General features: G+C 40.7%; 1 protein-coding gene and 2 non-coding genes across 6 annotated transcripts; 1 reads left to right on the top strand and 2 right to left on the bottom strand.

Annotated features, from left to right (window-relative positions):
* Window positions 1–80,712: 80,712 nt before the first annotated feature.
* LOC114812571 lies at window positions 80,713–80,848 on the top strand. Its single transcript, XR_003760222.1, has one exon. It is a non-coding gene; the product is annotated as a small nucleolar RNA SNORA7 (small nucleolar RNA).
* Window positions 80,849–286,412: 205,564 nt separating this feature from the next.
* LOC114812701 lies at window positions 286,413–286,550 on the bottom strand. The gene has a single exon (XR_003760352.1). It is a non-coding gene; the product is annotated as a small nucleolar RNA SNORA7 (small nucleolar RNA).
* Window positions 286,551–325,447: 38,897 nt separating this feature from the next.
* MCTP2 (multiple C2 and transmembrane domain containing 2) lies at window positions 325,448–555,284 on the bottom strand. 4 transcript variants are annotated; one of them, XM_029066580.2, is made up of 23 exons: window positions 555,159–555,284; window positions 507,089–507,619; window positions 501,252–501,314; window positions 500,551–500,659; window positions 480,491–480,633; window positions 479,683–479,759; window positions 479,236–479,347; window positions 467,952–467,987; window positions 448,971–449,135; window positions 444,604–444,734; window positions 431,852–432,038; window positions 430,933–431,026; window positions 419,133–419,235; window positions 416,774–416,876; window positions 402,229–402,330; window positions 400,590–400,664; window positions 398,926–399,045; window positions 362,995–363,117; window positions 359,137–359,181; window positions 340,320–340,429; window positions 337,460–337,569; window positions 329,307–329,404; window positions 325,448–326,509 (listed from the first exon to the last, which is right to left on the bottom strand). In XM_029066580.2, exons 2-23 carry the CDS (start codon window positions 507,545–507,547, stop codon window positions 326,441–326,443), a joined length of 2,634 nt encoding a protein of 877 aa, XP_028922413.1. In that variant the 5' UTR covers window positions 507,548–507,619; window positions 555,159–555,284; the 3' UTR covers window positions 325,448–326,440. The 4 variants fall into 4 exon arrangements, with proteins under 4 accessions (XP_028922413.1, XP_028922414.1, XP_028922417.1 ...); XM_029066581.1 differs by lacking the exon at window positions 555,159–555,284 and adding an exon at window positions 552,811–552,982; XM_029066584.2 differs by lacking the exon at window positions 501,252–501,314.
* Between the last annotated feature and the right edge of the window lie 21,432 nt (window positions 555,285–576,716).

The raw sequence follows: 576,716 nt of genomic DNA, 5'->3' as shown, positions 1-576,716 counted from the left end.
GCTTTAATGTCATTTTAAAACTTGTGTATTACATCCAATAACATTCAGTATTTATTGTGCATATTTTCTTTTCCAAACCACTTTACAAACATTAACCCTTAGAATATCCCTGAGAAGTAGATTATGTTTTTGGAAAGCTTTCTTGGATGCTCTAAGCTTTAGTTGCTTTGAGAGGATTTAATAAAAGATTTATTAAACAGTTGTTTATTGTTTGGCAGCGTGAACACTGGGACAGATATGCCATCTGATTTGACAATAGCCACAGAGAGAGAAGACCTAAGAAATAGATCACTATAGGCTCATACTATCACCTTTCTTTAGAAACTATGAAATGCCTAGATCACACAGTTCAGAATTATTAAACTTCCATATTTGGACTTTTATTCACACATTACTATTTTATATTTTGGAAATGATTATCATGGAGAAAATTTGGAAGGAAAAAAATCTGATTTGGCACTTATTCTGCATTTGGCTTGAAGCTGAGTACTCTGATTTTTTTTTTTTTTTTTGCTATTTAATACAGATAGTTGTGTCTTTCAACTGTACTGTACAGTGTACATTATGCATATATCATGATTGAGTGATTGAATGATAGTAGGTCTTCCCAGCTCACAGAACCTTGTTGTACTATGTTGATCACATAAATGAAAAATACCTTTCTTAGGTCTCCAAAGTAATTCACAAACATCTTTAGATTTCTCACTTAGTGAACAAAAAGTCATTTAAGGGTGAAAGTTTGGAATCTGAAGAAGGGAGATATGAAGATGCAAAAATATGCTTCCCCTTGAATACCATACTCCAAGCCCACTGCTGAGGATTTCATTCATTTTCACCTCTTCTTTGTGAGGTAGGAGTGTTTTTTCCATTTTTCATACTGGGAAACTGTGGCACAGAGGGATTTTGACTTGCCTAAATGATTCTGTGTGCTCTTAAGATAGGAATAATAATAATTGTTCAGTGCTTACTATGTGCCAAGCACTATACTAAGCACCGGTTTAGATAAAATCTAACCAAGTCAGATGCAATTCCTGTCCAATTTGCAGTTCACTAAGTAGGTAGGAGAACAGATATTTAATCACATGTTACAGATGAGAAAACTAAAGGCACAGAGAAATTAAGTGACTTGCCCAAGCTCCCACAACAGGATAAGAACACGGGCCCATGCTCTTTCCACGAGACTATGCTGATTCCCATGATATCCCCCTTTCTTGAGATGAAGTCCTGTGAATTGCAAGGGCCCTCCTGAGAGTATGGGGTATTTGCAAATCATCAATCTGTAGCCAGGGGAAGCAAAAACTTCCAGCATTGATTCTTAATCTCTCTAAACCCTGCTAGCTCTCCAATACTTGGAAATGGGATGGGGAATAGTGACTCTCATCATTTTTTATCAACAATCCTTTTCCCTGACCTGAAATTAATGAGAGTGATTTGGGTATTGAGCAAGGCTACCTACATGGACCATTTTGTCGATGGTGAAAGGAAAATCCAATAACCAATAACTGGTGTAGTATGAGGCTATATCTTTGTATTTGGCCTTGTTTAAGGGTCTGTTGTCCTTTGTGATTCATTCCTCTGGAGAGTTGAATGAAGATGTAAGATAACATTTAGGTATTCAGAGAAGTGAATAGAAGGAACAGCTTAACATGTCAGAGAAAATATTTTTGTCTCTTTATAGTAAAATATTTTTGACTCTCTAGGGCCAGTTTTCCTATAATGCCTGTTTTCACTATATGTTTTAGAAAGATTATTGGAAAATTAGGAGATGGGCTTTAAATAATGCACATACATGTGGATAAAATGCAACATAATGTAGGAAGAAGCAGTAGCCACATATTTGCAGTTTCAGTTCCACAACATGAGTTTTCCATAATGCAAGGGTAGTCATAAATTGTCTCTAAATTTCTATCCATAGAGTTTTTGTGTTTGTTTCAAAGATTTTCATCATTATCAATAATAGTAATGATTATGGTATTTGTTAAGCACTTACTACGTGCTAGGCACTGTACTAAGCACTGGGATAGAGAAAGCAAATCGGGTTGGGTACAGTCCCTGTTCCACATGGGGCTCACAGTCTCGATCCTCATTTTACATATGAGGTAACTCAGGCACAGAGAAGTTAAGTAATTTTCCCAAGGTCACATAGCAGACAAGTGGTGGAGTTGGAATTAGAATCCATGACCTTCTGACTCCCAGACCCATGCTCTATCCACTAAGCCATGCTACTTCTCTGTGTAGCTCTTAGCTTGTTTAGTTGAAAGCGTTCCCGAGCAGAATGGGATCACAGACTGATACAAGTGGCTAGATTCTTTGTTGGATTTCTCAAGAGCGTCTGGGTAGAATTAGGAAGAAAAGATTGACCTTAGCTCACAAAGTGTCAGAAAAGGCCTCTCTAAGTTCTATAACAGTAATCCATGCATTCATGGGTTAACCAAAGAATACTGATAAATGCCACAGGACAGCCACATTTTTGAATAGCTGCCAGATCCTACCAAGTTCCTCTGGGGATATCAGCAGACCACTGACAAACAGTTGTAGCAGAAAGCTCAGCCTTAACATTTATTTTAAAGAGTGGCTCCTTCAGGATGGAAGCAGGCCCAAGAGATTCCGGAGAATTAGAAGAAAACAGGTAAGCGATGTCTAGTATTTGTTAAGTGCTCACTATTAGACTGTAAGCCCGTCATTGGGCAGGGATTGTCTCTGTTGCCGAACTGTACATTCCAAGCACTTAGTACGCTGCTCTGCACATAGTAATCGCTCAATAAATACTATTGAATGAATGTGCCAGGCACTGTACCAAACAATGGGGTAGATACAAGCTAATCAAGTTGAACACAGTCCTTGTCCAACATGGAGCTCAATCCCCATTTTACAAATGAGGTCACTGAGCCTTTAACAGTCAGTTTGGTGCATGAGAAGCATCCTTGATAAAATTACGCCTCCCCTGTGCAAATTTGCCTCAGGCCCGAAAATTCCTGTGTTTCATTTATTCAATATCTTTAGCAAAATTAATGTTTCTGAAGCCAAATAGCATTGGTTTTATCACTGAACCCACTCCAGGAACCCTGCAGCACATCTGCCTGAGAGCCAGCATGGCCTGATGGAAAGAGCATGGGCCTGGGAGCTAGAGGACCCCAGTTCTAATTCTGACTTTCCCAAATACCTGCTATATGATCTCAGGGTAGTCACTTAATTTCTCTGTGCCTCATTTCTCCTGTTCTCCCTCCTACTTAGGCTGTGAATCCCATGAGGGACAGGGACTGTGTCCAACCTAATTAACTTGCATCCTCTTCAGTGCTTAGAACAGTAATCCTGGCTCCGCCACTTGTCAGCTGTGTGACTTTGGGCAAGTCACTTAGCTTCTCTGTGCCTCAGTTCTCTCATCTGTAAAATGGGGATGAAGACTGTGAACCTCACTTGGGACAACCTGATTACCCTGTATCTACCCCAGCGCTTAGAACAGTACTCAGCACATAGTAAGCACTTAACAAATACCAACATTACTATTATTTGACACATAGTAAGTGGTTAACAAATACCATAAAAAACAGGTAAGTTGCATTTTATTGCCTCATCTCTGTCCATTCTACCAATTAATGATAATTAATAACCATCAATTAATTATCAATTATCAGTGATTAATGATCAATTCATGATATTTATTGAGTTCCAACTGCATACAGTTGTGTGCACTAAGTCTTGTCAGACCCACCTTCACAACATCGCTATAATCCTCCCTTTCCTTTCCATCCAAATTGCTGCCATGTTAATGCAATCACTGAATCTATCCCGCCCGGATTATTGCATTGGTCTCCTTGCTGGCCTCCCAGCCTCCTGTCTCTCCTTACTCCAGTCCATACTTCACTCTGCTGCCTGGATCATTTCCCTACAGAAACATATAGGACATATAGAAATATGTTTCTCTATATAGAAACATATAGAGAAGCAGCATGGCTCAGTGGAAATAGCCCGTGCTTTGGAGTCAGAGGTCATGGGTTTGAATCCCAGCTCAGCCACTTGTCAGCTGGGTGACTTTGGGCAAGTCACTTTACTTCTCGGTGCCTCAGTTACCTCATCTGTAAAATGGGGATTAAGACTGTGAGCCCCACCTAGGACAACCTGATTCCCCTGTGTCTACTCCAGCGCTTAGAACAGTGCTTGGCACATAGTAAGGGCTTAAGAAATACCAACATTATTATATAGGACATGTCTCCCCACTCCTCAAAAAATTCCAGTGGTTGCCCATCCACCACTACATCAAACAAAAACTCCTCGCCATTGGCTTTAAATCCCTCACTCACCTTGTCTCCTCCTACCTCATCTCATTACTCTCCTACTACAACTCTCCCTGTACTCTTCACTCCTCTAATTCTAGCATTCTCACTGTGCCTTGATCTTGCCTGTCTCACAGCCAACCTCTTGCCCACATCCTGCCTCTAGCCTGGAATGTCCTCCCTACGCAAATCTGACAATCATTCTCCCCCTCTTCAAAGCCTTATTGAAGGCACACCTCCTCCAAGAGGCCTTCCCTTACTAAGCCTCTTTTTCCTCTTCTCCCACTCTCTTCTGCATCACCCTGGCTTGCTTCCTTTGTTCTTCCCCCTCCAAGCCCCACAATACTTATGCACATATCTGTAATTTATTTATATTAATCCTCCCCACCCCCACTAGACTGAAAGCTTGCTGTGGGCAGGGAACATGTCATTTATTTTTGTATAGTATTCTCCCAAGTGCTTAGTACAGTGCTCTATACATAGTAAGTGCTCAAACTACATGATTGAATGAATGCAGAACACTGGAATAGAGTGACCTACAGGAAAGAGCATGAGCCGTGGAGTGGATGACCTGGGTTCCAATCCCAGCTCTGTCAAGTGCCTGCTGTGCAACCTGGGGCAAATCACTTTACTTCTCTGTGCCACAGTCTCCTCATCTGTAACATGGGGAATCAATGCCTGCCCCCTCATCTACTTAGGCTGTAAGCCCCATGTGGAACATGACCCGTAACCAATTTGATTATCTTGTACCTACCCCATAGCATAGTAAGTACATAACATAGTAGTACATAGTAAGCACTTAACAAATATTATCGTCTTCATCGTCATTATCATCAAAGTGGTAGGAAAGTAGCCATCAGAGTAAGCAGCTCCAAAATCAATTCCTCTACCTAACTTCCCTAACTTGGGAAGCAGTGTTGTCTAGTGAATAGAGCATGGGCATGAGAAGCAAACCAACCTGAGTTCTAATCCCTGCTCCACCACTTGTATGCTGTGTGACTATAGGCAAGTCACTTAACTACTCTGTGCCTCAGTTACCTCACCTGTAAAATGGAGACTAAGACTTTTAGCCCCACGTGGGACAGGGACGATGCCCAACCTGATTAACTTGCATCTACCCCAGTGCTTAGTATAGTGCCTGGTATTTAATGGATACAAAATGATCATGTTGGACACAGTCCCTGCCCCACATAGAGCTCATGGTCTATGAGGGAGTTGAATTTAATAAACATTTTACAGAACAAGCAACTGAGGCATGGGGAGGTTAACTAACTTGCTCAAGGTCACCCAGGAGACCAGTGTCAGAGCTGGGATTAAAACCTAGGTCCTCCAACTCCCAGTCTCCTTCCACTAGGCCACACTGCTTCCCTTATAGAGTACGAGATTAAAGAGTACGCAGAGAAGGGCTTCATTTAATAATACAAGGCTTCTTCTCCCACAAGCTCTATGGGAGTTCCAGCCACTATTGGGAGAGACAGAGTAAGTAGTTAAAATTGCAAATGGTTATGAGTTCTTAGTAGGTAAGAGCAAAGGAGAACAGAGAAGAATCAGAATCTCTGAGCAACTGCCACCAGGGACACTTTCTTCCGACTATAGAATCTGGCTCACCAATAATGCGTTTTTCAGCAGTTTTGCTTAGCTTGCCACAAGCAGACCTAAATTAAACTATTCCTTTTATAGGGAAGAAATTAAAGTTGATTCTGTTTGTGCTATGTGTGGATTCTGAGGCATCTTTATTACAAATCTAATAATTTGCTTTGTCCTATGCAAACCTTGACTCAATGCCATTGTTAGGTAGAAGCAATAAGCAGACAAAAAGGGTATGGCTCATTATGGGTCCATGTTTGTAAACTTAGAATGCCTGGAAAGCCTCCACACAGGCTTCTCTACTTCCCTTATGTTTTGAAAATGTACTTCAAAAGAGCACCACAGGTGGCACTTTCCAGCACTCAGAGGAAAATTTGGAATGGCGAACTCTGAATCAGATATTGCCTGTGCATCTAGGAGCCCTCCTGGTCATTTTCCTACCCTACAGAGAACAAGCTTAACAGAAAATCCTAACACTACCATCTCCTAATTGAATACTTCAAAGTTTAACCTTTTAGGTGAAAAACAAGACGCCGACCCAGCTGGGTCACCTTGAACTAAACGCTTGTAGGGGAGGTTTTTTTTGTTGTTTTTTTTTTTTAGATCATCCTTTTCACCCAAGACATTAAGTCTATCCATTTTCATTCATTTTATTTCCCTGACCTAGCCTTATAAATTGTTTAAATTTATCTGTTTTTCCTCACTGGTAAATTAGGATCCATTTAATTGATATTTCAATGATAATAATAGTTTTGGTATTTGTTAAGCACTTACTGTGTGTCAGGCACTGTACTAAGGGCTGGGTTGGAAACAAACAAATCAGGTTGTATACAGTCCTTTTTCCACCTGGGGCTTCCAGTCTCAATTCTCATTTTACAGATGAGGTAACTGAGGCACAGAGAAGTTAAGTGACTTGCCTAAGGTCACACAGCAGACAAGTAGCAGAGCTGGGATAAGAAACCATGACATTCTGACGCCCGGGCCTGTGCTCTATCCACTAGTATATCTCTCAGTTATATCGTCAGTCTGTGGCCAAAACAATTAGGCACTTACATACCTTGCAGACAGTAAGCGCTCAGTAAATACAACTGAATGAATGAATTACAAATCTATGCCATAGAGGAACACCTCTCAAAAGTCCAATAATGGCATGCACATCTGGCCTAGTTCTTTACTTCCACTGTTCTTTAGTTTCTACTGTTTCCATTCTCCTTGACACATGCAGCTTTTGAAAAAGCCCACATTCTTGTCAGTTGTCCACTCTACCTGAAAGCATCCAGGGAATGAGTTACTTGAGCAGTTTGGGGATGGATTGAAGAAGATACATGTCCGGTTGTAGGGGTAGCCATTTATGTGTTTGCATTATCATTTCATAAGGAAAAACAGAAGGTGGCATAAGCCTAGTGCCATCCCTTAGTTTTTGACGGAACATATTCATCAAAAAAGCATGCAGTCCCCTGAGCTTGCAGCCATATGCTACAGGAAAATGTCACCAGTTAAAGATGTATTCATTTGCTGTTTTGAAAACTCTGTTTGATATTCATGCATTCCAAGTGTTTTGACCTAGATTTCTGTAGAGGCATTAGATCCAGTACTGAACAGGAAGCTAGACAGCTGTTGCTTGTGTAGTCAAAGGAAAAATCTAAAGTAAAAAAAAAAAAGAAAGAAAAAAAGAAAAGAAAAGAATAAAAAAAGGAAAACATTTATTAATGGGTGCCAACATTTTGCACAGCCAATATGTTTAATACTAGATTAACTAATATAAGCATATGGGGATGAATTTGTTGTAAAGCTTTAAAGAAAAGAACAAAGAAAAAGTTGGAAGTACCTAAAGTTCACCAGGAATAGAATTTGCACTTTCTCCTATAAATGAAAGCTTGGTGAAATGGCAACACACTTTAATTATAAGCAACTGGCTAATGTCATAACATTTCATCTTGGGTTCTATGGGGGGAACGTTCAGGAGTTGCTAGGCTATTCCACTCTTGACACTTATCTTGGTTAAAATGAAAGTGGACAAAGCAAATCTTCACCTACATCAATACCTTCCACAGATGTACCTATCTTTTTTTTTGAATCTTGTTGGATTTGTTGGGCTGGGCTGGTCAATCATTTGAAATCATACCAGTCATAATAACTTTGCAGAGAGTTTTCAGTCCTTCAAAGATATTATCTTCTTAGTCCCCCATTTATCCATGGTAGGATGAAGTTTGTGAGTTTCCCCTATTGGATATATGGGGAGATTGAGAAAATAACTGGAAGGACAATCCAGATCCAGTTATGTTAATGTCAAATTATTCTATCCATTTAATCTCTTTTTTCACAAAATCATTTTGATAGTAACATATTACATAAATATATATATATTGAGCTAAGACTATTTTATGAAATGGTCACCAATTAGGCATTTTGTCTTCACTGTCTTCCTTTTGAATCCTGGGGTAGATACAAGTTCATCAGGTCAGACACAACCCCTGTCCCACATGGGGCTCACAGTCTAATTCAGAGCAATAGCAGGTATTGAATCCCCATTTCATAATGAGAAAATTGAGGCACAGAAAAGTTAAGTGACTTGCCGAAGGTCTCACAGTAGACAAGTGGCAGAGCTGGGATTAGAACACAGGTCCTCTGGTTCATTATGCTCATTCTCATGAAGTCACAGCAAATATTGTGGTGGCTGGGACGACCCTTATCAATATGACCTTGTCATGGCCAGTCTGCTCTGAAAGATGTCAGACTTGACCACTAGGGAGCTTCACAATGTATTCTTCGCATATGCCCTTGTGTGCAATGGGGTCACACCCAGTTCTCTTTTCCCAACCAGGCCCTGGGACAAAAAAAGGGGCATATAGAAAAACACCTCAGGTTCCACACCACCCCATGCAGACCCTGCAGAGATCCAAGGCCATGTAATGACTGACACTTCTCTCTGTTTCAGTTCCTTCATCGGTAAGATGGGGTTAAAATATCTGTTCACCTTCCTTTTAAACTGTAAACAACTCTGTGGGATTAAGGGTTGTGACTGACTGGAATATTTGCATCTACCCCATCACTTAGCACAGTATTTAGGATATAGTAAGAAACTAATTAATACTGTTATCATGATTGTGCATAGGGCTCTAAACTAGGCCCTTGGGGAACACCGAAAGAAGAGAAAGACAAATAGCCATCCTCCAATATAATACTCTTGCTCGAAGCAATTCAAATTTTTTTCCATTTTTCCATGAGATAATACTCCAAAGTTTATCTTGGCTTAAACATTATTCTTCTTTTCTTCTGGGAGTATTGTGAGCAACTTTAAAAGAATGATTAAAGCCCATTTCTAAACTGGGAGGGACAAAAAAACATTCCACAAGCATTGGTATAACAGCTAATGATATATTTTCTTAGTCATCTTTCCTGGTTTCTAAATAGTAGGTATAGATTATTACATTTTTATTACACTGTAGTCCCTGTGATATGTACAATCATAGCATTTCTTTTCTTATCTTTAGATAGACATTTTCAGAGAGCATTTAAAAGAATAGCAGGTAGCTCTGGAGAAACTAACTATTTATAGTCAAACAGCCTTGGCACCAGGTCCAGGTTGACCAGGTCCATCCATTTATTGGTTATTCTCTGTTTCTGCCTCCTCTCTCTTCTATGCAACCCCCTCCCACACATACACCCCCCTCCCCCCACACACACCCTGGACAACATCTGCAAACCTAAACCTCACACCTAAACCTCATTCCAGAATGTATCTGCCAAAACTGCCATCTTCCAAATGACCCTCCTGCTAGTCTGAGTGCTTACTGATGAGACCCTCAAAGAATGACCTTGTCACCCTTGAGTGGCACAGTGCCAGCTCAGCAGTCTAGTATACTGGGTGTCGAATCCAATCCCTACTCTGTTGGTTCATTCCTCAATGTGAAGAAAAACAAAACAAAAAAACAAACAAAAAAACCAGTCCAGCAATGTTCCCTGCAACTTAACCTGAGAGATCTCCTCCATTTACAGTGCTGCTCCTTTTCTCAAAGCAGCCATTGAGTGATGGCACCACGGTCCTTTCTGTATCCCAAGCCGGTAACCTTGGCATTATCCTTGACTCCTCTCTCTTGTTCAACCTACGTGTTCAAGCCATCAGTGAATCTCGTCAGTTCTACCTTCACAACATCACTAAAATCCACCCCTTCCTCCCCATCCAAGCTACCACATTAATCTAAGCACTTATGCTATCCCTCCTTGATAATTGTAACAGCCTCGTTGCTGACCTCCCTGCCTCCTGCCTCTCCCCACTGCAGTCCATACTCCACTCTGCTGCCCACATCATTTTCCTTCAAAAATGTTTAGACCATATTTTCCCATGTCTCAAGAAACTCCAGTGGTTGCCCATAAACCTCCACATCAAGCAAAAACTCCTCACCATTGGCTTTAAAGCACTTAATTACCTTGACCCCTCCTACCTCACCCCGTTTCTCTCCTATCTCAACCCAGCCAACACACTTCATTTCTCTAATACTAATACCCTCACTGTACTTCAACCTCATCTATCTCATCACTGACCTCGCCCCCTCATCCTACCTCTGGCCTGGAACACCCTCCCTCCTCATATTGGACAGATAATTACTATCCCCCCTTCAAAGCCTTATTGAAGGAACATCTCCACAAGCCTTCCCCAAGGCCTCCTCTCCTCTTCTACCACTCCTTTCTGTGTCGTCCTGACTTGCTCCCTTCATTCATCCTTCCTCCCTTCCCCACAGCACATATGTATAAATTATACATATCTGCAATGTATTTATTTGTTTATATTAATGTCTGTCTCCCCCTCTAGACTGTGAGCTTGTTGGGCACAGGGAATGTGTCTGCTTGTTGCTATACTGTACTTTGTCAAGCACTTAGTACAGTGCTCTGCACAGAGGAAGCACTCAATAAATACAACTGAATGAATGAATCAATCAATCAAGTGGTGAAAGAAGCACCATGTCTTTTTTATCTGTATTTTCACTCTCTACCAACTTCTCTCTCCTGTCTCCTTGTGATGGACTCCCATTAAAAAATGCTTTAATCATGTCAACCATATTACTAAACTCTTAAGGTATCAACCCAATTTGACAAATGGAAAGATAAGTCCCAATACATCAGCTATCAGCTAACATAAGCTGTCTTTCTTTGACCCTCAGATGATGATGGTATTTGTTAAGTGCTTTCTTTGTGTCAAGTTCTGTTCTAAGTGCTGGGGTAGACATAAAGTAATCAGGTTGGACACAGTCCCTGTCCCATATGGGATTCAAAGTCTAAATTTCTAAAGTCTAATTCCTGTTCTGCCACTTGTCTTCTATGGGACTTGGGGCAAATCACTCCACTTCTCTGGGCCTCAGTTCCCTCATTTGTAAAGTGGGGATTAAGACTGTGAGCCTCATATGCCACAGGGCCTGTGTCCAAACCTATTATTTTATATCTACTCCAGTGCTTAGAACAGTGACTGGCACTTAGTAAGTGCTTAACAAATACCACTGTTATTATTATTATCATCATCAATATTTGGGACATAGTAAGTACTCAATAAGTACCATTATATATAAAAAAATAAGGTATGACTCTAAATAATGCCTTGTATTAAACAGGATGTTCATTTAGATAATCTAATCAAGGCAAACTAGGAGAAATAAATCTAAACAATATGAATGAAGGATGCTTATTTGAATAATATAAACAAGGCACACTGTGTGAAATCCAGTTTGGTTTTCTTGGTTCCCAGTTCACCAGGTTTGAGGCTCAGCCAACTCCCCTTTTGTCAGGTCCCTGATCATTAGGGTCATGGATTGTCAGCAGACTCATTACTTAGCGGACTGTTTGCAGAGAATACAATGAGCCTCCTAGTGTTCAGTATAGTTATCGAGCCCCTCACCTTGACCTGGATGCATCACTTTAAGGTTAAGGAGCAAAGTCGTGGCTGCAATCTGTTCAGTCTTTGACCTCTCTTCTGAGGTATCCCACAAGGATGCAATTTATAGCAATTGTGATGTGGGAGCTGAATGACTCACTGTCAACTGCCAATACTGGGGATTAGGTAGGGAGAGGCAGGGGAAATCAAGTATTACAATCCTTGTCTATTCCAGGTTTTCAGCAATTTGCATTGGCACCTTGCTGTAAATAAGTGGACAGAGCAAACAAGATAACCAAATTAAAAAAAACTAGGAGAGAAATTAAAGGTCTTTTCAGCCTTTACTTTGAATCTTTCTTACCAGCTAGGTTCTTAGATAGAGGAAAAAGACCACTGCTATTACAAACTGCATCACAAATTGAAAATTCTTCTATTCTCATGGATTACTGTGAAATCCCTAACTCTATGATATAAACTTCTTTGAGATGAAGACAAAGGTTGTAGTCTATCAATTCTTCAAGCCAATCCCAAATGACACCGACAGAGTTAAAAGAAAATACTAGCTCTCCACTAATTATAGACCTGTCCTTAACTGCAATATCTTATGGCCCAGTGTACCCCAATTTAAACCAAATGCTGCTAGCTGCGGAGCAGCCAGTTTGAACAGATGGATTTAAGAGAAGCATGGTCAAAGATATTTCTTTTTAGACTAGGCTGCTTCAGTCACGTTACCATAACCAAGATGGTTGGATTCCTGGAGCTGAATGACGATTACACTTTTACGAACTCATATAGTGGGGTCCCCTTAATTTCTCTCATATCTTGTGTTAGCCATCAATACTGGCTACATACCTTCTTGGTGTATTCTCCATAAACTGCTAAATCCATGTCCAGTTAAATTTTTTTTTGAGTTGTCCTGGTATCAAAAACAAGGTTATCAGAGGTTAATGAAAATATTGAGCCCTGGTTTGGCTTCAGCCACCTCATCATTCTTATGGTGTACCTGCTTATTTGTTATTGATTTATTTATTCACTTGGGTCTATTTAAATTTATTCTTACAGTCCTTTAATTATTTTATATTAATCAATATATATCTGTGTGTCTTCCCTATCATAGCAAAAGCTCCTTGAGAGTAGGTACCACATCTTTTATGTCTTCTATAGGTTCCCAATCCATCTAACCACCTCCATATCAAACAAAAACTCACTGCTGGTTTTAAAACTAACCATCACCTTGCCCCCTCCTACCTCATCTCCCTTATCTCCTTCTACATCACACAGCCCTCATGCTCCACTCCTCTGGTGCTAACCTTTTCACTGAGCCTCAATCTCACCTGTCTTGCCACCGACCACTGGCCCAAGTCCTTCCTCTGGCCTGGAATGCCCTCTCTCCTCCAATCTGCAAAACAATCACTCTTCCCACCTTCAAAGCCCTACTGAAGGTACACCTCCTCCAAGAGGCCTTCCCAGACTAAGCCCCACTTTTTCTCAGCTCCCTCTCCCTTCCACATCATAACGACTCATGCTCTTTGCTCCTCCCCCTTCTCCCCACCCCACAGCACTTATATATATGTATACTTCTATAATTCTATTCATTTATATTGATGCCTGTGTACTTGTTTTGACGACTGTTTAGCCCCTCTAGAGTGTGAGCCCTTTGTGGGCAGGGATTGTCTCTCTTCATTGCTATATTGTACTTTCCAAGTGCTTAGTACAGTGTTCAGCACATAGTCATCACTCTATAAATTCCCTTTGAATGAATGAATGAATCTATTACAGTGCTGCTCAATAAATACTGCTCACTTAGCTCAAACACAATTCAATTATAAGGTTGTACTTAATGCTTTGATGCAGCTACCCAAAACACTCTGGGCAGGTGGAAAGAAAGTAGAAACAATTGGGAAGAAGAAAGACCCTTTAGGTAAAGTAAGCCTTTATAACTCACTTTAGTTACTTTTCACTTACCTGCATGAGATATGGAGAAAGTGGAAGAAGGGATCAGTGAAGATTTCTATCTCCCTTAGCATTTTATTTTCTCTTAGAAAACACACCTACTATTTTCTAGTTTGAGAGACAATTCCCTAGTCCACTGGTTCAAACAACCAGTGTTTGAAATGACAAACCATTTGTTTGAAATGACATTTAGAAATAACGATGATGATAATAATAATGATTATATTAATAATAACACTAGTGCTGGTTAAGCATTTACTAGGTGCCAAATGCTGCATTAAGCAGTGAGGTAGATATAAGATAATCAGGTCCCACAAGGGACTTATATGTCTAGTTTGGAGAACAGCCCTGGATCAACTCCCCAGTCCACTTCTTTCGATCCTGCACATAAACCTTAGATTGCTGCTAGAGGAAATCTAGATCCCAGGCCAACCTTGTCCAACTCAAGCTCCTTCCTGAGAGCTTTAACTCTGCCCTCTCCTCTGACTAGCCAAAATTATTTCTCCATTCATATTGGCTCCCATTGCCCATTGTACTTGTCTGCTGCTCCAGTTTAACTCTCTCCTCAAACCCTCTATCCCCCCACATCCCCAATCTCTTGCCCCAAATGCCCTAGCTACCTATTTTACTGAGAATATTGAAACCATCAGGCATGATCTCCTTAAAATCTCTTCTTCCTTCCAGTCCCATTCTCCTTCAGCCCCTTCTTCAATTCTTCCATCTTTCCCAGGATTATCTCAGGCGGAGATCTCCTACCTTCTCTCAAGATCCATCCACTCCACCTGCACCTCCAAAGCCATCCTTTTTATTCTTATGAAAATACTTGCCACCTCCCTTCTTCCCTTTCAGACCATTATCTTCAACTGTTCACTCTCCAATGACTTTTTATGCACTGCTTTCAAATATGCTCGTGTCTCCCCTATCCTTCCCCAGAACTCCTTGAGTGACAATTGCCAGCTGTCAAGTTCTTCTCCTCCAATTTTCTCCTTGACCCCTCCAATCTGGCTTCCATCCCCTTCACTCCATAAAAGCTTCCCTTTTAAAGGTCCCTTTTTTGCCAAATCCATCATGTTCTACTTCATCCTAATTCTCCTTAACCACTCAGCTGCCTTCAACACTGTCAGCCACCCCTTCTCCTAGAAACATTATACACTGACACTGTCCTCTTGTGGTTCTCCTATATCTCTGGCTGCTCATTCTCAGACTCTTTCATGGGCTTCTCCTCTGCCTCCCACCCCCTAACTATGGGAATCCCTCAAGGCTCAGTTCTGAGTCCCCTTCTATTCTCCATCTACACCCACTCTCTTGGAGAACACATTTGCTCCAATGGCTTCAACTACCATCTCTATGGATGATTCCCAAATTTACCTCTCTCCTTTGCAGTCTCACACTATTTCCTACCTTCAGGACATCTCTGTGTGGATGTACTGCCAACACCTCAAACTTAACATGTCCAATAGATACTCATCTTCTCTCCAAAACCCTGTCCTTATATCCCATCACTACAGATAGCATCGCCAATCTCCCTGTTTCACGAGACCATAACATTGGCATTATTCTTGATTCATCTCTCTCATTCAATCCACATTATTCAATCTATCACCAAATTCTGACTGCTCAGTTTTCACAACATCGTTCAAATCTGCCCTTTGTTCTCCATCCAAACTGCTGCTGCATTAATCCAAGTACTTATCCTATCCTGATTTGATTACTGCATTGGGCTCCTTGCTGACCTCCTGCCTCCTGTCTTCCCCACTCCAGTCCATACCTCACTCTGCTGCCCAGAACACTTTTTCTACAGAAACATTCAGTCGATGTTTCTCCACTCCTCAAGAACCTCCAGTGGTTGCCCATCCACCTCTGCCACAAACAGAAACTCCTTTCCATTAGCTTTAAAGCACACAATCAGCTTATGCCCTCCTAACTTACCTCATTGCCTTCCTACTTAAAACCCAGATCATAAACTTCACTCCTCTATTGCCAATTTACCCACTGTACCTTGGTCTCATCTATCTCGCTGCCCATTTCTCTCCCACATCGTGCCTCTGGCCTGGAATGCCCTCCCTCTTCATATCCAACAGACAATTACTCTCCCCACCTTCAAAGCCTTATTGAAGGCACATGTGCTCAAAGAGGCAATTTCTGAGTAAAACCTCATTTCCTCTTACCCCACTCCCATCTGGGTCATCCTTGCATGGGGATTGCGCCCTTTAATTACCTCTCCATTAGTTCTACAACACTACATAAGTATCCAAAATGTATTTATCTGTATTAATGTCTTGACTCCCCCCGTTGGTTGTAAGCTCAGTCTAGACAGGGAATGTATCTGCCAACTTTATTATATTGCACTCTCCCAGGTGCATAGTACAGAGCTGTGAACTCAGTAAGTACTCAATAATTATGTTTGAGTGACAATAGTTACTGAATCCCCATTTTACAGATGAGGGAACTGAGACACAGAGGAGTTAAGTGAGTTGTCCAAGGTCACACAGCAGATAAGTAGTGGAGCCAGGATTAGATCCCGGGTCCTCTGAGTTCCAGGATCTTTCCACTAGGTCACTAGGAAAATGACTGTGCTACTTCCAAAGCATTGGAGGGCACAAAATTTCATAATTTGGAGTCACTGGAGATAATTCAGCTCATCCTTTAATTACATAATGAGAAATCTAGAAAAGTTGTACTTTCAAAATACTTTTGCCTTACTGATTTTGTTCCCTCATTAGACTGTAAGCTACACAAACCCTTAAACAATAGGCTCTCTTTCCTTTACAATTTCTCATAATACCTACCTCTGTTCCCTCTACCCAGTGAACACACAATACATATTGCTTGACAGATGGATGAGAAAGGCTGTTTGCAAAAGGAACACCTTGTTCTTATTGAAACTCAGCTACCATTGCTGTCAAATGAATTTCATGCCCCCTACAAAATAAGAATCGGCAACTCTAATACAAATGAATCAATCATTCAAGCAATGGTATGTACTGAGCACTTATGTATTGAGCACTATTATGTGCAGAGCACTGTATGCCCTTGGGAGAATACAATACAGTGTGGAGGTGGAAGACATGACACCGATGCTCAAGGAACCTACACTCTATGGGGGAAGGCAGATATTAAATTACAGACAGGGGAAGTGTAGAGTATAAGGATTCGTAGTAATAACAATAATGATATTTCTTAAGCTTTTACAATATGCCAAACACTGTCTAAGCATTGGGATAGATTCAAACTTACCAGGTTGGACACAATCCCTGTCCCGCATGGGGAGCACAGTCTCAATCCCCATTTTACAGATGAGGTAAAATGAGGCACAGAGAAGTTAAGTTACTTGCCCAAGATCCAACAGCAGACAAATGGTAAAGCTTGGATTAGAACCGAGGTCCTTCTGACTCCCAGGACCATGGTCTATCTACTAGGCCATTTTGCTTCATGTTTGGGGCTGGGCGGGAGGTGAAGGGTACAGACTCAAATGCATAGGCTTATGCAGGAGGGGGGGTAGGTGCCATATTACTGCGGTCATCTTTTATTGGAGGGGGTTCTCATCTTCAGAAAAGGTCAATGGAGATCATGTGAGTCCCATCATTCTAAGGCCATACAGCATTTGAACAAATCCTTCTCTCAATGTGTCCATATAATCTTAAAATCAGAAGAGAAACTTATCTACTACAAAGTATTAACTCTTTGACCTTGGCTTTAAGGCTGTCAATCAGCTCTCCTCTTCCTAACTTCACTGATGTCCACTATAACCTCGCCCACTAAGCCCCCTAACATCAACCAACCAACCTCTGTCTCAATCTTGTCTCTGTCATTGTCGACTCCTTGCTCACTCCCTCTCTCCAGCCTGGAACTCTTCCCTGCTTCATATACTACAGACCACTAGCCTCCCCATCTTCAAAGCCCTACTGAAAGCATATCTCTTGCATGAAGCCAACCTCTTATTTCTCCACCTTTTTTGCCCTCCCTCTGTATCATCTCTGCCCTTGGGACTCTACCCCTTAAGCACTGTGACACTCACCTCACCCTCAGCCCCACTGCACTGAAGTACCTATCAATATCTCTCTCTCCCCCACTACACTGTAAATCTCTTCAAGACAGAGAATACATCTATCAATTCTATTGTATTATACCCTCTCAAGAACCTAATGTAGTGCTCTGCATACAATTAGTACTCAATTAATACAATTGATTGATAAAAGAAATGTGATTTCAAATATACATATAATAATTGCTGCATTTGTTAAGCACTTACTAGGTGCCAGGCAATGTACTAAGTACTGGAATAGATATGCAATAATTGGGTTGGGCTCAGTCCCTGTCCCACATAGGGCTCACAGTTTCAATCCCCATTTTACAGATGAAGTAATTGAGGCCCAGAGAGGTTAAGTGAAGCCCAAGATCACATAGCAGACATATGGCAGAGTCAGGATTAGAACCCAGGTCCTTCTGACTCCCAGGCCTGTACTCTGTGCACTAGGCCAATCTATATTTGCATAAATACACCTGAAAAAAAGATGTAAAGCTAGGTGCCAGTAGCAAAGAATGACCATGAGCAAAATACCTCATGCTACTACCATAGCTCCCTAATATACTGAACGTATAAGAAATGTCACTATATAGGAAATGTCACTACTGAGCCAGACCAATGTTCTATTGAACCCATTACTCTCTCACTGCCAATGGCAAGCAAGTGTTCAGAAGAACTATGTGATAGTGGTTCACAGTTGAATGCTGCTGAAAGCTTGTTTGAGACTTCTAATATGATTTACCTTTCCACCTAACTCTAAACTATCCTTCTGGTATTGTCTTGTTAACTTCCCCTCTCTGAATTTATCCAAATCATCCTTGAATCCAATCATACATTCAGACTTTACAATTTCCTGGGGTTACAAATTTGTATGTTTATCTAGGACACTTCTGGAAACATTATCCAAACTTGGCTTCACTGACACTGTCCTCTTCTGGACCTCATCTTATCTTTCTATTTGGTCATTTATTTTCAGTCTCCTTAACGGGCTCCTCCTCTGCCTCCCTAACTGTGGGGGTCTCCCTCAAGGTTTCTGGGTCCCCTTCTATTCTCCATCTACACTCACTCTCTTGGAGAACTCATTCACTCCTATGGCTTTAACTGCACCTTTACGCAGATGATATCCAAATCTCCATCTTCATCCCTGATCTCTCTCTTTCTGCAGCCTCACATTTCCTCCTGCCTTCAAGACATCTCTACTAGGACATCCTCCCATCACCTCTAGTTTAACATGTCCAAAACAGAACCCCTTATTTTCTCACCCAAACTCTGTCATCCCTTTACCTTCCCATCACTGTAGAAGGCATCACCATCCTTCCTGTCTCACGATTCTGTAACCTTGGCATTATTCTCCACTCCTCACTCTCGTTCAACCCAAATATTCAATCTATCACTATATTCTGTCAATTCTACCTTCACAATATTGCCAAAATCTTCACTTTCCTCTCCATCCAAACTCCTACCATGTTAATACAATCGCTCATCCTATCCTGCTTGGATTACTGCATCAGCCTCCTTGCTGACCTTCCCGCCTCCTGTCTTTCCCCATTCCAGTCCATATTTCACTCTGCTGCCTTGATCTGTTTTTCTATAAAAACACTCAAGACATATTTGCCCACTCCTCGAAAAACTCCGGTGGTTGCCCATCCACCTCTACATCAAACAATCAAAAAAACCTCACCATTGGTTTTAAAGCACTCCCTACATTGCCTACTCCTACCTCACCTCACTACTCTCCTACTATGAGCCAGCCGCACATGTCGGATCTCTAAAGTTAACCTTCTCAATGTGCCTCGATCTCATCTATCTGGACGTTGACTTCTAACCTACATCTGTTCTCTAGCCTGGAATGTCCTCCCTACTCAAATCCCACAGACAATTACTCTCCCCGTCTTCAAAGTCTTATGGAAGGCACATCATCTCCAAGAGGCCCTCCCTTAATGAGCCCCTCTTTGCTCTTCTAATCCTTTCTGCATCACCCTGACTTGCTCCCTTCATTCTCTGCCCCCACCCCCCATCCCCACAACATTTATGTACATATCTGTAATTTATTTATTGATATTACTGTCTGTAACCCCCATCTTGACTGCTCACTGTGGGCAGTGAATGTGTCTGTTTCTTGTTATATTGTACTCTCCCAAGTGCTTATAACAGTGTTCTGCATATAGTAGCACTCGATAAACAGGATTGAATGAATCAACACTTCTGAGGGCCTCCTCTTTTAAGTCTCAATATCAATTTTTTTTTTTTGCTTCAACAGGTTAAGGAATATGAGATTTAAAATACTGCTAGAGCAAGAAGCCTATTGGAAATATACATATATGATATAATTGAGACACCTGGAAGGGTAATATTTTTTCAGTATCCTTTTGGCAGTGAATCTGAGGCTACCTCTGTGATATCTGCCTCATCTGTAAGCTCATTATGGGTGGGAAATGTGTCTGCTAATTCTGTTGTATTGTACTCTCCCAAGTACCTAGTACAGTGCTCAGCACATAGTAAGCACTCAATATCAGCCAATGGCAACAGAGGCTATTATGAGAGGCCAAAGCTGCCAACAGCCAAAAGAAATTAGTTAGAGCTGCTTTACACAAATTGGCTCCAGCTATTCTAATTCACACGAAAACAGAATGATAAAAATGGAAGAACTCAGGCAAATATTTATATATATGGTTGGAGAGAACACCTGGCATAACAGGTGAATTGGCTATGGAGAAAAGGGATGCCCACAGACACTATTGTAGGAGAAAGAGCCACATTTTCAGTTAAATAAAGCATAGCTCACCCCAAAATAAAAGCCCAGAGGCAGCTTTAGTTTAATTGTACAATGTGTTTTTTAAAAGAATAGAAAGAAATCTCCTTTGATTCCACCTCTAATTGTTCACTCACTAGTCCCCTTCTATTCTGCATCTACACCCACTCCACTGAAGAACTCATTCACTTCCATACCTTTAACTACCATCTCTAGGCAGATGATTCCAAATTTACCTCTCCAGCTCTGATTTCTTTTATTTTTTGCAGTCTCACATTTCCTCCTGCCTTCAGGACATTTCTTACTTGGATGTCCTGCCGACGCCACAAATTTAACATGGCCCAAATGGAACTCCTTACAATGGCCCAAATGGAACTTCTTATCTGCCCTATCTTAGAGAAGGAGCATGGCTCAGTGGAAACAGCACAGGCTTGGGAGTCAGAGGATGTGGGTTCTAATCCCATCTCAGCCATTTGTCTGCTGTGTGACTTCATGCAAGCCACCTAACTTCTCTGTCCTCAGTTACTTCATCTGTAAAATGGGGATTAAGGCTGTGAGCCCCAGTTGGACAATATAATAATAATAATAATAATAATAATAATAATGTTGGTATTTGTTAAGCGCTTACTATGTGCCGAGCACTGTTCTAAGCGCTGGGGTAGACACAGGGGAATCAGGTTGTCCCACGTGGGGCTCACAGTCTTAATCCCCATTTTACAGATGAGGTAACTGAGGCACCGAGAAGTTAAGTGACTTGCCCAAAGTCACACAGCTGATAAGTGGTAGAGCCGGGGTTCGAACCCATGACCTCTGACTCCAAAGCCCGTGCTCTTTCCAGTGAGCCACGCTGCTTCCCTAGCAATATGATTACCTTGTATTTAACCCAGCTCTTAGAAGAGTCCTTGGCACATAGTAAGCACTTAAAAAATACCATAATTATTTATTATTTTTTCCACCCAAATCTTACCCTCGCTCTGACTTTCCCATCACTGTAGACAGCACCATCATTCTCCTTATCTTACAAACCCATAATCTTGGCATTATTCTTGACTCATCTCTCTTATTCAATCCATATATTCGATCTTGTTACCAAATCCTGTTAGTTTAACCTTCATAACATCACTAAAACCCACCCTTTCCTCTCTATCTAAACTGCTACCATGTTAATCTAAACACTTATCCTATGCTGCCTTGGTTACTGCAATAGCCTCCTTCCTGACCTCCTTTCTTTCTGTATCTTTGGACTCCAGTCCATACCTTATTCTGCTTTCCTGATCATTTTTCTACCAAATCATCCAGACCATGATTTCCCCACTCCTCAAGGACCTCCAGTGGTTAATAATAATGATAACGAAGATCTTTGTTAAGCACTTACTATGTGCCCAGCACTGGTTACCCATCCACCTCCACATCAAACAGAAACTTTTTACCAATGGCTTTAAATCATTCAGGCACTTCAACCCTTCCTAGATATCCTATTACAACCCACCCTGCACACTTTGTTCCTCTTTTGGTGAGCTAGTCACTGAACCTTAATCATATCTATCTCACCGCCCACCTCTCATCCACATTCTGCCTATGAAATGGAATTCCCTTCCTCTTCATATCCGAAAGATTATCACTCTCTCCAAATTCAAAGTCTTATTAAATGCACATTTCCTCCAAGAGGCCTTCCCTAAGCCTTCATTTCCTCTTCTCCCACTCCCTGCTGTGTTGCCCTTTTCATCCTTTATTTACCCTCCCCTAGCCAGGATTGAGCCATAACTTATTTATATTAATAACTGTCTCCCCCTCTAGTCTGTAAATTCACTGTGAACTGGGAATATGTCTACTAACTCTATGTTGTATTCTACCAAACATTTAGTACAGTGCTTTGCACACTATAAGTGCTCAATAAATAAAATTGATTTTATTTATGGGTACCCTATTGTATGTAGAACATTGTACTAACTGCTTGAGCAGCATAGTAGAGTTAGTAAACATGATCCCAGTGCAAAAACAGCCTGCAATCCAGTGGAGAAGACCAACATTAAAGTAATTTATAGATTGGATGGGGAAGGTAAAGTGGATATATATTTTAGTTCCTATTTGAGTAACAGTAATCTTCTTGAAGGCAGGGATAATGTCCACTAACTCTGTGTGCACTCTCTCAAGCACATGCACTGTTCTATCAATTGATCAATCATATTTATTGAGCCCTTACTGTGTAGCAGAGCACTGTACTATTCACTTGGGGGAGTACAGTATAACAGAGTTGGTTGATACGTTTCCTGCCTACAATATTACCTTCTAGAGGAGGAGATAGACATTAAAATGAATTATGGATATGTGCATAAGTGATGTGGGGCCAAGGGAGGGGTGAATAAAGGGTGGTGTAATCAGAGTAAGTTTTCAGTATTTATTATTCTTTGAGGGTGTGCAAGATGTGGGATGTGAATTTACATGTGTTATGGGGAGATGTGAACATACACATTCTTAGTTAGTGTTTAGAACAGTGCCTGGCACAATAAGCACTTAAAATTATTATTGTTATTATTGTTGTTTGAGAATTAGAGAAGGTCTTTTGGAAGAGATATAACTTCAGAAGGTCTTTGAAGATGGGAAAGCTGTAGTCTGGCTCATTTTACAGAAAAGGGTGAATCCTATTCAAGGGATCTACCTACATTGTCCTTGAATAGCTTGCAATTCTGCATGTTTTAGCTTTTGCCATTGATCCATTAAAACTATTCAGAAATCTGAAATGTTTATCCAATTACCTCAGGTTGTTGAATGAATAGTAAAATAAAGCACATTAGACATGTCTGCAATGGACATAACTAATGGCCCTCTGGAAAAACGAAACAAAACAAAAAATCATGAGGTCTGCATGACTCTTTATGACCCTATCATGTCAGTTAGCTAGCATTTAGGGAAATCTAATACTAGTAGTTTTTGTCACAATAAAGCATGACGGGTCTCAAAGGTGTTGGGTTGAGTTGGAGCAGATGGGACATTTTTTTCAGGAGATTAAGTCCACCTGCTGAATTGGCCTAGAGCCTGCCCAATCATCTGCTGTTTCCTCAGGATGTGGGAAGCTCTGTCCTACCCCCTGACCTTCAAATTCTGCCACTTCCTGAATTCTGCACATCTGAAATCCCCATTAAATGTCAGCCTTAAGAAGAAAAGACTGAGTTTAAGAGGTGGCAAAGACCAATCTCTTCTGTTATTCAGATAGATTTGCTGATGTTGGGATTCTCCTAGCAAACTTGTAAGGATGATTTGTTGAATGTGGCTGAAAAATAGTTTGTGCTAGTTTCCCAGGCAATTCTTCCTGAAATTTGATTGATGTCTACTGTTACATGGGTTGCATTCATATTCAGACACAGAACAAAATATTCCCCACGATTTTTTTTTCAAAAACTACCTCTACTCCTTGCAGACACAGCCTTGCATCCTTTAAACTTAATATCATTAATAATTACTAAATGTCCCCCAAATGAGCCAGCATTGATTAGGAGTGTGTAAAATACACTATTCCTTTACTCAATGAGTTTATAATTTGTGTCAATAAGATTTCATATTTTCCTTTTTCTTAAGTTCTAGGAAATGAGGAAGAAAAGTAGGAAGTCAGAATGGATGCATTACTTGACTTCATTCCATTAGAATTCCTAGGGACGATAAGGTTTGGTGTGTTAACATGCCTACCAACTTTGTCATACTTAACTCTTCCAAACACTCAGTACAGTGCTCTGCACAAAGAGCTCAATAATTGTCATTGATTGATTAAAATAATAATAATGTCGGTATTTGTTAAGCGCTTACTATGTGCAGAGCACTGTTTTAAGCGCTGGGGGAGATACAGGGTAATCAGGTTGTCCCACGTGAGGCTCACAGTTAATCCCCATTTTGCAGAAGAGGTAACTGAGGCACAGAGAAGTTAAGTGACTTGCCCACAGTCACACAGCTGACAAGCGGCAGAGCCAGGAGTCGAACCCATGACCTCTGACTCCGAAGCCCAGGCTCTTTCCACTGAGCCACGCTGCTTCAGTAGTTAACTTGATTTGTTCCCTTCCTCCACTCCCTTTTCCTAAGGGGCCAGCCTGGCTCATATATTGATGTATGAGCAAGGTCAGTGCACTTTTACAAAGAGGAGGAAGTGTTGAGTAAAGAGGTAGGGCAAGTCTCCTGCATCATACACAAGTGCTTTGGCACTGACCCTGCCCTCAAGCATGGCCCAGACCAGAGAAAGCCAGTGCAAGGGTTAGGTGAGGCTGGAGTGTTCTTATATCCTTTATTCTACAGGGCAGAACACTGGCTGTCTTCCACTTGTGTATAGGGTTGTGGTTACACACATAAAATATGTGTTTAGCAGCTATTCGTTTTCTGAACAGGAGCCAGAGGATGTCATGCAACATCCAGGAACAGCTGGAATGAATATGGAAGGGTGAAGACTGCAAAGTCGTTGTGGGAGGGGAACATGTCTACCAACTCTGTTACATTGTACTCTTTCAAGTGCTTAGTACTGTGCTCTGCACACATTAAGCACTCAATCAATATAATTGACTGACTGAAGTGGAGTGTGGTTCTCTGCTGCCTACTTAGAGGAAGCCAAGTTCTCTGACGTGGAAAAGAAGATCAGACTGCATGTTATTTATAGGTTCTGGAGTGTATGTTAGGCATCAAATATCTTATCAGGTCTAGCCCAAGCAGGGTCAAGGTAACATGTGTAGCAGCACCATCTAGTGGAAAGAACATGGGCCTGGGAGTCAGAAGACCTGGGTTCTAATCCCCACTCTGTTGTGAGATCTTGGGTGAGTCACTTAACTTCTCTGGTCTCAGTTACCTCATTGATAAAATGGAGATCAAGACAGAGAGCACCATGTGGGACAAAGACTGTGTCCAATTTGATTATCTTGTATCTACCCAGTGCTTAGGACAGTGTCTGGCATGTAGTAAGCACTTAATAATAACCATTAAACAACAACAAAAAAATGGAGAAATTTTCTCCATTCACAGATATCTCTCTTTTAGTTTAAGTGATGGTTCTGGAGTGGAGTTAGCCAAAGTTTCTAGAACTTTCAAGTCTGGGTGCACTTATTCCTTGCCCACTAAAACTACAAAACTATGGATTGTGTTTGCAAATGCATGTATCAATGATGACTTCATTGACACACCTTATACAGTTGGCATAGAATCACTACATCTATCGTTAGCTACCCCTTATATATCATTTGGTAGTAACCAAGTCTATTTTTGAAATGTGTAATTACCCTGACATCTCGAGCCAAAAAAAAAAAAAAGAAAAAGAAACCCAAAAAACCCAAAAACAAAATGAAACAAAAAACTGAACTTGACCTGTGTAGACACAGCCTTAATGAGAGGGGGCTTGGAGGTTTTGAAACTGCAATATGAGTCCAAGTTTATGTAGTCTTCTATAGTCCATTGCAGCAAACAAGTCATTTGCCATTCTTACTAGTTGATCTGCGACTATTTCCAAAAGTCCCAATGTTCTGATATATATAGAACCTTGCATTTGTGGGTCTCAGTTGAACAGACAAAGCCTTCTAAATATGAAATACCATTTTAGAGCCATGAAACCTTGTGAAAGCTCCCACATAAGAAGTCCTGTCAAGTGATCTGTTTTATAATGAAAATTATACCATCTCTTTTGTTACTTCTGATACGAGCTCAATTAATGTCAGGATTCTAGATGGAAAATTTGGCATCCTAGTTACAATTGCTGTAGTTTGTAAACTTTCATAACACACTTTCTATGTTACTTGCAGCATAATGCTGGGTTAATTTTAGCATACAGCCCTAATCAGTTTCCAGAATAATGTTGAGTTTACAGAAAGCTAAAAGTATAAAGTAGCTAAGCCCATAGGAACAGTGCAATTAAATATGTGCTAAAAGAAGAAAAAAATCCTAGAATGACCTCATTCTGTTCAGCATCTTACACTATCATCCACTATCATCCACATCAAAATAGCATTAGTAATGGAATTTAGTGTTTACTATATGCTAAGCTCAGAGGTACAACAAGTTTACAAGATCAGATGCAGTCTCTGTTCCACATGAAGCTCACAATCCATCTTATCCCTGTTTTACATGCAAGAAAGCTGAGGCTAGAACAGCTTAAGTAATTTGGTAAGTGCCAGAGTTGGGGTTTGATCTTGGGTCTTCTGATTACCAGCCCTGAGCTCTTTCCACTAGGCTATGTGCCAGTAACACTTATTGAACACATAGTTGGAGAAGAGCATTGCTCTAGGTGCTTAGGAATATGAAATAGAAGCTCAAAGACCAGTACCTCTCTTCCAGGTGTTTACAATCTAGCATTTGTCAATAAATGTTCAATGTTTGGGTGACTTCACTTTCCTCACTGGCAAGCTCAAATATCTGTAATTCTTCTATCTCATCTTCTGCAGTTGGTGCCATTGATTGCTTGTTCTGTATCTTGGGACAAGAATGACGCCTTCGGCATACCTTCTGGTAGTCTTTGAAGTGCTACAGTCTGTGAAGAAAATGTTGCAGGTTTTAAAAATTTTTTTGCATAACTGAAAAAAAACAAATATTTATTCTCACTCTCATAATTAATGCAGTGTGGGGTTTTTGTGTAAATTACAGAACTGTAGAGGTCAGCTGGATTTCCAAATAGTATTTTTGATTCTACATTAAGAAAATGAATTGAACACTCTCCTTCTGGCGATTAAAAGGACTATGGGATAGTTGTAGAATCTTGGGCCAAAAAATAAAGGAGTTTGATGCATCCGGAGACAAGAGCTGGAGACGAGGATTGGTTGAATTTAAACTTTGGGGAGTGTTGGGAAGAGACTGAGGTATTCTACCCAGTCATAGTTTCTTATCTAGTTTGTGGAGGAGTAGCCCTCTAGACCGTAAGCTCATTGTGGGCAGCGAATGTGTCTGTTTATTGTACTCTCAAGTGCTTAGTACATTGCTCTGCACATAGTTAGTACTCAGTAAGTACAACTGACTGTGTGACTAGCCATTGAAATTTGAACTTCTAGAATAATTGCGTCAGTTAAATTTTCATAGTTTTCAGTTCCACCTTTCACATGCTAAATTCTAGGTCTCCATAGCTATCTAGAGAATTTGTATGTAACACAATTAGCTGATTGGGTGGAGTGTATGTTAGTCACCAAATATCTTATCAGGTCTAGACTGGGAATGGATTCACTCCTTTGATCTGTCCCAAATGCTACAGAAATTCTCTACTGTCATTTGCACTGTCAGGCCTATGTTGGAGAAGAATCACTTCAGCAGGTGCTATATTCCTCTAATTATTAATTTACTGTTTCTATCACTTATAATGCAAAGAAATTTGCAGCTTTCTGAAACAGAATGGGCTGTCCTGACCTTTACAGGGATCCTAATGATGCAAGTTCAACATTGGGAAGCAGCAGGAAATTCCTGGAAGTTCACAAAAGTCCAAATCTCTCCTCTATCCTTATGTCTTCCAAACCCACAACTGCCTCTGTCCCAAGAAAAAAAACCTCCTAGATGCAGAATTAGGAAACACCATTGTTTCCTTTCAAACATCAACACTTTCAGAAAAAAGACAGTTGGAAAGTAGAGAATCCGGGCAACAAAGGAAGTGGTTTGAAAGGGAAGAGGAGGGACAGGTCAAGCCTCCATCTCAGATGACTCACTTCAGTCTTCAAAGCAGAGAGGAGCTGCGAGTTTCATACCAATGAAACATTCCAGTAGGAACAGTGTATGGCTCTGTTGGGAGCCCCTGGACTGCCCACCTCTTCTCCCACTCTAGAAAGGTAGAGCTACCATCTGTGGACACGCAGAGTCAACTCAGGGTAATTTGAGAGTCACCATGGGCCACACTGTATACATCCAACTGAAAGACTTCCAGGGCCTAGTCATCATATGCCAATATCCCTTCTGCCTCTGAATGAATGAGCTGCTTTTTTTTTTTTTTTTGCTGATGGTCTGATAAGACACCACAGGATGTGTTTTTTTTCTTTTTAAAAACGTGTGTGTTTCTCTCTTAAACAATAGGGTAAGAGAGAAAAGCTACAGCCCAGTCCCCATAGTCTCCTCGGTCCCCCATGCTGCCTCATTTCCTGGCTTTTTGATGCAGACATCCCTCTTTTGTTTTCACAATGCCTGGCCCGCGCGTGTCGGTGCTGCGTCCACCGAACAAATATTTTTTTTGTGGGCCTACCCTCCCCTCCCCACCCCCGCCCCAGCGTCGAGTATGGCCGCTCCCGGACGGCCCGGCCGCTTCCTGAGGACAGGGGGTCGCTGCCTCGCCGCCGCCGCCGCCCCCCTCACAGGAAGAGATAGAGAGCCTGCGCTTGTCCGAGGGGAAGCTACGGGAAACCCCTGCAGAGGCCAGATTATGCTTCCCGTGGCCGCTGGGTAAGCGCGTGAGGTGTTTTATAGGCCTGTAATAGGCCCTTCCTGTTGGGAGGCCTCAAATCCCTCCGTGGCTTGAAATTAATGACAAGCCAACTCCCACACACACTCGGGGGAAGTTCTGGGATCAAAAGATAAGACCTTTTCTACTTGATCTGCCAAAGGGCTTTATTGTTTGAACCCTTTTGACACTCCAGTGAAAGTTAAAACAAAGCGGATGCAGTGATCAACTGGGCCCATCTTGGCTATTAAAGGCCCTCTCCACCCAGCTACTCACCTTCCCCCCAAGCCCAGACTTTTTCCTTACCTGGAAGCAGCAGAGTGACCACAGTTTAACAATTGCGATTCTCCACCCTTTTCTCCCTCTCTGATTTACAGGAAAGGTGGAGATGGTCCACCCCGTAGGGTCTAAATAAACGCACCCTAAATGATAATTCAAAGAAGCTATGTTAGGTAGATTAGTCTCAAACTATTGTGCACATTTAAACAGGAGAATCAGTACACACTGCTAGGCAGAACTGGGTGAGGAGATGGGCACATCAGGGGGTTCTTGCCTTTAAACAGCCAGAATCGGGCCTCACTGAGGAAGAATTTCAATTGTTTGTGCTTCATTTGCCCTTAGTGGAAAAGGATGAAGGACAGTGCCCACCTTCTGCTTAATTGCTGAAGAACTGTAACTCAAACCCTGCAACATTTTAACTATCGGGTACCAGTTCAGCCTGCTAGGACTGGCACATAAGTTGTCACTATAGGTAAAATAAATAGATGGCTTCCTCAGATGATGCAGATCATAACTGAATTTCCCTGGACTGCGATACTTTATCTTTCCTATTTTCCCCAATCTCACATTCATCCCCTTTTTCCATAACCTCTATGCTCTCAGAGTCTCCAGACTGCCACTCAAAAAACATAGAATATAGTTTTCTTTTACAACTAGGTAGTTTCAGTCCATATTTGGAAACTGATTTGTCACCACAAAGTGCACTCTACTGCTTGCAAGTCTCTGTTCTAAGCACCTCACCCCATTTTACTTAGTGTCAGGCAGGCTGGTCTGCCTACTCTAATTGGCTCCCACGTATCCATTCCTATACCTCACCTTTTGAGGTTTCATTTAATTGTGTCTTTAAAACTTCCCTTCAGCCTTTTTAGGTTTGCAGTTTCCCCATTTCCATTCATCACAGAGCAGTTGTTTAGCAAACCTGCTCTTGTCCATCCTTCTCACAAGACCCACCTAGACTGGCATGGGGTGATGAGCATTGTTTCAGTGTCGGGGGAATGTTAGAGTTCCAGAACTTCAGTCTGTGTGATCCCATTGTGCCATTCAATGTGATTCAACGTGGCTCTTAGGTAGCACTTCATAAACTACTCCAAGACCAGCGTGGAGGGTCGGTGTGAGATAGGTTTGACTCTCAAAGCCATATAGAAGAATGTTTAATAATCAATCGATCATATCCACTGGGCACTAACTATGCGAGGAGCACTGTACTAAGAGCTTTGGAGAGTACAAAATAACAGAGATCATAGACACGTTCTCTCCTCACAGTGCTTTTACAGACTAGGGGATAATTGACAAAGGTGGCTGAGTGTATCTCTGGGAAAAAGAGGGATATACATAGCTGAACTAAAAACAGCAAGCCACTGGTGATTATCAGGAGCTTTCCACATCCACAAAAAAAATTGCTAAAACAAGCTGAGATTTTTCTGGTCTATTGGGCTTATATACTACATAAGGTAAAAAAATGCTCTTGGGCAAAAAACAGACATAGAAAGGTAGTAGCAGACAGATTTAAAGGAATGCATCCAATTTCTCCCCAACCACGTCCCTACAGCCAACAACTCTGAATGCCATATTTAACCCTCGAGCAATATACATGATTTCTTCTTCTTTTACAAGAGGAATCTTGAGATAAAAGGGAGCCAGAGAAAACATGCATAAAGCTCCTCCTACCAGCCTGGAAGTGATCTCTGTTCCCAGCGAAGGCTGCAGACTAGCAGGGACGTCTGCCATCTGAACAAGAGATGTGCCAAGTTGTTTGTATCTGCCTCAGGAAGGAGATCTTTGTAAGCCTGCTTTAAAAGCGACTTCTGTGGGATTCTGTTAGCTCTCTCCCACACCACATTGATAGAGTATAAGCTCTTAGGGGGCAGGGAACATATCTTCTTCTGTTGCTCTTCCCAAGTGCTTAGTACAATCCATGGCATGCAGCAGGTGCTCAAATAATGTCACTGCTAGTACTTCTCAAGAGATTTAGAGGGTTGGTTCAGGGATTATCATTAGGCTGTATGGTTCCTAGAAGTTCATCAGAACTGATTTGGATTGCACTAATGGACTAAAAAAAGAATAGCCTATAGGCCAGTGTTTTTTTTTTTTCTAAGATGTCCAGCATTGTCTTCTGGACAGCACATCAGAGCAACATGTAGCATCCTACTTTATGCACCTGATAAACCACTGCGGAAATAAGATCGATGGGGTGAGGGTGGAAAATAGGTTGAGCTAACCATTTTTTGAGATATGAAGTATATTTTGTTGTAGTTTTTACTTTGAATAAAGACTCAGCACAAAGATCCCTGCTTTTCCTCCATAATCATATCCCCTACCATTTCCTGCCATTCAAGTAAAGCAGGAAACAACAGTCGGCTTTGACACATCCATAGTCCTTAATGTTCCATCCCGAGCATCCTAAGCATTGAAATATTTCAAATCCCCATGAGCCAGGAAAAGCACTTTCCACTTGAACTGTTCAGCTAATTGATGGAAAAAGTCATCCTATACCGATTTAGCTATAGGGGTCAAGGTACCTATAGCACTGCCATCTCTTTGGCATCTCCTTGACTGCAGGATCAAATGCTTTCTATGTGCCAAGTATGTAAACATGTAGTATAGAGGTAGGCTCAAGGAACATAAGGATGCAAAGCAATATTTTCCCCTGACACTCAAGGTCGTAGTATAAAGATACGAGGGACAAGTGAGCGTCAATTTTCATTGTGGATGCAAGCTATAATAGCTCGGTGCCAAACTAACAAAAATAAATGAACATCATAGCAAACTTGGAGTGTCCTTTGAAAGTTGGGGGGAAAATTGATGCTGCATTATTTTGTAATTTTTTTTTCTTGAAGCAAAGCAATAGGCAGCCCATATTTAAGCAAACATAATTACTTGTAGCTGATTTTTTCTCACTCTCTATATTCTAAATATTCACTCAAACTTCTGGCACAAAGAGATGGAGCATATGAAATGTAAATTCCATACTATTTTATTTTTGCTTTACAAATATGAAGAGAACACTTAGTCCTAATTAATGAATGTCAGTTTAATCACATGACTGTGTCCCATAGCCCATACAGATTCTATGCTCAGATGAAAATCCAAAGCATCCGCAATTGGTTGTCACCTGGTGAAATTATTCAATGTTTCTAAAGTGTGGTCTGAAAAGGAAAATATCTTTACAGTGTGGGAAAGCAAAAGGTGCTTAATTTTAATGGAAAACTCTTTTTTAAACACAGACAGATCCTGCTGTGTTTGACAAATACATTCTGGAAAGAAGCTCCATCTAGATGTTATGTGTAACTTTATTTTATTCCCTTTTGAGCACTACTGTTCTTGCAAAGTGATCTCTCAGCTGCCCAAAGTCATTACACTTTTTCCCTTTCACATTGTACCTCTGTAAATGTCAGGCATAACTACATTTTTATTTGCAGAGATACCACTGCTATGAATGAGTAAAAATTTTCTGCTCCCCGCCTCTCTCTCTTTACCTTGTGTGCTTTCTACTAATATGATTTGTTGAACAAATTGTTCCATTAATCTGGGGCTGTTTGACAGAGTGAGAAAATAAGTGCCAAAGTGAGAAGATTCACAAGAATCGGAAATCTCAGTCCCTCTTTCTCAAGGTAAATAGTTATTATATCAGGGTGTCAGACTGGTGAAATGGATGTGCTTTCATTCTCAGTTTGTAAATGTCACTTTTCCTCAGACCATCAGGGTGACAAATGAGGTGTGGGTTACGGAAAGAGTTCATTCTTTGACAAAGTTCTTACTGGTCTACCTCAACAGAAAGCCCAATTGCTAATGTCAGTCCTAACCCCTTTCTCGCCTACCCTCTGGTGCTTCCCTCACCCAAATAAAGAGAAATATTTAAAGCTTTGAGGAAAAAGGGCAAGAAATAAGATTTGAATGAACTTTAGGTCATTTAGGATCCAGATTTTAAGCTGAAACCAACTCTAGAGGACGTATGGTCATTAGCAGGTGGAAAGATAGATAAAAATAAAATTTGAATATTCAGATTCTCTGTAGATGCTTAATGCAAAACCCATCTAATCTGCTCACTTTCACTGAGGTCCTTGTCAATTTATGGAACAAATAGTTATTTGAACTTGGGAGCTTTAAAAGTACTGTGATATTGTTACATTAATAGGTTTACTTCACCGTACTTACTACAGATGCTCAGATTCTTCTGACAGCTAGTGACTGGAGATTAGATGATTAGTCTCCTGACAGAAATGTCCCATATAAAAGAGCAGCTTTGATTATATGAAAAATATTGCTACTGAATAGGAACAGGACAGATTGGCTTAATAGGCAATGGAACTTGAGCCTTGTAGGGGCAGCAATGCAAATAAATTATATGGTTTGAGACAAATGTGATGGCATTAAAATATGGCCACATATTTTCTGCTATCAAATCTCAATTCTTTTCCAACTGTTCTGTGATGGTGAAACACTCATGTTAAAAAGTGATAACTATGGCAAGGAATTTTATCAGCCTTTTGATGAGAAACACACTGTACAGTAAATAAATCCTTCCTAAACAATTATAATAGCACTTCGGCAATAGAGGTAGGAATTTAGGGAGCTCAAATAATGATAATAATAAACAAAAGAATTGTGGTATTACTTAAGAACTTACTATGTGCAAGCACTTAGTGAATGCTAGGGTAGATACAAGATAATCAGGTCCTACATGGGCTCACAGTTTAAATAGGAGGAAGAGCAGGTATTGAATTATTTTGCAGGTGAGGTAACTGAGGCTCAGAGAAGATAAGTGACTTGCCCAGGGTGACAAAGCAGACAATGGTAGTGTCAGGATTAGAACCCAGGATCTCTGCATCCCAAGTCTGTGCTCTTTCCACTAGGCCACATTGATTCGCATACTTGGGATCTTTGAAAAAGAGGAAGAATTCCAATTCACTTTCACTCAACTGGCCAATCAATCCATCAATCAGTGGTATTTTTTTGAGCTAAGCGCTGTCCTAAGAGTTTGGGAGAGTGCAATACAAAACGACGCTGCCACTTGCTGACCACAAGCAGCTTATGAAATAGAGGGAGTTTAGAATCCAACCTGAAACTGGATAGGAAGTGTGGGTAATAGCCAGGACAAGAAGTAAGAAGCATAAATTACAGTAGGCACTGGAAGGCTAAACATGGGTCGGGAACCCTGGAGCTAAGACCACATCTGTTCAACTTTGTATATGCAAAGTTGGAAGAGTCCCACTGAGAAACATAATGAAGCCAGAGATGTTCTGTGTTCAAGTTGATTTGTATTTCCTTCCATTGTTTGTTTGAGGAAAAACTAATAGGGACCTGTTTTCTTTCAAGATGATCAACCAGAGTGTTAGGGATACATGCAGAAAGAGAATTAAAGAATGACGGAGAAAGAGAGAGAAGGAGAGAGGAAGAAAGGAAGTGAGGGAGAAGGGCAGAAAACAAGAGAGGGAAGGAGGGCGAGTGGTAAAAAGGGAATTAGGGAAGGAGGAAAAGAAAGGGAATGAGATAGAGAAGAAGGGGGTGGGGGGAGCGGGGAGAGAGAGAGAGAGAGAGAGTGTTAACTGACCTTTGCATTTGAAGATAAAGTAGCTTGCACTAAGATTTCATTTCTGCATCTGACTGTACAAGTCTGGCATGTCTCATAGATACATTACAAAAAAAAAATAGGCCCATTTTTTCTTGCCTGCTCTCTCAAACAGAGAAGCATTGTTTCCTAGTGGGATAGAGCATGGGCCTGGGAGTCAGAATGACCTGGATTCCAGTCCCACCTCTGCCACTCGTCTGCTGTGTGACCTTAGACAAGTCCCTTAACTTCTATGTACCTCAGTTCTCTCATCTGTAAAATGTGAATTAATACTGTAAGTCCCATGTGGGAAATGAACTCTGTCCAACCTGATTAGCATGTAACTATCCCAGTGTTTAGTACAGTGTCTGGTGCATAGTAAGCATTTAACAAATGCCATTAAAAAACACAGAATTGGCAGGAAGTATTAGGGTATCTCCACCCAACACAGTTCTTCTCACCCCTAGTCAGCTCAACCTTGAGTTTAAGGAGCGATACTCATAGGTCCAGATGAAGCAACATGGCTTAGTGGGTAGAACACGGAACTAGGAGTCAGAAGGTCGTGGGTTCTAATACTGGGTCCTCCACTTGTCTGTTGTGTAACCTTGGGCAAGTCACTTCACTTCTCTGTGCCTCAGGTACCTCATTTGTAAAATGGAATAGAGAAGCAGCGTGGCTCAGTGGAAAGAGCATGGGCTTTGGAGTCAGAGGTCATGAGTTCAAATCCCGGCTCGGCCATTTGTCAGCTGTGTGACTTTGGGTAAGTCACTTAACTTCTTAGTGCCTCAGTTACCTCATCTGTAAAATGGGGATTAAGACTGTGAGCCCCACGTGGGACAACCTGATTCCCTTGTGTCTACCCCAGCGCTTAGAACAGTGCTCGGCACATAGTAAGCCCTTAACAAATACCAACATCATTATTATTATTATTACTGTGAGCCCCAAAAGAGACAGCGACTGTACCCTACTTGATTTGCTTATATCCAGCCCAGCACGTAGTACAGTACCTGGAATAGTGAGCACTTAACAAATGGCATCATTATTATGGCTCAGGCTACAGGAGTAGACTTCCAAGGCCCTAGCCAGTTGGGATTCCCTACTATGGGGAGAGATACCTAGTTATGAGGACTGGGTAAGAGGAGCCCCCCAATACGTTGCTTTTGGTGGCCCAGGAATTTCTCCTCACCAACAGCTTTCAGGGACTCGAGACACCTACATGACATATTCAATCAATCATTCAAGCACTGCACTAAGCATTTGGGAAAGTTGATAGACACATTCCCTGCCCACAGCAAGCTTGCGGTCTTGAGGGAGAGATGGACATTAATATTTGTGGGGCTGAGGGAGGGGTGAATAAGGGTACAAATCCAAGTGCAAGGGTGACACCAAAGGGAGTGGGAGAAGAAGAAAGGAGGGCTTAGCTGGGGAAGGCCTCTTGGGGAAAACACACTTTTAATAGGGCTTTGAAGGTAGGGAGAGTGATTGTCAGATATAAAGAGGAAGGGCATTCCAGAACAAAGGCAGGGCACGGGCAATAAGTCAACAATGAGATAGATGAGATCGAGGTACAGCAAATAGGTTGGTATTAGAGGAGAGAAGTGTGTGGTCTGGCTTGTATTAGGAAAGCAGGGATGTAAGGTAGGCTGGTGATGGAGTATTTTAAACCCCATGGAAAAGAGTTTACCTTTAATGCAGAGATAGATGGGGAACCACTGGAGGTTCCTGAGAAGAGGAGAAGCCATGGACTGAGTGGTTTTGAAAAATGTTTGGTGCAGCAGATTGCAGTACAGACTGGCGTGGGCAGAGACAGGAGGCAGGGTGGTCAGCAAGGAGTCTGATACAGTAATCAAGGTCGGATAAATAAGTGCTGGGATTAATGTGGTAGCAGTTTGGATGAAGAGGAAAAGACAAATTTTAGCAATGTTGTGTAGGTTGAGCTGACAGGATATGGTAACAGGTTGAATATGCAGATTGAATGAGAGAGATGAGCAGAGGATAATGCCAAGGTTAATGACTTGTGAGACAGAGACAATGGTGTTGCTGTCTACCTAGATGGGAAAGTTATGGGGAGGACAGAGTTTGCATCAGAAGATAAGGAGTTCCGTTTAGGACATGTTAAGTTTGAGATATTAGCAGGATATTCAACTAGAGATATCCTGAAGGCAAGAAAAAATACAACACTTCAGAGAGGAAAAAAATCGGGCCTGGAGATATAGATTTAGGAATCATCTGCAAAAAGATGGTAGTTGAAGTCATGGGAGCGAATGAGTTCTCCAAGGGAGTTGGTGTAGGCTAAAAAGAGAAGGAGACCCAAAACCGAACCTTGAGGGTTTCCCAAAGTTAAGGCATGGGAGGAAGAGCCCATACAAGACTGAGACTAAGTGGCCAGAGAGATAGAAGGAGAACCAGGAGAAGGCAGTGTCAGTGAAGCGAGGGTTGAATAATGTTTCCAGGAGAATGGAGTGATCAAATTGTTGAAGGCAGTTGAGAAGTCATAAGGATTAGGATGGCATAGAGACATATTAGGATAGAGTAGAGGGCATATTGTGCATGGAACAGTTGTCCCACATTCTGAAAATGACAAACCAACACACTGCCTTATGCCAATCAATCAATTGTTTTTATTGAGCACTTACTGTGTGCAGAGCATTATACTAAGTGCTTGAGAATGTACAGTATAATAGAATTGGTAGATATGTTCCCTGCCCACAGAAAAAACCATCTCCTCACTGATAGCCCAAATGGGGGCAGGAGCCAAAGCAGTTCATTCAAATATTCATTAGATACCTTCAATTGTATTGAATAAATGAAAGTCCTAATCTGTTTTCAAAGAATTTGGGATCTCAATGGCTTTGTTGGAGAAGCCATTTAAAGACTTGTTCAAAAAGAAGAGGTTTCTTCTTTTTATGTGTGTTCTTCTCCTTCTTCACCGTACACCATTGAAATTGTGTCAGACTTTTCAAGAGTTTAAAAAAACTGAGATCTAGGGTGCCACAGTTCTGACTGAATGGTTTTCATGGAAGCCTCACATGCTTCCTTCCTTGACTCTGCTCCTCTCCCTCCCTCTCCCGACATTATCTCCCTTAATGTACTGGCAAACCTGGAGTCTGATTGGCTAAATTTTAAATCCACTGTGGAGGTGCCTCCACTCTCTCTAATGGAAATGCTTCTTTTTGAAACAAACAGTAAAAAATACCAAAAAGCAAGTCCACATCATTAGCTAACAACAAACCTATTTGAAACGCCATTCCTTCCATCCTCCTACACCATAGAAATCCTTCTTAGAGAAGCCAAAGATGTACATATCTTCAATTGACTATAATATCCCACCTTCCTGATCCTTTGGGATAGGAAAAGCTGAAAAGGAAAAGCCCTAAGCCCTTATAAATTCCAACCAATGTCTCATTAATTAACATCCTATCTCCCTAAAGACTCAGAACAGCTGGTAGAAGAATTGTGGAGGTTGATATTCTGTGGATATAAACTAGGTCAACAAGAGAGATCCATACTTGCAATTGAGGATTGGTATCCCTTAGGAAGTTATTAATAGCTGTTGCTCATTTATTCAGCCTGGATCTCAAGACTATCAAAAGTCAATATTGTAAGCTTCTGGGTGTATCTAATTATTCTAGTTGGGTCTGGCTCTTTGGTCATTTTTCTGCCCTTAAAATAAATTGTAACACAGGGAAACCTGTGATGTGGTTTCAATACCTAAAGAGAATAAATAAGACTGGCAAGACCACAGCATCATCAGAACCTTCAAACCTTCAGTGCAGGGTTAATAGAAGACTTAAAGTTGTGAGGAATAAATACACTACTACTTCTGACAGATTAGTCCTGCTGCTATGCTTCCCTTCTTATTAAGCTATGAGTTAAATGTACTGCCCTAAAGAGGAGTGATATCTTCTTTTTAATCATTCAGAAGCTGACTCCCTGTAGCTGTGCCCTACCCACTTCTGACAATTCAGTGACTAACGATATTTAATGTGAAAAATCATATTATCAGGTAATATTCTTCAAAAAGCACATTCCTTTCAAATACTCACCTTATAAAATATGGCCATTTGGAAGTTAAAACTTTATATCTTTAACCTTCTTTATGGAAATGAGAAAGTTAGGAAGAAAGTTAATTTTGGGGTTTTTTTTAAAATGTATAAAATTCAGATATAATTCAATTGCACAGAGGAAAAAATATATATTTGGAATGTTGTCTTTATTTCCTGGGCCACAAAAATATGTGTCTCTCCTTACTAAAAGGAATAAGCACAAAGGGGAAATAAATAGGAAAGAAAGTGGCAGAGACAAAGTCACTTTCAATAAGTAACTCTCCATCAATCTTCTTTCTTTATCATTATTGCTCATTCAGCCATTTTCTTAGAGTTGCTTTCTCTAGGTTCATAAGGTCTATTAGACTTGACAGAACAAGACCTTAAAATGACAATTCACCTCTGACCCTATCCCCTCTCACCTTCCAAATTCCCTTGGTCTTACTCTTCTCTCTTCCCTCACTGTAATCATCAGTCTCTTGCTCTCCTAAAGTTCTTCACCCTTGGTCTTTAAACAAGCAAAATATCCCCGAATCAAAATCAAAGCCCTCTCTTGAACACATGGCCTTCTCTGTCACCCCACTGTCCTCCTCCTATTACTATCTAAATTCTAAGAATGGGTTGAACAAACTTGCTGCCTTAGTTTCCGCTCCCTCAATTTATTCCTCCCACAAATTCAATCTGACAACAAATCCTATCGGTTCTACCTTCACAACATTGCTAAAATCCTCCCTTTCCGCTCCATCCAAACTGTTTCCATGCTGATCCAAGCACTTATCCTATCCTGACTTGACTACTGAATCTGCCTCCTCTCTGACCTCCCAGCCTCTGGTCTCTCCCCACTCCAACTCACACTTCAAGCTGACACAGATCGTCTCCCAGCAAAAACGTTCAGTCCAAGTCTCCCTACTTCTCAAGAACTTCCAATGGCTGCCCATCCACCTCCACAAACAGAAACCCCTTACCATTGACTTTAAAGCACTTAATCAGCTTGCCTCATCCTATCTCACCTCACTAATCAACTACTACAGCCCAGCCTGCACACTCTGCTCTCCTGAAGCCAGTTTACTCACTGTACCCCTATCTTACTGCTGACTCCTTTCGCAAGTCCTACCCCTTGTCTGGAACTCCCTCCCCCTCCATGTAATAATAATAATAATAATGGAGTTTGGTAAGTGCTTACTATGTGCCAAGCACTGTGATAAGTGCTGGTGTAGATTCAGACTAACCAGGTTGGACACAGTCCCTGTCCCACATGGGGTTCACAGTCTCACTCCCCATTTTACAGATAAGTAATTGAGGAACAGAGAAGTTAAGTGACTTGCCAAAGGTCACACAGCAGACAAGTGGCAGAGCTAATATTAGAATCCACGACCTTCTGACTCCCATGCCAGTGCTCTGTCTACTGCACCATGCTCCTTCTCACCAGGCCGACTATTCTCTCCACCTTCAAAGCACTGTTAAGGTCACAACTTCTCCATGAAACCTTTCCTGATTAAGCCCTCTTTTCCCCAACTCACTCTCACTTCTGTGTTGTCTATGCACTTGGACCTGTGACCTTTGAACATTTGATATTCACCCTTCCCTCAACCTCAGAGTACTTATGTACATATCCCTAAATTACTCAGTATAAATTACTTATTTAATGTCTGTCTCCTCCTCTGGACTGTAAACTCATTATGGACATGGAATGTTTCTGCTTATTCTCTTGTATTGTACTCTCCCAAGTGCTTAGAACAGTGCTCATACAGTACATAGTAAGCACTCAATAAATAACACGGTTTGATTGAACTCTCTTCTCAACCCACCATAGTCTGGCTTTCAAATCCTTCATTACTCCAAGACTACTCTCACCAAGGTCACCAATGACCCACTTAGAGCCAAATCCAAAGGATTACATCCCACCCTGATCTTCTTTCATCTCTTTGTTTTGAGACCTCGCCCTCTTCCTAAAAACACTATCAGACCTCAGTTTTCCTCACACAATACTAATCTGGTACTTCTCATACTGCCCTGATTTTTTCTTCTCAGTTTTGCTTACTGGTTCCCCCTCGGTTGTTTAGTCTTCTCACTTTACACCCACTCTCTTGGGAAGCTCATCCACTACCAAGCCTTCTGTTATTGCCTTTATGTAGATGACTCCTATATCTATCTCTCTAGCCCTGACCTCTCATCTGACTTGGAATCCCACATCTCTTCATGGCTTCAGGACATCCCCAATTGAATGTGCTGCTGACACCTTAAACTCAACATGTTAAAAAGATGAACAGCAGTGTTCTCCCTAAATCACTTCCCTACCTATTTTTCAATCTCATTTGGCAACCCTTCCATCTTCTCCATTCCAGAAGCTCAAAACCTAAGTGTAATCTTCAATTCTTGGCCATCTTTCCACTCTCACATCCAGTCCACTGCCAAGTCCATCTATTTCCTGCAAAACATTTCCCAGATCCCCATATTCCTCTTCACCCATAGTGCTACCACTTTAGTTTAAACTCTAGTTTTTCCAAGGCTAGACTCCATTCCTGCCCCCTTCCAATCTACATACTGTATGTTTCTGCATGATCATCTCTCATACCATCATTTTGGTCCACATCTGTCCTTTCCTTGAAACTCTCCCACGCTACAAGATTTCCCCTTGGTTCAGTCAACAGCTTCTCACAATTGACTGCAAGGGTCTCCACCATTTGGCACCAGTTTTCCTATTGCATCCTTAATAATTGTGGTATTTGTTAAGCACTTAACTATGTGCCAGGCACTGTCCTAAAGGCTGGGTTGGATACAACGAGATCAGGTTGGACACAGTCCCGTGTGGGGCTAACAGTCTCAATCCTCTTTTTCCAGATGAGGTAACTGAGGCTCAGAGAAGTGAAGTGACTTGTCCAAGGTCCCACTACAGACAAGTGGCGGATCTGGGATTAGAATCCATGACCTTCTGACTCCACACCCGTGCTCTATCCACTACACCATGCTGCTTCTCATTCTTCTCCCTCTATCCCCCCAATTCACCGTCTTCATTCCTCCCAAGCAAATCTTCTAGTTGTAACTTCCTCTCAACCCTCCCTGTCATTCCTGAATCCATCAATCATCAGTCAGTTGTTTCCCCAACTTGGTACTTCCTCCTCCTATCAGACTGATCACACTTCTTTATAGTGTAAATATTTTTTATGACTGTCTCAGTTCATTAAAATGAAAGCTCCTTTTTTTGTGCACAGAGGGTATATCTACCTACTCTAAATTGTACTCTCCCAAGCACTCTGTATACAGTGTTCTGCATACAATAAGCACTCAATAACCATGATTGATTGACTGACTGTCCGCAGGGAACATGTCATTTCAATATTCTATACTTTTCATTTGCCTTGCACAATGCACCCCATTAAGAGTACTTTCAATAAAGTATACTAACAGTTTCATTAAGAATTTTCTGCAAGAGATATGATTCCTGCTTTCAAGGGACTTGGAATCTAATGGGGAACTTACAATCTTATGGATTTCTCCAACCATATCTCCTTTTCTCCCAAATTAGGGAGAAGGGAAGAGAGAGGACATTAAGCATGGCTTAATGGCAAGAGCACGGACTTGGAAGTCAGAGGTTGTGGGTTCTAAATCTGGTTCCACCACTTGTCAGCTGTGTGACTTTGGGCAAGTCACTTCACTTCTCTGGGCCTCAGTTACCTCATCTGTAAAATGGGGATTAAGACTGTGAGCCCCACATGTGACAACTTGATTAGCATTATATATATACCCCAACACCTAGAACAATGTTTGGCACATAGTAAGTGCTTAACAAATATCATTATTATTTATTATTATTATTATTATCTTCTCAGGTAAAGAGTGAGTGAGTGAAATTTCCCAAGCTGTGCAACAGTCAGTCAGTTGTCTCTAGACCAGATGCTAGAAAACAGTTCGGGTAGGTAGCTACCACCATGCTACCACCACAGTGCAGGATGACCCAAAAGAGCCAGGGGGACACTGGGGGCTATTTATGCTTCTTTATCAACGTCTAAATTGACACTGACCACATTTTTGATGTATTAGAGTCCATCCAGATGGTCCATCCCACACATCCATTACTGTGGATATAAAGAGCCTATGATCTCATCAGCACAGCAACCCTTAACCTCCAGCCCTGGATCATCCAAGTATAAACAATGGTAGGGAAAGACAGCTATTTCTTTGGACTTGCTTAGAAAGCTGATTTTGCAGGTATGACCTTCACACCTGAGTCCAGTCATTTATTTTCTAAAATCTGCTACCTCACATGCAGCAGAGTTATTTTCTTGATATTATTAAAGAAACAAAACCTAAAAACCTCTCAAAAGAAGTTTGTCTTTGACATGAATAAAACAAATAGGTGACTAGGAAATAAAAACTAAGAATTTTGGATCTTTTTTTTCCCCTCATTTGAAGAACAGCAACTTTGGTTCATTTTCATGTGTTGGGCAACTTCCAACATGAGGTTATATAGTGTCAACCTTCCATCCTCATCCATCTATATCATCATCCTGTTTAACAACAGTTTTTGAGTTCTGTAAAATAAAATGAGGTTGTATGAGTGACAGTGAGAGGTGCTTTGTTTCCCCCATGGGTAAGCCAAGAGAAGTGGGTTTAAATTACAGTAGGAAGGATTTAAGGCAAAGAGTCAAGAAAATACCTTAACTTGAAAGGAAGTAAAAGATTAAAATGAATGACCAAGGGAAACTGTGGAGTCATTTTAACCTGGAACATATTAAGGAAAGAAAGAGTAGGCTTAGAGGTTTTTTCTGATGGTTTCTGGTCATGCACAGAGGCAGCAGTATGAGTTTGCTGAGAAAACCAGGTGTCTTCCTGATCCATCTGATTATGGTACTTCATTGAGAAAGATTTCTCTTTATGCATTCAGAGCAAGTCTAATGTAAATATTGAGAGAATAACTACTCTCATGGATTTTAATCAGATACAAGGCAGTTAATGGAAGATTCAGGAAAAATATCTGAATACCTAGTTTCTTCACTTTATAAATGAAAACTCACCAAACCTATTATTAATTATGGTATTCATTAAGCACTTAACTACGTGGCAGCCACTGTACTAAGCGCTGGGTTGGATACAAGTAGATGAGGGTGGACACAGTCCCTGTCCCATGTGGGGTTAACAGTCTCAATCCTCTTTTTCCAGATGAGGTAACTGAGGCCCAGAGAAGTGAAGTGAATTGCCCAAGGTCACCCAGCAGACAAGTGGTGGAGCTGGGATTAGAACCCTTGACCTTCTGACTCCCAGGCCCATGCTCAAAGAGTACTTTCAATAAAATATACTAATCCACTAAGAATTTTCTGCAAGAGATATGATTCTTGCCTTCAAGGGACATGGCATCTAATGGGGTACTTACAATCTTAACGGATTTCTCCAACCACATCTCACTGAAGCCAAGACTATGAAAGTCTTCTCAAGAGATTGGATATGATGGAGAATAGAAGGGTTACCAGAACATATTATTTCTGCTAACATATCCATATCTGTCAAAAACACCACCATCCTCCCTTTTCCAGAAGCCAACAACATTAGTACTTTCTAGAAAAAAGAGACTGGTGAGAATCAAACTCAGTTCCTGGCTCCCAAGGGCTCATGATCTAAGAATGAAGTAGGAGGAGGGAACTTGGGATGGAACATCTAAGGAAAGATGCAAGAATAAAAACAGAAAACCACACATATCAATCAGTTGTATTTATTGAGCAAAGCACAGTACAGTGTGCAAGCCCTGTACTAAAACCCGACTGCTACATTCAAGGGACTTCCAATATAGTGGGGGGAAGAAAGAAACTGAAATACATTAGATATGGAAGTAGTAGTTATACTCATTAAATGCTTGCTGTTTGCAGAACACTGTACACAGTGCTGGGAGAAAATGAGCTTGGTCCCTGTCCCTTGGGGAGCTTGCAATCCAAGAAGGAAGAGTGAGAGTGGAAAAAACAAAAGAAAAAGCAATAAGGAGGTGCAGCTAGAGGAGCAGAGTTTTATGCTCCTCTCAGCTCCCAGAAGGCAACAGTCACAGCAATTAAAGTGGCCACCACAGCCATGGCCTTTCCAATAATCTTTAACTTAAAAAAGACTCACTCTGCTCCTGCAGATGTGTCCTGCCTTTCTTGGTGAGGAAGTCCTGATGGTGTGGTGGCTGACTACTTTCTAGACTGTAAGCTCACTGTGGACAGAGAATGTGTCTGCTTTATGGTTATACTGTATTCTTCCCAAGTGCCTAGAATGGTGCTCTGCACATGGTAAATGCTCAAAAAATACGATTGAATGACTGACTTTCTCTTTCGAGCTCCAGGCCACTGGTCTGGTAAGAAGAGATGCGGCTGGCATCTCACTCTGCTGCTTTCTCACACTTCCTGTATTGTACTTCCTCAAGTGCTGTCTACTGCTTTGCACATAGTAAGGGCTTAATAAATACCATTGATTGATTTATCGTGTGATTAACCACCTTAGCCAGCAGCTTTTTCTGGCAATTCTTTACTGATATCTCTCTCCAGCACTTTCTATGTCTATATTGCTAACTATATCTCAAGTGGTTATTCTGATTCCATACTGTTTTGTCTGCCTTTCCCATAAATCGATCAATTGATCATATTTATTGAACAGGTACTATGTGCAAAACACTGTACTAGGTGCTTGGGAGAATACAATAGAATTAGCAGACATGTTCCCTGACCATAATAAGTTAGAATGTAAGTTTCTTGTGGGCAGGGAATTTTGTCTTGTGCTTCTGTTTTACTTCCCTAAGCACTTGGTAGGATGCACTGCACCCAATGGGTGCTCAACTAATATCATTATTTCTATGACTACCACTACTGCAAATACTAATTATAAAGGTAGGAACTTTGCATTTTTCCCTAATCCTAATGCAACATGAATAGTATCCATGCAGAGGAGTTTCTAAAACTGTCTCAGCTCTCTGTAGATCTTAAATAGGAAGGAGGAATCCATATTGGGAGTTTAGACTTCCAGAACAATTAAAATCATTCCCAAATCCAACTCCCATGACAATTGTATAGTTTGCTAAATCTATCCATAGGTATGGAGACCAATTAAGGGAGGTGGTGATTATTTTGTCTTATTCAGTCATCTTTGTCTTTTGCATAGCCTGCAATACCTAGATATTAAGGATAAGAGGCTTAGCCATATTTTAGTTTGCTCCTCCCGTCTTTTCAAAAATCTCTATGATTCTTTCCCCCTCCATAACCTTCAATTGTGACACCTCATTTTTCTTCACAAATTCCCTCTATTTTAAATGTGGTATCCCATTTTACAAGTTGGGAATTACCCTCCCATTTTATAGGTAGGTATATTTATTCATTAATTCAGATTAATGTCTGTCTTCCCCTCTAGACTGTAAGCTTGTTGTGGGCAGGGAATGTGTCTATCATTAAATCGTACTCTCCCAAGTGCTTAGTACAGTGTTTAAAAAATGATGATGGTATTTTGTTAAGCACTTACTATATGCCAAGCACTGTTCTAGTGCTGGGGTAGATACAAGGTAATCAGGTTGTCCCACGTGGGACTCACCGTCTTAATCCCCATTTTACAGATAAAGTAACAGGCACAGAGAAGTGATTTACCCAAAGTCACCCATCTGATAAGTGGCAGGGCCGGGATTAGAACCCACAACCTGTTATACCAAAGCCCAGCCTCTTGCCACTAAGCCATGCTGCTTCACGCTGCTTTGCACACAGTAAGCACTCAAATACAATTGAATGAATGAAAGTTAGGAAAACTGATGCTCATTTAGACTAAATGGAAAAAATCCTACACTGGACACTGACCTTTAGGCTGTATTTTAAAATGTTCTGCTGAAAGAATAATAAACCAGAAAAAAATGCAGATTCAGTGACATTAGTGCTATATCTATTCTAGATGTTAATACTAAACTAGCTAGTACAGGATTACTGCCATTATTACCATAAAATAATATCCCATGGGCTCCTTTGGCTAACTGATCATTTACAAATATCTGAATAGCTTCTTTGCTATGGCTTTTGTTCAGTGTTGCATCTTCCTCATAACACATTCCACTGGGTTTTACATGATTGACAGGAAAGGAAGACAAGTGAAGTAGTTATTTCTTTACACTTAGCTGGTTTGTCAGAGTATGCTGAAATTTCTAGATTTAGCAGAAAATGCTCATGGATTAGGGAGCAAAAAAAAAAATAATCAAGCAGCCTAGAGTTGGGTATTTTGAAGTCAAGGGGATTATTTAGAATTTCAGTGATTTATCTACCCAACAAAATGTTTTAGAGTTTCCTTTTAAAAATGACAATTATTGACAGGTTTTTCTTGCTAATCCTTTATACTTTTACATCTCAGTGTGAAAATGGTTACTACATTTTGGAGTTGGGTTTATTTGGAAAATACCATCATTTTTAATGTGTGGTATGTACAAAGTGCTTACTATGTGCCAATCTCTTTACTAAGGACTGGGGTAGATATGAAATAATCAGGTCAGACACATCCCTGTCCCACATGGGGCTTACAGTCTAATGGGAGATAGAAGAGGTATTTCAACCACAATTTATAAATCAAAATTGAGCAGTAAAATTAAGTGACTTGCCCAAGGTCACACAGCAGATAAGTGGTAGTACAGGGATTAGAATCTAAGTCCCCTGACGACCAGGCCATGCTATTATATTGCATACTTTTCTGACTGAGTAAAATATTTATTAACAGTATCATCACCCTCATCACCATTATCATCATCATCATCCACAGCATTGTAATCAAATGTAATAGGCACTTAGGATTTACAGTAGGAGTAAAAGATGCAATCTCTCCTTTAAAGGAGTTTACATTCTAATGAGATCAACAAGTAAATATTAGTCTCAGATATATTAATGCTCAGATAGCTGATAGGATGCCATGATCAGGGGGTCAATGGAAAAAATCAATTATATTTATTCAACATTTACTCTCTGCAGAACACTATATTAGTCTCCTGGGAATGTTCAATAGAGTTAGTAGCCACAATCCCTGCCCTAAACGAGTTTGCAATCTAGAAGGAATATAGTCTCTCAAATCATCTGGCTAAACTATTTTCTACTTGGGGGCAATCAATCAATCAGTGGTATTTTGCAGAGCTCTTTACTAAGCACTTTGGAGAGTACAATAAAGATAACGGTATTTGTTCTAAGGGTTTACTATTTGTCAAGCACTCTACTAAGAGCTGGGGTGGATACAAAATCAAGTTGATATAGTCCTATCCCACGTGGGACTCCCAGTCTAACTAGGAGGGAGAATATTTGAGGAAACCTAGGCATTGAGAAGTGAAATGACTCACCCAAGATCACTCAGCAGGTAAGTGGTGGGGCTAGGGTTAGAACCCAGGGCCTCTGACTCCCAGACCTGAGCTATTTCCACTAAGCCATGCTGCTTTCTTGATGGGCATGATCCCTGGCCATAAGGAGTTTATAGTCTACAAGGGGAAATAGATATTAAGTACTTAATATGTGCAAAGCACTGTACTAAGTGCTTGGGAGAGTACGATTCAATGCCCACAAAGAGCTTGCAATCTAGAGTGGAGACAGACATTAATATAAATAATTTATATATAACTTTAAAATATATACTTAAGTGCTGTGGGGTTGGTGGGTTGAGGGGAGCATACCAAATGCCCAAAGGTCACAAATCCAAATGCATAAATAGTACAGAACAGAAAAAGAGGGACTAATTGGAAAAAGTTTCAGGGAGGAGATTTGACCTTAAATTACAGGTAGGGGAAAGAGTAAAGGGGCAGTATTCATGTAACACTTCAAGAATAGACTCATGAATTCTCAGTAAAATACTAAAAGAACTGAAAATTCACACACTGTTGCACAGGTGTCAGGTACTTTTGAAACTCCAGAAGTCATCAAGGAGCCTGATTTTATGGCCGCACTTATGGGAAATTGGGCTCAAGGTCAGAGCAGTGAATTTGGGGGAAGACAGCAAAACCTCAGTGACTGGACATAGAAACACTTGTAAGTCTACTTCAACCCACAGTACGTTTCCATAAATTCCTTTGGGACTAGGTCAGTTGGAACGTGGTAGTAAGTGAAGGAAATGTGGCCAGAGAGCACAGGAGGAATGGAATGGTCCTGTTTAAACTTCATCCTTCTGTCCTGGATGAGATCCTTGGCTAGAAGAGATAATACACCTCTGGCAATGGCTTTTTAGGAAGGCAATGAGAATGAGATTCCTATTTTCGTGTGTGATATATTTCTTCTCTTGCTGAGAAACACATCGGATTTGTCTTCATTTCCAGTTCAGTCATTCTGACTATTCCTTCCTGAGGAAATTATCAAATTAAAACCCCCTAAGAGAGAACAAATGTCCATTTTTGAACCATTTATTCTCCCAAGGGACAAGGCAATCGTAAACATGCTGAAGTAAACTGTAAATGATGTCAACCTTGCCAATAATTACCTTACAGCGGCTCAGGAAAAAAGAACTGCTTCATAAAATATCTATGCTAGACAGCTTGTTAGCTAATTTCATCATTTCTGTGAAAAAAAGTCAAAAAGAAGTGCAACAGTAAACCTTACAGGATATACTAGAAAGTCTTGGCAGGTGGCTGAAGACAAGCTACTTATTTTCAATTAACCATGAAAATTCAGAACATATAGGAAGTCTTTAAAAAGTACCAGAAATGTGTTTTAAAATATTCAGGAACAAGAAAATGGATAAGAAAACATCTTCTGAAATCACTCTGTATCTGTCACTGCAAAAGGATTCATAAAGAAAATTCAAAGTATCATGGGGCAAGAGTTTTCCTGTTTAATAAAGCAAAAGTATTTACTGCACACTCTTTATGAAGAGCACCTGAGAAAGTACAGTAGAGTTTGGAATGATCCCTGCCCTCAAAATAGCTTACAATATAATAGAGGAGATATACATGAAAATTAATTATAGATAGGAGGAAAAAGAAGAGTATAAAAATTTGTACAGAATTACATTGTGGGCATGAATACTCTCATTGAGTAGTATGGCCTAGTGGGAATCAGAGGGACCTGGGTTCTAATCCCAGCTCTACCACTTGTCTGCTGTGTCACATTAGGGAAGTCATATCACTTCTCCGTGCCTCAGTTACTTCATCTGTAAAATGGGGATTAAGACTGTGAGTGCCATGTGGGACATGGACTGTATCCAACTTGATAAGCTTGTATCTATCTCAGGGCTTAGTACAGTGCCTGGAACATAGAGCTCAACAAATGCCATTTTATTAAAAAAGGCCATTAAACAATATCCAAAGTGCATAGGTGGCATGGAAGTGTTGAAGTGAAAGTGTATGTGTAAATAGAGTTGGTTTAAGAGATTTATCTGGGAAGACCTCTTGGAGGAGTTGTGATTTCAGAAAGGGCTTTGAAGATGGGAAATGTAGTGGTCTGGCAGAAATGAAACAGGAGAAGGTTTCAGGAAGGAAGGAGGGGATAAACAAGAGGTCAGCAGTGAGAGAGATGAGAACAAGTTACAGTAATCAGGTTGGCTTGAGAGGAGGAAAGATTGCAAGCTGAGGTGTAGTGAGAGAGGACAAGTAGTGGGGAGAGAGCTGATTGCTTCAGAGCCAATGATCAGGGAAGCAGCATGGCCTACTGGAAAGCACAAGGGCAGAGAGTCAGAGGACCTGAATTCTAATCCTGGCCCAACAACTTCTCTGCCGTGTGACCTTGGGTAAGCCATCTAACTTTTCCATTCTCAGTTCCCTCATCTGTAAAATAAGGATTGAATTCTATTTCCTCCTACTTATACTGTGAGCCCCATGTAGGACAGGGACTGTGTCCAACCTTACTATCCTGTATCTACCCCAGTACTTAGCATAGTGCTTGGCCCATAGTAAGTGATTAACAAATACCATTAAAAAAGGGTTTTGCTCATTGCAGAGAGAACTGGATAACCAGTAGAGGATTTTGAGGAGTGGAGAGACACGCACAAAATTTTGTTTAAAATTTCCAGCAGAGTGAAGCATAGCCTGGAGAGGGGAAAGTCTGGAGGCAGAGGGATCATTGACGAGGTCAGTGCAGTAGTTGAGTTGGGATAGGTAAGTCAAGTGCCCTAGACCAGCATGCTGGCTGCTAATGTAGAGATACAAGGATGGATTCTGGAGATGTTGTGAAGAAAAATCCAACAGGATTTGGTAACAGTGAATATGGAGGTTAAAAGAGAGAGAGGACTCAGGACAACGGCTAGCTCATGGGATAGAATGCCAGGGAGCATAGTAGTATTATCTAAAGTGATGGGATTTACCATTCATGTATTTTCATCAAGGTATCATCCTTTACCCAACTAACCTGACATCCGATCTCTTTGTAAATTTGGTGTCATGGACATGGACCACTTCTCCAACTTTGTCAAACCTTCAATCTCTGGGTCAAATATGTGACCTCACTGAAAGAAATGAGTCACACAAGATCACTGTCAAATACAGTCTGAAGAAAATTAAGTCTCTAGGTGAGCTAAAGGGCAAGGACAGTTGTTTTGCTGGATTTACTTCCTAGTAAGTGATAGCAGTAATAGTATTCACTGACCTGCTAAGTGCAATGCACTGTACTTAAGCTCATGGGAAAATACAACAGAAGCATGAACAACATTCCCTTTCCTACTGGTTGCTTAAACTCTATCCAGAAGTACTTTAGAAAATTATCCTATGGGAAACATCAATATTTGCAACTGATTTGCTTGGTAGGAATTAAATCACTTGATAAAATAATAGCAGTAGAAAACTAAAATAATACCAATACTTTCCCTAGCTAGGGCCCATTCTCCAATCACAGCTAACAGCACCCGACATCTTATAAGGTGGTTTATAATCTTCTCAAATGTAAAATTCTGTATAAATGATCATAACTTTCCAGTACTGCAGGAACAAAGTGCTCATTTATAGCTGAAAACATTCATTTATTCATCTCAAATAGAAGGATAATGGAGGCCAGAAAGTATTTTGTAGCCTTATATAGCCAGATGATTTGCAAATGTCCATCTGATGTTTATACTATGCTTTTTCCCTGTTAAATACATGTGTAGTAGCTTCACTTCTACTTACAGTCAGTTGGAATCAGAGAAATCCATCTTAAAAGGGAAAAAACAACCACTTTGAGATAAAAAATATAGTTCAATTCTTTCTAACCAGGGGGATGAGTGAGATTAAATAGAGCTGGCCCTTGAGGCTGTAACCTGGTTGTGGGCCGGGAATGTGACTCCCAATTCCATTATATTGTAGTATTGTACTCTCCTAAGTGCTTAGTTCAGGGCTCTGCACACAGTAAGTGCTAAACAAATATGATTGAAATAGAAGCAAAATGGCCTAAAGAAAAGTGCACAGGCTAGGAGTCTGGATATCTGTGTTGTAATTTTGGTCCTCTACTTGACTGCTGTGTGACCTCAGACAAGTCACCTAACTTCTCTGCACTCCAGTTTTTTCAACTGTGTAATGGGGATTAAATACCTGTTTTCCCTCCCCCTTTGGCTGTGAGTCCCACGTAGGACAGAAACTATGTCTGAACTGCATACACTGTATCTACTTTAGTGCTATGGTACAGTGCTTGCTACATAGTTTGTGCTTAAATATCACTATTGCAGTTCTTAGTCATTCTGATTAGCTGAGTTGCATCTTCTCTCATTTCCTCAGTGGCAACAGAATCACCAGATCCTTGCCAGGAAGATATTTGGGATTCTCTTAGTAGGGGAAGAAGGACCAAAATGAGATCATTGAAACCCCAATCAGTTAAGACAAAGCCTCAAAATGAAACACCACCACTAGCTGACATTTTGCCCTTGGAGCACCAGTGCTTCCATCTGTTGGTTAGATTACACCGGATGCATAAAAACTGCACCCACTTGGGACCCTGTCCCTTTTGGCATCTTGACATTCCTCAGCTCCTTGATGTATTAAAATATTTAATCAAAATCAAACGGTTCTGCTCTTGTTTATCCAAGTGCTTTATTATCCTGTGCATTTTACCACAACCTGCCTAGTTCTTAATGTGACCTAAAGAGGCAGGCGGCATTTATTACAAATGCGAGGCAGTAAGCTTCTGGCTGAGCAATTAATCACTGACACTGAGGAATTTCTCCTCTTCAGGTGGGGAACCCATCCAAAAACTAAGAAAAATAATCGGGCTAATTAATTCTTATCTGCAAAGAGCAATTAGACAAATGACCTAAAAGAGACAGAGAGAGAGAGAGAGAAACAACTTCTCATCCCACTGAAGCACTTTGTTTCTAATGGACTACATCTGCGTCTCTCTTTAGGACATGGAGGGACTGAAATTGACACAATGGGATTTTCTAGAGGAGGCGGGGAATCAGATAGGAAGCCAATAATGGATTAAAACCCCCCACAAAATTCAGTAAACAGCCTCGGATATATAGCAATCCGATCACCCCCATTCTGAATTCTTGAAATCTGGTTTGAAACGTGCGGTGCCAAACTGATTTCTGGACTTCATTGGGAGACAACGAGCATTCTGCCAGTGAGTGGCATTTTACTGTGAGGTTCTCTATTAACTCAGAACAGCATGGTTCCATCAAGGAATGATAGGGCTGATGCGAGGCACAGAAACACGGTTTCAATTAGTTAATTCTGTCAACTCTCCTCTTCCTTTCTTTCTTTCTATTTCTTTACTCATGTTTCTTCTTCCTTCTCACTCTGCCTCTCTCGTGGAGTGGAGACATAAGGCATGAATCTTTCAGGTGAATCAAATTAATCACACCATTATGTTGGAATCAGTTTTGCATCTGATAGAGCCAGAGTGAACTCCTATGAAAGAATGACACAATTCCTTTGCTGCCAAGGACTTAAAGGATACAGTAACAGATCAAAAGCACAATGCCAGTGACCCAGTATTCATAATTTCTTGAGTTTACTGTGGCTAAAAACCACTGACATATGCAAACCATTCAGGGAAATGGATGATTCAAAGAATGAAGTTGGCATTGAATTTAAAACTGTTGATTCAAATACAGTGAGGCTCAGTACCACTAGCAAATAGAAAACTCAGAAATTCAGGGTCATCTACTCACTGTGAATGGTTATAATAGAGTTATTTTCCTTCAGCAAGGGTGGTTATACCAAAAAGCTCTAGACAGTCTCTATCCTAGAATATAGTGATCTAACAAAATAGCACTGAACCACCATTTAGTTGTGCTTGTTTATATTTTTTATAGTTATTTTGTGTCTGTTTATGAAAAGTTAAATGCCCAATCTCTTCTGTTCAAATTCAGTGAAGTTCATTGTTATCCATTTTGTATCCATTTTAAATGTATACTTTTTATAGAACTGATTTAGATGTAGCATCTAGTTTCCTACTTCTTTTATGTGGATATATTCCCAGTGTCAAATTTCCAACTCCGTTATCTCCAGTTCGGAGTCTCCTTTCAGAAACACTGGATCTCCTTCGTGACACTTCAGAACTGAGAAACTGCCCAGAGGAAATCATCCTAATGTTAGAAGCTGGCATTAACTTACCATAAAATCAAAACATGAAACCACTGATGTAATAGAATCTACAGAAATACTTAAGATATTGATTCAAGCTTATTTGAATACTCCAATATAGACGTTAAATGAATCGTGACTAGAAGGATTCACTAGACTAATTCTCACCTCTCTTTGCCATGTCAGCCTGTCAGCCGCTCTTAGCACTCATGTGTAAATATGTTTATTCATTCTAGTTTGTAATTTTGCTTACTTTTGGTTTTAATCTGTTATTTCTATTTTCTGCTCTAGTCACTTTTCAATATATGTAATTAATATCCACACCTTCATTAAACAGAAGCTCCTTAAGGACAGAAAGCACCTTTTAACACCCCATCCCAAATACTTAGTACACTGCTCTGCATACACTTAGGGCCCAATAATCATGAAATATTGAGTCAAATTAAGAAAGTCCAGCATGATTTTAATTATTTGGGGCTTTATGTCTACAAGAAATCCTTCAAAGATGGATCTCATAACCTTGTGTCTATCTCAGTGCTTAGAACACAGTAAGCACTTCATATATTCCATATCATATATTTATATATACACATATACATGTATATATATAACTAGTAATAGATATTAAAGCCTAATAAAATCTCACTTTCTGTTCCATCATGACTTAACTTTCCTCCTGTTGGAGGCAATAGCAATATATTGAATGCATAAGACACATATAGTTGGCTGATAGTTAAGAGCTTATCTATTGATATTTCAAAATATGTTTTATTCTATTTTTTTCTCCTAAAGTTCACAACTCCATATATCAGTACACTTTGAAAAGTTGACATAACTGCATTACAAATTTCTGAGACCTCCCAGAAGAAAACCTTAATGTGTATTATAAGCTGTAAATGAAGTTTTTATCAGATGCTTTTTATTTATACTCAAAGCCATTCAATTTTAATGTATCACCTATGCCTCCAAGAAGATACATATCTAATTATGAACCACTTCAGAGTCAGCATTGTCATTCATTCATTCATTCAATCATATTTATTAAGTGTTTACTGTGTGCAGAGCACTGTGCTTACTGTATACTAAACACTTGAGAAAGTACAATACAGCAATAAAGAGTGGCAATCCCAGCCCACAACGAGCTCATGGTCTCCAGTGGGCTGACAATAAACCAGAAGGTTGAGGTTACATACCCTGCATCAGGGAAACCAAAGATTTGTCAGCTGAAAGTAGTCGTCATATTTTGCTACCTAGGTAACACGTTGTTCAGTGATGCACTGATAGAAAAAGAAATAGACATTCAAATCAAGAAAATCAGAATATTATTTGGTAGCCTTACAGAATGCCATGCCAAAGGGAACCAGGGTTCAGGCAAGACCAAAAGTCTTCAGAGCAACAACAGTGTTCAACTCTCCAGACATTTGTAAGATCTAGACCTTCCTCAAATTAAATATTTAGTTTCCCAAGCAAATCAGTCATTCTCACTTGTGGGTGCTTTTTCCTTGTACATGGCCAAAAATAGAATCACCAACAACAACTGAGTCTTGGAATGCAATCCACCTACCAACATCAAAACAGTGCTGAACACAATACAGCTTTTGGTGACCAATGTTGTTAGATTAATTTGAAGAGGAGCAGCCTGGACTAGTGGAAGGAGCACCGGCCTGAGAATCTGGGGACCTGGTTTCTATTTGTATTCCACCACTTGCCGACTGTGTGACCTCGGACAATTCACCTAATTTCTCGGCATCTCAGTTCATTTGTAAGATGGGGATCCAATGCCTGTTCTCTCTCTTACTCAGACTGTGAGGCCCAGCTGAGAATCATAGGCAGATTAACTTGTATTTACCCCAGTGCCTAGAACAGTGTTTGACATGTTAAGCACTTAACAAATCCAATAATAATAACAATAATAATAATAATAAAACAATGATAATAAAATACTTTGTTTTAGAGTTATTTTGACTGCTGGAAAAAAACCACAAATTAAATACAAGGCAAATAGATGAAATGGCAATCTTGAAAAAAATGAATTTCTTCCTGGAGAAATTCCTAGGTGGACCACCTCTTTGGTGAACATAGCCAAAATAAGATCTTTGCATTTCATAAAGAAATTTTGACTGTAAACTCGTTATGGGCAGGAAAAGTGGCTGCTAGTTCTGTTGTATTACCCCATTGCTTTGCACATAGTAAGCACTCAATAAATATTATTGAATGAAGTATTCCATAAAGAACAATTTAAGCTAAAGAAAATGCCCTATTAATACATATACTGCCTTCAAGACATCTCTACTTGTATGTCCTCCCAACCCCTTAAAGTTAACATGTTCAAAACAGAACTGCTTTTCTTCCCACCCACACTGTCCTCCACCTCACATTTCCATCATTGTAGATGGCACCACCACCCTTTCTGTCTCACAGGCCTTTAACTTTGGTGTTTTCCTCGACTCCTCTCTCTCATTCAACCCACATATTCAATCCATCACTAAAGCCTGGCAGTCCCTCCTTCACAACATCACTAAAATCTGCCCTTTCTTCTTTATCCAAACTGCTACCACATTAATACTATCACCCATCTTATCCCGGATGAGATTACTGCATCAGCCTCCTTGCTGACCTCCCAGGCTCCTGTCTCGCCCCACTCCAGTCCATACTTCTCTCTGCTGTCCAGATCATTTTTCTACAAAAATGCTCAGGACACGATTCCCCACTCCTCAAGAAACTCCAACTCAATCACTTTGCCTCCTCCTACCTCATCTCATTACTCTCCTACTACAACGCAGTCCACATTCTTCACTCCTCTAATGCTCACCTTCTCACTGTGCCTCGATCTCGTCTATCTCACTGCTGACCCCTCACCCATATCCTGCCTCTGACCCGGAATGCCCTTCCTCCTCAAATCTGACTATAACTCTCCCCCATTTCAAAGTCTTAATAAAAGCACATCTCCTTCAAGAGGCCTTACCTAAGCCTCTTCTCTTCCTTTCCTCTTCACCCTCTCCCTTCTGTGCTGCCCTGACTTGCTACCTTTGTACTTCCCCCTAACCAGGCCCACATCACTTATGTACATAATGGTAACATTTATTTATATTAATGTCTATCTCTCTCACTCCCCTCCTCAAAAACCTCCAGTGGTTGCCTATCAGCCTCCACATGAAACAAAAACTCCTCACTCTTGGCTTCAAAGGTCTCCATCACCTTGCCCCCTCCTACCTCACCTCGCTTCTACTTTCTACTCCCCACCCTGTACATTCCGTTCTTCTGCTGCTCACCTTCCTCACTGTCCCCTGTTCACGCCTATTCTGCCGTCAACCCCTGGCCCACATCCTACCACTGTTCTGGAATGCCCTCCCTCCTCACATCCACCAAACTAACTCTCTTCCCCTCTTAAAAGCCCTACTGAGAGGTTATCTCCTCCAGGAGGCCTTCCCAGACTGAGCTCCCCCTTTTCCTCTGCTCGCCCCTCCTTCCCTCCCCCACTCCCAGCCTCTGCTTTTCCCCCTTCTCCTCAGCACTGTGCTCATTTGTATATATTATTTATTATCCTATTTATTTTGTTAATGAGGTGTATATCTCCTTGATTCTATTTATCCTGATGATGTCTTGTTTTGTTCTGTTTTGCTTTGCTGTCTGTCTCCCCCGTTTAGACTGTGAGCCCATCATTGGGCAGGGATTGTCTCTATCTGTTGCTGAAATGTACATTCCAAGATTTTAGTACAGTGCTCTGCACATAGTAAGCACTCAATAAATACCACTGAATGAATGAAAGTTCACTGTGGGCAGGGAATGTGTCTGTTTAACTTTTGTACTGTACTGCTTCAGAAGCATCAGAAAGCTAAGATTCTTTTCCCAACATAGGAATCTCTCAATTCTGTAAAATTATCCTGAAAGAAAATCCCAGCCTTTCTTATAATATTCCTGCTAGGAAAGACTAGTACAACCTTGCCTTTCTTTGATATAATCATTCCCAACTCCAAGACATAGAACTGAAGAGACATATAGACAAGCAGTGGGGAAGGAGGGAAAAAAAAATCAACAGAATGCCTTATGAACTTAAAGTGCTAGTTTCTAAGGTCAAAAGATTTGGGTTTGGACTTTCCCCTGAATGAGTGCATCTACCATAAGGAAAAACAAAACTGCAAAAAAAAAATGGTATTGGCCCATTAGCTCAAGAGTGAATAAGCTGCTGCAAGTGGCAAAAGTGAGTCTATTTTTCAGTTTACTCCAATGCTGTAATGTGTAGTAAAAAAGCATCAATAGGTACAATTCATTTCCATTAGGGTAAGTTGCTCACAAAACACTCTACCTCCAGAGGACTCCAATCAGACTATTTTTGAACTAAGGATGCTTATTCAGTAGGTGGAAAGGATAGGTTTAAATGAGCCTCTTATTAAAGGACGATTCAGTCCCATAAAACATCAGTGGAGAATTGTAGCTGGTGCCAGCAAAATCCAGAATGTCGTTAGATAGTTGGTTAGACATTTTCAGTTCTTCTAGTAGTTGAGGCTTTTTTTTAAAATGGTATTTGTTAAGGGCTTACTATGTGCTAGGCACTATTTGAAGCATTGGAATAAATACAAGCTAATCACATTGGTCCCTCTCAGGGTCACACCTGGAGAGTTTCCCCAGTACCTTACCAGTCTCAGCTACAGGAGGGACAGTCAAGCAGATGCCCACCCATTCCATTCCAAGATTGGGTAGTGGTCTAGAGAGTGGAAGGCAATCTGCTACAAGTCAAAACTCACCTGTTCTGGGCAGCAGCAGCAAGGGAGAGAGTTGAAGGCAGAGAATCAAGTTTACTGCATAGAAGGAAGTGATGGTAAAGCGTTTCTTTTGTTTACCAAGAAAACTCTATGGATACATTACCAGAATGATTGCAGATGGAGAGCAGGGCATTTTGGGAGACATATGTCTGTAGTGTCGCTATGGGTCAGAAATGAATCAGTGACCTAAGACAAGACAATCACAATGGACACTGTCCATATTGCACATGGGGCTCACAGTCAATCTCCATTTTACAGATGCGGGAACTGAGGCACAGAGTGGTGAAGTGACTTGCCCAAGTTCACAGCAGGCAAGCGAAGGACCTGGGATTAGAACGTAGGTCCTTCTGACTCCCAGGCCCATGCTAGGACATGCTGCTTCTTAATAACACCTTTGCACTCACAGAGGTGTTATCATTGTCTAGAGTGCTTTCTTGTTTTAGGGGACTAAAATTGGGCTCTGACAATTTTTTTGCATACTATTTGACAAAGTATCCTGAAGTACATGGACTGGGCCTTTCCAGAAGTACATCCTTCTCGTACCAGAACCAACTTGAAGAGGCTGACTTTGTTACCAGAATGGACGTTGTGTTTATCATTACAATCCTTCACATTCCTTGTTGGGCTAAATTAATAGTAAGAATTACCACTCTCACATTCTGCTCAGCTCATTCAGTCCTGTTCTGAGGAGGAGCTCAGGAATGAATGTGGTACAAAACTGGTGGATAAAAGATTTAGAGAAACCCAGAGTGAGGAAGCCTAGGGAGGGCTACTTGTCACGCTTCTTAGAGCAAAACTTCAGCACAAGCTAGAATACCTTCTTGGTGGTGATAGATCATGGGGACTTTTCCTTCATCTAAACAGAATCTCCTTTACCTTCTCCATACTCCCCTGTTTTTACAACCCATGCCCTAGGCTTCACTCAACATGAAATTGATAGGGTGACTTTAATGAATAAGTTTTCATAGCACAGAACTCTCCTGTTTTTTTGTTTTTTCTTCAGTTCACCCTCCTTTTGACATTCATTCCAGTGTTTGTTTGTTTAAAGAGGTTTTCGGATTGGATTTGCAAACATGGAGCTCCAGGGACTAAAGTGAAATAGCATCAAGTGGCTATTCATGGGGAGTTTATAAAGGAGCCACATTTTTTTTTTAATTTTAGCTTTGGAACCAATATGATGAAGAACAAGTGATGTGTGTTTGTGTGTGTGTGTGTGTGTGTGTGTGTGTGTGTGTGTGTGTTTCAGGAAAGAGGAAGAACCCAAAGCAGGAGTCACATTTCTCCTTTATCTCTCCATTCAGGAAGTGATTACCCTCTATTTTTCAAGGGTATCATTCTTGCTTGAGCTCTGGAGCGGCCCAGTACCCCATTCAAAGCTATTATTGACATTCATGCTGGGAGCCCCTCTCCCACCCACCCTGTCCTTTCTCCCCTCCCCATCCCAATGCCAGTAAGTTTTGGTTTTGGGTTTTTTTTTCTTCAGGACTTATGCTTCAGTGGCTGAAATGATTGGAGCTGACTCAAGCACTACAGGCAGGCCTCAGAGCCACACGCTCGGCCTAACTTATGTAAACATCGTCCTGGATGACAGCATTTTCCTACCCCATCTGCAGCTGCAAGGGAATCCATTATTTTTCCAGTCCCAAGGGAAGGAAAAGGTCCTGGGCATCATTACTCCTAGGCAAATGTAACTGACTGGGCCGCAAACTCTAATTTGCTTGCCATAATTATAGGTCGCTCACCCCCTTTGTTATTTCCAAACCCTTTTTTGTTCTTATCAATAATAAATGGAGCCAGTGAATCACGCCACCATAATATTTGGATATTATGAAAATGCTAATAATAATAAGGTAGCGTCAGCAGCACCCAAGTCTTATCAGCTGGTCAGATGCTCTATTAGGCAGCCAGTGAGGAGTTCAAGCAAATTGGTTATGTTAATGTCCTGTAGTACTTGGAAAAGATGAGGAGTTGGCAATTAATTTTTTCCAGGCAGCAGGTCGACAGGCAAATTTATATTCCTCCCTCTCCATGGGAATCAAGCTAAGAGGAGGTGAGGAGGTAGAAAAGCAAGCTTCTTCGAGGAGCTTTTCAGGTCTAATTGAACAGGGCTAAATAAAGACTGAGAAGAGAGGGGATGAAAAAAATGTACCCACAACAATGGGAGAGTCCTGCTCTTCCCCATTCATTCAGCTGACAGGGCTTTTGCAACTTAAACCTGTTTTATTAATTATGTTTGACATTTCCTTAATTAGTTTCATTTACATCCCATCAGCCCCAACCAGACGATTGCCCCATACATCATTTTACCAGGAGAGTGTAATGCCTACAGAATTACAACAACAACAAAAAAATTCCATGTAACAGAATCCCACAGAATAGTGGAAAGACTTTCCCCTCTCTCGTTCCTCTCATAAACATTTTTTTTACTTTTTTGTGGAGGAGAAAATGTGTGTTTCGCAACCTTTCCTAAATTTAGGAGAACGGAAATGCAAAGTAAATACTTTTTTCCCCATTCTCCAAGTCTGTCGTTCAACTGCCGATCACACCATATTGTAAACTCCTTGAGGGCAGCTATTGGGTCTACTTGATCAACTGTATTCACCCAAGTGCTTAGTAGAGTGCTCTGCACGTGATAACCATTCAATAAATGCCATTTATAGATTGACTGATCCCATCTGATGAATAATTCAGAGTTTTATAGTAATTTGAAGTTCAGACCCAAACTTAAGGAACAAATGTAGGGTACAAAAGTGCAAAGAGTGTATGGAATTTAACTATTATGTGCTACACTGGAGTCATAGCTCAGAGGGACTAATTAACCAGATGTCAATGACAACCTTTAGATCCACTTTTATGAAGTAGTAAAAGGTTGTTAAGAGGTATGCGAGGGTGGATTCATGACCAAAGGGAGGAGATCAAAAAAAAATCTTCAATATTCAAAAGTAGGTTTTATTGCTTTTCCTTACTGAGTCTAAATATCCCCCCCCCCCACAACTGGTATTGAAATGACTTTCCCCTCCCATTAAGGTCATTCAGAAATTCCTTCCTCTACCCTATCCAATCTGGATTCCACCACCTTCACTCTACAGAACCTGCCCTCTCAAAGGTGACGGTGATCTCCTTCTTGCCAAATCCGATAGTCTCTACTTCTTCCTAATCCTCCTCAACCTCTCAGCTGCCTTCGACACTGTTTCTTTCTCCCGGAAGTGTTTAAACCAACCTTGGCTTCACTGACACTGTCCTCTCCGTTTCTCCTGTATTATCTCTGGCTGCTCATTCTCATGCTCTTTTGTGGGCTCCTCCTCTGCCTCCCACTCCCTAACTGTGGGGGTGCCTGTAGGTTCAGTTCTGGGTCCCCTTCTATTCTCCATCTACACCCACTCCCTTGAATAACTTATTCACTCCCATGTCTTCAAGTACCAACTCTATGCAGATGACACCTAAAACTTCATGTCCAGCCCTGATCTATATCTCTCTCTGTCTCTCTCTCTCTTCTCGCATTTCCTCCTTTCAAGACATCTCTACTTGGATGACCTCTCATCACCTTAAGCTTAACATGTCCAAAACAGAGCTCCTGATCTTCCCTCCCAAACCCTGTCTTCCCCGTGACTTTCCCATTACTGTGGATAACACCACCATCTTTCCTGTATCATGAGCCTGTAACCTTGGTGCTATCCTCAACTCTTCTCTCTTATTCAACCCACATATTCAATCCATCACTAATTCCTGTTGGTTCTATCTTCACAATATTGCTAAAATCCACCCCTTCCTCTCCTTCCAAAGTGTTACCATCTTAATATAATCACTTATCCTGGAAGTCAGAGGTCATGGATTCTAATCCTGGCTCCGCCACTTGACTGCTATCTGTCCTTCGACAAGGCACCTAAATTTTCTGGGCCTCAGATTGGAGATTGAGACTAGAAGCCCCATGTGAGCCCGGGACTGTGTCCAACCTGATTTGCTTGTATCTACCCCAGGGTTAATACGGTGCATGACACTTAGTAAACACTTAAATACCATAATTATTATTATTATCCCACATGGATTACTGCATCAGCCTCCTTGCTGGCCTACCAGCCTCCTGTCTCTCCCCACTCCAGTATATACTTCACTCTGCTGCCCAGATCATTTATCTACAAAATTGCTCAGGACATGTTCTCCCACTTCTCAAGAAAATCCAGTGGTTGCCCATCCACTTCCACATCAAGCAAAAACTCCTCACCACTGGCTTTAAATCATCTTGCCCTGTCCTACCTCACCTCACTACTCTCCTACTACAACCCAGCCCACACATTTCATTCCTCTAAATACTGCTGTACCTCAATCTCATCTATCTCACCATTGACCCCTCGCTAATGTCCTCCCTCTTGCCTGTAACACCTTCCCTCCTCAAATCTGTCAGACAACTACTCTCTCCCTGGTTCCAAGCCTTATGAAAGGCACATCTCCTCCAAAACGCTGTCCCTAAGTTCCCCTCCCTCTTCTCCCACTCCCTTCTGTAATATCCTGACTTACTCCCTTTATTCATCACCCCTTGTTGCCCCACTGCTCTTATATATATATCTGTAATTTATTTATTTTTAGTAATGTCTGTCTCTCTCTCTAGACTGTAAGCTCATTGCAGGCAGGGAATGTGTCTTTATTATTACATTGTACTCTCTCAAGTGCTTAGTATAGTGCATAGCCCACAGTAAGCGCTCAATAAATACAACTGAATAAATGACTGAATTCAGAAAAAAGCAATGCTTACATTTAGTTGACCTCACCATCTAGTATTCATTAATTCACTAACATTGTGCTGTAGGAGAGACAATTGAGATGCATACATAAGGGTTGCTTATTTTGAATTTGTTGGCTGCATATAACCATTGGAATATGCCCCAATTAAATTAGGGTTTAACATTAACAAAATATCAGCCTAAGGGTGGCATAGATTTGGATGAATGTGCCAAAATAAAATAAAAAAAGCTTATCCATTCCTGGCAGCATAGCCTATTTACGTGTCCATGCAGCACAGGCTGATTTAGAGCTAGCACCCAGAAATCTGAGGAGTTGATTTTTAAAGTACATCCTGGACACATTTCAATCAATCCGTGGTGTTTATTAAGCATTTTCTATGTGCAGAGCCCTGAAATAAGTGCTTGAGAGAGTACAATGCAATGGAATTAGCAGACACATTCCCTGCCTATAATGAGTTTACAGTCTACACCTAGACATAATTAGGTATTTTCCAGAGCACTCTGTCAAACATCCAAATGTGGGCAGGGATTGTCACTATTTATTGTTTTATGTACTTTCCCAAGCACAAAGTACAGTGCTCTTCACACAGTAATCATTTAATAAATATGATTGAATCAGTGAATGGATCTAGTAGTTTTGAGGGTGGGTGAGTGATTTCCCAAGCCCGAAGCTCCATTTTCTGTTGAACTATTGGGTGAAAGTTAGAACTCAGTGTTGTTAACGGCAATAGCAGTGTTTATTGTATTTATCATTCATAGTTGTTATTGCGCCCCTATGGTGGGCAAAACATTTCACCAATTATTTGGAGAACATGCAGTAGAAAAGATCTCCAACTTGAAGGAATTTTCAGAATAACAGTGGAGTTAGTAGATATTAGTTAATGAAGATGCCATAGTAGAGTGAGAAAATAGATATATTGGGTTAAATTTGTTAAAAGAATGACTAACCAATAAATGCATATGGTCTAAAGAGACGTGACCCAAAAGGTGAAGGGATTTATCAGGGAATGCCAGAGAAGAATATCTATTTTTTAAAAATGGTATTTGTTAAGCACTTTCTATGTTTTAAACACTGCTCTAAGGGCTGGGGTAGATACAAGTTAATCGGGATGAGAAGCGGCATAGACTAGTGGTTAGAGCATGGGCCTGGGAGTCAGAAGGGCTTGGGTTCTAATTCCAGCTCCTCTGTCTGCTATGTGACTCTTGGGCAAGTCACTTCACTTCTCTATGCCTCAGTTCACTCATCTTTAAAATGGGGATTAAGACTGTGAGCCTCATGTGAGACATGGGCTGTGCCCAACTTGATTATTTCGTATCTAGCCCATCTCTTAGAAGAGTGGCACATTGTAAGCAGTTATGGCCTCCCTCCTCACATCTGCCAAACTAACTTTCTTACTGTCTTCTAAGCCTTACTGAGAGCTCACCTCCTCCAGGAGGTCTTCCCAGACTGAGCCCTCCCTTTCCCTCTGTTCCTTCTCCCCTCCCCATTGCCCCTACTCCCTCCCTCTGCTCTTTCGCTTCTCCTCCCCACACCACTTGTATATATTTGTACATATTTATTGGTCTGTTTATTTTAATGATGTGCATTTACCTATCATTTTATTTATCTATATTGATGGCATGTACCTGTCTACTTGTTTTGTTTTGCTGTCTGTCTCCCCCTTCTAGACTATGAGCCCATTGTTGGGTAGGGATTGTCTCTATCTGTTGCTGAATTGTACTTTCCAAGACCTTAGTACAATGCTCTGCACTCAGTAAGTGCTCAATAAATATGATTGAGTGAATGAACATATACCATTAAAAAACAAAAAACAGTCCCTGCCCACCATGTGGCTCACAATCTGAGGGGTAAGGGAACAGATATTTAATCCCCATTTTACAGATGAGGAAACTGAGGCACAAAAAAGTTAAATGACTTGCCCAAGGTCACACAACAATTAGGATAAACAGGACTTGAACGCAAGTCCACTGGCTCCAAGGCTCATGGTCTTTTTACTAGTTCACGCTGCTTCTCAAATTCTGGTGCATAACTAAAATCAGTACCAACACTGACTGGTGGCAATTAAGTTAACTCTAGTATCTGCTTTTGATGTGTCTGTCTCTAGTCCTCCCCACCTTCTATATTCATAGACAGTGAGCTTTCAGGGACAGAGTCCATATCTTATTCCCATCTGTATACTTTTTCCGAGCACTTAATACAGTGTTCTGCAACAAGTCTTGTCTCTCACAGTCAAGTCGTTTCCCACCCATAGCAGCTCCTTGAACACATCCCTCCCAGAACCCCCCACCTCCATCTGTATTTGTTCAGATAGTGTATCCATAGAGTTTTCTTGGTAAAAATATCAAAGAGATTTTCCCCTACTTCCTTCCGCACAGTAAACTTAAGTCTCTGCCCTGGACTCCCTCCCATGCCACTGCTGCCCAGTACAGCTGAGTTTTGACTTGAAGCAGATTGCCTTTCTCTCGCTAGCCAGTGCCCAAACTAGGAATGGAATGTTTGCGCCTCTGCTTGACTCTACCTCCCGTAGCCAAGACTGGTAGAGTACTGGAAACTGTCTAGATGTGATCCTGAGAAAGGCTGCAACACATAAGCACTAAAGTTCATTCATTCATTCAATAGTATTTACTGAGCGCTTACTATGTGCAGAGCACTGTACTAAGCGCTTGGAATGTATAAATCGGTAACAGATAGAGACAGTACCTGTCCTTTGATGGGCTTACAGTCTACTCAGGGGAGACGGACAGACAGGAACATGACTATTACAACGACTACTACCACCATATATTTAGAACCACTAGAATATCTGCCTAAACTATTCAACCTCAGTTGGGTTGGAAACCTGATTTAGATGTGTCTCAATTGTTGGATACTTATTGGGTGCTTGCTTAGTGCTATACACTGTTGTAAGTGCTCGGAGAAGTACAACAAAATATCAGTGGTGTCAACTACAAAAGATATTGCTTATATTGCCAGTGCTTATGCTTTTGGTAAGTTTTCCTAGATTCCTTGGTAGACCAGGTTTTATTAGAAAAAACACAACTGGTATCTGATACATAAACTGATGAGAAGTAGTGCGGTTTCATAGAAAGAGCACCGGCTTGGGAGTCAGAGGTCATAGGTTCTAATCTCAACTCTGCCACTCGTCAGCTGTGTGACTTTGGGCAAGTCATTTAAAATCTCTGTGCTTCAGTTACCTCATCTGTGAGATGACGATTAAAATTGTGAGCACCACGTGGGATAGGGATTGTATCCAATCAAATTTGCTTTATCCACCTCAGAACTTAGTACAGTGCCTGACACATAGTAAGGGCTTAACAAAAACAGCATGATGACACCACTGGTGGTGAAATTCACCGATGAGTTCATGTGTGGATGGAAAGCCCATTGCGGGAACCCTAACCTGTGTTTGAGAAGCAAAATAGAGCAGTGAGAAGCAGCATAGCATAGTGGATAAAGTAGAGCCCTGGGAGTTAGAAGGTCAAGGGTTCTAATGCCAGCTCCACCACTTGTCTGCTGTGTGACCTTGGGCAAGTCACTTTACTTCTCTGTGCCTCAGTTACCTCATTTGTAAAATGGGGATTGAGACTGAGCCCTACATGGGATAGGGACTTTGTCCAACCCAATTTGCTTGTATCCACTCCAGCTTAATATACATGGCACATGGTAAGCACATATCAAATACCATTATTACCAAATACCATCATTATTATTATTACTCATTATTATTGCTACAATAATCTGATCCCTGTTATGTTGTCTAGTTTAGTGTTTGCAGCTCCTGATGCTCCGTTCTCTTTGGCCTCCTTGTTTATCATTCTTTAAGAAGCTTTTGCTAAAAGGGCATCACTCTTTTCTTAATAGCAGTATGTTCTGCTGGTCTGTCCTAAGCAATTCTCTTCCAGTTTTCATTTGGGATGCAGCACTGTCTGAAGCTTTGTTTTTACCATGCCCTTAACTACTGCTTAGTGAATAGACCTGCCTGCTTAGACAATTTCCTGTTAAGAAAAGAGCATTAACGTGGCTGTTTTGCAAATAACTCCCCACATTAATGTAGTTAAGTCCAGTATTCTCGAGGGTAGATCCAAAAACACTGCCTTATTTGCCAGTGTTAAACAGTCCCTGAACATTAAACATGCAAACTGATTAAAAATTCTCTTTTTTTTCCCCCTGCATTCAATTCTTGAGATGGATCTAAGAAGGGTCAGAGCACACTTAAAACATAAGAAATAAATGAATAAGATATATATATATATGCCAGAACCTCTGAAACAGACTTATCTGAATCTTATTCTAATGAGAAAAGACATATATGGGGCAAACCAAAAGCAGATTGAAAATTATTTTGTGGAATGTGCCTGGGTCTTAATGGTCTCTAGTATGTCTCAGAATCTGGTAGTACTTAATACAAAGACATAAGCTTGAACTTTTTTTTTTCCATGACACTGGCTGTCTATAAGGATCAACTTCACTAGATAATTCTCCATACTACGCAACTTCTGTAGATTCAATCTCAGAACAAAATCAGACTCTCTTATGATTGTGGTCCACCTCAGAAAAAGGTGAGAGGAAATTTCTATTAGCTTGACATACATCCTTCACATAACATGCACTTATTCCAACAGGCTATTTCATCATTGGAACTCCTTACCTGTAAATTTAAATATGAATTCTCGCTTTTATTATTAATTCCAAGTAGCTTATAGCCTTTCACACTAAACAAATCTACAATATTTTAGTGGGTAATTAGGTGGAGGGTTTTACAATTCCTGATTTAGACTCCTAAGTCAGAAAGATGAAAAGTTGATCAAAGTCAAAGTATTCTTGTTTAGGAGTCATGCCCGAAATTTGCATTTCCTTACTCCAAAATAACCATTTTCAGGTCATTGTGCTGCTGCTTCTGTGTTGCTGATAGTTTATTCAAGCACACACCCTCAACTATCTAGATAAGAGTCAGGGACTGTTTTCCATTGTGGACACTCCCCCACTTTCAATAATAGCATTTCACATTGATAGGAAGCTTTTCATCTCAAACCCTTCAGAAAGTTCGTATGCATAGTGGACCACTGTAAAGCTGCCAGAGTCAGGGGCGATAGGACAGAAGCCAATTAAGAAACCACATGGGATGTGAAAAAGAAACTCAGGTCATGATACTAGTGATCATTAAAATCTCAAGACACCTTTCTCAAGGGTCACAGCACTAGACCTGCTTTCTAATTCCAAACAGGGTAATTATCTTCTGTCTGCTTATGTTCCCTATGAAGTTTTAGTTGTATAAAGTTTTTCTATGCCTTCAAACTGAACACTTACAAACGTATCAGCCAAACTTTACAAGGAGATATGAACCCTCCCCTTTCATATCCAGCTGACCACTGCTCTCATCTTCAAAGCCCACCTGAAATCACATCATCTTTTTCAGGAGGCCTTCTCCAATTGATTTTGAATTTCTCTACCCTACATTATCCTGTCACTTTAGCACTCCTAGGCTAACTAAAAACTTATGTTCTCATAGCCTCTATAGAGCTTACATACACATCTTTATACTGCATTACTTGTGTCTATCTGTAATTTATTTTAGTGCCTGTAATCCAGACATATTGTAAATTTCTTGAAAGCAAGAATTGGGTCTACTAATTCCACTGGACACTCGCAAGGATTCATTCGAGGTTCTGAACACAACAGATTTCAGGTTAATTCTGTTGATGGATTGACTACAGGCTGCCATCTTCAAACCCAAAGGTGATGTATTTTGATGCGTGAATAGGCTAATGAGATATCTGGCAGTCTAAACAAGACATTGAGATGGGAGATGAATGATTTCTAGGACATGAGGTCTCTAGACCTACGAGGAACCAGGACAGGATCCCCAACAAAAAAGGGGATGCTAAGTATTGAAAAGCAATATATTCCCAGATAAAGATGGAAAAGAATAAGGTCTACCTGTCCTTCTGGGATCCACTATAGTCAACTGTTCCCATCAGATTTCTCCTTCTCTTCAGTCCAGGGCAAAAGCCAGAAAAGGGTTATTTTCTCAGACCATGGATTCATAGTTATCTTGGCAGAGGTTCAAAGAGACATGGTACACTTTGCATGGGTTTTTTTAAAATCACCTTTTAATATATGGAAATTACTGTATTTGGAAATGTTTCATCATCTATACATGACTATGTATATGAATATATTCATGTTCTCTGAAGATTTTACTGATCGTAAAAGCCTATCGATGAACAAGGGTCTGTTTGAAAATAATAATGTTGGTATTTGTTAAGAGCTTACTATGTGCAAAGCACTGTTCTAAACACTGGGGTAGAAAAAGGGTAAGCAGGCTGGCCCATTTGAGGCTCACAGTCTTAATCCCCATTTTACAGATGAGGTAACTGAGGCACAGAGAAGTTAAGTGACTTGCCCACAGTCACATAGCTGATAAGTGGCAGAGTCGGGATTCGAACCCATGACCTCTGACTCCCAAACCCAGGCTCTTTCCACTGAGCCACGCTGCTTCTCTGTTAAGAACAATCTATTTCATAATCTTCACATATGAAAAATTACACTTTATCACACTACTTTTGATGATCACATCTGCCTGGGCCTCATATCTGCCTGTTGTTAAAACCATAGAATGAGAGAAACTTGTATAATTATTTCATTGCATTCCCTACTTCCCAGCAGAACTTAAATAGCTGTTGTTATTTTGGTGTGAAATCTAAGAGTACCTATGCTTTACACTGGGCTCACTATCTAACTGTGGAGAATTTTTGGATTCTTCCCTATATGCAATTGTGTGAAGACACATGACTTGAGTTCATCTGTAAAATTTTCTAGGGAAAAGCAGGTTTTACCTGCAAACTCTATTGATCTCAACATACAAAAATTTCCTCAAATTAACAATGAAATTTGTAGTGTTTTTCATTTTGTACTTTTTACGTTACTCATGAAGGAATTTGATGGACAAATTTAGGGGGCTGTTTTTTGTTTTCCTTTTTTTTTTTTTTTAAGAGTTTCAGGTTCTTTCCTCATTTCTCCCCTGGTTCTCTCATCTTTGCTAGTGGCATTTCCCCAAGAAATAACGAGAAAGTCACTGTGAGAAGAATACAAAAAGGCATTCAACGGAAAAGTGTGCTAACATGACCTAGAATGCAGCTCAGAATCAGTTTGAGAAGGAGTTAGTTTCACAGGATGGAAACGGAAAATACATAGTACATTTCCATGCTAACCTGATTGCCTTGGATATTGTCCTATGGGCTCTTAGTTAGCCAGCTAAGTTTGTTAGCTTTTAGTTACATCTTCCTAGGGCTCAGATGCATTTTCAATAGCTATTTGCTTCAGAGGGCTCAGTTTATTTCTCCACTTTGCTATTTGGATTATGGGAAAATAGATGAATAAAATCCAAACAATAAAATTTAAGCATCTTTCAATCTTCTAAACAACTTGGGATGGGTTCAGTAGGGTTGGGGGAGATGTGAGATGCCATCAACTGGTAAAGAAAAAAATAAATCAAAATATTTTTGCTGTCACATGTTGTCATTTAGTGTCAGGAAGTCTTATGTTATAGCCACAGTCAAGTTGAATCTGATTAAAAGATCAACAAACAAAGCAGGTTTAGGGGAATATGACCTCATCAGTGCTGTGCCTGGAAATAACTGTCAGCTTCTAGGCTGGCCTATGCCATGACACTATTGTTTATGCATCTTGCCAGTGGACATGCCTGATAATATCCTGAGGAGTGAGGTGTTCAGATTTTTTTGAATATAAAATTGCTCAAGCCTGCTGAAAGAGAAATTCCAATTACCAGCACAACAACTATTGAATGATTCAATATAAAACTATAAAATATTAGCAGGTGGACCTGTGATTCAGAGGACCTGGATCCAATCCTGACACTGCCAAAAGTGCCTGCAGTGTAACCTTGGGTAAGTTACTTAACTTCTCTGTGACTCAGTTTCTTCATCTGTAAAATGGGGATTCAATACCAACTCTCCTCCTTACTTAGACTGGGAACCCCATATGGAATGGGGACTGATTCTACTCTGATTAAACTTGTATCTATCCCAGCACTTAGAACTGTGCTTGACACATAAGAAGTGCCTACCGCATACCATATTAAAAATATAAACAGACAGCTTTACTCAAATATGTGTACATTATGTAGAGATGGAATTGTTAGAATGTAGTCTTTTGATTGTGTTATTGTATACTTTTAATACATCTTGCTGATGAATTCTGACTACTTTTGTATAGTACCTGAGAATTCTATAGATACATAAATAGATGCCTCAATTTTTTAAAATAGCAACACGAGCCCCAACCTATCATTAAAAAGGCATATTTTATTCTGAGCAGAAGAAAGGCATTCTTGAGCCTATCTGGAAAATGAAAACTATCAGTTTTATTTTAATTCCTTTGAGACTATTTTCTGACTTTTTGGGGAATGTTCAGGGCTTTGTTTGATCAAGAGTGAAATTGCATCCATTTCCCCAGAAAAACAAATCCTAGCTTTTTTCTGATTAATGTAACAAAAACATTCTAGGCTAAGGGTGAAAGTAGAAATTTTCATAACTTTGCCTCAGGCCAAATGTATTTATTTCTGGGGGTAGGAAATTTTCACCATTTTCACAGGAAAACAAGAAAACTGAAGGCTGCCCCATATGTGGAAACTGCCTTTGGATTTTAATTAAAAATTTAAGCAAAAGTGAAAAATAGATTCCTTCATTTGAAGGGCTTCAGTTTCTAGTAAATAAAAAAAATCAATTTAACCCTTCTTCACAAAGCAAATTCTTGTTCACTTGTCCCTATCCCAATTTGCCCTAATTGTATCAACCAAAATCTTTGTTATTTTGTTTTTTCTTTATCTAGAAATTTTCATACCTGTTGCTGTAACTGATTACATCATTTTAGGAAAAAAAATTCAGAATAAAAATCCTTTAATAAATGCAGGTCATTATTTTGAATATTGGCCTGGAAGATTGTTCTGAGGATTAATAACCCAGTTACAAGACTCTATTCTACTACAATCTAGTACAAAGAAAATTCATATAAAAATAATGTCATATAAATGAGGAGATTTTTCCCTTTGGATTTATGAGAACTCTCATTACATATAATGTCATGACACAGTGACTAACAGAAAATGTGATGGATTGTCATATATGACAGAATGACTTCAATTAAGATGATAACAAGGTAACCCACAGTTGGTATCTTGCTGAATCTGGCCTCCTCTCTTCTGATGGAACCAAATTTAAAGGGCCACGCTTCTAAATGATTGTATGATGTGTAGCTGCCAATGATTTCCCCACACACACACACCTCGTGCAACTGCAGAGTCAAACATCCTTTCCATATATTTTCCCCATGTTAACCTTTAGTATGTATTCATGCATGAGAATGCATTTTAGGAAGTTGAGTCATAAAAAGTAATCTCAGAACAATTTTTTTGTTTCCTCCAGAAATAAACCTCAATGTATGTAATACAAGGACCACGTGAAGAAATGGTAGGGGAATGAGGGTTCAGAGTTTTAAGGTCCTAGGCTAACATGCCAGGATACTCTATTCTACTCTGATTTGCAACTCTAGTTCTCAGCTAGACTGTCTCTCTGTTAGCCAGTTAATCATATTTAGCTCCTACTGTGTGCCGAGCACTGTACTAGGTGCTTTGGAGAGCACAATAACAGATACATTCCCTGCTCACATTTATCTTACAGTCTGAAGGGAAGATGGACATTAATATAAATAAGGGGAGGACAGACATTAACATAAATAAATGAACTTTCGTAAGTGCTGTGAGGCTGCGTGGAAGAAGGAATAAAGGGAACAAGTCAGGTCGATGCAATTCTCCAAATTCTGCATCTAAAGATTCAGATACATGCCAAAGTAGTGCACTTTTCCCCACCAGAGACAAGGAGGTATGGCGCATAAATCTAATGGCCCCAAACCCAGTTGGCTTCCATTCCCAGTAAAAATATAGGGAAGTAAGCAGAAGTGAAAGGGGCGGGGAGGAGGAGGCTTAGAGGAAATCTCAAATTTAATGCCAGGGAATCAATCCCCATCATTTATTGAGTGCTTACTGAGTGCAGAGTACTGTGTTAAGTGCTTGGTAGAATACAATAGAGTTGGTAGACAGATTCCTTGCCCTTAAGAAGCTTACTGTCTGCCAACTTGGTGTGAGAGGATTTGGATACACATTTAAATAAAACGTGCAGCTAATATGTGGGGCAAGTAGCCAGAACAGCTTCTTACATAATACATGAACACATGTCATAGGACAAGAGCACTTTAAGCAACAGATACCTGGAGTGACGTGTTTTCAAGGGGAGTGAGACTCCAACTCCAGAGATATAATGTAGAAGAGGGGCAGAAAAAGAAGGAAATTGAAAAACACATCATAATTACAGGAATCTTGAGTCCCACTGACCTCTAATCATCAGAAGCCACTGCTTTGGGAGTGAAAATGCCCTAGGAATATATTACCTTGGGGGATGGATCAGCCAGTGATATTCCAACCTCTGCTCAATGTCCAGAGTGCCCCGAGGCAAAAAAGAAGTGAACAGGAGAAAAAGAAAGGGGGGAAAAAGCCTGCTGAATTTAATTTGAACAGTGTATCCATCACCAAAAATGATACAAATCAGCCATTACTGAATCATGCAAAAGCAACTCTACTACCTGTGATCCTTCCTTTGCTTTCTAAACCTCTTTTCAGCCCAGCCTAATGAATTGTCAGAACTGTCAGACATCTCGAAGGAATGACAAATGTCTATGATTTGCCGCTGCTGCTGCTACTTTGCTAGAAACACCTGATGTATGTACTATTGCATTCTTCAGTTTCGAATTAGAGACTTGGAGAGGAAAATCAACCCATATAAAAATAGCATTTTTTCCCCTTGTGCCTGAATATATATGCTGGGTTGAAAAGGTATTCTTAGAAAGACATGGAAGTAGCCTTTATTAGGATACATATACAAATGTTGTGCTTTGCAAAATATGCATTTGATATATGTAAATATACAAATACATACAGATGAATCAAATATTCAAAAACAGACAGGTACCTTTAGAAGGTAAATAATAAAACAAACTCTGAAATGTTAATTTGCTCTAACAAATGAGGAGTATATACTTTAGAGATGTGTTGATTACATTAATTGTTCAATTACACAATCAAATGATATGTTCAATACAAAGATGGACTGTTTGGCTAAACTAGAGATACTAATTTTAGGTGGCAATGAAGTTTAATAAAGCTAAGAAAAATATCAATCTTGGAAAACAAATTTCTCAAATCAGGTAGGTATAAGCATTTCCATTTCATTTCTAATTTTAAATAAGTGGGTAAGTTTAAAAATTTCCATTATCCTAACAACTGCCACATCTTTCAGTGTACAGGCAGTGATTTCTCATTACATGCAATGGGTAGAAATGTTTGCAAAACATTTAGGTCTCCTAACAGCTAGAACAACAAAGTGCTTTTCAGCAGGGAATCAAGTTTATTTAGTTCAAAATTAAAGAGTTGTAAATAATCTGCTGATTATTGCTTAGGCAACCTGCCCTTTTAGACTACCATATTAGATCACAATCCCTCAGTCACCAAAACCCACTTTTCCTCCATTACCTAGATTATTTAACCAAAACACTTTTCAGATGATTCACTTTTTTCAGATAATTCATCCCTATAGACCTGACCAAAATTGAAACACAAACTTTAACAACAACAACAACATATCAATGATGCTGAAGTGGATAACAGTCAGATCCAACAGAGACACTGTCCCATATGGAATTTACGATATAAAAGGGAGGAAAAGCAGACATTTTGTGTATGAGAAAACTGAGCCAAAAAGAGTTTAAGTGATGTACTCAAGATCATAAAGTAAGCAAGTAGCAGAGTTGGGATTAGACCGTATATTACCTGCCTTCCAGGCCTGTGATCTTTCTACCATGCCACATTACCAGTTAGAAGAATGATTTAAGGCTTAGATTTTTAAATAAAACATTATGAACCAAATATTTCATGTAGAAAAATTGACCTAAAGCCATGTTTTTAAAAGTTGATATCCATGTTGCATTTACAAAATAGTCATATGTACTTTAAAACAAATGGTCTTACTTAAGGGGTGTGTACAATAACAAATCTGAATATGACAAATCAGCATTTTGCTGGTCAGCCCTAGCTAACACAAAATGAAGTGAACTGTAAGCAGATACTGGATAAATTCAGGCACTTCCCCCACCCACAAAGTACTTAAATGCAAATATTTATACTTGATTACTTCCCTTACTTGTGTTTGCGAGGTTCATGAGATCAGGAAAATATCTACCTATTGTATATTATACTCTCCCAAGAACCTAGTTCAGTGCTCTCTACACAATAAGCATAGAATGAAAACCAATGATCGACTGACTGGCATAGATGTCATTTGAGTGGGTAGATGTTGGTTAGCAGTAATCCAACCTACATATGAAGCAGCGTGGTTTTAGTGGAAAGAGCATAGGCTTGGGAGTCAGAGGTCATGATTTCTACTTCCGGCTCTGCCACTTATCAGCTGTGTGACTTGGGGCAAATCACTTAACTTCTCTGTGCCTGAGTTACCTCATCTGTAAAATGGGGGTTAAGACTATGAACCCCACGTGGGACAACCTGATAACATTGTATCTACCCCAGAGCTTAGAACAGTGCCTGGCACATAGTAAGCACTTAACAAATACCATCATTATTATATAAAGAAATGAAAACACTGACTTCTTGTTTCGATCAGTTAAAACAATTGAAATCACCACAGCTCATATTTCATTCAATAGTATTTATTCATTCAATAGTATTTATTGAGTGCTTACTATGTGCAGAGCACTGTACTAAGCGCTTGGAATGAACAAGTCGGCAACAGATAGAGACAGTCCCTGCCATTTGATGGGCTTACAGTCTAATCGGGGGAGATGGACAGACAAGAACAATGGCAATAGAGTCAATATTTCTTCATGTAATGTTGGAAATGGCCCTGAAGTAGACAATCTATTCAGATACCAGTCTTTGCTTCTATCTACCTTCTATATGGTCTCTCGGGGTCACAGCTGGAGAATTTCCCATCCTCTACCAGTCTCAACTATGAGAGGAAGAGTCAAACAGAGGCATATTCATTTTATTCCTATCTTGGGCAGGGGAGCTAGCAAGTGGAAGACAATCACTACAAGTCAAAACTCACCTGCGCTGGGAAGCAGTGGCATGGGAGAGAGTCAAGGGTGGAGACTCAGGTGTATTGCATGGAAGGCAACAGTGGTAAACCACTTCCAAATTTTTACCAAGAAAACTCTATGGATACACGACCTGAATGATGGCAGACGGAGGTGGGGCGTTCTGGGAGAGAGATGTCTGTGGCGTTGCTATGGGTTGGGCATGACTCAACAGAATAAGACCACAACCACCTTCCATTTAAATCCTCTATCTTGGAAATCCTTCTGAAGGGATATTTTGCAGTTCACTAAGTTGTTTTAATTGAAACACCTTGAAATTGAAAGAAAAGATGTTATTTAGGAGCTTCTTCTGGCATATTTAAATTATTAAAAGGTTTAGAAATAGTGGAAAGGGAGGATTTGTGTTTCTCTACTAATGAAATAAATTCTAGGGTGTGGATAATGAAGCAAGTCCAAAGAAATGCAGAAACCAGAGTAAGTTAGCAATTTAAAAGCTACTTATCTTTATGAAATTCTTACCATTTCTCCATGAAAGTCTGCTTAACATTATATATATATATATATACATATACACACAAACACACAACTTACATATACATTTCTTTTAGGATCCCTATTATCCAAAGGTGAGCCTTGTACTCCATTACTAACAGGTTCAATTAGTTCAAAGTAAATTGAGAAATCCTAATCTTAGATGGTGAACACATTAGAGAGAGTTGTTTGTCCCAGTTTTCAAATCATTCCTATATCATAATTTAGGTGCAAAGGAAATAGCCTATGGAAAACCATTCTGGATTAGTCCCCATGACTTGTCCCTTACAGTCTCTATCTAGATTGTAAGCTTCTTGTTAGGAGGGAGCATATCTACCCAATCTGTTGTTTGGTATTCTCCCAACAACTTAGTACAGTACTCTGCACACATTAAGTGCTCAATAAATACTGTTGATTGGATGATTGATGAGGCATTCTTTCACAAATGGTATTACTTACTGAGTAGCCCCTGGGAGCAAATGGGGTTGAAGAGAAGAATAAGCTCATCCTCATCTTCATCAGTAATATTGGTGAGCTACCTATTACAGTCAAAGAGCCTGGACCAAGAAATTGAGTGAATAACTCATAAGTAAAATGCATAATCCTTGTCCTCTAAGGATTTACAATTTAATTGGGGAGGAACACAGGCATAATTGATGTACCAAGAGTGGGGAAAAAGAGAAAGAAGGATATGAAGGTAGCAATCTTGGTATGACAAGATGAAATGACTGAATAAATAATTGAATGTACAAATGAATATACAGTACTGAAGGTGGGTATATATTCACGAGTCTTCTGATCTCATCTCATGAAGTTTGAAATCCTTCAGAACAAAAAGGACAGGGCAAATACACAACACACAAGTAAACAAAAATCACCAGTAACAAAGATATAAAAATGAAAGATACATGAATATAGGCAGCAGAAGCAATGTACCAATACACAAAGATAAATCAAGGGCTAGTTTGAAGTTAGAAGTAATTGAAATGCTCAGACCTAGTTGGGTTTAATCCAGGAAGGCCTGTGGAAAGGCTATTGCTTCTGGATTCTGATAACCATTCCAAATTTTCACTTGATTGCATTCAATCTTCATTGCCATGCCTTCATCTATTTCCCTGAACGTGAAGTATTGTTTCCCATGTTTCCCAAATTATTACTGCTATACTCAGTTAAATGTTTTGTATGCTTTCCACCCCAATTTTGGTGCTTTTGAAGAATGGATAGAGTGAATCTTGAAGCCATATTTCATCCTTTGTGGATTTTTCATTTTGACAGGAGTCATCTCATCATTGGAATTGAATTTCAGCTCAAAGGCCAGTTTTTACTAGACAGTCCTGTTTTCAGCTGGTCTGCCCCCTGTCCAGTCCAGGTAAAGCACTGGACACCCATCCAGAATGTAAACTCATTATGGGCAGGGAATATGTCAGGTGATTCTGTTGCATTATACTTTCTCAAGCACTTAGTACAGTGCTCTGCATATAGTTAAGTGTTCAGTAAATGCAATTATTAATTGATTCAGTGCCCAGCCTCCACCCACCATGGTGCCTGCCTCCAAGTTTTGTGACTTGGGTGCATCTCCTCTACAGAAAGAATTAGGAGGAGAATGCAAGCACTGTGGAGAAAAAAGGAGGTCCAGGGGCCTCTGAAGAAACATTCTTGAATCAGGCAAATTCATCATGCTTCCACAAAATAGCACTAATGGTATCATTACATTGCATTATTAATGTTTGCTGTGTACAATTCCTTCATTAAACAATGGGCCAGTTTTCTTTAAGATATAAAGTTGTCCTGAGCCCTGCCTTTGCTATTGCTCCACTGGGTTTTTTTTTTAAAAGAGGCAGAAGTTTGGCAAAACAGGACTGTATTCTATCTCTGCAGGGTGTCCCTGTTCCCATATGAACAACTGAAGGAATGATCTAAGTATGGAAGCGTGTATACATACTGATGCTAATTAGAAATTATTTACAGATTCCCTTCTCATGGAGCACCTCTTCAGTCATCCCACCACAAATGTCTCTCCTCTTGCTTTTCCTTATCAGATGCATAGTCTGTGTTGATTTGATAAATTCATTCAACTTTGGGATGGTTTTCTCTGGAGAATGACTTGAGAAACACATCAGTGATTGGAAAGCATTTTGCAAATACTAAAATGCTCTAAAAATACAGCACTCCCGACTAGCAGAGGTGAAAGAGATGGTGAGCCTTGTGTACTTCTGAAAGTGGTCCCTACTGGTCAAAGACAGGCTAGATGAGAGCAGCTTTTAGGAGAGGCTGCATGGACTAGTAGATAGAGTATGGGCCTGGGAGCCAGCAGGACCTGGATTCTGGTCCTGGCTCCACCATTTGTCTCCTATGTAACCATGGGCAATCACTTCTCTTCCCTGTGACTCAGTTGCCTCATCTGTAAAATGGGGATTAAGTCCTCAAGTCCCATGTAGCCTGTCAAAGGGCAGGGACTGTCTATCTGTTACCGATTTGTACATTCTAAGTGCTTAGTACAGTGCTCTGCAAATAGTAAGCGCTCAATAAATACTATTGAATGAATGTAGGACAGGGACTGTGACCAACCCGATTTTCTGGCATCTACCCCAGTAACTGGTACAGTGCCTGGCACATAGTGTTTAACAAATATCACAATTATTATTAGCTTTTTCTTGCTCCTACCTTCTATTGCCTGTCTTTCCAGTTCACGGGGGATTAAATCATTCAGTTAATCATTCAGTATTTGTTAAGTGTCTCCTCTGTGCCAAAGAAAGGAACAACATGAACAATTGGGAAGAGCACAGGCCTGGGAGTTAGAGGACCCGGGTTACAATCCCAACTCTCCCACTTTACTGCTGTGTGACCTTGGGAAGTCACTTAACTCAGTTTCCTCATCTGCAAAATGGTATTTATTAAGCACTTACAATGTCCTGGGCACTGTTCTAGGTGCTGGTGTGGATGCAGGCAAACCGGGTGGGACACAGTCCTCCCCTGCCCTCAAATTGGGGATTCAATGCCTTTCCTCCCTCCTACTTAGACTAGAAACCCTTTGTGGGATAAGAACTCTGGCTCTCAGGCCTGTGCTATTTCCACCTGTCCATATTGCTAACCTTTTATTTATATCCACTTGTTCTAGTCCACTTTAAATATTTGGCCTTCTATATCTAGGCTGGAGGATCCTTAGTGCATGCTCAGTCCAGACCTCACAGCCTCTCAAGAACTCTGAAATAGAGACTCTCAACATTCTGAGATGATTCTAATTCCATAGCCCCCTCATTTTCTATTCCAAGGCCTGAGATGTTTCAGTTTATGTCAAAATAATTCTTGGGTATTATCTTGAAGAGATGAACAATATTCTTCAATACTCTTATCACTCCCCTCTCAAGGACACACCTGGAGTTTCCAGAACTCTACCAGTCTTGAATACATGAGGGAGAGTCAAGCAGAGGCCTACCCATTCCATTCCTAGCTTGGCCAGTGGCTAGCAAGTGGAAGACAATCTGCTACAAGTCAAAACTCCCCTGTGCTGGGCAGCAGGGGCACGGGAGAGAGTCGAGGGCAGAGACAAGTTTACTGAATGGAAGGAGGCAGTGGTAAACTACTTCTGTATTTTTACCAAGAAAACTCAATTGATACACTACTAGAACGAATGCAGATAGAGGTGGGGCATTCTGGGAGAGATGTGTCCATGGCATTGCTATGGGCTGGAGATGACTCAACGGCATAAGATAACAACTCCTCACCCACTAAGAGTAGAAACACTCTCCTCCTGCCCAGTAAGTACAATCCTGTTTTGGTGTAGGTAAATCATAAATTGAAAAATGCACAACAAATGGAAACATTTTATTCAGGGGAATTTTGCTCCACCCAAGTCTCAACAAGACACACATCCCACAATTCTAAATGTTTACCCATTTCTAATCACTTAGTGTGGAACCTTCTCTTCCCTCAATCTGATTCAGAAGCAGGTTGGACTGTTAAATGCTTTTCCATCTCAGATGTCCCCTTTGACTCACACCCTTATGCATTTTTTTAATGGTATTTTATGGTATTTGTACTAGCTCTGGAGTAGACCCAAGCTAATCAGGTTGGACATTGTCTATGTCTCACATGAGGCTCACAGTTTTAATTCCCATTCTACAGATGAGGTAACAAGCACAGAGAAGTGAAATGACTTGTTCAAGGTCACACAACAGACAAATGGCAGAGCCAGTATTAGAACTCAGGTCCTTCTGACTCCCAGGCCCATGCTTATCCACTAGACTATAGGCTCCCTTCCACCCACTTCTAATTGACTCCTGGTGATGTCATCATTATCACAACAATAATAATAATAATATTTATTGAGTTTACCCTATTCTAAGAACTGTACTCAATACTTTTTAAGGAGGGAGAATATTTAGTTAATCCCCCATTTTACATATAAAGGTGAGACACAGAGAATTTAAGGGGCTATTTTAACAAGACACAGTGCAGAAGGGAGTGCTAGTCATTTATCACCCATCTCAATCCTGCTTTCACTCATGGACAGAATTGTGATTGAAAATGGCTGAAAAGCTGACAGGACAAATCCAGAAACATAAACTAACACCATCACTTGGAAGTCACTATGGACTAATAAACAACAACCCCATTGCATTGGTGGTAATGAAGATTAGAGTAGCTCTGATGGACAATAAACCAACACATCCATGGTGCACTCTAAGGAGGCTGGAGGAACTCAGACAATGGTATTTGAGTGCTTCCTATGTGCAGAGCACTGTCCTAAGCACTCAGAATCAGTCAATGGTAATCATTGAGCGCTATGTGCAGAGTACTGTGCTAAATACTTGAGAGAGTACGATACAGTGGAATTAGCAGGCATACTCCCTGCCCAAAATGAGCTTACAGTCTAGAGGAGGAGACAAGAATGCAAACCTTGCATGATATCACTACAGTACAATTAGGTGACCCTGCGGTACCAAACACTTATATCCTTACATGGAATAACAATTCTTGGAAAGATGGTGTTGGTCATCAAAGGGATGTTTAAAGGTAGAGTGGCATTAAAGTGAAGTTTACTGTACATATGTAATTGCAGTCATTTGCATTTTAAATGGCTTATTTGTGATTATAGCTTGGGCAGAAATGAAAGGGGGAAGGTAGAGCAATAGAGGAAGGGATTGTAATGGGTTTATGGGGCACAGAGTCAGTGTCCAATCTGCTTATATTGATTCTGACCCAGTGCTTAGTATGGTGTTTAATGCATAGTAAGCACTTAAATGCCACAGTTATTATATGTAGGTGCCAAACTTCAATAAAACTAAGTGGGATGCTGAATGGTGTGTTCTAAGGATTCGATCTTTCTCTTGCTAGGTGAATCACTCCAGAAAAATAACTGTGTGTGACTCCCTACTATCAAGAACCTCTTGGTCTCTGTTGCTAAACTGTTGTTGTTGTCATTGTCAGGCCTGTGATAGATTTCACCAACAGTAAAGTCATTTACAAAAAATATGTATCATTGACTTTCCCTTTCAAAGACGATGCCACTGCCAGTGAGATACTATTCATGTGTGTGGGCACATCCAAAAAGAGCCTCTTGATATTGTGTGCATGTAGATAGCTCCTCATTTGCCTTGATGTATTGCTCCATTGAGAGCTTGTCTCTGTTTTTGAACTTGCTTCCATAGCCTGATCTTCATAAGTCTCCAACTGAGGAGAGCCATGTTTTCCCAAATTGCTAGCTGCCAGGTTGAACTGTCTACTGTAAAGGTCTCCCAGTAGTCCTGGGATATAATTCAATTACTAGAGATGATCTTCCTTATGTCTTTAAATTCTCATCTGCCTTTCCTTCCTTGGTTATATTGCAAACTTCTTAGGACAGAAGTGAGTCTACTTATTCTAGGATACTCTCCAAAGTACTTGGTACTGTATTTTGCACACAGTAAGTACTCAATAAATATTCTTGGTTCACTGATTGAATGGATGTGCAGATGTGTCACATAGAAAATGCAGATACCATACATAAATAAATGAATAAGTGAATAAATGTATATGCACATATAGGTATATATCATTATTGCAGACACATAGTATGAGGACACATGACAATAACAGAGGTTTTTTGGGGGTGGTGGTAGTGGTTAATTTTATGGTATTTAAATGATTATTTGCCAGGCACTGTACTAAGTGCTGAAGGAGACACAACTTAATCAGATTGGACACAATCCATGCTTCATGTGGGGCTCATAGTCTTAATCCCCATTTTCTAGATGAAGTAACTAAGGCCCAGAGAAGTTAAATGACTTGCCCAAGATCACACAGCAAACAGGTGCTAGACCTGGGGTCAGAACCCAGGTCCTCTGACTCTCTTTCCAAGAGACTATGCTGCTCCTCAGTGATTTACAGGGATTGTATACTTTTTTACAACTCATATTTAGTTCAAGGATCTTTTCTGCTCAACACTACCATGAATTTTTCTTCCTAATGCTCTTTTCTCTGCAAACTTCCTCACCACATGAATGATAGGAATAACTTTTAATCATTTTCATTTTACTGATTAATGAGTGGGATAAGGGCCTAGGTAAACAAAGAGACGCAGACATTAGGAGAGGTCTGCAAGGTCAAAAATATATATAAAAAATAATGAACAAAAACCTGAATAGCATGTCTTCAAGTACTGAGCAAAAATTGAATGAGACTGTTCAACCCAGCAACAGAGAAACCCACTTTGGAATTCTGTACCCAGTGCAGTTCACCTTATAAAAGTACTGCATGATAGAGAAATGAGGAAGATTTAACTGAACACAAACAGAATGACACAGGGACTCAGGGATCTATGGTATTCAGGAGGGATGGGCAAAATAGTTTGGATAAAATAAAAATCAACCTGAACTTTCACCCAAGTTAAAGTGAACTCAAACTTTTCGTTTCTTGAAACACACAAAGATTGGATCATTTCTTTTCTCTTCACAGTATTTTTCATTTTCACCCACACTGACATCTAGAAGTTCCTAGTCTGATAGAGAAATAAAAGAATGAAGAACTGAGACAAAAATCTGTTTTCGTTTTTTTTTCCAATATGTCTAGGGTCATGAAAAAGCAGCACTTCTGAAATCTCACAAGTTCTTTTCTTTTGACATTCCCATTTCAATTATCAGCCCCATGGAATTTAAATAGCTCAAAGAGATACCTGTCCAAATGCCATCCCCCTGCCTTTGGGGATTTACTCACCATTGGCACAACATTTTTTTAACTCAGTTGGAACTACAGACATGAACACAGCCTCCTTCCTATCTGTAGTGCCAGATCGGTTTGTTTATGAGACTATCCTAATGCAATCTCTGTCGGAAATGGTTGGTAAATGGTCACAGTTGCTGATAGACTGTGTGTTCGATGGTCAAGTCATCATGGAGGAATGACAAGCAACTTTAAACTCTTTTTTCATGGAATGGAACCTCAGTGTCTGGGTGGTAGTTTTGATTATGAGCTGCAACTTGAGAAATGATATCTTCTATTACAAATTTGCTTAGGACGTGTGGCCCAATTAAACAAAATGAACAGCATCTACCCTTGTTCAACCACTTCTGCTTCTAATTGAGGAATATGTTCAAGAACAATTTTATTAAGTATACAAAATATCCATCAAGGGGCAAAGGCGAATGTTCCATTGGTTCTCAAACACTTTTCAATCCCTTTTTTTGGGAATGATGACCCACTGCTGATTTTTGTATATACAGAACTCCTCTACTTATTGTACATATTACTGCTTAATAGTTAGTCTTCTTTCTCTGCATCCATATCTGTTGGGGTTTTTTAAATGGCATTTTTAAGTGATTACTACATGTTATAATAACAATAATAAAAAATAATGATATTAAGATATTTGTTATGTACTTACTATGTGCCAAGCACTGTTCTAAGTGCTAGAGTAGATACAAGGTAATTGGGTTTTCCCATGGGGGGGTTTGCAGTCTTAGTCCCCATTTTACAGATGAGATAACTGGGGCACAGAGAAGTTAAGTGGCTTGCCCTAGGTCACACAGCAGACATGTGGCAGATGGGGATTAGAACCCACGTCCTCTAATTTCCAAGCCAGTGCTCTTTCCATAAGTGCTGGGATAGACATAAACTAATCTTCTAGATTGTAAGCTCCTTGTAGTCAGGGAACGCATCTGCCAACTCTGTTGAATTGTACTCTCCCAAGGGCTTAGCAGAGGGTTGTGCACATAGTAAGCCCTCAATAAATACACTGATTAAATGAATCAGTTTAGACACAGTCCATGTCCTACATGGGGATCACAGTCTTAATTCCCATTTTACAGATGAGGTCACTAGGCACAGAGAAGTTAAGTGACTTGCCCAAAGTCACACAGCAGACACGTGGCGGAGTCAGGATTGGAGGATTGGAGTCAAGTTCTCTGACTCCAATACCTTTGCCCTTTTCAACTAGGCTTGGTTGGCAGTGGATTTCATTTGGGACACAGAGGGACTTAACTACAGTCATTTTTCCTGTAATTCTAAATCAACTCCTTTGCCTCCCAATATTCTCCAACATAACTTTCTCAGATGGGAAAATGGCAAGGTATCAATGAAAAAATGAAAAACATTGGTTCTGGTTTTTGAACCTAGATAAATCTGAGTTCTGAGGAGCTATGTAGTATTGAATAACAATTTCTAGACCAAATAAACTCTAAAGAACCACTCAGGATACTTTATTTAAAAGGAATTTAGTTAATACAAGGGACATAATGAATGCACCAGGGGCTTGTATACTGCCCTCTAAGCATCCACATGCAGTGTACTCACAGCCGGATCTGTATAGTCAGGTATGGTGTGTGAACTTGTTGAGTGAGCATTTCTTCTGCCAATATCCCTGGGATAAGATAATTTTACTGTAGTTTGTGCTCAGTACTAAGCACAAGTTGGCTTGACCCAACCAAGAAAGAAATTGGTATTGAAACTAGTCCATTAAGGATTGTACAATCTCTGTGATTTAAAGATCACTTTTGGTATCCACCTATGTCTCGTGCTTTGGGCTGTTTGGTGAGGAAAAGGTGGACTAGAGAGATTGGTCTTGTGGGGTTTTCTTCCTGAAATGCCTAAGAGTGACAGCCTGTTTCCCAGCTTAGGCCCAGCCCCTTCCACCCTGAAGAAAAGGGGTGCCACTCTGTATTTGGCATCTTCCAAATTGCCAGAACTGGATTGCATTTAGAAACAGAGAGCAGACATCCGAGGATCAGGAAGAGAAAACTACGTTCTGCTGCCAACCCCAATGACTACTTTTATTACATTAACTGCCAAAAGGTAATGTCCAAGTCTTCCGGTGATTTAACAATCAGAACCTCACTTAAGTGGTCTAAAACTTGCTGATATATCATCATCTCCTGTTGTCATATAAATAACCATGCAGATCCAGTGGCAGAGGAAAGCCTTCTGAAGAATAGAGTTCACGCATGACATATGATATATCCGTTCAAAGGGACACATACATCTTTCTTACAGCTGCCACAGTTTCCCCAGTTGTACCTTCTCTCCGTCCAAATCATCTCAAATAGATGTGAGTTCTGCAGCGTTCACAGTAATTCCTTCATTTTTAAACACATAATAGAAATGTATAACTAGTCCTCATAAAAATTTATGCCTCAATTCATCCCTTTAATTTATAACAGGCCCTCCGGGTGGTTATTATTCAAACATTAATAAAATGCCTATGGATCACCAAAAGCATCAGTTTCCGTATCACTCTCTTTCTATTTGTACATATATAAAGCCAGATTAGAGTTAAAACCGCTCCCGTTCTGAACAACAATTATGCTTTTAATAAGATAGGTCCAGGTGATATATGATCTTAATCATGTTAAGAATTTGGGTTTCTTTCATGATACAAAGTTGAATTTTTCATGCCCTTTGCAACAATCGTTACTTAATGCCCTATATGTTTGGATATTGCAGTTTATGCAAATGCCCCCCGTTCTATAAATTTTAGATTTATCTCCATTCATCACTGAATGTATTTTAATATACAGAGATTGTTTTTGCTAAAATGTGATTAAAACCCATTTCAATTATTTATGCCAGGCAAGGAGAAGGGAATAAAGGAAGATGGGGTTTTTGTACATTGTTGTGGTAATTATGTGACTTTAAAACATTAATAAATTAAAATTTGTTTCAGGCCTTTCCTCGGGGTGTGAAGTATCTCATCTAAAACAGATTCATTGGACTGGGAAAAGAATAGGGAGCAACACATGAGCTTTTAGGACAGGTGAAATGAAAATGTGTCAGCTTAAGATGTTCTTAGAGTGATTATATTAGTTAGCAATGTTATGATCTATACATTTTAAGTTAATATATACAAGTCTGATCTCTAAAAGAGAGGGGGAAAGAATCCAGTCACCTGACTAGTTTCTCTTTGCTTCATGTTTCCACATCAGCATTATGAGATATTCCCTGTAAACTTTTTTTTCTAGGAATGTTGCAATTTTTATTTGTGTCAACATGTAAACATGACTACAGATAGAGATCTTGTTCCACCAGTTTGATTTTCTAACCCGAATCTGTATGGATAACAACAACAGAATGCAAGGGATGTCTAATGGCTGATGAGGCGGATAAATAAACCTTCATCCTGTGAGGGAAAAAAAGGAATGCATGATGGCGTTTTGTTCAGGGTACGCAGAAGGAAAATAATTTATTTTGGGGAAAGAAATAAATTTCCCCAAAAGTTGACAGTTCTTGGAGATAGCTGTGGGTAACGAATTCCCTGAATTCCCAGACCAAGCCATTATCCAGAGACAGAGGTTTGCTTTCCTCTGGGATTTCTTTATCAATGCATGTTCATGGAAAATTGAAATCACTAGTTGATTCCAGTAACATATCCTTCGTTATTACTAATGAGATCCTGTACCTTTAAAAATCTAACTCTTGCTTCAGTCACTTCATATCTTGAAGCACTAACCATCTTTCCACTAATTGGTTCTGTGTAAATGAAACAAGCTGAAAAACACTGTGGCACCAATAAATATTAATAAGTTATTGTTTGTTTTCTTTACCTTGCTTATGAATTCATACAAAGACAGTGCTAAGACATTAACTCCAGTCTATTAATTGCCACCTGATAATTGCCACCTGATACTTTTCTCCTGGATAATTAGGTACCCATTAGTTCTAATCAAGTAGTTACTTAATTATTGCAGTAATTAGTCTAATGGACTAGCAAATTGAAGCTTTATCACTTTTGGATACTTAATGTTCCTGACAGAGTACTTCACAAGTGTCAGGGTTCCTGATTCAGCACCCTGTCATCTCTGAACCCCTAACAACCAGCTCCACCCCAGGCCCATTATCACTGCATCCACTTTCTCAGACACCTTTGATATGTGAACTGAGGAAACATAAAATTCAAATCTCCCTGCAGTCTTCTTTCCTTGCAAAACTTTATTAAGCCATTACATAACCGTTTAGTGTAGCATAGAAAATTTGGCATGCCAAATCACACCACACATAGAAGAAAATAAATATTAGCAGATGCAGAGACCAGCCATTGTTTTAAGCTTCATAGCCTCCACCTAATGGTTCAGATGGGGGTAAGGATTTGATTTAGAATGATAAGGACCTAATTCATGATCATTAATAATTATTCCATAATATTCCCATAATCTCAATGTTTTATAACAAACAGCATCATTTATAAAATGGCTACTGGAGTTTCAGGAATTGAAATAAACAAGGAAAGCTAATCACATCAAAATAATGAGCCAAAAATATGCTTATAAAGGGAAAGGAGGCAAATAAGTCAATATCCACATTTCTTCCCGTGTCTTAGTGATGCATTTCTGCACATAATGCCATTCCTAAAAGGGATTGAGGTCCTTGTACAATCCCCATTTTCAGATAGAGAATCAAACTCAAAAGATAAGTCACTTCAGTTTTGGGGAAGCTTGGAATCCAGTCTCTTCTCTATATTTTGTTGTATCTACCAGAAGCAGTCGTTCACTGTTTTGTACCTTGAAACAATCCAGCAATGAACCACTGTCAATAAATCAATATCCCTCTGCGCCCCCAATCCCAAAATAGTGTGGGAGTTTTCATTCCACCTTTGTCAATTCAACTCCCCCTGATTGCAGGGAGGGACAGAGTAAAGTGCCTTGACTAGTACCCTGGTCAAATCCAGGCACAATTAATGACACTATCTCATTCTATTATTAGTGAGAATAATACAGCTTCTTTTGTCATTTTAGAACTGAGCAAACAGTGTGCTCGAATGTTAAGTGGGGCAGGTATTATGTCCAACCCAATTACCCTGAATCTACTCCAGTGCTTAATACAGTGCCTGTCACATAGTAAATGTTTATTCATTCATTCATTCATTCAATAGTATTTATTGAGCGCTTACTATGTGCAGAGCACTGTACTAAGCGCTTGGGATGAACAAGTCGGCAACAGATAGAAATGTTTAGCAAATACCAGTTATTATTATGTTATAGAGGTAATTGCTATGTTTGTTTTGAGGAAGATGGGAGCATTCAACAACAACATTAAGCACTAGCATGGCTCAGTGGAAAGAGCACAGGCTGGGGAGTCAGAGGTCATGGGTTCAAATCCCAGCTCAGCCACTTGTCAGCTGTGTGACTTGGGACAAGTCACTTAACTTCTCTGTGCCCTAGTTACCTCATCTGTAAAATGGGGATTAAGACTGTGAGCCCCACATGAGACAACCTGATGACTTTGTATCTATCCCAGCGCTTAGAACAGTGCTTTGCACATAGTAAGCACTTAACAAATGCCATCATTATTATTATTAATATTGCCAAAGCCTTTTAATTTACTGAGCCTCCACACCTGAAAACTTCTCCAACCTATGAAACTTCATAAACCAGAAGGAACATAGAGCAATTGCTTTCGTGAATGGAGGCCAGAATCCTCCTGTCAAAGCAAAGTTGAGAACTAAGACGATTATTTCCACAATCCAGAAAAACAAATTCCTTCCCAGTGTGAAGCTAGCCTTAAATACACAAGAATGATGAACTGGATTTCTGCCTGAGTTTAATGGATAATTGTTTCAGGACTCCACTTTCCTTTGATATTAGAGTTAGATGCAGAAAGGACTCTTCAGGACAAACTCCTAACTAAAACCAAGACTACAAGCAACATTCTTAAAGCAGGACTCCTTTTCTGGTAACGTAATTGTTTCCTTCACAATGAATCACATCCACAATTACCCTCTTGGTATGGAGTTCTAAGAGACCAATCACATCTAATATTAATCACTGGCAGATTCAGTGGGGGTAAAGAATGGGTGGACCAGACAAAAAGTCTAGTGAATGTTTCCTTAAGAATTATTCTCTAAAAGGTTTTGTTCCCAGTGTCATTGTACTAAACTTAGACTGTATCACATGCATTGATTTGATTCGGATTCTTACAGGCTGTCTCATGTCAGATTTGTACCTGAATTGATCACTGGACCTTTTGACAAGTATCATCTGCCAAATGTACTGCAATTCATGACATTTAAGGGCCTATGACCTGAGAAAACTTGTTCCCATATGGGAAACAAGATACCAATTTCACTTAAAAATACTTGAAAATTGACAAATTCCCAAGTTATCTCAAATATATAGGAGGCAGCAATGGATTGAGTATTTTATGACACTCATAAATGGTACTATGTGTCAAACACCGTTCTAAGGAATGTGATAGGTACAAGTCCTGAACTACATTTATTAGCTGTATATACTAGCTAATAAATTATGTTTATAATTTATTTATAATATAAATAAAGATGTACTTATCTTTAAATGTTAAATCTTTAAATCTTTATTAGATTTAAATCTTTAAATGTTTATTAGAAGATCTCATTTACTTTACCTGCCCCTGGTAATGTTCTCAACTTCAGTAAACACTTAGATTTAGAAATTAGAAAATGTTTGATTATAGATAAGAAATATTTAGAAAGTCCAGATAGTTATTTTACATAATTTTAATTTATGAACAGATAGATCAAATGTTAAACTCTCCATCCTTCAGCATGATTTGTGAGTTATAACAATTGCAAAAATAGTATTTACGTATTTAACTAGATTTATATATAAAGACACATTTTATCTAGCTACATATATAGCTAAATATCCTAATATATATATATAACAACAATAATTGTGGTATTTGTTAAGCATTTACTATGTGCCCAGGTCTGTTTTAAGCGCTGGGATAGAAACAGGTTAATCAGCTTGTCCCTCGTGGGGCTCACAAAAATCCCCATTTTACAGATGAGATAACTGAGGCATGGAAAAATTAAGTGACTTGCCCAAGGTCACACATCAGACAAGTAGCAGAGCAGGGATTAAAACCCATGACCTCTGATTCCCAAGCTCGTGCTTTTTCCACTAAGCTACACTGCTATGCTTGCAGAGTTTAGTTACTTAAAAAGCCTAAAAGTGAACCTTTAAGACATTTTGTATAGAATTACATTTTTAAAGAAATGCTATTTATTTTTCATAAAGTACCATGAATCTAGTTAATTTTACAGTATTTTCAAAAAATGTTTTCTTCAAACCTTCAATCATATTTATTGAGCGCTTTGTGTGTGCAGAGTACTGAACTATGAACTTGGGATAGTACAATATAAGAATGAACAGACACATTGCCTGCCCACCTCAAATTGTTAACTATTGTCCACATTCATTCTCAAATCTCCAGGCTGATGGGTGACAAATTAAGGCACTCTTCCCCAGGTACCAAGACATAATCAGTGATAGACCAACTATGCAATGGACCTTTCTGATTCCCAAAATCTAGTTTAATTCTCCACCACCCTGTTCTTTTAGAGCATAAAATGATAGGGTTTAGTAGTGTAGCTACAAAAATTGTCATTGATAAAGCAAAAATTCAGGAATGTTGTCTGAATAATCATGTTCCTCAAACAGCAGAGAGGTAAATAAGACTGAGGAATTATAAGTCACATAACATATTCTTCCCTGTAAGGCAGGATTACATCTTAAACCATTCCAGACAGACAATGCAATAGTCTTCAATTACACCACTGAATGATGGTCAAAGTCTGTTCTTGGGATGATCTATTTTAGGGGAAAAATTAGTACCATCAAGTCTAAAATGATAATTATTAAAAATATATATCTAGATAAGAGTTTAACCTCACTCTCTTGTTGCATATCTTAGCTGAGAGGTCAAAGTGAGGGAGGACTTGAAAACTAAATAACTTTGTAGAAGAACAATTTAGATTTAAGTTTAGGCAGAAGCTTGATCAGTTGTTCTTGGACTTTTCTTATTAAAGGACCCGGATTTGGGGTATCCGTGCTGTTAAAGGTCATCCTGGGTGAATACTCATGTATAGCTACAGAGAAACTCCTTAAGGATTAAAGACAGTCTTGTGTAAATCTTGCCTCAAACCCCAACGTGGTAGTCTTCTTCCTCAAAAACAACCCAGGTAGAAGAAAGAACTGGAAACAGTTCTTGTCTCCTATCTCCAATTCCTTGTTCAAGGCTTTCCCCCAGGCTTAAGTTTCTTCTCCCTTCAAATATTGCATTTCATAGTTTTCCCCATCTTCAGAGAGCTTCTGAAATCATGTCTTTTCCAGGAAGACTTCCTCAATTCATCTCCCCACCCCCCATCCCTAGGTGATATTCTCCCTAACTCACACTTCTGTGACAGCTACATATTTGTGTACTCATGATGACTGGCAGCACTTCTTGACATTATTTTATGCACTTATTCCTATATTAAGCACTTACTTATACCATTACCACTTTCCCTACTAGTTTTAGCATTTACTCATATCCATTTCTTTTTCCTTCTCACTGCAAATCATTTTAGTATTTGCCTTACCTATTTGCTTCAAAAGGTAGGAATCATGGTTACCCAGTCCATTATACTCTCCCAATGTTTAGTTCAGTGTTTGGCATATAATCGACACTCAGGAAATACTTTTGATTAATTGATGGATTGATGGAAGTGCTTTGTTGGGGGAGAAAGGGATTTTCCACATATAGGGTGATGAGATGAAATTGAAAATCCCAAGAAATATATTGAAATTCCAAATCAATTTATCTAATTTATTTTAGAATCTTCCCCAGTATATTTTCAATCATTTTTAGATGTCCTGGAGAGTGGTCAAGAGAATCAAATTTGAAGTGGATGTTAGGTGAAACCCAGAGATAGAGTTCATGATTCATAAAAGCTCATTGTGGGCAGAGATTCTCTCTATTGCTGAATTGTACTTTCCAAGCACTTAAGTACAGTGCTCTACACACAGTAAGTGTTCAATAAATACGATTGAATGAATTGAATGAATGAATAAAAGGGTAATGCATGTCCGAAGACCAGAAAGAAGGCTACCAAAGAATCACTGAGGACCATTAATGATTAACAAGTGTTAATGATGATGCTCCAGTATCCAAAAAATGTCATGATACAAAAAGGCAATTCAGTTATCCGTCTTCTCCCTCCACCTTATTTCCCTTCATGTGCATTCCAGCACTCGACTTCTGAGCACATTTGTAATCAATTTGAGCTTGTAACAATCCAGCAGTTTAAGATCTCCATAATAGTCTAGACCACTGCTGTTCAATGGCTTGTAGCTTCTGGAAAGGAAGGCATGCCAGCAAGGAAATAGCAGTGGGTTAAGCAGGCTGGCTCATATGAGTGGGAGGAGAGGGGAAATTGGAAGAATCAATCAGGCACAGTCGACGTTGCAGCTAATTAATTAGCTTCCAGCCACTTTTCCCCCTGGTTTGGCTGTTGTTGAGAATGTCCTATTAGTGACCTTTTAAAATGCATTTATCAAAGTCCATATTAAATACCTTAGATTCCAGCATGTGAATGCCAGCTCAAATGGGTGAGCCTAAAGGCAAGAAAAGATGCAGTTTAGCCTAGTGGATAGGTCCGGGGAGACAGAAGGACCTGGATTCTAAACCCGGCTCCACCACTTGTTTGCTCTGACACCTTGGGCAAGTCACTTAAATTCTCTGTGCCTTAGTTATCTCATCTGTAAAGTGGGGGTTAAGACTGTGAGTCTCATGTAGGACATGGACCATGACAAGCCTGAGTTGCTTGTAACTATCCCAGCACTAGTGGGATACCTTGGCCCTCTAAAGGAAATTAAAGCAATGTTTTTCATATTGCTGCTGTCCCAGGTCAGGCTACAAAGGGAGCCCTGTTAGATTTGCACCATCCTTGAGGGCAGGGAACATGTCTACCAAATCTATTGTGTTTTATTTTTCCAAGCATTTAGTACAGTGCTTTGTGCACAATAAATGCCCAAATAACTATCACTGATTTATTGAACAGGACTTACCATCAATCTATACCAAAGTTCAAGCCAGGTTTTCAGTTCAGGAAGGGATTCCACCCAATTACTTAACACTGAATAGTCCATATTTATTCTGGAGCTTGAGACAGTTTCACTTTCCTGATAAGTACCACCCCCGACTATTAGTAATAGAACCTATACAGGCAATTAGATCATATGGGCTCATCTTGTGTTCTGATATGACAAGTTATTTTCTCCCCAATTTAAAAGAAAGCTGACTTTCAGCAGCTCTTTCTGTTTCCTGTCATGCTGGGCCCGATGTAACCAACATCTTGCAGACATAAAATGGAAAACAGGCCACTCATCGGAAAAGTAGCAGCTGTTTTACACCATCACAAAACAGAGTCATCATACACTAAAAACCAGATTTAGCAGTATAAAAGAGCTGCTAAGACAAAATTAGATGGAAACAAGAGTATGCCTTCGTAAGTGACATTGCTTCAATCAAACCCTCTAATTCATGTAAAAACAACTTAAAACATTAAAGGACCAATGCTTTCTGAAAAAAGAGCTTTCCATCTTTCAATGCAAGGGGAAGGCTGTGCCAATTATCACTTTGTCCTTCAAAAAATAATTTTAAATAATCCTTACCTCAAAACCTCCGTGTCTTAAATGAGAACAATGTTATAGTGTCTTGCTGACACAAGACAAAAGGTTGGTTGGAGTATACTTTTTGATTTTTTAGTGATTTGTACTAAGTTAAAATCAAGAATATTATTTTTTACAGATGACACTTCAAATTGTGGTCCTTAAAGATCTTGAGAGCGCATTCCCAAGGGTCAGTGAGTTATGAACCCTAGACCTTGCTAGCCACCTTATGGGTTGAGCAATTGTATCCCACTGGGTAAAGTGTTTTGGTTGTCATCATTTTCAGCAGGACAACTTACTTCCCTGACTGGCTGTAACCTTCTGGATTGCTGACATACATCCCCACCTTGGAGCTCATTGCATTTTCAAATGATAAAGTGAGCCCCCCCCCCCATAGAGAAGTTCTAATGTATTCAGAACAATCAATCAGTGATATTTACTGAGCACTTACTACGTGCAGAGCACTGTATTAAGCATTTGGGGGAATACAACATAATTTGTAGACATGATCCCTGCCTTCAAGGAGCTTACAGTCTAGAGGGATCTTAGTATAGAAGTGATTTTCCAAACCCAAAAATGTAGGACATTTTAATGATGATGTCCTTATCAGCTTTTAAAAATAATATTTGCATTTGGGTATTTTCTAAGCATCTATATAATTAAATATATGGGTGAAATTTTAGTATCTCAACCAAAAAAGTCTGTCAATCTTTTTTTTTTTTTTTTGGTATTTGTTAAGCACTTATCTTATGTTGTTGAGTCATCTCTGACCAATAGAGACACCAAAGATACATCTCTCCCATAACACCTCACCTCCAACTACAATCATTCTGGTCCTGTATCCATAGAGTTTCCTTGGCAAAAAACGCAGAACTGGTTTACTCCTTCAGCACAGTAAACTTGAGTTTCCACCCTTCACTCTCTCCCATGCTGCTGCTGCCCAACACAGGTGAGTTTTGACTTGTAGCAGATTACCTTCCATTCTCTAATCACTATCCGAACTATGAATGGAATGGATATGCCTCTGCTTGACTCTCCCTCCCATAGTCGAGACTGGTAAAGTACTGGAAACTCTCCAGTATGACCCTGAGAGAGGTGTTAAGTACTTACAATGTGTCAGACACTGTTCTAAGTGCTGGAGTAGATACAGGTTAATCAGGACAGACACAGTGCATTTACCACATGGGACTCACAGTGTAAGTAGGAAAGAGAAAAGGTACTGAACCCTCATTTTACAGTTGAGGAGACTGAAGCACAGAGAAGATAAGTGATTGTCCATGGTCACACAGCAGACAAATAAAAAACATGTCCTCTAACTCCTAGGCCTGTACTCTTTCCACTAGGACATACTTTTTTTATTCTTGGAACCCAATCTTTGACCCTCTTTTCCAAGTTGCTCTGCTGCCACATTTGGGAGTTTTCAATTTTGACCTGGGGCTTCTTTGTTCCTATATTCACTGCATGAAAAGCCAGATAATGATAATAGTAAAGATAATAATAAGAATTATGGTATTTGTTAAGTGCTTACTAGCTTATTATGTACCAGGCACTGTACTAAGCATCTGGGAGAGGTACAAGCAATTGGGTTGGACACAGTCCCTTTCCCAAAGTCTTAATCCCCATTTCATAGATGAAGAAACAGAGGTGCCCAGAAATGAAGTCACATGCCCCAGGTCACACAGCAGACAAATGGCAGAGCCTGGATTGGAACCCAGGTCCTTCTCACTCCCAGGCCCATGCTCTATCCATTAGACCACATTTCTTTTCTAAGATATTCCCTCATCTTCTTGCAGGAAAATGTAAAGGGTAGAGGGAGGGCAAACTTTGCGTCAAAATGGGTAAGAACTGGAAAAAGAAAAGAAAATTGACAGGTTTTTGCAACATAAAGAATACAAGTGACCTCAACATTTCCACTGCAAACATTCCCGTATTTTGAAATCAAGTGGCTGTTGCAGCATTTTGTATTCAAATTGCTCCTTTCTAGTAAAACAATCCCATCTAGAACTCACTAAATAGGAGTCATTTTTCCCACTGCAGAAGTGCAGTTGTTTTGGGGGAACAGATGTTGAACAGCAGCACAGCATCAAGGCACAACAGTTTAGGACAGGAAGTGAAGAAAAATGTATCCAAGTGAATCTGCAGGGGCAATTAAAGAAAGCAGAACATAATTATCTATGTTGGAACTGAGCCTGGCTACTGGTGCTAACATCATTACTCTTACATTAAGAGGAAGATGTTTTTTGCTCCTAGACACAATTAGGGCCATGCCCTTAGATACCAGCAATTCTGTGGAGGAAGGTGGGGGAAAGAATTCCAAGAAGGTGAGAAGGCAGAGAAGAAGGAAATAAGACAGACAGACAAGAGGGCACCTTCCTTCATCAATATTCTTTGCTCTGTCTGCTTCTCCAATCCACTTATGCGTTGGCAGGCATCCCCATCATTTTAAAAATTCATTCTGCAATTCTAATATATTAACTGTGCATTTGCATTGGGGTGAAGAGTGGTTTGAAGCACTAAGAGAAACTGTCATGGTGGGCTCATTTTTTTTTTGAGACTTGTGATATCACAGTCTACATCCCCTGGGGCAAGTTCCAAAACAAAGCTGTAGGAAACCTAATTGTTTAGATTTGATGGATGCCTGAGCTACACTAGTAAATCATCTGGATAATTCAGACCCCCCAGAAACACTTTGACCTCAACTAAGCAGATATTTCAGGACTGTGTCTTAGCATTAGGGTGAGGAACAGAATGGCCTAGTGGAAAGAGCCGGGCAGTGGAGTCAAAGTACTTGAATTGTGATCTTGTCTCAGTCACTTGCCTGATGTGTAACATTGGGCAATTCACTTAGCTTCTTGGTACCTCAGTTTAATCAACTCAAAAATGGGGGCTTAATATCTGTTCTCTCTCCTAGACCATGAGCCCTGCAGGGGGCATGGACTGGGTTCAACTTTATTAGCTTATAACTACTCCAGAGCTTAGACAAATGCTTGACACATAGCCAGTGCTTAATAAATAATCAGATTACATGTCCATGTATTATTAGACAGACATATGCTTTGTTTTTCTAGAGAAAAGGCAATTTTAATAGTATCCAGAAAGGAGAGAGACAAAATCAGCACGGATTGCCAGATGGCTTTCTGCTTTCTACCTGCAATATGTAATAACACCGCCCTCTCACTTCCCAACTGACTTGACCAAAACCTTAACCCAGGAAGTCCTGTGGGTCTTTTAACCCCTTTGGGAATCCAGGCTAGCTTTCTGATTCACAATAATCACAAAATCAGGTACATATCCTCTGGACTGTAAGCTCCCCGTGGATAGGGATCATGTCTACCAATTCTGTCATACTGTACTCTCATAAGTGCTTAGTACAGTGCTCTGCACACAGTAAGTACCCAATAAATATGATTTGACTGGTACTGGTTTCCATGGTTATCATGGGGCCTTTCCTTAGTTCTGGCTAAAAGGCCACTTAAGCAGAAGCAGTGAAACTTCACAATAGAGACAACAAAGAGTTCCTGGCAAACAGTGACCCAGCTTGGGATCCAAACACTCATGATAGTACCCCAAAATCCAAGCTTTCAAAGCTAAACAACTGATGCAGCAGCCCCAGATCAAGTGACAATAATAACTATAATAATGGCATTTAGACCATGAATGCCTTTATTGTGGGCAGGAAATTTGTTTATTCTTATTTTGTAAAAGTAAGAAATCATGATATTTGTTAAGCACTTACCATGTGCTAGGCACTGTTCTAAGCACTGGGATGGATACAAGCAAATCGGGTTGAACAAAGTCCCTGTCCCATGTGGGGCTTTAAGTCTCAACCCCCATTTTACAGATGAGGTAACTGAGAAGTGAAATGATTTGCCCAAGGTCACACAGCAGACAAGTGGCAGAGTCAGTATTAGAACACATGACCTACTGACTTCTAGACCTGTGGTCTATCCTCTATGCCATGCTGAGTCCCTAAATGTTTAGTGCAGTGTTCTGCACACAGTGAGCACTCAATAAATACGACTGAATACAATGTGCCAAACACTGAACTAAGCCCTGGGATAGAGACAAGATAAACAGGTTGGAGGCAGTCTCTGTCCCACATGGGGCCCGCAGTCTAAGCAGGAGGGAAGAGAAATATTTAAGCCCCATTTTACTAATGAAGTAACTGAGGCACCAAGAATTTAAGTAATTTGTCCAAGGTCACACAGCAGGCAAGTAGTGAAACCAGAATCAGAATCCCAAGTCCTTTGACTTCAAGGCCCATGCTCTTTTCACTAGGCCACAATCCTTCTGATAGCCCTGAGAGGACAAATAAGGAACCTCACAGAGAGAGCAAGGGAAAGCGACAGATTTGGCTAAAAGATTGACTGATCCTACTGCAGTCAGATGGATGGTTCTAAATGACCTGTAAAGGCATTCCAGAGCCCTGGGCCACAGCAATAAGAGCCCAGACCCCACTAGCACTTCTGAAGTAGTTATTAGTGACTAAAGTAGCATCTGTCAACTGCAACTTGAATTTCAAGTCATGGTTTAACAGCATCAACTTGAGGAAAGGTTGTATCTCGGTCTGTCTGGTAGACTGCTGACACTTAAAGGAAATAATTGGTAGAGTTAGAGTGGGGAGAGATGCCAGTGGGTAGAACAAGAAGAGATGTTGAAAACTTGAAATAGAACGTAGGTATTATAGTGTGAAAGAGCCAGGAATCCTTCCTGAACCTTGGCACACAAAAGGCAGAAATAGCTCGTAATCCAATCTCCCATAAACATTCCAAAGAAACTGCTTTTTTTTTCCCACACACTGACCACAAAGTCCTGGGCAATATATAACTACCATTGCAAACTGAAGCTGTATCCTAACAAATAGGAAAAATGGGGCCCTTTGTGTTCTGGGTGGCATTTGAAAATCCCAGATTGGGCCAAACTCAAACCCAAGCCTGTTTCTGCAACATGCCTGGAGTGCCCTAGAGGCAGGAACAGATAAATGACTGACGTCATTTTACCTGGTGATCCGCCACTTAACCTCAAAGACATTCATCCGGCCGACAGCTGCCACCGCTACCTGGCCTGTCATCGCTTCCTAATTAATAACATTTGATCGGGGGAGCTGATGATGGCTTATGTCAGCAGAGGATGTGTGTAGGTGTGTGTGTCCATTGTGGGCATGTATGTGTGTGTGTCTAGTGTGATGTGTTTTTGCATGTGTGTTTATGGGGGGGGGGGGTGTATATAAGTGGGGACATATTTGTGTCTGGGCATATGGGTCTTTTTTTTTCCTTATTTCCCTTTCTGTCACTCAGGGTGACAAAACCACTTGTACAAAATGAAAGTACTTCCTTGACCTGTTTTCATTCTTTAAGCAGGCTCCAGGGCTTCGTTTTGTCTTATCTCTTCCAAGGACCTTTCAAATTATGTTGACATTTTAAGAGGCTGTGCCTTTAAAAACATATTTTTTCCAGCATTTGAAATAAAATGACAAGTAAAATAATTTTTCAACCTTGGTAATAGTCTTGAGTGCCAATATTAAAAAACTTGATAAATAACTGCACATAGGCAACCTGCCACTGCCTGTGAAAACAGTGCCTATTTAGAAAATACACTCTTGCCCTTGTATTAACGAGGATATGGCCAAAATGGAGTCGAGTAACACATCCTTGAATGGACATTTCACCCCATAACAATCCAAGTCACAAAACAAAATCGATCCCATCCTCTTTCCCCAGTTGGGGAATCACATAAACAGTTTTGGAAATGCATTTAACTCTGGTTTGGAGCCCAGCAGAAGCATGAAAGGAGTCTTTTTGATAAAAACCTGTTTTGTCATTTATAATGGAATGACTAAAAATAGGAATACACCTATAGCTAGAAAAACTGACTTGGGTTTTTCTAAAGTGACATCAGTCAATCAACTGATGGTATTTACTGAGCACTTACTGCATGCAGAGCACTGTACTAAGCTCGTGAGAGAATACAATAAATTTGGTAGACAGGTTTCCTGTCTTCAGAGAACTTTCAATCTATCACACACCAGATGACAGATTTTTCTGTCTTCAGAGAGCTTTCAATCTACTCTCATGCTTCAAATGATGTCTGACCTCATCCAAAAACACTGCCAAGTAATGGTTAAAAGAGAAAGAAAACATTCAAACCAAATAACTAAAAACATAAAGGAAGGTTGGGCTGCCTTGAAACCTGGTGCTTGGCCAGGAAAAGATAACCCCATCACTGATAAGGGCATCCAAGACACTGAGCAGGTTTAATCAGCTACACATCTTAAGTCATTGTTTCGTAGAACAGACACCCTGCTATACTAAGCCAACAGAGCTTTGTCTTAAATGGAATGGCAGAGTACTCATATGGGAGACATTAATTCTTCAGTCTAGTCCTAAAGGGGCTTCATGTTCCCCGTAATTAATTCTTTCACAGTATGTCTCTACAGCTCAACCCCATAGTGGTCATTATGAACTGGTGTGATGGTTCCTAGAGACAGCTCAGAGGCTTTAAACCTGAAACCTAGCAGTTTGGGAGCATGTGGCAACTGGTTCACCACAGTCCTAAGATGGATATGACACAGACACGTCACATACATACACACACACACACACACACTCAGGAGAAATGCTGACTCGCTTTTATTTTGGCATAGGATACACTTGTCAGATATTGTCAGCTGATAGCATCCACCGTGCTGGAAGGCTGAAAATGAACTGCATTACAACAAACAGAGATTTCACATCTGAAAGCTGCATGCTGACATTTATATTAGCTTGGTTTGACATGACCTGACGGTTAGGATTGGACGGAGAGAAACTATCTTCATCATCCACCCACCCCCTACTCCTTCAAGAGTTTCTGATTATGCTTGTAAAATGCACCTCTTATCCCAGGCCTATACAAGTAATAGATCATGGAAAATGCTGATATTTTCAACACTGGCTGCTGTGTGGTTCTGTGGAAACTCTACCCAAAGTAATTAAAAAGCTCTAAATTTCTATCTGAATGAAACTCAAAGAAAGCAGGCTTGGCATATACTTGTGCCCATGTATCCAAAAACAGGACAGTTCCATATTTTAATACTAAATCTTACTAACTGTGGAAATGGTGTGGGGATCACTATAAGCCAGAAATACAGATAGCGGGGGTTTTTGTTGTTGTTTTTTCTGCTGGAGGAAATCAAGAGAGTCAATAGGGGCTGTTTCCCTTTAAATTCTGTTGTTGTTGTTTTCCTATCACACATTTAAGACAGGGTCAATTATTTGAGAAGAATTAAGGGTTTGTTCCCAAAGTTGACCAAGAGAAAATTACCTTTTGCCTCCTTCAATGGTGCCAGAATTGCTTTCCTGTAGATCTTTACCTTGGAATATACACTAGGAGTAACTGGCAACAGGCATGTTTGGCAGGATGACTATGGAGGAATCCAGAGGAATTGGATACTGTAACAGACTTCCAGAGAAAACATCAGCCACAGTTAGCCACCACAGTCCCTTCTGGACCCTCAGGATCAAAGTAGCATCTTTGGTCTTGTTGATCCAATATGTGTGGTGGTGAATGAGAGAGGGTGACCAGAAGACCTTGACTGGTTATACAGATAACTGGAATAACTTATTCAAACCTATTAGTAGTACTATTACTAATAGTGGTGTTTGTTAAGCACTTACTATGTGCCAGGCACTGTATTAACCTCTGGGGTAGATACAAGATCATCAGGTCCCACCTGGAGCTCTCAGACTAAGTAGCAGGAAGCACAGGTATTGAATTCCCATTTTGCAGATGAGGGAACTGAGGCACAGAGAAGTGAAGTGACTTGCCTAAGGTCACACAGCGGGTAAAAGGTGCAGTCGGGTTGAGAATCCAGGTCCTCTGACTCCCAGGCCTATACTCTTTCCAGTAGGCCTCACTGATCGTAGAGATTCTGCAATCTCCCCAGAATGGACAATGATGCCCTTGGAATGAATCGAGACCAGTGTCTAGCTGGATTGTGGTGTCATGGTCCTCTGGTACAAGGACTGGTAGTTGCTGGATTACACATCGGTGCACTAGGACTCACTGAAAATGGACAAAAAAAAAAAAACTGGGACCAGCAGCTACTCACAATTTTCAAATACGTGTTAAAAAAAAGAAAAGTAACTTGAAGCATCTTGAAGGCAACTTCCTTGAACATCATTTATTAATTGGATGCCAGGAAGAGGAAGGCAACAGATAACTGAAACTCTTCAACTTAAAAACTGATTTTGGTTGTCTGGACAGTGCTGTTATAGAAAGAGTGCAGTGTCACTTTCCTGGCATTCAATTCTGGATCTATTCTGAAGCTTCTGATATGTCTATAGATCCTGACTCTAAGCCAGGTAGATGCAGCAAGAAGAAAAGGGAGAGTTCTGACTATGACACAGGAAAAAAAAAAAAAATCCAAAAACTGAAGTTACGGCATGAGGGCATTTAGACAGTGTTTATAGATCTAAAAAAAAAAAAAAATCATTTGACAGCATTAGCTGTCCTGGGTTCTGGCAATTATTGTAAAGGTTTGCCTGCCTTGAGAAACTGATCATGATCCTTAGCCCGCTCCATGATGATAGGACTACTTGTGTCAGAATTGGAGGATCCTCGAAAAAAATCTTTTCCCCATCACCACTGAAGTAAAGCAGACTTGTGGAATGGGTCCACTCTCTTTCAGTCTATATCCTATATTGCCATGCTTAGCAATACAACAAAGAATCTGGAATCTGGTGTCAGAATACAGTTTTAATTTTCTGGGACAACACTTTCAACTTAGCAACCTGAAAGCATCATCAGAAGTCCTTGACTCACTCATAAAGGAGCTCTTCTAGGCTAAGGAGTGAGCTCTGAAAACCCACACATGTGAACCACTTCTCAGAATCAGCAAAGCACCTTTAGTCTGAAGAAAGCTGAGGTTATATCCCAATCTACATGTGATAAACTCAAATCATAATCAAGAATCAATGTCGTAGTGTTGAATGTTGCCACTGAATTTGGTTAGCTGGGTAGCACACGGTCCAGTGTGCAAGGAGGTTTTCCAGAATCAGGAAGTTTGGTGAATTGCTTAGGAGTCTCAGAGGTGATGTGAACGACATAAGGAGCAGCATAAGGATATGAGGAGCATTCATTCATTCATTTACTTAGTCATATTTATTGAGCACTTAATGTGTGCAGAGCACTGTACTCATCACTTGGAATGTACAATTCAGTAACAGATAGAGAGAATCTCTGCCCAACAACGGGCTCTCATTCTAAAAAGGGGAGACAGCAAAAGAAAACAAAACAAGTAGTCAGGAATCAATACCATCGAGATAGATAAATAGAATAATAGATATATCCACATCATTAATAAAATGAATAGAGGAATAAATAATATATACAAATATACACAAGTACTCGGGGCGGGGGAGAAGGGGATAGATCAGAGGGAGGGGCAGAGGAAAAGGGAGGGCTCAGTCTGGGAAGGCCTCCTGGAGGAGGTGAGCTCTTAGTAGGGAGCAGCATGGCTGAGTGGAAAGAGCACAGGCTTGGGAGTCATAGGTTGTGGGTTCTAATCACAGCTCCACCACTTGTCAGCTGTGCTACTTTGGGCAAGTCATTTCACTTCTCTGGTCCTCAGTTCTACCTCAATGCTTAGAACAGTGCTTGGCACAAAGTAAGTGCTTAACAAATATCATTATTATTATAAAGCATCAAGATTCAGTCCAAGCTGAAGGACAACCAAAGTCTTCAACCTTCCCTCTCGTTGTAATACTTCCTTCTGGCTATAATACCTGGATTTCTCACAGCCTTCCCTTAAGACTTCTAGAGAAGTTTCACTTTTGCCACCTTCAAGCAATATTTTAGCATAATACTCCAAAACAGAGATCACATCCACCAAGTCTTTTGTATTGTACTTTGCCAAGGGCTTTGAACAGTGCTCGGCCTTAAGAAAGCACTCATGAAATACGACTGATTGATTAATCACACGAAGACAGGGTCACCATTGATGCTGGGGTTCAGTGAGGTGACCAGCAACAAAGGAATGGCCATCAAATTACTCCTTCACTGGCAACGAATAAGGGGAGAATCCATAAACAGGATTACCCAAACCTCTTCTCAGCAAGGTGAAATGGAGAAACCATAAACAAGAACAGTTTTAAAGGCAAAATGAAGCAAAACCTTCAAGTAATGTGGAGTTGTAGTAGAGGATTGAGAGGCAGAAGCCGAAAGGAGATCAGTTTGACATAAATGGCTTGGAGCAGACACTTTAGGGAGATTATATCAACAAACAATAGCAACCGCTCCTGGGGGTAAAACTGCAGAAGTGTGTAGCAAGGGGCAATCTTTATTTACACATGATCCAAACTTAATCATCAGTCTTACTGATCAAGTAAGTCACAATCCACATACACTGATAACCACTAGAATCATCCTCAAACTAGAAACACCCATATCAAGACCAAACTAATTTCTTTCAGGGGCTAAAACTAGGGTAGCAAGTTTCAGGCACTGTGAGATCCTGTGCTTATTCTATCCAGGCCACTTTTAGCCACCAGTACACAGTAACTAATTGGGAAACCACCCCCTTTTTATCTTGCCATCTGACTCATCCAGAAAGAAGAATGGCTGTGGTTACCTGCAGCTTTATCTTTATCTTCCCTAAATCACTGTAACAGATCTCTCTAAATGGCCTTGTGGTTTTAAAACATTTACATGCATTTCTTAATGGTAGGAAGGAAGGCTGGTAAAGGCTTAGACTTTTGCCTCTGATCTACTGGTACTAATTTAGCTTTGTTCCATAAAGATATACAAAGAATCGATACATACCCAGAAACCAAAAACTGCCTCAAAGAGCCCTGATGTAATTTTCCCATTACACAAGACAACATGTCAACTAAATGCACACAACTTTAAATGTTGTGCTAGAAAGCAAGAGTTGAATTCCCGACTTGGTTGCCTGCATATACTTGCCACACAGTTCTTAAGCAGGGAGAGATGGGGCTGAAGGATATGTTGACCCAGATATCCAAAGAATAAGATTTCTTCTAGTAGTAATAATAGGGCATTTAAGCATATGCCATATGCCAAGCCCTGTAGTAAGCACTAGGGTAGACACAAAATGATCAAGTCAGACAGAGTCCATGCCCCACATGGGGCTCACAATGTAAGTGAGAGGGAGAATAGGTATTGAATTCCGACTTTACAGATGAAGAAACAAAGTAACAGAGAAGTTAAATGATTTGCCAAAAGTCTCACAAGAGACAAGTGGCAGAGCTGGGATTAGAACTCGTTCCCCTGACTCCTAGGACCATGTTCTTTCCACTAAGCCATGCTTCTTCTGAAAGGTGGTACAATTTCATAAATGGTTCCTTACTGGACTGAAAGAGTTTATCCGTGTTCCAAATGCACCCAGCTTTCTTCAGAGAGTAATAATTATAACAATAATAATAATAATAAAAAATAATAATTGTGATAATTAAGTGCTTCCTTTGTGCCTAGCACTGCACTAAGTGTTGAGGTAGATACAAGGAAACTAGGTCAGACACAATTCTGGTCCCACATAGGGCTCACAGACTTAAACGTCATTTTACATATGAGGTAACTAAGGCCCAGGGAAGGTAAGTGAGTTGCCCAAGGTCACACAGCAAACAGGTGGGGGTCAGGATTAGAATCCGGGTCCTTTGACTCCCTAGTCCAGTGAATCTGGCATAAGGGGCTCATAAGTGCTTTGTGTTCATTGGAGCGGGGGACAAAACAAGCCAAAAAACTGCCTCTAACCTCCTCACTGTGCCTTGTTCTCGTCTGTCCCACAGTCAACCCCTGGCCCACGTCATACCACTGATCTGGAATGCCCTCCCTCCTCACACCCGCCAAACTAACTCTCTTCCCCTCTTCAAAGCCCTCCTGAGAGCTCACCTCCTCCAGGAGGCATTCCCTGACTGAGCCCTCCCTTTTCTTCTGCCCCTCCTCTCCTCCCCATTCCCCCTACTCCCTCCCTCTAATCTACCCCCTTCCCCTCCCCACAGTTCTTGTGTATATTTGCATATATTATTTATTCCTCTATTTATTTTATTAATGACGTGTATATGTCTATGATTCTATTTATGTATTTCGATGGAATTGATGCCTGACTACTTGTTTTGCTGTCTCACCCTTTTAGACTGTGAGCCTGTTGTTGGGCAGGGATTGTCTCTAGCTGTTGCCAAATTGTACATTCCAAGGGCTTAGTACAGTGCTCTGCACAAAGTGCTCAAATATTATTGAATGAAAGAATGATTTCCAGAAAGCCAAACTCTGTCCCTCAGGAGGGCTGATTAACTAATCGTTGCATGCATTCTGAAGATACAAAATCTAAAATAAGTGTTAAACATTGTAAAGTGAAAACTCAGTTTCAAGAAAATGATACGCTCTCAGCTCAATTTCTAGTCAGTGGATGTTCCTGCTAACCTGGAAGGGTTCCTCCATACTTCCAGAAAAAGCTGAGCACTAAATGGACATGGACACAGAGTTTAATATTAATAATGATTGTGGTATTTGTTAAACTTTTCTATGTGCCAAGTACTGTTCTAAATACTGGGGTAGATAAAAGGTAACCAGCTAGGACACAGTCCCTGTCCCACTTGGGGTTCACAGTCTTAATCCCCATTTTACAGATGAGGTAACTGAGGCCCAGAGAAGTGAAGTGACTTTCCTTAGGTCACACAGCAGACAAGTGGTGGAGTCAGGATTAGAACCCAGGTTCTTCTGACGCCCAGGCCCAGGCTCTATCCACTAAGCCATGCTGCTTCTCATATTTGGTCTCCCCAAGAAGAATTCCTCATGGTCAGAGGAAAGAGAAGTCCATAGGGGCATGCCTCATACTGCTTGCTTTCAAACAGGACTGCAGCCTCAGGGGTGGCCCCAGGAATCCTCTTCACAAGCACTAACTGGGCCAAACCTAGGCAGTACGGGAAAAGAAACTTATTGTAAAAGGTTCACAATTGTTCATTTAAACGCATAGCAGGAGAAAAAGCACTCAGCCTTGCTCAAGAGCCATACTGGGATGATGGGCTGAAAGAGGCGTTCATGGCTGACTACATCTGTATAATTCACTGCAAGTACAGAAAATAGCCTTGCACAGGAGAGGGCAAGTCAGAAAGAAACACGAGGCATATTCGCCATGGTACTGGGCAGATATATCCCTTTTTACATCGTCAGAGAGGTTTAGCTTTCCCCTCCTATTCCTCCACAGTGAAATCCTGCCCTGTGGCACGATATAAAATGGAGTGGCCTGAGGGGTTCAGAGTCACGCATTCGATTGCCTGGTTTATTGGGCAGCCTGAGGCATCACATGTTCAGGCTGAAGTGACACGTCCTGTCTTCATAGAAGGGTCAGTCAGCTGTACCATGGTTTTTGCCTATAGCAGGTGCTTCAATGTCAAAGGTATTAGAGTTCGTTATTTTCTGCTCTCCACTGAGCTGGGTCTGTTTCCTCTCCCTCGCTTCCCTCCTCCTCTCCCTTTATAATTAAGTTTATAGCCAGTGACTAGTATCTGGCCCAGAAGTTGAGCTGTCAAGCTAAAGCTGCAAAGCTTGTAGCTCACAAGCCCTTCCAGCTGGAAAGAAACAGGATTTGGTGGTAGCCCTACTACAGGGAAACGCAGATAGATACTTCTCCTGCATATGTCAAAACATATCACACACATGTATGTAAATTATAACTGACATTGCCTACACATTGCCCTGATTTTTTGTCCTTCACAGGAAAATATGAAGAAAATGGTTAACTGAGCTTATTCACATTTAAAAACTAGAACTGTATGCTTTCCCAAACTAAATTTATAAACCATCCATCTGAAGCAGTGTGGTGTTAGTAGGATAGAGCCTGGACCTGGGAGTTAGAAGGACATGGGTTCTAATCCCAGCTCCACCACATTTCTGTTGTGTGACCTCGGGCAAGTCACTAAACTTCTCTATGCCTCAATTTCCTCATCTGTAAAGTGGGGATGAATATGAGCCCTGTGTGCGATAGGGATTGTCTTCAACCTCATTAACTTGTATCCTCCCCAGTGCTTAGAACAGTACTTGACACATAGTAAACTCTTAACAGGTACCATAATTATTATTATTAAGCCTCACCCTTCTTAGCAAAATTCCTAGGGATGTCTTCCAGGCCCTAGAATCTAGGGCTCTCATTCACCAGCATCATAAGACGCTGATACTTTGAAAAGTGAGAGGTTACCCCAGCTAAGGTGATTTCAATCATTAATTAATTCAATCGTATTTACTGAGTGTTTACTGTGTGCAGAGCACCATACTAAATGTACAAATCAACAGTAAAACAGACACATCCCATGCCCACAATGAGATTACAATCTAGAGACGAGTTTACCAAAAACATAGCAATGCCTAGTGGATAGATCATGTCCCTGGGAGTCAGGAAGTCCTGGGTTCTAACCCTACTCCTCCATTTGTCTGTGTAACCTTGGTCAAGTCACTTTACTTCTCTATACCTCAGTTCCTGCATCTGTAAAATGGGGAATAAGACTTGGAGCTCTTGGGGCATGGATTATGTCCAGTCTGATGAGCTTTTAACTATCCAAGTATTTAGTATGGTGCCAGGCATGTAGTCAGCATTTCACAATATACCATAAAAAATGAGTTGTAGCACTTATATACATAGTTATACACTCTGTGGCTTCCTCCTACTTGTACTTCATTTCAATGTCTTTCTCCCCTATTAGATTGTAAACTCCTTTAGAGTAGGGCTCATGTCAACGAATGTAATTGTACTCAATCAATCATAATTTTTGAGCACTTAATGTGTGCACTGTACTGATTGGAAGAGTACAATATAACAGAGTTGTCAGACACATTCCCTGTCCACAAGGAGCTTAAAGTCTAGAAAGGGAGACAGACATTAATATAAACCAATAAATTATTGACCTGTATCTAAGCACTGTAAGGCTGAGGGTGGGGTAAATAAAGTCTGCAAAACCAAGTGCAAGCATGACACAGAAGGGAGAGGGAATAGAGGAAATCAACCAATGTCATTTATTGAGCACTTACTATGTGCAGAGCACTGTACTAAGTGCTTGGGAGAGTACATCAAAATTAGCAGACACATTCCCTGCCCATAATGAGCTAAGAGCCTAGAGGAAATGAGGGCTTAGTTGGGAATACTTCTGGAGGAGGTATGATTTTAATAAGGCTTTGAAGATGGGGAGAGAAATGATGGTCTGGCAGACATGAAGAGGGAAGGTGTTCCAGGTTAGTGGCAGGATGTGGACAAGGGCTCAGCACTGAACTAGGCAAGACCAAGGTGCAGTGTGAATGTCGGTGTTAGAGTAGCAAAGTGAGTATGCTGAGTTGTAGTAGGAAATCAGTGAGGTAAGGAGGGGGCATGGAACTTAGTTCTCCTAAGTGTTTAGTACAGTGCTGTGCACAGGGTGAAGTGCAAAATAAATGTTTTTGACCGAATGGTTCCAGCCCCTTCACGATTGTATTCTTTCTCCTCAGTGCTCTCTTCACTCAGAGGATGTTGGCAAAAGTAGGGTTTTAGAAGGGACCAGGGAACATAGGCTATACTTGATAAATTTGGCAGAGAGCCTCATCACATTTCTCAAAGGTCTGAGCATCCTTGCCTAGGCTTTGACCATCTTCCCCAACCAGGTGAAGAACTCTGGACCATAAACCTGAAATTTCCAGCACGTTCCTCGGCAGTAGACTCTCCTCCAGTCCTCAGAATAGGATGCTCATCACAAACAGACCTGTGGCAAATCAATCAATACTACTTAGTGAGCACTTACTGTGTGCAGAGCACTGTTCTAAGCAGTTGGGAATGTACAGTACAATAGAATTGGTAGACACGATCCTTACAATGAGCTTACAGCCCATAGGAGGAAAGATGAGTCGTTCTGTTTTGAACAAGTTAAGTTTGAGGTCTTAGTAGGACAGGCCAGTAGTGATGTCCTGAAGGCAGGAGAAAATGCTAGACTACAGAAAATACTGGAGATGCAGATTTGGGAATCATCTGAGTAAAGATGGAAGATGAAGTCATGGAAGCAAATAAGTTCTCTGTGGGAGTGGGTATTAGATGGAGAATAGAAAGGGATCCAGAACTGAACCTTGAGGGACTCCCACAGTGGGGAGGGGGGCAGAGGAGAAACCTAGAAAATGACTGAGAATGAGTGGCCAGAGGGACTGAAACAGAGTCAGCAGAGGACAGTGTCAGTGAAGTGAAGCCAAGGTTGAATAATGTTTCCAGAAGCAAGTGGTGGTAGACAATGTCAAAGGCAGGTCAGAGATTGAGGAGGATTAGGATGGAGTAGAGGCCACTAAATTTGGCAAGAAGATGATTTGAGACTTAAATTCCATTTTTAAAAAAGAGAGAGAGGGGAGTGAAAGTGGAAGATCAGGGAGGGTTTATGTTTAAAAAAAAAAAAAAGGTGGAGGACATTGGTTCTAATTAGAAGACTCCATTTCCCAAACACCGGTAACAAGTATAAAGAGTTTGAGCTCAGATTTGTAATTTGTGGGACATTGGATATGATGGCAAAATCAACTCTAGGAAAAACTGTAAAGGTCTCCCTTTAGACTGTAAGCTCGTTGTGGGAAAGAATATCACTGTTTATTGTTGCATTGCACTCTCCCATTCATTCATTCGTTCATATTTATTGAGCACTTACTGTGTACAGAGCACTGTACCAAGCACTTGAAAACTACAATTAGGCAAATAGAGACAATCCCTGACCACAGTCTAGAAGAGGAGAAAAGTGCTTAGTACAGTGCTCTGCTCATAGTAAGCTCTCAAATACAATTGACTGCCTGTGATGACCTTACTCAAAACTAGAGACTTATTTCAAGGTCAGTGAAGCTTTCTGGCAGCATTAAGTACACTCCTCCTTATGGATTCTAATTTTGAGTACCAAAGATTTTCACCCCATTCAATGTTATATACAATTTAAAAAGAATATTATTTCCCATCCAATCAATTACATACCAACTTTCAAAGGAAGCTACTGTGGGTAGGTGGTTTGGCAGAATGTTTCCTAACTGGTGATTAGCACATTTATTGCATGATAAACCTTTTTCAGTGTGTTTTTGAAAAATGAAAACATCCCCTTCATCATGAATAATTAGTTGCTCTCTACCTCCAACAAACTGTAATTTTTATTCCTTTTCCTTTAACCCATTTATTAGGAAAGAGAGCTACCAAGCGTTGATGCTTTTGTGTTACCACTGCAAAGGAGACATAGCACAGAAAACCTGCTAGGTGATTTCTGAATGCAGCTATATTTTAAAATCCACATTAATTATAGATCCACTTATTCTTAGAAAAGACAGGAGTTCCGGCAGGGTAAGAGGGGTTCGTGTATAAATTGCCTCCCAAGGACCCCACTGAAATTTCCATAACATTCACCACATGACACTGATGTGTGAAAATTGACATGAAGATTTGAAAATTGGGACCGAGGGAGACCAAGCATAAAATAACTTCAATTTTGCGCTCTCTCTGTCTCTCCAAGGAATAGCGCAGAGGACTGACCAACACAACACAAACAAGAGAAGGGGGGGGGGGAGCGAAAAAAGCCAGGGAGAAGGATAGGAGTTATTAAGGAGAAAACACACTTCTCACTCAGAGAGAGAAGGGATGATCAATGGATTTAGTCACAGAGAAATTCAAGCAGAAAATTGCTGCTGTTTTTTATCTGAGGCAGAAAGTTTAACCAAAGCAGAATGCTCCACTTCAAGTAATGCAGCTGGGCTACCTGTCTTCAAAGCACTTGAAGATGGGGTCTAGGGGCAGAATGGGCAACACAGAGGGAATAACACATTTTCTTATTCTGCAATGCTGCAGTGAAGGGTGATGGGTACAGAGCAGAGACTATGCAGCCCAAATCTGGGTGGTCCAAATCCATCTCCTACCACATCCTCCATGCAAATTTTAACAAATGCATCTGATTTTTGGCATTCCTGATCTGCTCTGCTTCTTAAGGAAAGAGAAGAATATCTGAAATTTAGCTGGCAAATGCATAAGAAGCAGTGTGGCCTAGAGCACAGCCCTGGGAGTCAGAAGAACCTGGGTTCTAATCTTGGCTCTGCCACTTAATTGCTGTGTGACCCTGGGCAAGTCACTTCACTTATCTGTGCCTCAGTTACTTCATATGTAAAATGGGGATTAAGATCGTGATCCCCATGTGGGAGATTGTCTATGTCCAACATGATTATCTTGTATCTACTCCAGCACTTAGTACAGTGCCTGGCAGATAGTACATGCTTATCAAATATCATTTTAAAAAAACAAAACCTGGGGCATTGTAAAGAGGGTAAAGTTTGGAGTTAGTGGGATGTGGGGTATGCCGGATGGAAACTAATGAGGGAAATATTTTATCCTATATCCTATCTAGGCAAAAGGGAAGTTTCTTTTGGCTAGGGACATGCTTGGCATGTTTCAAGAAGAATTTTTTTCTGCCCTAAAGCAATATGGTATATTGTAAAGAACGAGGGCCTGGAAGTCCTGAAGACCTGGGTTCTAATCCCAGCTCTGCCCTTTGTAACCTTGAAAAAATCATTTAACTTCTCTCTGCCTCCGTGTCTTCAACTAGTAAAATAGGGATTAAATACCATACTCTCCCAAGTTCTTAGTACAATGCTCTGCACACAGTAAATGCTCAATAATATGATTAATTGATATCCGGTCCCTCACCGTTTCAGCCTGGAAATGTGTTTGACCTTATTATCTTGTGTTTACCTCAGACTTAGCACAGTGCTTCACAAAAAGTAAATGCTTAACAAATACAACAATTCTTCTTATTATCATTGCGATTATCAGTTATCATTATAATATTACTATTTTAATGTTATTTGGTAAGTACTTACTACATGCCAGGCACTGTACTAAGTGCTGGGGTAGATCTAAGCAAATAAGATTGGAGTCCGTCCATATACCACATGGGCTCACAATCTTAATCTCCATTTTACAGATGAGGTAATTTAGGCACAGAAAAGTAAAATGACTTCCTCAAGGTCACACAGAAGGCAAACGGAAGAGCCAGAATTAGAATGCCAGTCCTCTGAATTCCAGGTCCATGCTCTTTCCACTAAGCTACTCAGCTTCTCATTATCATCCAAACAAAAGCTGTCCTCTCTACCTGGAAACATTATTCTGCCATCCATAGTCACTCCCATGCTCACTGCCTATACCAGCTCTTTCTAATGTTTAACTCTCATCAAGGTCCGCCCCACCCACTCCTTGAGCCCAAAGACCTGGCCAAATACTTTATTTAGAAAATTGAAACTGTCAGGTGTGATCTCCCTAAAATCTCCCATGCTCCTCTCCAATCTCCCATTCTTCCTGACCCTTCTTCAACTCTTTCATCTTTCCCTGGAATATCTAAAGAGAAGATCTCCTGCCTCTTCTCAAAATAAACCACCTGCATCTCTGATCCAATCCCTTTGCACCTTATCAAAATACTTACTCTTTCCTGACCACCATCTTCAACTGTTCGCTCTCTATTGGCTGCTTTCCCACTGCTTTCAAACATGCTCCTGGATCCCCTATCCTTAAAATAACCCTCCTTTGACCCCTACGTCTTCCTTCAGATATCACCACATCCCCTCTTACCATTCCTTTCCAAAGTATAGAGCAAGTTGGCTAAATCCACTGTCCCTGCTTCCTTTCCTCCAATTCTTTCCTTGATCCCAGCCAAACTGGCTTCTGTCCCCTTCACACCACCTAAAATGCTGTCTCTAAGGTCACCAATGACCTTCTTCTTTCCAAATCACCTTTAATACTGTGGACCACCCACTCCCCCCGAAACATTATCTCATCTTGGCTTCACTGACAGTGCCTTCTCCTAGTTCTCCTCCTGTTTCTCTGACCACTCATTCCCAGTATCTTACCTTTCTTGGGCTCTTCTGCCTCCCATCAAGGCTCAGGTCTAGATGCCCTTCTATTCTACATCTACATCCACTCCCTTCAAGAATTCATTTGTTCCCATGGCTTTAATCGCCAACTCTATGCAGATGGTTCCCAAATCTATCTCTGCAGACTTGATCTCTTGACCTCTCTATAATCTCATGTTTCCTCCTGCCTTCAGGACATCACTACTGCTATGTCCCACTAACACCTCAAATGTAACATGTTCAAAACAGAACAACTCATCTTTCCACCCACACCCTGTCCCCGCCATTTTTCCCATTACTGAAGACAACACCACTATTTTCACACAAGCCGGTAACTTTGGTTTGTCCTTGACTCATCTCTCTCATCCAACCCACTTATTCAGTGTCACTAGATCCCGTTGATTCTACCTTTACAACAAAACTAAAATTCACCCCTTCCTCTACATTCAAATTACTATTACACTAATCCAAGCATTTATCAAAAATGCTTAGCTGTATCATAAATGCATAGATGTAAATGTAGAGAAGCAGCATGCTTAATGGAAAGAGCATGGGCTTGGAAGTCAGAGGTCATGTGTTCTAATTCCAGCTTCTGCTGTGTGACCTTGGGCAAGTCACTTAACTTCTCTGTGCCTAAATTCCCTCATCTGTAAAATGCAGACTAAGCCTTTGAGCCCCATGTGGTACAACCTGAATACCTTGCATCTACCCCAGTACTTAGAACAGTGCTTGGCACATAGAAAATGCTTAACAAATGCCATCATTATTATTACCATAACCCACCTTAATTACTCTATCAGCCCCTTCATTGATCTCTCTGCGCCTGTCTCTTCCTTCACTCCTTATTTCACTCCGCTCCTGGATCATATTTCTAAATCACCACTTATTCCACATCTCACCATTCTTCAAGAACTTCCAGTAGCTTCCCATCTACCTCTGCATCAAAGAGAAATTCCTTACAATTGGTTTTAAAGCACTCAATTCCCCTTTTACTTTACGTTGATAATTTTCTACTACAACCCAGTCCACACATTTCACTCTAACACTAACCTGATCATTGTATTTCGATCTCATCACTGACTCATTGCTCATGTCCTCCTTCTGCCCTGGAATCTGAAACTTCTTTTTGCTTCAAAAACAACAGACCATCACTTTCCCCATCTTCAAAGCCTAATTAAAAGCACATTTCCAAAAGGCCTTCCCCAACTAAGTCCTCATTTCCTCTATTCCCTTTCCTTTCTGCATTGCCTTTGCACTTGAATCTGTACCCTAAAATCATGCGATATTTCCCTGACCTTTATCCCCACAGCATTTATGTATAGGCACTCAATCAGCTCTCCCAGTTCTATTTCACTTCACTAATAGTCTACTGTGAACCAACCCAAACCCTTCACTCCTTTAATGCCAACCTACTCACTGTTCCTTGATCCTGTCTGTTTTCCATTATTCAAATTTATTGAGTGCTTACTATGTGCAGTGTATTGCAATGAGTGCTTGAGCAAGTATACTACAATAAATTTCCTTCCCACAACAAGTTTACAGTCTAGAGGGGGGTCTTGCCACTGACGTCTTGACCCCACCCTTCCTTGGCTTGGAACTTCCTCCCTCTTCATATCTGAGAGACCACCACTCTTCTGAGGTTCAAAAACCTACTAAAAGCTCATTTCCTGCAAGAAGCCTTCTCTGAATGACTCCTCTTTTCCCTGCCCTATTTGCCATTCCCTCTGCATTATTTATTCACTTGGATGTTTACTCAAGTACTTTTAATGTTCACCCCACTTCCAGCCCCATAGTACTTATGTACATATTTTTATTCTCTCCTATATCCCCAGTCTATTTTAATTTCTGTCTCCCCCATCTAGACCATAAACCTTGTGGACAGGGATTGTATCTACCAACTCAGTTGCAATGTACTCTCCCAAATGCTTAATAAATGCTTAGGGAGGCAACATGACCTATTGTATAGAGCATGGGCCTTGGAGTTAGAAGGACTTGAGTTCAAATACCAGCTCTGCCATTTGTCTGCTGTGCAACCTTGGACAAGTCACTTCACTGTGCCTCATTTAGTCTGTGAGCCTCATGTGTGACAAGGACTGTATGCAACCTAATCACCATATATCTCTCCCAGTGCTTAGTAAAGTGCCTGGCATGTAGTAAAGGCTTAAATACCACAATTATTATTCTTGTTATTGTTACAGTGCTCTGCAGATAGTAAGTGCTCAATACCATTGGTCAATTGACTGATTTCCTTATTCACCCCATCTCTCCTCCTATTCCCTAAGAATCATCTTAGCCTAGTAGAGCAAGGGCAAGAGTCAGAGGGACCTGGGTTCTAATCCTCACTCCATCACTTATCTGCTGCATTATCTTGATCAAGTCACAACTTCTCTGTGGCTCTGTTACCTTATCTGGGAAATATGGATTAGGACTGTGAGCCCCATGTGACACAGAGTCAGTGTCTAAACTGATTTGCTTCTATCTATCCCAGCACATAGTACAGTGCCTTGCACAAAGTAAAAGCTTAACAAATACCACAATTATTATTATTACTTCTAGTGTCCAGTATTCTGGCCCTCCTTTAAATGTCTGTCTCCTTGGATCTCTTGCCATCCCCTACTATATGTTCTTAAAAAAAAAAAAATGTTCCACTCATCTCCCCTGAGCTAGTCACTGCCCATCCATTTCTTCCCCACCCTTCCCACTGCACCCTGTTCCTGTCTCTAGCAACCTTGGGGGGCCAAATGTGTAAAAGCTGGAATGCTTCAGAGTCAGGGATGTAGAGGAGACGGAAGTAGCCTCACTGGGGTTTGGGGGCCTGACTGTTGTGTTTGGGATGGAGTTGAATTCAGAGTTTAGTAGGTTTTTAATAAGACTAACAGAGAGTGGGGGAAGTGTTTCAAAGGAGGCCAGTGTTTAAAAAAAAAGCCACCATATTTTAATCAGCTCACTAGGCAACAGCTGGCAACAACAGGGAAATTTCCAGTATGCTGGCCAGAGACAGCTGACAAATACATCCAGCTGTCAAGAGACCTTAATGCATCCGTATTAGTTAAAGATCAAGATTAGTCTATCAATTATTTGGAATTTGATTACCTAGTAGACCTAAAATAGCCAAATAGAGATCGACAGAAAATCATCAGCACCAACAATACAGCTAAACATTTTCTTTTTTCAGCTCAATTCTCTCCTGAGAATAGAAGTGCTTTCATGAACACACACTATGATTGTGCAACAACAGGTAGACCAAAAGTTTCCTGCAAGAGACTAAATGTCTTGGCCAAAGTGGTAGCATTTTTGTTGCTTAGGTTTATGTTTTCATCTTAAGCAACTTAGAGATATTGCCCGGGGGCCATGGGAGTAGCTTGTTATTTTCTATGTGAAATATCAAATTCCCAAGTGAAAATGAAGACTGTGTACAGTGGCCAAGTGATTCCCCTGGCTGACCCTCATGAAGTAATGGTGACCTCAAGGATTGGATCTACATCCAAATGTGGCACTGAGATATGAGGCTGAGGAAGAATAGAAAGGTTGGAGGACTTGTAGTGAAGGATTGGGATCTCAATATCCAGCTAGGGTAAGAGGAAAAGAAAAATCTATTACACCAATTTACCAGGCAGCCGTGAAATACTATAATGTCTACCTGATGTTCTCTGTTTTCCTATGAGGTTGCATTCTTGCCAAGCTACGCATTCAGGAAAACTTACTCATGGATGTACATAAGGACTTCCTTATGATCCCTCAGCACACTGTATTCAAACAAGTTCAAGTTAACAGATGCATGTTACATAATTCCATAACAATATTCTATTCAAAACACGTAGTGAAAACACATCCTGTAGCAAAATTGTGTATGCTGGTTGCCTGTAACACATATGTAACATACTTCACTCATGTTAATTATTGAATGTTAGTCTACCCAAGTAAGATGAATTGGATAGTAGGGCTAATTATCCAGGTGAGTTACGTCAGAAAAAATGTGTAGGAGCTATCAGTTAATCAATCAATTGTATCTCAGCACTTACTGTGTGCAGAGCACAGAACTAAGCACTTGGGAGAGTACAATATAGCACTATAATAGACAATTCTTGTGCAAAATGATCTTGCAGTTTAGAGGGGGAGATAGACATTAATATAAATAAATTACAGGTACATAAGTGTTGTGGGGCTGTGGGGTGGGGGCCCTGAGGAATGGATAAAGGGAACAAGTCAGGTCGACCCAGAAGGGAGTGGGAGAAGAGGAAAGTAGGGCTTAGGGAAGTCCTCTTGGAGGAGATGTGCCTTTAATAAGGCTTTTAACACAGGGGAGAATAATTGCCTAGCAAATATGAAGAGGGAGGGTGTTCCAGGACAGAGGCAGGACATGGGCAATAGGTTAGCAGTGAGAGAGACAAGATCAAGGTACAAGAGTAGGTTGACATTAGAAAAGGGAAGTGTGAGGCCTGGGTTGAAATAGGAGAGTAGGGAAGGTTTAGTAAGAATGTGTGAGGTAGGAGAGCATAAGGTGATTGAGCATCTTAAAGCCAATGGTAAAGAGTTTTTGTTTGATGTGGAGGTGGATGGACAACCTCTGGAGGTTCTGGAGGATTGGGGAAACATGAACTGAATGTTTTTTGTAGAAAAATCATCCAGGCAGCAGAGTGAAGTATGGACTGGAGTGGAGAAAGACAGGAGGAAAGGAGGTCAGAAATGTGTTGAAGGCCGGAGAAAATGTGAGACTGCAGAGAGGGAGAACAATGAGGGCTGGAGCTGTAGATTTAGGAAACTTCCATATAGATTTGTTAGTTGCAGCCATGTGAGTGAATAAATTCTCCAAGTAGGTGGATGTAGATGAAGAATATAGAAGGGGACCAGAATTGAGCATTGAATTGAGCATATTTAGGAGGTGGGAGGCAGAGGAGGAACCTATGAAAGAAAGTGAGAATGGGCGGCAAGAGAGGTAGGAGGAGAACCAGGAGAGAACAGTGTCAGTGAAGACAAGATTAAATAATGTTTCCAAGAGAAGGGGGTGGTTGACAGTGTCAAAGGCTGCAGAGGTCGAGGTGGATTAGGATGGAGTAGAGGCCGTCTGAATTGGATAGAAAGTGATCATTTGTGACCTTTGAGAGGGCGTTATCTGTTGAGTGAAGGGGAAAGAAGCCAAACTGGAGGGGATCAAGGAGAGAATTAGAAAGGAACTTGTGACAGCAGGTGTAAGCAACTCACTCAAGGAGTTTGGAGAGGACCCCCCCCCCCCCAGGCCCATGCTCTACGGCCACGCCGCTACTCAGGACCTCAGGTTAACTTCCTTCATCCTAAATCCATTGTCTTCTTTCTAGGAGCTATGATCCATCAATCAATGGTACTTCTTGAGCATTTACTATGTGCAGAGCACTGTGCTAAGGGCATGGCTGAGGACAACACAACAGAGTTGGTAGATATATCCATATGGAAAATGCAGTCAATCAATAGAATGTATTGAGAGTCTACTGCATGCAGAGTGCTGGACTGAGTGTTTGGGGAGTTTGAGAGTTAGATGACACGATCTCTATTCCTGAAGTGGAACAGTCTACAGCACAAGACTGAAGCTTACAAAATCATGGATCTGTGGAGAGGGAGAACCCATAATTTTCAAGGAATGAAATTGATGGGTAGAAAACATAAGAAGGTTCAAGAGGGGATATGGATAAATTCCTTGGTGGAAGGTCTATTATGAGTTGGCTAGAGATGAACTGGGGCTATGAAGGGGAAGAGTAAGTGATGTAATATGGTACATCCCTAAGCACTTTAAAATAAGGGCCTTACAGCAAAGGAGCCCAGATATATATTCATTCAATCATATTTATTTAAGTGCTTACTGTGTGCAGAGCACTCTACTAAACTCTTGTGAAAGAACAATACAACAAGAAACAGTGACAACCCCTGCCCACAAAGAGCTCACAGTCTAGAGGTGGGGAGACAGACATCAGTACAAATAAATAAAATTACAGATATATACATAAGTGATGTGGGGCTGGGGGGTGGGGAGGAGAGCAAAGGGAGGACGTCAGGGTGATGTAGAAGGGAGTGGGAGATGAGGAATAGTGGGACTTAGTCTGGGAATGCCTCTTGGAGAAGATGTGCCTTCAGTAAGGTTTTGAAGGCTGGGGAAGTAATTGTCTGTCTGATTTGAGGAGGGAGGATGTTCCAGGCCAGAGGTAGGATATGGGCCAGGGGTCAGAGGCCAGACAGATGAGTGTGATGTACAGTGAGAAAGTTAGCACAAGAGGAACGAAGTGTGCAATCTGGGTTGTAGGACAGAAGCAAGGTGAGGTAGGAGAGGGCAAGGTGATGGAGTGCTTTAAAGCCAGTGGTGAGGAGTTTTTGTTTGATATGTAGCCTCTCCAGGTCTTTGCAGGTCTGTCCCAGCTCATGTGGTGGCACTCAGAGGGCCAATCCGGGCAGCACCAGCTCAGGACTGCAGGTGGTGCTCTGGCCCTGGAGGGGTGTCTAGATAGTCAATTTTTTGATGGGCAGCCTGAGTGCTGGGTCCCCACATCATCTCTGTTTCTGACAAGCTGCTGACCACCCCATTGTGTACCAGTAAAAGAAGCCTCAGCAAGCAAGATGGGTTAGAAAAGGGAGCGGCGCTTATAACAGTGGGTTAGAAAAGCGAACAATGCTTATAACAGTGCTTGGCACATAATAAGTGCTTAACAAATAAGTCACAATTAAGGTGGTTAAGTGTGTCTGCTATTTGTTTTTCTTCAAATATTAGACCCTTAAAGGAATACTTTTGTGAAGTACAAAGGGAAAAAGAGAATATTCATATTAATAACACCATGGATGATAATGTGCAGGATTTCCCTAGAACATGTCTTCCCTGGGTCCATTTATTTTCAACTTTGAGGTGCATTAAGTTTGTGATTTTCTCTGAGATGATGTACAAGACCAGATGTTTTGTGTGCTCTGGGTCTCAGTCATTAGGAAGTGAAGTATGCAATGATGGAATAGCTACACTGATTCTCTCTTTCTTAAGGTTTCTGACCTGGCATGGTCCAACTGCATGCAGGCAGAGCCATGGAAATGTGAGGAGGGAAAATGGAAGAAAACATCTAGCTCAGCTGGACATTTTCTACACCTGCTCTATCACAGATCCATTTGGAAGTTGTAGCAGGTGTAGGATCACGGTGTTCATGCACAGGTGAACTACAACTCAGTTATCGATTCTTCTGGAAGTGTGTGTGTGTGTGCTTGTGATTGGGTGTATGTGTGTTGGGCGGGCGGTGGCTGTGTGTCCGTGTATGTGGAGGAGGGGAAGTGATGAACTCTAAACTGTATGGATAGAGGAGGCAGACTGTTCAGCCTCACAGCCTGCCCAGAGCATTTTTCAAAAGCACCATGAGGAGTCTACAGCAGGGAATCTAAAAATAAATAAATAAATCCAGGAGTATTCTTATGGTAGCAGAAAATGTAAACTCTTGCATTTGATTTGAAAATATTGATAAAGGTCATAGTTCACACCACTCAAAGTCCTTCAGTGACATTAACTAACCAACCATACATATTACTTCCCCTATTCAGGGGCCAAGTAGGACTAATGTGCCACAGTACTTTATAAGCAAAGCTTTCAGCTCCTTATGTTAACACTATTCTTTCTTTAAAAAAAAAGGAGGATATGCAATTTCTGTGCTGCCATTCTGTCTTCAAGACCAAATGCTGTAGCCCTCAGTAAACACTCAGTGAATGTATCTCCCTGAGAAAGACACCGCCGTTTGAAAAAACACAATAAAAAAGTTACAAATCCCTCCTGTTAGCACCCTTATTTACAAGCTCAGGAGAAGAGGCTTGCTAAGTAGATTTTGTTTTTGTCTCAGTTCAAGATCTAAAGATGACAAGTGCTAGCTCGAGCTAAGGAAAACAGAGAAGACAGTTTAAAGGGGTAGGCTTCCTCATGATTGGCCCAGCATTCTGCATGACTGGCAGCTGTTCCCTAGAGGTACAGGCATCTTAGAATTTCTCCCCACCCATACTCCCTATATCTTTCTACCATTTGTTTGGGCTCAGGCAACCTACCCTGAACTCTTCAGTCCACTTGCAAGAGGCTGGAATTGATTTCTGCCAGTTGTTTGATGTCAGTCAGTGGTATTTATTGAGGACCTGGGTGTCCAGAGAACTGTATTAAGTGCTTGCGACAGTACAATACGACAGAGTGGATAGACATATTCCCTCACCACAAGCAACTGAGAGCCTAGAAGGCATGTTCTGATATTAGGTTTCCTGGGGAGGAGATGGTGGTGGGATTAGAATTTGAAAGGAGTTTTCATTTTTTTCAGTGGGATATGTGAAAAGCTGAAAGATCAGGTTTTCCAGAGCCACTCTTTCCTGGCCACAGCAGTTTCAATGTCCCCCACCCATTCCAGTCTTTGGAACCAATATTATTGAAGATTTTGCTTCTCTGAGGCAGCGTATCCATGTGCCATCAAGTCCAACTTTGAATCCAGATGATGAGCCTCAAGACCACTTTTAGGAGATTTAAGCTTTTACAAGTTTTCAAAGGTGTGCACGTCAGTAAAAAGAAGGGGTTTCTTTTGTGGAGGGTCTAAGGAAGTAAGGTTGTGATCAAAAGATAGTATGGGGATGAAAGTAAGGAATTTGAAGTAAACAGAGGGGAAGGGGTGAGTAGGGATCAGCTTTCTGTATATTCCACAATCCCATAGGTATCTCACAGTCCCATCCTTGTCAGAGCACCCACCCAAGAATTTAGACTGTGACCCCCATGTGGGACAGGGACTGTGCCCAGTCTGATTAACTTCTATCTACCCCAGCACTTAGAACAGTGCTTGACACATAGTTAATGCTTGACAACTACCATAATGATAATAATAGTAAGTGAAACACAGTTACTGCATTTCAGATACTAATCTTCCAGCCATACTAGATACCAAAACAGCGGCTTCACCTTAGTACCACTGAGCAGTAGGGAGCTGTCATCCAGGTCTAATGGGAGCTGTCTTTTCTTTAAAATACCTAGATCTTTTTGAATAATACCTAGCCACCTTCATTTCATCATTATCTGAGAATAGCCGGAGTCATTTTAAGGATTCAGTTCTCTGGTGGTAAGATGTCATTTGTTTTCATGTTCATATTTCAAATGCTGTTTAATGTGCCTGAATTTGCCACCTATAGATCGCTCTTGGCTTTGTATGATCTTCACTGCCGTAATATCTCGAAGAATTAAAATGGCTATTTAGTGTTATGAGAACAGGCCTATTTTTTTTCTTCCTTTAAATGAATAGTTGCATAGATTTTCATCAAAAAAAAAAGAGATTAGTGTCTTTCCTTAAGATTTGAAAACAGATTTGTGGTTTGATTTTAAATCTAACAAAACACTTTTGGAGAAAAATGCATGAAATGATCTTATCTCAAAAAAGACGTGAAATTCTCGCTGAGAGAGATGGTAATGTCTGTGAGAAACATAAATTAAGCTAGTAATTTCCAAAACAACAGGACAACTACTTGGTTTATCATCATTCAGAAATATTTTCCAGATTACTCAATCAATCAATAGCATTTATTGAACACTCACTGTGTGCAGAGCCCTGTACTAAATGCTATTAAAAGTATGACAGTTTTAGGATACATGGTTCGGTACCCACAACGAGTTTACAGTCTATAATTTTAGTGGCAATTAACTCTAGGTTTACTATCTGCCACAGTGATGGTACCTCAAATATACTAATCTCAGCAACTGACAAACAAATGCATAGGGTTGTAACTACTTTGCAATTACTTGTGTTGGGAGGGAGGGGAAGCAGGAAGTCATATCCCTAACTGCTTTCCAAGAACTCATTCTGAAGCAAGAATTCCCAGGCCCTAATTCAGCAGGATTACACTAAACCTCGGTATGAATTGGCAGAGGCAGACAACTGGTGCTTAGTAGAATGCTTGGCACATAAGTGTTTATCAAACACCATAAAAAAAAATAATCAGACCAGTAACCTGATGCAGGAATTTACATCTCCCTCTTAAGAAATGATGTCTTCATTTATTAATCATTCCCAAAGAGCTGACAAAGTAACCTTTGTAACCAAAGTAACCTAACTATGCCTCTCTCAGAATCACACCTGTAGAGTTTCCAATACTCTACCAGTCTTGGTTACAGGAGGGAGAGTCAAGCAGAGGCATTACCCATTCCATTCCTAGCTTGGGCAGTGCCTAACGAGTGGAAAGCAATCTGCTACAGGTCAAAACTCACCTGTCCTGGGCAGCAGCAGTTTGGGAGAGAGTAGAGGGCTGAGGCTCAGGTTTACTGCATGGAGGAAGGCAATGGTAAACCATTTCCGTATTTTTACCAAGAAAATCTATGGATACACTACCAGAACCAATGCAGATGGAGGTGGGGCATTCTGGGAGATGTGTATCCATGGAGTCACTTTGGGTCAGAGACAACTCGAAAGCATAATAAGACAACCTAACTGTGGGAGTCCCTCAGGATTCAGGTCTGAGCCTTATTCTCCATCCTCATCCATGCCCTTGGAGAACTCATTCATTCCCATGGCTTCAATTACCATCTCTATGCAGATGAAACAGAAATCTACACCTCCAGCCCTGACCTCTCTCCCCCTCTGCAGTTTTGCATTTTCTCCTACCTTCAAGACATGTCTACTTGGATGTCCTCCAGTCACCTCAGGCTTAATATGTCCAAAACAGAACTCCTTATCTTCCCTCCCAAACCCTGTCCGCCCCTTGTCTTTCCCAACACTGTAGACAGCATCACCATCCTTCATGCCTCACAAGCCCTTCACCTTGATGTTATCCTTGACTCCTCACTCTCATTGAACCCACATATTCAGTGCATCACTAAATCCTATTGGTTCCACCTTCACAACACTTCTAAAATCTGCCCTTTCCTCTCCATCGAAACTGCTACCAAGTTAATACAATCACTTAATAATAATAATAATGATGATGTTGGTATTTAAGCACTTACTATGTGCGGAGCACTGTTCTAAGCGCTGGGGTAGATGCAGGGTAATCAGGTTGTCCCACATGAGGTTCACAGTTAATCCCCATTTTACAGATGAGGGAACTGAGGCACAGATAAGTGAAGCGACTTGCCCACAGTCACACTTATCCTCTTCTGCCTTGATTTCAGTATCAGACTCCAGGCTGACCTCCCGGAATCCTGACTCTCCCCACTCCAGTCCATATTTGACTCTGCTGACCGGATCATTTTTCTACAAAAATATGCAGTGCACGGTTCCCCACTCCTCTAGAAACTCCAGTGATTGCCCATCCACCTCTGCATCAAACAAAAACTCCTCATCATGGACTTTAAGGCTATCAATCACCTTGCCCCCTCCTACCTAACCTCACTACTCTCCTACTACAACCCAGGCTGTACATTTCATTCTTCTAATAATGCTAACTTTCTGACTGTATCCTCAATCTCATCTATCTTGGTACCGACCTCTCACCCATGTCCTGCTTCTGGCTTGGAATGCCATCCCTCCTCAAATCCAACAATTACTCTCCCCCATTTCAAAGCCTTATCGATGGCACAACTCCTCCAAGAGGTCTTCCCTGATTAAGCCCCCCTTTCTTCTTCTCCCACTCTCTTCTGCATCACCCTGACTTGCTCCCTTTGTTCTTCCCCCCTCCAACCCATCATCACTTATGTATCTATATAATTTAATTTATATTAATGTCTCTCCCTCTAGACTAAGATCCTTGTGGGCAGGGAACATATTGTACTTTCCCAAGTGCTTAGTACAGTGCTCTGCATATTGTAAGCGTTCAGTAAATGCAATTGAACTGAATTGAACCTTGGACAATCACTTCTTCTCCCAGTCCTACAGTGAGATAGTGTTACTGGGGTTGCAGACATGGAAACTTGTAACTGGCTGGGAAGAGGATCCCTGGGTTGTACAATTGGGCTGATAGGCTTAGAGTAGCTAGTGCTAGAGGAAAATAATACAGCTCATCCCAACAGACACACTGCTTTCCTAAACACCATTATCCTTCCTTTCCCAAATAATTCACAATACCCTAATCACTTCAAGTAAATATGAATCTTTGGCCCATATGTATTTTTTTCCTTATTCAGTAATACAGATGTGTATTTTTACTTGGATTGTCCTTGATCGATTAATGGTATTTATTTATTGAGAAGCAGCATGGTGTAGTGGATAGAGGCCAGGCCTGGGAGTCAGAAGGTCATGAGTTCTAATCCTGAATCTGCCACTTGTCTGCTGTGTGATCTTGGGCAAGTCATTTCACTTCTCTGTACCTCAGTTACCTCATTTGTAAAATGGGGATTGAGACTGTGAGCTCTATGTGGAACAGGGACTGGGTTCAAACCCATTTGCTTGTATCCACCCCAGAGTACAGTGCTGGGCACACAGTAAGCATTTAATACCTCAATTATATTATTATTATTGAGCACTTAGCATGTGCAGAGCACTGTACTATATGCTTGGGAAAGTTGGTTGACATGTTCCTGCCCATACTAGCTTATTCTGTTCCTTAACCTCTGTATAGATGAACTCCTTTCTATTATATCATCTTGCACACACTATTTGCAAATAATTATTTTATGCATTATGATGTTAATTAAGCATTTACTAACAATGTGTCAAGCACTGTAAGTACTGGAGTTATATACAAGTTAATCAGATAGGAGTATTAGATTTTGATGCCTCATTTTCTTTCAGACTTCATTTCTACTCCACAGTGAAGATCTGACCTTTCTTTCTCCATAGGCTTTCTTAGATTCATCTCTTCCTTTCCAACCAAACTTTGACCACTCTGATTTAAGTTCCTGTCACCTGTACCAGTCATAACATTCATCTCCCCAACTTCCTCCTTTTCACTCTTCACTTCATATTATATGCTTTAGCCCGGTTTATTTTATTGAAATGACATTTGGCTACTATCTCTCCAGTCTTAGAATCAATCAATGCTATTGAGTGCTTACTATGTGCAGAACACTGTACTAAGCACTTGGGAGAGTACAATATAACAGAATTGGCAGACACATTCCCTGCCCATAACTAGCTTACAGTCTAGACGATGAGCTTACAGCCTGGAGGACTCTTAAAAATCATAATCGACTTCCTATTTCCCTCCCCATGAAGCAAAAACTTCTGACTAGTGGCTTCCAGACTTTTCAGCAGCTCACATCTTATTTATTGATCCATTGCATTTATTAAGTGTTTACTTTATTCAGAGCACTATATTGAGCACTTGAGAGAGTTCAGTACAGCATAGTTAAATCATCTGTTGTCAAAGGGTTTACAGTCTAAGGGAAGACAGGCATTAAAATAAAGTACAGGAAAGAGAAGTGACAAACTAAAAGGATATGCATATAAGGGCTCTGACCATGCAGGAGGAATACCTAAGTGACTAGGAATTGGGACTAGGTGTATGGGAGAGGCAGTAATGAGATCTGTCATTTCCCAGCCTACAGTCTATGTTTTCTGATGCAAACTGTCTCCCCTTTCCACCTCCAGGCCCTGGATCATGTCTGAAACTCCCCACTGAATCAACCAACCAATTAATGACAATTATTCTGTACCTATTGCGTGCAGAGCACTGTACTAAATTGTTGGGAGAGTACAATACAAGAGAGTAGTCATTCCTTTTTCAAATCCCTGAGCCCACTGCTCTCTCCATATCCAAAGTCCTTCAAAGGCCCTACTTAAAAAACTCATCTCTTTCAGCAGACTTGTCCTGAATTATCTTCCTTTCCCCAGGTCATATCAATCAATGGCATTTATAGAGCATTATGTGCAGAGCTCTATTATAAGTATATCATCCAACTATCACTTCAAATCTATGTACTTATTTCCCTTGCCCAGCATTTTTGAAGATATCTGATAAACAACATGGCTTAGAGAATAGAACATGGGCCTGGAAGTCCATAGGACTTGCATTCTAATCCCAGCTCCGCCACTTCATTCATTCAGCTATATTTATTGAGCACTTACTGTGTGCAGAGTACTATACTAAGTGCTTGGAAAGTACAATTTGGGAACAGAGAGAGACAATCCCTACCCAACGATAAGCTCTTGTTTGCTGTGGGATCTTGGGCAAGTCACTTAATTTATCTATTCCTCAGTTTTCTCATCTATAAAATGAGGATTAAGACTGTGAGCCCCATGTGAGCCATGGACTGTGTCCAACCTGACAACCTTGTATCCACCCCAGTGCTTAGAACAATACCAAATACAATTAAAAAAACCCCAAATACCACAAAAAATCAGTTTATGCACTCTATTATTTAAGCATGTAGTCACCTCTCTTTTCATTTAGCTGTATTTTTCTTTAAATAATTTATCTGATTCTCCTGTTAGGTTACTGAGGACAGGGATTATGTCCTTTACCTCTAGTGTACTCAGTAAGTACTTAGTTCAGTGCACTGCACCTAGAAGTTGCACAAGAAATAACTTCTTGTTATTGACTGATAGTATCATTTTTAAATATATGACTTTGAAAATTATTGTTTATCACAAAATTGTACAGTATACAGAGCTTCATAAGAAACACAAACACCTAATATATCTCCAAGGTCTAAAGCAATTTGACACAAGTTAGAAATACTGTTCCACGATGTCGTGCTCTGTATATTAATTTTAACTGTACCTGCTTCCTGTCAGAGGGTTCCATGGCATATGCATAACTATGTATGAGTGAACATTTCACCACCGAAGCACCTATTAACTAGATGCAGTAAATTCATCTGTCATTCTAGGGAGACCTGATACTTATAAGCACCTGAAATTAAAGCTTGCAGCTGTCTATATTCAAGATATTGGGGGAGTCTCTGCAGGAACTGACAAGAAAGGTGAGAAGAAACAGAAAGGAGAGCTGAGGTTTACCTACTGGATGTTTTTACATGGGAAAATGACAAGTTGAAAACATCTCATGGACTCTAGCCACTTTTCAACAGTTCAAACATTAGGAATCTAATGTCAGAATGATTAGATATCTCACTGGGATCCCAGTATGACCTGCACATGGGGATTGAAAAATATTAACTGGAGAATGGATATTAATTGAAATTAATTGGATGCCCTAGCCGAAAGAACCCAAACCCTCTGTAGGAAATGAAGTGGGAAAAGTCATTTTCTTCCATGTTCACATTTAGCACATATTAACTTGAAGGAATCCTTTCCCTCTTGCACATATCTGGACTCCCAGAATTGGATTCACCCTGTTGTGGAAACATGTCTTCCAAATCTGTTATATTGTACTCTCTCAAGTGCCTGGTACAGTACTCTGCATACAGTAAGTACTCAATAAATACAACTGATTGATTGATTGAGGAACTCCAGTGGAGGAATCCCACATCTCCAGCCCTCACATTAGAAGGCTGCTTAGCTGCATCAGTGTTGGTCAGGAAGAACAACTCCCAAATCAATCAATTGTATTTGTTGAGAGCTTAATGTCTACTTATTACTATGGAGAGTACAATATAACAGAGTTGTTTGACACTTTCCCTGCCTATAACAAGCTTATATTCAGGAGGGGGGAGAGGCATTAATATAAATCAATCCAGATATGTACATAAGTGCTGTGGGTCTGAGGGGTTAATGAATGGCTCAAATCCAAGTACATGAGTGACAAAGATGAGAGTGGGAGAAGAGGAAATTAGGGCTTAGTTGGGTAAGGCATCTTGGAGGAGATGTGTTTTGAATAAGGCTTTGAAGGTGGGTAAAGTGACCATCTATCAGCTATGAAGGGATAGGATGTTCCAGGTCAAAGTCAGGGTGTGGGCAAGGTGTGAGCATCAAGATAGTTGAGTTTGAGCCACAGTGAGTATGTTGACATTAGAAGAGCCTAGTGTGCTGGCAGGATGGTAGTAGGAAATCAAGGTGGTAAGATAGAGAGGGCAAGGTGATTGAATGCTTTAAAGTCTGTGGTAAGGAGTTTCTTATGATGCAGAGGTGGATGGGAAACCCACTGAAGGTTCTTGAGGAGTGGGGAAATGGATTGAATGTTTATGTAGAAAATGATCCAGGCAGCAGAGTGAAATATGGATTGGAGTGAGGAGAGACAGAAAGCAAGGAGGTCAGCAAGGAGGCTGATACAGTAATCAAGGAGAGATTAGATAAATCTTGGATTGACATAGTAGCAGTTTGGAGTGAAAGGCCAGGGTGAATTTTAGCAATATTATGAGGTTGAACCAACAAGATTTGATGGCAGATTGAATATGTTGGTTATATTAAAGAGATGAGTCGAGGATAATGCCAAGATTATGAGCTTGTGAGACAGGGAGGAAGGTGGTGTTGTCTACAGTGATGGTAAAGTCATGGGGAGAATAAGGTTTAGGTGGGAAGGTAAGGAGTTCCATTTTGGACCAGGTATGTTGGAGATGTTGGCAGGACATCCAAGTAAAGATGTCCTAAAGGCAGGAGGAAGTGAAAGACTGCAGAGAATGAAAGAGATCAGGGTTAGAGATGCAGTTTTGAGAGTCAACTGCATAGAGATAATAGTTGAAACCATAAGAATGAATTATCCAAGGGAAAGAGTGTAGATGGAGAAGAGAAGGGAACCCATAACAGAGTCTTGTGGGACTACCACAGTTAGAGGGTGGGAGGCAGAGGAAGACCCCACAAAGAGGCTGACAGTGAGAGGTCAGAGCAATATAAGGATAACCAGGAGAGGACAGTGTCAGTGAAAACAGGGTTATATAATGTTTAGAAGAGATGGGGGTGGTCAGCAGTGTCAAAGCCAACTGGTCAAGGAGGATTAGGATAGAATCGAAGCTGTTGGATTTGTCAAGAAGGAGATCATTTGTGACTTTTGAGAGGGTGATTTCTGTGGAGTGAAGAGGGTGGAAGCCAGATTGGAGGGAGTCAAGCAGAGAATTGAAGAGGAACTGGAGACAGCAGGTGTAGACATTTCACTCGAGGAGTTTGGAGTGTAATGGTAGGAGGGAGACAAAGTGAAAACATAAGGGAGCTGTGAGGTCAAGGGAGGGGTCCTTTAGGATAAGGGAGACATGAGCATGTTTGAAAACAATGGGGAAAAAGTCACTGGAGAGCAAACTATTGAAGATTACAGTCAGGGAGGGGCAAGTGCTTTGATAATAATAATGATAGTATTTGTTAAACGCCTATGTGCCAAGCATTGTTCTAAGCATTGGGGCAGATACAAGGATAGTAAGCACTTAACAAATACCATCATTATTATCAAACCACTTGCCCCTCTCTGACTGTAGTCTTCAATAGTTTGCTCTCCAGTGCCATTTTCCAAGCATGTTCTAGGCGCTGGGGTAGATACAAGGTTAACAAGTTGTCCCACATGGGGCTCACAGTCTTAATCCCCATGAGGCACAGAGAAGTTAAGGGACTTGCCTAAAGTAACACAGCTGACAAGTGACGGAGTTAGGATTTGAACTCACGACCTCTGACTCCCAAGTCTGTGGTCTTTCCACTAAGCCATGCAGGTGTGAAATAATGGGGTCAGATGTGCAGATGAAGGGGGTGGATTTTGAGAGAAAGCATTTCTTCTTGAAATACTGCTGGGAAAGATGGTAGAGTTCAAGAAGAGGATGGAGGAGGAAGGGCCTGTAGAGAAGCAGGGGAGGATTTAGGGAAATCATGCCTGATAATTTCAATTTTGTCAATAATGTAGGTGGCCAGGTAATTAGGGGCAAGAGATGAGGGAAGGTGAGGGGGGCAGGGTCTTTGAGAAGGGAGTTAAACATCTGGAACAACTGGCGAGGGTAATGGGCATGGGTGTCAAAAAGGATGGAGAAATAATTTTGTCAGGCAGCAGTGAGGGCAGAGTTAAAGCACAATCAACTTGAGGTGTACAAACTGCATTTCTGTCAGTAGCGCTCAGCAGCTCATGCAAAACAGAGAAGGAAGTGTACCTTGAAGGTGATCCTGTGGATTGTGGAGGGTGATCCAGGTTGGAATGAGTCCAACCTGATTAGTATGTATCTACCCCAGTGCTTACTACAGTGCCTGGCATGTAGTAAGCCCTTAAGTACCATAAAAAAATCTGATTCCACTGTTCCATCCCTATCTGGCTCTCATATGGCACCAGATTTCTTTCAGTCTGGTATCTGTATTTTAATAATGACAAATGTGGTATTTGTCAAACACTTACTATGTACCGGTGGAGAAGCAGCATGGCTTAGTGGAAAGAGCACGGGCTTGGGAGTCAGAGGTAATGGGTTCTAAACCTGGTGCCACCACTTGTCACTTGTGTGACTTTGGGCAAGTCACTTAACTTCTCTGTGCCTCAGTTCCCTCATCTGTATAATGGGGATTAAGATTGTGAGCCCCACATGGGACAACCTGACTACCTTGTATCTACCCCAGCACTTATAAGTGTTTGGCACATAGTAAGTGCTTAACAAATACCGTTATTATTATTATTATTATTATTATTAACAAGCACTCTATTAAGCAGTGGGGTAAAATACAAGATCATCAGGCTCAACAAGGGGCTCACAATCCTGCCTAAGAGGTACAACATGTACTGAATCCCCATTTTGCAGATGAGGGAACTGAGTCACAGAGAAGTTAACCTACTTGTCCAAAGTCACCCAGCAGGTAAATGGCAGAGCCAGTGCACTAGAACTTAGGTCCTCTGACTCCCAAGCCCATGCTCTTTCCACTAGGCCATGAATGCCAAACTTCCTGTTGCCTCAGTTCCAGCCACTAAATCCTGTGACTCAGAAGTGGTGTCCATGTTTAAAAGGACCAGAGAGGGAAGCACAATGGCTCTGGAGTTAGGAAGGAGATCCAGGGTGTCCCTAGAACCCTGCAGATTTCTCTAAAGTGACTTATTGTGTGCCCTAATCATACCATGGACTCACATTATGAAATCTACATAACCCTTATAAAAATAACATATCTGCTGCTTCCAGCTCTGTAAAACTACTAAAAGTACTACCAGTAATACTAATAATAATGTTTCCATGTTTCCCCACTCCTTAAGAATCTCCAATGATTGTCCATTCACCTCTGCAGTAAAGAGAAACTCCTTACCATTGGCCTTAAAGCACTCAATCACCTTGCCCCCTCCTCTTACCCAATACATTCACTTCACTCCTATAATACCAACCTACTCACTGTACCTTGATCTCATCTATCTCCCCTCTGACTCCTCCACCCCTTCTGCCTCTGGCTGGGAGCTCCCTCCCTCTTTGTAACGTGCAAACCATCACTTTCCTTCAAAGTCCTATTAAAATCACATCTCCTCCAACAGACCTTCCCAGACTTAGCTGCCATTTCCCCTACTCCTTCTCCCTTCTGCCTCACCCTTAAACTTGGATTTTTCTCCTTTATTTATCCCACCCTCCTCTCACAGCACATTTATATTAAATGTCTTCTCCCCCTTCAGACTGTAAGCTACGCATGGGCAGGGAATGTGTTTACCATGTCTGTTATACTGTACTCTCCCAAGCACTTAGTACAGTATTATACACACAGTAAATGCTCCATAACTATGATTGATTGAAAAGTAATATGTGTTAAACACTTTCTATGTGCTAAGTAATGGACAAAGTGTGGGGGAAGATACAAGATAGTCAGGTCAGACAGTCCCTGTCCCACTTGAGGTTCACAATCTAAGTAGGAGGGGTAATGGGTGTTGAATCCCCATTTGACAGATGAAGAAACTGAGGCACAAGGAAGTTACATGGCATGTCCAATGTCACACAGCAAGTAGCAGAGGCAGGATTAGAACCCAGGTCCTCAGACTCCCAGATCTGTACTCTTTCCACTAGGCCACACTGCTTCTAACTCGCTGCTTCTTCAGTGAGCTATGTGGCATTCTCTATTGCTATCACTGCCCATTCTCCCACTGATTCCCAGAGTAGTATACTTTAGACAACTCACCATGGTAATTTTCAAAAATGGCAATGCCAATTAATACAGATAGGGTATTTTTTATTGCAAAATTGGGCCCCACTCTTCTTCATCTGACCTTAGAATGTAAGTCTTGGCCAACAGCTGCCAGAGGCGATCAAGGTGATTTGGTTCAAAACAAGCCAAATCATCTTGTTGCCAACTGAAAGATTTGGTTTAAATATCTACAAAAATAATGTTGAATATTTCTGTAGTAACCACGCTTCTGACCCATATTAGATGTAGCACTATGAAAAGCTCCCATTATCTCTCGCCAACTATAGGATTTTGCAGTTCAGCTTGGAGTTTTCAGTGTTTTGTTTGGTTTAGGAACATACAATGTAGAAATCATCTACAAACACACCTAACCTTCCAGAGTGGCAAATATAATACTACAAGCAAAATTATGTTTTTCTCTTTCCCTCAGGAAGAAGCAAGCTCTTCCAAAATCAAAATTCCCATTTTCTGTTTTGATGCACAATTTTTTCTGTTGACAAGTCTCTCAGGCGGCCATTGGGATTTACTGTCTGTCTTCAAACAATATTTCAAACATTTTGTATTTAATAAAATCCCAAATGCATTTTCAAACCCATATTTCAAGAAAAAGTAAGTATTTTGACAATGGTTACCTATATGCTTCAGTTTGTAAAAACATCCAAGAAAATACTTACATCTTTTTCTTCAATTATAGAAGCCATTAAGGGCAAAAATAAACTCCAAAAGTTTTTGCTTCACTCCAAACAAGTTGTTCCCATGGAGGAGAAAACTTTCCCAATGGAGGAAACTTTCCACTCAGTCAGTGAATCACTAATAACATTTATAAAGCAGTATATTAAACGCTGGAGAGAAGCAGAAAATTCACCACATTTTCAGTTAATGTGTTTATCTGTCCTCTAAAATGTCATTGGTCCTCCCCAGGTGTCAAATTTCCTATGGAGAACAAGCTTCAGCTTTGGGAGAATTGGGCTCCAGTATTTCCACCTATTTTCTGGAACCTTGGCACAACTTCCCCCTTCTTTCTCTGAAGGGCACCAACTCAGCATCAAACACCGTCTCAGAGTTTATGAAAGACATTTTTTGTCTCCCCACTAAGGCAGGTTTTATGAAAAGGAAATTAAAATATTAATAGGAAATTGGTATTTCACTAATGACAAGAGATCCCTACCCATCGTAGCTAGGACCTGGTTTGCCATCCAATAATGCCACTGTCAACATTTCTCAGATGGGTACTTATTCCCTGGAGGCCCTTTGGGCCAAACTCCTGTCCTTTCTCCATTTGATAGAGCCTTGCCTGCATGCATGCATATAAATCAATTAACATCATCACTCTATGTAAATTTAGATGGCATGAAAGGAATAAACAGGGGTGGTTAGGAATGTCAAAGAAACACAAACACACACATATAACAGAAAGGGCTCTCCATGCTGGTAGCACCCTACAGACAGGTATATATATACCTTATTGCACATTCAGAGGGTTGATTTTTTTCCCAAATGAATGAAAAAAGCAGACAGATTAACAAGTTCAAATCATAAAAAATCATTTTCATCTCTTGTATTGACCATATCTGCTACCGGTAGTCTTTTCTCACATATAAATGAGCATGGGGCTAGAAGATGTGTTTCATAGTTCTGTGGGTTTGAAATGTGGAAGGAAATGTCTGTTTGACTTTTTGTGTACTTTGTTAAGCACTTAGAATGGTGTTTGCATGTAGTAGATGCCCAGTAGGCAGAATGGATTTATGGACAGGCTCTCACCATCAGAAATGTCACTTTGGATAACATCTATATATGACCATATATGTCCAGGGACTGTCTACTATCTGATTAACTTCTGTCTACCCCAGAGCTCAGTAAAGCACTTGGTATATAGTAAGTGCTGAACAAATACAGCAACTGTCATCATTGGATTTTGAGTCCCAAGAGGGAAAGGAACTATATTTAATTCCTACCTCTGTCTCCTAGCACTTAGTACAGTGTTCTGCACACAGCAAGTACTTAACACTGCTACTTTTACTACTGTTACCACCAGTCTGGAAGAGTCTGCCATTGGGTCTTTGGATACACCCACTGGATTGATTAGAAACGTACTGTAAATGTAATGTAAATGTAATTATCTTCAATAAAGAAGAATAGAACACTCTCTTTCCCTTATCTTGACTCTTCAGACTGCACTTCCAGTTTCATTCATCACAGGCTTCTCACAAGATCCCTGAGTTTTTGAATAGGGCAAGAAAAAAAACCCCAACTGAACTTTTCCAACTGTTAGCTCTTCAAAGACTATTTGACAATCCCAAACTCATGCATGGGCTTGGGAGTAAGGGGTCGTGGGTTCTAATCCCAGCGCCGTTAGTTGTCTGCTGCGTGACCTTGGGCAAATCACTTTATTTCTTTGTGCCTCAGTTACATCATCTGTAAAATGGGCATTGAGATTCTGAGCCCCATGTGTGACAAAGACTGTATCCAACCTCATTGCCTCATATCTTCCACAATGCTTATAACATAATAAGTGCTTAACAAATACCATGATTACTACTGTTATCTTGTTTCCACCTAGCGATTCTACCTCTTTCCCTTGTTATACCCTAAATGAAAATTTGTACCCAACTATTTTAAAGGCAAAATATAATTTACAGTCATACAATGGATTATACTGGGCAACTGAGCAGGACATTCCTCAAAGTATTTTATAATAAAAAGAAAACTGCATTAAAATGCTCATAATTTTACTGGAATGAGAGTTGCATTGATACACTCAGTTGTGTAAACAGCATGTCAAGTGGCATATTACATCAATGGGGAAAGAGAAGAAAGAGAGCTAGGGATAGAAAGCAGAAGAGGAGATAGGAGAAGAGAAAGGTAGAATGACAGAGTGTTAGGGAGAGAAAGAGAGACTGGAACAGTGAGAGTGACTGTCCCCAGGGTGTCCAGAACTGCCCCCTTTCCTCTGTGAGATTCTGGCTGGAATGGGGAGTCATGCTTTGCAGTAAGCCATGTTCATTGAGCACTTACTGTGTATAAAGCACTCTACTAAGCATTTGGGATAGTACACCATAACAAGAAACAGACACATTCTTTGCCGAGAACAATACCTGGTCCAGGGAAACTTCAGTCTCTGCTACCTGTAGGCCAAGCTGTCTGCCAGCATTCTCCACAGATTCCCCCAGCTGAGCATTATGAAAATCTAGACCCACCTGACCTGTTCTTGCCCTTCCAGAATCATCTACTTTCCAGAGAGTGTCCCCAAATTCTTGATCCAGGGAAAAAGTAAACAGTTTCTTTCCCAGCTGGCTTCTGTTGACTTTTCTCCCATACTTGGAATTTAGAGACCCTTCCTGGGAAGCAGCAGTTGAGTGAGAGTAGAAGCAGGTGTTGCCCTTAGGCTGGGAGACCCCAGCTGAGCATCCAGTCCAGATATAGCATCATCACTGGATGCCCAGACCTTAATGTTGGATGGGAGAAGCCAATCTTATAGCTCTTTTGTCTCTTTCCCCACAGATGTCAAGACCTTCTCCTTCCACTCCCACCCACTGACCTACCCCACACCTTCCTTCCCCCACATCCTCCTGTCTAAGTGCAGGCTCCTCTTCTTGTCATTTGCATACCAGGATTGTTGTCAGTAATAGGCAAGAACTCTGGACACTGGGTTTGCTTACTGAAGACCACTGATTGAATAGTTACAGAAAGTAATCGGTAACATACAATCAGTAGACATGATCCCTGCCCTGGAAAATCTGACAGTCTAAAGGGTAGTTTAGCAAAGCAGCATGGCCTAGTGGATAGAGCACAGGCCTGGGAGTCAGATGAACCTGAGTTCTAATCCCAGTCCTGCCATTTGTCTGCTGTGTGGCCTTGGGCAAGTCACTTAACTTCTCTGTGCCTCAGTTCCCTCATTTATCAAATGGGGGTTAAGGCTGTAAGACAGGGAGACAATCTACCCTGATTTGATTGTCGCTACCCTGGCACTTAAAATGATTTGACATAGAATAGGTGCTTAATAAATGTCATCATTATTATTAGTGAGAGATATATGTCTCATGTCCCATTTCCAGGACACAAAATAATGAGAAGCAGCATGGCCTAATGGTAGAACATGGTCTGGAAGTCAGAGGACCTGGGTTTTAATCCTTCCTCTGCCTCTTGCCTGCTGTGTGACATTGAGCAAGTCACTCAACTTCTCTGTGCCTTAGTTTTCTCACCTGAAAAGTCATAATTCAATACCTGTTTTCCATTCTACTTGCGTTGCGAGCCCCATGTGAGGCATGATGATCTTGTATATACTCCAACACTTAATACAGTGTTTGACAAAAGGCCAAGCACCTAACAAATATAATTATTATTATTATCACTATTATTATTATGGGCTTGTGAGACACAGGACCTGTGTTCTAATTCAATTTCACCACTTGCCTGCTGTGTTCTTCCTCCTACATAGACTGTGAGCCCCATGAGGGACAGGGACTGTGCCTGACCTAATTAACTTGTATCTACCCCGGAGTTCAGAGCAGTGTCTGGCATTTAGTAAGTGTTTAATAAGAACCATAATTAAAAGAGGGATCACCATTGCAGGGTGGAGAGTGATTGTGGGGAAAGCATGTTTCATCCGGCTAAGCTTCAGAATGGTTGTTGGCAGAGGTGGCGGTTGCAGACGGATGCAGCAGCTTGAATGATTGGAGGGTCACTTGGATGGTGTTGGGACTTGCCCTTAGCCCAGAGGCCCTGGACTTTAGCCCCATTAGCCCCTGACTGGAACCAATTAACTAGTAGTCAAGAAGGGGAAGGTTGGCTTTTTCCCTTAGTGGCAGCATAGGGCAAGGGATGGATGTAATGGCCTTATCTAAAGTTCAGATCAAGTTCAGTTCCTCAGACCTCATAATGCACGCCAACCTGGGCGTTCTATTTCATCTGATGTAGCTGCCAGGGGTGCCCGGGACTTGATGCCAAGGCAAAGAAAAGGCTTTTAAAGGAGATTGGTCAAAGTGATGTAGTGAGGCCCCATAAACAACCCCTGTCTCCTTCCTGTATCCTGTTATAAATTGTAATCTACATGTCACCTACTGTACAGCTGTCATTATTCTTTTGTATGGCATTCCAAACATTTTGGCTTGATTGCTTTTAAATGCTTCTCAAGTTATTACTGCATCTCATCTCTTTCTTTTTCTTTGTTTAGTTTGGTGGCACCTTCCTCTCAGAATTTTAGTGATCTCAATCTTCAGACTAGTTAACCTTTAGGTCTCCTCCCTCTCCCTCCCCTTTCTTGGGCATGACTCTTTTATATTCCATTCCAATTCAATATATATTATATATACATATATTTATATATGCATATATACCTCTCTCCACCAAATGAAGCACCTGGCTATTGCAGCCTAGTCCCTTATCCCCCTTGCCCCGTGGCCAACTTAAGTGCCTGCTCCCTGCCTGCCCTATGTGTGCCATGTCAAGTATAAAAGCCATGGCTGAGCCTTCTCAGCCCCTCTCAACTGTGGTCAAGCCAAGCATCCTGTGATTGCAGCTTTGCCTCCCTTTGTTCTCCAACCCCCACTCCCTTTCCATTCCTTCCACCTCCATTGTGGCTGGGCCTAGTTAACTGCCTTCCCTCCCCTCCATCCTGGGCCTCTGCCCACAGTATGTTCTGGGTATCAGCCACTCTGTCTCCCCAGGAACCAGCAACAGCTCTACTCCACACTATCCAAGACAACCCATTCCATCCTGCTTCCCACCACCCTAGTGTGAAAAACACCACTTGTAGCTAGAGCCCCCTATAACCTGCAGTAGCCATTGTTATGGCTATGGGTGTACTGGGGACCTTGAATTATGTGGAGCCTGAAATTCTGCTTCTCTAGCCACAGTTTCCTACTGTTTATTTTGTGTTTGTGCGTGTGTGCACTGTGTATTTGTCTGTGTTCCTTATGCTGTTTCACTATTTTAGTGTTTCTTTGCTGTCCATGTGTATGTCTTCAGTCCTCTCCTTCACTTAAATTCATAGATTCTGAGCCCCTCAAGGGACAGGGTACGTGTTTAATTCCCACCTGTGTACTTTTTCCAAGTGCTGAATACAGGGCTCTGGGTGCAGAAAGCTCTTATCACTACTACTATTAAGTCCCTATCCAAGAAAAAGGTAGTTTGCAAAACTCTAGTATTAGCGTTAGAGTATTTGTCACCAAAGGGTTAACTATGGTCACCAGTTGTGTCCAAGGCTGTTTTAAATATACCAAGGCCTCTAACATCAATAATATAAGGACTTTCATCCTTCTTTTAATGACATTTAAAATTACGTTTTCTTTTAGGATTCACCACAGCTTGTGCCAGATGTAGATTTTCGCAGTTCCAGTTTATAAATATTGCAACTCTACTACCGTGGGAAAACTGTCCAAGGCAGTGGTAATATCCTCTAGACTGTAATCTCTCTGTGGGCAGGCACAATGTCTATCATCATGGCTTTATTTTACTTTCCCAAGTACTTAGTACAGTGCTCCACACAGAGTAAGCACTCAATAAATACCAGTGATTGATTAACCTGACAAAGATCATTCAAAATCTTGACCTTCAGAGACAGGACACATGACTGAGTTAAGGTATCAAAACTAAAGTACTAAAGAATTATCTTGGAGACGGACCAAATGTCCAGTGCTTCAAAGGGCTCCATAGTTTGACCGATTCTAGTGAATTAATCTGAATCAGTAATACTCATCTCAGTAATGAAGATGTATCCAAATAAGTCTTATTCCCAGTTAAAGAACTTCAACCAACCCCAAAACACTTGCACATCTTACCCTAAAGGAACACCAAACTGGAATGAATAGGCCCAGACAATGGGGAAAAGCTTCAGCTGGCAAACTTCAGATGACAATGATACATTACAGGCTTTTGTGATACTTCCAGTAGCATCTCCTTAAATGTCTGTCCAAACCCAGAATCCCTTTATAAATATTCCTTGAATACAAAAGGTGGCCTATTTAAAATATTCCCCTGTTGTGCTCAGGTTAATGGGCCAGCCTCTGAATCTATTTACAGATCTCAACACTGGTATGATAGCACACACATTCAGGTTGAGAATCTGCTTAGGGAAATCAAAGGAAAGGAGGATTGGAAATGTCTGCTTAGAAATTTAGGGATAAGACAGATTTGGAACCTTTTTCTCCTCAGAATTAAATCACTGCCTATCTAAACCTGGTATTAGCCAAAGCAAGAAAGTAAGGGTCAAAGTGGAAAAGAAAAATATTATAACTTTTTTAATAATTTTTTTCAATCATGTAAAAAGTTTGGGTCAAGGTTAGGTGAACTTTAAATACTCTAGAGAAAATCTTGATATAAACTCAATACAGTATTGCACTTCACATTAACTGATTCAAAACTTTCTTTTCCCCCCCTAGTAAAATGCAGGTTGCACATTCAGGTCAAACATCAGTCTGTTTAGATGACCCATTAAAATGGGGGCATCACTTCAAAAGAGCAGCCTGCCCAATTAAGAATTTCAATATATTTTGGAATTAAGATTGTGCTTGGGTATAGGATTTCACACTGCACCATACTGTATGACGATATCTCTGCTAAAGTCAGTTTGGTGACTCCTAAATCTGGTCTTTTCGTATCCCTTTCAGCAAAGATTAAACTTTATAGCATTCCTATCTTATTAAACACCGAGTGACCCTTACCATAATTTCAGGAAATGAGGCCCACTGCCTCCAACACAATACAAATTCTTTTGTCTTTCTTCTTTTGCAAGAGCTGAGTTAGGCCTTCAGCTCAGAGATGAGGTGGCTTTAATAATAAAAAAAAATGAAAGGAGAAACGAAGAAAGGTGCCTCAGTTGTCTCGGCAGCTGATCAACAAAGGAGCAGTCGTGAGCTGTAACCTCTCGGAGTTGCAGTCTGGAACATGACACATGTCAGGCTATGATAAATGGTGCAGAGTGTGAGCAATTTCAAGCGCAATGCCCTTGAGATGCGCGGGACCCCGATCGCAAATGTTATTGTTAAATTAAACCTTAAAGGAAGGATTGGAAAGGGATGGGGTGTGTGAGAGCCCAGGCGCGCATGCATGTGCGTGTGTATAAATATATGTAAGTGTGTGAATATGTATATATGTACACATATATAAGAAATTTACACAAAGAGAAGAGAAAAAAGGCAAGGTGATAAAAGAAAATTTGGTATTTTTCAGGTAATAGACTAAATCACAGAAGTCTATTCAAGATGTGGGACTTCAGTTTGTTTCTCCCTTACTATATCTACATGTTCTGAATTACTATGCTTGGTTTAGCCAATTTAAACTCTCTGGCTTTTACCTTATTCTGTTTGTCTGCTTCATCTTTTGCTATTTTTGACAGAATCGACTATTTGATCCTGCTAGGCCTTTTTCGTTAACAGGCTCTAGTTTCTCAAAATAAAACCCTCCCCCCTTCCAACTTTCATCACAAGGTAATGAATCGTATGCAGGAAGCACTAAGAATAAGGTAAAAGAGGGGAAAGGATATGATTGAGGAAAGGGGATGTGGATGTTGCTTAGTTCTAAATGCTCAAGGTAATCAAGGGGGATAGAGAGGCATGTGAATGCGATAAAACATCAGATGGAGGGGGACACGAAAAAGATCACAGGTCTAAATTAAAAGGCCATGAACGATAAGACAGAAACAGTAAAAGGCAAAGGCCACAAATGGCTACAATGATGAGTCAAAATGGTAGCTTTCATAGGGGTGAAAGGTGAAGAAGGAAGTCTTAGAAGACAGGATAAAATTTACAGGCCTCTTGTGTCACAAGACTGTTTCTGCCAATCACCATTTAATATTTCTAAAATGCTGAAGTTCATCAATGGTCTACTAGTGAAAGAGATAACGAATTGGCTAGTGAGATGAGCCATGTATTCCAACTGCCTGTGTAGAAGCCGATCTGAAATAATCTATTTCTATGCCTTCCCAACACTTTTAGAGATAAAAGAATACATTTTTTTTCAAAGCACTGAAAAATCAGAATTACAAAGAAGGGCACCCCGGATTTGTTTTGTGCTTTTTGGGCAGTGTTGCTTAGCATCGTGGCAAAGAAAAAGGTTTTTTTTGGTTCTCTGGAAAAGTTCACCCATGTTTTTTTGTTATTAAAGAAAATAAACATCAGACAAAACAGAACTTTATCAAAACTATAAATAATTTAATGCAGATGGATTTAAAAAACAAGTGGATTTTCAGAGTATGGGACACTGCAGGGTTTTGGGTGGAAACACAAAGGGAACATAAACAGAAAAATGAAATTACAAAATTGTTGAGGAAAATAAATAGAAGCAAAAAATTAATTGAAAAGAAAATAAAGAGGAAATAAGGAAAATTGAAAAAATAGAGCAGGCTCTAAGGATTCTATTTGGGAATGGGTGTTTTGTGTCTGTAAAATAACTTCAACACAATGAAATGGCTTTAATCAGCAATCTTAATCCTCCTCCTGACCAGTTTTGCTGTGTAGGCACATCCTGGTCATATCCACAGGCTAAATTCAAATCAAAATCCCTAATAACTTGAAGTAGCAGAGAAGAGTCAACATGTGCTCTAGAATCTTAGCATTTTGCAACCTTCAGACCAGAAACCAAATGCAAGCAAACTGAAGATCAAGCGCTGCAGCCATGCATCCTGACAGTTTGCTCTAAATATTAGGTGGCATTCCAGGAAAGAACTGAAAAATAAAAAAAAAATTCAACTAAGATTTCTGGGAAATTTTACATAGGGATTATCTTGTTCAGCCCAAATTGAAATCTCAAATCTAATGTGAAGAACACCAGTGACCTCAAGCATTCACCCTCAATTGTACAGTATTCACTGATACCATGGACCCTTAGTTCACTATTGATTTGGAGGAAAGATGGGTCTAATTTAATTACTAAGAAAACCTCTGACAGCACCTAACCTCAAAAATTTCTTACATACATTCTAACCACTTCAACTCTGCTTAGCATGAGACCAAATAGTAGGTGAAGATGATAATGTCCTCCAAAGGGAGAGGAAAGCCAACCTCTCCTAACTCCCACATAGCACATAGTACTGAACTTGTCTTATTTGTATTCTTTGTGTCTAATTTAGACAGGGGCACTTAGAAGCAGAAAGCTCACTGACATTTCTCTATTGATTTATTTTTCCAAGGGGAATTCATCAAGTCTTGCATTTTGTTAAATTGCCAGGTAAGAGAAAGGGAGACACTGTTTTTACGAGTGTAATTTTTTTTTCTGCAAATATGAATGCATTCTTGATCATGGGCAATAGAGACTGTACAATAATAGCAGACTGGTTTAGTAACTTTAGGAGTTCACACTTTTGTCACCTCTGGAAGTCATTATGCTGATTCAGCCCAATTCTGAGTCTTAGCCTAAAATCAGAGTGACCTAGTGGATAGAGCATGGGCATGGTAGTCAGAAGATTTGGGTTCTAATCCCAGCTCTGCCACTTGTCTGTTGTGTGACCTTTGGCAAGTCACTTACTTCTCCGGGCCTCAGTTACCTCATTTGTAAAATGCGGATTGATACTGTGAGCCCCATGTGTCACAGAGACTGTGTCCTAGCTGATTAGCTTGTATCAACCCCAGCACTTAATAGTGTCTGGCACATCGTATTTAATAAATATCATAAAAAAAATCCCAGGCCATTTTTGACAATATCACAGTTCAATATCACAGTTTGACAGTATCACAGTACCACAATATCACAGTTCTAAATTGGCAGCCCATCCTTCTACTCATCCAAGCTAGTGGTCACTCCTTCCTCCATTCTCTTAAGTGATCTTGATCAAATAAGATCCAGCATTTCAAGAATATGGTGGTGAAGGGGTATAGCCTTAATCTTAGTGATATCCCAGATAGACACTGTTTATAACAGATACTTAGCCTTCCTTAAGTTGATCAGTCAACAGAGAATACCTTGAAATCATACTGTGAGCTCATAGTTAAATGCTTTGGGGAATTTGATATTGACCATTTGTAAATATTTATAAAGAAATACATTATTATAAAGAAATTATTTATATATGATTTTATAAATATTTATATTTTATAAATGTTTATTTATATTAATGATTGTTTCCCCTTCTATATATTTTATTTTTACAAATATTTATTTATTTATATTAATGTTGGTCTCCTCTTCAAGAGTGTCAACTTGAGGGCAGGGAAGATGTCTACCAGTGTCTACCAAACACAGTAGAACAGAAAGTTAGCTGATAGCTTCATTGAGCAAGACCAGCCTGACCAGTAATTAGGAGAGAATTTCTACTTCATGGGAAGATGAGTGCAGAAGATTGAGACAGTGAGAGATAGATGATAGAGAGAAACAAGGTTCTGCAAGGGACAGATGCAATAGCACAATAAAGGATCATCTCCAAATGCACAAAACTTCACTTGGGTTGTCCATCACTCTCTTGTCCATTAACCTGTTCCCTGAACGATCAGGTTAGATAATCGTGCATGTAACAATTAATTTTTCTTTATGTTTTCAGGTCCCATTTTCCACTCCTTTCCATATGTCTTTCTTAGGAAGTCCTTGATTATTTGAGTGTGGAACCTGGAGTTACCTTTCAGTGAATTGGATAAACATCATTGATCCCTAAATTGGGGTCCTCGGAGGAATGAATCTTGTTTGTTCCAATTTCTGAAACAGGAGTTTTTGTTTCTGTTTGCATACTGGAAAGGCCAAGATAGAGAAGCCACATGGCTTAGTGGAAAGAGCACCGGCTTGGGAGTCAGAAGTTGTGGGTTCTAATCCCGACTCTGCTACTTGTCAGCTGTGTGACTTTGGGCAAGTCACTTAACTTTTCTGTGCCTCAGTTCCCTCATCTGTAAAATGGGGATTAAGACTGTGAACCCCACATGGGACAAGCTGACTACCTTGTATCTACCCCAGAACTTAGAACAGAGCTTGGCACATAGTAAGCACATTAAATACCATCATTTTTATTATTATTTTTATTATAAAGGCTGTTGTATTTCTAAATTATGCTTTTGTAAACAGACCACTTTTTCTAATTATTCCAAGTACCACACCTTCACCTTAGTCTAGCAAACAATGGAAAGATAAAAAGCATTTGGTAGGAATATCTTTCCCTGACTAATAGGAAGTACAAGGCTTAGTGGAGAGAGGATAAACCTGGGAATTAATCAGAGGACCTGAGTTCTAATGCCAGCTCTGACCCTTGCTTGTTATGTGACCTTGGGCACTTCTCCGTTCCTCAGTTTCCTGGTGTGTAAAATGGAGAATCAATACCTGCTCTCTCTCCTACTTAGAGTGTGAGGCCCATGTGGGACAAGGACTGTGTCCTATCTGATTATCTTATATCTACCACAGTATCTAATACAGTGTTGGACACATAGTAAGTGCTTAACAAATACCACCATAATATTACACAGGGAAATGAAAAGGAAATCTTTTACCATTCATTATTTAGCTGAAATTCTTTTCAACTGCTGCTTCCTTCCTGTCTGAAGAATCCCAAATGATTGACCTTCTTTTATTTCATCTAAACTGTGTTGCCCCACAGCCAGACTGATGGACCCTGGAAGATCTACTGCCAGTGATAAGTGCAAAGAACTCTCAGAGGGTAGAGAAGGTCTGAGATGAGAAAAAGGCAAAGGATTGGAGGGTTGAGGAGCACAAATAAGAGCTGGCATCAGAGGCAACCAGCCATGTCTACTAGTCAGAAAGAAGTGATGGATATATGAGTTGGAGAACAAGATTAAGGAAGGTATGTTCCCTAGTAATAGATCTGAAAGTCAAGGAAGAAAACCTCCTTCTTTAATTTGCAAGCTTCCTTTTAGTTTCACTGAAAAAAAATGAGGTTAGATGGACTTCATTCTAAACCAGCATGGCCTGGCTTATGTTTTTGTATTCTTAAATAATGAAGGGATTGCCAATGTTGGAGAAGGAAGATAATCATGCTGGATTCTGTGGTACACTGTTCATTGGTCTTCTCTAGTTATAACTTCCACACGTTATTTGAGCATGGCCCATATGCTAAAGCTCTACTTAATGACTTATGCTAGTTCCAGAATCACTGTATAATAACCATTTTGCCTTATGATTTTCAACTTCCAGTGGTTTCAGTTTTCCAAAAGTATTATTTTCAGAAAATTTCTCCTTGGATCCCTAAATGGCTTGCAACTGAGAGGAAAATGGTCTTATATTCTCCTGAAAAGAGACAGAATGTAAAGATTGTTGAAGAAAAAAAAGGCAATGACCATAAGCACCTTTCCCCCTTAATATTAAAAAATAATGAAAATAATTATACTCATTTTCAATGAGCATGGGAATCTTGGTTTGGTTTATTACAGTGATTCTGTACAGCAAGGAGAAGATGACTGAGTAGTGTCCAGAAAGATGAAAGAAATTCTAACAAAATAGGATTTATAAAAAACAAGGTATGAGCTTGCTATTATTTGAGAAATTGTGGATAATTTATTTCTTGTTTATTTAACATGAAAAATCTCTGTTTAGAAATAACAGAGATGTTGGGGGGAAAGTAAAGAAAAAAAGAAAAATTAGAAATGTTCAGCCAATAATTGCAGTGAAATATGCTTCCATTTCAGATGAACTTTAAATCTCCTTTAAATGATGAAGGGGTCTATTCCAAAGGAAACATTTTATTAACTTAATTCTATCCCTTCTAAACTCCAACTTAAGACAACTCAAAATCACAGATTATAAGGAGAGGGTTCGAGTTGATATATATTTGCAAAGTTTTACTTTATTCTAGAAATTAGAATTTAATTAACAATATTTTATGAGTGAATAATAGTTATATTTTCCAGAAGAAAAAGATTTGTCTTACAAATTCCATGAAAAATGCTTAGGCATTTCAAAGTGAATGTGTTTTCTTTTCACTGTCAACATTTATAAAAGTATAATTTAAAATCTCAACCAAAATAGAAGCATGCAGAAAACTGCCTTGTAAGAGCACACTGTATTTCCATGTACATTAAATGTCCTAAATACTAAACTAAAGACTCTTCCAGTCTTCATTTTCAACATTAATGGTCAGCAGGTTCCTGGAACATTCTGAAACAATCTAAATATTCCATTTTGGAGTCAGGATACCTGCTTTCTTCCATGTGCCTATAAGAAGGGCATTGCTTCCTAATTCCTCTTAACAGTAGAATTTCAATCAGACCTGGGAGCAGGTTTCACTGTCTTTGGCCTTTTTGGATTTACCAGTGTATGTGGCCAAAGTTACTCTTTCTATAAAGGCCTCGTGATTTCCAAAACATTCCCTACAAAGCATATTAATGGACCCCATTATTGTCCCTGAGAACAGTAATGATTCCAATAGTTATTAAGCTCTTAATATGTGCCAAGCACTGCACAAAGTAATCATCTTGAATACAGTATCTTTAGGATTTAATCCCCATTTTACAGATGAGGAAACTGAGGTATACAGAAGTTGAATGATTTGTACAAGTTCACACAGAAGGCAAGTGGCAGAACTGATGAGATTAGAACCAGGTCCTCTGACTTGCTAGCTCAGGCAGTTTCTACTAGGCCATGTTGCTTCTCAGCACAAGGATATCACTTTTCTGACAGGAGTCTCTTGAGTTCCTTTCTGTGGTTCTATATGGTTTGCTGCTCTAGATTGGAGTAATATATGGTCTGCTGGGTGTGTCCGCCTGTGTTCAAAAAGCAGCACCTCTTGATAGTCATGAATGCCATTCAGTCAGAAGAGCAGGAAATTATCTGCCTCTATAGGATTTGTGTAAGATAAATAGGCTTGAATCTGTCTTGGGTGACCAGAACCAAAATCTTTATTCCAAAATTCTGGCTAGATGAAAAATGACAGAATTCAACCTGATATCCATGCAGATATACTAAAGAGTATACAGTTCTGTATTAATAATCATAATACCTCTTAATCTTATCTATATACTATTAGCTGTGAATCTCAAATGGGACAGGGATTGTGCCCCACCTGATTATCATGAATCTATTCCAGTGCTTAGTATAGTGCTTGCCAATCTTGCATTCATTCATTCAATCATATTCATTGAGTGCTTATCATGTGCAAAGCACTGTACTAAGTGCTTGGAAGAGTACAAACCATCAATCTATAGGTCAATGGTATTTATTGAGTGCTTATTGTGGGCAGAGTACTGTACTAAGCTCTTGAGAAAGTACAATACAACAGGGTTGATAGACATGTTTTCTGTCCATAGGGAGCTTACAATCTAGAGTGGGGAGACAGATATTAAAGTAAATAAAAAATTACAGCTATGTACATAGGTTCTGGGAGATTGAGTGTGGGGTGAATATCACATTCTTAAGGGGAATGGATCCAAGTGCAAGGTGACACAGAAGAGAGAAGGAGTAGGGGGAAAAAAGGCTTAATGAGGGAAGTTAAGGAGATGTGATTTTAATAAGGCTTTGAAGGTAAAGAGAGTGGTGGTCTGTCATATAGGAAGAGGTAGGACAGGAGTTCCACGTCAAAAGGAACTGACAAATTTGGTAAGGAAGCTGATACAGTAACGCAGTCAGGGAAGTGATGAGTATCTGGGGCTCAGGAATGGCCATTTAGATAGAGAGGAAGGGACAGATCCAGGAAATATCCTGGAGGAAAGTGTAGTAGATTTGAGAAATAAATGAAATATAGAAGGTGATTCTCAAACAACTGGGTTTTAAATCCACTTTGCAAGATCATCTACATTTACCCCAGAAAAGTAGGTCTCTATTGTTTTCTTTAAAAATCTTATCTAAGAATCCAATTCCTCCAGGAGGGAATCACGATTTAATCCCTATCTCCCTGGTCATATCACCCCATCAGTCACCCTTTCCACTCAAATGTAAATCTACTTGTATTTATTTCATTCATCTATTTATTTAATAATACTCTATGTTTTATCAGTTGATTCAATTTTCTTCAGCATATAGCAGGTATGAACATTTAAGAACTATTTCTATTTATGCCTATGAAGAGTCAGCACCCCAAGACATGCCCAAAGTTAGACATAAACAGAAAACCAGTGCTTTTAGAAAGGGTCAGGTTTGAAGAACTGATTCAGGCTCCCTAACCAGAAGTATCATCTCTTCAGCCACAAGATCACACAGTTAGATTCCATCTTCTGTCACTCACTGAACATATGGCTTTATAAAAGTTTGCCGTAAGGACACATTATCAAAATTATTCTGAGAAGAGATCCTACTCACCCCTTAGTGATTTCTCTTGAGATGATTGTACCAGTTGTCTGAGTCTAGAGAAAATGTGAACTTCAACTCTTGAAGAATTATTTTTTGAATCTTTTTGTTCTCTAACCATTGATACAAATTCTTCTGAAGAGTGATAGTGCCCTGAATTCATCTCCTGTGTTTTAAAACTACTGAAGCCTTTTAAAAAACATAGAAATCATAGAAGAGAAAGTCCTATTATGTTAACTAGCCCAACTTTGCTAGGACTGGATTATTCTCAGCGGTATATATATATATATATATACACATATTTCTGATTTATTTTACCCAGTTTTAAAAGTCTTATCTTTAATCACAACAGCATTTATTCTTATTATCTTTCACTGTATGCTTTCCCTTGTTCATAGGATTATTTTTCCCACATCTTTTTCATCTTCTGGAAGGAGAGGCGCAACTAAAAGTAAAGGAGACCTTATGGTCTTCTTACTAATGTATGTTCCTGACTACTGAATGGGCTAGTCAGAGAGGTGTTAAAAAAATCACCTCCTCTCAGGAAGCAGATATTCACTTCTTCACAGAAAGTGAACACCAGAATCTAATTTCAGAGGTAGCAGACCTAGCACTGTTAAAGTAACTGCATGGAATATCTCACACCTTTAGTCCTAGCTCATTTATTAAGCCCATACTGTTGTTAACTGAAGCAAGAGGAACGAGGAAAAAAGGTACAGAGAGAGAGAGAGAATTTATCCTTCATTCACAAAGTGGATTGGGGGAACATAAGCAAAGGGTTCTTGTTCCTGAAAATGTACAAACTTCATATGAAACAGTTCAAAATAGGCGTATTTTTCTTCATCATACTCCACACTGGCTTCATCAAACCTCAAAGTTCCAAGCTATTAAGTAGCTGAGGCTGAGGATAATGGATTACTCTGAGATGGTTAAGGATCTAATTCTAAGGATGATTTGTGAATGGTGAGACAAGAAATGGCTATTCTTGGTCATCTATAATATTGAAAAATCTACATCTACAACTCTAGACGTTCATTTGAAACCCAGAGGTAGCTGTCAACAAATTCTGCTACCAACACAGCCTCCTGTCCTAAGATGCCAGACGTGCAAGGTAATTAAAGCAAGCCAGATGTTCTTTAGGACACAGGAGTTTAAAATTGGACATCGAGATTCACACTAGGCTAAAAGTCTGTAAAGCTGCAGTGGAATATAATCTTCTATATAGCTGGATTAATCATTTTACCTTAGATTTCTATAGTGATTTTCTATCTTCCAATGCACTTGCATTCACTCTCACAGTAATCAGACAGATGCTGTTTTTCCCATTTTACAGGTGGGAAAACTAAGTCCTTGAGAAGTTCAGTGATTTCCTCAATGTCACACAGCAAGCTGGTGTCAGATTTAGCTCTGTAACCAGAGAAGTAGGACTACTAAATCCCAGGCTCATGTTCTCTTAAGTGTTTTTTTACCCCCCTAGACTATGCTGCCTCCTGAAGCCTATCTGGATTCTCAAACTAATCTTTAAAGTCAAATGATAGCAGACTAAATGACATTCAGTATCAAGAAAACATCAAGAAAAGGGGTTCATTACAACTCAGTTTTAGTAGGCAAACTTTGGGAGAATAATAAATAATAGCAAGAAATCTAAGGAGGTATTCTAGATCAAATTGAAGTGGGCAAGCAGGGAAGGGAGTCCAAAGATTTTAAAGGCACAGTGAAGCCCAGCCTAGAACAGGAAGGAGTGTAAAAAGAGAATGGGTCTAAGCATCAGGACATCTGGGTTCTAATTCCTAATCCCAGCTCTGATACTTGCATTCTGTGTGACTAGTCAATTTCTCTGTACTGGTTTCCTCATCCTTAAAATGGAGATAAATATGCCTGTTCTCGATTCCTATTAGACAATGGGTCTCATGTTGTTTAGGGATTGTGTCCGTTATGATTGACTTCTATCTAGTGGATTAGTGGTTAGAGCACGGGCGTGGGAGTCAGAAGGATCTGAGTCCTAATCCTGCCTCTGCCACATATCTGCTGTGTGACCTTGGGCAAGTCACTTCACTTCTCTGGACCTCAGTTACCTCATCTGTAAAATAAGGATTAAGGCCGCGAGTCCCATGTGGGACAGGGACTGTGTCCAACGTGATTAACTTGTATCTACCCAGCACTTAGAACAGTGCTTGGCACAGAGTAAATTCTTTACAAGTACCATGATTATTATTATTATTATCATTACCCCAGTTCTTATTGGGACATAGCATTTAACTAAAATAACAACAACAATCATAATAATAATTAATATTGATAACTGGAAGTCAACACTGTAAAATTCTATACTGTAAGGTCATTATGGACAAGAGAACATATGCAATAAATCTGTTAGAGTGTACCCTCCCCAGCACTTAGTACAGTGCTCTCTGCATAGTAAGTGCTCAATAAATATCATTTAGTGGTTGATTGATTAATCAACAACAAGAAGCAAATTCTTTTGGTGTGCGGCAGTTCACACACAGTGCATGCACTAGAAATGTAGAGTTGTCTAGTGGATAGAGCGTGGGCCTGACAGTCAGAAGGACCTCAGTTCTAATCTTGGCTCCATCACTTGTCAGTAGTGTGGCTCTGAGCACGTCACTTCACTTCTCTGGGTCTCAGTTTCCTCAACTGTAAAATGAGAATACTTGTTCTCTCTTCTTAGACTGTGAGTCCCATTTGGGACAACATTTGACCTAAGTAACTCTTACCTTCCTCAGGGCTCAGAACAATGTTTGGCCTACAGTAAGTACTTACCAAATACTAAAAAAAATCAAAAAGAAGTTGTCTTCTGTACATTAAGAGGAATTTATAAAAATAACTACAGTTGCAGGATATAGGAAACCATCACTACAAATAAGAAGTTAAATTCCTCTTTTTGAAATTGATTAACTGGTGTATATCAGTCTTCTCAACCCCATCCATTCACATCCATTCACAAGTAAAATCTCCTCAAGCATGCCCAACAGCTGAATGTAGTCTTGGGCATGGCTGCCTGGATATGTTTTTGGTCTATCATTTCTTATTAATTTTCATTCTCTAACAGTGTCCTAGATAAAATCGCACAGGACATGTTTCATTATGTCATTTGTTTCATTTCATTATGTTTCATTATTTGAAGCAACATGGCTAGTGAAAGGGTACGGACTTGGGAGTCAGAGGTCATGGGTTCTAATCCCAGCTCTGCTGCTTGTCAGCTGTGTGACCTTGGGCAAGTCACTTAACTTCTCTGTGCCTCAGTTATCTCACTTAATTTCTCTGTGCTTCAACTACTTCAGCTGTAAAGCAGGGATTAAGATTGTGAGCCTCATATTGGACAGGGACTGTGTCCAACCCAATTTGCTTGTATCCACTCCACTGCTTGAGCAGCCTGTCTCAGTGAAAAGAGCACGGGCTTGGGAGTCAGAGGTCATGGGTTCGAATCCCGGCTCTGCCACTTGTCAGCTGTGTGACTGTGGGCAAGTCACTTAACTTCTCTGTGCCTCAGTTACCTCATCTGTAAAATGGGGATTAAGACTATAAGCCTCATGTGGGACAATCTGATTACCCTGTATCTACCCCAGTGCTTAGAACAGTGCTCTGCACATAGTAAGCACTTAACAAATACCAACATTATTATTATTATTAAAATGGGGATGAAGACTGTGAGCCCTACAAGGGATGACCTGATTACTTTGTACTACCCCAGTGCTTAGAACAGTGCTTGGCACATAGTAAGTAACAAATAGTAACAAATACCAACATTATTATTATTATGTAAATCATGATATAAGGCATGGAAAACAATATATATCCAGAAACACAGACATTCTAGTTCTTGTGCAGATCCTCTGTGTACCTAGAGTTCTTCTTGGACCACACACTAAATTTTAACCCAATCTGAGAGGAGACATTTTTGAAAATGACTTCACTCTTTAAATCCTTCCAAATCTGGCTTTGGCCTTGAAACAGGTACTAATTCTATGAAACAAAAATGTCTCTCAATGAAAGTGTTTTTTTCTTTGAGATAGAGCCCAGTAGAGAATCTCATCATAAGCCATGTCTTTATGGATTTTTATCCCTGGATCAGTAACATAGCTGTTTTACCACATAAATTCTTGCAGACTCATTATCCTGTGGTGGGTGAGCCTTAAATAATTTGGATATTTGACATTTTTCATGTAATTGTTGCATGATGCTGATAGTCATCTAAAATGTGTGAATACTGTCCCAATTCCTAGCACTTGAATAAATAGAGGGGAGGGGAGTGAGGAGATCAACAGAGAATGTTCTCTTTTTAGAAGCTTCTAAGAAAATTTCTCATTTAGTCCTTCAGGGTGTTTCAGCATTTTCTTTGCTGACTAGAGCTATAACCTAGCCATTTTAGAATAAAACTTGAAATAAAAGGAATCATGACTAGGATTGTAATAAAACATATTAGATTTGAAAAACAAGTCTGAGTTAGGGTCAGAAAAAATACTTTGACTAGTCTAGGCCCATTTTTCCATTCTGTGAGTAACAGCATGGTCTAGTGGAAAGACCACAGGATGGGAGTCATAGCACCTGGATTCTAATCCCAGCTCTGTCCCTTGCCTGTTGTGTGACCTTGGTAGGTCACTTAACTTCTCTGAGACTCATTTTCCTCATCTGTAAAATGGGGATTAAATCCCACTCCTTCTTACTTAAAACCGTGAGTCCCACATGGGTCAAGGACCCTACGGGCTTCTTATTTTATATCCAACATATATGTACTTCAGGACTTAGTACAGTGATTGGTACATTGTAAGCAATAACAAATGTCATTATTATTATTTGTCATGCATTCATTCATTCAATCATATTTATTGAGCACTTACTGCGTGTAGAGTGATGTACTAAGTACTTGGGAGAGTACAATGTAACAATAAACAGACATGTTCCCGCCTGCATTGTTGTTGTTATTATATTATCATTATCATTATTAATAATAATGAAACCCCATCACCTACCTGTGGAACCATTCACTAGATCCCTCTTAGAAAAACCAGGTTCATTTCCTCTGGATTGATATCCCAAATTTTCAAGAATAAATTCAAGAAATGTCAAGAAGGCAAACAACAAAATTATCAACTTTTTTTTTTAACTTGTACTTACGATTTTCCTTCCTCTTCATAAAGAAAACTTTTCTGACCTTGCAAAGTCATGTTAAACATAAAGATTCCCCCTTCTGTTGGCATTCTTTCTTGTTTGGGAACCTCTATTGTCTTTCCTTTGGTAATAAATGATAATAATTAAAGGCAAATACACAATAATTAGTCACACTAGGTTTACCCATCTGGTGTACCTGTATCACATCACTGTGTCTTTGGAACAGATGACAAGCAGCATATTGTAGCCCATCCTGCAAATGGATAGAAGAGAGAAATGGTAAGAAAAAGAGGTTACCACCAAAAAGGTCAGCAGTAGAGAATAGGAACACTGTACACATAAAGAAAAATAGCAGCTGACCAATAAACTGTATATACAACTGCATGTGCACTTCTAATCAGGTGTTATGAAAATACAGGTATATAGCAGATTAGACAGGTACGGACCTGGTTGCTCTCAGTTTAGTTTTGTATTTATCCTTAAATAAACCAGGCCAGTTAGAGGAAGATTTCAGTAATTATTTTAGGACCACACAAAGTCAACAGGATCTAGCTTTCAATCCAGCTGTGATAAGGTATTGACACTGAGACAGTGTCTCCCTGGAACCTCTCTAGGGTTGGTACAAAATGTACAGCCCAAAGGTTCAAGGTAGTGGAATCATTTTAAAGGGGTGGAGGTTAAAGTGAACAAATTTAAAAAAAGGCTCTTTAAATTTTCTGACAGACAAATAATTTTTGCCAACAGGCTCTGAATGATTTCAGCGCCTCCTTTCTCTTCTCCTAGCCCTGACCTATTGCAAGAATGGCCATTCTACAATGGCCAGAGAATCAGATGTGCTACCTGGCATATAATAATAATAATTACTATTATTACTATTATTATTATTGTTGTTGTGTTTGTTAGGAACTTACTGTGTGCCAAGCACTGAACTAAACATCGAGATAGTTACAAGATAATCAGGTAAAACACATTCCCTGTCCTCTTATGGGGGCTACAGTCTAAGGAGAAGGGTGAACAGGTACCCCATCCTCAATTTAAGATGAGGAAGCTGAGCCACAGAGTAATTCAATCATTCATTCAATCGTATTTATTGAACACTTACTGTGGGCAGAGCACTATACTAAGTGCTTGGGAGAGTACAATGTAAAAATAAACAGACACAGTAGTTAAGTGACTCGCCTAAAGCTTTCCAGTGAACATATGATATACTGTTCATTCTGTAGGGTAAGGAGAGGATAATACAAATATACACAGTGTATGTGTTTTGGCTAGAACTTGATTGTGGAATTAAAGAACATTCTGCTGGCAGTGCAAACTTGTCTGGGTTCAGTCTGCCCCATTTTAGAACAATCTAATCACACACACGGCATGAAGAATGAGTTTTCCTTAACATGAGGGTCCGCAAGAATAAGTAATAGTGAGAGCTGAATGCACTGACTTTGGGAATCTATCAATTCACTTTAAAATCTAAGAAAATCTAAGAGAAGCAATATGGCCTAGTGAATAGTGCATGGGTCTGGGAGTCAGAAGGATCTGTGTTCTAATTCTAGCTCTGCCACTTGTTTGCTGTGTAACTGTGGGCAAGTCACTTAACTTCTCTGTGCATCAGTTACCTCATCATGTAAAATCGGGATAGCGGCTGTGTCCAGCCTGACAAGCATATCTACCCCAGCCTTTAGTACAGTGCTGGGCACATAGTAATTGCTTAACAATTACCAAAAAAAAAAAAAAAGCCTGTAAAATAACCTATTTTGCACTGCCCCAATTTTTTTTCTAGACCTTTGATTAAAACCAACCTTTCATTATAAACTAAAAATTATTTTTTCAAGTGTAGATATATTCTCAACAATTAATATATAACTCTAGCGGGACTGCAACAAGCCACTTTGTGTTTGTGTGGAGTGTGTGTGTGTGTGTGTGTGAGTGTTCATTTATTCCTACAGTCCCTTGGGAACCTCCTTGAAGCCATGGTGGCCTCTTTCTTCATAGAGTAAGAATAGTTCCTTCAGGGATCTTGATTCCTTTTTCCTATCTCTGTATGCTTAAATTGATCTTCTTTTCCTGTCTGAGGAAGAAAGGACACAATTCAGCATATTTTTTTGATGTGGCAAAGTGAAGATGGTTGCTAAAGCAAAGCTTTTTTCCTAAATTCAGCTGAAGAAACTAGCAGCCATTCACAATGATAGGAGGAGAGTTTCCCCACTTCTTCAATTTGAAGGGAAAGGATAAAAACAATTTATTTGCATTTGGTTTTAATTGGTATTCAGTCATTTACAACCATTTGTACCATCCTTGCTAACCCACTGAAATAAAGTGCTTTACAAGGGCGAAGTCTATCATTGTTTATCTTGTCATAACAACATCAATGAAAAGATCCAATCAAACATCTACAATGAAATTTCCTGGTGTTTTTTAAAGATCAAATCTGTCTTTATTGCTAATGAGCTTCTAAGAGAAAAGCAGGACTTCTTCTCCCTACAGTTTAGATGCAAACAGTGGTGCAGTAAACTTGAAATGGGATGAGACTGTGTCCACACATTAGACATATGATTCTTTCTCTCCATCAAAATCTTTCACTATTTTGCTTTGCATTTTGAGAGAACAATTAAGGACAAGAAGTGAAAACTGCTAATGCCCTGCTAAACTGCTGAGTGTTCTGTGGACAACAGGGAATTAGCAAACATTTCTGCCTGCCATTGTCTCCCTAGATTTATCCATCTTGGACCCACTTTTAGGGCCCTGGGAGAGTGGGATCAGAGTGCTGAAGTTTCGTGGTTCCTGCCAGTGAAGGACTTGGAAACATCAAAATGCTCTAGCTTGAAGTATCTTTTCAGCATAAATGGCAGATCAATTATCCAAAGTGCCCATCCCTGGTTGGGGGAGACCAGGCTCCATGATGCTGCCTGCAGGTTCTCAGGGAGCTGATTCTTAATTGATTTCTATCAAAACAAGAAGAAAAGAGACCAAAAAGCCTTTGTTCTGCTGCTTCCCAAGCACTATCCCTCACAAGCAAGGAGCTTCTGAGCTCTTACAAAAATGCTCCATGAGTGATGGAGGCATCATTAAAGGGCAGGGCATTTGTACTTAAAATTACCCCCAGCTCTTTGCACTGTATTGATTTATTTATTGTTATTGTAATTAAGGAATAAGTGCAGTGACCAATTAGCCAAGAGATCTCCCTTCCTCCTCCCCCACCCTTGGAAGAAATCCCTTCTCAGGCAATTTGGAATAACTTTCTATCCTATTAACATGATGCATTTCTTAAAGCAAAGGCTGGCTTCTACTGAAGGGCATTTTGAATTTAGGAAGACAGAAGTTAGAGATGAAAACTGTGAATAGAACCCAACCGAGTTGGCATTAGGGAGGTTATTACCTTCTCTGTTTATGCATGATATCCACTGGGGTAATAATTTACTATGGGCTTGAAGTATAAGAGCCCTGTGACCCTGTGTGCCAATGCCAAAGTAATAGAGCATCTGAATGCAGTGATCATCATTTAATCAATTAATTAATAATATTAATTTAGAAGCTGTGTGTCCTAGTGGAAAAAACAAAGTCCTGAGAGACAGAGGACCTGGATTCTATTCCCAGCTCTGCCACTTGCCTGCTATGTTACCTTGGGAAAGACACAACTTTGCTATGCCTCAATTTCCTAAACTGCAAAACGTGGATTTGATACCTGTTCTCCCTCCTATTCTCCTGTTATCCTGTGAGCCCCATGTAGAACAGGACTGTGTCTGACCAAGATAAACATGTACCTACTCCAGAGCTCAGAACAGTGCTTGACACATAGTTAGCACTCAGCAAATGCTGTAAATAATAAATTAAATTCACTGAGTAGTTAGTGTCTGCTGAGCATCGTACTGCATGCTTGGGAGAGAGCAGTAGAGTCTCTCTGCTCTCGAGGGGTATACAACCTAGTGGAGGAGCAGATGTCCAACTACACTCAATTCTGGCTCAGGTAGTATTCATGTTATGTTAATAACAATAATAGTAATAATAATAGTTATAATACCAGACATTCGTTATTATGTGTCAAGAACTGTAGTAAGTGCTCAAGTAGATGCAAGACAATCAGGTTAGATACAATCCCTATTCTACACAGAGTTTCACAGCCTAAATTAAAGGGAAAACAGGGTTCAAATCCCCATTTTAGAGATGAGGTAATTGAGACTCAGGAGGTAAGTAATTTATCCAAGCTCACTTAGCAAGCAAATAGCAGAGTTGTGATTAGAACCCAAATTCTCTGAACCCAGGCCCATATTTCCACACATTACATTATTTATTTGGAGAAACTAATCTGATATCTTTTAGATTATAGTCTTGTGGACCTTAAATAATTTGCATAGGAGGTAATTGTTCGCTTCTAAGCATCAAGATGTATTATTTTCCCTTTGACCTAGTCACTTTCAAATGACCTCCATAAAAGTAATTATATTGGTTTTGTTGAAGTATATCTTTACTATTCAGTCTGTTTCCCATTTTCTCATGATTTTATCCTGTAGAACTTGTTGCCCAATCCTGAAAATCACTTTTTCTCTCCTTAATGTTTAACTTTAGTAGGAGTGGTTCAAGCCAATCTAAGGAAGAACTTACTGAAGGTTAGAGTGATTAAACCCTGAAATGACTGAGTGTACAGGAAGATTTTCAAAGACAAGAAATATCCACACCTACCTGAAATGGTATCCGTCTAGACCTAATTAGTTTCAGGAGAAAGGTCTAGATTGTCTGTTCAGGTCTTCTCCTGTTCCATAATTTTAAATAATCATTGACAGCATTTTTATTCACTGTTGAGCTGTAACATTTTTGTTCTTTCTTCACACTACGCTCTTTAATTTCAAGTATTCTCTTCCTTGACATTTCATTTTCAACACCTTACTTTTTCTGGAGTATCTAGAATCAAAAGAAGTCTTGCAAGAACCTTGTACCAATTTGATTTCACTGATCAAATTCTAATAATGTTGGAATTTGTTAAGCGCTTACTATGTGCCGAGCACTGTTCTAAGCGCTGGGGTGGACACAAGGGAATCAGGTTGTCCCACGTGGGGCTCACAGTCTTAATCCCCATTTTACAGATGAGGTAACTGAGGCACCGAGAAGTTAAGTGACTTGCCCAAAGTCACACAGCTGACAAATGGCCGAGCCGGGATTTGAACTCATGACCTCTGACTCCAAAGCCCATGCTCTTTCCACTGAGCCATGCTGCTTCTCTTAAAGATATTATTTACTCTCACTATCATTCATATCTTTGAGGACAAGCTCCTCTAGACTGTAAGCTCACCTGGGAAGGAAATGTGTCTGTTTATTGTTACTCTGTACTCTCTCACATGCATAGTACAGTGCTCTGCACACAGTAAGTGCTCAATAAATACAATTGAATGAATAAATTGAGTCCCTACCAGATGCTTATCACTGAACTAGGCTCTAGAAAATTATAACATAAGTAAAAATACTGATCCCTGCCTTCTGGGAGCTTTCAATCTATAACTGCAAAAGTAATTTTCTTTAGGACAATATTTCCTTAAAAAGGTCTAATTAGGAAGAAATATCCAAACTCGTTGAACTTAAATTCATTATCCCTGTTACGTACAATGAAGACATTATCTCCAAGAGGAGCTATTGTTTTTTTTCTTGGTAGAACAAGTGAAATAATCCCCTGGGGTACTAACCATACATATATATATCAACATGGATCAGAAACAAGTCCCTACTTCATTTATCTATCTTCTGCTTAAAGAACATATCTGTTTTGTCATGCCCTATTGAATAGATTGGAGTGCCCAGGTAAGTTTTCCTGGGGATAAAGCATTTAAAGCATACTGGTTAAATGGTCAAGGCAATTTGCTTGTATCCACCCCAGCGCTTAGTATAGTGCCACAGTGGCAAAGATGGCAATGTTTATGTCTCAAGAAACCTAATTGTATGGTCATGCCAAGCAAATGAAACAGAGGTCTGCACAAATGCTGTATGGTAAAATCTATGAATGGGAAGGGAAGTGACTGCTAGACTGTGAGCTCATTGTGGGCAGCGAATGTGTCTGTTTACCATTACACTGTATTTTCCCAAGCACTTAGTACAGTGCTTGGTACATGGTAAGTGCTCAATGAATAAATAAATGACCAACATATGTATTGGGAATGAAAGAGTTAAGGGTGAGGTGCCTCTGGTGGCCATTTTCCAAGACCATAACAGTAAAGTGGATTGTTTGGAATGTGCTGGTCTACCTCAAGATAGTGATAATAATAGTATCTGTTAAGCACTTACTATGTGCCAGACACTGTGCTAAGCACTGGGGCAGATACAAGCAAATCAAGTTGGAGACATTCCCGCCCCACAATTGGCTCACACTCTTAACCCCATGTTTTACAGATGAGGTAACTGAGGCACGGAAAAGTGGCGTGACTTGCCCACAGTCACATAGCAGATAAGCCATGAAGCCGGAATTAGAACCCATGGTCTTCTGACTCCCAGGCCTGTGCTCTGTCCACTGCACCATACTGCTTCTCATAATGCAGAGAGTGACTTGCTGGAGACAAACAGAAATACTGCTGCAGTGTACTTAACTTCTCTGTGCCTCAGTTACCTCATCTGTAAAATGGGGATTATGACTGTGAGTCCGACGTGGGAGACCCTGATTACCTTGTATCTACCCCCAGCACTTAGAACAGTGCTTGGCACATAGTAAGCGCTTAACAAACACCACCATTATTATTATTATGTAGGTTAAACTAATGAAGCTAACCACCTAAGAGGAAGAAGCAGCACTACCTCATGGAAAGAGCAGGGGCCTGAGAGGCAGAGGACCTGCGTTCTAATTTTGGCTCCTTCGCTCGTCTGCTGTGTGACCTTAGGCATGTCACTTAACTTCTTTGGCCTTAGTTTCCTCAAATGTAAAATGAGGATTCAATACTTCTTCTCCCTCCTATTTAGACTGTGAGCTCCATGTGGGACAGGGTCAGTGTCCAACTTGATAGATTTGTATGTCTTCCAGATTTTAGAAGTGTTTGACCCATAGTAAATGCTTAGCAAATACCATAAAACAAACAAAAAAAAGAGTTGACCTGTGTCCTCAGCACAGTGGCAAAGATGGCAATATTTATGTCTCAAGAAACCTAACTGTATGGTCATGCCAAGCAAATGAAACATAGAGGTGTGCACAAATCCTGTATGGTAAAATCTGTGAATGGGAAGGGAAGTGACCACTAGACTGTGAGCTCGTTGTAGGCAGGGAATGTGTCTGCTTACCATTACACTGTATTCTCCCAAGCACTTAGTGCAGTGTTTTGCACACATTAAGTACTTAATCAATAAATGACCAGCATTGCTTTGCCTCTGAGCAGCACTTATTCTGTTGGTAATATAATGTGAGCTCAGGGCCTAGGTGTGGGACATTTGGTCAGCAGGTCTATCTTCAAAGAGAACTCTGCTGGTGGGGCATTCTTCTGGAGGTTGGGGAAGCCCACCAATAAACTCCACTCTGTTCACACAACACATGTCTCTTGAGCTTGCATCACTGGGAGACTTGAACTAACCGGTAGATCTGCTCTGATTCAGTACAGAAAACTAGAGGTAGCACTTGTGAATGTAGGAGAGTGGGAGGAGCCACCTGGGACCCTGGCTAACAATTTAGAAATGATTTGACATCTTCTATGCTTCTAGGTCATAATAATAATGTTTGTATTTGTTAAGCGTTTACTATGTGCAGAGCACGGTTCTAAGTGCTGGGGTAGACATAGGGGAATCAGGTTGACCCACGTGGGGCTCACAGTCTTAATCCCCATTTTACAGATGAGGTAACTGAGGCCCAGAGAAGTTAAGTGACTTGCCCACAGTCACACAGCTGACAAGTGGCCAAGCCGGAATTTGAACCCATGACCTCTGACTCCAAAGCCCGTGCTCTTTCCACTGAGCCACGCTATTCGACTGAAGCTATTTAATTCTGATGTGCAGTAGCAGAACCAATGGGTGACTTTACATAGAGGAAAGCAATTGTATAACAGTCTCTACAGGTCTGGGGCATTTGGATTTACGACACCTACATTTTGAGTATGGAAGGGGCATGAGAAGCAGCGTGGCTTAGTGGAAAGAGCACGGGCTTTGGAGTCAGAGGTCATGGGTTCGAATCCCAGCTCTGCCATTTGTCAGCTGTGTGATTGTGGGCAAGTCACTTCACTTCTCTGTGCCTCAGTTACCTCATCTGTAAAATGGGGATTAAGACTGTGAGCCCCACATGGGACATTCTGATTCCCCTGTGTCTACCCCAGTGCTTAGAACAGTGCTTGGCACATAGTAAGCACTTAACAAATACCAACATTATTATTATTATGTTACTGCTAAGTAGCCACTCATTCCCTGGGTTCTAATCTAATATAGAGGATATAACATTGAGGCATATAATTTTGACCCTCCACTCCATCCCAACAACCTGATACCATTCCACCCCAAGTCCAGAGGGAGAAATTATTTCAGAACTCATGCATTCTTTTCTATCGCCTACTGCTTTATGATCTTTACTAGTTATTAGTCCTACACAACTTGACAGGCAACTATCATCACGTCTTTCTTTCAGTTGAAAACACCGAATCAAAGAGCACGTTCGGTTAAAGTGTCAGACCTTTTCATTGATGTGCCCCTTGGAGTCATCCTCCATTCTGGCTCAGGACACTGAGGCATGGTTTGAGCTTTCTTCTCAGAACATTCAATCTTTATGATCTATCCACCCTCACCCTTACTCTTTATCCGTTACCTGAGCTGTAATGGCTTTGCTAAGCCCTGTCCACATATAAAGCGGCCTAAAATTTCCTCTCATTAGAGCTTTGGGCTTTTAAAACTCTGTCAGGTGACCTTTTGATCTAATGAGCGATTCTCCAAGAAGGGATTGATGCATACTTGTGCCAGCATGATCCCAGTTTCATATTTCTAGCTTGGGTCCGCTATTCACATAATCCATATTTTTCTTTGCCAGAGGAGAGAGTTAGGTTCTTCTTTCCCAGAACCGTGTGTGCATATATCAACACACATTGGTAGGATGTGTGTGTGTGTGTGTGTGTGTAAGTGGTTTGGATTGCTCAAACAAGGTCAGATTTTTTGTAAACTCCACATCAGATTTTGTATTTATTGATTGCTTGTATAAAGATGATTGTTTTGGTTCCACCCATTAGAAATATGCAGGCACACCCTGAAAAGAAAAAAAAATAGATTCCATGGCATGCACAGGGCGAAACTTCAGTGCTATTATCACCTCCCTTCATCTGCTCAAAGCCCGCTGCTGTGGGGGTTGCCATGGTGATGCAGGTTTGACCTCTCACTTTTTACTCTTCCAGAAGCTAAAAAGGTAAAAATGAGCCATTCTGTCTCAAATGAAAATCAACCTCCCTCAGTTAAAAGATGTTAAATCGCTTTCCTTTCGTCAAGCCTAATGTTCCGTAGCCAAGATAAAAAAAAAAAAAAACTGGAGCGCTAAGAAACAGAGAGATCAACTGATCTAGCAGCAGCAGCAGCAGCAGCCATCATAGTGGCGGCTGCACAAGGAAAGCAGCAGCAGGCTAGCCAGCTCCTTTGGAAGTTTTTCACAAATTGCACTTTGCTCATTCTGCACTTCCTGTGGATTGCTTGTTTGGTTCCTTTCGGTGCAGGGAAGCTCTTGTCGGTAAATCAAAATATTGATTGAATGAGGCAGTGGCATCATAAGCTATTATTAGCATCTTGCCATATGTGAGAATAAAAAGGGTAAATTCATTTATTGTTATTAATATTCTCAAGTCTCATTCTGGAGCAAAACAGCTGTTTGGCCAGACTGGTCTGTGTGCTTCTCTACAGCTGAACATCTGGGCGTGCTCAGTCTCTTAATTTCTAGATGAAGGCAGGAACTAGCTGAGGTGGATGGGATGACCTCCTTTATCTGAGCTGAGGGTACATATCATGTGTGCGTGGCCTAGAGGATACAGCATGGAACTGGGAGTCATAAGGATTTGGATTCTAAACCCAGTACCACCACTTTTTTGCTGAGTGACCTTGGGCAAGTCACTTCACTCTTTTGGGCCTCCATTTCCTCATCTGTAAAATGGGGATTAAGACTGTGAGTCCCATGTGGGGCAGGGACTCTGTCCAACCCGATTACTTTGTATCTACCCCAGTGCTTAATACAGTGCTGGGCACATAGTAAGTGCTTAACAAATACTACAATTATTATTATTTGTTATTATTATTATTAGTGTTATGCCTGTTTTAGAAGTTGAAGTGGATTGTTTCTCCTGCAAAGCCTCAGGTTGGTCCCAAGGGCTTCACTATTCCCTCCTTCTCACTTGCTGCTGCACAATTAGAGCCTAAAAAACAGGGACATTGTAGAATCAGGGTGGTGGCATTTGAATTTAGGAGATTATAACTGGCCCCGTCTGTGCTTTGGATTCAGATCATTTGCTAAGTTCTTTCTGATACTTATTTCTCAGCCCATGAGACAGTACTTTCAGGCCTTTTGCAAGAGAATCACTCATAACTACAAGCTAGGTAAGAACTACTGATTTCTAATTCCTGAGCCAGATGTTTTTTTTCTTTTTCTTGACTTCTCCAATGGGGTAAATATGAATATAAAATAACGACAGTAAAAAGGCCAGTTGACTTTCACAGAACATTCCATCACAATAATCATGCTGTTGCTTGGAAATATTCTAAAATTTTCAGAAATGTGACTGAGGAGCTGGATGATATATGTTGATGCTCAGACTAATCCTTTATAAAATCAGCAATTGACCTTGATTCCTGAAAGGCCTGGAAACAAGATAAGGCTGAAAAACTATACTTTTCAGGCTGAGACTGGAATATCTTTGAACTGCACACTTTAACTACTATCCCACCGTGGAAACTGGATGGCACTGTTGTATGAAGACATGCGGGCCTTTGGATCTCACTGTAATGTCTTTGTCACTAATTCTCCCTATCAGGAAGTTCTGAGAGCAGCCTCTCTTAGCCTCTTGCAAGACAACTTGCCATAGTGGTTTTTTCAAAGAGGACCTAGCCTGAATTGCATGAACTGAATACTATGCCTTTCTATAGCAGAGTACAATGATGTCTAATTAGGTCTATGCCTCTCATCTTACACTAGGGGGGCATATTTGACCATATACTTTGCAGAGTCCCTAATAGAACTGACAACTTTTTTAAAATAATACTTTGAAAGTTTAGAGGATTTATGTATACTAGGAAAAAGGAGGCTAGTAAACCCAGGGAATGCATTTTGATTTGAGGTTCAGAACATAAGTGCAGATTAAAATGTGCAGCCCCTCTCTTTCCTCTTGTGCACACAATTTTTTGTGTCTCAATTTCTCATTCCTCATTTTGCACAATCTTATAGATCTAATGCTGATTAAAGTGAAGCAGATAAGTAAATGTCCAATGCTATTCTATGGTTACAGTGTGGACTATGAAAATTTCAATAAGTATGAAAATAATACATCCTCCCATAGAAAGCAGCTGCTTTTCTCATTTAAATGTAGTAGGGATAACAAGAGCCTTTTTTATCAGCTATTCCTATTCATAAGGTATTAAAATACATGCAGTTTCTTAATCCTTAATGCAGCTCCAACAGGACTACAGCTTTGTGCTAAAAGAACATGTATCATTAAAAAGTGGCCCCATGTAAATCATACTCCATGCTAAATCTGCCTCTTAAAACTAGTTTTCACTAACGTTTTTCACAATCAATGTGTATAAGACATTCTGGGTCTTTTTTAAGGTTAAACTTTTTAAAAATACATATATGTATATTATCTATTTGTATGAATATATATTTATATCTGTTTATAAGAAGCAGAGACCTCTTGCCAATCTTTCTCCTGCCCTACCCCCAAATACCCATCCTTACAGCACAACTTGGCATTGCTCAGCACTACTTCTGGGAAAGACATTTCAACCCCAGCCAATCAGCAAGTGCTGAGCAAGGTCACTTTCAGAGGCACCAGTTTCCAAAGAAGACATCTCAGGGAGTGGTGGGAAAATACTGGGAATAGAGTGATGGGAAGAGGGAAAAGGGGGAAAACAGGTAGCATATTACAGGCAACTCTCAGCTGCCCAATTAGTCTACAGGCCTCTCAGTTGGGTGGGTGAAGAAAGGTTCATGCCAAATTCTCTCAAATGCTTACAATACGAACTGATTCGTTGTGCCAGAGGTACGAAATTTAATTTGAAAGAGCATGATTTCTGGGTTCAGTGTCTCAAATAAAAATGCAAAACTTCTTCCCTCATATCCGTCTCACAGACAACGGTGAATTTGTGCTTCTGGAGACTTTTAATGGGTAAGAAAGGTTGCAAATTAACATAGCAAAATATGAGGCAAGCCGTAGGATAGTAGAGTGGTTTCATGCTTTTGCTTTGGATACAACAGCGATATATATATATATATATATATATTTATATAAACCTGCCTAAGAAAAAACGTTCCTCTCAGATGCTTTTTGTATGAAGGTGAAAATGAAAAACAACAACAATAGGGAAAAAAAAACAGACAAAAAATCCCCACAGCTCTCCTTGACAAATTCAAATAAATAAATGGATCCAAAATTCTCCCTTGTTTTTTCATCAACGTCTAAGCAATTTAATTACAATTTGCAACGGCCTGCAACAGACTGCGGACATAGGTGAAAGGTAGCAGCAATTTTCATTAATTTTCAGATTTGGCTTCTAGTGCTCTGACGGAGAAGAAAAATCAAAGGTGAAACTAGACAGGTAAATGATTAGCCTCATTTTTTGCAACAGAAATTTCCTCATTGGAATGCCTGCAAAAGGACGGTTTCTTGCTAAAAGCAATTCTGATTTTCAAGTTCTATCTGTGTGGCATTTCTTCCTTTCAAATTGTTAAAATCTTGTCCGATTTTCTGACTCCACCCAAGCGGAAAAGTGTCTCTGAATAACTATTTGTGTTGGACACCTATTTCATTTGTAAAGTGTCCTGGAATTGTTTGAAGGGAGAAAAATATACCTGCTAGTATTTGTTTTCCTCCAAACTAGCCGAAGACTGAAGAAAACTAATAGAAAACGAAGAAGGACTTCATGCATGTAAGCTTTACCACATAAAAATATATCCGTATTCTAATCTATTTTGCCAGCCAAGTATTGAATTGAAATTTTTTGTCATGGGAAAAATACCAAACCAACTTTGGGTAATTGTAAAAAGCCTTTCTTACCATTAAAGGAACAGTTAAATCCAAATCACTGGAAGATATACTAGGAATTTCTTGTGGTGCAATTCTGTTTGTCTCTGAATCGTGTAACATAACTGCCCTCTTCTGGATAGAAAGAACAATGGAGAATGACTAAAAAATGCGAGGAAGCACTCAATATAAAAAGAGCTAGTATGAATATTTTCCTTATTCTGCATCCATTTGGGGAAATCCCTACCCTAAACAAAATGCCAAAGGAATTACAGTGCGCACTGGTAAAATGACATAACAGAGATCGAGAACTGAAGTAAATAGCATATCTCCTCCATGACAGTGGTGAATGTTTTATGGGGGAGCATTTTGAAACAACTCCTCTCGTTTTTATTGTTGTTTCTTTCCAGGTTTAGTGTCCTAGTATAGAACTGGTACTCAAAACCTGGACGGGAAGCAAGAATTATATTACTATTCTATTGATGCCTTTATGATGCTACTCGGTGGAGAGTTGAGCCTATTTTTTTTTTTATTTTTTGCCACCAGAAACTGCACATTGGTCTATACAGAAGCATTTCTCTTCTTCCAACAATGAATGGTAATTGGAAAACAATTTAACTAGTCTTCTCATTTTCCAGATGAAGAAACTAAATTAAGATATCTTATAAGGTCATATCACAAGCCCATAAAGGAAACCACACACACAGGCAAACACAAATCCTGTAATCTCTAGACTACTGATGGCTGTGTAGAGAAAACAGGATTTTTAGTTGTTTTATAGAAAAAAATAGCCTTCTATGTTAAATTTAGATTTTCCTTGCTTCAGAATCAGAAGGTGGGAAAAGTAGGATGGAGTTGTAAGAAAAGTAAAAGTGTAAACAGTTTACATATCAAATAATGAAAACTTCTGGGCTCTATCCTCTTCTGTTATGGACTCTCTGAGAGACTATGGACACCTCATTCAAATTTGATTGAGTTTCTACCTTTGAACACAGGGATAATAATTCTTATCCATTATTCAGGATGAAGGATGAATTAAGATCAATAGTAGACCGTCATGAAATACCAATCCTTGCTCTTTACTCCCGCTATCTACCATCACTTCAAAAGTCACACGAGGAAAGAAAATTCTGGTTTTGAGCTATTTCAAAATGCATTCAATTCTAATTTTTCATTGTCTGTGTATAGCCCATTACTGCCCTGACATTTTGAGTCCTACACTAATTCATTTGAATTGGGTTTTAAATAAAAGCTTTCAGGTCAACCTTTATAGAAGCATGCACACAAGATAAGCTGAAAACTTTGAAGGGAGGTGGGACCTGTTTTTAACCAAGACGGCTTCTCATTTCGAGGACTCAATACTCCAATGACACAAATAAATCCTAAAATGTATACAGTGCTATTTGTTCTAAGACAAATGCTTCTCACACAGGTGCTTAATCACATTTTATCTCTCACAATCCCTCTGCCTTAGGTAGGAATAAATATTCCTATACCATTTTGCAGTAGGGAAAATTCAAGTACAAAAGGTTAAGTGACTCTCCCAAGATCACAGAGTTACTTAATGACAGCGTCACAGCTAGAAACCACATCTTTGCATTCAACCACACTCTCATTTGTTAATCAGCTCTCCTCAACAAAATCAAAGAAAAACATTCTATTCCATTGTGGGGACATCCATGCACTGGGGCGAACACCATCAGTCAAGTAATCATATTTACTGAGCTCGTATCATGTGCAGAGCACAGTACCAAGCACGTGGGAGAATATAACAGAGTTGGTAGACATGTTCCCTGCCCACAAGGAGCTTTCCTAGAGGGGGAAACAGACATTTAAATAATTACGGATATATGTATAAGTGCTGAGGGGCTGAGGATGGAATGAATGAATGTACTTAAACAGTACAGATCTAAATGCAGAGGTGACACAGAAGGGAGAGGGAGTAGGGGAGATGAGGGTTTAGTTAGGGAAGGCCTCTTGGAGAAGATGAGATATTAATATGGCTTTGAAGTTGGGGAGAGTGGTGGTCTGTCAGAAATGAAAGGAGAAGGAGTTCCAGGCCAGAGGCAAGGTATGAATAAGAGGTCATTGATGAGATATGAGAGCGAGGTACAGCAAATAGGCTGGCATTAGAAAAGTGAAAGTGAACAGCCTGGGTTGTAGAAGGAATTTAAGGAGGCAAGGTAAGAAGCTGTAGACTGTAATTCCCCATTAGACTGCGAGCTTGTTATGGGCAGGGAACTTATTCCATTATATTGTACTCTCCCAAGTGTTTAGTGCAGTGCTTTGTACATAGTAGGCACTCAATACATGCAATTGATAGATTGAATGAGTTGATGAATTTAAATTTGATAGTAAGGGATTTCTGCTTGATGTCAATCCATCAATCAGTTGTATTTATTGAATGCTTACTGGGTGTAGAACTCTGTACTAAGCTCTTGAGATATATATATATATATATATATATATATATAACACTATAACAAAGCTAATAGCTATGTTCCCTGACTACAACAACCTTACAGTCTAGAGTGGAGGTAGATGGGCAACCACTGGATGTTCATGAGTGGAAAAACATGGACAAAAATTTTTACTTTTAGAAAAATGATCCAGGCAGCAGAGTGAAGTGTGGGCTGGAGAGGGGAAAGACTTATAATGTAGTAGTATAACATCAACTCTTACTGCCATCACTTTGGCCATATATGAGTTTAGGTCATTTAATGATTAGCTTAACTTGACAGTGTGTTGCAGCCCTGACCGTCTCCTCCATTTTTGTTTTCACTAGCCCTCTATAAATATAAAGAATAGGGAAGAGGAAATGTGAATTTCACTGCACCAACCACTAGGACACTAATCAACTCCTTCGCACAGCTTCTAGTTCCCTAATTCTTTCTGCCTGGACAAAAGATAGTCCAGTGTTTATGGCTCAAGACTCCATCAACACTGATTGGCAATTTATGTAGACTTTGTTTCCCCAGCTGGACTGTATGCTTCTCAATGGCAGGAATCATGTCTTTTTCTCTATATCTGTCTCCCTACAACCTAATAGTGTTCTGCGCACAGTAAGCATACAATAAATGCTGGTGGGGAGGAGGAAGAAGAGGAGGAGGAGGAGGAACAGGAGAAGCAGAAAGAGGATCAGGAGGAGCAGGAGGAAGAAAAGGAGCAGGAAGTGAAGAAGAAAGAGAAAGTGGGACAGAAGGAGGAGGAGGAAAGGACTTGCATCATTAATTTAAGCAGCATGGCCTAATGGAAAGAGCATGGCCTAGAAGTCAGAGGACCTGGGTTTTATTTCCAGCTGTCACTTGCCTGCTGTGTGACCTTAGGCAAGTCACTTAACTTCTCAGGACCTCAGTTACCCCATCTGTAAAATGGAGATTTAATACCTGTTCTTTCTCCTACTTGTACTGTAAATCCAATGTGGGGCAGGAACTATGCCTGATCTAATTATCTTGTGTCTTCTCCAGAGCTTTGTACAATGCTCAACACATAGTAAGCACTTAACAAATACCATTATTATTAACAAATCCTTGAAATGAAGAATTTCAGGCTGCTTCATTATCCTAAGGCTATCCCTTAAAATCACATGTTAATGTTGAAATAAAAACCTCTGCCTCCCCAGGCTGGCAGATGTGGATGGAGCAGGAGAGATGCTGCATCTCCTGGAGGAAGTCCTGTCTGGTTCAGATTCCTCCCATCCACTGCTGAAAGAGCAGCAGCGCTTTGCAAGTTCAGCCCTTTACTGTCATTTCTCAGAGAAATCCTACTGAGCAAAAGCAGTCAGTGGGATGTAAATTAATACACATGAAAATAATAACAAACATAAACATGAAAATATATATTTAACACACTCATGAGAATTGCAAAAGAAACACATATACACAAACACACACACGATTTCTCCCGGTGACTCTGCATAGCACATATCTATACCTATCAAAATGTGCTATGATCATTTCAAATATTTCTGTGATTTACGTGGATTATATAAACACACATGCAGACATGCACATACACACACACACACACACACACACACAAAACCCCAAAAAACAGGCACAATTTCAGATTCTCAAAGTTTGCTATCAATGAGATGCTTGCTTCTTTTTAAGCTGCTTGGGCCAATTCTTTAACTATGTTGTTCCAGATATCTTTGGGGCTATTTTCTGTGCAGTGCTTTAGAGGGTATAAATGTGGGTAAGAGTCTGATTTATGCTGTGTATCACATATCCTCACCTAGACTAAGCTCCTCGTGGGCAGGGAACATGTCTACCAACTCTATCACATTGTACTCTCCCTAGGGCTTAGTACAGTGCTCTGCACATAGTAACTACTCAATAGAGACCACTGATTGATTGATCTATTTATTGTTGCCCAAGGAAAACTCTAAATAGATTTGAATGCAAACACCATCCCACTCCTCATTGAACACCATTACCTGAAATAAGTATTTCTCAATCACAGGTGGAACTTTCATACAAAGTGTAAAAGAAGAAGGGAAGAACTAGGAATACAGAGTGCAGTAAAAGACTGGAAGAAGTGGAGGCGGACAACGAGAAGGCTTTGGAGTAGCAGAAGGTGGATCTGAGCAGGAACCTGAGAAGGATCCAAGAGTACTGAGGGATGTAACTCTAAATGTGGTATTTGTAAGTGCTTATGTTTTACAAAGTGTTAGGGTAGATAAAGGATAATCAGGTCCCACACTGGACTCACAGATTTTGCAGAAGAGGGAACTGAAACACAGATAAGTAAGTGACTTGCCCAAGGTCACACAGTAGGAAGTGGCAGAGCTTGCATTAGAACCCAAGGCCTCTGACTCTCAGGTCCAAGCTCTTTCTACTAGGCCACACTGTCTCCCAGCCTGTAGAGATAGATGGGACTGAGAAGCTCAGAGAAATCATTTCCCAGGAATTAGCAGACTATATTCCCTTCTCCTATTGGCTGCAGATTCAGAAGAGTGAAAGACAGGTGGAGAATCTACGAGTCGCCATCATTAATTTCTAAATTTAAATTGAATTTCTAGACGTTTTTCCCTGTGAAATTCTTCTTCTCTTAAATATTTTCCCTTTTTACAGGAAAAATTACTCAAGTGTTGTTGAATGGTAATGGTAATGGTAATAATGGTAATAATAATAATATTTGTTAAGCATTAACTATGTGTCAAGCACTATACTAAGTGCTGGGGTAAAATGAAGTTACCAGTGATAAATTAGAAGCCATACCAGACCCAATCCTAAAATGATGGCGTCTTGCTCCACTCCTCTAAACCTACTCACCAACTTGGACATCTGCTATATCCCTTTATGACTCATCAAACTATCATTTCTTATCTCTCCATCTCTGAAACCCACTATTTGGCAGCAATCTTCTAATCTGACATCTCTCCTACACCCTCCCTTCTCTCAGGACCTCTGAACCTTAGACGCCCTCCCCAGGCTATCACACCCACTTGGAGTTCCTACTCAACCTCCCTGTTATGATACACAACTCCATATTCTCCCTCATGCTCAAATCCCTCACCTTTACCCACATTACACTTTCTATCACTTGATTTTGCACCAATAACCACAAAACACTACCTCAAAGTAATACAGAGCACAGTTTGTGGAAATTTTGGCAGCAAGTTGACTTCAACAATTTTAAATTTATGTTTACCGGCTTTAACTCTGTCCTTCCTTCTCAATAAACCCATTTCTCCCATACTGACTCCCATGCCCATTGCCTGACCACTTTTTGCAGACCCTTACTCTCTGCCCGGATCATTTTTCAACAAAAACATTCAAGACATGTCACCCCGCTCCTCAAAACACTCCTATGGTGGCCCATCAATCTCCACATCAAACATAAACTACTCACCATTGGCTTTAAAACACTCCACCACCTTGCCCCCTCACACCTCACCTCACAACTCTTCTTCTACAACCCAGCCCACACATTTTGCTCCTCAAGTGCTAGCCTTCTCACTCTGCCTCGGTCTTGCCTGTCTCATCACCAACCCCTGGCCCACGTCCTGCCTCTAGCCTGGAACGTCCCACTTTCTCAAAGCTGACAATTACTCTCCCCATCTTCAAAACCTTATTGAAGGCACATCTCCTCCAAGAGGCCTTCCCAGACTAGCCCCACTGACCTTTTCCTCTTCTCCCACTCCCTTCTGTATTGCCTTGACTTCTTCCCTTTGTACTTCCCCCCTCCCAGACCCACAGCACTTATGTACATATCTGTAATTCATTTATGAATTAATGTCTGTCTCCCCACTCTAGATTGTAAGCTCGTGGTTAGCAGGGAATGTGTCTCATTGTTGTGTTGTATGTTCATAAGCACTTAATACTGTTCTCAGCTCACAATAAGCACTCAGTAAATATGATAGAATGAATGAATTAATATCCAGCAGCTACTACACTGGTTCAAGTGCTTAGTAAGTACAATTGATGAATTGGGAGGGAAGACTTAGTCAATCTGATTGTATTGTATCTTCGACAGCATTTAGCACAGTACTTGACCCATAGTAAAATATTTAAAACATTATTACTATTATTATTATTGTTATTATTATCATTACTACTACTACTATTTGATATGTTCAGCTCAAAAGTCAGGACTGCTTGAATATATGTGCTGAAAAAAAAATTCAGATAGTTGGGGAAAGAAATCAGGAATTATGAAGATAAGGGTGAAGTTTAAGGAAAAAAAAATCCATGGAGTTGGTAAAAAATACATGAGGCCAGACAGATAAGGATAGGTTACAGATCAGGAATGAACTGTAAAATTAAAGCATAACGTGACAGTGAATGTTTGGGATTTTAGTCAGACTGAAACTTAGGAATACTTACTACAGTAACATACCAAGAGGGAATGGAAAGAAAGATGGAACTGAAAAATGTGAAGAAGGAGCAAACTAGAAAATGTTATTTTCAGTTATTTTTTCATGTCTTCACTCTGAAATTTGAAACTGAAAAGAATGAATAATACATAATTGATCAAAATAGAAATGTGCTAACACTGCCTATGTACAAGAGCAAGAATTAACTTGAATATATTTCATGTTTTAAAGACATTGTAAATGCATTTTAAACTACTCCAGAATAATATAAAATTAAAAAAACCATGAGGCGATTAAGCTAGTATCTGTAAATTGGCTTAAACTTCTACTGTGAAAGGTACCACAATATACCAGAAGTGGGCAGAATGGTATTTAAATATGCAGGTGTGATTGTGTTTAAAGAAGATTTAGGGGTAATCCCCAGGGTCAAACACTTAAATTTTTTTTAATGAAGAAAAGGATAATTTTCTCAGTTTCCTTTGGTCCCTGGTCTACCTAAACACACATTTATAGTATTCCTTAGTGGTGCAGTCCGAGTTTTGAGGTGTCTTTCTGGGCTGTACTTTTAGGCTATTAAATGCTGCTCCAGGGCACTTTCCTCAAGTCGGAGGACTAGACAACCTATCCTCACCTTGGTTTCTCTGTGAGGTCTTTCTTATGTTTACACATGCTCCATAGCAAGGAATCTCTTCATTCTCTTACTAATAATAATGTTGGTATTTGTTACGCTCTTACTATGTGCAGAGCACTGTTCTAAGCACTGGGGGAGATAGAGGGTAATCAGGTTGACCCACGTGAGTCTCACAGTTAATCTCCATTTTACAGATGAGGTCACTGAGGCACAGAGAAGTTAAGTGACTTGGCCAGAGTCACACAGCTGACAAGTGGCAGAGCCGGGATTCGAACTCATGACCTCTGACTCCCAAGCCCAGGTTCTTGCCACTGAGCTACACTGCTTCTCTAATGTCCTCTGGTTCCCAGCTGACCTCTTTTGTATTTTCTCCCTAAGGACCTGTTAGTTTTTAATTTATTCTTATGTGCTTTTTTCTCCGGGGGCAGGCTTTCCTCATAACCAGGGAGTGTTCAGATAGAGGTGTATGTATATTTCTGATTGTGTGTGCGTGAGGATATTGCGTCTGTGTGTGAAATGAAGTCCCATCAAAGTGGGTAGGATGATGATGATGAAGATGATGAAGAGAGGAGGATTTTGGGGGATAGAGAACCCATGTACAGGAATTGATTACTATAGTGCTACTGGTCTGTACTATGTCCTTTACATGCTCTTGCACATGCCAGTCAGATTTCACTCACCTTCTGAGTGATCTTGGGCAAGTCACTTAACTTCTCTGTGCCTCAATTCCCTCATCTGCAGAATGTTAGTTGAATACCTGTTCTTGCTCTTACTTAGACTTTGAGCTCCACAGTGGACTCTTGTATCATCTTGGACTAAGATCTTATAGACAGGGAATATATCTACCAAGCCCATTATATGCACTCAAGTACTTAGTATAGTGCTCTGCACACAGTAAGTACTTAACAAATACCATTGATTGATTAATTGATTCATGAGCTTGAGAGTCAACCAATGTAGACAATGGATGTTGTCTTCTGCCCTGGGGATGTGTTCAGCACTCTCAATATACTTCCTAGGTGCCCCAACTGGCTTTGGAGGTGCGCCAAAAAAGAAGGATAATTTTTAGAGGGGTGCTGCAGCTATCCACCATATCTCCAACATAAAACAGCCCGCTACCATACTTGGGGCATGAGAGCAAGGAGTGGGTGTGCATCAGTGGATTTTAAGGTCTCTATATCTTAGAGTGCTGATGAAAGATCACAACAGTAAGAGACAGGATCAAAAATGTCATCAAGCATTACAGATAACAACTGTGATAATCAAGTGAGGGATAGTCTTTCTATGTCTGTGGTTTGGAAGGGATTGTCCTTCACACACTTGTCTTATCATCCTCAGTCACGCACACTGAGAAGATTTCATGGTCTGTGCCACATTTTTATAGCTCCACAGATAATGGTTGTGTGTTTCTCTGTCTCAGTTCACTCTCTCTCTTGCTAACTCCCTCTTTCTCTGTTTCTGACTTTCTCGCTCTCTCTCTAATAAGGATTGTGGGATTTGCTAAACCCTTACTATGTGCCAAGCACTTTATGAGCACTGGGTAGATACAAGATAATCAAGATGAACTCAGCCCCTGACCCACATTCCTGACCCACATAGATCTAACAGTCCAAGAGGGAGGGAGAATAAGTCTTTTACCTCCATTTTACTGTTAAGCAAACAGAGGCACAAGGAAGTTAAGTGATTTGCCTAATGTCACACATCAGGCAAATGGTAGAGCAGGGGCCAGATTCAAGGCCCCCAGACTCCCAGACCTGTTATTTCCTCTGGGCCACAATGCTCCAATGCCACAATGCCACAGTGCAATATAATATTGCAATTAAAAGCAGTTAAACATAAACATGCCCTAAATCATGACTTTTATATTTACTTGTTTTTCCATCACGGCCCAGTGAAACCTGGCCTACACATCACCCCCTACTTTCTCTTTCCATTTGAAATTTTACAGTAATACAATGGCATTCACATAAAAAAAAGTTTCCACGTTCGTAAAGGTCACACAAGGCTAACTGAACAGTAAGAAAAGAACTGCGATCTCCAGGCCCATCATAACAGCCCAACTATTTCAGATTGATTTTCCGCTTGATCTGATTGTGCTCTGGAAGCCTTGCTGTTTTGTTATATCCAGCCCAGTCTTTGCTCAACACAGTTGATTTCCCTCATAAAGTCAGGCAATACGGTCAAGCCACTGGGGCTTTTGTATGCACGGCCCAACTGGCTGATGTCCTGGCTAGTGTCCTGGCTGATTGGCTAGCAGCCATGCCGTCGCTCCCCTCTAATGGAGTCTTAGGAGCGTAGAGACCCTTCTGTCCTCTCCCATGCACATGGGATCACATAGGAGCCAGGCCAGGCACCCCTAAGGTGTTTCTTGGAACAAGGGAGCTTTTCTGTTCACAAAGAAAGACTCCACACAAGTGAAAAGGCATGGAAGGGCTCTCAGTCACTTGGGATCTCACTGGTGGGGATCATATCCATCATCAAGAGGTCAGCCAATCAGTCAGAAGGCCCAAGAGCCCTAGAGAAGGGGTCTGATTCCCTGTCTTCATAAAAGACATCAACCGAGCTAATAGAAAAGATCGTGGCAGAGCAGTCAAAGCGCTCAGCCTCCAGGGCCTGAAGAGATCAAGCATGAAATCAGTTGGGAACTAGTGGGCCTTTTGAGCATGCTCATTCATAGAGACTTTTTCACAGCCACAGAGAAGAAACTGAAACAAGGTAAATGTTTGTGTCCCACCAATATAAATTCCATTTCTGCATATCCATAATGCAGTGAATAGAACTGAGTTTTCATGTGATAGAGTGGAGGGATCTATTTTATTCAAGTGGAACATCTTGCACAATGCTTGTAGCTCCTCAGAATAAACATGTTTTAAACCACAATTTTGTACAATAAAGTGTATTGGAGTGGGATGAAATTAAGTTGTCATTTTAAGGTTGATTTCCTCCTGCCAGATAAATGTGAAAAATGCTACTTTAAAAAGATTTTGATTTCAGTAGTCATGGTGAGTGGAACAGTGATGCCATTCACTGTGATATTGTCCATCTTCCATTCGGTAGATGTTAGAGAAGTTACGTCACCTTGTGGATGTAGCCTGGGTCTAGGATTCAGGAGATTAATCAATCAGTGGTATTTATCAAGCACTTACATGTGCAGAGCATTGTACTAAGAAGCACTTGGGAGAGTGCAATACACAGAATTACTGGACACATTCTCTCCACACCAAAAGTTTACAATCTAGAGGGGATCTGGATTCTAATCCTAGTGTCACTGCTTACCCTCTGTTTGACCTTGAGTAAGTCACTTAACCTCTCCGTGACTCAGCTTCCTTATATGTAAAAAAGGGGAATAAGATAGATGTTTTTCCTCTCCCTCAGACTGTGAAACCCACGTGTGACAGGGGCTGTAGCCAATCTGCTTTTGCTGTCTGTATCAGAGTGCATTGTACAGTGCTTGGCACATTACTATCCATTCAACTACAGAGAAGTAATTAATAGAATAGACACTCCTTTGGTGCATGCAAGGTCAAGTTTTGAGGTCAGCCCATCTATAGCAAGCCATACTAAAACAGCAGGAAATTTCAACTTTGTTTACTAGAAATGGTAAAGATCAGAATGACCCTCATCTTTCTTTCTGCTCCTTTTTCGAGAAGCAGCATGGCTTATTGGAAAGAGCACAGATCTGGGAGTCAGAGGACTTGGGTTCTAATCCTAGCCCCACCACTTGTCTACTTTGTGATTTGGGGAAACTGCTTCACTTCTCTGTGCCTCAGTTACCTCATCTGTAAATTGGGGATTAAGACTGTGAGCCCCACGAAGGACAACCTGATTACCTTGAATCTATCCCAGTGCTTAGAACAGTGCTTGGCACATAAGCGCTTATTACTTACAAATACCATAGTTATTACAGTTATTTCTTACTCCCTGGCTCCATGCACTTTTCCCCAGAATCGAAAAAAAGGAGGCAACAAGCTAAAAAGTGAAAATGAATATCCCACTATGGTTGTTTACCTCAGTGAGAGTTCATTTCCAGGTGGCTTTCAATTTCCAAACTTGTTTCATTTCTCATTTCATCCAAAATTGTTTTTTTTCTTGTCCTTTTCACCTGATAGCACTTGGCAAGGATTATTTTAGCAGTAATGTGAGATTAATATTTCCTTTTAAGTGATTTAATTGCTTTGTGTTTTTTCAGAAGTTGGCATGAAAATACATTTACCACTTTCTATTTTTGAGGAATAATATTCACCTTAAGAAGTCAAAGTTTAAATTAACCTCTAATGAGGCACTCTGGTATATGAAATAGCTACAAAAGGTCCTTAGCCCCATAAAGAACAGGTTAATTATATTTGTCTCTATGTTGTGATAATAATGATTAAGAAAATAATAACAATAATAATAATGTATTAAGCCTGCAGTAGATATAAGATAATCAGATCAGAACAGTCCTTGTCCCTTGTGGGGCTCACAGTCTAGGTAGGAGCAGGGGAAAGTTTTTAATCCCCATTTTACAGATCTGGAAACTCAGGCACAGAGAAGTGAAGTAACTTACCCAAAGTCAGACAGCAGACAGGTGGCTGAAGAAGAAATAGAATACAGATCCTCTGATTCTGAGACCTGAACTCTTTTCACTGGACCACACTCCAAAACACAAATTTGTACAAGTTTTTTCTACTACAAAATTCCTCTTGGGATGAAATTGGGTAAATTGAACCCTCCTCCCCAAATGATTTCTTATTCAATTTTGTCCCCCTCCAAGTTTCCCCCAAGTATTTTGACATCGGCCAATTTGGCTACATGACAGGAAGCATGTAAGATTTCTTCAAGTTCCTATTTTATACACCCTTCAGTTTCCACAGAAAGATTGTCTAGGCAATGTCCACAATACTGATATACCAGGGGAAGCCTGAAAGCAGTGGCACACAGATTTTTAGCCCTCAGCTTTTTTCCCATTTTTAGTCATTCTCCTCAATTGCTTTTTTAGACCTACCACCTCCTGCAGCTTCTCTTCTCCAACTCGACTCTGGACCTTTTACAGTGTAAGTTTCCATTCTCAACTCCAATGAAGCTTCTCTCTCCAAGGTCACCCTTGGCTTCCTTCTTGACACATCAAATGAACACTGCTCTATCCTTAACCTTCTCAACTCCTCAGCTACCTTCAACCCTTTGTCATAATCTTGGTTTATGGTTGTATTCTGTTGCAATATACCTTCCCAAGGGCTTAGCACAGTGCTCTTCGCATAGAAAGTACTCAATGAATAATCACAGATTGATTGATTTTACTGACACAGTCCTCTCCATTCTGACTATCCTTCTTAATTTTTTTTTGTTTGCTTTTGTTAGTTCTTTCAATACCTCCCACTTTCTAACAGTGGGCCTAACTTCAAAAGCCCTATTTCATGTCAAACAGTTGTATTGATTGAGCACATACTGTGTGCAGAACACTATACTAAGTAAGTGCTTGGGAAAGTACAGTGTAACAGGGTTGATAGAGCTGATCCCCTGCCCACAGTGAAATTACAGTCTACAGGATCCCCTTTTTTCATGTTTTGTTTTTCCCTTGGGAAGCTCATAATATTTTGTGTTTGTCTATACACATTAATACATGGTTAATCACTTCTTCAATCCTTGTTTCTCCTAAAGAAAAAATGCATACCTACGTTTCAATCCCAGCTCTGCCACTTGCCTGCTGTGTGACACTGGGATGGTCACTTAATTTATCTGTGCCTCAATATCCACATCTGTAAAATGGGGATTCATTACCATTCCTCTCTCCTACAGAGACTGTGAGTCATATGAGACAAGGACTGTGCCCAAACTGATTATCCAATATTTAGCTTAGTGTAAAGTAAGTGCTTAAATATTATCACGAGACACCAGTTCATACCAACCAGGACCTTCCTGGACTGGGGAGAGCCTCAGTGACACATAGTAGAAGTCAAACCATATCTCTGATCACCAAGGTTACTGTGAAAAGCTTTTTTACTTAGTTTTACCTACATGTAAGAGAGTGACACATACACACATTCACTCACGCCGCCATCCAGGAGTCCAATATCAGTCTGTAGACAAAGGAGTCCTTCCTGCCAATGATTCTTGTTTCTGCTTCCAACTGCTGCTGCCGAGTGCTACTGTCCGGCTGCTTCTTCTGCTCTCAGCATGCTTCCTTCTTACTTCTCTGCATGCTTCTGCTCCTATGCATACTACATCCATGTTTACATCCCCCGGGCTTTGCCATTCAAAGCAACTGCCTTTTATCTGCCTTAGGCAACACAGCTGTGGCCCTATGTGCCAGTAATTGATTGGTCCAGGCCTGTTACAGAGTAGACCAGGGAGAAAAAGCCCCACCTCCCTCTATGTTCCGCTCCCAAGACTCCCCATTATCTGCCCTCAAGTAAAGCCCATCAGTGCCTTCACAAAGTCTCTTCCTTGTTGTTTGTGTGATCCCAAACAGTCAGTAGAAAGTCAGCTTGTTGTGGGCTCACCACAAATACCACAGTAGGTTTTTCCCTCCAATAGTTCAAATTTAAAATATTGGTAAGTTTTGCATCTTGTTTATAGCAAGAATGAACACCATTATCATAAACAGTCAAGTTAACAGGCTAGTGAGCCATTGACTCATTAATGTTATGAATAACAGGAACATTTGATGGTAAAGAGTAATGAGTTCTGTCTAAATCTGGATAGAAATGAATAGTTGTATAAAAAGCCAAAAGTTGTTAGCTGTGGGCTGGCAGCTGGCATGAGGGCCTAGTAGATGGAGCATGGACCTGGTAGTCGGAAGGATCTGGGTTTTAATTGCGGCTCCACCAAATGTCTGCTGTATAATCTTGGGCTAGTCATTTAACTTCTTTGGACCTCAGTATCCATCTGTAAAATGGGGATTAAGAGTGTGAGCCCCATGTGAGACAGGGACCTTGTCCTACCTGATTTGCTTTTATCCACCTTAGTGCTTAGTAGAGCATCTGGAACATAGTAAGCACTTGGAAAAAAAAGCATAATCATTTTTATTATTATTATCTGATGCTTTTATCTCTGTTTCTGCCCATTCATCTCATTATTTATCAAAAATGCCCCTTTAACATGAGCCTGGGAGTCAAAAGGTCACGGGTTCTAATCCTGCCTCCACCATTTGCTGGGTGACTTTAGGCAAATCACTTCACTTCTCTGTGCCTCAGTTATTTCATCTGTAAAATGGATATTGAGATCATGAGCCCCATATGGGACAGGGATTGTGTCCAACCTGATTTTCTTGTACCTATCCCAGTGCTTAGTAGAGTGCCTGGCACACAATAAGTGCTTAACATGCCACAATCATTAATATTATCACTATTATTATTAACCCTTTGAGTAGCTAAGATAAAATGAACTGAGAGAGGTGAGCTGATCAAGAAGTTAATCAGTCAAATATGAAGCAGCATGGCCTAGTGGATAGAACACAGCTCTGGGAGTAAGGACCTGGGTTATAATCCTGGCTCCACAACTTGTCAACTGTGTGATCTTGGGCAAGTAATTAACTTCTCTGTGTCTCAGTTCCCTCATCTGTAAAATGGAGATTAAGTTTGTGAGCCCCATGTGGGACAGTGACTGTTTCCAACCCCATTTGCTTGTATCCACCCCAATGTTTAGTATGGAGCCTGACACATATTGAGCACTTCACGAATATCCCCAGTCAAATTTATTGAGTGCTTACTGTGTGCAGAGCTCTGTACTAAGCACTTGGGAGAGTACAATATAGCAGAGTAGATAGACGTGTTTCCTCCACAAGGAGCTTAATCTAATCTTTATAAGAACTTTAAAATCACAGGGTACAGAGTGGTTTATGGAACATGAAATGCATTTTCTTGATTTTGGCCTTGATTTAAATGTATTTGATGTGACTGTGCCTACCAACTGCATGCTATGCGTTTGTTTTTTGTTTTGTTTTAGTAACTCAAAACAATTCTGACTTTTTAAGAACTTGGGAACTTAAAAAAAATAATCTTGAAGGATATTTCCTGGTGCTAAATGGCAAATGTAATTCAGCACTGTCCCAAGTGCTTAGTACAATGCATGACAGAGAGTATGCATTCAGTAACTAATATTGATTGATTCCCTGTCTTTTGATTGACTTGAATGTTTGCAATTTTGTAGGCAATATCCAGAAATTCTGATGCTCTATCCTTTAGCCAAAACTCTGCCCCTAATCTGCCTGACTCTGAGGAATCACACTGAGATGAGTCAATGGGATAGCAGAGTTAGAGGACAGGGTTGAGGCAATGGGAGGTGAAAAAACCTGAACTGCTCTTGGTAAATCTAAACAGTGCTGTTATTAGGATACCCTGAGATGGGCTTATACAGAATTAACAGTGCATGTCTCCCTTGTGGTGAGATAAATCTACAGTCATAGAATGCCAGTGTTATAGAGTGATTGGTGTCACTCGTTCTGAATTGTGCCTAAAACAGAACTTTATACCCTATTATCCACTAGAAAACAATATTGTTTTCAGGACAGATACAAAAAATATGTTGCTATATTTTAAGATTTTCTTACAGAACTCAACATAGGCAGATTCTTTCCTAGTGGCAATAATCTTTGGCCAGTTATGTAAGTGTAGCCTTTATCCCTTCCAGGTACTGAACTGAATTCTTTGTCTCTATAAATGTCTCAGAAAAGAAATTGCAAATTAAGATTGCATATTCTCTATGAGAATATTTACACGAATATGATCACTATCTTAACTGAGTGTTCAGTGCTATGAAGAACAGTTATGAGACAGATAAGATGAGGAAACAAAAATGTACTACTTTAATGGTTGAGGCAACAAAATAGATCACTTGGTAAATTGGGGCAAGTCATTCTTCTTGTAAATATGGGTTCCATGATTGTTTTGCTGTAATTGTGTAAATGTAGACACAATTTCTCATATGCTATTTGGATCCTTATGCTAGGATTATGCATAAGGTATCATTTACCTAATCAAAGCTAAATTTGTTTGTAATGAGAATAAATTATCATTTAAAATGATGTGTTGACCTAGACCAAGAGGCTTAAAATGTCACCTATAGAAATGCAAATAAAACATCTGTCTCTGGTTGATATTCACTCATTACTTCAACTTCAGAGGAGGACGGGTTACGGAATTATTTTAGAAGTATTTATAAGATGATCAGGTTCATGTTTTTTCCTTGTGCTTTTATCATCCCAAGAACACACAGAATCAACCATAAGAAGTAAAATTTCATGGCGGCTCAAAGCAAAGAGAAAGCAAGGAAGATGACAGCCATACGAGTCTGGACATTCCAGGTAGAATTGTCTACAAAATAAATGTGAAATTGGGGAGAAATAAAATATGGCAGAGGAGGAAAAATAAATATAAGACATAACTCAATACGGTGAGATTTCAGGGGAGTATAGCAGTAAAATAAATTTGAAGGATATGAACATAAGAAATTTCATTTACGTCTAATACATCTTTTTTAAGGACCAGGAAGTAATGTTGAAATATGGGAGTCAATTTATGATTGCCATGTTGATTTGGGGTCTGTTTGAATGAAACAAGAAACCAAGAGAATGAAGGTGAATAGTACCACTTACCACAGTAAATACACATATAAAGAAAGGAAGCTTTTCTAAAAAAAGGAAGCAGTGCTGCATTCAATATGGGTTTTGGAGTTCTTTGTGAAAGAGGTCAAATTCTCACATAGCTACAACTAGTAGACTGGTGAATAGAGGAAGATATTCTAAGAAGTCAGAGAATCTACAGCAAAGATAACCTTAGCTGTGGCCACTTGAAAATGAGGGTAGTTTATTTGATACACAAACATTTACAAGAAACATAGAATAATAATGAAGCTTAATGTGTTTAATTCAAGGAATCCTATGGCTATAATATATGAAGAGGTATGTCAAGCAAGTATACCCTGTTCTGCCAGAATGTGCATTTTTACTAAGGTTTTGGAATAAAACATGATGGCAGAATCAGAGGATAATCTCTGGACAGTGAGCAGCTGCTTGGATACATATAAAATTGTTCTCTGGCTTGAAGACCACACTGATGATGGCGAGATTTTACCACTTCCTTCTGCATCATGCTGACTTGCTCCTTTTGCTCACCCCCTTTTTCCCTGCCCCACAGCACTTATGTATATAGGTGAAATTTTAATTATATTGATGTTGGTTTACTTGTATTGATGTTGTCATCACCGTCTAGACTGTGAGCTTGTCGTGGGCAAGGATAGCCTGTCTTTATTGCTGAACTGTACTTTCCCAAGCACTTAGTACAGTGCTCTGCACACAGTCAGCACTCAATAAATATGATTGAATGAATGAATGAATTCAGTCTCATAAAAACAAGCATGACAGGTGAGAGGAGTGCCTGTGGTCCCAGAACACATTATTTTGAAGACCTCAAGAGCAGTAGATACAACTGCAGCCTCATTCACAAAGTTATTATTGTATTTGGAGTCGCTTGAGGAGCAAGGGTTTAGACAATCTTTTCCTATTCCTTGCAAAAACATTAAGTAAAAAAAAAACAGGGAACAACAACAACAAAGTTCTGTATGTATGTTTGTCCTCTAGGCAAATAGACCTGAGTAGGAAAATAGTGAGAACATTTTCAGGCAAAAGTGATTGTTTCACAGGGGAAGGAAAACATCACTCGGTAGCCACTTCTGTTCCTGGGTATATTTGGAAACACTGTTCCCAGTAGTAGACTGGAAAGTCATCCCCAGACTGTCACAGCTGGTGAGGAAAGATGTGTTTAAACCAAGGCGCATCCAGCAACTACCTTCACAAGCCATCCTTCATCAAAGTGTACAACCATATGAGGGCAGTAGAGTTTGCGGTTTCGATGAAATGATCTGGAGGCAGATGAAATGTGGGAGTATAGATTAGGTGCATGATTGGGGCTAAGAAATACAGTGGGCATTCATCTATGTAGAGTCAGAGGTCATGGGTTTGAATCCCAGCTCTGCCACTTGTCAGCTGTGTGACGGTGGGCAAGTCACTTAACTTCTCTGTGCTTCAGTTCCCTCATCTGTAAAATGGGAATTAAGACTGTGAGCCTCATGTGGGACAACCTGATTACCTGTATCTATCCCAGTGCTTAGAACAGTGCTCTACACATAGTAAGCGCTTAACAAATACCAATATCATTAGAGCTATAGTTAGAGCCATAAGAGCCATTAAACTCACCAAGAGAGCGAGTATAGAGGAAGAAGGGTAGGGGACCCAGAAAAACAAAACAACAAAACAAAAAATTTGGATAACCCATAGCTAAAGGATGAGTTGGAAGAAGAGCCAGGGACTGAAATTGGGAAGGATCAGTTGGTAAGGTAGGAGAAGAATGCCCTGTCCCACCGTCTTCCCTACCCCTCACCCCTATTGAGCTGACCTCCTATTTCATTTAGAAAATTGAAAGCATCAGGTGTGATCTCCCTAAAATCTCCCCTGCCCCATCTTCAACTCTCCCACCTTGCCCAGCAGTATCTCAAGAGATTTCCTGACCTCTCAAAATCCACCCCGTTCCCTGCACATCCAACCCCATCCCTTTTTACTCTATCAAAACTCATGCTCCCTCCTATTTACCACTTCAACTCTTCACTCTCGAATGGCTTCTTCCCAACTGCTTTCAAACATGCCCATGTCTCCCATATCATAAAAAAAAAATCCTCCTTTGACCCCATGGCTCCCTCCAGTTATCTCCCCATCTCCCCTCAACCATTTCTCTCCAAAGTCCTTGAGTGAGTTGTCTACACCTGCTGTCTCAAGTTCCTTACCTCCAATTTGCTCCTTGACCCCCTCTAATCAGGCTTCTGTCCCCTTCACTCCACAGAAACCACCCTCTCAAAGGTCTCCAGTGATCTCCTTTTTGGCAAATCCAATGGGCTCTAATCCATCCTAATACTCCTTGACCTCTCAGTTGTCTTTGACGCTGTCTACCATCCCCTTCTCCTGGAAACATTATCCAACCTTCGCTTCACCGACACTGTCCTCCCCTATTCTCTTCTTATCTCTCTGGCCACAGCGGGTGGGAGAGTGGGTGGTCCGCCAAGATGGAGGGTGGTCCAGACAGGCCTGTCCTGGGGTTGCAGATGAGCAATCGCTGGGCCCCACCTCAAGCCTCATATGCGACAGGGACTGTGTCTGAACCTAATTACCTTAGACCCACCCCCGGTGCTTGGAGCAGTATTTGATACACTGTAAGCACTTTACAAATGCCCTTAAAATAATAAAAAAGATCCACATTCCTGCCTCTCAGTTCTTTCCGTTTCCCTGAGCTGTTGATAGTTTCTCCCACATTCCATCTCTTCCTTGCCACTTGTTTTGGAAAGTTTCTACAGAAACATCATGGCCTAGTGCATAGACTTTGGGCTTTGTAATGTGTAGGACCTGGGTACTAATCCCAGCTCTGCCACCAGTCCACTGGGTGATCTTGGGAGAGTCACTTCACTTCCCTGGCCCTCAGTTCCCTCATCTGTAAAATGGGGGTTAAGATGGGGAGTCCCATGTAGGATGGAGACTGTGACCAAACTGATTAGTTTGTATCTATCCCAGAGTTTAGTAAAGTGCTTAAAAAATGTCATTTAAAAAGAAACAGCAATAAATAGCAGTCAGTTAAAGTGGTTTTCTCTTCACTGGCCTCACTTGCTTGAGTGGCTCTTACCTTCTGACATAGACCCTGGTTTCCAGCTCTGATTGCCTGTCCATCTCAAGAGCCAAGGGAGGAAGTGCTTAATACAATCCTGTGCATGCAGCAGGCACTTAATAAATACAATGGAATGAAAGGAGGCCTCATTCACAGGAAATGCCCCAGTGGAGAAAGGAACCCATGTCATTTTGGGCACAGAGATCTGACCTCGAGGGAGGGTGGAAAGGAACATTGTCCATCAAATTGTAACCCATGAGAAATCTGGTCTTGTAGTCAAGGCCACTTTCCGAAACACTTCGTCCAAATATCATTGGAAGCAGCGTGGTCTGCTGAAAGGAACCTGGGAATCCAGGAACCAGGGTTCTAATCCTGGATCTGCCACTTGTCTGCTGGGTAACCTTGGGGCCAAGTCACTCAACCTCTGCTTCCATCTCCTTACCCGTTAAATGGGGATTCAAGGCCCGTTCTCCCTCTCCTTTAGACTGACAGGGACTGTATGTGACCTTGTTATCCTATATCTCCCCCAGCATTCAATACAGAGCCTGGTACATAGTGGTTAATGAGTACCAGAGTTAATATCATTTTTATTATTCAAAACTAATGGCTTGCTTTGCTATGGACTTCTCTTTATGTTGCCCGTGTTTCTGTGGACAGGGTTAGTGGTGTTCCTTCAGCTTCACATTTATTTGGTCTTTTGGAGGGTTTTTTTTAACGATATTTGTAAATTACTTACTATGTGACAAGCACTGGATTAGGTGCTGGGATAATTACAAACTAATCGGATTAGATACAGTCCAGGTCCCATGAAAGGCCAACAGCCTAAGTCGCAAGTGACTTGCCCAAGGTTACATAGCAAAGAAGTGGAGGAAGCTGGATTAGAACTTGGGTTCTCTGACTCCTAGGCCCAGGTTGTTTCCCCCAAGCCATGCTGCTTCTCTCTTTGTTCATATGGTTCTCTCTGAAAACCTGAATGTGTTTGGACAGTAGTTAGGGAACTTTTTGAAGTGAAGGTATCCCTTGTGACCATAATATCCATTGTTACTAACCTTAGCTCTGATCTGTCAGAGTGGCTTGGTGGAAAGAACACAGGTTTGGGAGTCAGAGGACATAGGTTCTAATCCCATCTCCATCACTGGTCCTGCTGTGTGACTTTGGTCAAGCCACTTAACTTCTCTGTGCTTCAGTCACCTCATCTGTGAAATGGGGATTAGTAATAATAATAATAATGTTGGTATTTGTTAAGCGCTTACTATGTGCCGAGCACTGTTCTAAGTGCTGGGGTAGTTACAGGGTAATCAGATCCCACACGGGGCTCACAATCTTAATCCCCATTTTTCAGATGAGGTAACTGAGGCACAGAGAAGTTAAGTGACTTGCCCACAGTCACACAGCTGACAAGTGGCAGAGCTGGGATTTGAACCCATGACCTCTGACTCCTAAGCCCGTGCTCTTTCCACTGAGCCATGCTGCTTCTCAGTGGATTAAGACTGTGAGCCCCACATGGGACAACCTGATTACCTTGTATATACCCCAGTGCTAAGAATAGTGCTTGGCACATAGTAAGCACTTATCAAATACCAGAAATACCTCAGTGCTTAGAATAGTGCTTGACACATGGTAAGTGCTTAACAAATACCATTATTATTATTATTATTGTTATTATTTCATGATCTCCTCCTCTGCCTCCCACCTCCTAACTGTGGGGGCTCTCTCAAGGTTCAGGTCTGGGTCCCCTCTTTTTCTCCATCCATGAGCGAGAACTCAATTGCTCACATGACTTCAACTGCCACCTCTATGCAGTTGATACCCAAATCTACATCTCCAGCCCTGATCTCTCACCCTCTCTCCAGTCTTGCATTTCATCCTGCCTTCAAGACATCTCTACTTGGATGTCCCATGATCACCACAAACTTAACATGTCTAAAACAGACCTCTTTATCTCCCTACCCCAACCCTGCCCTTCCCCTGACTTTCCCATCACTATAAATGGCACCACCATCCTTCCCATCTTGCAACCCTGTAGAGTTGGTGTTATCCTTGATTCCACTCCCTCATTCAATTTACATATTCAAAACATCACTAAATACTGCCAGTTTGACCTTCACAACATTGTTAAAATCCACCCTTTCCTCTCCATCTAAAATAATATCACATTAATCCAAGCACTTATCTTATCCTGCCTTGATTACTGTATCAGCTACCTTGCCGCTCTAGGTGCTAAGTACCGTGCTCAGCACACATTAAGTACTCAATAAATACGACTGAATGAATGAATGACCTCCCTGCCTCCTGTCTCTCCCCACTCCAGTCCATACTCCACTTTGCTGCCCAGATCATTTTTCTACAAAAATGTTCAGGCCATATTTACTCACTTCTCAAAAACTTCCAGTGGTTGCCCATCCACCTCTGTATCAAATAGAAATTTCTTACGTTGACTGTAAAGCACTCAATTACCTTGACCCCACCTACCTCACCTGCTACTCTCCCACTACAACCCGGCCTGCAAGTTAGCTCTTCTATTTTTAACCTTCTCACTGTATGTTGAACTCCTCTATCTGCCACCACCCTCTCACTCACTTCTTGCCTCCGGCCTGGAACACTGTCCCTCTTCATATCTGACAGACAATTACTCTCCCTATCTTCAAATCCTTTTCGAAGGCACATCTCCTCCAAGAAGCCTTCCCTGACTAAGCCCTCCTGTCCTCTTCTCCCACTCCCTTCTGCACCCTCTTGACTTGCTCCCTTTGTTCTCCTCCACTCCCAGACCCGTAGCACTTATACATACCTGTAATTTTATTTATTTATATTAAAGCCTGTCTCCCCCTCTAGACCATAAGCTCGTTGTGGGCGGGGAGTGATGTGACTGTTATATTGTTATATGGTACTCTTTCAAGCATATAGTATAGTGTTTTGCTTACAGTGAGTGCTCAAACACTTAGAACAGTGCTTGGCACATAATAAGCAGTTAAATACCATCATGTTTATAAATATGATTGGCTTACTGAACGACTGACTGACTGAGAAGAGCCAGTTAAGAGCCTCATTGGCAAAAACAAGGTCTGCACGTGTTTCAAGGAGGGTGAAAAGGTCTATGGTGTCAAAGGCAGCAGAGAGGTCAAGGAGGGTGGGGCAAAGTAGAGCCCATCAGACATGACTCTTAGGAAGTCTCTGTAAACTTCGGAGAATGGATATCAGTGAAGTGAAGGAGATAGGCCCAGATTGTTGTGCACCATGAAGAGAGTTGTTGGGCTGAAAGTGAAGCTAATGGGGGCATTCAAAGAAATAATTTACCCTATTTAAGGTCTTCTTCCAGATTTAAATTTATCTAGTACTGTTGCGTGAGATTCTCATTACTGTTATTCAAATAATTCACAATTAGAGGGTTTAGGAATGGGAGTACTAGGTTCAGATAATAATAAAATGTAGAGTCATAGCTTATTCAAATCCACTCCCCGGCAGATGGGGTTGCAGTGCCAGTATGAGAGCTAAGGACATGCACAGGTGTTCCTCCAAAGATATGCAGCCTCCCCTTTTCCCACCTGTATAGTAGCGATATACCAGGTTAACTATTTCCAATTAGTTGAGTCCAGAAAAGCATGGATTTGGGAGTCAGAGGCTGTGGGTTCTAATCCTAGCTCTGCTACTTGTCTTTTGTGTGACCTTGGGCAAACCACTTAACTTCTCTGTGCCTCAGTTACCTCATCTGTAAAATGGGGATTAAGACTGTGAGCCCCATATCAGACAACCTGATTACCTTGTATCTATCCCATTGCTTAGAACAGTGCTTGGCACATAGTAAGCACTTAACAAATATCACAGTTATTATTATTATTATTATTATTATTATGGTTCAATCCCATATTCTCCTCTCTAGAAAGATCCATTTATTAAATCAATCATATTTATTGAGTGCTTACTGTGTGCAGAACACTGTACTAAGCACTTGGGAGAGTAGAATATAACAGAGTTAGTAAACACATTCCCTACCTGCAATAAGCTTACTCTCTTGAAGGGGAGAAAGACATATACTTAAATCAATGAAGTCTGGAATATGTACAAAAGTGCTGTGGGGCTGAAGGGTAGTTGAGTAAAGGGTGCAAATCCAAGTGCAAGGATGATGGTACCGAAGGGACTAAGAGAAGAGGAAATGAGGGCTTAGTCAGGGATGGCATCTTGGAGGAGATGTGCCTTCAATAAAGCTTTGAAAATGGGGAGACTGATCGCCTATTGGATAAGAAACGGACGGAGTTCCAGTCTGGAGGCAGAATGTGGGTGAGATAGACGCGATAGAGGTACAGTGAGTAAGTTGGTAATAGAGGAGTGAAGTGTGCAATGTGGGCTGTAGTGGAAAATCAGAGAGGTAAATTAGAAAGGGGCAAGGTGACTGAAGGTCTCAAAACCAATGGTAAGAAGTTTCAGTTTGATGCAAAAGTGGATGGGCAACCACTGGAGGTTCTTGAAGAGTAGAGAAATAAACTGAATGGATGTGTAGGAAAATGAGAAGCAGTGTTGCCTAGGGGATAGAGCACTGGCCTGGGAGTCAGAGAGACCTGGTTTCTAATCCTGCCTCCACCACATGTCTGCTGTGTGACCTTGGGCAAGTCACTTAACTTCTCTGGGACTTAGTTACCTCATCTGTAAAATGGAGATTGAGCCTCTGAGCCCCATGTGGTCAGGGACAGTGTCCAACATGATTAGCTTGTATCTACCCTAGAGCTTAGTACAGCGCCTAGCACATAGTAAAGTGCTTAACAAATACCACACCCACACCACATAAACACAAATGATCTGGGCAGCAGAGTGAAGTATGGATTGAGATGGGGAGAGGCAGGAGGCCAGGACGTCGGTGAGAAAGCCGATGCAGTAATCAAAGTGTCATAAATGCTTGGATTAACATGGAGGTAGTTTGGATGGAGAGGAAAGGGCAGATTTCAGCAACATTGTGAAAGTTAAACTGACAGGATTTGGTAACAGATTGAATGCGTAGGTTGAATGAAAGGGATGAATTGAGGATAATGCCAAGGCTAGAGGCTTATGAGATAAAGAGGATGGTGGTGCTGTTTATAGTGCTGGAAAAGTCACGGGGAAGACAGGGTTTGGGTGAGAAGATGAGGAGTTTGGTTTTGGACCTGTTTAGCTAAACTCTGTTAACTTAAACTCTAGCCAGTGATCAAAAATGGTATTTAATCAGTACCTCAAATTGGAAAGGATAACAACACAAAATAACTAGGTCTAGGCAAATAAGATAGTATTTAGAACCAGTAAGGTTTAAAATTACCGTGACCAAAGTGAACACCACACTAACAGCTTTGAGGAAGTAGCTGGAAAGATAATTTAGTAGAAGATAGGGCATAAATTAACTCACCCTACCTTCTCTTTTATCCCAGGTATAACCTAAACGAAGAGAAATACTTTACTATGTGGACTATTTTCAAGTTGGATTTCAAGGGAGATCCCACCCACATCTCACCTGGTCATTCTAATTGTTATATGAACAAATGGACTATTTACTCATCTTTTTGCCAACATTGCAATACCCTCTCTGTTTTGTCTTAGAGAATAGAAATTGAATGGGTGTGCTCAGTGATGTAGCCATGACCTGCTGTTTATCAACCTTTTAAAATGCCATTTCAAAGAGCAGTGTGTGGGGTGAGTATGTGAGTGTGTGTGTGTGTGTGTGTGTATTACCCTTTGGAAGCAACACCAGATCTGCCCACCTCCCCTGATGGAAACATTTAGATTCTCAGCTCTTCTCAAGTGTAGTTTTTACTGAGGCCACACTAAATTAGAACATATTAGTTCCCTCTTCCTCTACATTCTCAATTTAATGGTCTCCAGCAGATGAATTGGCATAGGAGTAGGTTACAAATAGAGATCAGAAAAATCAATTGGGAATTCACTAAAATTGGTATTTCAAAGTTTACGGACTTTTCTTCATGCTTGACAATAGCCCTCACTCTCACTATTCTTTTTCCTAGGTTTGAGGGGGATGATTTTTTTCTTCATCCACCAAGGGCTACTGTGACAACACTAATGTTCTTTCTACAAATCCTGCCAGAGGCACAGTTCCCACCTCTGCTTTTGTACCCCTGTGATCCTTCTTGTTTTTCTTCCCAATACAAAGGGAAGTCCTAGTTGCAGATAACGGAGATTCTCATCTGAACTTGACTCTCAATAATTTTCAATTATTGATTCTTTTCTATTGAGTATTTCTGAATTAATCAAAAAATCAAAGGTATTAAGTGAGTATGTACTGAGTGTAAAGCCCCTAAGTAAGCACTGGGGAGAGTACATATAATCACCAATGGATTCATTTACAGAAATGATATACCTCTGAATCATATTTCATTTGACAGCCAATGTCTTTAAATTCCCCTAGATAAAGACCATTTTCCAGGTTAGTAAACTGAGCTGCAGAGGTGTACACTTGGCCTTCCAAAACCCATTCCCAATGAACAATAGAGATCCCAGGATACTGCCTTTAGGGACTTTCTCCCATAGAAATGTAAGTTAGATCCCTTAAAACACAAAATCTCCTCATATACCTGATTTTACCATTCATGAAATGTGGCACAGAATGGTATTGGGAGGCACATTCTTTAAAATCTATCACTGTCCTGTAAGAAAAAATGTAATGAAATTCCACCATAGGCAGTGAAGTCGTTTCCAGATGCCGATGAAACATATTAGCCATGTCGCAGTCCCTCTCTACTGTAAGTTCACTGGGGGCAGGGAATATATCTGTTTATTGCTATATTATAGTTTTTCAAGGGTTTAGTACGGTGTCCTGCACACAGTAAGTAAATAAAAATAATTAAATGAATTAATGAATGAATGTTAAGGTTTGCAATTTCACATGAATTGCAGAGAAATGCTTGGTTCACAAAAATGCCAAATGTATTTGGACTATTGGGATGAATATATCAAAGATCAAGGTTAATGCTTAGGCTTGTAAGTAGGCTGCATAGTAAATTATGGGTATAGTTTGTGGCCTTTGGACAGGAAAAAAAAATGTTGTTTTACATGCAGCAAAATTTCTGTACTACAGTAAGTGGGGATCTAATAGAGCTAATGGTTTGGATTTAAATTAATGAAGCATGCAGGATGTGACTGGGATTTTATATACCCTGTTCTTGAAATACTTGTCAATATTTGCTTGAGATTTTTGTGCACACTGCAGCAGTCTTAGCTGGGACGATAGATGCCAGCCTACATTCTGCAGAGGGATAATGAGTAGAGATGCTTTTAATTTATTTGGAAATTTTAGCAAACAAATAGCATTCCAATTTGTTGTTTGCTAGCTTTCAAATGGTGACGAATAGTTTTAACGATTACTTCAATTTCTCTATTTACACAGCACATGCTGAATAGAGGCAACAACACCATTTGATATTTACAAAGTGCTCTTTTTCAATACATTTTAAGATTTGGTAATTAACATTAAGAATAATTGGGAATGCAAAAAAAAAGAAAATACCATTTTCCAGTTAGCATTTATTAAGGGTGGTAAATGATCTGTGGAAACTTTACCTTGAGGATCATGAGGTCAACCTGTGAGCAGAAAAATATGGATTCTTGAGTTTTGTTGGGGTATAGCAAAAAAGTCCTGGATTACTATTCCTCGCCCAAGTATATTTTTATTGTCTGTTACCAATTTTATTTGTGCCCAAATCTATTTCCCCCAGTATCTCCCTTCTGAGACCAATCAGTAAATGGTGTTTACTGACACCTTACTCTCTACAGTGCACAGTTCTAAGTGCTGGAAAGAGTACCATATCACAGAGTTAGTAGAGATGTTCCCTGCCTACAAGGATATTACAGTCTAGGGCAGGAGATAGACACTAAAATAAATAACAGAAAAGTAATAATAATAATAATGGTATTTCTTTAAGCACTTACTATGTGCCAGACTCTGTACTAAGTGCTGGATGGATACAAGCAAGCAGTTCCATGTGGGGCTCATAGTCTTAATCCCCATTTCACAGTTAAGGCAACTGAAGCCCAGAGAAGTGAAGTGACTTGCCCAAGGTCAGACACCAGACACATGGCAGAGCTGGGGTTAGAACCCAGGACTCCCAGGCTCATGTTCTATCCAAAGGTGCTGTGGGCTGAGAGTGGGGTGAATATCAAGTATTTAAAGGGTACAGATCCACATGCAAGACTAGGTTTAACTCTCCAGTTTTCTCCTAAGTTCTTAAAAGTGAAAGAGTTCTAAATTAGGAAATTTAAACCTGACAAGGGCACAGGCCTCAAGAAAAAAGATCTATGTTTTTTTTTTTTTTCTCAGGCTGTTTGGGGGTCACAGATCCATCTCCATGGGGTTGGGGATGCTTATTCTGGACCAGTAGGTCACACCTTCTATCTAGCACACTTTTTAGTCAGCAGGAGAAGGTAAGCAAGATAATTGGGCATATAAGCGGTGAGGTTTGAATCCCTTCTTTCCACATTCTCTCCGTCAGAGTGAACAATGAGGAGAAAGGTGTCTAATCCAGGATCTCCACAACACTGGAGCTCTCAAGCCACGTGAGATGAAGATTAAGATGTAATTCCAACCAAGTTCCCACCAAGACCCCAGGAGAAGAATTTTCCCTTGCCACTACAGGCTGAGTGGAGAGGACACAGCTATGTGATATGAGATCCTCTCAACTATGAAAATGCCAATAATGATAATAATAGTCATAACTACGGTATCTGTTAAGCACTTACTATGTATCAAACCCTGTACTAAGTGCTGGGGTAGATATAAGATAATCATTTTGCACATGGGGCTCACAGTGTAATAGGAGGGAGAACAGGGAATGAATCTCCATTTTGGTCAGATGAGGGAAATGAGGCACAGAGAAGTTAAATGACTTGACCAAGGTCACAACTGCAGGTATGTGGTAGAGTCAGAATTGGAACCCAGGTCCTCTGACTCCCATGTTCTTTCCACTAGGCTACAGTGCTTCTCTAAGGATGGCATGAGCTGATGAGCTCTCAGACCTGCTCCCGCTTGCCCTTTCACCCCGATCCTAGAAGAGAGGAGACAAGCTTCTTTCAGCCACAGGAAACACAAGATAGCAGTGAACCTGTCCACTGGTTGGAAATAGGGGAGTTCATTGTGAATCTTGCCAAACCTTGGCCCTTGTAAAACCATTTTTGAAATACCTTATTGGTCATTACTGTTAGAATGTTCAGCTCCTCGTACACAGCAAATGTTTTGCTTATCATTCTATACTTCCCAAGTGCCTAGTACAGTGCTCTAAAGTAGTCAGTCAATAAGTGACACTGCTAATAGGAGTACTGCTACTACATCACTATGAACTTTCTCAATTAATTTTTTTTGCCATTTATGAGCTACGAGGAAAGAAATGCAATGATCACTGTACTTGTTATGCACTTTATACAGTTGCGATGATGACTGTGAAAATCATCAAGGCCATTCACTGTCTCACTCTTTCCTATCTTTTACTATGTCTTAGTCATTTCTGACACACATTTCCCAATGTACATACTGGTCCTTTTTTGTCATTGCATCGACTATTCCCTTGCCCTAAATACCCTTCCCTTCCTCCTTTACCAAATAACACTCTTTGCCTTCTGCAAAGCTTCACAAAAATCCTACCTCCTGTTTGAAACTGTCCCAATCAATCAGTGGTATTTATTTATCCCTTACTGTGTGCAGAACACTTGGGAGAGTAAAATGCAATAGAGTTGGCACATTCTGTGCCCACAAGGAGCTAATGCAATTTTAAGCTACGTTATTCTTATTAACAGGACCCGCTTCCAATGGTAAGAAAATAAAACAATCATGTTAGAATACACAGTCCAGAAGAACAATGGGAAGTTAGTCTCAAAATGGCCATGGTGCAGTTCTGGTTGAAAATTTGAAAGGCCCCACCTAAAGTGAGAAGCATAACGGATATGAGGGATAGTAAATCAATGACTAATAAATAGCAAGTAGAGAGCTAGTGGTGCCCTCAAAGAAACATTTTATTTTCAGGAGTTTGAGCAGACTTTCACAAGACATTATATGATATGGTGCAGGCTAGGGAGAGGGTGGGGGGAGTACACTTTTTCCTGCACTCAGATCAACCAGAAATCTTCACTCCAACCCTGCCTTTTGTAAATCCTGTGAATATGTTTCTGTTTTTTCTATCCTCCTTAGGTGCCCTTTTGGTATATAGGAAAGAACCAATGTGGCATACTGGAAAAAGCATGGGCCTGGGAGTCAGAAGACCTGGTTCTAATCACAGCCCTGCCATTTACCTGCTGAGGGAACTTGGACAAAGCATTTAACTTCTCTGTATTTCAGTTCTCTCATCTGCAAAATTGGGTTTCAATACATGTGCTCCCTCCTATTTAGTCTATTGAGCCCTCTGTGGAACCTGTTTATCTTGCATATTCCCCAGCACTTAGTACAACATTTGACACATAGTAGGTGCTTAACAAATACTCCTTGAGGGAAGAGATAGTGTCTACCACATCTATTTCTTTGCATTCTCCCAGTTACTCAATGCAGTGTTCTGCTCACAGGTAACTGGTCAATAAATGCTACTGGTTGATTCATTCATTCAATAGTATTTACTGAGTGCTTACTATGTGCAGAGCACTGTACTAAGTGCTTGGAATGTAAAAATCGGTAACAGATAGAGACAGCCCCTGCCCTTTGATGGGCTTACAGTCTAATAATCGGTTGACTGATTGACAGAAGTTGATGATGCTACTATTGACCTAAGTGCATGTTTATTCTGTGAGAGCTAAATTGTACATTTCTTATTCAGGTCTTGGTTATTACCACAGTCATGAGTGCTCTCAAATTCAGAACTACCACTTCCAATCTCTATGACCTATTTGAGAATCACAATCAGCAAATGTTTCCCATTCTTCAATCAGTTAATGTTTCCAAAAGATTCCAATATTTATGAGCTAGGAGGTACACCACCGTGTACCACTTTCATACCAAACTAATTAAGGTTAATAAATGGTAACAGTGATACTAATAACATTGGTCATTACTATTTACTGAGCTGCCTGGGCATTCTGAGAGTATGATATTTGTGTAAGAAGGAGGGCTACAAAAATAGCCGCCATTTTAAACAGAAACAAGAAAAATAACTCTGTTGCTCTCGTTAGCAGTTATTTATTTTAGTATCTGTCTCTCCTGCTAAATTGTGAACTCCTTGAGGGCAGACTGTAAGCTTTCTGCAGGCAGGGTGCAGGCCTACTAATTCTCTTGTACTGTACTCTCCCAAATGCCTAGTACAGTGCTATGCACATGGTAAGTGCTCAATACATACCACAGATTGATTTATCATGTCTAATAAACTTTATTTCAGTCTCCCAAGTGCTTAGTTCAGGAGTCAGTACAATGGGAGCACTCAGGACTATTGACTGAAAATAACTTTTTACTCCTAGTGACCACTTAGAAGAGAAATGGCCACTCTGTGGTAACAGCACTACAAGTTGATATTAAGTCATCCCAACTTTTGATATTTTTTAGCACTGTACTTAATTTTTTTCCTCTCATTGAAATAGATACTAAAGGCTTTTGTAACATATAAGTCAGCACCACCAAGGACTTAATTATACAAAGAAACCTATTCTTCGTAGCCTTCATATTAGATCACTGATGCTTAGTGGGAAAGGCATTACCTAGCAACAGCCACTAACAAATTGCAAGAAAAATAATAGAGATTACATGCTACATCACTCTACTGAGTCAAAATTGATAGCAAATTGTATTTGATTTCTCATTTCATGTGGAAAATCTATTGTTTACAGGAAAAGGTATAACAGCTGCCCTTCTGAGTGAATAGACATCTGGCCCTTGGTTAAAAATAATCTTCGGAAGAAAGAGAAAAAAGTGATTTCTACTAATACTTTCTACCTAAATGTTACACTCAAAAGATACCATTGCATTAAAGAAGGATTAAGACCAGAACTATGGCTATTTGAAAATGACACCTTCTGATACAGTGCATTGACTCCCTGAGCTTTTCTGAGTTCAGATGCTTGATTTCCCTGCAAAAATATACCTTATCGTCTGGCAGAGTTAACACCGATGCAAAATTGACAAACCAAATCCACTGTGCATCACACTTTGTCAGTGAAATCACCAGTTTGGTTCTGATCACAAAGAGAACTTTTTCCTACTAATGGTAAAGGACACAGCACGATCACAGCTGGATTATTCCAGTCCCTCAATGGAGTTTGCCATGTGGCAGTGAGTAGGATCACTCTGTTGCTTGTCAGGTGACCAATCACAATATGAAAGGCACGAGAAGAGAATAAGCATGGAGCCCCATGATGTCATTTTTAAGGAAATCTCTTTCAGACAATAACTGTGCTGAGGATACTCTTAGACCATTCATATAATAGAATTGTTATAATGTAGGTGGAAATTGCCTAATAGGAACGGTATGTTTGTAGGAAGTACAGTGGCTAACATTTTGAATAAAAGCAATAGATTATTCGTTTTTCCCTATTCAAAAAGCATCTTTACTCAGGGAAAAGCAGCTACTCAGAAGGTGTCCAAATATATATAACTGAGAGCTCAACAATTGAGATGATCACACACAAAAGTGAAAAATTTTGAAACTATTACGGACACTTTTTTAGGAAACCACAAAAGGCAAGGCAAAATTGATATTTGAATGAACTGTATTTCACATGTTTGATATCCCTGTTTTCTGCCACTTTAATATTTAACTTCATAGTAAAGAATCTTGGACAGCTAAGTTAGTAGAAGACTATTTACTGCATAAGCAATGCAGTTTAGCCCAACCGAATACCTTTTCATATTTTTTTTAATGTTCCTTCTAACACTTGGGGATTTTCCTGCTTTATTAAAAAAAAGTTAATCTGATGTCCTTAAACTGATGACATTCTAACCTTCAAAAGCATGTGTTTATCATGAGCTTTTGCCTCCTCAAATAGTTTTGACCTGAGGTTACAATGCAGGCTCAGACTATTTCGAGGGGGTAAACTGAATGATAAGCAAACACTTCATTACGAAGTCTCAGTTGGTCTAAGACAGTCCAAATCCCCGAGAAGATTTTTCAGCATATCGGGCCAGTCGGAGAGTGGTTTAGACCTATGGGGTAAGTCAATCAGAACCCTGATGTCCTTTAACAAATATCCAGCTAACTGCTCTTTGCATCATCAGTTTGCTGAGACTTTGGTCAGCTTCAGCTATTAGAATAGTTGAAATCCCACACAAGGTGATGCATCATCAGAGTTAAGATTTTAAGACTTAATTGAAAATGCTCACCTCCTGTACCAGAGTGTCTGCCCTTTTCATCGTGTAGCTCCTGAGGAAAAGAAGGAAGGGGGAGGAGAGAAAGAGAAAGGAGGAGAAAAACATTTTTTTAAAAAAAAGTATTCTTGGGTTGTTTGAGAATCCTGTGCATCTCTGATTCTGAGGCCATGTTTTTTACTATTGGGAGAACTTCAGCTTCACTGAGTGAGATAGAAGCTTTAACTTTCCAACTAAAGCTGCTGTTTTTCCTCAAAAGGTAAACCACTTTTTAACCTACAACTGCCACCTGAGCATTTCCATGACACATTTGGTTTCTTACATCCTCTCCCTCCAGTGCTATATACCCAGTGGTGATAGAGTGGCTTTTATATTCTATCTCCTTTTCCAATCTATAATTCCCCTCATTGTCTGGCTCCCATACTATATTTTGAGCTCTTTGAGGGTGGGGATCATTCTTTCAAGTTCTATTATACTCTCCCAATTACTTAGTACTGTGCTTCACAAACAGTAGGTGTTCCAAAATACTTCTGATTGACTGACTGAGGGAAGAAATAATCAGAAACGGTTTGCAATCTGTCATTTCAAATCTGAATCCTCTCAGAGAGCTCTAGTTCCAGTATCTCAACTACTGTGAATTATCTACTGCTTGCCAGCAATACTGAAGAAGATGGTGGTGGAAATGCTCAACAGCGTGAAAGCAGATCCATTTTACATATGGATTAAATTGAAGGGATGACAATCAGAATTATGAAATGAGGGTCTTATATCTCACACATCTGCAGACAGTTTTCTCTCTACTCATTGGCTGTCCCTTCTCTTGACTCCAAGCTTAATGGCCCTGTGCAATTTTAACCCAAGAGTCCATGCCTTTTTCAGAGGGTCAACTATAAGAACACAGGTGATTCCCACATCCTAGTTCTCCTTTCAAAAATATCCCTGAGGAAATCTAATTATGCTTTGCTAAGTAGGAAATGTCCTTCTATTTACCAGATGCTGGGTCCCTACGTTGACCTAACACTGAATGTTTCAAGCAAACTGCCAGCAGTCCCATCAAACTGTTGTGGGAAATTTGGAGTATGAAATGTGTTAAATTATTCAAAGGGCTGAATAAGCATAAACAGTCAGTACAACAGGAGAGATATGCATACCCAGAGATGCTAGCATGACATTTCATACATCATATTAGCATGCCTGTTAGTACTGCACAGTGTTTTGTGTGTACACAAACAGAACATGATAAAGCTTTAGTCTCCTGTCACTCTATTGCATTAACTCTTTCCCTTCAAACAGTTTATTCAGACTCATACAGCTTTCCCTCCTTTCTCTAATAGTGCACATTTACTGCTCTGGATTATACAAGGAAAAAAATTAAAAAGTATCACTGGAAAATAAAAAGGACATGCCATCTTTACCAACATATCTCCCAATCTTATCCTGAGCTACAATAATTGTACAAGGTGCAGTACCAACAACAAAAAAGTAGAATTTGCAGATGTGAGAAGTTGGATCCATCCCTAAGTCACAAATGGGAATATACTCCTGAAATACAGAAACTTTTAAAGTGGAAGACCACTGGGTACAGGTATATGAGCAGAAGCAACTATGAGATCAAACAGAAAGGATACAGTCAAGATCACCTGCTCTCTTTCTAGTAGTACACAATATCACCAGTGTTATCTTTGGGTACAAAAAGATCCCGGTAGAAAAGTCTCACTTTCACCTGGATAATCTCTGCTATTTTTTTGTCCTTAGAAACAAAGGACATTTCAGGTTACAGAGTAGTTTTGAAATCGGAAGGGAATCTGAAGGGATTAAGCTTCAGGGATGAAGGAGATGTTTTGCTAGACAGGGATTTGTGATGTTTTTTTCCTCCTCCCTAAGTTTGAAAGCTCTCCCAACTTCCACAACAATCTCAGATTTGGCCAACTCAGGGGCCAGAAAATGATTCTCTGAGTTTAACTGCTCAGTGAAAAAAAAAAAAAGACTTCCAGAATCCATACAGTAAATTCATTACCCAGAAATGGAAAGGGAAATGTTGGCAGTCCTCTCTTCTTTATTTATTAAACAGTGGCTTAGCCCAATGCTTGGAGAAACCTACAGGGAACTGATACACTATGTAAAAAGAATGTGGTAGGGAATCTATCAATTTGGAATTAAAGCAATTGGCAAAAACATGGAAAAGGACTATTTAGCCTTTTTGATCCTCTGACATCCTATTTCAGATCATTTGTCATTTGTTTGGCACATGCCACTTTTGGGGTTTGATTCTCCCAGCCATCCTCCAGAGTTGGCAATTATGTGGAGAGGACCAAAAAATTGAAAACTCTTCCCTTTCTCACCCCAAAATTACTCCCTAGATCTCCTAAACCACTGACTCCACACCTTAGAGAAGCAGTGTGGCACAGTGGAAAGAGCCCAGGCTTGAGAGTCAGAGTTTATGGGTTCGAATCCCGGCTCTGCCGCTTGCCAGCTGTGTGACTTTGGGCAAGTCACTTAACTTCTCTGTGCCTCAGTGACCTCATCTGTAAAATGGGAATGAAAACTGTGAGCCCCACGTGGGACAACCTGATCACCTCCTATCCCCCGGCACTTAGAACAGTGCTATGCACATAGTAAGGCTTAACAAATACCAACATTATTCCCATATCATTGCAGTAGCAGTTTAGCTGCTGCTAGTGTCAGGGCAGGGAAAGAGCAATTATAGATACACTTGGGAAGAATATCGGGTCATTCATGCCTATGACCATCAATGTGGGTCTTGAATGGTCTTATGCTGTCAAGTTGTCTCCGACCTATAGCGCCACCATAGTCACATCTCTTCCAGAATGTCCCACCTCCATCTGCAATCATTCTGGTGGTATATCCATAGTGTTTTCTTGGTAAAAATGCAGAAGTGGTTTACCATTAGAGTCTCTGCCCTTGACTCTCTCCCATGCTGCTGCTGCCCAGAACAGGGGAGTTTTGACTTGTAGCAGATTGCCTTCATTCAGTAGCCACTGCCCAAGCTAGGAATGGAATGGGGGATGCCTCTGCTTGACTCTATCTCCCATAGTAGAGACTGGTAGAGTACTGGAAACTCCCCAGGTGCTACCCTGAAAGGGTCATCAATGTGGGGCATTTGCGTAATTACAGCACTTATTACAGTGCCTGGTACATAGTAAATACTTAAATGCCATATGAAAATACACACGTGGGTTCTAGAAGGTTCTAGGAAACACGGTGAATCTCTCCTCTCTCCATGTCCACCAAGCAGCAGATTAAGGTAGGGATGGAGAAAATATAAACATTCTACTAATCTAGATTACCAAAAGCCATCCACCTGCAGAACAGATAATCAGGTTGAAAGTGTTTGTTAGGGATTTGTGTGATGGGTTCATTTTTGTGTGTGTGTGTGATCTCCATACACTGAGATCCAAGCACGTGGCCTTTAATCTTATAGAATGTACTCCTTCAATCAATTAATCGTACTTATTGAGTGTTTACTTTGTGCAGAGCACTGTACTAAATGCTTGGGACAGTACAATACATAGAGTTGGTAGACATATTCCCTGCCAAAAGTGAGTTTTCTACTGGGGTAAATGTTCTCCTCCTTAACTTTTATTCTATGTTATAGTTCTCCCTAGCTCCTTGAGGGCAGGGGTAGTGTCTACCAGCATTATTGTATTGCACTCTTCAAAGTATTTAGTATAGTACTCAGCACATGCTAAGTGCTTAATTATTAACACTGAATAATTGATTAATTCTGTAATTTTTCTATCACTTCTAGGGTAAAAGCAGAAGTGCTCTTTCACCAGACGTATCTGGATAACAGTGACATCAACTTCCTTTTGACTCTTCCTATGGGAAAGTAACTTCAGGTCCTTTGACTGGATTTGATCTCTTGACTAATTTAGTCCCACCATGAAAGTATGAGATTGGATTTTTGTATTCCCATCATTCAGTGGTTTTTTTTTGAGTGCTCACTGTGTGCAGAGCACTGTACTAAGCACTTTGGGAGTACAGTACAACAGAGTTGGTAGACACATTCTCTGCCTAAAATAAGCCATCAACTCTCTGGGCTGGATATACTTTTTTAAAAGTTCAAAAATATACTTTGGCCTCAATTACCTAAGTCAGTCAGTCAATCGTATTTATTGAGCATTTACTGTGTGCAAAGCACTGTACTAAATGCTTGGGAGAGTACACTGTAACAATGTAATAGACACATTCCCTGCTCACAGTGAGTTTACAGTCTAGAGGAAAACACTGAAACAATATTAAGACAAACAGTAGACCCTGTTGAGTCAGACTCTACTATTGACTAGGACACTCTTAAGCAAACTGTCTAATCGCCCCTCACTCAACGCTCCCAATCAATTAATCCATCAGTGATATTTATTGAAGGACTGCTGGGAACAAAGGATTGTATTAAATGATCAGGAGAATACAATAGCATCAGAACAATCATCTACATCTCTTTCCTCATATCTTTCCTCTGTCATCAGTCATCAGTCATATTTATTGAGTGCTTATTATTATTACGGTATTTGTTTAGCACTTACTATGTGCCAGGAATTGTACTAAGTGCTGGAGTGGCTACAAGCAAATCAGGTTGGACAAAATCCCTATCCCACAGAGGATTCACAGTCTTAATCCCCATTTTACAGATGAGGTAACTGAGGCACAGAGAAGTCAAGTGACTTGCCCAAGACCACACAGCAGATAAGAGGTGGAGCTGGAATTAGAACTCATGATCTTCTGACTCCCAGGCCCATGCTCTATCCACTACATCGTGCTGCTTCCATGCTGCTTACTATGTTTAAAGCACAGTACTAAGTGCTTGAGAGAGTATAACAGAGTTGGTGAATTTTTTCCTTGCCCACAAGGAGTTTACAATCTAGAATGGGAGACATTAATATAAATTACTGGCATCTACATAATAATAAAAATAATAATAATGGTATTTATTAAGCACTTCCTATGTGCCAAGCACTGTTCAGAATGCTGGGATAGATATAAGGTAATCAGGTTGTCCCATGTGGGGCTCACAGTCTTAATCCCTATTTTACAGATAAGGTAACTGAGGCACAGAGAAGTTAAATGGCTTGTCCAAAGTCAAACAGCAGACAAGTGGTGGAGCCAGGACTAGAACCCACATCCTCTGGCTCCCAAACACATGCTCTTTCCACTTAAGCCACACTGTGTCTCTGAAGGTGAGGTGAATAAAGGGTGGAAAGCCAAGGACAAGGGTGATTCAGAAAAGAGAGAGAGTAGGGGAAATGAGCATTAGTTGGGGAAGGTCTCTTGCAAAAGTTGGGTTTTTAATAAGGTTTTGAAAGTGGGGCACATAATCGTTTGTTGAATATGAAGTGGGAGGGAATTCCAGGCCAGAGGAAGGATGTGGGCAAAGGGTTGGAGGTGAGACAGACGAGATCTAGGTACAGTAAATAAGTTGGTGTTAGAGGACTGAAGTGAACATTCATTCATTCAGTTGTATTTATTGAGCGCTTACTGTGTGCACAGCACTGTACTAAGTGCTTGGAAAGTATAATTCAGCAACAAATAGAGACATTCCCTGTCCAGAATGGGCTCACAGTCTAGAGGGGGGGAGACAGACATTAAAACAAGTAAACAGGCATCAATGGCATCAATATAAATAAATAGAATTATAGATATAAACACATCATTATTAAAATAAATATAATTATATGTACATATACACAAAAAAGTGCTGTGGGGTGGGGAGGAGGGTAGAGCAGAGGGAGTGAGTAGGGGCAATGAGGAGGGGAGGGGAGCAGAGGAAGAGGCATGCTTAGTCCGGGAAAGCCTCCTGCAGGAGGTGACCTTTCAGAAGGGCTTTGAAGAGGGTAAGTGTGCTAGTTTGGCGTATTTGAGGAGGGAGAGTATTCCAGGCCAGAGGTAGGATGTGGGTCCTGAGGTCAACGGTGGGACAGGAGAGAATAAGGCTCAGTGAGGAGCTTAGTGGCAGAGGAGCAGAGTGTGAGGGCTGGGATGTAGAAGAAGAGAAGGGAGGTGAGGTAGGAGGGGGCAAAGGGATGGAGAGCTTTGAAGCCAATAGTGAGGAATTTTAGCTTGCTATGGAGCATAGTTGGTTGTAATAGGAAATCAGCAAGAAAAGATAGGAGGGGGCAAGGTGATTGAATGTTTTAAAGTCAGTGGTAAGGAATTTCTATTTGATGCATAAGTGGATAGGCAACTATGTACTTTTTTTTTCCTAGAAAAATGATCTATGTGGCAGAGTGAAACATGGACTGGAATGGGGAAAAACAGGAGGCAGGGGGTCAATGAGAAGGATGGTGCAGCAGTTAAGGCAGGATAGCCTAAATGCAGGGAAAGTGTCCACTGACTAACTCTGTTGTATTGTACTCTCCTAATCATTTAGTACAGTGCTCTGCATACAGTAATGCTCAATAAATATCGTTGGTTGACTGATAATGTGGTAGCAGTTTGGATTGAATGAATGAATGAATGAAAGAAAGAAAGAAAGAAAGAAAGAAAGAAAGAAAGAAAGAAAGAAAGAAAGAAAGAAAGAAAGAAAGGGAGGATTTTAACAATGTCCTTGTTTTGAGCAGGGATTGTCTCTTTTGCTGTATTGCACTATCCCAAGTGTTTAGTACAGTGCTCTGCACAGAGAAAATGCTCAATAAATACAATTAAATGAATTGAATGCAGTATTTCTCCCCCTCCTTCATAGCCCTCCTAAAAAACCATCTTCCTTCTAAGAATCATTGCCTGAACAATCCAGGCCTTTCTGATGCCACTATTTCCAACTCATGACGTCTTTCCTTAGAGCTCATGCACTTCTCTTTTCCTTTTCTTACTGATTTATTCCTTCATGTCTTTTCCCATTGCCAACCACACAGCCTAGCGTCCAACTGCAGCAGATGTTACCGTATGAGTCAGAACTATGGAAAACGGTAAAGTACCTGGAACTGATGGTCAACCCACTGAGATTTACAAATATAGAGACATCCTGGTTAAACATTCATGCAAGTTCTTCTTCAGCATGTGGAACACTGGAGAGATGATTGCAGATAAACTGACCCCTGTTCCAAAGTAACTGCCTTGGAACAACCAAGTAAAGGTGCTGTGTAATATTTTCTTAAGGGGAGATATAAATCCTGCACAGCGCTCATACACACAAACACACACACACAGTCATTCAGTCAATCATATTTGTTGAGCACTTACCTTGTACAGAGTACTGTACTAAGCATTTGGGAGAGTACAATATAACAACAAACCCACACATTCTCTGTTCACAGTGAGCTTACAGAGCTCTCTCTCCCATACACACACACACACACATACACTTATGGCCTGCTGAACTCACTGTGGGCAGGAATATATCTGCTTAGTGTTGCACTGTACTCTACAAAGTGCTTAGTACAGTGCTCTACACACTGCAAGTGCTCAATAAATATGAATTAATTAATTAATTAATTACTTGGATATGGTACTTCAAGATGGGATTGCAGGATCCAGACATGTTTTCTGCCCTGTCTGCATTCCCAGAAGTACACCTAGACAATTCAAAGTTCCCATTCCCCTGCCATACCCACCTGAACATCTCTTGGAACCTCTTGGGCCAGTTTGGTGGAGGTGGAGCCCCTCTACGCATTGAAGGGTGGGGTTAGGACGTATCCCTTCCATGACTCTGGAGTCTTATGCTGTTTGAAGTAAGGCTCCTAGTCAAGGATACCTCAAGGGCCTCAGGCTTGGACAGGGTTTGGGACCTACAGGTCTTGCTTTCGGAAAGTCTGAAGGTAAGTTTCCAACTACAGCAGAGCAGGTGACAGGGTGACCCAGCCCAATCTGGGCCAACCCTGCCTCCTCCCTCATGTTTCTGTGCATTATCAGTTGTGGACAGTCTCCAAAACACTGGTTCAGGCAATCAATCAGTAGATCATATATACTGAGAAGCAGTGTGGCTTTGTGGAACGAGCACAGGCTTGGGAGTCAGGGGTCATGGGTTTTAATCCCAGCTCCTACACTTGTCAGCTGTGTGACCTTGGGCAAGTCACTGAACTTCTCTGTGCCTCAGTTACCTCATTTGTAAAATAGGGATGAAGACTGTTAGCCCTACATGGGATGACCTGATTACCTTGTATCTAACCCAGAGTTTAGAACAGTGCTTGGCACATAATAAGCACTTAACAAATACCAACATTATTATTATTATTCTCTGTGCCTCAGTTACCTCATCTGTAAAATGGGGATTGAGACCATGAGCCTCACATGGGACAGGGACTGTGTCCAACCTGATTTTCTTGTATCCACCCAAATGCTAAGTACAGTGCCTGGTGCATAGTAAGCACTTAACAAATGCCTTTATTATTATTATCAAGTTCTAACTGTGTGCAGAACACTGTACTAAGCACTTGGAAGAGTACAACTCAACAATATAGCAGACACACTGTGGTCTGCCCCTCCATAAGGCTAACTGTAAAAATACAATCCTTCCCACCTACACCCAAGTAATCTTAAAGTGGCAGAGCTCTACATTCTCAAGTTTCAACTGCTCTATCCTCCCTCTCTTATGTAGGGGAGAATTGGGACTAATCAGGTTGGAAAAATAGCCTAAATTATAACCAGCTACTTTCTAGTTTAGGCTCCAAGAAACTGTGTGATGCAAAATGCTGATGAGAAAATTAGAACTATGCTTGTGCTTAGCAATATGGTGCTCACTAGATTATGTTAATGTGCACATGGGTTAAATGTGTCAAAATGACAGTTCTTTTTTAAGTGCCTTTGTACTCCCCCCACCACGCCCTTTTATTTTGATAATAGAAGAAATTAGTGTTTCATACAATATTTCCAGATGAGCATGCAATGTTCAGAAGTCATTTTTGATCATTTTTTTTGGAGTGCATTTGTGTGGCTACCTTGGATGTCTTAGGTTGGGTATTCAAACAAAAATTCAAATTAAATGTAAATGAGGCAATCTAATTTCTCTGACCTGAGAGTGTATGCACAAAATGTGATAGAGGAGGTCCAGTTGTTCTGACAAAGAACAACTAACCACAGTCAATCCAGGGACATAAACCAGAGACCACTAAGGCCAGAGACTCAGAAAGCTCTCAGGGTAGCTTTCAATAAACCCTGCTTTCTAGCCACTTTTCTCTCTTACTGTACTATAACGGAGGTGGTAAGCTGTCCCATTTTCAAACTCTACCTCCTATTGACCCTCCCACCCAGCCAGGAAAGCTTGAAAGACACAAAGCTCTCTTGCTTTTAAAAATAATGAGTTTAATGTCGTTTCCAGCAGGGAATATCAAATGAACAACGACTAAGTGGTGACACTTTATTTATGAAAGCAGAAAACATTAATGTCTGTTTCAACTAGAGTTGTAAAAGAAAATATCTTCCAATGAAAAACACAATGAATAGATGGCAAACATTTTTATGAATTCCTCTGTTTTGTGTTTAATTTATTTTAAAAGTGATCACTGCTTTCTTATTCACATGGTGCTGAGTAAATGTGTTGGTGCATCTGAGCAGAATGCTTAGAGTTACTATCTTTTAAACAAATGTATATGCAATGTTAACTGAAAATTGACAGGGACAAGAGGAGATTAGAAATGAAAGGAGAAAACACAGTTAAACCTCCTGGCACTTCTCCTGCAAGCTCCCTCCGGCCTTGAACTCAAGCAACACAATTTTGCCACAAGGAAAAGACTATGGTGGGCAGGACAGCAGTATTAATAATAATAATAATAACTTTTTATGTACCAACACTCTACTAAGCATTGAGGCACAAACAAGAAAATCAGGTCAGATACAGTCCCTGACCCACATGGGGCCCATAGTCAAAGTAGGAGGGAAGAATGAAGAAACTGAGGAATGGAGAAGTCATATGACTTTTTTATGGTATTTGTTAAGCCCTTACTATATGCCAAGCACTCTGCTAAGCTTCGGAATTAGTTAAAAGTTTATCAGGTTGAACACAGTCCTTGTCTCACATGGACTCTCAGTTCAAGTTGGAGGGAGGAGGATTTAACCCCCATTTTACAGATGAGATAACTGAGGTACAGAGAGGGTAAATGACTTGCCTAAGATCACACAGCTGACAAGTGGCATAGTGGGGATCACAGCCCTGGTCCTTTGACTCGCAGGCCCGTGCTCTTCCCACTAGGCCATGTGCTTCTCCATGACTTGCCCAAAGTCACACAGTAGAGAAGGGAGAGAATTGGGATCTCACTTCCTTTCTTCCCGTATGGAAGGTGCTGTTCTGTATTTAAGGCCACCAATTTATTATTTAAGGCTACAAATTTATCCAGCCTGACCTGCAGAGATTGGTTGATGTTGGCTGCAAGCTCTCTGCAGTAAAAGTTTGCAGCTGTGGGGCTTCATATAAGAACCATTTAAGTCTCTATGCTATGACCACAGATCACATCTGACTTCAGAGAAGACCCCTGTGAAGTGTAATCAAGACACTGAGGGCCTCATTCAACAATGGCACGTAAACTGGATGGGGCAACAATAGAAATTGCTTCTAAAGATGGCACACAAAGACATTATGTCTTATGACCATAGGCTGCATTCTTGCTTTCAACTAATGGAATGCAAGAAAAGCAGTGAGGCTTAGTGGAACGAGTACGGGCTTGGGAGTCAGAGGTCATGGGTTCTAATCCCAGCTCCATCACTTGTCAGCTGTGTGACTTTAGGCAAATCACTTCACTTCTCTGGGCCTCAGTTACCTTATCTGTATATTGGAGATTAAAACTGTGAGCCCCACTTGGGATAACAAATATTATTATTATTATTATTATTATTATTAATAAAAGAAAAATAGACTAGTGGAAAGACCTTGAGCCTTGGAGTCAGCGGGCCTGGGTTCTAATTCTGGTTACACCATTTACCTGGTATGTGAACTTGGGCAAGTAACTTAAATTTTCTATGACAATATTCCTCATCTGTAAAAAATAGGTATTGAATACCCATTCTGCCTCCCTGCTAGACTGTGATCCCTGGGAAGGAGAGGGACTATGCCCAACACGATCCTCCTTTATCTACCCCAGTACTTAGTATAGAGCTTGACACATAGTCAGTGTTTAATACAGTGCTAAGGGCTGAGTACAGTGCTTTTGCACACAATAAGCACTCAATAAACAATAATAATAATAATAATGTTGGTATTTGTTAAGTGCTTACTATGTGCCGAGCACTGTTCTAAGCGCTGGGGTAGACACAGGGGAATCAGGATGTCCCACGTGGGGCTCACAGTCTTAATCCCCATTTTACAGATGAGGTAACTGAGGCACAGAGAAGTTAAGTGACTTGCCCACAGTCACATAGATGACAAGTGGCAGAGCTGGGATTCGAACTCATGACCTCTGACTCCAAAGCCCGTGCTCTTTCCACTGAGCCACGCTGCTTCTCTCAACACGATTGAATGAATTCTCTAAACACGAATTATTGAATTGAATGATTCTCTAAACACGATTGAATGAATAATACCAGAATTATAATTTTCATTATGCAATATATGCTGTTGGTCACAGGGTTGAGAATGTAAATGGCAATGAGGAAATCAACATCACTGTTAGCAGCTCTTCCACACTGTTTCCCAATTGCAAGTGGCAGTAAGAGACTCCTGTAATGTGATCATAGTTGGGTTTATCATCTGGGCACTCCCCAAGTCCTTGTTACTCACCAGAATGCCCCTCTCTGCTGCTAAGACCCAAAGACCAAGAGGTCCAGCACCCCAGTGCCCAGACCCTAGGGCACAAGAGCCCAAGAGAAATTGTCACTCAATCGTCTCTCACACCATACACCTTAGGATCAAGATTCCGAGTGAAAAGTGTTTATACGTGCACACATACATATCTACATTTTTCACTTAGAATTTGATTCTAAGGACAGGCAATGACCAATACAGATCGTAATGTGACAATACAATATATATATATATATATATATATATATGCATATATATTTTCCCTCACCTCAACCCCAAGCTTTTGACTCTCACCTTTCATTCATTCATCAATTGCATTTATTGAGCACTTACTGTGTGCAGAGTACTGTATTAAGCACTTGGAAAGTACAGTTCGGCAACAGATAGAGACAATCCCTAGTTTAGGATTAGTGATGCAAATCCTGGGGTGTCTCACCCTCTCTCACACTTATTCACTAGTGGTTACCACTCCCTAACTAGCCACTTGGGTCTGATGGTGTGAGCCAGGAATAGTGACCTACAAACCATAAGTAGAATGCTGGTGAAAGTAGCATGGTGTAGTGGATCAAGAACAGGCTTAGGAGTCAGAAGGTCATGGATTCTAATCCTGGATTGACTGTGTCTGCTGTGTGACTTTGGGCAAGTCACTTAACTTCTCTGTGCTTCAATTACCTCTGTTAAATGGAAATTGAGACTATGAGCCCCAACCCACTGAGACTGTGTTCAACCCGATTTGCTTGTGTCCACCCTAATGCTTAGCATAGTGCCTGGCACATAGTAAGCACTTAACAGATACTATAATTATTATTATTACTGTCAGAGAAAGGTCTTCATGGCTGGTAGTGGAGTCGTATCTCAGGGCAATTGTTGTTGCTGGATCAGTCCCCTAAATTGTGCTCAAAGTAATATAACAAAATGTTTACCCTCATTAGGTTCAAATTGTTAAACTGAATTGCTTCCTTTGGTCTCTGATCCATACCAATACAGTAGTTTCAGAAGCAAATTCTATCTAGGTTCTCTGATTCTCCTGAAAACATTCCTTTGTCAGTAACTATCATCTCAATAATCACTTAAATAAAAGAACTCAAGCCCATGTTAGTAAACAGTGGGATGCCTGGCCCATACCTGACCCTAAAAACAAGATAGCTTGATAAAACCCACAATCTCTATATGCATGGTGTGAATGAGAATAGCCTTTTAGATACAAACACACACACACAAATTGGTACACTCCACCCTCAGTGTCCTCACCTCCAAATACAACTTAAAATATAATAGGGGAAGCCCTGAGCAGAGGTCTGATGTGATTACTTGAAAAAAATCAATTAACACACAGTATTTGACCCACATAGGCACTCACAATCTAAATAGAAAGGACAGGAATATAGAAAGATGAGACTGTAATCAAAATAACAGGAAGAATGAGTGAAAACCCAACAATTCAAAAACAGCAACAGAACAATAGACAAAAATTAAATATTACTTGGCTGGGACAGTCTCTGAACAAAGTCTCCTAGATAGTAATCTGTTATAACATTCCCAACATTCTCAAGGCTGGACAGGTTGACTTGTACCCTTTCTTTCTATGGGTTGGAGTGAGATGGCAACCCTGGTCTCAATCAATCAACTGATGGTATTTTTTGAGCTGAATTGCTGAACTGTACTTTACAATCACTTAGTACAGTGCTCCGCACATAGTAAGCACTCAATAAATACTATTGAATGAATGAGCATTTACTGTGTGTAGAGCACTGGCCTAGCCTCTTGGAAGAGTACTATATATGGAGTTGATAGATATGATTCCTGCTCTCAAGGAACGCTTACAATCTAGTGAGAGAGACAAACAATAAAATAAATTGCAGGTAGGAGAAACAATAATTATGGTTTTTGTTAAGCACCCACTATGTGCCAGGCACTGTACTAAGGGCTGGGATGGATACAAGCAAATTGGGTTGGATACAGTCCCTGTCCTACAAGGGGCCACAGTTTCAATCTCTATTTTACAGATGAGGTAACTGAGGCACAGAGAAGTGAAGTGACGTGCCCAGGGTCTCACAGCAGACAAGTGGCAGAGCTGGAGTTAGAACCCATGACCTTCTGACTCCCAGGCCCATGCTCTATCCACTATGCCATGCTGCTTTTAATCATAAGTGCAGAGATCCTGGGATTGAGGTGTCATAGTGCTGAAAGGCATTAGTTCAAGAATCAAGTACATACACTATGCAGAAGGCAGGGCCAATAGGTTGGGGGAAAAGAAAGATTAGTCAGGGAAGGCTTCCTGGAGGAGATTTGATTTTAGTATGGCTTGGAAGATGGGGAGAGTGGTGGTCTATCAGATATGACTTTGGAGCAAGTTTCATGCCTGAAGGCAGACATGAGCAAAGCATTGGTTGCTAGAGGTATGAGATCGAAGAGCAGTGAAGGAGTGTGCAGGCTGAATTATAGTAGACTAGTGAAGTTAGATTCTCCCTCCTACTTAGACTGTAAATCCAGTGTCGGGCAGGGACTGTATCCAACCTGATTAATTTATATCTACCCCAGCACTTAGAATAGTGCTTGACACATAGTAAGAGCTTAACAATTACCACCACCACCACCACAACAATAGTAATGATAATAATAAGGATGAGAATTATTAATGTTAGGTAGGAGAGGGAGAGCAGGTCTCAGACTGCTCCTGTGACCAGGAGTTGTGGGGCCAAGGGTGAGCTGGACTGAATGACTGCAGACTGATATCTGCTCTCCATTTCTATAGCAGGAGAATATACAACACTTATGTACATATCTTTAAATTACATATTGTAAGTTATTCATTCTTATTAAGAACTGTCTCCCTCTCCAAACTGTAAGCTCAATATGTCAGGGAACATTTCTGCTAATTCTGTGGTATGGTATTCTCTCAAGCACTTAGTACAGTGCTCTATAAATATCTTTGAATGGTTGATTAAAGGAGTGGGGCTTGTCTCCATTAATGGCCAGTGTTGGATCCCTTTCCTTCCAAAACACTGAACTCAGATGCATTAAGAAAATGTGTGTGCACCTTGATAAATTAGATGGCAATGTTATTAGCTTGAGGTATGGTGTACATGGCAATTCTTTGTCATGTTAAGAAATAAACTTTTCTTTATGTATTTGTACAGTGTATGCAAATGTATTTATACAAGCAATGTACAATGCAATGTACAATGTACAATTGCAAATGTACAATGCAAATGTATTTATACAAGCATAGTCTTGAAGTCATAGTTGTTGTAAGCCTACCCTATACCCCACTCTGGTGGGGGCAAAGGAGTGAAAACTAGAAGGGAATCCCTTCAGAGGCTACATCAGTAACAGTGAATGTTTTGGGTCAGTGAGAGCTTCACCATGAGAAATCCCCAAAATAACCTGGAAACATGAAAGGTGCTGAGTCACGGTGCCACAACAGAGCACTAACACTAGGTTGCAATTTCTTCTGCCATAAATGAGCTCTACATTTATAACTCAAATGTGTTTCAAAAATCTACAGTACTCTGGCTACGTACTCTCATTGTACTTCACAGCCCAGAGGGAATCTAGCTCGCAGGGATGAAGAAGACAGCCACTATCGATAATCAGTTCTTTCCCCAAAGTTTTCTAAAGTACAGACTCTCAGCCATCATTTTCATTCATTCAATCAAATTTATTGAGCGCTTTCTGGGTGCAGAGCACTGTTCAGAGGGAGACTCCAAGTCCCCAAGTGACAAGGGGAATGCTCTATAGTTAGTAGCTCTCAATGAATGTTGATTATATTGCTTTTGATAGTGTGAATTCTAAAATTGAAAATCGCACAGTCAGAAGGATTTACTTTTGAGCCTTTGCAATTAATATTCCAGCCAATCCATCCGTGAATCAATGGCTTTTACTGAGCACTTACTGCTTTGTAGAGTATGCATTCAATGGTATTTATTGAGCACTACTGTGTGCAGAGCACTGTATTAATCGCTCGGGAGAGTACACTATAACGATAAACAGACACATTCTCTGTTCACAGTGACTTTACAGTGTACAGGATGGTATTAAGCACTTGGTAAATACAATACAACAGGGTTGCTAGAAGTGATCCCTACTCAGAAGGAACTTAGTTATGGGCTCTAAGTGGTAATGAAAGCTGTGACTTTGTCCACTAAGTACCAGACTAAAGAATATCGAAGGGGCTTGTGTTCTATTTCATTTTGTATTTTTAACTCCAAATTTTAACCTCTTCCTTCACCTAGGAAATTGCTTAGACTAGGACCACAAGTACTAAAAGCTTGATAATTTAACCATGCAAGATTAAAAGTATTTTGGTCCCTAAATAACACTGCTAATTCAGCTATTTAAAGAACTTATTTTTCAAGGTTGTCTGGTCCCCATAATTGCTATATATTTAAAATCCAAGAATTATAAATAAATGCACATTATATCCTTTTCTACAAACAACTGGAAGCTAAATTGGGTCAATTAATACAATCTAAAAATGACAAATCCGTAAAATGCTTTCAATATACAAAACTTATTTAAGTCAACCACCATTAAGGACTTAATGAAGTTTGAGAATGAAAAGGACTTCAAAGAGGTCTGGTATCCCCAAAGGGAGTACATACAAGCAAGTAGCAATCTTTAAGAGGATTTTTTTTTTCCAAGAGATGATTTTATTACTGTCTCCATCTACCCCAATCTGGGAGCACGGAAGAAGTGTAGACCAGGATTCATATGTAATGGCCCTTAATGGTCCTCAAAAATGTTTCTAAATAATTAATGTTTGCATTGTAGAGCATATTTTTCCATATGCTTGCATGCTATTATTCAGCTTCCAGTACAGAACCAGTCTCTCCATGATGGTCAAGTCAAATCCCGGCTCCACCACATGTCTGCTGTGAGACCTCGTACAAGCCACTTAACTTCTCTGTGCCTCAGTTATCTCATCTGTCAAATGGGGAGTAAGACTGTGAGCCCCACATGGGACAACCTGATTACCTTGTATCTACTCCAGTGCTTAGAACAGTGCTTCACAAAGAGTAAGCACTTAACAAATATCATAATTATTATTATCCTAAGTAAAAATTACACTGTAAGTCATCCTACTACCCAAACTCCTGATCAGCTCCCCTTCCACTCTTCGGTTCTGTGCAGTTTTCCTGCTCTTTTGAATCCCACACCTGGCCTCTTCCTCTCCCTTCTTAACAGTTTTCCTGCTCTCTTGCACTCCAAATCTATCTCCTTCTTCCTCTCTCCAATCTTCTTACACTCATAGGGCTCCAATAATTTCTTTCCTTTGTTTGATCTTCAGTCACAGCAATAGTTGCTGCAACTAGTCCAACCATCATCGTCAGCATAGTCACAGCATCCCTCCCTTCTTTTTCCTTTCCCCTTCCCAGCTATCAGTGATCAGCTGCCTGGGAGAAGGGAAAGGGGATCACTGGTGTTGGAAACTGCAGGAACACCAAACGTACTTTCCCTTATCTTGTCCGAGTCTGTTCTTGTCTTTTTTCCCATGACTGAGACCAGGGCCGGGAGGTAGGGTGACAAAGGCCATTTTTTGTTTTAATGGCACTTGTTTAGCACTTACTGTGTGCCAGGCACTGTTCTAAGCACTGGGTTGGAACCCTTAACTGAAGGGGTTCCTCAAGGGTTAGTTCTTGGTCCCTGTCTGTTCACCATCTATCTCACTCTTTTGTTGAACTCATTTGCTCCCACGGCTTCAACTATCATCTCTACCCAGATGACACCCAAATCTACATCTCCTCCCCTGTTCTCTCCTCCTCTCTCTAGGCTCGTATCTCCTCCTGCCTCCAGGACGTCTCCACCTGGATGTCTGCCTGCCACCTAAAACTCAACATGTCTAAAACTGAGCTCCTTATCTTCCTTCCCAAACCAAGTCCTATCCCTTTTCAATAGTATTTATTGAGCGCTTACTATGTGCAGAGCACTGTACTAAGTGCTTGGAATGTACTATCCCTGACTTTCCCGTCACTGTGGACGGCACTACCATTCTTCCTGTCTCACAAGCCTGCAACCTCGATGTCATCCTTGACTCTGCTTTCTCATTCACCCAACATATCCAATCCGTCACCAAAACCTGCCTCTCTCACCTTCACAACATCGCCAAGATCCACGCTTTCCTCTCCATCCAAACTGGTACCTTACTGGTACAGGCTCTCATAATATCCCGACTGGATTACTGAATCAGCCTCCTTTCTGATTTCCCATCCTCCTATCTCTCCCTGCTTCAGTCGATACTTCACTCCACTGCCTGGATTATCTTTCTGCAGAAACGCTCTGGGCATGTCACTCCCCTCCTCAAATATCTCCAGTGGTTGTCGATCAACCTTCACATGAAGCAAAAACTCCTCACTATTGGCTTCAAAGTTGTCCATCACCTTGCCCCCTCCTACCTCACCTCCCTTCTCTCCTCCTACAGCCCAGACCACACACTCTGCTCCTCTGTTGCTAATCTCCGCACAGTGTCTCATTCCTGCCTGGCCCACCATCAACCCCTGGCCCACATCCTACCTCTGACTGGAATGCCTCCTTCCTCACATCTGCCAAATAACTCTCTTCCCCTCTTCAAAACTACTGAGAGCTCACCTCTTCCAGGAGGCCTTCCCAGACTGATCCCTCCTTTTCCCTCTGCTCCTCCTCCCCTCCCCATTGCCCCTACTCCCTCCCTCTGCTCTACTCCCTTTCCCTCCCCACAACACTTGTATACATTTGTACATATTTATTGCTCTATTTATTTTATTAATGATGTGCATTTATCTATGTTCCATTTATCTATTTTGATGGTAGTGATGCCTGTCTACTTGTTTTGCTTTGTTGTCTGGCTCCCTCTTCTAGACTGTGAGCCCGTTGTTGGGTAGGGATCGTCTCTATCTGTTGCTGAACTGTGCTTTCCAAGTGCTTAGTACAGTGCTCTGCACAGAGTAAGCGCTCAGTAAATATGATTAAATGAATGAATGAATATACCTTAATCACTTTGGACACAGTTCCTGCCCAACATGGGGCTCACAGTATAAGTAGGAGGATGATTTAATCCCCATTTTACAGATGGGGCCATTGAGATATAGAAAAGTTAAGTGACTTGCCTAAGGTCTCACAGCAGCCAGTTGTTAGAGAAGGAATTCAAACCCGTGTCCTTGGCCTCCCAGATCCCTGGTCTTTCCACTAGGCTATGCTGCATTACTAGGATTAGAGTAGAAAGTAAAAAAAAAATTACAATAATATAAGGAGGAAATGGGAGGGCAGGTGATTTTGTGAGGTGTAGGAGGGGGTAAGAAAACATCTGGAAACGGGTGATAGTGGGAAAGGAGTAGAGCAAGAGGATGAGAAGGATTAAAAATAATTAACAGTAAAGTAAAAGTAATAGAGAGAACCTCAGTAGATATTGCTATCTAACTGCTATCTACTGCTTAATAGCCACTGTGATTTCATTCCAACCCTTTTTTTAAATAACTCTCTGTTACAGTTCACCTTCAAAAATCAGGGTGAACTCTTGGCGATAAAGTGGGAGGTTCTTAATGCTTGAGGTATCTTTCTGTGCCATTATCAGACACAATCCTGACATGATGGATCGTTATCTTATTATCTTATGTTCTTCCTAATTGGTTCAGGAGCCTCAAGCCTTTAATATAGTGATTAGCACACAGTAGCAGCTCAATAAAATACCTGACTGAATTCACTGATTGATGATATTCCAAAACTGATCCTCTATCCTGCCACGTGCTACTAGCTGTACTTGATTTTTATTCCATCCAATATGATAGCACAGTGGGTAGGCATATGAGGTCCTCAAGGTCAGGGATTGTGTGTCTTTTATCTCCAGTGAACTGTTGCATGCATTTATTATTATTTAGTTCAGTGTTTTGCCCACAGTGGATGCTCAATAAAACCTGTTGATTCATGATGGGAGCTAGGACTGTCCAAGTTATTCTTACTCAGGATGATGACATCAGGGTGTCTGGATCTGCTTTGAAGAAGGGCCTGGCAACATGTTACTTTGTAATGGAGAGTTGTGTCTTCTATTAATCAATCACTGATATTTATTGAGCTTGTAGGTGTGCTGGCCACTGGACTAAGCACTTGAGAGATTACAATACAGTAGAGTAGTAGACATGATCCCTTCCCAAAAGGAATTTACAAGTCACAAATTTGTTGGCTATTCTCACTAGAACTGTGGCTAAAACAGAAATTTTTCCCATAAACTTCAATAAGATCACTCTATAAAGGAAATTCCCCAAACTTTGCTTTGCCTTTATCCCAATATTTCACACAAAATAATTATTGGGCATTAGCTGCCCATCGAATTCTGGAGCATTTTTTTTAATTATTAAGATTAATTGCTATTGATCACCTATTGCTAATCGCTAAGGAACCACCTGTGCTGGAGCAGTGTAGTGTTGCTTCTTTGGCTGTAGGTTTTCAGATTAATTCCCCAGGATCCTCAATAGCATCTAAGCCATGAAACAGGAAAACTAAGCAAAGAAAAAAAAAAGATTAAGCTCAATTCTTTAGCTCATTAATTATCAGAAAAGATTAAATAATCTGCAAGATTTTTAGTCAGGCTCCATGATGAATCAAAAATAAAACAAGATTCAAAGCTGACAAAACAGTTTCCCATTTTCTCTTTTCATCATTGCTACTTACACATATTTCTTACTGCATTAAATTTTCCACAGTTGATTCTTCACCAAATACAATATAGAGACCTATGACCAATGTGCTGCACAATCTAAAATTCAGGAGTAGAATTTCATAGAAATAGTATTGGAGTCCATTTCTTATTTGCATTGATTCTTCACCAAATACAATATAGAGACCTATGACCAATGTGCTGCACAATCTAAAATTCAAGAGTAGAATTTCATAGAAATAGTATTGGAGTCCATTTCTTACTTGCATTAATTCTGTTCAAGGAAAATGAAGCAGGGATTCACATACAATGTTCTGGTCCTTCCCATGGACAAACTGATTATGGCTAGATCCACTAAGAGAGAGCTTCCTTCACCAGCTTTTCTGGCTTTTTGGTTTTTTTGTGGGGTTGAGGGGGTGGGGCATGGTTTATGGTATTTGTTACACACTTACTATATTCCAGTCATGGGAAGATACAGTATAATCAGATTTGACAAACTCCATATCCCACATGGAGCTCACAGCTTTAATCCCCATTTTACAGATGAGGTAACTGAGGCAGAGAGAAGGCAAGTGATTTGCCCAAGGTCGCACAGAAGATAAGTGGTGAGGCTGGGATTAGAACATAAGTCCTCCAAACCCTTAGGCCCATGATCTATCCATTAAGTGACACTGCTTCTCTCTTTGGAAACTTTCCACCGACGAAAGAAAGTTCTAGAGTGGGAGGGAAGAAATAAAGGAATCAGGAAGGAAGAAGGACTAGAAAATGGACATATGGCCTACCCTAAACACTGCTCCAGTAGGGCAGCTGAGATCTTTCTTCCGAGCCTGGCCAGAAGAGCGAGGGCCAAACTGCTTTTCACTTCTTCCTCAATTGCAGCAACAGAAGCTGTAGCTGTCATTGCTGTATCCCACTAGATTGTAAATTCCTTAAGGGCAGTGTGTCTACCAACTTCATATTATTCTCCCAAGTGCTGAGTATAGTCTTCTGTAAACAGTAAGTACTCAATAAATATCAGTGACTGTGGCTGATGAAGGCTTTTGTCCTGACATTCCCACCAAAAACAGGGGGCATTATGGACCCTACCATAATCATGTCAGGTGGTGGGGGACAGTATTAGTCAATCAATCATTCAGTCAATTGCATTCATCAAGAGCTTACTTTGTGCAGAGCATTATACTAAGCACTTGGGAGAACAGACACATTCCCTGCCCTCAACAAGTTAATGTGGCCATCCCACTGAAACTGGAACATCTGGTCATCTCACCCCTGTCTCACCAAGCCACTTCAACTCCCAACAGTATTTTGTGGGTAAAACTCGGGTGAATCTGAGCCAAGTAAGCAATATAAAAATTCAAAGCATCCTGGAAAGTTCTGGACCATGTCTGACGTGTGTTTTCTAAGTACATCACTTACAACCAGGGAGTGAATTAGGTCTGAGAGAGTCCACTGTGATACGCATCATCCCATATCTTTTCATCAGCATCACTCAGATGACCACTGAAACTGTAGTGGTGGAATTTCAAGTGTGACTCACTTCAGAGTGTTTTTGGTGTGCGTGCAAACAAATCTTTAATGAAGATGCACTGTTTTTAGCAGGCGAAATTAGGATGCCCTACTAAATGCAATTTGTGAGAATGCTCTCAGGCACATTTCATCAGGATCTCAAAACATTTATTAGCACTATATTAATTATTCCCAGACTGGCCCTTTAGAGTAGCAAATCATTAATGCCACCCCCCATCAATAAACAGAAAAACTCACAGAGGGGTTGAAGGATTGCTCAAAGTTAAAGTGGGTGGTTGCCTTACATAAAATATCATCTTCAATATCACTGAGCCTACATACAGAGAGGTTTTCAAAATGGACTCCATTTGTCTTTCTTTTTTTAGGGTAAAGCAAGCCCCTAATGAAGGAACAAGTACTGTAAGTGCAGATTGTTAAGTGCGGCAAAGGCTCAGAGAGAGTGTAGAATCTCTTTCTCTGGAGGTCTCTTTAAAAATAAGAGAAATTCCTAACTTTATTCAACAGTTCAGGTAATAATTATAAGTAAATGTGGTGTTTGTGAAGCATGTACTTTGAACTAAGCACTGTACTAATCACTGGGTTAGGTACAGTATTACCAGGTCAGAGCTCCTGTTGCACATGGGGCTCACAGTCAGAGGGGGAAGGAGAACAGGAATTTAATCCCCATTTTACAGATCCATCATATTTACGGGTGCACAGCATTGGGAAAGTGCAATAAAACTGAGTTGATAGACATGTTCCTTGCCCAAAACAAGCTTACAGTCTAGAGGATGAGGAAACTAAGCAGAGATAAGTGAAGTATCTGACCTAGGTCACACAGCACGCAAATGGTTGAGCAAGGATTTAAACACAGGTCCCATAACGCCCAGGGCCATGCTGTTTCCCCTTGGCCGGCTATGTCTTACAGGTTGGGAAATAAACTGGTTAAATTCCTTGTATGATACATTAGCTCCTTCAGAGCAGGGTTTGTGCTTGTTTACTGTCCTCCCACAACTGCTTAATACAGTGTTCTGGACAGAGAAAGCCCTCAATGAATGCCATCGATCAATCGATGCGCTAAACAACAAGACAAATAGAGTCCAAACTCTCACTTTCTCCCTTAACAGAGACATAAGCTGGTTCCCTGAAGTTTCAAACATTCTTAAGGATTTTTTCCTTAATATTTAGAATTACAAGGGTCTGAATCCTGAAGACCTTTTTCAGTTTTCTTTCTAACTTCAAAACCTTGAATGGCCAAGTTAATACAAAGTTAATTGATAGAAAAGGAGGAAGAGAATTTCATATCAAGGACAGATTTGAAGTGTACTTCGTGCAGCTAAATCCAGGATAGCGGACACCCTGTCAGCTGGGTTTGGAGATTACAGAGGAAACAGCTGTGCAGAGATTATAGGAACATAGGAAGTTGCAGGATGGAAGATACCGGGAAACCTGATTTGGCTTGCCACCTCCTCTCAGATTCTGCTGAAACTCCTCCACATAGCAATCATGTCATCTCTTTGTTTCCTTTGGCACTGAGACAAAGCTATGACCCAAGAAGCTCTCATATTGCTTGCCCTTTGTTTCAATTTAAATCTGGAAGCATGGATTTTGCAATATTAACATGATCGCCTATAGACATTGCTGAAAGCAGAAGCAATCACTTTGGATTCTAATGAGAATTTTGTTCATTAAAAGAAGTTGCACTTTGAACTCTCTGATTCCACATGCATTTGTAAAATTTCCTCCCACACTACAATCTTTCTTCCCTCTCCTATACAGTTGTTAGAAGAAAAGTTTAAGAATAGTAATAATAATTTAGAAGAAAACTTCCCAAAAGAGGAAATTTTCCTTTGAGGACCATGAAGCAAGCTCTGAAAATTAAATACATCACTGTAAAAACTAGATCCCTATGGAATGAAACCTATGGAAAGGATTACATTTTCATTTACTGCAACAAGATAACCGAAATTATTCCTAAAGAATTCCTATATACCGTTCCACTCTGCAGGTATACACATTCTAAACTTATGCAGAAACCTCCTGTTGAAGATGATAAGCCAGGTTACGATAATTGTGCTCTTTCCACTTTCAAAACTTCCATTTATTCTTATTCAGATAGGATTACTGTTCCCAGCTCTACTCTTGGTGCAAACAGGGATGGGACAGTCTAAGAAAAATGAAGGTAGAGATGGCAGAAGGCATTGCTTCTATTAAAGATAAATGAAATGCTCAAGAATGAGTTAAAAAAAACAGTCCTTGAGACAAGCATCCACACTCTATTTCTGCTAATCGGATTGTGATGTGTTTGAGTTTACTATGTGCAGCCAGCCTCTCTGCCCTGACTAGTGCATATGTCATGTCCTTTTAACATCAGTGGTCCTGGCCTGGTTCCTCGCCTTTGAAAACATGTCCCTAGTAAGATACTATAATGAGTGAGGGAGACAAAAAAAAGTCTCTAATAGTAGAACTATACTCTGGCTCTTTTGAAATATTTAGACAATTTTATTTTAGGGTGAAGTGTTATCATTTGTCTTGATCTTGTCTTGTAAACAAAGGTTAGGTTTGAAAACAAGGGGATCTCACTATGATGTTCTCTTAATCTTTTTGTTTCAGCATAATTTTAATACCTGTTTCCTGTACTAGAGTATGGATGAATATTTTCTTTTGCTTGGAACAAAATATGGTATGGGAACTGATTTCTGGGAACAAGCTTACTACTAAAACACCTTGAACACATTTGGAGTTAATGCCTTTAATTATGAGTAAAAAGAAGAAACTTTAAAGGTCTCATTTGTGGGGCTGGAGAGTTTACTGAGAAAGAGAGAGGAATAATGACTTTAACTATAATCTAAGATCATTGTGGGCAGGGAATGTGCCTCTTATATTATTGTGCTGTACTCTCCCAAGTGTTTAGTACCACGTTCTGCACACAATGATCACTCAATAAATACAATTGATTAATGTAATTTTCAAGTTTTATAATTTTGAGATCTGAACCAACAGTAAACATGAGGGGTGTCTGGTAGATATTAATTCTAAAAGACAGAGCACTCATCTCAACCACCGTCAGCCAACTTGACGGTACCTGATTTTCCAGTTTTCAAATTATCTAGCCACTTGCTCTTCTATGCCTTCCTGATGTTTGCCCTTTGGCTATGTAATGACTTGATAGCACTTCTAGAGAATCAATGGGAAGAGTGGGGAGAAAAGTTGAAATTCAAAGTAGTACATGTTACTATCTGATGTTCTTGTTGGTAAAAAAAAAAAAAACTGGAAAAAATAGTGAAATTATTGGTTGATATTAGAATTCTGGGTTATTTGCACATTAATTTATTTACATTTTCCCTGACAACCAATGCTTTTGCCCCTTTCCTTACTATGAGAAATTTGAGAATTAGTAGAAAGAACTAAAGTTTTGGTGAAGGGATGAATAAGGGAAAACTTTGTTACTGTAAGAGAGAAACACTGAGTTGGGTCAAGATATGATATTGAGATATGTCACAGGGCTGTGATTTCAACAGGAAAAAGTTAATGACACACTAAAATTGCTTAATAATAGAAATTGTAGTATTTCTTAAGTGCTAAATATGTGCCAAGCACTGTACCAAGTGCTGAGCTGAACACAAAATGATAAGACCAGACATGGTCCCTGTCCAACAAAGGGCTCACAATCCCCCTTTTGCCGATGAATAGATTGAGGCACAGAGAAGTTAAGTAACTTTCCAAGTTCATGCAGCAGTTAAGTGACAGAGCCAGGATTAGAACCCAGATCTAGGCCTGTGAAATCATTTAAATATCTTTTCCCATTTCAAAATAACGGTTTATATGATATGCTTTAAAATGTGCTTAGTTTTAAATTTGTTATTAAACCCTACTTGGGGGAGGGTGGAAATAGACTGATTTCTCTTTCTTTAGCTAGGTGATTTGAATAGATTGATTACCAAAATGTATCCAAACGAAGTCTGGAGCTACCTACCTGTAAAACTTCCAAATAATAACATTAGCATGTTAAAGTAGATACTACACAATACTACTGCATTGTTACTGAGATGGAAGAATTACACAAGGGGTACGAAATCATATAGTTCAAAAGAGAATTAAAAATAAATAATGAACACTGGATAAACAACTGTCCTTACAATTATAGGAAAAATGAATAATAATTCATAATTATGGTATTTGTTAAGTACTTACTATGTGTTAAGCACTGATCTAAGCATTGGGGTAGATGTAAGCTAAACAGGTTGGACAGAGTCCCTGTCCCGCAGGGTCTCACAGTCTAAGTAGATGGAAGAACAGCTATTTAATCCCTATTTTACAGATGAGGAAACTGAAGCACAGAGAGGTTAAGTGTCTTACCCGAGGTCACACAGAAGTCATGTGGTGGAGACAAGACTAGAACCTAAGTCCTCTGATATCCAGGCCCTGACTCTTTCCACTGAGCCACGGTCTCACCTTCACAACATTGCCAAGATCTGCCCTTGCCTCTCCATCCAAACCACTACCCTGTTGGTACAATCTTTCATCATATCCCAACTGGATTACTTCATCAACTTCCTTTCTGATCTCCCATCCTCCTGTCTCTCCCTGCTTCAGTCTATACTTCACTCTGCTGCCCAGATTATCTTTCTGCAGAAACATTCAGGGCAGCCACCCCCCTCCTCGAAAATCTCCAGCGGTTGCCTATCAACCTTCACATGAAGCAAAAACTCCTCACTCTTGGCTTCAAAGCTCTCTATCACCTTGCCCCCTCCTACCTCACCTACTTTCTCTCCTTCTACAGCCTACCTTGCACACTCTGCTCCTTGCCACTAACCTCTTCACTGTGCCGCGTTCTCGCCTGTCCCGGCATCAACCCTGGCCCACATCCTACCTCTGGCCAGGAATGCCCTCCTTCCTCACAACCGCCGAACTAGCTCTCTTCCCCCTTCAAAGCCCTACTGAGAGCTCACCTCCTCCAGGAGGTCTTTCCAGACTGAGCCCCCCTTTCCTCTGCTCCCCTCCCCTTCCCATTGCCCCCTACTCTCTCCCTCTGCTCTAACCCCTGCCCTGTCCTACAGCACTTGTGTATATTGGTACATAGTTACTCTATTATTTTATTAATCTGTATATATCTATAATTCTATTATATATTTTGATGCTTGTGATGCCTGTTACTTGTTTTGTTTTGTGTCTGTCCCCCATTCTAGACTGTGAGCCCATTGTGGGGTAGGGATTGTCTCTATCTGTTACCAGATGTGCTTTCCAACTGTATTGGTTGCCAAGAAACTCATGGATAAGAGGGAGAAGTAGACATAAGGTCAAATAACTGTGTGGTGTTCTGTAACTGAAAATTCCCACCTGAGTTTCCAGGGTCTGAGGATGTGACTTCCCCTTCCCACCCCATCCCCAAATTTCAGTGATGAATACAATAACCACTGATATATTTGGAATATTTCTGAATGCTAGAAAGTCACTGGAGATTAGAAGAGGCACAGCATGAATTAACAGAGAATAATACTTTAATTACAACTGATGAAATGAATGTCTTCTCCTTCCCAATCCCTCCATTCCCTTGAGTTCCCCATGCCTCAACTCATTTTCGTTCACTGCCCAGAGAAGAATAAGTTCCTGGGAAATGGGGGAGGCCTCTTATTTGAAGTAGTGTGTGCTCTGCACACAGTAAGAAGCTCAATAAGTATAATTGAATGAATGACATGAATGAATGCTTCTCACGGATCTCAGAATCAAGCCACACACAAAAACTCCTTTGAGTTTATTAAACAGTGAGAATTGGAGCCTGATTCAGTGAAAATGGCAATTAGAATCACCCCGTCCTGTAAGATTGGCAGCTGTGCACATCTTAAATTCTTAAACCTTGTCTTGTAATCAAATTGTGTGGCATTCACTGATTCCAACATGTTCTGCGTAGAGTAGACTTAAGTGCATCTGCATGAACCTTTCTAATCACTGTATCTAGTACACAAGATTCTGAGTCTGGTAAAAAGTGCAAGGCTACCAACCTATAAACTGTTAGCAAAGCAATGTAATAAATCAGCATGGCAGGAAATAATTTCCCTTTTTTCCTCATTAAAGGTGATCAGGTGATTACATGTAAGTACTCCTCTCTAAACTACATGTATCTTTTTTTTTTTCTTTTCTAGGATATGACCTGAAACCAGAAATATGTCTTTTTAAATAAGCATATATTAACACTATCCTAAATCAAAAATCAGACTGGGAGTGTAAGAGTAAGTCTGTAGATAGTAAAGTTCATTCTTTTCCCTTCATGAAAGAAAAGATGAACTTTGGGTTATCTGAAACTTTAAGGTGAAGAAGAAGAGATCCCATGAAGCTATCTGTTTGGGTTATGTGAGTTAGAATTTCCAATTTGCATCCTGACAAAGGGTGAAAGTGTATTTGTTTTTTTTTTCCCTTCATCTCATGATTGACTCTGAAGTGACATAAAGGGTCTATGAAATGATATACAATCTACTAAAGATGTCTGTCCAGAATTCTGACTTGTACCAATGTATTTAGTACTTTCAGTAAGCCTCAATTGTATTTTCATATTCTTCAAATAGGAACTGGATGTATTATTAGAGTCCAAAGTCTTCCCCTGCTCTTGTATCTGCTTATTTTGAAGACTCTCATCTGTCGAGACAACTACAAGGTGTCCCTTCAAGGATTTGGCTTTTTTGATTATTCCTTTATATACTCAAATCTCAATTGAGATATCCTGGCTTCCAATTCCATTCTTTGACCTTACACTATCACACTGGAGTGACCTGCAATCTCTTAGGACCCGGGCTACATTCCAATCCAGGTTATAGAAGGGCAAGGGCAGAGTATCAAAGCAACACATCAAGTCAGTCCCAAGGCAACCCTTCATGTAAAGCCTGGTGAAGGCCAGCCAATCAGCAGACCTCATTTATGTACCACTGAGAGGATTTTCAACTCTCCGCCCTCTGAACTTTTGACATTATTTTTGTGTGCTAGTCTTGTTTGCACCAAAACAAAAGACAGACGGAACACTCATTTTGCATGGAAGTTGGCTTCATGGAAGTAAGTTCTTTTGTTTTTTGTTGTTTAGTTTGTTTTTTCTGCTGAGGATGGTCTCCTCTGACGATGAGTTGGAAGTTTGCTGACAAATTAGTGAATATTCCATGCATCTGTTCTGGTCATTGTTCTCCTCAGTGACAAACCTGTCATCATGACCACACCACAAGATTTTGTAGATAACAACACCCCTCACATTCTCGCCAAATTTTCTCAGTCTCTTCCAGCGTACTCCCGTAAGCTAACTTGTCTGGCAATAAAATATATATGTGCACATCAGTCACATAACCTTACTTCCAGAAAAGATTTTTTTCACCGGGAGGGTATACAGTCTGTTTAGAGAGAAAAATACAGCTGTAGGGATTTCTCCACCAGAAATCCTTTTAATAGTCAGAAAGTCCTCATTCCACAGCCTGCTTCTGGATATTTCAGAAGACCAAAAGAACCTGATTAGAAATCATATGGAAGGCTAACAGATTTACAATTTGTCCCTGAAGGTATGGAGGCTTGGCAGCCTTGATGAGGATTCAGCCACAGTTTTAAAATGAGTTAAATAAACCCCTAAATCACCCTTAACAGCTACTTACATAAAACCCTTATCTTTCATACCGGAAATCTCTAAATCCCAATTCCTCTCCCCCTGACAAACTACCATCAACTGCAGCTGATAAGCAAAATTGGGGAACAAACATCAGTGTCATCTCTCTCTCAATTAACCCCTTTAAAATATAAGTACCAGATGAATTAGCCTACTTATAAGGCTTTTTTTTTACTGTAAAACTCCCTAATGACACTCTGCTGCACAATGCAATTCAATATGACTCAAGCTTTTAGGGGTCTTGATCTCTCCCATATTAATGTTCCATCAGACATGATTTATAAACTGCCAGTCTGTGAAAGACACAGGACTGAATGTGATTGAGAAAATAGTTCAGGGCTGATCAAGTGACTACAAGTGCTATGCATTCCAATGTCAGAGTAACAAAAAAAAATCCCCAGTTTCATTCCTGACAAGTGAAAATAGGGTTGGAATAAGGGATCTAGAGGGTGAGACAATCCTTATGAGTAATAAGATTGGTATCCAATTAGTATCTTTTCATATCGTGGGTTAGAGGTGTACCTGTGTCCCAGGCTGGTTCCATTCATTTCCATGTTTGGAAAGCTGAACAATATTGCTTTTTAATAGTGTGAGTGTTAGAGTAAATAGGAGGAAGAAATCAGCCCATGAGGCCCGAGATCCAGAAATGTGAATAAACCCCTTGGTGGGACTAATAAAAAACTAAATTGAAAAAGTTAATGATGAATATGATGTGGTCAGTTAAAAAAACGATAATTTTGCATATCTTTTTCACAAGGAACACACAGGCTTCAGAGACATTTATGATCTGAACACAGTCAGGGACAAATAGCTTCCAATTGCACAATTACCAAAAATCCCCTCTTTCAGAAAAATTTTCCCATCCAAATCTCAATTTTTTTTCTTCTCTTCCTGTCTTCCACACTCTACTGTTTGGTCTAAAGACAGCCAGGAGCTAAATATATATTAATTAGAACTCTTGAGGCTGGCATCAGCGAGATACAATTATACCAAACTGATGCTATTACAGGCTCTGATAGCTTCATTTTAAATTCCTGAATAAACATGAAATATCTTTAATGAGAAATGAATATAGTTGTCAGGAGGGAGTAGTTCTGATATTGTTACTAGTTGAGATATAGAAGATGAAGACATAATAGAAATACCTTCTATTTTATATAAAAATGATGGTTGTTAGAAAGACATATCCTCTTCAGAGACCTCATTAGGTACAGTAACAAAATTATATAAAATAACAGCATAATCTCTTCCCAAGAAGAGGTAGTATTTTGAAAGCTCTTGTGAGCTACTGAAAGATATTCACACCCTGTCTATTACAAGGGTGTAATGTTCACCAAAAATATCATAAAATATGAAGTAAACAAATTAAGGTATGCATGACAAAATATTTCTTCAGTTTACCAAAAACTGATTAAGGTTTCAGGTACTTTTTTTTTTACCACTAAAGAAATGCCAATAGAGACTTCTCTAGAAATTCTTTTTTTTTTTTTCTGCCTCTGGTTAGCTACAAACTATAAACTGTCAAGAAAATAACAGAGAATACCAGTTTTCCAAAGAACGATGTCCAGGTGATAACTCGGCCCCACCCTATACTTCTTTAATGTGCAGCATGATGGAAAATCTGTTCAGAGTGCAGTAAACACTACTTCAAATAAGAGGCCACTCCCCACTACTGCAGTAAACATTACTTCAAATAAGAGGCCATTTCCCTGGACCCTATTCTCCTTCTCTGGGCAGTGGCTGAAAATGAGTTAAGGCATGGGGAGCACAAGGGAATGGAGGGGTTTGGGAAGGGGAAGACATTCATTTCAGCAATCGTAAAATAATATTCTCTGTTACATTCATGCTGTGCCTGTTCTAATCCCCAGCAACCTTCTAGCATTCATAAATATTCCAAATAATATCCAGTGGTTACTGTATTCACCACTAAAATTTTGGGGATTTGAGTGGGAGGGGGAGAAGAGTCCCATCCTCAGACCCTGAAACTCAGGGGGAATTTTCAGCTACAGAACCACCACACAGTTATATTGACGCTATGTCTACTGCTCCCTCTAGCCATGAGTTTCTTTGGCATCTAACACCATAGTGCCTGAGCTCTGAGGGCCAGAGATTGAAAGAAGAAAAGAAAAAAAAACAGATGAAAGGATGAGAAACTCCACATTAATAAAACTCCCTATTAGAAAGATAGCCAAATAAATTTGACAGTGTGTATGAAGAGATTGGAAAGGCCAATTCTATACCACATTCAGAGTCACAGGGATATCTGGTTTATACCCAGCCATATGTTTTTCAGGCTGTCTACCCCCTTTCCAGGACTACTAAGCACTGGACACTTTTATACCAGGTATATTATTTTTAAATGCCTAGGCCTGTCAGAGGCTATTGTGAAAGAAAACTCTCTCACCACCGGAGATGGAAGACCATGAAAGAACATGTCCTTGAACATGTCTAGTGGATAGACACAGGCCTGGAAATTAGAAGGACCTGGGTTCTAATCCCAACTCCACCATTTGTCTGCTGTGTAACCTAGGGCATTTCACTTAACATCTAGGTATCTCAATTACCTCATCTGTAAAATGGGAATTAATAATAATAATAATCATTGTTATTTGTTAAGTGCTTACTGTGTGCCAGGCACTGTACTAAATGATGGGGTGGATCCAAACAAAGCAGGTTGGCAACAGTTCCTGTCCCACATGGGGCTCCCAGTCTCAATCTCCATTTTACAGATGAGGTAATGGAGGCCCAGAGAAGTAAAGTGACTTGCCCAAAGTCACACAGCAGGCAAGTGGTGGAACTGGGATTAGAACCCACAGCCTTCTTACTCCCAGGCCTGTGCTCTATCCACTGCACCACGCTGCTTCTCAGTTGAGACTGAAAGCCCCACGTGGGACATGGACTATGTCCAACCTTAGCTTGTATCTACCCCAATGCTTAGTACAGGGCCTTTCACATAGTAAATACCTAACAACTACCATTAAAAAAAAGACCCCCATTGCAGGTGGGAGCTGACCTGCTCTGAGTCATACTGGAATGAGAGGGACAATGCCCAGGGTGCTAGGAGATGTCCATGGAACCTGGGCATCAGGCCCTTTCTATCACCCACATGGAGTCTCAGAGGGAAGTGGGCTGGAATCACTTCCCCCGCTGCTAGTCTCAGTTGGAGTTGCTCTGCCACCTCCTCCCAGTTACCACCTGGATGGAGGCAGAAGGGGCATGGGCAGGTAGGGCCCCAGAAATCCTAAGCAAAATGATTCCAATCAATCAGTGGTATTCACTGAACACTTACTGGGTGTATATCATTCTACTAAAATCGTGGGGGAATACAACATGAGTTGGTGGACACAATCCTACCTTAATGGAGTTTACGGTCGATTGAGAGGAGCTTACAGACTACTTCACTGCTCTTTCCTTCCTAGGTTGCATCTGTTATATTGTTATATTGTGCTTTTCCAAGCACTTAGTGCAGTACCTTGTACATAATAAGCACTCAGTAAATATAATTCACTGAATAACTAGGACCCAGCAGCAGTTCCAGGCCAGAACTGCACACAAGGAGGTTTTGGCAGGTGCCCAGGGCATGGCACTCTCTCCGCAGCTGTGTCCAGGATTTATCTGACTAACCTTCACCTCCCTGATGGAAGTAAGAGCTTGAGGCCATTGCCCTGTCTTCATTCCTAACCAGCATAGGTGATGCCACTGAACACACTACTGTCCCTTGCAGTCTTGGGCAGACTCCAGACCTCAGGTAGCACCCCTTTACTTCTCCTTCTTTCCTCCATCCCCTCCCCTCACCCCAATCTCCCCAGGCAGAGATATGTGGGAAAGTGATTCTTTTTTTGTTGTGGTATTTGTTAAGCACTTACTAGGTGTTAAGCAGTAATAATAATAATAATAATTGTAATAATAATGGCATTTTTTAAGGGCTTACTATGTGTCAAGCACTGTTCTAAATACTGGGGTAAATACAAGCTAATCAGACTGGGCACAGTCCCCGTCCCACAAGGGGCTCACACTCTTAATCCCCATTTTACAGATGAGGTAACTGAGACACAGGGAAGCAAAATGACTTGCCCAAGGTCACACAGCAGACATGTAGCAGAGCTGAGATTAGAACCCAGGTCCTTCTGACTCACAGGCCCGTGCTCTATCCATTAGACTATGCTGCTGCCATAAACACTGTTGTAAACCCTGGGGTAAATATAAGTTAATCAGGTTGGAAACAATCCCTGTTCCAAATGGAATTCAAAATCAAAGTAGAAAGGAGAACATTCACTGAATCTCCATTTGCCACTAAGGAAACTGAGGCCCAGAGAAATTGTGACTTACCCAAGACCACGCAGCAGGCAAGTGGTGGATCTGGAATTAGCACTCAGGAACCCTTGCTCCTGGCCTGTGCTTTATCTCCTAGGCCATGCTGCTTCCCTGGTTCTTCAGACTGTGACTGTTGAGGATCCAGGCTTTGTGGGACTCCTTATCCCTCCCCCAGCTACAATTGTAAACGAGAGAGCATAGTTTCTCCATACCCTAAATTCAGAACACCCTAAATTCAAAATGCCACAGGGAAAGATGTGGTTTAATGGTCAAAAAGTGATTTCCAAACAAAGAGCAGAAAAGGAGAGCATCAGGCACTTATGTAGCTTGTGTCAATGCAATATCAGTGTTAGTCGGTCTACCAGTTAATGGTACTAAGTGCTTGTTAGATCACAACGCAGTAAGTAGATGCTATTCTTGCCTCAAGGAGTTTACAGTCTTGGAAAGGAAATCTGAAACAACCAGCAATAGACAGAAGTTCAGACAGTCGTGGTTCCTGCATGGTGTGTAGTCACACACACATGACTATCCATTGTTATTATTGTTGTTGTTACTGTCATGATCATTATTAGCTGAAAAAACATTTGGGAGTCATAAGTACTATAAATTGACAAATAGATATTGTCTGTGGGAAAATCCACTGAAATAAAAACGTGTAGGGGGCAGATACTGGCAAAGGGGTGTTCGGGAGTCTTGAGTGTCAACAGTGACTACCTTGTCCAGGTAGATCTTGAGGTCTGGAGGTCCCCCAAACCTGCCTGGCCACCTATACCAATTAGCAGAAAGAGTAACTTGTCTTTATGGGAGCAAGAACACCAAGAAGTCCAGTGATGAGGCATTCCACACCCCTAGAAAACCTTCAAAGTCAAGTTTTCAGGTAATAATGATGGTAGTGGAATTTGTTAAGCATTATGTGCCAAGTACTGTACTAAGTGCTGGGGTAGATATGAGGCATTGTACACTCGTGGAAAATCTTCAGAATCAAGTTTTTGGGTAATTATGATGAGTGGAATTCGTTAAGTACTTACTATATGCCAAGCACTGTACTAAATGCTGGGGTAGATGCTGTATAAACTATGACAATCTAAGAGGGAGGAATAAAAGGTATTTTACCCCTATTCTTACAGAAGAAGAAACTGAGGTACAGATAAATTTTTCTTTCTTTTTTTATGGTATTTGCTAAGCAATAACTATGTGCCAGGGGCTGTAATGAACATCGGAATAGATATGAGCTAATCAGGTTAGACACGTCCTACATAGGGCTCACAAATCTGAATCCCCATTTTACATATGAGGTAACAGAGACACAGAGAAGTTAAGGGACTTGCCCAAGGTCACACTGCATACAAGTGATGAAGCAGGGATTAGAACCAAGATCTCTCTGACTCTCAAGGCCGTAATCTATCCATTTGGCCACACTGCTTCTCAGAAGTTAAGTGACTTGTCCAAGGTGGCAAAGCAGGAAAGCGGTAGGGATTAGAGCTCAGGTCTCCTTATTGCCAGGCCCAGGTTCTTTCCACTAGGCCATGCTGATTTTCAAGAAATTTGAAAAGAAACACTTGTCCAAAGGCACGCGATTGAACTTTATCTCTGACTCCAGTGAAAAGTCCCACAGAAACTTGCAGGCCTGGCCCTAAAATGACCATTTGATTTAAAGGTTTCTCACAGTGTTTACAGATAGTATATTTTCAGCACCTTGAAGTATCTTCTCCAGGGCCTTACCAATGTTTCAATGTCTTGAGGTAAGGAATCATTTGGTGATCCTTTCCCTCCAATGTAAATACCTTTTAAAATGTGCTTAAAATGTGAAAATGAGCAGTATGAGTATAAATATATTTCTTAAACATATCTTTTATCATAATATTTTTGGTGGAATAGTTAACAAGCTATGTTTCTTACATCTTACTTCGATATTTAATAAATTCTGCTTCCAGTTTTTATCACTGTCAAAAACAAAAACATACATGCTTTCTATGGCTACATCCATAGGAAGTACTTTTTTTTGACTCCAAGGTGGTTTTTTTTCTCCAAAATGCTGTTTGTGAGTCAATATGTTGCCAGTGTGTTTCAGAAACACGCACACAAAACTGACAAGGAGAATTCAATCTACTCTCATTTCCTTTTTTTTCGAGTTGTGTGATGCACACTTAGAAATGACATAAGCAAGATAAGTAGTACAAAAGCAAGTGAGTACTACTCTTGTTTTCACACTTACTAATACAATTCATTCATTCATTCAGTAGTATTTAATGAGCGCTTACTATGTGCAGAGCATTGTACTAAGCACTTGGACTATACAAATCAGCAACAGATAGAGACAGTCCCTGCCCATTGACGGGTTTACAGTCTAATCGATAAGGTACATTGACAAATCCACTTAAAATCACTCCTCACTGTTCATTATAAATGAGGTTGATAATAATGTGGTCTGTTATCCAGATGAGTACAAATATTGGAAAAACAGGGATCACGGAGTTTGCACTCCTTGTGAAATAACACACCTGCCTCAAGAAAGGTATTTGAGCACTATGTGATGCAGGGACTGTGTCCTTCTTAATTATCTTGAACCTACCCTAGAGCTGACTATAGGGTTTGAAACACAGTAAGCACAAAAAAAATTACTATTATTACTATATTACTATTATACTATTGTTATTATTGCTATAATTATTACAACCAATATTACTAATAAAAAGCTGAGCCATAGTTGATATGATACTGCTACTGTGCTGGTACAAGCTCTCATAATATCCCGGCTGGATTATTGTATCAGCCTCCTCTCGGATCTCCCTTCCTCCTGTCTCTCCCCACACCAGTCTATTCTTCATTCCACTGCCCGGATCATTTTCCTACAGAAACGTTCTGGGCATGTCACTCCCCTCCTTAAAAATCTCCAGTCGTTGCCTGTCAACCTTCTCACAGTACAAAAACTCCTCACTCTTGGCTTCAGAGCTCTCCATCACCTCGCCCCCTCCTACCTTATCTCCCTTCTCTCCTTCTACAGCCCAGCCTGCACACTCCGATCCTCTGCCACTCACCTCCTTTCCCCTGTTCATGCCTGTCATGCCGTCAACCCCTGGCCCACGTCCTACCACTGTCTTGGAATGCGCTTCCTCCTCACATCCACCAAACTAACTCTCTTCCCCTCTTCAAAGCCCTACTGAGAGCTCACCTCCTCCAGGAGGCCTTCCCAGACTAAGCCCCCCTTTTCCTTCTGCTCCCTCTTCCCTCTCCCCACCCTCTGTTCTTCCCCTTTCCCCTCCCCTCACTTGATGCTCATTTGTATATTTTCCCCTCCCTCAGCACTGTGCTCATTTGTATATTTTATTTATTACCCTATTAATTTTGTTGATGAATCTATTCTATTGATTCTATTGATTCTATTTATTTTGATGATGCTGTCTTGTTTTGTTTTGTTCTGTTTTGCTTTGCTGTCTGTCTCCCCCGTTCAGACTGTGAGCCCTTCACTGGGCAGGGATTGTCTCTATCTGTTGCCAAATTGTACATTCTAAGCACTTAGTACAGTGCTCTGCGCATAGTAAGTGCTCAATAAATACTATTGAATGAATGAATGAATGAATATTCCCCATTCCAGAATCAGGACTGTGATTTTGAAGCTATTAGTTAATCCACACACGGTATTTTCAGCAGATGATGAAAGCAGTGCACAAAGTAAGCATTCAATAAACACCATTGATTGAATAATTGATGCCATTCACTATGGTTGGCCAGTTAGAAATGTTTTCATTTCTCACCTTCATCTTACCTTCAGCCTAGACTTGGTGTCACCCTCTCTACCTTTGTCATCTGTTCATACTTTAGTTGTGAATAGGTTTGGGACACGGTCACAAGGTCATAGAACCTAAGATGATCGTGGCCTGAAATGATTAATGACCCCCCACACACACCTGACCCCAGGGAAATGATTGCCAAAATCATGTTGGCTCACTGGATTGGAAATAGGAATGGGAGGTGCCAGGGAGGAAGCATATCATAAGCACAAGTAGAGAATATGGGCAATCTTCCACTCCCCTCTTCAAGTACACCCCCTCCTTAGCAGAATTTTACCCCAGTACTGTAGTCATGACTTTCACATCTTAGCCCTGTGACCCAGGGTTGCCTTGGGGTTGGAAGTAGGCCTCTAATGTCTCCTGGCTATTATTCAATCACAAAATCTGAGTCACTTGTGGGAAAGAATAGTAGGTAAATCTACAGAGTGGAAAGAGACAACAGTGTGAGAAAATGTTATTACAGGCAAAGACTAAGAAGCATGACCAGGTTTCCATTATTCTGGAAAAATTAAATGGTAAAACTACAATGTAAGCCTGTAAACATACACAGATATTTACATAGTCAACCACTCATGCTAGTCAAACATGACAAAATCATAAAAAGTTTAACATTTTTCCAGATTAATCGGTCAGTGGTATTTTTTGAGTGTTTACTTTGTGCAGCGTACCGTACTAGGTGCTTGGAAAGGTACAATCAAATGAATAGACATGATCCCCGCCCTTAAAACGTTACAGCCTCAAAGGAAACAGCCACTAAAATGAATTACATATAGGGGGAAAGGAGATAATTTAAAAATAAATATGTATGTGTGATTGGTGTGTGGAAGACGGGGGGAGATTCCCAAGTGCTTAGGTGATGAGGAAGTGCTGAATTGCTAATATGTGGGGGAAATCAGGAGAAGAGATAAGCAATTAATCTGAAGGAGATCAGATTTCAGGAGGATCTTAAGAGCAGGAGTCTTTTTGGATGTTAAGTGCCAGGGAGAGTTCTGGGCAGAAGGGAAGTGTGCTTAGTAGATAGAGCACGGGCCTGGGAGTCAAAAGGACTTGGGTTCTAATTCTGGTTCCACCAAATGTCTGCAGTGTGACCTTGGGCAATTCACTTCACTTCTCTGGGCCTTTTTACCTCATCTCTAAAATGGGGATTAAAAGTGTGAACCTCAAGTGGGACAGGGACTGTGTCCAACTTGATTGACTTGCATCTATCCCTGCACTTACAACAGTGAACATAGTAAATGCTTAACAAGTACCTTAATCACTATTATTAATTATTAAAGAAAAATGTAAGCAAGAAGGTAATGGTTAGAGAGATGAGAACAAGGCAAAGGAGTAGAGTGGCTTGAGAGGAGCATAGCTTACAAGCTGGAATGTAGTGGGAAAGAGCTGATGCCTCCTTAAAGCCAATGGTCAGGAGCTTCTGCTTTAGGTGGAGAGAAATAGCTATTCAAATTTTTGAGGAGTGGAAAGATATGGGTAAAATAATTCTTTTGAGAAATGATCCAGGCAGTAATAATAATAATAATAATGATGGTATTTGTTAAGCGCTTACTATGTGCAGAGCACTGTTCTAAGCGCTGGGGTAGACATAGGGGAATCAGGTTGTCCCACGTGGGGCTCACAGTTAATCCCCATTTTACAGATGAGGGAACTGAGGCAGAGAGAAGTGAAGTGACTTGCCCACAGTCACACAGCTGACAAGTGGCAGAGCTGGGAGTCAAACTCATGACCTCTGACTCCAAAGCCGAGGCTCTTTTCCACTGAGCCACGTAGTAGAGAGGCTATAGACAGGAGAGGGGCGAGATTGGAGAAGTAGAGATCTATGAGGAGATTGCCGCATAACAGAGCTGGTTGCAAGTGTTGAAAACAAAAAAAATCTTGTGGAGAGTTTTCAACTGAAGCAAAGCATAAACAATACTAATTTTAAACAACACCAATAAGTGAAACTATATGATGAGGCGTGAGGTCCACTGAGAAAGGTGCTCTCCTATGAAAATTGAACTGTATATGAGGAGTTAATATGTTTGCAAGGCACAGGAAAACTATTTCAGGGAGCGGAAGAGGCAGATGCAAAATCTGTCACACAAGTCTATCTGAAGGACAGGGAGGAGTGAGGTATTAAATGAGTGAGTGGTGTGGGACAAGGTCAAAGGTGGGTCCAGAGCAAAGCTGAGCAAGGTTTTTATGGACCTGGATACTAAATAAATTTTCAATTAGTACTAAGGGGAGATTATATCTAGAGGAAAATAATGAGGATGCATTTCTTCATGTTGGTTCAAATGAAAGAAGCACGACTTTTCCCATAAAGAGTGCTGCCAAACCCAAGAACAGTGAGGCCAGAGACAAGTACACCCAATGACCATTCGACATTTCTTTGTTGACTGTACAAATAATACAGAGAACAAACTACTAAGGTCAAAGATGAGGTAAAAAAATAAGGGTGCATTTCAACATTTAAGGATCAGGAAGGTCATTTTACACACAAAAATGTCATAGGAAGAGCAGTTGGTGATTTGGGAAGAGATAATGATAGAGGCAGCAAACGAACGGTATTGACCAAAGAGAAACGGGAGAACAAGAAGCAGAACTGGGCCCTTTGGGTTTACAAGTAAACTCCTACCATTGAGGCATGGCTACATGTACATAAAAAATATAAGTAATAGTTTACAGATTAATCATTTTGGGGTGGGAATGCAAATCAATAAAATTACATAAAATTTAGTTTGCATAGACAAGTACTTGTTAGCAGAATGGGTTTCCTGGCTTATTCCTCGTGTCAGATGCATGTGAGAGCACAGGACTGGGAGTCAAAGGACCTGGGTTCAAATCTGGACTGCATCATTTGCCTGCTGTGTGACCTCGGACAAGTCACTTAATTTATCTGTGCCTCAATTTCCTCATCTCTAAAGTGGGAGTGTTACCTGTTCTCCCTCAACTTAAACTGTGAGGCCCACGTGGGACAGAGATGGTGCCTGACCTATTTTTTTTAATGGTATTTGTTGAGTGCTTACTAAGTGCCAGGCACTGTACTAAGCACTGGTTTAGATACAAGCTATGTTGGACATAGTCCATGTGCCACGTGGGGCTCATAGTTTTAATCCCCATTTTACAGATAAGGAAACTGAGGCCCAGAGAAGTAAAGTGACTTGACTAGAGTCAACTGACAAATGGAGGATTCAGAATTAGAACCCAGCTCCTTCTGACTCCCAAGCCAATGGTCTATCTGTCAGGCAGCACTGTTCCTGATTATCGTGTACCTACTCCAGTGTTCACTACAGTGCTAAACTCACAGTAAAATCTTCTCCAAAAACCTTAATTCCTTATCATTATTAAGTAAAATATCCCAAAAAGTTAGGACTTTACCTTATTTTTAAAGAGACAACTAGAACAAGAGATTATACATTTTCTCTCACTGAGCTTTTGAGATGCTTATGTCATATGGCATATGACACCATTGGGCACCAGTAGCCAAGAGGGCAATCTCCCCTGGAATCTCCATAATCTCCTCCCCCCCATTTGCACCCCCAAAAGATTACATGAGAGCCCAGGAAGGGGAGGCATACCTGCTCCCCAAGGAAACTGAAACTCTTTTAGCAGCCCTGTTAGCCCCCCAGCGGGGTTTTCTGAAATTTTCCTGAGCCACCCAGCTGTGCCCAGGGAGACCAGATCCACTGGAAGGCAGGCTGCCTGAACTAGTTAGGGCCCTCTAAGTAGGGCAGACCCTCTCTGGACAGACTCCTACTTGCTGGCCCAGCAGTAAGCCAGGTCTTGGCTTCTTTAAGATCAGTAGCTTGGCCTGGGCCTTCCCTCCTATTTCCAAATTTCTGACTTTCTTAGCTTGCTCTCGTTTGCTTTTTCCCCAAATCAGGAATTTGGGACTGCTGCTGCTGGAGTTGGCTGTGCCTCAGGAATAGGTGCTGCTGCTCAGGGAGGCCTTGTTTAGGCACTGCTCCAGACCCTACATCTTAATGGGAGCAGTCAAACTTTGGGCTCCATTGTCTCCTTCCTCAAAATTATCATCCCCTTCTCTTCTGAGCACCCTAACCTGTCTGCCCCATTTGTCCTCACCTTCCCATCACTCCATCCTCTCCCAAGTATGGTTCACACATCTGCCAATCACATCCTGGAATTTACACAGCCACAAGACAGACTACAGAAAGAAGGGGGCTTTCTAGCAGGAGAGGGGAGTCAATAGGGGGAAAATGTGCTCCATCTGGCCGTGCTTGAGGAAAGGTTATAGTGAGGGTGGGGATTCCTTGGGTAGAAGCACCATGGCCTAGTGGATAGAGTATGGGCCTAAGAGTCAGAAGGTCAGGGTTCTAATCCCAGCTCTGCCACTTGTCTGCTGTGTGACCTTGGGAAAGTCACTTTGCTTCTTTGTGCCTGAGTTACCTCATCTGTAAAATGGGGATTGAGACTGAGAGTCCCATATGGTACAAGGTCTGTGCCCAACTCGATTTGCTTGTATAAACCCCAGCACTTAGTACAGTGCCTGGCACATAGTAAGAGGTAAACAAATACCATTATTATTACTACTAAGGCGGCATTTGGGCTCCCACTAGCCTGAGGCCACTGAGCCTCAGACACGTGAGCACCTGTATTATTTTCATTCTCAGAATGAAGACAGCATACAGGAATAAGGTTATGATGCAGACTTAACATCCAGCTTTGTAAGTTTGACCATTCATTCATTCATTCATTCATTCATTCATTCATTCATTCACTCAATCATATTTACTGAGCGCTTGTTGTGTGCAGAGCACTATACCAAGTGGTTGGGAGAGTACAATAAAACAATAAACAGACACATTCCCTGCCCACAACGAGTTTAAAGTCTAGTTAATGATTCTTCAACTGGAGAAGATAGCCACATGTGCAAAGTTTCAAAGAAGAGGAAAGATATAAGCTCCCTCTAGACCATAAACTCTAAGAGTTTATATTTCTACTATTAGAGAAGCAGTGTGGCTTAGTGGAAAGAGCACGGGCTTGGGAGTCAGAGGTTGTGGGTCCTAACCCCAACTCTGCCATTTATCAGCTGTGTGACCTTGGAAAAGTCATTTAACTTCTCTGTGCCTCAGTTACCTCATCTATAAAATGGGGATAAGACTGTGAGTCCCACATGGGACAACCTGATTACCTTGCATCTACCCCAGCACTTAGAACAGTGCTTGGCACATAGTAAATGCTTAACAAATGCCATAATTATTATTATTATTATCATTATAAGACAGTAATGCACATAGTAAGCGCTCATTAAATATGATTGACTTACTGACTGACTAATGGAACTGAAGAAGATAAGGTAAAGCCATAAGATGATGAGGTTTCAGATTTCACTTATGGGAAAGGGTCTTCATAAAGGGTGTATATAATTATTCTAGATTTCATCTTCACTCAGAATAAGAAGAAACAGGAGATTTTGGTTAGCTAAAATACAGAGTAACAAATTTAAAATGGGCTGGAACTTTTTTTTTCTCTAAAGATTTTTAAAAGTGGATAGCTTCTGAACTGCCAGAATCTGTCAATCAATGGTAATTATAGAGTGCTTACTGTGTGCAGAGCTCTAAACTAAGCACTTAGGAGAGTAAAATATAATAGTTGGCAGACAGACTCCTTGCCCAAAGGAAGCTTACAGCTAGACGAGGAGACAGAAAGTGAAATTAATTATAGATATGGTCACACCAGAGGTACTGTGACAGTAGCATTCTCAAAATCTTTTTTCTAATAGGATTTTATGGTTGTATGGCTTCCCTTTAAGTTCCAAATAGTCATAGCTTCAAGGCAATGATCAGGAATGAGAATATTTTAGTTAGTATACCAAATACCATCATCATTAGTAGTAGTAGAAGTGTATTGGCCCTTTCCCTCTTCTTCTTCATCAACCTGTTTTGAAAAAAGTGATGCTGAAGTGGACAGTTATCCTGAAAGTAAGCACTTTGTTGGTAATCATTTAGCAGACCTGTCAAACTGATCCACACCCCAACAATCATATGAATGTCTCCTTTGTGTAAAATGGAACTAGCCTCAAAGTTATGGGAACTTTTACAAGTTTCCACCTTTGAAAATTATGGTCAAAGGCATATTATTTTGTGGAGCAGAACTACTTCTTCTCTAAGAGCCATGCATTGTCTTTCCAAAATAGTGGAACAGAGAGTTGGGGAGTTTTAGGAGAGCGAAAGGTGAGGATAGGTTAGTGAGGTAATGTAAGAGGGAGAGAAGTGATTAAGTGCCTCAAAGCTGATAAAAAGGAATTTGTTTGATGAGCACTCAATCATCTTGTCCCCTCCTATCTTAGTTCTCTGAATTCCTATAACAATCCATCCTGCACATTTAGGTCCTCTAATGCCAACCTACTCACTGTACCTCATTCTTGTTTATTACGCTGCTAGTCTTTTGCCCATATCCTGTCACTGGCCTGGAAAAACTACCCTCTTCATATCTGACAGATGATCACTCTCCCTACCTTCAAGCCCTTATTGAAGGCACATCCTTTCTAAGGGGTCTTCCCTGAATACACCTTCATTTCCTCTTCTCTCACTGCCTTCAGTGTTGCCATTGAACTTGGATTTGCTCAAGTTCAACCCTCCCTCAGCCCAACAGCACTTATGTACATATCTATAATTACATATTTGTATTAATTCATTCAATTGTATTTACTGAGCTCTTATTGTGTGTAGAGCACTGTACTAAGTGCTTGGGAAATACAATTCAGCAACAAAGAGAGAAAATCCCTGCCCACAGTGAACTCACCTTCTACCTCCCCCTATAGACTGTAAGCTTGCTGTGGGCAGGGAATGTTTCTACTAATTCTGTTATACCATACTCTCCCAAGTGCTTAGGACAGTGGTCTCCACCCAATAAACACTTAATAAATATGTTTGATTGAGTGATTGATTGATTGATGAGGAAGAGGATGAGTAACCAGAGGAGGTTTTTGGGGTAACATAGACTGAATGTTTTTATTTGAAAAATTATCTGGGTGACAGAGTGAACTTGGATTTAAAAAGGGAGAGACAGGAGGTAGGGATTTGCCAGAGAAGAGACTGATGCAGTAGTCAAATGGGATATGATAAGAGCTGGTATCAGCATGGTGGCAATTTGGATGGAGAAAAAAGGGTGGACTCTAAAGATGTTGTGAATGTAGAACTGGCAAGATTTGGTGACAGATTGAATGTGTGGGATAAATTAGAGGGATAAGTCAAATATAATCACACAGAAGGAGTGGAGATTAGGGTTGATTATATGAAAGAGTAGTCAGGGAAGACTTCCTGGAGCACATATGATTTTGGTAGAGCTTTAAAGAAGTAGGGAGTGGGATTGTGTCAGATGTGAAGGGGTAGGCAGTTCCAGGCAGGAGGGAGGGTGTGAGCCAGGCTGGATGGTGAGAGAGATGAGATCATGGTGTGTACTTTAAAGGGAAAAGAACAATATCAACTGGGGGAACTCCATTGGAAGATTTTTTTTCTATGAACATAATAATGCCCTCTCTCTTTTTTATATTAAATAGCATTTATAATAATAATAATAATAATAATAATAATAATAATGATGATGATGGTATTTGCTAAGCACTTACTATGTGCCAAGCACTGTTCAAAGTACTGGGGTAGATACAAGATAATCAGACTGTCCCACATGGGGCTCACAGTCTTAACCCCCATTTTACAGATGAGGTAACTGAGGCACAGAGAAGTTAAGTGATTTGTCCAAGGTCACACAGCAAAATGGCAGTCGGAATTAGAACCAACGACCTTTGTCTCCCAAGCCTGTGCTCTTTCTACAAAGCTATGTTGCTTCTCTATGTACACACCCCCGCCCGCCCCCCCCCCCCCACACACACTTGATGTTAACTTTATGCTGAGCACTATGTAAGCTCTCGGATAAATACACACACACACTCACACACACACACACACACACACACACTTTTGATGTTAACTTTATGCTGAGCACTATGTAAGCTCTGGGATAAATACAGGATAAATAAATCTGACTAAGTCTCTGACCCGGAAGGGACTCAGTGTCTCACCTATGTAGTAAAACCAACCCAGTCTGAGGTGCAAGAAGTAATTATTATTTCATCTAAGAACTCCCTCTTAAATACCTTTATTTTTCAAAAGTGAAAAAAGAAAAAAAAAATCTCCTCTAATCATTTTTCCCCAACTGATGTCAGGGTCTCTGTCCCTGGATTTCTGAGCACTCACTCTTCGTGTGTACTGTAGATATGGTGGACAGCTTCGGTTTATAATGGCTACCTCAGAGACCAAGAGAGAGGCATTAAAAATTAAGGAACTGAATAGTAGATTGGCTTCCAATCTTGGGTTTATAGACAGGAAAATACTTAATGACAGGTGGTCTTGGTAACAGAGGTGGCCTCTGAGACACATTTCTCTTTATTTTATTTTTTAATTAACTTTTATTTTCAGGATTTTGGCCCTTTTTGCCACTCCTGGAGGAATGCTTTTAAAATGATGAAAAGTTCACTACTGTTCCTGGAGCAGCCTGGTCTAACTCATCCACTTGGTTTCGAGCAGGGAATCTTTACAGATTAGACTCTCACTGAATTTGGATGTTGGCAAGTTGTGCAAATGTATTTTCATAATATAGCTCCCAACAGCAATGGTTAAAGATAAAGACTGCAGTTCTTCACAGCTTACTGCTAACAATCCCTTAATTACTCATTTGCAGTCCTTTGAAACACTATTCCACCTAGTTAAATTCCTCTGCCTTTTTCTCCAAGACATGTCAGTGAGAATGGTATCCTGTTATCCAGTCTCCTTGTGCTGAGCAGCAGTTTATGTGACCTATGTAGCTTCTTTTCTTCCATTTGTTTGTTTATCAGTAGCATTATTTATGGCATTAAGTGCTTACATGTGTCAAGCACTTGTATTGATCCTGAACTTTCTGCCTCTATGACCGCAAACCCTAGATTTTCTCCACTGAAGGGCCCCGAAGAGGAAAATGAGAGAAAGAGAATGTCAGATCACAGGTGTCAGATGGGGTGAGAGTACATCTCCTCCAGGGAAACTTCCTTGATTAATCTCTCATCTCCTGACCCTGTTTTCCTTTCCTACTGTAATCACATGCATTTCAGTACCTACCCCGAAAATACTGAAGTACTCACACCACCCCTGCAGGAGAGATATACATATTCTTCTACTCATCTGCTTCTCTTACATCTGTCCCCCGTGCTAGATTTTAAGATCCTTGGTGGCAGAGATCTATTTACTATATATTACACTCTCATTTCATACCTAGGAGAGTACTTTGCACACAGTAAGTGGAAAAATCTCCCATTAATTGATCAATGATTTACAAGTGTGGAGCCAAATCAAAGTAGACTTAGAGGGTCCTCTCTATTCTGGTAATAGTCTTCAGTCGGGTGTTCTGAGTGGGGCAAACTTCTACCCTGAAAGAGTCCATGGGACATTAAGGAGGTCCTTTGATAAACCCAGAGAAGTTTGAGTCTACTGTAGAACAGGAATAAGGGCTGAATTTAAATCAGAACTACAAGGGGTAGGGATTTTCTAGAGCCAACCTGAACTTCCTAGGGCCACTTCAGATAAGAACATTTCCTCAATGTCTGGATCCTGGGATTGAACATGCCCATCCCCCAGAGTAGATGGGGGCAGGTTGTTGAAGAAACAGTGAATGCCTCAAGCTCTTTCCTAAGTCAAGTCTCCTGAACTTCCCTCTTAATTATTATCTTCAATTTCAATTTTCTTTCCTGTCAGAAATTCACCCTTGCCCTTTCTCTGGGCAATCTCTAATGTTGATTTTAATATTTTGCAACAAACTAAAAGGGGATAAAGTATAAACAAACCCTTCTTCTTCCCCGGAATGCCATTTCTGCTTCATTGGCTCCTCCACATCCACCAGAATGGAGCACTTAACCTTCCACTGGATATTTTTATGCTTCATTTTCCATGCCATTAGGAAAGAGATTAATTTTAACAGAGGATGTCTGTGCTGGGTGCAGTGATCACCAACATATATGAGTACCACAATGAAGAGGACACAGTCAAAAGAATGGTGGTTAATAAAAAATAAATATATTTCTAAGAACAAAAAATGAAAAGCAAACAGTGCTCTTGTTTGCTTTGCAGACTTGACTTGATAAACTGGTGACTGACTGAGTGATTTTTTTGGCTTTGCATTGCATAAAGAGTACCATGGTTCACTGACCCTCAGGAGGAGAAAAGGATTCAGTTTCCTTACCTGAGGTTCCTATCTCTCAATCAGTCAGTGACATTTATTGAGTGTTTTGTTGTGTGCAGAGCACTGTACTAAGCACTTGGGGGAATAAACTGGATTTGGTACACACAATATCTGCCCATAGGGAGACATTTTCTCCAAGAGGCCTTCCCTGACCTAAACGCCTCTTTTCCTTTTCTTTAACTCCCTTCTGTGTTGCCCTGACTTGCCTCCTTTTTTTCATCCCCCTTCCCAGTCCCACAGCACTCATAACATTCCATAATTCATTTATTCAATATCTGTCTTCCCCTCTAGACTGTAAGCTCATTGTGGCCAGGGAATGTGGCTGTTATATTGTTCTACTGTAATGTCCCAAGCACTCAATACCATGTTCTGCACATAATAAGTGCTCAATAATCATGACTGACTGACTGACTTCCGTCTAGAGAGGAGACAGATATTAAAATAAAAATACAAAACTGTGAAAAAAGGGAGTATAGGATACATACATAAGGGCTGAGGATGAAGTGGCGGTCAATATCAAGGACTTTGAGGTATTAATCCAACTTGTATAGGTGACAACAGAAAGGCGAGCAAATAGGAAATTAGGGCTTAGTCAGGGAAGGCCTCTGAAAAGAGAAATGATTTTAGGAGGGCTCTGAAAGGTGAGGACAGATGATCATTTCTTGAATATGAAAATGGTAAGATGTTCCAGACCACAGGGATGACATCAACTCCTCTAGAACTGTAAACTCATTATGGACAGGGAATATGTTTGCTATATGTTATATTTGTACTCTCCCAAGTGCTTGTATTCACAGTACCTGATCACACAGAATGCACTCAATAAATCTGACTGACTACACCATCAAGGGGCTGATAATAGATAGCAGAAGGTAGCAGAGACTTAGGGTTGGTGTTGGAGGAGTGGAGTGTGGTGATTGGGTTGTAGTAGGAAGATCAGCAGGGTAAGGTAGTAGGGAAATAAATGACTGAGAGCATTAACACCATGGAAAGGAGTTTCTGTTTGATGTGGAGAATGGTAATAATCACTGGGATTTCTGAGGTGTGGGAAGATGTGTATTGAATGTTTTTTAAAGGAATGATTTAGGCGCAGCATGAAAGTACTCACTGGAGTGAGGAGAGGCAGGAAGTAGAGAAGTCAGTGAAAAGGCTGATGAAGTAGTCATACAGGATATGATGTGCTGGGATCATCATGGTAGTAGTTTAGATGGAAAGGAATGGGGCAGATTCTCAAAGTGTTGTAAGGCAAGAGAACAGGATTTGGTGACATATTGACTATTCTGGTTGAATGAGAATCAAGGATAATGTCAAAGTTATGGGCTTGTGAGACAGGGAGGATGGTAGTATTATCTACAGGGATAAAAATAGGGTTAGGCAGGGTTTGGGTGGGAAGATGAGGAGTTCTGTTTTGACATGTTATGTTTTATGAGGTGTTAGAGGTATCTGCTTAGAGATGTTCTGAAGGCAGAAAGAATGTGACGCTGCAGAGACAGAGGTGAAGGATGGAGAGGTACTAGTATATATATTCCAGATGGGAATACATCCACATGGAACTGGTAGTGAAAGTTGTGAAAATGAATGAATTCTCTAAGGGAGTAAGTGTAATTGGAAACAGAGGGGAGCAGAATGAACCTTAAGCACTTTCCCACACTTAGGAGGGGGAAGGGGCTGTTAAAAGTCAGAAGGTCATGGGTTCTAATTCCAGCTGCGCCACAAGTTGCTGCTGTGTGACCTTAGGCAAGTTACTTCACTTCTCTGGGCTTCAGTTACCTCATCTGTAAAGTGGAGATTTAGACTGTGAGCCCCATCTGGGGACAGGACTGTATCCAACTCAATTTGCTTGTATTACCCCAGCGCTTAACACAATGCCTGGCACATAGTTCTGACTAAACCTGGAATGTGGAAAAGCAGCATGCTAATGGAAAGAGCATGGGTCTGGGGGTCAGAAGACATGGGTCTAATCCCTGTTCTGCCACTGTGTCTTCGTGTCAGTTTGGAGAAGTCACTTTATTTCTCTGGTCTCAGTTATGTTATCTGCAAAATGGGGATTTAAAGCTATGAGTCCCAAGTGGAACATGATCTGTGTCTAACCTAATTGTTTTTTATCTACCCCAGTATTTAGAACAGTGCCTGGCACAAAGTAAGCACTTAATGCATGCATTTTAAAAAAATATAGCTGCTCACCTTTATGAGGCAAGCTATCAACACAACACAATGTTGTCTTCCTTAGCAAATATTCTTTTTGCAATGGCTCACCCAGAGAACAAAATTCATTGCAAACTCTGAAATCTAAGCAAGCTACCTAAGGCAAGGAGAAGGGAGAAAGATGGAGAAGAAAGAACATGAAGAGACTCAATAATAAGGGAGAATTGTCCTGCAAACTCCGGAAACTTGAGCTATAAAACAGTAAAAGAGGTGAGTCTGCTTCCAGCCAAAATGAAAGGGAAACAACAATGAGATTTACTGGAACTTCCTTTTCTTGTAGAGTGGCTTCACCATAATGGTATTGTGGTCACCCAGCAAAGCTCATTAAGACGATAAATGAAACCACAAAAGTTATAATTAGGGCTTCTGGTTTACAGGATGATTTGCTAAAAGACAAGCAAGTTGGTTCCCTGGATCTTTATTAAGATCCAGTAGCTAAGAGTTCCAGGCACTGTAGTTTTTCTGCAAATGTTTTTTCTAATGCACTGTGATCAAACCCCTGTCATGTTCTTTGTTTCAGTACCCACACATAGTAAGTGCTCAATAAATATCATTGATTGAATGATTGTATCAGAGAAAAGAAAAGTATGCCGGGTTCCTATTTAGGGCCCAGAGAGGGTAGGATCAATTTACAACACAAGGAAGGACTCAGAACACCACCTTGGTCCTTATGGAACTAAAAGGCTACGTGAGAGGAAGCTCAGGTAAAATAAATCAATGGTATTTACTAAATGCTTGCTATGTACAGAGCACTGAACTAAGCACTTGCACAATACAACAGAGTTGATAGGCACGTTCCTGGGTCAACAATGAACTTACAATCTAGAGTGGATACAGATGTTAATATAAAGTAATTTATAGATACATGCATAAGTGATCTGGGCTGAGGATGGGGTGAATTCCAAATGCCCAAAGAGTACAAATCCAGGTTCAAGAAAGCATGATCGTTCATTGGTAGGAGAGAAATAGCCCAGCTCTGAATTCAACTGAGATTGCTTGAATATATTTTCAAGTTGTTTCCCCTGGTGTAAAAATGCTGTTGATAATTACAAGCCAGTGTACTCTATACAAAATGGCAATAACTATCTTTGTTACTATATTGAAGTACTAATCTCATAATTTAGCTAAACTCCTCTCAGTCACCTCAGCAGCAGAATGTCATAGTCATATTGCATAAATATGCTTTTAAATTTATCTGATTTATAACAACTTTAAGCCATAGAGATTAAAAGATCAGAAGCAGTGCAGTCGAGTGGAAAGAACACAGGCCTGGGAGTCAGAGATTCTGGTATCTAATTGCAGTTCCACACTATACTGCAGTGTAATTTAGGCAAGTCATTTAACTTCACTATGCCGCAGTTACTTCGTCTGTGAAATGGGAATATATTTCCTGTTTTCCCTCCTATTTAGAGTGGTCTCCATGTGAAGCAGGGGTTGTGTCCAATCACCTTATATTGTAACTGCCATGGTGTTTAGTACAGTGATTCTGGACTAATAGGAACTTAAAGAATGCCACAGTAATTGCTATTATTATCACCTCTGAGATGGTATATGACAGGCTTGATGAACAGTCTGTGTTACCCAATACATTAATACCCATAAGTAAACATAATTTTATTCCTACTCAGTATTATCCTCTTCAACATCAGGGAAACATTTGTTCTTCCCTGGACAACAGTAGTGGTGTCTACTCTATCTCTCCTCTATCATTTCATCTCCCTCACTGCATCACAAGCTCCAAAATTTGAGCCATCATCAGTTTCCCATCATATTGTTTTTTGCTGAAAACCCAGGCACCATCCCAAGGGACTCCCTAACTTCCAGAAGCTGGTGATGGAGGAAAATAAGGGGGACATGTGAATGAAAAGTCCTATAGGGTCATCTGATTACCTGGATGTGTAGAACCCAGTCCAGGCCCTGAAGGATCATGCCATAGCCTGGGTAAGGGATTGCAAGCATTTAAAATAAGAAAGAGCCATCTGGGCCAGGTGGAAGGGGGAAGTTAGCATAAGGTAGGCTAAGACACTTTGCCAGAATGGTCCCAATTCTCGGGCAAAATGTTTTCTAAAATTGCTTGGGAAAATAAAGGTGCAGCATTATCTATACTAATCTTGCACTTATTTAGCACTGTAAATCAATCAGTGGTATTTATTGAGCACTTTCTGCATGTCGAGCACTGCATTAAGCAACTGGGAAGGTATGGTACAACAGATTAAGTAAATGCAATCTCTGCCCACAAGAGGTTTACAGTCATCTGGTGAAGACAGACTTTAAAATAAAGTACAGATGGGGGAAACTATAGAATAGAGAGATATTTACCTAAGAGCTGTAGGACTCGGGTGAGTACCAAACAATCCATGATGGGGTGAGTTGGGTCAGAAATTTACATAGAGATCTATGTCTGTTAAACACAGAAGTTATATCAGGGTTCTGTGTAGCCCTGTGGTATGCATGGTCAGGGCATAGTGGAACCCAGAGCCATCAGAGATGTTAACAACTAATGACTTTCCTAATTTCCTAATGACTTTCCTAATTTCCTAATGATATTCCTAGAAGCAGCAAGGCTTAGCGGATAGACCGTAGACCTGGAAGTCAGGAGGACCTGGGTTTTAATCCCTGCTCTACCACATGTCTGCTGTGTGACCATGGGCAAGTCACTTAACTTTGCTATGCCTCAGTTTACCTCATCTGTAAAATGGGAGTAAAAGCATGAGTCCCTTTTGAGACAGGGACTGAATCCAACCTGATTAACTTTTATCTACCCCAGTGATTAGAACAGACTTGGCACATAGTAAGCACTTAACAAGTACCACAGTTATTATTAGCTGTGCCATATCCCTTCTTCTTCCCCTTCCCACACCCAGGTCTTCCCTTCTATCAGTTTCCCTGCAATGTTTTTCTAGTGGCTTAGGGAGAATTGCAAAGTGGTCTGCTGCCCAAGTTGCTGGCCCAGTGGGAGAATTTGGGAGGTGAATACAGTGCTCTGCACATAGTAAGCACTCAATAAATACCATTGATGATGATGAAGAAGGAACAGGATTTTCTGTTGGGCCCAAGAGAGTGCATCAAGATCAGAAGGAAAGAATCAAGTTGAATGTCTGTTTTGCTCCCAACAATTACTCTAGACTGTAAGCTCTAGCCCTTTCCATCCTTATAGGTGGGTAACGTGTCTACTAATTTTGTTATATTGTACTCTCCCAAGTGCTTAATACAGTGCTCTGCACTCAGTAAGTGCTCAAAAAAGGGATAAATTGATTGAGTGAATACCTTTACACATTTAGTTTCCTCTAGACTGTAAGCTTGCTGTGGTCAGGGAACGTGTCTACCAATTGTTATACTGTATTCTTCCAAGCGCTTAGTACAGTGTTCTGCACACAGTAAGTGCACAACAAATATGATTGGTTGATTGATTCCCTAGAAGGGACAAAGAATCCTTAAACCTCTTGGTCAACTAATGCCTTATCCTTTGAGGAGCCCCAGTACTTTGTAGACTGGAGTGTCCCCTTTTCTATAAACACAGAGGGGTAAATAAGGAAAGGTCATTAACAAAGATACTATACCTTGGACTCATTTTCAGAGACTTCACATGCTGGCATGCTGATGGATAACTGGCAGTTTTCCATCTCTTGGAACTAGGTTACTGGACTGAACAGTCCAGACAGCAGTTTAACCTGAGGGTCAAAGGGCAGTCAGGCGTTATCTACCAACTGGAAGCATTTCCTCCGCCTCTGTGACTTCAATATCCCCGTACAGACTCTGACAGTAGGGCAAGCACTAATGGGATGCCCTGTGGGACTTAGAAATTTAAAGGACCATTACCTTTAAAAAAAAAAGATTCAATTGAACCTAATTCCAATTCACTAATATCCAAGCTAAGATATATGCAAGTATGCACATGACATATTTGGGAGAGTCTAGTGATTTGTAGACATAAATATACACAAATGTGCAAACATGAATACTTAATATATAGTTATCTTGAGGCTCTCCAGTGGATTTAATTGGATAAATGAGATGCATTTAGAAACCAGAAAAAAAACAACCCTAAAAGCTTCCTGTCATTTTCATTCTAAAATTTAAAAGATTTCAGAGAGTAGCAGGAGGTGTCAAAATTGATATATGGATATAATGTAATGTATTTATATGTAATTATCAGGGTGAACAGATATTCAGAAGTTATTCTTGAGAATACTGTGTTGATCAAACTATTTCATACAGCAGTATTAAGTGGATAGAGCTTGGGCCTGGAAATCAGAAGGAACTAAATTCTAATTCCTGCTCAGTTGCTTGTCAGCTATGTGACCTTGGGCAAGTCATTTAACTTCTCTAAACCTCAGTTACCTCATCTGTAAAATGGGGATTAAATCCTACTCCCTTCTACTTAGACTGTCATCCCCATGTGGGATATGAACTGTGTCAAATTTAATTACCTTGTATCTATCCCAGGACTTCATACAGTGTCTGGCACATAGTAAGTGCGTAGCAAATACCATTTAACAAAAAAAATGAATATCTCTCCTAAGATATAGCCAAAGTTAGATTCATTTTAATCAGTCAATCAATCAATGACATTTATTGAGCACTTACTGTGTGCAGAACACTGGACTAAATGATTGGAAGAGTAAAATATACAATAGTGTTAATAGACACATTCTTGGGCCACAACAACCTTCCAGTCTAGAGAAATAGCCATAATTTTCCCTCTTTTTTCCCATTTCTTTCTATAGTGAAAACCACAAAAGTCACTGTCCCCCTGCTTATAGAATTCACTCTGCCAGCTCTTTTCCATTACCCAAACACTATATCATTGCTTTGTTTCTACATTATTTCTTCATCATTCCACTGTATCACCAATATTGACATTGGGGTTCCTCTCTCCTCAGCTACTTGGGAGTTCAGAGATCATAAATTCCAGAGTAACTTTTGTCATCTGAAAAATGAACATCAATTGGGAGTCCATCCTAAGGAACTGATTCTGAATAGATGAAAGCTAGATATTGGAAAGTGGAATGAGGATTTTGCAAAAGGAACTGGCTAATGAAATATCATATATGTGTTCAGAAGATGAATGGAACATCTTTGTGATTCTTCTTTAACAAAACAGCCCATCTTTGATATTCTTCTTTAACAACACACTGAATTTTCGATTAGTACTTCTATTTCAAGAGAGCACACAAAAATGGATATAATAAAGGAATCCCTATCTATACAAAATGAATAGTATTCAAGCATTACCGTTACTACTAATGACATTAGTGTATAAACAGCATTAAAACCATTCCCTTGCTGCTCTGATAAAATGTCAGATGAGACAGAGAGTGAACTGGGTAGTGCTGAGGGTTGTGCATTGAGGGACTATATTACTGACCTGATTATCAAAAGACTCAATTTACAAAGGTCTTCCTCCAGTTCTGAACAATTATAAAATTAGGTAACATCTGAAGGCACATCATGCACTAATTGCTGATGTAGGCGAGGATCTGTGAACTCCACACCGGACATTATGCCTGATAGATGATGTAGTGGATAGAGCCTGGGCCTGGAAGGTCATGGGTTCTAACCTTGGCTCTGCCACTTGTCTGCTTTGTAACCTTGAGCAAGTCACTTCATTTCTCTGTGCCTCAGTGACCTCATCTGTAACATGGTGATTGAAACTGTGAGCCCCACTTGAGACAGGGACTGTGTCCAACTCGATTTGTGTGTATACACCACAGCACTTAGTACAGTGCCTGGCACATAGTAAGCATTTCCCAAATACCATCATTATCCCCTCTAGACTGTGAGTTCCCCTTTAAGACTGTGAGCTCACTGTGGGCAGAAATGTTTCCATTTTTTGTTACATTGTACTCTCCCAGGTGCTTAATACAGTGCTTTGCGCACAGTAAGTGCTCAGTAAACATGATTGAATGAGTGAATGAATGAATGAATGGCTGTAGGAAAGCCAAGGCAAACTACAGTGGTGACACACATGGTGTGACATGTGTGGCATGACACAATTTCGGCACATTAAGTGACTCGGGGCCTCCGCCACACCAATAGTTCTCTCTCACAGCCCTATCTTTCCTACCCACCTGCAGCTTGTGAGAATGGAGACAGGGAATACTGGGGGGAGGCCGGGTGCCTACCAATGTCATCTCACTGCCCCTTCCTTCTCTTTCCCTCCCCTTTCCCATCACCTCCTGGCTGCAGTTGGGAGGTTGGGAAAAGAGAGAGCAATTAAGTCAGAAACAAACCAACAAAACAAAACAAAACAAAAAAAACTCACAAATATAGGTGGGGAAACAGCAGAGTAGGGATGGGGTTCAGGTTTCAGGTTATGCAAAAAGGCCCCTAGGAGCAAGGAGGGGAAATAATTGAGTAAGGAAAGGTGGGGGGGAAGAATTTACAATTCAGTTTTTACCTACCTGAAGGGTCCAGTCATGATGACCAGAATGATCCTGATATGGAACCTAACAAATTTCATGCAATTATAGGAAAACATAGTCTATGATAAAGCCACTCCTAACACCCATGGAACACATGACAGCTGGATCATGACGTGGGACTGTAGTGATGCAAAGTTGAAGAAAATGATAATTGAACCTACCTCAGGAACAAACCACTGATGTTGATAGACTTTCCAGCTGAAAATCACAGGCAGTCAGCTCTCAGGCCCATTTTTCCCACTGTTTGGCAAAATGAGCTAAGGCGCCATGGCATTAGTCACACAGCTAACCACGGATGAAGGAAAGTAAAACGAACCATTAGCATTTCCTAATGTCTATCTTTTTTTCCTTGTTTTATTAAATTAAATTATAAACTCCTCAAGAGTAGACACCCCTACCAGGTTCTCTTGTCTAGTACAGTGCTATATACAGAATAGATGACAGAATAGATGCTCAATAAATACCGATGATGATGATGTTGGTGGTGAAGATGGCATCATTTTTGTTAAAATTTAAACCCAGGGAACATGTACCATTGTTTTCAAGTATTCAGTTGGCACTACCCATTCACTAAAAATATACATATATATTCGCACACCTTCAGTGGCTTTTGCCAGCAAGCAAAGTTGAAAATACTTTTAGATAAGTTCCCCCTCCAGACTGTAAGGTCATTGTGGGCAGGGATCATGTCTTCCAACTCTGGTGGACTGTATTCTCCCAACTCTTAGTACAGTGCTCTGTACTAAGTGCTCAATAAATACCATTGAGCACAGTTAAGTGTTCAATAAATGCCATTGAATTATAATATTAATAATAATATTTGTAAGCACTTACTACATGCCAAACACAGTACTAAGATACAAAAAAATCAGATCAGGCAGAGTTTTGGCCCCCATGGGCTTGCAGTCAAAGCAGGTGGGGCAGGTATTTAGTCCCATTTTACAGATGAGGAAATTGAGTGTTGGAGAAGTTGTGATTTTCCCATGAACATGCAGCAGGCAAAAGACAGAGCTGAGATTAGAACCTCTGACTGCTAGGCCCAAGCTCTTTTCACTAGGTGATGCTACTTTAATACCTTCTAATATATTTTGATAAGAATAAAATTTAGGGGGAAAGCAAGGAAATATAATCCTTAGTCTCCTATTTCTTTCACAAATCATCTAGCAGTATGTGTTCATTCAAAAGTGAAATAGGGTCCAAAAGAAAGAACGACTATTTCCACCACCACTAATAATACCACAGCTACCACAGCTATCAAGTTGAATGCATTTTCTTAATGCTCCTGAATTTAAATTCTATTCAATCCAATTAGCAATAAGCAACAGAGAAAGTGGGAAATGAGAAAATGGAGAACAAGATGTTCTGATGGCTTAGCTCTTGTGTCATCCATTTATTAAATTAGTACTTAGCCTGGCTCTAATTCCCACCTTATATCCAAAGGAGATTTTTGAATCTTTGTTTGGATTTTGTGACTCTGCTCTTTTTGCTCAAAAAGTAAAAGGGATGATTTCATTAAAAGAATAAAAATTAGGATAGAATGAAGCCATTTTAAGGCAGCACTGATGATTTCCATACTTTAGGAATAGTGGATTTAAATGAATAGAACTTGGATTCATTATTCCCAAGATGTTGGGGATAATCAGATAAAATTTGGGGAAATGCATTTATTTCATATTATCATTAAATTGACAACACAAACATGACCCTACTTTTGAAAAAAATCACCCTCTGGAGCATTCTAAGGATATGCCCTAATAATTTCACAGAGGGAATGACTCAAGTAGCAAGCATGTTCACAGATTAAGCCCACCCACACAGTTACACCTCAATCGCTTCCTTTGTAAAAGCCTCATTTCTGTATTATCCTTTTTTTTCCCTAATTTTCTTCTACGTCTAGCTCATCTGAGAAGAGAGATATGAATAGGGGCCTACTATCTAGCTTTAGGACCCAAATGTTGATTGCCCCCAATAGATCATTTTCAGCTTTAAGCTCTCCAAAGCCGCTGCCTGAGTTCTTGTTTTCACTCTTGTAATTTCTCAGCACTTAGGGTGACCCATTTTTAAAATTTTGGAATGCATTTTGTGTCTGTTTTTCAAGGCAAGAAAAATGAAGAATTACAATTGCTTTTATCACTAACCATAATTTTTAAAATTCAGTTATGATCAATCAACCAGTTGTATTTATTGAGTGCTTACTGTTGCTTGGGCAAGTACAATGTAACAATATAAGAGAGTTGGTAGACCTGATCTACCAATTGTTGCCGAATTGTACATTCCAAGTGCTTAGTACAGTGCGCTGCACATAGTAAGGGCTCAATAAATACTACTGAATGAAGGAATGATCCCAGCCTTCGAGGAGGACTAATAGATAATACATGTTTCACATTGTCCATAGAGTTACATAGAGGATCATCTGACAGTGTTCCCTTGTTTTGACTAAATGATTCAGATAAGGAGAGAGGGGTATTCTGATGAGTGTTGCCAAGTCAAAAGCGTTATGAGCATCCCAATTTATTTGAAGGAGTTCGGGGATAATAAAGATGACCACAGTTGGCATATCCCTATAGCTTCTTCAGGAAGCAAATGTTATCTCAACATGCTCCTTCCACCTCTCAGGATACCATTTATTTAGGCAACCAAGGAAGGCACTTCAGAGGCCAAACAATTGAATAAATATCAGAACCCATGGGTTCCAGATGACATTGATCTAAATTCAACTCTCCAAATGCCCTACTAGGGAGTTCTCACTAATCAACTTTTGTCACTCTGTTTCCAGTGAATCTGTTTTTACTGTTCTATGAGGCCTAAGTTTCCATTCATTCAATCATATTCATTGTGTGCTGACTGTATGAAGAAGACTGTATTAAGCACTTGGGTGAGTACAATATAAAAATAAACTGACACGTTCCCTGCCCACAATGAACTTACAGTCTACAGGTTGAGTTTACAGTCTAGAGGAAGAGCTTACAGTCTAGAGGCTTGTTTACTGCTCCATTCCTCTCAACCCAAAAGCTCAGCATCACCCGACTTCAACCAATCTACCAATGGTATTAAGCAATTCACTTGAGTTTATTGGACTAAATGTGGTAGACAGTGACTTTTATAATTATTATTATTTATTATTACTAGGATTTTCAGTGTAAATCCAACTGATGACTTTTGGATTGTGCTACCAAATCTGCAGACAGGTTTTTCCTCAGCAGCCCTGAAGCATCCTTAGGGGGAATTATTGATGTAAATCATTACCAAGTTAATTTTTCTGCCTTAGCCTAATCAGTCGGTTGTTCCATATGTGTGTCTTCATTGTATGTTTTGGATATAGGAATTTTGTGGATTAGGGAATATTGAAATGAGTCCCATGTGGGAGGGACTGTGTCCAATCTGATTAACTTGTGTCTGTTTTAGTGCTTGGTACATAATAAATCCTTAAATTGAAGAAGCAGCATGGCCTAGTGTATAGAGAGCAGAGCTGGGAGTCAGAAGGACATGGGCTTTTAACCCAGCTCCTCCACTTTCGTGCTGTGTAAACTTGGGTAAATTTCTTACCCTCCCTGTTTCTCAGTTACCTCACCTGTAAAAAGGTGGATTAAGACTGCAAGCACTGCTTCCCACCCCCCTGCCGTGGGACAGTGACTGTGCCTCACCCGATTGACTTGTATCTACCTCAGCACTTAAAACAGTGCTTGACCCACAGTAAGTGCTTGAAAAACACCATGAAAAAATACTATTGTTATTACTATTATTATTATTCTAGCAACACGTATTTAGTTGGATAAAACACATTGTGATGTTGGAAGAAACACTTATGCAGGATGCAGCACTTAAGATAACATGAACCTGAGGGTCTGTCAAAAATGTATCCCATTAATACACTGTAACATAGCTAAAACATGTGAATTAATGACATAGCTCTAAAAAGAATGGCTATAAGAAGCGTGTGCTCTCCAACCTAAATGAGTATAGATAGCTGAAGGGATTGGCAAGTTAGAAAGAAAATGAATAACTGATTTGAACCACTTCAAGGGGCTCTTTAACAATGATGAATTTAGATGACCATATTGGGTATTACAAATTAAACCCTGGAATCTGTAACAATCAAAAATAAGAATTCATGTTTCACTTCAGTTGACATGAATCCAACGGGTAAACAAACCTAGAAATGATAAAAAAAAAAACTGAATCAACGTCAATTCATTCTGTTCTGTAACCACTTGGCTTAACTTTAGGTGAGGATAATTACTGCAAGTTGGTCTTCAGAGCATTCACCCAAACAGGAAATATATGTAGAAAAGCTGTGGTTTTCTACTAGTTCTAAACCAAGTGGCCAAACTGGGCATACAAACCCACATCTTTCCTTCAGGTTCACAAATAACACAACTGATGGTGAAATTTTATCAGTGTGTAAGTGAAAGGCTGCAAGAGCAATGCAGGACACATTGTTCCTTCCGTATGTAAAAAAAAAAAGTTCATCTTTGCACTGTGGCATTTGCTATCCATAGTACTTGTCATCAATTTCATTTCTTCCTTTTCAGATCACCATCTTCCCCAAGATGGAAACATTTAGCTCAGGGCCAGTATATCTAAGTATTTTTTTTCCCCTACACATTGCAGACTGCTATTTATCAGTGGTATTTACTGAGTGCTTACTGTAAGCAGAGCTGTGTGCTAAACACTTGAGAGAGTACAGTGTAACAGAGTTGGTAGACATGTCCCCAGCCTACAAGGAGCTTGTCCTGCTGTGGACAGCTATGTCATTGGTGGTTTTGCATTGTTACAACTTGAAAATGTTTCTTCTAGCCTCTGTTTATGATTTTTCCCATTTCAGTTAACTGTTCAAGTACCCTGCTGTTATCTATTCCCACCGCTTCTCCCACTAATCCAGCTTGCATTCTTCATTTCTCTAAAATTTAATGTAATCATGTGTTTTATTCTTCTCTTCCGTTTCTGATCCTTTGTTTATACCCTTTCTCCTGACCGGAACTTCCTCCTACTTCAAATTCTCCAGACCACACATCTCCTCTTCTTCAATCTCATCTTCTACGGGAGGCTTTTCATGATTCATATTTCATCCTTACCAGTAGTATACTCCCAACTATAGACTTGACATGAAATTTAATGTCTAAGGGATATATGCTACGCTAGCAATGGAGAATTTCTTAATAAAAATCATATAAATATAAAATTATCATAACTTTAGGGAAGAAAATTATATTGATCACGCAGGTTTAAATGGTAGACAAGTAAAAATAAAATAGAGTATTTTATGAATCTTAAAATTAAAGTAACCCAGAGACCATGAACACAGTGATCAATAGATTTCACTCAAATTATGCAGGAAAAATCTCACTGGAAATTACTTCAAACTACATTGAAAATATTAAGGACTATCTCCCTAAAATCTCTCCTGCCCTCTCCAATCCTCTCATCTACTCCCTAATCTTCCCAGCAGTACCACAAAAGGCGATATCCTCTCTCCTCTCAAATTCCACCCCCTCCATCTGTGCCTCCAACCCCACTTCTTCACTTTTTTATCAAAACACTTGCCCCTTCTCATTTTCTCTCCCTGACAGCAATCTTCAACTCCACCCTTTTCATCCTCTTTCTCAAACAGAAACTTCTTACCATCTGCTTTAAGGCACCCAATCAGCTTTCTCCCTCCTACCTTACCTCACTGATCTACCACAACCCAATCCACACACTTTGCTCCTCTCATGCCAAACTAGACCCCCTTTCTTCATTCTTTTGCACCCTGCCAACCAACCCTCGCCCAGATCCTCTGTTTGGCCTGGAACTCCCTCCTCATTCATTTCTAACAGAATACCACCCTGCCCATCTTCAAAGCCTTTCTAAAATCAGATATTCTTCAAGAGGCCTTTCCGAAGTCCTCATTTCCTTTCCTTCCCTTCATTCTGTGTCTCCTATGCACTTGACTCTGTACCCTTAAGCACTTGATATTCACACCCTAATCTCACTCCCACTCCACTCATGTACATATCTTTTCTCCCTGCCATTTCTCCTACATGTAATTTATTTTCGTGTCTGTCTCCCCGTCTAGTCTGTAAGCTCCTTTAGGCAGGGAATGGTTCTACCAACTCTGCTGTAATGTACTTTCTTAAGCACTTAATACAGTGTCCTGCATCCAGTAAGGTCATAATAAATACCATTCATTAATTAATAACTGGTACGTCTTTTGGCATGGATTCAAAGGAAAGAAACAAGACCATCTTTCCCTTCTAGGAGATCTTTCTCTCACTGGGATCTTTGGATGATATTTGCATATTCAATTCATCACTAATTCCTGTCAGTCCTATCTTAACAACATTGTTAAATTCCACCATTTCCTCATCATCCAAACTGCTCCCATGTTAATACAACCATTCATCCTATCCTGTCTGGATTACTGCATCACCCTCCTTGCTGACCTTTCAGCCTCCTGTCTCTCCCCATTCCAGTTCATACTTCACTCTACTACCCGGATCATTTTCCTACAAAAGTGTTGAGGACATGTTTCCCTCCTCCTCAAAAAACTCCAGTGGTTGCCCATCCACCTCTATATCAAACAAAAACTCCTCACCATTGGTTTCAAAACACTCAATCACCTTGCCCCTTCCTACTTCACCTCGCTACTTTCTTATTGCAACCCAGTCCAAACACTGCACTCCTCTAATGCTAATCTCACTGTGCCTCAATCTCGTCCATCTTGACTCTCACCCATGTCTGGCCTCTGGCCTGGCCTCAAATCCGACAAACAATTACTCTTCATCCCTTCAGAGATTTATTTCAGGCATATCTCCTCCAAGGGGCTTTCTCTGACTAAGCCCCCATTTCCTCTTCTCCTACTCACTTCTGCATGGCCCTGACTAGCTCCCTTTGTTCTTCTTCCCAGACCGACAGCATTTATGTACATATCTGTAATTTATTCATTTATATTAATGTCTGTCTCCTCCAGCCCCCCTCTAGACTGTGAGCTTGTTGTAGGCAGGGAATGTGTCTGTTTATTGTTATACTGTACTCTCCCAAGAGTTTAGTACAGTGCTCTCCATACAGTAAGCACTCAATAAATACTATTGAATGAATGTTTGAATGTTATTCACAAAAATTGTGGCAATGTCCCCATTTTCTCACCCAGAGAGCTGCCAACTGCTCAGTGAAAATTGACATATGTATTGGGCAAGGCATATTTATTATTCATGTTACTTATTCATAACAAAGTGCTTCTTGCCAGTAAGATTTCATTTTCAAATTTTATCTCTGAGCATTTTTTCCTATTTCCAGAAAATCTCCACTGCCCTTGTGAATAATGAAATGCATCAAAACTTTCACATTTTCTAAACCAACCCATATCATTTGCTTACACTTGGCAGTGGGTTTGGGGGAAGATTAAAGTGGTCATCAGTGGCTCTTAATACTACCAAATGCCCCTTTCACCAGCCCATTCACACAGTACAACTCGACTGGGGACAGACCAAATGAAAATTGGATTGTCCAGCACCAAAATAGACAAATGACCACCCTAAGAGTATTGCATGTGGTGCTGTATTGAACCTATGGATTCAAAAACCTAGTGGTTTCTCTCAGGCCTGATCAAGTCCAAGCCTCTTGGTCCAGCTTTGTACCAAGTCTGGACTGTGCATTCCAAGTCCTCCTGAAGCAAGGAAATTGTGCTGCCCCCAAAATAGGGGATTTTAGAGAGATGTCTGGGCTCAAAAGAGCTAAGCAGTTCAACCTGTCTGAAGTTAGCAGGAAACAATGGGAACAAGGGGTAAGAATGAGCAAGAGATGGGCTACTGAAAACCCAAGCAGGTGGACAGGTAGAAGAAGGAAGGGCACAGCGGGGAGTGATTTGAGGCTGAAGGAGAGAAAAAGAAAGGAGTAGACACAGAAGGATATTGTTTTGGCTGTTCCTGTATCCTATGCCTGTATGATTGTTCCTTTACTCCGCCCTGCCACTGACAATGAGCCTCTCTGAATGGTTTTCATATCTCCCTGTCCTGCAGTTTTCTTTCCTGGAAACCCTCTCCCTGCCTGCTTTGGACCCAAGCAAAATTGGGTCACTTTACATTAGTTCTGCTCACCACATTTAGACCAGTTCAAGGAATTTTCAGGTACACAACTTTTTCACCTGATTTTTGGAAAACAAATCTGAGAGTCAGAGGAGCTGGGGTTCTAATCCCAACACTGGCACTTTCCTGCTTTGACATCTTGGGCAAGTCATTAACTTCTCTGCACTTAATTTCCTCAGTCATTTAATGGAGAGTCAATGTCTGGTCTCCTAACTACTTAGACCCTGAGCTCCATGTGGGACAGAGACTGGGTCTGACCTGATTAGTTGTATCTCTACACCAACGCTTAGTAGAGTATTTGGCACAGAGTAAACACATAGCAAATGCCAAATTATTGTTATTATTGTTACCACAACAGGATGATGAGGTTACTGATGGGTGAAGCACTAACTGAAGCATTAATTTTAGCGTTACTGCTGGGGATCAGATGGAATATTTTTGTCAGATGTACTGCTTGCCTGTGGCTTATTTTAAGTTCAGAAAAATTTATTTCTGTTTGTGGGTGTATGAGCAGTAACTAATTTCTATAGCTACACAAATAGCTGCCTTAGAACTCCAAAGCTTCCATTCTTCCTCCTGCTTAGACTCTGTGTGACAGCAACTGGTCCAATCTTGTATTTGTACCAGAGTGCTTGGTACATAGTAGACTCCTAATAAATACCATCAGCATTATTATTATTATTGTTAGGCAGCACTAGTTTAATGGGGATGTAAGACTTTGGACTCACAAGCAAGGCTAGCCACAGCTCAAAGGTCTGATAAAGCAGGTTATTGCCAAGTCTTTATTTACAAAGATCCTGAGATTGCTTACAGGCTGAACAAATAGTATTAATTTCAGAAGCTTTTCACTTACCTCTTCTCCTTCCATTTTGCTAAAGCTATCACTGAAGAAAACAAGATTGAGATAGCTTAGTAGTTTTTGTTGTTGTTGTTGTTGTTTCATGGAGTTTTTTGGCATCTGGTGAAATATTCCCCAGATTGAAATCAAACTCTGCCGACAGCTTCACAAATTGGCTGCTGTGTAGATTTTACTGTCACAGATAGATTATTACAGTGTTGGATGGGGAATTCTGAGTTCAAGAACTCTCCAGAAATTTCCATCCTGCTTTGAGACCTAGGGTATCTTGAAAATGTGAAATGAAAGAAAAACAGAGGACACATGAGGAGCTCCACAAGAAGGGGTGCCTCTTAATGAAACATGTTTCAGAGTTTTCCAGGAGGCACCAGCAGCTTGTTAAATATTAAGGATCTGACTGTGTTACAAGGATCACATCAAGAGAAAAATCCCAGTTTTACCATCTCTGACATGGTGGGAAGGGGATAAGGGGCCACAGAGCTGGTATAATGTATCACCACAAAGAATGGCTTCCAGCAAAAAGCTCACAGATGCTGCCTTCTAATTAAAATTTTTTAATTTTCTGATACAATTTTACAGTCTCTATACCTGCAAATAAATGCTTCTCACCACATGATCTCTCCAAATGTACTGCATAGGGACAAACCAGGGCAACTTCAAATGGTACAAGCTCTGCTCTGTGCCACTGAATCTTCTACTTTCTGTTGCCAAGATCCAAAGAAGGGGAAATTAAATTAAAATAAAACACTAGGTATCTTGTATTCTTTTGAAAGTTGTCTGGGCTCTGAAATTAGACTGTGTTCTTTAAAACAGCAGAAATCATTATTACAAGGCAGTCTTCATTTCTAATGAGAAACTCATACACATTTAAGTTAAAGACATAGGAAATCCAAAAGAAAATCTAATTTCACCTTTAAGGAAGATGCTCAATGGAGAGTTTCCATCAGACATGATCTCCAATCCACTATTCATTTAATGAGGGCAGTGAGGAGAATGGGGGGTGGGGGGTGGGCAGTGGATCTGATATTGTATTTTTACAATCAGAGAACCCGGCAGGAGTAAATGAAATGTGTATGTTTGAGTTAATCATGGTGTACCATGATCTTGGGTAATGTCTATTGTGTCTCCCCTCTATTGGAGAGAAGTGGCCAGATTGAACAAAATATTTATGGTATTAACACAGAAAAAATCAACACAAATATTTGCCTGGAGATTGTGTTTCCAAGCTTTTGAAGTGGTTACTTGTGTAACTTTTCAAGAAGCTAATGAAAAACACTCTTGATACAAAGAAGGTAAGTCTATAAAAGCTCTTGATAATGGTGAATATAATCAATATTATAAATCAGGGGCAGATTAGAATGTCCATGCTAATTCCCACTTCAACCATGACAAATTCTTTCTTAGCCACTGTTTCACTGCCTTTTCAAAGCTTATTCTTCTTATGCCTATAGCAGGTCTGTGAAACAAAATTTGAAGAATTAATTAATGCAGGCAACTATCCTACTCAAATCATACCCCTTTGATATTTGTTTATAAATATATGTGTATCTGGACTTCGTTTTTTCAAATATAAGCTCCTTGTTGGCTGGAGTCACTTAAATTGTTCTTTCTAGCCTCATAATCATTCTGGTAGTTAAGTTGCTCTCTGTTGATTATGGGAATTCAGACATTAGGAATACAATCATGGAACCCAAATTTACAACTGTTAATGAATGAGAATGCCAAAGTTGAAAAACAGGTGAGGATAGTAATGAATGTTCTAAACACTAAACCCAGCAGAAAAATGCTATCTCAAGGGTAAATAAGTGGTCAAATTATAGTAGACCAGGCAGCCCAATTTTGTTCCCCCAAAATGAACTGCAAAAGTTTCCTCAAAAGTTGACTTTTATGCTTCAGTCAATAGCTGTTCTGCACATTATGCTAAATTTGGAAGAAAATTAGAATCTTTCACATTTTAAAAGCAAGGCAGAAATTAGATCTTATCTTCATATAGTAAAACTTTCCCTGAAGCCAGAGAACCTTTGTGAAAACTTCAGAGGAAATGGGCAAAAGCAATGCACTCCATATATGCAAAAACAATTAAAATGGCTCAATTGATATAAATGCCTTGCATTTTATAGCACCCACCATTCTCCCCAGCTTAAATATCCTATGTTCTTTGTGAGGCAAAAACTCATGATTCTACTTTCCTTCAAAATCTAACTTAAAACCCACTCCTTCAAATTATTCTGTCATTGTTATGAACATACAATAAAGGTATTTGTTAAGCACATACTATGTGTCAAGCACTGTTCTAAGTGTTGGTTGGACACAGTTCCCATCCCACATGGGGCTTACAGTCTGAATAGGAAAGAGAAAACTGAGGCACACCACTCTCCCCATCTTCAAAAATCATATCTCTTGCAAGAGGCTTTTTTCTACTATTCCCTTATTTTTGCTATCCCCTTCCCCTCTGCATCACCTATGCACTTGATTGTGTACTCCTTAAACACTTTGATACTCAACCCAGACCCACAGCAGTTTGGTCTTGTCGTGTCTTATGCTGTCAAGTTGTCTCTGACGCCATGGACACGTTTCTCCCAAAACGTTCCCCCACCACCTGCAATCATTCTGGTATTGTATCTGTAGACTTTTGTTGGTAAAAATATGGAGGTGTTTTACCATTGTTTTTTTCCACGCAGTAATCTTGAATCTCTGTCCTCGACTCTCCCCCATGTCACTGCTGCCAAGCATAGGTAAGTTTTGACTTGAAGCAGATTGTCTTTCACTCGCTAGCCATCTGCCCAAGCTAGGAATGGAATGGGTATGCCTCTCCCTCCCATAGCTGAGGCTGGTAGCATACAGGAAACTCTCTAGGTGTGATCCTGAGAGTGGGTAACAGTTTGGTACATATCATTAGGCTCAGTGGAAAGAGCACGGGCTTTGGAGTCAGAGTTCATGGGTTCGAATCCTGGCTCTGCCACTTGTCAGCTGTGTGACTGTGGGCAAGTCACTTAACTTCTCTGTGCCTCAGTTACCTCATCTGTAAAATGAGGATTAAGACTGTGAGCCCCACGTGGGACAACCTGATTCCCCTGTGTCTACCCCAGCGCTTAGAACAGTGCTCTGCACATGTAAGCACTTAACAAATACCAACATTATTATTATTATTATTATACTCTACTATTTCTCCTAACTGTAATTTATTTTCACGTTTGTCTTTCCCTGCAGACTGTAAGCAGCTTGTGGGTAGGGATCATGTCTGCTAACTCTATGGTATACACTTTTGCAAGCACTTAGTACAGTCTCCTCTACAGTAAATGCTCAATACCAGTGATTAAATGACTTACCAGTAGAGTTGGGATTAAACTTCTGCTATGGTAACCAGCTCAGTGTGTGTTATGGAACTATCATGATGTAAATAAACTTCAAATTACAATAAAAAAATCAAATGGGGTTGGTTTGGAGCAGGGGAGACTAATTACTACATCTGTTCATGGACTCTATACTGTCATGAGCAGAAAAGCACTTCCCTCAGAAAACTTAAAAGGAAATGTCACAAACCATTTTCACCTCAAAGTCTCACACCTCCTAAGTACAACTGGTGAGGGATGAATTGGTCAGAGGGCTTAGGCGCAGCTGGTGGTCAACACAAACCCAGCAGGGGTGGCATTTCAACTCTTGCCAGTAGCCAGTTATTTCAACTTTCCACCTAAATGGAAAGCTCAAGCAGATGACCCCCAGCGTTTAGAAAAGGTTGGCTCAACCAATGGGAAGTGAGAAAGTTCCATCTCCAACTACAATTCACAAGACTCTAATATGATAATGATGTTCCACATTGAATAGTCCAAACAAGGCCTTGTTTGTCACTAGTCAAAACTGGGAAAGACTAAATCTTTTATTTCTTCTCTTTCTCCCCGATAACAACAGTTCCTTCTTTCAGAAGGCCCTGACTTAGAGTTCGAGTTTTTTCAGTTTGCCTTCCACAGAAAGACCCTGTCATAAAAGCTTCTCTCTCATTTTCAAAAATGAAAAACCCCAAGCAATGAAGCCTCGTTTTTCTCCTCAATAGAACCTCTACAATTGATAACTTAAAAAAAAAAAGAAAAGAAAAAAGGGGGGAAAATGCCGCCTTTTTAAAACTTCTGCGAATATTTATGCCACTTTGTTTTTCATTCACACGAGGGAAATAACAAGAGATCCTCTGATGAATGTTGCGGATCGCCATGGTTACGGTTCAGAGATGCGGCAAAAAGCAATTATGGGGGAACAGAAGAAAGAAATGCACCTCTTTGTCAGAATTTCATAACAGCTGTAATAACACTAGAGTACCAAAACGAATGTAAAATAACTGAAATATTGTGGCATGTTAAATGCCAGCACATTAAAAATTGGTATTTCAATGTCACATTATTTAAAACGACAGGAAGCATTAATTCCAGCTGCATTGAAGAGCTTGTTAAGAGATATGGGGTGGAGGAAACAATTCCGCATCCACACATGATGTGTGAAATGAGACACTGTTTGCAGAGAAGCCCAGGAATGTGCTGGAGCAGATTTAATTTGACTATCAGAATGGCTTCCTTTATTCCATGATGCATGATTTAGAGCCATGCCAATCCAAAAGGCAGATCTAGGTCTGATAGAGAATTATATCAACTAGTCCACCCTTTCCTAATCACCTGTTGTCTATGCTCCGCAAAAACCCTTATTAAACTCACAACCCCTCTAATGAGAGAAAGTTACTCTCTCCCTTTACAAGAAATAAGGTGAGGCAAAAAGGTCAGTTTCTGATTTGCTCTTTACCTGGAAAAAGTTAGATAAGAAGCACTTTCTAGGCCAGCTTTCAGGTCCATTAATTCCCATGGAGGGAGTAAGTTGGGAAGTTCTCTCAAAGAGGTTAAATGGCTTAACCAAGATCTCTTTAATTGGCAAGAACAAAAGTGGAAATACTCTGTCTCCACAACTATAGACTCCAGGAAGTTTTCTTGTCCCTTCAACTGTTCAGACAGAAAGCATTTCCTTCAAAAGCATGGAGGTTTTTGAAGAGAGGGAGTTTAATAACCAACTTGACCACCTTAAATAAGCAATGGAGTCTTCTGTCAAGACAACAGATGAGTCTTGGTCTTGACACTTAAAGACCAAGAACCTGAAGGAAGTAATTGGTTTGTAACACTAGAGCTTTGCACACACTCAACACAGCTTGTCCTGTTTCTGCCCTGAAATGGAGAGTCATAAACTAATAGCTGGGCAGGCTAGCAGCACATTATTTTGTTTTGTTTTTTAAGGATATTTTTAAAGTGCTTATTATGTGCCAGTCACTGCTCTAAGCCCTGGAGTAGATACAGAATAATCAGGTTGGACACAGTCCGTGTCCCACGTGTGAATCACAGTCTTAATCTCCATTTTACAGATGAGGTAACTAAGGCACAGAGAAGTTAAGTGACTAGCTCATAGTCACACAGCAGAAAACTAGCTTCAAGTCACACAGAAGGGATTGTTTCTGACCTAATTAACTTGTACTTACCCCAGCACTTAGAACAGTGTTTGGCACATAGTAAGCACTTAACAAATACCATGAAAAAAATGGCAGATCCAGGATTAGAACCCAGATATTCTGACTCCCAGTACTGTGCTTCTTGACTGGGCTATGCTGCTTCTGCATTGTGAAGTGATTGAACACACTTTTATGGACAGGGCATATTTATAGACCACAGCATAATGCCAATAATTGACTATAATGCTTTGAGGGAGAAGGTAGTGGCCTTTATAGCCACTGCAGTCAGTGATTCTCACATATTCCTCACAGACCCCAGCTATTTTTTGGAACTTCTTCTGGGTCGATCAACCTTGGGGAGCACCCTAGGTGGTTCCTCAGGTAGAGGCTCCACCACTGACACCATAACTCTGATAGGTATCCTCAAGACCAGAACCCAGGTATCTTTATGCCCTCAGCTAATGCACTCTTTCCACTAGTGTATTAGCAGCCCTTAACTTCCCAAAGCAGGGACTGCAGGAAATATAAGAATTCTGAAATTCACTGCACCTCCTGTAGGGAGGTAAATGATCTAGACCAAAATAAATGTTTACAACCTTGTGCCTTTACTAAATTAGGGTGCTTAGTACATCACCTGGCACATAGTAAGGAATTAACAAATGCCATAAAAAAGGACAACTTCTTCAATGCAAGTGAATAGATTTTGAATCAGAATTATGAAAGCTATTATCATCAGCCAAATTTTTTGAGCACTTACTAGGGGCAGAGCACTGAACTAAGCTCTTGGGAGAGTACAATACAACAGAATTAGCAAACATGTTGCCTGACCATTAACGAGCTATTTGCTGATTGCTATGCTCTTCGAGTTCACATAGAAGAATAGGTAAGGGGATTATGAATCTCTTTTCAGACCAGCAAATCACTGTGGTGCAAAGACTTCCAAAATTATATACAAATTTGAACATGGCAAGCCCTATGCATAACCAGAGACTTCCATTGGGAACACAGAGCTAATGATAATCCGTGAATTCTCCTATCCAAGTAGCAAACTATCCAATTAAGGAAGAACACAGGCATAAAGTTAGAAAACTAATCAGGAAGACTAGTATGCTATTTGGGAGACTAATAGACCATCTGAGGCATCTATATGGTATTAAGATTCAGAGCAAACTGAAGGTATTTCAAGGAATTAAAAAATTGACCAGTAGTATTCCTTCAGCATAGAATGTGTGCTGAACACTAAACTATTTGGAAGAGTACAATATGATGAGAGATAACTTATATTAGGGGAAAGAACCTAGTCCTGGGAGTCAAGGGTCCTGGGTTCTAAACCTGTTTCTGCCTTTCACCTGCTGTGCAACTTTGGGTAAGTACCGTCACTTCTCTGTACCTCTATTTCCTCATCTCTAAAGTGGGAATCCAAAACCTATTCTACCTCCTACTTGGACTGTGAGCTCCATGTGGGACAGAGTCTGTATCAGACCTGGTTAACTTGTATTTACCCCAGTGCTCATTACAGTGCTCAGTCCATAGTAAGTGCTTAACAAAAAGCACAATTATTATTAAACCTAGTGCCTTTTTCAAATGCCTTTCATTCTATCAGGGAGAGCAATGCTAAAATAGAGATAGGAGGAAGAATCCACCCTTTTCTCTAATTCATTTAATCATATTTATTGAGCACTAACTGTGTGCAAAGCACTGTACTAAATGCTTGGAAAATACAATTTAGCAACAGATAGCGACAATCCCTACATAACAACGGGATCTCTTATCTAAACTGCTACCTCATTAGTCCAAGTACTTATCCTGTCCCACCTCAACTACTGACTGCATCAACCTCCTTGCTGACCTCTCTGCCTTCTGTCTCTCCCCACTCCAGTCCATACTTTGCTCTGCTGACTGGATCACTTCACTAAAAAACTGTTCAGTCTATAAATCTCTACTCCTCAAGACACTCCAGTGGTTGCCCATCACCTCCACATCAATCAGAAACTCCTTACGATAAAGGTTAAAGCACTCAATCACCATGCCGCTTCCTACCTTATCCTGATTTCCTACTACAACCCAGCCCACACAGTTTACTTCTCTAACGCCAACCTGCTCATTGTGACTTTGATTTCCTCTGTCTCACTGACAGCCCTTGCCCATGCCTGCATCTAGTCTGGAACTCCCTCCCTCTTCATAACTGACAGACATTCACTTTCCCCACCTTCAAAGCCTTATTAAAAACATATCCTTCCCAAGAGGCCTTCCTCAACTAAACCTTCATTTTCTCCTTCATTTTCTCCTTCATTTCCTCATCTCATACTCCCTTCCGTGTAGCTCTTGCACTAGGATTTGCACCTTTTATTCACCATTCCTTCAGCCCCATAGGACTTATGTGCATATCCTCAATTAATTCATTGATATTAATATTTGTTTCCCCCTCTGGACTGTTAGCTTGTTGTTGGTAGGGAACATGTCTACCAGTTCTGTTACATTGTCTTCACCCAAGCATTTAGTATGTGCATACAGTAAGTATTCAATAGATATGATTGATTGATTGATTGATATACATGTTATTGAGGTGTGTGGGTACCCAGGTGTTTTAGGTGGTGAAGAAATGATAAAATAGCCATAGGGGAGATATAAAGTGACATTAGAAATGAATTGGGTAAGGCCTACTGGAGGTGATGTGATATCAGGACCTCAAAGCGGAGAGCACAGTGGTCTGCTGGATTGAAGGAGGAAGGGGAGAGGATGGGGTGGAATTCCAGGCAGGAAAGAGGATATGATCAAGGAGTTGGTGGTGGGAGAAAGGAGAACAAAGAACAGTGAATAAATTTGCTTGAGAACAATGAAGAGTGCAAACTGGGGTGTGGTGAAAGATGAGAGTAGATATGTAGGAGGGAGAAAGCTAATTGAGTGCTTTAACGCCAATTGTTAAGAATTTTTGCCTGATCTGGAGAGGGATTAGAAATCAATGGAAATCATTTAGGAATTGGGAGGGTTTTTTTGTTTTGTTTTGTTTTGTTTTTAATAAAAATGATCTGGACAGCAGGGTGATATATGAACTGGAGAGGAGAGAAATGGGAGATAGGGGTCAGCAAAGAGATTGATCCTGAAGTCAAGCCAGGATACCACTGGCACTCTCTTCTCCTGGCTCTCCTCTAGCTGCTCTTTCTCGATCTCTTTTCTAGGTTCCTCCTCTGCCTCCCACTCTCTAACTGTTGGAGCCCCTCTAGGCTCACTTCTGGGTCTCCTTCTGTTCTCCAACTACACCTACTCTCTTGGAGAGCACATCTGCTCCCACAGTTACAACCATGGTCTCTGTGCAGATTGTTCCTAAATGTACCACACCAGCCATGACATATCCCCTCTTGGTAGTCTCTCATTTCCTTCTGCCTTCAGGACATCTCTATTTGGAGCACCACTGATGCCTCAAACTTTATAGGTACAAAACAGAACTCCTTCATCCTCCCACCCAAACCCTCTCCTCCTACTGTCATTTCCCACACTGCACCCAACACCAGTGTCCTCCCTGTCTCACAAGCCTGTAACTTCGTCATTTAAGCAACATGGCTTAGAGGAAGGAGCACAGGCTTGGGAGTCAGAGGATGTGAGTTCTAATTCCGACTCCACCACTATGCTGTGTGACCTTGGGAAAGTCACTTAACTTCTCTGTGTCTCAGTTACCTCATCTGTAAAATGGGGATTAAGACTGTGAGTCCCAAGTGGGACAACTTATTTATTCATTCACTCATATTTATCAAGTGCTTACTGTGAGCAGAGCACTGTAGTAAGAGCTTAGTAAGTACAGTTCTGCAATGAAGAGAGACAATCCCTGCCCTCACCAAGCTTACAGTCTAGAATCGAGGAGACAGATGTTAAAACAAGTAAACAGGCATCAATATAAATAAATAGAATCAGAGATACATATACACATCAAACCTAATTACCTTGTATCTACCCCAGTGCTTAAAACAGTGCTTGGCACATAGTAAGCCCTTGAGAAATGCCATAATAATAATTATTATTATTCCTCCACACATCTCTTTAATTCAACCCACATATTCAATACGTCACCAAATGCAGTCAGTTCAACATTCGCAACATCACTAAAATTTGCCCTTTCCTCTCCATCCAAACTACCACTAGGCTGATCCAAGGACTTATCCTATAGCACCTTGAGTCCCGCATTAGCCTTTTCACTGACGTCCCCACCTCCTGTCTCTCCATTTCACTTTGCTACCTGGAACATTTTTCTGAAAAAACTTTAGTCCATGACCCCTCACTCCTCAAGAACCTCCACTAGTTGCCCATCCACCTTTGCATCAAATAGAAATTCCTTACCATTTGTTTTAAAACACTCAAAAAGCCCTTCTCCTCCTACCTCATTTTGCTGATTGCTTACTACAACCCAGGCATCACAATTCATACCTTAAGCTTCACTTCTTTAAAACCAACTCCCCTCCATCACACCACCAACCCCTTGCCAACACAGTCCTTTTAGACTGAAACTCCCTCTTCCTTCATAGATGAGGACCAACATTATTCCACCTTCAAAGCCTTACTAAAAATCACATCTATTCCAAGAGGCCTTCTCCAACTAAGTACCTCATTTCCCCTACTCCCTCTTCCTTCTGCATCACCTTTAAACTTGTATCTGTACCTTTAAAACACTGAATATTCATCTCACCCTCAGCTCCACAGCACTTATATACATATCTATAATTTATTTTTAGGAGTGTTTCCTCCTCTAGACTCTAAGTTTTTTGTGATCAGGGAATGTGTCTACCAGCTCTATTATACTGTATGCTCTCAGGTTCATAGTACAGTGTTGCATACATAATAAGTGCTCAACAAATAGACATGATTGGTTGATTCCTTGAATCATTGTCGTAATAACAAAAATAATGGTATTTGTAAAGTGCTTACTATGTGCCAGACACTGTTGTAAGCCCTGGGGTAGATACAAGGTAATCAGGTTGGACACTGTCTCTGTCCCACATAGGACTCACAGTCTTAATCCCTATTCTACAGATGAAGGAACTGAGGCACAGAGAAGTTAAGTGCCTTGCCTAATGTCACACAGCAGACATGTGGCAGAGCCGGGATCAGCAAGGAGACTATTGGAATAGGGTAGAAAAAGTGGATTTTTAAAATATTGTGGATGAAGAACTTTGCAATTTTCTCTGTGGTTCTGAGACTTGGACTTCCATAGAGTTAAATAGATGATATGCTCAACCTGTAGCATGGTTTTCTTGGTGCAACTCACTTTCCTGTAAGGAAAGCTGAAATTGGTAAACCAAAAGCAAAGAATCTAAGGAAAATACTTTTAAGCCATAATAAAACTAAGCCCCAAATACTGCTTCATTGTTGCTGAAAATTGGGGATCAATTGATAAATATAGACCAGGGTGGTACATTGCTCTCAAGAAGGAGTGGCTCTTTTCAAGCAAAACCTTCCTAAAGAAGGAGACAAGAAGGCAAAAGAATAAGCAATGCCAGGATCTGCAAACATCAAACATAATATAAAAGGGGATGGGTTTTTATGTGCACAATGAGGCCAGGCCTCTCTGTCCCATATTGGTCTTTCCAGTGCACTCATGAAGTTCCACGACAGGGTGGCACATTTTTCCCTGTGGCATATTATTCAGGTGAAAGCCATCAAGATGATATGACAGGCAGCTTCTCAAATGTCTTTGGGACAATCTGTCTCATGCCAAATTACCAGTTAACCAAATCTGGCTAACAGGAGGAGGAGCCAGGGAAGTGAGAGGTGGGAATTTCCATGAAAGCTGGGGAGTAAGGAAACATGTGTGGTTCTCTCCAAAACCAAAGCATGTGTGGGTGAACCTGAAGCAGACCCCCACAGCAGAGGGGACCCGAGTCTGAACCGCCACACTGAGGGCATCCCAGCCAGTCATGGAGAACTGCTGCTCCTTCCCCCTCCAATGCTACTCACAGGGCTGTGGGAGGGGAGGGAGGCAGAGGTCTGCCATTAATGCCACCCTAAATAAAAAATGGATCCTCTTGGTGCTGGACCTCCCCTCTCTGTGGATATGACTGACTGTGGGGAGGCAACAGTGATATTCTTTTTATTTAAAAAAATAAAAATAAATAAATTCCCCAGTGCAGGTGATCCTATCTTCTACATCTCCAGGCCCATCTCCCCCTCCTCTTTGTCCACCTCCACAACTCAGTTCCCTCAAGGAGGTGGGATATCTGTGGGCACCCCCAGCTCCAGTGGGACAATTTGGTGAGCCTGGCCTCTACCCTTCCCACCCTCTCTCCATCCCTCCTCTGTCCTTGTCTGCAGTACTGGGCCCTGAAAAGCTGGGGTCATATGGTCTGCTTTCTGAGTAGTGGAAGTGGTTGCAGGTGGTCCCAGCTCTGGTGGGACATTTGGGGAGCCCAGCTGCCACTCTTCCTGTCCCCTATGCCAACCTCTTCCCTGTGTCCCTCCACAGTTCTGTACCCCAAGGAGCTAGGGTGGCAATGGGCAAGAAGCATCAGCCCAAGCTCCAAACACCTCCAGGGACAGTGGAGCTTTCTGCCTCTAATAACGTTCAGATCCTATTGGCAAGGAACAATAAAAAAGTGGCTTATGTCAGGAATAACCAATAAGAAAAAGTGTCTCATAACCATGCTGTAAATTAAACTGAGTGAAGGAAGATCAGATAGGAGCACCTGGGATGACTGTAATCCAATCAGACATAGGTTAGGCTGTCCACATCCCTGTTGTGTACCTGATGCGTGGATAAATTTCCCCATCAGTGGCATCTTCTAATACAGAGGCAACTGTATGTACATCCACATTTCATTCATGGTATCAAACGGAAAGGCAGGCTCAAAAGCAGTAAGGATATCAAAAGCAGTTGCTCACTGCATGCATGACACCTTTGCTTGGAGCACAGAGGAGATGAATAGACAGCAGCAGACAGTCAAATAATTCCTCTATGGTTATTTAAAATACATGAACTAGAAATAGGTTTAAATGCATTGTTATTATAATTATTGCATTTGTTTAGCGTATGCTAAATGTCAAACATTTTTTCTACGCTCTGTTTTGGAGGAGTAGATTAGAATACAGGTCCTCTGACTACTAGGCCCAGGCTTTTTACACGGGTCATGCTGCAATAAAGACACAATGCAGTAAAGCTCCAAATGGCAGAGCAATTGGAAAGCACCAGCAAAGCAGAGATGAGGTGGGCATTTTTATCAAGTATCAATTGGGTGAGTTCTTGGAGCAAAGACTTCTTAGAAATTGCTATACTAAAAGGAGAAACAAAAATGGCCCCATGCTCTGGGTAAAACAAATGCAACAGTGCAACAACGCAAAATTAAAATGTAGAGGGGATTGTCAGCTGCACTTTGATCTCATCAGCCTACACCTGCCCACTCAGATAAAAACCTCAACATCCACTAGTCTATCTTCAAACTGGAAGGACAGGAATTATCCACATATTCCTATCTCTCAAAAAGGAAATTCAGAGTTACAACATTGTTGATTTCTTCTGGAAGTCTTCTTCTGGAAGAACATGGAAGTAAAGAGCTCTAAGCTCATTTCTATATCCAGAGTGATAACTTCAGGGAAATAAGATTTTATGAAGTTGATTTTTTTGAAAAATGAAACCAACTAAAAGGTGAAGGAGCAATTTACAGGAGAAGAGGACAGGAACCATCTACCGATAATTCTACTTTATAAATGGTATTGAAGGCAACCAAGGGAGAAGTTAGTTTCCTGTTATTCTTCCACATTAGGAGGTGATCCATATTAGACTTACATTTGTTACATTTTATTCCCTAAATCCCCATGATTACAATCTAGCTTATCATTCATTAGCATACCATTACATTTGCACAATCAGTACATACCCGACTTCACACTCTTCAAATCTCCAAACTATAACTTCTACAAACTCCTCCCCTTTAAATAATTTAATCCATGTGGCAATGGTTAAATGTCTGTTTAATGCAGTTGTTGTCCTCACAAATAGACAGGGACAAATCCCATTCTGGGGGGCTCCAGGGTGAAAATAATGAATTCTGGGTAGATGCTGACAAATTAATATAATAGCTGAATGGGTCACTCCTTAGAGCTGCTTCTCCGCCTTCCATAACAGAATAGATTGGGGATGGTAAGCAATTTGAACAACTGTAACTGCTATGAGCTTCTGCAGCAATGGATAGTATTGTCAAAGCTTCCTTTGGGCCATTGGCACCCAGAGTTTAAACAGGGGAGAGATAAAAGAGGATTTTAAAACAAAGGTTTTGTTTCAACGTGCTGGTTTCCAAAAGCTTTATTTTTGCTGTATGCACATGTCAGATAAGTGGACTTGCAAATAACCTTAATTAGAAATGGGGATCACATTGGGACAGAATACATTGGACACCTCTGCTCTCCAATAATTCTGTTGGGACACAGAACCACAGTTCACCTAGGAAGCAGACTGACTTCCCTCTTTTATTGGGAGGAGGGACCTAAAATGGCTAACCTTTATTTATTTTTTTGTCCCTCCACCACCACCTTTCTAACTGAGATGGTTACAGAGTAAAAACGTTTATCTGCATTTCCAAGAGTACTGAGACTGGACAGTCTTCCTTTTCCATCTGTGAACTCAACTGCCAAATGAGATCCAACAATGGAGTCCTCTGTTGAGAATTTGAAGAACAATTCTGATGTTTTGGGATTCAATAGGTGGTAAAAATTTCTTTCATAAGAAATGAATGAGATCTAGAGCCTCCAGAGAATATAATGGAATTGCAAGATATAAAACAGATTACCTGACACTTTTGTTGTCAGAATTGCCTACTGTGTACCCCAGGAAGGAAGGTGAGAACTTTTTGTCCTGCAGATCAAAGTCCTATTTTTAGAATAATGTTTTCCTAGCCTAAACTCACCTTATACATTTCTTGAATCATGATATCATTTGGTACCAAGTCCTGAAAGATAAGGTTACTCCCCTTCCCCAGTGACAAGTAAAGGAATATTTGAATTCAGTCTCTGTCAATCTATCAGGGGTATTTTTTTGAGCAACACAGAGTGCAAAACACAGCACAAAGTACTTGAGAGAGTGCAGCATTTTCTGTCCGAAAGGAGTTTACAATCTAATGGGGGAGACAGAGAAAAATTATTTACAAATCCTGGGAGCAAGTAGTAGATTGAGAATGATATGTAGCAGTGCAAATATTAGAATGGACCTTTAGAATAACTGAATGTAGACCTGTAAAAAAAGGATAAAAAAATGCATAAATGCTATGGATGCCTATTAGGTATTGGAAATTAATTGGGTAAGGCTTCCTGGATGAGGTAGGATCTCAAGAGAGCTTTAAAGATGGTGAAAGCTGTGGTTTGACAGATTTGAAAGGGAGGTATGGAATTCCATGCTATGAGAATAACATGTAAAAAGGGGCAGAGGAGGAAGATACAAAGGGAAATACAGAATTTTTGAAGGATATTTTTTGCTTTTTTTTTTTGAGACTCAGAGACATGAAATGAGTAAGATTCAAGAAGATGATAGATGCCACAGCTGGGAGTACAAATTGATGGGCAGAATAAAATGGAGACAGAGTCCAGTGAGAAGGGATTCCCAGATATGGAATCAAGACACCAGATTGTGCTTCAGGTTTTATACACGTAGGAACATTAGTATCAAGTTTAATATCTCATTATTAAATTGGTAAAATAAAATGAATGGTTTGAAATCTTTCAGATGAAAGTGTCTGTGGCTTAAATGATCTTCTGATTGTTAGCACTAACAAAAATTGATGTTAGAAAAAGAAAAAGAGAAAATGAATAGTTGGCTCAACCAGGAAATTAATCAGACATTTCTTGTATCGACTTTGTTTATGAATCTTAACCCTTCCAAAAATGAAACTTCCAAGAAAAGTGTCTACATTGGTCAAGTTTCAGGCAATGAAATAGAAAGTTACTGAAATATAGCTCAAGAAAGACCATTCTCTGTCTTCAAGAGGTTAAATTTGAAAGGAAGAGTTTTGCCTGGAACTGTAGAATCCTTGGATCTTAAAGTCATGTATCATCATCATCACCTGGATTTATATTAATAAATAAGGTAAGATAAGATACAACATACCTCCTAGGAATCTGTGAGCATACAATAGGAGTAGAAAGCACCCACTGCTACCCTTAGCAGCAAAAGAAAAGTAACCAACAAAAAGACTACATTTCTTTGCACTGAGTTAAGGGAGTATCTGTTTGTCTGACCCACACTTAGCTTATTTATGTTGATTCGATTCACTTTAATCTGCACCCTTTCATTTCTACCTGGATCCAAATATAAATATGATCAATGCAAAATAGTTTGAAATATCCAAGACACTCCCAGTTCAGGTGCATTTGCCATTTTTTTTTTCTAAAATTTCTAGGAACAGGCTGAAAAAACCTGGAATAGTCATATTTGGAACTGGGATATATAGTCCATCTACTCAAAGATTTTCCTTTTGCTGTCATTCATTCATTCATTCAATAGTATTTATTGAGCGTTTACTATGTACTAAGTGCTTGGAATGTACAAATCGGTAACAGATAGAGACAGTCCCTGCCCTTTGATGGGCTTACAGTCTAATCGGGGGAGACAGACAAAAACAATAGCAATAAATAGAATCAAGGGGATGAACATCTCATTAAAACAATAGCAAATAAATAGAATCAAGGTGATATACATCATAAATAGGATAATGAAGATATATACAGTTGAGCGGATGAGTACAGTGCTGAGGGGAGGGGAAGGGAAAGGGGGAGGAGCAGAGGGAAAGGGGGGAAAAGAGGGCTTAGCTGAGGAGAGGTGAAGGGGAGGGGGGTAGAGGGGGAGCAGAGGGAGCAGAGGGAAAAGGGGACCTCAGTCTGGGAAGGCCTCTTGGAGGAGGTGAGCTTTAAGTAGTGTTTTGAAGAGGGGAAGAAAATTAGTTTGGCGGAGGTGATGGGGGAGGGCATTCCAGGACCGCTGGAGACGTGGCCCAGGGGTCAACGGCTGGATAGGCGAGAACGGGGGATGGTGAGGAGGTGGGCAGCAGAGGAGCGGAGAGTGCTGGGTGGGCAGTAGAAAGAGAGAAGGGAGGAGAGGTAGGAGGGGGCAAGGTGATGGAGAGCCTTGAAGCCTAGAGTGAGAAGTTTTTGTTTCGTGCAGAGGTTGATAGGCAGCTACTGGAGGTTTTTAAGAAGGGAAGTGACATGCCCAGAGCGTTTCAGCAGGAACGTTCCTGTCAATCAGGATCATGGCACATCCTACACAGGATCACACCCCAGTTGCCATTTTTGTTTTTGTGCTTTTAACCTCATTTAGGACTATTCCTTCAAATGCCTAAAACCATGCCAGACAAATAATGTAAAAGTTCTGAGCAATGAACAACCTTTTTTTTGATAGAGAGATACTCCAGAAGTTCCCTAATAGCTTTTTCTACAATCTGAAGATGATTCAATTTGCCCAATTCCAGAGGTAATACTGAATAGACCAAGGGATAATGTGTCAGACAGAATTCGGCAATTCCTTCATCTCACCCTGCCAATCATTTGACACTCCAGCAAGTCATTTTAAAAATCCTTAGTTCTCACATAGCCTGCCCAATGCCTGCACTATGAGTCATGTGCCAGTTACTGTTAGAAGCAAGAGAGAGGTATACACCCAAGCAATTATTTCTTAGAATGACTGTTGAATGCTATTCTGCCACTGTACCTCTGCAAGGGTTTTTCTCTTTAAGCATTTGTACCAAATCTTCACAGAAAAATGTCTCAAATAGTTGCTTCTAATTATGCCAATTTTAGATGAAAAAGTGAATCTCAGAAAAATTAGATCAACTCCTATCAGCTTAACCTAAACATCCTCCTTCCCATTTTTTTTTAAAGTTCTTTAGGAGCTTCCCTGGTGATAAATCCCCTCAGTGTCCCCTACATTTCATCCCAAAAGCTACCTCAGTACTGATATATTTATGCTTATTCATTCATTCATTTGATTGTATTTATTGAGTGCTTACTGTGTGCAAAGCACTGTACTAAGTGCTGGAAAGTACAGTTCAGCAACCGAAGTAATCCCTGTCCACAAAGGGTTCACAGTATAGAAGGGGGGAAACAGGCATCAAAACAAGTAAACAGGTATCAGTAACATCAATATAAATTAATAATGTTGGTATTTGTTAAGCGCTTACTATGTGCAGAGCACTGTTCTAAGCGCTGGGGGAGACACGGGGGAATCAGGTTGTCCCACATGGGGCTCACAGTCTTAATCCCCATTTTACAGGTGGAGTAACTGAGGCCCAGAGAAGTTAAGTGACTTGCCCACAGTCACACAGCTGACAAGTGGCAGAGCTGGGATTCGAACTCATGACCTCTGACTCCAAAGCCCATGCTCTTTCCACTGAGCCACGCTGCTGCTATAGAATTATAGATATATGCACATCATTAATATAAATAAATAGAATTATAAATATGCACAAATATACAAAAGTGCTGTGGGGCAGGGGGGTAGAGCAAAGGGAGTGAGTAGGGGCAGTATGGAGGGGAGGGGGAAAAAGAGGAAAAGTGGGGATTTTTATTCACTTGTGACTATTATTTTTTTATCTATGTATCAGTTGATACTAATACTAATACTGAGAGAAGGTGAGTGGAGGGTATACTTGGATATTTTACACTTCAACTGGTGACTAAAGTCACTGGACCCCAACTCAGGGACAATTTACTTTAAAAGGTGACTGAAAAAAGAGTTTGCAAGATCCAGACTACAGCTTAATAACTTTGTTGTTGATATGTTATGCCATTGAGTCGTCTCCGACTCATAGTGACATCATGGACACATCTCTCTCAGAATGCCCCACTTCCATCTGCAATTGTTCTAGGAGGGTATTCTTAGGGTTTTCTTGGTAAAAATATAGAAGTAATTTACCATTGCCTCGTTCTGTGTAGTAAACCTGAGTCTCTGCCCTCAACTCTCTCCCATGCACCTGCTACCCAGCATAGATGAGTTTTGACTTGTAGCAGATTGCCTTCCACTGTCTAACCATTGCCCAAACTAGGAATGGAATAGATAAGCCTCTGCTTGACTCTTCCTCCCATAGTCGAGACTGGTAGAGTACTGGAAACTCTCTAGGTGTGACTCTGAGAGGTGTTAATAAACTTGGGACCTGAAAAATAAAGTTTAAGCAGAATCAGGTATATAGTTACTTCTGACCTTTACCTTCCAGAACAGGAGAGTAATTTAGCAAAACTCAAAACGGCAGCCAAGTAGCCAAGATTCTAATCCTCTACTCAGCTGAGGTCAAGTACAAAAAGCAATCTGAACTAACCCCGATTGTCAAGTCAGTTGATTTCAGCAATGCTGTCCTGATGGACTTTTAGCGAACAGGGTACTATTAATGTCAACATCAGACTCTTGCCCCTAATCAAGCTCTAGTGCTAACACAGTCTTTGGTTAGGAGGGCAAGAAATTTCCCTCCATGTGGACAGTGTTAACTGACTGGTCAATTTTACTTGGATTTCTAGGCAAAATTCTTTTAGGGTACAGAATGCTTGTATCTTGGGGCTTGTAGAACTGTAGTTGATATAGCCGACTGAAAAACCAACTGCTGTGGAATTCCAATCCAAAATACATAATCACCTTTTTCAACATGTTTTTGAACTGGAATGTATCTGTTTATTGTTGTATTGTACTCTCCCAAGCGCTAAATCCAGTACTTTGCACATAGTAAGCTCTCAGTGAATACGATTGACTAAATGAAGGAACTACCATTATTATTTTATTATTTCTAATAACAATTCTAACTTTAAATGAAGAAATGTTATTCTTATAGTTTAAAGTCTAAAATCAGTTGACATTATCCCTTTAAGCATTTAATAGTAAATAACCCCTGCTAATGCTCATTCAGACACAGTTGGTTTGTCAGGTTTGTGAAGCGTAGTATGTCAGTGAAAATTTTACAGAAACAAAGGAAAAGGTTAAAGTAGACTTTGATTACCATTTTTTTCCAGTTTATAAAGGTCTCTCCTCACAATTTAACAACAGCAGTCTCTCTTTTAGATAAGGAGTTCAACTGACCTAATTTTCACTGTACTCAGGACCTCAACACTCTTGTGGCTCATTGGCTTTAAAGGAGATGTATGTTGTTGCTGTCACTGAAATTTTCTCCCTTTGAGTTCCATACATTTCCTATGTGTGGGAGAAAAAATAAATAAATCCTTGAAATGATCCATCTGGTTTCAATGGGACATGAACAGGAAATTGACAATGAGAGAAAGAGAAACAACTGAATATTCAAGGAACACCAACAGAAAGACTATACTTCCTCTTTACATTGTGTAAAGGGAGTGTTTGTTTGAGGCTGCACTTAGTTCATGCTTGTTACTTCAGTCTAATTCAATCTGTACCCCTTTAGTTCTACATAGACCAAAGATCTATTCTTGGGCACTCAGAATACCCACCCTTATTTGCCTTGCCATCCTTTTCTCAATTACTTCAAATGCACGCCAAGTTGGTTGTACCTTCTTACTTAGATCTTGTATCTTAATCATGTGCAACTCACTACCAACCTCTCACCCACGTCCAGCTTTTGGTCTGGAATGCCTTCCCTCTTCATATCCCACAGACATCACTTTCCCCACCTTCAAAGCCTTATTTCAGCCACATCTCCTCCAAAAGGCTTTCCCCAACTAGATCTTCATTTCTTCATCTCGCACTCCCTTCTGCATCACTCTTAAACTTGAATTTGCATCCTTTATTCACCCCTCTCTCACACCTACAGCAGTTATGTACATATCCATCATTTATATTAATTTCTATCTCCCCGCTACGGACTGTAAGCTTGTTGTGAGCAGGGAACACGTTCACCAACTCTGCTATTAATGTCTGTCTCCCCCTTTAGGGTGTAAGCTTATTATGGCCAGGGAATATGCCTACTAATTCCCTTATAATGCATTCTTCCAAGTGCTTAGAACAGTACTCTGCACATAGTAAATGTCATCATTATAGTCTACTCTCTCAATACTAAGTGCAGTGGTCTGCCCGCAATAAGCACTCAAGAAAAATGATTGATTGATTTAATTCCGCTATCATTTCAGAAGTGACCCTTGATTCCAAAATTGACAGATCATTAATATTACTCATATTTACATTAAGAAAGGATGCTAAGATAATACCACTTTAAGTGGTGATTTATGACCTAGAGTTGAGCTGAGTCGGTGCATAAAGAAGGGTTGCACAAAGAAATGTCATTCTAAGACAAGCAATGGTCCAAACCAATCCAATATACTGTCTCCAATGGTGATAAAAAAAGATATTTGGATCGAAAGCATGATGATTGCCCTCCCTCATGGTTAGGTGCACATGCTCTAATATATCTAAACTTTCCTTTTAATTCCCCATCATAGATTCATTTAGTTGTATTTATTGAGTGCTTAGTGTGTATATTGTGGAGGTCTCTCAAACAAAATTCCTCTTCTCCCACTCCCTTCAAATCCCACTTGGATTTGTGTAAATTATGCAATTTATTTACTTATATTAATGTCTGTTTCTCTCTCTAGATTGTAAGCTATTCTCCCATTTCATAAATTTGTAAATTGGGAGAAACAAGCAAGAAAAGACAGGGTGACTAAATCACTTCCCAAAGGTCCTAAAACATTGTTCATTTCTCCTTGAATGGCAACACTTAATTACCTCTTAGCACCTAGTTATGAGCCAGGTGTTTAATGAACATATCTACAATTCAATTATTATTTTTGGAAGCAGTGAACGTCTCGGTAGATGACCTCTGACTGTAGGAACTGTACAAAAAATGAGGTTACCAAAAGAGCAGAATAGTTCAATATCACTTTTTTGCTTACTGTGTGAAGGACTGAATAAAAATGTTCTTGACTGAAGGGGTGGTGGTAACCACTGGCTGTCGAAAATTCCATTTATATCCTTATTTCCAAATAGACTTATTAGCCATGCATTCTCTTAAGCCTTCTCCTAAAGACTAGCTTTTCAACTTTGTCTGCCAGAGTGGGGTCTTGCCCAAGACCATAGGCTAGCATGTTCTCCCTTTAAGGAAGAAAAACACAAAGAATGCTGTATTTGTTTTGGCCTCACAATCCACAAGGAGTTCCATGCTCTAGTCAAAAGAATATTGCTGCTGAAACAATGGAAAAATGGATTGGTGGAGGGGGCTGGGTGGGGGCAAGGTGAAGAAAGCAACCTGCAGTATAAAAGTGAGAGAGACAAAAGCCACAGGACAGATATTTCTGTTGCTATAGGATATGGTTTACGCCAAACATTGCTTTGCTAGTTTGAATTCTGTTGACACCTCAAGCCTTCAAAGCACCTGAAAAATCAAGGAGATTGTATTCTGGCATTGGATTTGTTATGCTGGAGACTGCATTGGATAAAAATCCATGATTTTTTTTCAAATAGTAAAATTCAAAAACTGGATTATTTTCTTATTTTGGTAACCATGACTTTGCCTTTTATCACTAAAGCCAAAATTTGTTTGGGAAATAGTATTGTCATTATTCATGACCAGCTAAATATGAGTTTGTATTTTGTGAATGCTCTCCTTGTAGAGATGTCTGCTCCTTGAATGGACTCTTTAGAGCCCCCTTTCCTCTTTACAAAAGAAAGTAGAATTCCACAAGAACACTTTTACTGTGTTCTGTTTTCATAATTTATCATCCTACGGCACATGTTTTCTCCCATTGCAGGCACCAAAAATGTGTGAGTCCTTTGCCTTCCTGTTCACTGAAGTGGCTATCAAATGTAATCAGTTAGTCGATGGAATTTATTGTGAACTTGCTTTATGCAGAGCACTATAGAAGAGTACAAAACAAGACTGAATATGCCCATGGAAATACTAACATTTCTGTTTTTATTATTTTGTGCTCACACTTTCCAGGTCAAAGAACTTCATGGTCTAGTGGGTAGAGCAAGGACCTGGGGGACAGAAGGACCTGGGTTCTAATCCAGGCTCTGACACATCTGCTTTGTGACCATGGGCAAGTTACTTCACTTCTCTGGGCCTCAGTCTCCCCATCTGTCAAATGGGGATGAAGACGATGAGCCTCATGTGAGACAAAGATTGTGTCCAACCTGATTATCTTATACCTACCTCAGTGCTTAGAACAGTGCTTCACACATAGTAAGCCCTTAATTACCATTATTGTTATCATTATTATTATTATTATTAGAATTTAAATACCTCTCCTCCTCTTCTTTCTCTGACCCTACTTCAGTGCCTTAGCTTGATGGTCCAAGCTTTTGATGGTTGAAATTTTTAGAATGGAGAAACTGCTCACAACCCACTCAGACAGAAAGCATTTTGGCATAAGGTGGCAGTCATTCATCTTCCAATATCAGAGTTGGCACGGGCAATTACAGGGGAGGAATTTGGCAAGGAGATGGCAACTAGGAAAATGGGAAAGCAGAACTTCAAAGCCATGAGAAGGAATCTTTGCCTACCTAAGGGAGTAGGTGTTCCACTTTGGTGATGGTCAGGAAGACTGAGTGTTCAAAAGGAAAAACTACCAGCAGGAGAGCCTAGGAATCAACTCCTCACTAAAGAGCTAAGGAAAATAGAGCAATGGTTTCAGGACAGTTGGGGTTCCATAAGTATGAGTACCAGTTCAGAGTTAGGTTGCTATTTCTGGATCTAATTTAAGATTCTGTTGTACGAACTACCTGAGTAAATGCAGAAGATTCATTTATTAACAAAGAATGTACATTGTATGGAACATCCAGGATTGGAGTCTGTCTGTCACGGGGGGTGAAGTCCTTTAGCTTGTCTCATTCATTCATTCATTCATTCATTCATTCAATCATATTTATCAACTCTCCTAACCTCAGCCCTTAGGGTGCAGCATTGGTTAGCTGCAACAATGATACTTTTCATGCTTGCTGGGAATTCTGAATCCCAGAATCATGGGGTGGAGGGTACAAGCTACAGGGCAATTTTGGAGGTACACTGATGTGGATTCCCAAGAAACCCCTACCCCTCTAGTAAAACAAGCTGTGGGCTTTAGAACTGTCTCTGGCTGGTCAACCTTAAAGGTGACTGGAAACATGACACCTGACAAGAGGAGAGAGACTATCCAAGATCCATTAATAAAAGCCTTGTAGGCTAATTTCCTTTCTAGCTCTTATAAGAATAGTGATGACATCTAGCCCATCACGAACCAAAGATCAATCTCAGGTCAGATACTTCAGGAACAAGACCTTGTGCAGAGGAACTGATTATAATAATAATCATGACATGTCAACTGTGGGCATCATTTCTTCTACCTAATTCCTTACAACCATGTTCCTGCTGGAGCAGAGTTTAATGAGAACAATGTGGAGGGGTACAGCACATTTGAAGTGCATGCAAGGATTTTTTTTTAATGTGCAAGACCCTTTACAGTTGAAGAAACTGCACCACAACACTGTTGCTTTGTTGAAACATTATAACCTACTATTACCTAGTCATTAATATTTGTTGAAGACTTACACTGTGCAGAGAATTGTACTAAACATCTGAGTGAATGAAACAGAGTTAACGGTATATGGGATCCCTGCCCTCAAGGAGCCTACAATCTACTGGGGAATATTCATGCTAAAATATATGGTAGGTTGGGGTAAATAACAGAGTTCAAAAATATATACAGAAAGCTACCAGAAAGGAGGTGCTTAGGGGAATTAATATTTAAGGGCTAAGATGTCATGAAAGAGCTAAAGTGGCAGAAGGTGAAGAAATAGGATGAGAAAAGGAGAGATTATTCAGGGAAAGACTACCAGAGGAGATGAATTTCAGAAGGGCCTTGAAATGAGGAATACCACAGTGAAAGGAGAGGGAGTTTCAGGCAGAAGGGAGACCATGAGCAAGAGGCTGGTGGTAAGAGACACAGAAATGAGTTACACTGAGTAGGTTGGCTTGAAAAGAGTGAAATATGAGAGCTGGGATGCAGTGGGGAAAGAGTGGGGTTAAGAGGGGTGAGGGAACTGACAGTGTTCCTTAAGGCCAGTGGTCAGGAGTTTCTGCTTGATATGGAGAGGAACAGGAAACCATTGGAGGTTTTGAAGAAGCAGGGATGCCTGTACCAAATAAAAATGATATGAGCAGCAGAATGAAACCTGAACTGCAGAAGAGAGAAGCTTGAGGTAGGATGGTCTGAGAGGAGGCTGATACAGTAACTGAGTCAAGATGTAACAAGTGCTTGGACCAGTATGGTAGACATTTGGATGGAGAAGGGCAAATTCTGAAGATGCTGTGAAGGAAGAAATGACAGGATAAAAGCTTCCCCATCCTTTTATCTCAGCTATTTGGTTTAGAATTTTGTTCAGAGAAGCAGCATGTCCTAGTGGATAGAACATTGGCCTGGGAGTCAGAAGACTCTGGCTTCTAATTGGAACTCTACCCCTTGTCTGGTGTGTGACCTTGGGCAAGTAATTGAAATTATCTGTGCCTCAGTTTCTTCATCTGTAAATGGGGACTAAGACAGTGACCCCCACATGGAACAGGGACTGTATCCAACCTGATTAGCTTGTATCTACCCCAGCACTTAGTATAGTGCCTAGCACACTGTAAGAGCTTAAAAAATACCATTTTTTAAAAAAAGGTCTTATTGTATCTGCACTTCACACAGAATGCCCTTTGTGAGACTCTTGTCAGAAATGTCGAAATCTCTACCACTAAATGATATAGCTCTAGCAGGTATTTCCATACTTGCGGAACCCAGGTATTTTGAAGTTTCTAGTTGTCCCAAAGCCCAGCTCTGAAAATAGCAAAGTTGAGGGGCCAAAGTTACTGCAATAGATTTGGAAGCCTAAATTCAATGCCAAGCATATGAGTTGTTTGGAACCAGGCCTCAGAGCCCAAGAAGAATATTGAATTAGAAAAATCTGCTTATTTCAATGATAAATACTTTATCTGTCTTGACAACTCCTATAGATGAGGAAGGGGAGCACTAGAAGTTTCAGGTGTAATTTATCAATACTTAGGTAAATCTCATTAAATGGCTATCACAAACAAAAGAACATCTGAAGAGAAGGCTTTGACACAGATAAAAGTGAGCTAAGTAAAGCTGTACAAGAGTAAGCTTTGATGAAAGGATTAGAAGAGAATGAACAGGAACTGTTTCTTGAAATGAATAATGAGGTCATGAGCAGTATTGGGATTGGGGAGTCCTAGCAAGGGTGGTCAAGTAGCTGAGGCTATGATTCCCCTTATGTGAATAGGGACAACGCTGACTTGAAATGTCCATTGACATCACCCTCACTTTTCATCTGGCATTTAGTTTTCCTTCCATCTTTCATGTTCTTTGCCATATTTTCAGGTGTACCTAAGGGAGAAAAATTATTTCATTAAGAAAAAAGAAAAGCAAAAGATAAAATGTGTGTGTGTGAGAGAGACACAGTGAGACAGAAAAAGAGAGAGAGAGAGAAGGCATACTCTGGCATCCCTCCAAAGTGGAAAAGAAAGTGTCAGATCTCAGCTGGTAAATAAGATGTTACTGTGAAGCTTATAAAGCCAAGGTTCTTTCTCCTTTGTAAAGGCTCTACCTGCAAAACATGAAGGGGACTCAGTGACAGACACATTAAAACACCATTAAACTGTGAAATAGAACACAGTGTGAAAATAGATTTAACCTTCACAGCATATCGATCTCTACCCGCGCCGTGCCTAAGTTCTTGGACAACTGTTTTATAATAGGTTTTACTTATTTTCCTGTTGCTATTCTGACTTCCTCCGAGGAGGGTGTTATTTCTAAAAGCTCCTGACAGCCGAGGGAAGCGGGCTTGTTTCTCAGGGCCCGCTCAGCTTTGGAATGTTCCTGCCAGCTGCTCTACAAACAGAAATCAGTTTGGTGAAGAGGAGGGATTACTCTGGGCAGTGAGTAGTGATTACAATAGTGGATGAGAGGAGTGGAAGGCAAAGGAAACAAGTAGAAGAAGAGAGAGTCAGAAGTGTAAAGGACTTGGATCAACCTGAAGTAGGAGTGAAAGATATTTTCAGACCCAGGATGAACAGCTTTTACACAAGCTTCCTTTCATTGGGGGAGGACACCTCTGCCATTGATAATCTCTCACCCTCTTTATCCCTATGTCCCACTAGAAGAAGTTAAATGCTGCTTCTTGATTAATTCAGGGATCAAACACATCAGATATCCAGAAGTTCCTTCACTTTCACTAGACTAAGCAGGCCAGCTTAATCACCCTGTGATTGAGTTTCTTTTGATCCCCAAAGAACAAAACTGAAAAGCTGGTAGGAAAAAAGGTAAAATCATATAGTCTATTGAGGGAAAATTTTGCTGCCACTTCATGTTTTGTGAAATCATTCCATTGTGCTCTTTGCACATGCAGCATTCTGTCTGATGTCATGTAGGAGGCTATTCAATCCCCTTAACCTAAAGCTTGTCAATGGAGAGACCACTGACTTTCCCCACCTTGTTCTCCAGACATTGTAATCTTTCTTTAAAGGCAATGACAAACCTTAGGAAATAAGTGGGAGTCAGGCAAAGCTTAGGAATTTATTTATATCATCCTCAGGATTTTGGTATATATATATACATATACTCAGTCATACATTCAATTATTTATTTTGAAAGATCTAGTTGTATATATTGACATGTCTGTCTCATCCTTTAGAGTAAAAACACCTTGTGGGTGGGAAATACCTTGGTTTTGTATTTCCCAAGAATTAAATTCACTTCACTGAGTGGGTATTCAGGAAAGACTATTCCTACTATTATTCCATTACTTCAGAAAGTTGGCAAAAGTACTTGCAAAAATTCCCTGAAAGTTGTTAAGAATAACAATAATAATAACTATGGTACTTGCTAAGCACCTACTATGTGCCAAAGACTGTTCTAAGTCCTGGAGTAGATGCAGGTTAGACAGACTGGACACAGTCCTTGTCCCACAAAGGACTCATACTCTTAATATTCATTTTACAGATGAGGTAACTGAGGCCCAGAGAAGTGAAATGACTTATGCAAGGTCACACAGCAGACTTGTGCCATAGTGGGGATTAGACCCATGACCTTCTTAGTCCCAGGCTCTTGTTCTATCCACTAGGCCACACTGCTTCTCCACAATGATGAGAATAATTACAATATCACTAATAATAATTACTATTAGTGGGTCTTAGAGAAGCAGCATGGCTCAGTGGAAAGAGCCCGGGCTTGGGAGTCAGAGGTCATGGGTTCGAATCCCAACTCTGCCATTTGTCAGCTGTGTGACTGTGGGCAAGTCACTTCACTTTTCTGTGCCTCAGTTACCTCATCTGTAAAATGGGGATTAACTGTGAGCCTCACGTGGGACAACCTGATTACCCTGTATCTACCCCAGCGCTTATAACAGTGCTCTGCACATAGTAAGTGCTTAACAAATACCATCATAACTATTTTAAATGGTATTTGTTAAGAGCTCATTATGTTCCAGGTACTGTACTAAGAACTGAATTAGATACAATTTAATCAGGTTGGACACAGTCCATAACACACAAGGGGCCAGTCTTAATCCTCATTTTACAGTTGAGGTAACTGAGGCACAGAGAAATAAAATGACTTGCTCAAGCATCAAAGTGGAGGAGTTGGGATTAGAACCCAGGTCCTCTGACTTTTAGGCCTATGGTCTACCTAACAGGCCATGCTGCTTCTTGATTTGTTATTTGTTAAGCACATACTATCTGCCAAGCACTGTACTAAGTACTGGGATAGATACAAGTTAATCAGTTTAGATATAGTCCTTGTTCCACACGAGACTCCCAGTCTAAGTAGAGGGGAGAACAGATATTGAATTTTCATTCTACAGATGAGGAAACTGAAGCACAGGGAAGTTAAATGACTTGCCCAAGGTCACAGCTCAAATAAGTGGCAGAGCTTGGATTAGAACCCAGATTCTAATGTCCATGTCCATGATTTTTTCACTAAGGCATGCTGCTTCTCTACAGAATCAGTTAACAGAACCTGTTAAAAGTACTGCATATTTCTTTTCCATTTATTAACCATCACTGATATATTTTGAGCTCTTACTTTGTGCAGAGCACTGTACTAAGAATTTGGCAGAGTACATTACAACAGAATTCACAGAGAAACTTTCCCTGCCAAGACTGAGCTTACAGTCCAGAAGGAAAAATAGACATTAATATAAATGAATAATTTATAATATATAATTTTAAAATATGTACATAAATCTAAGGGATTGATGGGGGGGGCAAACATCAAAAGTCCATAGGTCACAGATCCAAATATATAGATGACACAGAAGGGAAAGGGAGCTGGAGAAAAGAGAAAGGTGACTTGGAGAAGCTATGACCTTAATAATGCTTTGAAAGTGGGGAGAGTAATGGACTGGTGTACATGGAAGGAGAGGGAGCTACAGGCTAGGTGGAAGATGTGGGAAAGGCATCAGTAGCAAGATAGATAGTATCAGGGCACAGTGAGTAAACTGGTGCTAGAGGAGCAAAGTTTGTGAGCAGGAGGTAGTAGATCAGTGAGGAAAGGTTGGAGGAGTGCATTGCTTGAGTGCTTTAAAGCCATTGGTTTCTGTTTGTTGAGCAAGTATATGGGTAACCATTGGAGGTTTTTGAGGAATGAGGAGACAAGGACAGAACTTTTTTCGAGAAAAATGATCCATGTAGCAGAATGAAATATGGACTGAAGTGGGGAGAGAGAGGAGGCAGGGAGGTCAGCGAAGAGGCTGATGCAGTAGTGAAGGCAGGATAGGGTGAGTGCTTGTATCAACATGGTCACAATTTGGATGGATAAGAAAGGGTGGATTTTAGCAATGTTGTTAAGATAGAACTGATAGAGAGCCATGGAGTAAAGGAAGGTTTTTTTAGGGCAGGGAAGACATGAACATGTTTGAAAGCAGTGGGAAAGAAGCTGGTAGAGACTGGACAGTTGAAGATGACAGTCAAGGAGGAAAGAAGAGATGAGGGTGAGTGTTTTAGTATGATATGAATCAATCATATTTATTGAGCATTTGCTGTGTGAAGAGCACTGTTCTTGGGAGAATACAATATAACAGACTTGGTAGATACATTCCTTGTCCACAGAGAGTTTAGAAAAAAGGTATGAAGGGATGGGGGTCAGAAACACAGGTGGAGGGGTAAATTTAGAGAGGAAGTGAGAGATGACTTCTTGAGATACTGCAGAGACTATAGGGAGAGTCAAAGAGGGTGGAGGAGGGAGGATTGGAAAGAAGCAGGGAAATGTTTAGGGATATAAGACTTGATGGTTTCAGATTTGTTGATGAAGTGTGCTGCCAGGTTATTAGGGGAAAAATGTGGAGAGGATGAGGGGACAGGAGGTTTGATGAGGAGTTAAATATCTGGAACAACTGTTGGGACCAGTGTGTATGGATTGGATTAGTGAATACATTAATTCAGAATGACCTTCTTCTCATCAAATCTGATGACCACTACACTATCCTAATCCTCCATCAACTCACCCCTTACTACCTTACCTCACTGATCGCCTACTGAGCCTGTACACTCCTCTCCTCTAGGGCCAGCTTATTCACTGTGCCCTGATCTTGTCTATTTCCCTGCCAAATGCCTTTCCCACATCATCCCCTTAGCCTGGAACTCCCTCCCATTCCATATAGGCCTGACCACCCAACCTTCAAAGCATTACTAAGGTCCTATCTCCAAGAGGCCTCCCGGGATTAAGCCCTCTTCTCTCTGGCTCACTCTCCCTTCTGCACTGTCTATGCACCTGGATCTGTGATCTTTGGACATTTGAGATTCAGCCCACCTCCACCCCACAGCACATACGTACATATCTTTAAATTATATATCATAAATTATTTATTTGCATTAATGTCTGTCTCTCCCTCTAGGCTGTAAATTCATTACAGGCAGGGAATTTGTCCACTAATTCTTTTGTATTGTGCCCTCCTAAGTGCTTAGTCCAGTGCTTTGCACATAGTAAGCACCAACAAATGCCATTGATTGATTGATTGAATTAGGAAGGAGCATTGTTGTTGGGTAGAAGAGAGGGCCCAATTGAACGAGGTAGGAAGGAATTTAAGGTGGTCAAATCAGACAGATGTCTGCATTTCAACCAACGGTGCTCTGCAGCTTGAACATAGGAGCAGAGGAAGCATCTGGGAGGATTTAGAGCTCCAGGTTAAAGGTACGAGATCAGCAAAGGGATAAGGGACCATAGGAGTTGAGTTCGGTGAAGAGGGTGATGTTAGGGTGTTGAATTATGCATCAAGAGAAGGTTTGGCTATGGAGCCCAAAGGGGACAAGATTGGTGTAGAATATTGGACGGAGTCAAAAGAACAGAGGTCCCTGTAGGGAAGCAGGATAGATTTGTTCTGGAGAGAGCAGCAGGGGAGATGGTGTCATCCAGGGAGAGCCAGGTTTCACTGATGGTGAGGAAGAGCAATGACTGGTTCAGAAAGAGGTCAAGGATGAAGGGAAGCTTTCCCATGGAAGTTTATTCTTGAAATGCCAGTGAAGAGGATATTTTAAGAAAGACATGCCCTCAAGTACCTTAAGGCCCAGGGACAGCAGGCCTAGGAGAGCATTAAATTATTATGGTGGGGAAATCCAATGCCAGCATCAAGTGCCATTATCCAGGACCTGTACTCTCTCGACTCCACAAAGCTCTCTACACATCCTCTTTTGTTGTAAATCATTGTGGCAGTCCTGGACCGCCACCATGTATTTCTAGAACAAACTGGAATCAAGGCAGCTGACACACACCTAGTCCCATCTGGGCACAGCAGCTGCCCTCATTTCCAGATTCGGGTCCCACTCCCACAGCTCATATCACAGTGTCTCTGCCCCCAACAGGAAGTGAGAGTCAGAGGAAGGTGGAAGAGAAAACAGAAGAAACCAAATAGGTGGCTAGGAAAGGCAGAGTGTGGGGGCCTAGGACAGTCACTGTGGGTAGAGGCAGGGAAGAGGCAGGATGGGGACTAGATGCCCATCTCCTGAGGAACTCTATCCTTCTCCTCTCTTCTATGCCCCCTGCATAGAGTTGAGGAGTGGAGGAGTGGGCTGGGGAGGTCAGATGATTCAGCGGGGAAGGGCAGCCCAGCTTTCTGATGTGAATCTTGATGATGGCACCATCATCCTCCAACCTCTGCCAACCTGGGTCTACAGCTCAGCCCACAGTCTCATTTCCACATTCAAGGCTCCATTGGCTATACACTGAACAGTCCACAAGTGGAGAGGATATAAAAAACCTTAAGCATGCTGTTATCCCACACCCAGCCTCACTGCACTTATGTACATATCATGAGAGTCTGCCACTTCCCCATCTGTAATTGACTGTAACATTTGCCTCTCCCCCTAGACTGTAACCTCTTTTCAATTAATCAATCATATTTATTGAATGCTTTTGTGTGCAAAGGACTGTACTAAATACTTGGGAGAGCTTAGAGTCTAGAGCTTACAACAAGCTTACAATCTAGGGAGGGAGACTGAGAGTTAATACAAATAAATTATGGATATGTATGTAAGTGCTTTGGGGCTAAAGGGGGGTGAATAAAGGATGCAAATCCAAGTGCATATGAGACATAGAAAGGAGTGGGAGCTTAGAAAATGGGGGCTTAGTCAGGGAAGACTTCTTGTAAAGGCTTTGAAGGTGGGGAGAGAGATTTTCTGTTGAATATGAAAAGGAAGGGCATTCTCAGCCAGAGACAGAATGAGGGCGAGAGGTCAGAGGAGAGATAGACAAGATAGAGGTACAGGGAGCAGGTTGGCATTAGAGGAGCAAAGTGTACAGGCTGGGTCATAGTAGGAAATAAGGGAGGTAGGGTAAGAGTTGGGAAGGTGATTGAATACTTTAAACCTGATGTTAAGGAGTTTCTGTCAATGCAGAGGTGGATGGGCAACCACTGGACATTCTTGAGGAGCAGAGAAACATGGACTGAATGGTTTTATAGAAATCCTTGAGAGGAGACTTCACATCTACCAACACTATTGTATTGTAAAGTCTCAAGCGTTTAGTCCAGGGTTCCATACACAGTAAGTAATCAATAAATACCCTTCATTAATTGTTTGATAGGAGTAAAGTCCTACTGTAGGAGAAAGAATTGAAATGCCCATAGATGGAGGAGTAATGTGGTTCACTTAAGAAATTGCATAAGGAATATATTTCTAATGTAGCATGGGGCTCAGAGTATGATGTTACTTACAAATACATTTTCCTGGAGTTTGGGAGTATGTAAACTTCTATTTTTTTCAAGTAAAGTGATAAGTTGGCAGTTTTGATGTGTGTGTCCTTTAAAATCCTATTGTACTGTTGGAGATTTAACATGGAGAAAGAGGCAATAAACATAGTGAAGGTCACTTGCAGTCTTGACTGCAAAGGGAAAATGTTTTGTTTTTTAGAAAGATCCAGGATTCAGAGGCAAACTGAATTTGCAGTATGAATCATGAAGCAGAAAAAATAATGACCGAACTCTTTATCCCCATGAGGCCTTTCTTCCAGAAAATACTCAGAAGCAGATTAACATACAGGCTAAAAGAGTTCAGCCCTGGAGCATACACTGACTCTCCAAATCTGCTCCCCTGTTGATCTAGCCAAAATGGCCACTGCCTGGGCATTTTGAAAAAAGTGCTCTAAAAGATCGGCTCAAAACGGCTACCCTGGGGCAGCTTGTGCCAACTTGCCTGGTTTTCCAGGGAAATGGGCAGCACAAGAGAGGAGTCTGCCGGTCCCAGACTTAATTGGCATCATTTTGAAGTGTCATTATGCTGCCAGTCATATATTTTTTTCTTTCACTGAAATATTAAAGTTCAATAATCATGGTACTGCTGGTTAAGTCCATGTTGGAAATGTCTTGACTAAGACATTCTTAAAAAAGATTATTTCAAAGATCAAGTCCCAATTGACTTCTTCCTCCCTGCTTCTAGATTTTATCTCTGGGAATGGTAGTGTTCAAAGGCATAAAAGTCAACAACCATCTATTGTGGTCATTCACATCATTTCCTCCCAGAGCCAAAATTCAGAATCATTGTCCAATGTGGCCTTTTTCTTAAAATAAAGTATCATCTTTTTAAGACTTACTGCATCCTGATCAGAATACTAATTAAAAGGTGACTGTGAGCTCACTGTGGGCAGGAATTCTCACTCTTTATCTCTGTATTGTACTTTCCCAAGTGCTTATTACAATGCTCTGCACTTAAGTAAGCACTTAACAAATACAATTCAGGGAATGAGTAAATAGGAAGAATAAGCAGCCATTTAATCAATCAGTTGAGGGTATTTGAGTCCTTACTGTGTTCCAAGTAGTGTACTACTAAACACTTGGGAGTGTGCAGTACCACAGAGTTGGTAGACATGTTCCCTGCCCACTAGGAGGTTATAGTATAGAGGGGGCGATAGACATTAGAATGTTATGGATATGTTCATAAGTGTTATGAGGCTGAGGGTGAGGTGAATATCAAGTGTTTGAAGGTTACAGATCCAGGTGCCTAGGCAACACAAAAAGGAGAAAGAATAGGGAAAATGAGGACTTAGTTGGGGTGGGTCTTTCTCAGGTATGGTGTTAACATGTTACCAGGAAAGTTTTCAATAAAAATTACTTAATAGAGCCAGGAGGAAAAATTAAGTGGCCCTCCGAGGGCATCTTAATAATTGTGGATTTTCTGATTATGATTCATCTTTTATGAATGATGTGTTCATTCTAATCATATAAACATTTATGGAAAGTTTCCATTGTTTATCATCATTATTGTGTAGGGAACTTTTACTGTGTGCAGAGTACTGTATTATACTAACCTCTTGGGGGTATACAATAAAGTGGAAGAAGTGACTTCCCTTGAGAAGCTTACATAAATTCTTCTAAAAGTGTCCTAAGCATGCCCATGTTTAATTTCATATAAGTCAGTTCTAAATGTGATTTGGAATCATGGTCTCCATATGTCTCATTCCCTAGGAAGGAATCTCAGGATTTACTTTCACTCTGCTGAAAAGCCTGGCCTGTTTCTAATAATTATGGTACTTGTTAAATGCTTACAACGTGCCAGGCACTGGGCACTGAACTAAGCACTGGACAAGTTAATCAGATTGAGCTGAGTCCTGCAATCGTATTTATTGAGTGCTTACTGTGTGCAGGGCACCTTCCTAAGCGCTTGGGAGAGTACACCACAATAATATAGCAAATTCCCTGCTCATAGCAAGGCCACATGGGACTCATGGTCTAAGTAGGAGGCAAAACAGATATTTAAACACCATTGACCGATGAAGAAATTGAGATACAGACAAATTAAGTGAGGCAACTTTTCCAAGGAAACATAGTAGGCAATTGGCAGAGCCTGGATTAGTGCTCAGGTCCTCTGACTCCCAGGGCCATGCTCTGAAGTCACACAGGTTTTAAGGCAAAAATGGCCTTTGTCTCTCACTATAAGATTACTGAGCTTCCTTTAAAATGTCCCTAAAGTTGAAATAAATTAAAATCCATTTTGTTCATTTGTTGACTGATATATTAAAGAATTCTAATAGCATCAAGAACATGACCTTACCTTGCCTAAATCTCTACACATCTGTCTCAGTCACTCAGTTCCCTTTTTACAACATTAATTGACTTCTCACCTTTTATTTCCATGGCACCGAAAAAAGAATACCCAGATTTTAAATCTCTAGAATTCCTCAGTGCAAATATGCTAAGCATTGTCCCACTTGCTCATATGAAGTGGAAGCAAAATGTGTTTCTTTTAGTGAGAAATAGTTACACATATATTAAATCCCCAGTGTGTCATTAGCAGGTGCAATTTATTCCAGTGTTACCCAGCCTTCTCCTTTCCCTCAGTGGTCCCCAATTAACTTCAATGAAACCTTTTTCTCCAGATTCTTATCCCTACTGTTCCAAGAAATGCTCTCATTCTCTCCTGGTCTTCTTTCTAATTTTTGAATTCCAAGCACTCTATTCACCATTCCTTCTTTACAATCATTTGCCAAAACCATCTTTCATTTCATTTGATTCAGAAAAGGCTAGGAAACTAAGGTGGGTACATTATGAGATGTTAGTATACCCTCCATAAACAGGAAAACATGGATCATCTCCAAAGGGGGAGGAAGTTGACTCATTTTTCCATCCAAAATTACCCCAGATGAGTCATTTCTAGAAGGATAAATTCAAAGGCAGATTGAGTATTTCCCCACCCTTATCCCCCCCACCAACTCAAACTGCATCACCTATGCACTAAGTTGGCACATACCTAACCACAGAGGTATTTACCACATTCACTACCTCCACAGCATTTGTGTATGTATCTTTGGATTCTTCATTTTCCTTACCTGAAACAGTATAAGGTCCATGAGGGCAGGACTCATGTTTACTCACTTTATTGAATCAATCAATGAGTCCTATATATTAAGCTCTTATTATGTGTAGAGTGCTGTACTATGCGCTAGGCTGAGTACAATACAACAGTATCACAGAGTTGGTAGACTCATCCCCTGACCATAACGAGTTTACAGCCTAGCGTGGGAGAGACATTTATGGATATGTACATAAGGGCTGTGAGGCTGAAGGAGGGTTGTGACTAAAGGAAGCAAATCAGGGTGATGCAGAAGAAATTAGGAGAAAAGGAAATGAGGGCTTAGTCAAGGAAGGCCTTTTGGAGATGTGCCTGTCCTGAAAATCTGGCCATCTCGTCTATCTCGCTGCTGACCCCTGTCCCACCTCCTCCCCCTAGGCTGGAACTCCTCCCCTACCTCCCATATATGCCAGACCACCATTCTCCCCTCCTTCAAACCATAATTAAGGCCACATCTTCTTAAAAATAATAATCATAATAATAATGATGATGGCATTTATTAAGTACTTGCTAAGTGCCAAGCACCATTTTAAGCACTGGGGAAGATACAAGGTAATCAGATTGTCCCACGTGGGGCTTACAGTCTTAATCTCCATTTTAGAGATGAGGGAACTGAGCCCAGAGAAGTTAAGTGACTTGCCCAAAGTCACACAGCTGATAAGTGGAGGAGTCATGATTAAAATCCACGACCTCTGACTCCCAAGCCCATGCTCTTTCCATTAAGCCACACTGCAGCAGGGGAGACCATGTAATCTGGGGATAGCAAGATTTCTGTCATGCTGAGGAGGAGGAGTGATTGGGACAGGAACATGTCAAAGATGAAGAGAAGCTTCCCCATGATGGAGTGAGGCTACAGTTGGCTGAGGCTATCGGGAGGGGGAGGAAAGGTTGGATGAGAGGGAACTGATTAGTACTGGCACGTGGTGAGAGGGATGAGGGGTGGTCCTGGGACAAAATAACAGGGATGCGGTGGGTGTGGCAAAATGGTGAAGAGGGGTTGGATGGAGGGGGAGGAAAGGGAGAGGAGAGGGGGGCTGGGAAGGGAGGATTGAGATTCTGGCAGCAGGGAGGGGATTGAGATATCATGGTCAGGTCAGGAAAATTTAAGGGTGGTAGGTGAGGTTATCAACAGCAATTACTACTTAATCAGTGGTGTCCTGAGTAAATCACTGAATTGTATGCAAATCCTTGGGCCCTCCCAAGCAATTAGGTCAATCAATTCTTTGCCTAGAGTAAGTGCTCAATAAACACTACTGTAGTAGTATTAATCATAGCTTGTTGACTGTAAACTCCGCCTGTAGATTGTAATATACTTTTGGGCAGCTATCTTGTTTACCAACTCCACCTTACTGTGGTTTTCCAATCATTTGGCACAGTGCATACAGCAAGCATTCAATAAAAACCATTGATTGATTGATCAGTAGATCCTCTAACCAAATCGAAAGAACCCCTCACCATTTCTATCCACATTAGCAGCTATAGTGGGTTAAAAATTTGTCCAGACGTCCCAGGGAAGAAAACCCAGATCCATGTAGGTAGGAGAGCAAGGGTTCAAGTTCAGTAATACACGTATACTCTGGGGAGCATGGAAAGGAGGCAAACTTTGGCCTCAGGCCCCACTGCTTCCTTTTAGTATGAGACCGAGATGGGCTAGGCTTCAGTCTTGCAATGTCATCTTTCAGCTACACAATGTGGGTAGCATTATCAGTTATATATTAGTCTTTTCAATCACACACCTGCCTAGAACTCTGAAAATGGCAGGCAGTGCTCCATAATATATGGAGGCAGTGCTCCCTCGGTCTCGCCTATCCCGCCGTCGACCCCTGGGTCACGTCCTCCCGCGGTCCTGGAACGCCCTCCCTCCTCACCTCCGCCAAACTGATTCTCTTTCCCTCTTCAAAACCTTACTTAAAAATCACCTCCTCCAAGAGGCGTTCCCAGACTGAGCTCCTCTTCCCCCTCTACTCCCTCTGCCATCCCCCCTTTACCTCTCCACAGCTAAAGCCTCATTTTCCCCTTTTCCCTCTGCTCCTCCACCTCTCCCTTCCCATCCCCACAGCACTGTACTCGTCCGCTCAACTGTATATATTTTCGTTACCCTATTTATTTTGTTAATGAATTGTACATCGCCTTGATTCTATTTAGTTGCCATTGTTTTTACGAGATGTTCTTCCCCTTGACGCTGTTTAGTGCCATTGTTCTTGTCTGTCCGTCTCCCCCGATTAGATTGTAAGCCCGTCAAACGGCAGGGACTGTATCTGTTGCCGACTTGTTCATCCCAAGCGCTTAGTACAGTGCTCTGCACATAGTAAGCACTCAATAAATACTATTGAATGAATGAATGAATAATATATATATATATACACATTACATAAATATTTATTTTCAATATATCACACACATATGCACATATAAGTGTGTATGATATATGTGTGTGTGTGTGACATCTGGAAGCATCTCACTATCTAGAGAAGAGAGATATGCTTCCAGGTGTCACATTTTGTTGTGGGCTAGGAAATGTAGGGAGCAAGAAGGGCAGTTTTAATTCAAAGTGGTGTCTTTAGATATGTCTTTCTACCTTGAGACTATTTGATGTGCCTTAATTAGATAAAGTGAAAGAGAAGCAGCATGGACGAGTGGAAAGATCCTGGGAGTCGGAAGGACCTGGGTTCTAATTATGATTGTCTTTTGTCTGTTTTGTGACCTTGAGCAAGTCACTTGACTTCTCCGTGCCTCATTTACCTCACCTGTAAAATGGGAATAAGACTACGAGACCCATTTGGGATGTGGACTGTGTCCAACCTGATTAGCTTGTATCGACCCCAGTGGTTAGTAAAGTGCCTGGAGCATAGTGAGCACTTAATTACCATTAAAAAAATATATAGTCCGTTTCTTTAGAAAGGAGTGCATGGTAATGGGGACAGGAGTTCTGCATACTGAAGACTTCTGAACAAGTGTTAGGAATCAGGAAAGAATAAAAAAAAGAACCCATCGAAAATGGATAAACAATTAAAGTGTATTGAAAGTAAAAAGAAAAGGAGAAATCATCCCTAATTAATTCTGGTGCCCTGCTCAACCCCAGACTCTTTGTAATCCTTCTGGGAACATCTTTATTGATCTGGGGGATGCTGCAGCAGACTTCTGATGCTTATCTCAGCATAAAAACAGACTCTTGTGATGAGCAGTGATTTAATTACATGACAATCACTGTTAACAAAGCATGGCGAATACCAAAAATATGCAGCGCAAGACTGGCAGTGATAAATACAGAGGGATGGCATTGACTTTCAGTAAAGTCCTCTGCTGCCACTACTTACTAATACTTTCTCCCTAGCAATATAAAATTGGATTTTAAAAAAATCCCCTGAAATCCAGAGAAATATAACATTTTGGGCAAGAAAAAAGATAATTGGAATTATCAAAGGGAACTTTAGTATAAAACCAACTTCAGTAATGGTCCTTACAACTACTAAAAGACTGGATTTTTTCAACTCTAAAATGGAGAGGAGAGGTATTTTCCTTTTCATTCAATCGTATTTATTGAGCGCTTACTGTGTGCAGAGTACTGCACTAAGTGCTTGGAAAGTACAATTCAGCAATAAAGAGAGACAATCCCGGCCCACACTGGGCTTATGTCTAGTGGGCTCTTCAGAAAGGGAGATCTCTTATAGCCCTTTCTATTACGTTCAATAGTTCTAATAATTTTTTGCTATGAAATTCCAACTATATTTTTTCAACAAGTACTTAGTACAGTGGTCTGCACACAGTAAGAGCTCAGTAAATACCATTGATTGATAATAAGGGGAAATAGATGCAAATAAAGTCCAACCAAACCACGGGGCTGGATTAACATCACAGAAGTGGGATATAGAGAGACTTCAAACTGATTTGTGACACAGAGTGAAGCCAGAATTAATCTGTGTCAAGTAAAATGGAATGTGTCCCATTCATGCTTCTGGTGAGACTGACTGAAAAATCTTTGGGGCTCCCTCTCAGTGGGGCCCTGTTCTCTGGGAATGAGACCCAATAGATCTTTACAGAGATCTTAACCTCTCTTCTTGTGGAGTATGCGCAAGAAAGACCTGGGTTCTAATCCTAGCTCTGCCACTTATCTACTGTCACTTAATTTCTCTGTATCTCAGTTACCTCATCTGTAAAGTGGGGATTAAGACTTTGAGTCCCACATGAGACATGGGCTGTGTCCAACCTGATTATTTTGTATCTACTCCATTGCTTAGCACAGTGCCTTACTTGAGTAAATACCATAAAGAAAATATTGCTTGCCGTGCTTGGGATGAAGTGGCCCCCTTCACCAGTTTTACCTCTCTAAGGACTTGGAGGGGCTGAATGGAAGAAGGCTGTGGCACTGTATCAACTAGCCTTGCTGTGCAAGCCTGAATTCACTGAATATCCACAGTTGTTTCTGTGGCCTGCTTGGACTTGTAGTCCAATGCACTAATGAACGGCACAATGAAAGATGCAAATCTGCAACACATAACCTCTACTGAAATCTGAAAGGAGGCAGGGAGAGAACAGAAAGCCCATGATGCCCTAGCCTGTTTTCAAGCTCACTTTTCTATGGATGTTTTCTCTCTCCCTCCATCCCCAACCCTCTCCCCTAGTTTCCCATAAGTAGCAGGCTCAAATTAATCCATCCACTCAGTAAATATTAGGACCTGAATCTTGGTCGACCTGGGATCACCTTTGGCCCCTATATGTCCCATAAACAGGCAAACTAAAATGAGTCCACCCGGTCCTGGCTTGCTCCAATGATATGTGTGGAGAAAATGCTTTGGGAGATAGTTAATTGGGAATTAATCTCCCCCTGCTGCAGATTGGTGAGGGTACGAATCTGAGGATGCACTCTGAATAAGATGTCATCTTTGATATAGTTTGGCTCTGATCACAGAACTGACATGCATTTTATCCACATTCTCTGTCTAGTTTCAACGCCTTCATGGGTGATATAATTTCAAATAATACAGATTACCTTTATGGAACAAAGACTCAAAGGTAAATATTAACCAAAGTTAAATTCAGAGCTGTTGGTTTCAATTTTTCTGTTAAGAGGATACACAGCAGACAATTCTAAAATTAATTTTAGTGTTCAGACCTATTTTTTAATGTTTTTTGTTAAGTCCATACTATGTGCCAGACACTGTCTAAGCACTGGGGTAGCTACAAGCTAGTCAGGCAGACACAGGTCATGTCCCACATGGGGCTCACTGTCAAACCCCTTTTTACAGATGAGGTAATTGAGACCCAGAGAAGGTAAGTGACTTGTCCAAGGTCACACAGCAGATAAGTGGCAGAGATGGGACTAGAATTCAGGTCCTTCTGATTCCTAGGCCCAGGCTCTATCTACTAAACAATGCTGCCTCTCTATGTGTTTACAAATGTGATGGGTAGAAGTAGGTCATGTGCGATGAAATAGAAAAAAAAATATAGTCCTTACAGTGGAACTCTTATAACATTAAATATTAAAATTCAAAAGTCAAGAAAATTTCAAGGATCTACTTTTGGGGTAAGTAAAAAATAATGCTCTCTTTCATGTCATAATGATCAACTTAATAAAAGACAGGAAATTTTAATATTCTCAATTATGATGATATCTACTGAGGGTCTGCTAAGTACAAGGTACTGTACTAAGTACTTGGAAAAGAAGAAAAAAAGTACAAGACACATTCCTTTTCCACAAGGAGCTTCTAATCTAATGTGGGAGACAAACACAAAAAATGTCAAAAAATAATTTTACAAGTGCTGAGGATGGGTATAAATAAGTGAATGCATAAATACCAGGATAAGTTAAAGGGTTAATTGGCACTGGGATAATGATAAATAACTGGCAAAAGTTTTGTGGAGAAGGTAGGATTTTAAGAAAACTTAAAAGGTGAGGAGCATGACTATTAAAACAATTATACTCACCAAAGTGCTCCACACAAAGTAAGTGCTCAATAAATACTATTGATTTACTGCTTGATAAGTGGGGAGGGCTGAGTTCTGCTGGATCAGTCTGCTGTCATTTCTACTGAGCAAAGAGCATGCACACATTTTGAAGCCTAGCTGACTGATTTTTCTTGAGTAAATGAGTTGTTGTAGGTCGATTGGTTGGTTATAGTGATTAGCAAAGTTTAGTTTCAAAGAGGTGTTAGGTGTCACCTGAGCATCAGTGCAATTCTTCAGGCCCATCAACCAGTCAATCAATGATCAATGACATTTGAGTGCCTAATGCGTGCAGAGCACTGTACTAATGTTTCTGGTAAAAACAGGAAGGCTATGTTTTAAGAACTGTTGACCATATGACTATGTCAAGAGTCTTCTATGGGAGAAGCAGCACAGACTAGTGGAAGGAGCATTGGCCTGGGAGTCAGAGGACCATGGTTCTAATCCCGGCTCTGCCATATGCCTGCTTTATTACCTTGGGCAAGGCTCTTAACTTCTATGTCCTCAGTTTCCTCAACTGTAAAATTGGGATTCAATTCCTATTATCTCCCCTATTTAGAATAAGAAAAATGGTACTTGTTAAGAGGTTACTAAGTCCAAGCACTGTTCTAAGAGCTGGGACTGTTAGCTCCATGTTGGACAGCTGTGACTAGTGCGATTGATTTGCATCTATCCCAGAGCTTAGAACAGTAGTTCACACACAGTAAGTAAGCACTTAATGAATACCATACATTTTTTATAAATGTTAGCTGCGGGGACTGGGGCCACAGGTTGCGACTGTTAGTAGGGAAAGGTGATGAAAGACAGAAAATGGACTGAAACTGGCTTCCTGAATGATAGGAACAATGAGACCACCATTCCCCTCACACCTGACCTTTCAGGGCAGAGCCTCCCAGGAGGGATGGTGCCCCACCCCACAGTGACCCTCGGAGTTCTAGCAGCCCCTGTTCTAGCCCAGGAAGGACTTGACCAGTGGCATTCAGAATGTTGAGAAGGTCACTGACACAATCCACAGCAGTGACTTCTGGGACTGTTGATGTGAGCCTTGAGGAACCAGAAATCCCACTGCTCCTTTCATGTTTCGTTCATCTTTGCTTGCTGTATTTTTCTTCACCTTTCCTTACGTGTCTTTTGTCAACTCCTCCTTTTCCTTATTCATAGATTATGATTCCCTTGGATTGAGGAACCATGCCTATGCCTCATCCATGTATTTCTTTCTCAGCACTTAGTTCAGTACATTGCATACAGTAAGTGCTTAATATTATTACTACTGCTGATGAAAGTGGCAGGGAGATTTCTTATGTTTTTGTCACCACAGGACATCAGTGATTAAGCCGATTATAGCAGTCTCTCCATTCTTAAGAGTAGAAGGTTCCTTACCTCTAATGAGGTAAAATCAGAGTGGTGAAATAGTTTATGGTTTTAATCAAGTCAGTACATCTGTCACACCTGCTCTAGAACAGTTTTCTGACCTTCAATCAATTAATCCATACCATTTATGTAATGCTTACTGTGTGGCGAACACTTGATTAAAACTGCTGGGCAAGTACAATAAAAGTAAGATATGATCCCTGCCTTCCCAGTTCAAGATTCCGGACACCAGATATAATGACTAAGTAATAGCTATTATGCGAATGGAGGCTTTAGCATTTCATTTTCCTCATAACTAAATTCATCAAAAGAGAAAACAAGGTAGGAAACTTGAGTTTTATTTCCAGAGGAAGACAATTAAGAATCTTGGAAGACAAAAGGAATCATTACCATCTCTAAAATACCCAGCTATCATAACGTGGCAGGGGCAGGGAAATCAAAATCCATTAAAAAGCATAAATAAGGGCTTTAAGGCAACAGTTCCAGATGCTTTCGTTATCCAAATTTCATATGCAATAGGAAATACCAATTACCAAAGTTTCCCATCATATTCACTCAATTGGAAAACAACATTTACTGAAAGTATAGAGAATAGCAGCTGATATTTTCGGGATTGGAAAACACAAAACACCCGGCCTTTTTTTCCCTCTCCATTAACATTGCTTCAAAATAATAATTCAGAACTGTATATAGACCTACAACTTGAATGTCAGAAACTATAAAGACTTCTTGACTCACAAACCTGAAGGGCTGATAAATAAGCAATAATTCCACAAGAGTTTACATTTTGATGCCAAGTCCCTACGTGTTTTGTGAGTCAAAGGGCTAAAGTAGGTATGACATGCTAAAGGGGCACCATTTAAGATTTGGGGTTTAAAAATTGACCAGTCTTGGCAGCAGTACATTTTCAACTTTTTACCTAAGGGAGTCTGTCAGGGTTGTTCATTTTCACTATAGCAAATACACCCACAAACCAATCTCTTTTCTTAATTGAGCCTTTTTCTTCCCTATAAACTCATCAGACTCTGTGCTACTGAGCAAATCTCTTAACTTATCCTTGCTCACAACTCCCTTCCTTTCCTGCAGATCTCCCTTCCTCTTCAACTTTACCAAACCATGTCTCTCTCCTCTTCCTAAACTTTTATTAAAAAAAAAAACCTTCCTCCTTCTTGGTTAATCCCTCCACCCTCTCAGCTACCTCCCCACACAGGGACTTTATACTAAAGGCATTGTAAAAATTATTTGATAACAAATATTCTCAACTTTTAACTATTTCATAGCTATTTATTTGTGTAGGCATGTCTTCCACTGATTACAAGTCTCCAGTGGGTAGGAATCATGTTTTCACTTCTTCCCCATATGTTTGACAAATGCATAGTAGAATGCTCTCTCGGATGCCATTCAATAGGCTTTGAAAAGCAGTGTGGGCATAGCCAGGCTATAACCATCCCACAATATATGCATCCTAAGGATACAATCTGAACTATCTGCTAACTTGCCATAATACACTTTTGCTCTACCCAGATGTTAGGTTCAGTTGCTGCAGAGGACTCAATCCCACTTAGTCCTCCTCAGGCGGAAGCTCACTTAGGATCCATTCCATTCCATTCCAGAAACAACTGTAAAGCAGCCTCTAATTCAACCTCTCACAACATGACACCATTTTCGAGGAAGGTAACCCTATTGTGTTGTAGGGCATACTTGCTCCTGGAATCAGACACTTGCCCTGACTAGCCCTCAATTACCCTACACTCCCTCCCTTCTGTGTTGCTTGGATCTGTACTGATTCCCCCTCTAGCCTTTAAGTTCCTTGTTGGCAGGGATCTTTCCTAGCAAACCACCATGTGCCAGCTGGGTGACCTTGGGCAAATCACTTCATTTCTCTGGACTTCAGTGAGTTCATCTATGAATTGGGGTTTAGGACTGTGAGCCCCAAGTGACAGAGACTGTGTCCAACCCAATTTGTTGGTATCCACCCAAGCGCTTACTACAGTGTATGGCACATAGTAAGTGCTATCGTGCTGGTACAATCTCTCATAATATCCCGACTGGATTATAGTGTCAGCCTCCTCTCTGATCTCCCTTCCTCCTGTCTCTCCCTGCTTCAGTCTGTTCTTCATTCTGCTGCCCGGATCATCTTCCTTCAGCAACACTCTGGACATGTCATGCCCCTCCTCAAAAACCTCCAGTGGTTGCCTATCAACCTTCACATAAAACAAAAACTCCTCACTCTTGGCTTCAAAGCTATCCATAACCTTGCCCCCTCCTACCTCACCTCCCTTCTCTCTTTCTACTGCCCACCTCGTGCACTCTGCTCCTCTGCCGCTCACCTCCTCACGGTCCCCCGTTCGAGCTTGTCCAGTCATCAACCCCTGGCCCACATCCTACTGTTGTCCTGGAAATCTCTCCCTCCTCATATCTGCCAACTAACTCTCTTCCCCTCTTCAAAGCCCTACTGAGAACTCACCTCCTCCAGCCTTCCCAGACTGAGCCTCCCCTTTCCCTCTGCTCCTCCTCCCCTCTCCTTTCCCCCTGCCCTCTGCTCTCCCCCGTTCCCCTCCTCTCAGCACTGTGCTTATTTGTATATATTATTTATTACCCTATTTATTTTGTTAATGAGGTGTATATCTCCATGATTTTATTTATCTTGATGATGTTGTCTTGTTTTGTTTTGTTCTGCTTTGCTTTTCTGTCTACCCCATTTAGACTGTGAGCCCGTCATAGGGCAGGGATTTTCTCCATCTGTTGCTGAATTGTACATTCTAAGCGCTTAGTACAGTGCTCTGCACATAGTAAGTGATCAATAAATATTATTGAATGAATGAATGAAATACCACAATTATTAAATCTATTGCACTGTACTCTCCCAAGCACTTTGTATAGCACTCTGCAAACAGTAAGCTCTCAATAAATACCAATGATGAGTTGATTGAATGACATCATTTTTGAATGTGTAGGACAACATGTTCATAACCTTCCTAAATACCATCTACAACAGCCTTCTCTGATTGATCCCTGAGTGATACTGGACCGGTAGGCCCAGCTAGCCCTTATGTGATTGGTTTTGCCCACTATCTGTACTTATGAATATATAGGTAATCACTTGTACAGCCAATTTTTTTTAATTCTGATTTTCCTTCTTGTAGTTAAGCTTTTCTCTCCTGTTAGATTGTAATGATAATAATAATTGTGGTATTTGTTAAGCACTTACTATGCTATGTGCTAGGCACAGTACTAAGTGCTGGGGTGAATACAAGCAAATTGGGTTGGACACTGTCCCTGTCCCATGTGGGGCTCACAGTCTCAATCCCTATTTTGCAGATGAGGAAACTGAGGGACAGAGAAGTAAAGTGACTTGCCCAGGGTCACAGAGCAGACAAATTCCAGAGCCTGGATTAGAACCTGTGGCCTACCGACTCCCAGGCCTGTGCTCTATCCACTACACCATGCTGCTTCTCTGCAAGCTCTCTGAAGGCAGGGAACGGGTTTTCTGTTTCCGATGTACTTTCCAAAGGGCTTACTTCACTGCATTGGATCCAGTGTGCACCAAATGTCATTACACTATCTATTTCCCATGTCCAAATTTAGATGCTTTCAAAATCAAATAATTCTCTCTCTCAGTGCCAAAGCTCAAAGAAGCACCAGGTAGTATAAAAAGAATGGAGAGACTTCTCTACTTTTTTAGAAACCATGGAGACAGTTTGAGGGATAAATAAGGGAACTCTCTGAAACACATACCTGAGAAAGGCTTCACTCTTCTCTCCTCTAGAATGTGAATGAAATATCTTGAACAGAATAAGGCAGCCTCATCGACAAAAGAAGCTAATGAGAACATTTTGACCTTTTTTTTGACTATCTTCCATTAAGTCCTACATTAAAACTATTTCACTAGAGCAGAGAGGAAGCATAGTGGATTTTTTTTGCTGTTAATAACCCATTATTACGTGCTTTTTACTGAGTCTATATTCTCCATTAACACAAAATTGTCGAAGTTGGGAGATATGTTTCTGATTCTAAAGTAGAAGTTTTACACGTAGATTTCAGCACCTATCAGTCCTAAAAAAATCAGCTTGGTCACAAATCTTCGATAATTCCCTATCCCCACTACCAGGCTCACCCTCAGGTAATGCCATTAATATAGTAATACAGGCTGTGTAAGTTAAGCTGGAAAGATTCCAGTTCTTTTCCCCATGGGGGTTCCATCATGGGACTGACCTCTTAGTAAAAAGGATGAGAACTCTGTGTTCTGACCATTCATTATAGTTTCAGTGGCGGGTGATGTTCTTGCCCTGGAGAAGATATAAGGGCAGATTCAGGCGGTGTTCAATGATAGAAAGCGGGAGTTGGTAGATTATTCTTGTAGAGGGGTCTATCTTCTCCTGTTACAATCCCGACCCATCTATGTCTCCCCTCATATAATGCCTGACATAGTTTTCTTGAAGCCCTTGGCCTGTTCTAATCTGGAGTCCAGAAATGAAAGGAGTCTGTTTTGTTTGGATGATCCCTCTTGGCACAGATGTACACATAGCCCAAACTTGCAAGGCAAAAGTACTGGTCACAGCCAAACTAATGCAACATTATTAGCAGTCCCTGAAAAAATAGAGGCATAAACAGAGGTGTGGCAAGGAGCCATCAGAAAGAGGGAGTTTAAGTGTTGATCTGGAGATTCAGATTCAGGATAGCAAATCCTGACAAGTCCTGATAGTGATTTTTCCAAAGAATAAGAAAGTGATCATTTTTAGAACATCTCACAAAAGACTAAACATGTTGACATTTTGTCACATGAAAAGCTAGCTATCTGGTGGGTTGCAATCAAGAAAGGAGTGGCTCTTTTTGAATGGAAGATTCAAGAGGGTCATGAGACAAAAGGCAATAGTGAAAACAAAAATGCAAGTACCAGCACAAGAGGAGATAGTTGCTATGTTCGCCTCTCATGTTAAGGGACTGTTAATCAGATTTTTCATAGTATGAGGCATCGAATTTTGACTATAAGGTGTGTGTGGGGCGGGTGTCTCGACTAAACTATTTAGTTTATAAATAACATTGATGCTTAGGATCCATATAGGATGGAAACACGGACACTAGTTTTAGGGGCACAAACTGCAGAAATAAATGTGGGTTTTGCACTCATCTGTCAGCCATCAACATATATGGCTAGGACTTCACAATCAGTACAAGCATCTTTGAAAACTATTTCTTAATTTCCTACAGACATCTTATATCAATAGGCCTTTAGAACTCATCTCTCCCAGATATTTCAGTTATTCATCTGCATAGTGGCAAAGGGATAGACTATAGGCCTTCTTGAGTTTCCTTCTAGCTGGAAGGAATAACTCCTATAACTCGAAAGAGGAGATCTGGCTTCATAATCAATCAATGGTATCAACTGAGCACTTTATACAGGGCATCATACTAAGTACCTGGGAGAGAACAATAGAATTAGTAATCATGTGCCCTGCCCTCGAGAGCTAACAGCCTAGTGGGAAAGATGGTAATTAAAATAAATTACAGGAAAGGTAAGCTGCTTGTTGTGGCCAGAGAATGTGTCTGCTTATTATTGTACTGTAATACCCGAAGCTCTCAATATAGTGCTCTGCACACAGTAATCCTCAATAAGTACAATTGAATGAATGAATGAATTGGGTTATGCAAATAAAGATGGTGGCATGGGGGTGGGGTAAGTGATTAGTTTTTATGGCTTCAGTGCAAAAAGAAATGAAAATTGCTTCAGAAAACTGAATATCTCCAAAACCACTGAAAGTATTGAAAACTACATCTAGGAAACCACTATATACTGTCTGGTCAGTTAGCTATGTTATTTAATAAGTATTTATTATTTGTCAAGTATCATGGTAAATGCTGAATTCATTCATTCAATCACATATACTGATTTGTGCAGAGCTCTGTACTAAACGCTTGGAAGAGTACAATATGACAATAAACACATTCCCTGCCCATAGTGAATTTACAGCCTAGAGGGAGCTTAAAAGAGACACAGAGGCAGATGAAAAAGAAAATTGGGTGGGGGGAATGAGAGATTAATCAGAGAAAGCTTCCTGAGGAGACATAAAAGAGATATAATGTGAGTAAGACTTTGATGATGGGGAGAGTGCTGGTTTATCAGATATGACAGAGAAGCAGCATGGCGCAGTGCATAAAGCATGAGCCTGAGGGTCAGAAGGTCATGGGTTCTAATCCCAGGTCCACCTCTTCTCTGCTGTGTAATCTTGGGTAAGTCACTTCACTTCTCTGGGCTTCAGTTCCCTCATCTGGAAATAGGGATTGAGACGTGAGCCCCACATGGGGCAGAGACTGTGTCCAACTCGATTTGCTTGTATCCACCCCAGTACTTAGTACAGTGTTTGGCACAGAGTAAGTGCTTAACAAATATCATAGTAATAACAAAAATAATATGTAGGGGAAGAGAGGTCCAAACAGGAGGGGGGCATGACAAAGTTTCAGTGGCGGGCCAAGTGAGAGCATGGGTTATAGAGTAGGTTGGAATTAGAGGAGAGAGAAAAAAACGAGATGAGGAAGATTGGCAAATAAGACACACCTGGCAAAAATGGTGGAGATTCTGTCCATGGCTCAAATATTTTCCAAGAAAAAGACAGTAAGAAATGGAGAAATGGAGACCCATTCCAAACAACTAATACGTAAACGGACTGGAGAAAAGCATGTTCATAAAGCAGCGTGTCCATTGATGTCCAAGCCAAGATCATTGTAGTTGGCAATGTATCTTGTGATTTTCTTGTTCTTTGCCAAGCGCTTAGTATAGTGTATTGCACCCAGTTATCAATAAATACCATCGTTACTAAGATGCCAAGATTTTTTCTTAACTTTCCCCCAAAACATTTTCCCTCAGAACCTATGTAACTTGTCAACTCTGTGACTTTGTGACTTCTCTGTGACAGAGAAACTGTCACTTAACTTCTCTGTGCCTCAGTTACCTCATCTGTAAAATGGGGATTAAGACTGTGAGCCCTTCGTGGGACAACCTGATTACCTTGTATCTCCTCCTGTGCTTAGAACAGTGCTCAGCACATAGTAAGCACTTAACAAATACCTTCGTTATTATTATTATGAAAAATCAAGGCGAACTGTTGTAAACATCAGAAGAACAGAAAATAACACATCTCTGAATATCTTTAGCTCTAGAGGTAATTATCATTTTTTGAACATTGACCCATGGATTCTTAGGGAGACATTGTTAAGCAAGGCAAAAATAAGAACAACCTTCAAAAGTAGGGACAAAGTAACCTAAAATTTATCATCTGGCAAGTCTGCTGTAAGAACTTGAATCACTATATTCAGAGAGTAAAATCAGTCAATATAGGGGTTCGATAAAAACATGAATGGATATAGATCTGCAGAGTTTTACAATGAACAAATGCTATTAAACATGAGCTCTATTTTGGTTAGTACTGGAGCATTAATTGTGGGAGGGAAATGGAAAAGTTCTATATTTAGGATTTTGGAAATTGGACAATGAGGTCTCCCCAAACTTCATCGTAAAATGACAGAGTTGCTGGGAAGGAAACACAGCCCCATAGATTGAAAACAGTCGGGAAGACTAAACAAAGGGCAGTGATAAATGGCAACGAATTGAGTTGTGGAGACATGTCTAGCGGAGGCCAAGAGGGTCAGTGTTAGATCCGGTCTCATTTTAACATCTTTATTAATGATCCGGATGAAGGAGTAAACAGCTCCGTAATGAAATCTGCCGACGATGCTAAATGGGAAAGCATTGCAAAGAGCATTCAGGACAGAGATCTTATACAGACTCAAAGAGCTGGACAAATTGGCCTGAAAATAATGGAAGCATTTTCAGCACATCCAAGAATCACAGGGTAGAAGGGGATCACCAGATGTTAACCGGTCCAGCCCACTTTCTCTAGCCGTGTTCGACGAAGCCATTTCAAGCTGATGAATTACCCTTTTCTAAGTGTCCTGGGGAAAGCCTCTTCTTTCTTAATGTAACCTTGTTTTGAGTCTTTATAAATAGCCACCCAAATGAAAAATCACTACTCCCCAAAAGGGATGGGTGATGATTTAATCATACCATATGAGATGAGACTGTGACTGATTCATCAGTAACGTATCTACCACAGTGCTTAGGGTGGCATTTGACATATAGTAAGTGCTTAACAAATACTGTTATAATTGTTAGTGTTCCTGCTGCAATTCAATGGCATAATTTCTATTGTAGAAAGTGAAGAATGGCTGATTTACCCTAGACTGCAGCCTTCAACTCTTCCCTATTTTCGTTTCTTTAAATGGTATTTATTAAGCACTTACTTTGTGCCAAGCACTCATCTAAGCACAGAGATAGTTACAACTCAGTCAGTTTGGACACGATCCGTGTCTCACATGGGTTTTATAGTGTAGGCAGAAGGGAGAACAGGTATAAAATTTCCATTTTACAGTTGAGAAAAATGAGTCCCAGAGAGGTTAAGTAGCTTGCCCAAGGTCACACGGAAGGCAAGTGGCAAAACTGTAATTAGAATCCCAGACCTCTGACTCCCAGGCCTGTGCTCTTTCTAGTAGTCCATGCTGTTTCGTTAAACTATATGTCTAACCACTCATCTTTAAATAAAATCATCACATTCTTTCAACTTTTGACAGTTCCACCATTTCAACCTTTTCATCGGTTCCACTGCTCACCTCTGGATCCTCCCTCAGTTTCCACAATGCTCTAATTGGATCCAGAAATTTTTATGATCAGATAATATAAGAATCTTAATTGAGTTCCTCAGAGGAAGAAAAACATATGGAATTGAGACAATTTAATTTTTGTTACTAGCAATTATCATTAGGGTTATGATGCACCCTAGGCTGTGGAAGCCAGTACACACTGGGGTCAGCACTTTTCTTAACTTTCTAGGAATGCGTGAGCTGCTTTTTCCATCTTTGGATGGTCCAACCCTTATTGGTGCAATCAGTCTTAGGTTAGGCCAAGACAGAAATCACCCGTTTGGATTTTTTGTTACTCAACTGTCAATTGTATAATGTAACATTAACCCTTATTTCATGACCCAACACAAATGAGTTGATGATACATATACTAAAATCTATAGATTTATTGATTCATTTTGTTTTCCAAGATAGTAATGATGAGGTCCCTATCTTTGCTCACATGTGGCTCACAAAAGTCCACATGACACTTCTGAATGCAGTGCTTGAAAATAAAGATGGACCCCTGCTCCCAGTGGGCTTGGATGAGCCAGGGGCTAGCTGGATGAGCCTGGTTCTCCACATCCCAATCTTAACCCTCTTCTGAATCCTGTACAGCAGGCTGGTGTGTGTGCTGAAGTGAATTTGCAACAATCCATGACTTTTTCTCATCATTTGGAGACTGCGCTTCATTATGACATCATTTCTTAGTGGCTTGCATGTGCTCCCTTTTTGTTCACTATACAGCAGCTGTCTGAGTATTTTGCTGCTGTCATCTCTCCTCACATGTTTCTGGGAACACCGCTTCATAGCCAGTGAGCTAACCTGATGTTGGTCATCTTGTCCTGCCATTTTCTGTTGAGTGGGTTTGGTGATAAAGCTGGTGAAACTGCTATAAAAGCTACAGGTCTTCTGTAGTAGCTGCAGGTTTCACAGCCTTTGGCACTCACCACTGGTCATGAATGTTTCTTAGCTATCAATAGGTCTGATCAGAGGATTTTGTTGTCTTTCAGCTTAAAATCAGGATGTGATGCAAGGTGCTAAGACCCCAGATAGTCGAGCCAACTCAACATTTGTTCATATGCGTTCACATGAGTTTGAAGAAAGGGTCATTGCTTCGGGGGGTATATAACCACATAAAAGCAAAATAAAACCCAAATGGAAGCACAACCAGAAGACCTCTCAATTGGGACACCCAGTTTAGTCATGATGAACTGTACTTGGCCTTTGAGCGTTCCAAATTGTCAGTCTTTTCTAGAATTTGATCTCATCCTCTAAACTGATGCTAGCCTCAAAATTTAGTCTACTCAGGAAAAGCTATGAGAAAAAAATAACATTCTCAAAACACAGATAAGCAGTGGGTAGAAGCTTCATAAGCTGTTAAAACTTGACAAAGATTAAACTCAGTGATTGAACTATTGACAGATCTACAACCCAGAGGAAAATAAAAAGCCTTTTGTATGAATTAACATTTTTTTCTTCAGTTGCCAATGAATGGGATATGCATTTCTGTGAAAGTAGGTACTGCATCAAAAATGCTACTGTTCCTTTAATAAATAATAAGGTCTTTCTTCTGTATTTTAATATAATCCAGGGAAGTGAATGCTTTAAAGTCCCATTCAGCATGACTTTCACACCTTTAAAATGCTGGTGATGAAAAATAAGGTCAGATGGAAAAAGAATACAGTGGGGAATTAGAGAGATGAATATTTGCTCTTCAACGGTTGGGCTGACCAACAGGCTGTGCTGGATGAGAAACCAAGAGGTTAGTCATGTGACAGTGACATGTTCCTGGAGCATTTGAGTGGGCCCAGGGAAATGGAAATGAACTCCATCCCCTACGCCCGGTGAGAACATAGCTCCGAACACATCAGGGCTATTTTTAGGCTGGGTTCAGTGGGATGTCCTGGATGAGGAGAGAGATGTATTTTGATAAGTTTCGGAACCCTCTCCCTCCCCACCCCACTGGCCAACCAACCACGGACTCAGTAAAGCATCTGAGGACTTAATTTTGTACAGCTCATTAAATGACTCCAAAAGGAAAGCACCACGGCCAAATAGATAGATCATGGGCCTGGGAGTCAGAATCCTGGCTCCATCACTTGTCTGTTGCATGACTTTCAGTAAGTCACAACTTCTCCATGCCTCAGTTAACTCATCTGTAAAATGGGGATTAAGACTATGAGCACCTTGTGAGACATGGACTATGTCCAACCTGCTTAGCTTATATCTACTGCAGTACTTGATACAGTGCCTGGCACAAATACCGTAAAGCAGTATGGCCTAGTGCAAAGAGCATGGGCCTGGGTGTCATAGGATATGGGTTTTAATCCCGGATTTTCCAAAAGCTTGCTGTGAGACCTTGGGCAAATCCCTATGCTTCTCTGTGCCTTAGTTTCCCCATGCCTCGGTTTCCTCAACTATAAAATGGGGATAAAATACCTGTTCTACCTCCTACTTAGACTGTGAGCCCCAGGTAGGATGGGGCTGCGACTGACCTAGTTAACTAGCACCTATCCCAGAACTTAGAACAGTGTTTGAAACATACTAAGCGCTTAACAAATACCTTATAAAAAAGTGAAAAGTACACAAATGTTAAGAAGACTGTTTTGTAAGTTTAACAATCAATTATTGGTTTTATTAAGTGCTCACTTTGTGCAGAGCACTGTAATAAGTGCTTGGGAGAGTGCCGCAGATTTGGCGGACAGACTTCCTGCCCTTGAAGAGTTTACAATCTCACTGCGGAGACAGACATTAAATGAATTATAGGTAGCGGAAGAAACAGAGTGTAAGGGTATGTTCATAAGTGTGGTGGGATAGCAAAGTGCTTAGGGAGTAGTCACTTAAGTGCATATAAAATGGAAATAGTTTCAGAAAATCTAGAATTTCCCAAACCATGAAAAGTGCTTAAAACTCAGAAGCAGGATTACCTAATGAGAAAAGTACAGACTTGGGAATCAGAGGAATCATATAGCCACTTGCCTGCTATATGAAGTGAGCAAGTTACTTGGTATTTCTGGCCCTATATTTCCTCAACTGTAAAATGAGGATTCAATATTTGTCCTCCCTCCTACTTAGAACCGTGAACCCAATGTGGGACAGGGAGTGTGCCTAGCCTGATTATCTTGTATCACCCCCAGTGCTTAGTACAACATATGACACATAGGGTTTAAGAAACACCAGAGTTATCATTAAAATTACACAAGGAGGCCACAGTACACTATCTAATGAGTTATGATATTTATTAAGTGGTACTTACCATGAGCCAAATATTGTGGTAAATGCTGGGGTAGATACACAGGGAATCAAATCAGACATTAGGTTCACAATCCAAGAAGCAGAGAGAATATAAGTACTTTATCCCTGTCCTACAGATGAGGAAACTGAGGTGCAGAGAGGTTGAGTGTCTTGACCAAGTTCATACAATGGAATACTTGAAGAGCTGGAACGTGAACCTAGTTTTCCTGACTCTCAGCTCCATGCTCTTTCAGCTAAGCTGCTTTGGCTCTCTAGCATACTTCTACCACACAAGTGCTGAACTTGGAGTAATGTCTTATGCATTCAACCCAAGGCGTCAGCTAAGTTCTTCCCTTGCCTCATATCGCAAGTGTAAGAAAAGTACCTTTTAAATATTCACCCTGATCCACTGATCAAGAAGTCCCTGTCATTTAAAGCCCCCACACCAGACCTTCAAAATAGTTTCAGGGGCTCAATTTCTTGCTGCATACTGTTCTGCTATGTGGACAGTGAAGAATAAAAGTAAAAGGAATACAGACCTTTGAAAAATTTTGAAACACAAAATAGTTACAATTCTGCAATCATAGATTACTAGCATATGTGTATGGAAGCTCTTGTAGTTCTTTGACAGCAACTCGATTCCTGACAAATTCCATTTATCTAAATCGCTGATGACAAAAGGAGAAAAAAAAGTCACAGCTTGATCATCACCACTACAGTCAAGGCAGGATTGGATTATGAACTCTTCGAGAGTAGGGGGTGCACCAGTATTTTTTTTACAGTGTTCTTCTAAGTACCTAGTACACTGCTCTGCATAAAGTAGGCACTCAATAAGTAGCAATGGACAATGAGGGATGAATGAGCCTCTGTCCTGAAACTTACAGACATTGTGTAAAGGAATTGATTATTTAGTGATAACGGTGTGCATGGAGCAGCACACACACTTTCACTTAGTGTGCCATATTTCTTCTGGGGCACGGCGTTATAATACAATTTTGATCCTGCATGCCATTACATATATATTAGTTTCCTTTAATATGCTATTTCAGAAGGATCTTGCAAACATACAGCAAATGCATGTTTGCTAAATAAACATGATATTTTCTGACTGCTTAAATTAACTCAAAACTCCATTTAAAATTAAGGTTTATTGCATTTCAATGTCTCCTTTTTTAACATAACAAATGACCCTTTTAAATCACATCTATTTAAGGTGGCAAGTTGTCTGGTCTGACCCAAAGGACCTGTATTGAGAGTTCCCTGTGCAGTCAGTTAATGAGAAGCTTCCCCAAGTCAGGCTGCAACAAAACATGTCTAATTTTCCTTGGCTTCTGATCAGCCAAATTATTTCATTTTGAAGATTCTATAGCCAAAGAATACTAATAAAGTAGTGGTTCTACTTCTGAATAAATAAGGGGCTATTTTGTTGCTGAAAAATTTCATTCAAATGACTGATCAGATCTCACATGTCTGTTTAAAAATGTCTGACTTAGGGTCCTTACAAAATGACAGACTATGATAAAATAGATGATAGTTGGGAGTGAGACAATGAGGCATTGTTTACACAGAAGATTGAGTAACTAGTTTAACAAAAGAGGTTCTTGGGTATCTATTGTATGTACAAGTAAGAGATTTACTGGAGCTTTTATAATTTCTACAAGGCTCCTTCCAACTGGCTTCATTAACTCGAAGTAAATCACATCATGCAGAAATCTGGCTGCACTAGCAAGGCAAGGCGGAGAAGATACAATATGAAGAAAAACAGACACAGGATGATAAGGTTTAGAATCTTTGGCATTTTTCATAAACATTTTGTTTGAAGATTATTAAATTACCACCTAGGAAAAAAAAACATAGTAAAACTCACTATTAAATTAGGTCTAATCTTTCTCCAACTTAGTTTTATACATACATACAAAACTGCACATACAAAGTTATGTATCAGTGAAATACATTCTTTATAAACTTCAATTGCATTTGGGAAAGAAAGACAATTCCATTCATTTTTGTGTTCTGACAGAATCAGGACTGCTACTTGGGGGGACAAAAACAATTAAAAAAAAAACTACAAAATGATTGGGTCCAAAGTTCAACTAGGTAATTATTTTGAATCACTTTCAGATTTATTTTTTTTAATCTTTGAATTATACTCTGAAACAGAGTCTTGTTTCACCTACCATTCATGCTTGGAAGAGTAACGGACAATCTAATAAGGAAGGCGACCGTAAGGAATCCAAGATCTATGAGAAATATTCTGACTGACTAAGGAAAATGCAATCCAGAGAATTAGTCAAATTCTGTAAGAAATTCCATTTAACAAGGGAAGTAACTTGGCCTAGTGGATAAAGCAAGGGCCTGGGCGCCAGAGGATCTGAGTTCTAATTCCAGCTCCACGACTTGCTTGCTGTGCGACCTTGGACAAGTAACTTAACTTCCCTATGCTTCAGTTTCCTCAACTGCAAAACAGGAATTCAATACTCATTCTCCCTCCTAATTAGACTGTGAGCCCCAAGAGGGACAGGGACTGTGTCCAATCTGATTAATGTGTATCTACCCCGGTGCTTAGAATAGTGCTTGATACATCGTAAGCACTTATAGAATAGAGCTTAAAAAAATAACAGAGTTGAGTAACAACAATACTTTTCTTTGTCCCCAGTCTTAGTTTTGAAGGTTGCTGAAGAACTGTCCTTCACTTCAATCAATCAACCAATTAGTGGTATTTATTGTTTGTTTTCTATATATAGAGCACTGTCTGAAGTGCTTGGGAGAGTACATTTCAACAGAATTTGCAGAAACGTTCCCTGCCCATAAGGAGCTTATAGTTGTAGTGTTGTCATCCCTTTAGACTTAATTTAATGCATATGATGATGCTGAAAAACATCAGATGACACAGAGTGATGGAGGCAATGGTCTTTTCAAGTCCCAATGTTTGTGCTTCCTACATTAGGTTAATCATTTCCTCTCAGGAGTTTCAGAGTGTCCACTGCCATCAATGAACCCTGCAACTGACCTTATGATGGAGACATTGGCTATCTGGCAGAGAAGAACTGATTAAATTATTTCATGCAAGTTTCAGGTAGTCACTGTTGGACTACTTGGTGCTTCAAGCTATTTCTGGAAATCATGAAAAAAACTTAAAAAATTCATATTATCTGAACAGATGATGGACATCAAAGACTTCTTCATTCAGAACAAAAGGCTTCTATGCCCAATGACTTAAATTAAGGGGAAAAAAAAATCCTTCCAAATCCAAATCCATTAGAAGCAAACAGAGGAAACTGATTCTGGTAATCCAGGCCCAGTTCCTGTAAGATAATGGAAAACTGTCTCTTACGTTATGAAAACCATCAGGTCCTGGGTTTCACCTTCTCCAGTCTCTGTGTAAAATACAAAGTGGTTGCTGGGTAGTCTCTCATAGGAGGGAATGAAGTGTAAAAAGGGGCGGCACCCTTCCAGGAGATCAGCTCGGACCAACTGCAACACTTAGGGTGATGATCTGGGGCAAGCCAAAAGAAGAGGATGCAGCGTTCCAAAGCTGATCTGTGATCTACAGAGCACTCCGTTTCTTCCTAAGGGGGCTGTGGCTGCTGTATGGTTTCAATTCAGCATATTGCACCTGTAAAAACAAATAGACATGACGTTGCCGTTAGGTAACTCTAGCTCACTACAGTGTGTGTTAATGGCTCCCCGAGGACCCACTGAGGGAAACTAAGGAAGGTTCAAAAGTAATGAATCATTTTCTAAACAGAGGAACACGGGGGATTAATTGCAGGAAGGATTTGAGAAGTCATGCATCATTTCTTTAGACCAAAATATTAAAAGCAGATTTTTCTAATGAGATGCATGGGTTTCTATCTGCTCTCAGCATTAAGGGTTTTTTTTCTTCAGTATCAACCTATAAATGCATTTAATAACAGCCTCTCTGGAATTATTAGAATAACTCAGTGGATGATTGCACACATTACTACTTTTTAGGACACGGTTCTGGATATCAAAAATGATGGAAGACATCATTAGAGAAGCAGCATGGCCTAATGGAGCGATCCCATGTCTGGGATTCAGAGGACCTGTGTTCTAATCTTAGAGCTACTACTTATTTGCTGTGTGACCATGGAGCAAGACAATAATAATAATAATAATGGTATTTGTTAAGCACTTACTATTTGCCAACCACTGTTCTAAGTGCTGGGGTAGATACAAGGTAATCAGGTTGTCCCACGTGGGGCTCACAGTCTTAATACCCTCTTTACAGATGAGGTAACTGGGGCACAGAGTAGTTAAGTGGCTTGCCCAAGGTCACACAGCAGACAAATGGCAGAGCCAGGATTAGAACCCATGTCCTCTGACTCCTAAGCCAGTGTTCTTCCCACTAAGCCACTAACTTCTCTATACCTTAGTTTCCCATCTGTAAGATGGGAATTAAATAGCAACAAAGCTACTAGACTGTGAGTCCCAGGTGAGAAAGGGACTGTGTCCAACTTGATCATCTTGTATCTACCTCAGGACTTCCTACAGTTCTTGGCACAGGGTAAACACATAAATACTAATCACTGTTATTGTTGATGAGGCCATTCTTTACCTATAACATATCCAATCAGAGAGTCTTATATTTATATAAATGGCTAGAGCAATACTGAGCTGGAGAATTCTACATTTTCCCATTTAAAATAAAATTTCACCAACAGACATATGGTGGCCCCTATAAAGCTAAATAGTTCATTGTGATATTAGAAAATGTTCTAGGTGAAACACCCAAAAGCATCCACATGGGAAAATCCTACTTCCTTTAATCAAACTTTATCCTTTCAACCTTCTCTGTGCCAGGATCTGGAATAGGGTTGAATATTATGGACTCCAGTCTGCAGGATATGCATCCATAAACCTCCAAAGTGAATTTTCACTGAGAATGTAAACTCACTGAGGGCAGAGATCTTGTCTATCAACTGTCTTGTACTGTACTCTCCAAGAGCTCAATATAATGCTCTTTACACAGTTAGTGCTCAAATATCATTGATTGACTAATAGGAAGTACATTAGTAATGCTGAAATCCTAAATCCAAAGTAATGGAGAGGGATTTTGAGGTGTTTCTAGTAGAATGTCTTTATACTTTGTATCAACTGCCATTGAGTGTTAGCATTTGCGCTAGACTCCCCTAGAATAGGAGATCCCATAGGCTTTAAGAAACACTTCCTTCTGGGGTAAGAAAGGCATCAACTTCCTTAGAAGGCTTAACGATGCTCCCAAAGGAAGGCAAAACCAATCAGATAAATATTGATAACAAGCAAGCTTCCTGGAAAAGTGTATGTCATAGAAAAAACAGTAAGGTCTAGTGGAAAGAACATGGGTCTGGGAGTCAAAGGACCTGCTCTGCCACTTGCTTCTTGCATGACTTTGAGCAAGTCACTTAACTTATCTGTGCTTCAGTTTCTTCATCTGTAGAATGAGGATTCAATATCTGTTCTCCCTCCTACTTTGTGAGTTCCACGTGAGGGCAGAGATGGTGTCCGAACTGATGATCTTGTATCTACCCCAACATTTAGTACAGTGCTTGGCACATAGTATGCATTTAATAAATATGACAATTGGTATTAATAATAATATTAATAATGATGAAAAATACAATAATAAAAAGTCAGAGACTTCCATTTTCTGAGACCTTAAAGATTGTCTGTTCATAGACTCCTGAACACAATTTTATACATACTGCTTTATTATTGGGATTTTTAATCTCCTGGAATTTGAGGCAAGAGGCTGGATTATAGCATATAAATCCTATCTCATCACATATTGCTTTTTATTGATCATAAATTATTTCATACTGTGTGCATTATTTGTGCATGTGTGAATTTATACACCTTCACACATGAAGAAGAAGCATGGCTTTGACCAAGGTAACTCTGACCGTGCTAGAAGGGGAAACTAGAAGGACATTTTCAGGTTTCACCCACAAAGAGGATAATCATGACAGACACAAAATGAAAAGGATAATCCTTCTCCACCCCCCTCCTACATCATCTCTTTTTAGAAGTGGAAAAAAATAAGCAAAATCTCCCCAGGCTTTGGCTCTCTGTTTCTATCACTCACTGCGTATATTTTTTCCCCCCTTCAGGGAAGTAAGAGAGCAGTAAGGTGACAAAAGCATTGCTCAGTAGCCACTCGGTGTGAGTTCCAGATCATTTTTAAGTAGCTCGTTTTCAGGATAATTTTCCACAATCATCTTATGCTTTGTTGACAAAGGTTATTTTTTTTCCTCCTTCTGCCTCCCTCCTGCTTTCCATTCCCCCTTCATGGATTTTCCGATTCCTTATCTCTGTTATTCAAACTGCTTGAGCATTGTATTGTTCCTGTATAGTGGCTGGCAGTGCTTATTGCTGCTTAAAGTCCTCATTGGTAGTGGTCATTCATTACTTACCTTTTGAACATCAGACGGTACCCTGGAGAGGAAATCCAGTAACTCATTATTATCGATGGAATAGGGATTTCTGAGCTTCTTAGTAAATTTATTTATGCCTGAAAAACAGAAACACGGGGGCTTTAAAAACACATACACCCACACGACTTGCTTGGCCAAGAATGAAAAAGATTCACAAGTAAAAATTAGTGTGAAAACAATTACTAGACCCCCCCAAGACATGCACATGTTGCTGTCATGTTGAATCAGTCACGGTTGCCTTTTGGGGGTTGGAAGAAAGAGGGGGTATATAGATAAACTACATATCTATATTTAGTTACATAAAAACTACGCTGTCCATGCGCTTTTTTGGAATCTACTGATTAACAGCCTGCTCAACTATGAAAACAAATGTCCCATATGTGAAAGGTTCTTCATTAGCACAAACATGTTTCTGCTTAATGGCTTTGATAAAATGAGGAGATGGAACTATAAGGTTGAACTCAAGAAATCTATCTTCTCTTTCCTCTCCCACTCACTCATGCTACTCATTTTCCCCGGTTCTTTTCCTCTCCCTGAAGGTCAGAATTTGACATGTTGATCATACTTTGAGAAATTGTGAAAAGTTATTATTGAGGAATTACCATCATATAGTTGCTAACTCGGTTTATCAACTGCCATAATGTTACTCCCAGTTTGCTGAGCAGTGGAGTGAATGATGATTTCCAAAATGGATGAAAATGATTAGAATGCAGATTGACCATCTGAGATGTCAGTGTGCTCTACACCAACAAAGATGTAGCCATTACTACCTCAAAGTAGAAATCCAGATTGAGAGTGCTCTGTGGGATTCTTTCATGATAACTAAACTCAACAAACTACTGACAACCCCTCTTTCTGAAATATACCTGCTCTCTTTATGGCCTAGGCCTGCTGAACCATGGTCCTTTCACCATGCCATGCTAATTTTCCATGTTCCTGATTTTTAAAAGCAGAAATTCCATAAGGCCTTCTGAGGCCTTGCCATAGGGTGCTTGTTTAACACGGATCACATTTGAAAGCCCTGTCAGTGTAAATGATGTTGAATGGATGAATTTTTTTTTTCTTATGTATTTTGAATGTCTCCTACAAAGGCAGAAATAACATTTTGCTGTTGAACTTTCATCGTGCATGTGAAAGGTTTGACGTTTTCTTATTTCATTAAATACCGGAGTTTCATCTGCAGTCTTGGCTTCCCACATAGCCTTATCCCCCATACTGCCAACCTCTATTCACTTAGGCTGAGAGTGAGATTAACTCTGCTTTTCCACTGTAAAGCTAATCTGAGCTGACCATTGTCCAGAAGCGTAGGATAACATGGGGTCCTGACAGTGAAAGGTTGTTCAAGTAATAGTTCCTTTTCCCCTTGGAGAATGGCTTTTGAGCCATAGTGCTTTTCTCTACCTCCACAGCATGGTTCACATTTTCAGCTAACATTTCCTCAGAATTCCTTTAAGCTAAAACATACTCACTCTGCTATTCTGAATATATTTAATTGTAGCATGGGCTTTTTGGCAAAAGATAAACAGACAAGGAAAAATGACGAAGGGAGACAAAGACGTACTGAGAAAAGATACATCTTCTATTGTTAATTATATATAATGTGCACATCTGGAGTCCTTACAATGAATAGCAAGGCAAGGATAATATCACATCTGATCAAAACATTGCATTATTAGTGACTGAGCAGATTATAAACCTGAAAAGCAGCTCAAATGCACCAATAAAGGCAGAAGTTGCCCACAATGCACTGTGACTATCCAAAGAAATTTAGAAAAAAAGTAGAATAAAAATCACATGACAAAGATTAAAATATCTGAAAGGGTAATTTTATTTGACAAGGTGTGGCAATTTAAAAAAAAATGGTACCATCCCCAAATTCTCTACATGGTGAGGCAGTAATTTGGAGTAGTACAGTAGAAGTTCAAAAATTCACAAATGGCTCCAACAACTAGGAGTGAAAGCCTGTGGTGATAAACAAAATGCAGATGCTTATGTGGAAATCATAGGGAAGCAGCATGGCCTAGTAGATATAGCATGGGCCTGGAAGTCAGAAGGACCTGAGTTCTAATCCCGGCTCTGCCACATGTCTGATGTGTGACCTTGGGCAAGTCACTTACCTTCTCTGGGCCTCAGTCACCTAATCTGTAAAATGGGACTGTGAACTCGAAGTCGGACAGGGACCGTGTCCAATCTATTATTGCGGTGCCTGGCACATAGTAAGTGCTTAATAAATACCATTTTAATTTTTTTAAAAAGCGCTCGGGAGAGTACAATATAACAGTAGATACATTCCCTGCCCACAGTGAGCTTGCAGGCTGTTACCATAACCCCAATCTGCTTTTTATGAAAACAGCAGAGACTGTAAACTCCTTGAGTGCAGAGACTATGTCTTTGACTTTTATTAAACTCTTCTAAGTGCTTAGTACAATTATCTGTTTGCAGTAGGTGCTCAACGACTATGACAATTAATCAGTGGTTGAAATATATGTCCAGAATAAAATGCATCTTTGATTAAGTTCTTAAGGAAAAGATAAAAACTATCCGAATTTCAGGAAGAGGTTGGTAAATCCTGCAGAAGCTGAAGGAAAAAAGAGCTTTCAACAGGAAGTTTATGGCATCATCTCAAGAGCAAGAAAGAGGCTAGTTAGAAAGAGAGGTAGTTATCCTGCAGGCCTCATCTCCCAGGTTTATCAAAGATGGTCAGTGGTCTTCACTGGAACTAGGAAATAGGTCATTTATTCTATAGAGGGAAGGGAATATTTCCAGAACGGAATAGTTCTAGATAATGAAATTTTAGCTGTTTCAGTTATTTCAACACAACAGGAAGCGTAGTAGTAGATGGACGGCTAAGACAGGTGCTAGCCCAGGTGATATTTCACAAGCTAGAGGTCTGGATATGTAGTACCCTAGAGCTGCTACCAAAAATCAGGGGATGCCCTAACTCTTACCTCATAAGTTTAATCATGTGGGCTCAAACAACTCTAGTGAGCTCAAACAACTCTAGTGAGCAGCCATCCTTCATTTTATTTCATGAAAAAATAGATGTTGGTTGTAAGGTCCTTTAAGGCAAGGAATGTGTTTAACTGTATTGTATTCTCCTAAGAACTTAGTAAAGTGCTCTGCACTAAGTAAACACCTGATAAATTCAATTATTCAATTGATTTGTTAGGGATCTAAGATGATTAGTTAGAGAAAGCGAACTGAAAAAAGATTCCAAAAGGATTCCAAAAGATTCCAAAAGGAATTGGAAAAAGGAAAAATACAATGAATTAACCCATAGGAATAATTGTGATACTTGTTTAGTGATTACTATGTGCCAAGCACTGTCCTAAGCAGTGGATAGATACAAGATCATCAGTTTGAATATAGTCCCTGCCTCACGTAGGGCTCACAGTCTAAGTATGAAGGATTAAAGGCATTTTCAGATGAGGAAACTGAGGTGCAGAGTAGTCAAGTCAATTGTCCTGAATCAATCAATCTTATTTACTGAGCACATTCTGTGGGCAGAGCACTGTACTAAGCACTTGGGAGAGTACAATAAAACAGAGCAGGTAGATGTGGTTGCTCCCACAACAAGCAGGCAAGTGGGTGGCAGAGGTCAAATGTGAACCCAGGTATCCTGAATCCCAGGCCCATGCACTTTCCACTAGGTCAGGCTGCTTCTCCATACCCTAGGCCATACTCCTTTTTAACAGGATTAGGCAAGTAGTTGAAAATGCCACAGCTCAGCAAAGCTACAGCAGGAAATATGGTGAGACAGCCCCATGTGGCAGTTGGAGACTCCGTTTGAGGAAATAACAGACTCGAAGAGGCAGATACACCCAAAATATGTGGGAGGAAGGGGAAAAATCCAGGGGAAAGGCTTTTTCAATTTCTCCAGTCCTTCAGCTCCCTGGTTCTTTATCCTCCTGTTTGGTGGGAGGAAAAGAAAGAAGATGCAGCCTCAGCTGCTAAACTGTTGAAATGTAAGAACTTAGATTGCTATTTTGAGATAAGCTTTTGTTTTGGGTGAAAAAAATGGTCATGAATGTGACCATGCTTAATTATTTTCCCTTGTAGCTTTTTTTTTCCTTCTATTTTAACCAAAAACCCCCAAAATTTGCATTCTAAACCATCAAAGGAAGCTCACAAACTTAGAATAAGGTAAACTAAAAGTAGGAGTATGAATGAACTGAATAGGACTCACAGGGAAGGAGCACGGCCTAGTGGCTAAAGCACAAGCCTGGGAGTCAGAAGGTCATGGGTTCTCATCCTGGCTCTGCCATTTGTCTGCTGTGTGACCTTGGGCAAGTCATTTAACTTCCCTGTGCTTCAGTTACCTCAACTGTAAAATGGGGATTGAGACTGTGAGCCCCATTTGGGACAGGAACTGTGTACAACTCAATTAGCTTGTATCCACCTCAGGGCTTAGTATAGTGCCTGTCACATACTAAGCACTTAAATTATTATTATTATTATTATATTTATAGCCCACATATCATGTAGGTTTGGTGGAAATAAATCTGCAAATCTAGGTGAATTAATCCCAGGGAATTTAACAAATTCATGAAAGGCATTACAGAGCAATTGGCTCCCATTTGTTTGGAACTCTAGGAGAACGGGATAGATCAAATGAGGGTCAATCAATCCTTCAATATTTGAGTACCTACTTTGTGCAGAGCACTGTACTAAGCAATTGGGAGAGTATAATTCAACAGAGTATAATGATCTCTGCTCTTAAGGATCTTATACTTTGTGAAGGGGAGGGAAATGGAGAAAGGCATTAAAATACATTACAGATAGTTGAAGTGGTAAAGTATAAGCATATGTGCCTAACTGCTGTGGGGCTGAGGTTGCACCATAAAGGTGCTTACCTAAATTCAACAGGTGAGGCAGAAAGAAGGGCAAATAGGGCCCGGAAATGAGGATTTAGTCAGGGAAAGCTACTTGAAGGACACATTATTTTAGGAGGGCTTTAAAGATATGAAAAGGATCAGGAAAGTAGAACCATTGGGAAAGAAGGGAAAAAGAGGAATAGTTTAACATATGGAGAGGGGAGGAGAAAGAACATTTCAACAAAGAGGGAAAGATGAGAAAAAGAGACCTAGGGAGAAGAGCTTATCCTTATGAATTCCAGGCAAACAATAGGTAATCTCAATTGGTTGACTGATTAATAGTTTTATTAGTAAAGGACACTTCAGAGACTTATGTAGACAGTGGTTAGTTAATCTCTGAGTTCTCTCAGGACCAGAAAGAAAGAAAGGTAATGGACCTAAAAAGCAGCATGAAGGATTTTAGGAAAGATAGCAAATAAAATGTAGTGAAACACTGAGTATTTGAACTAGTCACCAACAGGACCTAGGAAATCCCTCTCTTGATGTTGGAAAAAGAGAAAGGAATAGCAAAAGTTCTCATCTTGGGTTCTGTATGATGCAGATGAGGTTTGTGGGTTTTTTTTAAATGACATTTGTTAAAACTCTTACTATGTACCACGTACCGTTCTAAGGGCTGGGGTATGAGATATAGAGATACGAGTAGATATGATATAATCAGGTCAGACACAGTCCTTGTCCAACATAGGGCTCACAGTCGAGGTTGGAGAGAGAGGATTAAATCACCATTTTACAGATGAGATAACTGAGGCACAGTTAACTTAAAGTCATTTAACTTCTTGCCCAAGGTCAAACAATAAAACAATTGTGGAGGGGGATTAGAACCCAGGTTCTCTAACTCCCAGGCCCATGCTCTTTCCACTAAACAACACTGCCTTGCCTGAGACAGTTGGATGAACTAGATAAACGCAGCAAGCACCCTCCACTCACAATCCACTCAGAAGAGTGGCATGGATAGAGCACAGGCCTGAGAGGCAGAAGGTCATGGGTTCCAATCCTGGCTCTACCACTTGTCTGCTGTGTGGCCTGGGGCAAGCCACTTTACTTCTCTGTGCCTCAGTTACCTCATCTATTAAATAGAGATGAGGACTATAGCCCCTATGCAGGACAGGTACTGTGTCCAACCCGATTTTCTTGTATCCCTCCTGGTGCTTAGTACAGTGCCTGGCACATGGTAAGCATTTAATACCGTAATTATTTAAGAGAGGCAGCATGGTCTAATGGCAAGAGCAGGGACTTCAGTGTCAGAGGACATGGGTCCTAATCTGGACCACAGAAATGTACTAGAGCAAAGTCATATAGGTTTAGTGACATAATCAAGAAATCGTGGAGTTGAAAGGAATTCAGAACCCAACTGGGCCTGTTTCCTGCCTCAACAATTGAGGCCTCTTCTTCAAGAATGGAGGCTGCACAATCAACCTAGATATTAGTGAAGAAGAGCTAAAGGGGCTTAGATCCAACTAAACTACCTTGCTTTAATTTAAATACACCTCTGCCTGTACAGTTACTGTTGAGATACAGAAGAAGCTGTCAGCTCACTTCATAAACAAAAACACCATTGAGGCACCACTGGACTCTTCCAAGTTCTTAATACAGTGCTCTGTGTACAGAAAGCGCTCAATATGATTGATTCATTCATTATGTCATCTCCAGGCCTCTTTACTCTAGTTTGCCCATACAAAATTCTTTTAACCTTTCCTCAGATGTTCCATTTTCCCTTAAATATCTGACTCTCTCCAGTTTCTTCAGACCTTAAAAAATGAAGTTAACAAAACTGTGCACAATTATTTTAATAAGAATTTGACCAGCACAGAGTACTTAGGAAAGATGCCTTCCAAGCCCTTACACCTGCTCTTAATAATCACAGAACCATATTGGCTCTTTGCATATTGGTGTGACACTGCTGATCCGTATTCGGCTCGAGGTCAACTATGAGCACTAGGCCTTCCCAAATGTCAGCAGCTCTAACATGTATTGAGCATCTACAATGCTGTTCTAGGCACTTAAAGCAGAATAAAAGCAGCTTCTGCCCATGTTTTGCAGCTGTATTTGTGCCCAAGCAGTCTTCTCCCATACTATACTGGTGTGGCTCCTCTTTTGTCTCTATGTACTGCTTTGCACTTGCTGAATTCCATCCTGTGTTTGTGGACAGTTTTTTCTCATTTATCAAGGCCACTTTGAAGTCTATTCCTGTCCATCAAAGTGTTAACCACCCCACCCAATTCAGCATCTTCTCAAATTAGATGAGTAGGTTTTTGATTTCTCTATCCAAGTCATTAAACAAGGTAATGAATAGAACCAGTTCCAGAGATAATCCCTGTGAGACGGCACTAGCTCTGACCCCTTGGTAGATGCCGAGGGTTAATGATGAGTGAGGGTGGAGTGGTGGGGAAGGGAGAGGGTGGAGTTTAAAAGAAAATACATGGGGCCAAGAGAGTTCAGTTGGAGGTTTGGGTAAAGGGGAGGGCCGATTGTTTCCCCATTCAAACTGATTCCACTGCCCCATGAATAAAACAACTCTAATGTGCTTTCCTCATCACATCAGGGAGACCACCCAGTTACCAACCCACACATTCATAGTTTCTGTTTTCATTTCATTCAGGCCTCACCTAGAGAATTAAAATTAGTCTTAAAATTTATTGCTGATTTGCTAATTCTTTACTTTCTCCCTTCCAAAGGAAACAGAAAACCCTGGATTGTTTTTTTTGTGGGTTTTTTTTGTTCTAAGTAATACTTCCTCTTATTTGAAGCATGAACTACAGGGGTAATGATAATTTCTTCAAATACTTCTGAACTTAAATATATTTTAGGGGCTTTTTGCTTATCCTTTTTGATCAGAAATTGTGTTGAGGGAGACCTTGGGAGGATGCAGAGATAAATTTATGTCCTCAGTAGAACCTAGTCCAGTACAGATGTTCATTAATGTTTTAACCATGATGATTTCAGAAAGGCAGGACTTTGGTGTTCTCAGAATATTTTATTCTACTCATTTATTGCTATGAAACCTGAATGTGACAATGAAGATTAAAAAATCAGAGTTTTATTCTTTTAAAAATAGTAGCAGGAAAATACATATACAATTGCATATTATATTCTCATCCTATGGACCGGGTGGTCTTAGGTGTCTTGGTTTTAAAGTGTTTTCCCAGATTTGTATTTGATTGACAGTAATGGCATATTTATAGTTTATGGTCTCTGGAAATAAGAGACTGCTTTCTTACTAGGCTATTTGTTACTGGAAAAGTACCACATAAAACTTACCCCAAATTAAAATAATGTAGCGCAGAGGTATAAAATACAAGGCAACAGTGGCTAGAGCCAGAATTAAGCAGGCCAGAGTCGAGAGAAATGGAACAGTCCAGTTGAATGTGCTTTAAAATAAAGAAAAAAAGATTAAAACATTTCCTAAAATCATTCAAAGTAATTTGACATTTATTTCAGTTTCTCACAAATGAAAGTATCTTGTTAACTCTGTCCTAAGAATCAGAAGAAAGCACTCTGCCTTTGGTTATTACTGTGCACTGAAGCAGAATTATACTAAAGAATCACTCACTAAAGAACAAAACACTGAATAGAACTGCAAACAGGTTATGCAACTAAAGTCTTCGATATTTAAGTGGAATGTTGGGTTGACATTTTGGATTTGAGGATCCTTTCAGCTACAAGACTCTAGGTTACTGTGAATCCAACCCAAATAAGAAAATCAAGTGAACACTTTCAGATTCATGAGTATCTACTGACAGCTTGAGGTTTGACAGTTGCCTAGCACCGTCCTTTTGAAGAACTCAGAGTGCACACCCTTCCATAGGCACATGAAAAAGGTTTTCAAATTCAGGAGAGAGACACCCTTTAGCCTTTCTCCAATCAAAGGAACTCACAACTCTGTAGAGCATTATGCTTATTTTCCAGATCTGAAAAAACCAATACCTTCAGTAGACTGCACACCTGTCATCCTACAAGGAGAGTGGAGAAAAGGCGGGGTACCTTTCCTTAAAGATGTTGGGCTTCCTGGTTAGGGCTCCATCACAAAGTGAAGCAAAAAGAGCCCCTTTGCAGGTTTAAGAAAAGCAACAAATATAAACACTTGGCCAAGGAAGGACATGGTACATTTGTATCATCAGCTGTTATCACATCAGAGAAAAATAATAGGAGTAAAGTGTACATAATACTTCATGAGTTTTTTTTTCTTTTCTGGAACTATACCATCTGTGAATAAGGAATGAATTATCCCTCCTAGACATCCTAGAAAACATGTTCTAGTGCTCTGTAATAAACAGTCTAAGCCCAGACTAAAATAGGCTCACAGATGTTCCTATTACACTCATACAACCGTGCAGCTACACAGAACCTAATATTTTCACCATATAAAAAATTATCCTGGAAGTAATGATGGAGGTAGGGATAGAAGTCCTCGGTTAATCCGTTGCAAGCAGTGGCAGGGAGGCTTTTACAGCAACCTCCCCCTTATGCCTATCTTTTCCTGAAGCTTCAGTGTTTGCTCTACTGCACCTCCCTTTGTTTTGGACTGGTGACATTTATTGCTCAGATCAGTCACTCACTTGTCCAAAGTTTGGGGAAACTATTTTCCTGGTACATTAACCATGAATTACAATGGAATTCCTATGGAATTACATATAACATCCCACTTCAATGCCCAACAGATTCTTTAAGGTCACAGTTATCATAATGAATAGCAAAAGAATTAATGGTAATTGAACACTATGAGTCTTCCTGTATTGCAGCTGGTCAGAACAGTGCCCTGTTCATGGCCCGAAATATGTGCTTCAGATATGAAAACCACAGCTGTGTGGGACAGAGTAGAACCCCAAAGAACTGGTAGATGTGCAAGTATGTTGAATCACCCAATCTTCCTCTTCTCATTCTACAGTTTCTTAAACCATCCTTTTCAATCAAATACACTTGCTTGTTCACTAAAGGCCTTAAAAAATGGAATCTCTCAGCCTCTTCCATGTTGCTGAGGCTCCTCATCACTGCCATTTCACTGTTTCTGTCCTGATCTTATCTTCTTATATGATTGGTATGGGCTCCAAGGTCAGTCACTCAAGTGAAACACAGATGCCTGGAGTTTAGTCTTCAAGCATGTTTGACTGATTGACTACCAAAAGACAAGTGCTACTGACAGGAAGCTTTGGCAAAGATTGGTTAATGGCAGTGTGGGTTAATTCTGCAAAGACAAAGCAGTGGGGCCAAAAAGTGGGGTGTTTAGACCCAGGAGACTGTATTTACAACATCTAGTCAGAGATTTTGTGTGCAAATTAGGTTTAGTGCACTTATTTGTAGTCACAAATCCTGATCACTAAAGCTTCACTAATGCTTCACTAAGCAGGAAACGCTAGCCTCCTGCTTTGGAAACTGTTCAGTAAAGAATGTAAAAGGGCATTCCTGAGCCATATGATCTTAGTCAACAGTGCTCTGGTTTGGATGGCAATGAAATATGGTGCTCAACATATCCAACTGGAATACAAATCCTATTAGACATTAATCCTATCCAACTGTTATCAGTTTAATATATTAACTAAAATGAGGGATTTTACATTAAGGTACTTGTTTAATGAGAAAACATGGTATCGATGATTTTTAATGAGAACAAAGCCTGGTTTTTATGATGATCCAATAAAAGAAATGAATTGAATATACATTTTAGCAGGAAATCATTTTAACAGAATAATAAATAAAAGTGCTGGTAATGGGTAAAATGCTACCAATAATTTATACCTTAATTTTAGCTTTAATATAAAGTAGCTTTGGAGAAGTCCACATTTTCTTCTGTCAGTGTATGATAGGTACTCACATTATAAAGAGAGGTATACAACAATATAACTGAAGTGAATTTGCATGTGCACTGAATCCTTTAATCTAGAACATTCATGGTTTGAGCAGCCATAGTTCCTATATAACTTCAAGACAATCTGAGAGATTATTCAAGTACATTACCTTCAAGCAGTGAGACATTCAAAGCCTAAAATGTTTTACTCAAAAATATTTTTGCCTGTTATTCACATGGTTCATTTTCTCTTATAATACAATCTTGTTAACTCAGATGTTTTCCCTTTGGATTATCCTAGCATTTCAAAGCTCCACAAGAATATTCAAAACTTACTTTTTAATTCTCTCTCCAAAGGATGCGATTTCCTCTAAGACATTTTGCACTGTAGTGACAATGTCTTGGACCATGTAGAATCTTTCAATTAGCCCTTTTTTCTCAGATTCCTGCAAAGAAAAAAAAACACTCTGTTTCAGTGGACTCTTTATAGAATTGTTCACAAAGATATTCTCCTCCCTTCAAAGTGCTATTGAATAATAATAATGTTGGCATTTGTTAAGCACTTACTATGTGCAGAGCACTGTTCTAAGCGCTGGGGTAGACACAGGGGAATCAGGTTGTCCCACGTTGGGCTCACAGTCTTAATCCCCATTTTACAGATGAGGTAACTGAGGCACAGAGAAGTTGTGACTTGCCCACAGTCACACAGCTGACAAGTGGCAGAGCCGGCATTCGAACCCATGACCTCTGACTCCAAAGCCCGTGCTCTTTCCACTGCAGTCACATCTCCTCCAAAAGTACTTCCCTAAGTCCTCCTTTCCTCTTCTCTCACTCCCTGATGAACCACCTTGACTTGCTCCCTTTGGTCAACCCCCCTCCCAGGCCCACAGCACTTTTGTACATATCTGTAATTTATTCATTTATATTAATGTCTGCCTCCCCCTCTAGGCTATAAGCTCATTATGGTCAGGGAATGTGTCTGTTTATTGTTACTTTGTACTCTCTTAAGCTCTCTGTACAGTGCTCTGTACACAGTAAGTGCTCAAGAAATACAATTGAATGACTTTCGTATTTCCCATTATTTTATCATCTATTGTTCTCTTTATTAATCTTAAACCTCTCCACCCATTCTGGATTATTGATTCTAGGCAACTACTATCTACAATGTCATCAGTGGACTTTGAATTTACAAGAGACATGGTGTTGCCCTCACAGAGCTTACTTTCCAGCATGTTTTCACTGGACCTATTGCCTAGATGGTAATAATGGAATTAGGGGATGTTCTTCCCTAAGCACCACTGCTTCTCACTGATGAAGACAATGGGCAGGAAACAGCACCAGAGAAGGTAGCTGAGCCTCGGCTCTGGATGGCTTGCCTTCAGAGATGTCAGGGAGGAGAAGATCCTCCGATCCAGCCCCATGACCTGGGCAACAGGGACATTAGTTGGCCCATGGTCAGACTAGAGATTTCATCCTGCCAGTACTGGACTAAGGATTGCATCCTGCCAGTAACAGGAGAGATGAAACTGCCATCTTGGCTCCACCTTCAGCCTTTTTTGGGCTCCAAGGGATGGGTCAAGCTAAGAATGCTTACCTGTGAGCTCCATGTGAGACAGGGACTGTGTCCAACCTAATTAACTTGTACCTACCCCAGCACTTAACAAATACCATGAAAAAAAGACCATGGGGTGGTGGAGAAGTCATTAGCTTCACACCTGTGTGCCAGATCCTTAGGCACTATCACCCCCTTCTGCCTCATAAAGTTTGGAAGGCTTAAGGATGATACTGGGAAATGTGTTAAGGCTGGTAAAAAGGTCAAGCTTGGAAGATTAATGCAAGCCTTCTTCGGATATACCACCTAAGAGTGCTGAGGCTCATTAGTTCTAGAAGGACATTGTTTTGGCCACTCTTTGGAGAACTGGAGATTATAAAACTCTTCCACGACAAGTCTGCACTTGCTGCCCCAAGGCTTGCTGCCCTCATCTGGCAGCTGTATCTACATCATGCTGGCTTTATTTACACATTTCAGATTGAACTAGAAAATGTGGTGATAACACAGTTTAACAAACACAACATTACATCTGTTGTAGCAACTAAGCTTCTTAGAAAAGTAACACTGATTCATTCTGAAAGACATAATAAGTATCACACGTTTTGTTTCTAACAGCATCAAAATATCTATCGAGCACTTTCAGTTGAGTAAATCTAATATTCATAGGAAGGAATAAAGGTTGTAAAAACCTGCCAAGACTAAATACGGATTAACAAGTAACATGAAGTAAATAATAGTGTTTCAAAGTGTATGGATTCCTATACTTTTAAAAAGAACATAAGACATTGTCATCCCTTGCTCATTTTGTTGGGTTTTTTTCATACATACACATATATATGGGCACACACACACACACACACACACACACACAAGCATCATATGGAAGTAGGCAGCTATGTGTTATGTCATACCTCACCGAATGTTATAAAATATGAAATAGTGAGTTTAAAAATCAAGAAATCAGATTTATTGCCATTCATTACCTCAATCACTTTCCAATAGGAAAAGAACTTGTGTTCTCAGTAAATTTGATAAACAAATTATGGCTCCCTCTTCCCCAGTTCCTATGTAAAGAACTTACAAGATCCTAGTTCTTTCTAATAGATTTTGTTGCTCTGATGACCTCAAGTGAGATATTAAGTAACCCGCTAAATGATGGAAAAGGTTTAAACACACCATAATTAAGATCTAATCCCTACTACTATTTACAATTTAAACATGACTGACTTTCTTGTTTTTACCAATAATCTTTATTCTAAAACTTAAGAATCCAATCTTCAAGTCCTTTTCCCTTCTCAATTTTGAAATGATTACAGCCCTGTAGGTGGAATAAACTAGTTTTGAGCCTCCAGGCAAGAATTAACACCATCAAAATGAATTTACAACTGAGAGTTAATTATACCATCAGTACCGTACTTCAAATCTTTCTTGAATGTCCTGATTTTAGAAAAGCCTTCATTACTCTATTAATTGTCTAAGTAAAAACAGAGACATATCACCCAAGATTAACTATGTGAGGAAAAATAAATTTTCTATGTTTAAATATTAAGTAGTTTTTGTCAAATGATGTCTATTCAACTTGGACGGGCAAGATGATGGATACAAAACTCATTCCCAAGTTCTATGTTAAGTGTACTTTTGGTAATATCCAGAGGACTAAGAATCAATATATGTAAATTTACTCTAAAACAAGAATATATTCTTGCAGGTTCACAGTGGCTGTGATGGAGTAAATCAAAAATACATAAATAAGTAAGCCCCAGGATAATAGAACTGAGTGCAAATGAACAGTTGAAGAATTATCAAATATAATTAGCAGAACATAGATTTTGAAGGGATATTTGGTTAGGATTAAAAAAACCCAGCATCTGTACTAATGAACAAGACCATAATACACCAAACCTAAGTGCTGAAAATTTTGTTTGGGATTCCATGATGAATGCATCAGGAATTAGCTTTGTATTTTCCTATCACAACACTGTATATATTTCTGTCAACTCACTGTGAATGTTATTAGGACAGGGGAAAAAGAAAAATAAATGACTGGGACCATTTCTAACATTCTCACTAAGTAGTATTCAGTGTTTGGGAAACAAGCACACTGAGAATTTAGACTTTGATAGCAATTCTAAGTGATATTATTATTATTCTAATTCCTGCAGATTATGAGGCCCTCACATACTGCACATGTAACTTTCACACAATTGGTATTCATCAACACTTTTTTTTGGCAACAACAGGAAACTCATCTGGTATCAAGCTGGAGGGTACAAGCAGTACAAGGAACGAAAAATGATAAATGGAAAAATAATGACAATTCATGAATGAAAAACCTGGAACATTTGAGAAAAAAATGGAACTATAAGTAGCCTGTGGGCAGGTTTAAACTTTCAAGGAAACCTTATATGCCCCCCAGATAACCCAGGACCATATTGTCATCAGAACCTAAAAATAAAGAATGTTTTCCTAGTACTTCTTCAGGATTTTAGGTATAAACAGAAGGGTCTTAATAAAAAATACAAGCATTCATGAGTATTAAGAATTGTTGTAGTTGTGAAAACGTATTTCATTTAAGGCAAAATCTTGACTGTTGAGGGATCATCCTTAGAGCTTTCACTCATCTCTGATGAATGGATTTCATTTAAAGGTTTCACTTTCAAACCTAATCCCACTAAAGTCAATAGTCTTAAAGCCCCTGGGGAGGAAAAAAAAATGCTGTGTAACTTTCCCTCTGTGTGTTTTTATCTTTGGTTCATCTACCTGAAAATGGGACTCCTCCACACAAGTGTTGAAGCATTTTCTGAGGCTTTTAAGACATGGACCGTAAACACCACAGTGAAAAGGAAAGACAACCAAATAGGTTATTATTTCAAATAGTGACCAAAAATTTGGGAAAATGGTGGAGGGATAACTCAGAGGTGGAGGTCTAATCTAAGGGAGCCTTTTTTAAAACTTCTGGTCAATGAGAAATTAGATTTATAGGGTTCCTGCAAAAGTGGATTGTTATTCTCTTAAAGGAGGATATTCCAAGGTGACCTGGCCATATAGTTAGTAACTTAAAAATCTTCCTAACTGAAATAAGTTATTTTTAATGATTTCTGCTAATTACATATTCAATCTGTCACTAAATCCTGTATATTCAACCTTCACAGGATCATAAAAAACTGCCTTTTCCCCTCCATCCAAACTGCTACCACGTTAATCAAGCATTTATCCTATCCTGCCTTGATTAGTTATCAACCTCCTTGATGACTTCCCTGCCTTCTCTCTCTCTGTCCACTCCAGGCCATACTTCATTCTGCTTCCTGGATCATTTTTCTACAAAACCATTCAGTTCTTGTTTTCCCACTCCTCAAGAACCTCCAGTGGCTGTCCTTCCACCTCCACATCAAACAGAAACTCTTTACAAACAGCTTTTCAACACTCAGTCACCTTTCCCCCTCCTCCTCACCTCACACTGATCTCTTAGTACAATCCAGCCCACACACTGTACTCCTCTAATGGCAACCTACTCATTGTACCTCGATATCCTCCATCTCAGTGCCAACCTCTTGCCCCTTTCCTGCCTGTGGTCTGGAAGGCTATCCCTCTTATCTGACAATTAATCTCCCCACCTTCAAGGTCTTACTGAGGGCATCTACTCCAAGAGGCCTTCCTTGAGTAAGCCCTTATTTCCTCTTCTTCCACTCCCTTCTGCATCACCCCTGCCCTTGGATTTGCTCACTTTATTCACCCCTCCCTAAGCCCCTCAGCACTTAAGTACATATCCATAATTACTTTATATTACTGTCCGTATATTACTCTATACTATATTACCTCTTCTAGACTGTAAGCTCATTGTGGACAGGAAACATGTCTACCAACTTATATAGCTATATTGTACTTTCCCAAGTGTTTATTACAGCATTCTGTGCACAGCACTCAGTAAATATGATTGACTGATTACAAAACACTTGTGGACTTTGGAATTTAAGTAACATTCTTAAACTCTGAAAATCATAAAACTCCAAGTAACCTACTTTGAGGCAGATGAATGACTCGTGATAGAGAAGTAGACTAGAAATGCATTACCTATCTTTTTAAGCAGTAGAAGCCATCAAAGAAATCTGGAAGTCATCCTAGAAACATGAAATGCTATATGCAAACTCTCTCCTGATTTAATTTCAATATATTTCTTCTTCTGTGACATTTCACAGCAGGTGGCAATAACATTTTGTGCCAAATATCAATCAATCATACTTATTGAGTACTTAATGTGTGCAGAGCACTCTACTAAGCACTTGGAGGAGTACAATATAATGGAGTTGGTTGATATGTTCCTTCCCCACAAGGAGCTTACAGTCTAGAAGATCCAGACTTAATGAATGCATGAGAGGTTGCTTTGCAAAGAGCCAATTATACAATTTAAACACATAAATGTAACAATTTAAATGTGAATCTAATAGTTTACAAGCCTCATAACCACCTTCCCTATTGTAACACCAACATATCTGAGCTGCATTAACAAGGATAAAGGCCTCCTTCCCTGGGAGCAATGGGGTGAGGATTCCCTGTTATAAATGCTACAACAGCGAAGTCTAGTTGAAAGAGCCTGGGCCTGGGAATAAGAGGACCTGGGTTCTAAATCCGGCTCCGTCACCTCTCTGCTCTTTGACCTTGGGCAAGTCCCTTAACTTTTCTGTGCCTCAGTTTCCTCATCTGTAAAATGGGGGTTAAAACTGCGAGCCCCATATAATAATTATAGTATGTGTAAAGCACTTACTGTGTGCCAAACACTGTTCTAAGCACTGGGGTAGATACAAGGTAATCAGGTTGTCCCACGTAAGGCTTATAGTTTAATCTCCTTTTTACAGATAAGGTAACTGAGGCACATAGAAATTAAGAGGCTTGCCCAAGGTCCCACAGAAGAGCAGGGATTAGAACTCAAATACTTTGTCTCCCAAGCCCGTGCTCTTTCCACTGAACCACGCTGCTTCTCCATGTGATAGGAATTGTGTCCAACCTGATTATCTTCTGTTTACCCCAGCTCTCAATGCAGTGTCTGGCACATAGTAAAAGCTTAACAAATACCACAGTTATTATCACAGGGTGGATGGAGAGTTCTAGGAATTTAGGATGATCCCACTGGGGCTGTGGAGTCCCTTGGGCTCCTGCAAATCCCCAGGGACCAGAATAGGGGGCTAGGTTTGTAGCCTTCTAGGACTTGGCCCTAGGGGGGCTGTCTGTTGCTGACCAATGTTTCCGGGGGGCTGAGGTTGCTGGCTCTCCTGCTCTCTCTGGTGATGGGCAGGACAGAGTCTAGAAGCCCTGGACATCTGTGGCCTAGTGGAAAGAGCATGGGCCTTGGAGAGAGAGGATGTGGTGTTCTAATCCCAGTTCTGCCACTTGTCTGCTGTGTGATTTTAGACAAGACACTTCACTTCTGTGTCTCAGTTTCTTCATTTGTAAAATGGGGAATAGGACTGTAAGCCTTTTGTGGGACAGGTACTTTGTCCAACCCGATTATCTTGTATGTACCCCAGGGCTTAGTACACTTCCTGGAAAAAAGTAAGTGCTTAATAAATACAACCATTATTATTGTCTAGACTGTAAGCTCACTGCGGGAAGGGAATGTGTCTATTGTTATATTGTACCCTCCCAAGCGCTTAATACAGTGCTCTGCAAACAGTAAGCTCTCAATCAGTACGATTGAATTAATTAATCTGCCATGAATTTAAATAGGTTGGTACAGAGGTGTTGTGTGAAATAGCAGCCCTGAGCATTGAGGGGTGCTTAGTGAGTTCCCCCTTTAGCCTGAGGCCTTGAAGGGTAGCTTTCAATCCCTCAACCCCCATTCCTTGTTTGGGAGCCACCTCTGGTTCCAAGGAGGGCCGGACGTGACTCCCAAGCCTTAGGTTGCAGCACCCAATTTTATACCCATTTAGAACAAATTGTCAGTGTTTTTCATGTCAACACTTTTCACCTACTTCAGTGAAGTTTTAAAAAGACATCCTTTAGTCTTCTCTTTTCTATATTAACTGATCTAATTAATTTAGTGTTTCCTTATATAACTAATTTGTCTCCATCTTTAAGAACTGGCAGCGTGGCTTAGTGGAAAGAGCCTGGGCTTCGGAGTCAGAGGTCATGGGTTCGACTCCCGGCTCTGCCACTTGTCAGCTGTGTGACTGTGGGCAAGTCACTTAACTTCTCTGTGCCTCAGTTACCTCATCTGTAAAATGGGGATTAACTGTGAGCCTCACGTGGGACGACCTGATTACCCTATATCTCCCCCAGCGCTTAGAAGAGTTCTCGGCACATAGTAAGCGCTTAAAAAATACCATTATTATTATTATTATTATTATTATTTCTCCACATACTCTTTGAAATTGTGACCAAATCTGAACAGAGTGCTTCAGAAGGACTATTTTTTAGCTCTCTCTGGTCCTTTTGGCTGTTATATGTTTATCAATATTATTATTAATAATAACAATTCTTAAGTGCTTACTATGTGACAAGGACTGTACTAAGCATTGGAGTAGACAGAAGATAATCAGTTCCCACATGAGACACACAATCTAAGGTAGGAGGGAAAACAGGTATTGGCTCATCATTCTACAGATGAAGGAACTGAGGCACAGAGAAGTTGAGTGACTTGACAAATGTCACACAGCAAGGACATCACAGAGCCAGGATTAGAACACAGGTCCTCTGACTCCCAGGCCCCTGATCTTTCCAGGAGGTCATTCTGTTTCCTTTTATCAGCATCTGAATCAAGTTGGCTCTTTAAGTCACAACTTTATATTACTGACCTTTATGGGGTCCCAGGACAGGACCTGCCCCTCCTCTACCATACTCTTCCCTAAAGTATTTGTGCCTAACCATTTTTTTTCTTACATTATGCTCATATTTGTTTTTTGTCCTTAAGGATGCTAACATGCATTTATCCCCATTGCACATCATCCTATTTTTGTAGGACTAATTTTCTAATTGTTCCATATAATTCTATTCTTCTAAAAGAGTGTCGATAAACCCACCCAATTTAGTAATATCATGAAATTTGAATAGCATGCCCTTCATTCCTTTGCCCAGGCCTTCTAGAAAGATACTGCCTAGAACCACTTCAGGCCTGAGTCTTGAAGAACCCAACTTAATGTAATCTCCAGTCATAGAGATATTTTGAGATAGGACCTGTCACTTTGCCATAAAAATGATTAATTTTTTTCTGGCTTAATGTGCTAGTCAGGAAGCCAAGTTACTTGTTCCTTATTAGTTAACATTCTTCTAAGTGGTTGCAAATTTTCTGCAAAATAATTGTTTGATGGTTTTTAATTGTAATTTTTGTAGCATCAGTTTGAGTCACTATCGGCTTATCTCTTTTTTCTTTATGGGTGCAACACTGGACCTTATGCCACTCTTCAGGGACTTCTCTTGCCTTCGCCGGTGAATCCTCATGAGGATTTTTGCCATTTGGAAGGAAGGCATCACTGATTTCCAACTACAGTCCAGTATACTCACTTCATTCCTCTAATTCCAACCTTCTCATTATACCCTGATCTTTTCTATCTCGCTGCCAACCCTTCTCCCACATACTGTTTCTGTCCTGGAATTTCTTCACCCTTCACAGCTGACAGACCAGTCACCGAATTGTCAAAACCCTATCAAAACCACATCCCTATGAGGTCTTCCCCAACTAAGCCCTCATTTCCTCTACTCCCTCTCCATTCTGGATCACCCTTGAATTTGGATTTGCACTCTTTATTCACACTACCCAAGCCCCACAGCACATATGTATATAAGAAGTAGCATGGCTCAGTGGAAAGAGCCCAGGCTTGGGAGTCAGAAGTCATGTGTTTGAATCCCAGCTCTGCCACTTGTCAGCTGTGTGACTGTGGGCAAGTCACTTAACTTCTCTGTGCCTCAGTTACCTCATCTGTAAAATGGGGATTAACTGTGAGCCTCACGTGGGACAAACTGATTACCCTGTATCTACCCCAGCGCTTAGAACAGTGCTCTGCACATAGTAAGCACTTAACAAATACCAACATTATTATTATTATCCATAATTTATTTATATTAATGTCTGTCTCCCCATCTAAACTGTAAGCTCCATGAGGAGAGGGAATGTGTCTACTATGCTATACTGTACTCTCCCTAGCACTTAGTACAGTGCTCTGAACAGATTAAGCACTGAATAAATATGATTGATTTATTGCACTGATGATATTATTGCTACATATTGTTTTTGAACTGCTAATTTCTATTTGTTTTGCAATAAAATCCACAGATTCCTTATCACCAGAAAATTTCACGAATATCCTACAATTCATGACAGCCTGTCAGGCTGAATGAATACTTTTTTTTTTTCCTTTTTGTAAAACTGGTCATAGTTGACCTCTTCTGAAAGAGATAAATGGAAAAAAAAGTCGATTGTTGCCACCTTTCCACAGTCATCTGCCAACAGCTTGCCCTTCTTGCCTATCAAGGATGGGGCTATTTTATTGGTTCTTCCATTTCTATAGATCTCTGAATAGTTCTAATTTTAGTCTATTCATTTCTTGATATCCATGTCCTTCAGGTGCACAGATATGGCTTGTCCATGTGCCCGTACAACTGCTGTTTGAAGAAGATAGCTTTGCCCTTTGACCCTTTTTCCTCCTCAGATCAGATTCTTACCATTAGTGATCTAAGCCTCTTAAATTTTCATTCACTAAAATTAATTTTTTAACTCACTGGATTTTCTCTTTTATAATTGTGGCGATTTTTTCCAACAAAATACGTTCAATTATTCTCATATGCCTTAAAAACAAATTTTGATTTTCTCATCAGAAACCTCTCTGATGATTTTTAGCCCATCGAATTGTTTTCCCAGCATGTATCTTGGTAGTCAAGGCCAATATAATGATCAAAGGCAACTATATTTCTTGGTACAATGCATTAACCGATTTGATTTCAAGGTAGGGCTTTAAAATTCCAGTACAACCTCTTCCACAAAATTTCCAGTCAGTGTCTATTGGTAATGAAAGGAAAATCTTGCTTTGAAAATTTATGAGTATGGAAGATTTTTTTTTTTTAAGGAAGTTGATGTCGCAATGAAATGTCTACAGGAAATGGAGAAAGCAATCCTCTCTCATTCACAACATGAATAAATTGATAATTAAGGATTGGCTAGAATCCATTTTACTATTAAAGTCTTGAAAGTAACATGCCATGGTAGAAATGCTAGCAATTAAATCAATTTAGAGCTAAAATCATATTAAATCAAATTAAAAGGAGCTAAATCAAAATGACCATTTACTTTATTACTTTGAAAATTATCCATAAGCATGGCTTCCACAATATGCAATAGAGATGTGTCTGGGTGAAGGAAGAGAGGAAAGAAAGAAAGAAAATTATTTAATTACTCAAGAATTAATCTCAAGCAGTTTTTTTCTGAGAAATTTCCTGTGAAAAGGTAATTCTTTGCTCCCTTGAAAAAATTTTACACATAATGTGGCACTAAAAACAACCCTCTCCTAATAAAATTAACAACTGAATCTTGAACTTTCAAAAGGATAAAGCTGTCCTCCCAAGATAGACACAGCTTTCCTGGTTGAGCATCACAGAACCTCTCCAAAAGTGCATGCAGATTACCGACGCTATCCAAACTATAATGAAGACTCAGAGAACCCCGGAAACATTTCACAAGTAGGGAAAGTTCCAGAGACAAAGGGACTCATCTCCCTTAGGAAAGTTACAACTATGCGCACTGACAGGACTTGCCTTTTGATAATCAGTTTAAACAATCAAGATACCAACTGTGCAATTTTAATTTGGTTATGAAGATTACGACAAATTGTAAGGAAAGCAGAAAAACATGGCAGATAAAAAAAAGCCTTTTCATTCCAGGTCAAAAAGGTTCAGGAGAGATTGGGGTGTAGAAGACCTTTGTGTTATATGTGATATATGTGTCCAAAGTCCACCAATCAGCAAGAAGCAGCTTCTATCTAATAGCACTAGGAAGCACCTTACACCCTTTTCTCTGTGCCCTTATGATTTCTAGTTTTCACTGATATTAACAGCATACATTGAAATATTCTATGGGATTGCTGAGCTGGAAAAAGAGAAGCACTAATACAATTATTTATACCTTTTGGAATGAAAACAAGATATTATTGTCTTGAATGACCTTTCCTAAGCAAGGGGTACAAACCGTTACACAATAGACTCTTGGTTCATGTTTCAATTACTGACCTTTACTGTGTAGAAAATTAATGCAATTTTCATTATAATCCATCCGTACAAATAAGGGGCATACTGAAGATTTCTCTGTGCTAAATCTAACACAGATATAAAATGTCAGCTGCTTACCACTGGATGAACCTGCATGTTATTTGTTCTCCTGGGCTCTACTCAGTGCACTGGCGAAAAAGCAATGTTTTACTGGAATGAACTGATATTTAAGACTATTCAAAATTGGACTAGCTTTTAAGGACTTGTTCCAAAGATAACGTCCCATGAAATCCCTAAAGCTACTAGTTTACCCAAGAAATCTTAGAATAAAACTGCAGTGAGAAATAAAAGGAAGTAGGTGTTCTCAAGTAAATTCTGGAAAATAGTACAGGTTACATCCAGGTATCTTTTGAGGCCAAGAAGGCAAAATGTGCTCTAGTGATGTCACTTCACAACAATCCCTGTTCCAAACAGTAACAGCCTGACAAACCCCAGCATTGACAAGCTGTAGTCTGGACTGTACATCCAAGACAGCAAGAATCTAAGAATGCATTCATCTCCTGAGGAGATTGTGCCAAGGGACTAAATAGGCTTTTATCTTCCAAAGTCTTCCACGATGGTATTTGGGGGTCGAGGGGGGATAGTGGGTGGGGGGAGGATGGCAATTAAGACCTGTCATTTTCAAGATTGATAGCTTAGGTGGAAGGGAGTTATTCTGCTCTTCTGTTTTTGAACTAAACGTCTGTGCGTTTCTAATTTGTAAACAGTTCATCTCTCAGAGGGTGTGTAACAATTCCCAGAAGCATGGTCTGTTATGTCTAACATGCAACAGAATCCAGAAGAGCTCCGTGTGCGAGTACTTTGATACAACACATTAATGATAGGAAACAGAAACAGTGACCTTGTATGCCATATTACGAACAGATTTCAGTTTCAGAAATTGTTATACTGGGAGAAAGAAAAACCATAAGGACTATACTTTATATTATGTACTGTTTGCCATGAGAAAATTTAAAGTGGCATTTTTTTTTTCAATCTCACACAGGAAATAAAAGAGGGAGAGAAGACTTCAACATGATCTAATATCCTCCAAGAACATGCACTTAACTGCTATTAATGTTTGGGAATGCTACTTTAAAGTGACACACAGCAGAGACCTTAATGTTAGCTGTTTTGGGGGTGGGAACTGAAGGAAGTGAAGATTTTTTAGACACATTCATGGATGGCATAAAAACAATATGAATCGACATCAAGGCTGACAGTATTTCATGTCTCCCACTCAGAAGGAAATTTAGGGAGAAATAGCAATGTGCCAGATTATGAATTTTAAATTGAGAATTGAGAATGTATATTGATATTTATTTATATTTACATTGAGAATGTACATATAATTATATATATAAAATATATATCTACATATGTAAACTATGATGGGTAGAGTGGAACAAGGGTGAAAACACTCAAACTACTGAACCAGGTATTTGGGGAATTCTATGTTTGGACCAAAGAAGTAAATAGTGCTTTAAAGTCTAGAGCAAGAGATATAGGTCCTGTCTAGATCAGCCTCTTAAGATCTGTTTCACCCCAGGCCATCAGTGTCCTGTCCCTCCACTAATCTCAAACCTCATACTGGCAACCCTGGATCATCTCCACAAATGCTTCCCCTGCTCTTGGGCATAAATTGTGAAGCACTGCTAATCGAAATCCACAAATCTCATCCATCTCACTCATTCTCACCTGCTTTAACTCTGTCCTCTGCTTCACATAGCAACAATATTTCTCCATCCTTATTGACTCATATGCCCATTACCTATGCCAGCTGTTCCAGACATTTACACCTTTCTTTAAATTCCATCTCCCCCACCTCCCAAATCCCTTGTCCCTAATGAATTTGCCAAAAACTTTATCAATGAAATTGAACCCATAATGTGTGAGCTCCCTAAATGTCTTCTGTTCCATTCCAGTGCCCCATTCCTCCTCCTGACTCACGCATTTTTCCTAGCAGTATCTCAAGAGTAAATTTCCCATCTCCTCCCAAAATCTACCCCTTCTACCTGCACCTCTGACCCCATCCCTTTACTCTTTATCAAAATATTTACCTCCACCTTTCTTCCCTCCCTGATCACCACCTTCAACTACTCACTTTTCAGTGACTTTTTCCCATTGCTTTCAAACATGTTCATGTACTCCCTATCCTAAAAAAAACTTCCCTTTACCCCAAGGTTCCTTCCAATTACCATCCAATCTCCCTTTTACCATTCCTCTCCAAATTTCTCATGTGACTTGTCTACACCACAGCCTCCACCTTCTCTCTTCCAATTCTCTCAATAACCCCCTTGACTATGACTTCCACCCCTTCACGTGACTGACACTGCCCTCTCAATGGTAACCAACGATCTTCTTGCTAATTGTAATGGCTTCTACTCCCTCCTTATCCACCTTGACCTCTCAGCTGACTTCAACACTCTGGACCACCTTCTTCTTCTTGAACTATTATCTAACCTTGACTTCATTGGACTGTTCTTTCCTGGTTTTTCTCCTATATCTTTGGCCATTTCCTTCCAGACTCCCTCTTTGCCTCCCATCCTCTAATTGAAGGAGACCCTCGAAGCTCAATTCTGAGTCCCCTGCTAGTCTCCATCTACACCCACTCTGCTGAAGATCTCATTCACTCCCACAGCTTCCATCTCTATGCAGATTATTCCTTTGCACTCGGAGCATATGGTATTCTCCCCACCTTTAACACCCAGCTCTGCTGTAGATATCTATAAATTATGTTATATTATTCATTTATATTAATGGCGGTATCCCCTGTCTGACTGTAAGCTTTTTGTAGGCAGGGAATGTGCCTACAAATTCTGTTGTATTTTCCCCAATGCTTAGAACAGTGATCTGCACACAGTAAGTACTCAATAAAAAACCATTTACTGATTCCAAATCTATTTCTCCAGCCTGATCTCTCTCACTTGAAGTTTCACATTTTCTTCTCCCTCAAGAAAATCTTTACTTGGATATCCTGTAGATATCTCAAACTTAAAATGTCCAAAACTGAACTCTTTAACTTCCCCTCTCTTCCAAACCTTGTCCTTCCCATCACTGTAGGCACACCATTAACCCTCTCTCACAAACCCTTAAGTTTGGCACTACCCCTCGACTTCTCTCTTTCATTCAACCAACATATCTGATTTCTAACCAAATGTTGTCGGTTCTTCCTTCACAACATCTCTAAATTCCACCTTTCCTCTCCATCCAAATTGTTAATTTGCTGATTCTAAGTACTTATATCCTACCTTTACTATTGCATCAGCCATCTCATTTACCTCCTGGCCTCCTGTCTTTCCTACTTAACTCTCTACCTGGATCATTTTTTTACCATAAAAAAAATTTCAGTCCACAACTCTCCACTCCTCAAGAAACTCCAGTGGTTGCCCATACACCTCTATATCAAACAGAAACTCCTTACCATCAGCTTAACTGCAAACAACTCTCCTGCTCCTACTTTCATGTACAGCACATTACCACTCTCCTCACCAAAAGACTTACTAAAATCACGTCTCCTCCAAGAGGCCTTCCCCAATTCAGCCCTCTTTTCTCCAACTCCCTTTCCCTTCTGCATCACCTATGCTCTTAGATCTGTACCCTTTAAGCATCTGATATTAACCCCCTCACTCAGCCTCATAACATTAATGTAGATATCCATAGTTTAATTTAATGTTGGTCTTCTCTCTAGAATGTAAGCTCCTTGTGGGCAAGGAATGTATTTCTCAACTCTGTTGTGTCATACTCTCAAGCCCTTAGAACAGTGCTCTGTGAGTGCTCAATAAATAACATTGATTGATTCTTTAAGATACTCTATCTCCCAAACTCACTGAGGCTCTTCCTGATCAAAATAGTGCAGGGCTGAGCCAGACAATTCCAAGGTTCTCCTGAATAAAGGGGGATCTCTAATGTGGGGGAATATTTATGAGGTAGAGTTTGAGCCTGGCCTCAAATTGTGCCAAATTGAAGGGGTATATGTCAACAGATTTGGTGGTTGAAAGGGAGTTTTGCCCTAGAGTTACATTTGTACATTTGTTTAATCATTACAATGTCATGATTATTTTATTTTGGTCCCGAAGTGTGAAGTGTCAAGTGATGTCTGAGATGAAAAGGAAAATCATGTGAGCATAGTTTCACAACACAGCCGCATACTCAGAGTAAAATAAGTGAATTATTCCTTTCCCTGCTCAACATCAATTGCTAAACAGTGTGTGACAAACTCCTCATCCAGTTATGTTTTTAATGGACAGAAAAGAACCAAAAAAAATTGCTATATCTAAATAAATTGAGACTAGTAGGCAAAGTGAAAACAGATTCAGTAAATGAGAAAACAATGACAGCAATAATAATGATAATAATAATAATAGTTTTTATTTCCCTCTTATTAGGTGACAGGCACTGTACTAAACTCTGGGGGAGACATAGGATAATTAGGCGGGACACAGTCCCTATTCTTCATGGGGCTCACAGACAGACACAGCAATTAATGTTGAGCAGGGAAAGGAATAATTCGCTTATTTTACTCTGAGTATGCGGCTGTGTTGTGAAACTACAGGAAGAACGGGTATTGAGTCCCCATTTTACACATGAGGAAAGTGAAGGACAGAGAAGTGACTCATCCAAAGTCATTCAGCAGGTAAGTGGTAGGGCTATGATTAGAATCCAGGTCCTCTACCAAGCTACTACCAAGCCCATCCTCTTTCCACTAGGTCGTGTTGCTTTCAGTCAATGTGATTAAAACTGTGAATCCCACATTGGGCTATTCAGCCTTGGGCAGGGATCATGGGTATTAACTCTACTGTACTCTCCCAAGTACTTAGTACTGTGCTCTCCTCATAGTAGGCATACCACTGATTGATATTTACATATTTGTCATAGCATAAATGTCATGCCAGACAAGGTCCAGACCTCTCTTAAATTGAAATGAATTTCCACACTGCCCATCTATATAAGCTGGCACCCAGAGTGCCCCTCCCTCTCTAGTCACTCACTGGTGATCTGCCAACTACTATATCGGTAAAATCAAAGTCACCAGAAATGACCTATGAAAAGCCTCCTTTTCATCTCCCTAACTTCCTCCAACCCACTTCCACTCTCTCATCCTTGATCTTCACTCAAGAAATCTCCTAATTGCTTTCAAAATCTACCCCCTCTACTGGTGCTTCTGAATCTATCTTTTCTTACCTTCTAAAGACACTTTTTTTTATGGCATTTGTTAAGGGCTTACTATATGCCAGGCATTGTACTAAGCACTGAGGTTGACACAAGCTAATTAGGTTGGGTACAGTCAATGAGCCACATGGGTCTCACGGTCTTAATCTCCATTTTTCAGATGAGGGAACCAAAGCACAGAGAAGTTAAGTGATTTGCTCAAGGTCACACAGCAGACAAGTGGTGTAGTTGGAATTAGAATCCAGGTCCTTCTGACTCCTAGGCCTATGCTCTATCCATTACGCTCCTCTGTCTGTGTTCATTCTTCTTCCCCCAGTGATCGCAATCTTCAGTGGCTCATTCCCCTGTGTCTACCCCAGCGCTTAGAACAGTGCTCTGCACATAGTAAGCGCTTAACAAATACCAACATTATTATTATTATTGATGGCTATTACCCTTCTGCTTTCAAACATGCCCACTGCACCCCTATTTTAAATAAAATTTATCTGGCTCCCCCTGCTTGATGCAGCTATTAATGAATGCTCTCTCCTTCCATTCCTGTCCAAATTTCTCAAACAAGTCACTTCCATTTCTTCTCCTCCAACTCCCTCTTGATCTATAACTTGGTCTCTGCCCTCTTCTCTAAATGAATCCTGCTCTCTTCAAGGTCATAATAGACTCTTTTTTTGTCCAATTAAAGGGGCTTTAACCTAATCCTCCTCGACCACTCAGATATCTCTAGCACCGTGGCTCACTCCCTGCTCCTGGGTACACTACCTAACCTTGATTTACTGACACAGTTGTCTCCTGCTTCTCCTCTTACCTGCATGATAGATTCTCATCAGTCTCTTTTGTGGGCTCTTCTTCTGCCTCTTGTACCTATCTGTGAGTTCATCTTCATCTTTAGTTATGGCCCTCTTCTCTTCTTCCTCTACACTTACCTCCTTGATGGGCTCAGCAGTTCCCTTATAACTATCACCCTAGGCAGATGAATCCCAAATTTTCCTTGGTAATCTGACCTCCTCCTCTCAGGATCGCACCGAGATAGTTTCCAGTATTCTACCAGTCTCGACTATGAGAGGGAGAGTCAAGCAGAGGCATATCCATTCCATTCCTAGCTTGGGCAGTGGCTAGATTGGAAGGCATTCTGCTATAAGTCAAAACTCACCTGTGCTGGGCCGCAGCAGCATGAGAGAGAATTGAGGGTGGAGACTCAAGTTTACTTCAAGGAAGGAGGTAATGGTTAACCACTGTTGTATTTTTACCAAGAAAACTATGGATACACTACCAGAATGATTGCAGATGTAGGTGGGTCATTCTGGGACAGATGTATCCATGGTGTCGCTTTGTGTCTCAGACAACTCGACAGCATAAGACAAGACAACCTGACCTCGCTCCTTTACTGCAATCTCAGATTTCTTTTTGCCTTCAGGACATCTTCAGATGAACATCCTGCTGGCAACTCAAGCTTAACATTTGTAAAGCTGAACAAGTCATCTTTCCACCCAAATTCTCTTCTCCAACTACCTTTCCCATCATGACCATCCTCCTTGTCTCTGAAGCCCAAAACCTCAGCATTACCTTGACTCTTCCATTCCTTGAATTTCCAGATTCAGTCACCAAATCCCATCATTTTCTCTGCAAAATCCTCCCAGGATCCATTGCACCTTCTCCATACAGACAGCCACCACAAGTGTGCCAGATGGCAAGCTTCTTGATGGGAGGGATCATTTTTCCTAATTATAGTATACATTCCCAAGTATTGAGTAGGTGCTCAATAAATACTATGGATTGCTTGGGCCATAACCGAACGGCTTGTTTTATCATTAACTTGGTCTGCTGCTACCGCCCCTTCACTGTTTTGCAATTTCTTACAGAACACAACTCCTGACATGGGTTGGGGTGGAACTGGGTGGGGGAGGTGGTCTCAGAGGCTGTCCTCTGATGCCATCCTTCCCACAGACAGTCTAGTAACCCCATCTTTGGAGTCCCAAGAGGTTTGACTGTAATTTTACATACCTGGTGAATGGTGGGTTCAGTTGCCAGTGGAGCCGATCCAGAGGAATGAGAAGCAGAGGAAAATTAAGATTTATTTTTTTTTTTCATTTTAGGGTCCCAGGTTAATTTCTCCCAATACTATACATAAAAATGAGAATAATGCCCTACTGGTTGGAGGTTATTTACTCTATCTCTGAGTCCAGTTTCATCGTTATCCAACCTCACCTTATCGTCGTCTTCATCATCATCATCCTCTAGATCTGTGCTTTCCTAAAAGAAAAATCCACTTTGCATCAATACAGTGATTTTAGTGACAGCTAATCAGTTAAACTATTAATTTAAAAACCTTTCCATTGTATTCTATGGATGTATTTGTGGTTGTTTCCTTCCATATTGTAAGCCAGTCATTTAAAAGCATACATTTTGGCCAAAATGCATGCCAAGGCAATAAGCAATTTCTTGTAAACAGTGTTCATAGAAATGTTGAGCCCAGCTAAAGTTTTAGGGCAGTGCCCAGGAGTTTGAATGCAGTTTGAGTTTACATTGAAGGCCAACTTTTACTGTCTGTAATCAGCTTTGTTCTTAGGCTGACAAATGACCCAGTTGGTATGTTAAGGCTGAGAATTCCATATTCACTTTGTTCTAGGCTCACTGCTACAATGACTGCTCTTTCCCTTTAGGGCCATTACTGAAACATTAGACAGTCAAAAATGCATTAGTCTGACTATAATCAATCTCAAGAATCAGATACAGATTTCTATATGGTATTATTGCTTCACTTTGGTTTCTGTGGTAACAGGTGTGGAGGGAAAAAAAAAAGACAGAGAGGCTTGGGGCACCTGGATTTCATTCAGGTGGTGCTTAACCAGCTGAGCCCATAATAGGGTCTTCCAGATTAGTTTCCCAACCTCAGTTATTTGCTAAGCAGATTTTAATCAAAATGGTAAATTGGTGACTGGAGCCAATTCAAGTTGACCCAGGGACTTTCCTTTTCCATGATCCTAGGGAGTAGAGGTGAAATGCTGGACTGGGAGTTGGAAAACTGGGTGTGTTTTTGTAACTGATCTACTATTTCAGAACCTTGGTTCATCAGTCCGAACAAGGATTACCACTCCAATGACTCAAAAGGACTTCAAGTCCTTAGATTGGACTTTGTTCCACCCCCAGTGCCTCTGGCCAGTGGACAGAGCTCAGCATTGTTTTCTGCCCAGAAAACTTGTCGTCATGGAATTTCATATGGGAGGGTTCTGTGCTGCTGCCCAACACCATTATGAATATTCACTGGACACTTGAATGGTACTCAGAGATTCCAAGAAAGAAGGGGAGTTCGGTCATAATTTCCTAAAGGCAAATGAGATTTTTAAATCATTGCCTATTCTTCATTAAGCACCTAATAAATACGATGGATCTTATATTAAAGATCAGGTCTGGTTGGTAGAGCAATTCATCAATTCAACACAATTTTTAAGTTCTATAGTTGTAATTATTTTACCTTAAAAATGTTGAGTAGTGTGTTACTCAGTTTGGGACTGCAAATTCATCTCCAAATAGAGATACTGGATTTTGGACAGATCTTCTCTAAGTTATGGCTCCCTCTGAACCACAACTACTTCCTCAAGACTTCATCAAAGTAATGATAGTGCCAGTAAAACAATTTAATAATAATGTTAATTATCAAGTTCTTGTTTGAGATCAGAGCACACTGTTAAGCACTTGAGTAGATGAAAAATAATAAAAGCAGACATATTCCATGTCCCAGGTGTGAGCTGATTTTAAATAGTTGATTTTAGAAGCACTAAAAAAAAAAATCTCTCACAACTTAAAGGGGAGGGAGAGGCAGCTATCTTGAAGCAGCATAGCGTAGTGGATAGAGCATGGAGTAGTGGATCTGGGAGTCAAAAGGTTATGGATTCTAAACCCAGTTCTATTACATGTCTGACTGTGTGACCTTGGGCAAGTTACATCACTCCTCTGTGCCTCAGTTACCTCCTCTGTAAAATGGGGATTAAGACTGTGAGCCCCATGTGGGACAGGCACTGTGTGCAATCTTATTTGCTTGTATTCACCCCAGGGCTTAGTATAGTGCTTAGCACATAGTAAGTGCTTAACAAATACCATAATTATAAGTATTATTATTATTGTTATCCCCATTTAACAGATGAGGAAACTGAGGGTCACAGAGATTAAATGATTTACCCCAGGTCACACACTGCAAATCCAATGACAGAGCTGAAATTGAAATCAAGCCCTGTGACAGTTATGTACATGTCCATATATTCTGCTTTTTCCTCTATCTGCAATTCACTGTAATGTCTGTTTCCACTATCCAACTGTAAGCTGCTTGAGGGCAGGGATTGTATCTTCAAAGTCAACTGTATTGTACTCTCCCAAGCACTTAGTACAGTGTTCTGCACACAATTAGTTCTCAGTAAATACCAGTGATTGACTAATAGAACCAGGTCTCCTGACTCCTAGTTTCATACTCTTTCCAATAGGCCACACTGCCTAGAAGCAGCAATGTTTTCCATTTATATTGCACATTTTTACCATTTTTATAAATCTGTAGCTCAATTTAAGGGTACTGAACCACAAAACAAAATTGTGCTTCCTGCCCATGACCTCCTAAATTCATTCATTGTGCCATTGGAGGGAAACTGATCCTCCTCTATAACCCTGACCCTATGCCAGAATTTCAGGATCAATTAACACAGTCTGGTTAGAAGTCCCAGTTTAGCCAAGACAAATATTGATTTCTGCAAGTAGTACTTAGCGTTTTAGAAAATTGTACAAATGCCTTGGAAATGGTAATCTCCTGCCTATCCAGGTCAGGCCCTAGTTGCTTTTGCTCACTCAAAACACATATTTCTCTTCCATCCCTGGTTCAAGCCAAATTCCCATTAGATCCCAAGGGTTGTAGGGAAGTGCAGTCCGGATAACCCAGAGAGCCAGCCAATTTTCATCTCTCACTTTTACCTTGAGTCACTCAGGGTCATCCAGAGGGAAAGAGGTGTCAGTTTAGGATTATTATTCTGATGTCCTCATTCTCAGCATAATATGGGTAGCATAGTTAAAGATATACATAATATAAAGCTATAAATTACAGTCATGATTGTGGGGAATGAGAGGGCGGAGAGAAGAGGGGCCAAAGGGGAAGTTAGGACTACTATTTTGAAGTTTGTGAAGGAACTCTTCATTAAAAGCCCAGGTTAGAGTCACTGATTGTGATTAACAGAAGGATCTGGCAGAATTGCAGTACTTACGGGTCAGTTGGTGTTTCCTGTAAAACAGGTTGGATATCATTTACTCATTTCAGATTGCATCAGACTGAAAATTGGTACATGGGCTCTTAGCCCAGAGGCAACATTTTTTTCCACCCAAATCATATTTGAATCAGTTGGGCCAATTTTTAGCTATAGATATTGGGAAATGAATGTTTGGGGGGTTTTAGTTGTAGTCTGAATGGAGAAAGTTTTTACTAGTGGAAAAAAGTGCAAGTTTGAATTGCTTTCTCGTGAGTTTTTTTGTGTGTGTAACTGTGTGAATTTATATTTAAAACTAGATATATGTGGGAAAGTGTTTTGGTGCTACTCAAATCCTGGCGATATTTTGGTCTGTTCATGGATTGGATCCTGGGGTATATTAAGGAAGATAAAGACCTTAGTAAATTGGCAAAAATGATGCTGCCTCCATTAGCAGCAAGGAAAAAGTAGAAAAATACTTGGCAAGAGGATTGTAAATGCCTTAATTTCTTTCCCCTTTGTGTAAATTATCCTCATTGGTTCCATGGAGAAATTCTCTCTTTTAGTGATGCCTCAAACAAAATCCAAATCACATCATCGGTTTATTTCATTTCTGGGCTCTTGGCTTTAATAAGGTAGGCTCCCGATCAAGGATAGTTTGAAAATTGGTCAAGTAGCAAACATTCTGCTTTTCCCAACAAGTGGATATAATCACATCAAAACTAGTCCCATAAGCTTTTCCATTGCTTGCAAAGAAAAAGACAGTCTTAGTCCAGAGGACTAGAAACAAATGCTCCTTTGCTCCTTTACCCCTAGGTAAGTTTGGATTTTAAGTCTTGCTTACCTGCCTGTCCTGGATGTTGCACACTTTCCCTTTAGTGGGTCTGGAGAAGTTGTAAATGAAGAGCAACAATAAACCCAGTGGGATCATATACAGGTCAAAATTCCACACCGTGATTAGAAACACCTGAGAACAAAGAAACTATTTATGTGAAAGAAAAGTGGGAGAGAGAGATAGGGATAGAATATAAAAGCATATCCTTCAATTCCCATAACCTTTTGGGACCCTCATCCAGGACACAAATCTGTCTTTAAAAAAGTTCTATATTGAGAATCTTTATTAAAACAAGGAAAAAGAAGCAGCCGGGTATTTTTTTTTTTGAAACTACAAGGAACAAACTGGCAAAGTGTAGATAGTTTATCCAGGCAGAAATATTTTCAGGAGCAGCCCACTGTGAATTCACATTCACTGAATCTGCTTTGCTAGCCTGATAACTAGGAGAAATTCCTCTGTGGTGATTTGAGAAATGGAGCTGAACCTTAAGCTTCTCTGTTATTACTGAATGACCTGTGCTGATGCTACCCCAAAGATAAATCCCTTCCCCATAGAATAAATCCAGGAGAGCAGAGGCTTGCAAGGGATTGACTATTCTGAACACCTGACTTGAGGCAGGATAATACCTTAAGCCATTCATGGCAGAGACTGTCTATCCTTTTGTTTTGTTTTGTTTTTCAATACTAATGATCTCAAGAGATGGAGACTATGCTCACAAGTCAAGAAGTTTCTGCTTGCTCCAACTGAACTTTCTCAAGCTCTTTTCTAACCTCATCACTTTTTGCTCCTTCTTCTACAGAAACACAAAGGAATCAACAAATCAATTGTATTTACTGTTTGCAGGGCACTACACTCACCCTGTACGTCAGTAAAACATAGAATCCCTGTCCTCAAGGAATAGACAACATAGCGTGGGAGGCAGACACAAATAATTTATGTGCAGGAGAGAAGAAAAATGGATATGTAGGTGAATAACTGCTTAAATATAGTAGATAAATCACTATATAAAAAAGTGCTGGAGGTGCGTAAGTGTGCAACTGGCAGATGACTTTGGAAGAAAAAAAATTGCTTGGGGAAAGGTATTTGGAAGAGATGCAACTTAGTGCTTTGAAGATGAGGGAGAGTGGTGGTATGGTGGATTGAGAAGCAGCATGGTCTAGTGGAAAGAGGACAAACCTAGGAGTCAAGAGACCTGGATTCTAATTCATTCAATTGTATTTACTGAGCATTGATTATGTGCAAAACTCTTTACTAAGTGTTTGGGAGAGTACAATACAACAATAAACAGTGACATCCCATGACCACACCAAATTTACAGTCTAGAGGGGTGGATACAGACATTAATATAATAAATAAATAACAGTTAATATGCATAAGAGCTGTGGGGCTGGGTGGGGGAAGAAAAAAGGGAGCAAGTCAGGGCAACAGAAAAGGGAGTGGGAGAAGAGGAAAGGGGGGCTTAGTCAGGGAAGGCACCTTGAAGATGTCCTTCAATAAGGTTTTGAAGAAGGGGAGAGCAATTGTCAGATTTGAGGAGGGAAGGCATTCCAGGCCAGAGGTAGGATGTGGGAGAGGGGTTGGCGGTGAGATGAATGAGATTGAGACAAAGTGAGGTTAGCATTAGAGGAGCTAAGTGTGCAGGCTGGGTTGAAGTAGGAGAGTACTGAGGTGAGGAAGGCAAGGTGATTGAGAGCTTTGAAGCCAATGGTGGGAAGTTTTTGGTTGATGCAGAGATGGAAAAAAAATCACTGGAGTTTTTTGAGGAGTGGGGAAACATGTTCTAATCCCTTGCCTCTCACCAGCCTGATCTCTAGCCTTGAGTATGTCACTTAACTTCTCTATACCTGAGTTGCTTCATCTTTAAAATAGAGATTACTTGTCTGTTTTTCCCATCCACTTAGATGGTGAATCCTATGTGGGGCAGAAACTATATATGAGTGGATTTTACTGCATCTACCTAGTATAACAATGTACAAATACTGTTGTATTTGAAGGACAAGGGAATTTCAGGCAGTGGGAAGGGGGTTTGACCAAGGTATTGAAGGCAGGAGAGATGAGAATGAGGTTTAGTGAGTACGTTAATTTGAGAAAAGCACAGAATGTAAGGGGTGGGTGTATAAGGAAAAGAGAGTGGATTAGTAGATTTCATAGAGTGTCTAAGTCAAGGGCCAGGAGTTTCTGCCTTAAGCAGAATGGAACAATTAACCATTTTTTGAGGTATGGGAAGACACTGAGCAGAATGAAGTAGAAAAATGATCTAGGCAGCAGAGTAAAGCATGGATTAGAGAATGGGAGAGGCTGGCTGCACGTAGACTAGTGAGAATGTTGAATCAAAGGTCAGCCTGGATCAGAAAAGGGACCAAACCAGTGTGATAACTGCTTGGACAGAGAAGAAGGGGTGGATGCAATAGATGGGCTGAGGAAAAGCCAACACAATTTTGTGACAGACTGAATGTAGCACCGAAAGAGAGGGAGGCAACAAGGATTTTCATTCATGTTATTTCTTAAGCATTTACTATGTTCTGGGGCACTGTAATAAGTGCTGGGGTAGACACAAGTTAATCGGGTTGGACCCAATTCTTCTCCCACATGGGGCTCACAGTCTTAATCTCTATTTTACAGATGAGGTAACTGAGGCACAGAGAAGTAAAATGCCTTGCTCAAGATCACACAGCAGACAAGGCAGGAAGCAGGATTAGAACTCAGGTTTTTCTGACTCCCAAGCCCATGTTCTAGCCACTAGTCCACTCTGATTCTCAGGCTGAATAATGATAATGATAATATAAAGATAATGCTAAAGTTGTGAGCTTCATAAAAGGGAAGGATGGTGGTAGTGGTGGTCATCTCTGATGGGAAAGTTATATGGAGGAAATAATATGGGAGGAAAGATGGAGAGCTTAGTTTTCTACATAATGAATGTGAGGTGTCAAAGGGACAACCACATAAAGATGTTCTAGAGGTAAGAGGAATACAATTTAGAGGTTGTGCCAGATGAGGTATATTTGGGAGTCATCTGGATAGAGCTGTTAGCTGAAAGCATGGGAGAAGATGAGCTACCCAAGGCAGTTTAAAGTGAGAAGAGAAGGCAAGAGACCGGCAATACTGCCTCAGGAGACACCCAGAATGAAGGTTTAAAAAGGAGTGTTAGAACCAGTGAAAAAGGCTGAGAAGCAGCCACAGAAGTGGCCAGAGAGATAAGAGAATCAGGGAAGAGCTGAGTCAGTAAAACAAAGGTCAGCTAGTATTCCCAGGAGAAGGGAGTGGTTCACAATATCAAAGACAGTCAAGAGGTCATGGAGGCAAATTTGGCAACTAGAAGGAGATTGGTGTCCTTGCAGAGTGGATTATCATTAGAACGAAGGGGGAAACCAGATTGTATTCAGCCAAGAAGGAAATTGAAGGATAGGAGGCAGAGGCGAAGGATAGGAGGCAGAGGCAAAGGGTGAATATAACTCGTTCTATGAGTTTGGATAGGAATAAGAGCAACATGGTGAGGATAACAATAACTCTCCTCAAGCATATGCAAGATCAAGTAACCCCTTTAGTCATCTAGTCCACAGATTATAGGATTTTTTTGGTATTCCAACTTTCTGCTATCCATTTTGAACACTCAAATGGATGGGTTAGAAAAATCAGGATTTTTTTTAAAATGAAGAAATGATAATAGCTAAATAGCTTAAAGTTAAACTTATTTAAGAGGTTTAGCAAGGAAACAGCAAGTAAAAATGAAGGTGTGAAAACTACAATTCTGAAAAGTAGGCATTTAGTGGGCAAGTAAATTCAGAGGCAGGTAAATTCAGAGGCAGACAAATTGATGAAGATTTTGAAATGGAAAAAAAAACCTCAAAGAGAAAGGATGATGGCCAGAGATTCCTTGACCATTAAGCCTCTCCTGGTTGTCAGGCCTAAAGTCCCAAACCAAACTGTGTCCTAGAACTTTAAAAGCAAGACTCAGCCATTCTGTAACCTGTATTTGAACACAAAAACAAGGCACCACAACCACAGAAGTCTCACAGCAACAAATACTGTAACCCAGAAATAGTCAGAAAGGTCAATCATAGGAGTCCACAGAGAACGTGCAGCCCATAGATGCCACATAAGCAAATAGCACCATTATTTCTCCAAAAGGTGACCTGGTAGTCAGTAACAGTAGATAGAGTTTTCATGGAAATGTCTAGAATAAAACCATCTCTGGCAGGAGTGTCACATCTAGCAGTTCCACATTACACAGCCTTGTTCATGTTATCATGATTCTTCTTAAGAGTGAGGGCAGCTCCAATCTTCTCACCAGCAAGCAGTGAATCCTGTACTCCCTCCTACTTAAACTATGATCCCCATGCGGAATGAGGATTAATTATCTGTATCTAGTCAGACACTGTGCATAGTGCTTGCCACATACTCAGCACTTACAAATACCATCAGGAAAAGATGATGTGAAAATTTCAGTGCTTGCCTCCACATGCCTTCTACTACTGAAAAAGATTCTCTGAAAATCATGCAAACCTTCCAAAATGTGAAGACACGCCACTTGTACCAACTAACAGGGATGCCATTTTAGGAGTCATTCATTCATTCAATAGTATTTATTGAGCGCTTACTATGTGCAGAGCACTGTACTAAGCACTTGGAATGAACAAGTCGGCAACAGATAGAGACAGTCCCTGCCGTTTGACGGGCTTATAGAGAGCCACGAACAATGGAAAAGCACTTGCAAATAATGGAATACCTGATTCATTCATTCAACAGTATTTATTGAGCACTTACTATATGCAGAGCACTGTACTAAGCGCTTGGAATGAACAAATCGGCAACAGATAGAGACAGTCCCTGCCCTTTGATGGGCTTATAGTCTAATCGGGGGGAGACAGACAGACAAAAACAATAGCAATAAATAGAATCAAGGGGAAGAACATCTCATTAAAACAATAGTAAATAAATAGAATCAGGGTGATGTACATCTCATTAACAAAATAGAGTAATGAAGATATATACAGTTGAGCGGACGAGTACAGTGCTGAGGGGATGGGAAGGGAGAGGGGGAGGAGCAGAGGGAAAGGGGGGAGAAGAGGGTTTAGCTGTGGAGAGGTGAAGGGGGGGTAGAGGGAGCAGAGGGAAAAGGGCAGCTCAGTCTGGGAAGGCCTCTTGGAGGAGGTGAGTTTTAAGTAGGGTTTTGAAGAGGGGAAGAGAATTAGTTTGGTGGAGGTGAGGAGGGAGGGCATTCCAGGAGCGCGGGAGGACGTGGCCCAGAGGAGTGGAGCATGCGGGGTGGGCAGTAGAAAGAGAAAAGGGAGGAGAGGTAGGAAGGGGCAAGTTGATGGAAAGCCTTGAAGCCTAGAGTGAGAAGTTTTTGGTTTGTGCGGAGGTTGATAGGCAACCACTGGAGGTTTTTAAGAAGGGGAGTGATATGCCCAGAGCGTTTCTGCAGGAAGATGAGCCGGGCAGCGGAGTGAAGAATAGACTGGAGCAGGGAGAGAGAGGAGGAAGGGAGAACCTGTAGCAGTAAGGTAGCCGTTTGGGTGGAGAGGAAAGGGCGGATCTTGGTGATATTTTAAAGGTGAGACCGGCAGGTTTTGGTAATGGATTGGATGTGTGGGGTGAACGAGAGAGATGAGTCAAAGATGACACCGAGGTTGCAGGCCTGAGAGATGGGAAGGATGGTCATACCATCCACGGTGATAGGGAAGTCAGGGAGAGGACCGGGTTTGGGAGGGAGGATGAGGAGCTTAGTTTTGGTCATGTTGAGTTTTAGGTGGCGGGCAGACATCCAGGTAGAGATGGCCTGGAGGCAGGAGGAGATGTGAGCCTGAAGGGAGGGGGAGAGGACAGGGGCAGAGATGTAGATCTGTGTGTCATCTGCATAGAGATGGTAGTTGAAGCCGTAAGAGCGGATGAGTTCACCGAGGGAGTGAGTGTAGATGGAGAACAGAAGAGGGCCAAGAACTGACTCTTGAGGAACTCCAACAGTTAGAGGATGGGAGGCGGAGGAGGAGCCTGTGAAGGAGACCGAGAATGACCGGACAGAGAAATAAGAGGAGAACCAGGAGAGGACGGAGTCCGTGAAGCCAAGGTGAGATAAGGTGTGGAGGAGAAGGGGATGGTAGACAGTGTCAAAGGCAGCTGAGAGGTCAAGGAGGATTAGAATAGAGTAGGAGCCATTGGATTTGGCAAGAAGGAGGTCATGGGTGACCTTAGAGAGAGCAGTCTCGGTAGAGTGGAGGGGACGGAAGTCAGATTGGAGGGGGTCCAGGAGAGAATGGGAGTTAAGGAATTCTAACCTGATGAAATCTAAATGCATGGAGGGGTCTTTCGGCTTACACGGCACATATAAAAGCACTTCCTTATAGACAACTGAGGAAATGTCACAAGATCTCAAAGTGTCACCATCAGCTAGTCTTCAAGACAAAAAGTGAAAGACCAAATTGTAGCAATAATTGAGGTACTTGAGTACTCTCAATTGCTGGCGATATCCTAGCATGGTCCTGGGTCGGCTACTAAAAATATAATTGTCCAATGCTTCTGAAATCACAGTGCGGCATCAGACCTCAGAGTGGCTTAGTGCGCATGATCTCTGTGTGCGATAACTACAGGAGAGTAATAATTATGGTATTTGTTAAGTGCTTACTTTGTGCCAAGCACTGTTCTAAGCACTGGGGTTGATACAAGGTAATCAGGTTGGACACATCCCTCTCCCACAAGGAGCTCATAGTCTTAATCCCCATTTTACAGATGAGGTAATTTAGGCACAGAAAAGTTAAGTGACTTGCCCAAAGTCACACAGAAGACAAGAGGCAGAGGCAGAATTAGAACCCATGACCTTTGACACCCATGACCTCTGACTCCTAGGCCTATTCATGCATTCAATCGTATTTATTGAGCACTTACTATGTGCAGAGCACTGTACTCTTGGAATGTACAATTCGGCAACAGATAGAGACAATCCCTGCCCAACAATGGGCTCACAGTCTAAATGGGGGAGACAGACAACAAAACAAAACAGAAAAAAACAAAATAAGTAGTCTGGCGACAATAGCACCAAGATAAATAGAATCACAGATATGTATACATCACTAACAAAATTCATAAAGTAACAAATAATATATTCATTCACTCATTCAATAGTATTTATTGAGCGCTTACTATGTGCAGAGCACTGTACTAAGCGCTTGGGATGAACAAGTCGGCAACAGATAGAGACAGTCCCTGCCATTTGACGGGCTTACAGTCTAATCGGGGGAGATGGACAGACAAGAACAATGGCAATAAATAGAGTCAAGGGGAAGAACATCTCGTAAAAACAATGGCAACTAAATAGAATCAAGGCGATGTACAATTCATTAACAAAATAAATAGGGTAACGAAAATATATACAGTTGAGCGGACGAGTACAGTGCTGTGGGGATGGGAAGGGAGAGGTGGAGGAGCAGAGGGAAAAGGGGAAAAAGAGGGTTTAGCTGCGGAGAGGTAAAAGGGGGGTGGCAGAGGGAGTAGAGGGAGAAGAGGAGCTCAGTCTGGGAAGGCCTCTTGGAGGAGGTGAGTTTTAAGTAGGGTTTTGAAGAGGGAAAGAGAATCAGTTTGGCGGAGGTGAGGAGGGAGGGCGTTCCGGGACCGCGGGAGGCCGTGACCCAGGGGTCGACGGCGGGATAGGCGAGACCGAGGGACGGTGAGGAGGTGGGCGGCAGAGGAGCGGAGCGTGCGGGGTGGGTGGTAGAAAGAGAGAAGGGAGGAGAGGTAGGAAGGGGCAAGGTGATGGAGAGCCTTGAAGCCTAGAGTGAGGAGTTATATATACAAATAGTTATATATATATATATATATATACAATAGTTATATATACAAATAGTTATATATACAAATATGCACAAGTTCTGTGGGGAGGGGAAGGGGGAAGAGCAGAGGGTGGTAGAAGGGGGAGTGGGGAGGGGAAAAGGGGCAGAGGGAAAAGAAGGGCTCAGTCTGGGAAGGCCTCCTGGAGGAGGTGAGCTCTCAATAGGGCTTTGAAGAGGGGAAGAGAATTATTTGGCAGATGTGAGGAGGGAGGACTTTGCAGATCAGCGGTAGGACGTGGACCAGGGGTCAACGGTGGGACAGGAGCAAACGAGGAACTGTGAGGAGGTTAGCGGCACAGGAGAGGAGTGTATGGGGTGGGCAGTAGAAGGAGAGAAGGGAGGTGAGGAAGCAGGGAACTAGATGATGGAAAGCTTTGAAGCCATGAGTGAGGAGTTTTTGTTTCATGTGAAAGTTGATAGGCCACCATTGGAGGTTTTTGAGGAGGGGAGTGACCTGCCCAGAGCATTTCTGTAGAAAGATAATCCAGGCAGCAGAATGAAGAATAGACTGGAGCAGGGACAGGAGGATGGGAGATCAGAGAGGAGGCTGACACAATAATCCAGTCGGGATATTATGAGAGCATATGTTCTATCCACTACATCATGCAGCTTCTTAGAGAACTGGTCTTTCATGCTGCTTAGAGAAGTGCAGGAAACAGCATGAAGACATCGACAGTCTTCATACATGCTACAAAAACCTGAGATATCATCAGGATATCTGAGTTCTGGAAAGTAATCAACCAATGGTATTATTGAGAACTTACTGTGTGCAGAGCACTGTAGTAAATGCTTGGGAGAGTATCATTGGCTTTAAAGCACTAAATCACCTTGCCCCCTCCTACTTCACCTCACTACTCTCCGCCTACTACTGGATTTGCTTGTCTTCACCCCAGCACTTTAGTGCAGTGCCTAGCACACAGTAAGTGCTTAATGAATATCATTATAATAATAATAATTATTATTATAACACAGTCCTTATATCTTGATCCTCTAATGCTAACCTTTTCACTGTTCCTCAGTCTTGCCTATTACCTCAATCTTGTCTATCTCACCACCAGCCTCTCACCTACACACATCCTGCTTCTAGCCTGGAGCATCCTCCCTCTTCATATCCTAAAGAAAATTACTCTCCCCACTTTCAAAGCCTTACTGAAGTAACATCTCCTTCAAGATGTCTTCCCTGAATAAGCTCTGCCCTCTTCTTCTCCCACTCATTTCTTCATCACCTTGACTTGCTCCCTTTATTCATCCTCCCTCCCAGCCCCACAGTACTTATGTACATACCTGTAATTTAATTATTTTACATTATGTCTATCTCCCCCTATAGACTATAAGCTCATTGTGAGCATGGACTATGTCTGTTATATTGCTGTATTGTACTCCCCCAAGCATTTAGTGCAGTGCTCTGCAGGGAAGCACTCAGTAAGTGCTCAGTAAATACAATTGATGACAACAGAGTTGGTAAACATCATCCTTGCCCTCAAAGAGCACAGTCATTAATATAAATAAATAATGGATATATACATTAAGTGCTTTGAGGCTAAGGGTGGGGGCAGTGAATGTCAAGTACTTGAAAGGTACAGATGAAAGTGCATAGGCAATGCAGACGGGAAAGGGAGTTGGAGGAAGAGGGCATAATCAGGGAAGGTTTCTCGGAGGGATGTGCTTTTAATAAGGCTTTGAAGAGAGTAGTGGTCTGGCATATATGGAGGGGGAGGGAGTTCTAAGCCAGAGGTAGGACAAATAGGCAAGGGGTTGGTGGTGAGGTAGAAGAGACTGAGGTACAAGTGAGTAGGTGGATGCTACAGGTGCCAGGTGTTCAGGCTGGACTGTGGTAGGAAATCAGATATGGTAAGAGAGAAAAGGTGATTGAGTGCTCTAAAGCTGATGGAAAGGCCTTCCTGTTTGATGGGATGGTGGATGGGTAACCACTGGAAGTTCTTAAGGAATGGGGAGATGTGAACTAAACTTTTTTTTTTTTTTTAAGAAAAATGATCCAGGCCACAGAGTGAAGTATAGTCTGGAATGGGGAGAGAGAGAGAAGGCAGGGGGGTCAGTAAGGAGGCTGATGCAGTAGTCAAGGAGGGAAAAGTCTTGGATCATCATAGTAGTAATTTGGATTGGGAGGAGAGGGTGGATTTTAGCAATGTAGAAAGTAGAACTGACAGGATTTGGTGAGAGACTGAATATCTGGGTTGTATGAGAGGGATAAGTTGAGGATAATGCCAAGTTTGCTTGCTAGGAAGGATAGCGGTATTGTCTTCAGTGATGGGAAAGACAGAAGGAGAGCTTTACAAATTACTTACCAAATCTGGCTGCCTTGAAAATTTCATCAAGTTTCTGAGACTACTTCATGATGGCCTGGCTGGCCAGGTTAGTGTTGAAGGTTGCCTGTCTGATTCACTTTCTGCTGTCAAATGGGTACAGAGGGGGTGTGTATTTGGCACAGGCTTACTTAATTTATTCTATGCAGCCATGCTAGAAGATGTAACAAGACCTTAGTGGAGGATTTAGAATATGCTTCTGCACCTCTAAAAAAAATCAGACTAAAAACAGCATCTCCAAAGTCCGGGAGACAGTTATTCAAGAAGTGGTATAAGCAGATAACTCCAACATAGAGGAAAACACTCAACATGTGCTTAATGATTGTCAACCACTTTTCCAAATCAGTCAGGCATTAAGGGCTGATGCTCAGTCTAAATAAAACCAAGGGGCTGCATCAGCCTACACTAGAGAAGTCATACACACACAACCATGTGGAGCATATCTGCTAATTCTGCTGTATTGCATTCTCCCAAGTGCCTAGAACAGTGTTCTGCAAATAGTAAGCACTCAATAAATACCCTTGATTAATTGAAATTGGCAACAAAGAGCTAAACACTGTCACATAATTCTGTTAATTAGGTAGCATACGGACAGTGACCCACACTTTAGTCCTGTAATATCAATTTACTCACGGTGCCTCACTTTTATCTCTCTTGTGTTGACCCTTTGTTCATGTCCTCTCTTTTGCCTGGCACTTTCTCTTCTTTCATGTCCAATAGACCACCTCACTCCACATCTTCAAGGTCCCACTAAAATCACATCTCCTCCAGGAAACTTTTCCTAATGAATCTCTCAACTCCCCACTGTATTTTCCTCCCTTAATTTGTCACCTACACCCTTGATTCCATACCCCTAAGCTTTTCCCCATCACCCCACAACAGCACTTATCTGTATATGGGAAGATGTTTGGCCTAGTGGAAACTACATGGGCCAGGAAGTAAGAGGATCTGGGTTCTAATCTTGGTTTTGCCACTTGCATACATGTGACCTTGGACAAGTCACTTAACTTCTCTGTGCCTCAGTTTCCTCATCTGTAAAATTAGGATTCAAGATCTGTTTTCCTACTCAGATTATGAGTCCCATGTTAGGCAGGGAACTGTGAGCAGCCCAATTATTTTGTACCTAACCCCAGTGCTTAGGACAGTGCTTGGCACATAATAAACACTTAACAAATGATATTATTAATACCCTTATAGTTGATTGACTCCCTTATCTGTAATTTATTTTACTCTTTCCCTCTGTAGAACATAAACTCCTTGAGAGCAGGGATCATGTCTGTTTATTCTATTGTACTTTTCCTAATGCTTAGTAAGATGGTCTGTATACAGTAAATCCTCCATAAATACCATTAACTGACAGACAAAATAGTAGAAAACTGAATCAATAAGGACAGTGAATACTTTGGGAGACTGTTGCGCAGAGTGTGATGGCAGTGCTGCATCGGCCTCCAGACTAGACTTAAGGTCTACAGAGCTGCAGTGTTGTCTAACCTCTATGGCTGTAAAACCTGAATTCCACATAAGCACCTCTTCCAGCACCTTAAACATAAACGGTGAGTCCTTCAAGGAACAGGATCTGTGTCTAATTCCCACCTGTATAAACATTTTCAGAACTTCATACAGTACTCTGTACAGTTAGCACTTAAACAAATACTATTACTACTACTTAAACTGTTTCATCCACTTCATTTATGGGCCATAATGACTCTGGTATTTGTTAAGCACTTACTACGTGTGCACTGGGGTTTCCACTGGAGTCAAATAGCGACAGAAAGAGGGCTTCTCAACTTGTAGAGAACACTGTGAGACACCAGATACTCTGCTGCTTTTATTTTATTATCATCACATCTTTTTTATTTTTATTTTCTTTTTCTCTATATGTCTTTTACACTCTATCAGCTCACAGATCTTAAGCCTCTTCAGAGTCAAGGACCCTAACAATATCTCATCCTTATATTTGTTTCCCATCGCTTATGGTGTAGTCAGAAAATCATGGGTTCTAATCCTGGTTCTGCCACTTATCTGCTGGGTGACCTTGGCCAAGTCACTTCACTTCTCTGGACCTCTGTTAACTTATCTGTAAAATGGGGATTGAGAGTGTGAGCCCCATGTGGGACAGGGACAGTGTCCAACCTGATTTTCTTATACCCACTCCAGCACTTAGTATAGTGCCTGGCACATAGCCCCCACTCTGCCTGAGGCGGCCATTTTGGGAAGGCCTCACTCCCTCTTCCCTCTTGAGGTGATTCATCTCTCCCGCCCCCGCCCCGGGCGACGACGTCCTTGTTCTCACCATGTTACCTTACCTTAGCCGCCGCCTATGGCCGCCACCCACCCCGGACAACCTCAGGGCCCCCCCCCGCCGCCACAGGGTTATTTGGTCATGAGCTCTGGGACTCTCTCGGCCACTGGCCGCTTGACTTTAAGTCTGATTGGGTAGGGTCGGCTCGTCCCCCGACCCTGGTCATCGCCTGCTTATTAACACTATTGTAGTGTGCCTTACTATAGCATGTTGCTATATTTGCGATCTCGCTTTTTATTGTTTATTGTCGTCAGACTTTGAATTTGATCAGGTCGCCCCTTAATCGAGTCTACCCCCGACCCTGATCATCACCCCTTTTATTAACACGACTATATTGTATCATACTGTATCATGTTGCTATATTAGCACTACTGTATTGTATCATATTGTATCATGTTGCTATATTACCGATTTCGTTTATTACTGTTTATTGTTGTCAGTGCTGCCTCCCACCTCTCTGGCCTCGCCATGTCCCTCCTCCCCCCCCTCCCCCCTCCCGCCCCTTCCTATCCTCCCCTTCCCCTTCCCCTCTCTCGCTCAGCTCTTTCCCGCTCTCTCCTCTGTCTCCTCCCCCCCTCCTCTCTCCCGCCCTAGAACCCCACTTTACCAGCGCTACCCCTCTTCCCCCTCCCCCTACTCTTCCCCCCACCAAACCCCCTCTTCACCCCCTCCCCCCTTCTCTCTTCCCCACCCATGCCCCATCCCAGTCCTCTTGTCCCACCGCCACCCCTCATCCCCCTCTCCCCGTCCAGGGCCCCGCCACCTCCTTCCCATCCAAACCCTCCCCTCCCCCCGCCCTTCCCCCCCTCCTCCCCCTGCACCCACAACTACTTTCAAGTGTGGCCTCTGGAACCCCCCGCTCTATTACAGGCAAGCTACCTTTCATCCATGACCTTTTCCTCTCCCGCTCTCTCCTCCTCCTCGCCCTTTCGGAAATGTGGCTCTCTCCCGAAGACACGGTCTCCGCCGCCGCTCTCTCCGGCAGAGGCCTCTCCTTCTCCCACTCCCCCAGACTCACCGGTAAGGGAGGAGGCGTCGGCTTCCTCCTCTCGCCCCGTTGCCGCTTCCGCACTATCCCTCCTCCCCCCTCCCTCTCCTTCCCCTCCTTCGAAGCCCATATCATTCGCCTCTACTACCCACTCCAGTTACTTGTCGCCGTCATCTACCGCCCTCCCGGTCCCACCTCCGACTTCTTCGACCACCTTGACCCCTTTCTCACCTTCCTTCTCTCCTTCTCTCTGCCCACTCTGATCCTTGGAGACTTCAACATCCATACGGATGTACCCGACGACTCCTCTGCCGCCCGCCTGCTATCCCTCCTCGACTCTGCCGACCTCCTCCTCCACCATACCTCGCCCACTCACCGACTCGGTCACACCCTCGATCTCGTCATCTCCTACCGCTGCACTATCTCCTCCCTCACCAACTCTGAAATCCCTCTCTCTGACCATAACCTTCTCACCTGCCTCATCTCTCACACTCCCTCCCCCTGCAAATCTTCGCTACTGCCCCACAGAGACCTCCGCTCTCTCGATCCCATCCGTCTTTCCAATAGCATCTCTCCTCACCTCGCCGCCCTGTCCTCTCTTCCCACTCTCGACGAGCGGGTCTCCGCTCTCAACTCCACCCTCTCTACTCATCTCGACTCTCTCGCCCCCCTTTCCCTCCGCCGCTCTCGCTCCACTAACCCACAGCCCCGGATCACCTCCTCCGTCCGCCTCCTACGCTCCTATGCTCGAGCTGCTGAGCGCTGCTGGCGAAAGTCCAAGCACCAAGCCGACCTCACACACTTCAAATTTATCCTTTCCTGCCTTAACTCTGCCCTCTCCTCCGCCAGGCAAAGCTTCTTCTCCTCCCTCATCGACACCCATGCCCGTCACCCCCGCCGATTGTTCCGGACCTTTAACTCTCTCCTTAGGCCCCCTGTTCCTCCCCCTCCCCCATCTCTCACCCCCAATGATCTGGCCACCTATTTCCTCATGAAAATCAACACGATCAGGTCTGAGCTCCCCAGAGTCACCCCTCCGCCTCTCCCCTCCCCCCACCAACCCCCTCCCCTACTTTCCCATCCTTCCCTGCAGTATCCTCAGAGGAGATCTCCTCCCTCCTCGCAAGTGCCACCCCCTCCACCTGCGCCTTGGACCCCATTCCCTCTCACCTTCTTAAAACCATCGCCCCTGCCCTCCTCCCTTCCTTAACTTCTATTTTTAACCACTCAATCTCTAAGGGCTCCTTCCCCTCTGCCTTCAAACATGCCCACGTCTCCCCCATCCTAAAAAAACCCGCTCTTGACCCCACTTCCCCCTCCAGTTATCGTCCTATCTCCCTACTACCCTTCCTTTCCAAAATCCTAGAACGAGTCGTCTACAATCGATGCCTAGAATTCCTTAACTCCCATTCTCTCCTAGACCCCCTCCAATCTGGCTTCCGTCCCCTCCACTCTATCGAGACTGCTCTCTCTAAGGTCACCCATGACCTCCTTCTTGCCAAATCCAATGGCTCCTACTCCATTCTGATCCTCCTTGACCTCTCTGCTGCCTTTGACACTGTCGACCATCCCCTCCTCCTCCATACCTTATCTCACCTTGGCTTCACGGACTCTGTCCTCTCCTGGTTCTCCTCTTACCTCTCTGGCCGATCATTCTCGGTCTCCTTCACTGGAGCCTCCTCCCCCTCCCATCCTTTAACTGTTGGAGTTCCTCAAGGGTCAGTTCTTGGCCCTCTTCTGTTCTCCATTTACACTCACTCCCTCGGTGAACTCATCCGCTCTCACGGCTTTGACTACCATCTCTACGCAGATGACACGCAGATCTACATCTCCGCCCCTGTCCTCTCCCCCTCCCTTCGGGCTCGCATCTCCTCCTGCCTCCGGGACGTCTCCACCTGGATGTCGGCCCGCCACCTAAAACTCAACATGAGCAAGACTGAGCTCCTCATCTTCCCTCCCAAACCCGGTCCTCTCCCAGACTTCTCTATTACCGTGGATGGCACGACCATCCTTCCCGTCCCGCAGGCCCGCAATCTCAGTGTCATCCTTGACTCGTCCCTCTCGTTCACCCCACACATCCTATTCGTTACCAAGACCTGCCGGTTTCACCTCTACAATATCGCCAAGATCCGCCCTTTCCTCTCCACCCAAACGGCTACCTTACTATTATGGGCTCTCGTTATATCCCGGCTAGACTACTGTGTCAGCCTTCTCTCTGACTTCCCTTCCTCCTCTCTCGCCCCGCTCCGGTCTATTCTTCACTCCGCTGCCCGGCTCATCTTCCTGCAGAAACGATCTGGGCATGTCACTCCCCTTCTTAAACAACTCCAGTGGTTGCCTATCGACCTCCGCTCCAAACAAAAACTCCTCACTCTAGGCTTCAAGGCTCTCCATCACCTTGCCCCTTCCTACCTCTCCTCCCTTCTCTTTCCACTGCCCACCCCGCACGCTCCGCTCCTCTGCCGCCCGCCTCCTCACCGTCCCTCGGTCTCGCCTATCCCGCCGTCGACCCCTGGGTCACGGCCTCCCGCGGTCCTGGAACGCCCTCCCTCCTCACCTCCGCCAAACCGATTCTCTTTCCCTCTTCAAAACCCTACTTAAAAATCACCTCCTCCAAGAGGCCTTCCCAGACTGAGCTCCTCTTCTCCCTCTACTCCCTCTGCCACCCCCCTTTTACCTCTCCGCAGCTAAACCCTCTTTTTCCCCTTTTCCCTCTGCTCCTCCACCTCTCCCTTTCCATCCCCACAGCACTGTACTCATCCGCTCAACTGTATATATTTTCATTACCCTATTTATTTTGTTAATGAATTGTACATAGCCTTGATTCTATTTAGTTGCCATTGTTTTTACGAGATGTTCTTCCCCTTGACTCTATTTATTGCCATTGTTCTTGTCTGTCCATCTCCCCCGATTAGACTGTAAGCCCGTCAAATGGCAGGGACTGTCTCTATCTGTTGCCGACTTGTTCATCCCAAGCGCTTAGTACAGTGCTCTGCACATAGTAAGTGCTCAATAAATACTATTGAATGAATGAATGAATAGTAAGCAATTAAATACCACAATTATTATAGCTGTTATTATTATCGCTTAGTAATAATAATAATAATGATATTTGTTAAGTGTTCACTATGTGCCAAGCATTGTTCTAAGCACTGGGGGGATACAAGGTAATCAATCAGGTTGTCCCATGTGGGACTCACAGTTTTAATCCCCATTTTACAAATGAGGTAACTGAGGCACAGACAAGTTAAATGACTTGCCCAAACTCACACAGCTGACAAGTGGCAGAGCCAGGATTAGGACCTATGACCTCTGACTCCCAAGTTCGTGCTCTTTCCACTGAGCCACATGCTTCTCTATATAGTCCTTTGCCCACAGTAGGTGCTTAACTGTCATTACTATTGGGAAGCAGTGTGGCCTTGTGGAAAAAGCCTGTGATTAAGAGGGCCTGAATCAAAAATCTGGTTCTGCCACTCTTCTGCTGTATGAACTTAGGCAAGTTACTTAACTTCTCTGGTCCTCTGTTTCCTCATCCGTGAACTGGAGACTCAATATTTGTTCTCCCTCCTAGATTTAAACTGTAAACCATGTGTTACAAGAACTGTATCTGTGCTGTTTGTGTTGTATCTACCTCAATGCTTAGCACATAGAAAGGCTTAACAAATACCGCAGTTCTTATTTCTATTAAAGGAAGAATGCCTCTATTTGAGCAGAAGTTTCATAAGGAACTAGAAACAGGGAGGCAAAAGGAAAAACAACACAACGGCAAATGTGGTATGATAACAGGCTTTTGTGCTTAGGATGGTCTTTTCAGTCATACACTGCTTCTAAATGAATTTCACTGCTGGTTAGTGACTTCTTGCTGATGAAGGAAATTTACACTCAGTATGTACTCAATAAATAGCCCCAATTGATTAAGCTCTATCACCCAAGCTTGGAAAATCTCCCAAATTATAGCATTCAAAATAATTTTACAACAGCAAAACACAATGAAAAAAATGAGACAATTGCCCCAGTGCATTAAACATTCAGCAGTATAATAGGATCTCTAAAAATAAAGACTCAGAAGGAAAGGCCGTACATATATATTTATGCCAGGACATCTATGCTAGGGCTGCCCCAGCACACAACTCATCAGTGTTACAAAAAGCTACTTATTATAGGGGCATAGCTTTGGCAGAGATATTAGGTGCTCTATATAGATCTCTTGACACAAAGGGCAAACCTGATATGTTGTCCACAAAACTCAGCCCAGAAAGTACACAGTCACTTTGCATTGGCTATTAGCAGTACACAAAATCAGAAATGATCAACTAATCCTCTTTCAGTTAAAAAAAAATGGAAATGAACTAAATAAATTAAAGATTACAGCAAATGAAATTCACAGGCTTTCTGCAGAGGCTAAACAGTTGTATTGCTGCATAATTATGTGAACTTTCCTACTTTAGGCAGATTCTGGGAGGATTAATAAGAAATCTGTAGAATGTTCCCTGCAAATAATGTGCTATATTAATGGTACCTAGTACAGTATTCGTAGGATAAAAAAACTGTTGGAGATATAAATATAAACAAGTGGCAAAAAACCAAGTTGTTTGAAGACAGGTAGTGAACCGAATAGCATAGATAGTATAGTTCTTGTGGGAAGGAAAGTTTCTCACTCCTGACTTTCCAACAAGTACTGCGATCTATGTAGAAATGCAATGTCTTCCCTCATACTATTCATCTCTACTGCAGTTTATTTCTGTCTTCCTCCTAACTCATCTCCTTCCAAACCACCTTTCAGATTCCTACTTTTCTTCTAATTGACCCTTCAGCTCCGCACCATCTAACTTCAATCCCTGGCTGTTCTTACGCCTAAAATAGCCTCCCAATCAACACTCATTAGGCATTTGTTCTACGAAACCCACATCCATTAAAATCCAACTTGCCTGGTTCATTACATATATTCCTCACTTTGCACATTTCGGCTGTCAGCTCTCCTGGACTACAATCTGTATTATCTGTTTTTCACTAGAACTGCTGTAAAGCTCTATATATCAACAGTGGAACAATGATCTTAATCATTGTCACTGCAACCTAATTTGCTGAAGAGAAGGATGTCATCAATTCCTTGCTTAAACCTTTCCCAAAGCTTAGAAAGAAGGCCCATACTTCATATAAATTTTAAAGATTAAATGAGCATATGCTTTTTGAGATAAATTTATCCAGAAAGGTGAAGAGGGCTTTTTGGCTACTACTGAAGTGAGAAGGGGGAGCGGGTGGGGAAGGTATTCTCAGCCCATATTTAGGGATACATTTCTAGTCAAATCAGTAACAGTTTTCCTGTCCCGAATGGAAAACATTTGTTAAAATATCAACCATTCTAATTTTTTCCTCATGCACTTAACCACTGTGTATTTTACTTTACTCGACAGTTTTATGTAATTGAAAATCAAATAGTCGCCTGTGGCATAATAATCTTCACCACACACAAAGCAGGAGAAAGTTCTCAACTACATGAAAGTAAGAAAGCTCCAAAAGGGTTACCTTTTTTTTTTTCCCTTTCTCCCTAGCAAGGTTAGAGTTTCTGGGCTACAGTCAGAAAGTAAGTTTCTCATTATGTGTGCTTGCAGAAGCTGGTAATTGAGCAGTTGAAAGTCTGATTTTGATAAATACATCTTTCAAAACCATCAGCAACTTCTGTGCACTGATTAAAGGACAGGAGGGGAAAAAATACCTCACAGTTTTATTTACTTCTGGAAGGGCTGAGCACCTGAAAAGGTCACAAATAATCCCATTAAATGCACTGATAAATGTCTTGCTCACTTCAGAGATGTAACTGTTAGTACTGGAGGAAGCATCCGTGGAAAGAGTCAGATGGGGCTATAATTGTATTATAAGTGTGAAAAATATTCCAGAGAATTGTTCTTTGACTTTGGTCAAATGAACAACAGGTTATGATTTTGACTAAAGCTTAAACCAGATTCTTAAAAGACTTACACCCTTATATTCCCGGTAAAGATGTGATTTCAATGAAGGAAAATAAAACAACCAAAAACTCTACACTGAAGCAAGTGTATATAATTTGAATTAGCACAGTGTACCATGATAGACTACTGCAGTTCGGTGTATTAACTTATCCATTTCCAGTCTTCATCTCTGCAGTGAAAAGAATTAGGTATTCAATAAGTGCACCCTAGTCTACTCCCAGTGCTTTAGGTTAAGCGGGTAGTCTTCTCTCCAGAGTTACTATGCAGACAAGAACCATGGCTTTACTGGATGCAGTAAAGTATAGTCCATTTGGTTATGGGTTTCACTCCCCTATCAGATGCTTCCTCAATAAAAGAATATACTGGCTATCTGGGTTGCTCAGGATCCCAGTCAAAAAACAAAACAAAACAAAAAACCCCAAACAAAACAAAGATTACACTGAGTACTAAACTGACCATATCTGCCTCTAAGAAGCAGCAGCATGGCCCAGTGGATAGAGCATGTGCCTAGTAGTCAGAAGGATCTGCATTCTAGTCCAGCTCTGCCACTTATCTGCAGTGTGTCCTTGGGCAAGATACTTCACTTCTCTGTGTCTTCTCTGTGCCTCAGTTATCTCTTCTGTAAAATGAGGATTAAGGCTGTGAGTGCTCTGTAGGACAGGGACTGTATCCAACCCGATTATCTTGTATCTACCCCAGCACTTGGAACAGTACCTTAACAAACATAGGAAGTGCCTAACAAATACCTACTATTATTATTACTACTACTCAAACACACACAGGTACTAGGGATTATCCTGTAGACCACTCTGTCTCCCTCAGGACATGCCTGACAATGGCCAACAACAGCAGACTATAAACCAAAATACCTTCCACACTTTCAGGTCATAAAAAACAAACAAAAAAACCAAAAGTTCATTTAAAACTTAGCAACCACAAACTCCATTTGAGACCCATTAAATTAAGTTCAAAATCTGTTGTATGGTATAATCAAAGTGCTAAGTACTGTTGAAATAGCAATGGTCATTTTTCAGAAACTTTCTGCATTTCAGTACTCTTAATTTGAAAAAGAACCAGAAATTGGGCACAATTGAATACAACTAGAAATTGGAAATAAAGTGACAGGCTTCTTTAGGACCTGGTCCTTTAAAGTACATATTGGAAATACTGAGACAGGTCTTTTAACCACTAGGCAAGTAAATGTTCACGTAGAACCAAAGCCAGAAGTTGTTTATTTTAATAATGCCATTATAAGGGCAGCCCCAAATTAGGAATGGGGATGAGGCTAGGATATTTCTAAACCATCACCATCTGTTTGACCTAAAATTCAATTCAACTCACACTACTACAGCATTCCCTCTCTACCAATAAAACACATACAGCCTTAGCCTGTGACTTAAGGTGTTTTTAGGGAATGTGATAATAATAATAATGCTAATAATGGTATTTGTGAAGCACTTACTATGTGCCAGACACTATACTAAGCGCTGGGGTGGATAGAAGCAAATTGCACTGGACATAGTCCTTATCCCATGTGAGGCTAACAGTTTCAATCCCCATTTGACAGATGAAGTAACTTGCCCAAGGTCACATTGCATAAAAGTAGTGAAGCTACATTGAGAACCCATGACCTTCTGACTCCCTGGCCCGTGCTCTAACAACCAGGCCACGCTGCTTCATAATCCTTAGTCTTTGCTATTGCTCTTAATATGAAATCATTACTGTAAGTATTGTACGACCAGGCCACGCTGCTTCATTATCGTTAGTCTTTGCTATTGCTCTTAATATGAAATCATTACTGTAAGTATTGTCCTTCAGAGAGTAAGGGTGGGAAGAGAAGTGGAGGGAGGGTAAAAGAATGAGAAAGAGTTGGGGAGGGAGATACAGACATAGAAATACAGCGTGAACACTGCTCGCATACTGTAGTTCATATGAGCCCAGAGTAAATTCCAGTAATTATTTTAAAGGTTCATTTCTTGTTCTTAGTAAGAAAAAATTAAAATCCTTCAAGACATAATCCTGTTCAACATATTCTGTACTAAAGAACAGCTCTAACTTTGCAAGTTGAAAGCAAGGGCAGTAGAGACATCCCAAGTGTTTTAGTAATTAAATGAATATGCATAATGAACCATATGCCCAAAGGGCCTGTTCTTCATGTGGGCCAGATTTTTGTTTGAATTTTTAATTTTTATATACAGATGAAACATTCAGTGTAATACACCAACAGTGTGAGATAACATGAAATATGAAAAAGTGAGAGGAAGACTGCCCATGTGAGAGGATGAACAGGATATACTAGACAAATTCTTCTCTTAAATTTTGATTCAAATTTGTTTCTCACCCCTCCAGCAATTGTTCTAGTCATCTGCTCAGAGTCTTCATAAGATACACATAAAGAACACAGTGACAGCTTAATACAGTATGACTAAGATGCTGTGCCATCAGCTGAAAGGTGGAAAGTCCCATAGCAGAAGCTGATGGTTTCATTTTATGAACATCCTTCTTCACTCACTACTAGTGCCACCATTTTGCATTCTAGAGAATCCAACTTGGCTCTTTGTGAAGCATTCGAAGCTATTTTTGTTCATATCTATTAGAAGCTTTAGAATCTGTAGAGAACCAGATGGCCTAATGGATAGATCACAGACCTGGGAATCAGGACCTAGGTTCTAATTCCAGCTCTGCTACTTGTCTGCTGTGTGACCTGGGCCAAGTCACTTAACTTCGTTGGCCTCAGTTACCTCATCTGAAAAGTGGGAATAAAGTTTGTAAGCACCACATGGGACTGGGGACTGTGGGTCATGGACTGTGTTCAACCTGATTAGCAATGGCATAGAGGAGTCTGCAAATAATAATAATAATAATAATTTTGGTATTTGCTCAGCATTTATTATGTGCCAAGCACTGTACTAAGTGCTGGGGCGGATACAAGCAAATCGGGGTGGACACAGTCCCTGTCCAGTGAGGGACACAAAGTTTCAATCCCCATTTTACAGATAAAGACATATCTGAGGCCCAGATAAGTGAAGTGACTTGCCCAAGGTCACGCAGCAGACAAGTGGCAGAGCTGGTATTAGAACGCAGGTCCTTCTGACTCCCAGGCCTGTACTCTATATTCTAGGCCACGATTGGTAGGCATTCATTTTTCAATGTGAAGTCTTCACAGGACCTCCAACTTTTACAGAGATGATAACATTGTCTCTTCTCAAATATGCTGTGGTCCAAATCATTGTGACTTCTACATCTCCCCAACTTCCATCAGGGAGGCAGCATGGCCTGGTGGATAAAGCATAAGCCTGGTATCCAGAGGACCTGAGTTCAAATTCAAGCTCCACCACATATAATGGTGCAGGAAAAGTGAAGTGACTTGTCCAAAGTCACAGAGCAGGTAAGTGACTGTGCTCTTTCCATGAGGTCACACTATTTCTCAAAAAAAATTTTCAGTGAATTACAGTGGAGTTAATATGTGGCCTTAAACATTGTTATGACCAATGCAATGAAGCATTCATCTTTCATCAAGGAAAGAGCAAAAAGGGAAAGGAAAGCATCTTTAATGAATGTATTTGAACAATATGGCATTCCTTATGATGGTCCTGTAAAATATGTGCTATTGAGGATTGTAATACCAGATTTACCAGATTTTTAATGAATGCTGCCAAGGCTAGATGACATAGACAGAGATTAGGTCCTACCTCCCAACCAAACTTCTCAGTTGATTACTGAAAAAAAAAAACCCTCTGGCTAAAGAGTCAATGTAGAGAATAGACAATGCAACACTTATTTTGACTTTAATTGATCCAAAGTCAATTAATCAATTACATTAATAGAACACTTACTGATTGCAAAGTATTGTACTAAGTGATTGGGAAAGTATAATATAACAGAGTTCCCTGATCAAAGAGAGCTTAAGTCTAAAAGGGGGAGACAGATATTACTGCAAATAAGTAATTATGGGTATGTAATATTCTTCCTAGTGATGCCATCTTCTAGAAGCAAGCAGCATACACAGGATGTAAGATGGATTCACTCCCACCTCGGATGATTTCAAGAGAAACAAAACTGAGTTGTAAATAATGTCACTCATTGCTTTCAGTCCTAATGCAGGGTTCATGCTTTTGACACAGGCTAGGTTACTTGATCTAGTGGTCTCTGTGGAAAGACAGATAAACTTCAACTATTGTCAAAAGACAAAAATTGACAAGAAGTCCCACCTTTCCTGTTAAAATCCTTTAAGGAAGTGTTGAAGCAATTAGAGAGGGAGTCTAATCTTTGCAGAGTGCATTAACACCCTCAGACCCCACTGACAATAGATCAGACCCCTGACACATAATGCTTCCCTAAGGCTTTTTAGCTAGAGTGGTTGATCTCACAGTCACTCTGTATGTGTTAGTATAGGTATCTGTCTGTAAGAAAATATTCATGGGGCCGTTCAGAAAAACTATCTTTCCCGGCCCTCATGTGGCTTCCAACCAGAAAGTAAGAAACCCACAGCAAACGACTGCAGATGTTTCTCTTAAAAAAAAAAAAAAATCAGAGCAATCCTCATGAATAATATTATGTGTTTTTCCACCATTCATTTCTCTGCTTGGGGCTACTAAAGCATATTCCAAAAGAAACTTGAATTATATTCTAACCACAGAGCTAGGCTTTTAGTGATTTAATGCTGTTTTCCTTTAAGCCAAAAAGAACCATACAAGTAACTAAGAAAATATTGGATTTTGGTATGCAATGTTACAACATGTGCTCAATGCAACAGAAAAGGAGAGACATATACTGTGAGCTTTTAATTATTCAACTATTCAGCAGGTTGCTCTGGTCAAACCAATCCTATTCCAGTTGAAAATCTCACTCTGAGAGCATGGTTTTCTATAATATAAACATTCTAAAGATCTGCATAAGAAGCAGCATAGCCTACTGGATAGAGCATGGGCCTGAGAGTCAGAAGGACCTGGATTCCAATTCTGACTCTGCCTGTTATCTACTGTTTGCTGTTGGGCAAGTCAGTTAGCTTATCTGTGCTTCAGTTACCTCACCTGTAAAATGGGAATTAAGACTGTGAGCCCCATGTGGGACTTGGACAGTGTCCAAACTACTCCATGAATCTACTCCAAGATTTAGTACAGTGCCTAGCATATATATTACACATTGGCCAATTAGTGATGGAATGAGGCCCTGAATATTGTTTATATTATATATTATAAATATATAAATTAAAATGTCAATATTACATATTTATAAACCCATTTTGCAGGATTTTCAATAGCATCTCTTCACTCCACCCTTCTGCCCTTTGTCATTGTGGGGGCAGATGTCATATTGTACTCCACTAAAGCTCCTAGAACAGTGCTCTGCACAAGTGCTTAGTAAGTGACTGACTGATTCAAAGGGGCAAATGAAAAGGGCATTCAAGAAGGGCAGACATACTTTTCCCTTATCATAAGAAACATTGAATTCCTTAGTGCTATCTTCCAAGACCCTGTTGGATTCAAAGTAGATATGAATGCTCTATGAAATGTTCACTTGCACCCCAGAGAGAAATTCATGTAATTTGCACAAGATCATCACACTTGTCAGTTGATGACACTATACATCTGAAGCCTTAAAGCGTTTATACCAAAATAATTATATCTCCCTACAGTCAACACATTTTCTCTATGTAAATGTGCCCTGAAAAGGTATTAAAATTATACAGAAAGAAAATGTGTTCTGAAAATTAGTTATATATTTAAGCAATTCACTAAAGAAAAATACATGACAGAAGAAGCTTTTCAGGAACTTCTGAACCTTAACTAGCAGAAAAAAATGAACTTGTCTCACTGACTGTTCTAACTTTGCTTTATAATGCATTAGTTTGTGGTACTGAAATACCGGAAAAGATTGGAAGCATATATTTTCTAAAGTGTTTCTAAAGAAATTGCACAGCAATATTATCCCCTCTCTCCTTGGTTAAATAGTTTTCTAAGGATTTTCAGTCCTATTTAGATAACAGTAAACCTTAAAGAGAAAGCTAAAGAGCAAATGCACTCTAGATGCAATTGGATTTGATAATATGATTCGATTTGGGGTCTTAGCTGGTTATTACTTTATTACTTTCCTTAAGCAACCTAATTTCCATGGCAGATGGCTTTTTTTAAAAAAAAAAGGTATTTAAGTGCTTTGCATGTGGTAGGCACTGTATTGAGGGCTGGGGTAGATACAAGCTAATCAGCTTGGACACAGTCATTGGTCCCACAGGAGACTCATAGCCTAAGTCCCCATTTTACAGATGAGGTACATGAGGTAGAGAGAAGTGAACTGACTCACCCAAAGTCACACAGTAGACAAGTGAACAGAGCCAGGATTATGACCCAAGCCTGGGATCTGGGTACCAGTTCACTCTTAGCTTACAGTCTAGAGGAAGCCCTATTGGGGGAAGGGAACATTTTTGTTTATTGCTATACTGTACTCTCCCAAGTACTTAGTACAGTGCTCTGCACACAGTTAGTGCTCAATAAACACAATTGACTGACTGACTTCTTGGAGAGTAGATTCAATCCCGGTTAAATGCAGCAAGTTCTAGCAGCAGGTGAAAAAAACTGACTTCACAGCTAATTTTTGCCCCATGAAATCTAGTCCAACTCAACTTTAGTTCACATCTTATAAAGATCTTGTTCTTTCTGCCTGAAAATCAACTAGTCTTGTCAAACAGACATTCCAAAGTAAACAGGAAAAGATCACAAAACCAAGCAAAAGATGGTAATGCATTTAATTTTTTTTCCTTTACATTTTGCCAGTGGTCAAGATTTGTGAAAACTGTTTCAGGTTGATGGAGGATGAATGCTAGACTACAATTAAATAGTTTAAAGGATGACCTTCAAGAAAAGGCCTTCAGAAATGCACAACAGGATTGTGAGCATTCATGGGATTATATTGCCACCTACAGGATTTTCTTCTGATTTGAACACCAGGTGGAAAATGTATTTGTGTAATGTTTGGGTTTTTTATTTGATCCTTTTTTGTTCCTTAAAAAAAATAATTAGAGCATTCTACTTTTCTTTGAAGATATATAGAATCCAGGAGGATGTTTATGTTCATTTTAAAAGTAGAACAGAACCTTTAATGAATCAAAGATAAATGGCAAGAATCAAAGTAAGTTCCAGCATGAAAGCCCAAGGACTGCAACTTCTAACAATGTGTTCATCTCATTCGTAATGTTGTGATACACCGAATTTCTGCAAATGTTCAGTTTCAAATTGTGAAATATCGAAAGTACATAACATAAAATTATTTCAAGGTCCAAGTACTTAATACGGTGCTCTGAAAACAGTAAGCGCTCAATACATATAATTGTTTGATAGTACCTGCCTGGCATCTGTGAGATAAACCATGTTTATGCTCTAACCAAAAGAGTTACTTCACTGCACCCATTTGCAGCATCTGAGTGTGTGTACATTCATGAGAGAGAAAAGGAGGAAGCATATAAACATTTACTGAAACCAAGGCTGGGGTTATTTTTGAACCTGAAGTTTCCATTACTCACTTTGGTCTGGGCAATTACAGTAACAAAAATTTTAGTATTTTCAACAATCCCATGCTTGCAGAGTCCTGGAACAAGTCTCCCAAATAACATAAATTTTTCATAATCAGGACAAAATGTCTGATAGGTAAAATTCAATATCCACAGTTACCTGCCTACCCATAAGTTAGAATTTAATATCTCTAGTCCTTCTCTAACAGAACTCCCACTGATTCATAAACTGGAAGGGAGACAGGAGAAAGCGAGCCACAGAATAAGTAGGCATATTTCCAGGCAATAAAATTTCATCAAACAAGTATTATTGGCATTAATAAACTAGAGGCCAAAAGCACACTTGTACTTCTGATGATCACAAAAGCTTTCTCTGTCTCCCAACTTATGACACAGTGTGGGAAGACTTTAGCTACACCAAGAAAGGTGTGCTCTATTTCCTGGGCAATTCAAGTATCCGTTGACAGACAGGGAAAAACAGAACTAAGAGATCTCGAGAAAAAAACCCAACAAAGCTTCACACATTTAAAGCAAAATACATCTATAAAACTTCTAATTAATAATTAAACTGCATTTGAGGAATACTATACTTTTTCAAAATAATCATTAAATTCATTCATTCATTCATTCATATTTATTGAGTGCTTACTATGTACAGAGCACTGTACTAAGTGCTTGGAATGTACAATTTGGCAACAGATAGAGACAATCCCTGCTCAACAACAGGCTCACAGTCTAAAAGGGGGAGACAGACAACAAAACAAAACAAAGGACACCAGTTGGGTAGTCACCTGTTTATATTTAGATTTTTTAAAAAAATCACACGATGTTGGCAACAATTTATTCTGTTTCAACCATGCATACCATTCTTTTTAAAGTCAGACCAATAATCATCTCCAATAAAATGTAATCTGTAGCTCCAAACGGTTAAGACAAAGCAATTGAGAATTTAAAAGGGCTAGGGGTGGGGAGGGGGGCTGCAAAGGCTTCATAAATTAAATAGCTAAAGTGCAACCCACTGTAGTAAACTCTAACCAGACCACAAAGAGGGTTTCTCTTCATAAACATCAGATCAGGCAGATAAAATTATTACCAAGGCTCTCTTGTAACTGTCACCTGTGGTGGGTATAATTACAGGCTACCGCTTCAAGCACGCCCACATCATACAGCAATAAAAGGACCTGTGGCTTGCCAAGACCAGACAGACAATGGAGAACACACGCCACCTGACGAGAGCCCAAAAAAGATCAGCCAGAGAGACTAATAAAAATGACAGCTTAGAAACAAATGACAAAGCTTGGACCACAAAAAAGGCAATATCAAATTAGCTGGAATTATAAGTGCTGAGTATAGTTCTTCAACAGGTTATAACCTGAGCAGGAAATCAGTTATAACTGTTTTCATACACTCATGGGCTTATTTTTAAAAAAATTAATAAATCGAAATATTCTTTTCACTTTGGGGTTGTGGAAAGTCTTTGCACATCCAGGTGTTCTCAGAGAAAAACAAACAGGGTGGGGATGTCAGAGGGAGGGAAGGAATCCTCCCAGCTCTGTAAGCAAAATAATATCTTCAACCATTTCAATTTTCCAGTTTGTGATTCTCTATGCCTTGTTTCTCCCTCTTACCTCCTGCTGCCACAACTGAGACATCTCCCCTTTTCCCTAGGTTAAGGGATGGACAAAACGAGGGAGGGAATGACTCGGTGAAAGAAAGAAAAAACAGTGGCAGAAGACAGGATTGGTGGCTTCGATAGCTCTTTGCTAGTCCTGACTGGCATGAGGTCACTGAAAGATGTAAAATAAAAGCAATCCCCAGAAACAAATGATTTTCATCATTTCCCTTTTTATGTAAGTACTTAGTACAGTGATTTGAACACAGGAAGTGCTCAATAAATACGAATGAATGAATGAATCCAAGTTGACCAAAAGGGCTGCCTTTATTCCTGATGTATAGGACCGATTGCACAAGGTACTCCTGGGATGAGAAAACAAGAAACTCCTTAGTGGGAGTTTCGCCTGATTTAGGCCTGAAGATTATTCCCATAGGCTTCTAGTACACTGCATCTAGCGGCAAAATTTAGCTGTTGGATATGAGTTGTAAGGGTCCAACTGGACAATAAGGCCTTCATTTTTCAACCAAAAAACAGTTGAGAATGTACATACTAAGGCATCTTTAAGGCTCTAGTATTTCCCCCAGCCACTAGAGTAAAGGAGTTAATTCTATATCTTGGGTTTGAAGGCATAGAACCAAAGCCCTTGAAACATTCATTTATTCATTAATTCAATCATATTTACTGAGCGCTTATTTTGTTAAGAGCACTGTCCTAAGCACTTGGGAGAGTACAATACAATGATAGACACATTCCCTGACCACATCGAGCTTAAAGCTTGAGAAGCAGCATGGCTCAGTGGAAGGAGCCCGGGCTTGAGAGTCAGAGGCGGTGGGTTCTAATCCCAACTCCACCACTTGTCTGCTGTGTGACCTTGGGCAAGTCACTTAACTTCTCAGTGCCTCATCTGTAAAAATGGGGATATAAAAATGTGAGCCCCACGTGGGACAATCTGATTACCCTGTCTCTACCCCAGCGCTTAGTGTAAGCACTTAACAAATACCATCATTATTATTATAGCCACATTGGCATCTTTGAGCCTGAACACTTTAGCACTTTTGAAAAAAACACTCAGCTAAGGATAAAATATCCCAATCATGGCAGGACATGGTTCAGTACAGTTATGAGGAGTATCTTGAAGAGTAGCAGGTTGGAGATGGACTACGACTATAACTAATACTGCTATTACCAATTAACTTCTTCCTTTCATTGGCTATTTTACTAACCCACAGAGTGGGAGACTGCAACAAGTATTCCAATTATTCCGATTCCAACTTCCATGCTAATAAGCAACAGGATCTTTGAGTCATTTCCTACTCTCAGAGAACAGTGAAAACATTTAGACTGGCTCTATTAAAGAGGACAACATAGGTTTTGAAAATTTTGAATAGGATTCTTAAAATGAAGAGGTCTTCTACACTAATAATGCAGATTTCTCCCCTGGCATATGGATCATTTGCAAAATGCCAGGACATTATCTAACATGCACACATACACACACATGACAAGAAGGACAGAGAAAATAATTCACTTTGTCAGGACAGAAACAACCTAAGCATCAAAACAAGGCTGCAAAACTTGTTGGGTCTTCCACACATCACTGAATGCAAGATTGGAAAATGTACAAACTCCAATTACACCACACATGAATTTAATGGGAAATTGGCTTTGTAAAATAATTTTGCATTTATCAATACCATAAAACCCATCAAGGTAAACTGTCAGAACACCTGGCAAAATTATTTTACCAAGTGTGGTATTTGTTAATACTATGTGCCAGGTACACATAAGCAACTTGGGTTGGAAACAGTCCCTGTCCCACGGGGGGTTCACAGTCTCAATCCCCATTTTACAGATGAGGTAACTGAGGCCCAGAGAAGCAACGTATCTTGCCCAAGGTCACACAGCAGAGAAGTGGTGGAGCTGAGATTAGAACTCAAGACCCTCTGACTCCCAGGCCTGTGCTCTAACCACTATGCCATGCTGTTCAATGTTGTTTTATCTAAGAAGCCCAGAATTGGAAGAGCAGGAAGGTGATAAGTACTGAAAACGGTTAACCAAAGTACAAAGAGAAGAAACAGGCCTGTAATATCAGTGTTGTAATAGAGGGTCTGAGGTGAATTAGTGGAGTTGGAGGTTGCTTGAGGCTGAAAAATAGTAGGTAGCTGACACAGATCAAATTGAGATGTACTGGCAAAATCTGCAGATTACAAGCTTTTTTAGCATAGCCATGCTCCAATTTTAAGCAAGACTTCCATTTAGAAGTTTTAAAACATAAACAAAAAAGATTTAGAAATAGCAGTGGATGGCGTCCTTTTTAATTTTCGGTAGATTATCTTTTTAATGCAATTACTATAATTTCATTAAATGTCATAATTACTGTTAATGCTTGAAAAGCTGTCAATAGAAAGTGCAATTATGTTGTATGAAAATCATAATCATAATGAGCAATGAGAAATCATTCCTCATAAAAATCACTGAAAAATGAACTTTTAATATATTTTTTAAAAAATATGGTGCATGGATACTGCCCAAATGCCTCATCTGGAACATTTCCATGCATGTTACAATTTTTCTCATAAAACTATGAGATCACTTCAATAGTTCAACACACACATTTTGCTAATAAATGGGAACCAGAACTCTCCCTGTTAGAAAGCATTTGTGTTAAGAGAGAAACTGAAGAGAATTACCCCCTATTACGTGGAACACACTGACAGTGGTATAAAAGTTATAAAATGAATGGTTAGCAATTTCTACCTTCACATCTATATCACACCTACATCACTCTTTGGGAAAAAATACTAGCCTGTAAATTAATCAAGTGGATTTACCTTCAGTTATGAAGAAACTGGTGTTGAAACAAATGAAAATATGGATTAAAAAATAGATTGTATATTGGCTATACAAATTACAAAGCCTAAAGAACTTGAACAAATCCTTATTTGGATAAAATTTCCAAAACTACACTTTCATTTCTTTGTTGGTTTTTTTTCAGCTGGAAAAGCAAATCCTCCTGTGTAGCTTTCAGAATTAGGAATAGATAAACAGGGAAAAAACTTCAAAATATATGCAAAACTTTCACTAGGGATTAGAGAAACCCTAGTGTAGACAGTTTTTCTCTCCCTTGCTTCTGCCTTGTCAATCCATCTTTCACTCCATCATATACCTTTCTCTTTCTGTGGTATGCTTTCTCTACCTCTCCTTTAATCCAAACCCCATATCTCTATGGGTGTGGGGAGAAACTACAGCTAAACCAGGCTTCAATCAATGGTATTTATTGAAAGCTTACTTTGTGCAGAGCACTGTACAAATTGCTTGGGAAAGTACATACAACAGAGTTGGTAGGCACAATACCTGACCACCAAGGAGCTTTACAATCACAGAACTGTGAACATCAAGAGATAACGTGTTGCTTATTCTCAAAGTAGCAGATCACTCAGAAAGTATTTTGCCAAGTGGGAGTGTGTCATCTTTTAAACTCTGTTTAATTTGACAAATACAGCTCCTATTTACTCATAAAAATAATACAACATTGCTCATGGGCAGTAGAACTTTTTAAATGAAGGCATATTTTATACGTGTATATAAGCATACAGTATACTAATTTTTTTTAGACTTAAAAACTGCATTTTACTGATTAATCTTCCTCAGCCCTTGAGCATTAAAGTTCAACAACTAGCTTGAAAATGCAAAAGTAATAGGAAAATGATAGAGCAACCCAGAGTGTAAGACACAGATAGAGAAACAAAAAATTACTTTCGATCATGCACATATTTAAAAGATTCCATAGTTAGAGTCTTTCAAGTGAGTAGGAATTTATTTAGAGGAAAAGGGAGCTGCCTTTCTTTTTCCAGGCCTCTTGAATATTTCTGAGTGGACAAAGTTAAAAAAAATCCCCAAATTATTTTCTCCCCTTTCTAATAATTTCAATTCATTCCTTTTAGCCCCTACAAAACACCCAGACAATGGTTCCATGGAAAGAAAATCTCTTATTTCATTTATGATTCCCACTTATAACAACCCCTTTATTAAATCATTCTAATCTCTACTACCTAGTACCTTTCAGTTAAAGCTTGTTTTCCATTTTCGGGAACAGAAATACTGTTCCAAACACAAACACACATTCACGCATACTCAATTCTATCCTTAGGTCAGAGTGCACTCTGTCAACCTCAGAAAAATCACCTCTCACTTGTGTACCCAAATGCACCAGTAGAGCTTTCAAGACATAACTGCACACCCAGCAGATTTGAATCCAGGGAGATTGCTTTTGTTTTCCATTACTAATCTCAAATTGATGTATGGTACATCTTCTATAAAGATAGAATTTACCAAACGGTACTCCACAGTATTTAATCTTTATGTCATCCAGAAGACAATGCGTTAGACATGAACATATGAGACAGAAAGAAAAATTCAAGCCTTTCTTCCTGTTAGGGCACCTCCTAGGACTGCTTGCTAAATTATTATAATTGTAGTAGTTGTTACATTTATAGTACTTGTTAAGCATTACTATGTGTCAATCGCTGTTGGATGTGCTGAGGTAGATACAAATTAATGAGACTGGATGAAGTCCCTGTCTCATATGGGGCACCCAGGCTAAGTATGAGGCAAAGCAGGTATTGAATTCTAATTTTACAAATAAGGAAACTGAAGCACAGAAAAGTTAAGTGACTTTGGACAGGGTCATTCAGGAGGCAGCTGGTAGAGGCAGGATTAGAATGCAAGTCCTCTCACTCCCAAGCCCCATGTTCTTTCCACTAGGCCACATTACTCCATCAACTCAGTACAGTGTGTCCTAGAGGACTGAGGATGGCCCTGGGAGCTAGAAGGACCTGGGTTCTAATTCCAGTTCTGCCACTTGTCTGCTGTGTGACCTTGGGCATATCACTTAATTTCTCTGGGTCTCAGTTACCTCATCTGTAAAATGGGGATTAAGACTGTGAACCCCATGTGGGACATGGACAGAGTCCAACCTGATGAGCTTGGATCTACCCCAGTGTTTAGTAGAGTTCCTGGCACATAGTAAACCCTTACCAAATACCATAAGAAATCAATTAACGGTATTTACTGAGTGCCTACCGTGTGCACAGCACTGTTCTAAGTGCTAAAGAAAATGCAAAACAACAAAGATGGTAGAGATGTTAGTTGCCCACAAGGAATTTACACACTAGAAAAGAGACAGACATTAAAGGGCACAATAAGCACCATGGCCTAATGGAATAACTGGAGGGAGCCATGGAGTCAAGGGGGCGATTTTTTAGGATAGACATAAGTATGTATTAAAGTCAGTCAGTCAATCATATTTATTGAGCACTCAATGTGCACAGAGCACTGTATTAAGTGCTTGGGAGAGTATAATATAACAATGTAACACTTGGGAAAGCAGAGGAGAAAAATCCAACAGTTGAAGATAGCAGTCAGGGAGGGAAGAAAGGACGGGACAAGCATTTTTGATAAAGTGTGAAGGGATGGTGTCAGAGGCACACAGGTGGAGCAGATAGATTTTTGAGAGGAGGTAGAAGATCTCTTGCGATACACTGCTGGGAAAGATGAGAGCCTCAAGAAGAGGCAGGAGGGAGGGAGGGATGACGAGCAAGGGAGATTATGTCTGATGGTTTAAATTTTATCAGTAAAGTATGTGGCCAGGTCACTGGGAGAAAGAGTGGGAGTGGAGACAGGGGGTTTGAGAAGAGAGTTAAGCATCTAGAATAGCTGACACAGACACTGGGTATGTGAGTCCTAGGGTGCTCCTTTTCACAGTGGCTTGCTTTACTCATCTGTAGCAAATGCTCTCTGAAGGGATCTCATCAGAGGGCTCCAGAACCAAGTGCAATCATACAGATTCCCAAACAGTGAGACTGAAAGGGAGAATCCTTCAAAACATTCCTATAGATTCTCATATATGTCCCACACTAATCTTTGCTTTGGACCACCAAGAAAGAATTCTGCAACCTTTCATAGCAGGCCAAGCATTGCAAGCACAATGAAAATGTCACATTACCAAATGGAAATCAGGAACAACTCCTAGTGTTCTGGCAGATTGTGTGAGACTGCAGCCAGGGTGGGAAGAGAAGGATGGAGGGGAAGAAAAGTAACTGAACTGTGTGGAACAAACAGGTGGAAAACTTGGCTCTGGCTTAGAAGACTTTGGAACTATTTTGCTGACCAGACCATTTCATGATTGGAATCAGGTGTCTGACCTTGTGGAAGGCAGACTAGTGCCGATACAAAATGGCATACAGTATATTAGGGACTCACTACCTGAGGTTCTCCAAAGGCAGGAAAAAGGACCAGCTGCCTATGGAAGGGCCTAAATGAATGGACAGCCTAGGCCACTCTGTCACAGTCAGAGACCAACCTGCAACCCTACAAGGTGTAACCACCAATGTAGGCAGGCATAACTTTGGAGAAAAGTCCTGTTGAAAATTGAAGTGCAAAGAGAATTCAAAAAATCAGATATGGAAAAATCTATACAGCCAACCTGTTAAACTTCTAGAAAGGATAGCTTTTTCCCCTAATGTTGTCTAGACAGGCTTTGTTAGAAATGACATGGTGTGCGAAAGACAACTACTGGGTGTGTTGGATATTTTCCTTCCATCTAACTTGGGTCTAACTGTGCCCTTTCTTGGATTTTTAAGAGACCACAAAAGCAAAGGAGTTTGTCATCAACTTGATGGGCCTAAAAAATCTGAAAGTACTTTTCCTAAAATGTAGGAATTTTCCCTCTTAAGGTCCTTGGCTAGATTGTCAGACCCAGCTGACCATCTTGGAAAAATCAAGAAATTGGCAAGCTCTCTCTCCAGGCTGCAGTCATCAGGCTGGGGTTCATTTTGCTTTCAGACTCCATTTCCCTCTACTTAGCCTGCCTATTTCTACTCTTTATTTTAATCTTTCCTCGAATCAATTCTGTAGTCCATTAATCATTTTTGTCATTCTCTTGGAAATACCATCAGTAGATCAACATATTTCTGTTTCACTGGAACTGTGATGCCTGAAACCTAACTGTGATATTCTAGTCAAGTGAAAACCCTCTGCTCCACTCAGGGACCAACAGAGATGCTAAGTGAAACAGCTAAGTGAAGTGTATTGTCAGTTTCATTTTCCTCTTCTGTTATGAAGTGAAATAAGGATCTGTGTGGGAGGTTTTAAAGGATTTGGAAAGGTAAAAGTGGAAGCAGAGGTACAGAGACTCGGAAAGCACCTACAGAATCCACTGTTTAGAAAGGATATGGGGAATAAGAGAAGGAAAACAAGACAGAGAGGGAGATGAATTTAAAATGCCACTATAAAACTATCTGAATTAAAACCACTAGTTTACAAACTTTATTGAGCATATATTTGGATTCAAGAGGCCTTTAGGAAAAAAAAAAGGTTTTGGAGTTAACTTTAACATGAAGAGATGCACTTACCGCAAATGCTATTACACTTCTCAATGTAGATTCCCACTGGAAACAGCTTTTAAGAAACTGTAGTGTGTTCCATATCGCCATGGTAATTTTTTTCACCCGGTCAACATCCCTGGATAAGATCTGACAAAATAGTTCAAAGAAAATGACAAAAAGAAAAAAAAAAAAGATTTGAATGTCCCAAATCTGCTCCTGCATCAATTCCCAAAATCATTCAAAGCTCTGCCCTTCCATAATAATTCATTTTTAGTCCCCAGACTTCTTGAGGTGCTGATTTTTACATTTCATCACTCATTACCCATAGGGGAAATATGGAATACAAGCTGTCTTGAGAAGGGAAACTTGTTAATATATCTTGAATCCTCAATGCATAAAACTACATTTCGTTGGGAGTAAAACTAAACAAGATTTGTTTCCTTGGGTTATGGCCAGCTGATAAGTAGGTCTTCAGTAGAGATTATTAAAATGTCTCTGACCACTTTTAAAAGTGATCCAACTACAGAAAATGAAAGATTAAACTAGGTAACAGTTTGATGAGTAAAGGACTGTGTATAAGGACTCTATATGTCAAGTACCAGTCCCATCATGTGATTAACAGTTCTCCTATTCTTGTGCTCATTCCCTAAAAACACCCACCACAGAGCCTTTCCTCATTTTTCAAAAGAGTGGAATGTTTTTGGAAAAGAAATTTCTTTCTCTCCCAATGCAGGCAAATTTCAATTTGTTTTCAGAAGTACTCCTACACTCACCTCAGCATATCTTTTAGTTTCAAGCAAATACAGTAAGAGACTATTTTCAGGTTACTATTGGGGCTGTAAGAATCAAATGTTTGAAGGCTTTGTTTCAGAAGATCAGTACCTCTCTCGAACACCCCGAACTGGTCAATAGCACACAGAAGATGATAAGATGCTTTATGGATATATTTAACTATTTTTTGTAATCCACAGCTGCTCACTGAATAGGAAGTGGGGGAAGTAATAAACACTTTTTAAAAAGGGACACTTTGTTCTTTGTTACACAACTGAAGAGGGACAATGGGTAAAGAATAAAATCCTGCACTGTCTCTGAATAGTACAGGGAGGGACTTTGAAAAGGAATGCAAAGGTCACATTAAAAATTTGGTGTTTCCTTTAGCACGACCTTATCTTTTTTTGTGTGTGTGGAAATGATTAAGAGAGGATCAAGGGCAGCAGATACAAGATAGTTAAGACTCAAAACAGTATTGGCACAGGGCCTTATAACAAAACCCAAAAGCTGCCTAGGAGGCCATGGGTGAAAAATTCTCATGAAGAGACTACCGCTGACCCTGAGTCCCTGAGTCCCTGAGTAAGAAACCTGAACCAAAGGGCCCATTTTGGTACTGGATTGCAATAACATCCTGCTTATGGTGACAGATCATGGAAGAGGGTCAGCGACCAGAATGATACAGAATGGTCGAGGGTTAAGGCAGGTTAGATGATTACTGGATCAAGATTTGGATTTGGCAGTGTTCAAGATGAACTTTCACTTACAATGAAGCAGATTTGAGGAAGAATCAAGATCTGATGAATTCAGTGTTCACCAAGAGAAATAAATACAGTACCAGCCTACTAGCATGACAGCCCTGATTTAAAAAGACATGCCTATGCTCCCCTGGTAATGGCTGAGATCTCACAGCATCAACCTACCTTTTTTGAAAGTTTGCGGCTATCTTCAATTAGACGTTTTTCTCGTGGTGTGAAAGTTCTGATACTTGCTTTCACCTAGAAAAATATTGTTGGGAGATAATATTTGCATTAAACGCCTTTTCAAATCAAGTCAAAAAAATATCATCAGAAAGTTAATTAAACTTTAGATTTCTGGGGAGAGAGAGAGAGAGAAAGAAAGAGAGAGAGAGAGAGAGAGAGAGAGTCATAGTGTTCTCTTACCAAAGGTGGTCTCTATACTGATCGGCTCTCTCGAAAGATTTATCGCACCAAGACAGCTCTATATATTTCAACTTTAGCAATATTGCCTTTAACCCAACAACACACTTTCCAGGGTAGTAAATCATCCCTTAGTGGCTCTTAAAAGATCCTTAATTTCCTCAGATATCTAGACCATGATTTGCCCAACAATAGGGGAATCAAATCTGAAGATTTAATCCAACCTCAAATTTATTTTTGCTAAATTACATTTTTTATGGACACTAAAAACACACTGTGCAGTTTGGCATAGCAAGTACTGTTAACTCCACAAAACTCTCAACAGGAGGCGATCCCAATGCTAGGACACGGAAAATGCCCTCTCAGAGGTCAACAATGACCTTCCTGTCAAATCCAACAGCCTCTACTCCAGCTGCGTTCTTCACTAGCATCCACTCCCTCTGCTAGAAACATTATCTTACCTCAGTTTCACTGACACTGAATACTACCACATTGATCTAAGCACTCATCCTATCCCACCTAGACTACTACCTACTACATCAGCTGCCTTGCTGACCTCCCTGCCTTCTGTCACTTCCCCACTCTAGTCCATACTTCACTGTACTGCCAGGTTCATTTTTCTGAAAAAAAAAATTCAGTTCACATCTTCTTACTTCTCAGAAACCTCCAGTGGTTGCCCATCCATCTCCACACAAACTGAAACTCTATACCATTGGCTTAAAAGCACCTCATCAGTTTACCTCTTCCTACCTTACCTCAATGAACTCCTCCTAAAGCCCAACCCATACACTTTGTTTCCCTAGTGCCAACTTGTTCACTGTGTGTCAGTCCCATCACCAATCCCTTTCCCACATCTTCCTTCTGGCTTGGAACTCCGTGCCACTTTATATCTGACAGAACATCACTCTCCCTATCTTCAAAATCCTATTAAAGTCACAACTACTCCAAGAGGCCTTCTGTGACTAAGCCTTCATTTCCTCTTCTTCCACTCCCTTCTGCATCATCCTTGCACTTGGCTTTGCACTCTTTATTCTCCCCATTCTCAGTCCCATCTCTCTTATGTAACAATTTATTTAATCATATTAATGTCTGTCTCCCTGTCTAAACTATAACTCCTTATGGGCAAAGATCACGTTTACCAACATTGTTACAGTGCACTCTTCCAAGAACTTAATACAGTCCTCTGCATACAGTAAGCACTCACTATATGCAACTGGTTGATTGATCAAGCAATAAGCTTTAGAGAGCTGGGAAATGTTCATCTTTTCCCTTCGAGGTGTAATCAGGGTCTGGAATATTTAATGTTTTCTTTTTGTGTTTACAGGAAGATTCCCTGGCATAAGCACCTTAGGAGGTTCACTACTTATAGAGGATTACAAAATAAATGCCCATTTAGACTTACCGGATTATATATGACATCCATCTCCAAATAGATAACTCCTTTGGAAACTTGTTCTAAATCTTTATTCTTCAATACATAACAACTTTGCTGTCCATCTCTAATCTATCATAAATAAAAGATAAAATATTTATTGGTGTGCATTCTCATTCAAAACCTTCAATATGGCAAAACCCCAAATGCAAAATGACTACTGATGAAAGGACTGTAAACCGCAGATTAAACCTATTACAACACAACTTTTAATACAACAGTGCTGCCATTTGTAGAGAGAGGCAAGGGGTAACAACAACCTGACTGAAAACTCTAGTGAGTGAACCAATACACTGATGGAAAAGAAAAAAAGTAGCAGTTAAACCAAGTTATTATTGATTTTAAATGGACTTCTGCAATATTTGTGAATTGCTTTCTATGTGCCAAGCACTGTACTTAGAGCTTGTATAGATACAAAATAATCAGGTCAGAAAACTCATATCCTAAGGGGGTGGAAAAACAGACACTCTACTCTCCATTTTACAGATGAGGAAACTGAAGCACAGAAAGTCACTTGCCCAAGGTCACACAGCAGGCAAGTGACAGAGCCAGGATTAGAACCATTAGATTAGATTATTATTATTATATATTATTATTATTATTATTATTATTAGATTAGATTAGAACCACTCTGCCACTTGTCAGCTGTGTGACTGTGGGCAAGTCACTTAACTTCTCTGGGCCTCAGTTCCCTCATCTGTAAAATGGGGATTAAGACTGTGAGCCCCGCGTGGGACAACCTGATTCCCCTGTGTCTACCCCAGCGCTTAGAACAGTGCTCGGCACATAGTAAGCGCTTAACAAATACCAACATTATTATTATTATTATTAACCATACTCTTTCCGCTAGGCCACTCTGTTTCTCTTTAAGACCTAAAAATAAGGTTATTAAAAAAGGACTGAAGACTACTGACTGACCAGGCCCAATCCTGGTAAAAAAAACTGCATTAGCCATCACTGTAGTTGGGCTCTGAAACAGCAAAGAAATCAGCATTCACAGAGTACCCAAATATCCCTGCAGTTCAGAATGTGTGTCCAATATCAATCTGCACACTGGCCCGGGTGTAATAGCTGTCTATAAAATAAACATCTCTCTTTCCACTTTGGAAACTATTTGGCCCAAATTGAGGCACTCTCCACTTCAAATCTGATGGCAGAACTGTTTTTATTATACACTGTAGTATGTGCATTGATTAAACATTTGGCTTTTTAGGAAGCATACCAGTTAATTCTAAATGGCAACAACATAAAACTGTAGCTCACCAAAAGCTCAATTTGGAGCCATAATGATCAAAGATTAAAGATAACAAGGAAAATTTGAGGGCATGAAACTTCCACCATATTTAAAATGTCTATTGCTATTGTGGTATGAATGTAGTTCGCACAGTTCCTATAAACAGTAATGGAAATGAGTAAAACCAGTCACTCGGGGAAATAGGTAATTTCACATTACAAGGGAGAGGTCACTTTCCTTCCCAAGGCTGCCCCACCTCCTTTAGATAGAATGGCTTTTCAGCAAAAAGATAGTCTTCCTGGCCAGTGGTTAAAAGGAAGGAGCTGCCCCATAAAGAACTCGTTTCCTTCCTAAACACTGGCCAAACAGGATTCTCAGTTTCCGCTTTTCACCACAGAACAGTTAAGAGAACATAGGACTTTTTTTTTAAGTCCAAATGAACCTAGCAATATGACAAACTAATTTTGGACCTACTCTTCTTAGATTCAACCTGCAGTTATAGTCTCCTCACCTTGGAATTTTCAACTTCTCAGCCATGTATGTAGGGCTGCCTAGGCCAGCAAGAGGGTGAGAAAATAAGATCTCATTTCTTCTTAAGCCTGACTAAAGCTAATTCATTATCACTGAGTGCAAAGTTAAAATCTGAGTCATTCATGGTCATTAAAGAGCTAAAGTGAAAGTTACTCATGTCACCAGCCATGTACCTACCACTTTCTACCTTTTAAAGATGCCAAAAATCCAAACGAATAGATCTTTCAGACAGCTTCTCCAGGTGTGCTATAAAACCCTCTCAAATTATATTTTGAGCAGAATATAATTCCATATCATTTGCAGGTTGAAATAATAGTAAAATCCTTAAAAATGTAATCACAATAGAAATGCAAAATTTGGGTTAGTGTGATGACTGCCCTTCTTGATGTCCACTTTAATTAATTCAATCGTGTTTACTGAGTGCTTTCTGTGTGCAGAGCACTGTACTAAGCGCTTGGAATGTACACTTCATCAACAGAGACAATCCCTGCCCAGTCTACAGGATGATTATCCTGGACCATTTAGCACCCCTAAACTTTCTCATTGTATTTTTCCCAACAGTATTCATCATCAATGGTATTTATTGAGTGCTAACTAGGTGTAGAGCACTGTACTTGGGAGAAAACAACAGAGTTGATATACCCGTTCAGCCCACAAGGAGTTTACAGTGTAGAGGATTCTAATCAAGTATGGACTTCAAAAAAAAAAAATGCCCATTTTTGCTCTTTGACTTAAAACACCGTGAAAAGTCAGGAAAAAAGACTGCGCAACTCCACTACTCTAATTCTGTGTCTGTCACCATTAAATTTTGTGTGGGGCATGGGTCTTGGAAAAACTCAATTCTAAGTGTTGAAAACAGCAAGACTTGTTATAGAGCTGGTGAAGTGAACTTTTAGGGGTGGTGTATTCATTTAGTGGGAAGAGCAAGTAAAACCTACATGACAGAGTTTCATAACAGAGTAATCCATTTTTTTAAGGTATTGTATTTCTGTTGGATTAAGAAGTGTTATTCTACTTCACTAGAAATTCACTGATGCAAACCATTACCAGTCAAATCAATAGGAGAGATAATCAGAATTAATACCAAGGAATAAAACCATCAGCTTGGTTTATACAGGGAAGATGTGCAATTATAGTTAATCCACCCCTAAAGATTCATATTGATTTCACAGTTTTTTGATCTTCATAAAAAAAAATTGGAAATAAACTAAGCTTATTCCTTCACAGACTTTTGTTGAATTGAAAAGGACGAAAACATTATAATTTAGCAGAACTATAATAATCCAGATTGTCCTAGCCCAGTTAGCATCAAGCAGTAGTAACACTTGTTCATCATAAAGAGTGCAGTGGTTAATATTTAGACAACAGTGGTCTAAGAGAGCTTGGGTTACATTTTAGAGCACATAGAGCAAGTTTGTGATCCATTATAGGGGAATGAAGGAGTCTAGACAGGCAAGCAATGCTTCTGAAGTATTATTTTCTGATTTTGCAGGTGCAACTAGCATGCCCATTTTAAAAAATGGTGGATTCCATCTGTGCTGTTAAAATTCAGTCCTTTACATACAGTAAGTCCTTAATAAGTACTCTTGCTACTTGTATTAGCAGAATCTTGACTTGTTAGCCAGCTACTTGTATGTCTGTACCTGGGACAATAATAATAATAATGTTGGTATTTGTTAAGTGCTTACTATGTGCAGAGCACTGTTCTAAGCGCTGGGGTAGATACAGGGTAATCAGCTTATCCATCGTGAGGTTCACAGTCTTAATCCTCATTTTACAGATGAGGTAACTGAGGCACAGAGAAGTTAAGTGACTTGCCCACAGTCACACAGCTGACAAGTGGCAGAACAGGGATTTGAACCCTTGACCTCTGACTCCCAAGCCCGTGCACTTTCCACCGAGCCACACTCCTTCTCTGTAATAATACTTGTAATATAATAATAATACTGATTAAGTGTTTACTATGTGGCAGGCGCTATTCTAAGCACTGAGATAGATACAGGTTAATCATGTTAGACACATAGAGCTCACAGTCTTAATGCCTATTTTACAGATGAGGCAATTGAGGGACAGAGCAGTGAAATGACTTGCCCAAGATGACCCAGCAGACAAGTTGCAGAGCCAGAATTGGAACCCACGCCCTTCTGACTCCCAGGCCCGTGCGCCATCCACTAAGCCATGCTGCTTCCCATAAGCAACAATGTGCACAATGTCCCACATGAGACTATTCAGTCACACACAGACTCACTGGTGAACCTCATTGTCAATGTCATCTTTGACCACAAAAGGCAGCTACACTGCTGTGCCACCGAAAGGCAGTAAAACTATGAATTTATGAGGACAAAATAAATCAAAGATAGCCTGTGCCTGATTTCCAAGATATCTGGAGTAATAATAATAATTATAATAATTATTATGGTATTTAATTGCTATGTGCCAAGCACTTTACTGAGCGCTAAGTACTGTACTAAGTGCTGAATGCTAATGATCTTGGGACTGCTCCTCTCAACCGATTCCCAAACACCTTGGCCTCTCAGGACCAACCTTAAGGACATCAAGAGTGATAGCAGGGGCAGGACTGAGTAGTAGAGGAGTCCAGAATGCAGAATGCAGGAAAGCAGGAGTAGTGAAATAAGGATTCATGCAGTGGAGATGGAGGCAAGATGAAAAGCCCCAAGGCTCCAGACATGGTATAATGCTACTAGCAACATTAGAAGGAGGTTCCATGCCCTAAACAGGTACTCCAAATTTTTCTCATAACACCCTTGCTCCACACAGGCAAGCTCATTATGTAAGCTGTTTATTGGAATTATTACACTCAGTTCTCCTGTAACACAGGGTTACCTTCCCAACAATTCCTGTATTAAGGAAATCTCTCTGTTAACCACACCTTGATTAAAACTGTTTCTTTCAACAAATCAATCATTTTTGATCCAAAGACATGTATGGTGGCAGAAGGAGGTTCCCTAATTCATTAAAGGTGTCTTATCCAATGCATGTAATGAAAACAAATGTTATCAAAGAAGCAGCGTGACCTAGTGGAAAGAGCCTTTGAGTCAATAAGGATCTAGATTCTAATCCTGGCTCCACCACTTGTTTGCTGCGTGACCTTGTAAAAGTCAATTAACTTCTCTGTCCCTCAGTTACCTAATCTGTAAAATGGGGATTAAGAGTGTGAGCCCCAAGTGGGACATGGACTATTTCCCACTTGATTAGCTTGTATCTACCCCAGTGCTTAGTACAGTGCCTAGCACATCGTAAGCACTTAAATTCCATAAAAAAAAAACCAACTCAATGCATTCATAGCTATATGCAAGTCTCTTCTAGAATGTGAGCTCCCCTCTAGACTGTAAGCTCAATGGGAGCAGAATGTGTTCATTTGTTGTTACACTGTGCTCTCCCAAGCACTTAGTACGGTGCTTTGCACACAGAAAACACTCAATAAATATGATTGAATGAAAGGGCACCATAATGATGTTTGCAAAGTTTTTATCTGTTTCTGCTGTCTGGAACCTCTCTCCATTCTCAATTACCCCAAATCAGCTCTAGTTTTCCAGTTAACTGAACTCACACAATTTATAGGCCAGTTTATATGTAAGAAGGTGTAAGCCCACCTCAGAACCTAAATAGTTCCTTACTCTCCTGGAAGTAGATCAAGCCTAATGTTTACCATGGCCAGTGAGTGCCACACCAAACAATGATGTGCTGTCTGCAGTTGCTGCAGAGGCTGCACAGAGATATTGCACCCCTCAATGGGGAAGGTGCCTTAAACACTGCTGTCTCACCAAAGATGCTTAACTAGATAACTCTCTTTGCCTGATGAACTTTAGAAGAATGCTATCACTCATCAGTCTTTCAAAAATATTCATTAACATGGGTAGAATCTCACTGTCTGTAGCATCATCTCTGAAAATTTATATATACATAAATTGTGTATATGTATATGCATATGTGTGTGTGTGTGTGTGTATGTACACATATGTGTATATGTAAATACACACACACACAACATAAATTTTCAGAGATGATGCTCCAGGCAGTAAGAGCCTAACCAGGTAAATGAATATTTAAAATATACATATTCCCCAGGGATCAGAAAATGGTAGTTAATACCAAATAATTAATGCTACACTATTTTAAAAGTACATTATAATAGGAGCAATAATAATTATGGCAGTTAGTATCTTCATTGGTAATCACTGAGTCTTAATATATGTGGAGCACTACACTAAGTGCTTGGGAGAGTACAATACAGAGACAGAAGACAAATTCCCTGCCCATAAGGAACTTAAAGTCTAGAGAGAAGCCCTCTGACACTAATTAGTTCATGAGCATTTACAATGATAATAATTATGGTATTTGCTAAGCGATTATGTGCTAAACACTCTTCTAAATGTTGGGGTAGATGAATCAATCAAAGGCATTTATTGAGCCCTAACCATGTGCAGAGCATTGTACTAGGCGCTTGGGAGAGTACAGTGCAACAGAGTTGGTACACGTTTCCTGCCCCTATCAAGCTTTCAGTCTAGATACAATTTAAGAAGTTTAGACACAGTCCTTGATCCACTTGGGGCTCACAATCTTAGTTGGGAGAACAGCAGATGAGGAAAGTGAAGCAGAGAAAGTAAGTGACTTGCCCAAGGTCTCACAGCAGGCAATTGGCAGAGCCAGGATTAAAATGCAGGTCCTCTGAGTCCCAGAACCTTGACCTTTCCTTCTCTACCATGTATTATGAACTGATAACCTTAGATCTACCCAAGTGCAGACACAGTCCCCGTACCATAGGCAGCTCACAATCTATCCTAGTCCTATTTTATGAATGAGAAAACTGAGCTCAGAGAGGTTAAGTGATTTGTACATGGTCACACAGCAGGCCAGTTATAGAACTGGGGTTTGAAACTGGCTCTTCTTTCTTCCAGTCCTGTAATCTCTCCACTATGTCATGCTGCCTCTTCATGACACTGAGTGAATTGACTACTAGATTAGTCTCATTGGATAATCTTGAGTGGAATTAGTAATCTTACCACATGACATTAATGTTATTGTTATGATCCTACACAAAGACATATTCTTAGTGTCTTTCAGGAAAAAAAAAATCAGGCAAAATATTATAAATTTATCTATTCAAATATGAAAAAAAATCCTCACACACTTAATATTGTAATTTTTAATCGATGCCCCTAAACATCAACAATGGTAACATATATATACTTAAGACAACATCTCCTGAATTTGCTTCTTCCTCTCAGCCTAAACTGCTACCATACTGGTTCAAGTACCTATCATACCATTCATACATTCAATCATATTTACTGAGCACTTACTGTGTGCAGAGCATTGTACTACGCATTTGCGAGAGTACAGTATACCTCAAATATCTCCAATTTGTTACCTAACCAGCTCAGCACAAAGGACAAATTCCTCACCTTCATTTTCAAGACAATCAGCTATCTCCCCCTTACTTACTCTACTCCTCCCCCACAAACCCAACCCACACACTTTGCTTCTCTAATACCAACCTACTTACTGTCCATTGGTTTCACCTCATCTACCTGCCTGGAACTTCCTCCCCCTACTTATTTGGGAGACCAGCACTTTCTTTGTTTTCAAAGCCTTGCTGAAATCATATCTCCTCCAAAAATACGTTTTGGACTAAGCTCTCATCCTTTCATCCTAATTCTCCATCTCTACCAACTCTCGATCAATCACCTTTTTTGAGCAATTACTGGGTTCAGAGCCCTGGACTAAGTGCTTGGGAGAGTACAATATAACAGAATTGGTGGGCACCTTTTCTGACTGAAAGGAGCTGATAGTATCCCATCAACTTAAATCCCATCCTCTAAGCCCTTGCCATTCTCCCTCCCCCACACGCCCTTCATGGCCAGAACACCTACAAGCATGTCCTTTCATTCCTTTGCTCCCCATGTCTGATTTATTTTAATGTCTGTCTCCCCTATAGACTGTAACCTTTTAGAAAACTGGGATGACATCTTCCAAACGTATTATACTCTCCTACATGCTTAGTACAGCACTGAACATACATACCATTGACTGATTCTTTAAAATATCAGGATTCTTTTCAAACATGCTTAGTGTGTTTAATTAGACACTGTCATTTTGAGGAAGAGTAGAGCACATTAAAGAAATATACAGGATTGCAATTTGAAAATGTACCTACTGCAATAATAATAATGTTGGTATTTGTTAAATGCTTATTATGTGCAGAGCACTGTTCTAAGTGCTGGGATAGATACAGGGTAATCAGGTTGTCCCACGGGAGGCTCACAGTTAATCCCCATTTTACAGATGAGGTAACTGAGCCTCCGAGAAGTCAAGTGACTTGCCCACAGTCACACAGCTGACAAGTGGCAGAGCTGGGAGTCGAACCCATGACCTCTGACTCCAAAGCCCAAGCTCTTTCCACTGAGGCATGCTGCTTCCCCTGTACTCATTCCCACACATGTTCTTCAACCAAGCTGAAGGGCAACTAAAGTCTGCAACCTCATAAAAAAGAGTTTGAAACATTTAAAGCAAATTATGACATTCTCCATTCTAAGACCTCCAATCCAGCTTTGGATGCAGAAGCAGAAAATGCCAACCACCTCTCCTAAATTCTGAGCAAAGTGATTATAGGGAAAAACAAAAAACAGTTTGGCTGTTGCATAAGACTGCAGGAACTGCTCATACAAGCATGCAATACAAAATTTATGCTGTTTCTGAATGGTGTGGAATTGAATGTATGTTTTATATAACTAGTGTGTTTATCTGAGCATGCAAGTTGGGTGTAAAAGGGCTGTTCAAGTGTGAAGAGGGCTTTAGTCTGAGGTCTTGGAAGAAATTCTCCTCAGCGTACATCACTCTTGACCTCTTTTGTGTTGAGTTTTTGGAATTAATGAATACATTCACTGAATTGTTTATACAAATGTCCCAGGTAAAACAAATGTGACAGAAAATGGTATTGATGTAGCAAGCCAATGTTAAATCTATTAGGCAGCACTTTACAGACTGCTTGAGAATTTTAATGAACTAGTATATGCTAAGATTGGATTGACAAGATGCTGAAAAAGACAGGGCCTTCACGTAGCAAGTGATGTGTTTTCATTGTTCTCATCTCAAAGAAAGTTTCGGGATTTTTTTCTTTTTTGGCCCATCGATTTTAGAAGCTTCATGGGGTATATAGCTTTGATACTGTGCCTGTGTCACATATTGATGACCTGACAACGCAGTTGGATAAAATCCAAGTACATCACCATCCTTGATGTTTGCAAAGGGTAATGGGTAGTCCCACTGGATAGCCTGTCTAAAGCATTTGAAACTGCTGCTTCTCTTTCCAATCTTTATCAATAATGTAGACAGCTATATAGGTTGCACAGAGCAAAACTCACCTAGAGCAATTGTGAGAGGATTGAGAGAGAGAGAGAGAGTGGTGAGAAAGAGAAAGAGAATGAGAGATAGTTTAATTCACTCCAACAATAAAAGGTTAAACTGCTTTGAAGAGAGGAAGAAAGCAGTCGCCTGAATGAAGACTAAAGATCCAATTACCAGAAACTGAGGTGAAGAATGTTCAGGAACCATATGTTGGCCTGCAGACACTATGCCCAGATTTTGTGTTTAATTTCTAAATTTTCATTCTGATGATCCAGGGATATACCAGTGCAAATATAGAATTAGAGCTCCCACTGCACAGATAAAAGAGAGGCATAAGTTATAATAACAACTGTGGTATTTGCAAAGTGCTTACTATGTGCCAAGCACTTAAGCACTGGGATAAACTGGACTCAGTCCCAAACCCACATAGGGCTCACATTATAAAGAAAAGGGAGAGCAAGTACTTAATCCCCATTTTTACAGATGAGCAAAGTGAAACACAGAAAAGTTAAGTGATTTGCTCAAGGTCATACGCCTGGCAAGTGGTAGAGTTGGGATTAGTAGAAGTAATAGTATTTATTAAGGACTCACTGTGTGCATAGCACCGAATTAAATTCTGGGGGAGAATACACTGGCAGGAATTAGACACTGTCCCTGTCCCTCACGAGAGTGTGGGGATACGATGACACCATTTTAAAATTAACCTAGATTACAAACTAGGCCCTCTGAATCCATGGCAACGCTGCTTCTAAAGTTACTTGTCCAACATGGGTAAAGACACGGACAACTCACAATTACAAAACATTACCCTGAATAGATACTGGAGAGTTGGCAGTGAAACAACTAGTAACCAGGTAGACCAGCTCTAATAACATAAGCAATGGTATTACTGAGCCACTACCAAATCCGGGTAATTGTTCTTTTTCTAATTATAGTAGCAAGATGCTTGGATTGACAATGTGATGATTACCTTCATGACCCTCCATCTAGACTGTAAGCTCGTTGTGGCGTCTGTTATATTGTTGTATTGTACTCTACCAAGTGCTTAGTACAGCGCTCTGGACACAGGAAGCACTCAATAAATATGATTGACTGACTCTATCCTAATGGCTAGGATGGACAACATAACATCTCTAGCCTTTTCCTCTCATAGCAGGATGAATCTGTTATCCATGAATTTATCTATTGGGAAAGTGTTGTAGTCAGAAGACCTGGTTCTAGTGCCAGCCATGCTACTGGTGTGCTGGCTGACTTTGGGCAAGTCAGTTACCTTCTCTGGTCCTCAGTTCCTCATCTGTAAAGCACAAATAGAAGAGACTGAGAGGCTCACAGGGAACGGGGATTGTCCAATTTGAAAATCTTGTGTCTACCCCAGCACTTAGGATGTGATGAGTGTTTAGTGAAGACCATAATCATTATCCCTGCTCCATTACTTAGGGTAATTCAATGAATTCACCACCCACCATGATGACGCTTTTCCTGTTGTTTTGAGCCTTCCAGCTATCTGTAAAGCAGTTTACCTCCTCTTGATATGGAGACATTTTTACATGCAGCATCCCCCTGACAAAAGCCCTTGCCCAGATATTACAACTCCCTGAGATTGCCTTATTACTGACAAGTGTTTTTGATCTTTCCTTTTTTTAATGGTATTTGTTCAGCACTTACTATGTGCCAGGCACTCTTCTAAGTGCTGGGGTAGATACAAGTTAATCAGGATAGACACAGTCCCTGCCCTGATGGGGCTCAAAGACTTAATCTCCATTTTACACATGAGGTAACTGAGGCACAGAGAAGTAAAGTGACTCACCCAAGGTCACACAGCAGACAAGCAGCAGAGCAGGGATTAGAACCCAGATCCTTCCAAGTCCCAGGACCATGCACAGAGTAGTCACTGACATCAGCTATTCTGACACCTTAGAAAAGTCAATCAGTGATGCTTACTGGGCAATTACTGTGTGCAAAGCACTGTATTAAGTGCTTGGGAAAGTGCTAATTCATTCATTCCATCGTATTTATTGAGAATTTACTGTGTGCAAAGCATGAACTAAGCACTTGGGGAAGTTCAATATAACAACAGACACATTTCCTGACCATGATGAGCTCACAGCCTAGAAGGAGAGACAGACATTAAAATACATAAGTATATACATATTTACACATAAGTGCTGTGGGGATGGGAGGGAGGATGAATGAAGGGAGAAGTCAGGGCGACGCAGAAGGAAGTGGGAGAAGATTGGAGGGCTTAGTCAGGGAAGGCTTCTTGGAAGAGTAAGTACAAAACATGGGGGTTCGTAAGAAAAGACGCCTGCTCATAAGGTCATAGACTCAAAAAGCCATAGGGTGTTAGAGAAAGGCAGCTCTTCTCAGTCTCTTCCCCTCTGCCATTACCTGACTGACTGACTGAGGGATATAGTTGAGGGAAGAGAAGAGCTGGTCAATTGCTTTCATCCATTAAACTCAAGCAGAGCACCTAATGAAGCTAAGTTGAAGTCAATACTGCCTCGAGGCTGATGTACTTACCGATGTGAAGTATGGATGTTGATTTACTTGCTCACTATTTGTAAGAGTCAAGTATGACAACTATGGTAAGTGCTAGTCTTCAAACTCTAGAGAACGATGGACACTCCCACACTCTGGAGCCTATCATTGTAACCTGAGGGCTGATGCCATGGGCTCATCTACTTGATTCTGCAAACTACTTTGCATTGGTCTGTGTGTTGCTGAGAAAGTGGTTTGCTTAGATAGCAGAATTCAATAACCATTTGCACCTCTGAATACTCAAATATATTTTGTAATTGAATGGAAGAATTTTCAGCTACTGAAATGGTATTCTTAAAGCTTGCTGTTAGTTAACAGAGCTTTGCCAATTTTACAGATTTGTTCGTAATCACTGAAGGGATCCTTCTGTGTGAGTGCTCTTGTTGACTGAGTCAAGGGTTTGTTGGAAGAGTTTCTACAAGGATCAGTAGCATATCATAAAATTAGGTGTCAGACCTCTGGACCTAATTTCTAATTTTTGGATGGAATAGTTTTTTTCCACAAATCTGTTTAAACCAACAATTATGTGAAAAAAAGACAAGGCAAGGAACACTTTAACTCTAAGCAGCCATGGAATAGCTTTAGAAACTTGGTAAGCATTACAATTTGTATACATTCCTCTAGAATGTAAGTTCCTTGTGGGCAGGGCACATATCTATCAACTCTGTTACCTTATACGTCCCCAAACCCTTAGTACAGTACTTTGCCCACAGTCACCACTCAATGAATAAGATTAACTGATTGATCAATTCATTAGCAGTGTAACCTAATGGATAAGGCACAAGCCTGGGAGTTGGAAGGACTTGGTTTCTAAATCCAGGCTCTGCCAATTCTCTGCTGTGTGACCTTAGACAAGTCACTTAACTTCTCTGTGCCTCAGTTTCCTTACCCATAAAATGGGGATTAAGAGTGTGAGCCCTACATGGGACAGGGACTGTGTCCAACCCTATTATTTTGTATCGACTCCACCACTTAGTACAGTGCCTGACATATATTAAGTGCTTAACAAAAACCACAGTTATTATTATTATCATCATCAATGTGGTCCTTTTCCAATGTGGTGCTTTTCAGTAATTGGTCCAAATCTCCGAAGTGACGTACTGAAGTGTTTACCAAGAGCGAATGTTGGCAATCTTTTGGCTTGCTCTTGCCATGCCCCACAGTAGTATTTAGTAATCATTTTTAGCATTGCAATACTTAATACCTACCAACTACTCTTATTTTCCCTGAAAAACATTCAGGTGTACAAGAAAAGGGCCAAAATCTATCTAGGTGGATGTCTCAAAAAAGCAAAAGAATATAAAGTCCAGTTTAAACAGCTATGTGACCCAATCCTCATAAACTGAAACCCAGAAACTCCCAGCCTAACAATTTTTCTCTACAAACCCAGTCTGCCACTGATCACAGAGAGCATTTGGCAGGGGCAGATCCTATAGGAGGGAAGAGCAGATGCTCTAGTCTTTCTTTTCCAGGAACATCGGGGATATGAGGATTTGGGGAGGAATTAGCAAAGTGATCAAAAATGGAATAAAAGATGTTAAGAAGTGCACTATTTCCGCACCCTCCCCCTTGTAAACATCAAATGGCACTTCCTGTAAAGCTGACTAATTTCATTTTAAAATTAGATCCTGGCTCCATCCACTAAAATACTCTAAATGGTTTAAAAAAATATGTCTTAAAGAGAGGAAATGTAGAAAGCCACAGTGGCTGAAAAGGTGCCATTCGGATGCAAAACAAATCACATTACAAGTTGGCTCAGGAACAAGCATAATTTCTATACATATTTATTTTGGAACAGGACATTGTGTACACACATACCCATCAGGTTGATTAAGAGTTGTCCAGTCACTAACTTATACTGCTCCTTCTCTATTACCATGCAAGGGAATGTTATCCTTTCCTCTTTTGGGTTACTTTTATTTATTTTGGGAAAGGCACATGTCCTCGGTTATCTTCAAAACGTTATCACACCATTCACCCTTCTGGGCAGCCTTCCTAATCCTACTAAAGTTCACCATTTGTTCCTATCAAAAAGTGTATGCCATGAGAAAGTTGTAAATGTCTGCATATAACAATGGTTTTTATTATTATTATTATTGTTAAGGTATTTGCTAAGCACTTTGTATCAAGCACTGTTCTAAGTGCTGGGGTAGATACAACTTATTCAGGTTGGACATAGTCCTTGTCCCACTTTGGGCTCATAGTCTAGGTAAGAGGGAGAACAGGAATTTAATCCCCATTATACAGATGAGAAAACTGAGGCACATAGAAGTTAAGTGACTTGTCCAGAGTCACAAAGCAAGTAATTGGCAGAACCAGGATTAGAGCCCAGGTCCTCTGACCTCCCAGGCCTTTCCACTAGGCCACAATGCTTTCCCTACAACTTCAGCAATTCTCTTCATCACAACCACAAACAAGTCTACACTCAGTCAACCTATGACCAATTACTCTCTAGAAGAAAATAGTGATTTGGAAAAGGGGGCATTTTGCATAAAACACCTCATCAATGATTGGCCATTTTTAGGAGAGTTAGTCTCACATATCCTCCTCACCACACCTTCGCCTAAATTGAGAGCTCCACCTTAAGAGAGGAGTTAATAGTTCCAAGGGCACAGCAAATGATCTTTTCTTCCCAGTGACTCCATGTTAAATGGAAATAGCAGAGGTTGTCAAATTTATAACATCATGGAGTCTCGGAAAGCCTGCCTGGGAAATATCCTGGTGTTGTTTATCACCATATCAGGGTTGTTTGATTCAAATAGGGAAAGAAAATGTAACTCAAGCCCAGTGAATCCCATCATCCCAGAATGATGCACGAAGCATTTATCATCAAAGATAACTTACAGACAGCAAGGGGATGGCGACTTTTCCAAGGAAATCAGGGGGTTTATCTCCATCTTCATCAAACACTGTCACTTCCAGTACATCATGGATGTCTTTAATAGAGCTACAACAGGAAGCAAAGAATGAGTTATATATAAACAGACTCAAATGAAGCCTGCTCCATGAAAATCTGAAAACACTATTTCACTAATTAAGCCTGTATTTCCTTGGAGTATAAAACTACCATTTAATTAAATTCTAAAAATTAAATCAAAAAGACTGTATTCCCAAACCTTCCATCACAGCAGATTTATACATCTCTATGAAAACACACACACACACACACACACACACACACACACACAACTTTGCTTCTGTGACATTCCTCTCATGGACAAGAACTGAACTCAGAGGTACTAATCTGAAAGAAAAAGAATGAAAATATATTCATAACTCAATCAATCAATGGCATTTATTGAGCACTTACTATGTGCAGAGCGCTGTACTGCTTGGGAAAGAAACATAGATCAGGATCTGCAAATTATTTATTTATATTAATGTCTGCCTCCCCTCTAGACTGAAAGCTCATTTATGCTGGAACATGCCTACCAACTTTGTGGTACTGTACCCTTCCAAGTGCTTAGTTCAGTGCTCTGCACACAGTAGTGTCAATAAATACCAGTGACTGATTGATAGGAGGGTGAAGGAGTTATTGCAAACTAGTTCAATTTAAAATGGTAGGAAATCTCTTCCTTTATTTTGATTCAGTGTTGAAGACCCCTTTTTCAATTTCGTTAACAATCAAAAAGTTCAGTTTGAAATGCTAGAAACTACAGAGGAGACAGCATTTGCAGTTCCATAAAAATCAGGATAAGTTAGTGCAAGCTAAGGTAAACTGTAGTGAAAACCTCCACCAGTGACTCTCAGCATCTGGCAATTAACCAGATCCTACACAAAAGTGAATTTGTGAACTCCATTCTTGCACTTAAAAGGCCATTACTCTATAACCATAATGGTGTTTGTTTAGCAGTTACTATCTATATACTAAATGGTGGAGCAGATGTAAATATTAACAGATGAGATACAGTCCCCACCCCACATGAGGCTCACAGTCTGAGAGGGAGAACAGATATTTTATCTCTACTTTATATATGAGGTAATAAATACAGAGAAGTAACTTGCCCAAAGTCACACATTGGGCAAGTGGCAGAGTGGGGGGTTAGAACTCAGGTCTAGACTTTAAACTCATTGTGGGCAGAGAATGTGTCTGTTATCTTGTTATAGTATACCCACCTAAGCACTTAATACAGTGCTCTGTACACAGTAAGCAGTCAATAAATACGAGTGATTGCCCCAGGTCCCCTGAATCCCAGGCCCGTCATCAATCCACTAGGCCACTATGCTTCTCTCAAAACCCTATCAAAACTTGTTGTACTCTCATGACAGCGTTAGAACACTTATTATCCAAACCTAACACAAGCATTCAACTTTGTGCCAAGAGCCACAACTTCTAAAACGGGCTGGGAAATATGAAAATCCCCAGCTTCCTAAGCATTTGGTTTGGTTTGAAAGTTTTGGCAGGGGAACATGAAAGACTGGGTGGTTCATATCTCTGGAATTAGATGAGCCATTGGGAATGTATGAAAATTCAAGAATGGGGTGGGCTTCCCTAAATATAATGCCGTTTATGGGTTTTCCAGGCTTCATGTGCTAATTGCCAACTCACTCGGCTGGATGCCAAGTTTCTATGTGCAGTTCTCCCTAACCAAAAACTAAATTATCCTGGATTCAGAAAAGCTGATTCAGAGATTGATTTAGTAATTAAGAATCCTTTTCTTCAAATACCTAGGTTGCTCACTGGCCTACCATTCTAGTCTGACTTGAATATATTATGGGATGATAGAACCAGAGGCTTTGGGAAAGAGGAGAAACCAGGGTGCTTCCCTGAAGTACACAGAAATAATGAGAATATCCTTGAGTCTACCTGGGAATCCTACATTAGACCAGACCAAGTCATTCCACAAGGCAGTAACAAGATTAAAACTTGTGGTCTTTGTTAAGCAGTTACTATGTGCCAAGCACTATATTAAGTGCTGGAATAGATACAGTATAATCAGGTCCCACAAGGGGCTCAGTCTAAATGGGGGGGGAACAAGTAGGGAATCCCCATTTTTCAGATGAGGGAAGTGAGGCACAGAGAAGATAAGTAACTTGCCCAAGGTCATCCAGCAAGTACATAGGGAAGCCAGGATCAGAACCCAAGTCCTCTGACTCCCAGGGATGTGCTCTTTCAACTAGGCTATGCTCCTCTGTAGCCACCAGAGTTAAAATTCTTCCATGATCACAGTTGGGTCACTTGCTGCTCCCTCCTGATACTTACAACGTAAACACTTTATTCCACTCGGGATTGAGGTTCTTGTAAACTGTATGCGTTTGGAGCCTATCGTTGCCCAACTCCAACAAGCAGAAAGGGTCACTCTTTCCTGGAATGAGATGATATAAGGGTTATCATGACCCAAAACACCCCCGAAAAGACAGTCTCTTGAAAGAAATTGCCCTGAGACAACTGCTCTGTGCTGTAAGCCCTATGCAATCACATCTACCCAGTGACTATTTTAAGGTTCCCTTCTAGCTATTTTACTCATCATTAGCCTAATGCTTACTGAACATGATGAGTCATGGGTCAGGAGGCCAAATTCTGAATTTGCTATTCTAACCCCTATTCCATGACCCTACCTAGCAGCCATCCTTATTTAATATTGAGGATTTCTGGAATGTTGTATGAAAGATGAAAATGGTCAGACCTGAGCAGAGGGCCAGAGGTTTAAAAGAAAAAAAAAAGGACAAAGAAAAAAAATAGAGGAAGGGAGATGTACAAATATCTATATTTCCAGCCCCAACCTCCTGTCCTTATAATCTTGGATTTTTTTTTTCTGCCTTCAGGACACCTCCACTTGAAGGTACCACCACCTCAATCTCAACATATTCAAAATTGAACCACTCATCTCTGCTCCCAAACTCTCTCTTCACCGTGGACTTTCTCATCTCTATAGACAACACCATCCTCCTCCATGTCTCACAAGCCTGCAGCCTTGGCATTATATTCAAATCATTTCTTTCACATATTCACATATTCAGTCAGTCACTAAATCCTGTTGGTTCTTCCTTCACAGTACCTCTAGAATCCAAACCCTCCTCTTCTAAACTATTGCCTCACTGCTCATATCCACCTCTACATTCGCACTGGCCTCCTCGCTGACCATCCTGACTCTGGCCTCTTCCTTTTCAGTCCATACTTGACTCTGCTACCTGGATCATTTTTTTTCTAAAAAATGTTCAGCACACATCTGACCCCTGACTTATCCAATGATTGTCCTTCCATCTCTGCATTAAGCAGAAACTTCTCACCATCGGTTTTAAGGCACTCAAACTCTCTCTGCTCTGCTTATACTTGCTCCTTTCACTCTATAACTTAGCTTGCATACTTCACTCTTCTAATACCAACCTAGTCATCATGTTTTGCTCTCATCTCTCACACTTCTCTTTATTTACACTCTCCCTCCTTCCTCTTTCTGACTGACCACCACTTTCCCCATCTTCAGAGCTTAAGTAAAATCATATCTCTTCCAAGAAAGCCTTCCCTTACTAACTGCCCCACTCTACTTTCCCTCCTGACTACTTCACCTTTACACTTAGCCTCTCGCCCTAGACACGCAGATATTCACCCACCCCCACAGCACTCACTTACTTCCCATACCTGTAATTTATTTCAGTGTCGATTTACCCACAACCAAATGTTAAGCTCCTTGAGGGCAGAGATTATACCTAACTCTATTGTACTTCCCAAATGAAAAGTGCAGGACTCTGAACAGAGGAAGTGTTCAATGCATACCATTGATTGATTTAACTGTATCAATAATTATTCCCACTAATGGTTGCAAATGTGCTTTCAATCCACAGATGCCTAAGATAACTGCCACAAGATTCTTGGCCAGGTAAATTGCTGTGGGGTGGGACTGTACCTACTATTTATTGTCTTCTCCCAAGCACTTAGTACAGTGCCCTGCCAAGTAAGCATTCAGTAAATACTACTGATTGGTAGTTCAGCAGGAACCATCTTAGTTCCGCAAAATCCCCTATTTTGCAGGGAAAACAAAAAACACTGCTTCTGCTGCACCTCACCCCTTGTGACAGCTTTCACCTCCATTCATGTGTGCATATGAGAGCAAATGCTACAGCGTTAAATGTCCAGGTATAACAAGGCTTGGTGACTTGATTCTTCAACCAAAACTACATCAGCTACTTAACAATTTGTCAGGCCATTAGTGGGTGTCAGCACTTACTCTCCAGAGGCACCAACATGACATCCGATCAGCACCAGCTCTGGTGAAGCAGTCTGACACTTTTAATGAAAGCCCCTGGGTTACTCTACAGCAGGGCAAATTCACTGGCATGTCCTTTTGAGACACTGGTTTTCTATCTGGCTCTGGAGCTATGCAACGAACACACTTCTGGCTGTCCCAGCTAATGAGGAGCAGGCATCTACCTCCCAAATAGGAAAATTTTGTAACGTGTCTCTGAGGAGCACAATGAACGAACCCTTAGAATGGTCAGAGCACATCAAAATGTGGCATTCGTTAACATGGCAGATAAAATAAGCAAAAAATTATAAGGCAAAACAGACAAATTGATTAATCTGTAAATCGATCTGTGTGTTTCACCCAGTTAGTTTTTTTTCCTTAAAAGAACCTAGCAATATATAAAGCTCAATATACAACCAATTTAAATCACTCATCTTTTTTTTTTACTTCATGCCTTCTCTGAACTATCTTTTTGGTTACTATGAAAAACAGTGTGGCCTAGTGGAAAAAGCATGGGTCTGAGAATGAAGGGACCAGGGCTCTAATCCTGGCTCAATCGCTTGTCTGCCTTGTGTCCTGGGGTAAATCACTTGACTTCTCTGTGCCTCAGTTCCCTCATCTGTAAAATGGGAGTTCGATACCTATTATTCCTCTTACTTAGACTGTGAGCCCCATGTGGCATCTGATTATTTTGTATCTACCCCAGCACTTAAAATAGTGTTTGGCAAATAGTAAGTGTTTAAGCACTACAATTATTTATTATTATTATTGTTATTATGTCTAAGTTTACCATGAAGATCACAACTTTTCACAGAGGTACACATCACCAGTCCTGCATCTGAGCCTGATGTCACATGTGAAGCTGACTGATACCCCAACTCCAAGCTTGGCCACCACTCTCTTCCATCCCAACCTTCAATCAATTAATGGTAATTTTTGAGCACTTACTATGTGCAGAGCACTGCCCTAAATGCTTGAGAGAGTACAATGCAATGGAATTAGAATTGCTATGTACATTCCTTACCCGTAACAAGTTTATAGTCTAGAGGGGTAAACAGACATTAATATAAGTAATTTACAATATATAATATATAATTCAACTATATGGACATAAGAGTTCGGGGGTAGGGGTGGGGTGAATATCAAATGTGACCTTGGACAAGTCACTTCACTTCTCTGTGCCTTAGTTAAAATGGAGATCAACACTGTGAGTGCCATGTGGGACATAGAGTGTGTCCAACCTAATGAGCTTGTATGTACCCCAGAGCTTAGAACAGTGCCCGGTTCATATACTAACAGCTTAACAAATACTCTTAAAAAAAGTCCAAAGGTCACAGATCCAAGTGTGAAGACTATGCAGAAGGGAGAGAGAGCTGGGGAAAAAAGGACCTAATCAGGGAAGGCCTCTTGGAGGAGATATGACCTTAATAAGGCTTTGAAGGTGGAGAGTGGTGGTGTGGTTTATATGGAGGGGGAGAAAGTCTAGGGGGAAGACATGGGAAGAGAGGTTGGGGGCGAGATATTCAGGATCAGGACACAGTGTGAGTAAGCTGGCACTAGCAGAGCAGAGTGTGAGGGCTGGCCTACAGTAGGATTTCAGTTAAGTGAAGTAAGGTGGGGAAAAATGATTGAGTGCTTTAAAGAAGCTTTACAGAATCCCAGAAGGCAGGGATTATGCCATACTACTTTGGCATAAACCCCAAGTGAAGTGCTCTGTATACAGTAGAAGCTCAAAAATTGCTAGTGACAAAGTGGGGAAGCTGTTGCAGCATGGCTCAGTGGAAAGAGTCTGGGCTTGGGAGTCAGAGGTCATGGGTTCAAATCCCGGCTCTGCCACTTGTCATCTGTGTGACTGTGGGCAAGTCACTTCACTTCTCTGTGCCTCAGTTACCTCATCTGAAAATGGTAATTAACTGTGAGCCTCACACGGGACAGCCTGATTACCCTGTATCTACCCCAGCGCTTAGAATAATAATAATAATAATGTTGGTATTTGTTAAGCGCTTACTATGTGCAGAGCATTGTTCTAAGTGCTGGGGGAGATACAGGGTAATCAGGTTGTCCCACATGAGGCTCACAGTCTTCATCCCCATTTTACAGATGAGGTAACTTAGGCACAGAGAAGTTAAGTGACTTGCCCACAGTCATACAGCTGACAAGCAGCAGAGCCGGAAATCGAACCCATGACCTCTGACTCCCAAGCTCGGGCTCTTTCCACTGAGCCATGCTCTGCACATAGTAAGCGCTTAACAAATACCAACATTATTATCCAACGCGAAAGTGGCCACTGCCTGCCCTAGTGGCCACCAGACAAGGAGATGTGTAAAATTTTATGTACATTATGCACATATGCATTATGTGTTACCGAAGTATACCAAGTTCACCCAAACCTAATGTTTCTCTAGGGAGGGTCTTTCATATCTTTACTTGCTTCTTGGCTTTTTTTTTTAAATGCTATCTGTTAAGTGCTTACTGTGTGTACCCCAGCACTGTACTAAGTGCTGGGGTAGATACAAGATAATCAGGTGGGCAAGGAATGTCATTATTTTAATAGTAATTATGGTATTTGTTAAGCACTTATTATGTGCCAGCCACTGAACTAAGCACTGGGGTGGATATAAGCAAATCAGGATGGACAGAGTCCCTGTCCCATGTGGGCTCACAGTCTCAATCCCTATTTTACAGATGAGGTAACAGGCACAGAGAAGTTAAGTGATTTGCCCAAGGTCACACAGAAGACAAGTGACAGAGCTAGGATTAGAACACATGACCTTCTGACTCCCAGGCCCGTGCTCCATCCACTACATCATGCTACTGTAGCATTATATTGTATTGGAAAGAGCACAGGCTTGGGAGTAAGAGTCATGGGTTCAAATCCACGCTCAGCCGCTTGCCAGCTATGTGACTCTGGGCAAGTCACTTAACTTCTCTGTGCCTCAGTTACCTCATCTGTAAAATGGGGATTAAGACTATGAGCTCCACATGGGACAAACTGATCACCTTGTATCCTCTCCATTGCTTAGAGCAGTGCTTTGCAAATTGTAAGTGCTTAACAAATGCCATCATTATTATTATTATCATTATTCTACTTTCCCAAGTGCTTAGTACAGTGCAATGCACACAGTAAGTGCTTAATAAGTATCCCATATCCCATATGGCACTCACAATCAAACCCATTTTACAAATAAGGTAACTGAGGCACAGTGAAGTTAAGTGACTTGCCCAAGGTCACACATCAGGGAAGTGGCAGATTCAGGATTAGAACCCAGGTCCTACTCACTCCACGGCCCCTGCTCTATTCACTTGGTCACACTGCTTTTCTTGATCGATTGATAAAGGGATCAGGGGCTTTAGGTCAGAGAAGCAGCATTCTAGGCTCCTCAGAACTTAGAGTTCCACAGGCAGAACTGCTGTCACAGTCACAGCAACTTCCAAACCCTAATGTCCCCCCCGCCGCCTCCTCAAACCCCTATTCATTGAAGGCACATCTCTTCCAAGAGGCCTTCCTTGACTAGGCCCTCCATTCCTCTTCTCCTATTCCCTTCTGCATCACCCTGACTTGCTCCCTTTATTCATCCCCCTTCCCAGGTCCAAAGCACTTATGAACAGATGTGTAATTTATTTATTTATATTAATGTCTATCTCCCTCTCTAGACTGTAAGCTCACTGTGGGCAGGGAATATGTCTATTTTTATACTGTACTCTCCCAAGCACGATCTAGTGGATTGATCATGGACCTGAAAGTCAGAAGGGCCTGTGTTCTAATCCCAGCTCCACCACTGGTCTACTGTGAGACCTTGGGCTAGTCACTTCACTTCTCTATGCGTCAATTACCTTATCTGTAAAATGGGAATTAAGATTATGAGCCCATAGGGACCAGGGACTGTATGCAACCTGATTTTCTTGTCTCTCCCCAGTGCTTAGTACAGTGTATGGTACATAGTAAGCGTTTAACAAATGCCACAATTAGAGTGCTCTGCATACAGTAAGTACTCAATAAACATGATTGAATAATAACAATTATTATCTTTAATATTGTATTTGTAAAATGCTCAATCTGTGTCAAGCACTATTTTTTAAGCATGTTTCTAAAGTCAAGAATGCCTTGCTCAGCTTCACATCCTCCTGGCTATAAAGGAGGAGGGGACAATGCTGCCTTGGGAGAGTGGAGGCAGGGGGCATCCTCTCAACTAAAAATCAGGCCCTGGGGGTACTGTGTAAAGGGAGGACAAAGGGTCACTGCTGCTATCAATCTACGAATTGTATTTATTGAACGCTATCTCTGTGCCGAACACTGTACTAAGCCCTCGGAAGAGTTCCCTCCCGGGTGTGTGAGAATACCAAAGCTACTCCAGAGCTGAAGAACATCCATGGAGAAGGGGAACTGGGTACTGAAAATGTTTTCATTAAAAAGCACTATTTCCTTATCCATACAGGACAAGTGACAGATCAGCTCTACCATGGCTGTTGCCTCAGAATTCCCATGTCTTGAGTTTTTGTAAGCTTCACCTCACCTCATCCTTAATTCTTCCCATTGGGTGCAATCTCTCCTACATACATACAAAGTCTAATAGAAATAAATTTTAAACATTTCACTCTGGGCCTCATTCCAATCCAGTGATGACATATATAGTTGGGTTTTCTTGTTCCATACTCCTTTTAGCTCAAGAACTCCCCAGATCTGAGAGTGAGTCTCTTCATTATTAGAGTTCTTAAGAGTTAGGTTCAGTCACCACTCAGTCACTAAATGGTGGAAAAGTCAGTTTTGCCTGCAACGTCCACCAGAAGACAAGAGCAAGCAAGTGTGCATTGCTCAAATAAATCCCAAAACTTTTCGTCAGCTGAAGCCAAGGAAAGCAAATTTCCTGCCAGAATGAAAGTTACAGTTTCTGGCTGAGCCAAAGAGAAAAAGTGGCCCTGATTTAGCTTTAGATAGGGAAAATTTTCATTTAATGAAAGGAGTCTAATCACTACTATTTAACTTTCTAAGAATTTCAATTACAAAAATCCTTCTGAAAAGAAAACTTCTTTAAGAAGAGATCCATTACCATGGATACAGTTTCCTGATTCATACAGCGAAAACAAACAATATATGTTTATTTATTATACCCAAGGAACAATAACTGACATACAAACCTATGCTTCAAGAGAAAACAGAATATTCTTAATTTGCAAAAACTACTTAAGACCCAGAATGATATAGAATACGCCCAAACAATCCTAGTGTATAATTTTATGTTTTGAATAATGTTTTTGGTCAACAGTCTTTGAAAGCAGCACTTTTGTACATACCAAAAATATTCACTGAGGTGGAAAATGCATTTCATATTGACAAAACCATTATCCAGGTCTTCAAAAATTGGGAGACAAAAATCTAAGCTACTTTTGTTTGAGGTTGTTTCTGTTCATCAAGCATAATTATTTCCTCATTTTCAGCAGGGCACAGAAAAATTGTTCCAAGTAACTTTTTTGTGATGGGGACAAATTATGAAAAGGCACTTGAAGAAATAAAATGAAGAATGTTACTATTCCTTGAAGTTGAGAAAAGTCACACAATAGAAAAATAGAGCACCAGGCCAAAAGTTGGTGGCATTATAATAATTACCTTAAAATTCATACTTCATTAGTGATTGGTGAATGACATGTAGCACAAAAGAATCTGTCTTTTTTAATGATATTTGCTAAGCACTTACAACATGCCAATTGTTAAGCACTGGCATAGTTACAAGATAATCAGGTTGGACACAGTCCAAATCCCACGTGGAGCTCATGGTCTCAATAACCACTTTACAGATGAGGTAACTGAGGCACAGAAACGTTACATGACTTGCTAAAGATCACACTGCAGACAAGTGGCAGAGCAGGGAATAGAACCTGATTCAGATCCATGATCTTTCCAGTAGGCCATGCTGATTTTCTTCCATAGCCCTAGAAATCACAGATCACCCATTACCAAAAACAACTTAAATATGAGCCGGGAAAGTGCCTCACTTGTTGGATAGGTGGCAGGAGGACGGTTGGTTCTGACAATTCAAAAATGGATGGGGAATCCTTCTAAAAGCCTCCAAAACCAGAGGCTAGAAGACTCCAAGCTCATCACTGGATACTTTGTGAAAGCCCTCCTGGCTAAATGTAAAGCTGGCTGCCTAAGCAATTAAGGTCTGCCCCACTTGATATCTGTCCTGTTGGAGGGAAAAAGGGGATGTGATGGGGGAAGATAAATCAGGTAAATTTTCCTCCTAGATTCTCCGATCAGGTGTCATCAGTAGCATGGTGTATTGGGGAGGAAGGAAGAGTAGAACTGAATAATAATGATTATGGTATTTGTTAAGTGCTTACTATGTGCCAAACACTGTTCTATGCACTGGGGTATGGTAATCAGGTTGTCCCACAGGGGGCTCACAGTCTTAATCCCCACTTTACAGATGATGTAACTGAGGTATAGGTAAGTGGCTTGCCCAAGGTCACACAGACAAGTGGGAGAGCCAGGATTAGAACTCACGTCCTCTGACTTCCAAGCCTGTCCTCTTGTCACTAAGCCACACTACTTTTCTAACAGAACTAAACACTCCCTAATTCCCCTCTCGACACTAACAGATAAAGGGCCTTGGTATGTGTTTGTGAGTGGCGTTGGATGTTAATGTGCATAAAATTGCTTTCGGTGGTGGAAGCAGGTTAAAAAAAAAGCTCCAAAGGCACAGACAATTTCTTCTTCTTCTAGTAATAATAATAGTGGTATTTGTTAAAGCAAATAAGCAAATTTGTTAAAGCAAATAAGTGTTGGGGTAGATACAAGATAATCAGATTGGATACAGTCTCTGGCCCCATGGGACTCACAGTTTAAGTAAGAGGAGAATAGGTATTACATCCCCATTTTACAGAAGAGGAAACTGAGGTACAGAGTTGTTCAGCGACTTGGTCACAATTATATAGTAGGCAAGTGGCAGAGCCAAGATTAGAACTCAGGTCCTCTGACTCCCAGGCCCCACTGCTTCTCAATGTAATTCCCTATAGTAACTATCACAGTGTTTGGCCTAAAATGAATGTTTAATAAATACTAATTATAAGAAACTTAATTTGTACCTGTGAGTTCAAAATATTTCCAAGATTGGTCATCCAATCAATCATTCCGTGGTATTTCTTGAGTGCTGAGGTGTAGACCATTCTACACCATAACAACTTTTTGTACCGACGCAATACTAATTCACCCAAGCTAAAACGTCATAAATATTCCAAAGACATTTTAAAGTTTTACCTTTATATATAGATTTCATAGTATTTTTTCTTTCCATAAAGAGAAAGCTTTGAGAAGCAGCATGGCTTAGTGGAACGAGCACAGGCTTGAGAGTCAGAGAAAGTGGGTTCTAATCCCTGCTCTCCCACTTGTCCGCTATGTGACCTTGGGCAAGCCACTTAACTTCTCTGTGCCTCAGCTACATCGTCTGTAAAATGGTAATTAAGACTGTGAGCCCGACATGGGAAAATCTGATTACCTTGCAACTAACCCAGCGCTTAGAACAGTGGTTGGCACATAGTAAGCGCTTAACAAAAACCATCATTATTACTATTATTATTCAAATCTTTCTCCTGAGGTACATGATATTAGATGAATTGCTAAATTCCGCAATATAAAATTGAAACATTTCAAGTGCTACCTTCATAGGGAATTTCCCAGCCTCAATTCACTCTCAAAAGCAACAGCAGTAGAAATAGTTTCTACATTTTCTGGGAATAAAAGAAATTAGGTTGCTCTATGCAATGACTATGCATAGATGGTCAGTGGGGACCACTGGCTTTCTAACAATAAATATGTCCATTTTCCATCCCTAATGGAACCATTTTTCCCCCCTGAACAATCACAATGCCACACTGGCCTAGGCAATTGCACATATTTCATCATGCAGCTCTGTAAATTAAATAACTTCAGAGTATCTCAGACTTCAGTTCATGAATTTTACTAGGACTCTCAATGAAAGTTCACCTCTTTCAATCCATAGTAGAATCACAATCAATTTGTAGATACTTTTCCAAGACACACTGACTTTTCGTTAAAAGACTGGGGAATGAAAAGAGTCCTGACAATCTAAATCTCCTCATCATTGAGGCTTCAGAGCAGATTGCTAATTACACTTGTGTAATGAAAGACTGCCTCCTTCTGACTGATACAGTAAAGTAACTTTACATGCGGCCCTAGCTAATTCTTCTCTGATTAAGTAAAAGATCAGCTCACTAAGGCTGAAGCCAAAGTATTCCCTCCAGTGCTTAAAAAAAAAAAAATCACAAAATAATCTGAGTTTCTCATTAAGGAAAGGGATTGCAAATAATTTTGTTTCTAAAAATAAAGAGCAATACAGACTATAAATATGACTGACTGCTGACAGGTTCTTTTCCCCAGTCTGCAGACAACCCTAAGCACCCAGGTAACAGCTGGCAACAAGTAGAAGTTTCGACCCCTAGCCCACATCCTTCCTCTGGCCTGGAACGCTCTCCCTCCTCAAATCCACCAATCACTCTTTCCCCATTCAAAGGCCTACTGAAGTCACACCTCCTCCAAGAGGCCTTCCCAGATTAAGACCCTTTTTTCCTCAGCTCCCCCTCCCTTCCGCGTCACCTTGACTAGCTCCTTTTGCTCGTCCCCCCTTCCCTGCCCCACAGCACTAATGTATATATTTATATATCTATAATTCTATTTATTTATATTGATGCCTGTTTACTTGTTTTGATGTCTGTCTCCCCCATTCTAGACTGTAAGCCCAGTGTGGGCAGGGATTGTCCCTCTTTATTGCTGAATTTACTTTCCAAGTGCTCAGTACTGTGCTATGCACACAGTAAGCACTCAATAAATATGATTGAATGAATGAATGAGTAGAATGAAGTTTGCTTTTAAAAGATTGGGACATTATGTCAAACTTTCAAGAACTGTTATTTGTCAATTGTAATAAGGTTTATACTCATCAGGACAAAGCAGGCAAATAAAGCTCTTTACATCACTATGCCATAGTTGCCACCTATTTTAGTTCAGCTCTTATTCTAGGTCATATGATGTTGATATAGAATAATAAGTTAAGAGGGATAGATGGAAAAACAGTGTAACGTCATATCCACCAATGTTACTACTGTGAAGATATTAACTTGGGAACAGAAGTTCCTAATTGTAACCAAGGGATATCATTAAGCAGAATATCTTTTCCTAGTAAGACATTTAATACATACAAAAGGTCCTCAGACAAGAGAGTCTCCATATAAATCATTAACAAAAAGGGGTAATTTGTTAAGGGTAAGGAGAGGGAAGAGTGTACTATACACACCCTCAAATTAAGGGTTTATATGCAATTATCTTATCCTAACTCTGTGGAATAAAATTAGTACCATAAGCATGATGCTGCCATACATTTTTTTATAAATTATTTATTCATTAATTCATTCAATAGTATTTATTGAGCACCTACTAGGTGCACAGCAATGTACTAAGCGCATTTAGTACTTGTACTAAATTACAAGAAATACACCTCTTCTGTGGTTGGTGTGAAGTAATTCTACTACTAAACATATGACCACCCTCCACTACAGCCATCACATATTCCAATTCTAACAAAATAAACCCTTTTTCCTATTGGATTATTTGAGATTTTCTAATCATGAAATCAACATTCCTTAAACAAAGGATAAAACAAAGACATGGCCTGAAGACATTTGCTTAGCTCCTTGACTGTTTATGAAGCTGTTTGCTAGTAGGTCATTCAGGAGCAGAAGCAAGAAGAAATTGCAGAGCCAAAAATAAGCCACAGGGAAATAGATGAAAAGAAGAATACTCTATACCTGAGAAATCTGCAGCTAAGAGATCTAATGCCTTTAAAACTTTCACTTGTAAAAAGCCAACATCCTTCACATCTTTCAGAGAGTTCTGGAAGCACTGGAATAAAAGAGATTAAAAAGGATCAATGAAATACCACTTAATGTCTACATTCATTTCATGAATGTTTTCTAAATTTATCCATTTTATATACTTTTAAACGGCACAGCTTCCAAAGCCAACATATATGTAATAGGTCATACATCTGTCAAAGGTATATACAAGGTTATGATCAGAGTGAGTTAAAGGCATCTTTAAGGGTTAATTTTTACCAGTGACCTTGCAGTTGCCCTAGAAAGGCACGGATATTTTGTCAGTGTGACCCTTACTTTTTTCACATCTCCACTGAAATTGTTTTATACATTCTTTTTCCAACTTGGCCAATGGACACGAGGGGACCTTTCTCCTTTCAGTTCCCATGCTCCCCCTCTTCCACTGCACACTTGCACCCAGAAATTCAGGGATGTCACCATTCCACATTCCTTAAAATGGGAAAGTCTCAGATAGAGGTTACAGTAGATTTATTCTACTAAATCTCTACTTTAATTATTTTCTTAAAAATGTAATGTGTTATAAGAAACTGTCCTCTATACTCATAATTTAGGCATATGAGCCAGGTAAATACTCATAATTAGAGATCCACATTCCAGGGGTGCATGTTCATCACCATAATATCAGAAATACCTTTGTCCTAAAAATTCAAACAAATAAGCCAACAAATAGTTTAATTTCATCTGTCCACAACCACACTAATCTCTATGTGTAATAACCTCTTCATGAGACAAACCATTAAATTATGGACAAAGATCCCTTTTATGCAGTTTTGCAGATCATATCTTGGTTTCAACTTAAAAAGAAAGTGACATAACACTGCAAAGCACTCACATATCGCTGGGATATCTGCTTTCTCTCACTGGGGTCTGCCAAGGGGCAGACACATAGATCAGAGATAGACACTCCCGAGCAGGGCGTAAGTGTGATCAGCATACGTAGTGATCCCAGTCGGTTTTCCAGAGGCAGTTCTAAACAATTGGCTTGCTTGAGTGGTAGTGCCGCAATGTCCACTTTACACCTACAACGATTTCATGAATCAAAAAAAAAAAGTGATTAAACCTTGGCTTCATTAGGACATTCAAAGTCACCGGTTTTATTTTACAACCCATTGTGTTCCTCGGACCAATTTTTCCTGGAGGTCTTACTAAGCTTGTACTCTAATTTATAGTCAAGTCTACTACAGGGGAGAGAAGGGGGCAGACATTCTGCTAGTTGGTAACACAAAATGTCAGTGACACTCTATGACCGAAATGGGGAAGAGGCAGGGAGGTGGTCAGATTAGAAAAAAAAAATGGAAAGACAGAACAAATACGATAAGACTTGGATTGAATGTGATAAAATAAAATTACTGTAGAAATTAACTATTATTAACCTGAATATATTTTATAGCTAGTCTCCTCTTTTACAAATATATAAAACAAAGAATTAGCGCTTAAAAATGGAACAGAAAAATGGCAGTTGAATCCTGATGGAGAAACCATTTTCTACCTGATTAATACCAACTGGCAAGTTTTTATTTAAAGAAAACTTGTTAAGGTGTTTTCTTAATAGGCAAAAATTCCACAGGGGTCCCCCAGGTGGGTTTCTTCTGGGTAAATGGGGCATGAAGTGCTGTTGATTGATCCCATTTTAGTTGCATTGCCAGAGCAGTTTATACCCATCTGCTATAAATTGCATGTTTTCCGCCTCTTAACAGCCAATTTTCTGGGAATGTTGAAAACCTCAAACACATTTCAGTACAGAAACAAACACAAAGAAGTGGCTGAGGTGGTAAACCATTTTATTTATTTGGTTACTGAAAATGCCCTGGATTTGCAAAGATCAGGCAGAACTCGGTTTCTCTTCTGACAGAGTCTTTGCAGCATTTTCTGGGAGCATGGTTTCATTGGCTTCATCCTTCTGTCCGGAAATCATTTTGGCTCCTTTTGCCCTCAAAAAAGACTTGGCAGGATTGAGTGCGGGGGGAGGGGGGCGGGCCAGGAAAAGATGGATCAGGAGAGTGAGGTCAAAGAGGGGCAAAATTGAGATTTGACCCACTCCATGTGGCTAGGGACCAGCACAAAGGGAAATGCACCAGCTGGGTTCTTATGGACAGCTGAAGATATGAATGAGGGTGCTCTCTAGCTGGATAGCTGGAAATGTATTTCCTTTAATTAATCAATCATATTTATTGAGTGCCTGCTGTGTACAGAGCACTATACAGAGCACCTGGTAAAATACACTATAACAGGAGTTGGTAGACACATTCCCTAGCCACAACAAGTTTACCATCTAGAGGGGGAGACAGACATTAATATGAAAAAATGTTATGCATATGTATTTAAATTCTGTGGGGCTGAGGGAGGGGTGAATAAAGAGTGGAAATCCAAGTGCAAGGATGATGCAGAAAGGATTGGGGGAAGAGGAAATGAGGGCTTAGTTAGGGAAGGTCTCTTGGAAGAGAAGTGAAAGAGAGGTGAGTGATGGTCCATCATCAATGAAGAGAGAGGACAATCAAGGCCAGATGCAGGACATGGGCAAGGGGTCAGTGGTGAGATAGATGAGATCTAGGTACAGTGAGTAGGTTGGCATTAGAGAAGTGAAGAGTCTGTTCGTGCGAGATCTCTGCCAAAATCAGCCAGGGAGCAAGGACTTGGGCCTGCCCTCAAGAACAAAATTTCTCACAAGTGCAGGGCCTAATTAATGAACCATCAGAATGGTCCTTCAACTCTGTGTTCCTGGATATTTAGTGGACTTTACTTGGGAAAAGATATCCAAGTATTAAGAAAACCTTTTTCAGTACGAGATACCAGAAGAATCTAAGACCTTAGGAATGTGACTCCTACTTAAACTCATGGCCTAGAGAAGCAGGGTGGAAAGAGCCTGGGCTTGGGAGTCAGAGGTTGTGGGTTCTAATCTTGGCTCCGCCACTTGTCAGCTGTGTGACATTGAGCAAGTCACTTAATTTTTCTGTGTCTCAGTTACCTCATCTGTAAAATGGAGATTAAGATTGTGAGCCCCATGTGGGACGACCTAATTACCTTGTATCTACCCCATTGCTTAGAACCGTGCTTGGCACATAGTAAGCGCTTAACAAATACCATCATTATCATCATCACAGCCAGCATCCTGACATGTATTCATCAATGTTTCCCCAGTTTCTGGACAAAATAATCAACTCTCAAAAATAAAAGGTTAAACTGGTAGTCGAGTGAGACTATGCTTCCAAATCTGCCTGAGGATTTTACATGAGATAAAATGAAGTTAGCCATACAGTTGCAATTTATCTTTATAAAGTAAACTGCTTCCTCTTTACCTAATAATAGTTGGCAGTAAAGCCAACTCTTCTGAGACACTAAGTTCATAGTCTTGACTTGTAAGTGACATTTAATTATACCTACAGGTGACAACCTGTAGATGGTAGGCTTGAATTCCAGACTCTATTTTTTCAATCATTTTAAAGTGTTCACTTAATATATTTCTGGACCAGCTAAGATCTACCTTCCAGAGGATCTTTATTCTGTTTCTCATTGATCTGACATTCTCAGAGCCAGGGAAACCCAGTATGAGAACACCGAATTGAAAATACACATTAAATGAGATGAAGCTACGGATAAATACATCTCACAGATAGACAGGAAGACTGTGTCTTCCTTCCTCCAAACCATCAAGTGGAAAATTCATTTCAAATCCATTTTAAATAAACCTTAGCAGAGGAAAAATTATATCTCTTATAAGTGCTTTAAGGAGATAATTAGATTTAACATTAAATGACATACAAAAGAGGTTTTATTGTTGCTTTTCAGATGTTCCAGATTTAAAAGACCTTTAGTGTGTTTTTTTTCTGTAATAAAATTTTAGCATCTCCTTTTAGGTGCCGATTAAGGAAATATCAAATCTTTGGTTGAAAAGAAAATTGTATGATAAGAACTGAAGAGTTTAGGAATCAGGAACAATAGGCTAGAATCTCATTAGGTGATGTCTAGTATGTATGGAGAGGGGTGTTCACTCATGGATAAAGTTGCCACAGTCCACTATATGAATTTCCACACTACAATCAAGGTTCTAAGGAATGGGAAAAGTAATTAAATACCCAATTTTATTAGGAAGGGAATATACTTAAAACATTTTTGTTCCCCCTGACTTTCCTTTCTTTCTTATGTTCATTCCTAACTTCTGTGCAAAATCACTGACCCCTCATGCTTATTGGGCTTCACTAAATAATAATTGTGCGGTAGTTGTTAAGTGCTTACTATGTGCCAGGCACTGAACCAAGCTCTAGAGTGGACACAAGTAAATTGGGTTGGACATAGTCTCTGCCCCACGTAGGGTTTACAGTCTCAATCTCCAATTTACAGATGAGGTAACAGGCACAGAGAAGTGAAGTCACTTCCCCAAGGTCACACAGCAGACAAACGGCGGAGCTGGGATTAGAACCCATGACCTTCTGAATTCCAGGCCCGTGTTTTATCAACTATAACATGCTGACAGATGTCCCTTCTGTTATCAAAGCATTTTTTCTGAAACATGGTTCACCCTACCCATATAATTAGGGATGGTCTTCTACAGTATAGGGAATAGGCAAGATAGCATGAGTGTAGTTTTTGCACTCCAAGCACTGTTTCAGACTTTCCCTAGCGGCCTAGTGGAAAGAGCACAGTCCAAAGAGTGAGAGAACTTGGGTTCTAATTCTGACCTCTGCCATTTGCTGTGTGACCTTGATCACGTCACAACTTCTCTATGCCTCAAATTCCTCATCTGTATATTGGAGATCCAATATCTGTTTTCCCTCCTTCAACTTTGAGCCTCATGTGGACCAGTGACTGTCTTTCCTGATTATTTTGTATCTACCCCAGCTCTTAGCGCAGTGGTTGCCCACAGGAAACATTTAATAAATACTACGGTTGTTATTCCCTGGCACAGCCACATGCCTCAAAAATCACAGAGGAACCATAAGTTTAGGGGGCAGAAAAGAGGGGGGAAGCTGAACTTAATATCTCAGTTAAAACCAATTTATTTTCCTGCCTTCATATGAGCAGCAGGAGGATGGCTCAGAGTTGCAAGGACTTACATGGAGTAGATTCGGGACCCATGAAAAGCCAAACAAGGACTGGAAAGCCTGAAAAGCCAGAAAAGCCAAACTGATAAAATTTTAATTCAAATTAATTTTGTTTTGGATTCAAATCCATATATTCCCCAGCATATGGGAAGTAGTACGTCCTAGTGGAAACAGCACTGACCTGGGATTCAGAGGACCTAGGTTCTAATCCCAGCTGATCCACTTGTCTGCTGTGGACCTCAGATAAGTGACTTAACTTCTCTGTGCCTAAATTACCTTATCTGGAAAATGGGGAGTAAGCTTGGGAGCCCTATGTCTTAGCACCTCATTATCTTGTATTTACCCCAGCACTTAGTAAGGTCGTTGGCACTTAACAAATACCATATAAAGCAAAACAAACAAAAAATGCTTAAAGGGCATTCAGTGTAAAATATCACCTATTCTGGACTATCCCAAACAAAATTTTAAATGCCCAATTTTTCTGGATGTATCCTTTTATTCACTCAATCGTATTTATTAAACGCTTACTGTGTGCAGAGCACTATACTACTTGCTTAGCACTGTACTAAGTGTTTAATGGCTCCTTCACCACATTACATTCAGTTCTGCTGTAACAAATGTTTTTAATGTGCATTTGGGCTAGAATATGATTATGGAATCGGGGAACATTCTTCTGACAATGTGAGCCTGTTCGATCCAATGTTGTGTGCTGCTGAGAACGCTTGTTCCCAAGTAGTGTAGGAAAGCACTACCATACACATTTTTCCTAATGTGAGGTTTTGCATGAACGCAACTCTCACTTTATAGAACTGGGAGCATATGTGTTTCCACGACATCATTCGATGCATTCTCCCAGAAATCTAGTTACATTCAAAGCAGAACTCATTCTCTACAAAAACATCTCTATGGGCCTGTAATGTGCTTGAACATGAAATATAGGAAACCAATCATTTAAATCTGGAACAATAAGCTAAAACATGTATAAAGGTTTCTCCTGTAGAGAGAAAATTGATATACACCCAAATACAACATGTTTAATCTAGCATCCCTAGAGACCAAGGAAGCTGGGTTTACTACTCACTCACTGTTTTTATTTCTACATAATTGGGCCAGAACCGCTGTGTGAGATAACTTCACACCTGGTATACTACATATACCATTAAATGCCTTAATGTCTTCAGGTCACTAGGGGAACGTTTGCTATACTGCACTTTAACTCATCTACACCCCATATTCCTTTCCCTCTCCCCATATCTTATGCCTCAGCATATCTATCATTTCCACAATCCACAAAAACACTGTGTGTTCTTTACCCACCTAGTCTCTTCTATATCTCCCACTGTAAAGAGCAAAAAGCAGTTTAAGGGAGAAAGAGAGCTACTTTTCCAGGCATTTGTGATAGCACTTTTTTCTTTAGCATTCTATGTGCATTTTCCTTGAATCTTTTGTTCTCTATCCAGCATGACTATCCCTGGTCGAATTCAATTTAAATTCCCCTTCTTAGATACTACAGAGAAGTCAGAAAATATCTGGATGCAGGCAAGGTTTGAATTGAGATAGACAATATCAATCGATCATTTGTATGTACTCAGCACTCATTATATGCAGAGCACTGTGGTAAGTGCTTGGGAGAGTACAATTTAACAATATAACAGGCACATTCCATGGCCACAATGATCTTATAATCTAGTGGGGGAGATAGTCATTAATATGAATAAGTAATTTATAATATATAAAGATATGTACCTAAATGGCATGGGATTGGCACAATATTCTTCATTTTTCTATGAAAATCTTCTGGCCATGTTTCCCCATTCCTCAAAAACCTCCAGTGGTTGCCGATACACCTCTGCATCAGACAAACTCCTCATCGTCGGCTTTAAAGCACTTAATCACCTTGCCCCCTCCTATCTCACCTCACTACTATCCTTCTATAACCCATCCTGCATGCTTCGCTCTTCTAATGCCATCCATTTCACTATACTTTCATCTTCTCTATCTTGCCACCAACCTCTTGCCCACATCCTGCCTCTGGCCTGTTACACCTTCCCTCTTCATATCCAACAGATGATTATTCTTCCCACCTTCAAAGCCTTACTGTAGTCATAGCTTCTCCAAGAGGCCTTCCCTGGCTAAGTCCCTCAGATCTACTTCTTCCACTCCCTTCTATGTCACCCTGTCTTACTCCTTTTATTCAGCCTGCCTCCCATCCCCATAGCACTTATGTACATAACTGTACTTTTATTTATTTCTTGATGTCACCGGCTCTAGACTGTAAACTCATTATGGTCAGGAAATCTGTCTGTTATACTGTTATAATGTACTGCCCCAAGTGCTTAGGACCGTGCTCTGCACACAGTAAGCACTTAATACAATTGACTGACTGATGATTACCATGACTTACTAATAATCCTGGACAACACCAGTTGGCAGAACCATTACTTCCAATTTTGGGGGGGGCAACTAGACCTAGCCAACAGCTGACCAGACATTATAGGGTAGAGTGGGAGGAGGTGATGGCACTGGGAGACAACTGGAGGAAACTTCTTCCTGTCCACTCCCAGGAAACTTGCATAATTAACCCCTGCCCAGGGCCAAAGGGAAGAATTGAGCTCAAAAATTCTGAAAACATACATTCACCCACAATCTGCATTTTCTTTTCCCTTCACCCTTTTTGTATTCCTCCCGTGAGTCTATGAAGGAGACACCAGGGTCCAAATAGCATCATTATTTTTTATATCTAGTAAGTATTTGGGCCCAATTTGGTCCATTTACAATCTACATGCTGATACAGCATTGCTCCTGCCCTCTCATTCGCTCTTCTCCCCCTCATTAATTCTGCTGCATTTTAATGCTTTAATTCAATGCATAATTTTACTGTATCAGGCAGCCAAATCTGCCAGAGTCTTACTTGTCGTGATAGCTTTTAACCTCGTATTCATTACCATAATTCTATGTTTTATATTGCAGACTGGTCAGCTTTTAACTTAAATGCAAGAACAGAAAATAAAGCAATAGTTTTAAGGGCAGTAAATCTCAGGAGCTAAGGGAGAGAAGAAGGGAGAGAGAGGAAAAAAAAAACACCCAGGAGAAAAACTGTGAATGTGTCAAGTCTGGCCATAAAAATCAGATAGTCGATTCATGGGAAGGCTTTGGGTCCATTTTGTTTGTCCACAGAAATGCTACAACCCAGAATCTCTACCAGTTATGATCCATGAGCAAACCCCTCTGGTGACGTAAACTGACTGAAGGCCAACTCAACTTTTTATGACAAAGACTAGGAGTTGTGTCTGAGAATAGACAGCTGAATTAGGTCCACGGATCCTCATTCCAGAACTCTCCAGATAGAATTGGCTAGAATTTAACCAGTCACTACAGCTGATAACCCTGAAATAATGGTCTGCTCTCCCCAAAATATATCATTTGATAAAAAATAATTTTAAATCTAATCCTAGTGAAATTCAGAACTAAATTCTGCAATGAGAAAGCATCATTTCACTACAAAAAAGGTTGGGCTCAGTGGGAAAAATGTGAACACTGTACTTTACCTGCTTTGCAAGAGAGAGAGAGAGACAGAGATAGACACAGACAAACACAAAAGGAGGAGGAGGAGGCACAAAGGAAAAGGGTGTGTGTGTGGGGGGGTGTATGTGTGTGTGTGTGTGCAAATTATAATTGGATTTAAAGGGAAGCCATGGCAAGTTAATTTGGGGGTTGTTTTAGACTAATCCCTCATTCCCATCATATTTTCCAGATACAAATTCAAGCAACCTTATGACCAAAACCGGTGTCTGATTTTTGTTAATCAGATCATCAAATTTAGCCCTGGAGTTTGAACTTCAGAGGCTTTAAACAGCATCTTGTAAACACTCAGAGTTTGTTGCTATTTTATCCAATTTGTGGATCTGATTAAATCTCGACATTGGTCATTATCATGTTGGAGAATCTTGTTTGACTGTAACAGCCAGGGCCTTCACAGTCCTCTAAAATGGATTCTGACTAGAGTTTCTAATCCCATATTTTCCTTGGGTAGTTACACATAAAGGATGGGTAACTTTGGTTCTAGTTTGGGGTTATACAAATAAACAGCCCCAAATTAAATAGCATGAGCAAAAAAACCTTTGAGTCTAATACTGTAGACATGATTCAACACAGTACCTACAAATCAAAGTCATCTCTGTTACTTGAGGGAAACAGTTTAGAATCACAGGATTGGAAAGGATCTTGGAATGTCATCTAGTCATTGTCATCAGTAATGTTTGAGTGGCTTCTGTGTGCAGGTGCTGTACTCAGATGCTTGGCAGATCATGAGAGAAGTAAAAGACACAGTGCATGCTCTTGAGGAGTTTGCAATCTAATGGGGGATTTTGCAATATAGTCTCTTTGTTCTAGGAAGGATCTTACCAAAACCTTCCTGCATAGATTAAAATCTGCCACAACTCTCAATGATAACTGCAGTTTCTCCCAACTGTAACAGGAGAGATGTTTGGTGGTGTTCTCTACTTCAGTTAGAACCCTTGGACCTCCATTCCATCCTCGACAGGGAAAATAAAAAAGGAATCAATAATCACTCACATCTTCTTTATTTTTTGTTAAGGTATTTGTGAATTGCTTTCTCTGTGCTAGGCATTGTTCTAAGTGCTGGGGTAGTTACAAAGTAATCAAGTTGGACACAGTACATGTCCAACATGGGGCTCACAGTCTTACTTCCCATTTTACAGATTAGGTAATTGAGGCACAGAGAAGTTAAGTGACTTGCCCAAATTCACCCAGCGGACAAGTGGTGGAGCCGGGCCTAGAACCCAGGTCCTTTTATTCCCAGGCCTGTGTTCTATCCATTAGGCAATGATGCTTCTCACCTCTAAAGTTTTATTACCAATACTGATTTAAATCCTGTCTTAGACTCAACTGCATTAGATTTTCTTATGGAAGATCCATTTAACAATCCCTTAGTATTTATCAGAACACTGTTCTGCATCTTCTCTTAGTTCTCATTTTGCATAAACTGCAGATAGAAAAAAATCAGATACTATCTTCAAATTAGGGTCTAACTAATTACCTCCTGATTTCTCCAGGCTATAATTTTGTTTATTTAGAAGTCTATTTCTTATTCTGAAACTAAGATCTAAGAATCCTGATGCCACTGTTCAGAGAGAGAATACTGGGCTAGAGGGGCCAGAGTTCTGACCCAAAATAGCCATTTATAGCCATTTCTGGTGGGTTTTGGTTTATCCACTACTGAAGTTACAAAGTCTTGACAACCCTAAGAGAAAGTTATGAATCTGGGTTGCTTAATGTGAGTTTTGTTGGGGGAACATTCCTTAGAAAGACTCTTTTTCAACTTATATCAATTAGCTGCAAACTAGGATTCTGAATCTGGAAAGGGTGTGACTTTTCCCACCTGTTACAGGAGTTTTGTGTTGGTAAACTGCATTGCTACAGAGTGTTTTCCTTTAATTGGGCACTTTGCATTTAGAAATTTGGGATAAGGTGAATCCAGTTTTCCCTCCCTTTGAAAGTCTAAAATGAAGACCAAAGTTTTTAATTAAAAAAATAAATACAAAGTAAACCCACAAAGAAGAGTAGTTGAGCCCTCAAGTAATCTGCATAACACACAACTTAAACTATTTTGTTTGTCCAAAGAAATGCTGCAACCCAGGATCTCTACCAATTATGATCCATGAGCAAACCCCTCTGGTCCCCAAAATGGGCAAAAAATGAAACATTTTAGAGAAGGATTTGTCTCCATTTAGTAGGTTCAGTGGTGAGGAGTGCACTCTGACTGCCTCCCAGGAGAGAACTTTGTTATCTTTTTACCTCAGGAGAGGAAAAAGGAAAAGGATGCAAAAAAAATATATCCTTTGGAGTCCAAGGAAAGGAAGGCCACTCTGATCACAAGTGTAGGTACACTTCTTACTTGCAAACAGGAAATATCTAGAATAATAAATGTATGCTCAAATGACAAAACAGTGAGAAAATGGCAAATCTTAAAATATTTTCTCAATGTGAAGAGACATAACATTTAGGGGCAAAATCTTTCCTATTGTGTCAAAGGAAATGTGACATCACATTGACATGTTAAGTGAAAGGGTATTTGTTCTTTACATATGCAAAGAACATTCTAGTTATCCATCACTAAAGGACATGATTTTTCCTGGCCTGGATCTAAACAAAAGAGAAAGTGTTCCTCCTCTGACTGATTCATTCTTACCCTATGGGAACACTAAGAGTCCTTGGCCTGAAGGCCATCCATCATCAGTGGTACTTATTATGTGCTGATACTGTACTAAGGACTTGAGAATAATACAAGATTTGGTAGACCTATTGCCTGCCCTCAATGAGCTTACAGTTTAGAAAGGGAGACAGACATTAATATAAATTATTTATAATATACAATTTATAGATATATATGTAAGTGTTGTGGGACTGAGAGTGGGGCAATTATCAAATGCTCAAAGATCACAGATCCAAGTGTGTAGACAATGCAGAAGGGAGAGGGAGCTGGGGAAAAGAGGGCTTAATCGGGGAAGGCCTCTTGGAGGAGATGAAATCTTAATAAAGGTTCAGAAGTGGGGAGAGTGGTGGCCTGGCATACATGGAAGAGGAAGGAGTTCCTGGTGAGGGGGAAGATGTGGGAAAGAGGTTGGTGGGGAGATAGATGAGACTGGGGGATGGTGAGTAAGCTGGCTCTAGAGAAGCACAGTATCAAGGCTGGGCTCTAATTGAAGATCACTAAGGTAAGCTAGGAAGGGGCAAGATGAATGAGTGCTTTAAAACCTACAATAAGGAGTTTCTGTTTGATGAGGAGATAGATGGACAATGACTAAGGGTTCTTGAGTAGTGGGGAGGCAATATCAGAATATCAAGCAAGGATCCGTTCAAAGGTAAAGCAGATAGAGGCAGGAGTGCCAGGGGATAGCAGAATTGGTTCTCATTGATGTTTAAGGGAGACAGACTTTTCGAGGTTCTAAGAGGCCCCCTTTAAATCTGTTTATGGATGGATGGGCATTGTGGGAGCTGTTCTAAACTCAATGGCTCTCAAAGTTTCCTGACTTTCAACTTCAGGGACTGGAGTACGCCCACTGGGAGGTTCTAACAAAAATGTTTAGGCCCAAACAAATCCCAGAAACACTTCGGCTTTATCTGCATCTTCAAAGTCACGATGACCAGGACTGTGGAAGGGGGATTGGACATGGAGCTCCCTGTCCCTATTGTCCCTAAAGCAATTTTTTTCTGCTCTTAAAAATGAAGATGTGACCCCTCATTCTCATTCACAAACACTTCTCTGTCGGGCAGTGAACATAATGAAGGTTAAAGATCACCTTGGATCTTTCAAGCTTCCGCATACCAGCCTCACCAGGGTGAGAGCAGGGAAGAAGGGTAAGTAACATGGCATTATCCTGGGATGGCCACATGGTTTAATAGGTAAGGTCTCCAAAACTTTTATGTTTTAAACATTTGGGAGTTTTGATTATGAATATATTTCCTATAAGTCTCCCTATAAATTAAGAGGTATTAAGATCAGCATGGAGAGAGCACAGACCTGGAAGTCAGAAGGACCTGGGTTCTAATTCTGACTCTGCCACTTGTCTGCTCTATGACCTTGGGCAAGTCACTTAACTTCTCTGGGCTTCAGTTACTTCATCTGTAAAACGGGGATTCAGGCTGTGAGCCCCATATGGGATAGGGACTGTGTCCAACCTGATTAGCCTCTATCTGCCCTAGCACTTAGTACAGTGCCTGGCATATAATAAGCATTTAACCAATACCATGAAAAAAGAAGGATTGGAGAAAAAATGGAAGGATGCGAATTAGAGTTTTCTAGGTAACATTAAGGTTTTGAACAAAATTAAATGCTGCCTCTGAAAAATCCCCAATCACTTCAGAGACTGGGATATATTCCAGTGCAGGTAAGGCATTTCATTGGGTTGATACATATTTCTCCTCAAATGTCTACTGGACAATAATCTGAAGACAATATTGTAGGGCAAATAGTACCTAAATTAATAAAACTGAGTACCAGAGTGAAGATTTTCCATCCAAACAATTTTAGTATGGAACATCATTCTTGTTTTAGAAAGCAAACATCTCTCTCTGTTTTAAATAGTAATAATGTTAGATTTTTTTTTTTTTTAGAAAGGCTCCTTTATTTACCCATTCTAGGACACACTGGAAAGCTACCATTCAGAAAATCCCTCCAATTAAGAGAAACATGCATTAAAATATTTGATTGGTAAAGCTATATCAATGAAGCAATGATAATTACTGAGTGTTTACTGTGTGCGGAACAGCATACTAAGCACTTGGGATACTGCATTACAATGGAATTGGTAGACTTGTTCCCTGTCCACAAGGAGTTTAAAGTCCAGATTGTTTTCTTATTGGAAGCAAATTTAAAGCATACAACCAAGCTCAGGTATTACTATTTGTGTGGCTGGGACCGCACACCTTATATCACACACAGTTTTGTAGAACAGTGAACCACAAGCAAGCACACATTTTTTGCACATCACTTTAGCTATTACTTATAAAATTGAAGACTTACGTCCCCAAGCGTTCCTCATGTTTTTTGTTATCCTTCCCCCAGACCTCAATGTCCAATATGCCCATCCTGTCAGAGAAGTAGTGAAAATCAAACTGTTCCCTCCACTGAGGATTTGCACTCTTACACAGTGTCTAGAAAACATGCAGTTATAATATTTATTTTCTTAAAACATCATTTGTGTATACAGTACTTATTATACTTATTAGTATTATTATCAACGTAATCTATGAAAATGCAGGGGGAACATGAAATTTAACTATATGGGAGGAAATTCTGCACACACACACACACACAATTATGGATTTTGATGCTTTCCACAATTCTGGGTGCATTGAGCTCCCACCCAGGAGGATAAAGAGAGAGCTATTTCCTTCTTAGCCTTGCATCCCTATGAAATACATATTACCACTGTTTAAAAAACACACAGTCAACAACAGTGCACAGGATTTCATATACAACTGTTAAGGTACAAATGATAACTCTTCCACAGAAAGCATTGTGTCTGCAAAATGTATTCATTGCTAAGACAGTACTGTGTGCATTGACATATTCTACCAGCAATTGTTTTACTACAGAACAGTTAACGAAAATGCAAATTGAAGAGTTTTCTAATAAAGCGTTGGCACTATAGAGCATCTGTCAGGGATATTAAAATATTAACTGTCAAAAGACACCCAAGATGGGCATAATTTCCAATCTTTTTTTTTTCCCCAAGTGCTGGAGAACAACCAGAGGTTACTGAATGGTTAAAGGACTGGAGAGGGATCACACTCAGGAGAACACTAAGCAGTACTGAAGATGAGATGCGGGGCATCCAACTGGCAGCCCAAATGCTGCAACCCACAGAATGAGCTTCTCCATTTTGAGGGGGAAAAAAAATTAAAAGAAGGGGAAAAAATATAAAAACTTGATGTAGATTATGTTTATGTGCAACCCCAGGTTTTAATTAAAATTAGACACATTTCAATTCCTCGAACATTTTAATCAGGTAACAATAATAATGGCAATAATAATAACAATAATTTTGGTATTTGTTAAGCATTTACTCTGTACCAGGCACTGTACTAAGCACTGCAGTAGATACAAGCTAATAGCTTTGAACATGGTCCCTGTTCCACATGGGGCTCACAGTCTTCATCTTCATTTTACAGATGAGATAGCTTAAGGCGCAGATATGTTTAGTGATTTGCCCAAGGTCACATGGCAGACAAGTGGCGGAGCCAGGATAAAAACCCAGGTCCTCTGACTCCCAGGCCCATACTCGATTCACTAGGCTATGCTGCCCCCCAACCTATCTCTCTCTATATATATACCTATGTCTCTAATATATATATACTTATTTTATAACATCACAAAAAGAGAGAAGCAGCGTGGCTTATTAGAAAGAGGACAGGCTTGGGAGTCAGAGATCGTGGATTCTAATCCCGGATCTGCCACTTGTCAGCTGTGTGACTTTGGGGAAGTCACTTAATTTCTCTGTGCCTCAGTTACCTCATCTGAATAATGGGGATGAAGACTGTGAGCCCCACATGGGACAACCTGAATATCTTGTATCTACCCCAGTGTTTAAAAACAGTGCTTGGCATATAGCAAATGCTTAACTTACTACTTGAGAAGCAGCGTGGCTTAGTGGGAGAAGCAGCGTGGCTCAGTGGAAAGAATGCGGACTTGGGAGTCAGAAGTCATGGGTTCTAATCCCAGCTCTGTCACTTGTCAGCTGGGTGACTTTGGGCAAGTCACTTAACTTCTCTGTGCCTCAGTTACCTCATCTGTCAAATGGGGATGAAGACTGTGAGCCCCACATGGGACAACATGATAACCTTATATCTATCCCAGTGCTTAGAACAGTGCCTGGAACAAAGTAAGCACTTAACAAATACCACCACTATTAACAAATACCATTATTATAACTATTAATAATAATAAAAACCCCATTGCACATATAAAGTGCTTAACAAATACCATCATTATTATTAATAATAATAAGGATAAAAATGCCATAAACAGAAACGTATCAATGGTAACATGAGCTGCTGGTTTATCCTGAGGTGGGCACCCTGTACTGGGAGATAGTGAGATTGATTCCCCATCCTAAGAGGAGAGGATGATATCACCCACGTGCAAAAGCTGGCAAGGAGAAAGCTACCTTCCTACTCCATTTGAAGAAAGTGTATGTCTGCTCACTTCACCCCAGCCAGAGGCCTGCACTAGCTCCACTTTCTCCATCTTTTCCCAGTGTATCTTTTCCAGGCAGGTGGAAAGGCCAGAAAAGGAACAGAGTAGACACAGATGCACTGCTGGTCAAACACTAAGAGTATGTCCCAGCCAGATCCCTTTTAACTGTTCTGTGCTTTGGTCAGGAGCATTATTATTGTTATTTCCACAGTACTTGCTAACCCATTTACCATTCAACAGGCACTATACCAAGCACTGGGGAAGATACAGGATAATCAGATCAGAAAGAGCCCCAATCCTACATGGGGCTTGTGGGAGGAGGGAGAACAGGCATTGGATTCCCATTTACAGATGAAGGAAGCTGAGGCATAGAGAAGTGACTTTCTTGAGGTCACACACAGCAGGCAAGGAGCAGAGTCAGAATTAGAACTCAGAACCCAGGCCCATACTGTTCCACTAGGCCACACTGCTTCCCATTATTTGGTGTCCTTGGGCTACGACTAGAAGATCTCTCTAACCACCCATTAAACTATAAGCTTCTTGAGGGGAGAGGACCACGTCTAAGGACTGTATTAAAATTTTCCCAAACTCTAAGTACAGCATTCCGCACAAACTAAACCATCAGTAATTATCTTTGATTGATTGTTTGATCCCTGAGTAATAGTCTGCATAGGCCAGCCTTAGGCAACCACTCACTCCTTCCTTGTGGGAAGAAAGATGCTCAATTTTTGGTGTCTAATGGAGAACCAGAACTATTCTAGTGTACAGGTGGCAGGAACCAAATATAGCTGCACCCAACATTGCTTACAAAAATCCAAATCATGGTAATCGCACACTTATTGCCACATTTTACCAAAATCTAAAATAGCTATGGGAGCTTAGTTGAGTAGGGCAGGCCAGGCTGACTTTTGCTTGTCTACAAAATAAAGAGCTTCTAAACAACAGTATCAGATCCAAAGTAAAGAAATCTTCTTGTTGTCACTTTCCTCTTGATCAAATCCTAATTGGCCTGTGAGGGACCCTCAAGCAGTAGACAGTGAGATGTTTCCTAGGCCTCATTCTGGGAACTGTTACTTATTTTTTAGTACGGTGCTGTCAATTGATAAACTTTCTATTACTTATTTCCTTCAATCTGTAGCTCAGAAATTGGCCTGGCTTTGCTCACTGGAATGTGGTACAAATTAATTACCGTAATTATGAGGCTGGGGTTTCCCTAAATAAATTATAAACAGGGATTGTGGCAGACATCAAAAAGGCAATGGATATGCAAAATGAAATGGAAATCAGGTTAGTCAAAATGCATTCCTTTTCAGCCATTCCAATCTCATTTATATATATGCAAAATAAAATTCCAGCCCCAATTCCTTGCCTTCTCCTGTCACTTGTTCTAGCTCAACTACACAGAAGAAGTAATGATAATGTTGGTATTTGTTAATCGCTTACTACGTGCAGAGCACTGTTCTAAGCGCTGGGGTAGATACACGGGAATGAGGTTGTCCCACGTGAGGCTCACAGTCTTCATCCCCATTTTACAGATGAGGGAACTGAGGCACAGAGAAGTGAAGTGACTTGCCCACAGTCACACAGCTGACAAGGGGCAGAGTCAGGATTTGAACCCATGACCTCTGACTCCCAAGCCCAGGCTCTTTCCACTGAGCCATGCTGCTTCTCAAGTACAAGTAGGCCTGTGTAAACAAGAGCTGTTTTTCTTGTCTATGCCCAGATGATGTAATCAATCATTTTTATTGGGGTCTTACTGTGTGCAGAGCATTTTACTAAGCTCTTGAGAGCATACAGTATAAGACACTTTGACAGATTCCCCTGCCCACAGTGAGTTTACAGTCTAGAGGGATGAACTGGTAAAAAACGGAGAACTGAATTACATGAATCAATCATATTTATTGAGTGTTTACTGTGTGCAGAGCGCTGTACTGAGCACTAGGGAGACTACCCTATAACAGAGTTGGTAAACACATTCCTTGCCCACAATGAGACAGAGGTAACAAATTACTAGCAGCAAGAAGTGGGCAGAGTTTAGGACAGATGAAGAACAAGAGTTCATTTAACTGTGTGATATTCATCAATACATTTTCAATAAAGTATGAATTTTAGATTATTTTTCAAACATACAGTGTTATATTCTAGCACAGCATTTTAACATCCTTAAAGCTTCCAGAATTGTCCAAACTCACCTTGCTCTTATATTTCTGATCACCTAATTTTAACAAGGCAAATATCTCTGTTATGGTTCCTCCAGGAAGATTCTTCCCTTCTAACAAAGTGATACTGATGATCCCATTCCAGAGTTGATACTTCCTTAAGGATTCTGAAAGTCGCAGGCTTCGAATCAAAGAGGACTAAGAAGAAAATGAAATGGACAAATGTGTTTTAGCTGTCTTCAGAGTACATGCATTTGAGTTTGTGGCATGCCATTAACATTACTGCTTATCAAAAAGTGATTATTTGACTATTTGTTTTAGGATCAGTTAACAACAACAATGCAATGAAATATACATATATATTTTTCTGTGTATCATTAATGTCAGTGATATATTAAACACTGGTCTATCTTCTAGCAAATACTAATCTATGTCTTAACAGGAAATTTGGTATTTCTAACCCCTAGTTTTGTACGTTTATATTATTTTAGGGAGCAGAAGAAGAAAGGGAAAAGTGTTTGCAATGTAATGGGGAGCAATAATGATTTGCCTCAAACATAGACTATTTTTTTCCATATTTAATTTTAAATTCATATTTCATTGCATATCAAGATTCCCTTTGCCACTACTGAAAAGTTAGTCTCCTAAGAGTGCAATCTCAAAGGCAGGTATAGCCAGCAAACAAAACAAGTCAGGAAAGTTATTATTCTTCTTGGAAAAGACCACAGCTTATTATATACTGATATATATATATATATATATATATACATTTAACGATGATGATTCATAAGAAGAGCCAATACTTGTTATGGAAATATAGTGAAAGAGTGATCGAAGAGCCTAAGAAAACATTACTTTAGCACCAGAAAAGACAGACACATAAATGTTCCCTTCAGAGTTCAGACTTCTAAAAATGAGAAGCTGCTGTGAGAGGCAGCATGGCCTAGGGGAAAGACACTGGGTTTAGGAGTGAAAGAAACTGGGTTTAGGAATCAGAGACCTGGTTTCTAATCCCGGATCCACTACTTGTCTGCTGTGTGACCTTAGGCAAGTCACTTCACTTCTCTGGGCCTCAGTTATTTTATCTGTAAAATGGGGATTAAGACTGAGAACTCCATGTGTGACAGGGACTGTGTCCAACATGATTAGCTTGTATCTAGTCCAGTGCTTAATGCAATGCCTGGCATAGAGAAGCAACGTGGCTCACTGGAAAGAGCACGGGCTTTGGAGTCAGAGGTCATGGGTTCGAACCCCAGCTCTGCCACTTGCCAGCTGTGTGACTTTGGGCAAGTCACTTAACTTCTCGGTGCCTCAGTTCCCTCATCTGTAAAATGGGGATTAAGACTGTGAGCCCCACGTGGGACAACCTGATTCCCCTGTGTCTACCCCAGCGCTTAGAACAGTGCTCGGCACATAGTAAGTGCTTAACAAATACCAACATTATTATTATTATTATTACATAGTAAGTGCTTAACAAATACCCTTTAAAGAAATAAGTACATACATGATATTGACACCCCATTTGTCCAATTAATCATGATTAATGGCCATTTGATGAATATTTGTGTTTAAATGATTCCAGAATACTGGGATGGAAGTGAACAAATTGCTTTAAGAATTCACTGTTTAAATTTTAATAATAGGTAATGACTAGTGTTTTGCCTTCAACTGCTTCTTTTTCTTCATGGTATTTGCTAAACATTAACTATGTGCTAGGCACTGTACTAAGTAGTGGGGTAGATACAAGATAATCAGGTTGGAAACATTCCCTGTCCCACATAAGGCTTACAATCTTAATCTCCATTTTATAGATGAGGTAACTGAGGCCCAGAGAAATTAAGTGACTTGCCCAAGGTCACACAGTAGACAAGTGATAGAGCCTGGATTAGAACCCAGGTTCTCTGATTCCTAGGATTGGGTCATTTCCTAGACCATACTGCTTCTCATAGCAGCTTCTCCTCACAGTAGCTGCTTTTCAAAAGTCAACTCTGCAGGGAGCATTTTTGTATCTATCTTTTCTGGTGCTAACATAATGTTTTGTTAGGCTCTTTGATCACTTTTGTATCTACCCCAGTGCTTGGTACAATGTGGAAAAAAAAAGGATAAAACACTTTTATCATCATCTATTAAATTTAAATAGTGAATTCTTAAAGCAGTTTGTTCACTTCCATTCCATCAGTCTGGAATCATTTAGAAATAAAGATTCACTCTAATAGCTATTAGTCATGAGTTACTGCAAGGAATGGAGTATCAGGGTCATCTAAAATTGTGGGGTGTTTTAATCATACTTGTTAAGAATTTACGATGTGTCAGGCATTGTACTAACTACTGGGGTACAAGGTAATTAGGTTGAACACAGCCCATATCCCACATGGGGCTCAGAGTCTAATTCCCATTGGCAGATGAGGCACAGAGAAGTGAAGTGACTTGCTCAAGGTCACACAGTAGAGAAGTGTTGGATCTGGGATTAGAACCCAGGTCTTCTGACTCCCAGGCCCATCCTCTATCCCCTAGGCCACGCTACTTCTCTTCACTAATAGAAGCCAGTTCACAGTGTACTTGTTCAGATAAAGTAACTGCCACACATGGGGTAGTTGAAGCTTAGTTCCATGACATTAAAAAAAATTGAAATCACACACTTGCAAAGGATCTCTCCAACTACCTGAACCTTCCTTTTCTTTTCACATTTGAAGTTGTAAGGTGGGGGCGGAAAAAAAAATAGCATCAACTGCAGAAGAAAAAACAATCCTGCATTGCTCTCATTCTCCAGGGAAGTTCCTGGATTTACACCATTCAGCATCAAAGGTTTACCAAACAAAAGCACAGATAACTTTCAAGGGCTTTTTACTAACTCATTAAATATATGAAGACCCTTGAATCCCACCATCCACATTAATATACTTCTAATTAAACACCTTATTTAGCTTATCAGACACACAGGCAGAAAATTCCTACTTTTAAAGAGAAAATGAGATTTTGATTCATAAATCCAGCTGCAACTTTTTTTTTTAAATTGCAGTTGCCGTCCAGAAAGCTAAAACATGACTGTTCCCATGGACATACTTCAAAGTCCCGGCAGATATATTCCTCCCTAAACACTGCAACTATTTCAAAATCCTTTTTATAAAAAAGGGAGTAATGTCCACAGGGGATCAAAGGGCATCCTACAGTCTGGCAATTGCCTAAGAAAAATGGCAGTACTTCCATGAAATATGCCCTAAAATAATTTTGTGGCTTGGTATGTCCTAATTTCGAATTGGATGTTTATCTTGGAAAGGCTTCTATCTAACTTGTCCATAAAACAGCTCCACTTAGCTCTCTGAGTTCTGTGAAAATGGAATCCAAAGCTGGCTATTAAAGGGGCCTAGAGATTGCTTCCATATGGCAAAACAGCATGGGAGTGGGGACTGAGGCCTACAGCAGACGCAGCTTGGCTTGAGCTCCCGATCTATCCATGGACACTCGTTGCATTACACTGTAACATCTGGATTATTGCTTGTAATGTCCCTGGGAAATATCCACTTCCCATCAAAGCCTTTATCTATCTCGGTCGTTCTTTGAACATTTTAGGATTTAACGCAGTCATGTTTGATGTGATGAACTTGCTGCTTTAAGTCCCAGATTTTTTATTTTTTTTATTTATTTTAAATCAGGGTGGGAGAGGAGGCATTTATTTGAGCAGTTCTCAGAGAGGGGAAAAAAACTTCCATTTTTTCCACTTAGATATGTTAAAAATGCATGTTAAAAGCTTCAATTTGTTCTCTTCTAAAGGGCATTTTTATTTTGCAAACTCTCATTTCAGTTCCTTAATGATCCTAATGTGTACGTTCCACAGCTTGCATCCAATTCCTAAGAGCAGAAAGAGTCTTTCTTTAGGGGCAAAGGACCTGGGGTCATGCTGTGAGCTGCCCAGCAGAGCAGTGCTACATCACCAACCCCAACCTCCTTCCTACCTCCGTAATAAATTATCCTATCCACACCAAACCACTAAACTGGAGAACTCAGATTCTTGAGCCTAGTCTGAGACCTTTGGGGATTTGATTTTCACCCTACCCTCAACCCCACAACCCTTATGTACAAACCTTGAGACTGTGAGCCCCGCATGGGACAGGGACTGTGTCCAGTTGGATTTGCTTGTATCTATCCCAGCAATTAGTATAGTGCCTCGCACATAGTAAGTACTTAACAAATACCACAGTTATTATTATATTTTAAAATTACATACTATAAAGTAGTTATTTATATTAGGTATGTCTCCTCCTCTAAACTGTAAGTCCATTGGGGCAGGAAACATGAATGCTAATTCTGCTGTCCTATACTATCCCAAATGCTTAGTACAGTGTTCTGCACAGAGTAAGCCCTCAATAACTATCACTGATTGGCTGATAGTCCCAGAACTAGCTGTCTTACCATTGGAAGATATAGGGTATGGATGCATATGAGCAAGAGAAACCCTCCAGACCTGAGGAAGAAATAGCTACTAAGCAATAGCATCAAATCTCTATCCTAAATCCCCAGCTCACTTGGTTAACTATGTACATATATATTTGCTGGTTATTTTCTCTATTTCAAATCAATCCGTTTTTCTATTTTCATCTCACATCACCCACAACTTGTGATTGCACTACTTACCTATACTGCGAAGTACAGGCTGCTATCCTTAGTACAGTGCCGGGAATATAGTAAGTGCTTAACAAACACCACAATTATTATTATTATTACTATTATTTAAAATCCAGAAATATGACAGGCTAACAAGAAAGGCCTGGCCCTGAGGGAGAGCATCTTCATTTCTAAATAGCCCTGGTATTGGTCCAGGGGGAAGAGCAGTGTGTCTAGTGGGTAAAGCACAGGCCTGGGAGTAGGAGGACTTTAGTTCTGCTCCTGGCTCTGTCACCTGTCTTCTGTGAGGCCTTGGGTAAGTCACTTAATTTATCTGTGCCCTGATTATCTCATCTGTAAAATGGAGATAAAGTCTGTGAGTCCCATGTCTGTGTCCAAACTGATTAGCTTTTACTTACCCCAGGGCTTAGTACAGTGCCTGACATATAGGAAGTGCTTAACAAATATAAAAAATTAAAAAAAGAGAAGCAGGCTCTAGAAATCTGGAGAGCGGGGCACTAATTCCCATTCCACCTTCTGGGGCTTCCAGGTCTTTCCAAAAGATTGATGGGCCCAACAGAAAATCTGAAAAATAACTGGCTAACATGGGGAGTGAAGACTACAGTTGTTTCCAAGGCAACCCCCCACAGGGCTAAGCCTTACGGCACTGCGTTGACACTATGCTGCTGTCTCTTTGGCCATACATGGATTCTGCCTATAAAAATAACTTTTGTCATACACCCCCATCCGCCTACTCACTGCACTCTGCTGCCCAGCGTGAATGTGACTTAGAGGAAGAGAGAGGGTGGGTTATGCTCATACAGTCCATCATTCTCAATGTGTGGACCCCATTATCATCAACATCACTTTCCCAAATACTTGGGTGACTTGTTTAAACACATCGAGTTTCTGGTGATCACCGGAGGATCAAAGACAAGACATGGACCACTTTAAGAACAAAGGAAAAAACTTTGCACTGTAGAATCTGATCAAGTCTAGCCATAAAATCAAACTCTGGACAAAATAAACTGGGGTTGAGCAGAGGACATTCTAAATCCATTCCCTGACTTGCCACCATCTCTTGATTTGATCTAAGCCAAGCACTATGTATCTTGCTTTCTCAATTGTTATAAAAAAGATGAACATTCTTTTTTTGGAAAACACTTCTTGATTATCAAATAAGTGCAATTAGAGAGAAAAATGTAGAGTGCTATGTGGTAGACAAACCGTAAATCCTTGTGGGGATAAAAATTTAGGAAGAGAAGTCATGAGGGACCAATAAAAATGAGGAGAAACATATTAAGATCTAAATGGAAACATTTTACTTCATTATCATAAAATTATCAGAGGAAACCCGTTGGATCATGGTGTAGTCTTTTAAACGAAGTAATGCCACCGTTCAGGAGTTTTAAACTAGACTCTAGCTATAGCAACAGCCAATTTGGAAAATGCTATACTGGATTACTTACATACAGGCAGCTTTAATAACATCCTAATACAACTATAGAGATGTCATTTTCCCTCAGGGCCACTGTCAACACTAAGTAACCAGGAGAATGAGGAGAGTTAAAGCTGTCTAAGAGCAACATGGAGCCAATGAAGGAAAGTGTATTGTACTGAAGGACTGACTCCCTTTGATGGGCAATCATGTAAGGGGTTAAAGGAAGAGCATTCAGTTTATAAAATGTTTCCCTCAAATGTCTCTGCCTGACTTTTATCATGGGAAACCACTCTACCCTGTCAACAACTTTTACGGCATGAAGTGAGCCTACCCATACCTTCCCAGAGCAGACCCCAACAGAGATAACACTAAACAGCTTCTTTAAGTGCCTGAAAAGATTCTTTGAGGCATAAATCCTAATAGCATCCATATAAATGCGTGACATGGATTTTGTAAGAGTTTTTTTTAAAGATATAGATAAAAAAGGATTTTACGTATTTCCTAATAATGACACCTGCAACTAAGATTTCTAGATAAACAGTGTGTTCTCCATACTTACAAAAAGTTTTAAGGGAACGTTTGGCCTACCTATCACTCAAAGGTTTTTATCTTTAAACAATAGTACATTGACTAGCTATAGTCTACACTAGATCTACACTTTTCAAAAAAATTTTATAGCAGTTCTCAGAAGTTAATCAAAGAATGCTCAGTTGTAGACCAAGACTTGTTTGTGATTAAAACAAGTTTGTCCCTAGGTGATTATTCGGTTGTACTGTCAAGTTCTCTGTGAATTATGGTAAATCCTTGGTTTGCTGGAGGATAGTAATAGGATTAATATAGCAATGCCACCTTAATCATAGGAAACGTTCCATTTGTACAAGGAAAATGAGGAGCAAAGCAAAATTATTTATTCCTGTTGTAACCTGCTGCTTTTCCCACCTATTTAGAAAGGCTAATAGGTAACTATTACACAACTATTCCTTGGTCTGATGCCCATAAAACAGAGCCAAATGAAGAATTCAGTTACAACAAAGAAAGCCTCTGCTTGTCCTTTCACAGACTGATGTTTATGACCCTGTCGTCACACAACCAGGGATTTTCTTCCTATCAACCCTTCCTCTGCTTTCCACTTTGGCAGGGCTAGAAAGCATCCTGGCTTCCCCACTTGTCTGCTGTGTGACATTGGATAAGTCACTTCACCTCTCTGGGACTCAGTTTCCTCATCTGAAATATGGGTATTAGGACTGTGAGCCCCATGTGCAACAGGGACTGTGCCAATCTGATTATTTTGTACCTACCCAAGCACTTAGTTCAGTGCCTGACACATAGTAAGCACTTATATAACATAATTATTATTATTATCATTATCAAAAACATGGAGTCCTCTCAATGTTTACAATGCTGCGAAGGCTGTGGCCAATGGGAATACTGGGCTTTGAACTGCAAGGAATCTGAAACTCTGCTCCTCTATCTTCCATGCCCCATTGCTCTTTGTCCATTTAATGTTATCCTTATGTTGTTTGATTGTTTTCTTATTTCTTCATGTAACCATCACCAATCTCCTCTCCCCATCTTTGGGACCCAGGAACCATGTTTAATTCTCACCCTTGTATATTTGCTCAGGGCTTAACTAATTCTTGAAAGAATAAAAGAACAGGACCTACTCTTCATGGGTTGTTGAGAATGTGACTGGCTCCCTCAATGGCAGTATATTCATTAGGGGTGGGGAACTAAGGGATGTCTTCTTGAGACAATATACTACTTATTTCATTTGTATTGCCAAAGAAGGAGGAAGCCTGCCTCAGATTATGGGGGTCAGTGGGTTCTGGCTACACAAGGGGAATCTTCTTCCATGCATGTGAATGAGTGGGTTGCTAGACTTCAAATTTAGTATCCACACACATGAAATAATAATAGTAGAAACAGCACTTCTGGACTACCCCTTGCGTGCAGTGTACTGTACTAAGTGCTTGGGAAGTACTGAACGAAGAAGTCCCCTGCCTGAGAAGCAGCATGGCACAGTGGAAAGAGCACGGGCTTTGGAGTCAGGGCTCATGAGTTCGAATCCCAGCTCTGCCACTTGTCAGCTGTGTGACTGTGGGCAAGTCACAACTTCTCTGTGCCTCAGTTCCCTCATCTGTAAAATGGGGATTAAGACTGTGAGCCCCACGTGGGACAATCTGATTCCCCTGTGTTTACCCCAGCGCTTAGAACAGTGCTCTGCACATAGTAAGCGCTTAACAAATACCAACATTATTATTATTATTATATGGAGTATACAATTGAATAGGGGAAACAAACATAAAAATATTTACAAATAGAGTAATCGGAATAAATAATTGAATGGATAATGAAATAACATATGTGTCTAAGTGCTGTGGATGTGTATACATAAGTACTAGGGATGGTTGTTTGGTTTCAACAACTTGTGGTGTTGGGTATTGACTGGGGAAGGCTTCTCAGCAAAGGTGGGAATTCAGAAGGGCTTGGAATGTTGAAGGACTATGGTTTTGTCAGATTTGGGAAAGGAAGGTGGTCCAAGCTGGGGAACAATATCAGTGAGGGGATGAAGTGGGAGAGTCAACAAGAGCAGGGTTTAGATTAGTGTGGAGAGAATTAAAATTGCAAGGTAGTGAGTAGCAGGTGACGAGAACAGATATGTAAGGCGGGGTAAGCTGGTAAGAGACCTAAACAACAATCGTGAACAATTTTTGCAAAATGTAGAAAGATGGAAAGGAAGCCAATGGAAGATTTTGAGGAATGGCAAGATGTTTACCAAAATGTGCTTCAAGAAAATGATTTGCACAAGACTGTAAGCTCACTGTGGGAAAGGAATGTGACTGTTTATTGTTATATGGTACTCTCCCAAGTACTTAGTACAGTTCTCTGCATAAAATAATGCTCAATAAATACAACTAAATGAAGCTATATGTGGTAAAGATTGGACAGGGAAGAGGGTGGTGGCAGGGAGGTCATGAGGAAGCAGATACAGAAACTGAGCATTAACATGACCAGAGCTTGTTACAGGGCATTAGCCTTTAGGATGGAGAGGAAGGGGTTGATCCAGGAGGCAGTTTGTGAAAGTGACGCTAAGAATGTCGAATGGTTCTGGAAGTGGGGGCCAGGTTCCCTTCTGGCTTGAGCAGATCCAGGTATAAGGCTCCTATGCTCACCCTGGGAGGCCCAGAGATACACCGGAGCCACCAATTTTGAATCCATTCCAGAGAAATTGACCCTTCTTAGAACTCAAAATAAAGTGCTTAATGGAAAAACAAGTTTCAAGGCTGAACTAGGGCTCTAGAAGGCACTGGCAAGGATGGGCCCCCAAAAGGTTGCTGAAAGCTTCTCTGAGGGAGAGATTGTCCCACTGCATCAAATTCCTTTCTCCTCCCTGCTTAATCTCCAACACATTCCAGCTCTTCCCATCTGTAAAACACTTCTGACATCCTATTTCCTCAGGGAGGTCAGGTCTGAGTGATCACTAAACTCTCCACCTTGTACCTTCCCAACTGCACACTGCAGCCTTCCCCAGTCAATCAATAACATTCATTGAGGGCTTACTACATGGAGAGCACTGTCCTAAATTATTGGGGGAGTAAGCAGTTAAAATGCCAAAACACCCCTAGCCTTTAGGAGCACATCTTACACAGAGCAATATATCTCACAGAGAAGCAGCATGGCTTAGTGGAAAGAGCATGGGCTTGGGAGTCAGAGGATGTGGGTTCTAATTCAGGTTCTGCCACATGTTGGTAGTTTTTTTGTTAAGCACTTACTATGTGCTGAGCACTGTTCTAAGCGCTGGGGGAGACACAGGGGAATCAGGTTGTCCCACGTGGGGCTCACAGTCTTCATTCCCATTTTACAGATGAGGTCACTGAGGCACCGAGAAGTGAAGTGACTTGCCCACAGTCACACAGCTGGCAAGTGGCCGAGCCGGGGTTCAAACCCATGACCTCTGACGCCAAAGCCCGGGCTCTTTCCACTGAGCCATGCTGCTTCTCTACAGACACACATGTCTGCTGTGTGACCTTGGGGAAGCCACTTAACTTCTCTGTGACTCAGTTACCTCATCTGTAAAAGGGACATTAAGACTGTGAGCCCTGCAGGGGACAAACTGGTTACCTTGATCTACCCCAGTGCTTAGAATAGTGATTGGCACATAGTAAGTGATCAACAAACACCAACATTATTATTATTATTAATAATATTACATGTGTTAATTACCACCCTCAATAATCTAATAATTGTAAATAATCTAAAGTCTGTCTCTCTCACTAGACTGTAAACTACTTGAGAGAAAGGCTTATGTCTTCTAACTTGTGCCCTCACAAGGGACTGCCCCATGTGATGTGTATCTGGTCTACCTTATGCTGGATTCATGTTTCAGGGATACAGTCAGGGAACTGGGATAATTCTTGAGAACAATCCAGCCCCACTTTTACCTGGGTTGAGTGGGATTTTCCAGAGTATGTCATTAGCACAGGGTAGGCCTCAAAATGTTGCCCGAAGTCTCTCCCACCACAACACAGACCACACACTTTGCTTCTCTAACACCAACCTACTCTCAGGACTAATATCTCATCTCTCTTACTACCAACATATTGCCCACAGCCTCCCTCTGGCCTGGAAGTCCTTCCCACTTAAGACTGTAAACTCCTGGTGGGCAGAGAACATGTCTACCAACTCTTTTGTTTTGTATTCACTCACTCATTCAATTGTATTTATTGAGCACTTACTATGTGACGAGCACTGTACTCAGAGCTTGGAATGTACAATTCAGCAAAAGATAGAGACAATCCCTGCCCACAACGGGCTCAAAGTCTAAACAGGGAACTCTCCCAAGCACTGAGTACAATGCTCTTCACACAGTAAGTTCTCAATAAATACCATTGATTTATTCATGTCTGACATACCATCACTCTCCCCATCTTCAAAGTCTTATTAAAATCACATCTCCTCCAATAGGCCTTCCCCAACTAAGCCCTCATTTTCTCTAGTCCCTTTCCTTTCTGCATCATTTATGCACTTGGATCTGTATCCTTTAAGCATACGGTATTCATCATGCCTTCAGTTCCACAGAACATATGCACATAACCACAATGAAAGTGCTCAATAAATTCCACTGATTGACTGATTTGTGGTCACCATGACGTTTGAGGACCCTGGGCCACATATGCATCCTTGTCTGTGTGTGATGGAGTCACTGCTCACAGACAGTATTGCACTCTGTTAGGTACAAGCAAACGTGTGTCTGTGTGGAACTTAGAATACATTTGAATGGGTCTCCACTTCTCCTTCCTGAGAAACAAGGTAAGGGTAGTACCTATGTCTTTCACATACCTACGACACCCGACCTATGCAGGACAGAAAGAGCAAGGCTTTCACACTTCTTAATTCTGTGATAAGCACACCAAATGAACCTGGTTCTTTCCACTGTACTTAAGAATAGAGGAAATGGAGACACAGGGAGTAAGACTCAGTAGGTGAAGAACAATGGCCCCAGCCCCCCATAGACAGGCCACAGTCAGAAATAGAAGCATTTTGATTGGCAAAAACTTTCAAGGTTATGCTCCTTAAGGGAGTCAGCCAGGCTTCAAATGCTGTTGCCCTCTGGGAAAGGGAAGTCACTGAGGGAATTGAACTAATGTGAGCCTACCAAGTTTGCCCAGAGCTCTGAGGTACCTAGGCTTGCCCTCTGAAATGATCACAAGATCCAAATAGTGGCACGGCCAAAGAGTGTTTCTAGAGAGACCCAAGTGCACTGAGGCAAGCAAACTGATAAACTGCAGGAACAGGCAGAGCCCGGGACCTTACTATGTGATGAGACAACTATGAGGACTTGAACCTTCCAGACAATTTGCCAATCAGTAAAGGCTGATGGAATAAATGACAATGGAGAAGCTGGTTCTTAGGTATGCAGTACTGTAGGTCAGTGGAAAACTTCCCCCAAGCCATACAAGTTTATTTCCTTGATATTCAACACTTAAGAAAGGCCGCTGCTTGAATACAGGCATCTAATAGCACAGAGCAAGGTGAGTCACCTCTGAGAGACAGAACAAGATACAAAGAACTCAAAGTAATTTATAAACTTCTTTTTTATACCAGATACCATGCAATAAATTAGCAAAGTAGGAGAGGAGGGAGAGGGGCTATTTTTCATGTCTTACATCTTCAATCAAATAATAGTAAAGCATTAAATATAGAAGCTCAACTTGTCATTTTTTTCTGAACCTAGCTTCATTCTAGCTTAAATTTTTTAAAAAAAGGACAACTAGATAGTTAATTGACAATAAACTGGAGTTTGGATTTGGTATTATGATTTTTTTAAAAAACAAACACTGGACTGGACATTGAAATTACTCTTCAGAAGCAATCTAAGTATTTCATACTAAATCCAGAATGAAATGTCAGAAAAGGGAGAGAAACCACAGTAGTACTAAGGAAACTCTGATGTCTTCACACACAAATTCCTCAGGTTAGAACACCAATGCCTGCATCTTACACCCATTTTTGTTGCAATGATAGAAACATGGCCAAGTTATTACTAGAGTAAAATTGAGGTGAACAAGCCACACTGTAAACCAGCCTATTCTCTGGTAGTACAAGTACTTAGGTCCAGTTAAAAATGTTTTTAAACCTTTAGCTTAGCTACTCTCTTCACTTGGATTTATCTTCTATTTCCAGTTTCTCAGATGCATAAAAACAAGATGTGGGAATTAAAGTTGTTCACTAAATGTGCCAAAAAAACCCTCTACTAACAGTGTACTGGCATAGTATAAATATACATAGATTTGTGTAAGGGTAACTAACTTTGTGGATGCTAATCTGGGCAGCTCCTACTCAGCCCTCTCAACAAAGTCCATTCAAAAAAGCACGGTCAAAATCAGCATACATATGTGAAAGAGCAGGTCTGAGTGTAAATAAGGTTTATACCCGTTACAGTCCCCCGTGTTGTTAAAAAAATTCCCCATACTATCGTGATAAAAAATAATCCTCTTTAACAGTGAAACAGAAAATAATACTGCTCTCCAGGACCCTTGCTTCCTTCATATTTTTGGTATCTTTATCCAGTACGTCAACATTTCTTCTCCCCCACTGCACTTCTTCGGACATGCTTTCATAACCTCTCATGTCCTCCCTGAGCTCCAATATTCCCCAAGCTCACAATTTTTCTCTCTCGCCTGTATGTTCTTCCACAAACTGCCAGTGCTGTTCCACAGACCAGAGTTCCCTAACTAAAGATGGTTATTGATGTACAGTACTAGTGTTTTAGTGCAGTAGCAGAATCAATAAACTAAAAAATACTGCTTTGTCAGGTTTTTCCAAAGCTTTCTGGGAAATTCTTTACTGCTCTGGATAGCTGTAGGAGGTCTCCTTAAGAGAATATGTCAGTGCAACAACTGGGCCTTTGACAATGAGAGCTGATGCTCTTCTACCCTCTAGTGACTGTAATGGAATAAAGCAAAATTCTTATTTAGGGAATGGAGAGAAAACGGATGCTGCTGCTTCCCCTAACCAACGTCGTTACTCGGCATCTCTTAATTATATTTAAAAGGATTCTCAGATGTTAGCCAGAGACTTGGGAACTAAGTGACCTGCCAACATGAAATAAAGCCTTATCTCAGTTATTTTTAAAGTGTTCAAAATGCAGAGATTATTTATAACACAAAGATAATAACAGACAGAACTTTGGCTCTTTGGGTCCCAAAAGAGCAAAGCTTAAAAGACATATCTTTTCTGAGGCATCTATATCTAATAGTCTCAAAACATTTCTCCTGCCACCTATTCTTAAATACATATCCATATGCATATACTCACATGAATAGAAGCACATGTACAGATGGAGATATAGACTGCTGCAGACAAACGAACTTCAAGTTATAGATATAAAGGTATAGCCACCAAAGTTAAACACAAAAAGAAAAATCACAAAATGAAAAAACTGAGTCTGTTTCTTTCTGCCTTCAGGACATTACTGTCTGGACACCATGCGACCACCTCAAACTCAACTTGTCCCAATCTGAACTCCCCATCTTCCTTACAAAACTCTTTCCTCCCCATGACTTTCCTATAAACTGTTGGCACCACCATCCTCCCGTCTTGCAACGTTGGCATTACCCTTTATTTATTCTCTTTCAACCCATATATTCGGTCAATACCTAAATCTTACTGATTCTATCTTCACAACAACTCTGAAACGTGCTCCTCGCTCCTCAGTGAAACTGCTCTACACTGGCTCAAACATCTGCCATATCCTCTTTTGACTACAGCATCGGTTTCCTCATTGATCCCACTGCCTCCGGCCTTTCTCTTCTCCAGTCCATACTTTGTGCCACTGCTTGATCATTTTTTTCTAAACAAATGCACATCCCCTAACTCCTGCAATGTTGCCCACTCACCTCTGAATCAAGCAGAAACTCTTCACCATTACATTCAAGGCACTCAATCATCTCTCCCTACTATAACCCCGCCCACACAGTGGGCTCCTCTAATGCCATCCTACTCATTGTGCCTTGCTCTTGTTGCATCTGCCACTGACCCTTTGCCAAGAAGCTCCCTCCTTCCCAGAACTCCCTCCCCTTTCATTTGGTATTAGTATTGTTAAGCGCTTACTCTGTGCCAGACATTGTACTAAGCACCGGGGTAGACAGAGGCAAATCAAGTTGGACATACTCCATGTCCCACATAGGGTTCACATTTTATAGATAAGGTAAGTGAGGCATTGAAAAGTTGTGACTTGCCCAAGATCACACAGTACAAAAGTAGCAGAGACATGATTAGAACCCAGATCCTCCATATCTGACATACCAGCACTCTCTCCATCTTTAAAGCCCTACTAAATTCATATCTTTTCCAGGAAGCCTTCCATGACTAAGCTAGCGTGGCTCAGTGGAATGGGCACGGGCTTGGGAGTCAGAGGCCATGGGTTCTAATCCAGGCTCCGCGACTTGTCAGCTGTGTGATTTTGGGCAAGTCACTTAACTTCTCTGTGCCTGGGTTACCTCATCTGTAAAATGGGGATTAAGAATGTGAGCCTCACATGGGACATCTTGATTACCTTGTATCCTCCCCAGCACTTAGAACAGTGCTTGGCACATAGTAAGCACTTAACAAATGCCATCATCATTATAGCTCTTTCTCTTTTTTCTCTCTGATCTCCCTTCCTCCTCTCTCGCCCCGCTCCAGTCTATTCTTCACTCCGTTGCCCGGCTCATCTTCCTGCAGAAATGCTCTGGGCATGTCACTCCCCTTCTTAAAAACCTCCAGTGGTTGCCTATCAACCTCCACACAAAACAAAAACTTCTCACTCTAGGCTTCAAGGCTCTCCATCACCTTGCCCTTTCCTACCTCTCCTCCCTTCTCTCTTTCTACTGCCCACCCCACACGCTCTGCTCCTCTGCCGCCCACCTCCTCACCGTCCCTCGGTCTCGCCTATCCCGCCGTCGACCCCTGGGCCACGTCCTCCCGCGGTCCTGGAATGCCCTCCCTCCTCACCTCCGTCAATCTAATTCTCTTCCTCTCTTCAAATCTCTACTTAAAGCTCACCTCCTCCAAGAGGCCTTCCCAGACTGAGCTCCCCCCTTTTCCCTCTGCTCCCTCTACCCGCCCTTCACCTCTCTGCAGCTAAGCCCTCTTCTCCCCCCTTTCCCTCTGCTCCTCCCCCTCTCCCGTCCCATCCCCTCAGCACTGTACTTGTCCGCTCAACTGTATATAGCTTCATCACCCTATTTATTTTGTTTATTGAGATATACATCACCCTGATTCTATTTGCCATTGTTTTAATGAGATGTTCTTCCCCTTGACTCTATTTATTGCCATTGTTCTTGTCTGCCTGTCTCCCCAGATTAGACTGTAAGCCTGTCAAAGGGCAGGGACTGTCTCTATCTGTTGCCGATTTGTACATTCCAAGCGCTTAGTACAGTGCTCTGCACATAATAAGCACTCAATAAACACTATTGAATGAATGAATGAATAATAATAATAATAATAACTGTGGTATGTTTTAAGCAATTACTATGTTCTAAGCACTGTTCTAAGAGCTGGGGTAGATACAAGATAATCAGGTTGGACATAGTTCATGTCCCCATTTAGGGCTCACAGTCTTAATCCCTATTTAGCAGATGAGGAACCTGAGGCACAGAGAAGTTCAATGACTTGCCCAAGGTCACACAACAAACATGTGGTGGAGCCAGAATTAGAAAGCATGTCCTCTGACTCCCAGGCCTGTGATCTTTCCACTAGACAGCACTGCGTCTTAAGCTCTCACCCCCCCAACTCTATTGATGCCCCCCGGCTGCCTTATTTATGCACTAAGGAATTGTTTCCCTTGCACTCCTTGGACCTCCAGGGGCCCCACGCATAGAACCTCTGCAGCTCTGGGGTATCCCTGAGCTACCAAGGTGATTCTTTCATTCATTCAATCGTATTTATTGAACACTTACTCTGTGCAGAACACTTTACTAAGCACTTGAGAGAGTACAACGATAAATAATGACATTCCCTGCCCACAACAAGCTCATCTTTTCCTCCAGTTTCAAACCACAGTCTGGTTGAACTCCGTAGTGTGGGGGTTGAGTCCCGCTGCAGGACATCTCCGCCCCCACCCTATCCCAGTTGGGGATTGACCCTAGCAATCTTTAACTCTCTCCTTAGGCCTCCTGTTCCTCCCCCTCCCCCATCTCTCACCCCCAATGATCTGGCCACCTACTTCATCACAAAAATCAACACAATCAGGTCTGAGCTCCCCAAAGTCACCCCTCCACCTTCCCCCTCCCTCCCACCAACCCTCTCCCCTACTTTCCCATCCTTCCCTGCAGTATCCTCAGAGGCAATCTCCTCCCTCTTTGCAAGTGCCACTCCCTCCACCTGCGCCTCGGACCCCATTCCCGCTTACCTTATAAAAACCATTGCCCCTGCCCTCCTCCCTTCCTTAACTTCTATCTTTAACCACTCACTCTCCAATGGCTCCTTCCCCTCTGCCTTCAAACATGCCCATGTCTCCCCCATCCTAAAAAAACCCGTTCTCGACCCCACTTCCCCCTCCAGTTATCGCCCTATCTCCCTATTATCCTTCCTTTCCAAAATCCTAAAACAAGTCATCTACACTCGCTGCTTAGAATTCCTTAACTCCCATTCTGTTCTGGACCCCCTCCAATCTGGCTTCCGTCCCCTCCACTCTACCGAGACTGCTCTCTCTAAGATCACCCATGATCTCCTTGTATATATCTTCATCACCCTATTTATTTTGTTAATTTTGTTTAATGAAATGTACATCACCCTGATTCTATTTATTTGCCATTGTTTTTATGAGATGTTCTTCCCCTTGACTCTATTTATTGCCATTGTTCTTGTCTGCCTGTCTCCCCCAATTAGACTGTAAGCCCGTCAAAGGGCAGGGACTGTCTCTATCTGTTGCCGATTGGTACATTCCAAGCGCTTAGTACAGTGCTCTGCATATAGTAAGCACTCAATAAATACTATTGAATGAATGAATGAATGAACCCGTGTTTCCTTTTGGGGGAGCCCCTCTACCCATCCACCCTCAGGCCATGCTCCAAGATAACAGATGGGGCCATGAGATAGAGATCAATGGACCACTGGAAGAGGGACTAAGAATGATGAACAGGTAACACAGATTGAGGGATGTCAGTGTCCTGCTCAAGTGACAAAGAGAAGCCACAGAACCCAACTGACAAGCACAGGGATTAATGAGAATTCACTCACATGGGAGCACCTTTGGTGTCAGTGTAGGGTGCGCTTATGCAAATAGACAGATGCTTTTAAACCCTACTCTTGAAAATGTCCCATGTTCAGTACCTGGACTAAAAGCCTGGTACCAGGAGTGCTGAGACCTCCTGGGAAGAAGTGGGATGGAGTGAGCTGTTGTCTCTGAAATTCTCTATATTATACCTCTCTTCTACACCATCCCACCACCCACAGAGCACTTATGTACATACCCGTACATAGGTTACTTCTTTTATCTATAATTTATTTTGATGTCCATCTCCTCCACTGGGCTGAAGGCAGGGCTCATGTCTACCAGCTGTATTTTATTTGGCCTAGCAATTAGCACAATGCTCTTCAAAAAGCACTCGATTAAAACCACACTGTTTGCATGCGTTTGATAGAGTGAGGCTTGAAAGGAGTAAAACCAAAAGGAATTTTTAGCGTGAACCAAATGATGAAATAACAAAGCTACAGAATTCTTCTATGAATTACAGTTTTTGGTACTTCCTATTAAATAAAAAATAGTATTAGGTGCTTGTTAGGTTGCAAACTTCATACTTAGTTCAGTAGGGTTTTTTTTTTCTGACCTGAAAAATCCAACCTTTCAACAGAGTGATGGAAAATGTCACATTAGCCACACAATTGAATTTCATGAAATTTTCTGTTCAGAACTGAAGGTTGGCAATTCACTGTACATACATAAAATTTGATTGTTTTATAAAGAAAATATTTTAAGTAAATCCATCCATTCACATGGTATCCATTTCAACCACAGAATGTTACTCACATGAGTCTTTGTTTCGTTTACCAAAAAACCCAGTAGAATTAATGTGCATTGTAAAACCTTTCATTAAAGAAATAAACTAAATACAACTGAAAATAAAATAGACCCAAGGAAAGATATGTCATTTGCAGAGAAAGGCAACTGAAATGTCATCACTGAAACTGAACGCCTGCTAAAGGGAGGGAGTGTTTAAGTTTGATATAGATAACCACCCTAGTCAATGGCATTTATTGAGTGCTTATCATGTGCAGAGCACTGTACTAAGCGGTTGGAAGTGTTTAATACAACAGAATTGTAAAGAATGTCCCCTGCCCACAATGAGCTTACAGTCTAAGGGATGCTTCACACCAAATATTAAAACTGAAAAATAACTGTTATGTGATGTAAGCTGGATAAAGTCAGGAGTGGCTAAATTCATTTTACTTGAAAAGGGGGAAAAGAAAAAAACAAGCACAATTACCTTATTTGTACTTAGCCTCTTCCGATTTGACCACCTCTATCATCGGTTCCGAAAGGATAATGAAAAGAAACCCAACATCAGGAGGGAAAACAAAACAAATAAAATAATTAACAAAACAGGTTTTGGTTAATCACACGTAGGCTGCTAACTAAAATTTTGCTTAGTATTCAGACGGTAAAGATAGTATTTATTAAGCACTTACCATGAACCAAACACCATGCTGATCGCTAGGGTGGAAACACGGTAGGTACAGATAGAGACACAGTCCCTGTCCTACATGAGGTCCCAATCTTATGAGGAGGGAGAACTGACATTATAAATATGTTGCTGGATCTGGTATTAGGGTGCAATTGTTTTAGCTCCCTAGAGCGATATTCTGTACTTTTCCAAAGGGGTTAGTAAAGTCAGTTTCTGAATAGTTACCTTTGTTTTGCGATAAGGATTAGAACAATATCTAGCACTACACCCTTGATGTAGGTATCTAACTGTAAAACATGGTAAGAGTCATTAGAACTATATTTGGGTGCAAACAAAAAGATCAAAGCTCCTCTAGGTAGGAGGTCCATGAGGATAGAGCTATTAGATATTGTCCTGGAGTTGCTATTTGAAGTCTGATACTAACTATCCTTTTCTATGAGGCTTGTATCATCATCGGGACTTGTTTCAACTGGAGTGAATGAAAGAACAAACCTATATTCTAACTCTTGGGCAGGTTTTTTTTTCTCCTCTTCTTGAAAAATCACTAAAATGTACAGGGCCTGAAAAATATCATCTTTTTGAGCACAACTTGAAATGAGGGAATTCAGTTCAAACCAACAGTTGAAAGTCTAAATAATATTTTAATAGCTATGAGTCATATAGGATAGTTTGAAGGAAATAGTCACTGTATATCATATATTGCCCTTCTCCTGGAAACATTACTCAACTTCGGCTTCACTGTCATTGTGCTTTTCTGATTCTCCTCCTGTTTTTCAGGCTTCTCATTCTTCTTCTCATTCGTCACATTTGCAGCCTCCTCCTCCTCCTTCTACCCCATAACTTTGGGAGTCCCTCAAGGATCAGTTCTGGGTCCTCTTCATAATGCACTGGCATGCATTTCCTTGGAGAATTCATTAGCTCCCATGACTTTATCACCTGTGTGTGGATGATTTCCAAATCTACATCTCCAACCCCGATCTCTCTCTTTTTCTGGTATTTGTTAAACATTTATCAGGTGCCAAGTACTATTCTGGCATTGGGATAGATACAACATAATCAGGTCAGGCACTCTATGCCTCACATGGGGCTCTCAGTCTTAATTCTCACTTATCAGATGAGGGAACTCCTCCTCTGCAATCTCGCATTTCCTTCTGCCTTCTGGACACTTCTACTTGGATGGCCACTGACATCTCAAACTTAGCATATCCAAAACAGAACTCCGTATCTTCCCACCCAAAACCCTGTTCTCCACTGACATATCCACACTGTAGACAGCACCACCATCCTCCACATCTCACAAGCCCTTAAACCTGGCATTATCCTTGACTAATCTCTCTCATTTAACCTACATATTCAGTCTGTCACCAAATGCTGTTGGTTCAACCTTCACAGCACCGGTAAAATCTGTTCTTTCCTATCTAACCAAACAGCTACCACATTAATCTGAGCATTTATCCTATCCTTCCTTAATTACTGCACCAGTAATCCTTGTTGACTTCCCTATCTCTTGTCTCTCCCCACTTCAGTCTATACTTCACTTTGTGGCTCAGATGATTTTTCTACAAAAACATTCAGTCCATGTTTCTCCTGTTCCTGAAGAACCTCATGAATAAGGTCACGGGTTCGAATCCTGGCTCTGCCACTTGTCAGCTGTGTGACTGTGGGCAAGTCACAACTTCTCTGTGCCTCAGTTACTTCATCTGTAAAATGCGGATTAAGACTGTGAGCCCCACGTGGGACAACCTGATTCCCGTGTCTATCCCAGCGCTTAGAACAGTGCTCTGCACATAGTAAGCGCTTAACAAATACCAACATTATTATTAACCTTCAGTAGTTGCCTTTCCACCTGCATATCAAACAGAGATTCCTTACCATAGGTTTTAAAACACTCCATCACCTTGCCCCTTTCTATCTTACCTCCCTGATTTCCTACTACAACGTAGGCAACACAGTTCACTCTTCTAATGATAACCTACTCGCTGTACCTTAATCCCATTTATCTCTCTGCTGACCTGACTCTGGCCTGGAATGCCCACCCACCTTATATCTGACAGACAATTACTCTCCCCAACTTCAAAGTCTTATTAAGAGAACATCTCCAAGAGGGCTTCTCCAACTGTGCACTCAATTCCTCTTCTCCCACTTCCTTTGTATCACCTATGCACTTGGATTTGCAGCCTTTAGTCACCCCTCCTTTAGCCCCACGACACTTATGTACCTATCTGTAATTTACTTATATTAATGCTTGTATCCTCCTCTAGAGCTTATTGGGAGCAGGGAACATATCTACAAACTCTGTTATAGTGTATTCTCCTAAGTGTTTAATACACTGCCCTGTACAAAATAAGTGCTCAAAAAATATGATTGATATATTCATATTTGAGGCATTTTTTATTGTCCTTTATTATGGTATACAAAAGCTTTTAGTCTTTGATATAGTTTCAAAAATGAATAAAATACATTATATTGTCCATTAAGGTTTATCTGAATGAACAAAACTCTTATACCCAGAGTCTTTCATGTCTCTGAGAATGCATAACTTATACAATAAGAAAAGAGTTTCAGTATGTAATATCAAAATTACCACTACTTACAGCAGTGAGTTAACTGCTTCTGAAAGCCCATCAAAAAGTAAATTTGAAAGTTTTTCAGGTCCCTGAGACCATTTTGCTCAGTGTCTCAGGAACAGAAAGGAACATTAATCTTGAAAAAGAACTGGAAAAATAACCCAGGGAAATAAAACATTCAAAATCTGGGTCAGTCCTTAACATTAAAAAAAATTATTCTAATTCAGTCAAGTATGCAGGGAAAACATGACATCTTCTAACAGCAAGAAACTTCACTATAACCCTGTTTTAACTCATTTGTCTTCTTAAATCTGCTGAAGTTCTTTCACAGTTAAAATTATTTTCCAGCAAAACCTTTTCATTACCGCAGCTACTGTCCAATGCACGGAAACTCCACTTTGGCTAGTTAACTAGCTAACTGGTTGTTGAAACACAGATAAGTTCTGGTGATTACAACTTAATTATGTATCTAATTGAGCACTCTACATATGTTATTATCCCTGGAAAAAAAAAGTCTTGCAGTAAATGTCCTGTATTCCCTCTAACACAAAGAATTTAGAATCTTGGGGTGTGGTAAGGAAGGAAACGGAGCACATATTTTAATAACAGTAAATAGAAACACATCTACAGAAATTGTTCTACTTAATGAAAAAAACAACTCCACTGTTCCTCCGGTCCACTTACTCATTTAGCTTTGCCTGAATGACCATGGGTATTTCCAGGGGAAAGGACTCTGAGCTAAAGGGAGAAAGAATGAGGGGAAGGGTTAAAAACATTTGGCTGTTCTCTAAATGGTTTAGGTGTCTTGGGAGTCTGTCCAAATTTCACATGGCACCAGACAGAGAACTTCTGGCAATTACAGGCAGGCTAATAATTGAACTGGTTATGTAGGAAGGCCACAAGGATGTCCTTTCAGTCAACTGTCCGGGTGCCTAGTGATGATCTCAACTGGACTTGAGTAAATTGCAGGGAAAGATTTTTCAAAGACTAGGTTTGTCGTTGACAGGGAGCATGTCTACCAACTCTGTTAAATTGCTACACTGGATTCTACCAAGTGCTTTGTACAGTGTTCTGCACACAGTAAGCACTCAATAACTATAATTGATGGATTGAGTCAAAGGACAGGAGAGATAGGGTTAAAAAGGTATGCAACAAGGACATTGCACTCTCTTGGCTTCTGACTCTAACCCAATCTATTATGGAGGTGAAAGTTGTACTATGATCTGGAAGGTCACTGAAGCCATAACTAAAGACCTCCACTGGAAACATACAAGTTAAGTGAACATTGAAACTTTGATGGGCAGAGGGTCTCTGAGGTGAAATTGAGACTTAGCAGCAATCTAGGCACAGGAAGCTGCTAAACCTGGATTTTATTTCTAAGTTCTCTCCTAATTCAGTTTGGTTTACATTGTCAGAGCCAGGGAAAACTGAAGATTGTGCTTCTTTCTTCTAATAGAGCAAATATTGATTTTTTTTATCTCTTTGCTAGAGAGTGGGGTGGATTGTACAGTTGGTGCAGGGGAATACAGACTCAGGCCCTGGGGAAGAGAGCTGTGGCTTATGGCTTTCTTCAGTGGCTAGTTGCTAAACCCACAGGGGTTTAAACCCCAGGGGTGCCTCTTGGAGTGCTTCAAACCCATTGAATTATGGGTTGTTGGAAGCTACCTATCTGAGGAGCTTAATAATTGTGGTATTTGTTAAGCACTTACTACATGCCAAGCAAGAAAATTACAATAGAAAACGATTAGGTCAAAGTCCCTGAACCACCAGGGGCTCACATTCTAATAGGGAGGGAGAACAGGTTTTTAAGCCCCATTTTACAGATGAGGAAACAAGCACAGAGAAATAAAGTGACTTTCCCAAGATCACTCAGCGGACACGTAGCAGAACCGATATTAAAACAAAGGTCTCCTGACTCCTGGGCCTGTGCTGATTCCACTGCGCCATGCTATTTCCCAACCACTTGCTGGAGTTCTCCAGAGACAGTTAGTGGAGGAGCTGTCTGAGTGACCTCCCCCTGCCGCTTCACGCTCGACCCCTGGGATCTGATGTGTGGGAGAGAGGTTGTCAGCTTCCGTGCCACCAGGACTCCCATAGGCCATCTCCCCAGTCAGGAGGGTGAGAAGGCCATGAGGCCTAGAACATTGGTAAGACCATAGCTGTGAGCTACAAGGAGCCTGAAACTCTGATCCTTTAGTCACAGGGCCTAGAGCTACTGTCTATTTATCAACATCTCTAGCTTATGTTTGTTTTGTGTTTTCGTTATTTCATCTTTCCTTCTGTGTCTGCTGTCAACTCCCTCTCGCCCATACCTCAACTCATTCTCAGATTATGGACCCCATAAAGCAAGTTGCCATCTCTTAACCCTTACTGTTTATTTTTTCCTCAGTGCTTAGAACAATACTTTGTGCACAGTGGGCATTTAATAAATATTATCACTGCTGCTACTATTACAGGGCATTTCAAACTTCATGGGTTCCAGAATGTTCCATTCCAGGAACAGACTGCAGTCATGACAGATGCTAGTCATGAGTTGCGTACCACTACAGTGCATGCAGATTTTTTATGTGAAATTCACAGTCCTGAACCTCTTTCAATTCATTCAGGAAGTCTAATTGGTTTCAGTTTGTATGCAAATCTTTAAACACATATTGATGTTTTAAATTGAATAGACATGCATTGTAATGCATGTCCTAAATATCAATTCATGAGATAATGTTTTCCCTTTAAGTGATATTATTTTAAATGCATAAGTAACAGCATGAATAGTTAGTCTTCTTCCGAAAGTCCACTGTGTTTTCTAGAAACTAAATAGTTATGGATCATTCACTCTATGATACAAATTATTTCTTATTCATAAATTTCTCTTGGAAAAGGCATGTAATCAATCATGTTTATTGAGTGCTAACCACTGTTTAAAGCACTTGGGAGAGTACAGTACAGCAGAATTGGTAGACAAATTCCCTGCCCACAAAGAGCTTACTGGCTAGAGGGGTAGAATTAGTTTGGCCTAGTGGAAAGAGCACAGGATTGGGAGATGGGTTACCAGGGTTCTAGTCTCAACCTGGTCACTGACCTACTGTGTGCTCTTGAGCAAGTCACTTAACATTTCTGTGCCTCAGTCTCTCATCTGTAAAATGAGTTCGAATCCCAGCTCTGCCACTTGTCGGCTGTGTGACTGTGGGCAAGTCACTTAACTTCTCTGTGCCTCAGTTCCCTCATCTGTAAAATGGGGATTAAGACTGTGAGCCCCACGTGGGACAACCTGACTCCCCTATGTCTACCCCAGCGCTTAGAACAGTGCTCGGCACATAGTAAGCGCTTAACAAATACCAACATTATTATTATTAAAATGGGGATAAGATATATTTTGATTCCCATGTGGGACAGGGATGGTATCTGATATGATCACCTTGGGTCTTCCCATCACCTTGGGTCTTCCCCCACTGCTTAGCAACAGACAATAAAGACTATTAGTAGAGTGCTCTTGCAACACAATAGATGGTGGTGTGACTCAAATTCTTAATTAATGCTAATGAGGTAGATGATAATGTTTATTTTCTTCACAAGAGCTCTTTCTCCTTCCTTCTGCCCCAACAGCAAACCACAGCATAACTTTACATTTTGGAGTACCACACCTTCCTGTAATTTCTAAACTTTTCCAACTCCCATAACCAAGACCAGGTCACATAGGGCAACCAAAGGGGAAATTTTGCCCACAGCCTGTATCTGTATGATTACAGTGATCAATCAACGGTATTTATGGAAACACTGTGTGCAGAGCACTGTAATAAGCACTTGGGATAGTACAATTAGTAACACTGTATTGTTGTACTAAGCACTTGGAAGAGTACAACGATCACAGGACAGGCCTGAATCTATGTATCTTTGATTCTTTTAAGAATGATTTTCAAATGTAAAGATCCCAGGACAGCAGTTATAATGATATTCCACCTAGGGGGCAGCATTAATCAAGTCAGGAATATCACATAGCTGCAGCTAACCTTCCTGTTTGTAATTTAAAACCCAGTTATTTCCTATATCTGAAGAGCCATGGTGGAAGGCATGGTTATCAAGACCAATGTCCATTTAAAAGAAAGAAAAAAGCACTAAGAATTAAAGATTGTGAGAGCCAAACAAGCTGTTAAAATAATTTTAGCTATGTTTGCCCACATATTTATTTTGTATTATTTTAAGGTGTTTCTGAAGCACTTACTAAGTGCCAAGGACTGTGCTAAGCCCTGGGGTAGTTAATTAGGTCAAGTACCACCTCTGTCCCTCACTGGGCTCATAGTCTTTGTAGCTTTCCAAAACTGTAACCCAGGCATTCATTTTGAAGTTTAGTGCCGCAAATATTTACAAAAGATAAGCTCTCAAACTAAAGTCACTTTAAAACCCAAACTTACTACTATTAGCATCCTATCAAAGCCATGTTCAATAAATCTCTCATGATTTATCACTGCCTAGAACCAGTCTTGTATTTGCTATTACAATTCATGCATGTAGTCACTTAAACACAGAGCATTTGGGGGTGGGGTAATTATCCTAATTTATGAACCCTTTAAAAGCTGACAACAGCATTTTAAAACATATCATATGGCACTTGATATACAGTATGATGCATTATGTTCAATTATATTGCACACAATTTTCATCTTGTGGATGTTTCAAATATCTGATCAGTTATCTGCCCAGATGTACAAGCAGTTAGTGCCATGGGCGCTCAATAAATGTTAATTGACTGAATGATTTTGTGTGCCCCCCCCAATCATAAACATACCAAAGAATCTAAAAACAATTCTCTCAAGAAGGAAAAATGCATCTGGTATAATTTTAATATGAAATTACAAAAAAAAACCCACACCAGCTCACCCCAGCTTGAAACTTTGTATTTAAATGCACTCCATGAAACATGCCTGGGAATTACATTTCACTTTAATATACATTTTTAGCCTGAAGCCTTTGTTTATCAAAGTGTTAGATTCATTGTCCAACACCTAATAAGCCGCTGGAACCCTTCTAAGTTTTCCCAACCCATGAAGCAGTAATTATTTGTTAAGGGGCCAACTTTTGAAAAGTTGCCTTGCTAAGTCACTTCACTGCTACACAGCTAAGCAGACGATTCGTGTAAATCAGGCTGGGGAATGTATTATTGGACCCTACTCTTAACTCTGTCCTCGTTCCTTGAGCAGTTTGGGGTAAAGTAATGGAATTAATTGAATGTCTACTGTCTGCAGAGTACTGTAAACTTCTTGGTACTGAGAATTTCAGCTTACACGCCTATAAAATCAAAGTTTATGCTGGGCACTGACAACATTTTACAGATGCTAGCCCTTCTTGGGAGTTCATATGGAGGAAGTGGTCCGGGCATGTGTCAACACTCGAGTTGCAATTTCTACCCTTAGTTTTGCTGATCCCTCATGAGTTCACGGTGCTTCCATCACTGGCCACTTTTCTGTTGCTCTCAGGGCCCGGTAATTTCACCCTGCCTGCCATTCAGCAGATGAGGGATAGTGCAAGAGGGAAACAGCAAGAGGCCTACGGCAGCACTACGGACCAGGAATTAGTGGCACAGTGGGAAATAAACACTGCAGAGAATCGGAAAACCAATGAGCAAGCTTCAACTCATGAAGCTTCACTTCAGAGGCTGGTGCAACACTGTCTAGCAGAAAGCATAAGGCCTTCCTAGATCAGATGAGCAATCCAAGATTCAGTTTGTGACAAACAGCAAAGGGACACGTGGGGAAGGTATGGAGGTTCTCTTCCCCACCATATTTGATCCTTAGGGATATGCCTTCTGATAGCTCTCTCCCTTGTCTCTCTATCAAACCATCCTACAATTTACTTAACTCTTTCACATGGCACCTTGGCCTAGTGGAAAGAGCTTAGCCCTGGGAGTCAGGGGAATCTGGGTTCTAGTACCAGTCCAGCCACTTGCCCAATGTGTGACCTTGGGCAAGTCACTTAAATCCTCTGTGTTTCCGTTTCTTTATCAGTAAATAGATTATAATTCCTGTTCTTAAATCCCCATAGATTGCGAACCTAATGTCGGGCAGGAATGATGAGCTCATTGCCTCCACAGTGCCTGGCCCATAGCAATCCCTTAATAACAATTATGATTGTTTATTATCACTATTCTCAAGCCTTCCTTCCTGAAGCTGTATGAATTCATTAAAAACAATCTGTGTCCACACCTTTCAAGATTTTCTAAATGCGTTCTCAGCTTTTTCAGACTGATGACTTCTAATCATTCTCCCCTACCCATTTTAATTGCATTCCCTGTTTCCTCTAGATTGCCGCTCCTTGAGGAGAGGCATCATGTCTACCAACTCTATTATATTGTAGTCTCCCAAGTGTGAACAACAATGTTCTTCTCACAGTAAGCAATTAAATACCTTTGAAAGATTTTGGGGCCTCTTATACCAAGGTTAGAATATAGGCCTAGTTCAGAGGTGAGGAAGAGTTTAGTTATTTGTTTAATGGTGACTTGGTAAGCGCTTACAATGTGCCAGGCACTTTATTAAGTACTGAGGAAGCCACAAGGTATCTGAGGCACAGGGAAATTAAATGACTTGCCCAAGGTCACACAGTTGACAAGTGGTCGAACCAGAATTAGAACACAGGTCCTTCTGACTCCCAGGCTATTGCTCTATCCACTATTGCTTCTTGATGGAGGAAGGAGAAATGGGGAAAATAAGCAAACGCTGAAAGGATTTTTTAATGGAATATGTTAATCAATAGATCAGATTTATTGAGTGCTTACTGTGTGCAAAGCACAGTAGTTAACATTGGGAGATTCAATATAATAATATAACAGAGTTGGTAGATATGCTCCCTGCCCAGAACAAGCTTAAAGTCTAGAGGGGGAGACAGATATTAATATAAAAAATTACAGATATGTACATAAGGGCTGTGGGACTAAGGGAGGGGTGAATAAAGGGAGAAAATCAAGGTGATGCAGAAGGGAATGGGAAAAGAGGACATGGGGGTTTCATCAGTGAAGGACTCTATCTACTAAGCCATGTTGCTTCTCTAGGCTTTCTACAAAATAATTCACTTGGAATTTACTGATGGATTCTCTCACTTTTAAACTGATCCATGAGAATTTACTGGATGAAACCAAAAATTCAGGTAGAGTACAACTACTATAACCAATCATTAAATGTCATTTGTTGAGTAATTTCTGTGTGAAGAGCACTACACAAGCACTTGGGAAAGTACAATACTTAAGAGTAGGAATGAGAAGCAGTATAACCTGTTGGAAGGAGCAAGCACCAGGGAGTCAGAGGACATGGGTTCTAACCCCAGCTGCCCCATTTGTCTTTCGTGTGACATTGGGCAAGTCACTTAACTTCTCTGCGTCTTAGCTACTTTCATCTGTAAAATGAGGATTAAGACTATGAGCCTGATTTGGGACAGAGACTTTGTCCGACCAGATTATCTTGCCCAGAGTTTAGTATACTACCTGACACCTGTAAGCACTTAGAAATATCATTAAAAAAAAAAGTAAGTAGGTGTGATCCTGTCCCACAAAAAGCTGAAACATTAGATGGACTTACAACTATAAAACAGTATTACCTAAAAACTGCCATAAGAGAAGGAATGCCGCACTTGTTTGTAAGGTTTTTTTTGATAAATCAATTTTCAAAAAGATTCCATAAGTGTTTCAGGTGGATTAGATATATGACTGCAGGCCAAATTTATTAGATTATTTAAAACCTCACACTGCATTCACAGACCAAAACTTAGTTTTAGAGGTTTTTCCTTTCTGCCTCTAGTTTTTTGTTACTTTTAGAATCTAACTTGCTACACGGATCTAATCAGGGATAGATATTATTTACTCCTTCCATTCATGATAATAAACTACATTTCTTGAATATAAAATAATTTACAGAATGCAGAATGGATCTAATGGTAAATACACACTTGAGTATGCCATTCATTACTTAAAGATCTTGAATGGGTAGTAATTCATACTTGAATTGATACAGTGCATATTTTAGCAGATTCCAAGCAATTTGAATTACTTCCTCAAGAAAGAATTGAGAATGAAAAATGTTTAAAAAGCATGAACACACCTCCCAAAATGGAGCTCGGATTCTCATAATTGGAATATCTAAATCCAGGAAATAGCCAGAGCTGCAATGTGTTAACTGCTTTGAAAGAAGTCAATCAAAAGTCATACTGAGGAGCAAATAGAATCCAGCCTAAAATCATTTTTTTCATAGGATCTAATATTGTTTCTCTATACTCATCCACAAACAGATTACTTTGTGATAAATTTGCTTAACTACTTTATTGTTGTTATATTGTACTCTCCCAAGAGTTTAGTAAACACATTCTACACACAGTAACTTCTCAATAAATACAATTGACTGAATAATTCCTGAAGGTATATGCCTGGCTTTTGTCACAGTGGACTAAAAGGCACTGGAATGTCAAATTATAAAATATGCAATGCTGGAAAATACATTGTGTTTCAGAGGAATTTTTAATGAGGTATTAAAATGTTTTCTTACAGGTCTCTTGAAATCCCCTTGTTTGACTCCCAGATTCAAATTTAACACAATCACTCCCATGTCATCTTCTAAACTATTTGGATCTTCCAATTTTAAAATATATTCAGTAGTTCTAGAAAAAAATAGATTAGCGCATTAGTGACTTTAAGGATTCAAACCAAGTGTTTATATTTAGTATTTTAAAGCAGAGAAATGAAATAAACTATTTTAATTCTGATTGAGTTCTGTAGCCCATTATAATTTATTAAGTCAAGTTTGATCTGAATATGTATGAAGTTTTGTGAATATTCAGTTTTGTTTTAAAATTAAAAATTATTCTAATTGAGTGGGCATATTCAATATATAGATCCAAGCTAAATACACAGGAAACATTAATAAAGTTGAAGTTACTAAATTACTTCTATCAATTAAATTGCAATTATAATTTCATCAAGAGTATTTCAGTACCTATTGAGTTCAAGTTCACTAAGGATTATAAATGCAGAGCCCATGAAGTCAGATGTAGTTAGGTCTCGGTCATATACCTAATTGGGAGAGAAAACAAAAACAAATACAGCAAAATATTCCAGCAATATGAGATGAAATTTTTATCCACACAGATAATATTCAAGTTTACAGATAACACAGCTAATATTGGAACTAAGAAGAGATCAATTTCAATTGTAGAATTTTACCTAAACATCAGAAATTAATTCTACAAAGCAGGAAAAAAAAGCATTTGTTTTACTGCCATTTTCTTCATAAATTCTTAACTGAGAAAACATAACTACCTTCATTGTTTTAGTCAGATGGAAAGGCACTATGCATATATTGTAAAGCAACTACATTCTGCACAAATATGCAGTTTTAAGCCAGATGTTTTAGCAATTGGTGCTTTAAATTGGTAGCTTAAAGCTCTATTAAGTATAAAGTTATTCTTAATGAGAAAGACTTTACTACATGTCACCAAGGCATCACAGGTAATAATTCTTCCACATTCAGTAAGTTTAATGCAGTCAATTAAAGGATTACTCTAAAAGAATTTCTGTGGACTACAGCCCAAGTCTGACAAAAAAAAATGCATTTTTAATGTTCAGCGTAGAGATTTTTGACCTAGATTCATTTTAAACACACATTGCCTGAGTCAACTAAATTGCAGTCATAGCTTTTCAAAATTAATTTTTTGAGAAAAAATAAAATCAAAAGTGTTGAGTTAAGCAGACTTTGGATAAAATAATAGATTTCCAGAGCTACCGGGGGTTACTATTATTATTACCTTAATTCGCAGTTTTTGATCAAGGCTCTGTATTGGCAATAGAACCATTTCATCCCAAACTGGGTTAAGGTTTTTATATATGACTTTACTTTTATATATGGTCTTCCCATTTAGTTTAAATTTCACATATGGATCACTTGTACCTTAAAGAGGGAAGAAGGAAAAAAAAAAACAGTCATTAGCACAGAAAATTATAAAAGTCAAATATAACTTTCCAAGCATTTTCATAATTCAAAGAATTCCATGAGGCATGTTATTTTGCCCTCATGAAAATCTTGAGAATCCTAGGTGGAAAAGGAAAAGGAAGGGAGAAGGGAAAAGAGAAAGAGGTGGGTAGGCAGGGAGAAAGAAAGCAGAGTTTCATGGACAACAACAGCACCTTTTTTTGTTTTTTTGGAATTCAACAAATAAAAATCCACAGGCTCCAGTTTATGGCGTCCTGAATTCATAGAGGGAAGACACACCTCCTAGGAGCAGCAGGATGCCAACAAAGGGAAAGAGACCATTGTAAAGTACTTGGCCAGATGGTTGTTGCCTTAGCACCTGCAGATTTTCAAAAATCCCAAGTCTCTGAAGCCCCAGGGAAGCAGAACATAGGCAAAATGATTACAGTTAAGAAAGGGAGCGAAAAGATTATATTGACAAAGTCGCTAGCCCCTTGGATGTTCTGCACCTGGAATAAGGCAGCATGCATATTGTTTCCAAGCCTAGCTCAACTTCAAGCCACTCAGCTGGCCACAGCTCTGCTCTGTCATGACTCTCCCCCATGGTGCTTTCAAACTGAACCTAAGAGGAATTAAGCAACAATCCCAACCATCTCTCTTTCTGATGGTGATGGGTAACATGAGAAAACAGAACCAAGATGCATTTTCCTAAACATTTGGACAAAAGAACAAACCCTGAATCAACCATATATGCCAAGTGATGCATCTGTGAGTGATTTCAACTGATCATTGGTAAGCATGACTTTTATTAACCAAAAGATTCAAGGGTTCCTAAAGGGTTTTTTTTTTCCTGTTGTTGCCTAGAGGATCATCAAAACTACTTTCAGCCATGTGGAAACAGTTCCCAAAAAAAGAGGAAATTAAAATTGTGCTTCTATATGCTACCAGTCACATTTCTAGGACACATGGACAACTTTGATAGATTGAGATGACTTCATTACAACTTGAATGGAAACATTCCCTTCCAAATATTTATTACATTCTTAATTCCTCATCAATACTGCTGCCCTATCACGCTCTTTAGTTGCCTTTTTATCTGATGGTGCAGCAGGAAAAAATCCCCATATTTAGAAAAAAAATAAACTATAAATGCTCAGTGATTCTGCCTGGAAAGAATGGTTACTTATTGGTAAGGAGAGGCTGTGGTAAGCAGGAGCTGAAGCAAAGAGAAAACAGACAGAGAGAGAGAAGAAAGTATCCAATAAAGCATATCTAACTCAATTTCATGTACTCTGATTTAATAAGTTTGAGGAAGATGAAGTGGAAGAGGAGGGAGAAAAGGGGGAGAGAGAGCATGCATATCAAAGTCTTTACAAAAACCAAAAAAAGATCATATTAAGGCCAGACTTCTCGGTGTAAAAGTAAACTGACTGCTTTCCAAGCTTTTCTACAGAGGAGACTAAGCAATTCTCTCTACCCTCTCCCTTTCACTGTAAAACAGAGTACCTCCTATAAGTCAGACTTTAACAATAATTCTGATTTATATATATGCATGTATAGATGTTATATATATATATGTCTATATATGTTATATGTGCAATATATAATAAACAGTGAGAAAAAAATATAAAAAAGAGACCTTTAATTAAATGAAATTGCCACTCTGGGATCAGACCTTCATGCCTGTCAGCTTACTCTCAAAATAAACATCTCAAAACCAGGCCTCAGTGGTGTCACTTCTCACAAGCAAAGCATACCGGGTAATCCCTAGGCATCTTGACAGCTACATAATGTTCAAACTGTTTCACGGGTGAATGGCGGCACTCATGTGAAAGAAAATATTAATGTCTGGAATTAATAGAAAAAGGGATGATGGTTTTCAAAGGCAAACGAGGAAAGCGAGTGTCAAGTTAGTACAGAATTAATTGTTAGGGAAAATAATTGAGAAAGGGAGAACATGCCGTGGATTTCTCTCAGGGTGTCTCCCTGTCAGGAAAGTAACATCTCAACTAGGCAGGTTTCTGAAAAGGGGTCAGCTCCTCAAGAATGCAATGCCCAGATTATACAAACGACCAGATGACACCTGAATAGATGCACTTAAATCTTTCTGTTAGGAGCCTCACAAACAATATGGGTCTGAAGTATTAATGCTGATAGAACCAAAGTGTTCTAACGTGGAATTCAGCCTTGAGATGGCACCAGTGGATTAGGGGGCTGGGTCGTAGCTGAACTGCATAATTATTAGTAGATTAAGTTACGAAAAGAAATATGTATCTCTTTGGTATTTAAAGTTAACACCATGAAAGCCTACAGATAACTGTATTTCTTCTTTCTGTTTTAGTAATTATTGTTTATTATGTGCTACAGACTTAGTTCTTTTACCACAAGAGGCTCCCAGTCCAAAAGTAGAGACAGTACTTCATCCCCATTTTATAGATGATGATATTGAGGCCCAGAGAGATTAGATGATACGCTCAAAGTTTCACACATGGCAGGTCAGTGGCAAAGCTGGGATTAGAATATCCCATGTTCTTCCTGCTGGGTGATTTTATAATGTTAAGTTTAGAGGAAAGAGAAACTAGGGAACAGAAACAAACTCATTATAAGCATTAATGTTACTGCTTATACCAACAATACTTCTATTCGTAGAATGGGAATAATAGTATTTAGCACGTTCAGTCTTAAGGGCCTGGGTGTATACTCTTTGTAAGCAACCCAAAGTGTTATGTAAAACCAAAGTATCACTATTAATGACAACTTCCCCAGCTATAGTTTCTGAACCCACAGGTGTCTCTTCATGGGAGCCATGAGCTAAGTACCATGGACTCGGCACTGTGGGATTAATGTTATTAGCACCATCCCCACAACCTTTGGGGCAGGGTGAGCATCTATAGCTCACTCTGATGACTGGAGTTGGAAGAGGGCCAGAGGTAGAGCCTAAGTGGTGATTCCACCCCAGATCCCCTCTTGCAACGAAGAAAATGCTACAGCCAAGGGTTGGGTCCTCATGGGGCACAGGGGATGAGCATGGGTGGGGATCCTCCCGGTGCAAGTGGGAGCCCCAGAGCCGGGAAGACACGCGCAAACCCCACAGGACACAGGACTGTGTGGCTTCTACCATGACCAATATCAGGATCAACAACCATGGCAACACAGCAGAGTTGTTTCTGCTTTGGCAGGAGCCACATTATAACTGGCAGAACAAGATCTGGGAAAAAAAATATGGTAGAGCCAATGGTGCTGAGACAACAATCAATCATTGGTATTTACTGAATGCTTACTGTAACCAGAGCACAATCACAAGCACTTGGGAAAGAACAATATAGAAGACTTGTAGGAACTATCACACAGACACACACACACATGCATCATACCAAGATCATTTCTCTACTAAGACAAAATCAGAGGTGTATTTGGGTAGAGATAAAGTAGATCCAAGGCAGCAAATTTTGTGAGACAGAAAGCTTTCAACCGTGTATTGTCCCCCACCCAGTTTAGGAGACCCTATTCATTCATTCAATCATATTGATTGAGCAATGACTGTATGCAGAGCACTGTACTAAGTGCTTGGAAAGTACAATTCTGCAAAAGAGAGAGACAATCCCTGCCCATAACGGGCTTATCTCCCAATACTCTGTCCCAGACTTTAAATGTTATTTCTGTCTCTTCCCTTTGCCTCTCAATGTTTCCAGGAGGGAAATGGAAGTGCAAGGGCTTCAAGCAGAAAAAGTCACAAGGTCATGGGTTCTAACCCCGGCTCTTCCACTTGTCTGTTGTGTGACCTTGGGCAAATCACTTCACTTCTCTGGGCCTCAGTTACCTCATCTGTAAAATTGGGATTGAGACTGTGAGCCCCACGTGGGACAAGGATTGCATCCAACCCGATTTTCTTGTATCCACCCAGTGCTTAATACAGTGCCTGGCACATAGTAAGTGCTTAACAAATGCCATAATTATAATTATTATTATTCCATCCCACCATCTCTGTGTGCTGTGTACCCTTAAACTAGCCACAAAGTCCCTTTATTTCTGCCTCACTGGATAATGAGGCAAAATAATATAGAAATAATATATATATAAACATATAATATATAAATACTATAAATCATATATTTATACTAATGTCTGTCTCCCCCTCTAGACTGTAAACTCCTTGTGGGCAGGGAATGTATCTGTTGATTGCTATATCATACTCTCCCAAGTACTTAATAGAGTGCTCTGCACACAGTAAGTGCTCAATAAATACAATTGAATGAATGTATGAAGGGATAGGAAACTCAGCTCCAGACCACCTTCCCAGTACAACTGGTCAGGATAAGATAAGGGGTATTGGTTGAGCACAAGGCACGGATAAGGTGACCAAATATCAAGTGTCAAAACACTGCTTGCACAGGGGTAGGGTTTGACTCCTAGACACCTGATTGGGTGTTTTTTTTAATGATATTGGTAAATTTTTTACTCTGTGCTAGGCACTGTACTAAGTGCTGAGGTAGATACAAGCTAATCTGGTTAGACCCAATCCATGTCCCAAACAGTACTTACAGTCTCATTCCCCATTTGACAGATGAGGTAACTAAGGCACAGATAAGTTAAGTCACTTGCCCAAGGTCAAACAGCATACAAATGGTGAAGCCTGGATTTGAACCCAGGACCTTTTAACTCCCAGCCCCGTGCTATACCCAGTAGGCAATACTGCCTCTCTGGGCTCAACTGGCTAAGATGTAAGCCAGCCCAAGACACTGAGCTCAGTACCCAAATCATTCCTAGGCCGACCCAGGGTTTCAGTTTAGGCTGAAATCTAAACTAGCAAACCTCTAGATTCCACTTAGAATAGATCCAAACCCTTGGGTTGTCCCATAATGAACTCAGATAAACCAATCTTTGGGTGCAAAGTACTGTACTAGAGCACTCAGACTGTAAGGTCATTATGGGTAGCAAACGTGCCTACGAATTCTATTGCATTGTACTCTTCCAAGTAGCTCTGCACATAGTAAGTGCTCAATAAATACCATTGTTTGATTGGAAGAGTACATTATTACAGAGTTGGTAGACATGTTCCCTGCCCACATGAGTCTACAGTTTAGAGGGGAAGACAGGCATTATTATAATAATGATTATAATTATAAAGATCCCTTGTAGTCCTTGGGACCTGGGCCCTGCTCATACCATGGACCAAACCTGAGCATTGGAAATGTGTGATGAGACACTGGGCAATAAGTATTACATTTTCAGCTTCTTGTCTCTCACAGCCCATTTCTCCAAGCTTCCCTCTGAAAGAGCCTATGTTTTCCAATTCTTACCAAAATGTTAGGTGGGAATCTCTGTCTCAAGGAAATATTTTTTATTTTAGGAGTGAATATTCGCCACAAACACTACCATGTTGAGCTATCTGGTAGGTAAACTCTCTTAGTATCCCCCTGCTTCCTAATGTACCTTTCAGCACTTCTAGCCCCAGATTTCTCCAGAATCACTTCAGTTTAGGTATCCACTTCTCTTTTTTAGTGTGGAGGTAAAAATGAAGTGGAATTTTTAGGTGTGTGGGAGGGAGAGGGGGTGACACCTGGAAAGAGTTTTGTCTTCAAAAGGCTAACAGGTCAGAAAGGCACCATTTTGGCTGAGAAGGCCTGATTTGGAAATTCTCTGATCCTGGATGAATCAGGTTATGAGTGAAACTCAAAGCTGTGGTGGCAAATTTCCATACTGAGCTGGCATCTATGCACTTCAAGGAGCCCACAGTGAGCAGAGCCTGCATGGAACTATAACTATATAAGCAATGCTAAAAAATAAGCCACAGCCCTTCCCTTTCCTCTGAATCTGTAGGCAAAAGCTTTGATATTCGGATGAATATCCCATTTCTCCTGTACAGAACCTTCCGCAAAATGATGGATGACAAATACCATCTTCCCTAGCAAGCCTTGTCCTCCCACTGACTTCCTCCTCACTGTAAACAGCATCACCATCCTTCCTGTCTCATAAGCCCAAAACCTTGTAATTACCCTCTGTTTACCTCTCTTATTCAACCCACATATTCAGTCTCGTTGTGGGCAGAAAGCATGACTACCAACTCTGTTGTATTGTACTTCCACACATGTTTAGTATAGTGCCCTTGCATATAGTAGGCACTCAGTAAATACCATTGGTTGATCTGTTACCAAATATTGTGGTTTCTACCTTCACAACAGTGCTAACATCTGCACTTTCCTTTTGATCTGAACTGCTGCTTGGCTAATCCAAGCACTTATATCCCATCTTGATTATTGCATCAGCCTCCTCGCTGACCTCCCTGTCTCCTGTCTCTGCTGACTATAATCCATTTTTCACTCCCGAGCATTCAATAAATACCAATGATTGACAGATTCACTCTGTTGCCTGGACCCTTTTTCTTAAAAAAAAAAAAAAGAAAAAAGTCTGCCTCCCCTAGACTTTGAGAATCTCCATATTTCCCCTTCCACCTCCACAAAGAGAAACTCCTTACCATCAGATTTAAACCACTGTAAGAGCTTTCACCTCCTCTCTTATCTCACTGATTTCCTACTGCAAAACAGCCCACAATCTTCACTCTGCTAATGTGAACCTATTCACTGTACCTCCATCTCACCTATCTCACCACTCACCCCTTGCCCATGTTCTATCACTCCTTCCCCCTTCATACCTGACAGAGGGTCGGTCACTCACTCCACCTTCAAAGGCTTACTAAAATCACATCTCCTGTAAGAGGCCTTCTCATACCCATTCCCCCTACTCCCTCTCCCACGTGAGTCACCCTTGCACTTGGATTTGAACCCTTTAAGCACTTGACATTCATCCCACTCTCAGCTCTTTATCACTTAGGAACCTAGAGATAATTTACTTTAATGGCTGTCTCTCCCCATTTACTCTAAGATCCTTTTTTTATGGTATTTGTTAAACACTTACTATGTGTCAGGCAGTGTTCTAAGCTCTGGGTAAATATAAGAAAATCAGTTGGAAACAGTCCCTGCCCCACATGGGGTTCATAGTCTTCATCCCCATTTTACAGATGAGGTATTGAGCACAGAGAAGTTAAGTGATTTGCACAAGATCACACAGCAGACAAGGAGCAGAGCCAGGAATAGAAACTGATTGCCAGGCTGGCGATCTATCCACTAGGCCGTGCCTCTCCTTGATGTGGGCAGGGAACATACCTGCCAATTCTGGTGTTTTGTACCCAGTGTATTTAGTACAGTGCTCTGAACACAGTAAGGGCTGAATAAATACTACTGATTGGTTGAATATGGTTCTACTTTTCTGTGGTCCTTTATTTTTTAAGGGAGGGAAAGCAGAGAGATAGGTCAGTGGCCTGAATTAGTTACTATGAACATCAACAAGCTGTTGGCTGTTGGCTTCCAGGAAGCAGTGTGGCCTAGTGGGAAGCACATGGAACTGGGCATCAGATGGCTTGGGTTCTAATCTTGGCTCTGCCACCTACCTGCTGGGTGACCTCAGGGAAGTCACTAAACTTCTTTGTTTCTCAGTTCCCTCATTTCCAAAATGGGAATTCAATGCCTCTTCTTCCTTCTACTTAGAATGTGAGTCCCATGTGGGACCTGATTATCTAGTATCTACCCCAGAGCTTAGTGCAGAGCTTGGCACATAGTAAGTGCTTAACAAATATCATTTTTTAAAAAGTCTTTCTCCCACAAAATGTGGAATTAGGAACCTCAAAGGTGTTTTTATTGGGACACAACTTGAAACATTATTGAATTCTACAGAATTGGAACACAAATATCTCCCTCCCAAGTGCTCATTTTTCCTACCTGCTGCAAGTGTTGCGAACTTGTAGATATGATTTCAGGTGGTGGGTCCACTTCACCACTGTCCACCTCACCACTGTCCACTCACACATTTTAGCCACATGGGACTGTGAATCCATGTGGGACAGGGACTATATCTAATCTGATTAACTTGTATCTACCCCAGTGCTTAGAAAAGTGCTTGGCACATAGTATGCACCTAAATACTGTATTGTTAACTCATTCCAGGTTCCAACCTATCTCCCCTAAGTTTGAATAAGACTGATAAGGGGTGCCATTCCTACAAAACAGGAAGGCAAAATCCAGGGGAATCTTGTTGTTTCTTTAAGGCACTCAATCGGTTCGCTTATCCCTACTTAGCCTCACTCCTCTTTCACTACTTCTTGTCTCTCTTGCCATAGATCTCTTGTTCATGCCCTCCTTTCTACTGATAGATCAGCACTCCCCCATCTTCAAAGCTCTAACCACATCTCCTCCAGGAAGTCTTCCCTAACTAGTCTCTCATCTCCCCTTTCTGCATCATCTTTGCACTTGAATCCAAATACTTAGATATTCACCAACCCCATAGCACTTATGTCCACACATATCCTTATACTCAGTTGCCTTCCCTAACTGTAACTTATTCATTCATTGAATCATATTTATTGAGCGCTTACTGTGTGCAGAGCACTGTACTAAGCACTTGGGAAAGCACAGTTGGGCAACAGATAGAGACAATCGCTGCCCATCTACAAGCTCACAGTCTAAAAAGGGGGAGACAGCAGAACAAAACAAGTGACAGACTTATCTTAATGCCTGTCTCCCAGCTAGACTGGAAGCTCCTTGAGGGCAGGGATCATGTCTATTTACTCAATTATCCTCTCCCAAGTGCTTCATAAAGAGTTCTGCAGAAAGTAAGCAGTCAATAAATGCCCTTGATTGACTGAATCAGAAAGCAGAGGCTTTATCTTTGCAATGATGTTGTCCCAACCTTTGCCTCCATCCAAATCATTGGACTCCTAGCTCCTCAGCAGTAGGGGGATTGCCATCTGTCCAGACAACCACCCACAATCAGGAAACCCACCCCGGCTGAGTCAAGAATGAAAGCAGGCAGGTTTTCTACAATCTGGTGAGAACAAAATCGTCAGCTACAACAACATGAATGGGCATCTCTTGTGTGTAGGACCCAGTTCTAGAGGCTTGGGAACATACAAAAAGAAAAATAACTGATCCCTGCCTTCATGGAGCTTACCCTTGGGAAAAGCACTGCTACAGTGATACACTGTGAGCAACTAACTACATCCTTCACCTTAAAATGTATTTGGGTCACTCAGCCACAAAGAATATGATCACTTTACAGAAGTGGTTTAAAAGCCGCTGGGGATGAGGAGACTTGGGAACCTGCTCTTAAGTCCTGTTTAAAACATATACCCCAGCCCAAAGCTGTCGTTGAGGGTGACAGTAATAATAAAAACAATAACAACAACAATAATGACAGCTTGCCTGCTGTGTGATCCCAGGGCAAATCGCTTAACTTCTCTGTGCTTCAATTTCTTCAACTGTAATTAACACCTGGTCTCCCTGGTACTTAAACTTTAAGCCCCATGTGGGACAGGGACAGTTTCCAACCTGATTACCTTGTATCTACCCCAGAGTTTAGAAGAGTGCTTGACATATAGTAAGTGCTTAAATCCAATCACAATAATAACAATTATGGCATTTATTATGCACTTTGCATTGTACTAAATGCTGTACTAGATACAAGATCATCAGATCAGGCACAGTTCCTGTCTGAAATGGGGCTCACAATCTAAGTAGGACAGAGAACAAGTACTGAATGACTATTTTGCAGATGGGGAAACTGAAGACAGACAGCAGGTAAGTGGCTGAACTGGAATTGGAACCCAGGTCCTCTGATTCCCAATTCTAGCTATTAACTTAATGGCAGAGATCCTTGCTTTCTGTGCAATACACATGAAATACGCCTAAAAAGAAGGGGGTGAATATGTTAGTTTGGGCCCTATAAGGTCTCATGATTCTGCTCCTATAAGGGAGAAGCAAGTTGTTCAATGGGCATTATAATACTTTATTTTGTTCTTTTTGCATCAGTTTATAAGGGCCACTAGAGGGTGATAGTGCTATACAGCATCTCACTCACACTTTGAATTGGAACCAGAAACCTATGATGATTCCACGGAAAATTCCTGTTTAGCTCAGGCTTTGAATGCAGGCTCACCTGGAAACCACATAACCTTCTGGGACTCTAAGATAGCTGAACTTATCTCAGAAAATGTGTTCAAACTTAGATACCACAAATTTCAGGGGCACTGGAAGTTTTGTCTGTGGTTTCTGCTTCTGATTGGAGATTCCCACACCTTTCTACTTAAAAGTCTCACCTTTGGTCTAACTCAGCCTTGCCCATCTCATTTCCCCTGCTCTTTCTAAGCTTTAAGACAACGCATGCCTGTTCTCAGTATTCAAGTTCTCAGTATTCAGTCATAAACCCATCAGCTAACTCTGGCACTTACATTTTTTACAGCCACTCTTCCATAAATATTGATTTAAGTACACTATTTAATTACTTTGTTACCTTTCCCTACTTTTGTTATAATCACTCTGATCTCCACCCCCTCTGCCATTCACAATAAAGAATATGTGTCTTTCTATTCCTCCTGTTTGACTGAAAACTCCTTGAAGTGAGTCTTCATCAATCAATGGTACTTACTGAAAACTTACTGTGTGCAGAGCACTGTACGAAGTGTTTGGGAGAGTACAACAGAGATGGTAAGCATGTTCATGGTAAGTATGTTCCTGGCCCACAGGGATCTTACCACCTATGGACTATATGTTTATGTCTCTGTTTAACTCCACTGTATTCTCCCAATGATTCAGTACAGTGTTCTGAATGAATAAATAAATACTACACACTCATTGGTGAAATCATAAGCAATTCCACTGAGCCCTGATTCATTCAGGATTCTATCTCCATTAAGGGCATCAGAGGATGTCTGAAAATAACTGTCTGATGATTGCCCTTCCTGACTTTCATCTTGTGGCTACGTAATCCAGCATTCCAAACGTTTCCCTCTAATATTCCAAAATGACCCCAAAATCCTTTAATTTTAATGATATTTTGGATCTTACCCCACTTTACGCTGTAACCATGCACTGTGCAAGGAAGAATACCTTTTAGTCTGGAACCTCACTTGTTTTTTGAATTTCCCTAGTCCTGGTGCTTCCCAAATAGTACATCAAATCAGAACTGGAAAGTCATTTTCTGAATTAGGGCAGTACTTTGGGATTTTTATGCCTATTGTGTAGCCCCTGATTAATATTAATAATAATGATAATAATAATGATGGTATTTGTTAAGCACTTACTATGTGCCAAACACTGTTGCAGATATAAAATAATCAGGTTGTTCCAGGTGGAGCTCACAGTCTTAATCCCCATTTTACAGATGAGGTAACTGAGGCACAGAGAAGTTAAGTGACTGGCCCAAAGTCACACAGCTGATAAGTGGCAGAAGCCAGGACTAGAACTCACGATCTCTAACTCCCAAGCCCGTGCTCTTTCCACTGAGCCACGCTGCTTCTCGCACTCTCACTTCCTTAGATTTTGTGATTAGTGGGTTGAGGGATGTGGTGGGAGGTTGGGGGGGTAAGGGGGAGAAGGGAGGAAGGGGCGCGTTGAGGGACTGAAGATACATAAAACATATTTCAATTTCCCTACTGCCTGTTACACACGTGTTAATGCTTCTTTTACAGTAGCACAACTAGCTGGATAGGGCAACTTCATCTGGAAAGGGAAGGGGTGGATGTCTTGCTAAGATTAACAGGGATCTGTATCTCCAAATCTTCAGAAGGTGCCCCTTTCTAGGTCATGTGTGTTTAGCTTCTCCGCCAATTCCCCACAGTTTCAAGGAACAGGTCTGTCAAAGGACAAGGCGCCCAATGTAAAAGCAAAAGTTGCAGCTCTTATCATACCGAGGGCATTATACAGATGAGGGAGCGCCATGCCTCCCAGAGATAACATGGGGACAAAATGGGATGACTGCTGTGAAATTGCTTTGGAACATTAAGAGAGCTATCCAAACTCAAAATGCCATTATTCTGCTTTCATAGCACTTTGATGATTTAGCTTTCACTGATCCAAAAAATAAGCTGATGGAAGCTCTATTTCCTAGTTGCATCTGAAGTTCTGTTTTGTTCTTTGATAGGTAGTCACAAAGTTCCTCCCAAGATATTAAGAATCATGGCCTGCTTTCAAAAGCCTCACTGAAAGCATCTGAAGTGGTCTTTCACCAGCGGCAAGTGACTGATTTTTCACTTTACTGCCACCCAGTGGAAACCGCCCCCCCCCACCAACAATCTGCAGCTAAACAAACTCATCTAGCAACAATCTTTCAATTACATTTTTGAGTACTTACTGTGTGCAGAGCACTGCACTAAGCACTTAGGAGAGTACACTATGACAGAGTTGGTAAACATGATCCCTCCCCACAAGGACCATCTGCAAGTTTGGGGACTACTGATATTCGATTTTCAGGCTCACACCTAAAACAGTATTAGACAAAACTTGGACAGGTTAATTCAATTAGGGTAGAACTTTCCCTCTTAATATAATTGAATTCAACTGGCCATTTCTTACTAGTATTCTCTACAAACTTAACTCAAGAATATTTTCATAAAAAGTCTTCCGGTTCACAGACCATCAGCATCTGGAAAAAATTGTAGTAGAACCATTTTAAGACATCTTTTTTTTTTTTAAAGAGGTGAGTCATTGTTTCCAAAGCAAGAGGAAGTTGCACGTACATAATTTTCAACCAGTTAGGAAATGGACAGTTGGGATTTTTGGGGGGGGGGGGGTGTTGCACGTGGTGGGGGAGTAATCAGAACACAAAGTGGCTCCTTTGAATGTGTCCTTCCAATTTGATAAAATCCTTATTACAATGTGTCCCAGGATGTTGGAAGATCAATATTTAAGCACTTGAATGAATTTGATTTCCTTGCCCAAAATAAAACAGTGTATTGACTGTGATCCTAATATCAATATCAGTGTGTAAACATAATACAACTTACCTTCCTACATCCTTAGAAGAAAATGCTTTGTCATTTACAGAAGAGATGTAGGGGGATGGTGAAAGAGTATTAGCAAAATTCACAAGGATTAAAGGGATAGCATTCTGTGATCGCAAACATTTTTCAAAGTGGAGAAGCAGAGAAAAGGAGAATCTGCAGGAAGATTTTGGGGACACTGGGAAAACTTGGCCTCTGTTTAATCCTTTAATCTGTCACCAAATCCTGCCAGTTCAACCTTCACATTATGACTAAAATCCACCCTTTCCTCTCCAATCTGCTACCACATTAGTCCAAGCATTTATACTTTCCCACCTTGATTACTCTATCAGTCTCCGTCTCTTCCCATTCCAGTCCATATTTCACTCTGCTGCCCAGATCATTTTTCCTCATGACCATTCAGTCCATGTTTCTCCACTCCTCAAAAGCATCCAGTGGTTGTCCATCCACTTCACCATCAAACAGAAACTGCTTACTGTTAGCTTACCTTGTCCTCTTCTACCTTACCTACCTTACCTTCCTACGACAATCCAGCCTGCACACTTTGGCCCTCTAGTGCCAACCTACTCACTGTACTTTGATCTCATCCATGTCACTGATCTCTTGCACATGTCCCACCTCTGTCCTGAAACTCCCTCCCCCTTCACATCTGACAATCACTCTCCCCACCTTCAAAGCCTTATTAAAATCACATCTCCTTGAAGAGGTCTTCCCTTACCAAACCCTCATTCCTCTTCTTACATTCTCTTCTGCATTGCCCTGGCACTCGAATTTGCACCCTTTAATCACTCCACCCTCAGCCCCACAGCACTTATATACATATCCCAAATTAATTTATTTATATTAGTGTCTGTCTCCCCCACTATATGGCCTGGGGTCCGGACTCCCTGTGGGACACCTGGATGATTTATACGCACCGCCTGCATATGCCGCCCATGTGTGCCACCCACATGCTGGGGGCAGAGCCACTAGGCAAACACAAGCTTTTCACTCTCCATGGACTGGTAAGCTCATTGTGAGGAGGGAATGTGTCTGTTAGATTGCTGTGTTGCACTCTCCCAAGTACTTAGTAGAGTGCTCTGCACCCAGTAAGTGCTTATTATGATTGATTCACTATGTTCTCCAGCTTCAGTATTGATAAATAACTTTTGCCTACTCCTGTATTAGATGGCAAGTTCCTTAAAGGCAATGAATGGGTTTCCTGTTATATACTCCCTGACATTCTCAGTACTGTGTCTAGCACTCATTTGGTATGTGATAAATACCACTGATTATTGCACTGGTAGTTGCAGGAATCTTCAAGGCAGTAAAAAGATAAAAGTACAGGAAATGCCCCCATACTCCTCAATCAATCATATTTACTGAATGCATACTGTGTGCAGAGCACTTACTAAGTGCTTGGGAGAGTACAGCACATTATAACAGACACATTCCCTGACCACAGTGAGCTTACAGTCTAGAGGGGGAAACAGACATTAATATAAACAAAAAATTATGAGTATGTTCATAAGTACTGTGGAGCTGAGGGAGGGTGAATAAAGGGAGCAAATCAGAGCGACGCAGAAGGAAGTGGGTAAAGAGAAATGATGGCTTAGTCTGGCAGGACCTCGTGGAGGCTTTGAAGGCTTTGAAGGTGGGGAGAGTATCTGACAGGTATGAAGAGGAAGGGAATTCCAGACCAGAGGCAGGACAAGGGCAAGAGGTCGGTGGCGAGATAGGCAAGATTGTGGTACAGTGAGTAGGTTGTCATTAGAGGAGCAAATTGTGTGGGCTGGATCGCAATAGTTGAGTAGCAGTAGTTGAGGTTAGGTAGGAGGGGGCAAGCTGATTGAGACCCAGTGGTAAGGGGTTTCTGGTTGATGCAGAGGTGGATGGACATGGTGGATATTGCCGTCATAAATTGATCAATCAAACTTAGTGAGTGCTGTGTGAAGAGCACTCTACTAAGCTCTTGGGAAATTACTCTCCCACTGCTTCACAGCCTTATTGGAAGCACATCTCCTCCAAGAGGCCTTCCCAGTCTAAGCCCCACTTTTCCACATCTCCCACTCCCTTCTGCATCTCCCTGACTTGTTCCCTTTGATCTTCCCCCCCTCCCCATCCCACAGCACTTATGTATACAACTGTACCTTTATTTATTTATACTGATGTTTGTCTCCCCACCTCTAGACTGTAAGATCATGTGGGCAGGGAATGTGACTGTTTATTGTTTACTGTACTTTCCCAAGTGCTTAGTACAGTGCTCTGCACACAGTAACTGCTCAATAGATTCAACTGAATTGAAGGAATAAGTGAATACAAAAACCATAGATAGTAGGTATGTTTCCTTCTCATGATGTGCTTATGGTCTTGAGAAGGAGCCAGATACTACTATAAACAAATTATGGATATGTACGTAAGTTTTGTGAGCTGAAGCAAGGGGGAAAAGGGTACAAATTCAAGTGCAAGGGTGATGCAGAAAAGGGAGTGTGAGAGAGGATATTAGGACTTAGTTGGAGGAGATGTGCTTTTAGTAAGGTTTTGAAAGTGGGGAAAGTGATCATTGGATAGGAAGAGGAAGTTCCGGGTTACGGGGAGTACGTGGGGAAGGGGTAGGCAGTGAGACAGAAGAGATCAGGGCACAATGAGTAAGGGGGCACTGAAGAAGAAAAGTGTGTGGGCTGGGCTGTAGAAAATCAGTGCGATATGGTAATGGGGGTGACACGACTGAGTGCTTTAAAGCTGATGGTGAGGTATTTTTGTTGATGCAGAGGTGGATGGGCAACAACTGAAGGTTCTTTAGGAGTGGGGGAGCATGTACTGTATATCAGCAGTATGGTCTTATGGAAATAGCATAGGTCAGTGAGAGGACCTAGGTTCTAACCCTAGCTCTTCAACTAACCTACATCACCCTGGGTGAGTCACAACTTCTTGTTCCTCACCTTCCTTATCTGTAAAATGGGGATTCAATACCCATGAGAAGCAGCGTGGCTCAGTGGAAAGAGCACGGGCTTTGGAGTCAGGGCTCATGAGTTCGAATCCCAGCTCTGCCACTTGTCGGCTGTGTGACTGTGGGCAAGTCACTTAACTTCTCTGTGCCTCAGTTCCCTCATCTGTAAAATGGGGATTAAGACTGTGAGCCCCACGTGGGACAACCTGATTCCCCTATGTATACCCCAGCGCTTAGAACAGTGCTCGGCACATAGTAAGCGCTTAACAAATACCAACATTATTGTGGGTAGGGAATATTTCTGCTTTTTGTTCTATTGTACTCTCCCAAGAGCTTAGTACAGTTCCCTGCACACATTTAAATGCTCAATAAATACGATCGACTGACTATTCTCCCTTCTCTTTAGTGCTATGTGGGACAAGGAAAGTGCTCACCTTGCATCTACCACAGCATTTTGTAGAGGGCTTGGCACAATAAGTGCTTAACAAATACTACAAATATTATTGGAATTAGTCTTCATAGGAAAGTGTCTTTCAATCAATCCAAGTAAGTTCACGTTGACTGAGCCTGCAGCACAAGACCCTAGTAAGTCAGGAGCGCTTGGGGAATTATTCTTCCACCATTCAGAGTCCCAAGAGGTCCAATAAAATCTAGCCTATTTACAGCTAACTGGATCTGCTCACTTTTTTTTTTAATGGTATTTGTTAAGCACTTACTCTGTCCCAGGCACTGTTCTTAGCACTTGGGTAGATACAAGGTAATCAGGTTGGACACAATCCATGTCCCACATGAGGCTCACAGTCTTAAACACTATTTTACAGATGAGGTAACTGAAGTTAAGTGACTTGCCCAAGGTCGCATAGCAGACAAGAGGCAGAGCTTCAATTAGAACCCAGATCTTTCTGACTCAGGCCCATGCTATCTACTAGGCTATGTTGCTTCTATCCTCTCAATAGTCACTGTTCAATATGAATTGTAAACTACTGTTTGCAAAGCATAGGCAGGTATATCCTACACCAAACTGTAAGAAATCCATTATTTACTCCCTTGTTGTTGGTTAATTTGGTCTCAACAAACTCCAAATCAACATTCCCAATAAATAGCGGAGAATTGACAAGAAAAGTTGAATTATTGACTCAATCTGATAAAACAGAATTAGTTCATAATTTTTTTGTCTTCACAGTTTACTTTGAGCCAGACACTATACTAAGCACTGGGGTAGACAAAAGCTAATCAGGATGGACACATCTCATGTCCACATAGGTCTCAGTCTTAATCCCATTATGTAAATGGGGTACCTGAGACACAGAAAAGTTAAGTGATTTACCCAAGGTTAAAGAGCAGACAAGTAGCAGAGCCTGGATTAGAACCCAGTTCCTACTGACTCACAGCCTCATGCTCTATCCACTAAGCCACACTGCTTCTCTGATTAATAACTGATAATTATGTTGCTGATAATTGTCTTATACTATGAAGTCTCCCTGTTAATTTGTTTTCACTGGGCTATGCTCATCATAAAACAATATTTGAATTAAAATCCTCTGATTTACTACAGACAAGAAAGCATTAAATACTCAACTAGCTGCTAGCAATGGCTAGTGATTTTAAAAATGTACTGTCACTTGACATTCAATTTGGAGAACTAGAAACAGCATGGACTAGCTGGAATGAGGATGGGCCTGGGATCCAGAAGGACCTGACTGGGTTCTAATCCCAGCTCTGCCACTAGTCTGCTGTGTAACCTTGGGCAAGTCACTTCACTTCCCTATGCTTCCGTTACCTCGTCTGTAAAATGGGGATTAAAACTGTGAACCCCATATGGGACATGTACTGCAACTAACTTGAATAGCTTGCATCTACCCCACTACTTAGTATAGTGTCTTAACAAATACCATTAAAAAAAAAAAAAGTAGCCACCACCAAACACTTGCTTTCAAGTTTGATCATTTGATTTACCAATGGCTGTTATTACTTTGTCACTGCCTAATAATCCATATCGTCACAGTAATAGTGGTCTGTCACAACTGTCTAAATTAGATGTCAAATTTCATTCATTCATTCAATTGAATTTATTGAGTGCTTACTGTGTGCAGAGCACTGTACTAAGTGCTTGGGAAGTACAAAACAGCAAATAGAGACAATCCCTGCCCACAACCGACTCACAGTCTAGAGTGGGGGGAGAGAGACATCATTACAAGTAAACATGCATCAATATAAATAAATATAATTATAGATATATACATATATACATAAGTGCTGTAAGGCAGGGAGAGGGGGCAAAAGCAAAGGGAGTGAGTCAGGGTGATGCGGAATGGAGTGGGAGCCGAGGAAAAGTGGGACATAGTCTGGGAAGGCCTCCCAGAGGAGATGAGCCTTCAGTAGAGCTTTAAGGGGGCGGGGGGAGGCGGTGAGTGATTGTCTGGCAGATTTGAGGAGGGAGGGCATTCCAGGACAGAGGTAGGATATGGACCAGGGGTCAGCGTTGAGACAGGTGCGATCGAGGCATAGTGAGAAGGTTAGCACTAGAGGAGCGGAGTGTGCAGTCTGGGATGTAGTAGGAGAGACGGGGGATGAGGAAGGAGGGGGCAAAGTGATAGAGAGATTTAAAGTCAATGGTGAGAAGTTTTTGTTTGATATGGAGATGGATAGGCAATCATTGGAGATTTTTGAGGAGGGGGATGACATATCCTGAACGTTTCTATAGAAAGATAATCTCGGCAGCAGAGTGAAATATGGACTGAAGTGAGGAGAGAAAGGAGGTTGGAAGGTCAGATAGGAGGCTGATGCAGTAATCTAGGTGGAATAGGATGAGTGACTCTACTAACATGGTAGCAGTTTGAATGGAGAGGAAAGGGCAGATTTTGGCGATGTTGTGAAAGTGAGACCGACAGGATTTGGTGACAGATTGAATATGTGGGTTGAATGAGAGGGCAGAGTCAAGGATGACACCAAATTTACAGGCTTATGAGACAAGAAGGTTGGTTGTGCCATCTACAGTGCCAGGAAAGTTTGGGAGAAGACAGGGTTTGAGAGGGAAGATAGGAGCTCTGTTTTGGACATGTTGAGTTTGAGGTGGTGGCAGGAAATCCAAGTACAGATGTCCTGAAGGCAGGAGGAGATACAAGCCTGGAGAGATGGAAAGAGAATTTTCAGGACAGCCAAACTCACATCAATGAGAGTGAGACAGCTAAAAAAAGATCAGTCAGGGGAAGGGGAACGGACACAAGTGAGATGTCCAAGATACCCAAAATGAAATTTTTTGCTCAAGAAGTTTTAGTGAGTTAGGATAGGTTCTTTGGTTTAATATCAAAACTCAGTCATGGAAGGCAACAATCCCTCCTAGAAACTGCATGACAAGGAGACAAGACAGCTTGATTCTAGTCCTAGCTCTGCAGCTTGCCTGCTGTGTGACCTTGGCAAAATCACTTAACCTCTCTGTAGAAAAGGGATAAAAATAAAATAAAATAATTCACCTCTTTGGTGATATGTGAGCCCTACACAGTACAGAGACTGGGTTTGGGCTGATGATCTTTTATTTACCTCAGTGCTTCACACAATGCTTGGCATATATAAGCACTTTGTAAATCCCATCATTTTTAAAGGAAAAAGAAAATACCCATCATTAAAAATCACAACCTGGATCACAGTGACTCCCAGAGATGCCACTGAAGCTCCCTCCCTTCCTCTGCAAAACAGTTTCTTGGAATTTGCTGACATTAACTCTCAGGACAAAGCTGGAAATTAATAATAATAATAATGTTGGTATTTGTTAAGTGCTTACTATGTACCGAGCACTGTTCTAAGCACTGGATAGCAGGTAGCTAAAATGGCCAAAATCCCAAACTTAATTTGAAAGCTAATAAGTAAAACCAAAAAAGGAAATGTGTGATTCTGGAGTCTGTTTAGGTGTTAACTTTATAGATTCTGTCAGAGTTTTTTTCAAGAAGTTGATAAAAGCAGAATATTTACACATCCTTAGAAATGCAAGTCTTCCCTGTTTGTAAATCTAGGTTCTCTCTGAGCACCTAATGAGGAAGTAAAGCAAGAAAAGACAGATTCAGAAAGCAGATTAATGCAGATATAAGGTGGAGAGGAAAAGGTGCAGATAAAAATATCACAAATGAAAACCAATTCTTACCACACCGATCTCTGATGACTAGGTTCCGGCCTTCTTTGAGGTGGATGGTGAGGAGATAGGCAAAAGGACTGGGGAGGGAACTCAAGTCATCACTGGCTTCTTCAAGAGTCTGGAGAAGAATGAGAATCTGTTTAACTTCACTGCAGGCTTCTAAGTGATGTGGTTCATATGAAAGAAAAACTCAAAGTCTTTGATAACATTGAGGGGAGAAAAAAAGTCCCTGAAGATTTGATGGAGTCCAGTGGTGGAACCCAACATCATATGTTCTAGTAACTACACTCATTCTTGGTCAAACACTTTCTACAGTACTCACCTCCAGGTCCAAGCTAGTGGAGTTTTCAAAGTTGAAAATCTGGAATCACTAGAGGATCACAATTTGTTTGTCAACCTTACATGATAGCTTTATTTTTAAAGTTTATTGACGCACATCTGCCCACATCTCTACATTTCTTTAAAGTACACCACAGTAAATTTAAATTCTCCTACCTAGATCATCTTCAGTGAGGTTTATGTTCTACCAAGTAATCAAATCTAAATTCATCTTTCCCCAGAAATAACAGGGAAAACAGGGTGCAGCATAGATAAGGGAGAGCTGAAAATAAAACCAAACTCAATCCAGCCATCCTGGATATATTTGTGGAGGAATATTTACCCAGGGTCAGAGAACTAAATACTTCTTTTTATTAAACATTGACACTCACAGATTGCTCTTCAAAAAGCTGAGAGGTCATGGAAGCATTCAAATCACTACTTCTACCTGGATTCTGTCACAGGAATAAAACACACAAACACACACACATACAAAAAAAAAGATAATGACTGGAAGGAAAGATCAAAAAACAAAACGAAATAAAAGGCATCCCCCCTCTTTCCTGAGAACAATTTGATCATTATGGAAGCTAAGAGATCACATTACTTCTTTTAGGACTGAATATTTTGGCCAACCTCAATTACATTTTCTATTTAAGGTAATCAATCATAATTATTATTATTACACAATAGAGTTGATAGACATGTTCCCGGTCCACAAGGAATTTAGGGTGTAAAGGATCAATCTTATTTACTGAGTGCTTAGTATGTGCAGATCACTGTACTAAGAGCTTGGGAGAGTGCAATATGTCACTCTAACAGACACATTCCCTGCCCACAATGATCTTACAGTCTAGATGATGTGACATATTGACCTTTGGTAATACCTACAAGGCCAATTGTATGGCCCTAGTGGCTGGCATTAAATTTCTGGACCAAGTACCAGTCACCAAGGGGAAAGGACGGGAAAATTCTAAATTTAGAGGGATGATGCAGGATGAGATACTGCAGCAGCCTCAAAAGATGGAAACATGGGTACCTATGCAGTAACTCCAGGCAGGATGGGATTATCAAGGTAGCCTAGTGGAAAGAGCACAGGCCTGAGAGTCGGAGCATTTGGGCTCTATTCCCAACTCCACCACTTGTCTGCTGCCTGACCTTGTGTAATTTACTTATCTGTGCTGCAGTTTCTTTTTTAAAAGGGGGGAAAAAATTTTGTTCTCCCTCCTAGACTGTTAGACCAACTTTTCTAAGTGTTTGGTATAGTGCTCAACACACACTAAGTTAACAAATCCTATAATTATCATTAGTAGTAGTACCACCAGTACATAAGGCTTTGAAGGCTCAATTCCCAAACTAAAATACAGACAGTACAGCCATCTTCCAAAAAACGTGACCTCTAAAGCCCTTGAAAACACACATACACACAATTTTCCTCAACCTAATACACCATGTCCACTAAGACAGCAAAAACAGTCCTTTTGCTACGTGTGAATGACTTTGAGAAATAAATTCTCAATAAGTGTCCACAGGGTGAGGTATTTTCCTTCATTCCCTTATTTGACTGTGTCAAATTATTCAGGGAATTGCCCAGTGTTAATTTAATAGGAAATTAATCTTTTATGGGAAGAAGGAAGGTTCTTCCATTTTTCAAGGCTTTAGGTCAGTGAGAATGAGGCCAAGAAGTGGGAAAATCTATTATGATTGGATCACTTTCCAGAAACATCTTGCCAGAGCAGAACAGATCTTTTCTTGGGGTGAGGGGGGCGGGGGGAAGAAGGGTAGTGGCCTTTGTTAAGTGCTTACTATGTACCAGGCACTGCTTTAAATGCAGGACATATACACAATTATCAGGTTGGGCACAATCTCTGTCCCACATGGGGCTCACAGTCTGCACACAATAAGTGCTCAATAAATATGACTCAATGAATACAAGATAATCAAATTGGACACTGTCCTCATCCCACATAGGGCTCATAGTCTTCATTCCCATTTTACAGATGAGGAAACAGGCACAGAAAAGTTGTGTCTTAGGTCACACAGCAGAAAAGTGGCAGTGTTCTGAGTCTTCTTCCATTACTGGAGTCTGTTTGGACAGTCACATAAATAGCTATCTCTGTCTAGCACAGTTGTGGACAGAGCTGGGCTTACACAAGGTGTGGGCAATGATTTTTGGTGGGAAATTAGCAGAAATATAACTCAAACGAAATATGATTAAAAAAGTAGACATCTCTAACTTTACAGATGAGGTACCTGAGACAAAGAAAAGTGAAATGACTTCCCCAGGGTCACACAGCAGACAAGTGGCAGAGCTGATATTAGAACCCAGCTCCTTCTCACTCCCAGGCCCGTGCTCTATCCACAAGGCCATGCTGCTTCTCTAATTTTTCAAGGTCTCTACCTGGTAGACAGCTCAGTGCCTATGTACTTGATTTTTCTTTGAAAAGATCAAGATCAAAGTTGAAGTACAGAGACTGGGATCTATAGCAGTACAGAATGTAAGGCTGAAAGCAGGGATTTGCTCTTCAGAGAGACTAGTTTTGGACAAATGGCCTCAGGAGGTTATAAGTCATCTCTTAGCTTTGCCAAGCAACTATCAAAAAAGATTCTCCCAAAACCAAGCAGAGATGCTTCAGAGGCCAGCGATTATTTCATTTACACACAATTTCAATATGCAATAACTCTTATCTTTAAAACAACAGAGAAATTAAGTGTGAAGAATAGCATTACTTTAACATTACAATGGAGATTTTATTCACTGAGAAGGCACAGAATTTAAAGTTATAGTTCCCACAGCAACTGTAACTGTCACACAGTTACATATCCATATATAAATGTATTAAGCCAAGAAAATGATTACCTTATAGAGTAATAGAAAAAACAACATATGAACAAGAGAGCCAAGTTACAGCTACTGGGGGAACCATAATTTTGGATTTTCTGACTCGGGTAAAGCCTAAAGCATAATCTTTTCAGCAAAATGGTTCCAGAATCCTCATGTTCCCAACGAACAATTTCCTTTGGGCACTGAGTATCCCAGTGATAATTGTCTCCATTGGTATGAAAAAAAATACAATAACAGTAGGTTTTTTATTTTAAAAACCTGACAATACAGTATTTCTCAGACTGAGGTATGACCCCGCTGGGAATTTCCTTTGCAAATGTTGAGGGTGACAGAATGTGTCAGCACTGAACTCCAAATAGCACTGGGTGGTGATACTGTCACTTAATATAATGAACACCACTGATGAGGATGATGGGTGGCCAACAGCTAGCCATTGACTCCTCAGTTTCCTGAGGTTTCTCCTCTGCCATCTGCCTCCCCCAAATTTCAACATCATTTGCAATATAAAAGAGACTAAAGCTATAGAACTGTTTGAGGACTGAGTCTACAAGTCATCTTCTCCTCTTTCCTTCTAAAAGCCCTTCATCCCACTTTTCTTCTCTCTCTAGTAGGATAGAAAACTTTTGGATGGCTACTTTCCTTCTCCCTTCAAATATGCTCAAGTCTCATCTATACTAACAAAGCCTTCCCTGGATTCATTACTTCTCTCACTTATCATCAGACCCACATTAATGAAGCTGGGGCCACACTCCTCCATGACACTCAGTAATGTGTACCAACCAATCAACTTATAAACCCTTTACTCTGTGCAGAGCCCTGTATTAGGTACTTGGAAAAATTCAGTAGATAAAGAGACAAAATCCTGCTCTTGAGGAGCTTGTAAAGAAGAAAGATGGATGTTAAAGTAAACTACAGGTATGGGAAGTAACAGAGTATAAGGATACATTCACAAGTGCTGTTGGCGTTTCTCTGAAATACATAATCTTGGCATTATCCTAGACTGGTTGCTTCCTTTCAACTCTCCCATCCAACCTGTCGCTAAAATCCTGTGGGTTTTACTTGACAAAATGTCTTGGATCCAGCCCTTCCTCTTCATTCAAATAGCAACACTCAAGTTCAGACACTTAATGTATTCCAATTAGAGTGGAGCAGCAGCTTCCTCAGTAATCCTCTAATGAGGCCAATGTCTGACCAGAATCTTGGGAAACAGTAGTGTGCACAAAATGCAGCAGTTCAGAGATCTGAAGGCGTTTCAGTTTCACACTTGCTGACTTGTTTCCTGATGTTTGTTATGTGGTCTCAGAAACTTCTGATCTGAGGTGACTGAAATGATGTTCTGTGGTTGGAAAGGACTCATGACATTCTGCCACCTCCCCTCATCCCTCCTCTCCCCGCCGCTCCCCCACCCCCCGACTTGCCTACTCCTTATTAGCTTGTATCTACCCCAGTGCGTAGAACAGCGCTTGACTCATAGTAGGCGCTTAACAAATACGGTAATTTTTTTTTTTACTCCATAACAAGAGCATTAAGGAATAAGGCTAATTGCTTGCCAATCACAACTACTAGCTTAACTGACAAGAACAGTTGCCTTTGCTGATCAGTCATCATTGAGTAGAGTGGCTGAGCAGAGAGGTGAAATAACCTCATTCTCTAGTCTGTAAGCTTGTCCTCTAGACTGCAAAACTTGTCCTTTAGACTGTACACTCATTATGGGCAGGGAATGTGTTTGCTAATTTTGTTGTATTGTACTCTCCCAAGTGCTTAGTACAATGTTCTGCACATAGTGAACACTCAAAAAATACAACTGATTGAAGTAAGGCCAAATTTTCAGATGGCAGGCCAGAAAGAGGAAGTCCGTGGAGTAGGACAGAGCTTCTGATTCCCAATGAAGTTTAAATTTCCTTGATTTAACCTTCATTCTTACAGTACAGGACCTCTAACAATGGTCCCTGAATGAATGGCAGGACCCTTAGAGATCCCCTGCCAAATGCAGCACCACAGCACTTATGTATATGGTATCCATAATTTATTTATATTAATGTCTGTCTTCCCCTCTAGACTGTAATCTCCTTGAGGACAAGGGAATGTGTTATTTTTGTGTTGAACTCCCCCAAACACTTAGTATAGTACCCTGCACCCAGTAAGTGCTCAATAAATACTACTGATTGATTGATTTTTGCAAGGTCTCCTTAATTAGCATACCAAGGATTTTTTTTAATGGCATTTAATAAATACTTACTACTTACTCTGTGTCAAACACTATTCTAAGTGCTGAGGTAGGTAAACGTTCATCTGGTTGGACACAGTCCCTGTCCCACATGAGGTTCACGGTCAAAGATGGAGGTAGGAGGATTTAACCCCCATTCCATTCTTTCACTCCTCTCACCTCCAATTTTTTTCAGTCCATCAATGGTATTTACTAAGTGCTTACGATGCACAGAGCACTGCATTAAGTAGTTAGGAGAGAACAACAGAATTGGAGACATACACTCTGCCCATGCAGTCTCTCATGTGTGACTCACTAATCAGTCTCTATTTTCTTCTTCCTTCTCATTTCCATCACTCATTCTAATGCTCCATTCTGCATTTATTGATGGGTCCAAGTAGTGGGGTCTGAATGTGAGGAGGCATGTGTGAGGGGAAGGGGGGAGAGAGGGAGAGGACCATCATAGTTAAGGTTGCATGGAATATGTGATTAGGGTCCCCTGGAGTTGTGGCCCCAGTTCAGTGTGGGAGGGTGGAATTAGAGCTGTTCTATTAGGGGCTGGCTATATATGCCAGGGGTACAGCAGGCTGTGGCAACAAGAGGCAAGCTGATACAGAGAACACTTTGCTTTTAGAGCTGACCATCAGATCACAGGAAGATGAGATACAGTCAAGAAGCAGAAGCAGAATGTACATGCTGGTTCTATGTTGTTTATCCTCTGACAACACCCCTCATTTAATAATTGCTCCAGTGTATTAATTGACAACCCAGGACCGATGAATTCACCTAAGTGATTAACACCCAGAGAAGTGTTAGCTCATCTGTTGGAACACATCCTATAAGCATCACTAGTAGAATGAAAAAGGAAAGGTTACTTAGTCAGCATCAAGGGAGTATAGAAACAAAATCATTAGGAAAGTGTAATAGAGTTGCCTTGCCCTTGTGGAGATGAAAAAAAAACACAAAATCCCACTTAATCGAGGATAGTTTTTAACAGATTTAAATATAATTAGAGAAAAAGTGCAATTTTTTTTAAGGGCATGCCAGTTGGTTCCAAATGAACAAAAACATTCAGTAAATCAATATCATATGAACTTCAGTTCTAAAATCCAAGGATCACAAAAATAATTCCCATCCTATATTTTGCAAAGTCATGACAATGAAAGCCACTCACTAACCTCAATATCTTCTGTTGTTTCACCACTCAGAGAAAGCGACTGGGTTAGATCAAAGATGCCATCACTGGATGCCCTCCTCTCCAAAACAGAGACATACACATCTTCAGGATCTGTTTCTGCCACACTGCTATCGACCCCCTCTTCCTGACTCCATTGAAAGTCAACTTCAGATTGCCTCAAGGAACCACTGCTGCTTTTCTGGGACATCCCTGCTGTAGAAAGGCAGCTAGGGACAGAAGTGAAAGGGACTTGTTGGCTTGAATGCCCAGCTGGGGATAAAGACGTGGCCTCTAGCAGGTCTGGAACTGAGATACTCAGGCGCCGGTCCAGATGATGCTTTTTCTGTAATGCAATAACTTTGTTGGAGTTTTTCTTTATTTTCTTCTTACTCAAGTTCAGTAACAGAGGCCTTGTCCTTTGCTTCAAGGAGCCCCAGACGGAAGATTTGTCCAGATCCATAATCAGCGACTTTCCTGGTAGATACTTATCGTCTCTGATGTGTGCCTCAGCTCAAAACTATTTCAGTGAATTCTGTGGTGATGAAAGAGAGAGTGTAGGAAGAGTGTTAATTTATAGGGGCAACAAACAAAAGCTATCCAAATATAATTAGGTTTCTTGACGTAAGCATATGCCTTCTGTCCAAACTGCAGGATTTCCACATACAATTATCAACGATATTTACTATGTGCAGAGTATTATACTAAGCACTTGAATAAAATATAACAGAGTTGGAAAATACGTTTTGTGCTCACAATGAGTTTATCTTCTAAAAGCAAGACAGACATAAAAAGTAGGCTACTTGATAAGTTCTTACTGTACTAAGCACTGGCATAGATACACAATAATCAGGTTGGACACAGATCCTGTCCTACATGTGGCTCACGCTCTAAGTGGGAGGGAGTATAATCTCCATTTTACAGTTGAGCAAACCGAAGCAAAGAGAAGATAAGTAACTTGCCCAAGGTCACACTGCAGAAAAGTGGCAGAGATGGGGTTAGGACCCAGGTCCTGTGACTCCCAGACCTCTGCTCTTTCCACTAAACCACAATGGTTCCCTAAGTGGATGTTAATATAAATTATAGATATTTTCATGTTTTATGGGTAGCAGCATATATACAGTACTACTAGTATTTAATCCTACAGTTTGTGAGGAAATTAAATTTTAGGAGGAATGGTAAAATTATGTTGGCTTCATCACAGTAACAAAAGACCAGTAAAAGCAATGCCCAATTCTGTGGAGCGTAAACACACACACAACAAACAGATATAAAGGCAGAATTTGCCCTTTTCCCTACAGATGATCTTATTTCTTAAACTAAATGAGATTTACCAAACTCACTCAAATAGTTTCAAATGTGGGGGACTTCTCATTCTCTAAACACTTCAGTTTCTAAAGCGGAGTGTTTATTCTGCAAGTTCATTTCCCACTCACATCAATCAGAATTTCATCTCAACAATGCTCACACCTTTAGGAATTAATTCTGCCTTGAAAAAAGGGAACTCAAACACATGAAGAAAACTTCTGCAGAGGTGGCTTGTTCTCACCAACACATTTGAGACAAAGAAATGACAGCTCAAATTCGGAGTGCCAAGAAACAAAGGTAATCAAGGCTTTGAATTTATAAACTTAACTGAAAACTCTTGAAAGAAGAAAGTACTAGGAATCCCACACAGGAAAATGTACAGAACCAATGTTGATTTTACTATGCCTACATTTTCAATTGCCGCAGGGAATCGTGCCTACCAACACTATTGCATTGTACTGTTCCAAGTTCTCTGCATACAGTAAGTATTCAATAAGTGTCACTAATTTATTGATCATGGCCATGTGATCCCAAAGCCAGAATAACAGTAAACAATGAATCAGTCAGTAACATTTACTGTGTGCCTAATGCTTACAGAAGGAAAACTACTATCCTTAGTACTATTGTTAAGATACCTTTCCTCAAGAAATTTGCAATCTAGCAGGGAAACAAACACCAAAATAAATTACAGATAGGAGGAAGTAATGCAGTGTAAAGTTTAGTATGTAAATGTTACAGAAGAGGGTGAGCATGCAAATAGTCAAGTGATGTAGAAATATATGAAGTGGCAGTTTGTAGATTTAGAGGGGAATATAAGATTATATTTGGTTAACCATTTATGTTTAGAACCTGAATTGAGTTCTAGCCGGAGAAGGGATAAGGGAGGATGGGGGGAGAGGAGGTACGGGGGGGAAAAGGGCAGGAAAGAAGGATTTTAAAACAGTAAAAAAAAAACCAGGCACCTGGTAATGGACTCAATGTAATAATAGTATTTATTAAGTTCTTAAGTTCTTATTGGGTGCAGAGCACTGTACTCTGGGAGAAAAGACATTGGTGGAAATTAAGCACGGCCCTGTTCCTCATGGGGTTGAAGGATCAATCAGAAACCTGATATTGGAAGAAGTCCTTGAAAGAGGTCACTAATGACTTAGGAAGAAATGAAGAAAAGGGTTGAAAACAAAAGCTAGCTTCCAAGATTTTAAGGAGAAGGCTTTGAAAAATTCTTAACATCTGAAATCAAATTAGACTGAGATTAAATATGCAATAGAACTTCAAGTTGACTTACTTTAATTGGACTTAGAATGTTCATAAATGTCGAATGAATAAGACACTTGTCCTTCAATTTCCCAAAGCTCTCTGACTACGTGATGCAGGCAATGAATGCTCCCTACTCCCACCCAAACCTAATGTTTGTTTAGGGATAACTGATTAAAACATAGAGCCCTGAAGAACTTTCATCTGTTTTCTAAGGACTTCCTTCCTTGTAGCACCATCACTAAATAGCTACTGTTCGCAGCTTTTTCTGAAGGGCTGGAACACTTCTCAGGAATCATTGAATCCAAGGTGCTCTTAATTCTCTTAAATATTCAATTAATTTAGTGTTGGTATTTGTTGAGTGCTTACTATGTGCCAAGCACTGTTCTAGGCACTGGGGTAGATACAGTGTAATCAGGTTGTCCCACATGAGGCTCACAGTCTTAATCCCCATTTTATAGATGAGGTAACTGAGGCATATTGTGTCCTGGCATAGTGGTGATGAGGAAACAAGCTCTTCAATCTGCACTGACACTGTAATGTTACATAAGAAAAGTATTATTTGTTACAGTTCTATGCTCAAGACAATCAGTGCTCAATAAATACCACTTACTCTGCACAGAGCACTTTACTAAGTGCCTGGGAGAGTCCAATACAATAGAGTTGGAAGGCACATTCCCTGCCCACAATGATTTTACAGACTAGAGAAGACAATATCCCAAAAAAGAATGGGGTGGGGGTGCAGGGAGAAGGAAACATAGCTTGGTAAATTCTGGCCTTAAAAATCAAGTTTCTGCAAGACCCACGCTACAACTTCCACCTGATCTAAGGGGATAAGGGAAGTATCTGATATTAACAGGACTGAAGCAGGAAAGGCTTTATTTAGAGCTTTGAAATGACACACACTTGAATCTTCTTTCTCATGGTCTTCTTTAAGTGCAAACTCTATGTAAAGGGTGTGCTTTTGCTATTTAAATATTTCAAAATAGAGTAAGAAAGCAATTACTAGCCAGGGTATGTCATTATTTGGACAAAAGATCTTACTCATTAACCACTAATCTAACATTTTCCATTAGTGGGAAGAGGGCTTCTTAGTGTATCCTGTTAAAAACAAATGTGCTCAATATATTGAATATATATATATCAAGTTTTCCCACTATGTGATAGGTAAGTGCATCTTAAACTTCACAAAAGGATTATTCTGAGGATAACAATTTACTTTAGCTGAGACAATTAGCAGGATTATTAATCCACAGGGTTGAAGGTACAGATTTATCACAAGATTGAGAGAAGAAATTTTCCCCAAAACATTATACAATACCTACTCAATAAGTGCATTATTTGAGGTTACACCCTTTTTTTCAAAATTTGTGGGTTCACCTTTTGCCAAAGATTGGGTCATACTGTTTTGTCTCCATTGAGTGAAACTAGATTAAGCAATGTCCCTGTTCTTAAAAATGTTGCCAAATTGCTAGGGTCTTAGAATGTGTGAGAAATGGATTGCCAGTGGCATGTCTTTTAAGCCACACTTGCAACTAAAAGTCAATCAATAGTATTTGAGCACTTTGTGTGTGGAGCACTGTATTAAGTGCTTGGGAGAGTATGATATAGTTGAAAGACACAATCCCTGCCTACAAGGAGTTTATAGTCTAGAAGAGGAGACTATAAAAGAAATTACTGATTGGGGAAATGTCAGCTGGGGTTGCTGAGTGCGAGGGGAACAGCAAGTGCTTAAGGGATGTGGAAAACAAACAGGAGGTAGGGTGACTCTGGTGGGGAAATGAGAAGTGAGTAATGGAAGCCCTCCTGGAGGAGACACAATTTTAGTTGGGCTCCGAGATGGGGACAGTTGTGGTTTTAGGGATATGAAAGGGGGAGGACCTGTCAGATATGAAAGGAGACGGAGTTCCAGGTTAGTGAGAGCACATGGGCAAGGGTTAAGAAGGAAGAAAAATTTATTGACATAAAGTGAGTAGGTTGGTTTCAGGAGCAAAGTAGGTGGATTGGGTTGTTGTTGGAGATTAGCAAGGTAAGGTAGGTGGGGGAGAGCTGGAGTCTTTAAGCCCAATTATAAGGACTTTGTATTTGACATGGAGATGGATGACAGCCTTAGGAGGCTTTTGAGGAATGGAACGATTGGGACTGAAAATTTTTTTTTGATGATCTGGGCAGCAAAATTAAGAATGGACAGGAGAGGGACAGACAAGGAGGCAGAAAGGTCAGGGAAGAGGCCTACACAGAAGTCACAGCAAGGTGTGATAAATGCTCGGTCAGTGGTAGTAGTGTGGATAGTAGTTTGGATAGCGTGGCTTCTAGAGACACTGGGAAGGTAGAATTGACAGGATTTGGTGGCATATTGAAAACATGAGTTGATGAGAGAAATGACTAGGGGAGAACACTAAGGTTATAGGCTTGTGAGACAGGGAGGATAAGGTATTATTTACAGTGATGCACAGTCACAGAGAGGACAGGATTTGGGAGGGAAGATGAGCTCTGTTTTGGACATGATAAGCTTGAGGTTTCAGAGGAACATCCAAGTAGAGAAGGCCTGAAAACAGGAGGAAATATGAAGCCGCAGAAGAGGAAGATCTGTGAATCATCTTTGTAGAGAAGCTATGGGAGCAAATGAGTTCTCCAAGGAAGCGGGGGTAAACGGAGAATAGAAGGGGACCCAGAACTGAGCCTTGAGGGTTAGAGGATGGTTGGCAGAGGAGGAGTTTGTGAAAGAGACTATAAAGTAGCAGCTAGTGGGTATAGGTGGTCCAAAGTATCCAAAGCAGTTGAGAGGTCGAGCAGGAATATTAAAATGAAGTAGAGGCCATTGGATTTGGCAAGAAGATGTGACTTTAGAGAGAGCTGTTTCTGTAGAGCCCTGGAGGGGGTGGAAGCCAGACTGCAGAGTCTGTGGGATATGAATGCAGAGGAAGTTCCAGACAAGAGGGAGATGAAAGGATTATGGAAGAACCTCACTGTCACCATCTCCAATCCCAGTGAGCAACTCTATATTGTCAGAAAAGCTTGCAATGCAACCAGTCCACTCAAAAAGAAACACTAAATCACGAACTCAGGAGTGTGAATATACATGCATGCAATCAACAACCCACATAAAATTATTGTGGGAGACACATTCTCTGGAATAATTGAGTAGTGATTAAAAGAAAAATGGGGAAAGGGTCAGAATCCTGCAATACAACTGGTATTTAACTCTCCTGGAAATAACCGAGTGATTTTTTTTCTTAACTCCCTGCCATCCAAAATACCTAACAATCTTAATTAAAAAAAATTAGATTTAAAAAAATCTTGGAGACCTTCTACATTGCTTCAGTTAACACCATTTCCTCCCACCCCCTGCAAGAGGGGCAAATGAAACAGACCTCAAGTATTTCCAGTGGAAATGAGAGAAACCTTTGTGACAGTGTTTCCCCTAACTCAGAGGCACAGATCACTCAGCATTGGACCGGAGCTGCTGTGACTGTCCCCGTTACTGCTGGGAATCAAATCAGCTATGCATCACCAGGCCAGCGGTTTATCCTCAGGGCAGGGTCCAGTGCTGGGAAATAAATAACTGCAAGTAGGCAGGCTAAAAGGAATCAGTAAGTCATTCAGTCAATCATATTTATTAAGTGTGCAAAGCACTGTACTAAGTGCTTGGGAGAGTACAATAAGCAGATTGGGAAGCAGCATGGCTCAATGGAAAGAGCACGGGCTTGGGAGTCAGAGGTCATGGGTTCGAATCCCAGATCTGCCACTTGTCAGCTGTGTGACTGTGGGCAAGTCACTTCACTTCTCTGTGCTTCAGTTACCTCATCTGTAAAGTGGGGATTAAGACTGTGAGCCTCACGTGGGACAATCTGATTACCCTGTGTCTCACCCAGTGTTTAGAACAGTACTCTGCATATAGTAAGCGCTTAAATACCAAAATTATTACAATTCAACAATAAACAGACATATTCCCTGCCCACAGTGAGTTTACAGTCTACAATCATTGGCTGGTGCCTGAACAGAGGGATTGTCCCATGGACACACTACCAACCAAGAAGGATCTTCAGGAACCCTGGACAAAGAAAACCAAAATGGAGAGAAATTTTTGCTCCTTCAAGTACGTTGCTCTTATCAACTAATCAAATTTATTGAGCACTTATTGTATGTATAGAACTTTATTAAGCCCTTGGAAGAGTATGATATAACATAGTTAGTAGACAAATTTCCTGCCCACAAGGAGCTTAAAGTCTAGAAGGGGAGACAAATGGGAGCCTCAGGAACATCAGAACTGAAAGGAGAGGAAGGTGCTGCTAATAATCCCATTAATCCCACTCTCCTCTCCCTTTCCTCATTTGGGACCTAAGTAGTGTTGGGGAGTGCAAACTACTCCCACTAGACTGTGAAACGCTTAGAGGTCAGGGATCATGATCCACTTACTCTACTGTACTCCCCCAAGTACTTAGTACAGAGCTCTGCACAGAGTGTTTGTTGATAGAATGGGTAGTCAGAAGAGCCAGGTTCTAGACCCAGATCTGCCATCTGCCTACTCTGTGACCTTGTGCTAGCCACTTCACTTCTCTGCCTCAGTTTCCTCATGTATAAAATGGGTGGGAGGGGAGAATATCTATTCTCCTCCTCCTTAGGCTGAGTCTAACCTGATTATCTTATATCTACCCCAGGCTTGATATAGTGCTTAAAACAGAGTAAGCACCTAAAAAAATCTAAATTATTATTATCAGGGAGGATGATTCAGGTAGGAGCCATTATTTGGGGACCGCTTATTTTAGCGCTTCACTCCAGAGCTATTCTTTACTAACGTCTTGCCTTAAAAATTGCAAGCTTTATCTTGGGTGTGCCACTATCAGTGGTATGAAAATCATAATAAAAATAATAATAATGAAAAATAACTGTGATACTTGTTAAGCATTTACTGTGTGCCAGGCACCATACTCAGGGCTTGAGTGAATACAAGCAAATAGGATTGGATACAGTCCCTGTCCCATCTGGAGTTCACAGTCTTAATCCCTATTTTATAGAAGGCGTAACTGAGGCACAGAGAAGTTAAGTGACTTGCCCAAGATCACACAGCAGACAAGTGACAGCCAGAATTAGAAACTAGGTCCTTCTACTCCCAGGCCCATGCTCTGTCCACTAGACTATGCTGCTTCTGCACTTGGCATGATCATTTGTGGAAAGAAAAAGTGCACTTTCCTCGTTATTTAAGTTTCCAAATGTAAATAGGGCTTATTTTCCAAAACGTCATTGAAGCTCAGCTCCTATAAGCGCAATTTTTCCCCCAATTTTCCCAAAAGACTCTTTTAATTAGGACATTTAAAAATGGCAACGTGAGGAAAGGATTTCAGAGTAATTTTGCAGGTAATCATATAATAAGGAGGAAAAGAAGCTAAAAAATATAGTCTAGAAAATATGCATAGACCAGGACAACTCAATAGCACGAAGTCTACCAAAGGTGCCAGCTGGCCAGATTTCAGTTTAGGGACTATGGCAAATTTGTCTGCAATCCAGGATCACTCATCTTCTGCCCTCTAGCAGAGGAATTGGGCCTCTACCCATCAAATTTGGGACAATAATACATCCTAACCACAAATCTTAATGGACAAAGGCAAGGAATGAAGGTGATATATATGGGAGATATATGTATACTACTAGTCATATACAGTAGATAATATAGGTATATATATATATACACCTATATTGAATATATATTCAATAATAACGGTACTTAAGTGCTATACATGTCCATATATATACATATACACACATATATATATATACACACATACATACATACATACACACACATACACACATACACTAATGTCTAATAATGATCTCCTAGAAAATGAGAGGATACCAGATTTCCAGAGACTCAAACTGAATGTAGCAGGCAATACAACATGTGCAATGGTGGCTGTCTAGATTTCTGGGAACATCCATTCTGAAAGGGATCTGAGGCTAAATGCATAAATACTGGCTTACTATTGATGGATGTACAAGTTTTGAGAAGGGGAGAAAACTGAAGGAGCTATGATAATTCTTCGGCAATTGCCAGATACTCCCTAGAATTAAGCACTACAGGCACAGATGGCTCCCAAGCCCCTCTGCTATTCCCCTCCATTAGAGGGAGGAACACAGTTCAGTTGAGGGGAAAATTCCAACACGAGATTGGCAGCAAAACAGGAGATAGAGGCACAGTGAAAAGGTTAGCACTAGAGGTGTGGAGTGTACGGGTTGGGTTGTAGAAGGAGAGAAGCGAGGTGAGGTGGTGGGGGGCAAGGTTGTGGAGTTTTTTAAAGCAAGTGGTGAGTAGCTTTTGTTTGACGTGGAGGTGGATGAGCTACCACTGGAGTTTTTTTAAGGAGTGGGGTGACACGTCCTGAAAGTTTAGGTAGAAAAATAATCTGGGTAGCAGAGTGAAGTATGGACTGGAAGCACAAAATGAAGTGCTGGAATGCAGTTGGTTAACCAACACTGAAGAAATGCTCCTAACAACACAGTTCCTATGGCTGGGCTGCATGAGGACAAAGGAATTATCTTTCCATATAGAGAATTGGAGGGGTGCCAGAGGGCACAATAAATGATAAAAAGACACAGTGAAGCAGAGTGATACATATTTGTCCATCTTCAGAGAACACAAGAGGTGAAGTTCACCCATGAGTGTGTGTGCCTGAAAAGCCCAATGTGGGATCCACCATCCTGATCACACTGGGCACTCAAAAAGGTTGTCCCTTGTTTTGTATTTAATATTTGTAGCATCTGCTGGGGTTTTCTCTTTTGCCTTTGCCTCTTTTTCCATATGAAGATTTGGCTGAAAGGGTACTATTCCCTTGTAGATGGCAGTGTGCTTTGCAGGTTCAGACCACAGCAAAATACTCCCATTTTTCACCTAGGATGCAATATTGTCTGAATTTTTTTTTAAACCAAATCCTTAAAATGCTTTCTTTGCCCTCCTCGCTTTTGGTTTCCCCAATTTCAGCTCTCAGTTTGGATATCCTTTTGTTGTTCCTTCTCCTCACATGTCCCACCCAGCTCAGCTGTATTAATAAGAGCATTGCTTCGGTGCTAGGAGAGAGACTATATCCCTGAAGTTCATTGTTCATGAACAATCACACAGAGCAGTGGAAGAACTGTTGGGTGAGCCATGGTGGTGCAGCCAACATGAGAGGGAATATTTTGTGAAGACTGGGATTTCAGAAGGCAAAGGCATAAAGAGATTTAACTTCACTTGTAAACAACTCAGGATGAGTTGTGAGTTGTTTGAAAACCCTAAGACCTAGTTATCAGTAATGTCATCTTTGAAAACAAAAAATACATATATGTGCCTGCATAAATATACACTTGCAAAGGTGTGTCTATGTGTGTCCATTTTATAGATTGAGGCCTGAAAGCATTGTGACAATCAAATATAATAGTAGCAGTATTTATTAATTGCTTACTATGTGTTAAGCATTTAGATGCATATGAGAGACAGTAAACCCATTATGGGCAGGGAACATGTAGCTACTTCTGCTGTATGGTACTCTCCCAAACACTCAGTGCAATGCTCTGTACAGAGTTAGTGCTCAATAAATACCACTGATTGATAATCAGATCTCACACTGTTCCTGTTCCACACAGTCTCACATTCTAAGAGGGAGGGAGAAAAAATATTTTGAACCCCATTTTACAGAGGAGAAAACTGGGGCAGAGAAAAATTAAGTGACTTGTCCAAATCTCACAGGGGGCTGTCAGGACTAGAATCCAGATTTTCCATCATCTAGTCTTGTGGTACTTCCATCATGCCATACTGTCTTCCCAAATCAAGTCACCAACGGAAGAGCCTTTACCTATCATTCTCGGTCCAAAGCCCAACCTGCTACCTGACACTGGAAACTGATACTGGCACAACTTCTCCTCCCAACTTAAAATTAATTCCTCAACCTATAATAACCATCATCTTTGCATTTATTTAACACTCATTGTGCTATGCATGGAGGTAGGGTTCACTATCATTCTTAATTTGAAAAATTATTTTATTTTTCATTTGTCTAATTCAAGCTCAGATGCAATTCCAGATATAAGTTATTGTTTCTAGAGAACAGCAGGGCGCTCACAGACCAAAACAGCAGAGCAAATTTAAGAAACGGGATTAAACTGATCCCTTTTCCCACAAATAATGCATCTCTCTTAATGAAAGACATTAGGATTAAAGAAACAGATTAATTTTATAGTTAGTCAAAAATAATGGGTACCCAGAAAATTATGGAAAGTCTTTAATTAGTGGTCCTTAGTGGCTATACAGTGACCACACAGTGAGACTAACGCTGACTCATATCAAAAACGGTCATGATAAGAATTGGTTCTGAAACAAGAAAGTTAAGGGCATGATCATATCCAAACCTCCTCCTTCTCTGAGCATCACTTAGAGATTGCTTACTTTTTTTTTCCACTTTGGGGAAAAAGTAACAGGGCAGATGTTTGAGTGAGAAAGGAGGAATTAGGAGAGACTTAACCTCACCTAACACTTTAGGGTAGTTAATTCCCAGAAGCACAAAGTGTAAATAACACCAATGCACCCAAGAAAGAAAGAGACCCTGTGGTTATCAAAACTGCCACATGGACATAGAAAATGGTTCTAAGCGCCTCTGGTTGTCAACTACCACACATGAACTAGACACGTACTTCTAGGGAAATTTTTAAAAAGACCCCAGCAAGCACATACTTCTTAAAATCCATGATTTCACTCTGAAAAGAAATCTATCTTTAAAATAAACAAGCTACACATTTTAATGCCACCAAACTTTTACCCCAGTAGTTTTTAATTTATATAACCCTCTTAGGCACACTGTTCCAAAATATTTTCCCAAACTATGTCCATTTCCACCAAGCACAGAACACCCATGTGCTATAAAGAACACATAAAGCATGTTTACACTGCCTTTGAACAGGAAAGGAAACACAATAACCTAAGCACGCACTTAGGAATTCTTTCTGTGGGTTACCTTAACTAATGTCAACAGCCATTCTGAAAGCTTCTAACCTCAGTATGTCCACATACTGGTATTGTATAAAAAGGGGGAAAAAAACCATTGAGCTTCTGCTTTTTTTCTTTCTATTTTATCCCACACGAATGAAATAGAGTGTTTGAGTCAAAATACTAGTAATTGTAGCTGTATTTATTGAGCACCCACTGGTGGTATTTATTTAATCACGTACTTTCTGAAGTGCAGGAATATATACAAAAAACTCACATGAGATACAGTCCAAGGGGGAGGAGTGCAGATATTTAAACTCCATTTCACAGTTAAGGATGCCGACAGAAAATTGAAGTGACTTGCTCAAGGTCACACAGAAGGTAAGTGGCAGACTCATTTTTAGCAGTCAGGTCACCCGACTCTCAAGCCAGTCTCTATGCACTAGATTACACTGCTTCCTTGGGGTCTGCTGTGTGACCTTGGGCAAGTCACCATGTTCCCTCTTTTTAAGATGGTAAGCCCCATGTGGAACAGAGATTAGGTCTGGCCTGGTTAACTTGTATGCACCTCAGTGTTTCATACAGAGCTGTAGACTGGATGTTTGCTGCAGTCAGGGAAGGGGTCTGCCAACTCCGTTGTGTTGTACTATGACAAGCGCTTAGAACAGTGCTCTGCACATAGGAAGCATTTAATACCATTGATGATGATGATGATGAAAGCTTGGCACACAGTAGTGCTTAAATATCACTATTATTAAAAGGGGCCCTACTCTATATTAATGGATAAAGTGTGCAAGAAGTCCCCTTCTAACATCACTCACACCTTTGGATACAATTTCATCACCTTCAAAAGGTAGTCGATAAATACAATTACTCTACTATTTCAAACTGAAAGACAACTCTATAATTTGGAGATAGTAGGAAATAATTGACTCTGGCTGCCAACAAACCTTCCTCTCTCAGGCACTCCTGAAGGAAACGGATTAGAGATTGCAACACTTCCTTTCCACCGGAACGGGGGTTGGGGAGGCTCCATGGGGAACACCTAACACCCTTCTCCTCCCCAAGACACTGTCTACTCCACACAGGGATTTGCATGGGCTCCACCCTTCCCGGGGTAGTGAGGAATAGAAGCAGTGTGGCCTAGTGGAAAGAGCAGAGGCCGGGAGTCAGGGGACCTGGGTTCTAATTTCAGCTCTGCCACATATCTGCTGTGTGACCGTGGGCAAGTCACAACTTCATGAGTTCGAATCCCAGCTCTGACGCCTGTCAGCTGTGTGACTGTGGGCAAGTCACTTAACTTCTCTGTGCCTCAGTTACCTCATCTGTAAAATGAGGATGAAGACTGTGAGCCCCACGTGGGATAACCTGATTCCCCTGTGTCTACCCCAGCGCTTAGAACAGTGCTCTGCACATAGTAAGCGCTTAACAAATAACAACATTATTATTATTATTAACTTCTCTGTGCCTCAGTTACATCATCTGTAAAATATAGGTTAAGGCTGTGAGCCCCATCTAGGACCTGGCCCGTGTCCGCCCTGACTAGCTTGTATCTACTATCTGCCTCGCACATAGTAAGTGCTTAACAAGTACCAAACAAACAATTGGCATCAACTGCTCACCAAAAGCAGCAGCTGCGCAATCCTAAACAAGCTTTTGTAACCAGTGACGGCGACCTCTCCTTCTACTTCTAACCATCTTTAAAAGTAATTGCGTGAACAATAACTTATTTCGCTGAGCCGCCTGGCACATCCAACTCTGCCATTTCCTCCAACTTATTTTGGTGATTATGTAAGTCTAACAGGATGCCCTTAATAACCACCTCCTCCTCCAACTGCCTTTTTCATCCAGGTAATGGAAGAAAGAAGAAAAATTTTCTAACCTCTTAAAGATTGTCTCAATGTGTGGATTTGATTTTGTACCACAAGGGTCTCTTTCGGATCACTCATGCAGAACAAGAACTTTACTTCCTAAAATAACATATGGTAGAGAAAAACCTCTCTTAAAAAAACCAAAAACCTGGGGTTCCACCCAGTGCTCTTACAAGCTGTTATATAACAGCAGGCACATTGTATGCGGCAGGAAGGGAACTGGGTAGGGGAGTTGGCTACTTCTTCCGGTCAGGCATTTCACAGCTTCCTCTAGCTCCACATTCAACAGGATTACATAAATTGGTTTACTTTCTCTGATATTCGCCAGTAGGCTCAAAGGCTACAAATTGTTCAACTTCTTACATGAATTTGGAAACACCCTAATTAACAGCCTAACTCTACCTTTTCCAACCTTCAAGAAATGGCTAGCTATAATGATGGTTCAAATTAAACACTCCTAACATCATAATTAGCAACTTTGGTCCTTTGGGTTATTTTCACTCTCAAACAGCATTCCCCTGATGGAACTGTTTGTTTCAGGCATTAGCTTAGGACTTTCCCTTGAATTCTACCCTTTAAAAAAAGAGAAGGAAGACTGAATCTATACATCTAATAAATGTACTGGAGTTAATTCTATTCATCAAGTTTGCAAAGCCTCGGGATCACATTTGCTGACGGCAGTTCAATTTTCAGAAAAGTGAAAAGCCAGCACAAAGTGACACCAGCTTCCTGTTCAGTAAGATATTTGCCTTCTCCCATTAAGCAAACACAACATCACAAATAAGATGGTTTCTGCTGACTTTCAAAAAGGGGACCCCGTGAAGTAGAGTGTAGAGTAGTGAGGTAGAGTGTATCTGATTCTTTTACTCTGATGGACCAGAAATTCAGTTCTTCACATGAAACCATCAATGGAAAGATAGTGGCCCTTGGGACCTTTACCGTAATTTTAATTTCATCCACAAAGGAAACATAATGTCTTTTCAAAAGACACTTGAAAACACCTCACATTTTAGAAGGTGATTAGGCAAAGAGCTAGGATAATTGAGTAAATGAATTGGCTTTTCAAGCTAGAGAAAGATGGGCATGTTATCTCGACAGAGAGAATCAATCTGAGTTCATATTAAATTCAAGAAATGTCAAAAGCAATTTCAATCAATGGTTGTGGGGGAGGGAAGGGAAACAAGGCAGGCAACGTATATCCAGTGTTGAGAATAATCAAAGAAGAGTTATAATAGTGAATTGAAGGAACTCAATCAATAGTATTGCCTACTCTGTGACCTCGGGCAAGTTACTCAGCTGCATTTCAGTCTCCTCGTCTATTAAATGGAGATTAAATATTTGTTCTTACTCCTACTTACTGTGAGCCCGGGGGACAGGGACTGTGCCTGACTGGATTATCTTGCATCTTCCCCATCATTTAGTACAGTACTTGGCACATCGAAAGTACTTAACAAATACTACAGTTACTGTTATTGATCACTGCTTGGGACTCAAATAATGGTAGGATCACCACTACCCCATTCTAATTCTTCCTCCCTTCCCCTGCAAATTTTTCTAAAGGAGAATGAACACACATACACACACAAAGACACACACACAGCACATCTCATCTGTAGGAGTAGTAAACCTGCAAGCAAATTTCCCAGCCTTTGAAAATAATTTTAGATCCACAAAGGTACCAGGGACCTTGAAGGCTCAAACTACCAAAGGTTAGACTAAAGTCCTTGGTGTAGTAATTCTGGGCTAAATCAGAGAGGACCCGAGATATACCAAAATATATTTCTTTCTGTAGATTGTTCAAAGAGAAAAATGTACATTGTGGCTCTACTTGTCCTATTTACAAAGTTCCCCATATTTTTATCTTACCTTCTTCAGATGTCCTTGAAGCCCCTAGGAAGCAGCCATGGGGATGAGTATGAAGAGACTGTAAGTTTGTTGGGGGCAGGGAATCTATCTACCAATGCAGTTACATTGTTCTCTCCCAAGCACTTAGTAAGGGGCTCTGCACACAGTAAGTGCTCAATAAGCGTGACTGATTGAATTATGGCAGGGAAACAGGTATCAGTTTCATCCTTCTCAGGAAATACAAGAACACTTTTTATTTTATAAAAAATGATGGTGTTATTATCAGCATCAATTCACCTGAATTATGAAGAAAAAAATTTGACCAACATGAAACAAGAAATGTTTTCCTTGATCTCTCCCATGACCACTCTCTAAATTGGAACATCCTTGTAAACTACATAATCAAGGGTATCTATTGAGCACTTTGTGCAGACCACTGTACTAAGCATTTGAGACAGTACAACAGAGTTGGCAGACACATTCCTGCCCATAACAAGTTTACAGTCTAGAGCCTTCATGGAAAAAATTGAACCCGCAAAGGTATGAGTCCACCAAGGTTTCTCCCTCACCACCTCAATTCCCTCCCACTCCCATATCTATCCGCTCAAGAGGCGATCTGACTGCTTTCAAAACGAACCCCCTCCACCTATGCCTCCAACCTCTCCCAATCGCAGCTCACATAAACACTTTCAAGTCAGCCATCTTCCCAAGCCAACCTTCTAAATGTAACTTCCTTTCAACTATTCCCCCTCCATCCTCTTGCTCATGCTGTTACCCCAGCTTGGAACTCCTAAAGAAGCATTGTGGCCTAGTGGATAGACCAAGGGTCTGGGAGTCAGAAGGACCTGGGTTCTAGTCCCAGCTCTGCCACTTGTCTGCTGTGCGACCTTAGGCAAGTCACTTCACTTCTCTGTGCCTTTTTTACCCTCATCTGAAAATCGGGATTATGACTACGAGCCCCACGTGAGACAGGGGCTCTGTCCAACTTGATTACCTTGAATCTACCTTAGTGTTTATAACAATGCCTGGCAAATAGTAAGTGCTTAACAAATTTCATAAAAAATAAATAAAACTCCCTCCGCACATCCAACAGCTCATACCTCACCACACAAACAAATCCTTCCCCCAAATCCCACCTCCTCCAATAAATTTTTCCTAATTAAATTCCCAGCAGCTCAGCCTTGTCAGCCAAATCCAGTACTTTTATTACATAAAATAATTATATATATATACCCACCTAAGTACTCATGCATATAAGTCTGGCTCAATCTATGAATTTTGACCATTCTACATGTAAGTATATGTTTGCTTCCACAATCGGAGTGTAACCGCCTTGTGGGTAGGACACCTGTCACTGTTATTCTCTACTTCCAGAGTGTCTGGTACACTGCACCACAATAGGTGGGAGTTCAATAAATAGTAGTAACCGTGGTCTATGTTAAGGGATTTTTTTGCACAGAATATTGTACTCAGTGCTAGGAAATAATACATGGATAAAAGCTAGACAGACATTAAAATAAATTACAAGTAAGGAGAAGCAATAGAGTACAAGTGCTATCAATCAATCAGTGGTATTTAGTGAGCACTTACTGTGTGCAGAACAGTGTACTAAGCACTTGGGAAAGTACACTACAACAGAGTTGGTAGACAAATGGAAGGAGGGGGGAGGGAGTACCCAAGTTTTTAGGTGGTACAGAAGTGCTGAAGTGACAATAGGGAGGGAGATGGGTTGGGGAAAGACAAATCAGTGAGGGAAGACCTTGGGAGGAGATGTGATTTCAGAATGGCTTTGTCGTTGGGGAGAGCAGTGGTCTGCTGGGTGTGAGAGGAGAAAGTTCTGGGCAGACAAGAAGGCATGAGCAAGAAGTTGGTGACCAGAGAGACAAGAATGAGGCACAGTAAGTAGCTGGCTTGAGAGGAGTGAAGCGTGCAAGCTGGGGATTTAATGGCTGGCTCTGCATCACTGCTTTGTTGCCAAATGTTTTTTTGTTAACACAAATAGCATGAAAGCACCTTAATGATTCTTCTGAATATTCAGCTTATGGCAACATCACTTGTTACCATTTGATTATGTTTTAAAGTACAGAAAATTGGACAGATCTGGGAGAAGGAATTGGTTAAAAGGATAAATTAGCTGGAAATTTCAAATAGACAGTCATTTACTGCAAATTCAATGCATATCCTACACAAAACCCTCAGTTGTGTCTTCGCTCAACATAAATTTTAACAAAAAAAAAAGAAGACAACATATTAGTATGAGCAATATATCTATTTGACTGCATTAAAATCATTTTTCTACCAACACAATCCTCCATTTGAGGTTCTAGCCATTTCAATTCCAGTCCTGTCTCAATTACTGTTTGACTCTACGGCCCCAAACAAATGAATATCAACTTCCCAAGGTATACTATCTGGCCTCAACTCATTATTTTCAAAGATGGAATCAAATTATAAATTATATTTTATTTCCCTTATTTCATCTCTAGAATGATTATCAGACCGTACATTTTCAGAACTAGTTACTCTTATCATAAAGATGAAAAAGGTATCTAGGTGGGATGCAGTATTGTGAGATGAAGGAGAAATGGCTCTCCAGATTCTACTGAAATTGAGGAACACAACCCCCAACACCATCATGCAACCATACTCTGTTGTAAAACAATCAATGATATTTAAGGTGCACTAACTGTTTGCAAACTGTAGAGAACTGTAACTGTAGAGAAGCAGCATGGCTCAGTGGAAAAAGCACAGACTTGGGAGTCAGAAAATCATGGGTTCTAATCCTGGCTCTGCCACTTAATAATAATGTTGGTATTTGTTAAGCGCTTACTATGTGCCGAGCACTGTTCTAAGCGCTGGGGGAGATAGAGGGTCATCAGGTTGTCCTACGTAAGGCTCACAGTCTTAATCCCCATTTTACAGATGAGGAAACTGAGGCACAGAGAAGTTAAGTGACTTGCCCACCAGTCACACAGCTGACAAGTGGCAGAGCAGGGATTCAAACCCATGACCTCTGACTTCCAAGCCCGTGCTCTTTCCACTGAGCCACGCCACTTGTCAGCAATGTGACTTTGGCCAAGTCACTTAACTTCTCTGTGCCTCAGTTACCTCATCTGTAAAATGTGATTGAGACTGTGAGCCCCACATGAGACAACCTGATTACCTTGTATCCCCCCACCAGCGCTTAGAACAGTGCTCGGCACATAGTAAGCGCTTAACAAATACCAACATTATTATTAACAAATACCATCATCATCATTATTATTACACAGAGCACTATATGAAGCATTTGGGAGAGTACAATATGACAGAGTTGGTGGATCAGTTCACTGCCCACAAGGAGCTCACAGTCTAGAGAGGGAGACAGACATTAATATAATCAATTGATTTAATTTGGATAAGAGGAAGTTGGGCCATCTCCAGCTTTCCTTCCATATTGAATTTGAGTGTCCCCTATTTTAAAAGCTGGGGAACGTCCTTGTACTCTTATTAAGATCTTCTCACGCATATGTCTATGTCTCCAAACCTTTATACCTTTAAAAATATGAGTACAATCTTACCCTCCATACATAAGCACACATACCTTGGTTTGATTAAACATATTTACTAAGCATCTACTGGGTTCAGAACACTGTACTAAGCAGTTGGGAGAGTACATTAGACTTCACAGACATGATCTCTGCCTCAAGGAAATTAAGCCCTCATGGGGAGACAGATAAATAAATTACAGGTAGGAGGGAAGAAATAGCACATAAAAATATGGACATAAGTGCCACTGGGGGAGGAGGTGAGTATCCAAGTGCTTAATTAGCAATTTGGGGTGGATATGAGGTGAACAGGATTAAGGAGATCTGGCCTCCTGTTTGAAAATTTCTGGATCCTCTTCTATTCACCATCTGCACCCACTTCCTTGAAGAACTCATTCGCTCCCATGGCTTCAACTACCATCTCTTTGCGAATGATTCCCAAATCTACATCTCCAGCCCTGACCTCTCTCCCTGACCTCTCTCCTTATCTGAAGTTTTGCATTTTCACCTGCCTTCAGGACATCTCTAATTGGATGCCCTACTGACACCTCAAACTTAACATGTTCAAAATAGAAACTCTTCTTATTTCCACTCATACCCTGCCCTCCCACTGACTTTCCCATCACTGTAAACACCACCCCCATCCACTTAGTCTCACAAGCCGGTAACCTTGGTATTATCCTTCATTCTACTCTCTCTTCAACCCACATATTCAATTGGTCACCAAATCAAATGGGTTCAACTTTCCCAACACTGCTAAAATCTGATCTTTTCTCTCCATCCAAACTGATACAATGTTAATCCAAGCACTTGTAATATCCCGCCTTGATTACTACAACAGCTTTCTTGCTGACCTTCCTGACTCCTTTCTCTCCCCACTCCAGTCCATAATTCACTCTGCTGTCCAGATCATTTTTCTAAACAACCATTAAGTCCAGGTTTCCCCACTCCTCAAAAACCTCTAGTGGTTGCCCATCCACCTCTGCATTAAACTGAAACTCCTTACATTTGCTTTAAAGCACTCAATCACGTTCTTTCCTCCCTTACATCTCTGTTCTCTTACTACCATCCAGCCCTCACACTTCACTCTTCTAATACCAACCTACTCACTGTACTTCGATCTCGTCTATCTCACCAATGACCACTCGTTCCCATCCTTCCTCTGGGCTGAAACTCCTTCTCTCTTCACATCTGAAAAATGATCACTCTCCTTACCTTCAAAGCCTTATTAAAAGCACTTCTCCTCCAAGAGACCTTTCCTACCTAAACCTTGATTTCCTCTTCTCCCACTCCCTTCTGTATCGCCCTCATACTTGGATTTGTACCTTTTATTCACCCCTCAGCCACACAACATTTATGCACATAACCATAATTTATATTTATTAATTGTCTGTCTTCCCCTCTAGACTGTAAACTTGTTGGAGCAGTGATGTGACTACCAACTCTGCTACAGTGTACTCTCTCAAGAGCTTAGGGCAGTGCTCTGGAAAAATAGGCACTCAAAAAATACCATTGACTGTTTCTCTTTAGACCTTAATTCAGATTAAAGAACAAGGAGAAAGAGCACAAGAACATCAAACAACAGTATTTATTGAGCACTTTCTGTGTACAGAGCACTGTATTATGTGCTTGAGAGGGCATAATAGAATAAGTGGGCACAATCCCTTCCCTCAAAGAGCTCATAATGTAGTGGGTAAGACAGGTATTACATTAAATTATATGTACGGGAAGCAACCAATTCTACAGAGAGGCCAACATAGGTGCTGTGTCTAGGGGGGAGGGGAATGAGTACCTAAGTGCTTAGAGGATATAGATTCAAGTGCATAGGAGGGAAAAAGTGAATGGCAGTGGAGAGATTTTACATTATATTTTGAAGCTAATGCCTATCATGTTGAGTAGGACTAGTTGAACCCTGTTTTTCATATTGTTTTTCAGACTGTGATTTTGCCAAATGACAGAGACTATATCTAATCCCCCCTCCCCCACCTCCCTAATATTCTTTCCCAGTGCTTAGTTCAATCCTCTGCAAAGCAAGAGCTTAATAAAGACGGTCACCACTATATTGCTTCAGGATCCCAAAGAGGATAAATACATGGACGTCCACGGCAGTCTAGCACAACAAAAATTATTCCTATCCATACAGAGGACTGTTTTGGAGAGGTGTATTATTTCAGGTAAAATACTAAAATACCCATCGACCTCTGTGGAAGACCAAGGCTTGTCTGTGTCATATTCAGTGACACAGCCATTCAGGCAGCTCTGAGTGCCATTCAGGCAGCTCTGAGTGCCATTCAGGCAGCTTTCCTGAACAGCCAATGAAAATAGTCTCCAGATCATTTTCATCCTGAACAGCCAATGACTATGGTCATTCACTCCTTTGGCTCAACAATGGGCATCTCATAAATGATGCAGTACACTTGTCATCACCCATATACACCTAATTACAGAATAATAATAAGTGTGGTGCTTGTTAAACTCTTACTATGTTCCAAGCACTGTACTAAGTGCTGGGATAGGTACAACATAATCGGGTTAGACACAGTTCCTGTCAAACATAAGGCTCACAGTCATAATCCCCATTTTGCAGATGAGATAACTGAGGCACAGAGAATTGAAGTGACTTGCCCAAGGTCATACAGCAGACAAGTGGCAAAGCTAGGATTAAAACTCAGATCCTTCTGACTCCCTGGCCCGTGTTCTATCCACTAGGCCATGCTGCTGAGAAACATCAGCCATTTCGACCAAAAATATAAAAACATGCAACATTATAACACCTATAAATGAAATGGTTATAGGTTTTCATCAAAGAAAGAAACAGTTCCACTGCACCCTATCTGCTGTTAATTATAAATAAAGCCAGAGCAGAGGACCCTAGTTGTAATGAACACTTCAGTATAACAAGATCCTTAATTAGTGTGCACACACTTTTACCAATTAAATCTTTTACCCTGTTCAAAAAGGGGAACAACAGGAGTAGGCAAAGTAAATTAAATATCCATAGAGGTGCCAACTGATTTAATAGGAGATAAACATGATCAAGAACACTTTAAAAGAATGTGTCCTCTCAGTCTGCCTATATTCTGTCTGAATTTGCAAGATAGAATGTCAAACATTTCAAATAAAGAATTTTCATTAATTCAAATGTGTCTCAAGTCACTTTGTATTTGACTGTTGGGGCCATTTGCCTGTTTTTATGCTGGACTGTCCAATTTTCAGGCTGTTCTGATACCCTATTCAGTATGAACTCAGCATCAGATGCTGTAATGTCAGTATTTGTATTTTCAGCACCCCATTGTTTTTGAGTTTTACTATGTGCCAAGTACTGCACTAAGCACTGGAGTAAATACAAGATAATCAGATCCTACACAGTTCCCATTCCACATGGGACTCAAAATATAAAGGGGATGGAGAAGCGGTATTTAAACTCTATTTTAAAGATGAAGAAACTGAGGCCCAGAAAAGTTAATTGACTTGCCTACAGTCACACGACAGACAAGTAGTGGAGCCATTATTAGAACCCAAGTCTCCTTTTTCTTTCTACTGAGCCATAATGCTTCACTCTCCCTGAGTTCTGGGGCCCTGAAGAGATAGCTATTTTCAGAGGGACCTGGGAGGGGAACATAACATTTCTGGAATGACTGGTGGGGGAGTCAGAGTACCCCAGAGAAAATCCTGCCTGTCGCGCCCTCCTCCCCTCCCTCAGCCCACCAAGTTGGGGCAGATTTGGATGGACTGGAGAGAATTGCCACAAAAATGGTGTCCATATGATGCCATGCTATATTGCTTGCCATGAGTGACAAGGTCCTTTTTTTTTTGAGTGCCATCTCTAGCCACCCTTCTGCTCTTTTTTTTTCCCTGTGATAATTACAGGAGACAGCCATTACGGGCAAAAACAACAAAGTCAGGCATTTTATGAATAATTGACATTTATTGAATCATGTTTAATAATCCATGGCAGACTACTTTTCCAAGAACAGATCATTTTCACACTAAAAAGTCTGGCAGGTTTCACTCATCTTCCTATTTTAGCCCTTTTTATATCCATTTCCATAAATAAACAAAAATCAAAATACATTATTTTTGCCCACTTTTCCCTTAATGCTCCTGTTGGCTCCTGATTTTATTTGTAGACGCATTTTATTCACTTAGCTCAAAAGTCATCTACGCCATCAGTTTACAAAGAAAAACACTATATTCATTTAGATTCTGTTTCCAATATAATCCTCAAAATGGCATCTTAGGAGAGGCTGGTAACTTTCCTTCTTATGCATTTTTATGGATGTGGCCTGGAGACTATTTTAAAATACATGGTTCACAGCCTCTCACCTATTTCTCAATGTTCTCTCGCCACAGGTGATTTTAAGGAGCTTGGTGACTGCAGAGAGGGCACAGAATATAACAGTTCTTACATAGGCAGAAAAGGCTAGGACGGAGTGGATGAAGAGCAAAAGATGAAGAGAAGCACTGCGGCCTAGTGGAAAGTCAATTCTAAACCTGGCTCTGCCATGCCAGCTGGATGAGTGACTTTAGGTAAGTAACATAATTTAGCTATGCCTCAGTTTCTCATTTGTAAAATAGTAGATTGAATACACGGTCTCTCTCCCACTTACACTGTGAGTACCATGAGGAACAAGAACCAGGTCTAACCAAGTTAACCTAACCTGTATCTATCCCAGGGCTTAGTACGGTGGTTAGCTTTAAAGCACTCAATCAACTTTCCCCCTTTTCTTTTTATTGGTTAAGTGCTTACTACGTGCCCAGCACTGCACTAAGCACTGGTATAGATTCAAGTGATTCAGATTGGACACAGTCCGTGTTCCACTTGGGGCTCACAACTGTAATCCCCATTTTATAGATGAGGTATCTGAGACACAGAAAAGTTAAGTGACTTGCCCAAGGTGACGCAGATGTCAAGTGGTGAAGCCAGGATTAGAACCCAGGTCCTTTTGATTCCCAGGCCCATATTCTATCAACTAGGCCATGCTGCTTTGTTACCTCTGAGCTTACCTCACTGATTTCCTACTACAAACCAACCAAAAGACTTTGCTCCTCTAAACATGAATCCCTCACTAAACCCCAATCTTGTTTATCTCACCGCCGACCCCATGCCAAACCACTCTCCCCACCTTCAAATCCTTATTAAAATTACATTTCTTCCAAGACACCTTCCCCAGCTAAGCCCTCATTTCCCCTACTCCCTCTCCTTTCTTTGTCACTTATGCCCTTGGATCTGTACCTTTTAAGCACTTGATAATCACCTCAGTTCCACAGCACTTATGTGCAATAAGTAAGCATAATTTAATACCTGCCAACCCCTCTATATTGTATTCTCCTCGTGAGCAAAGAATATGACTTCCAAATCTGCTACAATTAACTCTCCCAAGGGCTTGATACAATATTTTTCACACAAGTAAGTGCTCAACAGATAGCATTGATCGACTGGCACAAATTCTTGAATACCAAAATTATGCCATGTTTTCATTTGGTCTTCCACAATATTTCCAAGATCCACTCCCTTCTCTCCAGACAAATGATGACTATCCTGGTGCAAGTGATACTCATATCCTGGCTTGACTATGTGGCTCAGTGGAAAGAGCCCGGGCTGGGGAGTTAGAGGTCATGAGTTTGAATCCCAGCTCTGCCACTTGTCAGCTGTGTGAATGTGGGCAAGTCACTTAAGTTCTCTGTGCCTCAGTTACCTCATCTGTAAAATGGGGATTAACTGTGAGCCTTGCGTGGGACAACCTGATTACCCCGTATCTACCCCAGCGCTTAGAACAGTACTCTGCACCTAGTAAGCGCTTAACAAATACCAACATTATTATAAACCTACTTACTCAATAAATACGATGAATGGATCTTCCCACTCCTCAAATCTTCTAATGACTGCCCATTCTCTCCACACAATAATAATTGTGGTACTTAAGCATTCATTATGTGCCAGATATTGTGCAAAGCATTGGGGTAGATACAATATAAGCCAAATGAATGAAATCCTTCTCTCACATCGGGCACTCAGTTTAAGGGGATAGAAGAACAGGTATTTTATCTCCATTTTATGGATGAGGAAACTGAGGCACAAAAGTTAAGTGACTTGCTTACCATCACACTGCAGGCAAGTAATAGATCTAGTACTGAAACCCATATCTTCACAAAGACATGCTGCTTTTCTAAATAAGAATCCCAAACTTCTGACCACAAGGAACTCACTCAACCAGCTCTCTCCCTCCTACATATGCACTCTCTGCTCCCACTGTTCCCTAAATTACATTCTCTGTTCTTCTCACACTAACTTCTTTGTGCTTCATCCCTCCCACTTTCAACTTCTTGCTCACACTCTCCCCACTGCCTGGAACTTATTCTCCCTTCTAATTTAACAGAAACTGTCCTTCCCAATTTCCAAAGCCCTTCTGAAACACCTTTCTTCCAAGAAGCCTTCTCCAGTTAATTTCTAATCACCACTCTTTATACTCCCCTATTGCCTCTCCAGCACTTCTGTACCCATTAAATTATCAAACTTCTGTAGTCCTCTTTCACATATCCCCTTTTCCTTTTTCTTTCTGGTTGTAAATTAATTTGGTGTCTCTCTCCCTTGCTTGAGAGAGGGCAGGAATCATGTTTACTAATTCCCAAATGCTCACTGGGGGCAGAGAATGGATCTGTTGTATTGTACTCTTGCAAGTGCTTAGTACAGTGCTCTGCACAACAGTAAGTGCTCAAATATGATTGACTGACACTTAGTACAGAACTCTACATGCATTAAGTGTTCAATAAGTCAATATCATCTTTCTTGACACCAACCCACTACCCAAGTCTTTTCCCTCATTTGGAACAAGTTCCTCCATTCCAAACAGACCACCCCCCTCCATCTGCAAAGTCACCCTAAAGTCATATCTCCTTCAAGAGACATTCCCCAACTAAGTCCTCCCTTCCCTACATAAGAGAAGCAGAATGGCCTAGTCAAAAGAGCCCAGGCCCGGAAGTTAGAGGACCTGGGTTCTAATCCCAGCTCTGCCACTTGTCTGCTGGGTGACTTTGAGCAAAGCCTGTGACTTCCTTATGCCTCAGTTACCTCATCTGTAAATAGGGATTAAGTCTGTGGGACACAGACTGTCTGATCTGATTGTCTTATACCTATCCCAGTGCTTAGTACAGTACCTGACATAACGAATGGCTTAATGAATGCCATTAAAAATATAAAATAAAATAAAAAGCCCTCCCTTTTGTGGGGTCTATGAATTTGGGTCTGCTTCCCTTAAGCACTTGGATATCATCCCCTTCCTCCACACCTATAGAGAGCACTATATTCACGGTTGTGATACTTAAGCACTTAAAATATGTTAATTAAGCACTGAACTGCTGTTGAAGTAGATGCAAGATAATCCAGTCAAACACTGTCCCCATTCACAAGGGGGTCACAGTATAAATAGGATGGAGAAGAGGTGTTAAATCCCATTTTGACAGACAAGGAAACTGAGACCCAGCTCATAGTGGACAGGGAATATGCCTGTTAGTTATTAAATTGTACTCTCCCAAGTGCTTAGTAAAGTGTTCTGCACACAGTAAGCGCTCAATAAATATGACTGAGAGAAGTTGTGACTTACCCAAGGTCACACAGCATGCACATGGTGGAGCCAGGATTAGAGAAGCAGCGTGGCTTAATGGAAAGATCCCGGGCTTGGTAGTCAGAGGCGTGGGTTCTAATTCTGGCTCCGCCACTTATCAGCTGTGTGACTTTGGGCAAGTCACTTAACTTCCCTGTGCCTCAGTTACTTTATCTGTTAAATTGGGATTAGGACTATGAGCCCCACATGGGACAACCTGATTACCTTGTATCTACCCCAGCACTTAGAACAGTGCTTGACGTTTAGTTAGCACTTAAATACCATTATTATTATTAGATTCCAGATCCTCTGACTCCTTAGTCCACACTGTTTACATTAGTTTACTCTCCTTCTCCAGATGAGGTTTATCATCTGTAGAGAGAAAGGCTGTTTGTGAGGATCAGAGTGTCAAGGGACTGCAAGCCCTTTGAGGGTAGGGAATGTGTCTACCAGTTCTGCTGTATTGTACTCCCTCCAACCTAGACTGTGAGCCCCATGAGGGACAAGGATTGTGTACAATCCGATTATCTTGTCTACCTCAGCACTTATAACAGTGCTTGACAAATAGTAAGTGCTTACCAACTTCCATAATAAAAATTTTATTCTCCCAAGTGCTTAGTACAGTGTTCTACTCATAGTAAGCACTCAGTAAATGCTAGTTTGATTGAGAGCCCAAACCAGGATTCTCACTTTACCAGTGGGTGTGTCCTGAATATGTTGGGGCTCTGTGGCTTAACTAGTCCTCATCTGTATTAGTAACAATAAGGAAAATAATGATGAAGTGCTTACTATATGCCAAGCTCTGTGCTAAATGCTGGAGTAGATACAAGATTCCACATGGGACCCATGGTTTGAGGTAGAGGAAACACATTTTATCTCCACTTTACAAAGGAGGAAACTGAGGCATAGAGAGGCCGAGTGACATCCAATTTAGCACAGAAGTCAAGAGTCAGTCAAGACTTGAACACAGTTCCACTGACTCCCAGCCAGGTGTCTTTTCCACTAGGCTATGCTATTACTTTCTATTCTTGCAAGAATGTGGGTTAATCTAGGCAAGTCGGTGGAGAAATCATCCCACTCTCCTCTCTCTGTGGCCCTTTTAATCAATGAATCAATTCCTTCCCCCACCCCTTTCTCTACTGGTGATCAATAAGGTTTGATCTGGGGAAGTAGAAGTCAGAATCAAGAGAAAGGTGCTGGATTTTTTACCAGAAGTCCTGCCACTTAACCAGGCTTTCTTCTTTCTCCTTCTACCTACTAGTGTCCATTCACTGACTGAAACAGGGAGACTTTTCCGGTTTCTCTAGGTGATGATCCCTGAATCACTAGTGGGAGGGTGTTTGGAGAGGAGATAATTTGTCCAAAGGTATGTACACCTAGCTTCTTCTGCAGTTTCACCAGTCACCTACAAGCCATAGATGGCAAGACAAAATCGCCAACCATTACCCTTTCGACAGTATTTCTTGAGCAACTACTCTGTGCAGAGCCCTACATTAAGTGATCGGGAGAATACAAAAGCATTAGAAGGTATGATCACTTCCCTCAAGGTACTTATTAATCTGGTGGGGAAAGTGGACACAAAATAAACAGATAAATGAGGAGAGAGTAAAAAAATGGATCCATACGTAAATGAAGTTTTGTCGTGCAGTCAGCTTACTAGCTGTGAGGTACAGCTATTACACTTCGCCACATTTTAATTTGACATAACATTGAAGAGGGGGAACTGAGTAATAGTACAATTCTCAAGGAGCTATATTGCAGGGTGAGCCAAAACTGGACAAGTACAGAAAGATGGCAGAACAGAATTCTAAATAACAAAACAATAACAGCCTAAAACACTTTGGAATAACCTAGGGCTTTTGGGAGATGGCAACAGCTGACAGGCTAGCCTGGCAGGAGACCATCAGGAGTCTGGAAAGAACCAAGCAGAGTGTGGTCTAGTGGATAGAGCATAGGCCTGGGAGTCAGAAGGACCTGGGTTCTAATCCCTGCTCCTCCACTTGTCTGCTGTGTGACCTTGGGCAAGTTACTTCACTTCTCTGTACCTCAGTTACCTCATCTGTAAAATGAGAATTAACACTGTGAGCCCTATGTGGGCCATGGATCCTGTCTGACCTGATTATCTTGTACCTACCCTAGGACTTGGTGCCTCTCACAAAGTAAGCACTTAACAAATACCATTAAAAAAAATGAAAACAATATGCAATGTATAATTGGTGTCATTTACAGGTTGGGCTCAACAAATGTCAAGGAAGGAACACAAATGATAATTATTGTTTGTTCTGAACAATTTTAGACAAAGTCGGTCCCCTAACATTGACACTGAGCTCTCCTTAATACAGCTTTGCAGAATGGGATCCGATTGGAGAACGACTAACAGCAGGACACTCAAACAACTGCTATTGCAAACAAAGGACTGCTGGGAAACTGAAAGCAAGGAGGGTGGAGGAAATGTTTTTCAAGGACACTGTAAAACTTAGCTTCAGATAATGCTGCATCCCAAGGAAATCAATTGCCAAGGATGGACAGGAATAGCATACTGCAATTGAGAATCAAGTGGTAGAGGACACTCCAGATTTCTCAGTGGGCAGTCATTTGTCAGACACGTATGTCTCTTCAACCACACCCACTCACACTAATAGGGTTTCACTGCCAGGAATCCCATTTTTTAATTTACAGTCATTTGTGTTCAAAGAAACGCCATTGATGGTGAAATCCATCCTCTGTCAGTGCGTATATGACTGAAGAGGCCAATGTGGGATTCACAGTCCCAGTCCCATTGTACATGTAAAAAGATTGTTCCTTGTGTTTGCTGCACCTGGTGCTGTTTTCCCTTTTGCCCCCTTGTCTCTCTTTCATTACCCAGTTCTGCTCAAAATGCCACTTGATTGTTGATTGCAGTATGCTATTCCGGTCTATCCTTGGCAATTGATTTCCTTGGGATGAAGCATTATATGAAGCTAAATTTTACAGCGTCCTTGAAAAACATTTCCTCCACCCTCCTTGCTCTGTTTCCCAGCAGGCTTTTGTTTGCAATAGCAGTTGTTTGAGTATCCTGCTGTTAGTCATTCTCCAGTCAGGTCCCATTCTGCATAGCTATATTAAGGTGAACCCAGTGTCAATGTTAGGGGACTGATTTTGTTGAGAACAAATAATGATTATCATTTGCATTCCTTCCTTGAGGTTTGTTGAACCGAGCCTGTAAATGACACCAGTTATACAGTTCAAGGAATTGGCCGTGGTGTTAGTAGGGGGTTCAGGTCTCATAGTAGTAGAGACCCACTAGATTGTAAGCTTCTTGGAGTAGGGCTCATACCTACCAACACTATTGTGTTGTACTCTCTCAAGTGCTTACTGAAGCCTCTGAACATAGTAAGTACTCAATAAATACCATTGAATAATTAATTGTAGGGAAGGTTGGATAACACCATAGTTCTGTGGATATTTAATTTGATCTGGTGTTTAATACCTTGCTGCTACTAAAATCTTTTTAACAGCAGTAATAATAATTATTGTGGTATTTGCTGAGCACTTACTATGTGCCAAGCACTGTTCTAAGCGCTGGGGTAGATATGAGTTAATCAGGTTGGACTCAGCCCCTGTCCCACCTGGGGCTCACAGTCTTCATCCCCATTTTACAGATGAGGGAGCAGAGGCACAGAGAACTTGAATACTTGCCCAAGGTCACACAGCAGACAAGTGGCAGAGCCGGGATTAGAACCCACAACCTCTGACTCCCAGGCCCGTGCTCTTTCCACTAGATCACACTGCTCCTTGGTTCCAAAGGATGTGTTGGCCTTCATCAGTTCTATTTCATATTCTAATGTCTTATTATTGGTCATTGGGAAAGCTTTCATTGTGGTGTTTTCAGTATATATTTTTCATTGTGTATAATATTATTTTCCTGATGCAGGCTGATACACTATAATATTCTTTAGAGTTGGTTTTTACATCACTATGGTTTTTTTTAGCTTATTTGTCAGCTCATAATGCCCACCTCATTTGGTGAAGCAGTTTGCAGTCATTTGTGTGTCTTCTTGGGTGTGTGGCTCTAGGGTACAACCCTTACATACAGAGATGCATGAATGACCAACTCCCTGTAGGACTTTGGTTGAGGGTCAAAGTCCGTTGAGTTGGAAGAGTTTCCCAGAGATGTGGAAGTGTATTCTAACAGTTGTCAGATAATAACAATAATAATAATAATAATGGCATTGGTTAAGTGGTTACTGTGTGCCAAGCACTGTTCTAAGTGCTGGGTTAGATACAAGATAATCAGGTTGTCTCATGAGGGGCTCACAGTCTTAATCCCCATTTTACAGATGAGTTAACTGAGGCACAGAGAAGTTAAATGACTGGCCCAAAGTCAAACAGCTGATAATTGGTAGAGCTAGGATTAGAACACACGAGATCTGACTCCCAGGACCGTGCTCTTTCCACTAAGCCAGGCTGCTTCTCAGATCTTTTGTTGCCTCTTCTAGCATGGCTGCAAAAGTAAACTGAACAGGATTGAGCTCCCAATTCATCCCTGCTTTACTCTGTTGGTGGTGGGGAATGGTTCAGATATGGCAACCTGATTTTTGACTCAGCTAGCCATGCTGTCATTAAGTATTCTCAGAACCTTGATGGACCTTTCAGAGGCAGCCAAGTTTACTAAGTAATTTCCAGAGCCAAAATCAGCTAAAGGTATCAGGTGCTTTCGCTGGACCTATGAAAACTGTGTAGTGGCTTCAGTGTTGTTTCTCTATACTGGGTTCTGTTGGAAATGAAGTATTTGGTGCATATTTGGAGATGAAACTCACATCATCAGTGAGGTTAGTTTGTGTGGATCTGTTTATCTGGGGTGCTGTTCTGTTGGAGTGGGAATGCAGAGAATGATATCGATCTACCTCATCCCCACCATCCCTCGGTTTTTCTCCTCATATCCTCAGCAGACTCAGGAGGGGGATGGCATGGTTCCAAAAGTAGCAGCAATGGATAAAGAAAATGCAGTTATTTGCCTGGAAGTGGCCCCTGGACCCTGTGCTTCCTTGAATATTTGCATGAGCTCCACCTAGTTCTGAGGAAGGCAGGGGACAATCACAAGGAGGGATTGACAGTAGATAACCTCTCTTACAGAAGCTCCTGCTTCTATCATGGTCATTTAACCATTGGATGTTATGGGTCTATGCCTCTCTCTATCAGGCTCTTATCTGTTGAGAATGAGGTTTACCAGCAAAGAATTAGAATTAATCTCAGAATTCTTTATTGTCAGAACAAAAGCAACAGGTGTTGATGGGGGCTGTTCACACCGGTGCAGCTGTCTGGACTTAGAGCACATTCCACCTTCAGGCACCTGCAGCTCTGAAGGAGGAGATGGTGCCCAGAATCCCTCCTGCCACTTCCCTGAGTGTGGTGACTGCATGTGTCCACTGATATCAAGATCTGGTTCATGGGCTTTATGGGCACTGCCAATTATGGCTTATTTTCCAAACCATTCACATATACACAGACAGTTGGCAACCTTTTTCCCCATAGCCATAGAAAAAAAATCAATTTATCTAATGGTATTTGAATACTGTGTGCAGACTATATTCACTATTAAGCCACGCTGCTTCTCTAATCCTGGCTCCACCATGTGCATGCTGTGTGACCTTAGGTAAGTCACAACTTCTCTCAGTCATATTTATTGAGCGCTTACTGTGTGCAGAACACTTTACTAAGCACTTGGGAGAGTACAATTTAATAACTAACAGGCATATTCCCTGTCCACTATGAGCTGGGTCTCAGTTTCCTTGTCTGTCAAAATGGGATTTAACACCTCTTCTCCATCCTATTTATACTGTGAGCCCCTTGTGAATGGGGACAGTGTTTGACTGGATTATCTTGCATCTACTTCAACAGCAGTTCAGTGCTTAATTAACATATTTTAAGTGCTTAAGTATCACAACCGTGAATATTATCATCTTTTCATTCCTCTCACCCTACTGAGGAAACAGGATGACAATCAGAGACAAGTGGACTCTGGAGCAATAGAGGATAGTTCCCAGGGACAGGTGGTTTTGGGGGAGAAGGGAAAGTTGAAGAAGAGCGGGTTCTCAAGCATCACAGTGGACAATCTCCGGGGGAGCCAAGCACTTCATGCTCTCTATTTCTAAGGCGAGGTCAAAGGGAGATGTGTGTTTTGGTGAGAATCCTCACAGAAAGATAGTAAATATTGGCCGCCTAACACAAAACAAAGAGATGCAACAAGTTCAGTGAGCAGTTTTCTCTTTGATCGGCAGCATTCCAATACCGTCATTTTGTGTCTTCCTTGGCTTAACTGCTGAGAGAGCTGTGGGTATGCCAGACCCACCCCCTTTATGAGCCTGTTGGGTCAGGGTAGGCCAGACTAGGACTTAACTCCATCATACCGGGGTGGGTTAAAGGGCTTCCGGCACCTTCTGCTGCCTCAGCTGGAGAAAGATGAAAACCCATTAGGGCTCTCTCCCTCACGGTGAGAAACAGCATGGAAAAATTGTATTCTCCCAAGTGCTTAGTACAGTGCTTTGCACATAGTAAGTGCTCAATAAATAAGAGTGAATAAATGAATGAAAGCAAGGGTCTGGGAGTCAGAGATTCTGGATCTACTGCCACTTCTGTCCTTTGCCTGCTGGGTAAGTCACTTAACTTCTCTGGGCCTCAGTTTCCTCCTCTGCAAAATGGGGATTCAATACCTGTTTTCCCTATTTTGCTTGGGAGCCCCATGTGAGACAAGGACTGTGCTCAATTAGCATAGACTGTACTTTCTCCAGAACCTAGTACAGTGCTTGGCACATAGTGCTTAAATACCATCATCATACATTCCTATAATTTTATCCTATGAAAAACTGAAAATATCTACAAAGGATCGTTTCCTCAATCCCAGCCCTTCCAGAAACAAGGAGAGCTCTCTGATTGCTTGACCTCAGCTAGCGCATCAGAACATGGTTCCAATCAGCGCAACCTGAAAATGTCCAGATAATTCTGCCAACATCCCAGGACTTGATAGATTTGGAGCTTCCATTCCTCTAGACCCTAAGCTCACTGTGGGGAGGGAATGCATCTGTTACATTGTACTCTCTCCAGCACTTAGTACAGTGCTCTGCACTCAGTAAGTGTTCAATAAATATGATTAACTAACTGACTCCAGAGGCACAGAAAGCTTTCAGTAGGGTACGACGGTGGATGGGGGAGGAAGAGGAGAGGGAGAAAGGAGGTCTATACACAATAAATGCTCAATAAATACGATTGATTGACATCCCTGGGAGCTCAACAGCTTGGTGGGGGAAGAAAGTAACTGTCTTAACTCCCTGGGATTTTCCCAAGGTAAAGGGCTAATACACTAACATCACAGATACACTGCCCACCTTGATAGAAGAGAGGCAAGTGTTTACCATACATAAAGAACTATCCATCAGAATCTTAAGTCTCCCTTAGCCAAGAGTGAGAAAATTAATCAGCAACAGTAATTACACAACAGGATTTTGTGTGCCCTAGTGGAAAGGGCACAGATCTGGGAGTTGAAGGACCTGGATTTTCATCCCAGCTCTGCTACTTGCTTGCTGTGCTATTTTGCATAATTCACTTAACTTCTCTATGCCTCAGTTTCCACATCTGTAAAATGAGAAATAAATACCTGTCCTCCCTCTTGATTTACCTCAAAGTCCTTTGTGAGAGGGGGGTTTTATTCAACCTAATTATCTTGTATCTACTCCAGCAGTGCTTGGCACATAGTAAGTGCTTAAGTACTACTAGTAGTATAATTGACAAAAATCCTATCTTACTTTCAGCTAACCATAATCACTTAGTGATTCTTAACGTGCTTGGGTTAACCAACAACTAACCACATCCATTTACCAGTTTTCCTCATGTAATACTCTCCACATGTCTTCTCTGGCCCAAGGGTAGATTTCTTGCAGACTTCTTCACTTGGTGTGGAGAGGAAAGAGCTCTGTTCTCTGTGTCTCCTTCATGACATTCTCTTCTGATTTTCCTTCTACCCCATCTTTCCCTGGAATGGCTGAGCTCTCATTAATGTCAACAGGTGAGCTGACCAATTCAAGAGTGATTGACAGGGCATGTAAATGAGCCTTTCCTGAGTCCAAGTGTGCCTCATAGATGAAAATCAATCAAGCACTTACTGCATGTAAAGGAGAGTACTAAGCGCCTGGGGGAGTACAATACAGCAGATTTGGTACACATGTATCCTGCCCACAATGAGCCCGCAGTCAAGAGGGGAAGATAGATATTAATATAAATAACTTATAGATATGCACTTAGGTGCTGTGGGGCTGAGGGTGAGGCAAATACTAAATGCCCCAAGGTCACATATCCACGTGTGCAGCTGATGGTCCTGAAGGGATAGGAAGTCAGGGAAAGGATGGCTTAAAAGATGGAGAAGCAGTGTTGGCCAGTGGATAGAGCATGGGCCTGGGAATCAGGAGGACCTGGCTTCTAATCCTGCTCTGCCACTGATCTGCTATGTGACCTTGGATAGTCCCTTAACTTCTATGTGCCTCAGTTACCTCATTTGAAAAATGGGAATTAAGACTGTAAGCCCCATTTGGGACAAGGAGTGTGTCTAACCTGATTACTCTGTATCTACCTCAGTGCTTAAAACAGTGCCTGGCAATAGTAAGTGCTTAACAAATACCATTAAAAAAATGGAATGTCCCTTCTGTTGTCCTATGCAGTCCAAGACTGCCCTATTTGAGGCCCTGCAAGATGTCAAAATTTGGAAAAAAACAGATTTAAGAGGGGAAGATCCACATTTTTCATTGCTTGTCTAGCTTAGTCCACGTTAGACTAGGCCCTGAAAACCATCATTATTATAATTGATAGAATTTGCTGTGTGTACAGTACTATTATGGGTTCTTGGGGAGTTTACAAAAGACATATTAACCATGTGGCCTGTTCTCAAGATGTTTACAGCCTAGAGTGTATTCTAGATTGAAGTTAGCCCATGAGGAAAGAAATGACCCCTCTCCTTAGACCCTTGCAAGATCTCTGTTGCTGCACAAACCCAACAATCAAAGGGCTTTTTATATATTAACGGTGGTATTTGTTAAGCGTTAACTATGTGCAAAGCACTGTTCTAAGCGCTGGGAGGACACAAGGTGATCAGGTGGGGCTCACAATTTTAATCCCCATTTTACAGATGAGGTAACTGAGGCACAGAGAACTTAAGTGACTTGCCCAAAGTCACACAGCTGGCAAGCGGCGGAGCCAGGATTAGACTCCCAAGCCTGGGTTCTTTCCACTGAGCCACACTGCTTCTCTATCGATTCATGCTTTATATCAGTTCATGCTCTCAGAGGTCTACTAGCTTGTTCCATTACTTGGGTCTTGCTTGTATGCCTTTACTGTAAGCACACAAACAATCTAACCACCACAGATACTAGAATAAATGAAAGTCCATGGTTTAGAGAGTCTGAAGTCATCAGATTGCAAATGGAAAAACATTTAAAAAAATCTCCCTTCCGCCAGGTGTCTCAACATTGAGAGGGCAGCTGACGGTTTGAGAATATGAAAGATGTAAATGTGGTCTACAAGAGCTTAACAATATAAACAAGGAGATTCAGAGCAAACACACTGGAGGACCACGTTAAAAATTTCCCTGCTCACTGGATGTTCTTTATTTTAATTTATGGGAAAGTCTGGTATCTGTAATTTGAGTGAAACTTAACTCCATCCAATTATTCCCTTATCAATCAGCTTAAGTGAATTAAAAAGCACACATGTAATTGGGAGTTTTTCAGGATTCAAAGATCCAGTAGGAATCAGAGTTTAAATGCCAATGACTGTCCAGATCTAGAGCTACCCAGTTTTTTGTTTTGTTTGTTTAATGGTATTTGCTAAGTGCTTACTAAGTGCCAGACACTGTACACTTAGATACAAGCATATTAATAATAATAATGTTGGTATTAAGCGCTTACTATGTGCAGAGCACAGTTCTAAGCGCTGGGGTAGATACAGGGTAATCAGGTTGTCCCACATGAGGCTCACAGTTAATCCCCATTTTACAGATGAGGTAACTGAGGCACAGAGAAGTTAAGTGACTTGCCCACAGTCACACAGCTGACAAGTGGCAGAGCCGGGAGTCGAACCCATGACCTCTGATTCCGAAGCCCAGGCTCTTTCCACTGAGCCACGCTGCTTCCCTGTACAACAATATAACAAAGTTGGCAGACATGCTCCCTGCCCACAAGGAGCTTACATCTAGTTAGGGAGACAGTAAAACAAACTACAGATAGGAGAAGCAGCAGAGTGTAAGGATATTGGGAGTCAGAGGTCATAGGTTCTAATCCGGGCTCCATCACTTGTCATCTGGGTGACTTTGGGCAAATCACTTAATTTCTCTGTGCCTCAGTTACCTCACTTGCAAAATGGGGATTAAGATAGTGAACCCCACGAGGGACAACCTGAATACCTTTTCATCTTTCCCAGCGCTTAAAACAGTGCATGGCACATAGTAAGTGCTCCACAAATACCATTATTATTATTATTATTATATGAGCTGTGGGACTATGGGTGAGGTGAGTTTTTTTATGGCATTTGTGAAGCGCTTACTATGTGCCAGGCATTGTACTAAGTGCTGGGGGTAGCAGCGTGGCCTAGTGGATAGAGCACGGGCCTATGAATCAGAAGCTCATGGGTTCTAATCCCGGTTCTGCCACATGTCTTCTGTGTGACCTTGGGCAAATCACTTCACTTCTCTGGATCTCAGTTCCCTCATCTGTAAAATGAGAAGCAGCGTGGCACAGTGGAAAGAGCCCGGGCTTGGGAGTCAGAGTTCATGGGTTCGAATCCCGGTTCCGCCGCTTGCCAGCTGTGTGACTTTGGGCAAGTGACTTAACTTCTCTGTGCCTCAGTTACCTCATCTGTAAAATGGTGATTAAAACGGTGAGCCCCAAATGGGACAACCTGATCACCTTGTATCCCCCAGAGTTTAGAACAGTGCTTTGCACATAGTAAGCACTTAACAAATATCACCATTTTTATTTAAAATGGAGATTAAAACTGTGAGCCCCAAGTTGGACAGGGATTGTGTCCAAACTGATTACCTTGTATCTACCCCAATGCTTAGAACAGTGCTTGGCACAGAGTAAGTGCTTAAAAAATACCATAGTTAATCAGGTTGGACACGGTCCCTTGTCCCACATGGGGCTCAAGTCTTAACTGAGTAATGAGGTGCTTAACAGGAACATACTAAAGTGCACAGAAGACACAGAAAACAGGACACAGTGATTGTGGGGGACAATGAGCAGTAAATTAGGGAAGTCTTCTTGAAGGAGATGGGACTTTAGTAGGGCTTTAAAAATGGGAATAGTGGTGGTCTGTAGCATATGAAGGGTGTGTGAATTCCAGTTCAGAAGGAGGGCATGAGCAAGGGGTCCACAATGAAAGAGACAAGATTGAGATACAGTATATACATTGGTATTAGAAGAGCAAAGTATGTGGGCTGGAATAGAGTGGAAGGTGAGTGAGGCTAAGTAGAAGGGGGAGAACTGATTGAGTGTACAGGAACAAGGAAGCTAACCAGTTCACAGGAAGGTTATTGGTTTTCCCTCTAGCCAAATTCTAGGAACTACTTGTAATTCTGGGAACTACTTTGCACTGGGAAACCTGAAAGGGAATACTCATGATGTGTTGAATATTTTTTTTAAAAAGCTGATTCCACAAACACACATAGCAGTTAGTACAGTGCTCTGCACATACTAAGCGTTCAATAAATATGACTGATAATTTAAATCACATCTGACAGTAAACTAATTTCTTTAGAAATGAAGTACTTCATTTGTGTGCACCCACACAGATGGCAAAAACCTGTTAGGACAAAGCCACAAAAGGGAAAGTAATTTTAGATTATGTAACAACAAGTTAGACAAGTGTTAGCAAAATTACATTAAGGCTGGACGTTAGGTGTCAGATTTCACAATGATCAAGTTGCTTTGTGTATCCCACTCTCCTACCAGCCATTTCAGAGAATTGCTGTCATCCTCAGAGGCTTTTTTCTCTGTCTCCAGCCCCTGCTTAAACTACTGTAAGAAAGTGAAAAAGTTGGGGCAGTCCACATCTCCAGCAAACAACTATATCCACATGAGCCTAGGAAGCTTTAGAATGACAAGCTGAATATTAACAGTTTGTAGATTTTTTGAACCTGAATATCGCTGAGAACTGCCTGTTACAGTGTGGAGAGTGATCCACAGGGTAACCATAATTCTAACAATGAAAGTGAATTGAAGACACCATCATAGGAGTTGGCATTTGGGATTAAAAATACCTAGCAAACCCTAACAGTGAATTGTTCTTGGGTGAGTAGGACAGAATCACCAGTAGGCCTTACCAAACAATAATGGAGGCTCAGCTGAACCCACGGACATCATCCAGAGTTGGACACAATAATTGAGAAATTACATTTTTGCCCCACCTCATCTGTGGGTCGAGTGAAGGACATTCATTTACTTCTACTTTTAGGGAGTGCTAACCAGGGATACATCTAATAAAGTCACACCAGTTCTATACTCAAGGCAATCTAGCCCACAATGGAAACATTGTGAAATCACTGCAACTTCAGTCTGAAGAGACATTCCCCATTTCTCAATGGTAATTGGGCAGGGTCTCACAGCTGCAGCAAGAAGCCAAACCTCATTCAGTTCACCCAGGACCACGTGGGAGAGAGGCCAACCCCCACTCCCACCAAATATCACCACCCCCACCGCCCCCCCCCCGGCTCCAACTCGAACAGGACTCCAAAGGACTTTAAGTCTGCCAACTCCTCCAGCTGTGAAAGTGAGGACCCAGTGATGGTGTAAGGGCTTCTCAACTTCTGGAACAGTGGATAATCTATGGATGCCATCATGACTTTGGCCGTGACAGCTGGATTCTGAGTCACGAGAAGCCTAAATCTCTGCTCTTCTAGAGAGCTCAAAACTGTATTCCTCCGTTCCTTGTACTTTATGTTGTTTTTGTGTTCTTCCTCCCTTGTGTACCTGACACCTATGCCCTCTCCCCTTCCAAATTCTTAGATGACAAGCTCCTTGAGTGGTTGGGACCATGGTAATTTTTACTTGCGTATTTTTGGCCTACAATAAATACTTAATCTCTACCTTCACTACTACAACTACAGTCCTCCTTCAAAATGTGTTTAGCCCTCTAGCCTGCAAACTTGATGAGGGCAGGATTTGAGAAGCAGCGTGGCTCACTGGAAAGAGCACGGGCTTTGGAGTCAGATGTCATGGGTTCAAACCCCGGCTCTGCCACTTGCCAGCTGTGTGACTTTGGGCAAGTCACTTAACTTCTCGGTGCCTCAGTTCCCTCATCTGTAAAATGGGGATTAAGACTGTGAGCCCCACGTGGGACAACCTGATTCCCCTGTGTCTACCCCAGCGCTTAGAACAGTGCTCGGCACATAGTAAGCGCTTAACAAATACCAACATTATTATTATTATTATTATTATGTCTACTAAATCAATCAATCATATTTATTGATCTGTGTGCAGAATACTGTACTAAGAGCTTGGGAGAGTACAATATAACAGAGTTGGTAGACATGTTCCCTGCCCACAGTATAGAGGGCGAGGCAGACATTGATATAAATGAACAAATTACAGGAATGTAATTATAAAAATTAATTATGGTATTTGTTAAGTGCTTACTATGTGCCAGGTACTGTTTTAAGTGATGGGATGAATACAAGCAAATCAGGTTGGACACAGTGCTGTGGGACCGAGGCGGGTAGTAAATTAAAGGATCAACTCAGGGTGACAGAGAAGGAAGTGGGAGAAGAGGAAATAAGGGTTTGGTTAAGGAAGGTCTCTTGGGAGAGATGTGTCTTCAATAAGGCTTTGAAGGTGAGCAGATATCAAGAGGTAGGGTGTTCCAGGCCAGAGGCAGGACATGGATGTGAGGTCAGTGATGAGATAGTTGATTATGAGGTGGACAGAGTCAGTTGGCACCAGAGGAGTGAAGTGTGCAGGCTGGATTGTAGAAGAAGAGGAGCACGGTGAGGTAGGAGGGGACAAAGTGATTGAGTGCTTTAAAATGGATGGTAAGGAGTTTTGTTTGATATGGAGTTGTATGGACAACCACTGGAGGTTCTTGAGGAGTGGGGAAACATGGACTGAAGGTTTTTGTGGAAAAATGATCTGGGCAGCAAAGTGAAGCATGCACTTGAGTGGAGACAGACAGGAGGAAGGGAGGTTAGAAAGGAGACTGATATATAATTAAGGCGGGATAGGATAAATCCTTGGATTCATGGGGTAGCAGTTTGGATGGAGAGGAAAAAGATGATTTTAGAAATGTGAAGGCTTAACCCGCAGAATTTAGTGACATATCTATTATGGGGGTTGAATGAAAGAGATGGGTCAAGGATAACATCAAGGTTACAGACTTGTGAGACAGAAAGGATGGTGATGCTGCCTACAGTGATGAGAAAATCATGGAGGAGAGTACAGGGTTTGAGTGGAGAGGTAAGGCTTTCTGTTTGGACACGTTAAGTTTGAGGTGTTGGTGGGACACCTGTCTTAAAGGCAGGAGGAAATGTGACACTGCAGAGATGGAAAAAGATCAGGGCTGTAGATGTAGATTTGACAATTATCCACATAGAGGTTGTAGTTGAAGGCATGGGAGCGAAGGAGTTCTCCAACAAAGTGAGTGTAGATGGAGAAGAGAAAGGAACCCAGAACTGAACCTTGAAGGATTCCCTCAGTGAGGGGGTAAAAGGCAGAGGAGGAGCCATTGAAAAAGACTGAGAATGAATGGCCAGAGAGATGGGAGGAAAACCAGAAGAGGACAGTGTCAGAGAAGCAAATGTTAGATAATGTATCCAGGAGAAGGGGAAGGTCGACTGTGTCAAAGGCAGCTGAGAGGTCAAGGATGATTAGGATTTAGTAGAGGCCAGTGGATTTGACAAAAAGGAGATCATCCGTGACTTTTGAGAGGGCAGTTTATGTGGAGTAAAAAGGATGGAAGCAAGATTGGAGGGGGTCAATGAAAGAATTGAAGAAGATGAACTTGAGACAGTGGGTCTAGACAACTTGCTCAAGGAGATTCAAGGGAAAAGGTAGGAGAGAGACGGCGCAATAAATAGAGGGAGCCATGGGGTCAAGGGAGTGTTTTTTTAGAATGTGAGAGACGTGCATGTTTGAAAACAGTGGGGAAGAAGCCACGGGGGAGTGAACAGTTGAAGATGGTGGTCAGGATGGAAGAAGAGAGGGAGAAAGTGCTTTGATAAGGTGCGAAGGGGTGGGGTCAGATACAAAGGTGGAGAAGGTGGATTTTTAGAAAAGGCAGGAGATCTTTTGATATACTGCTGGGAAAGATGTATACTAAATCTAATGTACTCTCAACCACTTAGCACAGAGTACGTGCTTAGTTAACACTGATTGTTTGACTCACATGTCTAGAGAAATCTTCCACTAGGAAGCAAGTGAAAGGGAATCCAAGAATGCTGAAAACCTATACCCCAAAATTTAAATGATCATTTAGCAATAATTATGTTCTTAGACTTGACACATTTGGCAATCTGGACCACAGGACTACAAACCTAGACCCCAAAAGTTTAAAAAAAACAAAAACTGTCTTTTAATATGTTCAATAGAAACACTGAAAGTTACAACATATTTCCAGAATGCAAAAACTAGGCTTTTCTTAAGGAGATTTATATAGAGGCTGAGCATGAAGTGTAAAATGTAAACTGAACACGGAGAGCCCCTGGCAAACAAGGATCTACAAGCAGAAAGAATGTGTGGGAAGGGTGAGGAATAGGTTAAACTGGCTCAAAAACAATTTATTTGTAAATTACCAGTATACCTTACCTTCATAAACTTAAAAAAAAAAAGAACCCTATTGTCACTTCAAAGAAGTTGTCCATCGCCTTCCATTGTCCTTTATTATAGTACCACTGGAAGCACTGGGGCAAATACAAGATAATCAAGTTGGACACAGTCCCTGTCCCACATTGGCCTCACAGTCTTACACCCTATTTTACAGATGAGGTAACTGAGGCCTAGAGAAGTAATTTTCCCAAGGTCACACAGCAGACAACTAGGGGAGCTGGTATTAAAACTTAGGTACTCTGACTCCCAGATCCTGGCTCATTCCATTAGGTCATGCTGCTTCTCCATTGTGTGCCTTGTATGCCAGCCCAATCTTGTCAATTGTTAATACAAAGAATTTCACAAGAATTCCCCTCCCTAATTTCTCCAGAAACAGTAATACCTGTTTGCCAGATTTAAGAGATTCAGGAGAAAATAGAGGGAAGAAGTAACTTGTCTAGGCAATTGGATAACCACTATTGGACCATGCTAATGTTTCAGAAAAGAGAAGCTTCAAAAGAAAGGGTGGTAGGAGATGGTTCAGAGAGAGAAGCCACTCTTAAAAAGATGAGGAGATATTAAGGAAGGTAAATGCAGGCAAAATATAGATGTCATTAGAAATCTGGAAATTTTTCATACAGAGTTATAACCAAAGAGTTGCTGCAATTTAGAATCGTATCTCTCTCAATTTGCATAGTTATGAGTCAGCACACCATATAAAACAAATACTTTCAAAATGGTTTCGACAAGCTAGAAAAGTGTTTTTTTTAAAAAAAGTTTTGATTTTTTACCTGGATTTTGAAGGAATTTCTCCTCATTCAGTTTTATAGGAGTAAACTTGAGTTTCTGGTTTAAGTATCCCAATATTCTTAATCCATTCTTTTTTTTCCCCCACATTTAAAGAACAAAATTAATCAAACTACAACAGGTAGTAAGTTCTTTGTATTACACAGTTTCACTTTTTATCTGTATGTTGCCATTGATGTTGGAAGTATTCACCAGAATTATAATAAAATACATTGGGAATATTAAAATAAATCCTTTAAAATTAACCATTTAGGAAATTCCAGTCAATCGTATTTACTGAGCACTTAGACAAAGTTTCCTGCTCACAAGGTACTTATAGTCTAGAGGGGGACATAGATGAATTGTAGATATGTACATAAGTGCTGTGGGACTGTTTGTTACAATAGTAACATTAGGCAAGGATTCTTTAAAACCAAGCATTTCAATTGTCTACTGTTTATGCTCTCTATTATTAGACTTCTCTGGAACTGCCTAATGTCTCTGCACTGGTTGTTTTTTTCTCTTGTTCCTAATCAATTTCATTGTCCTTGGGATTGAACACTATGTGGGAATGACCTCCCACCACCAAACACTAAATTCACCTGTTTTTCTAAACACGCTCCTCTCCAAAGAATATTTTAAAGCAATAACTGAGAGCCACACATAGAATGCACATCCAACTTCCTCCCCGATACTGGGGAATACTAGTCACTAATGTATATTAGACATTGTCATAATGAAGACTAAGATTTTGGAAGGCCCCAAAATATATCATTAGACATGGTAGTTTCTGGGGTACTACTTATCTTGTAATCACTGATGGATCAAAGACAATTAGGTGAATCCCTCAAGGAAAAGAGCAACACAGAAAAATCCAGAAGGATTTAATTCTACTTCTACTGCAGGACTATGGCTCCATTTCACATGGGCAATGACTTGGTAATGATTAAGCCATTCGGTCTCTATCAGCAAGCTTCAGTTCCCCTATTATTAAGCACCAGTAGTTTCTGTCTCTTCAGAACAAAATTCTGTGTCTACTAACCGCAGGCTACATCACAGGTGCCCCACTCTCAAGCGTGGCTTGGTGGATAGAACAGGGGCCTGGGAGTCAGAAGGCCCTGGGTTCTAATCCAGGCTCTGCCATATGTCTGCTGTGTGACCTTGAGCTAGTCACTTCACTTCTCTGGTCCCAGTTCCCTCATCTATAAAATGGGGATGAAGAGTGTGAGCCCCATGTGAGACAGAGACTGCCCAACCTGATTAACTTGTATCTACCCCAGTGCTTAGAACAGTGCTTGGCACTTAGTAAACATTTAACAAGTACCATAATTATTATTATTATTATCTCTTTGTCAAGAAGGGATCATAGAGTCACTGACCTCATAATGAGAAGTTTGTAGCTCTATATAGGAAATCCTAATAAATTTACCTAGCATCAGGAGAGGTGATACAACTCATCATAATAATTGTAATGATTTTGGTATTTGTTAAGTGCTTACTATGTGCCAGACACTCTGCTAAGCACTGGGGTGGATACAAGCAAATGAGGTTGGACACAGTCCCTGTCCCAAGTAGGGCTCACAGTCTCAATCCCTATTTTAAAGGTGAGGTATCTATGGCCCAGAGTAGTGAAGTGACTTACCCAAGGTCACAGAGCAGACAAGAAGCAGAGTTAGGCTTAGAACTCACAACCTTCTGACTCCCAGCCTCAGGATCTATCCATTATGCCATGCTGCTTCTGCTCCACCATGCTGCTTCTGCTGAAGAACTGCTGATGAAGTTCCGCTGATTAACTTTGGGCATTTGGGGGGTCTACTGTTCAAAAATAATCTGTAATGGCCCTTCCTATAAATCATCCATTTAAAAAGGTAGGCTTTAAATACAGAATGTATTTGCACTGGATTCCACTAACCTCTGTCCTTCTCATCAGGTAAAACAATTTTGTTTATTTGACTCCTCGGTGGACCCCTCCTTCCAACCAACCTGAAACTCTCTCCCTCATCAAATCCACTAAACCATAGCTCTCTCCATCTGCAAAGCCCTCCTAAAGTCTAATTTTCATCTCCTCTAATATTACCAAATACACATCTCCACCTTTATACACTCACAATCACCCAAAACACTTACATATTCTACCTATAAATTATTTGAGAAGTAGCATGGCCTAGTCGAAAGAGTATGGACCTGGGAGTCAGAAGACCTGAGTTCTAATCCTTTATGCCACTTGTCTGTTGTGTGATCTCGGGCAAGTCATTTAACTTCATGGTGCTTCAGTTTCCTTATTTGTAAAATGGTGTTAAATAGCTATTCTCTGTCACACAAACTGTGAGCCCAGTGTGGGACAGGGACTGTGTCTTATCTGATTGACTGATTCATCCCAGTGCTTAGGACAGTGATTGGTACACAGAAAGCACTTAACAGATATCACAATCGTTTTTATTATTAGTTTCCCCACCCCAGTAATAAGCTTTTAAGCTCCTTGAAGGGGGAGTACATGTCTTCATCCACTATTGCACTCTCCCAACTGCTTAGTGCTCTGCAAACAGCCCTCAATAAATACTACTGACTGATCAGAAAAATTTCCTCATTTACCAATATTAGAAACTCATACTATAGAAACATAATCTTAATAAAAATGTTAAATCTTTTTTCCACAGATGCAAAAATTAAGCCAGCTGATAATGATCATTAACAGTAAAGCTATGTCTGCATAGCAAAAAAGGGATGTGGAAATTTGACTATTGAATTTAATCAACATACCTGGTCCCAAAATTAATTATGAGATCTAAATGTCTTCCATCGGTTGTTAACGCTGTCCAAACATTTCTTAACATTGTGTCGTGATGACCCAGCCAAGAGGAAGAAGTCTTAATTGTATTTTCAACACAGTCTTGTAGATGGGAAGCAGTGTGGCTCAGTGGAAAGAGCCCGGGCTTGGGAGTCAGAAGTCATGGGTTCGAATCCCGGCTCTGCCTCTTGTCAGCTGTGTGACTTTGGGCAAGTCGCTTCACTTCCCTGTGCCTCAGTTCCCTCATCTGTAAAAGGGGGATTAAAACTGTGAGCCCCACGTGGGACAATCTGATCACCTTGTATCCCCCAGCGCTTAGAACAGTGCTTTGCACATAGTAAGCGCTTAACAAATACCATCATTATTATTATGAGAAGCAGCGTGGCTCAGTGGAAAGAACACGGGCTTTGGAGTCAGAGGTCATGGGTTCAAATCCCGGCTCGGCCATTTGTCAGCTGTGTGACTTTGGGCAAGTCACTTAACTTCTCGGTGCCTCAGTTACCTCATCTGTAAAATGGGGATTAAGACTGTGAGCCCCACGTGGGACAACCTGATTCCCTTGTGTCTACCCCAGCGCTTAGAACAGTGCTTGGCACATAGTAAGCGCTTAACAAATACCAACATTATTATTATTATTATGTCTTTTAAATATCTGATGCAGAAAGAAATATTTGATACCACCAGCATCTGAATCTTCCTTGCCCCATAGCAGGGCATTGAAGAATTGCATTCTGTTTGGACAAACAGTCTTGTAGACAGATAACCCCTACCTAATCAATGAGTAACAAACAACATCCTGTGATTGTACACTCCAGGGTAAAAAACAAACAAACAAAAACTCCAGGAGGAGAGGCAGGGGGTTGGTAAAGAATTTTCACTCAATTACAAAGCTCTGTTACCTTCACTTGCTCTCACACAGACCTGTCTTCAAAAAAGAATTAAGCTCAAAAATTAACTTGAATTGCATCCTAGGAAAACAGGATCTGCACCAATGGAAGATTGATAGAATGAAAAATCGGTAGTCACTCTAAATTTAACAAGATCAAAAAATGCCCGCACCCTGCTACTTATTCTCACCGCATTAACGTAAGCTCCACCTTATTAAGTCAGCACCTAAAGAAATATTTACTTACAAAAGAAAAACCCAGAATCCACTTTCTACTGCAAGCAGGGTTCATGCGCACAAACCCAACATTTCTATTGATTGATTTCTGATGATGCACCCCAGGCATAACAAAAAATACGTGGTTTTGGACATTTCAAAGTAATTGGAAGAAACAGTACCGAATCTGTGTAATTCGGCTGTAGATTCAGCATCACCTGCTTCACATGTAAATGTGTTCTTTGTACGAAAAGGACACGCTCCTAATATTAATTCCTATGTATATAAACGCAGCTAGCCATGCTCAGAGACTCTTTCCACACCTGGCCATTTAAGCGTGGCTTGACAATGCCACACATAATAAGTCAAAGGCTTTCAGTGTTCACCATCGCACGATTTGCTTAACAAATAGGACTTCTGCTTACAGAATTAACCATGGCATCACTGACATTTTAAGTTTCACTTCATCGCATAAGGTTCTCCAGGTTGGCTGAGAGGTGGCTCGCAGTCTGCAGTTATTAGCACAGAGAGTTCTCCTTAGGTAACTTAGGTAATTCTCCTAGGTAAGTGAATGGTCCAGTTGCTGGATTTCTCAAACGAGGCAAGTCCACAAACTGCTGTGATCCTATGCGCTGTTCATCAATTTATTCAATAGTATTTACTGAGCGCTTACTATGTGCAGAGCACTGTACTAAGCACTTGGAATGTACAATTCGGCGACAGATAGAGACAATCCCTGCCCAATAACGGTTAGAAAAGAAAAAAAGTATTACTTTTGTAAGAAAAGAGGGGCAGAAATTGAGATCAAATTGTGCCCTCTCAACAACATTAACCTTCGCTTTCGTCTCCCAGATTTGAGATCACCCCTCTCTCCCCCCCAGACCCAACAAGCGCCTATTTCTCTCCCAGCCCCTACAGCAGCAGCCCAGATCCATCAATTACCCGGTGACATTTATTGAGCGCTTACTACGTGCAGAGCACTGCGCTAAGCGCTCGGGTGAGTACCCGACAAGAGTCCCACCAAAGGGGAACTCTGCTAACCTCCCTTCCCTGCGAGCCTAGCACTCATGCCAAACTTTGTCCCACCGGGCCATCAGCGGGGGCATCACGGGGGGGGGAGGGGGACAGGGGGTATCAGAGAGGGGGTCCCGGCGCAGGGAGGAGAACATCCCCTTTCCGTCCCAGCGGCTGTCCTGGACCCCGGAGTCCTGACCTCACCTGCTCCGGACGCGTGGGAAGATGCGGGTGGAGAGGTTCTTGTCCGGGAAGCCGGCTCTCATCGTCCGGGAGAGGGAGGAGCAGGAGGAGGAGGAGCCGGAGGAGGAGGAGAGGGAGTAAGAGGAGGAGCTGGAAGCTGGAGGAGGAGGAAAAGGAGGGAGGAGGATGAGCTGGAGGAGAGAAGGAGGAGGAGAAGGAGGGAGGAGCAGGAGGAGCTGGAGGAGAGAAGGAGGAGGAGCTGGAGGAGGAGGAAAAGGAGGGAGGAGAAGGAGCTGGAGGAGAAGAAGGAAGGAGGAGGAGGAAAAGGAGGGAGGAGGAGGAGCTGGAGGAGAAGGGAGGAGGAGGAGGAAACGGAGGGAGGAGGAGGAAAGGAGGAGGAGCACTAAAGGCAGGAGGAGGAGCAGGAGGCAAAGGGATAGAGCAAGATGCAGCAGCATCTGCCCCAACTTCCTCACCCAAACAGACGCGAGCAGCCCCTTAAAGGGGAAGCGCCCCTCCCGCCTGCACTTCAGCGGCCTCCGACCGAAAGTAGGCGCCGAGTGACAGCTGACGGCCAAGGGAACTTAGCCTCCCGGCTGCGCTTTCCGGACAGGACGGCTGCGAGGACGGGGAGGGGGACCGATGAATTTGGGAGGAGCCTCCCGCGACCTGGGAGTCGGTCATCAGTTCGGAAAGGTGGAAAGTTTGGTGGGAAGGAGGGATACTAGGGCTTGGAGTTAAGGCGGAGAGAGTGTGTAGCCTCCTCTTTGCAGGAGAGTGGTTTTAATTGGCACACTGCCTGCTTTTGCGGAAGCCCAGAACACTGCACACGAATTATATTGTCTGGGTTTTCTCCTCAATCAATCAGGCCTATTTATTGAGCGCTTACTAGGTGCAGAACACTGTATTAAGCTCATCAGAGAATACAACAGAATTAGGATCGTTATGGGCAGGGAATCTCTGCTCATTGTTGTATTGCATGGTTATTATTAATTGTATTTATTGAGTGCTTACTGTGTGCAAAGCACTTGGGAGAGTACAATATAATCTCACACACATTCCCTGTCCACAACAAGCTCAGAGACTAGTCTCCCAAGCAGTGCCCTGCACTTAGTCGTCTATTTATTGACCGCTTACTACGTGCAGAGCACTGTATTAAGCTCATCAGAGAGTACAACAGAATTAGGATAGTTATGGGCAGGGAATCTCTGCTCATTCTGTTGTATTGCATTATTCTTATTAATCGTATTTATTGAGTGTTTACTGTGTGCAAAGCACTTGGGAGAGTACAATATAACCTCACACACATTCCCTGTCCACAGCAAGCTCAGAGACTAGAGTCTCCCAAGCAGTGCCCTATACTTAGTCATCTTAATAACAATGATGGTATTTGTTAAGCACTTACAATGTGCCAAGCACTGCTCTAAGCATTGGGGTAGTTACAAGGTAATCAGGTTGTCTCACATGGGGCTCCCAGCCTTAATCCCCATTTTACAGGTGAGGTAACTGAGGCACTGAGAAATGAAGTGATTTGCCCAAAGTCACACAGCTGGTAAGTGGGGACCCGAGATTAGAGCCCATGGCATCTGACTCCCAAGCCTGTGCTCTTTCCACTAAGCCATGCTGCTTCTCCTAAGCACTCCATAAATACGATTGATTGAATTAGCAGACTAGTTCCCAGCCTGTGACAAGTTAACAGTCTCCTCCTATCATGATGGTAATAGCTTTGTCATATTATTGAAATTGATGCTAATATTTGGGAATATGAGCAGAGTTCTGGGCTTCAATGAAATCAAGCAGTGAGCCAATACACCATGTGATTATAACTCCTTTATGTCAAACAGGAGACTATGTACTCTGCCTTGAATCCAACCCCTCTTACCCCTAATTGCAATAAACACAATTGATTAATTGTCTCCTGCTCCCAGAAAGCATATGAGTCAGGGGTTACCATATTCTAAATATATAGGCCCTTGAATAATGGTTTGCCTATTGTAGACAGAGGCAGAAATAATAATAATGGGATATTAAGCATTTGCCAAGTGCCAGGCACTGTGCTAAGCACTGGGGTAAGTGGGTTGGACACAGTCCCTTTTCCACTACACCATGCTGCTTCCCATGACTTGGGCCAGAGATAGCTAGGTTAGGTTTGCTGGGGTGTCAGTGTTTGGGCTATTATAGCCCATGTTGCCACTCTGGGGTCACCCTTGCTTTGTGATCCCCGACTTCTAATTGTTTTACCATCTGGTGTCACCTCACTGAGCCAGAAGGGCACAGTGTGTGAGCATCTGAGTGCCAAGAGTCACTGCCATGACCCTATTATTTCTCAGATCGATCTGAGATAATTCAAGTGTGCCTTTTGCCAAGATAAAAATCACCTTTTGTCGAGACAAAAATTACTTCTCACAAATAAAAATCTGGTATGTGACAGATCTGTACTGATGATATCTGTGTAGGTCCCTGCCTTCAAGTAACTTATCTCTTTACTAAGATGATGATTGACTTTACTTCACTGATCCTTAATCACCAAGTTGGTTTCATCTTTTCCTGACAAATCCTCTTGCTTATTTGCACATAGTTGTGTATGAACTTGGAATATTTCTTCTTAATGCAACAGCAATATTAGTAAATGCTCCTGTGTCAAATTGAAAAACAGGCTGTTTCCACATTTTGGTCATCGTTCTTAATGTATCTTATATTACCACTTTGCCATGCATTTGGGGGCTCAGTTACAAATTAGTTTGAATCAATTTCCTAGAACCAAGTTGTGAGATAACAATATACGTACAATCTTTGTAACACTGGTCCGCATTAGCAGGCTAGAGTGTACACCCTTTAATTGCATCTTCTATTTTTTTTTTTTGCCATCTATCTAGACTGTAAGACTGTAAGTTCCTCCTATAGACTATCAGCAACTTCACAGGAACAATGTCTACAAATTCTGTTATACTCTTTCCCAAGTGCTGAGTACAGGGCTCTACACACAGTAAACAATCAAAACATACCATTCTCCAAACATACCACTGATTGATTGGCCTAACCTCATATACACTTAGATCAACCAAGTTTTCCTTTATTTTTGGTTCTTTTTCTATGATATTTAAGTGTTTACTGTTTGGCAGGCACTGTACTAAACCCCAGGGTAGATCAATCAATGGTATTTACTGAGCACTTTCTGTGTGCAGACGATTGTAGTAAGCACTTGGAGAGTATAACCAAACGAAATAAGCAGATACATTCCCTGCTCATAATGTAGATACATGCTAATCAGGGTTGGACACAGTCCTTCTCTCACATGGGTCTTAATCCTCATTTTACAGATGAGGTAACTGAGGCACAAAGAAGTTAGATGATTTGTCCAAGGTCACAGACAGCAGACAGGTGGAGGAGCCAGAATTAGAATCCAGGTCCTCTGACTCTCAAGCCCATGCTCTTTCCATGAGGCCACACTGCTTCATTACACTCTTGTGATCTTATCTAGATTAATGAAATAGAAATATAAGGGTTTGGGCCTAAGGAATTGGAAGCAAACTTGAAGTTTCATAATTTTCATTTTCTTGAGTCTGTGACTTTCTCCCAGGCAAAATGGACATTTCATTGTGGATGTCTAGGAGCAGACATGGAGGTTTCACTAATTGAAAGTAGTTTCAAATATGCAGCATTCTTGTGAAATCACAATAGCCTCTATGAATTCTATGAGTTATTAAATGATTTAGAGGTTGTTGCAGATGCAGTTTCATGGACAAATTCTTAGAAAATCAGAATAAAAATAGTGGGACAGTAACACGATAATAGGGCTGAGGCTCCCAGGTCTGATGATGTTCACTTTCTGAAACCTCTTGGCATTTTTGACCTTTAGGCTACTACTCTGTCTGCCAGAAGGAGTTGCTAAATAGTGCACCACTGTCTGAGACAACTAATGGACCTCCGAAACCCAAACGGTAGAATCAGAGCCATTAACTTTTATTAGCAGGCTCTAATGCTCTCAGGATGCCGGATGCCTTCAGACTATTGGATCATTTTCATCCCTCACAGCTTGAAAATCAAAGGTTTTTTCACCATCACTTAAACAGCATTCAGGGTTAGTGTTTGCTTAATGCTCAGCTTTTAACAACAGGCTCACGACAGGGCTTCTGGCAGAGTCTGAATCCTTTGTATTTCCATTCTAGGTGGTACTTGCTCCCTGAGGCTTCCTGCCCACAAACAGCCATTCAAAATGACCAACCATGAAAAAGCAAACGATAAAACCAAGGAAGTAATTCACTATATTTAATTTACCAAGTGGCATAGATGTAACCCCCACCCAACCTCTAGGTTTGACTTAGGCAATTCTATCCGGGCATCATTTTGGTGTAGACTCAACCTCCTTTCCCTCTGGTTGATGCGAAGTCAGAAGGTTCGGTGAGCCACATCTGTATATCAATTGTCTAAGTTGCATCACAGACTGTACAAGAAAATTCAGAGAGCAAGAAACAACTCAGACAATAGGAAGGATTTCCAGAAAACATGAATAGGAAGTCCAAGGCTGAAGGAACACACACAGAGATGAGACCATAAAAGCTAAGCAGTAGCATTCTGAGTCAGACCATAATGCATGGCAGCCCAGCATTGTGGTTCCATTACTGCAATCACAGGGTACTCGGAGGAGCAGTGAGACAGCTTCCATCTTTATGTAAAGCCACTTAATGAGGAGCAGTGTGGATGAGTGGAAAGATCATGGACCTAGGAGTCAGAGAACCTAGATTCCAATCCCAACTTCACTACCTCACTGCTGTGTGACCTTGGGCAAGTAATTTAACTTTTCTGGGCCTCAGTTTCCTTATCTGTAAAATGTGGATTCAATGCTTGTTCTCCTGCCTACTTAGACTGTGAGGCCCATGGGGGACAGGGACTATGTCCAACCTGATTAAATGATATGTATCTCAGTGCTCAGAGCTGTGTTTGCCACATAGCAAGTGCTTAACAAATATAATAATATCACAAAAATTTTCCCTGATAATACATTATAAATGTATCACAGATAAATTTGAACCCTTGACTCTTCTGATGTTGCTCTTAATATCCATAAATTTTCCCTTTAATAACCCACTGTAAGGCATCCATCCATATACTCACCCACACCCTTTTTGAATCTAATGATATTTTCTGCCTGCAGAACTTCCTGTGGTAGCATTCCATATGTTCCCCACCTGCTATATGATTTTTCTTTTTGTTTATCTTGGAGCCACTGCTTTAAAACTTTCATGAGTTCCCTCTCATCCTGGTGTGATGAGATATGTTGAACTCAATTCCATGTTTTCCTTGTCCGCACCCTCCCTTTATGATTTGCAGACTTCAATAATGTCCTCTTTAAATTTTCATTTTTCTAGCCTGGAACTATTTTCAGATATGGCTCTGTCCCTCACCATCACACCCACCAAATCATGGTGACTCCTGCTGTTTCAATCAATCAAACATAATAATAAGAATAAGAATGGTATTTGTTAAGCACTTACTATGTGCCAGGCACTGTACTAAGCACTGGGGTGGATACAAGCAAATTGGGTTGGACACAGTCCCTGTCCTACTTGGGGCTTACAGTCTCCATCCCCATTTTATAGATGAGATAACTGAGGCATAGAGAAGTTAAGTGACTTGTCAAAGTTCACACAGCATGCAAGGGGTGGAGGTGGGATTAGAACCCATGACCTTCTGATTCCCAGGCCCTATCCACTATACCATGCTACTTCTCTGCCACTTCTCTAAAAGTATTTGTTGAGCGTTTACTGTGTGCAGAACACTGTACTGAGGACTTTGGGCAGTCCAATATAATGATATAACAGAGCTGGTGGACTTTTCCTGGCCCAATGAGCTTACAATCTAGAAGGGAGGAGGAGGGGGGGACACATATTAATTTTTAAAAAAATACTGATATGCACACAAGTGCTATGGGGTTGAGAGAGAGATGAATAGAGAGAGCAAGGATTTCCATCCTTAGGTCTCAAAAGAGGCCCAAAATCAAGTGAATGAGTGGGTAGAAAGAATTAGAATGTTGCTAGGGTGGTCTCTGACTGACTCTGTGAACAGTAGATAAGGATATTCACATGGCATCACCTGCACTATGCTATGCCCACAGCAAAACATAATGATGTCGTATTTGCCATTTTGAAGAAGAAGCCACCCTATCTAAAGGGTTGTCTGGGTCAGGAGGGAAACCATGACTCCACCCTTTGTATTGCCCCCCCAGGTCCCTCTGAATATGGGCTCCTCTTCCAAGTCATGGAAACTAGTGACAGGAGCCAAGGCAGAAGGAGGTTGAGTGCTCAAAATAAAAATCCTAGAAGTAAAGTCAGCTGGTTCCAGAACTATACTGCTAAGGGACAGACCAGATGTCAGGTTTAAAATCAATCAATTTATCCGTGGTATTTATTAAGTGCTTAATGTGTAGAGAAATGTGTACTAAGTTTTGGGGAGAGTACCATACAGTACCACTCTCAGGGGCACACCTGGAGAGTTTCCAGTACTCTACCCTTCTCGGCTATGGATGGAGAGTCAAGCAGAGGCATACCCATTCTATTCCTAGCTTGGGCAGTGGTTAAGGATGGGAAGGCAATCTGATATAAGTCAAAACTCACCTGTGCTGGGCAGCAGCGGCATGGGACAGAGTCAAGAGTGGACACTCAAGTTGACTGCGTGAAAGGAGACAATGGTAAACCACTTCTCTATTTTTACCAAGAAAACTCTATGGATACACTACCAGAAAGACTGCAGATGGAGTTGGGGCATTCTGGCAGAGAAGTGTCCGTGGTGTTGCTATGGGTCAGATAAGACTCGACAGCATAAGGCAACAGTACAGAAAGTAGACACATCTCTGCTCTCTAAGAGTTTTCAGTCTATCTACATTGAGGTCACTAAATACAGTGAAGAATTCTTGAAGAAGAGAAGTGAAATTAACTGTGGTTCTAAAAGGTGAAAAATCTCCATTAAAAGATGAGAGGAAAAGAAAATCTGGGTGCACTGATAGACTTCTTCCAGCATTGTCAAAGGTAGAAAAATGAGCAAAACCTAGTGATATTAGGGATACTGTCTGTTTTTGTTGTTTGTTGTATTTCTGTCAAGGAGAGCAGAGGTAGGAACTATTTCAAATAGAGATTAGGGAGGTAGAAATGAATAAACCTTTTTTTCTTTATCAGAGTAAATTGTATTAGATCATTATTAGATCATTAAAAGTCAAAATTTTTTCAAGTTTTTGGAGGTATCCTGAGTTAAAACACAGAATGAAATAGCAAAGAGGATTGAACAGCAAGGCCTCTCATCCAAGTCTCCAAGCAATATATTAAAATAAATATTGAAGACTATCTAATCTATCCAATCTAATTAACTTGTCTATCCCAGTTCTAGAACAGTTTGACACATAGTAAGCACTTATCAAATACCATCTTAAAAAAAAGTTTAAAAGAAGGCATTGGAAGCTGGGAGTCACTGAACACAGACCCAAGGTTTACCCAGATGTTTTATTAAGAAGTATAAATGTAGAATCAGATAAAACTTTGGGTAGTGTGCTAAGGAGTTCAGTGAAAGGGAGAAAGATTAATAGATTTGTTTAGCCAACTTGAGATAGGTCATCGAACCTACTAATGGAGGAGAGGAAATACAGTGAAAACAAAACAAAATAAAGATATATTCAGCTGAAGTTAAAAAAAAATAAAGCCTTGTATTAGATTTTAACTCCTAAAGGGTGAAATCATTCACATCGAATGCTGATTCTATATGTCCTGCAAGTACCTAGGTCAGTGTTAGGCACCCAGAAATACTTAATGATGATAATGATTCCCCTCTCTGTAATTTATTTTAATATCTGTCTCCCTTTATAGATTGTTAACTATTTATGGGCACAGATTGTCCTTACAAACACAATTGTATTGTATTTTCCCAAGCATTTAGTACAGGGCTCTGCATACATTAAGCTATCAATAAATATCATTGATTGATGAAGATAGAACATACTCCAGATTTCAGATTTAAGAACTTAAAAATGTGTCTGGGATTACTGGGAAATTTTTAAATAAGTGAATGATTTCGGTGTCATCATCACGAGAATCCCCATTTCACAATGTTTGCAATAAGAAAAGCAACCAAGTGAGAGGTGACTGAACGGTATGATTTAGTGAGCCAGATCAAAGTCTCATTCCTAAGTGGGTGCCTAGCAACCATAAACCCAGTTGACCGGATGCTAACAGAGTCTCCCTTCCAGAAGGACAGATGAACTTAGGCCTAAGACATCAGAACCGAGCCCACCCAAAGAACAGACTAGAGTAACTGTGTCTTGAACAGTGTCATTCGCTCTCTCTTGGTCCATTCAAGCACATATGTAATTTATTTATTTATACCAATATCTATCTCCCCCTCTAGACTGTAAGCTCACTGTGGTCAGGGAATTTGTTTATTGTAATATTGTACTCTCCCAGTGCTTAGTACAGTGCTGTCCACACGGTAAATATTCAATAAATACAATTGAATGAATGAATGAATGAATGTTTCTTCTGGTGACAAGAGTGAACAGAGTGAATTGGTGGGCAGCGTTACAGCAGAATGTATCGGGCATGCAAAGACCAAGACCCATTTATGGCTGAAGTGACCACGTCACAGTCACAGTGCCAATTCTGAACCATAGCGCTATCATCCAGCAAGGGATCACCTTGGAAGTTGCAGCAGTCTTTGCTGCTCGCATTAATCAGTTAATTTTTTTTTTCCCAATGCCCCTTGGGGCTGTCCTCTGTATGAATGCCCTAGATGATTCTTCATCCAGGAGTCTTCATTACTGAGAGCAATGAAGAGCTTAGCTTCAGCAGGAATTTTCCTACTTGCAGAACAAATATCCAGGTCTCTTGATTCCGAAGGCCATGCCATGACCATGACCAACAACAGGACTTTGCCCAGAATGAAAGAAGTAGGGAAAGCAACAGGCAAACTCAGTAGTATGAAATTGGATAGTTAATCTGTAAAAATAATATGAGGAGAAGCTGCATGGGCTAGTGGGTAGAGGATTGGCCTGGGAGTCAGAAGAACCTGGATTTTAATCCTAGCTCTGCCACTTGTCTGCTGTGTGACCTTGAGTAAGTCACTTAACTTCTCTGTGCCTCAGCTACCTCATCTGTGCAGGGGCATGTGTGCCCCATGTGGGAGAGGGACCATGTCCAACTTGATAAACTTGTATCTACCCCAGTTTTTAGTACAGTTCCTGACACACAGTAAAGGCTTATCAAATACCTTAAAAAAAGAAGATGGCACCCCAGTTACAATCAAGGAAGAGAAAGTAAAATACCATTTATGAAGAACATACCAAAATGGTGGGCTTGAAAATTAATCAAGACAAATGCAAAGTGATAGAGAGAGTAGTAAAAAATAAAAGATACAGGAAGAGAGTTGAGAACATGAATCAAGATATGAAGAAAGGAAATTAAAGAAGGTTGGGAGAATGTGGGTGCTTACAAAACTATCCTTGAAAAATAGCTGTCTCAATGACAGCTGTTTATCAGTTATGTGTGGCTTTTCCCAGGTGATTGCTCGATTGACTCTCTCTAAACATTTTTTCTCGAAATGTTGGGGGCACAAAGTGACTGTTACAAGAGCAGTTGTCTTTCTCGAGCTTTTGGGGAAGGAGATAAGATGTGGACATGACAAATTGGCAGTGCTGGGAATCAGATGAAGCAAGCCAGAGCTCAGTTCTGGTAAAAGTCCCAGAAAGGCCTCTCTGATTGAAAAACTGTTCTTCTACAGTGGTGGTAGTGAAGATGGCCATGACCTTTCCAGACAATGGGAAGTGGCATTCCCACCCAGTGGACCTGGGATGAGGAGGGACTCTGATTCCCCAGCCCTGTCCCTAGACCCTACTGTCTCTCAGTCACCATCGATAGCAGCCAGAGGCCAGAAGGGATGGGAATTTGGGAGGACTCCTAAGCTTGTCTATCCCAACATCCCTCAGGAAACTAAGCACTGGGCAGGGGTCTGCAATGGACTGGGAACAGACCCCCCTCATGCTCCCAGTCCCCATTGGAGACCTGCAGGGAGCAAGCACTCCTGGGGAAAGTGGCAAAAAAAAATTATGGAACTTGTTAAGGGCTCACTATGTGCTGACCACTGTTCCAAGTACTGGAGTAGATACAAATTAATTAGATTGGCCACAGTGCCTGTCCTACATGGAGCTCACACTCCTAATCCCCATTTTACAGAGGAGGTAACCGAGGCCAGGGAAATGAATTGACTTGCTCACAGTCACACAGCAGACATTTGGCAGAGCCGGAATTAGAACCCAGGTCCTTCTGATTCTCAGGCCTACACTCTATCCACTAAGCCACCCTGCTTCTCCTCTGCTGCTAGAGGCAACACTGCTAGATAAACTCATCCTCTAGACTAGAAGCTTGCTGTGGGCACGGAATGTGTCTATGTATTGTATTTTCCCAAGCACTTAAAATAGTGTTCTGCAAACAGTAAGCACTTAAGAAATACCAATGGTAGATTGATTGATTGATCGAGTGCAAAGCTGCATCTGTGTGGTGTTTCCCCAGCCCAGCCCAGTCAACCCACTGGGCCCCACAGCTACCACTTGCCCTCTTACCAGGTCCCCTAGCCATTCCTCAGCTTCCTCCCTGCTACAAGCTGGGTGTCCTGATCAAGGGAGGACATAGTGGGCTGATCTATTAGAAGTACCACTCCTACTACTAATCAACCAATAGTATTAATTGAACACTTACTATGTGTAAAGCACCGTACTAAGGGCTTGGGGATGTACAATAGAATTAAGATCGTTATAATTCTGTTGTACTGTCCTAAGCGCTTAGCACATTGCTCTGCACACAGTAAGTGGTTAAAAAATATGATCGAAAGAATTAGCAGACACGCTCCGGCCCTTAACGAGCTCTACTTCTATTTCTAGTACTATTACAACTACTATTACTGCTGCTGCTGCAGCTACTACTGCTAATTAAACAAATCAGGTGGATAAAGAGACAGAGGAAGGCTGTATGCCTACATCAAAAGGGAAATTATCAGGCCAAGAAATCTTGTTTTTGGAGGAGGCAAGGATAAGATGTGTCTGTGGAGATTCATTCATTCATTCATTCATTCAATAGTATTTATTGAGCGCTTACTATGTGCAGAGCACTGTACTAAGCGCTTGGGATGAACAAGTCGGCAACAGAGACAGTCCCTGCCGTTTGACGGGTTTACAGTCTAATCGGGGGAGACGGACAGACAAGAACAATGGCAATAAATAGAGTCAAATGCCAGGCTGTGAAGATGCAGATAATGCAGGTGGTACTTCGAAGCTGAGCATTCAGTGACAAAACAATTTTGGATGTTACTAGAATATTATTAATCAATCAAGTGCATTTATTTGATGTTTACTATGTGCAGAGTACTGTACTAAGGTTTTGGGAGAGTATAATATAACAGAGTTGGTAAACACATTCCCTGGCCACAGCAAGCTTACACTCTAGATGGGGAGACTGATATTAATATAAATAAATAAATTATGAATATGTAGATGAGTGCTGTGGGGCTGAGGGAGGAGTGAATAAAGGGTGCAAATCCAAGTGCAAGAATGAGTTTGCCATAGACAGGCTATATAATAGATAAACAACAGCAACAATAACAATAAAAATAGACTCTGATGGGTTTAAGAAGGATTAGTGCGGTTGGATCCAGGTTAGTATAAGAAATATAACCCAATAAATTTCTATGTTTGTAAACATAAATATTGTCCCATAGGATATCTTACTTCCTTTGGAGATGGCTCATATAAATGTGTAAAAAGGAAACTTCTCTAATATAGACTGTATTAGACTCTAAATTCCTTTTGGGCAGGAGATGTGTCTACCAACTCTTTTGTGTTATACTCTCCCAAGCGGTTAGGATAGTACTCTGCACATGTTAAGCACTCAATAAATACCACTTATTGTTATAGACTCTGCAACATCTCCAGTGGAAGCATTGTTCTGACATTTATCCAGGACAGAAGGGACTGTTTTTTTGTTTTGTTTTGTTTTGTTCTGTTTTGGTTTTTGTTCTGTTTTGTTTTGTTTGATCTCTTTAGCCACAACATGCCAACAAAGGATAGCTCTCCATTAGGCATCAATCAATCAATCAATCAGCTGACATTTATCCAGGGCAGAAGAGATTGTTGTTTTGTTTTGTTTGTTCCATTTTGTTTTTGTTTTGTTTTGTTTGATCTCCTTAGCCACAACATAACAACAAGGGACAGATGTCCCATCAGGAATCAATCATCAATCAATGGCATTTATTGAGGACTTACTATGCACTGAGCACTGTACTAAGTATTTGGGAGAGTACAACAGAACATTGTCTTCTGATTGAGAAACTCCAATGGTTGCCCATCCACCTCTGCAACAAACAGAAACTCCTCACCATTAGCTTTAGAGCCCTCAATCGCCTTGCCTCCTCCTGCCTCATCTCGCTACTCTCCTACTACAACCCAGCCCGCACACTTTGCTTTTCCAGTACTAACCTTCTCACTCTACCTTGATCTCATCTATCTTGCCGACCTCTCCCCCACATCCAGCCTATGGTCTGGAATACCCGCCTTCCTGGAATCCGACAGACTCTCTTCCCCTTCAAAGCCCTAATGATAGCACATCTCCTCCAAGAGGCATTGCCTGACTAAGCCCCCTTTTCCTCTCCTCCCTCTGCCTTTTATATCGCCCTGACTTGCACCCTTCATTCAACCCCCGACCACGACAGCATTTATGTACATATCTGTAATCTATTCATTTATATTATTTCTGTCTCCTCCTCTAGACTGTGTGCTTGTTGTGGGCAGGAAATGTGTGTGTTTATCATTATACTGTACTCTCCCAAGAGCTTAGTATAGTGCTCTGCACAAAGTAAACACTCAATAAATATGATTGAATGAATGAATAAATAAATGAATGGTGAAGTGGGTATATCAGCTAATTCACAGTGCATTGTTGGATAGTCCAACCTTACACCTATAATGCCCAGGCAGCGATACTAAACACATTGATTTCCCAGGGATCTTCCTATTAGTACATAGTAAATGCTCAATAGACACCATAGATTGATTGATTGATCCAACTGGCTGCCTGGACCACACTAGTTTAAGACCCACTGAAGGAGGGTGGCACTTCCCTTTCTATCAGTTCTATGAGTCTTCTGTTGACTATCCCGTCCACCATGCCCCTCCAGCCTTCATTCCTGAGCTACAGTGAGTCATGAGTAGTGAGTTAACTGGGTCCAACCTGATTACCTTGTACTAACTCCCGTGCTTAGAATAGTAATTGACAGCACAGTGTGAAGCACTTAGTACAGTGCTCTGCACACAGTAAGTTTGCTCAGTAAATACGATTGAATGAACATAGTAGTCAGCCATATTTATTGAGCACTTATGGTGCACAGAAAACTGTACTAAGTGCTTGGGAGAGTACAATATAACAATTGTACACATTCCTTGTCCACACTGAGCTTACAGTCTAGAGGGGGAGACAGACATTAATGTAAATAAATAACATTATCATATTTCAATATAATAATAACTGACCAGGCACCAGCATTATCTTTTTCATTATCATTTTCACTATTATTACTAATTTTATTGTTGTATTGTTGTTTTGTTCTATCATTGTCATTATTTTCAAATTTGCCATTAAGAGCATGATAAAGTAGGGGACTCTCCTATGAATCGCCACCTTATTGTGGGCAGGAGAGTTTGTGTTTCCTAATGAAGCTTAGAGCTATGCCACAGAGCGTTACCCATAATGGAAAGCTCTAAACCTAAGCATCAGAAAAAGTCATTTCACCTATTGTAGGCAGTAGTGGCATGGGAGAGAGTCAAAGGCGGATGATCAAGTGATCAAAATGTTTATCAAAGATAAGGGAAGAGACTCAAGTTTCCATTTCCATATCTGAACCAAGAAAATTCTATGGAAACACATATCAGAGCAACTTTATGACAGAAGATGGGACATTCTGAAGTGAATGTGTCCATAGAATCTCTGTAAATCAGAAACAACTTAATGTCATTTGAAGTAGAAAAAGATTAAGGAAAAGAGCAAGAGCTCAGGGGTCAGATGACCTGGCTTTTAATCCAGGCTCTATTGTTTACCTGCTGTGTGACCTGGGGCAAGTCACTTAGTTTATCTGTGCCTCAGTTTCCTCATCTGTAAAATGGGGATTAAATTCCTGCTCTTTTTTTCCATCCTAGTTAGTGACACCCCCTATGGGACAGAGACTGTATTGGTTCATTCATTCAATTGTATTTATTGAGAGATTACTATGTGAAAAGCACTGTACTAAGCACTTGGGAAAGTACAATATAACAATGAACAAAGACATTCCCTGCCCACAGCAAGTTTACGGTCTATTCAACCTGATTTCTTGCATCTACCCCAGCACTTAGTATACAGCTTAACATAGACCACAATTGTTATCATTATTGTTTTAAACTTCAAGGGGACAAAGCTTATTTTTTTGTTATTTCTGTGATCTTTAAGGTATTATGTTTATCTGTACGTTTTGCCCAAAGTAGGTTAGTACATTGCTCATATTACCTTCCAACTGCTGTTAACTATTGACTAGATCAGTTTTCTGCCTGCAACAGCGTAAGAGAGCCATCTGGCAAGAAAAGAAAGTGCAGAATAAAGAAGTGAAACTAAGGAGGAGGAATTTTTAAAAAAGGGTGCAACTAAAAAACACAACCAGTGACCAAAGAGAGAAAAGTGAAATCACCAATCAAACAATCATATTTATTGAGTACATACTGTGTGCAAAGCATAGTACTAAGCTCTTGAGAGAATACAATAAAGCAGAGTTGGTAAATGCGTTCCTTGCCCTAAATGAACTTGAGCCTGTTAGATATTATCTCCCCACCTACAAGGCAAGAAAATGGTGACATGAGACATAAACGAGGCAGAACACTATGTGGATTCAGTAACATAATAATGTTGGTATTTGTTAAGCGCTTACTATGTGCAGAGCACTGTTCTAAGCGCTGGGGTAAACACAAGGGAATCAGGTTGTCCCACGTGGGGCTCACAGTCTTAATCCCCATTTTACAGATGAGGGAACTGAGGCACAGGCAGTGTCCAAAAGGTAGGGTGGGTAAAGAAGTAGATACATGGAATTGATCTTCAAATTCAGTTCTTATGGGGTGAAAGATGGAGGAAAGTAAAGTTTATACATAGTGGGTGGTGATGCTTCAGGACTCATTTTTAATCACTGAAGCCCAGGTAGGGGTGGTGAATTACTACTGGGCCAGATTTAGAGAATCAGCATGGCTTAATCGAAAGAGCCCGGGTTGGAGAGTCAGAGGTCATGGGTTCTAATCCCAGATCCACCACTTATCAGCTGTGTGACCTTGGGCAAATCACTTCACTTCTCTGTGCCTCAGTTACCTCATCTGTAAAATGGGGATTAAGACTGTGAGCTCCACATGGGACAACCTGATTATCTTGTATCTACCCCAGTGCTTAGAACAATGTTTTGGCACATAGTAAGTGCTTAACAAATACCAACATTATTGCTATTATTTTGTATGATGAGTGAGGTCTTCCCCAGTTGTTCATTAATCCCATCAGGCCCCAGAATTTGAGATTTTAGGAGTGCGAATGGTTACGGAAGTATTCCAGATCCTAGTGGAACTGTTGAGTCTTGCTCAAGCCACTGCAATGTTGAATGCCATTCTGTATTTTATAGGTCATGTCTAGACAAAGTGAGGCCTTCTATGTAGAGAATGTTTCAGAAGAAAATACTGGTTTTACCATGCATCTCTAAGGAAACGCATAACGGTAGGGGCCTAACATGTTAGTGGTGAAGGAGCAGTGTACACCAAATTAATCACAGAAATGTCACAATCAATCAGTCACAAGTCCCACTTCCAAATTTACCTCTCTATGAAACTTAATCAATCAAGTAACCAATCAGTACTGCTGGGCTGGGAGGGGGGATGAATAAAGGGAGCAAGTCAGGGTGACGGAGAAGAGAGTGGAAGAAGAGAAAGGAGGGCGTAGTCAGGGAAGGCCTTTTGGAGGAAATGTGCCTTCAGTAAGACTTCAAAGGTGGGGAGAGTCATTGTTTGTGTGCAGCACACTGTAATAAGCACTTGGGAAAGCAACAATACAACGGTGCTGGTAGACATCTGCACACAAGAAGCTTTCAGTCTAAAGGGGACGACAGCTATTAAAATAAATTAAGGATAAGGGAAATAGCATATAAGGAAATTTATGTAAGTGCTGAAGAACGGAGGTATCAAAGAGCTTAAGGAGTACCTAGCCAAGTACAGAGTCGACCCTGAGGGGAGGGTGGATGGGAAGTGAGGGCTTAGTCAGGGAAGGCCTCTTGGGAGTAATTCATGTTTTTCCTACCAATCATCCTTGCTTCAATACATTCTTTTAACACCACTCCCAGACTCCCAGAGTTCAGCAGACCAGTGGTAAGACAGGGAGGTCAGGACTACTAGAATGCTCACTGCGCCCAAACCCAAAATATCCTATCATAGTGCCATAGGTCAATCAAAAGACAGACACATGCAAGGAAGCAACTTGGGCCAAACTCCCTTGTCTTTATTAGCCCAACCAAGCATTTTCCTGGTGATCTTGGCTCACTAAAGTTCTCTCTAGCTAATAAATGAGTCAGGCCACCCTTTGTGTCCATAAGAAACAGGCAGGGAGTGGGATCGTTTTTTTGAGCCACTACCTGATTCACCGGGTACAGACATTAGCATAAATTGAAGAAGCATACAGAACCTGAGCTGCAATAGTCTGATAATTGAGTAAAAATACAGTCAGTTCTCCTTTAATGCAAGGATACTATTTTTGCAGTACTTGCACATTTGTCGATTTCACAAAGGTCTTGGTCACCCTGAGAAATTCACCGAACACCTAAGTGCTGGTCCCTTCAAAGATATATTAATACTCATTCAAATACAGTTGGCAAAAATACTGCTTTATGTGCTAGAGGACAATAGATTTTATAGCTATATCAGTCCTCCTAAATGTGAGACTACTAATTCAACTCTGCAAAATTCATCCTTAGAAAAATTCAGGGGCCTCACACTATCTATCTCCCTCATACAAAGATCAATAGTCAGTCAATCAACTGAGTTCTTACTGTGTGTAGAGCACTGTACTAAGCACTTCGGAGAGTATAATTTAACAATAAACAGACACATTACCTGCCCATGATGAACTTACAGTCTAGAGGGGGAGACAGACATTAACATAAATAAATAAATTACAGACATTAACATAAATAAATGAATAAATGTACATAAGTGTTGTGGTGCTGACCAGTGTGGGGGTGAATAAAGACAGCAAGTCAGGGGGTCGCAGAAGGGAGTGGGAGCAGAGGAAAGGAGGATTTAGTCAGGGAAGGGCTCATTCATTCATTCAATCGAATTTTTGAGCAATTACTGTGTGCAAAGCCCTGTACTAAGCACTTGGGAGAATACACTACAACGACAAACAGACACATTCCCTGCACACAGTGAGCTCACAGTCTAAATCTTGGAGGAGATGTGCCTTCAGTAAGGCTTTGAAGAAGGGGAGAATAATTGTCTGTTGGATATGAGGAAGGAAGGGAGCTCCAGGCCAGAGGCAGGAAGTGGGTGAGAAATTGGTGGCAAGACAGATGAAATCAAGGTTCAATGAGAAGGTTAACATTAGAGAAGTACAGTGAGTGGGCTGGGTAAATTTAACCAAATAGTTATATCTGGGTGTTGCACTGATATTGCCTGCCCATCTCTGCTGAGGGTAATTCAATATGGAGTTTAGAGCTGAAAGAAATCATGTTCTCTCTTACAACCTGTAACATAGAAACTGTACATACCTCTGTCTCTCAAGATTAAAGATATCCTGTTACTCACAAATGCTAGTAGTGTGTACTAGGTTTATTCATGCCAGAATCTTATAATTTGTTCTTCTACCAAAAGTGTGTGCTTATATTGAAATAAATCTGTGAAAAAAACATTTGGTGTTTCACCTGCAGTACGATGCAAGACCGCTAGATAAATATAACCATGTCATTTGCATTTTCCCTCAAGTCAGTAGTTAGAGTCATGCAGGGAAGAATAATAATAGTGCCATTATTAAGTACTTACTATGTGCCAAGTGCTGTACTAATCACTGGGGTAGATACAAGAGAATCAGTTTGGGCACAGTCCCTATCCCATATGGAGTCCATAGTCTAAACAGGAGGGAGGATACCCCATTTTCAGGATGAGGAAACTGAGTCCCAGGGAAGTTTAGTGACTTGCCCAAGGACAGACAGTGGGCAAGTGGCTGAGCTGGGTTTAGAAACCAAGTCTTCTGACTTCCAGGCCTGTGCTCTTTCCATTAAGCCATATTGGTTCTCATTTTGAATTCTGAGAGTTTTGCAATCTAATCAATCCTACCTATATATCATTTGATATTGATCTCAATGGGCTCTGTCTTGAAGTTGTTTGAAACTAGTCTTTTCTGGGCCTCTATCATTTGCAATTGGAGAAAGAAAGAGAAAGGGTAAGATTGAAAGCTGAAGACTGATCCTTATCTTATTTAATGCTGAAAACATTTTCTTTGTACTGAAATTTAAGGAGATCTTTTCTGTCTGTGAAAGCTACTGAACTTTATAGCTATTCTCAGAAACACATGATTTTGTCTAAAAGTCTTTTCAGTGTATTTGATTATCGACTTAACAATAACATAAAAATTCTCTGGCAGGCGAGAGCCCTGTTCTAAAAATTTTGTCCAAATGTCACATTTTATAAATATAAATTTAGCCCATAAGAAATATACAAAGGGGAATTTATGAAATCTCTCTCTAGGCAGCCTCAAACTAGGATCTCAGATAGAGCTTCATTTTCAGTTTTTTTGTTTCGTTTTGTGGGTTTTTTGGCATTTGATAGGTGCTTACTCTGTGCCAGGCACTATACTACGAACTGGGATAGATACAAGATAAACAGGTTGGACACAGTCCCTGTTCCACATATGGCTCACAGTCTTAATCCCCATTTTACAGATGAGGTAACTGAGACTCAGAGGAGTTAAGTGAATTCCCCAAGGTCACCCAGCAGACAAGTAGTAGAGCCAGGATTAGACTCCATGTCTTTCTGACACCCAGGCCCATGCTCTATCCATTAGGCCACACTGCTTCTCTTCAGCTAGGATTTACTCAATATTTCCAAGAAACTTCTAAGGCAGACTGATTATTGCAGATAATACCTTGCTTCTTTAATCTCTTAAGTGGTGATGAAATCAATCCATCAATCAGTGGTATTTATTGTTGCACGACTGTGCCCAGAGCATTATACAAGGTGCTTGGTAGTGTACAATATAACAAACTTGGTAGAAACATACCCTGCACATAAGGCTCTTACAGACTAGAGGGGAAGACAGATAATTAAATAAATTATGGATATGTAACTAAGTGCTTTAGGGCTGAGGGTGGGGTGAATATCAACTGCTTAAAGGCTATAGATCCAAGTGCATAGGTGACAAGAGGGAGAGGGATTAGGACAGCGGGGGGGGGGGGGGGGGGGGGGGGGGGCGCTAATTCCCATTTTTTATATAAGGAAAGTTAATCAAAGAGAGTTAAAATCTTTGCCCTTTGCTCCCCATTCCCTGGAGTCAATGTTGACCCATCCCTTTGCCCTTCCCCCAACCACTCCACTTCCTCCCTGGAGTGCTGCAGCTGGGCATCAGCATGGGACATCATCATTCATTCATTCAATAGTATTTATTGAGCGCTTACTATGTGCAGAGCACTGTACTAAGCGCTTGGGATGAACAAGTCGGCAACAGATAGAGACAGTCCCTGCCGTTTGACGGGCTTACAGTCTAATCGGGGGAGACGGACAGACAAGAACAATGGCAATAAACAGTGTCAAGGGGAAGAACATCTCGTAAAAACAATGGCAACTAAATAGAATCAAGGCTATGTACAATTCATTAACAAAATAAATAGGGTAATGAAAATATATACAGTTGAGCGGACGAGTACAGTGCTGTGGGGATGGGAAGGGAGAGGTGGAGGAGCAGAGGGAAAGGGGGAAAAGAGGGTTTAGCTGCGGAGAGGTGGTAGAGGGAGTAGAGGGAGAAGAGGAGCTCAGTCTGGGAAGGCCTCTTGGAGGAGGTGAGTTTTAAGTAGGGTTTTGAAGAGGGGAAGAGAATCAGTTTAGCAGAGGTGAGGAGGGAGGGCGTTCCAGGACCGCGGGAGGACGTGACCCGGGGGTCAACGGCGGGATAGGCGAGACCGAGGGACGGTGAGGAGGTGGGCGGCGGAGGACCGGAGCGTGCGGGGTGGGCGGTAGAAAGAGAGAAGGGAGGAGAGGTAGGAAGGGGCAAGGTGATGGAGAGCCTTGAAGCCTAGAGTGAGGAGTTTTTGTTTGGAGCGGAGGTCAATAGGCAACCACTGGAGTTGTTTAAGAAGGGGAGTGACATGCCCAGATCGTTTCTGCAGGAAGATGAGCCGGGCAGCGGAGTGAAGAATAGACCAGAGCGGGGCGAGAGAGGAGGAAGGGATCGAGCCAAGCTTCCGATTTGGCTTTGTTAGATGCCTGATCTCACTAGGACAGGATGGTGGGAACAGGGATAGGAACTGTAAAGTGATGTAGAATAATAATATCATTCTTATTTCTACTGTGGTATTGGCTAAGCACTCTGCTAAGTGCTGTACTAAACGGTGGGGTAAATACAAGGTAATCAGGTCCCACATGGGGCCTACGGTCTTAGTAGCAGGGAGAACAGGCATTGAATCCCTATTTTGCAGATGAGGGACCTGAGGCATAGGGAAGTGAAGTGATTTGCCCAAGGTCACACAGCAGACAGATGGTAGAGCTGGGATTACAATTCAGGTCCTCTGACTCCCAGCCCCATGCTTTTTCCACTAGGCCATGCTGCTTCTCACTAGGCAATGCTACTAAAAAAAGGGGGTGTTTCCCAATCCTCTCACAGCTGCCGACTTAGGGAGTCAGCTTCTGATTGATAGGGCATGACAATTTTGGGGTGAGTGAGAGGAGATGCAGCCGAGAAGAAAAGGGTCAGAGGAAATGTGTTCTGCTTAACACTATTCAGGTTCTTTCTAATGTCTACCCATCACTCCTACATAGAAGAATGGATTCAGATTCACTGCCTTTTTATTGCATTATCCTTGATGTGGGTAGCTACTGTATGTATCAGAAGGAATTTGAATCTAGTCATTGTGATGGCCTTCATATGACTCAGTGTGTACTATAGATTAGTGAAAAGAATACAGGATTGGGAGGCCAGAGACCCAAGTGCTACTCCTGTCTCTTTCACTTGGCTGATGTGTGACCTTGAAAAAATCAGTTAACTTCTCTGTGTCTTGGTTTCCTTATCTATAAAATGGAAATAAAATACCTGTTCACCTTCTATCTTAGACTGTGAGCCCCTGTGGAACAGGGATTGTGTTCAATATGATTATCTTGTATGCATCCCAGCACATGGCACAAATAAACTCTTAATAAATACCATTAATAGTAATAGTGGCAAGAACACTACATGGTATCCAAGATCTCATTCCACTCTTTCTAAAAGGATAGCTTTCAGGCCTAAGTCAAAGTGAGACTCT

The sequence above is a fragment of the Ornithorhynchus anatinus genome, chromosome 5 (assembly GCF_004115215.2).
Source record: "Ornithorhynchus anatinus isolate Pmale09 chromosome 5, mOrnAna1.pri.v4, whole genome shotgun sequence".
NCBI classification, from domain to species: Eukaryota; Metazoa; Chordata; class Mammalia; order Monotremata; family Ornithorhynchidae; genus Ornithorhynchus; species Ornithorhynchus anatinus.
The sequence above is the reverse complement of the archived record's forward strand: the minus strand, read 5'-3'. Positions and strand labels throughout refer to the sequence as shown.

Coding starts and splice junctions, on each gene's coding strand:
- MCTP2 (XM_029066580.2), bottom strand. CDS start 507,547: ATGGATCTGGACAAATCTTCCGTCTGGGGCTCCTTGAAGCAAAGGACA. Junction 431,027..431,851: donor AGCAGATATCCCAGCGATAT/GTGAGTGCTTTG, acceptor CTTTTATTCCAG/TGCTTCCAGAACTCTCTGAA. Junction 416,877..419,132: donor TGGAATAAAGTGTTTACGTT/GTAAGTATCAGG, acceptor TTCCTGTTGTAG/CTCTATTAAAGACATCCATG.